Source organism: Anabrus simplex, chromosome X (assembly GCF_040414725.1).
Source record: "Anabrus simplex isolate iqAnaSimp1 chromosome X, ASM4041472v1, whole genome shotgun sequence".
Lineage (NCBI taxonomy): Eukaryota > Metazoa > Arthropoda > Insecta > Orthoptera > Tettigoniidae > Anabrus > Anabrus simplex.
The window spans coordinates 15707781-16284496 of NC_090279.1; the positions used below are offsets into that span (position 1 = coordinate 15707781).

Below are 576716 nucleotides of genomic sequence, written 5' to 3' on the forward strand. Positions count from 1 at the left end.
GTGTGGGATCTCATTGGACGCCGTTTGCAAACTCTGCCCCAGCCTCGTACGGACGACCAACTGTGGCAAATGGTTGACAGAGAATGGAGAACCATCCCTCAGGACACCATCTGCACTCTTATTGACTCTGTACCTCGACGTGTTTCTGCGTGCATCGCCGCTCGCGGTGGTCCTACATCCTACGGAGTCGATGCCGTGCGCATTGTGTAACCTGCGTATCGGTTTGAAATAAACATCAATTATTCATCCGTGCCGTCTCTGTTTTTTCCCCAACTTTCATCCCTTTCGAACCACTCCTCCTTGGTGTTGCATTGTCACTGTCAGTCAGTGTATTATTCGGCATGGGACGTTAAATTTAGTGCATTTCTCATCGAATTCTTTCATACGTAATGAAGCACGTTTTTGCATTAGAGCAGTGAAATTTAAAGGAATTTTAAGTAAGTTAATTTGCGAGATTTCATGAGCACAGACGTACAATCAGTTATGTATACAAATTGAAAAGTTTTGGTCATTTTGTAATTTATAAACGTCAATAATGGTAATAAGAATTATTTATTTGGCGTATGGCTACATAACTAAAATCAATTAATATTTACAATAATGATTTCATACTAATAACAACAATAATTGATTATATCACGCTAGTATGTTGAAGACAGGGGAGAGTTAGATTTTAATATATCTCAGCAGTATAACTATGGTATTTAGCATTAGAGGTTGCCTCAAGGCATTTCCTGGCAAGCTGGTTAATGATAAAGTTCACATCAAATGTTTGGCCATCACATATTGTCTAGTTGATTTAACCAACAATATGCAACAAATTTAGTCCCTAGAAAAACTTCATGAAACTGCATCTAAAATGAATCCAAATCTCATAATAGAAAACCCGATACACGGAAGTATCGACTCGTACAAACAAAACCGGGTAACTCAGTTTGGCAAAATTCCTCACGTAAATAATTTCTAATACTTGGGAACATTCTCCAGCAATCCACATTAAATCATGAAGAAAACAGAAAATGTTTTCTATAGTACAATAGGTCATAGTATCACATGGAAAAGATACAAAAATTAATATCCTGGAACGCTAAATTAATATATTATAACACGTAATGAGGTCTGAAGCATCACACATGTTCGAAACATTGATCAGACTGGAGAAAGATCACTATCTAAAATTATCGAAAAACTGAAAGGAAATATCCTGACGGACATGTTTGGCCAGGTATGCATAGTAGGGTGTGGATGAATAGGAGGACTTTGGAATTATACCAACATATTGAGAAAACATCGGACACAATTGGAAAAAGGCGATTGAAATTTGATGACCATATTCAAAGAATGGTTGATGAATGACAAACTAAAACGATATTTAAGTATGCCTCCTCGCTAAAAGGCAAGAATAATTGGATTATCTACAAGAAAAGGACTTTGAGAAATCAGCATTCCAGATTAAAGTACATGGGACAAAGCGAAGCATTATGATAAAAAGCCAGGATGAAAACAAAGGGATGGACCGCTCTGCGGTATACACCATGAGGTGTGTCGAGGAGGCGCCGTTGTGGCTGAAGAACTTATTACTTCTCTACTGTGTGCGACCGCATGTGCCTGGCTACATCTCCAGAATTTGAGATGGTCCTATTCGTTCAGTAGTTAGTGTGACTTGAAACAAAACCACAGTATTAAATCACGTGCGGCTTCATCCCGGCGAGACGTGACGCTCGTGCACCGACAGCGTGGTGCTGCGAGGGAAGATTTGCCACAAAACACGGCACAGGTCGGCATCTCTCGAGTGTAGTTCAGATGTACAGCGTTAAGTTAGATGAATCTCTAAACATTTTCTCATATTATTGAGAACACGTGTGCTTTTACACCAGTGTGTGTTCGGATCTGAACTGCTAGATTGATTTTCTGGCTGAAGATATGCGACAGATATTTCACGGTATGGCTTCTCGCCAGTAAGCGTTTTGGAAGTGCGATTCTTCCGTTGAAGTGCTTACTACAGATACTGCTTTGGTGTAGCTATTCTCTCGTGTGAGTTAGTATGTGACGTACCAGTTGGGATTTTCTGCTCAATGATTTGCCACAGAAATTGCAAACGTGTCTCGGTCTAAGATGGGCGTGGCTTCGCTTCACGGAGAATTTCATGGTTCCTTTCGATTTAATTCAAGTTTGGCGCTCGTTGTTATAGAATAGCTCTCCATAGATGGCTCCACATGCGTATTCTTTGTATACAACAGTAATACTATTTGGTATTGAGAGCTTCCATGGTTTCCATAACTGCGTGTTTTTAGAGAAAAATATTGTCATGTTGCCTGTTTGCCTGTGTGCCTTTGGATGTATATTCGTTGTTGAGATAATGTCCAGAAACTGTACTGGATGTAAGAAATATTCAAATAATTATAAGCATTCCCCATTCTATTTAGGTTGGAAAGCTGGGTCATGCTGCAGTCTTTGCCAAAAATTACAGTGGGTCTTCGCCTAATATGGAACAGTAAAAATATTTTCTTGCTCAGGTGAGAGTAGAGGTCTGGAGTATGTAGATTTCTACGGGGATGGGGATTTCAAAAGTTACAAGGTAGTGTGTGATTCCAATCCATACAATGGTAAAGAAGTCAATAAACTGGAGAGTGTGGGCCACTATAAAAAGCATATAGGAACAGCTCTTAGAAAAATTGTACAACATAACAAACCATGGGCGGTAGAGGCAAATTAACAGGAACACTGATAGACAAGTGTCAGATTTATTTTGGAATTGCTTTGCGTTCCAATTACAGTTTCATAAAAGATATGACAAATGCAGTATGGGCAACATTGTATCATTTGACTGCCCATAAAGCGCCTCCCTACCACTGGTGCCCTATAGGAACAGACAGCTGGTGTTTATACCAACGAGCCACAGCTGGCAATCTACTTGAAAATTATAACCATAAAGCAGGAATACCACTGGAAGTCCTAATGCAATGGTAAGGTAAGGGTTATTCTGCCCGAAGGCAGGTCCGAACCTCCGCAGAGGTGTTCATGAGCCGGAGTTTACATGCAGAAGGGTGCCCAGTTCCTTTCTGCTCCTCCATTCTCTTACCCACACCAACAGCGTGTGGCACCCCATCCAACTCCTGACCACGCCCAATGTTGCTTAACTTCGGAGATCTCACGGGATCCGGTGTTTCAACACGGCTACGGCCGTTGGCACATGCAATGAAGCCTGGGTATGAAAGGCTCTGTAATCCAAAAATGTTATTCAAATGTCTTCATGGTTTGACTCAAAATACCAATGAGTCATGCAATGGTACGGTATGGAAGAGGTGTAGAAAATATACATATGTGGGGCTATCCACTCTCAAACTGGGTGTCATGGATGCAGTTTTACACTTTAATTGTGGAAACAAGGTTGAAATAGAGGTTTTAGGAAGAATTAAGGTTGTGCCTGATATGTACTCAGCATCAGGAGTGTCACAAGCTGATGAGGCATGTGTATGCACAAGTCAGCCTCAGAACACTTCCGAACAAAGACAGCGAAGGAGGTACCTCAAGGGAAGAAGAAAGCTGAAATAGGACAAGAAACTTGAAGGGGAAGGTCGCACCTATGCAGCGAGAGAATTCTGATACTTTCAGGTAAAAACAAACAGGTCTAATCATAATACAACCCTTTAAATATACTCAAAACTAAAAACTGTGCTTTCTTTTCAGGTTCAAACAACAATGAGTCGAGTTCTAAATCGGATATCTGCCTCGAAAAAGTCTCAAATTGATGATAATTAATTTAGGAATATCTTGTACTAGAACTGAGAAAAAAAAATATCCCCGTTCAAAAACTGAGAACGAAGAAATGAAAAATTACTTTGAAATTTCGAATTTTTGAAATAAGGTGTTATAATTCTTTGCGAAATCGTGATAAACTAATACATTTAGTAGTAGGAGACATCAAGAACACTAAAGATGATTATTCGGCGAAAGAAACATTAAAATAAATGCATTTTTGTAGTTGCTAGATAGTCTCAAAAAAGTGAAATTTTTGTTAACAAAAAATTCTTGGACAGCCCTTTAATGATAAAGTGGGCAATCCTATAGTATAACAGTCTTCATTTACCTTCCTGTTAACTACTAACACAATTTTAAAATTTTTGTGTAAAATTATGGATTTTGTAATGAAGCGAACATGAATACCGGGGACAAACAAGACAGCATAGAACAAATGACCTGAAAGCTGTGAGACTACATAGAAACATGGCCCTTGACTGAACTAACTGGAGACAATGAATCACAACACCAGGCAGGACTAATATTAAAAGAGCAGAATAACAAGAAGCAGGTTGATAAATAATCTGTTATAGAAATGGGATACAATGGATATTTTGCACATCCTAACATTTAACTTACTATGTTCAAATTTTCTCCCTTAAAGCATATGTCTAATATTTATGCCACAAAATAGTGTTTGAATGGCAGAACACCTCTGGATTACGTGTTTACGTGACTCCTATAAATGCATTATAAAGAATAATATATAGCTCAACAAAATAAAATATTCAGGAGTATCTGTTTTAATCGGGAGTGACAGTTTGAATATCCGGTGAAATTGTATGAGTAACAACAAGAGGGGAGACCTTCAGTGTATTCTAGCCTGATTGGAATTTTGCAATTCATATTTCTGCTGACATCCGTCATAGATAGCAGACGATCAAATTATTCACCCTAATCACATCTATAAATATGAAGACTATGGAGGAGTGACAAAAAGAGGTCGGCTCAGGGCCTTGTGACACTCGACATCTACAAAGTGAAAGGACACCGCATCACAACATGTTTAGTTCAGGACTATGTGTCTACACAAACATAAGTTAGCCTCATCACTAATTATTTATTTCAGGGCGTTGTGTTGTTCCAAAAATGGAAGGAAATCTCATCCGTAATTGGTAAGCTCATAAACATGTGCCTTTCCACATGTCAGCAATTAGGAAATTTTATGAACCTTAAAACCTGTTCATATGTAATTTAGTACCAAACTGACAAGGCAAATATCTTACACATCTTAAAAGAAGTCATTAAAGTTGCTGGTTGATATTTGTAGACTGCTGAAATGAAAGTCAGGATAACATAGCACATGAGGTGAGATATAAAACAAAGTGGTATGCGGTAGATAAGATCCGGTCAACTGAATCATTCAGAAGCATATAAAAATCTATGATATACAATGGCCTAAGCTACATAGACCATGGACTCTGCCTTATATACCAAGGAAAAAGCATACACACAAAATGCTTGTCGCTTTGCTGGTTCGAGACTGCATCTGCACAAGATATGTTTAGGAAGAAGAAAGCTATTTAAACTCCATCCAAAAACAGAAATGTGCATTTTGCATGTGAAAAGTATTCATAAGGAACATTTTTATTGGTGGCAATAATATATGATTGTTCTCTAACAGCCTATTGTGTCCAGTCACATAAAAATTACAAAGAAACAGCAGAATTTCCTCCTCGAAGAGTTGTATTTGGGCGATCTTCAGTTGTGTGCATGGTTCTACTCTGACTAATGAAAGCATGTAAGCTGGTACTGGGTAGTTCTGAGGACTGAAATGAATATTTTTTGCTACTGGTTGCAAATGTACAGTAAGAAGAAATCAATGCATCATATAACAGTCAAGAAGACTCTAACCACCCACAAAATCAAATTAACCTTTCAGAATTCATAGTTTCCATCACTAATCTGGTCTGAAGTCAAATAATAGGTTATAACTAGCCATTGCAGGACCTGCTGATACAGGGGCTCAGTTAAGATTACCAATCAGAGATTATACCATCATCTCCCAGGTATTATCAAGGATCGTTGCACACAGTAACGAACAAAGGTGTGACAGCACAAAATTAATTAGCATATAATCCAAAGGCACACCTACAGTTCAAACAAACTACTGGATTAAATGTTTGAAAACAGGATGTACACTTGTGCTACTTTTTAACCTCAGTGATAAAAATTACAATTTTGAAATAATATTATATCATTCCATTATTATTTACCTACTTTTGGGAGATAATAAATTCACTTACTTGAAGTATTCTGAATTTTTTAGGCAACCTGCACAAATTTATAGTTCACTTGTAGCTGTCCATTTTGTTAGTTTATACTAATTGTGTAAATGTGTTTGCAATCAACAAGCTACAAGCAATTTACTGACAATGAGCAATAAAATGAAAAGTGAGAATTCGCGACAATCAGCACGTGTGACCACAACACTGGAACAAACATAAATTAAATGCCGCAAATTTCCTTTGCTTACAAAAATGTGGAAGTTTTATTTGAAAACTATGTCCAAGATGTAGCACAACTGACCTGAACGTTTCATTTCTACTACAACTTATTTGCTTTTGGATCTACAAATGGAGGAATCTTACTTAACACACAAGAGAACAGAAAAGATCATTAGAAAGGAAACTATCCAAATAAATACTTGAAAATGGCATTCTTTGCGTTATCACACTAATGAACTCAGGCATCGTTATATTGATTAATGAACCTAATTATGTTGGTTTAAAATTATTGTACTGTTTACAATGTACATAAAACGTAACAGCTTCGAATTTGTATATTTAGTTTATAATGTACAAAAATGGCTATTTCTGTGTGTCACTTTTGGTACTGTACCAGGGAAAATTAAGGATATGGGCATGAGAATCTTGTGAAGGGGGGAACGGTCCTTAGGGAGCAGATACAGAGAGATTTAGATGCAGAGCGAAATAATGGATAGATTTTAAAACTTAATTTATTCACCTGGAGAATTTGATGAATAAGTTCCCTATTATTTCTGACTCGTAGCATTAAACCAAATTAAAATATTGTCTGAGCAAGTTCATGTCGCCTGGCTAATTGAAACAAAATAAATATTTATGAATGTCCATCTTTTAACATGAAACGATTATTTTTCGTTGAAAATCAATAAGTTGTTTCATGATAAAGTTCATAAAGTTCTTCAAGTATTGGTTCAAATGACGAAAACTGAAAATGAATGTAACACCGTTTCACTTGAAAAATTAATTTCCCTACACCACTTTCAATATTTTAACACTTCAAAATTTGGCAAATTTTGTCTTCTTCGGTGCTATAGTCTATTTTAGAACTGTCACTCTACATTTATAAAATTTAATGTGAAATCCAATGAGCGAAATAGTTTGTTGAATTATGAATGAAATCACTGATTCTACAGTTCAACTTGTAATATAGTCTGTTTAAATCTCAAGTTTGTTTACAGTGGCACTCATATCACCAGAAACATCCAAATATCAAACTGAAAATGTACAGAAATGCGGTTCAACGAACATCATATGAAGTCCTCGACAGCTGGTGTTGTGATGCTATCCCCACGGTACATCATCTGATTCCCGCGTAGTAACCACGTTCCGAATCCAACCTCAAACCGCGTTCCATGTCCCGCGTAGTAACCACGTTTAAATTCTATGAAGTCACCACGTTCCAACTCCCACGTAGTCGAAATGACAGCAGCTTTATATGACAAAATAGGCACTCGGTCAGGGTTTCAGTTTGTCACTTATAAAATTTATAAACAAGAAAACGTTCAACTGACAAGATTAACTTGTGAGTGTTCTATGCTTGTAAGTCGTAAAATTGGCACTGTATTTTACTACGTGAATTTCCTCTAATATTTAATCACTGGTAGATAATTGTTATTGCTCATTAGATTGGATTCACTGGTTATGTTGAAGCACAATTATAACATATTTACACACGAAAATCGAAGTCTTATCCACCATAACGAAATACTTAATTCGCGGATATTTACAAGTTCCTATGACGGTAATGTCATGCAATGTCAAATACTGTTCACTTGTGATGAAGGTTTAACTTCAACAAGTAATTATTACACACGTACTTAAGGTAACTTTATGAAATAGATTAGTTTGACAGATTAAATGTTTAATTATTTCACTTGAAAATCGTCTTAATATTCATACGCTTATTTCTCTTGAATGTTTAAAGTCAGTTTCATTTGAATATGAATAGAAGTTTAAATCAATTAAATTTGTTCGATTTGGAGTGGAAAGTACTAAGTCTGTAAAGTGATTAAATATCATAAATCTTTGACAACACTTTGAAATTATTAAGTTAGTATCATATCACTAGAAAAGATTCTAAGTTCCAACACGAGTTATTGTTTTATAAGTCTTGGCGAAAACTTTACCGTAGAGTTCGTACGATGTGATGTTTTAAGTTCGAACCTCGCGAACCCGTTCATGTGAGACAGCATGACTACACGACGGCAGCGATTTGAGAATTGAACTGACTTGACCTAGCAAAACCCCGTTCTTTTATACCAATCTGCCGAGCTCAGCTTCCTCCTCTCGTGGAAAAATCAAGTTTTTTAATACCTGAATTACTCTTTAAGTCCGTGGGACGACATTAATGAAATTGCAGTATGTTTGCCTTTAAATAATGGGCTATACGATGGCGTATCTCATTAATTGATATATCAGTGGGTTCCAAAGTTAGTACAATTTCTTGTAGTATGTTCGACAATATCAGGGGGTGTTCACGTGATAGCTGCATCACGCTCTGCGTGACGTATCTTGCTTGCTGTATGCATGCTCGAACCGTTCTGTTGCGCTACATCGCATGCTAGGGTACCACCGCTGCGCTGAATTCCATTAAATAAAATTATGTTCCAGGCCACACAAGGTTCCTGGTACAGTACGAACGAACAAAATTACTGAGACTATCTGGATGTAATAGTTGCAGACGGCATTTCAGATAATAAGAATGTGATGAACAAATGATCCATTGACAGTGAAGGAAAGAACACATTTTACATGGTTGCTTAAAGGTATTGTAAAGAAATACACTACAAAAATATCTAGCTTTCCCAGAGATTATTTTTGTATATATATATATATATCATCATTTAATATATATTAATATATATTCAGTATAACTACATGACGGAACAAAAATATGATCTTACATTTCCTGAATATTTTAGATAAATATAACCAACAGAATTTTAAGATATTAGCGTTTAAATGAAACTTTGTAAAGAAACGATTTAACTGATGAAAATGGCCAGCTTTTGGACATAAACCAACCAATACTGAACACAACTGTGAATAGGTACAATATATTCCATATAGGATTCGTAGTGTACGTACTTTGTTTCTTCTTTGATGTACGGCAACAGCTGATCATCAGTATGTTCTTCTATGAATATTTCCTCCTTAATATCTTCAGAAGGCTGTAAGTAAGAAATAAAAAAGTAGAATAAAGAAGTAATGGAATAAAATATATAGGCCTAAACAAGAAACAGCTGAGAAAATAAATTTCACAGTGGCACAAGGAGAGTATAATTAATTTATCTCCCATTTAAAAAATATAAGAGCGGAAATGAACAATCAAATCAAAATCACTTCAAGAGCAATGGAGGTGTCTACCTTGGTGGCAAATGGCACACAAAAATACCTTACTATCAAGCATTAAATTGTCAATGAACAGACAGGAAGACAATTTCCTAAAATACAGTATTATACAATTTACACTAACTTTTTTCTTTTAAACACACAGCTCATCATTAATAAATTTACAATATTTACAAAATTTAACTCATGATGATGATGATGCTTGTTGTTTAATGGGGCCTAACATCGAGGTCATCGGCCCCTAATGGTACGAAATGGTAGGACAAATTAAAAGTCCAAAATTCTCCACTGACCAGAACTCAATACGTGAGGACGAAGAATGAATGGATGGACATGAATTTAAAGCAATCAGTGGATGCGACCCGCAATGCCTTACATTCACAGAAACTTACGTAAAACAATAGGATTACTGACCAAGGGACAGTTGCTATAGCGTAACACTGAATGGATGATGCTTGCAGTCTAAAGGGGGTCGAAAATCCAAGTTATCGGCCCCGCATAACGCTACTTACCTCTAGGAAGGTAGAATATGGTATTTGTCATGTTGCGGTACTAATCAAAAGTAGCAGAGACTTGCGGTATTCCACACATTATGGTACTACACACAGGTTATGAAATTCGACATGCAATACAGACCTATGGGTTTTCTCACCTTGCGGCGCCATTTACAGGCAACGCAAACCTATGGTGTTCATCACATAAGAGTACTAGCCACAGGGACCTGCACTATCCTGCGGTGTTCCTCATAGAGTGGGTACTAATCACAGACAAGGCAGGACCATGGTAGCTATCATCTCATGGTCCCGCTCATATGGTGGTACTAATCACAGGTACTGCAGAAGCCGATCGCACGGTGTTCCTATGGTACTAATCACAAACCTATTTGGCACCTAATATAGTGGTACTACGCGCAAGTAAAAGCGAACCATGATGTTCTCCGCATGGTGGTACTAATCACAAGTAGTTTTGTGGTTCCTTGGTCGCCCCTTACGACAGGCAGGGAATAACGTGGGTGTATTCTTGGTCTGCGTCCCCCAACCCACAGGGGGGTTGTGTGTTTGGTCCGCAAGAGGTATTTTATTTCCCTCAAGTCCGCCAGCAAGCCGCTTAGGACCCCCTATCCGCCACCTGGGACGCGCCACGTGGGAGTATCACTTCTCCCTCTGCTACGCCAGCGTAGTAGGTTCGTGGAAATTTTACTCATAATATCCTCTGTATTTAAAAACATTATCAACTCATATACAACATGTGGAGTTATTTCAAACAATAATATACAACTGCTATTAGATTAAAATTTACGTTGCATTTATATATTTTATTTTCTTATACTTTTTGGAACCTAACTTGCATAGCGACCTGCTGCGTCTTAACCCAAGTCCTTTCGCCACTGCTTTTTAGACAACTGATAAGAGATAGGAATGTGAAAAGGGACACACTGTAGGATAGCAGTAGACAACTTAGCGTAGAAAAAGCGGAACATTTGTAAATATGTAAATTTAAAATTACCCATATATTTGTGAATATTCAGCAGAGGATATGCACACATACATACGGGGATGGAGGCACTTCCGTGTATTTGTACATGTAGAATTTTAGGAAAATAAATAAATAATAGTATTAATAATAAATACTATCTCCAAAATATTACCCAATACTATTCCTTGCTACCTTTTTCCTTTCTGCTGATCCCTATTTTAACAATGACTAGCTATTTTATTTATCCTCTTATTACCGGAGTAATAATGTATATCCTCTCTGTGAATACTTTAGTGCTGGCGGCATGGCCATTGAAATTCGTGTCTTTAATGTGGTTTGCCGCTGAGTTATTCATCAAGTGATTCATGGTCACAGATACTATGGTTTTCAATATTTATAAACATTAACTTCCACCGGCTTTAAAGTTATTAATGAGCCCATCTGTGGTGTATGGCCAGACAGTGCCTTTTCCAGTATTCTTCTGCATTCTAGTGTCGTCGATATGAACTATCACGCCACTCTCCCCCTCCACCGAGCGAGTATGCGCACGTGAACATTGCGACTGTGGTCTGACTTCTGGCTTCTGGGTTGTCGCCAATAAGGTTCTCTGATGGAAGGACGGCGTGCTTCTCCGCTTGGCGGGGTGGATAGACCCAGGGTGAAGTTGGTTTGATAGGGCTTACGCCCTCGTGAACTTTGCAATTTATTTTCAAATTTGGTTATCATTTAATGCGCCTCGCCTGGAATTTTTGTGTGCACTCTAAGGGTTACCTTTACCATACGTAAGTAAGGATATTATACTGAAGCGTACTGAATACGGCAAGATACTACACTCTAAGTGTTTTTTTTAACTCACCTTTAACTTGTTTCAACTTGTGAACTGAATATTTCTAAATACCTTGTTCCCCCATTGTGAGGGAATCCTGAAACGTGAAATTTCTGAAGCTATTTCGAAGATTACGGAATTTCATGAGCTTGTACTATCAAAATTTATTCCTCCCTTAGCACTGCAAAATTTGTTTCCTCAATATTGTTTTAGGACTCAACTATATCTTAGACTCGAGGTTTTATTGCATGGTATTTCGAATTTCGGTGCCAGAAGAAGAAATGGTGGCACATATTCTGAAAGGTTTTCCTCCTTACAACCGATCCTACCTCTTCCTCAGGAAGAGTCCGACTAATTTTGTGGAATTAGAGGCTGCTTGTACCTTTGCTGAATATGTCAAGCACGGGGACGCGGCCAGATCCATCTACCACCCTCCTCCTTTTAACCCGGCCTCGCCTCAATCTAGGGATAGTGGAAATCTTAAAAATGGTATAATTGTGGATTACGTGACCACCTTCGGAATGCTCGCCCGTCAATAAAGCGTAGTACTGGTCCTTGTTCTTATTTGTGTGGGTCGAGGCAGCGCATTAAGAATAATTGCCCAACCTCTTTCAAAAAAACGCAATCAATGACTAAAGGTTAATAGTAATACTTGTGAATCTTACCCCTGAATTTTCTGTGGATTCAGAGAGAGTTATTTGTCGGCAGAAATGTAATAAAATCTCCGATTTGGTTGAGTCTAAAAGTACCTTCGCGAAGGCAGAGCTGAATAATGAACCGATTGTTGCTTTAAATGACTCGGGTAACGTTGTCACTTTAATATATGATGATGCTTGTTTTTTTTTCTATTTGCTTAACGTCGCACCGACAGAGATATGTCTTATGGCGACGATGGGATAGGAAAGGTCTAGGAAGTGGAAGTGGCCTTAATTATGGTACAGCTCTAGCATTTGCCTGGTGTGAAAATGGGAAACCACGGAAAACTATCTTCAGGGCTGCCGACAGTGGGGCTCGAACCCACTATCTACCGATTACTGGATACTGGCCGCAATTAAGCGACTGCAGCTATCGAGCTCGGTGCTTACCGTCTTTCACATCCTCACATCGAAGGTCAACGGCCCACTTTAATTGATGCCAGTTGGTATGATGAAATAAGGTCCTCTTGTAAACTGCCTGAGTTGCAGAAAGTCAAAATTGCATGGAAATTTTTGGATCTGTTGACGTGATATTGCGTATTGGTAATTTTACTTGGAAGGTTCATTGCTTGGTATCTCCGAAGCTAGCTTGTAGTATTATTTTAGGCACTGACTTCTTGTCAAGGACCGGATTCGTTTTAGACCTTCAGGCTAGACAATTCTACTTTAAATTTTCCTCAAATTGTAACGTCGATATTATTGATGCTCCTTTGGGTACCTTCAGAATTTCTTGTGTAGGTAGGCCGCTACCAGGGAAGAACAATGAAATCGATCAGTTGGATCTTGATCATTTGGATTATCAACAAGCTAATAAAGTCCGTAACTTGTGCCATCAATTTCCTGAGGTATTTACCAACAAGTTAGGACTGACGGATGTATTGGAGTACGATACTGAACTGTCTGACAACGAACTTGTTAGAACCCCTCCTTACCTCTTTCACCTCCTCGCAAGCTAGAACTCTAAAGGATTATCGACCAAATGCTTGCCAATGGTGTCATCAGACCGTCCATTTCTCCTTATGCCTCTCTGGTTTACCTGGTACCTAAACCCTCTGGAGGATACCGTGCCGTTATCGATTACAGATCCCTTAATCGCACAATCATCCTGCAATCTATGCCTTTGCCAGATTTACATGTTTTGGGTGGTTCTCCGCCCAAGTTCTTTACCGTGTTAGATCTAAATCAATCCTATTATCAGATTCCGCTCTCTAAAACTTATATTTCCCTGAACCGCCTTCATCACGGACTGGAATATTTATGAGTACCTCAGGTTGACGTTCGGACTATCTCGCGAAGCAGCTGTTTTAACTAGATTTCTGAATTCTATTCTAGGGGATATCAAGTTTATGTTTGTTTTCAATTACCTTGATGACTTGTGATCTTCTCGAATACCTTTGAAGAACACGTGGATCATGTCACGGAAGTCGTTGAGCGTTTGAAATAGGCTGGTCTTACTGTGAAACTATCCAAGGTAACCTTCGCCAAGCTGAGTATATCCTTTCTTGGCCATGTCGTGTCGCCCGACGGAGTCTCCGTTGATCAATCTAGAACCCAGGCTATCAGGGAATTCCAACCACCTAAGGACGTAAAAAGGTGTTGCACGCTTTGTGGGGACGGTAAATTTCTTCCGCAAGTTTATCCCGAATTTTAACTATCTGAGGCGTAAGGATGTCAAGTTCATCTGGGCACCTCCCAGCAAGAAGCCTTTGAAACTCTGAAACTTGCCTTATCGAATGCTCCTGTGTTGGCCATACCCGACTTTAGAAAACGTTTCATTGCACAAACTGATGCCTCTGGAGAAGCTGTTGCTGGTGCACTCTTTCAGGACCATGAGGACGGTCGTAGACTCGTTGCCTATGTGTTTAGGATACTCAATAATCTGGAGAGTAAGTACTCAATCTGTGAGTTGGAATGTTTGGGCGTGCTGTTTGCACTTGCGAAATTCGGACCCTTTATTTAACATGTAAATTTCGACCTTGAACCGACCCAAAAGAACGTACAGAATCACTAGATGGGCACTTAGGATTCCCACTTTTAGTTTTCAGGTTAAGCGTATCAGAGGTTCGGAGAATGTCACCGCTGACAGCTTAAGTAGAATGTTTGACGGGATCTTTGGACTTGATGTAAAATCTGAACTTGAAGAAATTGATGAAACTAATGTTGTTAGTGTGGGCGCCATTCTTCCGGATCTACCTTTGTTATACCATGAGTTTGGCGATCAAAGAGCTGATCCTGAGTTGAATGAAATCACCGACAAGGTCAGTGACGGAATGGTAGTAAAACCTTATTCTCTGGTGAAGGGTGTTCTATGTTGAAAAGGTTGAATTGATGCTAATTTCATTATTGCTGTTCCCAAGGTTCTAGTGCCAATCATCTTCAAGTACTAACACTGTTGACGCATTGGTGGTCACTTAGGCACATTTAAAACTAGGCAGAAAATTAGAATGTTCTTCATATGGAAAATGATGGATAGTGATATCCGAAACATGGTTAAGTCCTGTAAAACTTGTGCTATCAGTAAACCTAACCCGAAGAACCGTGTTGGTTTATTTTCATCTTCAGAAGCCTCTCGGCAGATGGAAAGGTCATTCATCGATTTTGTAGGTCCGCTCCCTCGCTCTACCTTGGGAAACATTCATATCTTTGTGTGTACTGATGCGTTCTCTCGGTTTTCCTGGATTATTCCCACTAGATCTATGACTTCTCGTACGTCTGTAAGTTGCCTTAATTCTATCTTCGCATCCTTTGGTCCTCCCAAGTTTCTGGTTAATGACAATGCCACTTGTTTAAGAAGTACCTATTCGAGTTGAGCATTTCCCATGCTACTACAAATCCAAACCCATCTTACGCCGAGAGAATGAACAGGAACCTGAAATCTTCCCTGATTGCATATCATCACAATAACCAATCCAAGTGGGATTCTTGCCAACACTGGTTAGCCCATGCCTTCAATTCTGCCACACACGAATCTCATAGTAAAACTCCCATGTTCCTTATGTTCTGTTACACCCCGTATTCTCCTATGTCCAACGAACTTGGTATTGATGATCTTCCTGACCTGTCTAAACCCAACGATGTTCAGAAGAAGAAATTGTCGGTATCCTGTAAGACGGGCAGAGATAAGTATAACGAATGTAGAAAGTCAACTAGGTTGAAGGTTGGTGATCAAGTTTTTGTCAGGTCCTATCCCATCAGTAAAGAAATTAACAAATTTTATGCTAAGCTTGCTCCTAGGTATCAAAGTCCCTGTACTATTCTACAGTTTTTGTCTCCAGTATCCGTACTGGGGAGTGACCCCATCACCAAGAAGATTAGGCGAGTTCATCTTTCCCAGTTAAAATCAGGTTATGTGTGATCCCTCTTCTCTCTTAAGGGCTTCTTGATAATACATATGGTATGTAGTCCGTATCTGCGGATGAGGGCTACATTTCAGTGAGCAAATTTGTTTGATTATCTTTAGATTATTGGTAACTATTCTGGTTGCGTGTGAATTTTATTTAGTAACTTTTCCATGTATAGTATTTTTGTTTTGAGTATTGCTTCTTGACCGTATGACCTTTTTCTCTCCAGAAATTGTTTAGTAGTGTGCGAATTAATTACAACGTGTTATGATTTTCTGCACCAAATCTTCTGCATTCATGTCTCATGTGAATCTTAATAACACTGTGTAGTAGCTTACTACCGTGTACTTGTTACCATTGTATTTTAAAATGTGATTGTGGTTCGTGGCGTATGGATACTTTCACTTGCGCTATTGGCACCTATTTATTTAATCGTTAATATCTCATTGCTCCTTTGGGTTGTGTGCATGCGTGCTCTGTCCATCATAAATTGATTCTATCCTGATCATTGAAGATTACTAAATTTTGATCATTAATTTAATTATGTATTATGTTGTAGCCTTTGCCTTGTAGCAATTTTTGGAAAATTGTATATAATATTAGGTCTGTGCATTGTTGTTCACTGGTATGAAAACTCTTAAGGTGTCCTAACCTGTATTTATCTTTAACTGTTCTAGTATTCTATTGCCTATGTCTTGGTATCCGACTTTAATTTGGTGATATAACTACTGTCTCTTCCGGTTGTAGTATTGTTAGGTGTGCATTAAACGAACCGAGTAATCTGTTAGGTTAGTTTCTTTATTTGGGGGGTTGACTAGGAACTGGATAGTACCTGGTGTTAGATCCTATTTTTTGAGTTTTGGATTTGCCTGTGGATATTGGTTATTGCGGAACTCTGTCGATCGGACTTGGTGGTGGTTGGCTGTTTGCCTTTACGGCATGGACTTAACTGTCTTCACTGCTTTCGGTCTCCAACTTCTGGTGGTACGATTTCCTAATTTCCGATTGGTCTCATGCCCACCTTTTAATCATTTCTGTAATCAGTTGTGAATTACCCGTAAACTGAGTGACCTATTTCTAGTCATTTCTGTCCTTTTTATTTACTGGTGAGTAAAATTTTACCCTATCTACCTCCTGAAAATTTTCCATCTGCTTCTTCCTTTCTGGTAATGGTGGTTAACTACGTTGTTATTTGTTGTATTTCTGGGGCGCATGTGGTATTAATTCTGCACTCTTCTACAGACCTTACTTGCCTGGTTTCTGTCTCTAAATTGGTGTATTATTCATGAAGTGTGTTAATCTATTGAGTTGTAACGTCCATGTCGTCCTACCTCGTCTACTTGTTATGGTGGTGTTATTTTTCACAAATTGCACCAATGGATCCTCTCCTTTCGAACCTAGTAGGTAATGGTTTTGGTCCTGAGTTAGTTATGTTGTAACGGTACGTGATTTTGATTTAAGCTTGCATTGTGAGGTGGCATGATGGCTTCACGGCATGTCGTTGAGGATAGTTAGTGCTCCCTTCCCCCCTTTTTTGCTAACGCATGTCCGTTGAGATTCATTAAGTTTGTATTGTTATTGTGTTGTATAATTAAATGGTTATGACACTTCGGTATGGTCGGTATTGCATTTAATTTACCCCTGTGTGCCCGTAGATTGGGAAATAAATCCTGGCATGGGTTTACCACTCTTCTTAGAAAAACCTGGTCTGCTTGCATGTAATTTGTGATTCCTGTATGACCTGATCTATTCTTGTTTTGTTTTAATTCTCTGCATACACATTTAATCTGACGTCATCATGTATTTATCCTGTACTATAAAGTTCATTTTGGATTAACCTGCCAGTCTATTGGTCCTTTTCTCTCCGGAGTGTTAGTATCCGTTGCTATTGATTTTTGGTCATCTTGTCGTTCTGCGGGGCGCCAGTTGAGTAAGGGATTAACTAGTGCTTCATAGGTGGTATTGAAGCCTCCCACTATTCGATGATCGGGTCTTTTCGTGGTGTTTTCTCCTTCTTCACCGTTCTATTGAGCGTTTTACGTCGTCCTAGTTCATGATCTACCATTTAAATTTTATTTACCTTGTTTCATATATATTTCGCACGGTACCTGTGGCTGTGTGGCTACAGTGTGAGTCTATGGATGTCACTTGTTACTATTGCGGATTTGTCCGAGATCCCTTGTGGATAACCGGTAGGGAATCGTGTCAGGTCTCTGCTCTCATTTCCAAATTGGCCACTTATTTGAGTGGTATTTCTAAACCATTTATTTAAATGAGTATTCCATTGTTGATGTATATGTTTGAAAATTTGGTGAAGTTGTGAGGAATATAATTTAAGATTGGGTGACACTTCTGAATTTCTTTCTGCCATTTTCTGTCCTGCTCCACCATGGTGTTATTATGAGTTCCTATATCCTAATACTATTCTTGACTTGGTGTTGCTGATACGCGTATCCACCATCTGAAAGATCTTGAAGTCTCGAACTGCAGCTAACTATATTCATCTTGCCTTGAGTAATTATTCACCGTAACCCATGGATATTGATCTTTTTCTCATATCCAGTTTCTCAGTGTTTCCCTTATTTGTGAGTATAACTATATCTGATCTTATCTCTTCTTTAGACGGGTTATGCATGGAGTGTATACGTAGCATTACAATAGATTATTTGCAAAATATAATTTCTAGATTTTGGTCGTGTATTTAATGGGTTTAAAAATTTATTTATTGGATACTCCACTGATTTAAAAAATTAATTGTAATTTTAATTTACTTGGATTACTGAGTAATGTGTTATTGCTTCGCAACATGTTCTCCCTTGGTCAACGTCTGGTTATTTTGAAATTATGTGTGGATTGCTGTTCTCTTAGTATTTCAATTCTGGAAATGATTTGACATCTCTGGGGAGGTCATCTATATGAAGAGTACTGTCGGTGTGGCTGTGTTCGATAATTTGATGTGTTTCTTGCTGTGTTATCATGCATTGCTGGATCAGGTGTTGTGATCTGTAGCGTGTTCTTACTTGATTGATGTCTGGACTTATTGAAATTACCATGTTTGTGGTTTGTTGTAATCTTTCAGTATCTTCTTTCCTAAGTTTAACTTATTTCCGTGTATTGTGTATGTTTGAAGTTGTATGTCTATGCAACGGTAGCTTCTCGCTTTCATTGTTGCTGGTGGTGTCTTTATTATGTGGCATTCCGATAGGGTTGCTGACGTGCACAGAAAACTAATTTGAGGAGATGACTATCTTTAATTTTCAAGTTAATTCTTTTCCTTATATGTTGTGCATAAAATTTCTGCCGATATATTTCATTTTAGCATGATATATTTATGGTTATATATTACCTAGTACCTGCTCAAGGGTTGTTTAGGTAATTATTGTATTCTATTGTAATCCTGTTCTCCTTTTGCTCTTACTAGTAGTTGTATCCAATGCCATACTGTAGTCTTAAGTCAAGTTAATCCAATTTAAGATTATGTAAAGGATTTACCTGTTGGATCTTCTGATCTTATTACATGCTCACCAATTTTGTTTTCCTATATTTGTTCATTTCTTTTCCTTGCCCATCTGGGCGTTTTTAATTTGTTAAATTGGTTTATGCCACCCTGGCAATAATAATAAAATTGAAACCAAATGAAGGTGTTTCTTAACTTACGCAAGTCCGATAAACAATACTAAAATGAATGTCTAACATGTGATAATCTCAATTTGGGTTTATAATCGCGTGAATTTAAATCTAAGAAGGTTTATTATTCTACCAGCGAACATTTAGGAAGTTGTTCAGTTGTGTGTGTGTACCACAAAGTAACGAAATCTTTGAACAGTTGATACATATGAACTTGCGAGACTTGTTTATTGGAATTAAAACTTAGCAAATGATCTGGAGCATGAGTGTCACCATTTATCTAGAACATTAACAGATTTACCTGCGACTTGCGTGTAGCACCACTTTAATGCATGGGACTTCTTAATGATTGAAAGTAACTGAACAGCTAGTGTCATTTAAATGCATTCAATTGTTTTTTACTCAATTCATATATGTTTTGGTTACTAATTGACTATTGGATTCATCTTGCTGGTGGTGCATAAACTGGGACATGTGATCGGTGGTCATTTTCTTATTCGGACTATTCCATCAAAAACTCAGCTTGTATCCAGACCACTACCTTATGAAGTCATTATATGTTGTATATGTGGAGCTTCGGGGAAGGAGACTATTACCGGATTCAGAATTTATACCTCTCTGTGAATACATTAGTGCTGGCTGCATGGCCATTGAAATTCGTGTCCTTAATGTGGTTTGCCGCTGCGTTATTCATCAAGTGATTCATGGTCACAGATAGCATGGTTTTCAATATTTATAAACATTAACTTCCACCGGCTTTAAAGATATTAATGTGCCCATCTGTGGTGTTTGGCCAGACAGTGCCTTTTCCAGTATTCTCCTGCATTCTAGTGCCATCGGTATGAACCATCTCGCCACTCCTCCCCTCCACCGAGCGAGTATGCGCACGTAAACATTGCGACTGTGGTCTGACATGTAGGCTTCTGGCCAGTCGCCATTAAGGTTTTGCTAGTGAGCTGCGATGGAAGGACGGCGTGCTTCTCCGCTTGGCGGGATGGATAGAGCGAATATCATGGACCCAGGGTGACGTTCGCTTGATACGGCTTATGCACTCTTGAACTGTGAAAGTTAATTTTAAGTTTTATTACCATTTAATGTACCTCGCCTGGAATTTTTGAGTGCACTCTAAGGATTACCTTTACCATACGTAAGTAAGGATATGACGCTGAAGCGAACTCACGACTATGGCAAGATACTACACTGTAAGTGTTTTTTCAACTCATCTTTAATATGTCCCAACTGGTGAACTGAATATTTCAAAATGTGAAGTGCGTACCACGACAGGATGTAACTTTGCATCAACTTAACTCTACGTTTTAGCCCTGCGGTGTTTGAACATTATTCGAGTCAAAAAACTTATATATAAACTACTTTTGTTTACCAGGGACTTGCACCTGCTGTGAATTAATATTAATTCTTATTCTTGTAAATTGTAAATTTAATACTCAATGTTTGGTAGCGGCTTTCTAGCCCTAATAAGTAGGGGTTAATGCAATGTTTTGGCAGGGTTATTAACCAAGCGAGTTGCTGCAAGGATGTGGAACAAACGTTCGTTTTCCATCTTAATTTTCCTACTTCTGGGTTATATTAAATTAATTTGTTTGGTATTTTCGCGATTTTTCGACGTCCTGTTTTTCTTTTGTGTCTTAATATGTACATGCCTATTGTTTGGTGGCCTATGATTGGCCATTTTCCTTAACTACCTAGCGTGTTTTCGTTGCCATAGGAATATTATGTTAATTGATGGTGATGCTGATTGTTGATGGATGTTGGTGGAAATGAATTGATTTTCCTGTTATGAATTTAGTATTGAGAGTTGTTTAACTTGTTTTCCTTTTAATTAATTTTGGAATTTTTGTCTCCCTGTTGGCATATTTTCCTACCCTGTGTCGTGGACTTAATTATTATTATTTTGGGGTAAACTAATTCTTGGAAAATTGATCGTAATATTCCACCCTTCCTTGTGGGAGCTCCTTGGAATATACCCCAAATAACGTTTCAGTATCAAGAAAATCACTATTTAAGTACAACTATATAACCATTCTCTAAAAGACGGGGTGTTTCACTGACATGGACATGACACATATGAAAAAGATTTCAAAGTCTTTTACGACTTACTGGAATCAAAAATGATAACCTCCCTAAAACCAGTAGCTAATAATAATGAAACTGAAGCAAAGATTTATTTAAATCAAGAGAATTGGTCAGACAGACAAAGGTCTGCCTTCCAAAAATTAAAATTACCACGTTTCGACAGAGACATAATGTTGTGAATATACTTCAAGGGCAATTTTTGAAATAAGATCACTAGAAATTAAGGCCTAACTGGAATCAAAAGTTTCAAAATATCACCTTGTCCCTGAAAGTTTAGACAAAGAAAACCCTAGAAAAACATTGCCATGATTGAACCAAATATAACCATACTGTAGAACTTAATTCATAACCACTACCACTGCCCTAAGCTGATTGCATTGGAGTATGCGAAGCACATCTTTGAATGTACAAATAAGCTCTGCCCCACTTGTAGCATTATAATGAAGTTAGACATTATTATCAGCATCTCGACATGTTCATTAAGGCTCGTCTTTACCCCATTTAATCCTTCTAATCTGAATGGGTTGCATCGACCTAGATTTAATATTCAATTGCTTGTAACTGACAAAATATGAACTATATATGCCAAAAAACTTGTGTATTTGTTCATCTCCTTTAGTAGGTAATGCATGATTTAAAAATATTTTTCAGTTGCTGACTACTCTACCAGTTCAAAAAATTACATATATGATGAATGGATCAAATGGACATATACATTAATATCAATGCTGCCCTACCTGCTGGCCACTACACAAACAATGTTCGACTACCTCCACGACTAGGGAGTGCTGCATTGTTTCTGTGATCAAATATGGCTGGTCATCAGCGGTTAATGAGAAATCTATATGAAATATATTATATGAAATTAGTGAGAGTAAACATGAAGAGGAAGCTGATGATGCATTGGCTGATCCTGAATTTGTGTTTTCCAAAAAACTGATGACGATTACGTTTCTCTGGAGGGAGAAGAAAATGACGAGCTCCAAGTATCTGGTTATAAACTACAAGATTAGACTGACTCTGTACAAAAAGAAGAGTACATATCTCAAAATGGGACGGAATGGAGAAAACAACCATACTGACAATCAGGTGTAAGGTACGTTGCACATTCAGCAGAACCCCTATTTAACGTTTTTACAGGGACCTGAATTTTTATTGTTAAATGGGGGTTAACATAAATTGTGCCATCATACGTTATTTACACAATGACAGCAATAAAAGAAGGAGATATCTACATTATACACTGTACTGTAGTTACAGTTTGTGCTTCATTTTGACAATTTTCTGTAGGTGAATGCAAATCTCTTCAGTTTAAAGTTTTTCTTATAAGGTTATGCATGATTTTTCATAAAAGGCAGGAAAGATACTGAACTCACACAAACCCATTAAAATTACTACAGAACAGCAATCAGTTTGTTTGAACATTATTGCGGATGTTTTCCAAGCAGCAGCTGACTCATTAGCATGTATTTTATAATTCCAATAGACTGAACACCCATATTACATTTCCTTCTTAAGAACTGCAATAGCATCAGTCCAGAGGATTGTTGCAAACATTGCCAGTTTCCTATTTCAAGCGGCATCACCTAACCTAGGTATCAATTGCAAGAAATCAGCTTCATTTCCCGTATCAAATCCTATTTACAAAGAAACAATAACAGTAAAAATTTCCACCTATTTGATACTTATATTTGCATTAAGCAAATCAATTAATCACACACAGTACATGTTTCATTCCATTTTGAAACATCTTCAGCTGTATTACATTGCTTAGGTGAACTCATTAAGTATTTATCTTTTTAAGAACATATCAAACAGGTACCTTGTTTTTCTTAAAATCTACATAAATTTAAAATTTGAAATAAATTAAAATCAATGTGGATGGTTGAATGGGGTGGTGAAATGAGAGGGAAATGGATCTGCTTATGGTTAGACTATTAAAAACATTTATTCACTTGAACAGATGTTGTAAAAAATGTTTCCAGCACTTCTATCACCAAAATATTCTGCTTGTCTTCTAATAAAAAGTTTTTTGAAAATATAACTTTCCTTTTTCACCGTCCTGAATATTACAAGGTGTTCTCTTCGTTTGCTCCTTCAAAGGTGACTGCTATTTGTTTTAAATTTACAAAAATATCTCTTGAATTTGGTTACTTCAGGATCAATGAAGCTGATTGCTGTTTTACTATTAATAAAAGAGCTTCCCCATAGTCTTGTTGCTAAAATCTACTATGTCCTTGGAGGAGCACAGCTAATGCAGCCTTCGACCCCATTCAACCATCCACATTCATTTTAATTTATTGCAAATTTAAAATTTATGTAGATTTTAAGAAAAACAAGGTACCTGTTTGAGATATTCTTAAAAAGATAAATACTTAGTGTTTTCACCTAAGCAATGTAATACAGCTGAAGATGTTCCAAAATGGAATGAAACATGTACTGTGTATGATTAATTGATTTGCTTAATGCTAATATAAATATAAAATAGGTGGAAATTTTTACTGTTATTGTTTCTTTGTAACATAAGTTTGCCGTGCACATTTTATAAAAATAAATTTCAAGCTCCCTGTAGAATAATAACAATTTTACTATAAATATACAAGGGAACAGCCATTCTGAAATTTAACAAGATGCGCAAGTACATAACCTAACCTCTGAAATTAGTATGCACACCACTGTATCTTGAGAAGTATCACATTCTTATTTAATTTCAGAACATAGTAAATTAAGGAATCTTTTACTTCAGCTTTTATTTCTAAGAGTTAACAAGTGCTGTCATTGCACTTATTGCAAAAATATGTTATCCCGATGTTTAATACACCAGTCTGTGTTGTGAGAAGACCTCAGACTCACTCAAGATCAATTCACTCATGCGTAGCAATGAATCAACACAGAAGACAATTGATCGCATTCAATATAAACCCTGGAGTAGAGTGTATGAATACTGGTAATGGATGAAAACTAACATGCCTGAATTTGCCTGTGATAATGGATGAAATGGTAAAACGATTCTCATTGTATTGTAACTAAACGATATTGCACAGATTAATACAGGAATTTTCATAGATTATAATAACATTGTCATTATGACGGGGGTTCTGTTCTACTACATCGGCCACGAACAGATGTCAATCAGAGTCAGACATCTCATTTTAGCTATAAGTGCCCATGCTCCAAATTCCTCTTCTGCCTTGAATCATTCTTAGCAAGCTTACGATGTCTTTTGCAGTGGTTCATAATGTCCCATAACCAAAATATAGGAAAATTTTAACATTTCTTTAACGCTAAATGCGAGTTTTGTCCTACAGTATTTTGAATTATGTAAAATTGAATATAAAATTGCATTGCTCTTATGGAATAATTTTCAGGACCTGAAATTTCTTGCATTAAATGCGGGTTTATGCTAAATCGAGGTCACACAAAACTGGGGTTGCACTGTAATAAGAACGATGCTATTGCTTCATTTACATCATGGACCTATATCTATAGGCCTATATGCTCTTCAATATTTTAGTTGTTTATATTAATAATACTTCAGAGAAACGTAAATTTCCATTATGCGTATTCCAAATTGAGTAACATAATGAGAATTGCACCGGGACCCACGAGATATGCTCTTCAGAGGACAGGTGATCCCAGATGTTGGCAATGAAGTTATTCATCATTTATAAAATGCTGGAAACCACTTTATGGGAAACAAATTTTGAATTGAAGAGGGTTTTTGCAGATAAAAGGAAAGCTACAAGCCCATTTCTTTGATAGAGTTTGAAGCATTTCTAGATATGTATGATTTACACAGTTTGGAAACAATAGCAGTTTCTGTCTTTTGTTAACTGCTAATAATCACAATCAACAATAACATGCAGTTAATTATATTTGCAGGCTTGACTTTGCTGGAGTCTACAAATCAGTGGGCAAATCACTTCGAGAAGTATGGAATGAAGCAAACGGTCACTCTATCCTTCGAGCTACAATATCTCTTCAATGGTTCCAAATGATAACCCAGTTTTGAGCTTCGATAATAAGGAAGAGAGACCAGCCCATAGATGTAATGGCAAGTTAACAGCAATAAGAGATGTTCATGACATGTTCGTTTCACAACTACCTAAAGTGTTTGTTCCATTTGAAAATAATACTGTGGTTGAACATCTGGCTTCCTTTAGGGAAAATGCCTCTTTAAGCAGTAGTTATCTACCAAACCAAGAGGAAAATATGGAACAAAATTATGGCTCCTCTCGGATTTGGACACGGTTTATGTGTGCGCCTCTGCAGTTGACAACGCTACACCAGTAAACAGAGAGAGAGAAGTGAACAATGGAAGGAATGTGGTATTGAGACTTGTCAAAGATATTGACGGAACAGGGAGAAACGTCACTACAGACAATTTCATCACTGACTTTACTCTGGCTACTGAGCTTCTGAAAAAGAACCACAATTTCAACAATGATAATTTCCTACCGAACATTCCTAGAGACTTAACACTTGCTGATCCCATTTTGCATACTCCTCAAATGGACCTATTCCCAAGAACTCAAATTTTCATACACCATTTAATAATGTATCAGCAAACTCATAAAAACTAACCAGTTCTCCAAAACACAAAATTGAGATGAATCTCTGATGGACAGGTTAGTACAATTACTTACGAACATCAAAGAGACATATGCACGTGCTGGCCAAGAAAGGTTATACTATGGATTGTACACAGGAGTAAGGTATAAATAATGCACAAGCAGTCAGGAAAATACAAGGACACTAGTGCATGAACAAGAACAGGCTACTTCAGATGTATTGAAAGACAAGGCACAACAACACAAAAAAAAATCAATAGGTAATTCACAACCAAACACAAAGGAAATACTACAAAGATCAGTGAGAGTGTCACCAACATTTACAATTAGTTACATTAAACAGAACAGACATTTCCTAACCAACAGCCTTTCTCTTGACAAGACTATTCAAAGAAAACATTAAAGGCTCCCAGTTTGAAGTTGCTAAAGATACAAATGAGTGGCACCATGTGCCGTCCAAAGAGAAACCCGCTGACTTAGTGTCTCTATAGAAAAAATATAAGAACAGGTGACTGAATAAAAGATCAGCATTTTCAATTACAAAATCTGGGCATACAGTAAGAATTGAAATGACTAGAAAATATGAGCAAAGCAAGTTCAAGATAAGACTATTATGCAGTTCAGGAATGTAAACAAATTTTTCATTCCAGGATTTTTTAGAGAATTGACACAAAGAAAGTTCATTTTCACATAAATTCCAAAAGCATTCCAAATAAAGGAATTACACATGCAGCTGCACCTTTATGGATACATAATCAAATATAACCACTCAAGAGTTTGATGATGATGATGGTGATGATGATGATGATGATGATGATGATGACGATGACGATATTTGTTGTTTAAAGGGGCCTAACATCTACGGTCATCGGCTCACTCGAGAATAAAGCACAGTTTACAATACCTTATGGTCAAGAATAAGTCCCATACCAGTGTGAAAATTTACACGAGCATAAGACAAAGATTTTGCCCTCTGTCCAACAGCCAAAGAGTGCATCAAGGTAACAGGTAAAGACAAGTACTTGTATAGACGACATGAAGAGGGGAGGTAGAGGAAAAGTCATGACACATGGCACTAGAAACGCCAAAAACATCCATGAAGAGTGTAGAGTGTACAATCTAAAACCGATGATGCCATCCTTGTTTGATGCAGGTAATCGGCTGACTGCAGTCCCGTGACTGCAGCAGTGTGCACATGTCAAATGCCAGGAAGAAAGCAGTGGTAAATGACGAATGCGGCAGAGGTGAGTTGACAAGATAAAACCTATGCCTCATCAATCTCTACTCGTATGCAACCTACAAAACAAAATTCACTATTTTGGATAACATAAGAGAACAACACCAATGGAAAAACAGCATGAAGCAAACTTCCAGCAACACATGATGACAGACACGTCAGTTAGATACACTGTATAACTCCCTGTGAAGAAATGCTTTAAAACTTGGTTGATCTAAACAAATGGAAATTAAGCATGTCCTGTCCCTGGAAAAAAAACGTCTGAAAAATAACAAGTTTTTCCAGGAATATATTAAATTCATGTTAGAATTCAAATCACTTGATAACATGAGAGGAATGTGAAAACCTGCAGGAAGAAAAACACTATTAAAATCCACATTACCCTATCATAAATCATTCAAGTAAAACAGCAAAAACACTTGTTAATATCAACGCTTCAGTCAAGACTGACAATGGCATTAGTCTCAACTACATACACCATTAAGGGTCATCCACTCAAGAACATCTCTTCTCTATAATCATCTGACTGTGGGCTCAACAAATAGCATTTACGTGTGTATGTCAGATTGTTTAGCAATAAAATGTTGCTCTGTGTAAAATGCAAGGCAGCAAAGCTATTAAAAAATTGGTTTTTCATAACTCTCCCTTCAAAGTCTGAGATTTGCGGAGCCTTTCTCTTGACAAGATTATTCAAAGAAAACATTAAAGGCTCCCAGTTTGAAGTAGCTAAAGATACAAATGAGTGGCACCATGTGCCGTCCAAAGAGAAACCCGCTGACTTAGTGACCAGACGACCACAAATGAACACAATTGTCAACAATACAGTTTGTTGGCATAGTTCTGGATGGTTGAATCAAGATCCTATGAGTAGGAATAAATGAAAACGTGATGTTCGAATTAATCTCCCAGTTCAAAAAATGCCACAAATGCTTTTAGATACTTGATGATGACTTATTCATAAGAAAAGTTTCAGGATTAAAAAAGGTACAGAGAGTAGCTGCATATTGTTTTTGATTTATCTCAGACTGTTATAAACAAGAGTGAAATTCAAGTCCACTGTTCATATCGGAGTTGAACCCTCCACTCAAATGTTGCATTAATGTTCTGTAGAAAATATTAAATCATATTGATTATAACCATAATCATAGATCAAGAAGCCATCTCCTTGTCGGCAGAAGACTGCACAATATCTTAATTCTAGTGGGGAGGAAATATTAGATCATTCTGTATATATATCATCATCTCACTAATCTAATTATCATTGCGGAACAACTTCGACTACTTCATCATGGCACTCAACCCTTTTAATCACATCTCTGAGAGGCAAGTTTCGGATCCCATCAGCAAGGGGGGCAGTAAAGAAGCAACATTTATGCACGTCTCAAGGGTCGTAAGTTGAATGCAGATACTTCTGAACAATTAACGCGAAATACACAAAGTGTGCGTGTACCCATTTCTTAACACTAGAATAGACTATGCTGGCTCAATTCTCATAAACATTGGCGTGAGATGGAACAAGACCAGACTGCCTAGCTACCAAGTCTCTCTACATAGACATGATACCTGATCTCACAACAACTACATTGCTCGCCTCTCTTTGTTCACTTTTTTTCACAGAGGTCACCCCCTGAACATTTACAGTGATAATGGCACAAACTTCTCCAGAGCAGCTAAGGAAATCAAGGCCTTTCTGAAAAACAATCCTGAGAAAAACCAGCTCTTCCCTGCAACTGCAGGCATGGGACTGATACAGCATTCCATCCCTCCTGCAGCACTACACTTTGATAGAAAACGAGAAGCAGCTGTCAACAGTCTGATATATCACCTTAGAAGAGCGATGAATTCTTATTTCTTGACCAACAAAGAATGGACCACTCTTACAACACATACTCACATCTCCTCACTAAAGTTAAATGACGACCCTTTTGACACTTCTTACCTAACTACATCCAATTTCCTTGTAGGAGAGAAAAATACTACACTCCCTTATCATGATTATACTTCCTCTCTCATTATCCAGATGGCTTTATATTGAGCAGCCAACCCAGAATTCCTGAAAGAGATTGTCAATTAAATATCCCAATAAATACCCCATAACAACACAGTGGACGATGGCAGTGATCCTAATGTTCAGGTGAGTAATGGGGAACATACAAAGCCTGTCCTTTACCACACATGAAACAGAAAGGCAAGATCACTCTGGAAGGGCTCATTTATTCACTGAAAGTTTAAGTAATATTATAAGTCACCATAGACTAATATCATCACAGACCACATTAGGAAGGATAAGAATGTTTTCTACTTGTAAGTGAATTCTGACAGTAAGCAAGCAATCACCTGCAACTTGTATGTACAAATAATTGTATTATCTAGAAGTCAATATAATCAACAAGATTACAATGGTGTTTCATTTGGAACAACTAGTAAAATACCCAGGAACATTAACAAAAAAGTGCTCCTTATAGCAACTCCGTGTTTGAAAATATTCACTAAGTCAAAAATATTAGTAGCAATGATACCACTTCCCAAATGATATACAGTAGAGGTCTTTGGATCTATCCCAACTGCTGCGTGATACATAATGCAAGATCTTAAAGAACATGAAGGAAACGTGAAAATTAGGTAAGTAAACAGTCAATCTCATAAAAAAGTGTTTCAATCATGTGTATTGAAATGAAGGGTCAACCACTGATATCTGTTCAGCAATTTTCTATTTTCAGTACCTAACAATGGCTTATCAAATTATGTACATTACCTCGAGTGAGTTTTCCTGCATTGGCCCTGGCTCTGTTAACTCTGATTTGGCTTCTTTTTTCAGTGGTATCATTTCTGATACATTTTCAATATTTTCCTGTGGAAAATAAGATACATAAGTTATGCACGTAACACACATTTACAAATACTGTCACCAACAAATGAGCATGATAATTTACTACTTCCAAGTATTACAGTTACTGTCAAAATTTTACTACTGTTTAAGAGAGATTTCTACCAGCAGAGGATTTCAAAACCAAAGGCTGCACTGAGAATGGTGTTATCATCCTTGTTCAAACCTAATGTCAGAGAAAGCATGAGACTGAGAACCAAATATAAAGTGAGAAGCATTTTCTAGCCATATCAGAAGATATCCCACCAGAGATGGAATTGGGACCATCTCGCACAAAATTTTGGAAGGAATCTGCCACAGACATAAACACTAAATTATATTAATTGATTTTATGTATCCAATTACGTCTATCAAATCATTGAGGTTGTTTGAATCACATCCAAGTATTAAAACTGTCCTAAATCTTTTGCCATACAGTGAGAAATATTAATACTATGCTCTTAACATACATTTTGTTTAGACAGACAGATCAAAATCCCTTGAAACATTTTAATCACTTTCTACAATCTGGTTTTTGCCAAGCTCACAGGGGATAAACACTGCATTTAGACAGTTCTGTTCATCCAAGTGTAAAAATAAAAGACGAACATGAAAGAAGCAGGCTTATCACAGTCATAGACCAGGGAAAGATGTGATGCAGGTCAAACATAAAGCAAGTACAAATGAAATGTTTTACTACAACAAGGATGTTATGCAGTGTTCTGTGAAGAACTGTGGGGATGAGAACACCATCAGTGTTGGAGTGTACATCTGCAGTTACAGAATCTCTTTCATGATCTACGAAGGTCATCCAATAAATAAGTTTCCTTATTTTTTCTCTGCATACCACAGGTTTTAGAATTAAGTTGGTACTGTAGGAACTTCCACTGGCGTATGGCTGGGGTAAGGTGATCTTCAACCGCACGTGCTTGCTCTGTGTTCACCAGTACGGCGCTACCTGCCATGGAGCTACCATTTGAAAGCGTGTCCACTTGTAAACTCTGTCCTGTTATTCGCTTTTCCACGGCAAAAAATGAAATGGCCACCAATATACATTGCCATTTGGTGTGAGTTTATAGTGAAAGATGCATGCTGGCATTCATGGTTCCTGGAATGGCAGCAAGATGTACATGATTACAGCGCAGCGCCAGGCCCATTACAGCCACTGTTGGTCAGAATGTGGTGGACAAAGATTAATGCGTCAGCACTGATGAGATAATGAATCTACTGCCTCCCGGCACGGAAACAGGCAGTCCTTTATTGCAATGATATTGTTGAATGTCTTGCAGTATTGAAAAGTCTGTGCAAGATGGGTCCCAAGTTTTCTTACTGATGCTCACAAGCAATAACAGAACGAGGTAGCCTGAGCTTTCTTGCAAATGCTTCAAAGAGAGGGAGATCAAATGTTTTCCCGCATTGTTACTGGAGATGAAAGCAGGGTGCATTATTCAACTCTGAAAACAAAACCACAAAGCATGCTATGGAAGAAACTTGGCGAACATGCTCATAAAAAAGAGCCAAGACCTATGACTCTTTTTTACAATTTACTTTACATCGCACCGACACAAATAGGTCTTATGTTGTCAATTGGAGAGGAAGAGCCTAGGAGTGGGAAGGAAGCAGCTGTGGTGTTAATTAAGGTACATCCCCAATACTTACCTGGTATGAAAATGGGAAACCACGGAAAACCATCTTCAGGGCTGCCGACAGTGGGGTTCGAACGCACTATCTCCCAGATGCAAGCTCACAGCTGCGCGGCCTTAATCGCATGGCCAACTTGCCAGGTTAGACCTCAGCCTCTGCAGGCATAGTTTTGGCTACTGCCTTTTGGGACTGTAATGATGTTGTATTGGTTGACTGACTGCCCCAATGCACTGTGGTCACACATGAAAGGTCCTCCACGGTCCTCACGAAGCTCAGAGTTGAAATCCAACGAAAGCGTTTTTGTCTTGTCTCAGAAAATATTGCCCATTCAGCTCAAAGGACGCAGGATTTGCTGCAGAACTTCAAAAGGGACCTTTTTCCCCAACCACCTTATTCTGCGGAACTTGCCCCGAGTGATTTCCATCTCTATCCACAACTCAAGTTGCACCTTGGAGGTAAGCGGTTTGCAACTGATGAAGAGGTGGAAGAGGAAGTGCACCGCTGTCTACAGAGATGGGACCCGACCCGGTATGATGATGGTATTAAGAAACTGCTGCCAAGATAACAAAATGTTTGGACTGAAATAGTGACTATGTGGAAAAGTAGTGTACGAGTTGTAGAATGAAAATTAAATATTTCTCAAAGGTAAATAAAACCAAGCACCATGGGGCAACAGCCAGCGTAGAGCCATGGCTTACCAAGTGACCACTGCTCAGCCCAAAGGCCTACAGATTACGAGGTGTCATGTGGTGAGCACGAACAATCCTCTCCGTCATTATTCTAGACTTCCTAGACCAGGGCCACCATCTCACTGTCAGATAGCTCCTCAATTTTAATCACATAGGCTGAGTAGACCACCAACCAGCCCTCAGATGCAGGTAAAAATCCCTGACCTGGCCAGGAATTGAACCCGGGGCCTCTGGGTATGAGGCAGGCATGCTACCCCGACACTGCAGGGCCAGCACAAGTGTAAATAGCCTGCTTGTATTTTTTGTAAAATAGGGAAACCTATTTATCGGATGGCCCTCGTACTACGAGACCTTTAAATTTTTCACTTGGGTTCATGAAACATTTTGACACTACAGGGGTGCAGGAGGGACTGTGATCTAAAGCTTACATTCTATTACAAGTTAGTTTACTAGTAAAAGCGAATTAAAGTATAAAAGTCCAGAATATACTCACTTATCCCATTTAATACAGAAGAAATCGAACAGTAGCTAAACTAAGGAAAGGAAGATAAAATGACGCACAAAATGGAGAGTTTGTTAAAGATGAAGCCATACTTTCCATTGTAGACTTAGTTAAATGTAACAAAAAAACTTTCTAGTTTGTCAAACATACAATTTTAACATAAATTATTACACTATAAACATACCCGTAAAAAATAAACACTCTATTATACAAAGAATGACATGTTTCATTCTACAAGAACATCCTCAGACTCTATGAAATCACACAAAATATGCATATATGTACAGCATTGTTTACGTTGCATAAACTTGTCAAAGATAGAGAGTTCAGTGATAATATGAGCCAGTACTGACAAATAAGAAATTTACAAGTATTAATATATCGAGAAAACTCCTGAACGTATCTAGACTGCCAATGCCAACTTTGTTGTCACCAAATACTATTTCAGGACTGTGGTCATGGAGAGGTAAATGGAAAGTTTTGTGTATAGCACAAACCTTACGGAGAGAGGAAGGGAAGCATGACAGGGGAGTGCCGAACATTGTGGATCCCTCCTACTGGATGTTAAAATCTAGTACACTGTACCATGGAGAGGAGAGGGGGAAGTAGGATGGAACGAGTGGAGCACTGTGAAATACTCTTTCCACACTGGAGAGGGGAGAGAAGGTTATTAACCTACTTCATGTTATAATGTACTTTTATGTAAGATGGATGAATGCAACTAAATGATTTTAGATGAATAATGTATGGAATTGAAATAGAGAATATCTATAGGATATTATTGTGATAAATGCCAATTTAATGAGTACGTATGGTCCAGATATTATGTGAGTAGAGCGATGTGCGGGGAATTTTTTAAGTGTGTATGGTCATTTAAGTTGGTTACGTTAGCACTTTTTGCGATGTAGATCTCGATTGCTTCCCTCATATTTGAAGATTTTATTTTATTTTCAATGTGTAAAATTTTTAGATCTGTGTTGATGTCTGTGAAATAGTGTGAACTGTCGTGTATGTGCTCCCCAAAGGCTGAATGCTGATTATATCTGATCGTTTATTGTGTTCTTTGAATCTTGTGTGGAAATTTTGTTTTGTCTGACCTATATTGGTGGCATTGCAGTTAAGCTCTTGGCACTGGAGTTCATAGACTCGTGACTTTGAGAAAGGGTCTTTTTTGTTTAGGTGCACTTGTTGATGTGTCTCTGCAGTGTGTTGTTCATCCTAAAGGTTAATTAAAACCCTGTTTCCTAAAGATATAACCTACTTTTTATGTGTTATTATTAATGTAGTTGAGAACCAAGTGTGGTGGTTTTCCAGGGACTATTCTTTTGTTGGTTTAATATTTTATCTACTGTGCCTGGAGGGTGGTTGTCTTCTTTTATGATTTGTTTACCAATTTGTGCCTCTTCATTGAACTCTATTGTGCTCATTGGTATGGAAACAGCTCTGTGTATCATTGTATTCAATCCAGCTATTTTTGTGTGTATGCATGGTTAGACTCGTCAATGGCATGCAACACCTGAGTGGGCTTTCTGTACAGTTTGTAAGACAGGTTGCCATTATTCCTGCTGATTGTGGTGTAATTTTCTTATTAGATTCTTGCTCCATTGTGAAGCTGGTGGAATTTTGTAAATAATTTAGTGTGTTTAATAACTGGTGTGCATTAGTGAAGTCATTATCATATGCACATGATGTCGCCTACATACCTGCTCCAGTATAATATTCCTTTTGATTGCTGATACGTTCAGAAGATGTTTTCAAAGTTATTCAAAAAATGTTTGCTATTATACCTTATAATGGTGAGCCCATGGCTAACCCTTCTTTGTGGCAATAAATCTTGTCAGTGAATGCAAAGCAATTTTGGTGTAGCATTGTTCTAATGAGGCTAATTATTTCTTTGGTTTCCTGCAGTGAAGTATTTTCTTTATGAAGATTTTCGATAATTTTAATGGATTCATCTATTGTTACGTTGGTGTACATGTTAGTGATGTCAAAGGGTATCTTTAACCCTTTACCACCCAGATTTTTTCTCCGCTTATCCCCAGGCTTCAACCTATTAATTAGGAAACATTCAAGCAGAGCACACCGTTTCATTTTCAATAATGCCATCATTTACAACATTTAACATACCATCATGTCCATTTCTCTATTCGTTGAGTCATAAGTTTGTCGGTTCAAACCCCCACCCGTGCTGGAGATACATAACACTGAGGTAGGCTGTATTTGTTATATTCTCATGTTGTCTAAATCCCCCTAAGCCAATAAAGATGAGATTCTGGAAGTGTAATGGTGACCTTGTATATCAACTTTCATTTCCTCTAGCAAGTGTCTTCCCATTCTGTTTCTATATTACTGAAATGCACCTGTTTGATTGCTGCATTGATATATACGCAATCGGTAATGTCACTGAATAGATTGTCTCCTCCTAACATATGTAAAAATATAACCTATTTCTCATAATACTCTTTTGAAATTATTGATAGGTTCAACATAATCCATATAATCATTGAGTAATGAAACAAAATGTTTGTGTTACCTGAATTGCAGCCTCATCATCATCAGGTCCGATATCTAGATATCCGTTTTCACTTATATCACAGTTATCAGTAAAATTATCTTTGTTGATATGTTATTTACTCACTAAAAATTTACCTCCACCCCTACTCAACAATTTTGTGTCATTTCTTATGCCGTTATTCAGCTCAGTCTCAATATCCGCAGTATTCAATCCCGTCATGTTTACGAACTAAACAGCTGACCAGCACTCGCGGAAGTTCATGTCCGTTGCCTAGACAACTTCAAGACAAATTCTCACTCTTCTTTCATTTCCTAAGCCTTGTATATTGTACTGCATGTTCATCAAAGCCTAATAAACAATTCACCACCAAAAAATACAAAACTATTGCATAGATTGCACACGTATGCAGATAATGCAGCTGGGTGTTTTTGGGCAATATGGACCGTAAGGCAAAGTGAACAGTCGGGTGCTTTCGGGCGGGAAGGGGTTGATTAGTTCTAGGCTGGTTTTAATTTATCTGTCTTCTTTAAGTGAGATTTTCTCTTTTAGGATTTTTTCAGTTGTTAGCTTAAATTGTAAATTGGCACACCATAATTTACTATTGGTCTAATGGGACATGAGCTTTTGTGTATTTTGGGGATGGCTCTTACTGTGGGGAGTTTGGGATTTTTTGATAGTGAGGCTTTCTTTTTCTTGTTCTGTGAGAATGAAGTCTGTTTGCTGGATAGCTTGTTTTATTTTGATTTGAAATATATTTGTAGGGTCACATTGTAGTTCTTGAATTCCGTTGTTGTTGATGACAGCTATTGTTTTTTTCTATATACCCAAGAATAGAACATACCAAGAAGAGTCAGGAGAATAGATCTTGAATAGCAGTGCACTCGCATCTCAGATATGTTCAGACACCGTTCTCTTCTGTAGTGTCTATAATTTAGAACTCAACCAGCAAACATTTATTCAGAGAACAGTGTGCATAAGCAGGAGAATTTCACCTTTAAGCAACTCCTGGACAATATCACATCTATAAATTAGCAGTTCACAGTGTTGGGTGTAGATTTTTGCTGCCGAGTCACAATTATTCATTGAATATCCCTCTTCCAACTCTCAAGGTTTTCAAAGACTCTGAGGTGCAAGAATGATGTGCAGGAATTCACTTTTATGCCAGTATAACTACAGACGTGTGCTGGGATATTCAGCTTCATCAAATACCTCTAGAATGGACCCAAATTACACTCGCCAACATGAAAGTAGAATGTTATCACATCACCATGTAAGCTATCAGATGAAGAGAGACTGAACTGTAAGCCACACATTCAGAAGATTACAATGGACTGTGTTTACAGTAGCAACAGACAGAGCAAGGAAAGATGATGACAATAAGTCGCTTCTTCTCCAAAATTATTTCACAGCTTCTCCGCCAAGGCAGAGTTTTACTATGAGATCACCCAACATTAGTAACATTGTAAAGAAGTTTAAATGATGCAAATCTTATCTGGAATTTCTTTTGGTGGAAAAATATGTTCACTATGAGATTCAAAGTCCTACTGGCCATAACCGAAATAAATCCAGCACCCACAATTGTCCTTCAGTTCAGCAGCTACTAGCACTAAAATTGGATAATGTATGATAGGAGATGATGTCAATCCCACAACGATACCATTATCAAACCATGGAGAATAAAAACATAACCATACAACCTACAGAAATCCATTTCAATAAACGCCAGAGGTAATCAATAAACAATAAACAGTCATTTGATGGGTACTTAGCTCATGAATTGTCCTGATGCCTCGATCTTGAAACGCTGCCTGTCACAACTTCATTGGTAGCTGGACCTAACCAAGGTTCCCTCACTATCAAGTCCACAACTTTAATTCAGCTTTTTGCCACTATCAAAGATAGCATGCACTGCCATCTCCCTAGTAAATGCTAGAGGCCAATTGTCCAGTTGGCGACCATAATCTGGGGGCATGCGCCACCAGAACCCCTTTCCTTGCCCCATGAACAAAGTTTCTGTCACTAGTTGGACCTATAGATGTATATAAATACTGTTGTTTGTACTTCCTAAGAGTTGGCTGCCTTGCGTAGCACATTATCACATACTCCCAGACAAAGAAACAAAAGAGAGACATACTTTTCCTAGATGCCCATGTAGCAAATGGCGACTGCTGGGGTTAATATTGGAGAAGCACATAGTAAATTATGCCCCTGCCAAACTTATTCACAGCTACTAAGGGATAAATTCTGATCTCTATAAAGTTATTTGCCATGAGACTCACAAGTGATGCATTTGTTGTTCTTTCAAGCCAGGCTGGTTCCTCTTTGATTTTTACTTGCAGGTCCATTTCACACTGCAACTGAAGTAGTTAGAAGGTACTGGGGTTCTTGATTACTTCCAATGATTTTACACTAAAACATAGGCCAGAGAAATATATTACCTTATTACTGTCATTGCTACTTAGGTTATCTGTGAACAGACCAAGCATTATGCTTGAAATTTTACATGCCGTCAATATTATGAACATACCAAAAAGACTCAAAATTTTACATGACTGTTAATATTGTGATCATACCTATTGGACCTCAAGTTTTCTATGACTGATACTATGCAGAGGAATCTCTATAACAACACTGATTACCATAACAAGAATTCTACATATAATATCCTAAACGGAAACTTCTCAAAATTTCGAACCCTACTACCATATGTCGCAGCCTACAGTGTAAAGAACAACTCAACATTCACAGCGTCACTATTAAATTGCAAACATAGGTAAATAACACAGCAAAACAATATTTAAAATTATGCACTACATATTGTAATTTCTTTCTGAAACTAATATCCGCGATTCTTCACCTGCGTAACCCTTCAGAAATATTCTTCACTCCAAAAAATTTTGATAGGTAAGGTAAGTTACGTTATATTGCTACAACACACGAGGAACAGATTTGCTGACACTTGTGACACAAAGGCCAGGAGTTTACAAAAAGAATGCGTTATAAGCGTATGCAGTTTTAATGCTTAAGTAGAAATAAAATTTAAGAAAATTAAAAATATTAAATGTTAAAAATATGTAGAATGCTGAAACTGAGAAAGATTAGTATTAACTTCTTACTGTTCCCAATTGAGATGTATAATTTTCGCAAAAGTAAATTATAGAACTTGAACCTTACCGACAATAGAGATTGGTCTAAATGATAGAAATCACAATTTCTCAATGAAGAAAATCTGTAGCACAATAAATTAACGGAATAGGCTGTACAAATGGCTAATACGCGTCTTATGTAACACATACCTCACACCTAGAGACAAAACCTGATATTTTAATTCAGTGTAATCTCTTAAAACAAACACTTAAAGAACGGATTTGATTTGTATCAGTCAGTAGAACGGGCTGAATTTAGGAAAGGATGAATTACCAGTGACAACTCCAGAGTACACGACACTTCTTGAAAAGAGCACTGGGTGCAATGTCCCGTTATATTTCTAACTATCAACTATCAATACAGTCGTGCTCTAGTGGGCTTTACACGTGGTCAAAGAGAATGAGTAAGAGATAACTCTCAACGTTATTTTTCACTTCTGTACGCAACGGCTGCGCAAAGATCGCCAGGAATTGCACACCAGCGCCTCTAGTGTAAACAGGGCTGAACTAAAATTACCGGGCGGGTGATTTAAATCGTTTAGCGCGCGGAGGGTCCCCAGGTTCTCGTCCCCCCTCCACTCTTAAATATTATATTAAATATATTATTTCTTTTTTATTTCTCTTATATTTTTCTTTCATTTCCTTTTCTTTCTTTCCTTCTTTCTGTTACCTTTTTCTGAAATACTGCATTCTGAACAACAATACACCTGGAGGTTGGCCTGTGCTTTATTATTATTATTAATATTTTTTTTGCTGGAGAAAAGAAGCTTACCAGTTGTGCTGCTTATTATAATTATTTCAATTATGGAGCTATATTTTATTTTTACTAATTCACAAAGCCTTCAAGGATCGGAGTGACTGGCCTTGCCTGTGCTGCTTTTGTTTGTTTCTGCTGAGGAAAAAGGAAGCTCACTCACAAAGGGAGGAAGGAAGTGACCTGAAGGTGAGTGGGATTGGCAATACTTATCTCAGATTAAGACCTATGACAGAAAAAGACACTAACATCCCCTCGTACATCAGTCCTCTTTAACACCACTTAAGCCAACTGTAACAGTCAATAGTATCGAGATATGCCACTTATGCAGGAAATAAAATATAAATACAATGTAAGAAAGATAATCATGCACAGGAACCAAAATGGTGAAAGGAAACGCACATGCTAAGGAGGGAGTTTGTAGGATTCAAAGGTAAATTGAAATGAAACATGATCCTTTGATTTATGGAGCTATATTCTACCTACTATCCACAGTGTTACAGGTATAAAATTGTGTAGAAATCTGAACAAAAGTTTTAGTGATCATAGTATATCCTAATCTCATGACATTATATTCAGCAGTGTTAATCATCAATTAATATTCATCAGCCAGAAAACTATTCAATACAACACAAATACAAGATCATTCATTTATGAAAGAAAGACTGGAACTGACAAGGTACAACATAATACTTTTCTCTCTTATTGCAGTTTAACGTTGCACTGACATTGCAAAATTTTTCAGCAACACCATTTGTATATTTTCAAGGAACTTACTATATGATACATCTTTCAGTCTGTCAAAAGAGGCATGTAGGGCCACACACTGAAAAATATTGAGATTTGTACTTCTTTTCCATCTACTAGAGGACGGCAAATCTCTGGCAGAGTAGTGTTTGAAGAAACCAAGGCATGATAGCACATACTCTGTTCCTACATACTGCACCAAAACACAACATATCATTCAATCCGTCATCTGCATTTAGATGATAAACAATGTCAAGCTACAAAATTGTATGCATCCCTTGTATTCATTAACCTACACTACTTACAATAAAAAATGTTCTATTTTATGTGACAGTAGGATATATCAAATTTTTTCTGCTACATGGAAAAGGATGGAATCATGAATATATTTGAGGGTTTAAAAGACAAGAGAGAGCTTACAGATTCTGTGATGGCTCCCTCTTACAACATGCAGGAGGTACAAATAATGCTTCCTTTCAGTCCATCCGCAGGAGAGGATTTCTAATATATTTACAGAAATATGTAGCATCAAGATCTACATACAATAATATGGCAGCTGATCCAGCACAAAACCTTCCCATGCCAAGTCACAACATAGCTCCACCTATTAAGAGCTATGTCCGAGGAATTGCTTGCTAATTTAGTACAGTATTATGAACAATATGCTGCTACTTCCACAACATTACGGTGGGCAAGAGACTTTGCTGTGACCTAGACGAAATGCCAGTTGAAGACAGTGGAAACTCACTTCAGACAGTGCCATTTGTACCTACTGTATATCGAAGGCAGAAATCTATGTTGGTGGTTGCAGAGTAGGCTGATCTATGGTCTGACAGCATGCACTCCACCCGGCCAACCAAGCAGAGGAGGGGTGGATAAGGTTCCACCGTGCTTCTACACCTCTGTATTTCGGACACAGAAACGGGCTGTTCCCCTACCACTGGCTGTCCTGAGAATGGTTTTTCCTTTCGCCTGCAGTAAGGCGAATGATGGGACAGTTCCTAGTATATGTCATGGCCACCAAACATCTTGCCCTCACCGCCAATCTCCTTGCTTAAGATGATGATGCTTGTTGATTAAAAGGGCCTAAAATCTAGTTCATTGTTTTAAGAGAAAGTACAACTAGGCAACAATCCACTATATATATTAGTAATTGGAGAGAAGAAATGGAAGGGGGCTGACACTAGGAAAAATGATGGTATCAGCTAAGGAGGACCAGGGCCATGGAGGGAAAATAAGACTCCCTAGGCTTCCATACATAATACAATCGGGGGCAGAAAAGAACAGGTCGTGATCGAGGTAGATCAGATAGCATAGATGAAAGTGGGGAGCCTGGCACAAGTAAGCGGAAGCAGTGCCAAAATTCAATTAAGGGCTCCATGGTCGCCTACCCAAGCTCCCAAGTGCAGAGCCCACATGGGGCCCCTTTTAGTCGTCTCTTACAGCAGGCAGAGGATGCTGTGGCTGTTATTCTACTGGCCCTACCCATAGGGGGACAACTATGACAAGGCTAGTTGCTTTACGTTGCACCGACACAGATAGGTCTAATGGCGATGATCGGACAGGAAAAGCCTAGGAATGGGAAGGAAGCAGCCATGGCCTTAATTAAGGTACAGCCCCAGCATTTGCCTGGTGTGAAAATGGGAAACCACAGAAAACCATTTTCAGGGCTGCCGATAGTGGGGTTCGAACCTACTATCTCCCGAATACTGGATACTGGCCGCACTTATGTTTCAAATTATCCGAAATTCATTTGCCTTGGTGTGGCATGTTTTCATGTTCTGGCCTCAGGAGATTAGTAAAACAAGAACAGTTGGATGCTTACCTCAAATATCTTGTACTTTTCCTTCAAACACGCAAACGAATATAACAGATATGCGCATACAAATCAAAGTAAAGCAAAATGTCACAAACGTCAAAAACGTGGTCGTCCCACGTGGTCCAAGTTGTCAAACTCAAATCGATCAATAGCAATCGGGAGATGTTTCTACCAATAGGAGCTGCCGTATTCGTCACGTGGGCTTAGGGTGAGTGACGTGATGTACAACAGCGCGCCCACGCGGGTGGAGGGCAAATGTATTCAGTCTGAGACGGGCCCTCGGAAGGGTAGGACCTATGTCGCTGTCAAACCCTTGCACGTGGTAGTGGTGGGGGTAAGGTTCGGCAGTTCGGTTCACTGCCGTCTCAATCCTACATATATAGATTGAGACGGCGGTGGTTCGGTTATTGATCTTGGGGAGGAAGGGGCGTTATCGTTGAAGGAGGGATTGGATATGGGTGGCATATAGTAGCCATTACTGAATGAAAACAGCTCATTTGCGAGCTTTAATCTGAAAATGCAACAACCCGACAACATTATAGAGATCATTTTGCAGTTGCTCACAATCTTGTAACTTATTTATTACTCCGTACAGAATAACATCATCTGCGAGAAGCCTTATCTCTGATTCCACTTCTTTACACATATCATTGATATATATAAGAAAACATAAAGGTCCAATAACACTGCCTTGACGAATTCCCCTCTTAATATTTACAGGGCAGGATAAAGCTTCACCTACTCTAATTCTCTGAGTTCTATTTTCTAAAAACAGAGCCACCCATTCAGTCACTCTTTTATCTAGTGCAATTGCACTCATTTTTGCCAGTAGCCTCCCATGATCTACCCTATCAAATGCCTTAGACAGGTCAGTCGCGATACAGACCAATTGACATCCTGAATCCAGGATATCTGTTATATCTTCCTGGAATCCTACAAGTTGTGCTTCAGTGGAATAAACTTTGGAACAGTATGGCTTCTCTTCTGTTTGTGTCCGCATATGAACAGTTAGATCAGACTGCCTTTCTTTGTGAATGATTTGCCACAGACACTGCAGCTGTTTGGCTTCTCGCCTGTAAGGGTCCGCATATGATCAGTCAGACTACCTTTCCTAGTGAATGATTTGCCACAGACATTGCAACTGTAAGGTTTCTCGCCTGTATAGGTCCGCATATGTTCGGTTAGTTTGCCTCTCTCTTTATGACTCGCCTGTATGTCTCCGCATATGTTCGGTAAGTTTGCCTCTCTTTATGAATGATTTGCCACAGACACTGCAGCAGTATGGCTTCTCGCCTGTATGGGTCCGCATATGACCGGTTAGAATGCCTTTCTGTATGAATGATTTGCCACAGACATTGCCCCTGTATGGCTAAGCATATGAGAGGTTAGAAAGCCTTTCCTTGTGAATTATTTGCCAAGGACATTGCCGCTGTATGGCTTCTCGCCTGAATGAGTCTGCATATGAAAGGTCAGACTACTTTTCCATGTGAATGATTTCCCACAGACATTGCAACTGTATGGCCTCTCGCCTGTATGGGTCCACATATGAACGGTCAGACTACCTTTGGTTGTGAATGATTTGCCACAGACATTGCACCTGTACGGCTTCTCGCCTGTATGGGTGTGCATGTGAACGGTCAGACGACCTTTCCATGTGAATGATTTGCCACAGACATTGCAGCTGTGTGGCTTCTCGCCTGTATGGCTCCGCATATGATCGATCAGACTGCCTTTCGTTGTGAATGATTTGCCTCTGCCACAGACATTGCACCTGTAAGGCTGCTCGCCTGTATAGGTCCGCTTATGATCGATCAGATTGCCTTTCGTTGTGAATGATTTGCTACAGACATTGCAGCTGTAAGGCTCCTTTTCAGTATGGGTCCGCATATGTTCGGTTAGTTTATCCCTCTGTATGAATGATTTGCCACAGACATTGCAGCTGTATGGCTTCTCGCCTGTATGAGTCCGCATATGAACGGTCAGACCACATTTCCATGTGAATGATTTGCCACACACATTGCAGCTAAATGGCTTCTCGCCTGTATGGATCCGCATATGACCGGTCAGAGCACATTTCCATGTGAATGATTTGCCACAGACATTGCAGCTGTGTGGCTTCTTCCCTGTATGGGTCCGCATATGACCGGTTAGAATGCCCTTGTGTATGAATGATTTGCAACAGACATTGCAGCTGAGTGGCTTCTTGTCTGTATGGGTCCACATATGAACGGTCAGGTTGCCTTTCTTTGCGAATGATTTGTCACAGATATTGCACGTGTTTGGCTTCTCGCCTGTATGGGTCCGCATATGTTCGGTTAGTTCACCTCTCTTTATGAATGATTTGCCACAGACCTTGCAACTGTATGGCTTGTCTCCTGTATGGGTCCGCATATGATTGGTCAGACTAACTTTCCATGTGAATGATTTGCCACAAACATTGCACTTGCATGGCTTCTCGCCTGTATGGGTCCGCATGTGATCGGTCAGAGTGCCTTTGCTTGTGAATGATTTGCAATTGAGGGGTCGATTTTCCTTGTGTCTCTTCAGATGTCGCAATAGGTCCAACTTCCTAGCCAGGACTTCACTGCACACACTACACCTAAAACGAGATGATCCGCCGTCCTGAGGTTGATGATCTCTGTAGCTCACCTCGGGTCTCGATCTACAGTGACAAATTAAAACCATGTGACCAATAGTTCAACAGCCAAATCCACTATAACTCTCACACAGGGGATTTGCTACTGGACATTCCAATCACTGATATCCAGTGCAGAGAGCTCATTTCTCATAAACATTACATTCCTGAGAGTAAACATCATCTGGGGTTAAATTTCAAAAGCTCTCACTTGTTACGAGAATATGTTGCGTCGTTTCTTAATCACGATATCACGCGCAAGAAACTTGTCACGGTTCAGAAATGCACGAGTTAATTTTGAAGAAAGCATGAGAAGTGGTCCAGCCTAAAAGGGTAAATAATCGTACAAGCTCTTTAATCCAGCACATATAATTATATCGAAATTCGTAGTCTGTTCTCCTACATAAAGAACGGCATATGCTTTGGAGTTTTGATCTTGTTGAAGCACTCTGCGCTTTGTCCTTTTTGTAAAGGACCTTGTTCTTGAGGTTGTTTGAGAAAATGTCTGTGTTGTAGATATTAATAAAGTTGAGAACGTTTGTCGACATTCAGCAAGATCTGTTGAAACATGGCTAATCTTTTATGAATGTTATTTTGTCACACAAATATACATATTGTATTTGTGCATTGTTATCATATCACTATACCATTTTATTATGTCACCGTGTCGCTTTTCCGAAATATGTATCTTTGATGTGCAATCAAACATAGCCAACCTATATATAGGACGGTAGGTTTATACAAGGACGTTCATACTTACTACCATGTACTACATCAGTCTACGTCTTAATTCTTGTATTTAACACGGAAGCCACTAATCCTGATGAAATCCTGGAAAAGCTGAAATATAACAAGTATACGACGGCTCTCTCGCTAGCATTGATACTGTCTTTTGTCCTCAAGACACTGCTGCTAAAGACATTATGAAGGCAACACAGAATATCGCATTGGTGGTAGCGTTTTATTACAATGCTCTAATATTCTGATTTTGAAACCTAAAGCAACTTATCATGCCCTTGATTAATCTTACACGTATTACTTTAACAATACAGATAGAAGGAGCTTGAAAATCAAGGCTTGAGCCAAAATTCGAGATGACAAGACGTTCTGAGCCTGTCTCCCCACGACAGAGTAGTTCTACATATTCTACGGAAGAAGGGCGGGAAATGAAAATATCTTGGTTAAAGGTGAGATCCGCTTACAACTGCCACATGGGAAAATCGATCACGCAGGCTAAAATATATCGTAACATGAACTGGTACTTTCCAATTCATGCTGTATGAACTGAATTCACATGGCCCAGTCGAATGCATGACTAGCTCACAAGCAAAGTAATGGGAGGCTCGACCATGCATTGTTACTGCACTCTTTGGAGAAAATAAGTGGACAAATGAAAGGGGGGCATTGATTCCAGATATGACAGACTAAATCTCTTGATCATCAAACAAGATATTGATGTTGACACCACTAGACAACAGGGGGCAGAAAATACGACACTGGATTGTATGTCATGCGTCCTGTGGCATATCACACCAAGCAAAGGTGCAAAAGCCTGTAACCCTTCTTCTTTACGCGAATACGTGATTCCTGTGACAAGTAATTTATCAGGTTCACAATTAGTTTTCAGTAAAATAATGTTTCATTTTGCATTGATAAATATTCTACACGAACCAGCTATATTGCTGTGACACGTGGCGCTTCCCAGGTGACGGATACGGGTTCCCCGCTGGCCTGCCGATGAACATGAGCAAAATATAAAAGCTCTCGCGTACCAAACATGTACAAAGTATTTAATGGCAACTTTGGCGGAGATGGAGACGTTCACTAGGGACCAGATGGCGGAAGAGGTACACTAAATTTCTGGAAGATAATGCAGAAAAGTGGGTAGCGTTTCTTCTCTAGAGGAGTGGCTGCAAAAGGCATCTGTTCTCCATGTCCGCAGCTGCGTTACTACCTTCCGTCATGAGCCCTTAAATGCTTCAAGACAAGCCGGCCGTAAAATAATACCGTTACATCATTACAGAAATATGTCTCATGGTATCGGAGCCAAGGTTAGTGCAGCCCCTGGAAGGGACGCGCATTGCCAGTGCCCAGTCAGCAGGAAAAGTATGCTAGGGTTACCGTCGCACGGGCTGTGACGGCTAACCATGCTAGTACCCCCATTTTGTATCCCATCATTGAATTATGCCTGGGTGAAGCAGCGAATAAGCCACTGCGCTTGAGAGAAGGCTTGTAGGCATCTGAGAGGTGCGGATAAAAAGATGGAATAGAGAAAAGTCATGTGAAAAGAGGTGTGGTTACTAACTGGTTTACAACAGAAACCGAAGAACAGCTCATGGTGTTGATATTGTCATATCAGCTAAATTTGACGGTTCAGTCTCCGAGGTGCAAAAGTTTGACAATCGCTTGATGTAACTCGTCCGCATTGGGGAGAGAAGGAAATTCCAATTTTTCAGCGCAACGCTCCACAAACTGACGTGCGCATGAAAACCAAAGATGCGTTCTGGGCACTGCCTGACAAGAAGACCGCTGCCGCTGATCTGAATGGACGTGTCGGACTGAGGAAAGAAGAACAAACAGTCCATGGCGTTCATGGATATGGAGAAAAGAACGACGATGCCCAACAAATTCGCGATTATGCAGAAACTGATCATCGCAAACACACGGTTCAAAAAGAGTGATATTCATCTACTCTGTACTACAGTGGCTCCCATCCAATCCGCATTGACTACATCCTTGTGAGAGGGTGAAATCTCGAAGATGTTCTAGAGATAACAGTTGCCCCTTATTAAATCCTTGCGATGCAACAACGACCAGTCATCTAAGCTGTGGATAAAGTCACCAAGAGCCCAATACTTCACAGGAAATAGACAAATTGGGATCAAATGGATGCCCCTGAAGAAGGAGACTAACGTCGTTGCAAAAGTTACAGAGTCACAAATCACCACAGTTGAAGTGAGCCGGACTAAACTGAAAGACGCCTTTCGCTTTATCCCTGGAACAATTAAGTCAGGGCGACGACAACGAAGGATTAAACATGACATATGTCCAAGGAATGAAGATGTTAAATATGCAGTACGGTTGAAGAAGCAGCTGTACCACGAGTTTCTTGCTCGTTGGAATGCCTACAAAGCAGCCACTAGTAAAGTGAAGGGGGTCTTTGCCGTAATAAAAGCAAACCGGTAGGCAGGTCTATATGTGAAACTTGACATGCGCTAATCGAGCGGAATTTTTAACGCCTAGTCCAATCGAGCCATCGCAAAACGGCAGAAGCCCAACGTTTTTACGACATCAACGAGGAAACAGACGATTTGCTACTGGACTGGCGGGAAGCGCGAGTACACTGGCGGAACTATTTTGACTAAATTTCAATCACGGAATTTTCGTATCTACCAATCCTAATCACCTCCACTGTTGAAGGTCCAATGCAGGAAAATGACGTCACTTAAGTCCAGGCTATGCTGAAGGAAACGAAACCAGGGAAAGCCATCTGTCCCGATTATCTTCCGGCAGAGTTTTGTTTCTCTCAATAAGGGAATGCAGCAGTGTGGCTAATGCAAGCTTTTCAACCATATCATCAAAGAAGTTCAAAAACAAACAGACTGGCGACGGAATATCCATACAGAAATAAGGGAAGCCCTGACGATTTATCTAATCACCGCCCGATCATACTTCTGAGCCACGCAATGAGAGACTTAGAACAAATCTTCGACAAAAGGATTAGCGATTTAGCCAAATATATAACAAGCCAAGCTGGATTTGTATAAAATTGTGGCGCAATAGGAGAAACCCATGCTGCCGGACTGTTACTTGAGAGACACTGTAAAAAGAATAAGAGGCTTCATCACAAATTTCTGGACCCTGAGAAGGCCATCCATCGGGTACTTCATGACCTAATCAGTCAGCCCTACAAGTACATGGCATTCCAGAGCACCTTCCTGAGAGGGTATAATTGCTCTAGAAAGACAAATGAGTTGTGTTCAAGCTGCCGCAGGAGCGTCTGATGATTTCCGCATAACTGTATGAGTCCATCAAGGCCCCGGCTTATCACCACTGCTGTTCATTCTTGTGATGGACACAATTACCACAAACCTGCACAGTCCAATACCATGGACACTTCTCTAAGCTAATGATATCATTTTGGCTGAAGAGAATAAGCTTGACCAGCAGCGTCAAACAGAAGACTGAAACAATCGACTAGCGCAATAAGCCCCGCGCCTCAACAAGAACAAGACAGAATACATTGCATTACATCGTCGAGATTTTGGAACCATGCATGTTGACGTTGAAGATATAACACGAGTAGGGAAATTTAAGCATAATGTCTCCACAATCTCTGATGATGGCCGACTTACTGAAGAAGTCAACTTAAGGATATACAAAGCCTGACTGAAGTGGAGAATGACTACAGGCGCCCTTCCGAACTTTGGACGAAGGGCCATCTCTAAACTAAGTTCTACCGCACTGATATCTGTCCTATCGTTATCCATCCTGTCGTTTTCTACGGCAACGAATACTGCCCAGGTCTAGAAGTAGAACGCCAACTACGCGTCATGGATACGATGTTGCTTAGGTGGAAGGCTGGCATAACTAGACGAGATCATATTTCAAATGACGTTATTAGAAAACGTTCTGGCATTGCACCGATCAAGAAGAAAATTGGGGAAAGGCGTGTGCGCTGGTTTGGGTATGTGTTCCGTGCAGAGGACGATACATTGGGAAAGTCAGAGTATTACACAGAAAGTCGATGAAAAGAAGCGCTAGGGACGAACCAGACAGCATAGACTGATAAAGTGCACAACGGCCTGAAAGTTGGAAGACTACATGCAGACATGGCCCGAGAGGCAATGAATCACAACACCGGACCCTGCCACCAGATGCAGACTGATGAATATTCTGTTACAAAAATGGAATGCAATGGATATTATACACATCCTAACATTCAAATTAGTTTATTGTATGTTCAAATTTTCTCCCCTAAAGCCTATGTCCGATATCTTTAAAAACTTATTTTCACAAAACAGTGTTTGAATGGCTGAACGCTTCTGGATTTCGTGTTTAAATGACTCCTATAAATGCACTGTGAAGAAAAACTTATAACTCAACAAAATAAAAAACTGGGTATATCTGCGTTAAATGGGAAGGACAGTTTGAATATCCGGTGAAATTCTATGAGTACCAAAAAGAGGGGAGTCCCTCAGTGTATTCTAGCCTGGATAGAATTTTGCAATTCATATTTCTGCTTGCATACGTCATAGAGAGCAGACGATCATGTTAAAAAGTTTCTTATTTTCACTCCGATCACGCCTACAAATATGAAGACCATGGAGGAGTGGCACAAAGTGGTCAGCTCAGGGCCATGTGACACTCGACGCTCTAAAGCTGGAAGGAAACCACATAACTAAGTGGTTAGTTCAGGACCATGTGTCTCTACACAAACGGAAGTAAGCCTCATCACTATTTAGCTCAGGACGATGTGTGTCTCCACAAATGGAAGGTAATCTCATCACTAATTGGTAAACTTAGAAATACGTGTATTTACAAAAGTCAGCAATTAGGAAAATTTATGAATCTTAAAATCTTTTCTGATGTAATTCAATACCAAACTGGCATGGCAAATATTTTAGACATTTTAAAGGAAGTCATTTAAGTTGTGGCATGATATTTGTAGACCGCTGAAATGAGAGTGAGGAAACAATAGCGCCTGAGGTGAGATATAAAACAAAGTGGGAAGTAGCAGATAAGTTCCGATCGACTAAATCCTTAACAAGCATCTAAAATCTATGAAGTAAAATGGACTGAGCTACGTTGACAATGGACTGTCCTCTGCCAAATATGCCAAGGAAAATGAAGACACATAAAATGCAAGTCGCTTTGCTGGCCTGAGAGAGCCTTGGCACAAAATATGCTTAGAAAGTAGAAAGCTAATTTAGACTCTATCACGAAATAGAAATATGCATTTTGTGTGTGAAAGGCATTCATAAGCAACATTCTTACTGGTGGTCATATTACAAGATTGTTCTCTAGCATAGCTTATTGTGTCCTGTTACTCATGAATTAAAAAGAAACAGCAGGATTTAAACCTCGAAGAATTTAATATTTGGGCGATCTTCAGTTGTGTACATGGTTCTACTCTGACTAATAAGAGAGTGTGAGCAGGTACTGGGTAGTTCTGAGGACCAACATGAATATGAATATTTTTCTCCACTAGTTGTGAATGTACAGTAGGAACAAGTCAATGCATCACATAAGAATCGAGAAGACTCTAACCACCCACAAAATCAAATAAACCTTTCAGAATTCGTGGTTTCCATCACAAATCTGGTTTGAAGTCAAACCTTAGGCTATGACTAGCCACTGCATGACCTGCCGATACAAGGGCTTGGTTAAGAGCACCCATCCGAGACTCTACAATCATTTCTCAGGGATTATCAAAGATCATTTCACACAGTAACCAATAAAGGTGAGTCAGCTAGAAATTAATTAGAAATGGCACAACTACACTTCAGAAACACTACTGCATTAAATCTTTTAAAACAGGATATACACTTGTGCTTACTTTGTAAGGTCAGTGACAATAATTACAATTGTGAAAGAATATTATATCACTACGTTATTTACCTATTATTATTGTTAATATTATTATTAATATTATTATTAGCATAGGGCAACAAGTGTGTCTCCACAAATGGAAGGTAATCTCATCACTAATTGGTAAACTCAGAAATACGTGTATTTCCACAAGTCAGCAATTAGGAAAATTTATGAATCTTAAAATCTTTTCTGATGTAATTCAATACCAAACTGGCATGGCAAATATTTTAGACATTTTAAAGGAAGTCATTTAAGTTGTGGCATGATATTTGTAGACTGCTGAAAGAATATAACACGTAAAAGAATATAATATTTACAAATATACACAGACAAGAAACATGTTTTACAGCAGAATGTCCAGTTGGGTGATCCACTGTATGGCTTCCTCTATTGGTTCCAAAAAGTCACACGGGCTACCTGTGTAGGAACGTCGTGTTCATTCACTTACAATATGGGGATCATCTACCGAGATGCACCACAGTCGCACTCTGGTGATGAGATATATTTCCACTTATAAAGGGCATCACTGCATCGTCCATGATTTGTTCTCACCCGATTCAGAGTGGTCCAAATCTTACGCGGTAGATGATGTTCACCAGAAAAGATGTTATGTAAGGAACTGTCTGTGGCAACTTTTCAGCGACTTCTCCATTCTTCTAAACGGTGAAAATTCCCATCAGCCAATGCGACAGCATCATGCAAAGATGGATGTTGTCACTTGAACCTTGTTACCTTGAGAATAGGAATATCATCCAAAACATACAGTTGAGGGTTAATTTCTATCTTCTTGAACTCTCGAATGGGAGCATTTGATCTTCTTAAATCATGCGGCATTATACCTGACAGAATTGGGAGCCAATAAAGGGGTGTGGACTGGACAGTACCAGATATTAACCGCATGCTAGCATTCAGTTGAGTATCAATTAGTCTTGTATATGGGCTATCCAGCCAAACTGGTGCACAGTACTCAGCACACGAGAAAACCAGTCCCAAAGCAGATCATAAAGTCTTTGCTGATGAACCCCAACTTAAGCCATACAATTTCTGAAGGATAATATTATGTGTTTTGAGCTTTTTGGACAGATTCATAAGATGTTGTTTGTAAGATAGTGTGCGATCAAGTGTAATACCCAAATATTTGGGATAGCTGCTGTGCCTAAGTTCTTGGTGACAAAAACGTATGTGAAGTTTAATGCCAGCTTGGCGATTACTCAGGTGAAAACATGACACTTCTGTTTTGTTACAGTTAGGACACAGTTGCCATTTCTTGAAGTGAAATCAGGTCTCTTTGTAGCACTTCTTCTGTCACACTAAGGTCTCGATGTTGAGTGGCTAGTGTTATGATATCAGCATAACAAAATGTTTGTGATGATGTTTCTGGGAGATCGGAGATATACAAATTGAACAGTAGGGGAGGCAGTACCGATCCTTGAGCTAATCCATTTTTGAGCTTCCTTTCTCTACTCATACTATTTCCCATAAACACTTGAAATCTTCTGTCATTGAGCATATTGCTTATAACCTGCACGATGGTCCTACAGGGTACAATTCGGAGAAGCTTGTAAATTATTCCTTCCCTCCAGACTGCGTCAAATGCTGCTGTAAGATCAATGAATACAGCTGAGGTCTTGAGTTGTTTCAGGAAACCTCCTTCCATGTGGAATGCCAGTGAAAGCACTTGATCGCAGCAGCAGCAGCTGCGATTGGGCCTGAATCCGGCTTGATCAACTGCAATATGCTGGAAAATAGTTGCGCTGATTCCGTTGTAGATTAGCCTCCCTAAAAGAAGCGCAATTGGTCTGTAACTGCTTGGGTCATTGGCAGGCTTACCTGGTTTCAAGATGGAAATCACTTCCGTTCGTTTGAATACTGGCGAGAGTTGTCTGTTCTGTAGAAGGTCGGTACAAAACCTTGCCAGCCAACTTCTAGCATTCTTCCCTAAATGAATGCGAAATTCAGGATAAATGCCATCAAAATCTGGAGCTGTAATTTGTTTAATGTCTTTGAGAGCAGCATTGCTGTCTTGCACCGTAAGCGGTAGTGAATACCTCGGTGTGCGTGGTGTTCTTTATTTCAGAGTTTGGAGCTGGCGCCGTATGTGTTTGGTATATTTCTTATCTGATGGAGTTTGGGGAGTTGTGACGATGTGAGATGCTACTTCATCCGGAATAACTCCAGGCTCTTGCTTCACCAAAGTGTCATTCCTCCAAGTTTTCTGAGGACTCCCTTAGTTCTTCTACTGGAATGAGTTAAGTCGATATTCTCCACTGTTTCAATTCACCGTTCTCTCCGGGTAGTATCCATGCCGGAAAGAAGTTCATCAGCTTTGTCTTCATCACCAGTCTGCAGATACTCGTTATAGAGCGCATCAGTCTCAAAATTCCAACCAGGGATGTATTATTTTTTATGGCCTCCAGGCATACTCTTCTTAGCCGCCATCATAACTGCACCTACGAAACGCTAGTAATTTTTGAGCTGAGAGCAATCCACCGAACGCATATATCCAGTTCAGTGGTGAATGTTGACCAATTTGCTTTTCTGAAGTTCCACCGAGCATGTGGTATTGACCGTACAACAGGAATTTTGATGCCAATATCCACTATAATGGGGCGATGTTGACTGTGGGGAAAATGTCTTAACACTTTACGACTGGTATGTAAGGGCTGTCTTCCCTCATTGCAGCTAACAAAACACAGATCAAGATAGGAATCCCTATTCCATGCAGCTGATTGGAAAGTACCAAGATCTTTTGGGTCAAACATCAGATGGAGATTGTTCATCTCTGTCCATTCTACGGGTTTCGTTCCACATTCACTGTTATTCGAGTACTTCCATAGTTCGCGATGGCTGTTGAAGTCGCCTATATAAACTGCAGAGTGTTGAGCATTAGGTAGTACTGTACTTGGCCACTGTGCGTTTGGGGGTTTATAAATGTTAAAAATAGTAACATCTGCCACTCACACAGCAACACAATGGATGTCTTCGTCTTCGTATTGAAAGAGCAGTGATGCATCTTGGATATTATTACGAACATAAGTGGCTATACCATGTGCATTGTGATATGTTGCACCAAGAGCTGTGTAACCATTAATGCGGCCCCTTTTCCGAAACTCTTCTTCATTGGCTGTATAGGTTTCCTGTATAGACACACCATCTATATTATTATCCAGGATAACCTTGGATAGGTAGTCACATTTTGCTCTGCTGTTGCTCTCTACGGTAAGCTGGAAGACATGGATGAAAGGTCCAATGTTTCTTGTCTGGTAGCTATGAGAAGAGCCATTTCCATGAAATAACTTTGTCATTGTTGGGAGATCTTTCAAAAGCAGCCAAAGTTATTGCTTTCTTAGTAGCACTCGGGGGTCACATGTAGGGCACTTTGAGGTTAAACCTAAGGACGTGAAGCAATAATGTACCCCCTATTTATCTAATTTTGTGAGATAATAAATTCACTTACTTAAAGAATTCTGAATTTTTTAGGCAAGCTGCACAAATTTAAAACTCCACTTGTACCTGTCCATTTTATTACTTTATACTAATTGTGTAAGTATGTTTGCAATCAACACACTACAAGCCCCTGACTGACAATGAACACTAAAATGAATCAGCAAGTGTGACCACAACACTAGAATTAACATAAATTCATTACCACATATTTTTACACATACAACAATGCACAAGTTTTATTTGAAAACTATGATATCGATGATGCAGCATTATGACCTGAACGTTTCATTTCTACAACACATTATCTGCTTTGGGGTCCAAAATTGGAGGAATCTGACTTAACACACAAGAGAGCAGAAATGATCATAAAAAAAGGAATCTAACGAAATAGTTTAAAATGACATTCTTTGAGTTATAACTTTATTGAACTCAGCCATCATTGTATTGATTAATGAGAATGATTATGTTAGTTTGAAATATCACAATGTACATAAAACTTAACAATTCTGAATTTGTAGATTTAATTTATAATCTACAAACATCACTTTTTCTGTGTGTCACTGTTGGTGTGAACGTACAAAAACTTACTCAGAATATCTGGAGACAATAGTTTCAGATGGCATTTCAGATGATAAGAATGTGATGAACTAATGATGCAGAGACAGTAAAAGAGACAGTAAATGTTGGTTAAAGGTAATGTAAACAAATACACTTCAAATTACCTAGCTTTACCAGAGATTCTTTTTGTAGACATATACCGGTATTCAATAAAACTACATGATGGTACATTAAATATGATCTTAAAGTTCTTGAATATTTAAGATGATTTTAACCAACAGAATTTTAAGATATTTGCATTTAAATGAAACCTTGTAAAGAAAGGATTCAACTGACGAAAATGGCCAGTTTTTGGGAGATAAACCAACCAACACTGAACACAACTGTGAATAGGTACGACATATTCTATAATATAGGATTTGTAGTGTACTTACTTTGTTTCTTCTTTGATGTATGGCAACAGCTGATCATCGGTATGTTCTTCTATGAATATTTCCTCCTTAGTATCTTTGGAATGCTATAAGTAATAAGAAAAGTAGAGTAAAGAAGAAAGGGAGTACAAATATATAGGCCTAAGCAAGAAACAGCTGAGAAAATAAATTTCATAGTGACACAATAAAGATTTAAATTAATATACCTCTCATTTTAAAAATATAAGAATGGAAAGGAACAATCTATTCAAAATCCATCTAAATACAAGAGAGGTGTCTACCTTGGTGGCAAATGGTACACAAAAATACATTATTATCAAGCAATAAATTTTAAAAGAACACAGAAGAAGACAATTTCCTAAAATACAGTATTACACAATATACGCTTTCTTTACTATTAAGCACGCAGCTCATCCTTAATAAATGTATATAATTTACAAAATTTTACTCATAACATCTTCTGTATTACAAACATAATCAACACATACACAACTTGTGCTATTAGTTCAAATAATAGTATACAACTTCTATTAAATTAAAATTTACATTGCATTTATTTATTTTTTTTACCCTTTTTGGAACCTAACTTGCATAATGACCTGCTGCGTTTTAACCTGGTCCCTTTTGCCACTGCTTTTCAGACAAATTAAAAGAGAGATAAGAACATGAAAAGGAACACAGTGTAGGATATCAGTAGACAAGGTAGCATAGAAAAGGAGGATCATTTGCAAATATGTAAATTTAAAATTACCTACATATTTGTGAATATTTACCAGAGTATGTTTACACATACATGTGTGGGAGGAGGCACTTTTGTGTATGTGTACATGTACAATTTAAGGAAAATAAATAATAATAAACACTATCTCCAAATCATTACCCAATAACATCCCGTGCTTGTGTTTCTCTTTCTGTTGATCCCTATTTCCACACTGAATAGCTACTTTCTTCATCCTTTTATGCTGTCACCATAAGACCTATGTGTGTCGGTGCGACGTAAAGCAACTAGCATCCTTTTATGTTCACATTCCCCTGTTCCCATCTTTCTATACCGACTGGACTTGTAACTTCTTTGTTCATTTCCATGTTCCTATACACTTTCTTTCCGAAAACACTTCACTGTAATATCAAATAATCCCACATTATTGCCACTACTTTCCCAACAAGTGGACAATGCTTAAATCATAAGCATAGAAATATCCATCATCCCTCTCTGTACATCACATTAAGACCAAAAAACATAAATCAGTCAATGTCCCAATCAATGAATGAATCAAACAACAGCATTTAGGGCTATTGGTTGTTTGTATAGAGAAATACTGTGGAAATATATGAAACAACTCCCATAGTAAATTATTTCAATCACTAGATCATCTTCCTATAAGTGAACATTTTCCAAAATTTGTCCCCATGAATTCCAACTTATCTTCATGTTGTGACATTTCCTACACTAAAAGAACATGACTTAAATGTATTCATCAGCTACTGTTATTCCAAACCATCTCTCCAATGACATCTCAGAATATACTGCTTAATCGAACAGCTTGAGTCCTTTCTCCAAGTCTTCCCAGCTGGAGCTTTATAACATCCCTGTAACACAACTCTTTTGTTAGAAATCACCCACAAGATATGGAACTATTTCTGTGGATTATTTCCCGTTCTCAAGTAATACTGCTGATGACCTCATATTCTCATTGTGGTTTTGCTGGAGATTTATATGCCCTCTCCTTTATAACCCCTAAATAACCTCATGAACATATTAAGAGACCTGTAAATTTTATTTTGTATGTGTTTATATGATTACCACAATGAAGATATATACTTATTATGAATAACTAGGTACTTACAGAGATTCCCATGAAGAACTTTCACCCCATCAAAACAACAATTAAACCACAGAGGACTTTTTCTATTTGTGAAACACATAACGACTTTTCACCCCGTTTACCAATACAGCATTGCCCGATGTCCACCTTACAATATTGTCAAGGTCCTTTATGCAGTTACTCACAATCCTGAAACTTATTTATTACAAAGAGCCTCATCACCTTTTTCAGTTCATTAATCAAATTGTTTATATATATCAGAAAATAAAGGTCTCATAATACTATCCCATGGGACCCAATCCCATAAGTGTTACAGGATCAAATAAAGCTTAACCTACTCTAATGCTCTGAGTTCTATTTTTTTGAAATACACCAGACGAGGCCAAATTTTAATGGTAAAAGGTATATTTCTATCTTTATGTAAATTATTGGCCTTTATAGCCTTTGGTGGTAAAGTTACCACTTGGTATATCCCTGTCCACACTATTGTATTTTTTCATACAGTGGCTACAGTGAGAACCATAATGTAATTTCATTATTCACATGGTTTTGTGTCACTTTTATTAGTGAACATGTTCTGTTGTTTATTGTCTATATCTGCATATTGTTGCTGTATGGAAGTAAATAATGTGACCTATTGTTAAGACTGTGCATTCTGTAAGTTACATGCATTATTGATACTATCCACGAGTTCAGTTGATATTTCTTAATATTGGTTCTTGAGAACGGTCAAATGTTGAGGTTGTGGGGAGACGAAAGGACCTTTCGCCAAGAAAGGCATTGTCAGAGAGCTACTTGTTGAGAAACGTTATTCACAGCAAGATACCGATTCTAGATTGCATCTATCACATCAATCTGTAAGTAGAATTTTAAAATGTGAAGATAAGGGGAAGACAAATTGTCAACAACGTGTTGCAAACTGTGGGCGAAAGAAGAAACTAACCCCAAGGAGGAAGCAAAACTGATTAATTTGTCAGTAAACAACTGCAAGGTTACTAGTTTGGATTTATGTAAGAAATTAGAAGAACATGGGTCATTGGAACCAGCCAGGACTGAGAGACGAGAGCTGTTTAATGCTAGAATGAGAGCAAGACGACCTCAAAGGAAAGCGAAGATTACTCCTGCTATGGCTGCAAAGAGGTTCCAATGGGCTAAGACTCTCCAGAATTGGTCATCTGATCAATGGAAACAGGCAAGTCCATGACAATTACTGTAATTTCTAAATTATCATTCATTATTCCATTTTAACCCAATTTAAGTAGTGTAACCGTACAGTACAGTAAATATATGAAATTATTCTTTCAAATTGTACAGCTTATTGCATTTAATGCTAGGCTTATTTATTTATTTCAGGTTTGTTTCAGTGACTAATATGTAATTCCTCCCAAAGAAGAGACAAGTCAATGTGTCAGAAGAAAAGGAGTAGAAGCATTCCATCCAGATTGAGTGAAGCAGAGAGTGAAGCATCAAACTTTAGCGATGGTCTGGAGTGTGTTTCCTTGGTACGGCTGTGGACGATTATATATTGTAGAAGGAACTATGAGACGTGAGCAATATAGCATTAAGAACCCGTTTGGTAGCTCAGGTGCAAGAGTGGTTTGGCCAAAGTGAATTTATTTTTATGCAAGATGGGCCTCCTTGCCACAAAGCCTAGAAACAGTCCTGATATGAAGCCCATAGAACATCCTTGGGCAATAGAAAAGAAAAGTCCGACAAACGAATATAACGACAAAAATTGGCTTTACTGAGAAGCTCGTTCAGATCTGGTGTCATGATGATGATTTAAAGAGTCAGTGTAAAATACTGTTTGAGGGTATGCCCAGTATAATCAAGTCACCCACGGAAGCTAACGGGATGCATACCAAGTCGAAAGTCATCAACTTAAAAATTGGTAACATCTTATGTGCCCAATTCACAATTTTTTACTGTTTAATAATTTGGCCACGTCTTTATAGTCACCCATTTAGCCACTATTTTATCTATCCCAACCACACTAATTTTTTGTCAGTAGTTTCCCGAGATCTACCCTATGAAAATCCTTAGATATGTCAATCGTGACACATTTGACCATGTGAAACCAATATATCTGCTATATCCTGCTGTAATCTACAAGATGAGCTTCAGTGGAGTAATGTTTCTGAAACCAGAACAACCTTCTATCGAAACAGTTGGTAATTTCGTAGATATGTATAATATAATCAGGAAGAATGCATTCAAGGTGCTTGCATGCAACACCAGACAAGATGACTAGTGTGTAATTATTGTTTTTTTTAGTTTAGCACATTTTCTTTATACACATGGTGCTACTACACTAATTATTCATTCATCTGCTATAGCTGCTTCACACATACACTAATCAGTATTTCGAAGAATTGACTTTCGTATTGTCCCCTTCAACTTTGGCCTACAATGCACATTTTCTTGTATGTGGAAATGGGATGTTATCATTCTTTCATTAAGGGTGATATATTATAAGTTTATGCCAATAGAGTCGTGTCTTCTTATAGAGAACCGGTTTGGACAGGCAGGGAGCGCAGTATTGATTATTCAATCGACCAGCCAGCTGAGTCATGTGACCTACTGGGAAACTTTCAAGGCCGCTCTAATTAGCAGAGACAGTATTATCTAGACTTATGAGAACCTAACAGGTGAAAGTACGATGTCCAATTACGAGACGACATGGAGACACACCCACCCGGGTAAATGCTTAAATACCTGTGTTTTGGAATAAACGCTCTCATCTCTTATCTTCTGGTAGTCGTCGAGTGAAGCAGAACCAAGTTACGTACTGTTCTTCGATATTTTCCACGTGGTTGTGTGCGAGAACACAGTCTAAAGTCTTTGTGTCAGTTTCAGCTCTTACCCAGTGAAGAGAGAAGAGGACCTCTACGTGTTCGGTAATCTTCGCCAGGATGTTTCACCCATCGCCCGAAGGAGCAGTCTACAGGATTATGGACATCGACACACTTGTCAGTCAAGGAAAGCACCAGATTGTTTGTCCTCCCGTCTGTTTGTCGCAGTAATATTCATTATTAATTAACATGCTCGAAGATGCAAAGCTGCCGCATCGCGACTGTGAGATCCTTCACTCACAACATTGTAAATTCAATGAAATACTAAACGAAGGAATCAATACGCCCAACGGTTTGATTACAATAGAAGTTCTATATGACCCCCTCCTATTTTGGTGCATAGTTCACAATGGTGTAGTAGTTAGTGACCTCTGGACTCTGTCCAGGATGTGTAGTGTGTGGCGAACGACTTGGAAAGCTGTCTGTATTCTTGGCACAAGTATGTCTTCTCTTTCTATGGGGATCACATAGTAGTCCATTTCTGTAGAACAAACTGTACACTGGCTACCGGAGCTCGGAAGCGACTATGCGAAATGATCGAGAAACTTGTCCATTCTCACCGAGCATTACCTCTGTCTCCCACTTTTCACTTCCCCTCTGTTGCCTATTCTGACGCACAGCAACGGGCAGCGGCTGACTCTCTGGTATAGCAAATAGAGTAAATACTTCATTTCCTGAAAAAGAAACATTTCCACGGCAATCCAACTGCACCATCATCTTAAACATTACACGAAGGGCATCTCTGATTTACTTGTCAGTACAGTTCTGATACACATTGTACACAGGTAATTACAGTGAGTGCGCCTCGATTCAGATTTCTTAGCCATACGTTCGGCAAAGAAAATCCTTTCCCTTAGTTCTGGAGTCTTTTGTGAAAGCCAATTTATATACAGTATGCCTCTGTCTTTTCTTCACCTCTTCTTGGACTAGAATCATCCGTAAGAACGCTTGATTTTCAATACAGTAGGAGCTAGTTTATGTCGTACCGAATATTACTGTGACGGCTGCAATGAAAGATCCGTAGAATGTGTCCAATGTTGCCAATTGCATTCAGGTCAACGAGAGGAAAATTTATGCTGTCTGCTAGAGTCTCCTTCCAGTCTTGAAGCTTTCACCACTTGATCTTCTCGGGGGCATTTATCAATCCACCTCTACGATGCATAGAGGTCATTAAATCCGCTATGCCTACCTTATGCAGAGGTGGTACACAGTCAGATGATATGACATTCACATCCTTTGTAGGTTGGAGATCACGGTGCTGAACAACGATAAGGTCAATTTGCTTGCTGCAATCACCACAAGTGGAACCTAAAATATGAGTTCCATCATCATATCAGATACCGAAGGTATTACCACCATGGCAGGTATAAAAATTATTAATGTGACCAACATGCGCATTATGATCACCACAGAGAAGTGGAAACTCATCTTCAGGACACGCTGCAACATGATCTCGTAGCTACTGCCAACGTTGTTCCTTACCCAGGTCATCACAGCCAGATTGTGACAGAGAAAACACAAGTTCGAGAGGATGCACTGTCGAGTGTAATTGACGTAAGGCTGTCTGAATAGCGCTGAACCTCAGTAAATCTATCTTGTAGGCTTGCACACACAATGAAGTCAATACCATTTTTGCCGGATGTAACCTGGTAAATAAGTTCATAGACATCTCTGATGTCATGAGATTTCTGGCCATTCCAAAGCAAGCAACTTACTAACTAATTAACATAGATACTCTTCAATTCTAAACCAGACTTACATTATCCTAATTACAGCAGGTTAACAGAAACAATAGAAGTAACTACATTGCCAAGCAGATATCTCCCATACCATGAAAAGATTAAGACGTAATAAAATAGAATGATATTTACTAATAAACTAACTATTCTACAATAACTCTAAGCCACATTTAGATGTATCCTAAATACAAAACTGAATAAAAACATTCCTAAAGTATGAATCTATGGAACTTCGGAGAATGTAAATTTTCATTGACTATGTACATAATATTTAGTTTCCTTGTATTATGAAAGAGACAAAGAGGTGGAAAGTTTTAATGTAATTATCAGTCAAAGAACAGTGGCCAGTTATAATCATAAATTTAAACCTTACTACTGAAAGTTAATTTAACATAACCCACAGCATTTTGTTTACTTGACGGTTTCTACCATTTCCCTTTCACACCGACACAGATAGGTCGTATGGCGGTGATGAGCTAAAAATGGCTACTAGTGAGAAGGAAGCAACTGTGGCCTTAATTAATGTACAGTAACACCATTTTTTCTGTGAAAATGTGAAACCATGGAAAACATGCACTTCAGGGCCGTCGACATTGGGTTCGAACCCAGCATCTCCCAAATGCAGACCGATAGCTAAACGGCCAGTTGCTCAGTACCACAAAGAAGCAATTGCTTGAATTTCTTTCCTTCCAATACTTATTGTGAGAGTATCTTAATATGTAATTTCAAAGAATACGTTAAAAAGCAAGTCCTTATTTTAAAAATTCGGTGTTTAATTTCCCCAGGTTTACATGCACATTTGGACATAGGTTTTCATATTCACAAGACCAGTTTCGAGCCATGATTTTTAAGGAAGACGTGAAGATAATTTATGATTGGTTTCCAACTAATCACACATTCTAGACTGAGAACTGATAAAGGCAGTGTGTAATCGACGCTCAACTTACTCAGCACTTAATCTACTGGTTTCATACTACACTACCTTAGAGCACTACTTCACTTCGTTTTCCCACTACAATTCTGCAAGATATTCTACGCCAAGCGATGTTTATTAGCCGTGATGTCTCATAAAGGGAACACTTTATTTCGCCTTCTGCAAGACATGACCACTATAACATTAATCCCAGAACACGTGTGGTATGCATAAATCATCTGAACCCACAAGTTAAGTGTCGACTGACATTTAAATAGGCATGGTTGGAGCACATATTAATGTTCTGTTTTAGTTTCAGTGTGTGTGTGGGGGTTTGTGTGTGAGGAAGCCTACTGTTACAAGAAGCCTGTAAGACAAGGAACAAGGGGAATCATCATGCTGCTTGCAACAGGAATCTCTACCTTCATCACGGTGCACTTTGCAGGGTATATTCCTTCCGGAATGTGCTACTATGAAGGGAGATCCCACCACATCCTAAAGGGTGCTAAAGGGACCAATCGTAAGATTTGTCAGCCAGGACTGAATCAACTCCAATCGTAAAAATTTAAGTACCTTTTTATTTTAAATATGAATTTCCTTTTCAGAAGGACTTCATTCTTGAAATAATATTATCTATTACTTTGTGTTGTTACAGATTCTTATCACTTCTCATCTACTTATTGGTGCTGGCAAATTTTGTGAATGATTGAAATACACTGATGTCCTTAATAGCCAGAACAGCTTGAAAGACTAGAGATAGGAAGGTTCATATCAACAGTACATGTGGACTAGTATGTTCTGACTCAGGCGGTTAAGGCGCTGGCCTTCTAACCCCAACTTGGCAGGTTCGATCCTGGCTCAGTCCGGTGGTATTCGAAGGTGCTCAAATACGACAGCCACGTGTCGGTAGATTTACTGGCACGTAAAAGAACTCCTGCGGGACTAAATTCCGGCACCTCGGCGTCTCCGAAGATCTTAAAAAGTAGTTAGTGGGACGTAAAACAAATAACATTATTATTAGTATGTTCTGAAGAAATGATTAGCATTTGAACCATGTCGACCCTCAGGCACAAGGTCCACATCGATATCTCTACGCACCACAATCGACAGGTAAACTGTGCCTGCGGCTCTCGTTTTCGCTGTAAACCAATATTAGTGGATCAGTGTGACTTAAGCAGACGTGCAGAATGCCTCGCAGACGTATGCAAGAAAAGTACTGTCAAATGAGTGAGTCTGAAGGGGGCATGAGAGAACGTGATACATCTGGGAAATTGCAACTCGTGTGCAAAGAAGTGTGTCGGCAGTGCAACAGGTGTATATAGAACGTTCACAGAAGGCTGTAGAACACAAATCAGAACCCCCAACCCCGAGAAGGTCGACACCTCATGCGAATGGCATTGAAGCAGAGATATGCGTCCTCCTGGTCTCTGGCGCAACAGTGGAACAGTGTAACATATCGTACTTTCAGGAGTGACAGTCCGTCCCAGTTTATTACGATCTGGGTTACCGTCGTCCACTTCTCCGCCTACCATGCTACACTGCAATGGTGTATGGAACGAGGTCATTGGGGACAGGAATGGCAGCAGGCAGTGTTTTCAGACGAATCCAGGTTCTGTCTGTTTGAAAATGATGGCCGCATTTTGGTTCGCCGCAGACTGGGGGAGAGAGATCATATTGAGCGCATTCACACGAGACATACAGCGCCAACTCAAGGCATTATGGTGTGGGGCGCTATTGGATACAACCACAAATCACAGTTGGTGCGTACTGTTACCAGTTTGAACTACGTGAATGACATCCTGCGGCCCGTAGCTATACCCTTTCTGCACGACACTCCAGACGCCTTATTTCAGCAGGACAATGCGCGACCACATATCGTTGTACGAACACGTGCCTTCTTGTTGTCACAGAATGTCAGACTGTTGCCTTGGCCCACCTAATCACCGGACTCGTCGCTAATTGAAAATGTGTGGGATATGGTGAAAGGACGGGTGGGGCGCTGTGATACAATACCAGCCACCAAAGATGAACTGTGGAACCAGGTGAATGGAGCATGGATGGCTATACCCCAGGACGCCATTCGCGCCTTATACGTGTCGATGCCATCACACATAGAATAAGTTATCACTGCCCTTTGAGGACCCAGTGCCTACTAGGCAACGGGATACATGTCGACTCTGGGTGACTGAAATGCTAATCGTTTCTGCAGAATATACCAATGAATATGCCCTGTGAATATGAACTTCCTGTCTCTAGTCTTTCAAGGTGTTCTGCTTTTTACGAACATGAGTGTAGTTCTATCAGATAAAGTGTGTTGATATTGTAAGTCTTCAATTATTTGAATTTCATTAACAGTGTAGTGTACCAGCAATCACGTGTTAAAAATCATAGACCAATTTGTTTAACTTAGAACCTAAAAGACGAATTGGGATGGATACGATGTATTTATTTGTGAATGTTTATAGAATATGACACCCCATCTTGCATAATTTCATCAATGAAGTGTAAATTGTCACCTAAATGTTATTCATGTATATTAGGGACTAAACTTATGATATAAGTTATGTCGAAAGTAATGAAATTTGATGTAAATGATCGAGTGTTAATAATAGGCCTTAATGACATAGGATGCTCTATTTAAGAAGGCAGATAGTGCTCAAAGGAAGTAGCCTAGCTTTGTCAAGTGACAGAATGGTACCATAGCTCATATTTATGATCATTGAGGAAGTAGCTTTTTTTCGCTGGTTGCTTTACGTCGCACCGACACAGATAGGTCTTATGACGACGATGGGACAGGAAAAGGCTGGGAGTGGGAAGGAAGCCGCCGTGGCCTTAATTAAGGTACAGCCCCAGAATTTGCCTGGTGTGAAAATGGGAAACCAGGGAAAACCACTTTCAGGGCTGCCGACAGTGGGGTTCGAACCTATTATCTCCCGAATACTGGATACTGGCCGCATTTAAGCGACTGCAGCTATCGAGCTCGGTGAGGAAGTAGCAACGAATACTGCATTATGGAGATATATTATTGAGCACATGAGGCGACAAGCGCAGTTTAAGGTAATAATAACTTTCTGTGCTCAATCAACAACCCCGAGCTTGTCAAATTAAAAAACGTATCTAATTAATGCAAATTTTAAACCATTATTGCCTGTCTTCTATAATGTGTGGAGATAAGGTTGACAAATCTTCTTAATGTCCTAAAGCGATCATTCTTCCAGTTATTCGACCATGATTCTTATAGCGAGAGTGACATAAGTTATCGAATGTTCATGAAGTTCTCAAAAAATCATGAAGATACATAATGTAACAATTATGCCTAATTAAAATGATTAACCTCACATGACATTATATTTGGGGGGGGGGGGAATTTGAAAGTAGGGCTTGGCCAAGAGTGTAAGCTCAACCTAACGGGCACGGATTCGACTCGGGGCCTAACATCGCAGGCCCTGGATCCAAACCTAGGCTTTACAGACAAGTTTGATGTCCAAGATTACTGGCTGAAGCTATCAGGCATGGATTTGTTCCCCGATTTAACCTTACAAGGGCGTTATAGACTCGAGTTTGAGATTCGATCCCAGGCTTAACCTAGCTAGACAAGATGAGACATGATCCATGGGTTTTAGGAGCTGAGGTTGGAAATGGATGGCGGCCTTTCCCATTATTTTAATAGGACAAAGGAGATGGTATAAAGCTCAATAGATGTGCTATATTCATAGGGGCATAACGCTGAAAGGTGACATCAGGTCATGGAACTGAGTGACTGCAAAAGGCCAAAAGCGCAAAAATGATACAGATCAACATGGCAAAGGACAAATGTGCAAAAGTGTTAAATGGCTAAAGGACAAAATGGCAAAAGGGCTAAAACTAAAGGGCAAAAGGGAATGAGCTACGGTCTAGTGCTCAAGAGCTGAACTTGGAACAAGATGTTGGTAAGGAACTACGGAGAGGGTGAAAGGTTTAATGCATGTGCATTATTCACAGGGACATACCTTTATATAGCTACCTCAAGGTCCTCAAGCTGAGCGACTGCAGAGTCAAAGATGCTAGCATGTAGACGGATGCGTAATGTGCTGTTGGTATTCAGTGCTTGGAACCCCAATTTTCTTATTGTAACAATTCGAGCTCAAAGATTTGAATTCTGGAGGCTTATAGTAGCTTATAATACTGTAGATATCACTCAAGGGATTAAAACTTAAGTGTTCAGAACTGGAAAAAAAAGGTTCGCACTACATGTGACCGGGAATTGAAGACAGAGCACATCCCTTTGAACTGCTGAGTATCCTGCTAAGTAAATGGCTGCACACTGAAAGTGCCCATTTAATTCAAAACACCTAACGTTTGAGCTGAGAGAAATTAAAAATCCCCACACCGACTGGGAATATAACTCTGCAATCTTTCCCTTGGACTGCTGACTACCATAGTAACTAAATGATTGTGTATTAAATTCTAAAACACAGAACCTTTGAGCTACAAGGAATGAAAAATTCGCCGACCCGACTAGGATTCGAACCCGGGACTCATTTCCTTCGGAAGCAAGCAAGCATGCTAAATAAATGACTGTACATTAACAGCTTATGTGTTTCACTAAAACACCTAGCTTTAGCGTTACAAGATTCAAAGGAAAAAATCACCAACAGAACTAGAATTTGAACATGGAGCTCGCTTGGACCCAAAGCCGAAGTGCTATTCAAATATCTAACACCAAAAATTAAAACTTTTAATTCTGAGCAAAGAAAACAATCGCTGAATTTTGTTCTCAAACCTGGAGCTAACTTCGAGTCAGAACTAAAGGTCTTAAGTTCACAAGAAGAAAAAATGTTAAAATTTCTCAACCCGACCCGGAATCGATGACGGGCTTTTCTTTCACGGAAGACTAAGTGTGAACGATTAGCACAAACTGTGTCATTTGAATGTGGAAAGAGAATGCAACAAATTCTGTACTGAGGTCGTGACATATGTGCGTCTTAGCAAAAAAAGAGATTGATTCCAAGAACATTCTGATTAGACTTGGAAATATTTGCTGTGTCATGAAATACAAAGTTCATTGTTTTTGCAATTAGCCTAGTATGCACATCTCAGCAAAAGAACATTGCCGGTACGAGCAAGTTGACTAGACTTCGAAGTAACTTATTTAGTAAGACAGGGATTAAAAAGTTTATTGTTCGCGCATTGAGCTCTAGGCTACAGATTTGAACACTGGAGAAGTGTAATTGCCTGCTTGTTTACATCAGTTGGTAACTAACATTAGAGAAGCGAGCAAATAAAAAATCATCAGGCCGCCTTGGAATCAAACTAACATAACAGCTAAAGAATCAAAACCCACAACCTTCGAGCTAAAAGAAATTAAAAAACCACCGACCAGACTAGGAATCGAACCAGTGGCTTCTTTACACGTGCATGAAACGAGCATGCTAACTAAATGACTGTACATTAAAAGTTTGTGTGTTTAATTGAAACACATCAAGTTCGACTTCCTTTCACGGGGTAGTCGACAACAACAAAATTCGCTTTACGTCTTAATAACTACACTCGAACGTTTGAAAAGTTTGAAATAATAATTTTGAAGATCCAAGCTGCTGTCGTACTGAATACTCAACATTCATGCACAATAAGAAAGATAAGGCTAGCACTTTAACCGCCTGAGCTACTCAGCTAGACAATTAAACTATTAAGTGCGAAAACACACACACACACTAATAATGATAATTGTACCGGGAGGTACACCTCAACCGCGTGCATTTAAATGAAGCGCATTGAAGAACGCTACCTATCACATAAAAATTGAAACAACTAGTGCAAGAAGTTGGGACGTTGGTCAACAGATGTCACTACTAAAGTGATAGACTTATGTGTTATATTTAGGTGTCCTAAATAGACTGCATTTCTTTTGTTCCTTTCTGGTGTATCATAGTTGTCAACAGCTATTTCAAGAAGTTCGGATATTTCTCCACAGATGTCTCTATTAAACAACTGATGTCATGCACTCTGGTGTAAAGTGGAACAACTAGAAATTTATAGAAATTTTGTGTTTATAGGTTTCCTGAACTGAACGGATTTTCTTTGCTTTTGATACTACCAGGTTTTCAACACTTCTTACTCATCCCACCCAGCCTTGAAGTCTGGCAAATCAAAAATTTTCTGTATTTATTTTTCAGCCACTAATAGGCTTTTTGTAACTTTTCGACTGTCCAATAAAAATGATGGGGTGTGTTTGGTCTTAGCCCAGAGCCTTCTCGAACCTTCCTATCGGGTATAAAAGCTTACGCTTTTTCGAGTTAACTTGTTTTACTTATCATCGTGCTATTGAGTGTGTGTGCTAAGAGAGGAGGCGGGGGTCTCATCCATCGTCAGGCAGAATGTCAGCTAAGGTAATGGCCACCATTTTCCATTTCAGCAGGTATGTGTACTTCTCTTTCCTCTCGTGTAATAGTTCGAGTAAATCAAGTGTACTTAACTGAAATTCGGGAATAGAGAGTGTGACACCCTCTCGAGTTCCCTATCAACTTGTTTTTGAGGTGACTATGTTTTTGTAACCATATTCTATCTGTAGCCTTGTAACTTAAATTTCCTCTATATAGTCACCTCAGTTGTGTGGGTTTAGCCTCTGCATCGTCGGGCCACTAGCCCAAGTAGAGTTGTAATCTTTGATTTCAAGGAGCACAAGTTTCCGCCTCCATATTTTTTTTATTTTTGGGCCACTGTAATCAATTGAAATGGTCTTGTTAAACGTAGGTTGTGCCTAGATAGGCCAGAAAGTGTAAATAGGATTAAGCAAGACGCTCTTATCACTAGTGTAAAAGTTAAAGGCTGTAAGGCTTTGGGAGCCTAGTCTCCTCAGTAAATTTGTAGGGCATTGAAGATCTTTTATTCAAATGTATACATATTTATGTGATATTGAATGGTGCCTTTGGAAGGCGATAACTGGTAACCTTTGGAGCAAACCGCTCTTGAAAATTGTGATTTAAAATTTCCTCTAAAACAAACCGGGAAATTCGTCTGCTTGCCTATCTAACTAAACGCAAGAGTAGTGGCGTAGGGACCTTGTAAATAGGGAGCTGGGAGCTCGAATTTTTTAATTAACCTTTTGTAGGTTTTTCTGTTTTTATATTTTGTATAAACTACCTCTGTACCTGAAAATTTGTTGTTTGTTAAAATTTAATATCAGAAAAGAAATATAACCTTTATTCTAAAGTTTTAAATTAATCCTTGACTATCGTAGATAGACGCATTCAAACCAGCACCTTCTTTCACCTCTCTGTTATCCACGAAAACTCGGTGACAATAATAATAATAATTTAGGGGATCCAACTCACCTTCATATATAACACTTAAGATGCATACCCAATAAGAAAAAAAGCTGGAGACGGAATTTTGTCCTGCAGGAGTCTGCGTCTTATCAGAATCACCTACCTGGTAATAGATAATAAAATCCCTGACCCAGCTGTGAATTACCAAATTTAATAAACTTAAAGTAGCCTGCATTACACACACACACAAATAAGAATTTAGAGGATCCAACCCACATTTGTACTGAATATTCTACATGCATACCTAATAAGAAAAAGAAATCTAGTGCCGGAATGTAGTCCTGCAGGAGTTTGCATCTTGTCAGAATTGCCCTATCAAGAATAAAACCCCAACTTAACTGGGAATTACAAAATCTAGAATATTTAAATCAGCCTGGATTACACCTACGTGCACATTATTCCTGTAATATTCAATCATTACCAAGCAAAATGCTTATCCTGAAACACAGATATGTTCCACATTCAGTTGTCAGAGACAAAAAGGGGTTATTCTACTGTAGTTTCTAACAAGTAGGCTGACAGAAACACAAGTTTTCATGCAGCATTTAATAACAGATCAGAAAACTCATGAAACCTAACCAGTTCTTCAAAAAAATGAGGTGAATCTGTTATGGATAGGTTAGTATAATTACATACGAAAGGTAAAAGATGATCGTCGAAGAAACATATGCAAGTGCCGGCCAACAAGGGGTATACCATGGATGGTACGGGGGGGGGGGAGTGTTACGATCTCCGCTACATGCTCCGTGCTATTCCTACCTTCGCATGCTGCTTTTCTCCGACCACAACGCCGCTGCTTCACTCGCTCTACTGCTCTGCTCACCTGCCGTCTGCCTACTCCGTCCATCCCGTGTCTCTCCCGTTCTTCTCCACGCATCGCCTTCTCCGCTTGCTGCGTGCGTTTGTGTTATCCTGATTATGACGTTCTTATTTCTGGAACATGCTGGCTTTCAGCTTCTCTATTCATCTCGACGCTTCCATACCGCTATATATTCTCTCCTCCACCACTCTAAAATTGAGCCTGCCTTCGTCTCGGAGTGGTGGAGCACCGAACATCTGTGCTACGTTTATATTGTCATTACCATCTGGACTATAATTCTTCGCATTATTTGGTGAGCAAGACTTATCATGACGTTATTTTGTCATTAGATTCTTCTTTCGGCCATCTGTCCCGGTTTGAACTTTGCTTTCGGCAGCTTATTTCGGCATCAAATTACGTATGCGAGTCATTATTCCTACTAAATATTTTTAAACACGAACTGTACAACGGACAATGGAACTTTGATCTCATATTATCTGCTTCCTAGGAGCATTGCTACATTCTGCAATAATAATAATAAAACATCCTGAAGTCTAACTACACCCGGCGAAGAGAATCCTTTCCCCAATTCGATCCCTACTTCCATTCCCATTTTTCCCTTCTTTTAGCATCTTTTCTTCTCATTTTTTTAGGTTCTTCGAGTTTACCACTCTTTATTGTTCGCTTATACTCATTCATACGGTTTTTGATGTATTTCTGATATTCTTTATTGTAAATATGGCGCAATTTCCTTGTCTTCTGAGGTTTCCTTTATATGCTTTATTGTCTGCAAAGCTCTTATCAGGTATTTACTATCTTGTTGAGAAATATTTAATTACTAATTTACTTATCGTTAAATATGGATCTTATTTACGTTGTTAACTTTTGGTTTTCTCTTGTCCCTATAATTTTCTCTTAGCCTAGTTCCTTCTCACTGCATGTCTCTGTCGTTATTGTTCAATTATTATTATTATTATTACTATTATTATTATTGTGTTTCTTCTTCCACTACTTGTATGATTAATCTAATCTATCTATTAACTATTACTATAACTATATTATCTCAGCATCGTACGTACATAACGATGATAGCACGGCGACAGAAGATAAAAACAACCCACAAGCAGTCACGCAAATAAAAGGACACTAGTGTATGAACAGGGATTGGCTACTTCGGATGTATTGAAACACAAGACACTACAAGTTACAAATAGTACTGGACAAACACATTGAAAAATATTTCCAAATTAATCACAAAGGAAATGTTACAAAGATCAGTGAGAGTGACGCCAACATTTACAATTAGACTCATTAAAAAGAACAGATGATTCCTAACCAACTGTACAATAAGAAATAAGTAACATTAGGGAGGATATCGAAGTAAAAAAGAATAGGGGAAACGCGCTGACTTAGTGACAAGACGACTACAAATGAACATAATCATCAACAATACAGTTTGTTACCATGGTCCCAGATGGTTGAATCAAGATCACTGGACTATCCCAAAACCAAAACGTAATATTCAAATTAATCTCTCAATTCAAAAAAATGCCATTAATGCTTCTTACAATCATTCATGGTGATCTGTTCATAATAAAAGTTGCAAGATTAAACAAGGTATAGGGAGTAGCTGTATATTGTTTGCGAATTATCTCACATTAATTCAACAATGGTACAAAAGTTCATTGGAGATCCACCTATTCAGTACACATAGCGTTCTTATAATTAAGATTTACATCTTGTCTTACTAATTTAACAGGACATGTTTCGCCCATTGCATGGGCATCATCACCTGTGATCTCATGCCTAAAGAATAAAAATCAGGATCCTGATTACTCTAGTCAAAGTGTTACATAGAGAAACATGTGTGTTATAAAAATGAGGAAACTTGTTGTAAGTTCACAAATGACAATTTACACAATTAATGCATGTCTAAAAAATGTGTGAGAATAATGGTTAATGTTGGTGCAGTTTTACATTGATATATTTTAAACAATTTAAAAAATAGCCAATGTCTATATTTACATGAACAATAAGAATGCCTATGGCTAAAATTATGGCCTCAGGTTACAAGTTTCAAATATGAATGGAACCTGGTTTAGGGCAACTCAATTTGAAGTCATAGAATGGTTACTATAGACCTTAAGTTGTTTTATCATTGAAAGATGACATTGAATATTCTTGTAAGAAGCTTGTAGTGTTATCAGAGAGTGTACAGCTGTGTGACTGATTGAGTTGTTACTGTTATTAAACCACCAAATCCAGATTTTCAAATTGCCTGACATTTCCCTGTTTTCCAGACATAAAAATCAGTTTTTTCCCTGACACACAATGACAAAAATAAATTATAAAGGGAGTTTCCAGCTATGACAGCAATATTAAAATACATTTTGATAGCTTAACATGAAGAAAATAAATGAGCAATTAATGTGCAAATTAAATTTTACAACTTGGAAGTTGAATTTATTTTAATTAAATTCAATTTACGATTTTAAAATAATTGATTACCATTACTGCTGCAGCGAAGAAATTCCTTTGTCTATAGACACCAAAGACTGTTGAGCTTCTGTTCTTCTAATTCTTTCAGCAACAAAGTGGCCATAATACCCTGGCTGCAAACACAAATTGTCCTCTGCCTACCACAGCTACCACAATGAACTCTATCACATATGACTCCACTTCTTCTTCTTCTACTTCCATTACAGAAGGTTCACCAGCGGATAGATGTCTACAGAACTACCTTTCAAGAGAGCAAGTAACCAAAGCTGAGATTATATGGTGCATGCATACTGTCATGCAACACCATTATTTACGAGCCAGTGAAGCTAGTGTATGTTTGTTCCCTGTAATGTTTCCAGGCTCTGAAATCGCTTCGAAAGTTCAACTGCACAGAACAAAAGTTGCATATACAATCACTCATGGTTTGGCTCCCTATTTTCATAAACAAGTTTTTGAGATGTGTAGTAAGTGCATACGTTTCACCGTTGGTTTTGACGAGTCATAGAATAAAGTTTCTCAGATGGGCCAAATCGATTTTGTAGTTTGCTGTTTCAATCCTGATACTAATGAGGTATGCACTTTTTATATTGATTCCATGTTTCTTGGTCACTCTACCTCCTAGAATTTGTTAAATGTTTTCTTGCAAGCACTGCAAGGACTCAATCTAAAGAACTCTAACAAATTTCAATGGATGGTCCACATGTTAATAAAAAGTTCCTTCAGGATATCGGTAATTTATTAAATGATAATCCACATGCTCCTATTTTAGTGAACATTGGACCTTGTGGCTTGCATACTGTGCACAATTCATATAAAATGCCAGTAAAAGAAACCCAGTGGAATATTGCAGAGTTTCTTCGTGCACTTCACTTCTTTTGATACGTTCCTGCAAGACATTATTCAGGTTCAAACGTACTTCCTTTGAAATACTGTGCTATAAGATGGCTTGAAAATTCGAAAGTCACTGAATGCGCTATAGATAACCTACCTAATGTTGACAAATATGTGGAATGGAAAAACAGAGGCAAAAAAATCCCAAACTGTAACAGCTTCAAAAGAGTATCTACTTCACTATCACTAACATAGTGTATACACTTCCTAACAATATCCGACACTAAAATAGAATATGTACATTATTATTACAAATGAAAGAAATAAATTATTTGCAGCTAATGACTGGCATAGGAAGGATGTTTTGGCTGATTGAGACCATGGTGCCAATTTTTGCGGAGTCACATACTTCTCACTTGTCTTTGATGAACTATACTGAGGTATGGTACACAGACGAACAATATACTAACCAACACACGCATGTAAATTAAACTACATCTATACTGAAGACTATTAAACCTATTCCGTAAACGCCAAGCCAGGTAGCTTAACCACATGGCGATGTATTCTAGACAATATAGTTGGCAGCCAGGTTTCAAGATTGCACTTAAACTATATAAATCGATATGAACGGCAGCTTGGGACTGGTTGGATCAAGACTGAATACACAGAATCATGCATCAAAAACTCCAAACCAAAAAACAACTTCCATCTTACAATGTGATGTCACTTTATTTTAAATCTTGTTCTGTATTCACAAAATTACACGTGATATTACAAGCCACTAGTCATGCCTCAAGTTTCCGAACACCTTGCATAATAGATAGATAGGTAGATAAATAGATTGATAGATATGGTTTATTTTAACTGGCAAAGTTAGGGACACGTGTCCCTGTCTTACTCTTAACCAGTGAAATGCATAAATAATATAAAATAAAAATTTCTGAACACTGAATTAAAAAGAGGCAAACAAATTACTATGTTACTGTGCTATCCTACTGTACATAAAGTATCTATTATAAAACACAATATAAATTTACATTTCCTAAGTATAATAATATAATAACTGCTAAAAAACGAATTGCAATAATAATAATAATAATAATAATAATAATAATAATAATAATAATAATAATAATAATAATAATACAGACAAACCTAACATTTGCAATTAATTTGTCCAAATTCCAGAAATATATTACACTGACAAATGTTACAATTTTTGGGTTTTTATTCTCGGCAAAAAAACATTACAAAATGGGGATCGGGATAAGGTTAACTATGCAGGGAACCACAGCTGAATACTCTCTAATACTATTGAAAAATGATATTATAATAATAATAAGAAGAAGATGAAGAAGAAAGGCCAGGATGAGAAGGAGAAGAAGATGAAGAAAAAAGAAATCTGTCGCACTACGAGCTCGTTTCATAGAGATATTTTGAGCACATACTTTTAAATCTTCCCAGGTTTGATATCCCTCTGACCTTCTGTGGAAGGAAGTTCCATTCACAGCTGGCCACAACAGTGAAGGAATTGTTGTAGGTTGAGAATTTATGCTTAGGAATAGCGAGCAATGTCGAGCTCAGCGCTCTGATGTTTTAACATGGTGTTCAGGGAGACTATGAAATCATTCATACAGGTAGGATGGGGATTGTACGGTAAAGATTAGGTGCAATGAAGTCAGGGTATGCAGCTTGCATCTGTTTTCAAGGTGTAGCCATCCGAGGTCGACATAAGACTGGGTAACATGATCTGAAAATTACAGATTACATATGAATCTTACACAGGCATTCTGTGCACATTGTAGTTTATCTCGAAGCTCAGTTTTCACGTCTGTGTAAACTACATCACAATAATTGAATATTGGAAGAACAAGGGTTTCAGCTAGTTTCATCTTTAAACTGAACGGGAAAGTAAATTGGAAATTGTTTAATATGTGCAGCATAGCAAAAAATTGTCTACTCACAGATATTGTCTGATCCGTCCAAGAGAAGTGCTGGTTAATGATCACTCTGAGATTGTTTACCCTCTTGCAAGAGGGTAAATCTTCATACTGAAGTGATACATCGGGGATGGACAAGCGGTAATTACTGGAAATAAGTCTTGGATGGGCAAATGCAATGATTTGGGATTTTTTGGGGTTTATAATAAGTCCATGCTGGAAAGACCATTTGCTTATGGCCTCTAGATCCATGTTAATTTGCTCAATTGCTTTTAAAACATTTGTATGTTTTGCATGGATGTACAATTGTACGTCGTCAGCATAAATGTGGCATTTACAATGTGTCAGCTCTTTAGCTAAGTCATTGACATAGACAGAAAATAGCAAGGTTGCTAGGGTTGACCCTTGCGGGACACCTGTTTTCACATACGGCCATGACAAAAAAGGTACCTTGATTGATGACACGTTGAAGTTCATGTAAATAGGCTCCCATTCATGTCAGAGTACTGTAGGTGAACCCTAGGCGATGAAGTTTGGATAGGACCAACTCATGGTCTACAGAGTCAAATGCTTTGCCGAAGTCCAATAAGACTAGAATTGTTAGTTTTTGCTCATTAGTAGCCTGTCTTTCAGTCATGCTTAGTAAGGTAGTACATGAACTGTGATTTTGGCGGAAGCCTCACTGGTGTGGGCCAAGTATTTCATGGTCGTTGAGATAGTTCGTGATTTGATTATGCACCATGTGTTCGAGTCTGTTGGCTGTTATAGACAGAATATTAATAGGTCTGAAGTTACAGTTTAGTGTAGGAGATATTATTTTCAGTAAAGGATGTGCCAGGGCCATTTTCCAGACATTTGGAAATACACTGTTTTGAAGGGAGAAGTTGAATATGAATGTCAATACTGTAATAATGGCATCGAATTTCCTTTAGCTTTATAATACATAGATTGTCCACCCCTGTGGAATTAGTTTTAATTTGGAAGATAGCCACTTTCACTTGCAGGGGTGAGATATAACTACAATAAAATTTGTCTCTGCCTATGGGTGGTGTGTTGTTATTTGCCCCCAAAAGATTTTCTTTCGCTTCTTTGATTAATTGAACATGGGAGGATACAAAGTTATCATTCAATTCATCAAGAGAAATCTCCAAATTGTCTACTTTGTCCGGTTTATTTAAGCCAAACATTCGCGTTGACTTCCATAAGGTAGCGGATCTTAGTAGGGTTTCATAAGGTCATGGGCGTAATGTAGTCAAGCGTTTCTTACTGTCTGAGTCATTTTATTATGTAGTCGTTTGTAATAGATAAAGATTCCTCCTTCGGGTAATGTTTATATTTCCTATGAGCTGCATCCCACTTAGGCATCATTGCTCTAATATCATCATTTAGCCATGGGGAGAGTCTTTTACAGATGAGTGCTATTCACAGAGGGGCATGCTTGTCAGAAGTATGTAGTATCATGTTATTGAAAGTCGTGACCATGTCGTCAATGTTAGTTTTATGAGTTATATCCTGCCACGGCATCAAAAAAGAGTCTTCCAATAAGTTTTCATTGTCAATACGGATATAGTCCCTGTAAGTCACTTACTTAGGCTTATGTCTGGGGCACTGCAGTGCGTAAGATATAAAGATAATGTCGTGGGCTGACAGTCTAAGAGGAGATGTCTGGCCATGATATAATACTCTGTCAGGATGGTTCGTTACTATCAGGTCCAGTAATGTGTGTGGTTTTAGTGTGCTGAGTGGGGGAAAGTGGCAGGATAGCCCAACCTGCATTCTTGAAACGTATTCAATAGATGGGTGGTTTCAGATGAATCTGGATCTAGAAGGTTTGTATTGAAGTCGCCCATCATTATAACATGTTCGCATATAGGTAACAGTCTGTTAAGATCAGTCTCTAAGTCATTCAGATGGCGAGCTTTATGCGACTTGTATACAGCACCTACTAAGCATTTCACAGTAGAGACCTGCATCACTATGAACATGTACTCAGGTTTTCGCTCATATTGTTGAGGCGACTGACAGGTAATTTGAAGTTTCAAGCGCGAAGAGACAAAAGCACAGATCCCACCTCCCCCTTTGCCAAGTCTATTATTCCTCAGAAGGCAGTAGCCAGGTAATTCCAGATTCTTAGCCTGATATTTGACTTTCAACCAACTTTCACTGCATAAGATTATATCAAAGGACAGTGGTACGAAAATCGCTTTTAGTTCATCTATACGAGTTTGAGAAACTAAACTCTGGGCATTAAGGTGACATATGTCAAGTGCGCTTTTATGCCTATTTAGGGCTGACTGGAGAATGTGTGTTGTAGCTTCAAGGGGTGGAGTTCGGGTCAAAGGACTAGCAGGTAGACAGGCTGGAAGGGATGGGTGCACAAGGAGAAGTGTGACAAGGTAAGTATTGCTACGGTCACAGGGATTTCGGCTGTTTGTGGTATGCATTACCAACTGCTAAAATGAAACTAACTAGAACACAGCATGTGACTACATCCTAAGAATGGTCAGTAATTAACGTATTTTAGATAATTAAATTGTCAGTAATAATAATAACAATAATAATAATAATAATAGTGATAACGTGCAACAGCAGATTAGGCATACGGAATACTCAAGTAGGAGCTTATTCTATGTAGTGTTCATGTTAGATCTATGTAGACGTAATACAGGGGCCTGACTTAAATTAGATCCAGTTAGGAAAATTTTATTGAAGAGTAAGTAGATCGACAGGTGGTAGGATAAGAAGACAGATAAGCAAGTAGATATTTAGGTATATAGATAAATAAATTTGGTAAATGGATAGATACGTAGATAGATGATAGATACCTAGATAGATAGATAAGGTTATTTGAAAAAAAAAATTAAAAAGCTAGCTTCTCAGCTGCGATTTACGGTAAAGGCTGGAAGTTGACTCACATTGTCAAGTGATAAAGCAGCACTGCAACAGAAGCTTATGCCATAGGAAGTTCCTTTAACTGGCACACTCTTAATTCCATCCTGTCCGCCTTCTTGATTATGATGTCTCCTGAGTCAGTCCAAATGTTTGTAAGAACAAAACACTGTATTGCTCTCTTCAAGATGGACATTCTGATAGCCGCAAGATCTTCATAGATTGTTGTCGATAAGCCTTTCAGTAATAACATAAAAAGGATGATATGGAAGCCCCCACCTTATCAATACAGTTATTTATTTACCATTAAACACAGTAATCCAGTACCAGTTTCGACCCCTTTAGGGTCATCCCCAGCTGTCATATACCAATATAAATATTAAAACATCACATTGAAGGTGTTAAACATACATAAAAATTGACCCAATTTCACAGGCCATTAAAATGAGTTGCATAATAAAATAGTAAAATAAACCTCCTATTCCTTGGTTACAGGAGTCTATCGCATGTAATGTAATGACTGCGAGGCCAGCTACATAGGACATACTGGGAGGAACTTCCAGATAAGACACAATGAACACCTCAATGCCATAAAACATAGACATTTCTCAGCCATAGAACAGCATATCAAAGATCAGAAACATAAATTCACAAATATTGAGAATGATATGCAAATCTTAAGTATGAACCCCAAAAGCCCCTTGCTCAGTATCATGGAAGAATTTTACATAAACCTGGACCAATACGTTAATCCAAACTTTAATTTAAATGAAATTACAGAAAAAACTAATATCCTTTTCGACACAGTTATCCCTCTTCTAAAAAATAATTATCTAAAAAGAGTCAAGAAACAACATCCCATACACATAAAAGAACCGCCCAAAGATACCTCCCACTCTAATCCTACCCCCCCCCCCCCCTGCAGCCGCTCCTCCTACCCCTCCCAACCTCCCCTCTACTGCCACAAACAGCAGCCCCAGACTAACACGTAACAAAACTCGACGTGCTGCCGCACAACACACACTGTGTCAACACCCAATGTAAGTACAATATACGTAACGTTTTACTTTTCACCAACTTATTAAACGCCGCTTCTTATACAATTCATTTCTATTTTCAGATATCACAACCTATAAAATATAAAAGAAGCCTACATGATATCATTCAAGATATTAAAATGTAAACCATTTGACACTTGTAATAGTATAAAACGCCATACTAGAGCACATGTTGTAAACTTACGCATTACTATTAACTCAGCATTTAATACATACTATGAATATAGTACATAGATAATGCAACGAACTGAACGTCAAACTACGACTTTTCATCATAGACAGTCTCCTCACCACGGCAAAATATATGTATTACCAACAGAGGGACATTGTGCATTAACAACATAATCACCAAAAAGAATAAAATATCGAAATGTTTTTAGTAATTAATTATAAGTTTTTAATGTAAAATAGTGATTATCTATGAACATCAGTGTATACAAAATAGTACAATTTACGCTTACCAAATCAATATGTACATTGTGTGACATACACCTCATAATACCTAATCCTTTTGTAACCAAGGAAAAGAAGGTTTATTTTACTATTTTATTATACAACTCATTTTAACGGCCTGTCAAATTGGGTAAATTTTTATGTATGTTTAACTCCTTCAATGTGATGTTTTAATATTTATATTGGTATATGACAGCTGAGGATGACCCTAAAGGGGTCAAAACCGGTACTGGATTACTGTGTTTAATGGTAAATAAATAACTGTATTGATAAGGTGGAGGCTTCCATATCATCATTTTTATGTTATAGCTATAATCAATACGGAAATGAAGCTTTTAGATTATGATAGGATTGCCAACCAGGCAAAAAGAATGGTGTATAAATACCGAAATTTAAAAATCAAGATCACAAATGTAGTAAAAAGCATCACATTTCTAAAAGAATGCCTATCTAACGGTCTAACACCAAAGTTTCTCAAAAAATACAACAACAAACACAGGAACACTAAACAAACTCGTAACACACAGAAAAAGACTAACCGAATTTGGCTAAAAGAAGAAATCAAATTTCTGTACAAGAAAAAACAACACCTCAATACACAACTGTATGAAATGCATCTGAAAGCCTCTCATGACCTACCAGACAGTTATTGGGATAATTTTCAGCAAATAACTAATGATAAAATAACAAATATAGCCATCTAAAAGCAGAACACATTAAACAAGAAGTTAAATGCATTAAAACAATCACATTTATGTCATCCGATTCCCCGGGATAGGTGCAGTTAGGAGTTCTAGTACTGGTGGTAGATTAACCTATCATTGTTGGATGCGCTTGAGAATGGTTGGCTGTTGAGAGAGCTCTTGCATTATTGTAGTGATAAAGTAGTGAAAACCTACTGAAATAGCTTAATTTTGTGTATATCTGATTCATTTAGTGCTGTTTATATAGTGGTGTTTAGTGCCTGTTGGTAGAAATTGGGAGTAGTAATAATTATTTAAATTTTGTAACAAGTAATTCAGTTGGTCTTCAGTAAATTACGTTTTCTAGGTTAAGTAGGCTAGCTAGGTGCACCTTGTTTCGAATTTAGGTTTAGGTAATACTTTAGGTAACAATATTAACTTTAAAAATATTTGTAAATATCTGTAGGTTCGTTGGTTGTACTTACAAAGGCAGATTATCATAAGGAATAGTACCGTAACTTCTGCAGCAACTTCTCCGGTATTTTGTATAGATATACTTTCAAACTATCGCGAAGGTAATAATTTACTACATTAAAAAACATGATACACCTGTAAACTTCCATTTAAAAAGAAGTTAAAGAGATTACACGGTAATAGTTAACAGTCGTATTGTTATTGTTTATTGTCGCTCCTCATATTCAAATATTGCATTGTTGGCTACAGTCGTGAACAAAGGGTGTAGTGTAGTCAAGTAAATATAAATAAAAATCAGCTGACCTTGTATTCCATTCATTTGTACTTCTGAGTAGGTAGTTAGTATCCGTAATTTATATTTCGCTCCCTTGATCTTTCACTATTTATGAGCGGTTAGCTAATAATAATAAAGTTCATATATCCCAGTAATTGCAGTTCAAGTCCCTGGAGTAGTAGTAGTAGTTTTGATAGAAATATTTGATAAATTATTGTAGACAATCTCGTATTTTTCAGTAGGCCTAATTAAGGACACTTTTTTTTTCTCCGTCCCGTGGAGTAGGGAAAATAATAGTAATCCACCAGCTGTAATAATCACATAACCACATTTCAGTAGAATTGTAGTGAAGATAAGGTATAATATATTAGATAGTATCTTGCCAGTTATATTCGTGTTTTTCTTCGTGTACGGCAATCCTTTTAATACTTAAGCATTTAACCAAACGCAGTGTAGTGTAGTGTAGATACATTGTAGTATAGATACAGTACATTTAGATAGTGCCGTATCTTGCCTGCTATATTCGTGTGTTATCTTTCGTGTATATCTATTAGACCGTAATACTAATAATAATTTGTCTAAGCATTTAGCTTCGTTGGTAATCTTTGAGTACAGTAGTTCTTGCAAATTTCATTTCTGTTGTGCTTAGTAGTGACATACGGTACGGTACCGGTATCGTAATTAGGATACGTCTGAAAGTAGTTTAAAAATTACTGTAGTGTACTGTACAGTAGTATATGAGTAATATCCTATTAGAATTTAGTGTGCTTATTTTATTATTGTAAAAGATTTGTGTAGTACTGGTGTAGTAGAGGTATCCGTAGAAACTCTTACTAAAATATTGTTGAAATTAGGATAGGCTTAATTGCAGTTTGGAATTGTGTAGTTCTTGTGTATTACTTTCGATATTCAGTAATTAACAGCAGCTTTTATCCTGTTAGGGGTTGTAGGATAAAAAAATAGAGCACGACTAAGTAGTATTGTAGTGTAGTCGTATATTAATTACTTTATTGTTGTGTACTATCCCAGACAATATATCCCTCCGTTCATTTATTTTTTTGCAAATAAGTTATTTTATTTTTTAATTTAAAATTCCCCCCCCCCCCCGTAAAGAATGGCTAAGGAGCGTGAGTGTACTTATTGTGGGTGTGGTGAGGCATTGAGGGGTAAGAGGGAGGAGTTGGAAAGTTTGAGGGAGATAATTTGGTTCTCACAGAAGACAGGAAGGAAGATAGGACTCCCTCAAACAATGTACAGGTTACAGTAGGTGTACAAGAGGGAGGGGAAGGAAAGGGAGGAGTTGTAGAAGACAGGTGGTCTAATGTTCTAAGGGGAAGGAGATTGCAGGCCAAGGGCTCTATTCAGGATCAGAATTCAAGACAGGTGTCTGTGCGAAATCGGTACGAGTCACTCCAGGTAGAACAACAGAGGGAAGATGAGGGACAGGGAACTGTTGCTGAGATGCGTGGAAGTAGGAGGAAGGGAAAAGGTAGGAAAGGGAAATGTAGAGTAGAGGATAGGAAAAGACAGGTGGAACAGGGTCATGGGAAGGAGAAAAGGGAGGAGGAAGTAGCTTCTGCAGCTATCAGGAAAGATAGGGCTGACCAGGAGGGGAGGGGATCAAATGAGGTGGGTAGGGTTGAGGCTCTGGTCATGGGGGATTCCATCGTTAGACACGTGGGGAAAGTGTGCGGCGGAAAGGGAAACAGGGTAGAATGTTATCCAGGAATTAGGTTGAGGCAGATGTTGAGGAAAGTAGAAGAGAGGGAGGAGGGGAAGGAGAAGGTGGTAGTGTTTCACGTTGGTACCAACAACGTAAGGCAAGCTGATATAAGTACCAACATAGTTGGAGATGTGTGGGATCTGGTAAATGCAGCACGGGTGAAGTTTAAGAAAGCGGAGATTGTTATTAGTGGAATACTGTGTAGGAGGGATACTGACTGGAGGGTGATTGGGGATTTAAATGAGACTATGGAGTGGGTATGCGGGAAACTGGGAGTGAAATTTCTAGATCCTAATGGGTGGGTAGGAGACAGTGATCTGCGTTTGGATGGCCTTCATTTAAACCGCAGTGGTACGTATAAGTTAGGAAATTTGTTTGGAAGGGTAATAGGGAGGTACATTCAGGAAAACAGGATGGCCTAGGGAGCGGAGATAAGGGAACAGGGAACTGGAAATCAAGTAGGGATGACATAAAATTGTGAGTGTTGAACTGTAGAAGTATTGTAAAGAAAGGAATAGAATTAAGTAATTTAATAGATATATATTTACCAGATATTGTAATAGGAGTTGAATCATGGCTGAGAAATGATATAATGGATGCAGAAATTTTCTCACGGCACTGGAGTGTGTGATATAGATGTTGATTCCCATAGGGAATCTGAAATATTTGTCCTGAATGAGCAAATTTATAATACCAATATAAATGGTCCGTTATTGGACATTATAAATTTTCCAGCTAGCTCATTCTTGGTTGCCAGCGTTTCGCCCTCGTGTGCTAGGGTGGGCTCATCAGTTGGTACCTAGCACACCTACCAATACGCTGGCTAGTGCATACCGTGGAGGTGTATCGTATCGTGTGTATCGTAGAGATAGGATAGGAAAGGTGGGAGGGGGAGTTTTCATTCTGGTGAAAGAATTTGTAAGCTACGAAAAAGTTAAAGATGAGACACATGAAATTCTAGGTGTAAGGCTCATTTCTAAAGATAATAGGCAACTTGATATATTTGGAGTGTACAGATCGGGAAAGGGTAGCACTGATGCGGATTCGGAATTATTTGATAGGATAGTCAGCTATGTGGGAAACGACATGGAAAGAAATGTGATTGTAGCGGGAGATCTGAATTTGCCAGATGTCAATTGGGAAAGAAATGCGAACGACAGGAAGCATGACCAACAAATGGCAAATAAGTTAATATGGGAAGGACAGCTGATTCAGAAAGTGATGGAACCAACCAGAGGGAAAAATATTTTGGATGTGGTGCTGATAAAACCAGATGAGCTCTATAGGGAAACTGAAGTAATAGATGGTATTAGTGATCATGAAGCTGTTTTTGTGGTAGTTAAAAATAAATGTGATAGAAAGGAAGGTCTTAAAAGTAGGACTGTTAGGCAGTACCATCTGGCTGATAAAGCAGGTATGAGGCAGTTTCTAAAAAGTAACTATGATCGGTGGAAAACGGTAAATAAAAATGTAAACAGACTCTGGGATGGGTTTAAAGAAACTGATGAGGAATGCGAAAACAGGTTTGTACCTTTAAGGGTGGTAAGGAATGGTAAAGACCCACCTTATTATAATAGAGAAATAAAAAGACTAAGAAGGAGGTGCAGACTGGAAAGAAATAGAGTTAGAAATGGCTGTGGAAGTAAGGAGAAATTGAAGGAACTTACTAGAAAATTGAATCTAGCAAAGAAGGCAGCTAAGGATAACATGATGGCAAGCATAATTGGCAGTCATACAAATTTTAGTGAAAAATGGAAGGGTATGTATAGGTATTTTAAGGCAGAAACAGGTTCCAAGAAGGACATTCCAGGAATAATTAATGAACAAGGGGAGTGTGTATGTGAGGATCTTCAAAAGGCAGAAGTATTCAGTCAGCAGTATGTAAAGATTGTTGGTTACAAGGATAATGTCGAGATAGAGGAAGAGACTAAGGCCAAAGAAGTAATAAAATTTACGTATGATAACAATGACATTTACAATAAGATACAAAAGTTGAAAACTAGAAAAGCGGCTGGAATTGATCAGATTTCTGGGGATATACTAAAGACAATGGGTTGGGATATAGTACCATATCTGAAGTACTTATTTGATTATTGTTTGGCCGAAGGAGCTATACGAGATGAATGGAGAGTTGCTATAGTAGCCCCTGTGTATAAAGGAAAGGGTGATAGACACAAAGCTGAAAATTACAGGCCAGTAAGTTTGACATGCATTGTATGTAAACTTTGGGAAGGCATTCTTTCTGATTATATTAGACATGTTTGTGAAATTAATAACTGGTTCAATAGAAGACAATTCGGTTTTAGGAAAGGTTATTCCACTGAAGCTCAACTTGTAGGATTCCAGCAAGATATAGCAGATATCGTGGATTCTGGAGGTCAAATGGACTGTATCGCGATTGACATGTCTAAAGCATTTGATAGGGTGGATCATAGGAGACTACTGGCAAAAATGAGTGCAATTGGACTAGACAAAAGAGTGACTGAATGGGTTGCTATATTTCTAGAAAATAGATCTCAGAGAGTTAGAGTAGGTGAAGCTTTGTCTGACCCTGTAATAGTTGAGAGGGGAGTTCCTCAGGGCAGTGTTATCGGACCTTTATGTTTTCTTATATGTATAAATGAGTAAAGGAGTGGAATCGGAGGTAAGGCTTTTTGCGGATGATGTTATTCTCTATAGAGTGATAAATAAGTTACAAGATTGTGAGCAACTGCAACGTGACCTCGAAAATATTGTGAGATGGACAGCAGGCAATGGTATGTTGATAAACGGGGCTAAAAGTCAGGTTGTGAGTTTCACAAATAGGAAAAGTCCTCTCAGTTTTAATTACTGCATTGATGGGGTGAAAGTTCCTTTTGGGGATCATTGTAAGTATCTAGGTGTTAATATAAGGAAAGATCTTCACTGGGGTAATCACATAAATGGGATTGTAAATAAAGGGTACCGATCTCTGCACATGGTTATGAGGGTGTTTAGGGGTTGTAGTAAGGATGTAAAGGAGAGTGCATATAAGTCTCTGGTAAGACCCCAACTAGAGTATGGTTCCAGTGTATGGGACCCTCACCAGGATTACCTGATTCAAGAACTGGAAAAAATCCAAAGAAAAGCAGCTCGATTTGTTCTGGGTGATTTCCGACAAAAGAGTAGCGCTACAAAAATGTTGCAATGTTTGGGTTGGGAAGAATTGAGAGAAAGAAGAAGAGCTGCTCGACTAACTGGTATGTTCCGAGCTATCAGTGGAGAGATGGCGTGGAATGACATTAGTAGACGAATAGGTTTGAATGGTGTCTATAAAAGTAGGAAAGATCACAATATGAAGATAAAGTTGGAATTCAAGAGGACAAACTAGGGCAAACATTCATTTATAGGAAGGGGAGTTAGGGATTGGAATAACTTACCAAGGGAGATGTTCAATAAATTTCCAATTGCTTTGAAATCATTTCGGAAAAGGCTAGGAAAGCAACAGATAGGGAATCTGCCACCTGGGCGACTGCCCTAAATGCAGATCAGTATTGATTGAGTTTTTTTTAATTGTCTAGACACACAGAATAATGCACCAAACGGACAACATTTGACCAAACCTAACGATAACGATCAACATGTATTTCATCCACCAATGAAAAACCTAACACACACAGTATTTAATGAATCAGAATCCATTATACTGAGCAAGGGAGCCAAACATAATTGGGGAAATGATTCAATATTTCAAAATATCACCACCATCATTACTGAAGCCGAGAACGCCATAAACAAACTACCCCACGAACAACGTAATGAAATCAGATATGAAATAAAGAAAAGATTACCACAGTAAATCAATAGAATCAGTAAGGAGAACAATAATCAAGATACCAAGAACTACACACAATTTAAAAAACTCAAAAACAAAATCAAACAGAACAATTTACTAATAACTAAAGCAGATAAAGACAATACAACTGTTATCATGGATAAAGACGAATATATAACCAAAACTTGTTTCCAAGATGAAACGTTTCAAATAAAAAATAAAGACCCCTACTAACAGCATCCAGAAAAATCTAAAAACATTACTACAAATACCCATTTTCTTTTGAACGAACAGGAAACTATGAAACTCATTACAATGAACCCAGGACTACTTACTGCCAAAGCATACCCAAAGATTCATAAAGATAATATTCCAATGAGGCCTATAATAAACTACAAACCTAGCCCTACTTATAAATTATCACCGTTTATCCAAACATTTCTCAAAAAACACTACAAATTCTTAGCCAAAAATCAATAAGGAACTCAACAGAATTCTGCAATATCACTAAAGAAATCAAAATAGAACAACACCATAGACTAGCATCTTATGACATAATAAACATGTACCTCAATATACCCACCCAAAAACCATAAAACTTATAGAATTGAATCTAAAAAACCATAGCAAATTTAGTAATCTAGAAATAGAAGAATTTATAAAATTACTTCACTTTGCTATCAACAATAATTATTTCAAATTTCATGACACTATATACCACCAAAAAGGATTACCTATGGGATCCCCAACATCAGGTATACTGGCTGAAATCTATATAGATCACATGGAACACCAAGAAATCAAAAAACTAGATAATATCAACTTCTGGTGCAGATTTGTAGATGATATATTTGTTATAATAGACAAGAGATACACTAATGAAACCAAAATCTTAGTACAATTAAACGAAATAGATCCCCACATAAAATTCACCATGGAAACAGAAAACAATAACACCATAAATTATCTAGACATATCTATAACCAGACACAAGGACCATTTAACATACAAAATATAAAGAAAGCCCACTCACACATCTAATACAATAAAAATAGATTCTATCCACCCTAATGCACACAAGATAGCGGCATATTACAGTATGATATATAGAGCCTACAACATACCACTAACAAAAAAAAAGCTAAATAAAGAACATAATTTAATCCATGAAATAGCCAGACAGAATGTATACAAAAAAGAAATGATAAACAAGATCATATACAAAATAAAAAATCAACCTAAATCCAAACTGATCAGAACTGATGAAAACCAAAAAGGACTACGTACTATTCACCTATAACAATAACCATATAAATCCCATAACGAATATCTTTAAAAGACGAGACCTAAAAATAGCTTATAAAACCAAATGCCAATATCTTACATAATTCTAAATCTGTGAACAATAAAAATCGGTATAACCACTCAGAGGTCTATTGCATGCAACTTAATGACTGCGAGGCCAGCTACATAAGACATACTGGGAGGAACTTCCAGATAAGATACAACGAACACATCAATGCCATAAAACATAGACATTTTTCAGCCACAGGACAGCATATCGAAGATCAGGAACATAAATTCACAAATACTGAGAATGATATGCAAATCTTAAGTACGAACCCCAAAAGCCCCTTGCTCAGTATCATGGAAGAATTTTACATAAACCTGCAGCAATACGTTAATCCAAACTTTAATTTAAATGAAACTACAGAAAAAACTAATGTCCTTTTCGACACAGTTATCCCTCTTCTAAAAAATAATTATCTAAAAAGAGTCAAGAAACAATATCCCATACACATAAAAGAACCGCCCAAAGATACCTCCCACTCTAATCCTACCCCCCCCCCTGCAGCCGCTCCTCCTACCCCTCATAACCTCCCCTCTACTGCCACAAACAGCAGCCTCAGACTAACACGTAACAGAGCTCGACGTGCTGCCGCACAACACACACTGTGTCAACACCCAATGTAAGTACAATATACGTAACGTTTTACTTTTCACCAACTTATTAAAAGCCGCTTCTTACACAATTCATTTCTATTTTCAGATATCACAGCCTATAACAAATAAATGAAGCCTACACGCTATCATTCAAGGTATTAAAATGTAAACCATTTGACACTTGTATTAGTATACAATGCCATACTACAGCACATGTCGTAAACTTACGCTTTACTATTAACTCAGCATTTAATACATACTATGAATATAGTACATAGATAATGCAATGAACTGAACGTCAAACTACGACTTTTCATCATAGACAGGCTCCTCACCACGGCAAAATATATGTATTACCAACAGAGGGACATTGTGCATTAACAATATAATCACCAAAAAGAATAAAATATCGAAATGTTTTTAGTAATTAATTATAAGTTTTTAATGTAAAATAGTGATTATCTATGAACATCAGTGTATACAAAATAGTACAATTTACGCTTACCAAATCAACATGTACATTGTGTGTCATACCTCTCATAATCTTGATTTATGAATTTCATTTTCCGTATTGACATTTACCAATCGTCATAAAAGGAAAGAAAAATTCCACCTAATCAACACATTTATTTTCTTGTAAAGTATTACAATCTAGGACCGGTTTTGACCCTTCATAGGTCATCCTGATATAGCTGATATAGCTGAGGATGACCTATGAAGGGTCGAAACCGGTTCTAGATTGTAATACTTTACAAGAAAATAAATGTATTGATTAGGTGGAATTTTTCTTTCCTTTTATGACGATACCTCTCATAATACATAATATTTTTGTAACCAAGGAAAAGAAGGTTTATTTTACTATTTTATTATATAACTCATTTTAATGGCCTGTCAAATTGGGTCAATTTTTATGTGTGTTTAACACCTTCAATGTGATGTTTTAATATTTATATTGGTATATGACACCTGAGGATGACCCTAAAGGGGTCGAAACCGGTACTGCATTACTGTGTTTAATGGTAAATAAATAACTGTATTGATAAGGTGAAGGCTTCCATATCATCATTTATATGTTACAGCTATAATCAATACGGAAATGAAGCGTATAGATTATGATAGAAGCCTTTCAGATTCGTTTTCCTAGTGAAGACATCCTGCTGTGACTGATAAGACACAAATTTCACTAGGATACGCCTTGTTTTCTCTGGTAATCAAGGTCCTACTCTGTGACACTAAGTCTAACATCTGCACCTACTACTTTGCACACGTTGAGCACTAGTTCATCACACTTTTCATTCGAACATTCAGGGATGCCGAAATTTCTTACATTATTTCTCCTTCTGTACTCCTCCAATGAATTGCACTTGGCATCCATATCCTCCTTCAGTTTGCAGATTTCTGCCTCCTTTTATCATGTTTTTCGGTTAACTCTGGAAATGCTTCGATATTAAAATTTAAGCTCTTTTCAAGTTTTCTTATAACCACTTCCGTCATGCAGGTCGAAATGGCCTGCACAAAGTTTTTCAAAGAAGCTGTCCGAGTTAATGAGAGGCTGGGCTTCCAACTCCATTGTTTCCCCATTTTCTTTACATTGCTAATTTGGAAGAAAAAGATCAACACCTACAAAACTAATGGGTATATCAATTCGTAAATACAAATGTAACACTTCTGCAAGTTTCTATCACTTCCACTGATGTATAACACCTTCAAAACACTTGATTACTGTGGAGCCTCACTCACTGACGTCCGTCACCAACCATTTCATCAGATAGGTTAGAAACTCAACATCGCGTGACTCGAACAGTGTCACGATGCATTACACATTCACACAAAGTTTACCTACATCAGCACATTTAATAATAATAATAATAATAATAATAATAATAATAATAGGCACTCGAATGAGTGTAAAATTTAAGCGAATTTCACACTTTCCTGCATTGGGTCAGTGTCTTTTCTCTTTTTACATTTTATGAGGTAGTGACTATCGCACATGTCATTACATAGTAAACAAACACAGTCATTTGTTGGGTAGTGGAATTTTGTCTATATGCATATTTTGCAGTGGAAGCCATACATTTAAGCGACTAGAAAACTGAGAACGCAATATAGGCCTCACCATTCCCCAACAACACAGAATATACAATAGTAAGCAGATCAATACATCGAAGATTTGATCGAACATAGTCGCTACTGCCTGCTATATGCTATTCATATAGCTATTGAAGATATCGGTTACTTCATATTCGTGATCACACTTGGTTTTGTTAATGTTTATTCAGGTTTCTTTACAATTTATTCCTGGCATAAAAGATATGCCCGAAATTAATCTTACAAAAATTGAAAAATGTGCTTCTAGTAACAGACAAATAGGGTATGTCCATTTTATCGGGCAGAAAAACGAATTTCCAGATTATTTTCTGAATTCCCTGACATTTCCTGGTTTTCCCACTATTTCTGGAATTCCATGACATTCCCCGGTTACCGGTATTCCATATGGGTGGACACCCTGTTAATCCCGTATTTGTTTGGTGAGGCCACAGTCTTCTTATTTTTGTTGAAAACATGAAAAAAAAGTTCATAACTGGGTGTTGCCGTGTGTGTCTTTACTAGCTGATGTGATAGCCTCCTCTTGTCCTATTAGTCAAATGGGGATGCTTGTGCTAGAAGTTGGCTACAGCTTCAATGTTGAAATCGAATACTGAGGGATGTGTGGTGAAGGATCTGTAATGAGAGGAGGCTAGAAGGATTTCTAAGATTAGAGCAAAGAGGGTAAAATTTTTGAAAAATGCTGTGTATAAAATTACTCACCCCGTCGACCTTTCTGGTAGGAACTAGTTGTCTTTGCAGCTTCAGAACCAATGACAGTTGCACTTCTTGTATTATATCTGTGTGATATTGATGGAAGGGGGTGTGGCGGAGGAGAGGAGATGGGCGGAACATAGAGCTTATGCGCTGCTGGCTGTAGGCTGAACATTTACAGTAATAATGCCACAACCTTCTTTGAAGCAGCAAGAGAAATCAAGGCCTTTCTGCAAAACAACCCTCAGAAAATTTACTCTTCACACAACTGCAGGCATGGGACTGACATGGCATTTCATCCCTCCTGCAGCACCACACTTTGGTGGAATCTGGGAAGCAGCTGTCAAGAGTCTGATATATCACCTGAGAAGAGTGATGGATTCTTATTGCTTCACCAACAAAGAAGGTACCACTCTTATAACACATACATTCTCTCACCAAATATTTTTTAGACGTGTCTTAATTGTGTAAATTGTCATTTGTGAACTTACAAGTTTCCTCATTTTTATAACACATGGTCCTCTATGTAACACTTTGACTAGAGTAATCAGGATCATACTTTTAATCCCTTAGGCATGAGATCACGGCTGATGATGCCCAAACAATGGGCGAAACATGTCCCCTTAACCCGCCATCGGTATCTTTGTTAGGTAGCCCCTAACAAAAACATTCCTTATTAAGAAAAGTTTTTTGGTTTAAGACTCAAACTTTTCAAACTCCAGGTATTCTCAAATGAGTTTATGAGTCACATGTTTTCCTTCGTTACGCGATGATTCAAACCAAAAAACTTTTCTTAATAAGGAATGTTTTTGTTAGGGGCTACCTAACAACGATACCGATGGCGGGTTAAATTAGTATTACAATATATAAATCTTAATTTTTAGAACCCAACATGTATTGAATACGTGGATTTCAATAAACTTTTGTAACATTGTTAAATTAATGGACATTTCAATATGGACCAGTCATGAGATTTGTAACATATAATTATCTGAGATTGTCGTAAACAACCCACGGAATGAAAATAAAGTCCACTGTTCGTACAGGAGTTGAACCCTCTACACAAATGTTAGATTAATGTTGTGTAGGAAACTATCAACTCATACAGTATAAAGACTATAAATACAATCATAGATCAAGAAGGCCATCTTCTTGTTGGCGGAAGACTCCAATACTAGTGGAGTGAAAAATTTAGAAATTCTGTATCATCTCACAAATATAATTATGATGGCGGAACACCTTCGACTATTTCACCCTGACACTCAACTCTCTGAGAGACATGTTTAGGACCTCATCAGTAGAGACGGGAATTTGCCTATTTGCCTATTTTTTTTTTGCTATTCTGCTTAACGTCGCACCGACACAGATATGTCTTATGGCGACGATGGGAGAGGAAAGGTCTAGGAAGTGGAAGGAAGTGGCCGTGGCCTTAATTAAGGTACAGCCCCGGCATTTGGCTGGTGTGAAAATGGGAAACCACGGAAAACCATCTTCAGGGCTGCCGACAGTGGGCTTTGCCTATTTTATTCCTGTGTTCAGAAACATAGGCTTTTGAGATATAAATCCGTTTTAGATTCCCTTAAGCTAGATTTAGTCAGTTTTATTGTGCCTATAAATGCCTATTTCAGGGGTTTGTGCCTATTTGGAGTATTATTGCCTATTTGATGCCTTTTTAATCTATTTTAAAGAAGGTGATTTGCTTCCAGTGCATTATATCGTAACTGATGTACTCGACAGTATTATCTTCTCATTTCTCAAGATCTGTTTACCCTACGAACAAAAATGGGAATTCTTGGAAGTCACCAGAAATAGTTCTTGGGAAATTCCCTCAGGAGAAACAAGGAACAATTTGACCTCGAAGCCTTCAACCCCTCCAACCTTCTAAAACATATATGCGAGAACCAAACAACGTCGAACCCTTATACCTCCTTCTCGATGTGAACTGTTGTACACGTACGCTTTACCTTCAGAACGTGTTGTAATTTATTGTGAAGAAGAAGGGTGTCTGTGGCGATGCCCGAAGAAAAATCATCGGGCAAGTTGGATGTGCACGCTTAGGGGCGCGTAGCTGTGAGCTTGCATCCGGGAGATAGTGGGTTCGTGCCCCACTGTCGGCAGCCCTGAAGACGGTTTTCAGTGGGTTCCCATTTTCAAACCAGGCAAATGCTGGGACTGTACCTTAATTAAGACCATAGTCGCTTCCTTCCCACTCCTAGGCCTTTCTCATCCCATCGTCCCCATAAGACCTATCTGTATCGGCATGACGTAAAAAAATGTAATTGCAAAGAAAAATCGTCGAAGTCCTACTGGCTGAAGCGGTGCATCACAGGTGACGCCAGTTTTACTACGGATGGAAAGATAATCTTCTCCCAAGCTTGGTAAGTTTGTTTGTTCCTTTTATCTTTTTTTGTGACTGAACTACGATTGCCTTTCATTGTAGCATTTATAGGCCAATAATTTACGTATTGTGGAAAGTTATTTTGTCACAATGCTGTATTAGTCGCGAACTTTCAATAATTTATATTGCTAAAATGTAAATAATCATTTTATTACTGAACGAGGAGTTAGAACGCTGATGGTCTCTTGTCACAGAGTGGATGAAAATTAAATATCGGTAACTTGAACTCTGATCCAATTCCCGCGAAAATAGTGATTTACAACTGAAATATTTTCTTTCTGTCTTTCTTTCTTTGCTTCTTTCTTTCTTTCTTTCTTTCTTAATCTGTTTACCCTCCAGGGTAGGTTTTTCTCTCGGACTAAGCGAAGGATCCCACGACTACCGTGTCAAGGGCAGTGTCCTGGAGTGTGAGACTTTGAGTCGGGGAACACAACCGGGGAGGAGGGCTAGTACCTGTCCCAGACGACCTCACATTTTATGCTGAACAGGAGCCTTGTGAAGTCATGGGAAGATTGGAAGGGACAGGTAAAGAAGAGGGAAGGAAGTGGCCGCGTCTTTAACTTAGGTACCATCCTGGCATTTTCCTGAGGAGAAGTGGGAAACAACAGAAAACCACTTCGACGATGGATGAGGTGGGAAATTTTTTTTATTTTTTTTTTTTTGGCTAGCGGCTTTACGTCGCACTGACACAGATAGGTCTTATGGCGATGATGGGAAAGGAAAGGTCTAGGATTTGGAAGGAAGCGGCCGTGGCCTTAATTAAGGTACAGACCCAGCATTTGCCTGGTGTGAAAATGGGAAACCACGGAAAACCATCTTCAGGGCTGCCGACAGTGGGATTCGAACCCTCTATCTCCCGGATGCAAGCTCACAGGTACGTGCTCCTAACCGCACGGCCAACTCGCCCGGTGATGTGGGGATCTAACCCACCTCTATTCAGTTGACCTCCCAAGGCTTAGTGGACGCCGTTCCAGCCCTCGTGCCACTTCAAATTTCGTGGCAGAGCCGGGAATCGAACCCGGTGCTATGTTGGTGGCAGATAATCACGCTAACTACTACACCACAGAAGCGGTCTACAACTGAATTGTAATTTTTTTTAAATCTTGAGTAACTTTCACCAGCGCTATGTGTAGGCTCTAGTGAACTCTATTACGCTTCCGCTATGCCTTCGCGAAACATACAGTACATTGAAGATCGAATGTGGTGCAGCTAGGACGATATCACAGAGGCTAGACATACAAGATGGCATGGCTTGAACGATGTCACAGCGTGTTTAACAAGGCTCCAAAGACTATCTTTACAAGACCAGGCCAGTGGAAAGACCATTGGTCTGGATTGGTGAGGTCCGGTTAGTTGGTACCCGTTGTGCTGGGAGGGGGGGAATGGGCAAGCAAAGAGAATCGGGGGTGTGTAAGCTCTAGCATTCCTTCTAGAGTTTTGCTAAATTGTGACAAAAAGTAAGTTTATGGACGCATGCCACGACAATTTCAAATCACGCGGTTTTCTAATTTTTAACGAGGGTGACAGCCTTTGGGCACACATGATGCAGTATCTATTGCAGACAACAGAAAATAGTCTTCATGACAACTGACCTGGCTGACCAAAGCCGGTGAATAGCAACATATAAAATGTTCAAAAATCTGAGATTTATAGTGCCTCCGTTTTAATTCTTCTAGACAAGTAAGAATCCTGCTAGAGGCAGCTTGGTGAGTTTCTGGCAAGCATATAGGAAGGTTCTCTCCTCTACGCTACTCAGGTATCGTTTCGCGTCATTTTCATTATTTTTTCACCCGGCAAACTCTACAGGAAACTGCCAGATTATAACTGAACATTTTTGAGGACATTTCCATGTAAATTATGAATTCGTACTTCTAGAAACATCACCTCTAATAGTCTTTCTCTTTTTTTAATGAAACGAATGCATGTTTATACTGTCCGACTCGTTGGCTGAATGGTCAGCGTACTGGCCTTCGGTTCACAGGGTCCCGGGTTCGATTTCCGGTAGGGTAGGGGATTTTAACCTTAATTGGTTAATTCCAATGGCTCAGGGACTGGGTGTGTGTGTGGCGTTTTCCACATTAGAAATCATCCTAGGTAAGGCCCTCATCTTCACAGACAGGCCGTCTACAAGAAAAAGACCTGCACCAGGCCTCTCCGGAGGCCATACGCCATTATTATGTTTATACTAAGCATTATTGCCAACTAGCCCAGCTGTAGGAATATAAGAACATTGTAATTTAAGTAAATTTTATTATTTTTCAGATCAAATGTGAAAAAATACCATATAGATCAACACAGAAATAATGCGATGCATTAGACACGAGTACAGGAAGCGTTGTCATCGCAGCATTTCTACCAGCCCACTGTGAACAGCGACCAACAACAATTTTCTATAGACCTGTGCACTGCAATGAAGGGAGCTAATATCCCCCCTGCATAAACTGGAGCATCTTCAAACTTCAACAAGCTGCCGGGAGCAATCACCGAGAAGAAACGAGTGGCTTTCCCCCGGTGGAGTCATTTAGGGTTGTGGAAGAAGTTAGGAGAAATTTTGAACGAACATCTGGGAAGGTAGCCGCTGTCAACAAAAAGTTCCTTAAGAGTCCTGCAGCAGAATCCAGGATCCAGGTGAGGTAGATGAAGCAGTTGAACTAAAACCAGATGAAGTGGCTTCATTGAAGTTTTATCCAATCACTTCCTGTGATGTTGAGGGATTTCTCTCAGTACACAACATTCTGCCTGACTGGAGAACAAGATTGTTACCGGAAAACATTGAAACGTTGCTTGTTGTAAATTTCTTTTATAGTAATTGAGCGTGTTATTGATTTATAAGTATTTTTTCATGCCTATTTTTGCCTATTTAACACGTTAGTGCCTATTTACATGCCCATTTTGGCTAAATTAAGAGCATATATGCCTGCCTATTTTAACTGTGTTTAGTGCCTATAATTCTCGTCTCTACTCATCAGCAAGGTGGACAGAAAGAAGCCACACTCATACACGTCTCAAGTGTTCTAAGATGAATGCAGATACCTCAGAACAATTAATTTGAAATACACAAATGGTGCCTGTAACCCAGAATTACCCATGCCTTAAAACTGCTGGCCAAATTCTAATGAAAAATCGTGTGAAATCGAAAGAGACCAGACTGCCTAGCTACCAAGGCTGTCTACACTGACATGATACCTGATCTCACCACAACATTTCTCTCTGTACTTTATAGACTTAGTTCTCATAGAGGTCAACCCCTGAACATTTACAGCAATTACAGAACAAACTTCTTCGGAGCAGCTACAGAAATCAAGGCCTTTCTGCAAAACCACCCTCAGAAACAATCTTTTCACACAACTACAGACATGGAACTGGCGTGGCATTTCATCCCTTGTGCAGCATCACACTTTGGTGGAATCTAGGAACCAGCCGTCAAGAGTCTGATATAACACCTCAGATGAGTGATGGATTCTTATCACTTCACCAACATAGAATGGACTATTCTTACAACACATACTCACATCCTATCACCAAAGCTAAATGATGACCCTTTTGACACTTCTTACCTAACTACATCCCGTTTCCTTATAGGAGAGCCAATTACTACACTCCCTGATCATGATTATACTTCCCCTCTCATCATAACCTTGCCCACATAGCTATATTTTCAGCAGCTAACCCAGAACTCCTGGAAGAGATGAAATAAATATCTCGATAAATGGGCAATGAAATACACCATAGCAACATAGTCATACAGAAAGAAGATGACACTCATGCTATGAAGTGGACAAAGACAGTGATCAAATCTGCATCCTGCTAATGACAAATTCATTCATGCAATGAATTTTCAGGTGAGTAATGGTGAAATTATAAGGCCTATCACAAATGCTATCTCTTATGAAGTATGAAACAGAAAAGCAAGATAACTCTTGAATGGCTTATTTATTCCATTGTATGTTTAAGTAATATTATCAGTCACAATGGACAAGTAACACTACAGACCACATTAGGTCACTTGCCACGAGATGGCTAAAATGTATGTAGTATATTAAGTGAACGCTCACAGTAAACAAGCATATCACCTGCAACTTGTAACAACAAATTACTGTATTATCTAGAAATCAATAATTAATATAATCAATAAGATAACTAAGGTGTTTCATTTGGAAGCAACTAGTAAAATATCATGTAACAGTAACAAAACAATGTACCTTATAAATACTTTGTGTTCAAAACTATTTACGAATTCAAAAATATTCGTGGGATTGATACCAGCTCTCAAATGATAGAGAGTAGAGGTCTTTGGAATAATCCTAACACCGGGCGAGTTGGCCGTGCGCGTAGAGGCGCGCGGCTGTGAGCTTGCATCCGGGAGATAGTAGGTTCGAATCCCACTATCGGCAGCCCTGAAGATGGTTTTCCGTGGTTTCCCATTTTCACACCAGGCAAATGCTGGGGCTGTACCTTAATTAAGGCCACGGCCGCTTCCTTCCAACTCCTAGGCCTTTCCTATCCCATCGTCGCCATAAGACCTATCTGTGTCGGTGCGACGTAAAGCCCCTAGCAAAAAAAAAAAAAATTATCCTAACTGCTGTACAATTCATAACGCAAGATCATGGAACAACTCGAAGGAAAAGTGAAAATACGTAATAAACAGTCAATCTCATAAAAAGTATATTTTCTGTAGGACTATCAATCATGTGCACTGAAATGAAGGGTCAAACCCTGGAATCCGTTGAGCCATTTTCTAACCATTTCAATTACCTGACGATGGCTTGTCAAATTATGTACATTACCTCAAGAGAGTTTTCCTGCATCGAACCGGGCTCAGTTAACCCTGATTTAATTTCTTCTTTCAGAGCTATCACTTCTGATACATGTTCAAAATTTTCCTGTGGAAAATAAGATATATTAGGTATGCTCATAACACACATCTATAAATACAGTCACTAACAAATGAGCATGTTAATTCATTAATTTCCAGTATTACAGTTACTTTACAGCGATAATGGCACAAACTTCTTTGGAGTAGCTAAAGAAATCAAGGCCTTTCTGTGAAACAACCCTCGGAAAACCAACTCTTCACACAACCGCAGGCATGGGACTGACACGGCATTTCACCCTTCCTGAGAGCACCACACTTTGGTGGAATCTGGGAAGCAGCTGTCAAGAGTCTGATATATTACCTCAGAAGAGTGATGGATACCTATCACTTCACCAACAAAGTATGGACCACTCTTATAACACATACTCACATCCTCTCATCAAATATTTTTTAGATCTGTCTTCATTGTGTAAATTGTCGTTTGTGAACATACAAGTTTCCTCCTTTTTATAACACACGGTCCTCTATGTTACACTTTGACTAGAGTAATCAGGATCATACTTTTAATCCCTTAGGCATGAGATCATGGCTGATGATGAACATGCAATGGGCGAAACAGGTCCCCTTAAATTAGTATGACAAGAAGGAATTCTTAATTTTAAGAACCCAATGTGTATTGAATATGAGGATTTTAATAAACTTTTGTAACATTGTTGAATTAATGTACATTTCAATATGGACCAGTCATGAGATTTGTAATATATAATTATGTGAGATTGTTGTAAACAACCCACAGAGTGACATTAAAGTCCACTGTTTGTATCAGAGTTGAACCCTGTACACAAATATTACATTAACTCTTAGAATACCAGAGAGCGCAAAAGCGTTCATTGGCGAGCGAGCGAAAATTGCCGGGAATGCAATAGCGCTCCTTACGCAAGCAGTTTTATATTCGCTTATAGTTCTCGGTTTTCGGACAGATAGCAGCACAATGCAGATGATCTAGATTCTTTGGAACCTGTAGTTTCTAAATCTACCACAACTATCACACCAATCGCTGTATTAACGGAGATATGATATTTTCAAAGCGACCTATATTCTGTACACTGTAAAAGTTTGTGAGCGGGAAAATGGCCTCTGCCGCGCGCGATGTGTTCCAGAATGATGACGATTTAGCTGAATATAATAACAGAGTCTGTGCCGATGACGATTATATTGAGTCTGATGAAGATGTAGCTATATCAGGGTAATGTAATTATGATGTTGGTTATGTTATTTCAGAGACAGGAAGTGAGTGTAGCGATGACATTCAACAGTACAATAAAACTCGTGGTATTGTCATTAGCGAAAGTGACAGTGATGCTGATTCGGAAAGTTACGTAAATGAAGACAGTGTAGGCCGTGATGCAGGCAGAAATAACAACTATGCCTATATTGATAACACAGTGTTCAGTGAAGTTTCAGTTGGATATGACACTCGGTTCGAGCCCTCCCCGCTGTATCTCAAAACACCTGGTCCTAAACATGTGCCTCCCGCTGATGCAGGGCCTGTGCAATATTTTGACCTGTTCTTTACTGTATATATTTTGAATTTAATTGTGAAGGAAACGAACAGGTACGCAAATCAGTTCCTCTCTTCTCTAAAGCCACTGTCGCCCCATTCAACAGCTCGACAATGGAGACCTGTTACTGTCACAGAAATAAAAGCCTTTGTGGCAGTATTATTGGAAATGGGTATTACAAGAAGGCCAACTATACTTTCATACTGGTCGACTAATTCAAGACAGATTCCTTGGTTCGGTACCATGCTTTCCCGCAATAGATTTCAGTTAATTCTGAAATTTTTCCACCTTATTGACAATAGTACAATCTTTTCCACCTGGCCACCCTAAATATGATCCATGTGCGAGATTTCAGCCAATAGTTGACCATGCCAATAGACTGTTCCGGTTCCACTACACACCTCATCAGCAATTAAGTGTAGATGAATTGTTAGTGGGCACTAAATGCCATTCATCTCTGATGCAGTACCTCCCAATAAGAAGCATCATAGGTGGGGCATTAAGTTTTGGATGATTTGCGACTCTGTCATCAATTACTGCCTGGGGTTTTATTGCTACAGAGGGGCAAAGAGTGATGTAGACAAAGAGAAAATTAAGAAGTTTGGCTTGGGACACATAGTAGTTCATACATTACTGACTATGGGAAACTATTTGAAGAAAGGCTATCACGTGTACACTGACAAATTGTTTACCAGAATTCCTTTGGCCAAGTACCTATTTGAAAATGGTACTTATCTAACAGACACCCTCAGACGCAAGAGAAAAGATATTCTGCAGGGATTGAAAGGAACGTTTGGTGTAGGACAAGATAAATATTTTCGGAGTAATGAGATTCTTGTTGCTGGGTACCGGGAAAAAAAATCACAGAAAAATCCAGTGCTTCTTTTGTCTACATCCTGCACAGCACACACTAAAACAACAGTCAAGAGGCGTCGAGGACAGCAGGTTGAAGTAAGAAAGCCAAATGTTGTCCTCGAATATAACAAATCAATGGGGGGAGTTGACGCATCTGACATGATGCTGTACACATACTTTGACGAGCGCCGAACACTAAAATATGGGAAGAAAGTGGTATTTTGTATCTTTGCGCGAATGGTGCTGAATTCTTACTTGATTTATAAACAGAATACTTCTAGTAAAGTTATGACGTGGCTCAAGTTCACTTCCTCCATAATAGAATCAATAGAAAAGGAATGGATCCAAGAGAAGAACTTAATAAACAATGCCTCACCCAAGCTAAATCCACCTAGGGAAGGTGAACTTTTGGTGAAATTAGATGGCAGGTTATTGAAAAGATGCGTTGTATACAGCAAAAAAGATGGAGGGCCAAAAAAAAGATCACGAACTGCCTGTTCTAAGTGTATGAAGGGTCTTCATGGCATCTGCGCAGGGTATCACAAGTGTTAAAAGTGAACAAGCATGAAATGTGTACATCTGTATAGTAAAATAATTTTTTTTTTTTAAATTAGAAACTTTAGTGCTTAAGATATTGAAATTTTGCAAATAGTGAACCAAGAGCATGTATTTGCAGACAATAATATTTTTCAGTGCATAATTTTAAATTTGATTTGTGTTTCTTTATCTACATTTTGACTTTTCAATTTTCATTTTGATAATTATTAAACTATAATTTTTATTTTTATTTTATAGCATTAATATAACATAGCTTGTGAATTTAGAAACATGTAAAGCAACTCGTTTTCTTTGATGAGTTAAAATTTTGAAGGCATATCTTCAATAATAATCAAGTTATAATGATTTTACTGAAACACTGCGATTTCTTTAAAAAAGCCTGGTACTCTTCGCGTAGACCACCTATAAGCGACTGGTACTAAAAGGGATAATATTGTGCAGGAAACTAACAACTCGTATAAAGACTATTAAATCCAATCATAGATCAAGAAGGCCATCTTCTTGTCAGTGGATGACTGCACAATACTCCAATACTAGTGGACTGGAAACATTAGAAATTCTGTATCACCTCACAAATATAATTATGATGGCAGAACACCTTGGACTACTTCATCCTGGCACTCAACACTCTGAGAGACAAGTTTAGGATCTCTTCAGAAAGGGGAACGGAAAGAAGCCACACTCATACATGTCCCAGGTGTTACATCGTCCCATACTAATTTATTGCATGGGCATCATCAGCCGTGATCTCATGCCTGGGGGATAAAAATCAGGATCCTGATTACTCTAGTCAAAGGGTTACATAGAGGAATAATTAATGAGAAATACACAAATGGTGCCTTTAACCCCGACATACCCATTCCTTAAAACTAGAATAGACTGTGCTGGCCCAGTTCTAATAAAAAAATTATTTGAAATTGAACAAGACCAGACTGCCTAGCTACTAAGGCTGTCTATATAGACATGATACCTGATCTCATTACAACAACATTTCTCTCTGCACTTTATCAACTTAGTTCTCATAGAGGTCAACCCTGAACATTTACAGCTATAATGGCACAAACTTCTTTGGAGCAGCTACAGAAATCAAGGCCTTCCTGCAAAACAACCCTCAGAAAACCAACTCTTCGCACAACTGCAGGCATGGGACTGACGTGGCATTTCATCCCTCCTGCAACACCATACTTTGGTGGAATCTGGGAAGCAGCTGTCAAGAGTCTGATTTAACGCCCCAGACAAGTGATGGATTCTTTTCACTTCACCAACAAAGAATGGACCATTCTTGAAACACATACATCCTATCACCAAAGCTAAATGATGAATCTTTTGACACTTCTTACCTAACTACAACCCATTTCCTTATAAGAGAGCCAATTACTAAACTCTCTGATCATGATTATACTTCCTCTCTCATCACAACCTTCCCCACGCAGCTATATTTTCAGCAGCTAACCCAGAACTCCTGGAAGAGATGGTGAAATGAATATCTCAATAAATGGACAATGAAATACCCCATAGCAACATAGTCATAGTGAAAGAAGATGACACGCATTCTATGAAGTGGACGATGACAGTGATCAAATGTGCATCCTGGTAATGAGGAATTCAATCATGTAATGAATGTTCAGGTGAGTAATGGTGAACTTACAAGGCCTATTCACAAACACTATCCTTTACGAAGTATGAAACAGAAAGGCAACTCTTGAATGGCTTATTTTTTCATCGCATGTTTAAGTAATATTGTTGTGAGATTATCTGTGGAACTCAGAGAGGTGTAAGAAGGTGTCAGCTTGAATGGGTCTATCTATGATATCAAAGATTAATTTAAACTTTAAAACGAAGGTTATATTTCTTTTCAGATCTCAAATTTAACAAAATTCTCCACTAGGTGAAGGAACAAAATGTCAGGTACAAAATACCAATCAAGAATAGAAACCCAAGGGTTGGAAGTTACATGTTTTGAGCTTCCAGCTCCAATTTACAAGTTTACATCATCATAAATGTTGCGTTTGGTTAGATAACGAGAGATATCTCCCAAGACACAGTTCAAGAGCACCTTGCTCCAAAGGTTACACATACAGCCTTCCGAAGGCCCCACTCAAAATCAGACACCAATATCAGACAAGAGTTTACAAGCTCTTTAAATTCAATGAAGGAGGCTGTGCTCCCAATTCCTTACAGCCTACTCAAGGAAACATTACACAAAACCTTACAATTTCTGGCATCTCTCGGAACAACCTACAATTTACAATTCCTTTACACAGCGGTATCTATTACCCATACTACTGGGCCTTCATGGAAAAGAACAACAGGTTATATTACTGGCCCAGACTCAAAATGTATACAGTCATAAACTTGCACTCCTTGAAAACCAAGTTTTGAAACACTACTTGGGCTTGATGCAGAGACAAATTCTACACAACTGAGGTGACGCAAAAGAGAAGTTAATGAGTGATTTACAGGAGAAAACAGTTACAAAATTGTACTTACCTCAAGATAAACTGAAGGGGAATTTGAGAGGGAAACACACTCTCTATCCCCAATGTACAGTTTAAGACTGTATCAAATTTTACATTAGCAGAATGAATGTTTACATTTTTGAAAACAGCTGTGAGTTTGCGGAGACAGCTACAGATATAGAAAACTGGTGGCCATTACCTGGGCTGACGTTCTGCCTGCCAAAGAATTAGGCACCCCACCTCCTGTCTTAACACACACACTCAGAAATTTGACGAGAATAAGACAAGGTAACTAGAAAAGGCCGCGGCTTTTATACCCAAGGGGAGGGTTCAAGAAGGCTCTGGGCTAAATCAACCCACACCCTCCCATTTTATTTGATACTCAAAAAGTTACAAGAAGCTTATGATTAGCTGAAAAATAAATACAGAAAATTTGTGATTGGCCAGACTTCAAAGCTGGCAGGATGAGAAGGAAGTGTTGCAAAAACATTGTAGTATCGAAATAAATAAAAGTCAATTTAGTTGAGAAAACTTATAAACCAAAAATTCTTCAAATCATTAATTATTCCACCTTGCACCAGAGTGCATTACCTCCGCTTTTTGTAGGGATATCTATGGAGAAAAATACCAACTTTTTGATGTACACCAAAACAAAACAAAGAAATCCAGTCAGTTTAGGAAACTTTAAAATAACATATTACTGAGTTATTCAGAAGTGACGTCTTCCGATCAATGTCCCAACTTTATGCATTAGCAGTTTCAAGTTTTGTTCGATAGATAGTGTTCCCTAAGGCGCATCTTAAATGTGCGGGGTTGAGGTGCACCTCCCAGTACAAATATTATAAATCACATTGGACTAGTACATCACAGACAAGATTAGGGAGAAAAATAAATTTTTCACTTGCCAACAGATGGCTACAATGTGTGTAGTAAACAAGCAAACACAGTAAATAAGCATATCACCTGCAACTTGTATCAACAAATTACTGTATTGTTTAGGAAACAATAATTACTATAATCAATAAGATAACAAAGGTGTTTCATTTGGAAACAACTAGTACAATATCCTGTAACAGTAACAAAAGAATGTATCTTTCAGCTACTTTGTGTTCAAAACTAATTAACAAATTCAAAAGTATTAGTAGAAATGATACCAGCTACCAAATGACATAGAGTAGAGGTCTTTGGAATAATCCTAACTGCTGCACAATTCATAACGCAAGATTGTGGAACAACTTGAAGGAAAAGTAAAAACTAGGTATGTAAACAGCCATCTCATAAAAAAGTATATTATCAGCAGGACTGTCAATCATGTGCACTAAAAAGATGGATCAAACCCCGGTATCTGTTGAGCCACTTTCTAAACTTTTCCATTATCTGACGATGGCTTATCAAATTATGTACATTACCTCAAGAGAGTTTTCCTGCGATGACTCTGGCTCGGTTAACTCTGATTTAACTTCTTCTTTCAGAGCTGTCACTTCTGATACATGTTCGAAATTTTCCTATGGAAAATAAGATATATTAGGTGTGCTCATAACACACGTCTACAAAAACAGTCACTAACAAATGAGCATGTTAATTCATTAATTTCCAGTATTACAGTTACTTTCGTAATTTCACTAATGTTTAAGGAAGATTTCTTCAAGCAGAGGATTGTTAAAACCAAAGGCTGTGGTGAGAAAGGTGTTACTATTCTTGCTCACTCCTTATGTCAGAGAAAGGATGAGACTGACAACAAAATATAAAATGCGAAATATTTTCTAGCCATATCAGAAGATATAATACCAGGGATGGAATTGGGGCCATCTCGCATAGAATTTAGAAGGAAGCAGCCATAAACACTAAATTGTATGAACTGTTTTCATATGTTCAATCATATCAATCAAATCATAAAAGTTGTCTGAACCAATTAGAAGCGTTACAACATTTCTAAATGATTTTTTGTTCTCAGCATAGAGTTTGTTTATAGACAGATTAAAGTTACTTGAAATAATGGAATCACATTCTCTACTATGGTTTTGCTGAGATCACAGGGGCTACATAAAACATTAATACAGTTCTGTTTCAAACAGCATATTTCAATGCTTCCAAGTGTAAAATAAAAAAACATAAACATGAAAGAAGCTGACTTATCACAGTCATATAACAGTGAAAGATGTGATGTAGCCCAAGGTCAAAGCAACTAGAAATGAAATATTTTACTACTATAAGCATGTTATGTAGTGTTCTGTGAAGAACTGAGGGGATGAGGACACCGTCAGTGGAGAATCAGCAGTGTTGGAGTGCATATCTGCAGTTTCAGAAGATCTTTTATGATCTAGAGTACTACGAGACATTTAAATTTCACTCTTGGATTCATAAAACCTTGTCAGCATTAAAGGGGGGAGGGACTGTGATTAAAAGCTTATATTCTAATGTAGGTTAAGAAACTAATAAAAGCGAATTAAAGTATCAAGTTCTAGAATATACGAACTTAACAAATTCAATACAGAAGAGAACAGTAGCTGAACAAAGGAATGGATGAAAAGGATGCACAAAAAGGACAAGGAAATAATGACAAAGAGGAAAGAAAAGTTCTGTTTAATGTGCCTTAAGTCCTTAAAGTGTCAGAGCCCACTAAGAAGGGGTACCGGTATATAAAAGAAATTATGCTCAGAAATCATATATTCTAGAGCCCTTAGACATGGTTCTCTACTGTATATATCATAGAATCTGACCTGTATTTGAGGAATAAAATGAGCCAATCACTATTCTGTCTTTGTAGAAGAATTCAGCATCTGAGCAAAATACTTATTTTGAGAGAACGTACATTCAGATTTTGAGCTATTTCATACCTCGTATGTCATAGGCAAATCTGCTCGTTCCTTAAAACACATAATATCTTCCAGCACATTGTGGATGTGAGGGTAACCCAGAATAATCACACCTGTGTTGACATTTCGTTTAGCAGACTGGTGTATCCAGACTCAAAAACACTAATGAAAGATTTGTGATTTAACTTCTTCTACACTAATTATGGTAGGAGTAATAAATTATAACATGTGGTGCTAATGATGGTGCAGTAGTGTAGGAGGATATTAGTTTTTTTAAAGTAAGATTGGCCAACCATCAACTATTATAATCAAAGGGGAAAAATAAAACAGGTGCAAAACCTAAACCAAAGTAATTTTAATACTGACAGTAAAAAGTACAGACTAATCCAAGCCTAACCTTAAGTTCCTAAGAGTTGGCAGATTTGTGTAGCGCATTGTGGTGTATTCCCAGACAAATAAACAAAACGGAGTTGTACTACGCATAGCTGCTCATTCAGCAACTGGTGACTGCTGATGTTAATACTGAGGAAGCACATAGTAAAATTATGCCCCTGCCAAACTTATTCAGCTATTAAGGGTTAATTTCTGACCCCTATAAAGTTATCTGGAATGAGACTTACAAGTGATGCAGTTGTTTTTCCTTCAATCCAGTCTGGTTCCTCTTTGATCTTTGCTTCCAGGTCCATTTTGCACTGCTAACTGAAGTAGTTAGAAGGTACTGGAATGGTTGATTACTTCCAGTGACCTTACACTAAAACATAAGCCAGAAAAATATATTACCTTATTAATGTCATTGATACTTATGATGTTTGTTAACAGACTAAGCAACAACATTTTCATTTTAAATGACCTTCAATATTATGATCATATCAAAAGCCCAAAATTTTACATGACTGTTGATATTGTGATCATACATATAGGACCTCAAGTTTTCTATGACTAATACTTCGATCAAAGCTAAGGACCTGCAGTTTTACATGATTTCTAAAACAGTGATCACTTCCATAATATAATTTAACTTATCTGTCGATATCAAGATCACAGTCATAGGACCCCTAGTATTACATGACACCTTATATCGTATTAATAGCTATCTAACATACAGTTTTATATGGAACTGAAACCACAACAAGATGACCTTTCTTGAAAATTCAGTGACTGTACGGTTTGCATATCACTCTGATCACCCGGGTCCATATACTGGAATCTTCCTACCACTTTTATCCTTTGCAATCAGCTTCAAAACTAACTGAACAAGTTCACAGTTCTTTGAGATATGTTCTATCAAAATTTTCCTTCCCTGGATCAAATTCTCTCAAACCATTCTCCTCTCATTAAGCTTATTCACTATCTCTTTATTTGAGACATGTTCTATCGATCTGATCTTCAAGAACTTCTGATAACACGGCATTTAAAAGGCTTCAACTCTGTTTTTCTTGGCACCAGTTATTATCTGTGTTTCACTTCCATACAGTGTCATACTCCTTACTTAGTGTAAACATAATTTTAAAAGTTTTCAATCTGTTGAACCTAAGGAATGTGATGGAGAACAGATGGGAATTTAAGCTGGATTCAGTGGTGATATTTATCGATATTGAGAAGGCATATGTCAGTGTACCATGGCAAGTGGTCTCGGATGCAGGGAGAGGTGAAGAACCAATTATAAAAGCCATGAAAGAAAAGTGAGTAAGTAGTATGAATACTACGAAAGGACAAACAAACTGGTTCAAAGTAGAAACAAGACTTCAAAAAGGATGTGTTTTATCCCCTCCAATCTTCATTACAATCATAGATGAAATCCGTAAGAGTACCGGTATACTACAAAAATGGGAACCAAGGAGGCAAAGGCTGATGAGACAATAATATGTGGAGAAGATGAAATGGAAGCACAAGAACAAGATAATGTAAGGAATCAGGAGATGGAGGAATATGGAATGAAAATAAGTGTGGAAAAGGGTACGATAATAGTGGTGACAAGAGGTAATAGAGAAGGAAGTGGGAATATTGAAGTAATTGTAAGACTATTAGAAGTTGTGGAAAGCTTCAAGTATTCAGGGAGAATAATTGAAGATGTGTAAATAAAATAAGAAATTGGATAGAGACTTGAACAAGCCAATGAGTTTAACCAATGTGTGAGATGTATAGTCTGTAACTGGGTCGTCCAACGGAATGCAGGAAAATTTTGCACCCAATGTATTACACACAAATTTTGACGTATGCACCAGGCACATGGACAACAAAAAAACATGATGAACGCAGAATGCAAGAGACCAAGATGAAATTCCTTAGAGAAATAATAGGGAGGGCATAAAGGAATAAAGTCAGAAACATAGAAATGAGGGAGTGAATTGGAATCCCTGAACTGAAAGGCAAAATAGAGACACATACGCTGAAATGGTATGGACAAATGATGAGAATGGAAGAGGATAGAGTTCCACAGTAAGTATTTACAGAGAAAGTCATAGGAGAAAGACAGTGGGGAATGCCTAGAAAGGGGTGAATGGCTAAGGTAAGGAGAGTACAGAGAAGAGTGGAGTAAAAGTAGGAAAAAAATAAAAATTCGAGGAAGGAATGGAGTGGTGGAGAGAGAAAAACTGAGGAGGTTCTTGATTCACATTTCTACCCAGAAGACTGGAAATGGAAAATGAAGAAAATTCTGGTGAAATAAAGACAAAAATTTATACAATACTTCTATCAGCTCATTTCATTGAACAATGCCACCAACCTTTTCTTTATTTTTCTATGCGTGTCTTGTCTAATGACACAACTGAGTGGTGTTTACCAGAGTGCCCCTTGTATGGAGTTCCATGTCAAACGAGTGGTTTAAATGTTTAGCAGTTTTTATTGTTCCCCAGGTGGCACAAAAATTGTCTATGTTCAATATCTCGAGTAGTGTCTCAGAGAATTCATTTCACCCAACAGCAGTGTTCGCTAGTCACTTTGTTATATTTTACTGTAAATGTAAACATACTGCACTAACAATGAATACTAAAATTTCTCCTACAGGTAATACAAGCTTCGTTCCTGTGGCTAATTGAGTTGATTCTTATGCATTGCCAGGGAACAGATTTCTATGTAAACATACATCTATTCAGGTAACTACAATCAATTGTATGTTATACATTTCACCGGAGAGGACAATACTGAAGAGTGCCGTGTTTACTTGTTCTGGCCATCACAGGTTATTCTAATAATATGTTATTTGCTTTACTTTCCAGCAACTACCTTTTACAGTTTCCACAGCCAGAATTTATTCCTGAAGATTGTTCTTCCATTCCTGCTAGCAGTTTAATGCTGCACTAACAACTCCAAGGGAAAGGGATAAGATTAGGTATGCAGCAGCATTAATTAAGGTTAATTAATGATAAAATGGGGATACCACGGTAACGCTTTTCAGGACTGCAGAACCTAGGATTCGACCCCATGCAAACTCACCGTCACTCACCCCTGAAAATCTTTTACACACCAATAAATCAGAGAGGAAGCCAACTGTTACCTAAATCATCACGAATAAATACCGGATATAGCTGCTGTGGGGTAATGATGTGATACAGAAAAATCTCCATAACAACACTGATATAACAAGATATAGATATCCTAAATGGGAACCTCTCAAGATTTTTAACCCTATTACCATATGTCGCAGCATACAGAGTAAAGAACAACTCAACATTCACAACGTCACTAGAAAATTGCACACAAAGGTAAATAACACAGCAAAATAATAATTAAAATTACACACTACATATCGCAATTTCTTTCTGAAACTACCATCCGCATTTCTTCACCTGCGTTGCTCTTCAGAAAAAAAAATCCTCATTCCACTAAATTTAGATATACGATATATTGCCACTAACAGGGTGCGAAATCAGAAAGAAGTGGTGGTGGGGGGAGAAGGAACATAGGGCTTAACTACTAATTTTTTTTCAGGCAGTACCTGGTGGGGGCGGGGTATAAAATTCCCCTGTATTTAAATTACCCTCTCACCCAGAAAAATGTAAATTTGAGATCTTTTTGTTCAAATTTTGCTGTTATAACAGGAATGATAAACATTAGAACGCTATTCCAATCAGCTGAGAAGTTTATGAGAGACTCGCTATCTTAAGAAAGGCCAGACAAGGCGTGAGTTTCCATGGTCTATTGCTTTTTCAATGGAACTTTCCTCTACCAGGGCTATGTGTTGACTGAACAAATTTGTCAGTTTGTACCCTGCTCAAGTGAATATTGTCCTATTGATACCTATAGGAAACACACCGACTCCAAGAAGTACAAGAGTGGTGTAAACTCGAGCTACTTATAGCAATGACAAGGGAGGATGGACTTGCCATCGTGAAACATCAACAATAGGCTGCAGGTGCGGAGTTGCCACTGCTGCGTTGTTTCATTGCTCTAGGTCTGGCAGTCATTTGAATTATTTCTGATGTTTTTATGAAAATATGCCCAGTAAAAATCATTAATTTCAGTAATAAATTATGGCTTCTACATTTTCCTGTTTATTTTATAATGAAAGGAACCCCCCGGGAAATATTTTAGTTGGGGGAGCCTCTGAGATAAAATCATCGGTGGGGGAGACATCCCCCCCCGCGCGCGCGCGCGATTTCGCACCCTGGCTAGTACACACAACTTGCAGGCACTTGCAACGCAAAAGCTGGGAGTTTTCTATAAAGCAAGCTAATTATATGCGTATTCATTTTTCATGCTTAATTAAGAATCAAATTTAACCTTTAATTACTCGCGCGGGGTCTTTGAGGCCCCACTCCCTTTTTAAATTGTTATATTTTCCCGAAGTGACTACATGTGACCTTGACACATGCAATAGCTTCATGTAGTGGGAAGGGGAGCTCAGTTCAGTAGTTGGCTCACTGTTGCCAACTAAGGTACTCAGTGGAGAGAAGTAACCAGGCCTGGAAGACCCCACGCGAGTAATTACGTATGAAAATAAACTAAGGTAACTCTTTTCATATTCTTGCACATATTGCGCATAACTAATTATTTATTTAGTTTTGATTATGTGAACGTGTCATGCACATATTTTGGCCAGCATCTGAACCTCTTGTGATGTCTGGGAATTGTTAACATACAAAGGTAAGCCTATATCCTACAGTATAAGGCGATTTTCTCTCATATTTCTGGGTTATTTCTATTTGTATTCCGCTTGCAGATGAATATGGCTGGAAGGCACAGTCGTCACGTACAGGATACTGAACAGTGGCTCTTAGAAGAAGAAGTAGAAGAAGAAGACATCGATGATGATGATGATGATGCCCCAGTTGCTTCTGATTCTGATCCAGACTGTGAAATGTTCAGCAATCATAAAGCAGTAATACTGATCTCCAGCATACATCATGGTAGCTATGAAGAGGATGAGAAGAAGAAATCGGAAATAGTTCATTTTTATAACAGCACGAAAGCTGGTGTACTGTAGATACAAATAACAAGTTATGCCAAACTTACAATGTAGCACGACAAACCAACAGATGGACACTCGTTGTCTTCCATCATCTCTTCAATGTGGTTCGTATCAATGCTTTCGTTGTATGGAAATTCAATTCCAGCCACGAGAAAAACATGCCAAGGAGAGTATTTTTGAAAGAGCTGGCGAAAGAACTCATGAAACCATGGCTATTGGCGGGTGCTGCTATACCTAGCCAGCGTAGGAATCTAAAGAAAAAACTACGTACAGATAATGGTGACAGGGAAGATATAGAGGAGCCAGACAATTCAAGAAAGAGATGCGAGATTTGTCCTAGGTCAGAGGACAGGAGAATAAAAATTAGATTTGAAAAATATAAGGAACATGTCTGTGGAGAACAGACGAGGAGAATATGTGAGAATTGTGTGTAATCTGAAAAAAAAGAACACTGTCATGAACTTTGTGATAATTAATGCGTATTGATTTCTTGTAAACATACTTCATAATGTGGTGCAGTATTTGCAGTAAAATAAGATGTAATTGTATTGTAATTAGGGTATTTTTTCAATGTATACACTCCCGGAGGCCTTAAAGACCCCACGCGAGTAATAAAGGGGGAAAACTGAGCGCGAGTATCTAAAGGTTAAGAAAATTAATAACATTAAATATTATAAATATGTAGAATGCTGAAACTGAGAAAGATTAGTATTAACTTCTAATATTCTCATATTGCGATTTATACAAAATTGAATTATTGAATTTGAACATTACCGAAAGTATGTTACAGGTTGTGGACACAGTGTAAAATGATAGAAATCACAATTCCTCAATGAAGAAAATCCGTAACTCACTTAACGGAATTAGCTGTAGAATAGGCGAATACGCGCCTTGTATAACTACATACCAGCCACTTCGAAACAAAACCAAGTATTTGAATGTTGTTTAATCACTTAAAACAAACTCTTGAAGAACAAATTTGATTTGTAACAGTCAGTAAAACAGGCTGAATTTAGGAAAGGATGTATTACTAGCGACAAAGGCAGAGTATGCGACACTTCTTATTCTCTTGAAATGTGAATGGGCTTGTTATATCACCCAGTTCCAATAATTGTAATAAATCACACTGTAACACTATTAACTATCAATACAGACCTTTCCCTGGTGCGCTTTACACGGGGTAGTGTTGGGGGTAAGGTTCGGCAGTGTTCGGTTATTGGCGTTGAAGGAGGGATTGGATGTAGTGGGGTATAGTAGCCATTACTGATTGAAAACAGCCGATTTGCGAGCTTTAATCTGAAAATGCAACAACCCGATCAATAAAGTCAAGTTGTGAGTTTCACAAATAGGAAAAGTCCTCTCAGTTTTAATTACTGCGTTTATGGGGTGATGCTAATATGCAAAATGTCACGAATGGGCCCGTCTTTTAACTCATAACAACGAATAAACAGTACAATTTAGGTTAATTTGAAATGTCACGAATGGGCAAAGTCTTTTACTCATAACTACGGATAAACATATTACTTAGTACTATTTAGTTTAAGTTTTAATCCTAATTATTGCTTTAGGATGCATGTGTAAAATGCTATGTATTAAATCAAATTATAAGTTGGGGTAGCCTAGGCTATATGAACTTGTTAAAATCCACAGTTTCTCTTTATATAGGCCTACATTGGTGGAGATTCATTTTTGTCGGATAATATTCGGTTTCCTTAAATTGTTATTTAAAGAAAAAACTCTCCGTGTTGAGTACCTCCGTGCTCAAATACGTCAGCCTCGTGTCAGTATATTTACTGGCACGTAAAATAACTTCTGCGGGACAAAATTCGGGCACCTTGCCGTCAATGCCGTCTCCGAAAACCGTGCAAGTAGTTAGTGGGACATAAAACCAATAGCATCCTCACTTTATTATTACTAGCACGTACCCGAGGTTTCGCCTGCGTTTATTAATTTACCCGTTAGATGTTTTTGAACCACGTACTAATTTTGTAAATTTAGTAATACACATCGTTTTTAAATAAATTGTATGAAGTACATTATTTTATTTATAATTTCACCCCTTCTCACTCCCATAACTATAGGGACCGAACTTGGACTAAAGTGATACCGGTATCCGAAGTTTCATATTCATCTTAGCGAGCCCGATAACCATGGATTCTACATTAATATTGGTCGTTTTCTATTATTTTTATATTTCACTCACTTTCTTCCCCTGCCCCTTGGGGTGTCTTACCCCACAGTACTTTCTTTCCAGATAGTAAGTCTTATGTGTACCAAGTTTGGTTGAGAGCTGTGATGGAACAGACACAATACACACTTACATCTGTAATCTCTGTCATTTTGACATTTTCTTTTTCGCCCCTTCTAATCCACATTCCGATTGGGAATGAAATTTGACTTAAACGGCATCCAGAGTGTTACAGTTCCTCTCAGCGTCCACAAAAACAATGGATTCGACACTAATATCAGTCGTTCTTATTTATTATCATATGTTATCCCCTCCCCTATGGTAGCTAGGGTTTCTTGCCCCCGCAGTATTTTTTTCTGGATAGTAAGACATATTTTTACCAAGTTTGATTGAGAGCTGTTCTGGAACATAAACACATTCATTTCCAATCTCGGTCATTTTGGACATTTTCTTTTTTCACCCCTTCTCATCCCCCACCCCCACCCTCCAAGCCCGATAGGGGCTGAACTTGAACATAAACGATATCTGGAGAGTCATTATTCATTTCAGCAACACTAAAAACTATGGATTCGATACTATTTTTATAACTCACCCCTTCCCAACACCCCCAACCTCTAGGGGTGCTAAGAGAAACTATCTCAGGCATACGCACAATAACTCACCAAAGTTTCATCGCAATCGGATGAATGGTGTAGGAACACGTATGGGACAAACAAAGACACATTCGTTTTTATATACACAGATAATTATTATTATTAGATGGCCTGTCATGTGGTCAGCATGAGGACATCTGCGGCTTTTGTAACCAGGTCTGCTGCAATTTGTATTGAACAACTCCTCAGTTGGTCTCATGAAGTTCAGAATTAAGATCTTTGTATTTGAGTTTTGGGTCACATAGCTGTAAGCTTTCATTAGGGAGATCGTGGGTTCGAATTCCACTCTCAGCAACTCTGCAGATGGTTTTACCGAGTATGTGGTTATACAGTATAGGTCACGTAGCGTGCGGTTTGCATTCAGGAAATAGTGGGTTCCAACCCCACTGTCGGCAGCCCTGATGATTATTTTCCGTGGTTTCTCGTTTTCACACCAGGCAAAATCTGGAGCTGTACCTTGATTAAGGCCATTACCGGGCAAGTTAGGCGTGTGGTTAAGGGCGCGCAGCTGTGAGCTTGCATTCGGGAGATAGTGAGTTTGAATACCACTGTCGGCAGCCCTGAAGGTTTTCCGTGGTTTCCCATTTTCACACCAGGAAAATGCTGGGGCTGTACCTTAATTAAGGCCACAGCCGCATCCTTCGAACTCCTAGTCATTTCCTATCCTATCGTCGCCATAAGACCTATCTGTGTCGGCGCGACTTAAAGCCACTAGCAAAAAAAATGAAGGTCATTGTTGCTTCCTTCTCAATCCTAGCACTTTCCTATTCCTTCGTCGCCATAAGACCCATCTCATGCCCTCAGAACTGGAATCTGAGCTGCTGCGCCGATGGCCTGTTGTATTGTGTGTTGGTTTATTGTAATGTTGTTTGTCCCTAGTCCTGCAGAGTTCTTGGGGCAAACACAGCAAGGTGGGGCTCTTCTTAATTCTGTGCTTGAAAATAGGCTACCTTTAACCTATGGAACAGATGCCTTTGACAGCCACTTCTAACCTGGAGAACAGCGGAGAGTAATGAGGATGTGAACTCTAGAGCTGTTTTAATATCCATGTCTATTCGAGTACTGAGCCTAATAGCTCCTCCATCAGCCATCACAGACGGCCTAGGTGTCACTGAAGAGTTGTACTAGGGAAATGAGAAGTGAGATTTTTTAGTTTCCAATTGCTTTCCTCACCAAGCCAGAAAATGCTATTAAATATCAGTCTGTCAAGCCTACTGAAAATGATACACCAATTGACCCTATGAACAACATTTTCACACCGTTCATCACAGGGACTGGCTGCATAACGAATGGCATTACTAACATCACTCTTACCCAGAAGCGGCGATTGGGGAGAGGCAAGAAAAGTACAGACAACAAAATGTACCTAGGTTTGTGGGATATAGTGGCGCAAGGGGAGTATAGACATCGAAACTGGAAAAATGCTACAAAGTGGTAAGTTTTTTTATGCTCTCTGAGCGAATTTCGACAGAGAGTTAAAGGTTGATAGTCAACCAACTTAAGTGCAGTAATAATAGCTTTTTGAGATTTTGATTCTATACTGTACAATAAGTACCTCTAGGCCTAGAATAGAGAAAGTGAAATCTGTCTGCTGACGAACAAGAACAGAGAATCTCGTGGACAAGGAAATTGGACAGAAGTACATGGATACGATTATTGAAAGGTTCCAGACAATACACTGGTTCAGGTGGCATACAGGGTTAGTAAAATGACACTTAAGGAGGTGAAAAGAATGGTAAATAAACTCCATTGTCATAAAGCAGAAAGAATAGTTGAAATTAGACCTGAAAAGTTGAAATGGAGTGGGAAGGCTGGGATGAAATTGCTACACAGAGTAATAGCATTACGGGTAGCGACACTCTTTGAGGCAGCTCTACTGCAGAATGTGGTGACCCTGCCAACGTGAGTCCGAGATCACACTGACCCGGTGTGTAGCATCTGGGGTACCTGACCATTACGAGCGAAAACCTCTACGACATCTGCAGTGGAGAAGATGGACTTCGGTATAGTGGAGATGATGGAAGAGGCAGCCCATTACTCGGGGATTAATAAGAGTGCACTAAATTAATCTGCTACCTTGTAGATGAAGTAGAGGACTACTAAAGGCTAGGGGAGTTCTCGCTGACAGAAAATCCCTCGACTGTGGTAGACCTAGCAAGTCAGCACAAGAGGAAAGTAAAATGGATTGCTTTCAAATGTTTGATAAGTTTCCAAGTTCTTTGAGAACTTTTAAGGAAAAGCTAAACAATTGATAGGGAATCTGCCACCTGCATTGATTATTGATTGATTGATGATTCAACACAAAAGAAAGAATAGTAAAACACAGACTGCGACCAACATTTCTGAAACATTTGGAATTAATTATGGCTCCGTAGGATATGATGTCCCTCCAAAGTGTACTAAAAGAGACACTTTAAAAAGACATAAAGAATACAATTTAAGAATTGACACATTGAATATATTAACCGGGACCAATAAAGTCAATGAAATAACTGACATGATGGACCAGAGACATCTAACGATCTCAGGCCTGAGTGAAACAAAATGGAAGGGTTGTGACACAAAAACATTAGATAATGGCATTTAACTTTGTTAGAGTAGAAATAAGACCACAGCAAGGGATAGTCCTACACCAGGACATTGACTGTATTTCTGATGTAACCTATGTTATTGAAAGAATAATTAAAGTAAAGGTTTTTTAAATGAAGAATATCTTACAATTGTTCAGGCCCATGCTCCCCAAAAAGGCTATAGTGAAGAAGAAAAGATAAATTTCCTACAGCACTTGGAAGACAACATCGATGAAGAGAACCTCATAATGATATGTGACTCTAATGCCCAGTTAGGAACAGAAAGAACAGGGTACGAGGCAACCATTAAAGCATTCGGGTATGGAAGGAGAACTTTCACTTGACCTATGCTTGAGAAACAAACTCTTAGTCAAAAATGCATTGTTTCAGAAGAAAGAAAGTTATAAGGTGACAAGATACATCTGGGATGGCAAATCAAAATCTCTGATAGAGTATGTTATATTAAGGACATAGGTAGCGGAGCTAAAGTGCGAGATATCAAAGACTTTCCAAGTGAATGTCTTGAAAGTGATCAATCAATCAATCAATCAATCAATCAATCAATCAATCAATCAATACTGATGTGCATTTAGGGCAGTTGCCCAGGTGGAAGATTCCCTATCTGTTGTTTCCTAGCATTTTCTTAAATAATTTAAAGGAAGTTGGAAATTTATTGAACTTCTCCCTTGGTAAATTCCAATACCTAACTCCCTTCCTATAAATGAATATTTGCCCCAATTTGTCCTCTTGAATTCCAACTTTATCTTCATATTGTGATCTTTCCTACTTTTAAAAACGCCACACAAACTTATTCGTCTACTAATGTCATTCCACGCCATCTCTGCGCTGACAGCTCGGAACATACAACTTATGATATAGATGTTGATTCCTATAGATATTTACTTAGATACTCCCATAGATATTTATTTACAATCCCATTTGCCTGATTACCCCAATGAAGATCTCTCCTTATATTAACACTTACAATGTCCAATAATGTACCATTTATATTGGTATTACATACCACTTAGTCGAGCAACTCGTCTTCTTTCTCCCAAGTCTTCACAGCCCAAACTTTGCAACATTCTTGTAACACTGCTCTTTCGTCGGAAATCACCCAGAAGAAATCGAGCTGCTTTTCTTTGGATTTTTTCCAGTTCATGAATGAAGTAATCATGGTGAGGGTCCCATACACTGGAACCATACTCTAGTTGGGGTCCTACCAGTGACTTAAATGTCCTCTCCTTTACATCCTTACCACAATCCCTAAACACCCTCACAAGCATGTGCAGAGATCTGTACCCTTTATTTACAATCCCATTTATGTGATTACCCCAATGAAGATCTTTCCTTATATTAACACCTAGATAATTACAATGATCCCCAAAAGGAACTTTCACCCCATCAACGCAGTAATTAAAACTCAGAGGTCGTTTCTTATTTGTGAAACTCACAACCTGACTTTTAACCCCGTTTATCATCATACCATTGCCTACTGTCCATATCACAACATTATCGAGGTCATTTTGCAGTTGCTCACAATCTTGTCACTTATTTACTACTCTAAACAGAATGACATCATCCTCAAAAGTCCTTATCTCTGATTCCACTTCTTTACACATATCATTTATACAAGGTGTTCGGGTTAAAGGTATAATAATATAAAATTTAATAACTTGAGAAGTAGTGGAGATATATACTTTCAGTTTGTTTCTACAAGTAGGGTAACTCAAAATGTTTGTTTACATACCTAATAAACCTTGATATGCGCACCATTAATAGTGCAACAGACATCTAATCGGTATTCCACTTCTCTCCAAGTGTTCTTCAGCATTGTAGGCATAACGTTTGCGATAGCTGCACGAATGCGGTGACGCAGATCTGGTAGATCAAGAACTGGTGTCTGGTACACTTGATTCTTAACAAACCCCCACAAAAAAACAAGTGGCGTAATGTCGGGGCTTCTCGGAACTCCTGATTCAAGAAATCCCTCACAACTTCCGCATAATGGCATGGTGCACCATCTTGCTGAAAGATCACGTCACGAGTAAGTTGTGGCAAACATACTGCTCCAACATGTCTAGGTAACTTGTTCCATTAACTGTAGGTTCCGCGAAGAAGAATGGGCCAATAACCCTATCCTTCAACAATCCACACCACACATTCACTTTCAGAGAGTCCCGTTCCAAATCTATCACTATGTGGGGAGGGGGGTTCAGATCCCCACATGCGGCAATTGTGCTTGTTTACCGTGTCGGAAATATGGAATGCAGCCTCGTCTGAGAAACAGACTGAATCGAAGAATGCCTCGTTTCCATCAATTTTTGTCAACATTGTCTCCGCAAATGCCTTCCGTAGTGGCCTGTCCTGAGGTTTGATTTTCTGGTGAAGCTGCAGTTTGTACGCCCGTAGGTGCAACCTTCTGTGAACGACATCGTGTACTGTCGAACGAGGTAACTGTAACTGCCTACTTGCTTGTCGAATTGACTCACGAGGGCTCCGCTTGAAGTACTCACGGATTAAATCAACAGTAGCCTCTGAAACTGCGTGCTTGGCGTGGCGGCCCGACATCGACAGCAAGGTCCCAGATTCTCGAAGGTGCCTGTCCCATTTCATGATTGTTACGTAAATGGGAACAGTCCATACCCACGCCGAAATCTACGTTTTACTAGTGTAACGGGTTTTATCTCCGCGAGCGGAAGCATGCAGAACACCTCCTACTGTGGAGTCCATATGGTTACTGGCGCGCTTCTCGTGAACAATGCAGTTACGCGCATGCGCATGTGGTACCACCGCCACCGCAAGCAAACACAGAAAACATTTTGAGTTACCCTAGTTGTAGAAACAAACCGCCAATGAATATCTCCATTATTTCTCAAGTTATTAAATTGTATATTATTATACCTTTAGCCCGGACACCTTGTATATATAAGAAAATATTAAGGTCCAATAATACTGCCTTGAGGAATTCCCCCTTTTAATTCTTGCAGTGTCAGATAAAGCCTCGCACACTCTAATTCTCTGAGATCTATTTTCTAGAAATATAGCAACCCATTCAGTCACTCTTTTGTCTAGTCGAATTGCACTCATTTTTGCCACTAGTCTCCTATGATCCAACCTGTCAAATGCTTTAGACAGGTCAACCAAGATACAGTCCATTTGTCCTCCTGAATCCAAGATATCTGCTATATCTTGCTTGAATCCTACAAGTTGAGCTTCAGTGGAATAACCTTTCCTAAACTCGAACTACCTTCTATCGAACCAGTTATTAATTTCGCAAACATGTCTAATATAATCAGAAAGAATACCTTCCCAAAGCTTACATCCAATGCATGTCAAACTTACTGGCCTGTAATTTTCAGCTTTATGTCTATCACCCTTTCCTTTATACACAGGGGCTACTATAGCAACTCTACATTCATTGGTATAGCTCCTTCATGCAAACAATAATCAAATAAGTACCTCAGATTTGGTACTATATCCCAACCAATTGTCTTTAGTATATCCCCTGAAATCTTATAAATTCCAGCCGATTTTCAAGTCTTCAACTTTTGTATCTGGTTGTAAATGTCATCATCAACTTCTAGTGGCAATTCACAAGTAGGAGAAGGAAACCTAAGATTAAGAACTAGAAACTAGAGGAATGGGATAACAAGTAAGAGTTTCAAGAGAGGAAAGAAAATAAACTACCAGTTTCTGAATCAAAAAGTGGTAATGAAGAATGGGACAACATGAAGTATGCTCTAGTAAGGAGTGCTGTCGAGCTATGTGGTAAAACATACACTAGAGTTAATGTAAGAGAACTACAGTGGTATTAAACTTCTGTCCCATGGTTTAAAGATTATGGAAAAGATTATCAAAGCTAGGCTCTGAACCATATTAGAGCCTGTCTGAGAGGAAGAACAACATGGCTTTAGATCTCACAGAAGTGCTGTAGACCTGTTCTTTGCTCATGGAGAAATACCGGATAAAATTCTATTTGCGGTCTTCTTGGATTGGGAAAAGGCTCTTTACAGCGTTCCAAGAGATGTCATGTGGAGAAGCCTAGAAAAACTAGCCGTACCAGACTACCTTACTGGCAAGATCAAAATGTTATACAATAAATGCTACAGTTACAACAGAATTGCTGACGATCATTCAGAATGGTTTGAGACAGCTTGGGGAATACAACAGGGAAGTGCTCTTTCATATCTGCTGTTTGCGACAGTCAGATGCTCAAAAGAAGGACTTGAGAAAAAGAACTAAATGGAGAGTTAAATGCCTTGGTGTCTGCTGATGATGTAGGTATTTGGGGGGATGCAGAAAAGGAGGTACAAGACCAGCTCAACAAATGGGTGACCTATAAGTAAGCAAAACCAAAACCATTGCCATGAAAATGAGTAGAGATAAAACTGGTTGCCAAATACGTCTTGAGGGAAATTCATTATTCATTTATAGAATGAGGGGTAAGAAATTTGTAACATTTATGAAGGTAAATGTTAAAAAAATTCCAAGTTCTTTGAAAACCTTTAAAAAACAAACAAACGATAGGGAATCTGCCACCTGGGTGACAGCCCTACATGAAGATCATTGATGATGAATGACAATACATTACAACAGTACAAGAATTGAAGTAGCGTGCCGGTACCTTGGGAGCGTGATCTCAAACAAGGGTGGAGAGAGAAGAGGAAGGGACCGGAGGGCGTACATGGAGCGAGAGACCTACATGGATAGACAACGCTGGAAGGGTTACATCGTAATGAGTACGACCCAAATTTTGATGAAGTCATATTTTTTCTGAGTATTCAGAGACGATGCTTAGTGACAATTAAGTGTATTCTGCAATAAATATGTTAGATATGGGAGGTTCACACAAGTATGAAGAATGAGAGTTTTCCACCTAATCAATACTTTATTATATAAAGTGTCTAAAAAATATTTCAATCACCTTAAAACACAGTACTGGTTTCGATCTGTTAATTAGGTCATCGTCAGCTGCTGATGAACCTGCTTACTCAATAATGATTGTACAATGTAAAACATTACTTAGACTAAACATGAATGCCACATATTCCAATAAAATATAAAATATAATGCTATATACAACAGGGTACAGTTCTTGAAGTCTTTAGTCTTTAGTTCAGTGCTCAAATATTACAGATTTTACAATACAGATATTCTAATCATGTATTCATTAGTTGTCAAAGACGATTATTGAGAAATTGAGCAATTTTATGAGGTAAATTTTTAAAACCTGAGGTCAGTTTAAGAGAATTTTAGGGCCATTCTATAGGTCACTCTTCAATAATTTTTAGGTCATCAACATTCGGGCCCTAAGCATGAGTAATAGCATTAGATTTAAATGTTGTTAAGGTACCTTCTGATTGGATGAAAACAGTAACTGTACCTCTCTATAAGCGGGCAAACAGGAAGGATTGCAACAACTGTATTTCACTGATCTGTATACCAGGCTAGTCTGACTCCTTGCCTGAAAGGTCAGTTCAGAGGGTCCCAGGTTGGATTTCTGGCCAGGTCAGGGATTTTAATCGAGTCTGATTAATTATTCTGTGTTTGTCCAAGCACTCCCCTCTCCATATACAGACAACACACCACACTACCAACCAGCACAGAAACACACAAAAGTGATTAAATCCCTCCATATAGAGTTGGCGTCGGGAAGGGCATCCGGCCTAAAAGAGGGCCAAATACCCATGAGCAAGACAGTTTGCACCCCAACAGGTGTGAGAAAAGTGATATATGAAGAAGTACAGTATACCAGGCTGTGTGTTTACTAGCTTTTTGGAAAGGAGGGTGCGATCAATGGTTGAAATTCTGTGTGTTTTCAGACCTCGAAGGTGCTGTTCAGAAAGGCGTATGAGGAAAAAGATGTTCGCCGTACTGAGAGATTATGGGATTAAGGGTAGATTATTAAAAGTAATAAAAAAAATTTATATTGACATTTGAGTTACAGTGAGAACTGACAACAGGGTGAATTCTTCGCTCAAAGTACTTACAGGCATTAGAAAAGGCTGTGAGTTTTCACCTTTGTTGTTCGTAGGTTGCCGTGCATGGATCATCTACAGAAAGCTATGAAGTGACAAGTAGGGATTCAGTTAGGTGGAAATGTGGTCTGGCATGTGCTGATGACTTGGTCTTATGGTAGTCTGTGCTGAAAGCCTGCAATCGAATATCTTGGAATTAGAAAATTGGTGCAGCAAGTAAGATATAAAAATTGTCCTTTTCTAGACTAAAGTGATGTTAGTAGGGAAGAAACCTGAGAGAAGTGAATGCCATATTGGAAATACAAAACTGGAAGAGGTAGTTCATTTGAAGTATTTAGGTTGTGCAGTATGGTGAGATTAAATGAAGGTGCCGTAAAGCTATTGCAGTGAGCTTGCAGTTGCGATCAACAGTATTCTGTAAGAAAGAAGAATCTATCTTCACATTGTTCTGTTTTCAGGCCAACTTAGCTGTACATGAGTGAAAACTGGGTTGACTCAGGCTTATTCATAAATAAGAAGTAACAGACATGAAACTAGTGAGAATGATCGCTGGTACAAACATGTGGGAACAATGGCAGGAGGTACTCAGAATGATGAGGTAAAAGTTAAGTTATGAAAGGATTCGATTTATGAAGTTGAACACATAAACTGGCTTCGGTGGTGGGGTCATGTGAGGCGAATGGAGGAGGATAGATTAACTAGGAGGCTAATGGACTTAATCATGGAGGGTAGGAGAGGTAGAGGGAGACCAATATGATGATGGTTAGACTAATTATCTAATGCTTTAAATGTACATGATATGGAGGTAAAGAACAGAACTTGGTACAAATATAGGACTGTGGAGGCATCTAGTAAATTCACAGAGGCTTACAGACTGAACACTGAACGGCATAAGAGTCTATAATTGAGATGTATGTATGGTGATGAAGGTATATATATTCATCAATAACTACCATAAACGCTTCAGATCAATATGGTAATCTATAATCCAAGTCTCTCCTGCATTTCACTGAACAACAGTCATCTTAACAAGATTATGCCTTTCTTGTTTTGTGAGAGAGATTTATTGCCCTTCAGTTGATACCAAATAGAATATAATTTCTGTTTCTTTAGGTCTGGTTCTGTATATGTGTATGGGATTGTTACACCTTCATTTTGATAATGTATTTTATTAATTCAAAAGGGGAATAATACAGGATCTTTTTAATGGCTTGTTCCGTGTGTCAGGGGAACAATCACGGAAGGCGATAGAGCGGCTAGGCGACTCATTTGCCGAAAGATGTATTGCTTCATGACCGGCTAAGATGATCTAATGCAGTACGGTAGCGATAACCGTTGCTTCACAGCAATAGTTCAGTTTAACATCTGCGGTATTGGTAGCGTGTTCAGTGTGTTCGCTTTAATATAGCGGAGTTTCTGTAGGAATACTAATCGTGTGAGTAGTATAATAGGCGGGTTCTGCGGCCAACGCCACCGCAGGCTCCCAGAGGCCACCTCCACCACCACCACAGCCAGAGGCCTCCTAGAGGCCTCCTCCACCACCACCACAGCCAGAGGCCTCCCAGAGGTCTCCTCCACCACCCGCGGGAAATTTGAATTTGTAAACAAAGCCACGTGCTTTTTGACAGCTGTCATCGACAACAACGCATCACTAACCTCAGTACTGCCATAACAAGACTTGAATCGAACACTGCACTCGATGTCGTTAACTTCAACATGTGATTAAAACATTGTCTGTTGTGTTCAGAACACTACATAAGTAGAATCGAACGCTGTACTTAATACAACATGTTAGGGGGTACCTTTGTTCTAAGAAGATCAAATTGAAACATAACAAGACTAGAATTGAACACTGCACTCGATGTCGTTAACCTTAACATATGATCAGAACATTGATTGACGTGTTCAGATCACTAAACAAGTAGAACCGAACACTGTACTCGATACAACATGTTAGGGGATACCTTTGTTCTAAGAAAATTAGATTGAAACATAACAAGAGTATAATCAAACGCTGTACTCGATACAACATGTGATCAGAACATTGATTGATGTGTTCAGATCACTAAACAAGTAGAACCGAACACTGTACAACATGTCAGAGGATACCTTTGTTCTAAGAAAATTAGATTGAAACATAACAAGACTAGAACCGAACACTGTACTCGATACAACATGTTAGGGGTACCTTTGTTCTAAGAAAATTAGATTGAAACATAACAAGACTAGAATCGAACACTGCACTCGATGTCGTTAACCTTAACATGTGATCAGAACATTGATTGACGTGTTCAGATCACTAAACAAGTAGAACCGAACACTGTACAACATGTCAGGGGATACCTTTGTTCTAAGAAAATTAGATTGAAACATAACAAGACTAGAACCGAACACTGTACTCGATACAACATGTTAGGGGCTACCTTTGTTCTAAGAAAATTAGATTGAAACATAACAAGACTAGAATCGAACACTGCACTCGATGTCGTTAACCTTAACATGTGATCAGAACATTGATTGATGTGTTCAGATCACTAAACAAGTAGAACCGAACACAGTACAACATGTCAGGGGATACCTTTGTTCTAAGAAAATTAGATTGAAACATAACAAGACTAGAATCGAACACTGTACTCGATACAACATGTTAGGGGATACCTTTGTTCTGAGAACATTAGATTGAAACATAGCAAGACTAGAATCGAACACTGCACTCGATGTCGTTAACCTTAACATGTGATCAGAACATTGATTGATGTGTTCAGATCACTAAACAAGTAGAACCGAACACTGTACAACATGTCAGGGGATACCTTTGTTCTAAGAAAATTAGATTGAAACATAACAAGACTAGAATCGAACACTCGATGTCGTTAACCTTAACATGTGATCCGATACAACATGTTAAGGGATAACTTTGTTCTGAGAACATTAGATTGAAACATAGCAAGACTAGAATCGAACACTGTAAGAACATTGTTTGATGTGTTCAGAGCAAAAGTACAACTTCAATGATTTACCTAGTGTAAAAATAAAAAACACACACTGTGCACATATCGCATAGCTATCTCGCCTATCACTTGCCTAGTACGAAAATCAAAAACACACTGTGCACATATCGCATAGCTAACTCGGCAACACTTCAAATGATTTGCTTAGTGCAAAAATAAAAAATCTATACCACGTAGCTAACTCGTTCACCGCACTGCTAAGACGCTTAGTAATTGCAAATACACTGATATATGTAATGCGAAAATCAAGAAAGCACACTGCGTAGCCAACTCGCTCGGTCACTCGCTTAGTAATTGCAACACGACTAGAACACTGATACACACACGGATAAGAATGTTGTGAGATACTACATACTTACATGTTTTTTTAAAAAAAATAGGGGGATGAAAGATCATAAATTATATGTACACATGTTGTCTCCTCCAAGTTGTAAGACGAAATAGACGCAGTACTGCGAGTTTCCGCTATAGCTGGCGAACGGAAGTAGCATGATATCTCAGCAAAAAAAAAATACGCGTGAGCTTGCATACACGCAAGTCAGACACAATGATGGATACCGCGATTCAAATCCTGGCAACTTATGCCATCAGAAAGGGCATCCGGCTAGATCATGTAATTACACGTTATGACGATGGTGCAGGTCCCTCGCCTAGCATTTGCTATTTTTTACGGCTTCCGACAGTGTGAGTATAAAATGTTGATGGTGATTCATCTGTCGGATGGAGGCGCTAAGCCTTGTGCAGGCTTCTTCGGTAGGAGTGGGCTATGTGCCGGCGTCGGGTTTTACCCTCTCCCTACTGTAGTATATTACATTCTTAGGCAGTTTCGAGGGTGAGCAAAAAAGCCAGCATTAAGTAAGGGCTGTTTTGGGGGCGTTAAACCTTGTGCAGGCTCCTTCAACAGGAGTAGCCTATATGCCGGCGCCGTACAGGCTCTTTCGGTAGGAGTGGGCTATGAGCTGGTACTGGGTTTTAACCTCTCCGTACAATCATAATATTTTATGTTAGGAACTTACACGAGCTAAATGCTACACAGCTAAGAAAACGCTCTTTGAGTTACAAGTGGCTTATCAGCACGCAGTGTCCTCGTTCAAGGTTACTACAGCCGGAAGATGAGTGTACAATTTCAGCCAACACATGCATTCTACACTTCGCTCTGACTAACTGCGCCGATACAACTTCAAAGATAGTGTTCTATGCGGTAGAACAAAAAAATGTAATCCATAACCTGTTCCTAAAACTTAAAACTGTAAATGTCCTGTTTCTACAGCTAGATGTGGTTCCTAACGTAGCAGGGCCGGGATTAAAAATATGTTTTACAGCCGAGTGCCCCCCCTTCTATAACATGAAATTTTAAATCGCAAGTATCTGTTTTACGGCCGGTTGCCCTTCCTCACGCGAGATTTTAAATCACAAGAATCTGTTTTACAACTGGATGACCTTCTAGGATTTAAAAAAGCAGTATCTAGGCTCTTACATCATACACTATTGTTTTACGGTCGGTTGCCCTTTCTGACGTGAGATTTTAAATCACAGGAATCTGTTTTACAACTGGATGCCCTTTTAGGATTTTAAATAGCAGTATCTAGCCTCTTACATCATACACTATTGTTTTACGGCCGGTTGCCCTTCCTGACGTGAGATTTTAAATCACAAGAATCTGTTTTACGACTGTTTTACGAGTGCCCCCCCTTCTATAACATGAAATTTTAAATCGCAAGTATCTGTTTTACGGCCGGTTGCCCTTCCTCACGCGAGATTTTAAATCACAAGAATCTGTTTTACAACTGGATGACCTTCTAGGATTTAAAAAAGCAGTATCTAGCCTCTTACATCATACACTATTGTTTTACGGTCGGTTGCCCTTTCTGACGTGAGATTTTAAATCACAGGAATCTGTTTTACAACTGGATGCCCTTTTAGGATTTTAAATAGCAGTATCTAGCCTCTTACATCATACACTATTGTTTTACGGCCGGTTGCCCTTCCTCACGCGAGATTTTAAATCACAAGAATCTGTTTTACAACTGGATGACCTTCTAGGATTTAAAAAAGCAGTATCTAGCCTCTTACATCATACACTATTGTTTTACGGTCGGTTGCCCTTTCTGACGTGAGATTTTAAATCACAGGAATCTGTTTTACAACTGGATGCCCTTTTAGGATTTTAAATAGCAGTATCTAGCCTCTTACATCATACACTATTGTTTTACAGTCGGTTGCCCTTCCTAACGCCAAAGAACTGGGATTAAGAATCTGTTTTACAACTAGTTGTCCTCTTTAACATGAGAGTGCACCACGACTAGAACACTGATACACACTCGGATAAGAATGTTGTTATTGCTCATTAGATTGGATTCACTGTTTATGTTGAAGCACAGTTATAACATATTTACACACGAAAATCAGTCTTATTCACCATAACGAAATACTTAATTCGCGGATATTTACAAGTTCCTATGACGGCAATGTCATACAATGTCAAATACTGTTCACTTATGATGAAGGTTTAACCGTATTAAAACTTCAACCAGTAATTATTACACACGTACTTAAGACAAATGAAATGTTTAATTATTTCACTTGAAAATCGTCTTAATATTCATACGCTATTTCTCTTGAATGTTTAAAGTCAGTTTCATTTGAATATGAATAGAAGTTTAAATCAATGAAATTTGTTCGATTTGCAGTGGAAAGTACTAAGTCTGTAAAGTGATTAAATATCATAAATCTTTGACAACACTTTGAAATTATTATGTTAGTATCATATCACTAGAAAAGTTTCTAAGTTCCAACACGAGTTATTGTTTTATAAGTCTTGGCGAAAACTTTACCGTAGAGTTCGTACGATGTGATGTTTTAAGTTCGAACCTCGCGAACCCGTTCATGTGAGACAGCATGACTACACGACGGCAGCGATTTGAGAATTGAACTGACTTGACCTAGCAAAACCCCGTTCTTTTATACCAATCTGCCGAGCTCAGCTTCCTCCTCTCGTGGAAAAATCAAGTTTTTTATACCTGAATTACTCTTTAAGTCCGAGGGACGACATTAATGAAATTGCAGTATGTTCGCCTTTAAATAATGGGCTATACGATGGCGTATCTCATTAATTGATATATCAGTGGGTTCCAAAGTTAGTACAATTTCTTGTAGTATGTTCGAAAATATCAGGAGGCGATCACGTGATAGCTGCATCACGCTCTGCGTGACGTATCTTGCTTGGTGTATGCATGCTCGAACCGTTCTGTTGCGCTACATCGCATGCTAGGGTCCCCCCGCTGCGCTGACTTCCATTAAACACAATTATGTTCCAGGACACACATGGTTCCTGGTACAGTACAAACGTACAAAATTACTGAGACTATCTGGAGGTAATTGTTGCAGACGGCATTTCAGGTAATAAGAATGTGATGAACAAATGATGCATTTACAGTGAAGGAAGGAACACATTTTACATGGTTGCTTAAAGGTATTGTAAAGAAATACACTTCAAAAATATCTAGCTTTACCAGAGATTATTTTTGTATACATATATGTATATTCAGTATAACTACATGACGGAACAAAAAATATGATCTTAAAATTCCTGAATATTTTAGATAAATATAACCAACAGAATTTTAAGGTATTAGCGTTTAAATGAAACTTTGTAAAAAACGATTAAACTGATTAAAATGGCCAGCTTTTGGACATAAACCAACCACTAGTGAACACAACTGTGAATAGGTACAATATATTCCATATTGTATAGGATTCGTAGTGTACGTACTTTGTTTCTTCTTTGATGTACGGCAACAGCTGATCATCAGTATGTTCTTCTATGTATATTTCCTCCTTAATATCTTCAGAAGGCTGTAAGTAAGAAATAAGAAAAGTAGAATAAAGAAGTAAGGGAATTAAATATATAGGCCTAAACAAGAAACAGCTGAGAAAATAAATTTCACAGTGGCACAAGGAGAGTATAATTAATGTATCTCCCATTTAAAAAAATATAAGGGTGGAAAGGAACAATCGAATCAAAATCACTTCAAATGCAATGGAGGTGTCTACCTTGGTGGCAAATGGTACACAAAAATACCTTACTATCAAACATTAAATTGTCAATGAACAGACAGGAAGACAATTTCCTAAAATACAGTATTATAAAATTTACACTAACTTTTCTTCTATTAAACACACAGCTCATCATTAATAAATTTACATTACTTACAAAATTTAACTCATGATGATGATGATGCTTGTTGTTTAATGGGGCCTAACATCGAGGTCATCGGCCCCTAATGGTACGAAATGAGACGAAATGGTATGACAAATTAAAAGTCCAAAATTCTCCACTGATCAGAATTCAATACGTGAGGACGAAGAATGAATGGATGGACATGAATTTAAAACAATCAGTGGATGCGACGCACAATGCCTTACATTCATAGAAACTGACGTAAAACAATAGGATTACTGATGATGCTTGTTGTTTTAAGGGGCCTAACATCGAAGGTCACCGGCCCAATATGATTACTGACCAAGGGACTGTTGCTATAGCATAACACTGAATGGATGATGCTTGCAGTCTAAAGAGGGTCGAAAATCCAAGTTATCGGCCCCGCATAACGCTACTTACCTCTAGGAAGGTAGAACATGGTATTTGTCATGTTGCGGTACTAATCAAAAGTAGCAGAGACTTGCGGTATTCCACACATTATGGTACTACACACAGGTTATGAAATTCGACATGCAATACAGACCTATGGGTTTTCTCACCTTGCGGCGCCATTTACAGGCAACGCAACCTATGGTGTTCATCACATAAGAGTACTAGCCACAGGGACCTGCACTATCCTGCGGTGTTCCTCATAGAGTGGGTACTAATCACAGACAAGGCAGGACCATGGTAGCTATCATCTCATGGTCCCGCTCATATGGTGGTACTAATCACAGGTACTGCAGAAGCCGATCGCACGGTGCTCCTATGATACTAATCACAAACCTATTTGGTACCTAATATAGTGGTACTACGCGCAAGTAAAAGCGAACCATGATGTTCTCCGCATGGTGGTACTAATCACAAGTAGTTTCGTGGTTCCTTGGTCGCCCCTTACGACAGGCAGGGAATAACGTGGGTGTATTCTTGGTCTGCGTCCCCCAACCCACAGGGGGGTTGTGTGTTTGGTCCGCGAGAGGTATTTTATTTCCCTCAAGTCCGCCAGCAAGCCGCTTAGGACCCCCTATCCGCCACCTGGGACGCGCCACGTGGGAGTATCACTTCTCCCCCTGCTACGCCAGCGTAGTAGGTTCGTGGAAATTTTACTCATAATATCCTCTGTATTTAAAAACATTATCAACTCATATACAACATGTGGAGTTATTTCAAACAATAATATACAACTGCTATTAGATTAAAATTTAAGTTGCATTTATATATTTTATTTTCTTATACTTTTTGGAACCTAACTTGCATAGCGACCTGCTGCGTCTTAACCCAAGTCCTTTCGCCACTGCTTTTTAGACAACTGATAAGAGATAGGAATGTGAAAAGGGACACACTGTCGGATAGCAGTAGACAACTTAGCGTAGAAAAAGCGGAACATTTGTAAATATGTAAATTTAAAATTACCTATATATTTGTGAATATTCAGCAGAGGATATGCACACATACATACGGGGATGGAGGCACTTCCGTGTATTTGTACATGTAGAATTTTAGGAAAATAAATAAATAATAGTATTAATAATAAATACTATCTCCAAAATATTACCCAATACTATTCCTTGCTTCCTTTTTCCTTTCTGCTGATCCCTATTTCAACAATGACTAGCTATTTTATTTATCCTCTTATTACCGGAGTAATAATGTATAATGTGAATACTTTAGTGCTGGCGGCATGGCCTTTGAAATTCGTGTCTTTAATGTGGTTTGCCGCTGCGTTATTCATCAAGTGATTCATGGTCACAGATACTATGGTTTTCAATATTTATAAACATTAACTTCCACCGGCTTTAAAGATATTAATGTGCCCATCTGTGGTGTATGGCCAGACAGTGCCTTTTCCAGTATTCTTCTGCATTCTAGTGTCGTCGGTATGAACCATCTCGCCACTCTCCCCCTCCACCGAGCGAGTATGCGCACGTAAACATTGCGACTGTGGTCTGACTTCTGGCTTCTGGGTTGTCGCCAATAAGGTTCTGTGATGGAAGGACGGCGTGCTTCTCCGCTTGGCGGGGTGGATAGAGCCAGGGTGAAGTTGGTTTGATAGGGCTTACGCCCTCGTGAACTTTGCAATTTAATTTCAAATTGTGTCATCATTTAATGCACCTCGCCTGGAATTTTTGAGTGCACTCTAAGGGTTACCTTTACCATACGTAAGTAAGGATATTATGCTGAAGCGTACTGACGACTACGGCAAGATACTACACTGTAAGTGTTTTTTTTCAACTCATCTTTAACTTGTTCCAACTGGTGAACTGAATATTTCTAAATGCCTTGTTCCCCCATTGTGAGGGAATCCTGAAACGTGAAATTTCTGAAGCTATTTCGAAGAATATAAAGATTACGGAATTTCATGAGCTTGTACTATCAAAATTTATTCCTTCTTTAGCACTGCAAAATTTGTTTCCTCAATATTGTTTTAGGACTCAACTATATCTTAGACTCGAGGTTTTATTGCATGGTATTTCGAATTTCGGTGCCAGAAGAAGAAATGGTGGCACATATTCTGAAAGGTTTTCCTCCCTACAACCGATCCTACCTCTTCCTCAGGAAGAGCCCGACTAATTTTGTGGAATTAGAGGCTGCTTGTACCTTTGCTGAATATGTCAAGCACGGGGACGCGGCCAGACCCATCTGCCACCCTCCTCCTTTTAACCCGGCCTCGCCTCAATCTAGGGATAGTGGAAATCTAAAAAATGGTATAATTGTGGATTACGTGACCACCTTCGGAATGCTCGCCCGTCAATAAAGCGTAGTACTGGTCCTTGTTCTTATTTGTGTGGGTCGAGGCAGCGCATTAAGAATAATTGCCCAACCTCTTTCAAAAAACGCAATCAATGACTAAAGGTTAATAGTAATACTTGTGAATCTTGCCCCTGAATTTTCTGTGGATTCAGAGAGAGTTATTTGTCGGCAGGAATGTAATAAAATCTCCGATTTGGTTGAGTCTAAAAGTACCTTCGCGAAGGCAGAGCTGAATAATGAACCGATTGTTGCTTTAAAGGACTCGGGTAACGTTGTCACTTTAATATATGATGATGCTTGTTGTTTTTTCTATTTGCTTAACGTCGCACCGACAGAGATATGTCTTATGGCGACGATGGGCTAGGAAAGGTCTAGGAAGTGGAAGTGGCCTTAATTATGGTACAGCTCCAGCATTTGCCTGGTGTGAAAATGGGAAACCACGGAAAACAATCTTCAGGGCTGGCGACAGTGGGGCTCGAACCCACTATCTCCAGATTACTGGATACTGGCCGCACTTAAGCGACTGCAGCTATCGAGCTCGGTGCTTACCGTCTTTCACCTCCTCACATCGAAGGTCAACGGCCCACATAAATTGATGCCAGTTGGTATGATGAAATAAGGTCCTCTTGTAAACTGCCTCAGTTGCAAAAAGTCAAAATTGCATGTGTCACGGCTAATAAGGATAATATGGAAATTTTTGGATCTCTTGACGTGATATTGCGTATTGGTAATTTTACTTGGAAGGTTCATTGCTTGGTATCTCCGAAGCTAGCTTGTAGTATTATTTTAGGCACTGACTTCTTGTCAAGGACCGGATTCGTTTTAGACCTCCAGGCTAGACAATTCTACTTTAAATTTTCCTCAAATTGTAATGTCGATATTATTGATGCTCCTTTGGGTACCTTCAGAATTTCTTGTGTAGGTAGGCCGCTACCAGGGAAGAACAATGAAATCGATCAGTTGGATCTTGATCATTTGGATTATCAACAAGCTAATAAAGTCCGTAACTTGTGCCATCAATTTCCTGAGGTATTTACCAACAAGTTAGGACTGACGGATGTATTGGAGTACGATACTGAACTCTCTGACAACCAACTTGTTAGAACTCCTCCTTACCTCTTTCACCTCCTCGCATGCTAGAACTCTAAAGGATTATCGACCAAATGCTTGCCAATGGTGTCATCAGACCGTCCATTTCTCCTTATGCCTCTCTGGTTTACCTGGTACCTAAACCCTCTGGAGGATACCGTGCCGTTATCGATTACAGATTCCTTAATCGCACAATCATCCTGCAATCTATTCCTTTGCCAGATTTACATGTTCTTTACCGTGTTAGATCTAAATCAATCCTGTTATCAGATTCCGCTCTCTAAAACTTATATTTCCCTGAACCGCCTTCATCACGGACTGGAATATTTATGAGTACCTCAGGTTGAGGTTCGGACTATCTTGCGGAGCAGCTGTTTTAACTAGATTTCTGAATTCTCTTCAAGGGGATATCAAGTTTATGTTTGTTTTCAATTACCTTGATGACTTGTGATCTTCTCGAATACCTTTGAAGAACACGTGGATCATGTCACGGATGTCGTTGAGCGTTTGAAATAGGCTGGTCTTACTGTGAAACTATCCAAGGTAACCTTCGCCAAGCTATATATATCCTTTCTTGGCCATGTCGTGTCGCCCGAAGGAGTCTCCGTTGATCAATCTAGGACCCAGGCTATCAGGGAATTCCAACCACCTAAGGACGTAAAAGGTGTTGCACGCTTTGTGGGTACGGTAAATTTCTTCCGCAAGTTTATCCCGAATTTTGCTGTGGTACCTCACCCCTTAACTATCAGAGGCGTAAGGATGTCAAGTTCACCTGGGTCCCTCCCAGCAAGAAGCCTTTGAAACTTGCCTTATCGAATGCTCCTGTGTTGGCCATACACGACTTTAGTAAACGTTTCATTGCACAAACTGATGCCTCTGGAGAAGCTGTTGCTGGTGCACTCTTTCAGGACCATGAGGACGGTCGTAGACTCGTTGCCTATGTGTTTAGGATACTCAATAATCTGGAGAGTAAGTACTCAATCTAGGAGTTGGAATGTTTGGGCGTGCTGTTTGCACTTGAGAAATTCAGACCCTTTATTGAACATGTACATTTCGACCTTGAACCGACCCAAAAGAACGGGCAGAATCACTACATGGGCACTTAGGATACCCGCTTTTAGTTTTCAGGTTAAGCGTATCAGAGGTTCGGAGTATGTCACCGCTAACAGCTTAAGTAGATGTAATATTGTTAGTGTGGGCGCCATTCTTCCGGATCTACCTTTGTTATACCATGAGTTTGGCGATCAAAAAGCTGATCCTGAGTTGAATGAAATCACCGACAAGATTAGTGACGGAATGGTAGTAAAACCTTATTCTCTGGTGAAGGGTGTTCTATGTTGAAAAGGTCGAATTGATGCTTTCATTATTGTTGTTCCCAAGGTCCTAGTGCCACTCATCTTCAAATATTATCACTGTTGACGCATTGGTGGTCACTTAGGCACATTTAAAACTAGACAGAAAATTAGAAAATTCTTCATATGGAAAATGGTTAAGTCCTGTAAAACTTGTGCTATCAGTAAACCCAACCTGAAGAACCGTGTTGGTTTATTTTCATCTTCAGAAGCCTCTCGGCAGATGGAAAGGTCATTCATCGATTTTGTAGGTCCGCTCCCTCGCTCGACCTTGGGAAACATTCATATCTTTGTGTGTATTGATGCGTACTCGGTTTTCCGGGATTATTCCCACTAGATTTATGACTTCTCTTACGTCTATTAAGTTGCCTTAATTCTATCTTCGCATCCTTTGGTCCTCCCAAGTTTCTGGTTTATGACAATGCCAGTGCATTCACTAGCCACTTGTTTAAGAAGTACCTATTCGAGTTGAGCATTTCCCATGCGTCTACAACTCCAAACTGTCCAAACCCATCTTACGCAGAGAGAATGAACAGGAACCTGAAATCTTCCCTGACTGCATATCATCACAATAACCAATCCAAGTGGGATTCTTGCCAACATTGGTTAGCCCATGCCTTCAATTCTGCCACATACGAATCTCACAGTAAAACTCCCATGTTCCTTATGTTCTGTTACACCCCGTATTCTCCTATGTCCAGCGAACTTGGTATTGGTAATATTCCCGACCTGACTAAACCCAACTATGTTCAGAAGAAGAAATTGTCGGTATCCTGTAAGACAGGCAGAGATAAGTACAACGAATGTAGAAAGTCAACTAGGATGAAAGTTGGTGATCAAGTTTTTGTCAGGTCCTATACCATTAGTACAGAAATTAACAAATTTTATGCTAAGCTTGCTCCTAGGTATCAAAGTCCCTGTACTATTTTACATTTTTTTCTCCAGTATCGGTACTGGGGAGTGACCCCATCACCAAGAGGATTAGGCGAGTTCAATTTTCCCAGTTAAAATCAGGTTATGTGTGATCCCTCTTCTCTCTTAAGGGCTTCTTGATAATACATATGGTATGTAGTTCGGACCTGCGGATGAGGGCTACATTTCAGTGAGAAAATTTGTTTAATTATCTTTAGATTATTTTGTTACTATTCTGGTTGCGTGTGAATTTTATTTAGTAACTTTTCCATGTATAGTATTTTTGTTTTGAGTATTGCTTCCTGACCGTATGACCTTTTTCTCTCCAGAAATTGTTATTTAGTAGTGTGCGAATTAATTACAACGTGTTATGATTTTCTGCACCAAATCTTCTGCATTCATGTCTCATGTGAATCTTAATATCAGTGTGTAGTAGCTTACTACCGTGTACTTGTTACCATTGTATTTTAAAATGTGATTGTGGTTCGTGGCGTGTGGATACTTTCACTTGCGCTATTGGCACCTATTTATTTAATCGTTAATATCTCATTGCCCCTTTGGTTTGGGTGCATGCCTGCTCTGTCCATCATAAATTGATTCTATCCTGGTCATTGAAGATTACTAAATTTTCATCATTAATTTAATTATGTATTATGTAGTAGCCTTTGTCTTGTAGCAAATTTTGGAAAATTGTATATAATATTAGGTCTGTGCATTGTTGTTCACTGGTATGAAAACTGTTAAGGTGTCCTAACCTGTATTTACCTTTAACTGGTCTAGTATTCTATTGCCTACGTCTTGTTATCCGACTTTAATTTGGTGATATAACTGTCTATTCCGGTTGTGTTATTGTTAGGTGTGCATTAAACGAACCGATTAATCTGTTAGGTTAGTTTCTTTATTTGGGGGGTTGACTAGGAACTGGATTACCCGGTGTTAGATCCTATTTGTTGAGTTTTGGATTTGCCTGTGGATATTGGTTATTGCGGAACTCTGTCGATCGGACTTGGTGGTGGTTGGCTGTTTGCCTTTACGGCATGGACTTAACTGTCTTCACTGCTTTCGGTCTCCAACTTCTGGTGGTACGATTTCCTAATTTCCGATTGGTCTCATGCCCAACTTTTAATCATTTCTGTAATCAGTTGTGAATTACCCGTTAACTGAGTGATCTATTTCTAGTCATTCCTGTCCTTTTGATTTTCTGGTGAGTAAAATTTTACCCTATCTACCTTCTCAAAATTAGGCATCTGGGTTTTCCTTTCTGGTAATGATGGTTAACTACGTTGTTATTTGTTGTATTTTTGGGGTGCATGTGGTATTAATTCTGCATTCTTCTACAGACCTTACTTGCCTGGTTTCTGTCTCTAAATTGGTGTATTATTCATGAAGTGTGTTAATCCATTGAGTTGTAACTTCCATGTCGTCCTACCTCGTCTACTTGTTATGATGGTGATTTTTTTTACAAATTGCACCAATGGATACTCTCCTTTCGAACCTAGTAGGTAATGGTTTTGGTCCTGAGTTAGTTATGTTGTAACGGTACGTGATTTTGATTTAAGCTTGCATTGTGAGGTGGCATGATGGCTTCACGGCATGTCGTTGAGGATAGTTAGTGCTCTCTTCCCCCCCCCCTTTTTGCTAACGCATGTCCGTTGAGATTCATTAAGGTTGTATTGTTATTGTGTTGTATAATTAAATGGTTATGACACTTCGGTATGGTCGGTATTGCATTTAATTTACCCCTGTGTGCCCGTAGATTGGGAAATAAATTCTGGCATGGGTTTACTACTGTTCTTAGAAAAACCTGGTCTCCTTGCATATAATTTGTGATTCCTGTATGACCTGGTCTATTCTTGTTTTGTTTTAATTCTCTGCATACCCAGGTAATCTGACGTCATCATGTATTTATCCTGTACTATAAAGTTCATTTTGGATTAACCTGCCAGTCTATTGGTCCTTTTCTCTCCGGAGTGTTAGTATCCGTTGCTATTAATTTTTGGTCATCTTGCCGTTCTGCGGGGCGCCAGTTGAGTATGGGATTAACTAGTGCTTCATAGGTGGAATTGAAGCCTCCCACTATTCGATGATCGGGTCTTTTCGTGGTGTTTTCTCCTTCTTCACCGTTCTATTGAGCGTTTTACGTCGTCCTAGTTCATGATCTACCATTTAAATTTTATTTACCTTTTTTCATATATATTTCGCACGGTACCTGTGGCTGTGTGGCTACAGTGTGAGTCTAGGGATGTCACTTGTTACTATTCCAGATTTGTCCGAGATCCCTTGTGGATAACCGGTAGGGAATCGTGTCAGGTCTCTGCTCTCATTTCCAAATTGGCCACTTAATTGAGGGGTATTTCTAAACCATTTATTTAAATGAGTTTTCCATTGTTGATGTATATGTTTGAAAATTCGGTGAAGTTGTGAGGAATATAATTTAAGATTGGGTGACACTTCTGAATTTCTTTCTGCCATTTTCTGTCCTGCTCCACCATGGTGTTAATGATTGGGTTATTATGAGTTCCTATATCCTAATACTATTCTTGACTTGGTGTTGCTGATACGTGTATCCACCATCTGAAAGATCTTGAAGTCTCGAACTGCAGCTAACTATATTCATCTTGCCTTGAGTAATTATTTACCGTAACCCATGAATAATGATCTTTTTCTCATATCCAGTTTCTCAGTGTTTCTCTTATTTGTGAGTATAACTATATCTGATCTTATCTCTTCTTTAGACGGGTTATGCATGGAGTGTATACGTAGCATTACAATTGCAAAATATAATTTCTAGATTTTGGTCGTGTATTTAATGGGTTTAAAAATTTATTTATTGGCTCACTGATAAGTGATTCTACTCCACTGATTTAAAAAATTAATTGTAATTTTAATTAACTTGGATTACTGTGTAATGTATTATTGCTTCGCAACATGTTCTCCCTTGGTCAACGTCTGGTTATTTTGAAATTATGTGTGGATTGCTGTTCTCTTAGTATTTCAATTCTGGAAATGATTTGACATCTCTGGGTAGGTCATCTATATGAAGAGTACTGTCGGTGTGGCTGTGTTCGATAATTTGATGTGTTTCTTGCTGTGTTGTTATCATGCATTGCTGGATCAGCTGTTATGATCTGTAGCGTGTTCTTACTTGATTGATGTCTGGACTTATTGAACTTACCATGTTTGTGGTTTGTTGTATTCTGTCAGTATTTCCTCTCCTAAGCTTAACATATTTCTGTGTATTGTGTATGTTTGAATTTGTATGTCTATGCAACGGTAGCTTCTCGTTTTCGTTGTTGCTGGTGGTGTCTTTATTATGTGGTATTACGATAGAGTTGCTGACGTGCACAGAAAACTAATTTGAGGAGATGACTATCTTTAATTTTCAAGTTAATTCTTTTCCTTATATGTTGTGCATAAAATTTCTGCCGATATATTTAATTTTAGCATGATATATTTATGGTTATATATTTCCTAGTACCTGCTCAAGGGTTGTTTAGGTAATTATTGTATTCTATTTTAATCCTGTTCTCCTTTTGCTCTTACTAGTAGTTGTATCCAATGCCATACTGTAGTCTTAAGTCAAGTTAATCCAATTTAAGATTATGTAAAGGATTTACCTGTTGGATCTTGTGATCTTATTACATGCTCACCAATTTTGTTTTCCTATATTTGTTCATTTCTTTTCCTTGCCCTTCTGGGCGTTTTTCATTTGTTAAATTGGTTTATGCGACCCTGGCAATAATAATAAAATTGAAACCAAATGAAGGTGTTTCTTAACTTACGCAAGTCCTATAAACAATACTAAAATGAATGTCTAACATGTGATAATCTCGGTGTATAATCGCGTGCATTTAAATCTAAGAAGGTTTATTATTCTACCAGTGAACATTTAGGAAGTTGTTCAGTTGTGTGTGTGTACCACAAAGTAACGAAATCTTTGAACAGTTGATACATATGAACTTGCGAGACTTGTTTATTGGAATTAAAACTTAGCAAATGATCTGGAGCATGAGTGTCACCATTTATCTAGAACATTAACAGATTTACCTGCGACTTGCGTGTAGCACCCCTTTAATGCATGGGACTTCTTAATGATTGAAAGTAACTGGACAGCTAGTGTCATTTAAATGCACTCAATTGTTTTTTACTCAATTCATACATGTTTTGGTTCCTAATTGACTATTGGATTCATCTTGCTGGTGGTGCATAAACTGGGACATGTGATCGGTGGTCATTTTCTTATTCGGACTATTCCATCAAAAACTCAGCTTGTATCCAGACCACTACCTTATGAAAGTCATTATATGTTGTATATGTGGAGCTTCGGGGAAGGAGACTATTACCGGATTCAGAATTTATACCTCTCTGTGAATACATTAGTGCTGGCTGCATGGCCATTGAAATTCGTGTCCTTAATGTGGTTTGCCGCTGCGTTATTCATCAAGTGATTCATGGTCACAGATAGCATGGTTTTCAATATTTATAAACATTAACTTCCACCGGCTTTAAAGTTATTAATGTGCCCATCTGTGGTGTATGGCCAGAAAGTGCCTTTTCCAGTATTCTCCTGCATTCTAGTGTCGTCGGTATGAACCATCTCGCCACTCCTCCCCTCCACCGAGCGAGTATGCGCACGTAAACACTGCGACTGTGGTCTGACATGTAGGCTTCTGGCCAGTCGCCATTAAGGTTTTGCTAGTGAGCTGTGATGGAAGGACGGCGTGCTTCTCCACTTGCCGGGATGGATAGAGCGATTATCATGGACCCAGGGTGACGTTCGCTTGATACGGCTTATGCACTCTTGAACTGTGAAAGTTAATTTTAAGTTTTATTACCATTTAATGTACCTCGCCTGGAATTTTTGAGTGCACTCTAAGGATTACCTTTACCATACGTAAGTAAGGATATGACGCTGAAGCGAACTCATGACTATGGCAAGATACACTGTAAGTGTTTTTTCAACTCATCTTTAATATGTTCCAACTGGTGAACCTAATATTTCAAAATGTGAAGTGCGTACCACGACAGGATGTAACTTTGCATCAACTTAACTCTACGTTTTAGCGCTGCGGTGTTTGAACATTATTCGAGTCAAAAAACTTATATATAAACTACTTTTGTTTACCAGGGACTTGCATCTGCTGTGAATTAATATTAATTCCTATTCTTGGAAATTGTAAATTTAATACTCAATGTTTGGTAGCGGCTTTCTAGCCCTAATAAGTAGGGATGAATGCAATGTTTTGGCAGGGTTATTAACCAAGCGAGTTGCTGCAAGGATGTGGAACAAACGTTCGTTTTCCATCTTAATTTTCCTACTTCTGGGTTATATTATTAAATTAATTTGTTTGGTATTTTCGTGATTTTTCGACGTCCTGTTTTTCTTTTGTCTCTTAATATGTACATGCCTATTGTTTGGTGGCCTATGATTGGCCATTTTACTTAACTACATAGCGTGTTTTCGTTGCCATGGGAATATTATGTTAATTGATGGTGTTGCTGATTGTTGATGGATGTTGGTGGAAATGAATTGATTTCCCTGTTATGAATTTAGTATTGTGAGTTGTTTAACCTGTTTTTCTTTTAATTAATTTTGGCATTTTTGTCTCCCTGTGTCGTGGACGTTATTATTATTATTTTGGGGTAAACGAATTCTTGGAAAATTGATCGTAATATTCCACCCTTCCTTGTGGGAGCTCCTTGGAATATACCCCAAATAACGTTTCAGTATCAAGAAAATCACTATTTAAGTACAACTATATAACCATTTTCTAAAAGAGGGGGTGTTTCACTGACATGGACATGACACATATGAAAAAGATTTCAAAGTCTTTTACGTCTTACTGGAATCAAAAATGATAACCTCCCTAAAACCAGTAGCTAATTATAATGAAACTGAAGCAAAGATTTATTTAAATCAAGAAAATTGGTCAGACAGACAAAGGTCTGCCTTCCAAAAATTAAAATTACCAAGTTTCGACAGAGACATAATGTTGTGACTATACTTAGGGCAATTTTTGAAAAAAGATCACTAGAAATTAAGGCCTAACTGGAATCAAAAGTTTCAAAATATCACCTTGTCCCTGAAAGTTTAGACAAAGAAAACCCTAGAAAAACATTGCAATGACTGAACCAAATATAACCATACTGTAGAACTTAATTCATAACCACTACCACTGCCCTAAGCTGATTGCATTGGAGTATGCGAAGCACATCTTTGAATGTACAAATAAGCTCTGCCCCACTTGTAGCATTATAATGAAGTTAGACAATATTATCAGTATCTCGACATGTTCATTAAGGCTCGTCTCTACCCCATTTAATCCTTCTAATCTGAATGGGTTGCATCGACCCAGATTTAATATTCAATTGCTTGTAACTGACAAAATATGAACTGTATATGCCAAAAAACTTGTGTATTTGTTCATCTCCTTTAGTAGGTATTGACATGATTTAAAAATATTTTTCAGTTGCTGACTACTCTACCAGTTCAAAAAATTACATATATGATGAATGGATCAAATGGACATATCCATTAATATCAATGCTGCCCTACCTGCTGGTCACTACACAAACAATGTTCGACTACCCCCACGACTAGGGAGTGCTGCATTGTTTCTGTGATGAAATATGGCTGGTCATCAGCGGTTAATGAGAAATCTGTATGAAATATATTATACGAAATTAGTGAGAGTAAACATGAAGAGGAAGCTGATGATGCATTGGCTGATCCTGAATTTGTGTTTTCCAAAAAACTGATGATGATCACATTTCTCTGGAGGGAGAAGAAAATGATGAGCTCCAAGTATCTGGTTATAAACTACAAGATGAGACTGACTCTGTACAAAAAGAAGTGTACATATCTCAAAATGGGACGGAATGGAGAAAACAACCATACTGACAATCAGGTGTAAGGTACGTTGCACATTCAGCAGAACCCCTATTTAACGTTTTTACATGGACCTGAATTTTTATTGTTAAATGGGGGTTAACATATATTGTGCCATCATACGTTATTTACACAATGACAGCAATAAAAGAAGGAGATATCTACATTATACACTGTCCTGTAGTTACAGTTTGTGCTGCATTTTGACAATTTTTTGTTGGTGAATGCAAATCTCTTCAGTTTAAGGTTTTTCTTATAAGGTTATGCATGATTTTTCATAAAAGGCAGGAAAGATACTGAACTCACACAAACCCATTAACATTACTACAGAACAGCAATCAGTTTGTTTAAACATTATTGTGGATGTTTTCCAAGCAGCAGCTGACTCATTAGCATGTATTTTCTAATTCCAATAGACTGAACACCCATATTACATTTCCTTCTTAAGAACTGCAATAGCATCAGTCCAGAGGATTGTTGCAAACATTGCCAGTTTCCTATTTCAAGCGGCATCACCTAACCTAGGTATCAATTGCAAGAAATCAGCTTCATTTCCCGTATCGTATCCTATTTACAAAGAAACAGTAACAGTAAAAATTTTCACCTATTTGATACTTATATTTGCATTAAGCAAATCAATTAATCACACACAGTACATGTTTCATTCCATTTTGAAACATCTTCAGCTGTATTACATTGCTTAGGTGAAAACATTAAGTATTTATCTGTTTAAGAACATCTCAAAGAGGTACCTTGTTTCTCTTAAAATCTACATAAATTTAAAATTTGAAATAAATTAAAATCAATGTGGATGGTTGAATGGGGTGGTGAAATGAGAGGGAAATGGATCTGCTTATGGTTAGCCTATTTTAAAAAATCTATTCACTTGAACAGATGTTGTAAAAAATGTTTCCAGCACTTTTATCACCAAAATATTCTGCCTGTCTTCTAATAAAATGTTTTTTGAAAATATAACTTTCCATTGTCACCGTCCTGAATATTACAAGGTGTTCTCTTCATTTGCTCCTTCAAAGGTGATAGCTATTTGTTTTAAATTTACAAAAATATCTCTTGAATTTGGTTAGTTCAGGATCCCTGAAGCTGATTGCTGTTTTACTATTAATTAAAGAGAATCCCCATAGTCTTGTTGCTAAAATCTACTATGTGCTTGGAGGAGCACAGCTAATGCAGCCTTCGACCCCATTCAACCATCCACATTCATTTTAATTTATTGCAAATTTTAAATTTACGCAGATTTTAAGAAAAACAAGGTACATGTTTGAGATATTCTTAAAAAGATAAATACTTAGTGTTTTCACCTAAGCAATGTAATACAGCTGAAGATGTTCCAAAATGGAATGAAACATGTACTGTGTATGATTAATTGATTTGCTTAATGCAAATATAAATATCAAATAGGTGGAAATTTTTACTGTTATTGTTTCTTTGTAACATAGGTTTACCGCGCACATTTTATAAAAATAAATTTCAAGCTCCCTGTTGAATAATAACAATTTTACTATAAATAAACAAGGGAACAGACATTCTGAAATTTAACAAGATGCGCAAGTACATAACCTAACCTCTGAAATTAGTTATGCACACCACTGTATCATGAGAAGCATCACATTCTTATTTAATTTCAGAACATAGTAAATTAAGCTATCTTTTACTTCAGCTTTTATTTCTAAGAGTTAACAAGTGCTGTCATTGCACTTATTGCAAAAATATGTTATCCCGATGTTTAATACACCAGTCTGTGTTGTGAGAAGACCTCAGACTCACTCAAGATCAATTCACTCATGCGTAGCAATGAATCAACAAAGAAGACAATTGATCGCATTCAATATAAACCCTGGAGTAGAGTGTATGAATACTGGTAATGGATGAAAACTAACATGCCTGAATTTTCCTGTGATAATGGATGAAACGGTAAAAGGATTCTCATTGTATTGTAACTAAAGGATATTGCACAGATTAATACAGGAATTTTCATAGCTTATAATAACATTGTCATTAAAACGGGGGTTCTGTTCTACTACATCGGGCGCGAACAGATGTCAATCAGAGTCAGACATCTCACTTTAGCTCTAAGTGCCCATGCTCCAAATTCCTCTTCTGCCTTGAATCATCCTTAGCAAGCTTATGATGTCTGTTGCAGTGGTTCTTAATGTCCCATAACCAAAATATAGGAAAATTTTAACATTTCCTTAACGCTAAATGCGAGTTTTGCCCTACAGTATTTTGAATTATGTAAAATTGAATATAAAATTGCATTGCTCTTATGGAATAATTTTCAGGACCTGAAATTTCTTCCATTAAATGCGGGTTTATGCTAAACCGAGGTCACACAAAACTGGGGTTGCACTGTAATATGAACAATGCTATTGCTTCATTTACATCATGGACCTATATCTATAGGCCTATATGCTCTTCAATATTTTAGTTGTTTATATTAATAATACTTCAGAGAAACGTAAATTTCAATTATACGTATTCCAAATTGAGTAACACAATGGGAATTGCACCTGGACCAGCGAGATATGCTCTTCAGAGGACAGGTGATCAATCAATCAATCAATACTGATCTGCATTTAGGGCAGTCGCCCAGGTGGCAGATTCCCTATCTGTTGCTTTCCTAGCCTTTTCCGAAATGATTTCAAAGAAATTGGAAATTTATTGAACATCTCCCTTGGTAAGTTATTCCAATCCCTAACTCCCCTTCCTATAAATGAATATTTGCCACAGTTTGTCCTCTTGAATTCCAACTTTATCTTCATATTGTGATCTTTCCTACTTTTATAGACGCCATTCAAACCTATTCGTCTACTAATGTCATTCCACGCCATCTCTCCGCTGACAGCTCGGAACATACCACTTAGTCGAGCAGCTCTTCTTCTTTCTCTCAATTCTTCCCAACCCAAATATTGCAACATTTTTGTAACGCTACTCTTTTGTCGGAAATCACCCAGAACAAATCGAGCTGCTTTTCTTTGGATTTTTTCCAGTTCTTGAATCAGGCAATCCTGGTGAGGGTCCCATACACTGGAACCATACTCTAGTTGGGGTCTTACCAGAGACTTATATGCACTCTCCTTTACATCCTTACTACAACCCCTAAACACCCTCATAACCATGTGCAGAGATCGGTACCCTTTATTTACAATCCCATTTATGTGATTACCCCAGTGAAGATCTTTCCTTATATTAACACCTAGATACTTACAATGATCCCCAAAAGGAACTTTCACCCCATCAACGCAGTAATTAAAACTGAGAGGACTTTTCCTATTTGTGAAACTCACAACCTGACTTTTAGCCCCGTTTATCAACATACCATTGCCTGCTGTCCATCTCAGAATATTTTCGAGGTCACGTTGCAGTTGCTCACAATCTTGTAACTTATTTATCACTCTATAGAGAATAACATCATCCGCAAAAAGCCTTACCTCCGATTCCACTCCTTTACTCATATCATTTATATATATAAGAAAACATAAAGGTCCGATAACACTGTCCTGAGGAACTCCCCTCTCAACTATTACAGGGTCAGACAAAGCTTCACCTACTCTAACTCTCTGAGATCTATTTTCTAGAAATATAGCAACCCATTCAGTCACTCTTTTGTCTAGCCCAATTGCACTCATTTTTGCCAGTAGTCTCCCATGATCCACCCTATCAAATGCTTTAGACATGTCAATCGCGATACAGTCCATTTGACCTCCAGAATCCAAGATATCTGCTATATCTTGCTGGAATCCTACAAGTTGAGCTTCAGTGGAATAACCTTTCCTAAAACCGAATTGCCTTCTATCGAACCAGTTATTAATTTCACAAACATGTCTAATATAATCAGAAAGAATGCCTTCCCAAAGCTTACATACAATGCATGTCAAACTTATTGGCCTGTAATTTTCAGCTTTATGTCTATCACCCTTTCCTTTATACACAGGGGCTACTATAGCAACTCTCCATTCATCTGGTATAGCTCCTTCAGCCAAACAATAATCAAATAAGTACTTCAGATATGGTACTATATCCCAACCCATTGTCTTTAGTATATCCCCAGAAATCTGATCAATTCCAGCCGCTTTTCTAGTTTTCAACTTTTGTATCTTATTGTAAATGTCATTGTTATCATACGTAAATTTTATTACTTCTTTGGCCTTAGTCTCTTCCTCTATCTCGACATTATCCTTGTAACCAACAATCTTTACATACTGCTGACTGAATACTTCTGCCTTTTGAAGATCCTCACATACACACTCCCCTTGTTCATTAATTATTCCTGGAATGTCCTTCTTGGAACCTGTTTCTGCCTTAAAATACCTATACATACCCTTCCATTTTTCACTAAAATTTGTATGACTGCCAATTATGCTTGCCATCATGTTATCCTTAGCTGCCTTCTTTGCTAGATTCAATTTTCTAGTAAGTTCCTTCAATTTCTCCTTACTTCCACAGCCATTTCTAACTCTATTTCTTTCCAGTCTGCACCTCCTTCTTAGTCTCTTTATTTCTCTATTATAATAAGGCGGGTCTTTACCATTCCTTACCACCCTTAAAGGTACAAACCTGTTTTCACATTCCTCAACAATTTCTTTAAACCCATCCCAGAGTCTGTTTACATTTTTATTTACCGTTTTCCACCGATCATAGTTACTTTTTAGAAACTGCCTCATACCTGCTTTATCAGCCATATGGTACTGCCTAACAGTCCTACTTTTAAGACCTTCCTTTCTATCACATTTATTTTTAACTACTACAAAAACAGCTTCATGATCACTAATACCATCTATTACTTCAGTTTCCCTATAGAGCTCATCTGGTTTTATCAGCACCACATCCAAAATATTTTTCCCTCTGGTTGGTTCCATCACTTTCTGAATCAGCTGTCCTTCCCATATGAACTTATTTGCCATTTGTTGGTCATGCTTCCTGTCGTTCGCATTTCCTTCCCAATTGACATCTGGCAAATTCAGATCTCCCGCTACAATCACATTTCTTTCCACGTCGTTTCCCACATAGCTGACTATCCTATCAAATAATTCTGAATCCGCATCAGTGCTACCCTTTCCCGATCTGTACACTCCAAATATATCAAGTTGCCTATTATCTTTAGAAATGAGCCTTACACCTAGAATTTCATGTGTCTCATCTTTAACTTTTTCGTAGCTTACAAATTCTTCTTTCACCAGAATGAAAACTCCCCCTCCCACCTTTCCTATCCTATCTCTACGATACACACTCCAGTGCCGTGAGAAAATTTCTGCATCCATTATATCATTTCTCAGCCATGATTCAACTCCTATTACAATATCTGGTAAATATATATCTATTAAATTACTTAATTCTATTCCTTTCCTTACAATACTTCTACAGTTCAACACTAACAATTTTATGTCATCCCTACTTGATTTCCAGTTCCCTGTTCCCTTATCACCGCTCCCTAGGCCATCCCGTTTCCCTGAATGTACCTCCCTATTACCCTTCCAAACAAATTTCCTAACTTATACGTACCACTGCGGTTTAAATGAAGGCCATCCGAGCGCAGGTCCCTTTCTCCTACCCACCCAGATGTTGGCACTGAAGTTATTCATCATTTATAAAATGCTGGAAACCACTTTATGGGAAACAAATTTTGAAATGAAGAGGGTTTTTGCAGATAAAAGGAAAGCTACAAGCCCATTTCTTTCATAGAGTTTGAAGCATTTATAAATATGTACGATTTACACAATTTGGAAACAATAGCAGTTTCTGTCTTTTGTTAACTGCTAATAATCACAATCAACAATAACATGCAGTTATCTATATTTGCAGGCTTGATTTTCCTGGAGTCTACAAATCAGTGGGCAAATCACTTCTAGAAGTATGGAATGAAGCAGACGGTCACTCTATCCTTCGAGCTACAGCATCTCTTCAACGGTCCCAAATGATAACCCAGTTTTGAGCTTCGATAATAAGGAAGAGAGACCAGCCCATAGATATAATGGCAAGTTAACAGCAATAAGAGATGTTCATAACATGTTCGTTTCACAACTACCTAAAGTGTTTGTTCCATTTGAAAATAATACTGTGGATGAACAGCTGGCTTCCTTTAGGGAAAATGCCTCTTTAAGCAGTATTTATCTACCAAACCAAGAGGAAAATATGGAACAAAATTATGCCTCCTCTCGGATTTGGACACGGTTTATGTGTGCGCCTCTGCAGTTGATAATGCTACATCAGTAACACAGAGAGAGAGAAGTGAACAATGGAAAGAATGTGGTATTGAGACTTGTCAAAGTTATTGAGGGAACAGGGAGAAACGTCACTACAGACAATTTCATCACCGACTTTACCCTGGCTAGTGAGCTTATGAAAAAGAACCACAATTTCAACAATGCCAATTTCCTACTGGAACATTCCTAGTGACTTAACACTTGCTGATCCCATTTTGCATACTCCTCAAATGGACCCATTCATAAGAACTCAAATTTTCATACACCATTTAATAATGTATCAGCAAACTCATAAAAACTAACCAGTTCTCCAAAACACAAAATTGAGATGAATCTCTGATGGACAGGTTAGTACAATTACTTACGAAAGATAAAAGGTGAACATCAAAGAGACATATGCACGTGGTGGCCGAGAAAGGTTATAGTATGGATTGTACACAGGGGTAAGATATAAATAATGCACAAGCAGTCAGGAAAATTCAAAGACACTAGTGCATGAACAAGAACTGGCTACTTCAGATGTATTGAAAGCCAAGGCACAACAACTTACAAACAGTACGACACAAAAAAAATCAAAAGGTAATTCACAACCAAACACAAAGGAAATACTACAAAGATCAGTGAGAGTGTCACCAACATTTACAATTAGTTACATTAAACAGAACAGACATTTCCTAACCAACAGCCTTTCTCTTGACAAGACTATTCAAAGAAAACATTAAAGGCTCAAAGTTTGAAGTTGCTAAAGATACAAATGAGTGGCACCATGTGCCGTCCAAAGAGAAACCCGCTGACTTAGTGTCTTTGTAGAAAAAAAAATAAGAACAGGTGACTGAATAAAAGATCAGCATTTTCAATTACAATATCTGGGCATACAGTAAGAATTGAAATGACTAGAAAATATGAGCAAAGCAAGTTCAAGATAAGGCTATTATGCAGTTCAGGAATGTAAACAAATTTTTAATTCAAGGATTTTTGAGAGGATTGACACACACAAAGTTCATTTTCACATAAATTCCAAAAGCATTCCAAATAAAGGAATTACACATGCAGCTGCACCTTTATGGATACATAACCAAATATTACCACTCAAGAGTCTTGATGATGATGATGATGATGATGACGATGCTTGTTGTTTAAAGGGGCCTAACATCTACGGTCATCGGCTCACTCGAGAATCAAGCGCAGTTTACAATACCTTATGGTCAAGAATAAGTCCCATACCAGTGTGAAAATTTACACCAGCATAACACAAAGATTTTGCCCTCTGTCCAACAGCCAAAGAGTGCATCAAGGTAACAGGTAAAGACAAATACTTATATAGACGACATGAAGAGGGGAGGTAGAGGAAAAGCAATGACACATGGCACTAGAAACGCCGAAAACATCCATGAAGAGTGTAGAGTGTACAATCTAAAACCGATGATGCCATCCATGTTTGATGCAGGTAATCGGCAGACTGCAGTCCCGTGACTGCAGCAGTGTGCACATGTCAAATGCCAGGAAGAAAGCAGTGGTAAGTGACGAATGCGGCAGAGGTGAGTTGCCAAGATAAAACCTATGCCTCATCAATCTTTACTCGTATGCAACCTACAAAACAAAATTCACTATTTTGGATAAAATAAGAGAACAACACCAACGGAAAAACAGCATGAAGCAAACTTCCAGCAACTCATGATGACAGACACGTCAGTTAGATACACTGTATAACTCCCTGTGAAGAAATGCTTTAAAACTTAGTTGATCTAAACAAATGGCAATTAAGCATGTCCTGTCCCTGGGAAAAACGTCTGAAAAATAAGAAGTTTTGCCAGGAATATATTAAATTCATGTTAGAATTCAAATCACTTGATAACATGAGAGGAATGTGAAAAACTGCAGGAAGAAAAACACTATTAAATTCCACATTACCCTGTCATAAATCATTCAAGTAAAACAGAAAAAACACTTGTTAATATCAACGCTTCAGTCAAGACTGACAATGGCATTAGTCTCAACTACATAAACCATGAAGGGCCATCCACTCAAGAACATCTCTTCTCTATAATCATCTGACTGCAGGCTCAATAAATAGCATTTATGTGTGTATGTCAGATTGTTTAGCAATAAAATGTTGCTCTGTGTAAAATGCAAGGCAGCAAAGCTTTAAAAAAATTGGTTTTTCATAACTCTCCATTCAAAGTCTGAGATTTGCGGAGCCTTTCTCTTGACAAGACTATTCAAAGAAAACATTAAAGGCTCCCAGTTTGAAGTAGCTAAAGATACAAATGAGTGGCACCATGTGCCGTCCACAGAGAAACCCGATGACTTAGTGTCCAGACGACCACAAATGAACACAATTGTCAACAATACAGTTTGTTGGCATAGTTCTGGATGGTTGAATCAAGATCCTATGAGGAGGAATAAATGAAAACGTGATGTTCGAATTAATCTCCCAGTTCAAAAAATGCCACAAATGCTTTTAGAGACATGATGATGACTTATTCATAACAAAAGTTTCAAGATTAAAAAAGGTACAGAGAGTAGCTGCATATTGTTTTTGATTTATCTCAGATTGTTATAAACAAGAGTGAAATTCAAGTCCACTGTTCATATCGGAGTTGAACCCTCCACTCAAATGTTGCATTAATGTTCTGTAGAAAATATTAAATCATATTGATTATAACCATAATCATGGATCAAGAAGCCATCTCCTTGTCGGCAGAAGACTGCACAATATCTTAATTCTAGTGGGGAGGAAATATTAGATCATTCTGTATATATATCATCATCTCACTAATCTAATTATCATTGCGGAACAACTCCGACTACTTCATTATGGCACTCAACCCTTAATCACATCTCTGAGAAGCAAGTTTCGGATCCCATCAGCAAGGGGGGCGGTAAAGAAGCAACATTTATGCACGTCTCAAGGGTCGTAAGTTGAATGCAGATACTTCTGAACAATTAACGGGAAATACACAAAGTGTGCATGTACCCATTTCTTAACACTAGAATAGACTATGCTGGCTCAATTCTCATAAACATTGGCGTGAGATGGAACAAGACCAGACTGCCTAGCTACCAAGTCTCTCTACATAGACATGATACCTGATCTCACAACAACTACATTGCTCGCCTCTCTTTGTTCACTTATTTTCACAGAGGTCACCCGCTGAACATTTACAGTGATAATGGCACAAACTTCTTCAGAGCAGCTAAGGAAATCAAGGCCTTTCTGAAAAACAATCCTGCAACTGCAGGCATGGGACTGATACAGCATCCCTCCTGCAGCATTACACTTTGATAGAAAACGAGAAGCAGCTGTCAACAGTCTGATATATCGCCTTAGAAGAGTGATGAATTCTTATTTCTTGACCAACAAAGAATGGACCACTCTTACAACACATACTCACATCTCCTCACTAAAGTTAAATGACGACCCTTTTGACACTTCTTACCTAACTACATCCAATTTCCTTGTAGGAGAGAAAAATACTACACTCCCTGATCATGATTATACTTCCTCTCTCATTATCCAGATGGCTGTATATTGAGCAGCCAACCCAGAATTCCTGAAAGAGATTGTCAATTAAATATCCCAATAAATACCCCATCACAACATAGTCACATGCTATGCAGTGGACGATGGCAGTGATCCTAATTCATGTAACAAATGTTCAGGTGAGTAATGGGGAACATACAAAGCCTATTCACAAACACTGTCCTTTACCACATATGAAACAGAAAGGCAAGATCACTCTTGAAGGGCTCATTTATTCATTGAAAGTTTAAGTAATATTATAAGTCACCATAGACTAGTATCATCATAGACCACATTAGGAAGGATAAGAATATTTTCTACTTGCCACAAGATGGCTACAATGTGTGTAGTACGTAAGTGAATTCTGACAGTAAGCAAGCAATCACCTGCAACTTGTATCTACAAATAATTGTATTATCTAGAAGTCAATAATTAATATAATCAACAAGATTACAATGGTGTTTCATTTGGAACAACTAGTAAAATACCCAGGTACAGTAACAAAAAAGTGCTCCTGATAGCAACTCCGTGTTTGAAAATATTCACTAAGTCAAAAATATTAGTAGCAAAGATACCACCTCCCAAATGATGTACAGTAGAGATCTTTGGATCTACCCGAACTGCTGCGTGATTCATAATGCAAGATCTTAAAGAACATGAAGGAAAGGTGAAAATTAGGTAAGTAAACAGTCAATCTCATAAAAAAGTGTATCAATCATATGTATTGAAATGAAGGGTCAACCACTGATATCTGTTCAGCCATTTTCTATATTCAGTACCTAACAATGGCTTTTCAAATTATGTACATTACCTCAAGTGAGTTTTCCTGCATTGGCCCTGGCTCTGTTAACTCTGATTTGGCTTCTTTTTTCAGTGGTATCATTTCTGACACATTTTCAATATTTTCCTGTGGAAAATAAGATACATAAGTTATGCACGTAACACACATCTACAAATACTGTCATCAACAAATGAGCATGATAATTTACTACTTCCAAGTATTACAGTTACTTTCAAAATTTTACTACTTTTTAAGAGAGATTTCTACCAGCAGAGGATTTCAAAACCAAAGGCTGCACTGAGAATGGTGTTATCATCCTTGTTCAAACCTAATGTCAGAGAAAGCATGAGACTGAGAACCAAATATAAAGTGAGAAGCATTTTCTAGCCATATCAGAAGATATCCTACCAGAGATGGAATTGGGACCATCTCGCACAAAATTTTGGAAGGAATCTGCCACAGACATAAACACTAAATTATATTAATTGATTTTATGTATCCAATTACGTCTATCAAATCATTGAGGTTGTTTGAATCACATCCGAGTATTAAAACTGTTCTAAATCTTTTGCCATACAGTGAGAAATATTAATACTATGCTCTTAACATACATTTTGTTTAGACAGACAGATCAAAATCCCTTGAAACATTTTAATCACTTTCTATAATCTGGTTTTGCCAAGCTCACAGGGGATAAACACTGCATTGAGACAGTTCTGTTCATCCAAGTGTAAAAATAAAAAACGAACATGAAAGAAGCAGCCTTATCACAGTCATAGACCAGGGAAGGATGTGATGCAGGTCAAACATAAAGCAACTACAATTGAAATGTTTTACTACTACAAGGATGTTATGCAGTGTTCTGTGAAGAACTGTGGGGATGAGAACACCATCAGTGTTGGAGTGTACATCTGCCGTTACAGAAGCTCTTTCATGATCTACGAAGGTCATCCAATAAATAATTTTCCTTATTTTCTCTCTGCAAACCACATGTTTCAGAATTAAGTTGGTACTGTAGGAACTTCCACTGGCGTATGGCTGGGGTAAGGTGATCTTCAACCGCACGTGCATGCTCTGTGTTCACCAGTACGGCGCTACCTGCCATGGAGCTACCACTTGAAAGCGTTTCCACTTGTGAACTCTGTCCTGTTATTCGTTTTTCCACGGCAAAAAATGAAATGGCTACCAATATTCATTGCCATTTGGTGTGAGTTTATAGTGAAAGATGCATGCTGGCATTCATGGTTCCTGGAATGGCAGCAAGATGTACATGATGACAGCGCAGCGCCAGGCCCATTACAGCCACTGTTGGTCAGAATGTGGTGGACAAAGATTAATGCGTCAGCACTGATGAGATAATGAATCTACTGCCTCCCGGCACGGAAACTGGGCAGTCCTTTATTGCAATGATATTGTTGAATGTCTTGCAGTATTGAAAAGTCTGTGCAAGATGGGTCCCAAGTTTTCTTACTGATGCTCACAAGCAATAACAGAACGAGGTAGCCTGAGCTTTCCTGCAAATGCTTCAAAGAGAGGGAGATCAAATGTTTTCCCGCATTGTTACTGGAGATGAAAGTAGGGTGCATTATTCAACTCTAAAAACAAAACCACAATGCATGCTATGGAAGAAACTTGGCGAACGTGCTCATAAAAAAGGGCCAAGACCTCAGACCCTTTTTTACAATTTACTTTACATCGCACCAACACAAATAGGTCTTATGTTGACAATTGGAGAGGAAGAGCCTAGGAGTGGGAAGGAAGCAGCTGTGGCGTCAATTAAGGTACATCCCCAATAATTACCTGGTATGAAAATGGGAAACCACGGAAAACCATCTTCTGGGCTGCCAACAGTGGGGTTCGAACGCACTATCTCCCAGATGCAAGCTCACAGCTGCGCGGCCTTAACCGCATGGCCAACTTGCCCGGTTAGACCTCAGCCTCTGTAGGCATAGTTTTGGCTACTGCCTTATGGGACTGTAATGATGTTGTATTGGTTGACTGACTGCCCCAATGCACTGTAGTCACACATGAGAGGTCCTGCACGGTCCTCACGAAGCTCAGAGTTGAAATCCAACGAAAACTTTCTGGTCTTGTCTCAGAAAATATTGCCCATTCAGCTCAAAGGACGCAGGATTTGCTGCAGAACTTCAAAAGGGACCTTTTTCCCCATCCACCTTATTCTGCGGAACTTGCCCCGAGTGATTTCCATCTCTATCCACAACTCAAGTTGCACCTTGGAGGTAAGCGGTTTGCAACTGATGAAGAGGTGGAAGAGGAAGTGCACCGCTGTCTACAGAGATGGGACCCGACCCGGTATGATGAAGGTAACAAGAAACTGCTGCCAAGATAACAAAATGTTTGGACTGAAATAGTGACTATGTGGAAAAGTAGTGTACGAGTTGTAGAATGAAAATTAAATATTTCTCAAAGGTAAATAAAACCAAGCACCATGGGGCAACAGCCCCCGTAGGGCCATGGCTTACCAAGTGACCACTGCTCAGCCCAAAGGCCTACAGATTACGAGGTGTCATGTGGTGAGCACGAACAATCCTCTCCGTCGTTATTCTAGACTTCCTAGACCAGGGCCACCATCTCACTGTCAGATAGCTCCTCAATTTTAATCACATAGGCTGAGTAGACCTCCAACCAGCCCTCAGATGCACGTAAAAATCCCTGATCTGGCCAGGAATTGAACCCGGGGCCTCTGGGTAAGAGGCAGGCATGCTACCCCCACACTGCAGGGCCAGCACAAGTGTAAATAGCCTGCTTGTATTTTTTGTAAAATAGGGAAACCTATTTATCGGATGGCCCTCGTACTACGAGACCTTTAAATTTTTCACTTGGATTCATGAAACATTTTGACACTACAGGGGTGCAGGAGGGACTGTGATCAAAAGCTTACATTCTGTTACAAGTTAGTTTACTAATAAAAGCGAATTAAAATATAAAATTCCAGAATATACTCACTTATCACATTTAATACAGAAGAAATCGAACAGTAGCTGAACTAAGGAAAGGAAGATAAAATGACGCACAAAATGGAGAGTTTGTTAAAGATGAAGCCACACTTTCCTTTGTAGACTTAGTTAAATGTAACAAAAAAACTTTCTAGTTTGTCAAACATACAATTTTAACATAAATTATTACACTATAAACATACCCGTAAAAAATAAACACTCTATTATACAAAGAATGACATGTTTCATTCTACAAGAACATCCTCAGACTCTATGAAATCACACAAAATATGCATATATGTACAGCATTGTTTACGTTGCATAAACTTGTCAATGATAGAGAGTTCAGTGATAATATGAGCCAGTACTGACAAATTAGAAATTTACAAGTATTAATATATCGAGAAAACTCCTGAACTTATCTAGACTGCCAATGCCAACTTTGTTGTCACCAAATACTATTTCAGGACTGTGGTCATGGAGAGGTAAATGGAAAGTTTTGAGTATAGCACAAACCTTACGGAGAGGGGAGGGGAAGCACGAGAGGGGAGTGCCGAACATTGTGGATCCCTCCTACTGGATGTTAAAATCTAGTACACTGTACCATAGAGAGGAGAGGGGGAAGTAGGATGGAACGAGTGGAGCACTGTGGAATACTCTTTCCACACTGGAGAGGGGAGAGAAGGTTAATAACCTACTTCATGTTATAATGTACTTTTATGTAAGATGGATGAATGCAACTGAATGATTTTAGATGACTAATGTATGGAATTGAAATAGAGAATATCTATAGGATATTATTGTGATAAATGCCAATTTAATGAGTAAGTATGGTCCAGATATTATGTGAGTAGAGCGATGTGCGGGGAATTTTTTAAGTGTGTATGGTCATTTAAGTTGGTTACGTTAGCACTTTTTGCGATGTAGATCTCGATTGCTTCCCTCATATTTGAAGATTTTATTTTATTTTCAATGTGTAAAATTTTTAGATCTGTGTTGATGTCTGTGAAATAATGTGAACTGTCGTATATGTGCTCCCCAAAGGCTGAATGCTGATTATATCTGATCGTTTATTGTGTTCTTTGAATCTTGCGTGGAAATTTTGTTTTGTCTGACCTATATAGGTGGCATTGCAGATAAGTTCTTGGCACTTGAGTTCATAGAATCGTGACTTTGAGAAAGGGTCTTTTTTGTTTAGGTGCACTTGTTGATGTGTCTCTGCAGTGTGTTGTTCATCCTGAAGGTTAATTAAAACCCTGTTTCCTAAAGATATAACCTACTTTTTATGTGTTATTATTAATGTAGTTGAGAACCAAGTGTGGTGGTTTTCCAGGGACTTTTCTTTTGTTTGTTTAATATTTTATCTACTGTGCCTGGAGGGTGGTTGTCTTCTTTCATGATTTGTTAAACAATTTGTGCCTCTTCATTGAACTCCATTGTGCTCATTGGTATGGAAACAGCTCTGTGTATCATTGTATTCAATCAAGCTATTTTTAGTGTGTATGCATGGTTAGACTCGTCAATAGCATGCAACACCTGAGTGGGCTTGCTGTACACTTTGTAAGACAGGTTGCCATTATTCCTGCTGATTGTGGTGTTATTTTCTTATTAGATTCTTGCTCCATTGTGAAGATGGTGGAATTTTGTAAATAATTTAGTGTGTTTAATAACTGGTGTGCATTAGTGAAGTCATTATCATATGCACGTGATGTCGCCTACATACCTGCTCCAGTATAATATTCCTTTTGAATGCTGATACGTTCAGAAGATGTTTTCAAAGTTATTCAAAAAATGTTTGCTATTATACCTTATAATGGTGAGCCCATGGCTAACCCTTCTTTGTGGCAATAGATCTTGTCAGTGAATGCAAAGCAATTTTGGTGTAGCATTGTTCTAATAAGGCTAATTATTTCTTTGGTTTCCTGCAGTGAAGGATTTTCTTTATGAAATTTTCCATAATTTTAATGGATTCATCTATTGTTACGTTGGTGTACATGTTAGTGATGTCAAAGGGTATCTTTAACCCTTTACCACCCACATTTTTGCTCCGCTTATCCCCAGGTTTCAACCTATTAATTAGGAAACATTCAAGCAGAGCACAACTTTTCATTTTCAATAATATTAGAAAACATGCCATCATTTACAACATTTAACATACCATCAAATCCATTTCTCTATTCATTGAGTCGTAAGTTTGTCGGTTCAAACCCCCACCCGTGCTGGAGATACTCAACACTGAGGTAGGCTGTATTTGTCATATTCTCATGTTGTCTAAATTCCCCTAAGCCAATAAATATGAGATTCTGGAAGTGTAATGGTGACCTTGTATATCAACTTTCATTTCTTCTAGCAAGTGTCTTCCCATTCTGTTTCTATTTTACTGAAATGCGCCTGTTTGATTGCTGCATTGATATATACGCAATCGGTAACGTCACTGAATAGATTGTCTCCGCCTAACATATGTAAAAATATAACCTATTTCTCATAATACTATTTTGAAATTATTGATAGGTTCAACATAATCCATATAATCATTGAGTAATGAAACAAAATGTTTGTGTTACCTGAATTGCAGCCGCATCATCATCAGGTCCGATATCTAGATATCCGTTTTCACTTATATCACAGTTATCAGTAAAATTATCTTTGTTGGTACGTTATTTACTCACTAAAAATTTACCTCCACCCCTGCTCAACAATTTTGTGTCATTTCTTATGCCGTTATTCAGCTCAGTCTCAATATCCGCAGTATTCAATCCCGTCATGTTTACGAACTAAACAGCTGACCAGCACTCGAGGAAGTTCAAGTCCGTTGCCTAGACAACTTCAAGACGAATTCTCACTCTTCTTTTATTTCCTAAGCCTTGTATATTATGCTGCATGTTCATCAAAGCCTAATAAACAATTCACTACCAAAAAATACAAAACTATTGCATAGATTGCACGCGTATGCAGATAATGCAGCTGGGTGTTTTCGGGCAATACGGACCGTAAGGCAAAGTGAATAGTCGGGCGCTTTCGGGCGGGAAGGGGTTGATTAGTTCTAGGCTGCTTTTAATTTATCTGTCTTCTTTAAGTGAGATTTTCTCTTTAAGGATTTTTTCAGTTGTTAGCTTAAATTGTAAATTGGCACATCATAATTTACTATTGGTCTAATGGGACATGAGCTTTTGTGTATTTTGGGGATGGCTCTTACTGTGGGGAGTTTGGGATTTTTTGATAGCGAGGCTTTCCTTTTCTTGTTCTGTGAGAATAAAGTCTGTTTGCTTTATAGCTTGTTTTATTTTGTTTTTAAATTTATTTGTAGGGTCACATTGTAGTTCTTGAATTCCGTTGTTGTTGATGACAGCTATTGTTTTTTTCTATATACCCAAGAATAGAACATAACAAGAAGTGTCAAGAGTATAGATCATGAATAGCAGTGCACTCGCATCTCAGATATGTTCAGACACCGTTCTCTTCTGTAGTGTCTATAATTTAGAACTCAACCAGCAAACATTTATTCAGAGAACAGTGTGCATAAGCTGCAGAATTTCCCCTTTAAGCAACTCCTGGACAATATCACGTCTATAAATTAGCAGTTCACAGTGTTGGGAGTAGATTTTTGCTGCCGAGTCACAATTATTCATTGAATATCCCTCTTCCAACTCTCAAGGTTTTCAAAGACTCTGAGGTGCAAGAATGATGTGCAGGAATTCACTTTTATACCAGTATAAATACAGACGTGTGCTGGGATATTCAGCTTCATCAAATACCTCTAGAATGGACCCAAATTAGACTCCCCAACATGAAAGTAGAATGTTATCACATCACCATGTAAGCTATCAGATGAAGAGAGACTGAACTGTAAGCCACACATTCAGAAGATTACAATGGACTGTGTTTACAGTAGCAACAGACAGAGCAAGGAAAGATGATGACAATAAGTCGCTTCTTCTCCAAAATTATTTCACAGCTTCTCCGCCAAGGCAGAGTTTTACTATGAGATCACCCAACATTAGTAACATTGTAAAGAAGTTTAAATGAAGCAAATCTTACCTGGAATTTCATTTGGAGGAAAAATATGTTCACTATGAGATTCAAAGTCCTACTTGCCATAACCGAATTAAATCCAGCACCCACAATTGTCCTTCATTTCAGCAGTTACTAGCACTAAAATTGGATAATGTATGATAGGAGATGATGTCAATCCCACAACGATACCATTACCAAACCATGTAGAATAAAAACATAACCATACAACCTACAGAAATCCATTTCAATAAACGCCAGAGGTAATCAATAAACAATAAACAGTCATTTGATGGGTACTTAGCTCATGAAATGTCCTGATGCCTCGATCTTGAAACGCTGCCTGTCACAACTTCATTGGTAGCTGGACCTAACCAAGGTTCCTTCCCAATCAAGTCCACAACTTTAATTCAGCTTTTTGCCACTATCAAACATCTCCCTAGTAAATGCTAGAGGCCAATTTTCCACTTGGCGACCATCATCTGGGGGCATATGCCACCAGAACACCTTTCCTTGCCCCATGAACAAAGTTTCTGTCACTAGTTGGACCTATAGATGTATATAAATACTGTTGTTTGAACTTCCTAAGAGTTGGCTGCCTTGCGTAGTACATTATCACATACTCCCAGACAAAGAAACAAAAGGGAGACATACTTTTCCTAGATGCCCATGTAGGAAATGGCGACTGCTGGGGTTAATATTGGGGAAGCACATAGTAAATTATGCCCCTGCCAAACTTATTCAGCTACTAAGGGTTAAATTCTGATCTCTATAAAGTTATTTGCCATGAGACTCACAAGTGATACATTTGTTGTTCTTTCAAGCCAGGCTGGTTCCTCTTTGATTTTTACTTGCAGGTCCATTTCCCACTGCAACTGACGTAGTTAGAAGGTACTGGGGTTCTTGATTACTTCCAATGATTTTATACTAAAACATAGCCCAGAGAAATATATTACCTTATTTCTGTCATTGCTACTTAGGTTATCTGTCAATAGACTAAGCATTTTGCCTGAAATTTTACATGACCGTCAATATTATGAACATACCAAAGAGACTCAAAATTTTACATGACTGATAATATTGTGATCATACCTATTGGATCTCAAGTTTTGTATGACTGATACAATGAAGAAGAATCTCCATAACAACACTGATAACCATAACAAGAATTCTACATATGATATCCTAAACGGAAACTTTTCAAAATTTCGAACCCTACTACCATATATCGCAGCCTACAGTGTAAAGAACAACTCAACATTCACAGCGTCACTATTAAATTGCAAACATAGGTAAATAACACAGCAACACAATAATTAAAATTATGCACTACATATTGTAATTTCTTTCTGAAACTAATATCCGCGATTCTTCACCTGCGTAGCCCTTCAGAAATATTCTTCACTCCAAAAAATTTTGATAGGTAAGGTAAGTTACGTTATATTGCTACAACACACGAGGAACAGATTTGCTGGCACTTGTGACACAAAGGCCAGGAGTTTTCAAAAAGGATGCCGGTTATATGCGTATACAGTTTTCATGCTTAAGTAGAAATAAAATTTTAGAAAATTAAAAATATTAAGTGTTAAAAATATGTAGAATGCTGAAACTGAGAAAGATTAGTATCAACTTCTTACTGTTCCCAATTGAGATGTATAATTTTTGCAAAAGTAAATTATAGAACTTGAACCATACCGACAATAGAGATTGTGGACACAGTGTAAATGATAGAAATCACAATTTCTCAATGAAGAAAATATGTAGCACAATAAATTAACGGAATAGGCTGTACAAATGGCTAATACGCGTCTTATGTAACACATACCTCACACCTGGAGACAAAACATGATATTTTAATTCAGTGTAATCACTTAAAACAAACACTTAAAGAACGGATTTCATTTGTATCAGTCAGTAGAACGGGCTGAATTTAGGAAAGGATGAATTACCAGTGACAACTCCAGAGTACACGACACTTCTTGAAAACAGCACCGGGTGCAATGTCCCGTTATATTTGTAACTATCAACTATCAATACAGTCCTGTTCTAGTGGGCTTTACACGTGGTCAAAGAGAATGAGTAAGAGATGACTCTCAACGTTATTTTTTACTTCTGTACGCAACGGCTGCGCAATGATCGCCAGGAATTGCACACCAGCGCCTCTAGCGTAAACAGGGCTGAACTAAAATTACCGGGCGGGTGATTTAAATCGTTTAGCGTGCGGAGGGTCCCCAGGTTCTCGTCCCCCCTCCACTCTTAAATATTACATTAAATATATATTTTCTTTTTTTATTACTCTTATATTTTTCTTTCATTTCCTTTTCTTTCTTTCCTTCTTTCTGTTACCTTTTTCTGAAACACTGCATTCTGAACAACAATACACCTGGAGGTTGGCCTGTGCTTTATTATTATTAATAATACTTTTTTTGCTGGAGGAAAGAAGCTTACCACTTGTGCTGCTTATTATAATTATTTCAATTATGGAGCTATATTTTATTTTTACTAATCCACAAAGCCTTGAAGGATCGGAGTGACTGGCCTTGCCTGTGCTGCTTTTGTTTGTTTCTGCTGAGGAAAAAGGAAGCTAACTCACAAAGGGAGGAAGGAAGTGACCTGAAGGTGAGTGGGATTGGCAATACTTATCTCAGATTAAGACGTATGACAGAAATAGACACTAACATCCCCTCGTACATCAGTCCTCTTTAACACTACTTAAGCCAACTGTAACAGTCAATAGTATCAAGATATGCCACTTATGCAGGAAATAAAATATAAATACAATGTAAGAAAGAAAACCATACACAGGAACCAAAATGATGAAAGGAAACTCATATGCTAAGGAGGGAGTTTGTAGGATTCAAAGGTAATTTGAAATGAAACATGATCTTTTGATTTATGGAGCTATATTCTACCTACTATCCACAGTGTTACAGGTATAAAATTGTGTAGAAATGTGAACAAAAGTTTTAGTGATCATAGTATATCATAATCGCATGACATTATATTCAGCAGTGTTAATCATCAATTAATATTCATCAGCCAGAAAACTATCCAATACAACACAAACACAGGATCATTCATTTATGAAAGAGAGACTGGAACTGACAAGGTACAACATAATACTTTTCTCTCTTATTGCAGTTTAACGTTGTACTGACATTGCAAAAGTTTTCAGCAACACCATTTGTATTTTCCCAAGGAACTTACTATATGATACATCTTTCAGTCTGTCAAAAGAGGCACCTAGGGCCACACACTGAAAAATATTGAGATTTGTACTTCTTTTGCATCTACTAGAGGATGGCAAATCTCTGGCAGAGTAGTGTTTGAAGAAACCAAGACATGATAGCACATACTCTGTTCCTACATACTGCACCAAAACACAACATATCATTCAATCAGTCATCTGCATTTAGATGATAAACAATGTCAAGCTACAAATTTGTATGCATCCCTTGTATTCATTAACCTACACTATTTACAATAAAAATGTTCTATTTTATGTGACAGTAGGATATATCAAAATTTTTCTGCTACATGGAAAAGGATGGAATCATGAATATATTTGAGGGTTTAAAAGACAAGAGAGAGCATACAGATTCTGTGATTGCTCCCTCTTACAACATGCAGGAGGTACAAATAATGCTTCCTTTCAGTCCATCTGCAGGAGATGAGTTCTAATAAATTTACAGAAATATGTAGCATCAGGATCTACATACAATAATATGGCAGCTGATTCAGCAAAAAACATTCCCATGCCAAGTCACAACATAGCTCCACCTATTAAGAGCTATGTCCAAGGAATTGCTTGCTAATTTAGTACAGTATTATGAACAATATGCTGCTACTTCCACAACTTTACGGTGTGCAAGGGACTTTGCTGTAACCTAGACGAAATGCCAGTTGAAGACAGTGGAAACTCACTTCAGACAGTGCCATTTGTACCTACTGTATATCGAAGGCAGAAATCTATGTTGGTGGTTGCAGAGTAGGCTGATCTGTGGTCTGACAGCATGCACTCCAACCGGCCAACCAAGCAGAGGAGGGGTGGCTATGGTTCCACCGTGTTTCTACAACTCTGCATTTGGGACACAGAAACAGGCTGTTCCCCTACCACTGGCTGTCCTGAGAATGTTTTTCCTTTCGCCTGCAGTAAGGCGAATGATGGGACAGTTCCTAGTATATGTCATGGCCACCAAACATCTTGCCCTCACCACAAATCTCCTTGCTTAAGATGATGATGCTTGTTGATTAAAAGGGCCTAAAATCTAGTTCATTGTTTTAAGAGAAAGTACAACTAGGCAACCATCCCCTATATATATTAGTAATCGGAGAGAAGAAATTGAAGGGGGCTGACACTAGGAAAATGATGGTATCAGCTAAGGAGGACCAGGGCTATGGAGGGAAAATAAGACTCCCTAGGCCTCCATACATAATACAATCGGGGGGGAGAAAAGAACAGGTCGTGATCGAGGTAGATCAGATAGGATAGATGAAAGTGGGGAGCCTGGCACAAGTAAGCGGAAGCAGTGCCAAAATTCAATTAAGGGCTCCGTGGTAGCCTACCCAAGCTCCCAAGTGCATAGCCCACATGGGGCTCCTTTTAGTCGTCTCTTACAGCAGGCAGAGGATGCTGTGGCTGTTATTCTACTGGCCCTACCCACAGGGGGACAAATATGATAAGGCTAGTTGCTTTACGTTGCACCGACACAGATAGGTCTAATGGCGGTGATGGGACAGGAAAGGCATAGGAACGGGAAGGAAGCAGCCGTGGCCTTAGTTATGGTACAGCCCCAGCATTTGCCTGGTGTGAGAATGGGAAACCACAGGAAACCATTTTCAGGGCTGCCGATAGTGGGGTTCGAACCTACTATCTCCCGAATACTGGATACTGGCCGCACTTATGTTTCAAATTATCCGAAATTCATTTGCCTTGGTGTGGTATGTTTTCATGTTCTGGCCTCAGGAGATGAGTAAAACAGGAACAGTAAAGATGCTTACCTCAAATATCTTGTACTTTTTCTTCAAACACGCAGACGAATATAACATATATCCGCATACAAATCAAAGTAAAGCAAAATGTCACAAACGTCAAAAACGTGGTCGTCCCACGTGGTCCAAGTTGTCAAACTCAAATCGACCAATAGCAATCGGAAGATGTTTCTACCAATAGGAGCTACCGTATTCGTCACGTGGGCTTACGGTGAGAGACGTGATGTACAACAGCGCGCCCACGCGGGTGGAGGGCAAAAGTATTCAGTCTGAGCCGGGCCCTCGGAAGGGTAGGACCTATGCCGCTGTCAAACCCTTGCACGTGGTAGTGGTGGGGGTAAGGTTCGGCAGTTCGGTTCACTGCCGTCTCAATCCTACGGCGGTGGTTCGGTTATTGATGTTGGGGAGGAAGGGGCGTTAGCGTTGAAGGAGGGATTGGATATGGGTGGGGTATAGTAGCCATTACTGAATGAAAACAGCCCATTTGCGAGCTTTAATCTGAAAAGGCAACAACCCGACAACATTCTAGAGATCATTTTGCAGTTTCTCACAATCTTGTAACTTATTTATTACTCTGTACAGAATAATATCATCTGCGAAAAGCCTTATCTCTGATTCCACTTCTTTACACATATCATTGATATATATATGAAAACATAAAGGTCCAATAACACTGCCTTGAGGAATTCCCATCTTAATTTTTACAAGGCAGGATAAAGCTTCACCTACTCTAATTCTCCGAGTTGTATTTTCTAAAAACAGAGCCACCCATTCAGTCACTCTTTTATCTAGTCCAATTGCACTAATTTTTGCCAGTAGTCTCTCATGATCTACCCTATCAAATGCCTTAGACAGGTCAGTCGCGATACAGACCAATTGACCTTCTGAATCCAGGATATCTGCTATATCTTGCCGGAATCCTACAAGTTGTGCTTCAGTTGTATAAACTTTGCACCAGTATGGCTTCTCTTCTGTTTGTGTCCGCATATGAACAGTTAGGTCAGACTGCCTTTCTTTCTGGATGTTTTGCTACAGACAGTGCAGCTGTTTGGCTTCTCGCCTGTATGGGTCCGCATATGATGGGTCAGACTGCCCTTCCTCGTGAATGATTTGCCACAGACATTGCAGCTGTAGGTTTATCGCCTCTATGGGTCCGTATATGTTCGGTTAGTTTGCCTCTCTGTATGTCTCCGCATATGTTCGGTAAGTTTGCCTCTCTTTATGAATGATTTGCCACAGACATTGCAGCTGTATGGCTTCTCGCCTGTATGGGTCCGAATATGTTCGGTTAGTTTATATCTCCGTATGAATGATTTGCCACAGACATTGCAGCTGTACGGCTTCTCGCCTGGATGGCTCTGCATATGTTCGGTTAGATTACCTCTCCATATGAATGATTTGCCACAGACATTGCAACTGTATGGCTTCTCGCCTGTATGGGTCCGCATATGACCGCTTAGAATGCCTTTATGTATGAATGATTTGCCACAGACATTGCAGCTGTATGGCTTCTCGCCTGTATGGGTGCGCATATGAACGGTCAAACCACCTCTGCTTGTGAATGATTTGCCACAGACATTGCATCTGTATGGCTTCTCGCCTGTATGGGTATGCATATGATCGGTCAGACTGCGTTTCGTTGTGAATGATTCGCCACAGACATTGCAGCTGTATGGCTTCTCGCCTGTATGGGTCCGCATATGTTCGGTTAGATTATATGTCTGTATGAATGATTTGCCACACACATTGCAAGTGTATGGCTTCTCGCCTGTATGGATCCGCATATGATCGGTCAGACTGCCTTTGCTTGTGAATGATTTGCCACAGATATTGCAGCTGTACGACTTCTCGCCTGTATGAGACCGCATATGTTCGGTTAGTTTATCTCTCCGTATGAATGATTTGCCACAGACATTGCAGCTGAAAGGCTTCTCCCCTGTGTGGGTCCGCATATGATCGGTCAGTCTGCCTTTGCTTGTGAATGATTTATCACAGACATTGCATTTGTATGGCTTCTCGCCTGTATGGGTCTGGATATGACCGGTTAGTCTACCTCTCCGTATGAATGATTTGCCACAGAAATTGCAGCTGTATGGCTTCTCGCCTGTATGGGTCAGCATATGATCGGTTAGACTGCCTTTCTGTATGAATGACTTGCTACAGACAATGCAACTGTATGGCTTCTCGCCTGTATGGGTCCGCATATGTTCGGTTAGTTTACCTCTCTGCATGAATGATTTTCTACAAACATTGCAGCTGTATGGTTTCTCGCCTGTATGGGTCCGCATATGACGGGTTAGAATGTATTTCTTAATAAATGATTTTCTACAGATATTGCAACTGTAAGGCATCTCGCCTGTATGGGTCCGCATATGATCGGTTAGTTTGCCTTTCTGTATGAAGGATTTGCCACAGACACCGCATTTGTAAGGCCTCTCACCTGTATGAGTCCGCACATGATCGGATAGATTGCCTTTTTGTATGAATGAATTGCTACAGACATGGCAGGTGTACGGCTTCTCGCCTGTATGGGTCCGCATATGATCCGATAGTTTGCCTTTCTGTATGAATGATTTGCTACAGACATTGCAGCGGTATGGCTTCTCGCCTGTGTGAGACCGCACAACGTCCGGCCTTTTCCTGAAATTTTTATGAGATACCGAGCATTCGTTTATAATCGCACCTGTATGCAATCGCGTGTCCTCTGTCAGCATTTTCCTCTTTGGAAAGCATTTATCAGAAAATACGCACATTTGGAGCGGGTGGATTCTGAGGTGTTCCGACAAGCTGCTTCGGCTACATAACACCTTTCCGCAGTGATCGCAGTTGAAGGGTCGATCTTCCTTGTGTCTCTTCAGATGTTGCAATAGGTCCAACTTCCCAGCCAGGACGTCACTGCACACATTACAACTAAAACTAGATGATCCGCCGTCCGGAGGTTGATGATCTCTATAGCTCTCCTCGGGTCTCGATCTACAGTGACAAATTAAAACCATGTGAGCAATAGTTCAACAGCCAACTCCACTACAACTCTCACACAGGGGATTTGCTACTGGACATTCCAATCACTGATATCCAGTGCAGAGAGCTCGTTACTCATAAACATTACATTCCTGAGAATAAACATCAACTGAGGTTAAATTTCAAAAGCTCTCACTTGTTACGAGAATATGTTGCGTCTTTTCTTAATCACGATATCACGCGCAAGAAACTTGTCACGGTTTAGAAATGTACGAGACGTTGAATTGCACCGTAGTGGATATTGCTGCTATGTACAAGAAGGAATATTATTCTATTTATTTCAAAAGATCACGGGCAACGTGATTATTTTTAGTGGATTCATAACATAGTTGGATAGCATCCAATTCTGAGCCTGTCTCCCCACCACAGAGTAGTTCTACATATTCTACGGAAGAAGGGCGGGAAATGCAAATTTCTTGGTTAAAGGCGAGATCCGCTTACAACTGCCACAAGGGAAAATCGATCACGCGGGCTAAAATATATCGTAACATGAACTGGTACTTTCCAATTCATGCTGTATGAACTGAATTCACATGGCCCAGTCGAATGCATGACTGGCTCACAAGCAAAGTAATGGGAGGCTCGACCATGCATTGTTACTGCACTCTTTGGAGAAAATAAGTGGACAAATGAAAGGGGGGCATTGATTCCAGATATGACAGCCTAAATCTATTGATCATCAAACAAGATATTGATGTTGGCACCACTAGACAACAGGGGGCAGAAAATACGACACTGGATTGTATGTCATGCGTTCTGTGGCATAACACACCAAGCAAAGGTGCAAAAGCCTGTAACCCTTCTTCTTTACGTGAATACGTGATTCCTGTGACAAGTAATTTATCAGGTTCACAATTAGTTTTCAGTAAAATAATGTTTCATTTTGCATTGATAAATATTCTACATGAACCAGCTATATTGCTGTAACATGTGGCGCTTCCCAGGTGACGGATACGGGTTCCCCGCTGGCCTGCCGATGAACATGAGCAAAATATAAAAGCTCTCGCGTACCAAACATGTACAAATTCTTTAATGGCAACTTCGGCGGAGATGGAGACGTTCACTAGGGACCACATGGCGGAAGAGGTACACTAAATTTCTGGAAGTTAATGCAGAAAAGAGGGTAGCGTTTCTTCTCTAGAGGAGTGGCTGCAAAAGGCAACTGTTCTCCATGTCCACAGCTGCGTTACTACCTTCCGTCATGAGCCCTTAAATGCTTCAAGACAAGCCGGCCGTAAAATAATACCGTTACATCATTACAGAAATATGTCTCATGGTATCGGAGCCAAGGTTAGTGCAGCCCCTGGAAGGGACGCGCATTGGCAGTGCCCAGTCAGCATGAAAAGTATGCTAGGGTTACCGTCGCACGGGCTGTGACGGCTAACCATTCTAGTACCCCCATTTTGTATCCCATCATTGAATTATGCCTGGGTGAAGTAGCGAATAAGCCACTGCACTTGAGAGAAGGCTTGTAGGCATCTGAGAGGTGCGGAAAAAAAGATGGAATAGAGAAAATTCATGTGAAAAGAGGTGTGGTTACTAACTGGTGTACAACAGAAACCGAAGAACAGCTCATGGTGTTGACATTGTCATATCAGCTAAATTTGACGGTTCAGCCTCCGAGGTGCAAAAGTTTGACAATCGCTTGATGTAACTCGTCCGCATTGGGGAGAGAAGGAAATTCCAATGTTTCAGCGCAACGCTCCACAAACTGACGTGCGCATGGAAACCAAAGATGCGTTCTGGGCACTGCCTGACATGAAGACCGCTGCCGCTGATCTGAATGGACGTGTCGGACCGAGGAAAGAAGAACAAACAGTCCATGGCGTTCATGGACATGGAGAAAAGAACGACGATGCCCAACAAACTCGCGATTATGCAGAAACTGATCATCGCAAACACACGGTTCAAGAAGAGTGATATTCATCTACTCAGTACTACAGTGGCTCCCATCCAATTCGCATTGACTACATCCTTGTGAGAGGGTGAAATCTCGAAGATGTTCTAGAGATAACAGTTGCCCCTTATTAAATCCTTGCGATGCAACAACGACCAGTCTTCTAAGCTGTGGATAAAGTCACCAAGAGCCCAATACTTCACAGGAAATAGACAAATTGGGATCAAATGGTTGCCCCTGAAGAAGGAGACTAACGTCGTTGCAAAAGTTACAGAGTCACAAATCACCATAGTTGAAGTGAGCCGGACTAAACTGAAAGACGCCTTTCGCTCTATTCCTGGAACAATTAAGTCAGGGCGACGACAACGAAGGATTAAACATGACATATGGCCAAGGAATGAAGATGTTAAATATGCAGTACGATTGAAGAAGCTGCTGTACCACAAGTTTCTTGCTCGTTGGAATGCCTACAAGGCAGCCACTCGCAAAATGAAGGAGGTAATTGCGTAACAAAATCAAACCGGTAGGCAGGTCTATATGTGAAACATGACATGCGCGAATTCGAGCGGAATTTTTAACGGCTAGTCAATCGAGCCATCGCAAAACGTCAGAAGTCAAACGTTTTTACGGCATCAATGAGGAAACAGACGATTTGCTACTGGACAGGCGGGAAGCGCGAGTACACTGGTGGAACTATTTTGACAACATCTCAATCATGGAATATCCGTATCTACCAATCCTAATCACCTACGCTGTTGAAGGTCCAACGTAGGAAAATGACGTCACTAAAGTCCAGACTATGCTGAAGGAAATGAAACCAGGGAAAGCCATCTATCCCGATTATCTTCCAGCAGAGTTTTGTTCCTCTCAATGGGGGGATGCAGCAGTGTGGCTAAAGAAAGCTTTTCAACAATATCATCAAAGAAGGTCAAAAACAAACAGACTAGCGATGGAGTATCAATTCAGAAATAAGGGAAGCCCTGCCGATTTTTCTAATCACGGCCCGAACATACTTCTGAGCCTCGCAATGAGAGACTTAGAACAAATCTTCGACAAAAGGATTAGCGATTTAGACAAACAAACAACAAGCCAAGCTGGGTTTGTGTAAAATTGTGGCGCAAGAGGAGAAACCCACGCTGCCGGACTATTACTTGAGAAACACTGTGAAAACAATAAGATGCTTCATCACAAATTTCTGGACCCTTAGAAGCCCTTCCATCGGGTACTTCATGACCTAATCAGTCAGCCCTACAAGTACATGGCATTCCAGAGCACCTTGCTGAGAGGGTATAATTGCTCTACAAAGAACAAATGAGTTGTGTTCAAGCTGCCGCAGGAGCGTCTGATGACTTCCGCATAACTGTAGGAGTCCATCAAGGCCCCGGGTTATCACCACTGCAGCTCGTTCTTGTGATGGACATAATTACCACAAACCAGCGCAGTCTAATACCATGGACACTTCTCTAAGCAAATGATATAATTTGGCTGAAGAGAATAAGCTAGACCTGCAGCGTCAAACAGAAGACTGGAACAATCGACTAGCGCAATAAGCCCCGCGCCTCAACAAGAACAAGACAGAATACATTGCATTACATCGTCGAGAAGTTGGAACCATGCATGTTGACGTTGAAGATATAGCACGAGTAGAGATATTTAAGTATATTGGCTCCACAATCTATGATTATGGCCGACTTACTGATGAAGTCAACTTAAGGATATACAAAGCCTGACTGAAGTGGAGAATGACAACAGGCGCCCTTCTGAACTTTGGACGAAGGGCCATCTCTAAACTAGGTTCTACCGAACTGATATCTGTCCTATCGATATCCATCCTGTCGTTTTCAACGGCAACGAATGCTGACCAGCTCTAGAGGTAGAACGCCAACTAAGCATCATGGATACGAAGTTGCTTAGGTGGAAGGCTGGCATAATTAGACTAGATCACATTTCAAATGATGTTATTAGAAAACGTTTTGGCAATGCACAGATCCAAAAGAAAATTGGGGAAAGGCGTGTGGGCTGGTTTGGGCATGTATTGCGTGTTGAGGACGATATATTGGGAAAGTCAGACTATTACACAGAAAGTCGGTGAAAAGAGGCGCTAGGGACGAACCAGACAGCATAGACTGATAAAGTGCACAACGGCCTGAAAGTTGGAAGACTACATGCAGACATGGCCCGAGACCGATCTAACTGGAGTCAATGAACCACAACACCGGACCCTGCCACCAGATGCAGACTGATGAATATTCTGTTACAAAAATGAAATGCAATGGATATTTTACACATCCTAACATTCAAATTAGTTTATTGTATGTTCAAATTTTCTCCCCTAATGCCTATGTCCGATATCTATAAAAACTTATTTTCACAAAATAGTGTTTGAATGGCTGAACGCTTCTGGATTTCGTGTTTAAGTGACTCCTATAAATGCATTGTGAAGAAAAACTTATAACTCAAAAAAAAAAAATGGGTATATCTGTGTTAAATGGGAAGGACAGTTACAATATCCGGTAAAATTCTATGAGTACCTACAAGAGGGGAGTCCGTCAGTGTATTCTAGCCTGAATAGAATTTTGCAATTCATATGTCTGCTTACATACGTCATAGACAGCAGACGATCATATTCATCAGTTTGTTATTTTCACTCCAAACACGCCTATAAATATGAAGACCATGGAGGAGTGGTACAAAGTGGTCAGCTCAGGGCCATATGACACTCAACGCTCTAAGGCTGGAAGGAAGCCACATAACTAAGTGGTTACTTCAGGACCATGTGTCTCCACACAAACAGAAGTAAGCCTTATCACTAATTATTTAGCTCAGGACGATGTGTCTCTCCACAAATGGAAGGTAATCTCATCACTAATTGGTAACCTCAGAAATACGTGTATTTCCACAAGTCAGCAATTAGGAAATTTTATGAATTTTAAAATCTTTTCTTATGTAATTCAATACCCAACTGGCATGGCAAATAGTTTAGACATTTTAAAGGAAGTCATTTAAGTTGCGGCATGATATTTGTAGACTGCTGAAATGAGAGTGAGGAAACAATAGCGCCTGAGGTGAGATATAAAACAAAGTGGGAAGTAGCAGATAAGATCCGGTCGACTGAATCCTTCAGAAGCATCTATAATCTATGACGTAAAATGGACTAAGCTACGTAGAAAATGGACTGTCCTCTGACATATATGCCAAGAAAAAAGAAGACACATAAAATGCATGTCGCTTTGCTGGTCTCTGCACAAAATATGTTTAGAAAATAGAAAGCTAATTTAGACTCCATCAAAAATAGAAATAAGATTTTGTGTGTGAAAAGCATTCTTATGCAACATTTTTACTGGTGGTCATAATACAAGATTGTTCTCTAACGTAGCCTACTGTGTCCCGTTACACATGAATGACAAAGAAACAGAGAGTGTGAGCTGGTACTTGGTAGTTCTGAGGACCGACATGAATATTTCTTGCCACTAGTTGTGAAAGTACAGTAGGAACAAGTCAGTGCATCACATAAGAGCCGAGAAGACTCTAACCACTCACAAAATCAAATAAACCATTCAGAATTCATAGTTTCCATCACAAATCTGGTTTGACGTCAAACCTTAGGCTATGACTAGCCATCGCATGACCTGCTGATACAAGGGCTTGGTTAAGAGCACCAATCCGAGACTATACAATCATTTCCCACGGATTATCAAAGATCATTTCACACAGTAACCAACAAAGGTGTGACAGCAAAAAATTAATTAGCAATGTCACAATTACAGTTCAAAAACACAACTGCATTAAATGTTTTAAAACATGACATACACTTGTGGTACTTTGTAAGGTCAGTGACAATAATTACAATTTTGAAAGAATATTATATCACTACGTTATTTACCTATTATTATTATTATTATTATTATTATTATTATTATTATTATTAGCATAGGGCAACAAGTTAGATACATATATACAAATATATAGTATTTACAAATATACACAGAAAAGAAACATGTTTTATAGCAGAATGTCCAGTTGAGTGATCGACTGTATAGCTTCCTCTGTTGGTTCCAAAAAGTCACTCGGGCTACTTGTGTAGGAACGTCGTGTACATTCACTTACAATATGGGGATCATCTGTCGAGATGCACCACAGTCGCACTCTGGTGATGAGATATATTTCCACTTATAAAGGGCATCCCTGCGTCGTCCATGATTTGTTCTCACCCAATTCAGTGGTCCAAATCTAACGCGGAAGATGACGTTCACTAAAAAAGATGTTGTGTAAGGAACTGTCTGTGGCAACTTTCCAGCGACTTCTCCATTCTTCTAAAGGGTGAAAATTCCCATCAGCCAATGCGACAGCATCATGCAAAGATGGATGTCGTGACTCCAACCTCGTTACCTTGAGAACAGGAATATCATCCAAAACAGGCAGTTGAGGGTTCATTTCTATCTTCTTGAACTCTCGGATGGGAGCATTTTATCTTTTAAAAACAGGTGGCGTTATACCTGACAGAATTGGGAGCCAATAAAGGGATGTGGACTGGATAGTACCAGATATTAACCGCAAGCTAACATTCAGTTGAGTACCAATTAGTCTTGTATATGGGCTATCCAGCCAAACTGGTGCACAGTGCTCACCACACAAGAATACCAGTCCCAAAGCAGATCATAAAATCTTTGCTGATGAACCCCAACTTGAGCCATACAATTTCTGAAGGACAATATTACGTGTTTTGAGCATTTTTGACAGATTCATACGATGTTGTTTGTAAGATAGTGTGCGATCAAGTGTAATCCACAAATATTTGGGATAGCTGCTATGCCGAAGTTCTTGGTGACAAAAACGTATGTGAAGTTTAATGTCAGCTTGGCGATTATTCAGGTGAAAACATGACACTTCTGTTTTCTTAGAGTTAGGACACAGTTGCCATTTCTTGAAGTACGTTTCAAGTGAAATCATGTCTCTTTGTAGCACTTCTTCTGTCACACTAAGGTATCGATTTTGAATGCCTAGTGTTATGATATCAGCATAACAAAATGTTTGCGATGATCTTTCTGGGAGATCGGAGATATAAAAATTGAACAGAAGTGGAGACAGTACCGATCCTTGAGGTAAACCATTTTTGAGCTTCCTTTCTCTACTCATACTATTTCCCATACACACTCGAAATTTTCTGTCATTGAACATATTGCTTATAATCTGCACGATGGGCGTACGGGGTGCAATTCGGAGAAGCTTGTAAATTAATCCTTCCCTCCAGACTGCGTCAAATGCTGCTGTAAGATCAATGAATACAGCTGAGGTCTTGAGTTGTTTCTGGAAACCTGCTTCCATGTGGAATGTCAGTGAAAGCACTTGATCGCAGCAGCTGAGATTTGGCCTGAATCCAGCTTGATCAACTGTAATATGCTGAAAAATAGTTGCGCTGATTCTGTTGTGGAATAGCCTCTCAAAAAGAAGGGCAACTGGTCTATAATTGCTTGGGTCATTGGGAGGCTTACCTGGTTTCAAGATGGAAATCACTTTCGTTCATTTGAATTCTGCTGGGAGTTGTCTGTTCTGTAGAAGGTCGGTAAAAAACCTTAACAGCCAACTTCTTGCATTCTTCCCTAAATGAATGCGAAATTCTGGATGAATATCATCAAAATTGGAGATGTACTTGGTTTAACGTCTTTGAGAGCAGCATTGATGTCTTGCACCGTAAGCGGTTGTGAATACCTTGATGTGCGTGGTGTTCTTGATTCCCGAGTTTGGAGCTGGCGCCGTATGTATTTGGTATGTCTCTTATGTGATGGAGTTGGGAAGTTGTGACGATGTGAGATGATACTTCATCCGGAGTAAGTTTTCTGCGGTGCCCCCAAGATCTTCTACTGGAATGAGTTAGGTCGATATTCTCCACTGTCTCAATCCACCGTTCTCTCCGGGTAGTATCCATGCTGGAAAGAAGTTCATCAGCTATGTCTTCATCACCAGTATGCAGATATTCGTTATAGAGTGCATCAGTCTCTACATTTCAACCAGGGATGTATTCTTTTCTATGGCATACTCTTCTTAGCCGCCATCATAACTGCATCTACGAAACGCTTGTAATTGTGCTTTGGAGCAATCCACCGAACACATTTATCCAGTTCAGTGGTGAATGTTGACCAATTTGCTTTTCTGAAGTTCCTCCGAGCATGTGGTATTGACCGTACAACAGGAATTTTGATGCCAATGTCCACTACAATGGGGCCATGTTGACTGTGGGGAAAATGTCTTAACACTTTACGACTGGTATGTAAGGGCTGTCCTGCCTCATTGCAGCTAACAAATCACAAGTCAGGATTGAAATCCCTATTTCATGCAGCTGACTGGAAAGTACCAAGATCTTTTGGGTCAAAAATCAGATGGAGATTGTTCAATTCTGTCTATTCTACGAGTTTCTTTACACATTCATTGTCATTCAAGTACTTCCATAGTTCGTGATTGCTGTTGAAGTCGCCTATATAAACTGCAGGGTGTTGAGCAGTCGGGAGTACGGTACCTGACCACTGTGCGTTTGGGGGTTTAAAAATGTTAAAAATAGTAACATGTGCCACACGCACAGCAACACAATGGATGTCTTCGTCTTCGTTTTGAAAGAGCATTGAGGCATCTTGGATATTATTACGAACATAAGTAGCTATACCATGTGCACTGTGATCGGTTGCGCCAAGAGCTGTGAAACCATTAATGAGGCCCCTTTTCCAAAACTCTTCTTCAATGGCTGTATGGGTTTCCTGTATAGCCACAAAATCTATCTTATTATCCAGGATAACTTTGGATAGGTAGTCTCATTTTGCTCTGCTGATGCTTTCTACATTAAGCTCGAAAACATGGATGAAAGGTCCAATGTTTCTTGTCTGGTAGCTCTGAGAAGAGCCATTTCCATGAAATACTTCTACCATTGCTGGAGGATCTTTAAAAAGATAGGTCCAGCAGCCACAGTTATTGCTTTCTTAGCACCAACCGGGGGTCACGTGTAGGGCACTTTGAGGGTAAACCTACAGACGTGAAGCAATAATGTACCGCCTATTTATCTACTTTTATGAGATAATAAATTCACTTACTTGAGGAATTCTGAATTTTTTTAGACAACCTGCACAAATTTAAAACTCCATTTGTACCTTTCCATTTTATTAGTTAATACTAATTGTGTAAGTATAATCAACACACTAGAAGCACCTGATTGACAATGAACACTAAAATGAATCAGAAAGTGTGACCACATCACTGGAATGAACATAAATTCAATAGCACAATTTTTTTATGCTTACAACAATGCACAAGTTTTATTTGAAAACTATGATACCGAAGATGTAGCATAACTGACCTCAAAGTTTCATTTCTACAACATATTATCTGCTTTGGCATCCACAAATGGAGGAATCTGACTTAACACACAAGAGAACAGAAATGATCAGAAAAAAGGAATCTAACCAAATAATTTTAAAATGACATTTTTGAGTCATCACATTATTGAACTCAGCCATCATTATATTGATTAATGAAACTGATTATGTTAGTTTTAAATATTTATTGTTTACAATGAACATAAAACTTAACAATTTTGAATTTGTAGATTTAATTTTTAATCTACAAATATCGCTTTTTCTGTGTGTCACTGTTGGCATTAACGTATAAAAATATTACTCAGAATATCTGGAAGCAATAGCTTCAGATAGCATTTCAGATGATACGAATGTGATGAACAAATGATGCAGAGAAAGTGAAAGAAAGAACACTGTTTCATGGTCGCTTAAAGGTATTGTAAACAAATACACTTCAAAAATATCTAGCTTTACCAGAGATTCTTTTTGTAGATATATAGTGAATAAGACTACGAGTATATGATGGAACATTAAAAATGATCTTAAAGTTCTGGAATATTTTAGATAATTTTAACCAATAGAATCTTCACATATTAGAGTTTAAATGTAACCTTGTAAAGACAGGACTGAACTGATGAAAATTGCCACTTTTGGAGATAAACCAACCACTACTGAACACAACTGTGAATAGGTGCAACATATTCCATATTGTATAGGACTTGTAGTATACGTACTTTGTTTCTTCTTTGATGTATGGCAACAGCTGATCATCAGTTTGTTCCTCTATGAATATTTCCTCCTTAGTATCTTCGGAAGGCTGTCAGTAAGAAATAAGAAAAGTAGAATAAAGAAGTAAGGAAATAAAAATATATAGGCCTAAAATAGAAAAAGCTGAGAAAATAAATTTCATGGTGGCACAAGAAGACTATAATTAATTTATCTCCCATTAAAAAAATATATAATGGAAGGGAACAATCAAATGAAAATCCCATTAAATGCAAGAGAGGTGTCTACCTTGGTGGCAAATGGTACACAAAAACACATTATCATCAAGCACTAAATTTTAAAACAATAGAGAAGAAGACAATTTCCTAAAAACAGTAGTATGCAATTTTTGCTATTTTTTTCTATTAAGCACACAGCTCATCCTTAATAAATGTAAAGAATTTACAAACTCTTACTCATAATATTTTCTGTTTTACAAACATAATCAACACACATACCACTTGTGCAACTACTTCAAATAATACTGTACAAATTCTATTAGGTTAAAATTTACATTGCATTTACTTATTCATTTTATTTTTTACCCTTTTTGGAACCTAACTTGCACAATGACCTGCTGTGTTTTTTAACCTGAGTTCCTTTTGCCACTGCTTTTCAAACAATTAATGAGATATAAGAACATGAAAAGGAACACACTGTTGGACAGCAGTAGACACAGTAGCATAGAAAGGGGGCAACATTGCAAATTTGTAAATTTAAAATCACCTACATATTTGTGAATATTCAGCAGAGCATATGTACACATACGTGTATGTGAACATGTACAATTTTAGGAAAATAAATAATAGTAAGCAGTATCTCCAAATCATTGCCCAATACCATTCCTTGCTTCTGTTTCTCTTTCTGTTGATCCCTAATTCCACAATGACTAGCCATTTTCTTCATCCTCTTATATTCATATTCCCCTGTTCCCAACTTCCTACATATGACTTGACTTGTCACCTCTTTGTTCATTTCCATGTTCCTATATACTTTCTTTCCAAAAACACTTCACTGTAATATCAAATAATCCCAAAGTACTCCCACCACTTTCCCAACAAGTGGACAATGCTTATATCATAAGCATAGAAATATCCATCATCCCCCTCTGTACATCACATTAAAACCAAAAGCATAAATCAGTTAATGTCCCAATCAATGAATGAATCAATCAATGACTCAATCAAACCACAGCAATTAGGGCTGTTGATTGTTTAAATAGAAAAAAGATTGTGGAAATATATGAAACAAATTATTTCAATCACTAAATCATCTTCCTATAAGTGAACATTTGCCAAAATTTGTCCCCTTGAATTCAAACTTATCTTCATGTTGCGACCTTTCCTAGACATAAAGAACATGATTTAAATGTATTCATCAACTAATGTCATTCCAAGCCATCTCTCCAATGACATCTCAGAATATACTGCTTAATCAAACAACTTGTCTCCTTTCTCCAAGTCTTCCCAGCTGAAATTTTGCAACATCTCTGTAACACAACTCTTTTGTTAGAAATCACCCGCAAGAAATGGAGCTATTTCTGTGGATCATTTCCTGTTCTCTACTCAAGTAATACTGGTGATGGTCTCACACTCTCATTGTGGCCTTGCTGGAGATTTATATGCCCTCTCCTTTACAACCCCTAAAAAACCTCATAATCATATTAAGAGATCTGTAAATTTTATTTTCAATATGTTTAAATGATTACCATAATGAAGCTATATCATTATTATGAATAGTTAGGTACTTACAGAGATCCCCATGAAGATATTTCACCTATCAATATAATAATAAAACCGGAGAGGACTCTTTCTATTTGTGAAACATAGAAACTGACTTTTCACCACGTTTACAAGTACAGCATTGCCCGATGTCCATCTTACAATATTGTCAAGGTCTTTTTCAGTTACTCATAATCCTGAAACTTATTTATTACAAAGAGCCTCATCACTTATTTCAGTTCATTATTCATATTGTTTATATATATCAGAGAATAAAGATCTCATAATACTACCCTGTGGGACCCAATCACATAATTGTTACAGGATCAAATAAAGCTTCACCTACTCTTATGCTCTGAGTTCTATTTTGTAGAAATACACCAGACGTGGCCAAATTTTAATGGTAAAAGGTATATTTCTATCTTTATATAAAATATCGACCTTTATAGCCTAATCCTTGAACTTGTTTGGAGGCAAAGTTTCCACTTGGGATATCCTGGTCCACACTATTGTATTTTTTCATACAGTGGCTACAGTGAGAACCACAATGTAATTTCATTATTCACATGGTTTTGTGTCATTTTTGTTAGTGAGCATGTTCTGTTGTTTTTCTTTATTATCTACATATTGTTGCTGTTTGGAAGTAAATAATGTGACCTATTGTTAAGACTGTGCATTCTGTAAATTACATGTATTATTGATACTATTCAGGAGTTCAGTTGTATTTCTTAAGAGTGGTTCTAGAGAACTGTCAAATTTTGAGGTTATGGGAAGACAAAGAGACCTTTCGCCAAGAAAGGCACTGTCAGAGAGCTACTTCTTGAGAAACGTCATTCACAACAAGAAATAGATTCTAGATTGCAAATACCACAGCAATCTGCAAGTAGAATTTTAAAATGTGAAGATAACGGGAAGACGAAATGTGATGATGATGATGATTGTTGTTTTAACGGGCCTAACAACGAAGGTCATCTGCCCAAGACAAAATGTCAACAACGTGTTGGAAACTGTGGGCAAAAGAAGAAACCAACCCCAAGGAGGAAGCAAAACTGATTAATTTGTCAGTAAACAACCGCAAGGTTACTAGTTTGGATTTACGTAAGAAATTAGAAGAGTATGGGTCATTTGTATTAGCCAGGACTCTGAGGCGAGAGCTGTTTAATGCTGGAATGAAAGCAAGATGACCTCAAGGCAAAGCGAAGTTTACTCCTGCTATGGCTGAAAAGAGTTTCCAGTGTGCCAAGACTCTCCATAATTGGTCATCTGATGAATGGAAACAGGCAAGTCCATAACAAGTACTGTAATTCCTAAATTATAATTCATCATTCCATTATAACCCAATCTAAGTGATGTAACCGTACAGCACAGTAAATGTATGAAATTCTTCTTTTAAACCTTACAGCTTATTGCATTTTATGCTAGGCTTATTTGTTTTATTTATTTCAAGTTCGCTTTAGTGACGAATTGGTATTTCCTGTCGAAGAAGAGACAAGTCAATATGTCAGAAGATAAGGAGAAGCATTCCATCCAGATTGAGTGAGACATCCAACTTCAGTGATGGTATGGAGTGTGTTTTCTTGGTATGGCCGTGGACGATTATATATTGTAGAAGGAACTATCAGACGCGAACAGTATAGTATTGAGAACCCGTTTGGTAGCTCAGGTGCAAGAGTAGTTTGGCCAAAGTGAATTTATTTTTATGCAAGATGGGCCTCCTTGCCACAAAGCCTAGGAACAGTCCAGACATGAACCCCATAGAATATCCTTAGCCGATAGCAAAGAAAAGTCCAAAGAAAAATAACGACAAAAATTGGCTTGATTAAGAAGCTCGGTCAGATGTGGTGTCATGATGACGATTTAAAGAGTCAGTGTAAAATACTGTTTGAGGGTATGCCCAGTCTAATCAAGTCACTCATGAAAGCTAAGGAGGTGCATACCAAGTAATAGTAATATGTTTTATTTATCCTGGCAAAGCTAGGGATGTACTCCCTTTCTTACACTTAACCAGTCTTAACCTAGAACACTTAATAATAACTACTGATGACAATAATATGATAATATGGACAATAGTAACTTAAAAATTGGTAACATCTCATGTGTTCAATTCTCAAATTTTTAATGTTTAATAATTTGGCCATATCTTTATAGTCACCCATTTAGCCATTGCTTTATCTATCCCAAACGCACTAATTTTTTGTTAGTAGTTTCCCGAGATCTACCCTAAGAAAATCCTTAGATTTGTCAATCGTGATACATTTGACTTCCTGAATCTAATATATCTGCTATTTCCTGCTGGAATCCACAAGATGAGCTTCAGTGGAATAATATTTCCTAAACCTGAACTACCTTCTATCGAGCCAGTTGGTAATTTCTTAAATGTGTATAAGATAATCAGAAAGAATGCATTCCAAGAGCTTGCATGCAACACAAGTCAAGACGACTATTGTGTAATTACTAGCTTTAAGTTTAGCACATTTCCTCTATACACAGAGTGCTACTACACTAAGTATTCATTCATCTGGTATAGCTGTTTCATACATACTCTAATCAATATCTCAAAGAACTGACTTTCGTATATGCCCTGAAATTTTACCCATCTCAGCAGCATTTCTAGTTTAAATTTTTTGTATATTACCTTCAATGTTCCTTACAGTGGATATTGTAAAGTAATTTCAAAGGATATCCTATGCATCACGAGTGATGGCTGCGATGCCCATCGACTAATGAAGTATACACATTCCCATGTTGTGTAATTGCAACTTCATACCTTTCTTAATCTGTCAACATTCAACACCGTGCACAGCAACAAGCCGTAGTAACACGGCTGAAAGTAATTCCAGTATCAAGGAAGACAATGTACACTGCCGGCTGGTGCTCTCAGTGCTTTTCAATTAGCATTCTGGTAGTGAAAATTGCATGAGTTGTTCCAACACCCTTAATGAAGATGCATTGGATAGCAATAATGCCGGCGATTTCACCCAGTCAATAATGAAGGCTACTCTAAAAGATCTTCTCATGTACAATTGGGTGCAATTTGGATGGTAATTTGCACATTCTGCTGAATCGTCATTTTGCTCAAAAATAGGCACAAGGATGTTTACAGTCCAATGACTGGGAACAGAGCCAGAGTCAACTCTGGCATTGAATAAGCTTGTCAGCCAGTTGATAATGAGTTCTTTAAACTGCCTCATCTTCCAGAAGTTTGCTGGATGGTCATCCGGTCCTGGTGCTTTTTGGTCCTTCATACTCCTAATGGCACTCTCCACTTCCTTTGATGTGATGCATAGGATGGGACTTACCATCAGGAATAGGGTGACGTGGTAATTCAATGCAGGAAATATCTACAAATGTTGTTGCCAATGATTGAGGATTTCTTGTTTGTCCTCTAATCTCTGGTCATCTTTGTCTCTAATGCAGACAGTGTGCTCAATAATTGTGTCAATTTTCGTCAGATGGAAAACAGTTCTCTTCTTCTTCCCTTGAGCTCTGTGGTGTACAGAGTTTATCAGGACTACACCAACAAAAATTCAAGGATGCTCTGTGTATTATGTTAAGAATAATGGTTCAATCAGACTGGCGGGAAAAATTATATTTTTGAGAAAATAAGGTTAAATTGTTACTTCCTGGTGCGCGATTGAAATTGAAGAGCTGCTGCCGCCTTTCAGGGAAGACAGGGTTAGGGAGGTGTTGTGGAGTGTATGAGCAGACAGAGATAATGCTTCCTCATACAACTTCGAAAGGATTATCTCTAACAGGCAATATTCACAGTCCATTTATCTAATAGCCATAACTGCACACACAGTTAAAGAACACACTGTATTTAAGACAAACATGTTAGTCAAGGAAAGCATCAGATTGTTTCTCCTCTCGTCTGTTTGTTGCAGTAATATTCTATAATAATTAACATGCTCGAAGATTGTGTATTCCTTCCCTCATAATATTGTAAACTCAATGAAATACTGAATGAAGGAATCAACACGCCGAATGATTTGATTACTGTGTATGTTCAATAAGGCCCCCTCCTACTTTGGTGTATAGTTCAGTATGGCGTAGTAGTGAGTGACTATGGACTATGTCCAGGATGTGTAGTGTGTGGCGAACGGTTTGGAAAGCGGCCTGTATTCTTGTTACAAGATGTCTTCTCTTTCTATAGGCTTCACATAGTAGTCAATTCGTGTAGAACAAACTGTACAGTGCCTACCAGAGTGTGGAAGCGACTATGCGAAAAGAACGAGAAACTTGTTCATTCGCATCGAGAATTACCTATTTCTCCAAATTTCACTTCCCCTGCCTTCTCTTTTCTGACGCACAGCGGCTGACTCTCTGACATAGCAAATAGAGCAAGTTCATCAATCTGAACTGCATGACCGGAAGTAACAAGGTCACTTTAATTTCCTCAAAAGGAAACATTTCCCCGAGAATCTGACTGCACCATCATTCTCAACATTACACGAAGAGCATCCCTGATTTCTCTGTCAGTATAGTTCTGATACACCTTGTACAAAGGTCATTACAGTGAGTGCGTCTCGATTGAGATTTATACACAGTATGCCTTCGTCTTAACCTACAACTCTTCTTGGACTGCAATCATCCATAGGAATGTTAGATATTCAATACAAGAGGAACTAGGTTATATCGTACCCAAGTTTACTGTGACGGTTGCAGAGAAAGATCTGTAGAATGTGTCTACATGTTGTCAAATGCATTAAGATCAACAAGAGGAAAATTTATGTTGTTGCTAGGGTCTCCTTCTAGTCTTTAAGCTTCCACCACTTGATGTTCTCAGGGGCATAGAGGTCCTTAAATCCGCTATGCCTACCTTATGCAGAGGTGGAATACAGTCAGATGATATGACATTCACATCCTTTCTTCGTCGTAGATCACGGTGCTGAACAACGATAAGGTCAATTTGCTTGCTTCAGTCACCACAAGTGAAACCTCAAATCTGAGCTCCATCATCATATCACGTACCGAAAGTATTACCACCATGGCAGCTATAAAAATTCTTAGTGACCATCATGCGCATTAAGGTCATCACAAAGAAGTGGAAACTCATCTTCAGGATACGTTGCAACATGACCTCGTAGTTCCTGCCAATGCACTTCCTTATCCAGGTCATCACAGCCAGATTGTGACATAGAAAACACAAGTTCGAGAGGATGCAACGTCAAATGTAATTCACATAAGGCTCTCGGAATAGCTCTGAACCTCAGCAACTGAATCTTGCATGCTTGCGCACACAATGAAATCAACAACATTCCTGCTGGATGTAACCTGGCAGATTAGTTCACAGACATCTTTGATGTCATGAGATTTCTGGCCTTTCCAAAGCGAGCAACTTAAAATCTAATTACATAGCTACACTTCAATTCTAAACCGGGCTTACATTATCCAAATTGCAACAGGTTAACAGGAACAATAGAATGAAAAGATTAAGTAATAATAAAGCAAGAATGATATTTACTAATAAAATAATTATTCTACAATAATTCTAAGCCACATTTAGATGTATCCTAACTACAATAGTTTAACTGAAGCAACAAATTTTCCTAAAGTATGAATTTATGGAACTTATGAGAATGTAAATATTCGTTGACTATGTACATAAAATTTAGTTTCCTTGATTCATCAAAGAGACAAAAAGGTGAATAGTTTGAATGTAATTATCAGTCAAAGAACAGTGGCCAGTTATAATCATAAATTTAAGCCATATTAATGAAAGTCAATTGAACATAACCTACGGCATATTGTTTATTTGATGGTTTCTACCTTTTCTCTTTCACATCGACACAGATAGGTCATATGGCGATGATGAGCTAAAAATGGCTAGGAATTAGAAGGAAGCAATTGTGGCCTTAATTAAGGTACATTCGCACCATTTGCTTGCTGTGAAAATGTGAAACATGCACTTCAGGGCTGTCGACAGTGGGTTCGAGCCCAGCATCTTATAAATGCAGGCCAAGAGCTACATGGCCAGTTATTCAGTACAACAAGGAAGCAATTGCTCAAATTCCTTCTCTTCCAATACTTACTGTGAGAGTACATTAATATGTAATTTCAAACAATACGTTAAAAAGTAAGTTTTTATTTTACAAATTCAGCTTTCACAGTTCCCCAGATGTACATGCACATTTGGACATAAGTTTTCATATACATGTCCAAAATTCTATGCAGAGTATGCCTTCCTCCCTTGAAGTCAAGATGGGCTGCCTACGTATGCTCTTCGGATCTAGGATCGAGGTGGCCCTTACTTCTTCGCAGCTTCTCTGTATGCCCTTCACCAAGAATCCCTTTAAGAGACTTATCAAGCTTATCGGCATTGTAATTATGTTAGACAATGCTTCCAAATTTATGCTTATATTCTTGCAACACATTCCAAAGTAACCCCATGAAAGAACCTTACTCAGAAGAACAGCCAAAGACATGATTCTTGAGGTGATCAAGCTAATGCAAGTTGAACCTAACAGCACTTCAGTTACAGTAAAACAATTCACTTCAACTAACATTTCTTGACAATGTGAACATTTGATACCACACGATACAACAAGCAACGTCTCTCACTGAGGGACAAAGAAAAAGAGACAACAATCAAGAAAAAGGTTTATCACAATAGTTCTATGAATTTTGACTGTCCTACATCAACACAGATCTATCCATATTAAGAAACATAGTACACATATATGTGAAGATAAACCAACGTCCAGAATTATCTCATGGAATATTTGGAAGAGAAGTGTACGAAAATACTAATAAATTGCAGGGTATATGCTGTAAACGGGAATCATGGATCAAAGGTATCTGGGCATAGAGAAATACTCACAGGTCAATTTATCTCCAAAAGTGAGGAGACAGGGTTGGATCAAACACATTTCAATGACACTTGGGTGAAATATCAATTAAGAAATAGTAAATGTAATGATTATCATTATTTTACTGTAAAACCAATTATAGTATTAACATTAACAGCTAAAAGATAGCTGGGCATCTCAGAGAAGTTAACTGTTAACAATGTAGAATGACACTACATAAGCACTGTACAAGTCTACAGATAGTTTCACCTTAAAGTTCTACACAACACTTTACAGTGCAAATGCAGTTTTCACACCACACACAGGATTTCTACAAACCAATTTTACTAATTCCGCATCAATATATCGAAATAATACACTTTTAATACTTCTGCATCATTTATACAGCAGTGTATACTGTGGAAAGAAATCTTTCACCTACAACATATTGTAACAGAAAATGGCATAACTGGAGATAAAATTGAGATTGCTGCAAAAGCCTAATTTAATTCGGTCAGTGGGTCATTTACAACAGCTGTGGTGATGGCTAGGATCTGACAACATTGGAGAAATTCGCCTTTAGGCTCATTGCTGCATGGCCGTGTGGCGATCCACTCCTTTTCTCTTATTGGTCAGGAGGTTAGCATGCAACAGATATGAACAGTTAACATTTTCAAGGCTAACAACGCCCGGCAAGTTTTCAGAACTCTTCACAAGAACAGTTTTGAACCATGATACTTTAAGAAGACGTGAATAAAATTATGATTGGTTTCCAACTAATCACACTTTCTAGGCCGAGAACTGATAAAAGCCGTGTGTAATCGACGCTCAACTTACTCAGCTCCTACACTGCTGATTTCATACTGCTCTACTTTAGAGCACAACTTCACTTCGCTTTCCCACTACAATTCTACAAGATATTCTTCTCCAAGAGACGTTTATTAGTCGTGATGTCTCATAAAGGGAACACTTTATTTCGTCTTCTACAAGACATAACCACGACTATATTAATTCCAGAACACGTGTGGTATGCATAAATCATCTGAACCCGCAAGTTAAGTGTCGACTGACATTTAAATAGGCATGGTTGGAACATATCAATGTGCCGCTTCAGTTACACACACACACACACACACACACAGAGAGAGAGAGAGAGAGAGAGAGAGAGAGAGAGAGTTTGTGTGAGTGTGTGTGTGTGTGTGTTTGTGAGAGAGAGAGAGAGAGAGAGAGGAAGCCTACTCTTACGAGAAGACTGCAAGACAAGGAACAAGGGGAATCATCATGCTGCTTGCAAGAGGAATCTTTACCTTCATCATGTTGCACCTTGCAAGGGATATTCCTTCCGGAATGTCTAACTTAAAGGGGAGATCCCACCAAACCCTAAAGGGTGGTAACCGGGCGAGTTGGCCGTGCGCGTAGAGGTGCGCGGCTGTGAGCTTGCATCCGGGAGATAGTAGGTTCGAATCCCACTATCGGCAGCCCTGAAAATGGTTTTCCGTGGTTTCCCATTTTCACACCAGGCAAATGCTGGGGCTGTACCTTAATTAAGGACACGGCCGCTTCCTTCCAACTCCTAGGCCTTTCCTATCCCATCGTCGCCATAAGACCTATCTGTGTCGGTGCGACGTAAAGCCCATAGCAAAAAAAAAAAAAAAAAAAAAAAAAAAAAGGGGGGGGGGGTAAAGGGACCAATCGTGAGACGTTGCCAGCCAGGAATAAATCAACTTCAATCAGAAAATTTTAAGTAACTTTTTTAAATATTAATTTCATTTCCAGAGGGTCTTCATTCTTGAAATAATATTTTCTATTACTTTCTGCTGTTGCAGATTCTTATCGCTTCTGATCTACTTATTGATGTTGATAAATTTTGTGAATGATTGAAATACACTCATGTCCATAAAATCCAGAACACCTTGAAAGACTAGAGATAGGAAGTCTATATTCATAGGATATGTGCATTAGTATGTTCTGAAGAAAGGTCCACATCGATATCTCTGCGCAACACCGACTGGTAAATTGTGCTTGCTGTGTTTTTAGTCTTAAGGTCTATAAAATGTGCTTAAATGTAGCTGCATATGCTTTTATAATATACTTTATACTAGGCTTATACCTTGTCAAATTAAGCAATATAGACCTTAAGACTAAAAACAACGCAATATGACAAAGTCATTCTAGGAACTTGTTTTACTCGTAAAACTTGAACGTTAATGATATAATTCAAGGTCATATGTACATAGCAAAGTTTTATCATACGTTGTGATCCTTTTAATGTGTTCAAAAAGTGGTATCTCTTTAATATATAATAGTTTTCTAAACTTAGACATAAAAACAGTATTATTCACTCTGAAACATATTACCTAATGTCAGTCAAATATGAAAAGTTTATGGGCAAGGTACAACTATTAAAAAAATGTATTGTAATGTGAATGTACATGACAGCTGAGGATGACTTGTGAAGAGTCGAAACAGGTCCTGTTATTAAGAAGAAAATTTTAAAAATTTAGTATTGATTAGGTGGATCGCTTTCTTTCTATGACATATTTAGTTCATCTATATGAGTTGAGAAACTAAACTCTTGACACTAACGTGACATAAGTGAAGTGTGCTTTTATATCTATTTAGGGCTGACTGTACAATGTGACTTGTAACTTCAAGGAGGAGGAGATTAGGGTGAATGGACTAGCAGGTAGACAGGTTGATGGGATAGGTGGGGAATGGGAAGTGTGGCAAGGGAAAATATTGCTATGGTCAGAGGGATTATGGCTGTTTGTGGTATGCATTGCCAATTGCTAAAATGAAACTAAAACACAGCATGTGACTACACACTATTAATGGTCAGCAATTAACATATTTTAGGTAATTAAATTGTCAGTAATAATAATAGTGATAATGTGCAACAGCAGATTAGGCATACAGAATACTCAAGTAGGTGCTTTTTTCTACGTAGTGTTGACGTTAGAACTATGTACACGTAATATGGAGGCCTGACTTAAAAGAGAACGAGTTAGGAAAATTTTATTAAAGAGTATGTAGATCGACAGGGGGTAGGATAAGGAGACAGATTAAGTGAATAGATATTTAGACAGATAGACAAATACAGTAAATGGATAGATAGATAGATAGACAAATTTACTTGAAAAAATAAAAAAGCTAGTTCCTCAGCTGTGACTTACGGTAAACGATGGGTTTGGACTCACATAGTCAAGTGATCAAATAGCACTGCAAGAGAAGCTTATGCCATAGGAAGTTCCTTTAACTGACACACTTTTAATTTCATCCCGTCAGCCTTCCTGATTATGATGTCTCCTGAGTCAGTCCAAGTGTTTTTAAAACCAAAGCTGCCTCTGTGGATCAGTGGTAGAGTGTCGGCCTCCGGATCCCAAGATAGCGGGTTCAAACCCGGCAGAGGTAGTCGGATTTTTGAAGGGCGGAAAAAAGTCCATTCGACACTCCATGTCGTACGATGTCGGCATGTAAAAGATCTCTGGTGACACATTTGGTGTTTACCCGACAAAATTCATTAAATCTCAGCCATAGACGCCCAAGAGAGTTTCGGTTTACTCGGTTTGCCATCTAGTGGGGGCCTAGAGTAAAACGGAACGTCGAAATTGACGAGCAGACAGCCAGATGGCGTCAAATTGAAATGTCTGCACACGGTAGCTGAGGCCATACGATTATTATTATTATTATTACTGGATTGCTGTCGTCATGATGGACATTCTGGTAGCTGTAAGATCTTCACAGATTGTTGTGGATGAGCCTTTCAGTTTCCTTTTCCTAGTGAAGACATTCTCCCATGAGTGATAAGACACAAATTTGAATAGGATAGGTCTTGTTTTCCATGGTGATCAAGGAGCTAGTCTGTGACACTTCTCAATATCATTAAGTGTAACATATGCACCTACTGCTTTGCACACGCTGAGCACTAGTTCATCTCAGTTTTCGTTCAAACATTTGGGGATGCCGAAAATCTTACATTATTCCTCCTGTTGTATTGCTCCAATGAATAACATTTGGAGTCCATATCCTCCTTCATTTTGTGGATTTCCACCTCCTTTTTATCAAGATTTTCAGTTTACTCTGAAAATGCTTCGACATTAAATATTAAACTTTTTTCAAGTTCTCTTATAACCATTTCTGTTATGCAGGTCAAAATGGCCTGCACAAATTTTTTAAGGAAGCTGTCCGAGTTATTAAAATGGTCCAGTGTGCACTTCATGAGGTGGTCTACGTTGGCATCGATGGTAGTGGCTGGGCCTTTAAGTCTGTTGTTTTGGCGGCCCATTTTGTTTACAATGCAAATTTGGAAGAAAAAGAACAATACCGAAAAAATGTGATGGTATGATTCATAAATACAAACGTACCACTGCCACAAGTTTTTGTACCGGGCGGTACACCTCCACGCCGCTAATTGAAACCTTGCGCCAGTTGAAACTCCCCTACTGGAAGAAGTCTGAACTTTGTCTTATGTGTTAATTTTCTAGTTTCCCTGAAGATGTCACTGCTTGGAAATTTTGAAGTATCTGAACTGTGTTGTTTTCGACGTATTTTTGTTTTGCTTGTAGTAAGAAGTGTGAACATTCTCTTCTAGAGGACACTACTGAAGAACTACAACGGTGCACCCTAGTGCGAAGTGAAAGAACTGTTTTTTTTTTTTTTTTTTTGAGAAAATTTAATTTCAAAAGTTTGTTCTTTGCTAAATTTCTTTCAGTCATTGTTTAAGTTGGCAATATTAACCCTTTCTTTCCCCTTGTTTTGAATTCAGCCAATCCCGAATTTCTTTAATTAATTTTCCTCCAATAATGTGTTTCTTCTTCATCTTGTGTAGGGGTTTTCTTTATCCACCAATACAATGACTGTGGGCGGGTGTTTTCCTTCCTGAAACGCCTCGAACTTTCCGCGAGAGTATATAAACTGCTGATTTTAGGGTCTCTGTGCCACTTCTGTACCATCTTTCGGTGTGTAAAGTACATAGCAGGGGCGGGAAGCGCCTCTTTCTTCGGGCAGCAGTTCAACAACCAGGTAATGGCCATTTAATAACTTCTTTTCTGGCTAGCTCAGCAGTTTAACTCTCGGGGCGGGTCCGAAGCGTTTCCACCATGTAACTTTCCCTAAAATGTAAAGACACTTTGTATTTATTCTATCTTTTAAGCTACATATTGGGATAGAGAGTGCTTAACCCTCTCGAGCTCCCACTCATATTCTTTTGAGGTGAACTTATTTCTCACAACCGATTCTTCCTTAATGTAATGTAAATTGTTCTTTTCTAAAATCACCTCTGTAGTATGGGATTAGCCCTTGCATTATTGGCCTAGAGCCAGATTAGGTTTTAAAACAAAAGGTATTAGGAGGGCGGATCGCCTCCTCTCAAATTGTTATTTTAGAGGTCATGTAATTAATCCTTTTCTCACTTAATAGACCTCAGTAGGTTGGGTATTTTACCCCTGTGTCTATGTCCTGAGAGGACAACTTGAAGGTGGAGTTTGGTGTGGCCTTTGAGAGGCTTAAAGTTTGAGAGCGAGTGGCTCTTTCTTGAAAATTGAGTGTTGTATGCCTCGAGGAGGCTTTTCTGTGTAATTTGGAGCAAGTGCTCCTGAGCATGAATGGGGTTTCTGCCCCTCTGATTAAAACTTTTTGGAGTAAGGTTGGGCTGTTTGCCCAAGAATTGTGAAGTCGGGGCGCGAAGCCCAAATCCGGTAAATATTGTAACTATACCTTTGTTGCCTTGCTACTCTGTACCTGCCATGCTTGTTATTTCTTAATTTTGAAAATAAAATATAACCTTGTTAAATTTTACATTACCTTTAATTTCGTAGTTTGAGACCCGTTCACGCCCGCACCTTCTTTCACCTCTACCTACCGCAAAAACACGGTAACAGTTTTTATCACTTCCACTGCTGTATAACACCTTCTAATCACTTGATTACTGAGGAGCCTCACTCACCCACGTCCGTGACGAACCATATCATCATATAGGTTAGAAACTCAACATGGTGCGGCCCGAATGGTGTCACGATGCATTACGCATTTACACAAGATTTACCTACATCAGCACATGTAATAATAATAATAATAATAATAATAATAATAATAATAATAATAATAATAATAATAATCGCAATAACAATGAGCACTTGAATGAGTATTAAGTTCAAGTGATTCTCACACTTACCTGCATTCAGTCAGTGTTTTTTTGTCTCTTTTTACATTTTACGAGGTAGTGACTATCGCAAACATCATTACATAGTAAACAAACAGAGTCATCTGTTGTCTATGTGCATATTTCGCTGTGGAAGCCATATATTTAAGCTATTAGAAAGCCGAAAACGCAATATAGGCCTCTCCATTCACCAACAACACAGAATATACAATAGTAAGCAAATCAAAACATTGAAAATTGGATCAACCGATCAGAGCGCTATAGGCTACCCATATAGCTACTGAAGCTATTGGTTACTTCACATTCAATATCCCACTTAGTTTTGTTTGAATGCTTATTCAGTTTCCTTTACAATTTATTCCTGGCATAAAAGATATAAGCCTACCCAAGATTAGTGTTATAAAAATAAAAAAATGTGCTTCTATTAAGGGATAAATAAGGTATGTCTTTTTATCTGGCCGAAGAACGAATTTCCAGATATTTTCTGAATTCCCTTACATTTCCTGGTTTTCCCGCTATTAATCGAATTCTCTGACATTCCCTGATTTACGGTTATCCATGCAGGTGGACACCCTGTTAAACCCTTATTTGGGCCGATGACCTTCGATGTTAGGCCCCTTAAAACAACAAGCAGCATCAAACCCATATTTGTATGGGGAGGCCACTCACTTTTTATTTTCGTTGAAGTGAAAAAAGGTTCATGACCGTGTGTTGCTGTGTAGGTTTTTACTAGTTGATGTAGTAACCTCCTTTTGTCGAATTAGTCAAGTGAAGACACTCATGCTTGAAGTTGGCTACAGCTTCAATGTTGAAACCGACTACTGAGGGATGTGTAATGAAGAATCAGTAATGAGAGGAGGGTAGAACGATATTTAAGATCAGAGAAAAAAGGGTTAAATTTTGTGAAAAACACTGTGTATACATTTACCTACACCGTCAACCTTTCTGGTATGAACTAGTTGCCTTTGTAGCGTCAGAACAAATGACACTTGCACTTCTTGTATTGTATCTGTGTGGTATTGAGGGAAGGGGGTGTGGCGAAGGAGAGGAGATGGGCAGAGCATTGAGCTTATGCGCTGTTGGCTGTAGGCTGAACATTTACAGCAATAATGGCACAAACTTCTCCAGAGTAGCTAAATAAATCAAGACCTATCTGTAAAACAACCTTCAGAAAACCAACTCTTCACACAACTGCAGGCATGGGACTAAGTTTCCTCCTTTTTATAACACATGGTCCTCTATGTAACACTTTGACTAGAGTAATCAGGATCATGATTTTAATCCCTTAGGCATGAGATCACGGCTGATGATGCACATGCAATGGGCGAGACATGTCTCCTTAAATTAGTATGACAAGATGAAATTCTTAATTTTAAGAACCCAATGTGTATTGAATACGAGGATTTCAATAAACTTTTGTAACCTCGTTGAATTAATGTACATTTCAATATGGACCAGTCATGACATTTGTAACATATAATTATCTGAGATTGTTGTAAACAACCAACGGAGTGAAATTAAAGTCCACTGTTTGTATCGGTGTTGAACCCTTCACACAAATATTATATTAATGTTGTGCAGGAAACTAACAACTCATATAAAGACTATTAATCCATAGATCAAGAAGGCCATCTTCTTGTCAGTGGATGACTGCACAATACTCCAATACTAGCGGACTGGAAATATTAGAAAATCTGTATCACCTCACAAATATAATTATGATGGCAGAACACCTTGGACTACTTCATCCTGGCACTCAACACTCTGAGAGACAAGTTTAGTATCTCTTCAGAAAGGGGAACAGAAAGAAGCCACACTCATACACATCTCAGGTGTTACATCGTGTCATACTAATTTATGTTTCGCCCATTTTATACGCATCATCAGCCGTGATCTCACGCCTGGGGGAATAAAAATCACGATCCTGATTACTCTATGCAAAGGGTTACATAGAGGAATAATTAATGAGAAATACCAAAATGGTGCCTTTAACCCCTCCATACCCCTTCCTTAAAACTAGAACAGACTATGCTGGCCCAAATCTAATAAAAAAATTGTGTGAAATCAAACAAGACCAGACTGCTAGCTAATAAGGCTCTCTACTTAGACATGATACCCGATCTCACCACAACAACAACATTTCTCTCCGTAATTTATTGACTTAGTTCTCATAGAGGTCAACCCCTAAACATTTACAGCAATAATGGCACAAACTTCAACGGAGCAGCTACAGAAATCAAGGCCTTCCTGCAAAATAACCCTCAGAAAACCAACTCTTCGCACAACTGCAGGCATGGGACTGATGTGGCAATTCATCCCTCCTGCAACACCACACTTTGGTGGAATCTAGGAAGCAGCTGTCATGAGTCTGATTTAACGCCCCAGAGAAGTGATGGATTCTAATCGCTTCACCAACAAAGAATGTACCATTCTTGAAACACATACATCCACTCAATAAAAATTAATGATGAACCTTTTGACACTTCTTACCTAACTACATCCCCTTTCCTTATAGGAGAGCCAATTACTACACTCTCTGGTCATGATTATACTTCCTCTCTCATCACAACCTTGCCCACATGGCTATATTTTCAGCAGCTAACCCAGATCTCCTGGATGAGATGGTGAAATGAATATCTCAATAAATGGGCAATGAAATACCCCATAGCAACATAGTGATAGTAAAAGAAGATGACACGCATGCTATGAAGTGGACGATGACAGTGATCAAATGTGCATCCTGGTAATGATGAATTATTCATGTAACGAATGTTCAGGTGAGTATTGGTGAACTTGCAAGGTCTATTCACAAACACTATCCCTTACGAAGTATGAAACACAAAGGCAAGATAACTCTTCAATGTCTTATTTATTCATTGCATGTTTAAGTAATATTGTTCCGAGATTATCTGTGGAACGCAGAGAGGTGAAAGAAGGTGTCAGCATTAATGGGTCTATCTACGATATCAAAGATTAATTTAAACTTTAAAACAAAGGTTATATTTCTTTTCAGATCTCAAATTTAACAAAATTCTTCACAAGGTCAAGGAACAAAATATCAGGTACAAAATAGCAAACAAGAATAGAAATCCAAGTGTTGTAAATTACAAGTTTCGAGCTTCCAGCTCCAATTTACAAGTTTACAACGTCACAAATGTTGCGTTTGGTTAGATAACGAGAGATATCTCCCAAGACACAGCTCCAGAGCACCTTGCACCAAACGTTACACATACGGCCTTCCAAAGGCCCGACTGAGAATTGCACCAATATCAGACAAGAGTTTACATGCTCTTTAAATTCAACCAAGGATGCTGTGCTCCCAATTTCTTACAGCCTACTCAAGGAAACATTACACAAAACTATACAAGTTCTGGCATCTCTAGGCACAACCTACAATTCCTTTACACAGCGATATCTAGTACCCATACTACTGGGCCTTCATGGAAGAGAACAACTCAAAATGTATGCAGTCGTGAACTTGCACTCCTTGAAAAACAAACTTTTGAAACCCTACTTGGGCTTGTGGCCCAATGATGCAGAGGCTAATTCTACACAACTGAGGTGACTCGAAAGAGAAGTTAATGAGTGATTTACAGAAGAAAAAGGTTACAAAATCGTAATCACCTCAAGATAAACTGAAGGGGAATTCAAGAGGGTAACACACACTCTATCCCCAATTTACAGTTTAAGTCTGTATGAAATTTTACATTAGCACAATGAAAGCTTACATTTTTGAAAACAGATGGTTACATAGTTAAACATTAGAAGCTTCCCCTCCTGTGAGTTTAAGGAGATAGCTACAGATATAGATAACTGGTGGCCATTACCTTGGCTGATGTACTTCTTGCCGAAGAATTAGGCCTCCTGTCTTAACACACACTCAGAAATTTGACGAGAATAAGACAAGGTAACTAGAAAAGGTCGAGGCTTTTATACCCGATGGGAGAGTTCGAAAAGGTTCTGGGCAAAATCTGACCACACCCTCTCATTTTTTTTGATACTCAAAAAGTTACAAGAAGCTTATGATTGGCTGAAAAATAAATACAGAAAATTTGTGATTGGCCAGACTTCAAAAGCTGGCGAGATGAGAAGGAAGTGTTGCAAAACATTGAAGTATCAAAATAAATGAAAGTACATTTAGTTGAAAAAACTTATAAACCCAAAACTTCTTTAAATCAGTAATTATTCCACCTTGCACCAGAGTGCATGACCGTAGCTTTGTGTGGGGACATCTACGGAGAAAAATTCAAACTTTTTGACGTACACCAAAACAAAACAAAGAAATCCAGTCAGTGTAGGAAACGTTAAAATAACATACTCAGTTATTCAGTAGTGACATCTTCTGATCAATGTCCCAACTTTATGCATTAGTGGTTTCAAGTTTTGTTCGATAGATAGTGTTCCCTAAGGCGTTTCTTTTCAATGTGCGGGGTAGAGCTGCACCTTCCGGTACAAATATTATAAGTCACATTGGACTAGTACCATCACAGACCACATTAGGGAGAAAAAGAATATTTTTCACTTGCCAAGAGATGGCTACAATGTGTGTAGTATACAAGCAAACAATCACAGTAATCAAGCATATCCCCTGCAACTTGTATCAATAAATTACTGTATTATTTAGAAAACAATAATTAATATAATCAATAAGATAACAAAGGTGTTTCATATGGAAACGACTAGTAAAATATTCTGTAACAGTAACAAAAGAATGTACCTTTCAGCTACTTTGTGTTCAAAACTAATTAACAAATTCAAAAGTATTAGTAGGAATGATACCAGCTACCAAATGACATAGAGTAGAGTTCTTTGGAATAATCCTAACTGCTACACAATTCATAACGCAAGATCGTGGAACAACTTGAAGGAAAAGTGAAAACTAGATATGTAAACAGTCAATCTCATAAAAAAGTATATTATCGGTAGGACTATCAATCATGTGCACTAAAAAGATGGATCAAACCCTGGTATCTGTTGAGCTATTTTCTATCCATTTCCATTATCTGACGATGGATTATCAAATTATATACATTACCTCAAGAGAGTCTTCCTGCGATGACTCTGGCTCGGTTAACTCTGATTTAACTTCTTCTTTCAGAGCTATCACTTCTGATACATGTTCAAAATTTTCCTGTGGAAAATAAGAAATATTAGGTATGCTCATAACACACATCTACAAATACATTCACCAACAAATGAGCATCTAAATTCCTTAATTTCCAGTATTACAGTTACTTTCAGAATTTCACTAATGTTTAAGGAAGATTTCTACAAGCATAGGATTGTTATAACCAAAGGCTGTACTGAGAATGGTGTTACTATACTTGCTCACTCCTTATGTCAGAGAAAGGATGAGACTGAGAACAAAATATAAAATGCCAAACGTTTTCTAGCAATACAAGAAGATATAATACCAGAGATGGAATGGGGGCTAATCTCACACAGAATTTGGAAGGACGCAGCCATAGGCATAAACACTAAATTTTATGAACTGTTTTCATATGATCAATCATATTAATTAAATGATAAAAGTTGTCTGAACCAATTAGAAGCGTTACATTTAGTAGTATAATGCAGGGATTCGGCGGCCGCCGCCGCCGCACGCCTCCTCCTCCGCCGCCTCCTCCGCCGCCGCCGCCCGCGGGAAATTTGAATTTTGGCGGGAAATTTGAATTTTGGCGCGAGATTTGAATTTGTAAACAAAGCCACGTGCTTTTTGACAGCTGTCATCGACAACAACGCAACGCTAACCTCACTGCTGCCATCTTGACGGGCCTAAACCTCACTAGTGCCAACTTAACCAAACTAGCATGAGGTAAACAAAGCCACGTGTTTTTGACAGCCACGTGCTTTTTGACAGACAACAACGCATCGCTAACCTCAGTACTGCCATCTTGACGGGCCTAAACCTCAGTAGTGCCAACTTAACCTCACTAGAGCGGGGTAAACAAAGCCACGTGCTTTTTGACAGCCACGTGCTTTTTGACAGATTTGTAAACAAAGCCACGCGCTTTTTGACAGCTGTCATCGACAACAACGCATCGCAAACCTCAGTACTACCATCTTGACGGGCCTAATCCTCAGTAGTGCCAACTTAACCTAACCAGCATGAGGTAAACAAAGCCACGTGTTTTTTGACAGCCACGTGCTTTTTGACAGATTTGTAAACAAAGCCACGTGCTTTTTGACAGCTGTCATCGACAACAACGCATCGCTAACCTCAGTACTGCCTTCTTGACGGGCCTAAACCTCAGTAGTACCAACTTAACCTAACTAGCGCGAGATAAACAAAGCCACGTGCTTTTTTGACAGCTGTCATCCGCCATCTTTAAACCACAGAGCACTGTGCTGCCCTCTTTATCGTAGTAGATGTAAAATTCGTCACCTGTCATCGGCAGTGCTGCCATCTTGACGGGTCTAAACCTCAGTGCTACCAACTTAACCTAACTAGCGCGTGGTAAACAAATCCACGTGCTTTTTTGACAACTGTCATCCGCCATCTTTAATCTATAGAGCACAGTGCTGCCCTCTTTAGCTACTTACCTTTGAAATGTGGTGGCGGATAATTTGAAAAATGCTTTTTGACAGCAGCCATCTTTGTGCACCGTGCTGCCCTCTTTAGCTAGATACCTGTGGTGGCAGACAATTCCACGTGACAGCAGCCATCTTTAATCAAGAGAGCACCGTGCTGCCCTCTATGTGGTGGCGGCAATTTGAAAAATTCTACATTCTCTTGTTTGGAAACAAACCCATGCGCTTTTTTTGACAGCTGTCATCCGCCATCTTTAATCTATAGAGCACAGTGCTGCCCTCTTTAGTTTGAAATGTGGTGGCGGCAAATTCCACGTGCTCTTGTTTGGAAACAAAGCCATGTGCTTTCTTGACAGCTGACATCCGCCATCTTTAATCTATAGAGCACAGTGCTGCCCTCTTTATCGTAGTAGATGTAAATTCGTCACATGCTGTCATCCGCAGTGCTGCCATCTTAATGGGTCTAAACCTTAGTGCTACCAACTTAACCTCACTAGCGTGAGATAAACAAATCCACGTGCTTTTTTGACAGCTGTCATCCACCATCTTTAATCCATAGAGCACAGTGGTACCCTCTTTAGCTACTTACCTTTGAAATGTGGTGGTGGATAATTTGAAAAATGCTTTTTGATAGCAGCCATCTTTGAGCACCGTGCTGCCCTCTTTAGATACCTGTGGTGGCAGGCAATTCCACGTGACAGCAGCCATCTTTAATCATGAGAGCACCGTGCTGCCCTCTATGTGGTGGCGGCAATTTGAAAAATTCTACATGCTCTTGTTTGGAAACAAACTCACGTGCTTTTTTCTGACAGCTGTCATCCGCCATCTTGCATCACAAACCTCAGTGCTGCGCTCTTTAGCTAGATACCTTTGAAATGTGGTGGCGGCAATTTGACAAAAATCTATGTGCTCTTGTTTAGTAAACAAAGCCACGTGCTTTTTATGACAGCTGTCATCCACCATCTTTAATCAATAGAGCACTGTGCTGCGGGCAATTTCATCACCTGTCATCCGCCATCTTTAATCTACAGAGCACCGTGCTGCTCTCTGTAGTAGCGGGCAATTTGAAAAGTTCTGTTAGCTATCATCCGCCATCTTTAATCAAGAGAGCACCGTGCTGCCATCTATGTGGTGGCGGCAAATTCCACGTGCTCTTGTTTAGTAAACAAACTCACGTGCTTTTTTGTCAGCTGTCATCCGCCATCTTTAATCTATAGAGCTCTGTGCTACACTCTTTAGTTGAAATATGGTGGCGGATAATTTAAAAAGAAAAATTCTACATCAGCCATCTCTCGACGCTAATTGCACAAGATGGTGGCTATACATGACTCCTTAAAGGTGCTTATGCAAGATGGCCGCTATACATAGACTCCCTTGGGATGCTTGCGCAAGATGGCGGTTATACATGGCTCCTTATGAGACGCCCTAGAGATGCTTGCGCAAGATGGCGGTTGCTCTTATGAGGCGGCTTAAGGGTCCTTGCACAAGATGACTAGAGACGCCCTAAGGATGCTTGCGCAAAATGGTGGACGCAAGATGGCGGCTATACACGACTCCTTATGAGACACCTTAAGGGTGCTTGCGCAAGATAGCTGCTGCTCTTAGAATAGAGGCTAACGTGTCGTGCTAGTTCGATTCATTAAATTTAGGGCTTAAATGCAAAATGTTAAATATCTCGAAAACGGTGCATCGTAGAGCAAAACGGACAAAATTTTTCTGACCAATACCTCGGTTCGCAGTACGAGGAACATGATAGCATAAGTCTAATGATGAGATCGACGGTTCGGTTCCTACTTAGGCCCTTTGGCATTCACTCTGTTTTAGCTTGTATTGAAGCAAGTCTTCGTAACATGATCAGGTCTAGCTATGGTAGAGAGTATAACGTGCCGTGCAGGTTCGATTCATTAAATTTAGGGCTTAAATGCAAAATGTTAAATATCTCGAAAACGGATAAAAGTTTTCTACCTGATACCTAGGTTTGCAGTATCAGGAACAAGAAAAAACATAGTCTAATGATGAGATCGACGGTTCGATCCCTACTTAGGCCCTTTGGCATTGGCAGCTATCTAATTCTACAAGATGGCGGCTATACATAGCTTCTTATGAGACAGCTTAAGAGCGCTTGCGCAAGATGGCTGCTGCTCTTATGAGACGCCCTAGGGATGCTTGCGCAAGGTAGCAGCGACAAGACGGTGACTATACACAGCTGCTTATGATACTGCCTAGAGGTGCTCACACAAGATGGTGGCTGCTCTGATGAAGAAAGCTAGCTTTGCATCGCGCAGGTATTTTTACAGCACTAAACCTCATACCTTTGAAATTTGGTGGCGGGCAATTTGAAAAATTCGACGTGCTTTTTCTTCACAGCAGCTATCTTTAGACAATAGCGACTATACATAAGCTGTTAAGGCCTCCTCTTATGTCAAGGCATAGCTTTATCGAAAGAGTTTAAACCTGCATCGGAATAGCTAGAGTAAGCACGTGCTGCAGTGATGACGTCATTATGCATGTTTAGACTTGCAAATCACTAAAGAAACATAACAAGACTAGAATCGAACACTGCACTCTATACCGTGATCATGTGATCGGAACATTGATTGAAGTGTTTAGAACACTCAATAAGTGATCAAGACTATAATAGAACACTGTACTCGATACAACATGTGTTTAGAACATGTCAGGGGATACCTTTGTTCTAAGAAGATTAGATTACCGCACATTCCTTGTAGGGCTAATAGGCTAAAGGGCTAATGGGCTAATGGGCTAAAGGGCTAATGGGCTAAAGGGCTAAAGGTGCAACAACCTCATCGATCGCTATCAGCAAGAACGCTTGTACTTTGTTAAGTGTAGAAAATTAATCTTTATTGGTAAATGGTTTCATGTTCAGAACAAGGAATGGAAGGCAAAAGGGCTAATGGGCAAAAGGGCTAAAGGGCTAATGGGCTAAAGGGCTAAAGGGCTAATGGGCTAAAGGGCTAATGGGCTAAAGGAGCAACAACCTCGTCGATCGCTATCAGCAAGAACGCTTGTACTTTGTTAAGTGTAGAAAATTAATCTTTATATTTAAATGGTTTCATGTTCAGAACAAGGAATGGAACCTAGGGGTTACGTCTTACGTAATAAAATCCCCGAGGTGCGATGAGTTACGTTTTTCGAACTAGTGTTTGGAACACTGAACTTTTCAAGATGATAGCAGAGAGTTTAGCAATGTTCTGTTGTTGGATTTTAAATTCCGCGCTACAACATGCATAAGGTGGTAGCCTTGAGGTTTACCGCCGTAAGGATGGCAAGAGTGAGGTTAACAATGTTCTGTTGTTGGATTTTAAATTCCGCGCTATAACATGCATAAGGTGGCAGCCTTGAGGTTTACCGCCGTAAAGATGGCAGCAGTGAGGTTAGCGACGCTCTATTGTCCTTCAAAGTGAGGTTAGGGTTCGTCAAGAAGACAGCTGTCAAAAAAGCACGTGGCTATGTTTACCAAGCAAGAGCACGTGGCTGTGACGTCACGGTCACGTAATCAATCCCCATCTCTACGTCGTTAAGAGCAGCATTAGGATTAGCTATGCTTAAAAGTCTCGGGAACAGAGCCACATGACACTGTTAGCATAACCTATACCCATAAAATTAAAGTACAATGAATATCCATGTTTCAAAGCGTGTACACATCACCTATCGATTTTGCACACATCGACTCTCGTACTAAACTTCTTCCGCTAGATTGTGCTGCTATCTTAGCATAACCTATACGCATGACCTTAAAGTACAAAGAATAGCCATGTTTCAAAGCGTGTACACATTACCTATCGACTTTGCATGCAACAAATATCGTACTAAACTTCTTCCGCTAGGTTGTGCTGCTATCTTAGCATAACTTATACACATGAATTTAAAGTACGAAGAATAGCCATGTTTCAAAGCGTGTACACATTACTTATTGATTTTGCATTCATCGAATCTCTTACTAAATTTATTCCGCTAGATTGTGCTGCTATCTTAGCATAACCTATACCCATGAACTTAAAGTACAATGAATAGTCATGTTTCAAAGCGTGTACGCATCAACTATCGATTTTGCATGTATCGACTCTCGTACAAAACTTCTTCAGGTAGATTGTGCTGCTATCTTAGCATAACTAAGACGCATGAACTTAAAGTACAAAGAATAGCCTTGTTTCAAAGCGTGTACACATTACCTAATGATTTTGCAAGCATCGAATCTCGTACTGAACTTCTTCCGCTAGATTGTGCTGGTATCTTAGCATAACCTATACGCATGGTCTTAAGGTAAAAAGAATAGCCATGTTTCAAAGCGTGTGCACATTACCTATCGATTTTGCATGCATTGACTCTCGTACTAAACTCCTTCCGCTAGATTATGCTGCTACCTTAACATAACCTATACGCATGACCTTAAAGTAAAAAGAATAGCCATGTTTCAAAGTGTGTACACATCACCTATCGATTTTGCATGCAACAAATATCGTACTAAACTTCTTCCGCTAGATTGTGCTGCTATCTTAGCATAACTTATAAACATGAACTTAAAGTACGAAGAATAGCCATGTTTCAAAGTGTGTACACATTACTTATTGATTTTGCATGCATCAAATATCGTACTAAATTTCTTCCGCTAGATTGTGCTGCTATCATAGCATAACCTATACCCATGAACTTAAAGTACAATGAATAGTCATGTTTCAAGGCGTGTACGCATCAACTATCGATTTTGCATGTATCGACTCTCGTACAAAACTTCTTCAGGTAGATTGTGCTGCTATCTTAGCATAACTAAGACGCATGAACTTAAAGTGCAAAGAATAGCTATGTTTCAAAGCGTGTACACATCACCTATCCATTTTGCATGTATCGACTCTCGTACTAAACTTCTTACGCTAGACTGTGCTGCTATCTTAGTCTAACCTATACGCATGAACTTAAAGTACGAAGAATAACCATGTTTTAAAGCGTGTACACGTCACCTATCGATTTTGCATGCATCAAATATCCTACTAAACTTCTTGCGCTAGATTGTGCTGCTATGTTAGCATAACCTGTACGCATGAACTTAGAGTACAAAGAATAGCCTTGTTTCAAAGCGTGTACACATTACCTAATGATTTTGCATGAAACGACTATCATAATAAACTTTTTCCACTAGATTGTGCTAAAATCGTGTAAGTGTGCTGCTATCTTAGCTTAACCTATCGATTTTACATGACTCGACTATCGTACTAGACTTCTTCCGCTAGAGCATGTAGCAATCGCTTTTGTGTATCCCTAACCCATGTGCACGAACTTAAAACATAAAGAAGAGCTATGTTCTAAAGCGTGTACACATCACCTATCGATAATGTATGCATCGACTGTCGTACTAAACTTCTCCTGCCAGAGCGTACGACTATCGCTTGTGTGTGCACGAACTTAAAGCATAAAGAATAGCAATGTATAAAAATCTTGTAAACAAAGCAGCAGCATTACGTATAGTCAAGTTTAAATGCGTGCACACATTGTGTATCCATGATGCACACAGTACTAAACTTATTCCATTAGAATGTACAAAGTTCGCATGTGTTTGTGCTGCTATCTTAGCATAGCCTATGTGAATGAACTTAAAGCATAAAGAATAGTTATGTGTAAAAAATCTTGTGAACATAGCAGAGTGTTAACTACGTAGGTGTAGACATTGAACTTTACATGCTGAGGCAACATACTACGTGACCGTGACGTCACGACCACGTGCTCTTGTTTGGTAAACATAGCCACGTGCTTTTTTGACAGCTGTCTTCTTGACGAACCCTAACCTCACTTTGAAGGACAATAGAGCGTCGCTAACCTCACTGCTGCCATCTTTACGGCGGTAAACCTCAAGGCTGCCACCTTATGCATGTTATAGCGCGGAATTTAAAATCCAACAACAGAACATTGTTAACCTCACTCTTGCCATCTTTACGGCGGTAAACCTCAAGGCTACCACCTTATGCATGTTGTGGCGCGGAATTTAAAATCCAGCAACAGAACATTGCTAAACTCTCTGCTATCATCTTGAAAAGTTCAGTGTTCCAAACACTAGTTCGAAAAACGTAACTCATCGCACCTCGGGAATTTTATTACGTAAGACGTAACCCCTAGGTTCCATTCCTTGTTCTGAAGATGAAACCATTTACAAATAAAGATTAATTTTCTACACTTAACAAAGTACAAGCGTTCTTGCTGATAGCGATCGATGAGGTTGTTGCTCCTTTAGCCCTTCAGCCCTTTAGCCCTTTAGCCCTTTAGCCCATTAGACCTTTAGCCCTTTTGCCCATTAGCCCTTTTGCCTTCCATTCCTTGTTCTGAACATGAAACCATTCACCAATAAAGATTAATTTTCTACACTTAACAAAGTACAAGCGTTCTTGCTGATAGCGATCGATGAGGTTGTTGCACCTTTAGCCCTTTAGCCCTTTAGCCCATTAGCCCTTTAGCCCCGTAGCCCATTAGCCCATTAGCCCTTTAGCCTATTAGCCCTACAAGGAATGTGCGGTAATTTAATCTTCTTAGAACAAAGGTATCCCCTGACATGTTCTAAACACATGTTGTATCGAGTACAGTGTTCTATTATAGTCTTGATCACTTATTGAGTGTTCTAAACACTTCAATCAATGTTCCGATCACATGATCACGGTATAGAGTGCAGTGTTCGATTCTAGTCTTGTTATGTTTCTTTAGTGATTTGCAAGTCTAAGCATGCATAATGACGTCATCACTGCAGCACGTGCTTACTCTAGCTATTCCGATGCAGGTTTAAACTTGTTCGATAGAGCTATGCCTTGACATAAGAGGAGGCCTTAACAGCTTATGTATAGTCGCTATTGTCTAAAGATAGCTGCTGTGAAGAAAAAGCACGTCGAATTTTTCAAATTGCCCGCCACCAAATTTCAAAGGTATGAGGTTTAGTGCTGTAAAAATACCTGCGCGATGCAAAGCTAGCTTTCTTCATCAGAGCAGCCACCATCTTGTGTGAGCACCTCTAGGCCGTATCATAAGCAGCTGTGTATAGTCACCGTCTTGTCGCTGCTACCTTGCGCAAGCACCCCTAGGGCGTCTCATAAGAGCAGCAGCCATCTTGTGCAAGCGCTCTTAAGCTGTCTCATAAGAAGCTATGTATAGCCGCCATCTTGTAGAATTAGATAGCTGCCAATGCCAAAGGGCCTAAGTAGGGATCGAACCGTCGATCTCATCATTAGACTATGTTTTTTCTTGTTCCTGATACTGCAAACCTAGGTATCAGGTAGAAAACTTTTATCCGTTTTCGAGATATTTAACATTTTGCATTTAAGCCCTAAATTTAATGAATCGAACCTGCACGGCACGTTATACTCTCTACCATAGCTAGACCACCTCATGTTACGAAGACTTGCTTCAATACAAGCTAAAACAGAGTGAATGCCAAAGGGCCTAAGTAGGAACCGAACCGTCGATCTCATCATTAGACTTATGCTATCATGTTCCTCGTACTGCGAACCGAGGTATTGGTCAGAAAAATTTTGTCCGTTTTGCTCTACGATGCACCGTTTTCGAGATATTTAACATTTTGCATTTAAGCCCTAAATTTAATGAATCGAACTAGCACGACACGTTAGCCTCTAAGCTAAGAGCAGCAGCTATCTTGCGCAAGCATCCTTAAGGCGTCTCTAGTCATCTTGTGCAAGGACCCTTAAGCCGCCTCATAAGAGCAACCGCCATCTTGCGCAAGCATCTCTAGGGCGTCTCATAAGGAGCCATGTATAACCGCCATCTTGCGCAAGCATCCCAAGGGAGTCTATGTATAGCGGCCATCTTGCATAAGCACCTTTAAGGAGTCATGTATAGCCACCATCTTGTGCAATTAGGGTCGAGAGATAGCTGATGTAGAATTTTTCTTTTTAAATTATCCGCCACCATATTTCAACTAAAGAGTGTAGCACAGAGCTCTATAGATTAAAGATGGCGGATGACAGCTGACAAAAAAGCACGTGAGTTTGTTTACTAAACAAGAGCACGTGGAATTTGCCGCCACCACATAGATGGCAGCACGGTGCTCTCTTGATTAAAGATGGCGGATGATAGCTAACAGAACTTTTCAAATTGCCCGCTACTACAGAGAGCAGCACGGTGCTCAGTAGATTAAAGATGGCGGATGACAGGTGATGAAATTGCCCGCAGCACAGTGCTCTATTGATTAAAGATGGTGGATGACAGCTGTCATAAAAAGCACGTGGCTTTGTTTACTAAACAAGAGCACATAGATTTTTGTCAAATTGCCGCCACCACATTTCAAAGGTATCTAGCTAAAGAGCGCAGCACTGAGGTTTGTGATGCAAGATGGCGGATGACAGCTGTCAGAAAAAAGCACGTGAGTTTGTTTCCAAACAAGAGCATGTAGAATTTTTCAAATTGCCGCCACCACATAGAGGGCAGCACGGTGCTCTCATGATTAAAGATGGCTGCTGTCACGTGGAATTGCCTGCCACCACAGGTATCTAGCGAAAGAGGGCAGCACGGTGCTCAAAGATGGCTGCTATCAAAAAGCATTTTTTCAAATTATCCACCACCACATTTCAAAGGTAAGTAGCTAAAGAGGGTACCACTGTGCTCTATGGATTAAAGATGGTGGATGACAGCTGTCAAAAAAGCACGTGGATTTGTTTATCTCACGCTAGTGAGGTTAAGTTGGTAGCACTAAGGTTTAGACCCATTAAGATGGCAGCACTGCGGATGACAGCTGTGACGAATTTACATCTACTACGATAAAGAGGGCAGCACTGTGCTCTATAGATTAAAGATGGCGGATATCAGCTGTCAAGAAAGCACATGGCTTTGTTTCCAAACAAGAGCACGTGGAATTTGCCGCAACCACATTTCAAACTAAAGAGGGCAGCACTGTGCTCTATAGATTAAAGATGGCGGATGACAGCTGTCAAAAAAAGCGCATGGGTTTGTTTCCAAACAAGAGAATGTAGAATTTTTCAAATTGCCGCCACCACATAGAGGGCAGCACGGTGCTCTCTTGATTAAAGATGGCTGCTGTCACGTGGAATTGTCTGCCACCACAGGTATCTAGCTAAAGAGGGCAGCACGGTGCACAAAGATGGCTGCTGTCAAAAAGCATTTTTCAAATTATCCGCCACCACATTTCAAAGGTAAGTAGCTAAAGAGGGCAGCACTGTGCTCTATAGATTAAAGATGGCGGATGACAGCTGTCAAAAAAGCACGTGGCTTTGTTTATCTCGCGCTAGTTAGGTTAAGTTGGTACTACTGAGGTTTAGGCCTGTCAAGATGGCAGTACTGAGGTTAGCGATGCGTTGTTGTCGATGACAGCTGTCAAAAAGCACGTGGCTTTGTTTACAAATTTGTCAAAAAGCACGTGGCTGTCAAAAAACACGTGGCTTTGTTTACCTCATGCTGGTTAGGTTAAGTTGGCACTACTGAGGTTTAGGCCCGTCAAGATGGTAGTACTGAGGTTTGCGATGCGTTGTTGTCGATGACAGCTGTCAAAAAGCACGTGGCTTTGTTTACAAATCTGTCAAAAAGCACGTGGCTGTCAAGAAGCACGTGGCTTTGTTTACTTCGCGCTAGTGAGGTTAATTTGGCACTACTGAGGTTTAGGCCCGTCAAGATGGCAGTACTGAGGTTAGCGATGCGTTGTTGTCTGTCAAAAAGCACGTGGCTGTCAAAAAACACGTGGCTTTGTTTACCTCATGCTAGTTTGGTTAAGTTGGCACTAGTGAGGTTTAGGCCCGTCAAGATGGCAGCAGTGAGGTTAGCGTTGCGTTGTTGTCGATGACAGCTGTCAAAAAGCACGTGGCTTTGTTTACAAATTCAAATCTCGCGCCAAAATTCAAATTTCCCGCCAAAATTCAAATTTCCCGCGGGCGGCGGCGGCGGCAGCGGAGGAGGCGGCGGAGGAGGAGGCGTGCGGCGGCGGCGGCCGCCGAATCCCTGCATTATACTACTACATTTCTAAATGATTTTTTGTTCTCGGCATAGAGTTTGTTTATAGACAGATTAAAATTATTTGAAATAATGGAATCACATTCTCTACTATGGTTTTGATGAGATCACAGGGGCTACATAAAACATTAATACAGTTCTGTTTGAAACAGCAAATTTCAATGCTTCCAAGTGTAAAATAAAAAACATAAACATGAAAGAAGCAGACATATCACAGTCATATAACAGTGAAAGATGTGATGTAACCCAAAGTCAAAGCAGCTAGAAATGAAATATTGCACTACTATAAGCATGTTATCTAGTGTTCTGTGAGGAGCTGAGGGGATGAGGACACCGTCAGTGGAGAATCAGCAGTGTTGGAGTTAATATCTGCAGTTTCAGAAGATCTTTTATGATCTACTACGGGACATTTAAATTTCATTCTTAGATTCATAAAACCTTGTCAGCATTACAGGGGGGACTGTGATTAAAAGCTTACGTTCTCATGTAAATTAAGTAACTAAAAGTGAATTAAAGTAACAAGTTCTAGAATATGCCAACTTAACACATTCAATACAGAAGAGAAGAGTAGCTGAACTAAGGAATGGATGAAAAGGATGCACAAAAAAGACAGGGAAATAATGACAAAGAGGAAAGAAAAAAATCTGTTTAATGTGCCTTAAGTCCTTAAAGTGTCAGAGCCCACTAAGAAGGGGCAGATAAAAGAAATCATTCTCAGAAATCATACATTCTAGAGCCCTTAGACATGGTTCTCTATATAACATAGAATCTGACCTGTATTTGAGGAATAAAATGAAAATTTTTTTTTGTTAGGGGCTTTATGTCGCACCGACACAGATAGGTCTTATGGCGACGATAGGATAGGAAAGGCCTAAGAGTTGGAAGGAAGCAGCTGTGGCCTTAATTAAGGTACAGCCCCAGCATTTGCCTGGTGTGAAAATGGGAAACCACGATAAAATGAACTAATTACTATTCTGTCTTTCTAGAAGAATTCAACATCTGAGCAAAATACTTATTTTGAGAGAACGTACATTCAGATTTTGAGCTATGTCATCCCTCGTATGTCATAGGCAAATCTGCTCGTTCCTTAAAACACATAATAATATCTTCCAGCACATTGTGGATGTGAGGGTAACCCAGATTAATCACACCTGTGTTGACATTTCGTTTAGCAGACTGGTGTATCCAGGCTCAAAAACACTAATGAAAGATTTGTGATTTAACTTCTTCTACACTAATTATGGTAGGAGTAATAATTTTTAACATGTGGTGCTAATACTGGTGCAGTAGTTTAGGAGGATATTAGTTTTTTAAAGTACAATTGGCCAACCATCCTCTATTTTAATCAGAGGGGAAAAATAAAAAAGTGCAATCCCTAAACCAAAGTAATTTTGATACTGACAGTAAAAAGTACAGACTAATCCAAGCCCAACCTTAAGTTCCTAAGAGTTGGCAGCTTTGTGTAGTGCGTTGTGGTGTATTCCCAGACAAATAAGCAAAACAGAGTTGTACTACGCATAGATGCTCATTCAGCAATTGGTGACTGCTGGTGTTAATACTGAGGAAGCACATAGAAAATTATGCCCCCGCCAAACTTATTCAGCTATTAACGGTTAATTTCTGACCTCTATAAAGTTATCTGGAATGAGACTTACAAGTGATGCAGTTGTTTTTCCTTCAAGCCAGGCTAGTTCCTCTTTGATTTTTGCTTCCAGGTCCATTTTGCACTGCAAACTGAAGTAGTTAGAAGATACTGGTATGGTTGATTACTTCCACTGACCATACACTGAAACATAAGCCAGGAAAATATATTACCTTATTGATGTCATTGATACCTAGTGAGCCTATAAATCTCTCACATATACTTTCAAAACTAAGATGTACCCACCAACATTGAATTACCTGAAAGATTAATATTTTACATGTGATGTTTTTGTAAATATCTTTTTTATATATGTGTCAACTGAAGATGATCCCTTAGGGGTCGAAACCGGTCTTGACCTAATTTACCAATTTTTAAGTAAATAAATCTTGTATTGATAAGGTGGTGACTTTTAAATTATCTTTATAGTGTGATACCAATCAATACAGAAATGAAGCTTATAGATTATAACTTGATAGCTGCAGTCGCTTAAGTTTAGACAGTATCCAGTATTCGGGAGATAGTGGGTTCGAACCCCACTGTCGGCAGTCCTGAAGATGGTTTTCCGTGGGTTCCCATTTTCACACCAGGCAAATGCTGGGGCTGTACCTTTATTAAGGCCATGGCTGCTTCCTTCCCACTCCCAGCCCTTTTCTGTGCCATCGTCGCCATAAGATATATCTGTGTCGGTGCAACGTAAAGCCAATAGCAAAAAAAAAAATTTTACATGACACCTTATATCGTATTAATAGCTATCTAACATACAGATTTATATGCAACTGAAACCGCAACAAGATGACCTTTCTTGAAAATTCAGCGACTGTACGGTTTGCATATCACTCTGATCACCGGGGTCCATATACTGGAATCTTCCTACCATTTTTATCCTTTACAATCCGCTTCAAAACTAACTGAACAAGTTCACAGTTCTTTGAGATGTGTTCTATCAAAATTTTCCTTCCCAGGATCAAATTCTCTCAAACCATTCTCCTCTCATTAAACTTATTCACTATCTCTTTATTTGAGACATGTTCTATCAAAATGATCTTCAAGAGCTTCTGATAACATGGCATTTAAAAGGCTTCAAACTCTGTTTTTCTTGCCAGCAGTTATTATCTGTGTTTCACTTACATATGGTGTCATACTCCATATTCAGTGTAAACATAATTTTAAAAGTTTTTAATCTGTTCAACCTAAAGAACGTGACAGAGAACAGATGGAAATTTAGGCTGGATTCAGTGATGATATTTATCGATATTGAGAAGGCATATGTCAGTGTACCATGGCAAGTGGTCTCGGATGCATTGATAAAAAAGAAGGCAGGGAGAGGTGAAGAACATATTATAAAAGCCATGAACTAAAAGTGAGTAAGTAGTATGAATAATACGATAGGACAAACAAACTGGTTACAAGTAGAAACAGGACTTCAAAATGGATGTGTTTTATCCCCTCCAATCTTCATTACAATCATGGATGAAATCCACAAGTGTATACAACAAAAAAATGGGAAGCAAGGAGGCAAAGGCCTCACTCTTTACAGATAAGACAGTAATATGTGGAGAAGATGAAATGGAAGGACAAGAACAAGATAATGTAAGGAATCAGGAGATGGAGGAATATGGAATGAAAATCAGTGTGGAAAAGAGTACGATAGTAGTGGTGACGAGAGGTAATAGAGAAGGAATTGGGAATACTGAAGTAAATGGAAGACCATTAGAAGTTGTGGAAAGCTTCAAGTATTCAGGGAGAATAATTGAAGAAGATGGGAAAATAAATTAAGAAACTGGATAGAGAATTGAACAAGCCAATGAGTTTTACCAATGTGTGAGATGTATAGTCTGTAACTGGGACATCCAACGGAATGCAAGAAAATTTTGCACCCAATGTATTACACACCATGGACAACAAAAATACATGATGAACGCAGAATGCAAGAGGCCAAGATGAAATTCTTTAGAGAAATAATGGGGAGGGCATAAAGGGATAAAGTCAGAAACATAGATATGAGGGAGTGAATTGGATTCCCTGAACTGAAAGGCAAGATAGAGACACATAAGCTGAAATGGTATGGACACTTGATGAGAATGGAAGAGGATAGAGTTCCACAGTAAGTATTTACAGAGAAAGTCATAGGAGAATGACATTGGAGAATGCCCAGAAAGGGGTGAATGGATACGGTAAGGAGAGTACAGAGAAGAGTGGAGTAAAATTAGAAAAAATATTCGAGGAAGGAAAGGAGTGGTGGAAAGAGAAAAACTGAGGAGGTTCTTGATTCACATTTCTACCCAGAAGACTGGAAATGGAAAATGAAGAAAATTCTGTTGAAATGAAGACAAAAGTTTATACAATACTGCTATCAGCTCATTTCATCGAACAATGCCAGCAAACTTTACTTAAGTGCCTTTTCTTTATTTTTCTATGCATGTCATGTCTAATGACACAACCAAGTGGTGTTTAACAGAGAGCCCCTTGTAGGGAGTTCCATGTCAAACGAGTGGTTTAAATGTTAAGCAGTTTTTATTCTTTCGCAGGTGGTACAAAAATTGTCTATGTTGAATACACACAATATTAAACAGAAGGAAGGATCCACCTTTCAATACTCAATTTTAAGTTGAACCAAATAGAGGTTACAACTTGTTCGTTTGAGACCGGTTTCAACACATTTGAAGTGTCATCATCAGCCAATTGGCAAAGCAGTGCAAAAATTAAGTTAAATGTCTAAAAACAATTAACAAACTGATCACAACTTAACAACGGAGTATTGAAAGGTGGATCCTTCCTTCTGTTTAATATTGTGTGTTTCTCTATTCAATACGGGAAAATCATGACATTTTTAACTTTATATGTTGAATACCTCGAGTAGTGGCCCAGAGAATTCATTTCACCCAATTGCAGTGTTCATTAGTCACTTTGTGATATTTTACTGTAAATGTAAACATACTGCACAAACAATGAATACTACAATTTCTCCTACAGGTAATACAAGCTTTGTTCCTGTGGCTAATTTTGTCGATTCTTACACATTGCCAGGGAACAGATTTCCATGTAGGCTGTTACGGAATTTTCCGTGGTAGGTAGAGGTGAAAGAAGGTGCGGGCGTGAACGGGTCTCAAACTACGAAATTAAAGTTAATGTAAAATTTAACAAGGTTATATTTTCTTTTCAAAATTAAGAATAAGAAATAACAAATGGAACAGGTGAACAGGTACTTAGTAGCCGAAACACAATTCGAAAATGTACAATTACAGTGATTACAGGATTTGGGCTCCGAGAGCCAGCCACACAATTCTTGAGCTATAAGCCCAACCTTACGATATACAGAATTCAACAAAGGGGCAGCAGACCCCAATCATGCCTAGGAGCACTTGCTCCTCTTTACACGGTAAAGCCTCCTCGAGGCATACAACAACTCAATTTTCAGAAAGAGCAACCCGCTCTTAAAGTTCGAGCCTACCATAGGCCACTCCAAATTCTACTTTCAAGCTGTCCTCCAAGCACACATACACAGGGGTAAAAATACCCAACCTACTGAGGCCTATTTAGAGGAGAAACAGAAAATTACCTGGCCTCTAGAGTACCAACTTGAGAGGAGGCGAACATGCGCTCCTAATACACTTTGTTTAAAACCTACTTGGCACTAGGCCGTTAATACAAGGGCTAATCCCATACTAAAGAGGTGACTTTTAGAAGGAAAGAATTTACATTACGTTAAGGAAGAAACGGTTGTGAAAATAAGTTCACCTCAATGCAATATGAGAGGGAGCTCGAGAGGGTTAAGCACTCTCTATCCCAATATGTAGCTTAGAAGATAGAATAAATACAAAGGGTCTTTACATTTTAGGGAAGTTACATGGTGGAAACGCTTCGGACCCGCCCCGAGAGTTAAACTGCTGAGCTAGCAAGAAAAGAAATTATTATGCGGCCATTACCTTGTTGTTGAACTGCTGCTCGAAGAAAGAGGCGCTACCCGCCCCCTGCTATGTACTGTACACACTGAAAGATGTTACTGAAGTGGCGCAGAGACCCTAAAATCAGCAGTTTATATACTCTTGCCGAAAGTTCGAGGCGTTTCAGGAAGGAAAACACCCGCCCACAATCATTTTATTGGTGGATAAGAAAACCCCTACACAAGATGAAGAAGAACACATTATTGGTGGAAAATTAATTAAATAAATTCGGGATTGGCTGAATTCAAAACAAGGGGAAAGAAAGGGTTAATATTGCCAACTTAAACAATGACTGAAAGAAATTTAGCAAAGAACAAACTTTTGAAATTAAATTTTCTCCAAAAAACAGTTCTTTCACTTCGCACTAGGGCGCACCGTTGTAGTTCTTCAGTAGTGTCCTCTAGAAGAGAATGTTCACACTTCTTACTACAAGCAAAACAAAAATACGTCGAAAACAACACAATTCAGAAACTGCAAAGTTTCCAAGTAGCGACATCTTCTGAGAAACTTGAAAATTAATACATTAGATAAAGTTCAGACTTCCTCCGCCAGAGGAATTTCGACTGGCGCAAATTTTAAATTAGCGGCGTGGAGGTGTACCGCCCGATACAGACCTCCCCCCCCCAAAAGCCCCTCCAGGGGTGACACATGAAATTCCATAAAAAAAAAAAGAAACAAGTTATGATGTTGATATGGAGATTAATTGCAGACGTATTTATAAAAAATTTCTAAATTTGGTCTGATCCAGTTTCAAAAATTCTCGTAGTAACTGCTGAAAATTAATACATTAGATAAAGTTCAGACTTCCTCCGCCAGAGGAATTTCGACTGGCGCAAATTTTAAATTAGCGGCGTGGAGGTGTACCGCCCGATACAGACCTCCCCCCCCCCCCCAAAAGCCCCTCCAGGGGTGACACATGAAATTCGATAAAAAAAAAAGAAACAAGTTATGATGTTGATATGGAGATGTTTGTAGAAGTTGAATTCAGAAGAAAGAAAAACTTTTAATACTTGAAAGTGAAGAAAATTTTCTAAGTCCACCAACTATTGCTGTAGAATTCCCAAGTGTAGTAATTGCTGATAGTAGATGTCCATGCAGTTGATTAAATATATCGATGTTGATTAAGTTGGATGGCCAGACCGGCCGTTGCAGCTAGTGTCCAGAGGAGGCCGCTCGGACCCCTCAACTACCCTGAGATACCGCTTGCCCGCACTATGAGAGGAGCAGTGGTGTTGAAGCACGCCGCGCCCGCGGTGAACATGCAGGTCGCGGGCCAGTTACAGGTTGTGCGCCGCACATCAGCCCTGGCCGGGAGGAGGGCTCCGGCTCGCCGTACACAGGTTGGCCTCACTGGGGAAGGGCGGGCCCATACCCTGCCTCAGGAACGGTACGGCGCCGCGCTGCTGCGGGGGCACTGAAACATTAAAGCTCGGCGGCAGAATTTTGTTTGACCAGAATAATTTTTAGGCTACAGTCTCAGTGGAGGAGATGAGTGGCCAGGGGCGTGGAGATATTTATTTCATTCCTGGAAGCCACTGTGTGTTGTGGAGCAGGAGACGGGAGCGTGGTAATGGCCGTGGCAAGGACAGGATGGCAGTTTAACTAATCGGGGAAGGTTTACAATCAATGGTTACAGACAAGGTAAACAGATTCCAAGGGCAGAAGGCCTTAAAAGTGAAAACCTCTCAAAAAAATATAACCTTCCTATTTCTCTCAAAATGATATGAAGCAAGTTAACACAGAAATTACACCGGTTTCACCTGTGACAGGTGAACCCTTAATATCCTCTCGGTGGCTGGATTACTTAATAACAACGTAACCGGCGTAAGGAAATCGAGAATGATACACGGCCCATGATATCTGGGGGCAAGCTTGCCCGCGGGAACAAAATTCTTGACCATCACCTGGTCACCTACCTTCAAATTGGTGGGTCTCCGTCCACGATCATATATTTCCCTAACCTTTTCATGAGACACTTTAAGATTGGCTTTAGCCTTCTTCCAAAGATCTTTAATATTATCCGGATCTATTGTCTCGGGTAGAATGTCACTCAGACACCAGAGGTTAGAGAGCGGCGTGTTGGGAACGAAATTGAACATCAAAGAAGCTGGAGTAAACTTATGAGATTCATGGACCGCCGAATTCAAAGCAAAAGCTAACCAATGCAGGGACGTGTCCCACCTAGAATGATCTTCATGATGATAGGCAATAAGCGCGGACCTGAGATTACGATTAACCCGTTCAGCCAGAGATGGTTGAGGGTAATAAGCAGAAGTCGTCACATGAGAGATGGACAAGTCAAAACAGAATTTACGAAAAAGATTTGATGTAAACGCCTTAGCGTTATCAGACACAATATATTGGCACGGACCAAATGAAGCAAAAATAGAATTTAGGCAAGTAATGGTGGACTGAGCTGTAAAACCATCTACGCATACAAAGATGAACTTGTTGGCATTTCCCTTTGACTGGGGGAAGGGTCCTACATAATCAACATACAGGCGTTCCATGGGGCGCGACGCTTGATGCGAAGACAAAAGGCCTACCTTGGTGGACATGGTTGGTTTACTAAGCAAACAAGGTTTACAAGCTTTTACTAGTTCACGGATTTCACCGTCCATACCCTTCTAGATGAACATTTCACGAATCTTTTCACGAGTTTTAGAGATTCCAAGATGCCCCCCTAATGGGGTCTCATGATAGTACTTGAAGATCATAGGTACAAGAACAGCTGGAACGACAACCTTCATGATCTTATCATGCCTCGAAGGGCAACATAAAACACCATTCCTCAGAACATAAGGGACGACATGTTCCCCAGAAGAAAGGGTTTCCATTATCGGAGCCAGCGTCGGATCTTCACGTTGGTATTTCTCGATATCCCTAAAGAGCATGGGAGCATCTGTTAAGATGGCATTAACATCAGATAGCATGGACTCGGGAGGTGAAGAACTATCGACCGGATCATGGGTCTCGACTTCGTTGGAAAACATACGGCTGAGTCCATCAGCAACAACATTTTCGGTACCTCGGATATGCCTAACATCAAATTGGAAGGCAGAAATACGGATGGCCCAACGGGCTATACGACCAGTACGACGCGGCCCACCTAAGACCCAGCTTAAGGCTTGATTATCTGTCTCCAGGTCGAATTTGACATGTTCCAGATAAAGACGGAACTTTTCTAAGGCAAATAAGACTGCCAAACCCTCGAGCTCATAGATGGAATACTTGGCTTCTTGAGCCGATAGAGTCCTAGATGCATAGGCGATGGGTCGCCTCCCTAGTTCAGTCTCTTGAAGAAGGATTGCGGCTACTGCTGACGACGACGCGTCAGTTTGGACGATGAATTTCTTTGAGAAATCAGGCATAGCAAGGACAGGGGCATTACAGAGAGCTAATTTAAGATCTTCAAAAGCGGCTTGTTGAGAAGGTCCCCACTCGAATTTGATGCCTTTCCTCCGAAGAAGGTTCAAGGGCGCCGCCCTATTAGCGAAGTTAGGAATAAACTTCCTAAAGAAATTCACCATACCAATGAACCTGACTATACCTTTAATGTCCTTGGGAGGTTTAAAATCACGGATGGCCTGTGTTCTAGAATGATCGACGGCAACACCATCAGGTGACACAATATGCCCTAGGAATGACATAGAGGGCTTAGCAAAGGCAACCTTGGACAACTTGACAGTTAACCCAGCCTTACGAAGGCGATTGAGAACTTCTCGCAGATGATCTAGATGTTCTTCAAAGGTCTCCGAAAATACGACATCATCCAAGTAGTGATACAAGTACTCAAATTTGATGTCGGAGAAGACCCTATCTAGCAGCCTAGTGAGTACAGCTGCTCCCGTGGGGAGCCCGAAAGGCACGCGGTTGTATTCGTATAAATTCCAGTCCGTGGCAAACGCTGTAAGATGTTTAGACTCTTCGGCTAGAGGAATTTGATTGTAGGCCTGATTCAAGTCCAAGATGGTGAAGAACTTGGCCTTACGGAACCATGAAAAACAAGAATGAAGGTCGGGAAGGGGCACAGATTGTAACACCACCTTCCGATTGAGAGCCCTATAATCAATGACAAGCCTGAAGCCCCCTTGGGGTTTCGGGACTAGAAAAATAGGCGAAGAATACGCCGACTTAGAGGGCCTAATAATACCATCCTTCAACATCTGATCGATGATTTCTTTCAGAGCCTTCATTTTAGGTGGAGATAGCCTATAAGGTGGAAAACGGACAGGAATCGAATCCGTGACCTCAATTTTGTATTCGATAAGGTCAGTAACACCAAGAGTATCAGAGAACACCTCTGGAAACGACTGACACAACTTACGAATACTATCAGCCTGCTCCTCAGGTAGATGTCTAAGGTCTAACAACATCTCATCCTGGGTAGGCGAAATAGATGAACATGACGCAGAATTACATTTTAACAAGGGGATTTTACAATTGGAAGCAAATTTGAATGTGCACGACTTACTCTGAAGATCGAGCACAAGACCCGTGTGAGAAATAAAGTCGGCTCCCAATATGATGGGGCAAGACAAGTGCTTAGCCACAAACAATTTGATTTTCCATGTAAATTTAAAAATACGAATTTTGACATTTACAGAACCGAGAATTTCTAATGGAGATGAATTAGCCGAAACATATTGAACAGGAGATGAGCCATAGTCAGGTAGTTTACAAACAGATTTCAATTTTGAATACCATTGATCCGAAATAATTGAACAAACACTGCCTGAATCTAATAGAGCTGTTATAGGCTCATTATTTAACTCAATTTTAAGAAAAGGAACAGGTGCGGGGGTATCTGCCGCAATCCTAAGACACTCTTTGGGGCATTCAAAAGATGAATTTGAAGACTGAACGTTCCCTGAATTTACGACCTGTTTGCCAGGGGCTGAGCCTTGGGAAGCAGAATTAGTCGACTCAGCCGAAGCCGCTAGTCACTTATTATTAGTGACATTGGTGGAAGTTGCACCAGAAGTTGAGCAGGAGGGGGTGTTATTTGAATTTGGGCAATTCTTGGCGATATGTGAGAAAGCCCCACATTTAAAACAGCCTTGTGATAAGCCAGCTCCATTATTTGCCCTACTAGATTTGATCAATGGACACTTGTTCCGAAGATGGTCAGGCGACCCGCAAGCGTAACATTTACGAGGTGTGACTAATCGGCGAGGTGGAGGCCGAGTATTACTAAAAGAAGGCGGGGGTTCTTTCGCGACACGCAAGGAATCGGCGTATCTAACTCCTTCCGCTGAGACGGCCAATGCTTCAAGTTCAGATAAGGTTTGCGGGCACGCCGCGAAACACAAACACCTATAGGATGGTGAAATTCCTTCTAAAATAGCCTGTACAATCTGATCTTCAGGAAAATGAAGAGCAAAAACCCTAGTATGAAACTTAATGTCTTGTATGAAATCAGCCAGATTTTCATCCAATCTCTGTACTCGTTAATAGTACTTCTGAATGAGAGATGACCTCGCGCAAGCGGGAATAAAATTTGCAAGCAAGTGTGCGTGAAAATCTTCAATAGATGACTGTTCAGCTATGGCTCTTACTATTTTGTCTGAGAGAGTACCTATTGCATAGGGATAGATGATTTGCAAAATCCGACATGGAGAAAGAGAAAAAACAAGGGCATGATCCTGAAATTCAACTAATGAAGATAATTCTGTTGAAATGAAGACAAAAGTTTATACAATACTGCTATCAGCTCATTTCATCGAAAAATGCCAGCAAACTTTACTTAAGTGCTTTTTCTTTATTTTTCTATGTATGTCATGTCTAATGACACAACCAAGTGGTGTTTAACAGAGAGCCCCTTGTAGGGAGTTCCATGTCAAACGAGTGGTTTAAATGTTAAGCAGTTTTTATTGTTTCGCAGGTGGTACAAAAATTGTCTATGTTGAATACACACAATATTAAACAGAAGGAAGGATCCACCTTTCAATACTCAATTTTAAGTTGAACCAAATAGAGGTTACAACTTGTTCGTTTGAGACCGGTTTCAACACATTTGAAGTGTCATCATCAGCCAATTGGCAAAGCAGTGCAAAAATTAAGTCATAAATGTCTAAAAACAATTAACAAACTGATCACAACTTAACAACGGAGTATTGAAAGGTGGATCCTTCCTTCTGTTTAATATTGTGTGTTTCTCTATTCAATACGGGAAAATCATGAAATTTTTAACTTTATATGTTGAATACCTCGAGTAGTGCCCCAGAGAATTCATTTCACCCAATTGCAGTGTTCATTAGTCACTTTGTGATATTTTACTGTAAATGTAAACATACTGCACAAACAATGAATACTACAATTTCTCCTACAGGTAATACAAGCTTCGTTCCTGTGGCTAATTTTGTCGATTCTTACACATTGCCAGGGAACAGATTTCTATGTAGGCTATACAGGAAACTATGCTCAATTGTATTTTGTATATTTTACTATAGGGGACAATACTGAAATGTGCCGTGTTTACTTGTTCTGAATACCGTTTACAGTTTCCACAGCCAGAATTTATTCCTGAAGATTGTTCTTCCATTCCTGAAAGCAGTTTAATGTTGCACTAACAACTCCAAGGTAAAGGGTTAAGATTAGGTATGCAGTGGCATTAATTAAGGTTAATTAATGATAAAATGGGGAAAGCACGGAAACGTTCTTCAGGGCTGCAGATACTAGTATTCGACCCCACGCAATCTCACCACCACTCACTCCTGAAAATCATTTACACAGCAATAAATCAGAGAGACAGCCTACTGTAACCTAAATCTTCACATAAAAATACCAGAAATAGCTGCTGCGGGGTATTGATGTGACACAGAAGAATCTCCATAACTACACTGATAAAACAAGATATAGATATCCTAAATGGAAACCTCTCAAGAATTTGAACCCTACTTCCATATGTCGCATCATACAGAGTAATGAACAACTCAACAATCACAGCCTCACTATAAAATTGCGCACAGAGGTAAATAACACAGCAAAACAATACCGGTAATTAAAATTACACACTAAATATTGCAATTTTTTGTCTAACTACCATCCGCATTTCTTCATCTGCGATGCTCTTCAGAAAAAAAAAATCCTCATTCCACCAAATTTAGGGTACATGATAGATTGTTACTACACACAACTTGCAGGCACTTGCAATGCAAAGGCTGGGAGTTTTCTAAAAAGCAAGCTAGTTATATGCGTATTCATTTTTAATGCTTAATTAAAAATAAAATTTAAGAAAATTAATAACTTTAAATATTAAAAATATGTAGAATGCTGAAACTGAGAAGGATTAATATTAACTTCTAATATTCTCACTTAAGATCTACGCATTTGGCAAATGTACATTAGTGAACTTGAACATTACCGACAATATGTTAGAGGTTGTGGACGCAGTGTAAAAAGACATAAATCACAATTCCTCAATGAAGAAAATCCGTAGCTTCCTTAGCGGAATAAGCTGTAGAATTTGACACAACGATCCTACCAATACTCACCTATGGAATCCACTTGATATGGGAAAGACTAACAAAGAGAGACCTGGCCACCATAAAAGGAGTTAAGGCAAAATTCCTAAAGACCATAATGGGCATCTCAAAATACACACGTTCCCGCCTAACATACGAACTAGCACGGGAACCCTTTCTTATTGAAGAACTGAGGATAAAGCTACCACTGCCATCCACAATGAATGTAGAAGCACACCTAGCAGAGAGGCGGAAAAAGAGAGAAGAAATTCCGCTAGAGTTCTACAGCACAGATGCTATGTTGGATCGAAATTGGACGAACGCCAACCAGAAGCTAAGACATGTGATAATAAAACTAGCAGTACATGGGTACCACCATAAAATATGTAAAAATATGTCTTATCACGACCCAAATGAAAAATGTGAATGTTCACTGTGTGATCAGTTCTGTGACATGTATCACATCACAAGATGTAAAAACAACAACAAATCTCTATGCGATTATAGCAAAGACTAAAACGGTCAATGATCTTTGTAATGCACATTCGTGCGCTTTTCTAATAATAATAATAATAATAATAAGCTGTAGAATTGGCCTTATACAACAACATACCAGCCACTTAGAAAGAAAACCGGATATTTGAATGTTGGGCGAATGTTGTTTAATCACTTAAAACAAACTCTTGAAGAACAAATTTGATTTGTAACAGTCAGTAGAACAGGCTGAATTTAGGAAAGGATGTATTACTTGTGACAACTACAGAGTGTGAGACACTTCTTCCGCTACTTGAAATGTGAATGGGCTTGTTATATCACACAGTTCCAATACTTGTAATAAATCACACTGTAACACTCATATATACTAAAATACACAACTGTGGGGAGAGCTGTAGTTGAACACATTCGTAATGTCTACAATCGTAGTATGAGACACTTATTGAAAAGGGCACTGGCGGCACTGAGTGCAATATTCCGCTCACGGGTGGCCCAGATTGGTTGTGCAGTGGATGTTAGTTTTCCCTCGTCCTGCTCGTGACGTCATCACAGGAGCACCGTGACTGTGTAGCATACAACCGCATGTGTATCTCATTTCAATGTTTATGTATGTCTGTCTTATAAAGAAAGGATTTCCACGTAATAACTATAGGTACGTAATTTCTTTCCGTATATTGCTGTTGGTTTATACAGTGGCCTACTGTATTTTGCGTAGTGTGTGTGTGTCTTAGTTCGTTTCTGTGAGATCTCGTTAAGTTGCTGTGTTTCGTACAGTGAGGTACACATATCTTCTTTTCGTTAGTTGCGTGAACAGTGTAATAGTAGCTGGAGTGAAATTTATGTGTTCATTGTACAGTATCATTGCGATAGAAAACTGTGCCGTTAATGATTCACCGACCGAGCTCGATAGGTGCAGTCGCTTAACCCTCTACTGCATACTGTTGCCATTAGGCAACAAATAACTTTTCACCTGTGTAAATGGATAACTATTATAGACAGAGGTAGTTTTACGGCACACCTTCAACTGTACAGTCAATTAAACACATATCCCAGTGATGCCTTGTTTTTTTTTTTACATAACATAAGACAAAACAGCCCTACAGCCAAAGGTACTCCTTCCACCCCGTCAACATCCACGCGAACCAACCACCGTTTATTTTACGTACCTCTGGCCCAACCTCAAAGACATTACCGACCTACGGTCGTGCAAGTATACTTGCGCCTTGCAATACGTACCCATGGCCAGTAGGCAGTAATGTTCGGTCTTTGAATGTTAAAAGCTTACCGTAAAATCGTGAAAAATCGTATGTATATATATATATATATATATTCCAATATGGCAATCCACATCACATACGAGTGTTAAGCTATTAGGCCCAGTTAAGAATTGCTGGTATATCTAAACTACTGAGGTACCGGGCGAGTTGGCCGTGCGCGTAGAGGCGCGCGGCTGTGAGCTTGCATCCGGGAGATAGTAGGTTCGAATCCCACTATCGGCAGCCCTGAAGATGGTTTTCCGTGGTTTCCCATTTTCACACCAGGCAAATGCTGGGGCTGTACCTTAATTAAGGCCACGGCCGCTTCCTTCCAACTCCTAGGCCTTTCCAATCCCATCGTCGCCATAAGACCTATCTGTGTCGGTGCGACGTAAAGCCCCTAGCAAAAAAAAACCACTGAGCGTATGTTGAACATTAAAGCTTGAAATTTTCTTCACCAAACGGAAACGAAAAATAATTCATGCAGTAGAGGGTTAAGTGCGGCCAGTATCCAGTGATTTGGAGATAGTGGGTTCGAACCCCACTGTCGGCAGCCCTGAAGACGGTTTGTCGTGGTTTCCCATTTTCACACCAGGCAAATGCTGGGACTGTACCTTAATTAAGGCCACGGACGCTTCCTTCCCATTCCTAGGCCTTTCCTGTCTCATCGTCGCCATAAGACCTATCTGTGTCGGTGCGACGTAAAGCAAATAGCAAAAAAAAAAAAGAAGATTCACCGCTATCTACAGCGACACCTGATTGTTCAGTAAAGGGATTTCGGTACCTCGCCGGCTACATCGCCAACCGTGGAGGAAAATATGTCAGGTCAATGTGAAGTCCCACTGGGGAAATGCTTTCCATTTCTTCTGGTACAGCCCCTGTGGGATGGATACAAATGTTATCTCGGGGAGGTCTACTCGTTCCATCGTTAGAATGGTAAACCAAATAAAGGAATTTGAGTTAATTTTCAGGGATACTCACGGACGTGCTGAACTATGACACATATCTAGTAATATACGCAAAGTGTGTCAAATAATTAGCAGTAAATTCCCCGCTGTACCACCAGAAATATCTATTAAAAATCTATGTTAGAACGAGAATATTTCTACGCATACGACAAATGAACATTCGGACAAGAACTGAAAAATCCATAGCAGCTCACCGGCGAAAGGCACGACAGTGGATTTCATCTTCAAAAGCAACCACTTCATGACATCTAATCTCACAGGTAGGACTGTGTTCTAATGAAGTGCTATCTATGCGGAGCCTCCTTGGCTCAGACGGCAGCGCGTCGGCTTCTCACCACTGGATACCATGGTTCAAATCCCTGTCACTCCATGTGAGATTTGTGCTGGTCAAAGTGGAGGCGGGACAGGTTTTTCCCCGGGTACTTCGGATTTCCCTGTCATCCTTCATTCCAGCAACACTTTCCATTATCATTTCATAGCATTGATCAGTCATTAATAAATCACTTTGGGAGTGGCGACCCCATTGTAATAATAGCCTATATGTGGTTCATTCATTACATCCCTGACCCGGTCAAAGACTGGAAAACAGGCTGTAGGTTTTCCAGGACTATCTATGCATGGTTTCGAATATAAACTTACTTCTGCTGCTGTTACAGTATGTGTTAAGCTTTAAACTCCATACCTGCGGAAGTGAGTCAGTATTTTCAGATTTCGGATTTCATATCTCTAAATATTTATGTTTACAGACTTGAAAGAGCGTAACCTTCCTCAAACTAAATAGAGGAACTTTGAAATGTTAATAAATTTCGAGCGTTGGTTGGAGTGCCGTCACGTTTACGCCTTATTCGTAATGGAAATCATGAAACGTTACTATGCTGTACTCGTTTTCTATCTTATAACTGCAGTAATCGTTATGTCTGGTCTGCAATTAGTTCTGAGAAACTGTAATATTAGCTGATATTATGAGATTCTTACTGATTTGCGCGCTACGGGCTCGGCTGCTTTGCTCCTACTGTGACGTCATTTCGTTAACCAATAGCAGCTCGGTTCGCGTTGGGCCCAACCTTTAGCAGTGTTTAAGAACCTTGTGTCCCGCTATGTCTGGCTCAAAGAGGATATATAAGTGAGAAGGAACCTTTCCGGGTGAAAGAAAGAGAATACGAAGGCAGGTCCGTAAGTCTAAACGAATGTGGACAGCCATGGAAGGAGGAATCAACTGCCTGAACTTTACGATCCAATTCTTCGTACACTAACGGAAATAAAATCGTACGGCTTTTAATACATATATACATGCATTATCATTATAGTCCGTTATGCCATTCAGCGTTCAGTCTGCAAGCCTCTGTGAATTTACAAAAACGGCACGTCGCGACGATCCTCTACTTGCAATCAGTGCCGTGGCCTCATTTAATTATATACCTCTTATCATTAAATCGTTAGAAACTGAATCAAACCATTGTCATCTTGGTCTCTCTCTACTCCTCTTACCCACCATAATAGATACTATTTTTCTAGGTAACCTATCCTCCTCCATTCGTCGCACATGTCCCAACCACCGAAGACGGTTTACGCGTGCAGCTTCATCCATCGAGTTCATTCCTAACTTAGAGTAGGCCTACTCTCCTGCCATTGTTCCCACCTGTTTTAAAAGCAACAATTTTCGCTACTTTCATGTCTGTTACTTCAAACTTATGAATAATATATCCTGAGCCCACCCAGCTTTCGTTCTCGTAAAGCAAAGATGGTCTGGAAACACACCGATGTAAATACAGTTTCGTCCGGGAGATGACTTCCTTCTTACAGAACAATGTTGATCGCAACTGCCAACTCACAACATTGGTTTTACTAGACCATGATTTAATCTCACTTACTATATTACTATCCTGGGGGAACAACCAACAAAAATACTTAAAATTATCTACCTGTTCCATGTTTGTATCACCAATCTGACATTCACTTCTGTTGACTTTCTTACCTACTGACATCAGTTTAGTCTTGGAGAGGCTAATTGTTATTCCATACTCACTGCACCTATTTTCAAGTTCCTGGACATTAGACTGCAGGCTTTCGGCACAATCTGCCATTAAGACGAAGTCGTCAGCAGACGCCAGACTGCATACTAAATTTCCACCCGCCTGAATCATTCCTTGCCAATTTATACCTTTCAGCAGATGATCCTCGTAAATTACGAAGAGCAAATGAGAAAGATTACAGCCTTGTCTAACCCCTGTAAGTTCCCTGAACCAAGAACCCGTTCTACCATCAATTCTTACTGGAGCCCAATTGGGAACATGCATCATTTTCAAAAATATTTTTTTTGAAAAGTACACCAATGAAATAGTACGTAAACGTATTGCATTGTGGTATGTTGCCTTGTTTTCTACCATTAAAAAAATATTTAATAGTGCCTTTCCGCAAGGCGAGTGAAACGGCCTCTGACGTAAGCGGCGCGCTTTGACGTCACGATCCAGTACCGCATGGAGCTCTACCAGCCGTTGTGCATCAGCCGTTGCTAAAAGCCGATTGTTTATTATTCACGATCGCGAATAACTTCGAAATGACAGAAGAAAGGTTCGAAACAGCACAGTCAGACAATCTACCATGTGTAGATGTCATCATTCTTGAAAAATGTGACTTTTGTGGCCGCAGAAATTCGCGGATAACAAGCAAGTTTGTAAGTGGCGTCTTTGATATACGTGCAATGTACTGTAACCCATAGTATTAGGATAACAACGAAACTGGATAGATATCACATCACTTTCAACATTTCCTTCTAGACTGATTCCCCTATTAAAGAATAACATTACATTTTCGGGCTTTCAGCATTAGTAAAGTAAGAAATCGGATTTCAGCACTAACATAAACATATAAGTAGCATTATACTACTAGTCCGCTTCTGTGGTGTAGTGGTTAATGTGTGCCACTCCCGGAGGCCCGGTTTCGATTCCCGGCTCTGCCATGAAAGTTGAAAACAAATAATACGAGGACTGGAACGGGGTCTACTCAGCCTCGGGAGATCAACTGAGTAGAAGGATTTCGAATCCCACCTCAGCCATCCTCGAAGTGGTTTTTCGTATTTTCCTACTTCTCCTCCAGGCACCTAAGGCCACGGCCGTTTCCTTCCCTCTTCCTTGTCTATCCCTTCCGATCCTCCCATCCTCCAACAAGGCCCCTGTTGAGCATAACAGGTGAGGCCGCCTGGGCGAGGTAATGGCCCTCCTCACCAGTTTCATCCCATACTCAAAGTCTCACGTTCCAGGACACTGCCCTTGAAGTGGTAGAGGTGAAATCCCTCGCTGAGTCCGAGAGAAAACCAACCCTGAAGGATACACTGATTAAGAAAGAAAGAAAGAAAGAATGAAAGAAAGATCATAGTACTATAGGGCTATAATCTATCATTCCCAAAAAAATATATATTTATGGTTGGGACAACTGGCCTACCCACTTCCAGGGCCCATGAAAGAGAATTAAATATCTTTGTGGAGGGAAAAAGTTAAACATGATAAAGATAAATGTGACTTCATCTAGTTTTCACAAGTCGGGCTGAGTGGTTCAGACTGTTGAGGTGCTTGCCTTCTGACCCCATCTTGGCAGGTTCGATCCTGGTTCAGTCCGGTGGTAGTTGAAGGTGCTCAAATACGTCAGCCTCGTGTCGGTAGATTTACTGGCACGTAAAAGAACTCCTGCAGGACTAAATTCCTGCACATCGGCGTCTCCGAAAATCGTAGAAGTAGTTAGCGGGGCGTGAAGCCAATAACGTTAATTACATTTGGCTTTTAACAAGCTGAGCATATCAGGAAAGAAAAGTGTCCCGGTGACATTTTAGTCGCTCAATACAGGAATGTCTTTGGGTGCTGTGACTTTTACTTTTTTTTTTGCTTTACGTCACACCGTCACATATAGGTCTTATGGCGACGATGGGACAGGAAAGGCCTAGGAATGGGAACAAAGCGGCCGTGGCCTTAGGTACAGCCTCAGCACTTGCCTGGTGTGAAAATGGGAAACCACGGAAAACCATCTTCAGGGCTGCCGGCAGTGGGGTTCAAAACCCACGATCTCCCGGATGCGAGCTCACAGCTGCGCGCTCCTAACCGCACGGCCAACTCGCGCGGTATTTTTACCCTTCGGTTTATTGACTTGGCTTGTATAACCTAAAACTTAGGCTAAGTTGGATAATGTTTTAAACACCTACATCACTATTTTCACCTGTGTGCAATTATGTTATTTATTTCATTAATATTATGATAATTATTATAATTGAGCATTGTTAACTTATAAGACCCCAACAGACAAGCATTGGTTTTGTGTAGAGTTATACATTTGTTAAATTCACGTTGTTTCCTTTCATGATGTACACGCCTATTCTTTGTTACATTATAGAGTATTTAGATATAGCCTAAATTTCTTTACCAATTAAGCTCTTCAATAAAGACATACATAACTGTCCCATGCCAAGATATATTGGTAGAATTAGAGCTGTCAAAATGGTTCATAACCCCTTTGATTTATTATCTTGACATGGATCACCCAAAACATAGGTTAGGTTTGGAGAATACTTTAATAATCAGCATTATTTAATGCACTGTTTTTTACTTTCATATTCCAAGATGTAATTGAAGCATTTAAATAAAGCATCATACATTAAAATTTAAAGTTTTACCACTAGAACAGCTGACATTGAAAAGTGATTTGAAAATTCAAACAAATTCATCTTACGTTAAAATCTTCAAAAAAAAATAAACTGTAGACTTTTCCGATATATCACCAGCATTTCTCCGGCTCGCCAAAATCCATTTCTCCCTAGTTTTAGCGTCTTTGGAACATTTATAAACAATTTGTTTGGTATGGTATGCGATGTGCTATTGCACATCGGAACTCTACACCATTTATAAGTTTTCTGCCTCACTGTCTGCGCAGGATTCATTTTAAGTCTAAAATATACCACTCAAATTATTATCCAATGTATAGACCTAGAATTTAACCATACTAGACACTAACGTAAAGTAGAAATACGCGAAGTGTATCCTGATTCTCACAGCACACTATGTGTTACTTCGTCTGCTAATTCAGTCAACCTGTACGATGACGTCAGACCAATGAGATCGCGTGCTTGTGTGACGTGACATTTTCGTAGATTTTTATCTCATTTGGAGTTATTATTTGTACATTCTGATCACATTTTTGAATTCTGCATGAAATTTTGAATCAGATTAGCATATTTTTAATTAAAACCCCGGATCATGCATGTTCCCTATTGTCATCACGAATGCCTTTGATTTATTTTAATAATCTACCCTTAATGTCATTCCCCCCGCAGTATTGTGAACATCATTTCCCTCGGTACCCTGTCATATGCTTTCTCTAGATATACTAAACCAATACACAGCTGTCTATTCATTTCCTAACATTTTACATTCACCTGGTGCGTACTGAAAATTTGATCTTGACAGACCCACCGTGCTCTGTAACCACACTGGATTTCATGCAACTTCCTCTCTGATCGCACCCTCTCTTAAGAGATGCCGGTGAATACTTTGCTTGGTATAGTAATTATACAGGGAACGGATTTATATGTACTAATATTTATTGAAATATGTACATATATATTTAGTTATTTTTATTCAAATATGGAATTACATATGGACCTAAAATTGCATATATAACATTCATTTCTATTTTTATCAAAGTTCAAAGAAGCTAAACAAAGTTGATCTACATGCAACATAATGTTGCACTTCACATTTAAATATATTTGAAGAACACACAATATTTTATTCTGTGTTACCAAAGGAATGGATTACAAAATGTTCTTTTAAGTGCTGCAAAGGACAGTTTTCTATTGACTGAAACTGCGTTCAACATCGGAAGACGTAATGGGGGCATAATCCAACTTCACAATAAGTACTGGCGTTAAATCCAGTGTTAATTTTACACTTAAATCTCCACACAGCATTGCAGCAACCTTTGTCCGGGGTTATTTGAAAGCACAGTTTGCTTCATTTGCAGGATTTAGTTGTTCCACAGTTTTATTCACAATTTCACAACTTTCAGAAAGTGGGAGATGCGAGTTTTGGAGCCTTTTCAGTGTTTTTTGATGCATAAAAAATTATGCTGAATGTAACATAAGTCATTTTTCACATATATGTCGCAAACAACTGTTTTCGCGACTTCAATTGAGGCTGCATCTTCAGAGTCCATGGTATGCAGAACGTTCTTAATACAGTCTATATATATTCAACAAAATATTCAATCGCTTGCAGCCACGTACTCCACCTAGTTAGAATCGGCTTAGGCGGCACTGGAATCTCTGGGTACATTTCTTTCAAAAGATGAACTCTTCTGTGGGCTTTGAGAAAAACTGTTTTCACTGAGGAAATCAAAAAATTTACCTTGGGGTAACTGCCTTTTACCACTTCAGCCACACGATGAAAGACATGTGCTACACATGTTAAATGAGTCATCTTAGGATATATAGCACATAATGCTTCTCCGGCGTTCATCATATAAGGTGCAGAATCGCTAATAAAAAGTAACACTTTATTATACTTAACGCCCTGTGGCCAGAGGTTACTCATAGCCTCACTGAACAGTTTTGCTATAGTTTTGTTATCGCACTTTTCTAGAACATCACAGTGTAAGAGAATCCGTTTACAATAATCTTCGCTTAAAGAGCCAATGATTACGTTGCCAATTAGCCTGCCTTCTTTGTCTGTTGTCTCATCCACGGAAACCGAAATTGGACCGTCTTTAATCTCTTGCCTTATCTTCCGAACAGTTTCATCGTATATCTCTGAACAGTACGTTTTTCTGAACGTTGACTCATCCGGGATGGATCGTTTGGTATATTTCTCGAGGAATTCCATGAAGCGCTGATTATAAGAGAGGTATGTCAGCAGAGATGAGAGCACGGCAGAGATCGGTGTTGAACTCGAACGTTACACTGGAAGTTGCTGTTTGTGTCAGAAACAACTGTCTCTGCTTGGAATCTCCTTGTTTGTTAGCCTGGTGTTTACTTGTTGAAACGTGCTGTTGCACTAGGAACGTTTGAGTAGATGTCACTGCACAATGACACAAATTACAAAATAATATCTTACTGTCAGTTGATAAACCATCTTCTTTAAATTCTGATACGTAACTTTTCAATTTTAAACTGCTTGACTGAGCTACTTTAGGCACATTGTAACAATGTTAATGTCTTCAATGAATATCAATATACAACTGCACACACTGAACGTACTAGAACACTATGATCCGTCTCACTGATAATTCAAACTGTGAAGACTGGTAATGAACTAGATGGAGTTATGAAGCAATCGACGGGAATACCCGAATTAACTAATCCGGAAACCACTAGCACATCGTCGTTGAATGAGATTTCCCTAGTTACGAAAGCATGGCACAGACACAGTCTATGTTATGTAATGCAGCTTATCAGTGCTGTAAGTGTGATTCAGATAGTCACGGTACTGACCATCTGATCTCCACCACTTCCGGGCTCAACCTCTCTCTTTCTTCGCACCGCTTTTCAGCTTACTTTATCAGCCCAGACCTGGACAGGCGTGATAATGACCTGCACACCACTTAAAATATTAATTTTTTGAATATTGATATTTAATTTATTTCTTCATTATTGAGATGAATGCTAATTTAATATAATTTAATACTTTTTAACCGAAATATGGACTATATTGATTTTAATGACGAAGAATATGGAACATATGCACTAAACTCCGAAATATGGAAAAATATGGAAAATGAATACTTCATTTTTCAAATCCACGCGTCATGATTCGTAAAAATAATGAAAAATATAATTAATTTTATCTTCCTAAAGTGATATGCATTTACATATAAATCCGTTCCCTGCTAATCAATGAGATACCTCGATAGTTGTTGGAATCCTTCCTGTTCCATTGCTTATAGATAGGTGCAATTACTGCTTTTGTCCAATCTGAAGGTACCTGACCAACACTCCATTCTAATCCTACTACTCTATAAAGCCATTTCATTCCTGCCTTCCCAGTATACTTCACCATTTTGGGTCTAAATTCATCTATTCCTGCTGCCTTATGACAATGGAGTTTATTTACCATCCTTTCCACTTCATCAAGCGTAATTTCACCAAAATCACTTTCTTCCTGCCCATTAGCTAGGTTGTTCGCGACACCACCAGGAATATTTCCTTTTACATTGAGAAGATGTTCAAAATATTCCCTCCACCTCTCCAGTGATTCCCTGGGATCTATTATGAGTTCACCTGAATTACCCAAAACACTGCTCATTTCCTTTTTCCTTTACTTCCTAAGATTCTTTATTACTGTCCGGAAAGGTTTCGCTGCTGCTTGACATAGTCTTTCCAGGTTATTACCAAATTTCTCCCACGGTTTCTTTTTGGATTCAACAAATATTTGTTTCGCTCTGTTACATTCAACTACGTGCAATTCCCTGTCTGCATCAGCCCTTGTGTGGAGCCATTTCTGAGAAGCCTTCTTTTTACGTTTACAAGCTGCCGTCATTTCATCAATCCACCAAGAAGTTCGCTTTTCCTCACCTTTACACATACGCGTTCCTAGGCATTCCCTTACTGTTCCTGCTACAGCATCCCTGTATGCCACCTATTCTCTTTCTATATCCTGAACCTGCTTACCGTCCACTGTTCGAAGCTTCTCACTAATCATATCCATGTACTTCTGTCTAATCTCCTCGTCCTGGAGATTTTCTACTCTTGTTCGATTGCAGATAGATTTCATTTTCTGTATTCTAGGCTTAGAGATACTTAGTTCACTACAGATCAGATAGTGGTCTGTATCACCGAAAAATCCCCGTAAAACTCATACTTTCCCTCCAGACTTCCAGAATTTGAAATCAGTTAAGATATAATATATTTTGTGGACCTGTTACCCTTAGCTCCCCAACTGAATAGCCTTATGCTTGAAGAATATACACAAACTAGCATATAAGTCGAACAAACGCTTCCCGTTCCCATTAGCTTCCATGTATTCCCCACATTTACCAATTACCCTTTCGAATACTTCAGTTCTGTTTCCAACTCTCGCATTGATATCGCCCAATCGACTGACGTATGCGGCTGTTGGCCGCAAAATTTAGAACCAACTCGCCGTTTCGTCTCGGCGCATCACAGTGTAATGGAAGGAGCCAGTATTCCTAAGTTACACCCTTCCCCATTAGGCGGCACGGTTTCCAGAAGTCTCCACGACAAAGAGGCGCCCTGTGTATCTTCTAAGTTCATAGGTGTTAGATCGGCGGCTTTCTGCCAGTGTGTCTCAGCTCTTGGTCACAATGTAAGTGTATTTGTTTTGTGGATTGCTTTGTAAATAGGTGTTTTCAACGACATTAACTATAAAATTATTAAAGTCTAATACAAATAAGTACATACTATAAAACTTTTGTCATAATATAAAATATACGCATCCTTACTTAGAAACTTGACCAGCTACTACTACTTCTGTAGCTAACCGCTTGCTGAGCATCTTCTTAAGAATAGCATTACGTTCCTTGGCATTCTGCGTGAAGACTTTGAAGTGTGATTTTCGAAAGTTCCAGAAATTACTTAGTGCCTTTACTTTCTTTTGTACGAGCGTCAATCAATCAATCAATCAATCGATCAATCAATCATTCAAATCAATCATTCATTCAATCAATCATTAAACCAATCAGTCAATCAATCAATACTGATCTGCATTTACAACAGTCGCCCAGGTGGCAAATTCCCTATCTGTTGTTCTCCTAGCCTTTTCTCAAATGATTATTAAGAAATTGGAAATTTATTGAACGTTTTCCTTGGTAAGTTATTCCAATCCCTAACTCCACATCCTATGAACGAACATTTGCCCCAATTTTTCCTCTTAAATTCCAGCCTTATCTTCGTATTTTAATCTCCTAAAGACACCACTCAAACTTATTCGTCTACTGATGTCATTCCACGCTATCTCTCCACTGACAGCTCGGAACATACCACTTAGTCGAGAAGCTCGTCTCCTTTATTCCACTTCTTCCCAGCCCAAACTTTCCAACATTTTTGTAACGCTATTCTTTTGTCACATATCACCCAGAACAAATCAAGCTGCTTTCTTTTCGATTTTCTCAGTTTCTTTCTCTCGTCAATAACCTGTAAGAGAGATTATTCGGCATATTTTCAGTTTACAGGCTGGTTATGTCTTCAAGCTTATCCAGGAAACATAGAGGAGAACTAATGTGCTAAGCTATGTGAACAGAAATTAGGTCAGCTTTCAAGCTCATTTCTGAATTGAGAATAATAATGTTAATATTTCTACTAACTAAATCTATGGTTTTTATAAAGGACGAGGAGCCAGAATTTCGTCCCACAAGAATTCTTTTACATACCGGTATGTCTGCAGACATGAGAGTGGCGTATTTGAACACCCTCAAATACTGCCGGACTCGAACCTGCCAACCCGAGCTAGTCATACGTTACCTCCTTCATCAGCTTAAATTAAATGTAAATATTCCCTGCCTTTATTTTGATTTAGGCATTAGTATAACCGTATTGTCAACGGGAGGGGGGAGCGAGAGGGAAAAGGAGTGAGATCTAGATTGTATATTTTATTGCAATTTCCATAAGTTCAAGGACTTACCACGTAGGACCTATACATCCTTCCTTTGGCTTGGATGTTGTTTTATTCTTCGTCTGTCTTCAATAAGCAGTAGGGGAAAGGAGGGTCATTTTAAACATGTTTTGAACTTACACTTTGGTGTATCTCAAGCTTACCACATTCAGGAAGCCCAGGAATTCTCCAGGGGCACTAATGAGTCAAACAAAAATACCAGAATTATTAAATATATTGGCCTAAGTCACACTGATAGAGGACAGGTTGTAAGGCAAGAATGGGATAGGAAAGAGGGCTAATACTAAAATGAAAGGAAGCGGTCTTTGCCTTAATAAAGGTACAGCCACAGAATGAGCCTAAAGTGAAAACGAGGGAACCAAGGAAAAAACAAATATAACTTCAGATCTACCGACTGAGGGGTTGGAATCCACCACCTCCTGAAAGCAAGTCACAGTAGTGTAATCGAACTGCACAGCCAATTCACTCAGTTTCTTGTGACGCGCAATACCACATGGGCTTACTCTCTCCCAAATCACACAGTTTCGATTTATACCAGTTATAACCGTATATGGATCTTCAGATCTTTAATTATACAAATAAGTAAGAACGTTATGTACTGCAATAAAAGGCATTTCCCTAGCCTGTAGTCTAGTTGGTGCGGGTATAATTAACCGAGTGATGATGATGGTGGTGCTTTTTGCTTGAAGGGGCCTAACATCTAGGTCATCAGTCCCTAATAGTATGAAATGAGACGAAATAGAATGACAATTTAAAATTCAAAATCGTCCACAGAGCAGAATAAAAACGTGATGATGAAGAATAAATGGGTGGATATGAATTTTAAACAATCGGTGGATCCGACCCAGAAACTATCATATACGATAGTATTACTGACCAAGGGACTACTTCTAAAGCATAATCCTGAATCGAGGATGCTTGTTTTGTAAAGGGGTCCAAAATGCTGGTCAATGGCCCGTGATAATGACACGTATCGCTGGTAAAGTAAAATCATAGTATTTGTCATGTTGCTGTACTAATAAAAATAGTGTAGACTCATAGTATTCCACACATTATGGTATGACTCAAAAGTATTTTACTTCGCACATGTAACGGAGACCAATGGTGTTTCTCACATTATGACGCTACTTATATGCAACGCAAACCCATAGTGTTCCTCACCTAGGTGTACTAATCACGGGTTCCAGTATTCCCTTGGTCTTCTTCATATAGTGGGTACTAATTACAGGCAACGCAGACCCACGGTGTCGCTGATATAGTGGTGCTAATCGCAGACAACGCCCAGACCCGTGGTGTTTCGCACAATGGTACCAATCACGGGTACTGGAAAACCCATACAGACTCACCTTATGTTGCTGCTAATCACAAACCTACTGTGTACCTAACATAGTGGTACCACTCGCAAGTAAAGGTGACCCATGGAATTCCCCGCATGATGGTACTAATCACAATTAATTTCATGGCTCTAACACTATCATCCCTGTGTCTCCCCTTATAGTCGCCTCCTATAACAGACAGAGTACATCGTGGGTGTATTCTTCATCTTCGTCCTTCACCCACACGGGGAGTATAACAAATCTATTTGGGAAGAAATACTTTTATACTGTGTCTACATCGTAAAGAAGTCATGTTGCCATAGCGATAACAATAAGCAATAAAATAAATGAATCCAAAGAGATAAGCATAATTTACTTTATTAAATATTAGTTTATTTACATTTTAAGAGATACCGTATGTAATATTATTATTAATAATAATAACAACAAAAGTATGCAATACAAAATAAATGAACGGTAATTTTCAACATCAAGAGCCATTCCATGGACACTGAATTACCTACAGAGCAGGGAGTGTGAATAAACAAACATAATGAACATGAGTATTTGTATTTAAAAATGAAAAAACAAAATCATCTCCGTACAAGCAATGGGGGCCATTGGAATTGTGACAGGTAAAGGCTTCCACTACTCATAACTTTGGCACTTGGTGGGGTAGAGTGGTTAGGTCTACATTCAGCATGAGCGTTGGAACATGCTCACTGACTTGAAGCTCGCTGACCGCAAGTTCTTCCCGCCAAGTGACATTGATTTGTTAATGGGTGCAGAACATTTATTTTCATTATTGAAACTTGGTGACAGAACTCGATCATCAGATTATCCTAATGCTCAAGACACTGAAGTAGGATGGATTATTGCTGGACACTACCATCAGGGAGAAGAGATTAATGTCTTACATTAATCACATGTTTCTCGAAGTCAGAGGACAGATTGGACACGCAGCCACAGCAGTCCTGGGAAATAGAAGAGATTACGTCCCCAGTCATGATAAGAGAAGAGAGAGCAACAGAAAGGCACTTTACTGTACCACTAGGGAAGCTACAGGTAGATTTATAGTTTAGTTACCCCTCAAGCACAAACCTGAGATTCTGGGAAACTCCTTCAGCCATGCCATGTCAAGACTAGCACAACTAGAACTGCATTTCAGTAGGCAGCCCTCACTTAAGCACGAGTTCTGTAACCTTCTTCACTAGTTTGAGGCCATGTGGTATATGGATAAGGTCAGGGAATGAAGGTGGACACTACTATCTACCACATCATCCAGTTTTTAAGCTTAGTAGCTCAAGTACAAAAACGAGGGTTGTATTTGATTTACCTGCTAAAACTTCTAACAATATTTCATTTAATGATATATTAATGGCTGGAACGACAATACAGGATGACCATTACTGCATTATTCCAAGATTTAGAATTCATATATTTGCCTTCACTGCAGATATTGCCGAAATGTATCGGCAAGTCATGGTTCATGCAGATGAGAGGAACGCTCAGCGTATTATTTGGAGTGAATCTCCTAGTGACCCACCCTGTCATTATGGACTGACAACTGTAGCATATGGTACAGCAGCAGCAGCCTTCCTAGCTACCAGATCACAGAAGCAACTTGCTGAAGATGAAGAATCAAGGTTTCCCCGGAAACGCACAAGTTGTTCGCAGAGATTTTTATGCTGATGACCAAGTAAGCGGCTGTGAAAATATAGAGGATGCTCTTCAGTTGCAGTCGGAAACTATTAATTTACTAGAGAGTGGAGGATTTCACCTCTAGAAATGGTGTGCAAACCACCCAGTATTACTGGAAGCATTTAGGACAGTCGCCCAGGCGGCAGATGTTACCCAATAAACAGAATAGAAATCTAAATGAAACCTCGCTGTAATAATACACATGAGCAGGTATATTGTATACACATATGCCGTAAGGCAATAAGAATACACAAAGGTAGGTCTGCAAACCGCATTAAAATTCGAGACAAGACATGTTTAGGTTAGGTTTGGTTAGGGTAGGTTCATAACGAAGTATTTTTCCATTTCATCTGATTCTCATTGTCAGAAACTTATCACAGGAATAAAGTTAAAATTAACACTTGCCCTAATTAATTGTAAAACTCTTGCCATAAAGTCCATATCACTAAGAGTGACAACTCATCGCGTTCCTTTTTCAATACCCCGTAGCAATGTCTGAAGTGTTCTGTGAACGAGGTAACGTTGCTTTCATTTCGTGGGAGTCCTTGATGACATTTTGAGCTCCTTAGACATCCTAACTGATTTCTGTACGTAATTATTGGACGAAATAAAACCAAATTAATAAACCAAAATTAATAAAATGCTGCGTTCGTCATTTGTCATAAACTACGTTATCAAATGCCACCTGGTATTAGCCAAACAGATTTACAATGACACCCGCAAACGTAAGACTAGTGACTGCAGTGGCAATACGTAATTCAGGCAATTCACGAGATAAATCCTGACGGTATAGTGTCGGATGTCGTATCGGAAAGTAGGGTCCCTAAACTGTATGGTTAGCGACACTGAATAGAAACCCAACAGTTAGAAAGGTGACTATAAATCACTACCTTTACATTACAGGGGAGAAAGAGTAAGGTTTCACCCTTAGTGCACGGGCTTACGTGCTCAGGAGTACAACAATGGTCCTTTGAGTGTTGCAGCCAATGGCCAGAGATGAAAGTGAAGAAGTGAATGACAACAGGGAAACGATCCAGATTCTCTGCCTGTGTAAGTTGAAAGCTCAAGGGGAGAAGATGTTAATGTTTTCCATCAGGTTTCTCGCAAGAAGAATGCTGTTCGCAGGTTAAAAACAGCGGAAAGGGAAAATCTTATACCACTTTAGAGCCATAGTAATGGAACCACTTAGCGACTATCGATCAAAGTGTAAAGAGAGACCTCGTGAAGACGTACGAGAAACATTATTGAAAGAATATTGGTCTCTTGGCAGCAGAGGTAAGAGAACACCACATGTTGATACTGATAAGGAGACATTTATAATTGTGTCATGTGTTTAATATATTAAGACAGATGTAGTATGAGTAAAAGTGCGCAGGGGAGAACACCACATGTTGATACAGAACAGGAGATCCTGATGAGGGGACATTTAGAATTGTGTCATATCTTTTATATCTTAAGACAGATGCAGTATGAGTAAAAGTGCGCAGGGGAGAACACCACATGTTGATACAGAACAGGAGATGCTGATGAGAGGACATTTAGAATTGTGTCATATGTTTCATATCTTAAGACAGATGGGGTATGAGTGAACGTGTGCGGAGGATGTTTTATAAACACATCGGCAGTAATTAACAAAAATGTTTCTACGTATGGCATAACGCAAGAAGAAAAGAGAGGAAAATCCACAGTTCTAGGCCTCTGGCAAGCAACTCAATGCTGAAAATATCCATATCCTAGGGATATGAGCTACGACTCTTAAGTAAATAAAATAAAATTTACTATGGGAATATATTCTATATTGATTCCAAAAACTGCAACCATTTGTTTAATCATCGTTACCCGATCGATTAGTTTAGCAGTTTGCCTTTATCTACCACTACGAGCGCTAGTGTGAGCAAGTGCATTGTGTCACTTAAGCACCACTACGAGCGCTAATGTGAGTCTATGCAGAGTTTCACTTAAGCCTTCGTCCATATGGCCCCACATGGATCCCGATCTCCCGCGACACCCGACACCCCTACGGTATAATCTACCGCGGGGACCCGCCTGCCGATGGGACAGAGCCTGGTCCCATCCGTCATGCAACGCTGGGTCGTTGCAGTGCAGCAACTTCTGTCCCTTGAGTTCGGTGTTCAGATGATCCCTGGCTCATCCATAGCCCCGATCTCACGGACGCTCTCATGCGATGTCTATCTTACCCAGATTCTGGGCATCATCCTCAACTATTCCAAGTCGGTGCTAGCGGAACAGTGGAGGAGCCTCACACAAGAGCCAGCCAGCGGAATCTGGGAGGTGCATCACACAAGAGCCAGCTAGCGGAACCTGGGAGGAGCCTCATACAAAACTGAGCTAGCGGAGCCGTGGAGGATCCTCACACAAGACTGAGCTAGCGGAAACGTGGAGGATATTCACACAAGACCGAGCTAGCGTATTCGTGGAAGAGCCTCACACGAGACTGAGCTAGCAGAACCGTGGAGGTTTGTCACACTGTTACCGAGGTAACGTTTTTAGCCTTCCCCATTTGTTTTGGACTGGCTATTGCTGTAGAAATTAGTGTCACATCATGCTCATTTTTCAAACTGGTTTTCTACGACTACTTCTAAGTTACTGGAGGCCATACTCCTAACTTATTATTTCTACTTGCCTAAAACACTCTGTTCTATTTTAATTCAAGAACTGTCTGTTTGTGTTTCGCGTTATTCTGTGCCAGGTATGGACCATTGATGGGCTAATTAATATAAAATAGGATCAAATAAGTATAACGTGTGCACTATGGAACAGTTAAATGAACTAAAGTGATATGTCGGAGAAATGGTCACAACATTTTGTAACTTTCTATTGTAGTTTAATTTTAGAGTTATACTTGTAGTATATCGTAATTTTTAACTTTAACTCTCTATTATAACGTAATTAGTAATATAGTTTACTTTTGCTTGCCGTAGTGGTAGATTGGTGTTAGTAGCAGCAGACTTGGTTCAGTGCCTTATTTTTGTCGTGTTTATTTCCACTTACATGATTGACACATTGCCATTATCGTATTGATCGCTGTAAATTGTTATTTCCATTCCCATTATTGTCATAATCATCTCCAACGTAACTGAGAACAACGTAAGTTACAGTCCCCCTGATGAACTTGAGACAAACGAACAGGCTCGCCTATTCCTTGCAAACAGTCCTCAAAACTTTTCATTTACTCCACCCTTCCCCACTGTCGCTGGAACCAGCTGTGCAGGCAACACACACCTATTATCATCTGAGCTTTCTTTCCATTCCCAGTCGACAAGGGACATCATTAACCACCAGCTTTCTGCGTACAGTAATGCTTTAAATATTTGCAATATAAACGCTCAAAACTTCCTTGCAGAGGCGCGAATGGATGAAATAAAAGCCCTATTTATGCCTCCCAGTTTCCACGCAATATTAATCACTGAATCTTGGTTAAAACCACACCACGCAATAGAAAGACTGCAGCTGGCGGGTTATACATTTCTCAGATCCGACAGATTAAGTAATCCCTCCGGGGGTACTGCCGCATATGTTACGACCAGCTTACGCCCTAAAATAGTCTGTAGGTCTCCAGGTCCGTACGAGCGAAAACCTGAGTTCATGTTCCTGGAAATAACAGTGAGTGAAGTAAAATGTCTTCTGGGTGTAGTATATAAACCACCGAAAGTGGGTTTTTTATGCGATCTAGATACTCAAATACAAGATTAAGTCCCTGATTACTCAAATATAATTATAACGGGCGACTTCAACATAAACCTTCTTGAACCTAACTCTCCTCAGACAACCCACCTATTAACTTCTTTTAAAGCTCGCGATTTAACGTTTCTCCTTCCCAACGCTACACATCACACAGACACATCACACACCTTAATTGATCTCATTACCACTAACCAACCTGAATTATTTCTTCATCGCTGTCAAATTAGTGCCCCAGGCATATCGCGACATGATGCTATATTTATGGCCTATTCTATTAAAAGTCCCAAGTTCAAACCGAAAATAATTTCGTATAGAAATCTACGAATAAACTTTTACAAGACATAGTTGCAGTGCCATGGCATGACATATTTAAACTTAAAGACATAAATGACAAAGTGACCCTCTTCAATCAACATATGACTGAACTGTACGATAGACATGCCCATGAAAAAAGGCTCGAGTTACGCGAAAGCCAGCTCCTGGCTCTCGGATGAGATTAGAGCACTAATGGCTGAACGCGATGCTGCTTATAGACGAGTTAAGAAACATTGCACTCCTGACAATCTACTGAACTCTAAGAGACTAAGATACGCTACGACCCAACAGATTAGAAACGCGAAACTACGACACGCTCACAGTTTAATTCAAACAAATGCTTCAACAGCTGTATTGTGGAAATCCATAAAGAGCTTTGGAATTACCAAAGGACGAGACGACGACGAAAAAAATATACCCTTGGAAAAACTGAACGATTATTTTTCATCTAACTACACATTAAATGCAGCCCTGAAACAGGAAGTTCTGGACGGGAATTATGCAAAGACGCGAACAGATAGAGAAAACTTCTACTTCCGTCCAACAACCCGCTCACAAGTCAGGTTTGCTATAAATCGGATAACATCAGGGGCAAAAGGAAATGACAGTATAGGAATAGAAATAACAAAAAATATTCTGGATGTGATATTACCTGCACTAATTAACAAATTTAACTCTTCCCTTGTAGAGAGCACATTTCCCAAAATATGGAAAGTGGGCATTATACGTCCTCTAAAAAAGTAGCATCCCCTTCTGAACCATCTGACTACAGAGCCATCTGCATACTTTCTGCTTTATCCAAAGGCTAGAGTTCATCGCTCATAGACAAATAACAGACTATATGACGATTTACAACATACTTGATCCACTACAATCTGGTTTTCGTCAAGCACACAGTACTACAACGGCACTACTGAAGGTCACAGAAGACATCCGAGAAGCTATGGACAACAAGGAAGTGACAGTTTTAATACTCCTAGACTCGAGCAAAGCTTTTGACTCTGTTGAAATTGACATTTTGCTCTCGAAATTGTATTTCCTCTATTACTCGGACAGCGCCCTCCTTTGGTTGCATTCCTACTTATAAGGCCGTCGGCAGTGTGTTACAGATAGAATAAACAAATCAATTTGGCGGTCTGTGGAGTGTTGTGTACCCCAAGGGTCGGTGTTAGGATCCTTCCTTTTTCTATTTACATTAATGCTGTCTCCCAAATCCTAACACACTGCAAATACCATATTTATGCTGATGGTGTACAAATGTACCTCCATACATCTCCAAATCTAATATTTTTGGCCGTAGACAAAATCAATCAGGATTTAACATCGTTTTCTTCTTGGTCTTTGAGATGTGATCTTAGGTTAAACCCAGAAAAAAAGCAAGCCATCATCCTTGGATACCCGAAAATACTTGTGAAGGTCAATCCACCAGAGATTCCATCTATGAGGTTGTGTAATACTAACATATCATTCATGTCATCAGTAAAAGTCCTAGGTGTTACTTTCGATGATGACATGTCATGGAAAACGCATATTACAAACATCACCCAGAAAACATTCTCTGCATTGCACATGCTGCGCGGGTATAAATACTTATTTTCCTGAAAAACTCAAAAAATACTGGTAGGAGCTCTGGTTTTCCCTCATTTCGACTATTGTGACGCGATTTATAGAGACACTCGGAACATGTTATTGAACAGATTATAACGTGGTCAAAATGCATGTGTGAGATACGTCTGTAACCTACGGTACTATGACCACGTAACTCCTACATATAACCACCTATCTTGGCCCCGACTAGAAATCCGTCGCACTGTGCATACCCTATGCCATCTCCATAAAATCCTTAATTCTTCAAAACCATTTTACCTTACTTCATGTTTCAAATACCTATCCTCTTATCATACTCTTAACACCAGATCTGCTAATAATTCCATCCTTGCTTTACCTACCCATAGAACTGCCATCTACGATAAATCATTTACAGTAATTGCCTGCCGTGAGTGGAACCTCCTTCCCGAAAGTATCAGGGGGTTAAGCGCTATTCGCACTTTCAAGGAAGCACTTTGGAGACATTTTATGCACTAGTAAGGATCATCTGTAAACTTGATGCTGCTACTTACAACCATTCTCTTGTTATGGATGTCCTGGTAGAGAGTCTAAAAGTCTTATCCGATTTGTTTTTAAAATCAAGTTTTATGTACTGCCTCTTTCTTTTACATGTAGAATATTAGTTTCAAGAATTTATCCTTTCATTATATCTGATTTATTTCATCTTAATTTAACCTTAATTTACTTCATCTTAATGTAATCTCACCATCCTTGTATTTTTAATAATTTAATTTGTATGAGATCTACTTATTGTAAGTAATACAATGTAATATATGTATATTTCACTTCCTGGTTAGATGGAAGAGGAGGCCTGAGGGCCTTATATATCGGTGTTGTTACAATCTGTACCCGTACTGAATGTTCATTCTTGTTTTTCATGGTTTCGCAAGGCTAAGTTCTTTACCATATTAGATCTTAACCAGACATATAATAAAATACCTCTGGCAGAAGAATCCAAACACCTGACGGCTTTCACCACGGATTGGAATCTGTATCAATACTACCGCGCCCCTTCGGGATCCACACGTATGCAGCTGTCCTTACTAGACAGCTGGAGAGGGTCTTCTCCGATATCAAATTCGAATATCTGACACATTACCTCGATGATGTCGTCATGTTTTCAGTGACCTCCGAAGAGCACTTAGATCATCTGACGGAAGTCCTCAATCGCCTTCGGAAGCCTGGGTTGACTGTTAAATTATCTAAGGTAGCCTTTGCTAATCCTTCTATGTTGTTCTTAGGACATACTGTGTCGCCCGATGGTGTTTATATTGACCATTCCAGAACACAGGCTATTCGTGACTTCAAGCCTCCGAAGGACATAAACGGAATCGCTAGATTCATAGGCATGGTGATTTTTTCAGGAAATGTATTCCTAACTTTGCTATTAGGGCGGCGCCCTTTGAACTTACTTCGCAAGAAAGGTGTAAAATTTGAATGGGGGCCGTGGCAGCCAGCAGCTTTTGAAGACCTTAATTTAGCTCTTTGTAACGTCCTTGTACAAGCCATGCCCGATTTCTCTAAGAAATTCATTGTCCAAAGTGATGCCTGTTCATCTGCTGTGGCTGCTGTCCTTTTTCAGGAAACGGAACTCGGAAGTATCGGCTCGAGAAGTAAAGTATTCTAGCTATGAGTTAGAGGCTTTGGCAGTCTTGCTTGCCCTGCAGAAGTTACGCCTTTATCTGGAACATGTCAAATTTGAATTGGAAATTCACAAGCAGCCTTAATGTGGCCTCGTAGTAAAGGACGTAACGCCCGTTGGGCTATCACGATCTCAGCTTTCCTATGTGATGTACGACACATTAGGGGATCAGAAAATGTAGTTGCTGATGGACTAAGTCACATGTTTTCTAGTGATATTGAGACCAGTGAACAGGAAGTTAGTTCTTCTCTTTCTATGCCCACACCTCCTAGTATTAATGCTATTTTGACGGATACCCCTACGCTGTTTCGTGACACTGAGAATTATCAACCAGAGGATCCCGTGCTGGATCCGATAATGGAAACCCTTTCTTCTGGGGAACATGTTGTCCCTTATGTATTGAGTAACGGGGTTTTGTGTTGTCCTTCGAGGCATGATCAGAAAGTTATGGTTCCAACCTTTCTTGTGCTAATGATCTTCAAATAGTATTAAGAGACCCCATTAGGGATCAAAGAGGAACGGGAATAAATTTATTATTGTATGTGTAGACGGCTTCACTAGATTTTCATGGTTGTTTCCCACTAAGCTGACTACCGCTCAGTCTACCATTTCTTGTCTTAATACTATCTTTGCTTCTTTTGGTCCCTGTTAAGATATAGTTTCTGATAATGCAAAGTCTTTCATATTTAACTTATTCCGGAAATTCTGTTTCAATCTGTCCACATCCCATGTAACAACTTCCGCTTATTACCCTCAACCATCTCCGGCTGAGGGGATCAATCGTAATCTTCGATCCGTATTGATCGTTTTCCATCATGGAGATCATTCCAAGTGGGATACTTCTCTGCATTGGTTATGTATTGCTTTTAATTCGGCTGTTCATGAGTCCCACAAGTTCACTCCCGCCTCTCTCATGTTTAAATTTGTTCCCAACTCGCCGCTGTCTAATCTTTGGTCACTCAATGACAGATTACCAGAGACAATAGGTCCTGATAATATCAGAGACCTATGGAAGCTTGCTTGTTGTTTTAAGGGGCCGAACATCGAAGGTCATCGGCCCCGAGAGACCTATGGAAGAAGGCTGAAAGTAATCTGAAGGCTTCTCATGAAAAGGTTAGAGAGAGATATTATCGTAGACGTAGGCCCACCAATTTGAAGGTTTTTGATCAAGTTATGGTTAAGAATTTCGTACCTGCAGGAAAATTTGCCCCCACATTTCATGGGCCTTATATTTTTCGGACTTCTTAACTCCCGTCACTCTTTTGGTCAGTTACTCAGCCACTGAGAGGTTATTTAGAGCCCACTTTCGCAGATTAAACCGGTATAATCTTTTGTTTTGCAGTATAGGCCACTAAGTCATGGCAGTAAGAAAACTGTTATCTTTCTTCGGCGTCAGTTCTGTAACAATTTTTTTTTTTTTAAATATCACTTTGTAAGGTATATGGGGAGGCCTTCTACCTAGTTGTACTTCCTCTTAAAACAACAATCACCACCACCACCACCATCCCATATCCACCTAACGGCAGTATCCTATGCATATACTTAATGCTATACATCGTTCCCCTCTAGTGAGGCTTATTTTATCACGTTGCCCGCCTCTAAGCCCAAGCCTGCTAGTCACACATGCAGCCCGCCTGATCTGAAACTCCAACTTAGAAAAATACACAACTCTCGCTCCCCACAAAGACAATTTCTGTCGCCAAATAAATGACAGCTTCATCTGGCGATGGATGCTGGCGTGTGGTAAGGGCCCACTCTGCTCTGGCCCAGTCTCCTGCACAACGGCGTACTGGAACACCATCCTTTCCGGCGAGGGCTGTGGTGCGGTAACTCAACCGCCTGCCCAACTTGGAGCATTATCACTATATCTGGTCTGTGGCGACCATCACCTAGGCTACCCCTCTCAAAGTAGCGGGAGAGATGTATCTGAGAGTACTTGGGGATCCGGGCGACCCCACCAGGCAACAGGCTGCGGCGGCTGCTCTTGCCGTCAAAACTTCAACTGTATATCTTGTATTGGTACGGTTGAAAGAAGAGTTAAAGACTGGTTTTTAACGTAATTTCTTAAAAATGAACTTTTTCAAGAAAATTTCTGTCTGTAAAATACAACTTGGTATATTCTCTTCTAACAAGTAAAATGTCAAACCTTAACTGTGAGGAGAGACTTTAAGGGAGGGAAGGTCTATACTGCACGGTACACCCGCCCCGTTCATTTAAATGAAGCGCCTTGAAGAATGCCATCTGATATATGAAAGTCGCAACTACTAGCGCAAGAAGTTTGGACTTTTATCTACAGATGTCTCTACCCAAAAACTTATGGTATGCCCTCTAGTGTGAGGAGGAACTATTCAAATCTTAAAGTAATTTTTTATTTTGAGGTTTCCTAAACTGAGTTGATTATGCTTTGTTTTTGGTGTATTCCAGTTTTCAACACTTCTATCTCTCTCCACTAACTTCAAATATCGACCAATATAAGATTTCGTATATTTTCCTTTTAGCCAATAGGATCAATCTTGTACCTTTTTGATTATCCAATAAACTTTGGAGATGTGTTGAGCCTTAGCCCAGAGCTCTCTAGAACCTTTCTCTCGGATATACAATCTGGTACCTTTTCGAGCTACCTTGCCTTATTGATCAATCAGTCTACTGAGTGTGTGTTAATAGATGAGGCGGCGGCGTCTCGCCCTTCATCGAGTATTCCAGCAGATTAAGGTAATGGCAGCCCTTTAATAACTATGTGACAGCGTCTGAAAGCTAACTCGAGGGGAGGGTTTCCTATCTTTAATAATGTAACATTAAAACTTCAGTCTTCTAAAATGTAAATATCTACGTATAATGTAAATTTTAAAAGAGCCGAAAAGCACTTAGTTATAATTCGGGACTAGAGAGTGTGACACCTCTTGCGTTCCCTATCAACGTGATTTAGAGGTGACTATGACTTTGTAACCGTTTTCTGTCTGTAGCTTTCGTAACTTACATTTTCTCCATCTAGTCACCTCAGTAGTATAGGCTGAGCCTCTGTAACTTCGGGCCAAAGCTCAAATAGGGTTTTGATGTTTTGAGTGGAAATTTCAAGGAGTATAAGTGTCCGCCTCCGCATCATTTTGATTTTTGGGCCAGTAACTTTAATCTGTGATTTTTGTCTCCCACCAAGTTCAGGTAGAATGGGTATTCTATATTTCTGTAAAATTGATTACTTATGTTAAGATGTTAGACTCTTGAGTGTGTAAGACAGTGAATACGGTTTGAATTGCAAAATGTAGGTTGTGTCTCGAGAGGCCTGGAAAGTGTTAATTTTATTGAGCAAATGTGCACTGGTTGTAAATGTAAAAGTTGAAGGTTGCCTTGAGAAGGCAGTAAGGGTATAAGGTTCGGAGCACAGCCTCCTAGATATATTCATAGAGCATAGGTGCTCTTTCTATTCTTGTAGAGGTGTTAGTGTAAATATTGAATGGTGCCTTTTGGAAGGCGGTAACGTTGTCGAGCAATAGGTGCTCTCGGAAGATTGTACGTTGTGAGTACTCTGTAAATGAAATTGGGAGACCTGTCTCCTTGACCACTGAGTGGATGGAGCAATAGTGCTCAAGTAACATTTGTAAAATTGGGAGCTTTAAGTTCGTATTGTTAATTAGCAATTTTGGTTGATTTTCTGATTTCTCCTAACTTGTATCTAAGCTAACGAGCTAGTTCTGTCCCCGAAATCTTGTTCTGTTGCTGAGCGACATGTTTTGTTAAAACATAGCATAAAAACAGCCAAAAATTAATATACCTCTAATTTCTAAGCTTTTAATTAATCTTTTGATTGTTGTGGATAGACCCATTCATGTCCGAACTTTCTCTGTCCACCACGGTCTCCCCGTAACAGAAATAAATGATGAAAAATTTACATTTTCTATGATGCCCCTCACTTGATTAAATCACTCAAATACAATCTACAGAAGTATGATTTAAATGTAGGAAGTAAAATTTGTAGCTAGTCTCATACTGAAGAATTTTATAATAAATATTCAACCATTGTTCCCAGACTAGCCCTAAAATTAATAAAACAATGTATTTCACTTCCCTCCTTTTAGCAATGAGAGTGTGTTAAGCTGTTCGGACTATGAGTCATTCTGTTGCTTGTGGCATAAAGATGCATGTTCTATTTAATTCCCCACCACCCTCTGCAGCTATTGGAGCTGATTTAATTGATATATGTGACATACTATTTGACATCTTGAATTCCTCAAAATGTAGTATCACAGGCCCTAAGCAGTATAGACAACACCTTTGCAGCAATTCTAATCATTTAGAAAAAAGTGGTCGAAATTAAAAATATCTGAGGCAGATCATTGTGTTAAACAGAGGTGCTAATAGTAAACTCAACCCAATATGTATTCAATGTTGGGTAGATAATATCACTGCTCTTACGATTTTGTGGTCAGAATTGATGGAGCAATGGATTTTCAATTTCTCTTCACTAGAAGACTGCCACAAGATTGTCTGGAAAATTCATTTGCCATTGTCAGAAATAAAGAGATCAATAATACAGCTCCAGGTGCATCTAATATTGACAGTGCATTAAGAACTGTTAGATAAATAACTTACTATTCCCATCACAGGGTAGCAATTGTGAGGCTGATGCTGCAGTATTCCTAAACAAATACAATTATTTGAAAATGAGTTACGTTGTGAACGAAAGATTAAATGTTAGTGATAAGAGATCTGATTGTAATGGAAAAGTGAGATCATCGACTGTAAACTACACAGGCAAATGTTATTGTTTGGAAAATCACAAGACTGCCACACAATGAGTGTGAAAATGTTTTGATGTCCCTTGACCTTAATTCCAATGATCCGGAAAATTTCCTCTTACTAGTGAAGAAATATGAATCAAGTAACATGATTTTCCCCAATGATTGTTCTCACATGTTGTGTTCTAAAATATACCGTGTTTTTCAGAATAATCTAAATTAATTCATATGTGAAATCACTCAGGATGTCAAGAACAAGTTAGCGAAGACCTTAATGAATGAATATGTTAGTGTAGAAGGTATGTGTGACAGTTGTTATTCCTTGCTGGCACATAAATACTTTGCAGTCCACAATACAGCTTTTGTAAATGAAAAAATGGTTTATACACATATCAGCAGAGTCCGTCTCCATGGTTAAATGGTTAGCGTGCTAGCCTTTGGTCACAGGGGCCCTGGGTTCGATTCACGGCAGCGTCGGGAATTTTAACCATCATTCGTTAATTTCTCGGACACGGGAGCTGGGTGTATGTGTCGTCTTCATCACCATTTCATCCTCATCACGACGCGCAGGTCGCCTACGGGAGTCAAATGAAAAGACCTGCACCTGGCGAGCCGAACTTGGCCTTGGACACTCCCGGCACTAAATGCCATACTCCATTTCTTTATCTCAGCAGAAAAAAATGCCAAATTACAGAATGTAACACATATGTAATTTCATGTTCAAGTGCACTGATATGTACATAATATAGTATATATATATATATAATTATGGTATGTGCATGGTTTTCAGTACATATGGTTGCCTATCCTGTAGTTATATGCAAATTGTTACAGAAATTTGTCATGACTTAACTTCAATTTGTGGAAAATAGCATGTGTACCGTAGGATTATATACTTTTGAATAAATATGACACATGTGAAAAAGTGGACGGTAGGCTATCACATGAATGATCCAGTAGTTTTGGTCTAGGCGTAGCCCTAAAATTGATGTTACTTTCCATGCCTTAGGGTATTTCGTGGCGAATGAAATGTTATAACCGCAGATCAAACATTTTGTATTTGAAAACTACTCCATAATTCGTTTAAAAATTAAAACTTAAAATCAATACAATACAATAAAATTTCGAGACCCCTGGTTCAGGTATTATGTCATAGCAGCCACAAGGAGCAGTCGACAGCGAGCCGCTAGATTGTGGTAGTGGCGCTGCCTCGTCGGAAAGCTATGCACTTTCGAGAGTGTTTCTGCTATTATCTTTATAACCTACTTGGTATGGCCATGCACTGCGTAGAGAAGGTTCGTCTGTTGTACAGAGGGCACTTCGCATCACACCGTCTGAAAACAGGCCACGTGGTCGGTCCTAGAAACACCTTCAAGGAAACACGAGGGATGTTCATCTTGTTTCAAATGATGTTCTTATAGAACCAATTGTTATAGAACCAAGTAAAGATTGGCTTGCAAAAAACAGCAGACCTTGCTCCATTGCGGGAAGAAAGCTAAGATGATGATGATGGAATCCGTAGAACCAGTATTACTTGCCTGTGAAGTGCTCTGTAACAATCAGTATGTAACAATACAGTGAACTGTACTCTGGTTCGACATCAGTACCGTTAACACGTAGTAATACGAGCTTGTGTCAAGAGCACGAATATCTTACTTAGAGCGTTGGCAAGTAATTGAATTACTTGTAACGACTACTTTCTTAGTAACTTTTAGTCGTAATTTACTTCTGCAAATAAAATTGTAATCGATACATTGTAGTAAACGATATACATCGCATCTACAGCTTGGCAACTTTGTAGCCCCAGCACTCGTTCATTTACTCACAGCTTGTTGATATTTAGGTAATTGTGAGACGGTGGTGGTGATTACTGTTCTAAGAGGAAGTACAACTGGAGGAGAAGTGAAGGTATCGGCAAAATAGAAGGACGACTCGCTAGGACTCGAGCAACTCAAACCGTGGAGGAGCCTAATACCAGACTCAGCTAGCGGAACCGTGGTCACAAAACGACACTCCCAAGTTGACTGTCCTAGGTCTCCCTTAAAGTCGCCTCATACTGCAGGCAGGGAATACAGCCCCCACGTCGTGGAGAATAGAGCCGGAATAAACACGTGATAGTGAACGGGTTAAGGCACTTCCACTCTCATATTTGAATAAGTTACCCTGAAAACTCGAAAGTGATATTCTATTTTCGCTCGGGAGCTATCATTTTGAATGTCTGTTTAGTCTAACGCAGCAATGATAGCCACTTCACGTCCTTTTACTAAAAGGTACAAAACAGACTAATGCATTTCCCCCTGGCATACCCACTGGAAATAAGTCAGTGATTCTCTGAAGACTCGCGTTCTGCGATGATTGTAACTTTACTGATTACATTCAGAAATTAATTTCTGCTCGGGTAACTAATTGAGCCCAATCACTTTTTTCCCACTTTTCCCGTCACAGCTTAGTTACAGCATAACGAAAATGTTTCCACAGAGCTAGTGACCACATAACCGTCGGGAGAAAATGGGATCAAACCCCACCTCAGCAAACTTGAATATTGATTTCTGTGGTTACAAAATTCCCCACCAGGCAAACTAAGGCCAGAGTAACTTCCCTCGCTATCTCATTGTCACCGTAAGACCTGTCCACATCAAATAGTGAACCTGCCACCTAGTGACTGCCCTAAATGCAGATCAGTGGCGACTGACTGAAGGTTGCTCCCTCCTGTTCCAATAACACGGTTATTCCTAAACGCATCAAGGAATCATACGAGGCACTTCTTGTGGGAAGATTCGCAAATGATTTGTTGGAAGTAAGAGTTTAAATGTTTAGATTGAATTGTATAATATCTCATAGTGCAACTAGTGACCTACTGAAATTTCTTATGGGATCAATAGTTGCTTTGTAGCGACAGGTCTCTTATGTCATTGGCCGTTCTCCCCCTGTACATGGCTCAGTATGACAGCCGTCAGCTCCCTCCTTTCAACCCGTGTTATGTTCAAACCCATTCTACCATTTCAATGAAACCACGGCATCATAACATTCAGCTAGGGTTCGATTCCAGGTACGTGGTTAAAAAGGTATATGCATCTCCACTGGGATGCACCTGAAATTAGCTGCACTACTTCAGGGTGAGGACGCGAGTTTACTGAGCCAACGGCTTTTCAAATCAAATATTTACTGCGAAAGATATATTTATCGTCATAAGTTAATTGAGATCATTAATGATTATTCTGATAAATACCATACAATTAAACTCAGAATGTACTTTCTAATTTCAAGCCTGATTTCATACTCTGGTAAAATTGCATTTCAAGCACTGGGATAAGTGGATCATTAGTCTGCCTTATTCTCCGCTGACACAGCCACTTGCATCGACTCTCACCTTTACCCTTGTTTAAAAGGTAATTCAAATACTTCTACAAGGCTCAATGCAGGAACTACTGAAAGCATAAATGTAGTGGTGACGAGGGAAAACATGAAAATTATAAGATGACTGAAGTGCTTGTCGCCTGTGTGATGGGAAATTTACGTACAATATTTCGTTTCCCATCGGTGCCACATCTGAAAGCTACCTACCTATGTGAGGTCATGCTACATATTTCATTGCCGGTGTCTTCAACGGAAAAGTTTCTCGAGGTCACTTACCTGGATGATCTATGGTGCTGACTATCCACACTGTCAACAGCCTGTAGAGCGGCTTCAACCACTTAATTGGACGATACTGTGCAAGTATATTACTCTACTCAACTCCCAATTAGAGAGCGGCATATGGTCTGCGGAGAGCTGCTAATTTAATCACAAGGAAGATGGTTCTGGGGCCAACACTAATTCACATTTAACAGTTTTATTACCTTGGAACAATTTATTTGCATCGGTACAAACCTTAGCACAGAATACCATTCGCTTCTAGGCAACGACACAACACAGAGTTTTTTGTTACCGGTAGGATCCCTCACTGTTGTAGCACTGAACCTCCTGAGAGGAGGAAGGGCTCCTCCTCACCTCCACGGCGCAGGTAAGGATCATAGTGTCGATAGAGGGAGACACAATACATTACTGTTGTGTGTCCAAGTAACTTACTTGCTCAGTGAGTACTGCTCTAGGAAGCGTACCACCTCATGGTGACTTCCCCCCTCCGTTTGGCAAGGGACAGAGATGTGGAACTATTAGCCTTAGCATTGGGACTAGTGGGGTCTAGTGTGGTGAGGTTCATCACCATATCGAGGTGACCCCACTGAGCAACTCCCCAGTAATACCTCCCTCCTCCACCAGGTACATCACCACCTCCAATTGGCCCTCTATGGCTGACAAGGTCAGTGCAGGCACTCCTTGTCTGTGGGTACCAATGTTCACATCAATGTCACTCCTTCCAAAGGAGAGATAGTCCACTCGACCTCGATTTTCTCCTTTCCTACCAGAGCATCCACAACATGCAGCTGTCCCCTATCTGCAGCATTGTTCAAATCGGTGCTCATCCAGTCCACACAGGGATTTCTTGCAAGAAGGAAATTCACCGAATTGATATATCCCTGATCAGAGGCCCAATGTAGAATTTGCTGAAGGATTTCTTGACCTGGTTCGTACTGGACGATCAGTTCCCGCCACCGTGGACCTTCCTCTTTGTTCCGCCACTTTCTCTGTCTCTCTGGAGAGGAAGTTTCTCTCTCATCCCGCACGCCAGCTCTCTCTTCTCAACAAACTTCTCTCCGTCTTTACAAGCTTTTTCCATTTCCTCCTCTCTCTTCTTTCATGCTCTCTCCACCTCCTCTTCTCTGTCCTTACGTGCTTTCTCCACATCCATTGCTTTCTTCTCAAATGCCTCCTCCCTCAGTTCTATCACCAACTCACTGTATTTCAGCACTTCTTCCCATAAACTCGGGCTGTTCTCTGTCTCCTCATTAGTTCTCTCCAATTCTTCCACCACTCTGGTATCTTCTTTCAGCTGCAATTACCTTATCTCCGCATGTTACGCCAGTGATCCGCAGAGTGCCGCACAGAGTTCGCACCGAGGCTGGAACACACATTAACACCACAAATTAACAGAGAGTCCTCCTTAGAGCTGGTTTACATGGGATAAATTTTAGTGAAACAGGTCACCATAAGAATTACCTGAAGGGAAATTGATTCAGTTACGAAGTGCTGCAGACATGGCAAACCTGTCACAATGTTCTAGAAATTTCCTTCGTCAGTCGAGTGGCACTGTAGCCAAGTTGCCAATAAAGAACGAAGGAAAATTGCACGCTGAAAGGATGCTTTAAACATTGAATTTATTTTGTTATATAGAGTCCTCACATGTCATTATGAATGACACACGTTTTATATTGAACTACCTGTATTTCTCAACGTTCACGGTTGAATATTTACTTCTAGGATTGTTACGACCTGTCAATTATCTATGATGTGAATTTTTGCAGATTTCTTTACTGTGAGAGTAACTGATTTTCTTCACTTTTTAATTGTAGTTTCAAACTTATTATATTTTTAAATTAAAAATTCGATTATTCCGTCTTAGTTCTTTTTGGCAGATCAGTCTTTCTAGGGAATAGTTCATCCTTTCAAATTTATAGCAACCCTCGATTCCCTATTCAAAGAACGTTAAACAACTATAATTAATGCCAGACTCAGCTTGAGGTCCTCTTGCAGCTAATACCACGCTCGGAAGCTAAGAGCCCATAACACCCCTTCTTAGTCGTTTCTTACAGCAGTATTCCATCACCCTCCAACCTATGTTACATCACTCCACCGAGAGTCGCAAGTTAGGAAGGGCGTCCGGTTGGGATGATAGAACCTCGAATTAGGGTAATACGTGAAAAAAGCCCTAGCACAGTCTCCGCCGGGTTAGTGCAATAAGAGCCCATGTACACGCGTGCTTCTACTTACTTGTGTTAGGCCACTCACTTTTATCTATCCTATCCGACCTTCCACGGTTATCTCTTGTTCTTTTACGAGCCCCCACGCTATTAAGTTTACGAGGGCTAAGGAGTGTTTAATTTTCACGCCTTTCGTAGCCTTTGTCTTTCTTTGGCTTATACCTTGCGCGGTCGCTCAACTCTCCAAGACCTAAGGTCGCTTTTCAGCGTTACGCCTCAATGAATAAAGAATATGTATTAAGTCTTACACCATCTCCCTGGTACCATGTCAAGTCCCGGGAGGTTACTGCGTGGTCAACGCAACGTTAGGCCTGCAGGGGCATCGAACGTGAAGTGTAGGTAGGGATCTTATTCTGTATTCGGGAATTCTGATAATACGCGAACACCTGCAGAGCTAAATTCCAGCAGCACATTTTTTTTACGTATTATATTGGGTATTTAGTCTGAAGATAGTTTAGGTCCTCCTGTGTGATTGTACTGTACCTAAGTTGCGAACTTGTGGAAAAAATGAACTTTGCATTCCATGTGTCAGCAAATACATCCAAAGCTAGTCAACTTGCACGTGCAGTTATTTCTTGCTGATATGTGCATGCCAGGCTCTCCGTATCTAGAACTTCGAAGATGCTTCCCAATATACGCCCCCTACGAATAAAGCATTTGTATTACACCTTACATCATATTCCTAGTCCTATGTGTAGCCATCAGCTTCCATCAATCTCAGCATCAAAATCCCTGGATCATGTCCCATCTCGTCTATTTAGGTTGAGCGTAGGATCGAATCTCAAACTTGAGACTGTAAAGCCCTTGTAAAGTTAAGTCTGGTGTCAAATGCATCGGTTAACCTAACACTTTTGACCATAATCACGTCAGCAGTTAGGTTTTGAGAGGTTAACGCGCGGGCGAGGCGGGGTGAGGTACCGGCCATCCTCCTCAGTTGTATCCTCCTACGCCCAGTCTGTAGTTCCAGGATACTGCCCTTGAGGCGGTAGAGGTAGGAACCCTCGCTAAGTCCGATGGCAAAACCGACCCTGGAGCGTAAACAGATAAAGAAAAAGAAGAGGAAGAAGAAGAAATTAGGGAATGCATCTATAAGGCTCTGTCTATGTCTATTTACCACTGTGTCCTAGCACAGATCTCGCCAGAGTTAGCCCTCCCTTTTAGTCACCCTTACGACTGGCAGTATACCATTGACGCAATTCTAGCCCTCCACCTCACCTCATAAAAAAATGAGGATCTGGGTGGAGTGACGTCATCATAGTAGCAAGAGTTGTAGTAACGACACCACGAACAAGCCGTGTCGTCTCGAAACTCACGAGTTTCAAAACTCACGAGTCTCAAAACTCACGAATTCCTGGAAGAGGATTAGTAAGTACAAGTTTCTCTACCTGGGCCAGTCTCAAAACTCACGAATTCCTGGAAGAGGATTAGGAAAAGTAAGTTTCTCTACCTGGGCCAGTCTCAAAACTCACGAATTCCTGGAAGAGGATTAGCAAGAACAAGTTTATCTACCTGGGCCAGTCTCAAAACTCACGAATTCCTGGAAGAGGATTAGAAAGAGTAAGTTTCTCTACCTGGGCCAGTCTCAAAACTCACGAATTCCTGGAAGAGGATTAGAAAGAGTAAGTTTCTCTACCTGCGCCAGTCTCAAAACTCACGAATTCCTGGAAGAGGATTAGAAAGAGTAAGTATATCTACCTGCGCTAGTCTCAAACTCACGAGCAAGGCCAGTCTTTCTTTGAATGGTTAAATGTCCACCCTATTAGTGATGGGTTAATCGAATACTTTTAATAATCAAATAATTTCCATCCGATTATTTAAATAATCGAATAAATAATCAAATAAAATAATCGAATGAGTTTCAAATATCATTCATTTATATCGCGCGGAATAATGGGATGCGACAAGGATATTTTTTTCGGTTTAAATGTACCTGGTAGATAACCGATTGAAGTAAGCAAATAGATGAACGCTTACGAAAATTAGAAATACGCCTTTTTCCAAATGAATCTCCAAATGTTGAAACTAAATAAGTGAATCGACTGGCTTGACATCTAATATATCTAAATAAAACTCCTTATTCAAATAAATGCCGCCTTCTGGCGCATTATGGAGCTAAGCCCCAGTACTAACAACTGACAGTTCCTTTTAACTAGCAGTGGGAAATATACCTACTTTAATTTTATGTCATCCAGGGGGTCCCGAGTTCGGTTTCCGGTCGGGTGGGAGATTTTAACTTTCATTAGTTAATTCCTATGGCTCGGGGACTGGTGTTCGTGCCGTCTTCAGCATTAGACTTCATCTTAGGTAGGACTTCATCCTTACAGACGTGCAGGTGTCCTATCCGGCGTCAACTCTAAAGACCTGCACCAGACCTCCCCGGAGGCCCTAAGTCAGTATTATAAATTTTTGTGAAAGGTAAGAAATGTATTATATTAACTTTAAGACAACAGCAAAATATTTTTAAAATAATGATATTAATACACCTCGGTCTCTTTCATTCACTAACCATTATTTTTTCCCCTGGGTTGGGGTGGCAGAATAACATTCACAGTATCCCCTGCCTGTCGTAAGAAGCGACTAAAAAGGGCCCCCAGGGGCTCTTAAATTATTTAAGAAAAGACTAGATAAACAACTGATAGGCAATCTGCTACCAGGATGACTGCCCTAAGTCGATGGAAAAACATGGGTTGAAGGGAAGCATGAGTCACCGCGCACCTCATCCCTCGTGCAGTCATCGCAAGCACCTGCTGTCAGGATTCGTGAATTTTGAGACTCATTAGAATGTTTACTTTAGCTACCAGTTTGTAGTCGTCAGTTTTGATACTATTTGTTAGTAATTATAGCCCGTGAGTTCTGAGACTCGTGAGTTCTGAGACGTAACCGAACAAGCTTTCACCTGTAGCTGAAGACTCCGGGTTCTCTCAAGTCAGATGTCTTGCGTCATAACACGTTGTCGCATTCCTTTACAACACCAGATTGGAAAAATACAGCTTAGCTCGCAAAGTCATTTTTTTCCGCTGACATGTACACTGTAGTCATTTACTGTAGTCAGTATACCTCCATCGTAAACATATTTCAATAAGGGTGAGGATATTTGAAATGCAATTAAGCTTTTAATTTTTCAGTTTATGTCAACTCCACGTTCGAATCCTTGGGAGTGGCATTTACTCTGCTCACCTAGGGCTTAAGTGCCTCCTACAAGAGTTAGCCAAGGAGGTTAGATAGACGACAGCTTAGCACACAACGTGCCTAGACTCAGCTAGACACCCCCGCGATTCCGCCAATGCAGACAAAACAACAGCATAGGTTGCTCGAATTCTGCCTAAGGCGAGGGTGCCCCTGGAGGAGCTTTACTATTCTAGAACCCCACCACATCGGAATGAAGTGTCCTATAAGAGTTGGCCCAGGAGGTTGGATAGACAACAACTTAGAATACATCATGCCTAGACTCAGCTAAAGACCCCGAGTTCGCTAACACATGCTCTCTCAAGTCAGGCGCCCTTTTCAGTAGCCTCTTTCGACAGTATTCCATAAGATAACGGCATCCTATTGTCTGGAGTTTTCAGAGGACGTAACGCTTGGCTAGAGGTGGATTGTGCGTCGCGGCCATCTTGCGCAGTAGCCCCTGGGCCAGCTCCCAGGAGTTAGTCCCATAAGAGCCAATGTATATCCGCCAGCTTGCACATTAGCCCCTGTGCCAGCTCCGCCTATTTTCCCTACTCAGGGCATTTGGTATTGTATGATGATGATGATGATGATGTTTGTTGTTTAGAGGGGCCTAACATCGAGGTCATCGGCCCCTAATGGTACGAAATGAAATAACAAAAAGTTCAAATTCATCCACTGACCAAAATAAAATAAAAATGTTATGAAGAATGAATGGATGGACATGAACCCAACAAAAACAAACAAACAAACAAACAAACAAAAAACAGTGGATCAGACTTTAAAAAAATCGTAAATAATAGTATTACTGACCAAGGGACCACTCATAAAGCACAATGATGCTTGATGTCTAAAGGGGTGCAAAATCCATGTCTAAGGCCCCACAGAATGGTACATGTCGCGAGTAAAGTAGAACCATGGTACTTGTCATGTTGGGGTACTAATCAAAAGTAGCGAAACTCACGGTGTTCCACACAAGATGGTACTACTCACAAGTATTGTACTTCGTACAGGTAACGCAGACCTATGGTGTTTCTCCCACAATGGCGCCACTCATAGCCAACGCAAAGCAATGAGTTTCCTCACCTAGGTGTACTAGGCACGGATGCCGGTCCCACGGGCCCCGTGGTGTTCCTCACAGAGTGGATACTAATCAAAGGCAACGCAGACCCACGGTGTCGCTCATATAGTGGTACAACTCACAGGCTACGCCCAGACCCGCGGTGGTGCTCATATGGGTACGACGCACGGGTACTGGAAACCCCCAGGCCACGCTCATGACTACTACTAAACACAAACCCATTTCGTACCGAAAATAGTGGTACAACTCGCAAGTACAGGCAACCCATGGTGTTCCCCGCGTGATGGTACGAATCAAAAGTAGTTTCATGGTTCTAATTCAATCATCCCTTGGTCGCCCCTTTTAGTCGCCTCTCACGACAACCAGGGGATACCGTGGGTGTATTATTCGTCAGCCTCCCCCACCCACAGAGGGTGTGTGTTTGGTCCGCGAGAGGTATTTTATTTCCCTCAAGTCCGCCGGCAAGCCGGTTAGGACCCCCCTATCCGCCACCTGGGACGCGCCACGTGGGAGTATCACCTCTCCCCCTGCTACGCCTGCGTAGCAGGTTCGTGGGGTATTTTATGAGCCACAGCAGAAAAGGTTTTCATATGTTTTCTCGCGTTTTTCACACCTGTTAATAATACTTTCCTCTCATCTTTAGATATGGTGGATATAGTTTACACTGTACCCGCGGCTACACAACGTAAAATGCCCTCATGTCGGGAAAAGTCGTATTTATTGTTTCTGTATCCTTGTTGGATAGTTTTTATTCGTATATAGAGTAGTAGGTTTCCTTGCTTAGTACGTTCTTTTTTGTTATCCCCTGTAGGAACGTCTTAACGAGGTTTTGCTGTCATAAATGTCATAAAAGAATATTTAAACTACCCTATTCATAGTTCATAAAATGAACACACCCGTAAGTTCAATAGTAAATTTTAGAAATAGTCCAATCTACATGATGGCAAATTTTATCCAGTTTTTTAAGAAATATTTTAAGTTCACTTTGACAGCTGTACTGAACAACAAAATTGAATTTTTCAACAGAATCGAGGATTCTGATTTAGAGGAAAGTAACACAAAATAGCATACAAGTAACGTAAAAGACATATATGCAAACTTATCAATTTCTAAAGCAATAGATATTATAAGTGATGGGAATCCGTGTGATGATGAGTTGGAAGAGGAAGATGTGCCTCAAAGTGTTCAACAGAGTTTGCCTCTTGTGCAGGCAGCAAACATGGCACGTAGTCTTCAGGATTTTCTTCTGGCATGAAGTGATGTGCCAGAATCTCTGTTAAATTCACGTGCAGTGGTTGCTGACTGCCTTGAATATTCGTTTGCGTCTGGGAGTGTTCAGAAGAAATTCGCAGACTTCTTCATAATATAAAGTCGAGGAGATAATGTACCGATACAGGGTAAAATTTGAGATGCTGAAAATTACTAATTATAACATTAACACATACGTATTCCTGACAGAAAACTACACAAACACTGCTTCCTACCGAAAGAGACCGGAATAGATTTATGTTTATCCTGCTTATCTCTAACATCCTCTATTTGTTTTTCAACTTCATAATGGTTATGAAAATCATTTTCAGGCTCCTCTACAGATGGCAGATATCTACGATTTGCCTCAGTACTGGTAAGCATCAATTCACTGTGCTCTTCTTCTTGTTGTTATGCTACCAACTCCTCCACACTCCTTTCCTCTCCAGTTATCACAGAATCCTCCCCACAAAATAAGTCCTCAACAGTGCAGTTTGACTGCAACATTCTCCATACTTCTGGAAGCAGGCCTCCTTCTTTCACTGGCAGGCAAGAGTTGAAATTGTAGTCTGCTTCACAGCTTTCCAAAACTTGTGAATAAATTGAATCGCACACAAGATTGATTCTTAAAATGATAAGGAATTAAATATGCTTCACATGGTTCTCCCTACAGAATGACTAAAATAGGCTCACTCCCAGGTGGGGAGCGATTTCCTCATTGAATAAAATATTTAATTACTTGCGTAGAAACAATCTTACAAGGGGCATTCCCTACTCGTCACAACCGATTTCGCTCAAATTTATAGAACATGCAGGTCTTGGCTAGGAATGGAACTACCCGAAGTAGGAATTCCAGATGGCCAAGCGTATAGAAAATAGTTAGTGCGCACGTCGAGCAGTTGTTGGGGAAACGGTAAGAGCGCGGACTGGTAATTCGATGGTCGTGGGTTCAACTCCCCGTGTGGAGACAGGTTTATTCTGTCAACTTGTATATTATTCATTTTCCAATTAAGCAAAGAGGTGAATAATTTATTTATTTGTACGGAAGAGGCATAGAAAAGGTAAAAAGTTGGGATTTAATTTTTACACATTTTTCTACCTGTGACAAGAATCTATTTTTTGTGTACAGCCGCCAGGAGCAACCTTCACTTGTCAGGTGAAAACGAATCTTACAGCGAAACGACTATTCACGTTTATAGCACATTACCCAAAGAGGGGAGATAGTCAATAAAGGAGAAAAAAGAAGAACTTCTGTTTGAACACGTCAGGAAAGTTCGCAACTCCAAATTTTCTACAATTGTGCGCTCATTACAAAAATGACGTCCTATATGCCTTTTGCATAAAAATAAATAAAATAAATTAAAATAAATTAATAACATATAAATTGAAAAACTATTCTCCACAAACGGAGTCGAACCCACGACCAGCGAATTACTAGTCCAAGCTCTTACCGCTACGCAGACTACTGCTCGACGTGCGCTCTAACGTAAGTGGCTTAAACGGTGCGAGAGCCGCGTCAACATTATTATTTTTATTTTTATTTTCTATACGCTTGACCATCTGGAGTTCCTACTTTGGGCACTTTCATTTCTAGCCAAGCCCCGCATGTTCTATAAATTTGAGCGAAATCGGTGGTGACGAGTAGGGAATGCCCCCTTGTTAGAGTAAAACAAACTATAGAAGGGCCCTAAGATAAATATCTATTTAAATATAGTGTATTTAATATTTTTAAAATCCTGTTTTAAGTTTTCAACCCTTTACGCAAGAAGTTCCAAGAGTTTTCACACTGTGGTACAGAGCTTGTTTCTCCCTAATAGCAGAGCTCAGTACCTTATACCTAAATATTTTAGGCAGTTTACTAACAATCTCTGCCTGGAAATATTTTTTCTGTATATGTAAATAGTAGATTCACAACGTTTACATGTACTTAAATCGAAAAAATTATAACACCCACGGCATTTTCTATGTTGGTTAGCGCTTTTGAGGGATACAGTGTATAAAGGCCTACCTACAATTCATAAGTGACATACACGGACTATATTACACTACAGGTAATATTTACAGTTTTCACAGTGTTACGTCTTTTACAGCTGTTCATTATGATTGACACTCAAGCAGATCATGTTCATCGCGACTTCGCATTATTTGTATGATTCCATTCCGAAACACGATCGTTTCCTTGGTGTGTAAACTTTCTACCCTGGCCACCATTTCCATAACAAGAGGTTCTCATCAACTGATACTTTTCCATCAGGAGTATAAGCTTCCTAACATTTTCCTACCAGGTGGTTAAATACTGGCCTTATCTTATATATTTAGGGAGGAATTTGTCCATTATACGCCACCATTGTCAGAGAAATGGAAACATGTTGTGGAGGAAAATATAACAATAATATTATTGGATGAAATGACCTACCGATGAGCTGTACTATTACACTGACAGACTCACAGACATGAACAGGAAACGCAGACTAACTTTCTATGGGCACGTACAGAGAATGGATAATAACAGACTTACAAAAAAAATATTTGATGTGGTTCAAGCAAGAAAACAAATTCGTATCATGAAATAGCGATGTCTTAAGGCAGGTGGGGATCAACAGGCAAATAATAAGAGACGAAAAATAATTTTTTTAAAAATGATGAATACAAAATTCATTTACATTCATTTCAGCAGCTCCGTTAGCGAATCATCTACGAGTGTTTTTTAAGCTATCTTGAAATTTATCAACCTTCCAGGGAAGCACAGTGATTACAGGTGGTTAACGATCTTTTGCATTATTTTGGTTACGTAACTGTGTGTGGCCATGTGACGTATTTTCCTTTACTTATGCCATTTTCAACTCCGCGGGACGGTTGCTTCGATTTATGTACCACCCCCGATTTCCCCTTTTCTTTTTTCCCATTATCGGGTTCTTTCTTTTTAATGCTCGCCAATTCTTGTTATTGTTATTCGAATTTGTATCTGAGATTCGATTTAAGATTCATTTCTTAAAGTGCATTTTACTATTGTTATCTTTCCGACCATTCCAGTAATATGTGGCTGGTACACTGCACCTTGGCCAGTGATTCGTTTAATTAATGTTATACCGTGTTGCTCTCTTAACTTGGTCCTCTGAATTGTGCATTTCATTCTTGGCGTAAGTACATGTTATACGTTGAGTTGTTTGAAATATTTGTCTACTATTCTACACAAGCCTCTGGTTGCCTAAATGCTTCCACGAACCTAGTTAATTCCTATTATCATTGCTCTTGGTCGGTTGGTCATTAGTTTTTGTATTAATGTTCGTGAGTATTATTATTATAGGCAACTGGCTAAACTCAACTTACCACAGTCTATTAAATATTTGATACCTAAACAAACTCATAACAACCAGAACACAGCACATGTGCACTTCACAACGGTCCTTTGGAGATTGTTCAGTTCCCCAGATCTCATACCTGTTGATGTCTACATATGGGAAATGCTGAAATCTCTGTCTAGTAGTATGTATGAAGACTGGGTGACATAAGAATGGGGCACAATTAGGAAGGGAAGATATGGGATTGTGTACAACGGCGATCCAAGACTCTGAAGGACAAACGAAAGGACAAAATATACCGAATAATCTCAAGATAATTAGTAAACATATGGCAGTAAGGACTGAAATGTTAACGAAAAGGGAGAAGAGAGGGATAAAGCTGTAAGACGAGAACATCCGGAAATTTGATGCATTAAATGCTATAAAGATATGGAAGTGGCTCATCTACTAGAAGACTGTTAGGAGAAAAAGAAAGATCAGAATGAAACATGGATGAGAAGAAGATAGGTAAAATTGAAACGGAAGCTGAATTTGACGCTCTCGTTACGGTATTAAACAAAGGATGCATACACCAGCAAAACTTGTACTATTATGATAAGAATAGGGGAAACTAAATTAAAAGAAGGTTAAAACAGAGAAGACACATGCAGCTGGTAATAAGGTTATGCATGCGGAGGTATCCTAGACGCTATGACGTAGATGAAGTCTGGGAAGTACATCAAATACTAAGTTTACATAATGACAAGCAAATGTACCCGTGCTTCGCTATGATATTCAATATTGTATACGGATTTCTCCGTAAATTACTCTAAAGGCAGTTAGTAAGATTATATTAAATTGCATGTCTCTTACTGAGTCCGAGAAAGAAAACAGGGAAGACACCATACGTTGTTTCCGATGTGAGGTAGGCATTAGGGGAATTTCCTTGATAATGGCAGGCCACATTTCCTACCACCAATCACAATCGAGTTCGGTAATTTCTACTATAATGACAGGCTCATTTGGCAACTACCATTCACAGTAGAGATGGAGAGTTTTCATTATAAAGGCAGGCCCCTTTTCCTCATGCCAGTCACAATCGAGTTGGAGGGATTTCATAATAATCGAGAAATGCAGCGCTAAAGTATCAATTGGGACACGAAAATAAACCACAGGACCAAAGTTCTAGATCTCTCCAAATTGAACGGCGATTGTGCTATCTGTTTTTAATACGCCTTACCGTATAGCCACCATCTACCCAGAAACGAAGGCCTGCACCGTTCGGGAAAGAAATATCAAATAAAGTCTGCAGTAAAATAAACAATACTGAAATTACAGACACGCTATGAACATCAGGATTCGTCATTATAACCTGAAAGGTGACCACGGAGTCACATATCTATGCACCTTGGTCCTTTGGGGATTGTTCAGTTCCCCGGACGTCACACCCGTAGATGGCTACATATGGGGCATACTGAAAGAATTTGTTTTCCAGTAAAGACGACTCTATCTAGAAATGTACATGAATTACAAGAGAAAACTGTCTATTGCAACCAGTATTCACAAATATGTTCGACGATCTACAGGAATCTTATGATCTATGCATGACGCATTAGGCCACACTTTTCACAGACTTGCACAGCAAAGTGCATACCAGTTCGTGCCAGTGCTTCAAAAAGAACACATTACACACTGCCCACGCAAACATATGAGGAAACGGAATAAGCGAAGGAGACATCGGCCATTTATCCAACCAACAATTACGGGCGTTTTTACAATTCTCTACATGTCTTTAGTGGGAAGCTCCCATGGCCAGGATCTCAACTCCATTTTGCTAATTATTATGCTTCTCAGTGTTGCTGTTGATCTTCATAGAGCAACAGCGATTGCACTCAGACCGGCTACTTCATGCCAGGGAAAGGCTGAGCATTGTAAGCTTCAATGTGTACCAATGAAATCATGTGATTCCTACGGAGAATTTGAGGCATGTAGAGACAAGTGCTCATGGATATCTGTGATCCAAAGTGATCCCTCTGTTTTCCCATTAAGCTGTCTTGTATATGGCAACTATTTCCAGGTATTGGGGAGACTCACTTCACTTCACAACAAGCCAAATTTCTTATTAAAATCTCTACAATTATCATTATGAAGGATGCACACTGGTACCAGTCACGTTTGCACATAAACCTGAACTTAAGAGTACATGTCTGTGAAGGACCATAATTTTAACTACAAATCACACACAAGATATCGCCAGTAGTTTGCTTCATATACACCAGAAATTCAACGTACGAGTGGAATTAACCTTTTAGAACCATAAAACAACAAAGAAAAATTAGTTAGTCAAGTATTTTAATAATTAGCCTACTTTATCCTTTGTATGTAATTTACTTTTTGGGAGTGTAGACAGTTTTTAGGTACCTTTATCTCTGAAACTTATCAATAAAATCCACCATTTTCATTTTTAACTGTATACAGAGAATGTGTGTGTGCATAAAGTAGACTACTACGGAGAACATACAGAAAGAGTTGAATTAGCAGCATTAATTAAAACTTGGTACATAAAAGTACAGCATTTTTTTGTTGGGTGTAGCTGAAGTCAAGTCCTAACATTTTAAGATAGGTCCATGATTGTAGTCTACTTTTCTTCAATTATCGTACTGATTCTATGCACGAAGTTTCAGCCTTCTAGCTTGAGTAGTTTTTGGTCTATTAAACTAAATATGTCAGAAAACTAAACTTTCAGGAAATTGGACTTAAAGTTTAACTTTGCTTTCAATGAAAGTTGTGGCGTAACCTGATGTGTTTAATGCATTACAGCCCCATAATCATCTTGTTTCAGAAGTTTTTCGTCCTCTTTCTTCCTCCTTATCTTTCTTTTTCTGGTTCTTGCCTCCTTGGAAGTCCCCTTGAACATTCTCTCTGCCTCGGCAACTATTCTGTCAATAGCAGTGAAGAGGTAGAGGAAAATCCATAATTGCACAGAAAGTTTGTGTTGCTTCATACCCTTTGCCTATACACCGCATACCACAGGCTAGTCTTGTGTTCATATTATAAAGCCTCTTGTTATTTACCCCTGAGGTATATACAGATTCCTCATGACCACAGACACTGCACATAATGATAAGTTTTGAGAATAAACTCTTTACTACTATCTACATCTTCAAGCAGTTCAATACTACTATCACTTTCACAACATTTACACTCTAACATTTGTTCAGTAAACTGCACACAACACTCAGTTCAATGATCACAGACACAGGATTTATGTTTGGAATCTTTTCTTCACTAAAGTTATTGCTGTTTGAATCGTCCAAATATTTCAGTTTATTTTTGAAGCACTTGATTGCACCTTAACCTCACTCTCATCAGAACCATTACTGGTATCGATTTGTGTTTCTTGCTCCTTAGATGTAAATCTATTTCCATAGAACTTGCGCCTGCCAGCAACAAATGTCCTTGTCCTCGGCATATCTATGGAAATATTTGCTACTTATATTTTAAGAAAAACTGTTGTGATCAACACTGTAGTTTATTTATTACTGATGTTGAGAAAGATGAACATCGTGCAGAATAGCCAACTTTTGAAAGTTAAATTTACTATTTTTGCACAGAAATTACCTTTACTGCCCCAAAGCGACTTGTTCAGGAAATATTATGAAGTTTAAATACATTTGACATGTAAAGGGGCGTGGCAGAGTTCTGCAGATATTTAAGATTAGGGCTGTAAAAGGTCCTAAAACATTAATAACCTGTACTTATTGTATAAGGTTGGATTCAGGAAAGACTGGGGGATAGTGAAAAGCAATATTTTATATTAAAAAATCGCGTACATGTTCCCTTAAAATACTATGATTACAAGTAAATAATACATAACAATAGTTCGATATAGACAAGGAGAATATTTGAGTGATATACATACATACATACATGCATTATCATTATAGACTGTTATGCCTTTCAGCGTTCAGTCTGCAAGCCTCTGTGAATTTAATAAACGTCGCCACAATCCTCGGTTTGCAACTAGTGTTGTAGCCTCATTTAGTTCTATACCTCATCTTTAAATCGTTAGAAACAGAGTCTAACCATCGTCGTCTTGGTCTCCCTCTACTTCTCTTACCCTCCATAACAGAGTCCATTATTATCCTAGGTAACCTATCCTCCTCAATTCGCCTCACATGACCCCACCACCGAAGCCGGTTTATGCGTACAGCTTCATCCATCGAGTTCATTCCTAAATTAGCCTTTATCTCCTCATTCCGAGTTCCCCCTGCCATTGTTCCCACCTGTTTGTACCAGCAATCATTCTTGCTACTTTCATGTCTGTTACTTCTAACTTATGAATAAGATATACTGAGTCCACCCAGCTTTCGCTCCCATAAAGCAAAGTTGGTCTGAAAACAGACCGATGTAAAGATAGTTTCGTCTGCGAGCTGACTTCCTTCTTACAGAATACTGCTGATCGCAACTGTGAGCTCACTGCATTAGCTTTACTACACCTTGATTCAATCTCACTTACTATATTACCATCCTGGGAAAACACACAACCTAAATACTTGAAATTATCGACCTGTTCTAGCTTTGTATCACCAATCTGACATTCAATTCTGCTGGATTTCTTACCTACTGACATCAATTTAGTCTTCGAGAGGCTAATTTTCATACCATACTCATTGCACCTATTTTCAAGTTCCAAGTTCAGCATATGATACATGTAAACTACAAACAGCAAAGGTGAAAGATTACAGTCTTGTCTAACTCCTGTAAGTACCCTGAACCAAGAACTCATTCTACCATCAATTCTCACTGAAGCCCAATTGTCAACATAAATGCCTTTGATTGATTTTAATAATCTACCTTTAATTCCATAGTATCCCAGTATAGCGAAAAACTTTTCCCTCGGTACCCTGTCATAATGCTTTCTCTAGATCTACGAATCATAAACACAACTGCCTATTCCTCTCGTAGCATTTTTCAATTACCTGGCGCATACTGAAAATCTGATCCTGACAGCCTCTCTGTGGTCTGAAACCACACTGGTTTTCAACCAACTTCCTCTCAACGACTGATCGCACCCTCCCTTCCAAGATGCCTGTGAATACTTTGCCTGGTATACTAATCAATGAGATACCTCGATAGTTGTTGCAATCCTTCCTGTTTCCTTGCTTATAGATAGGTGCAATTACTGCTTTTGTCCAATACTCCACGCTAATTTGACTACTCTATGAAGCCATTTCATCCCTGCCTTCCCACTATACTTCACCATTTCGGGTCTAATTTCATCTATTCCTGCTGCCTTATGACAATGGAGTTTATTTACTATCCTTTCCACTTCCTCAAGATTAATTTCACCAACATCATTTTCCTCCTCCCCATGAGCTTGACTGTTTGCAACACCACCATAATGATTTCCTTTTACATTGAGAAGAAGTTCAAAATAATCCCTCCACCTCTCCAGTGATTCCCTGGGATCTGTTATGAGTTCACCTGAATTACTCAAAACACTGTTCATTTCCTTTTTCCCTCCCTTCCTAAGATTCTTTATTACTGTCCAGAAAGGTTTCCCTGCTGCTTGACCTAGTCTTTCCAGGTTATTACCAAAATCTTCCCATGACTTCTTTTTGGATTCAACAACTATTTGTTTCGCTCTGTTTCTTTCATCTACGTACAAATCCCTGTCTGCCTCGGCCCTTGTTTGGAGCCATTTCTGATAAGCCTTCTTTTTACGTTTACAGGCTGCTCTCACTTCATCATTCCACCAAGATGTTCGCCTTTTCCCATCTTTACACACAGTTGTTCCTAGGCATTTCCTTGCTGTTTCCACTACAGCATCCCTGTATGCCACCCATTCACTTTCTATATCCTGAACCTGCTTACTGTCTACTGTTCGAAACTTCTCACTAATCATATCCATGTAGTCCTGTCTAATTTCCTCGTCCTGGAGATTTTCTACCCTTATTCGTTCGCAGACAGATTTCACTTTCTCTACCCTAGGCCTAGAGATACTTAGTTCACTATGGATCAGATAATGGTCTGTATCATCGAAAAATCCCCGAAAAACTCTTACATTCCTAAGAGATTGCCTGAATTCAAAGTCTGTTAAGATATTGTCTATTATGCATCTGGTACCCCTAGCCTCCCATGTGTAGCGGTGAATAGCCTTATGCTTGAAGAATGTATTCGTAACAGCTAAACCCATACTAGAACAGAAGTCCAGCAAACGCTTCCCATTCCCATTAGCTTCCATATCTTCCCCACATTTACCAATCACCCTTTCGTATCCTTCAGTTCTATTCCCAACTCTCGCATTGAAATCGCCCATAGCACTATTCTATCCTTGCTGTTGACCCTGACCACGATGTCACTCAATGCTTCATAAAACTTGTCAACTTCATCCTCATCTGCACCCTCACATGGTGAATACACGGACACAATTCTTGTTCTTATTCCTCCCACTGACAAATCTACCCACATCATTCGCTCACTTACGTGCCTAACAGAAACTATGTTGCGTGCAATGGTATTCCTGATAAAGAGCCCTACCCCAGACTCTGCCCTTCCCTTTCTAACACCCGTCAAGTACACTTTATAATCTCCTATCTCTTCCTCCTTATCTCCCCTTACCCGAATATCTTGAGTGATATATGTAACATAAATATTACATACTTTCGTGATTTGTTTTGGTTGTGGCAGTGAGTTTACAGACGAGGAGGTGACAAGAGTAAGTTAATAAACATAATGAATTATTTTATATTTTATATGAGTTTATTGAGTTGAGTTCTAAAAACTGACCATGTATGTCACAAAAATTTACTTTAAATTTATTTATACCTATTTCCTTATTTTAATTATATTCTGATACCTCAGGGAAGGTGATATTTAATAGTTACATTAAATCAAGTGAAAACTATAATCAATTCATTACATGAATTAGAACAAAAGGTAAGTCATACCTCCTGCAGTCCTGTACCTTAATTACTGTATCTTAATCTCCCTCATTGAGGCAACTGACAACAGCCCCACATTAACCCTTTGACGCCGACATCCATATATCGTATACGACTCCTTTTCTACACACACTGCCGACCTCCATACGAGGTATAGATATCTGCAGGCCCAACATCATTTTGTTGTTGCTCTTAAAGTAATAAATGTTGTAGAGTAGGAAGTGGTATATCTTTGACGGTAAAGATCTCTACCTTCCTTGTATGTATGAATCATCCCAAATCAGTGTTTCTGTCTTTCTCTCTGAAGTATTTGAAATAGTCTGATCCCTATCCACTTGAGAGCACGAAGTCGAATCTAGCAGATGTACGTTTCATCACGTAGATTGATAGTAGAAATCGCAATCTCTTCACTGATATGAATGTTGACATCACCTGGTGAATTCATATACCGTAATTCTTTCAGTGCCTTGAAATCTGCTATGACTCCTTATTAGTTGAGAAAAAGGATATAGAGATAAACTACCCAATCAATTACAAAGTCAGTACGGCCAATATGAGCTGATTATCATAATTAATTGGTCCGCTGTCAATTTGAAATGACATTGCGTGGAGCAGAAGGATGGCACGGTGCAGTTTGAATGAAAGGAAGTAATACAGGTTTAATAAATCAGACAATGACAGCACTACACCAGACTAAACTGAGCGAAGCGAGAATGGGCGTATTAACAAAAGAAATGGGAGTGCATGGTGCGCGCAGCAAAGTAACGGACGATGAAACACGCCAAAGTGAACTATTCGACCCATTAAGCTTGGATTGATGACAAATAAATCTTTGAACTATTGTTCTCAGTTCTTCCACTCAGTTACTGAGACAACGATTATCGTAGTTTTCACTGCATTGCGAAACATCCCAGGCAAATACAAGAACGTCACTTTCATTCTGTACAAATGCGGAAGGTCCCTTCTCTATTACTAAACTATCAAGGTAAATACAAAGTTAATGTGAACTACATTATTTTCAGTCTCTTCTGTAAACGTCTGAAAATAATCTGGACTAAACTGTATAAACTTCATGATCTGTATTGTCAGTGCTGAACTGTGCAAAGTATAAGTCTTTGTTTTTTCCTCCTATTCAATACCTTGTTCAACCTCCTGAGCGGAACATTCTTTATGGACATTTGAGGTACAGCTTTTATTGTACTGAGTTTGAAATAATCTAGATATACGGTACGGTAGTATAAAAATTCACAATTATGGTACACACTACATATTAACATTCACAACTTATGGACCTAAATTTTGTTGATAAAACAAAAATTGCGTTTGGTTAATAATGGTCTGATGTTGCTAAACTAATTCTAAACTGAGTCTGATTCACATGAACAGATTACACACAAACTTAGCCACATATTAATACTTTGCTTACAGGCGGAATCATTATCATTGACAGTGCTCTATTAACTTGGATGAAACCTTCTCCATTATTCGGACGCTTTTAACCTTCAGAACGAGCATCAGTAACTATCTACAAGCACTCAAAAATTTGTTTATCAATAAAATGGTTCATGTTTGTGGGTTACTGTAGTTACGTCCTAGTTCGTGAACCATGGGCAACGGCTAAGTGGCCTAGTAAGTGGTCCTGAGAGTCGGGATACCAGTTGCTATGGAATAGGAGTGGGCATCTCGGACATATTCTGAGTCATGGCCCTCCTTCTGCTCAGGCGGCTAGGACTATACAATTCACCGGTGGTCCATAACCCGTTGGAGGAGAGATTCTCACTTGGACTATCTGCAAGTAGGGTAGCATCCTGCTTCATGAATTTACCGATCTCCGAACATTGTAAGCAAGCATATTCCAGCAACTCAAGGATTCCTATCTTTTTAATATGCACTGGACTTATTATAAATCTCTTTCAGAGAGTTATATTCTAACATAGTGCTGCACAATATTTCACATGGTATGTACTTTTACGAGACCGTACGTGTCTTTATATTGTTTAATTTCTTCGGTATTTGTGTTTTAATTTTGCTTTAGGCTGACGATGACCTAGTACTAGGTCGAAACTAGTCCCTAATCTTTTATGTAATTTAAACTATTTACATTTTGTATTGAAAAGGTGGACCCAAATCATACATTAATTTACTCTATTGTAATCACAGTTCAATACGGATCTATCATTGTGAAACTTATTTCATTTAATTCATGTACGAGTTTTCCGCGTGCGGCCAGTATCCAGTATTCGGGAGATAGTAGGATCGAACCCCACTGTCGGCAACCCTGAAGATGGTTTTCCGTGGTTTCCCATTTTCACACCAGGCTGTACCTTAATTAAGGCCACGGCCGCTTACTTCCCACTCCTAGCCCTTCCCTGTCCCATCGTCGCCATAAGACCTATCTGTGTCTGTGCAACGTAAAGCAACTAGCAAAAAAAATGTTTTCCGCGGATTTTTCGATGATACAGACCACTATTTGATCCGTAGTGAACTAAGTTTTTCTAGGCCTAGGGTAGAGAAAGTGAAATCTGTCTGCAAACGAATAAGGGTAGAAAATCTCCAGGACGAGGAAATTAGACAGAAGTACATGGATATGATTAGTGAGAAGTTTCGAACAGTAGACAGTAAGCAGGTTCAGGATATAGAAAGTGAATGGGTGGCATACAGAGATGCTGCAGTAGAAACAGCACGGGAATGCCTAGGAACAACTGTGTGTTAAGATGGGAAAAGGCAAACATCTTGGTGGAATGATGAAGTGAGAGCAGCTTGTAAACGTAAAAAGAAGGCTTATCAGAAATGGCTCCAAACAAGGGCCGAGGCAGACAGGGATTTGTAAAAAAAGATAAAAGAAACAGAGCGAAACAAATAGTTGTTGAAACCAAAAAGATGTCATGGGAAGATTTTGGTAATAACCTGGAAATGCTAGGTCAAGCAGCAGGGAAACCTTTCTGGACAGTAATAAAGAATCTTAGGAAGGGAGGGAAAAAGGAATTGAACAGTTTTGAGTAATTCAGGTGAACTCATAATAGATCCCAGGGAATCACTGGAGAGGTGGAGGGAATATTTCGAAAATCTTCTCAGTGTAAAAGGAAATCATCCTGGTGGTGTTGCGAACAGCCAAGATCATGGGGAGGAGGAAAATTATGTTGGTGAAATTATGCTTGATGAAGTGGAAAGGATGGTAAATAAACTCCATTGTCATAAAGCAGCAGGAATATGAAATTAGACCTGAAATGGTGAAGTATAGTGGGAAGGCAGGGATGAAATGGCTTCAAAGATTAGTAAAATTAGCATTGAATGTTGGTAAGGTACCTTCAGATTGGACAGAACAGTAATTGCACCTATCTATAAGCAAGGGAACAGGAAGGATTGCAACAACTATCGAGATAACTCATTGATTAGTATACCAGGCAAAGTATTCACTGGCATCATGGAAGGGAGGGTGGGATCAGTCTTTGAGAGGAAGTTGGATGAAACCCAGTGTGGTTTCAGACCACAGAGAGGCTGTCAGGATCAGATTTTCAGTATGAGGCAGGTAATTGAATAATGCTACGAGAGGAATAGGTTCATGGTTCATGGTACATGGTTGTGGGTTACTGCAATCACGTCCTAGTTCGTGAACCATGGGCAACGGATGAGTGGCCTAGTAAGTGGTCCTGAGAGTCGGGATACCAGTTGCTATGAAATGGGAGTGGGCATCTCGGACATATTCTGAGTCGTGGCCCTCCTTGTGCTCAGGCGGCTAGGACTATACAATTCACCGGTGGTCCATAACCCGTTGGAGGAGAGATCCTCACTTGGACTATGTGCAAGTAGGGTAGCATCCTGCTTCATTAATTTACCGAGCTCAGAACATTTTAAGCAAGCCTCGGACCTATGGGAGTAACGGAGTCCCACTCCCATTTGACAGGCGAAGGACTCTTTGGAAACAACTTGGCGAACGAAATGGAATTCGATGGGGAGCTATCAATATTAATGGGGCTTATGGAAGAAAGAAAGTAGAACTGGCTGAATCAGCAAAGATGATGCATCTGGATGTGCTAGGAGTAAGTGATATTCGGGTAAGGGGAGATAACGAGGACGAAATAGGAGATTATAAAGTGTACTTGACGGGTGTTAGAAAGGGAAGGGCAGAGACTGGGGTAGGGCTGTTTATCAGGAATACCATTGCACGCAACATAGTTTCTGTTAGGCACATAAATGAGCGAATGATGTGGGTAGACTTGTCAGTTGGAGGAATGAGGACCAGAATTGTCTCAGTGTATTCACCATGTGAGGGTACAGATGAGGATGAAGCTGACAAGTTTGATGAAGCATTGAGTGACATTGTGGTCAGGGTCAACAGCAAGGACAGAATAGTGCTAATGGGCGATTTCAATGCGAGAGTTGGGAATAGAACTGAAGGATACGAAAGGGTGATTGGTAAGTGTGGGGAAGATATGGAAGCTAATGGGAATGGGAAGCGTTTGCTGGACTTCTGTGCTAGTATGGGTTTAGCAGTTACGAATACATTCTTCAAGCATAAGGCTGTTCACCGCTACACATGGGAGGCTAGGGGTACCAGATCCATAATAGACTATATCTTAACCGACTTCGAATTCAGGAAATCTGTTAGGAATGTACGAGTTCTCCGGGGATTTTTCGATGATACAGACCACTATCTGGTCTGTAGTGAACTAAGTATCTCTAGGCCTAGGGTAGAGAAAGTGAAATCTGTCTGCAAACGAATAAGGGTAGAAAATCTCCAGGACGAGGAAATTAGACAGGACTACATGGATATGATTAGTGAGAAGTTTCGAACAGTAGACAGTAAGCAGGTTCAGGATATAGAAAGTGAATGGGTGGCATACACAGATGCTGTAGTAAAAACAGCAAGGGAATGCCTAGGAACAACTGTGTGTAAAGATGAGAAAAGGTGAACATCTTGGTGGAATGATGAAGTGAGAGCAGCCTGTAAACGTAAAAAGAAGGCTTATCAGAAATGGCTCCAAACAAGGACCGGGGCAGACAGGGATTTGTACGTAGATGAAAGAAACAGGGCGGAAGAAATAGTTGTTGAATCCAAAAAGAAGTCGTGGAAAGATTTTGGTAATAACCTGGAAATACTAGGTCAAGCAGCAGGGAAGCCTTTCTGGACAGTAATAAAGAATCTTAGGAAGGGAGGAAAAAAGGGAATGAACAGTGTTTTGAGTAATTCAGGTGAACTCATAATAGATCCCAGGGAATCCTTGGAGAGGTGGAGGGAATATTTTGACCATCTTCTCAATGTATATGGAAACCATCCTGGTGGTGTCGCGAACAGCCAAGCTCATGGGGAGGAGGAAAATGTTGTTGGTGAAATTACGCTTGAGGAAGTGGAAAGGATGGTAAATAAACTCCATTGTCATAAAGGAGCAGGAATAGATGAAATTAGATCTGAAATGGTGAAGTATAGTGGGAAGGCAGGGATGAAATGGCTTTATAGAATAGTAAAATTAGCACGGAGTGTTGGTAAGGTACCTTCAGATTGGACAAAAGCAGTAATTGCACCTATCTATAAGCAAGGGAACAGGAAGGATTGCAACAACTACCGAGGTATCTCACTGATTAGTATACCAGGCAATGTATTCACTGGCATCTTGGACGGGAGGGTGCGGTCAATCGTTGAGAGGAAGTTGGATGAAAATCAGTGTGGTTTCAGACCACAGAGAGGCTGTCAGGATCAGATTTTTAGTATGCGTCAGGTAATTGAAAAATGCTGCGAGAGAAATAGGCAGTTGTATTTATGTTTCGTATATCTAGAGAAATCCTATGACAGGGTACCGAGGGAAAAGTTGTTCGCCATACTGGGGGACTATGGAATTAAAGGTAGATTATTAAAATCAATCAAAGGCATTTTTTTGGCTAGTTGCTTTACGTCGCACCGACACAGATAGGTCTTATGGCGACGATGGGACAGGGAATGGCTAGGAGTGGGAAGGAAACGGCCGTGGCCTTAATTAAGGTAAAGCCCCAGCATTTGCCTGGTGTGAAAATGGGAAACCATGGAAAACCATTTTCAGGGCTGCCGATAGTGGGGTTCGAAGCTACTATCTCCCGAATACTGGATACTGGCCGCACTTAAGCGACTGCAGCTATCGAACTCGGTCAAAGGCATTTATGTTGACAATTGGGCTTCAGTGAGAATTGATGGGAGAATGAGTTCTTGGTTCAGGGTACTTACAGGGGTTAGACAAGGCTGTAATCTTTCACCTTTGTTGTTCGTAGTTTACATGGATCATCTGCTGAAATGTATAAAATGGCAGGGTGTGATTCAATTAGGTGGAAATGTAGTAAGCAGTCTGGCGTGCGCTGAGGACTTGGTCTTAATGGCAGATTGTGCCGAAAGCCTGCAGTCTAATATTTTGGAACTTGAAAATAGGTGCATTGAGTAATTAGCCTGTCAAAGACTAAATTGATGTCAGTAGGTGAGAAATTCAACAGAATTGAATGTCAGATTGGTGATACAAAGCTAGTACAGGTTGATAATTTCAAGTATTTAGGTTGTGTGTTCTCACAGGATGGTAATATAGTAAGTGAGATTGAATCAAGGTGTCGTAAAGCAAATGCAGTGAGCTCGCAGTTGCGATCGACAGTATTCTGTAAGAAGGAAGTCAGCTCCCGGACGAAACTATCTTTACATCGGTCTGTTTTCAGACCAATTTTGCTTTACGGGAGTGAAAGTTGGGTGGACTCAGGATATCTTATTCATAAGTTAGAAGTAACAGACATGAAAGTAGCAAGAATGATTGCTGGTACAAACAGGTGGGAACAATGACAGAAGGGTACTCGGAATGAGGAGATAAAGGCTAATTTAGGAATGAACTCGATTGATGAAGCTGTACGCATAAACCGGCTTCGGTGATGGGGTCATGTGAGGCGAATGGAGGTGGATAGGTTACCTAGGATAATAATGGACTCTGTTATGGAGGGTAAGAGAAGTAGAGGGAGACCAAGGCGACGATGGTTAGACTCGGTTTCTAACGATTTAGAGATAAGAGGTATAGAATTAAATGAGGCCACAACACTAGTTGCAAATCGAGGATTGTGGCGACGTTTATTAAATTCACAGAGGCTTGCAGACTGAACGCTGAAAGGCATAACAGTCTATAATGATAATGTATGTATGTATGTATGTATGTATGTATGTATGTATGTATGTATGTATGTATGTATGTATGTATGTATGTATGTATGAGGAATAGGCAGTTGTGTTTATGTTTCGTAGATCTAGAGAAAGCATATGACAGGGTACCGAGAGAAAAGATGTTCGCCATACTGGGGGACTGTGCAATTAAAGGTAGATTATTAAAATCAATCAAAGCTATTTATGTTGACAATTGGGCTTCAGTGAGAATTGGTGGTAGAATGAGTTCTTTGTTCAGGGTACTTACAGGGGTTAGACAAGACTGTACTATTTCACCTTTGCTGTTCGTAGTTTACATGGGTCATCTGCTGAAAGGTATACAATGGCAGGGAGGGATTCAGTTAGGTGGAAATGTAATAAGCAGTCTGCCCTATGCTGACAACTTGGTCTTAATGGCAGATTGTGCCGAAAGCCTGCAGTCTAATATCTTGGAACTTGAAAATAGGTGCAATGAGTATGGTATGAAAATTAGCCTCTGGAAGGCTAAATTGACGTAAGTAGGTAAGAAATTCAACAGAATTGAATGTCAGATTGCTGATACAAAGCTAGAACAGGTCGATAATTTCAAGTATTTAGGTTGTGTGTTCTCCCAGGATGGTAATATAGTAAGTGAGACTGAATCAAGGTGTTGTAAAGCCAATGCAGTGAGCTCGCAGTTGCGATCAACAGTATTCTGTACGAAGGAAGTCGTCTCCCAGACGAAACAATCTTTACATCGGTCTGTTTTCAGGCCAACTTTGCTTTACGGGAGTGAAAGCTGGGTGGACTTATGATATCTTATTCATAAGTTAGAAGTAACAGACATGAAAGTAGCAAGAATGAGTGCTGGTACAAACACGTGGGAACAATGGCAGGATGGTACTCGGAATGAGGAGATAAAGGCTAATTTAGGAATGAACTCGATGGATGAAGCTGTACGCATAAACCGGCTTTGGTGGTGGGGTCATATGAGGCGAATGGAGGAGGAGAGATTACCTAGCAGAATAATGAACTCTGCTATGGAGGGTAAGAGAAGTAAAGGTAAACCAAGACGACGATGGTTAGACTCGGTTTCTAACGATTTAAAGATGAGTTATAGAACTAAATGAGGCCACAACTCTAGTAGCAAATCGAGGATTTTGGCGACGTTTAGTAAATTCACATAGGCTTGCAGACTGAACGCTCAAAGGCATAACAGTCGATAATGATAATGTATGTATGTCTATATATATAAAAGCAAGTCGGACTGGAGCGATGTATATATAGATATTTAAAAAGGAAATAAGTCGTGAATTAATGAGGCACTTCCAGAAATCTCAGAAATTTGAAACTTGGTACGGGAGAAGCTGATGACCCGAGGATCCCTAGAAAAATCGAAAATTCTAAAAATTTCCTGCAGGGGGCACGTGGGGGACTCAAATTTTTGGCTCAGCATAAGAACGCAGTCGTATAATCTATCCAATGCGACAATCTATTGGTTTCGTGGGCTTAAAAATTTTCAGGATTTTCCTAATTTTTACCCCCGTTCCCCAAATCAAGATGACGGCACAACCTGTCAGACGAGGTAGAAAATTGAAATTTGGTGAAATTATAGCCTTTGGTCCCCAACCGACGGAAAAATTCCAAGATGTTCACATTTTTTACCTTTTACCCTTAAAGATATCGAAATATGGGGGCAATTTAATGACTGTGCACAGCTATTTTTTTGGCTAAACGGTAAGTCGTTTCATAGCACGGATGGCACAATCTCCCTTCAATTCGGAGTGATCCACAACTTTCGCCCTATGACATTTTGTCGTATCTCTCTCCCTATACGTTAGATTTGGCCGTATTTCTGAATTGTTCGTAAATTTGGTGATTTTTACAAGTATATTTCATTGTTTGACAGACTTATAGGAAAGATTGGATTATCAAATTCTTCACGTATATTGGCCCACCCAGTAGCCGTATTTGTGCCAAATTGTATGTTTTGAGCTGTCACATATCTGAAAGGTAATTCTATATGTGAAAAGCTTACACCAATTTCACCCTATTCTTCTTTTCTAAAACAATCTTACCTCCAAATAGATGAGATACTTGAACGTATCATAAGACCACCCATTTAGATCGCTAAATGTGGCCAGAAAATGCGCCTTATCGTACAATCCGTTTTTCGATTTGACGTACCGTTTAGCAATAGTAATTCTGTAACGGATGTTAAACATTCATATACTTCCGTAAGGCGACTATATTCTTTCATTGACGTCGATTTGTAGCGATGTAGAAAGTGTTTCTCTGCCATTGTTATTAAATACTTTGCAAATCCATAGTGACTGTCAGAAGGAGGGCGTCTGCAATTGTTGACAGGCAGTAAGAATGGGGTCATCCTCCATCTCCTGTGCACTATTTTAATGCATTATTCCCTTTTTAATTCGACTAGCAGAAGAGACGGGAGCGCGCAATTTTTTTCAAATATCTTTTACCCGATCCTGTTTGTCAGTAGGCAAGGGTGTCTTCCATTATAAACAAATTTACCCATCTAAAATGTGACTGACGTTAGGCATAGTGGCCTGCTATTATAATGGAAACTCACCAACTCGGTGAGACTGGCAGTAAGCCGACTGGCATTAGAAAATGCGTCTGGCATGATAATGATAAGAACGCAACTCACCATTTGACTGGCAGTAGGGAAGGTCCTTGCAAATATAATAAAAGTTCCTCAACTGTAATCTATCTGAAAGTAGGAAATGGGGTCTGCCATTGTAATGAAACCTCCCCAAATCTATTTTGGCCACGCACTAGGCAATGGGGCCTGCCGTTCAATGAAAATTACCAAATTCTTTGTAAATTGCAGTAGACAAGTCGACTTGCCGTTATCATCGCAATTCCGCTAATCACACTTACATTGGAAACAACGTCTGTTGATTTCACAATGCTTTTTCTCGGATAAAGCTGAGACACGTCCAATTTAAAAATCTTATTCACTTCATGTGCAGTAATTTACTTCGATATCCGTATACAATGTAGAGTACCATAGCGAAGCACGGGTACATTTGCTAGTATGTATGCAATAAAATCAAGTATACACGCAAGAGAAGAGAATACTTCTCAAACAACTGTTCTGAACAAACTGAATTTACTCTGAGAATACACAACAATCTTACTATACATAAAAATGGATGTATGTATGTATGTAAATGACACTTCCCCTCCTAAACCACCGGAGCAATTTCAATCAAATTTTGAAAACTTATTACTTGCTATCCGGAGACGAGCACTGTGGGGTTAAGCCACCTCTAGCCCCCTTAGGAGTGGGGGTTAGGGGGATTAGGTAATAAAAGATCGAAAATAGTGTCGAATCCATAGTTGTCGGGGTCGCTGAGATGAATAGTGAGACTCCGGTTATTTTATAAGTCGAAGTTCATCCCCCTTTGGGATCGGGGGCGAGGGGGGAGTGATATATAAAATTAATCGAAAATAGTGTCGAAAGCATAGTTTTCGATTTCACCGAGATGAATTGTACACTTCGAAATTTTAGTATCAGGAGACAAACCACGTGTGGGTAGGACACCCCAGGAACCCTTAGGGGCGGGAGGGCGAGGGGGCTGAGATATAAAAATCATCGAAAGTAGTGTCGAATCCATACTTTTCGGGGTCGCTGAGATGAGTAGTAACATTCCGGATTTTTAAAGTCCAGCCACAGCCCCATTTGGCATAGAGGCTGAGAAAGGGTGAAAAAATGAATTGTCAAGAATGCCCAAGGTAATAGACGTGTGTATGTTCCAGTATGACTTTCAAGTATGACTTACTGCCTGGAAAACATACTGTGGGAGTAAGACGCCCCTAGAACCACTTCGGAAGCGGGTGAAATATATAATCCAAATAAATAAATAGAAGTCAGTTTGGCGCGATCTATATATACTGTACCATACATATATAAATTAAGGCATAAAAATGAAAAGAGACGTGAATTAATGAGACCATTCTAGGCATCCTAGAAACTAAAAACTTGGTACCAGACAACCTGATGACTTCAGGATCCCTAGAAAAATCTAAAATTCTCAAAATTCTCTAAGAGGGACACGTTGGGAGTTTCAAATATGCATTTGAACACACTCGGTGATATATATCCAGAATGATAACCTATAGGTTTCATGGGCTTAAAAGTTTCCTGAAAGTCCTAATTTTTAACCCCTCCCCCATATCAAGGTGGCAGCACAATCTCCCAGACGAGTTAGAAAATAAAAATTGGCAAAATTATAGCTTTTTGCTTGTAACCGATGGAAAATTTACGAGATGTTTAAAAATATATCTTTTACCCCCAAAAAATATCGAAATATGGAGGCAATTTTAATGGTGGTGGGGACCTTCCTTTCGAGGTATTTGGTGGCTAAACGGTAAGTCGTATCACAAAATGGATGGCACAATCTCCGTTCAATTTGGAGTGATATACAACTTCGGTCCTATGACTTTTTGTCGTATCTCTATTCCTTATGATACATTTGGCTCTATATCTAGATTTACCTAAATTTTGCACTTTGTACACGTATAATTGATGGTTTGAGTCACTTATAGGAAAGATGGGATCATCAAATTCTACACGAATATTAGCCCACCCAGCCAAATTCTATGTTTGAAGCTGTTGCATAAGTATCTGAAATGTAATTCACTGTGTGAATACCTTACACAAATTTCACCCTATTCAACGTTTCTAAAATAATCTTGCCTTTAAATAGATGAGATACGAGGAAATATCATAGGGCCAGCCATTTAGATAGCTAAATGAGGCCAGAGTCGTCTTATTATACAATCTGTTTTTCAATATGAATGCACCGTTTAGCAGCAGTTATTCTGTAAATGAAGGTGAACATGCATTTACTTCCGTATGCCGATCTACATTTATTAATTTAAGTCGATTTGTAGCGATCTGGCGATGTGTCTTACATTGTAATTAATACTTTACAAATCAATAGTGACTCACAGCTGGAGGGCGTCTGCTGTTGTAATCAGTACTACCCACATCGACTTATATAGCAATAGGAATGGGGTAGTTCTCCAACCATTGTAATGCATAATTCCCTTCTTGATTTGACTAGCAGAAGGCAAGAGAGCGTGCATTTTTTAACACTCTTTTACCTGATTCGCTTTATCATTAGATATAGGTGACCCCAGTTATAAACAAATTTTCCCATCAAAATGTGACTAACGTTACGCATAGTGAATTGCGGCAGACAAGTGGACCTGTCGTTATCATCACAACTCTGCAACTCGCACTTCACATTGGAAACAACGTTGGCGGACCTCCCTACGCTTTTCTCGGATAACGCCAAGAGACATGCAATTAAATTTTTTTATTCCCTTCATGTACAGCAATTTACTTCGTTATCCGTATACATTCTAAAATACCGTAGCGAAGCACGGGTACATTTGCTAGTTTAGTATAAATTTTGGCATGATGATCATATGATTTTAATACTTTTAATGGGAACGGATATTCAGTATGTTAACAACCACTTTTACTGAATTGTGGGCTTGTGAAAATTAGGCCTACTTTCGACAGAGTCCTTGCAGTTATCCTACTAAGTCTTAAACCTGTTACCATGGTATAAAATTGTATATTAATAATAGTTCGTGGTGTAGGTTACTGTAGTCAGTTTGTGAATCAGGAACAACAGCTGAATGACCTGGTAAATGGAACTGATACTCTGGATACCAGTTGCTACAGTATAGGAGTGGACATCTCGAGAAAACTGTGAGTCACGGCCCTGCTAGTGAAAAGTTACTGCAAGTAGCTCGCAGTTGTGAGACAACATCTCTACATCGGTCAGTTTTCAGAGGAACATTGCTGCAAAGGAGTGACATTTGTGGAAGTGGGATATCTTATTCATGAGTTTTAAGTAACAGACATGAACAGAGTGAGAATGATTGCTGGTACATACAAGTTGGGACAATGGCAGGAGATTATTCAGAATGACGGGAGATAAAGGCCAAGTTATGAATGAACTCATTCGATAAATGTGTAAACCTGAGTATTTTTGGGATCATGTAAGGCGAATGGAGGAGGATGTGTTATCGAGGGGAATAATGGACTCAGCCATAGAGGGTAAGTGAAGTAGCAGACTAAGACGACGATGGTTAGACTCAGTTTCTAATGAGGTAAACATTAAAGGTATGAAATTTAATGAGGCCACGAAGCCTTACAGACTTACCTTATCACTCGTTCCAAGTTATACGGAGAAGAGAGAGTGTGACAAGCTGCAGGAAGTGATGGCGGATACACAGCTAGGTCACGTGTTACAGAGCTAATTGCTTCTCTCGCAATAACTGTTGCATTCACAAGTACGCAGACTTGTGTAAAAACCCTATAAGATGAACGTGTGGATCAGTCTCAATCACTTGGTAGACAACTTCAGACGTAAAAGAACTAACAAATACATTTTGGGATGAAAGAAACAAACAATGCTGAAATTACAAACAAGCTATGAACATCAGATTTGTCATTGTAACATGAAAGGTGTCCAGGGAGTCACATGTCTATGTGCCTTGGTACCGCACGTGTTACCTCACAATGGTCCTTTGTTCGGTACTCCGGATCTCACACCTGTAGACACCTACTTATGGGACGTGCTGAAAGAATTTGTTTACCAGTCAGACAACTCTGTCTAGGAATGCATATGAATTACGAGAGAAGACTGTCTGCAGCAACCAGTGTTCATACACATGTTCCACAATCCACAGCAATCTTATGAACAAGGCGTGTTGCATTGCGCCGCACATTTTGACGGAGTTGCACAGCGAAGTGTGTATCAGTCCGTGCCAGTGCTTCAAAATGAAGTAACAGCTGTTCACTGCCTATCCAAACATATGAGGAGGTGGAATAAGCGAAGGAGACTTTTTCGGATACATCAGCGAGTTGTCCAACGAAGAGTTAAGGGTGCTTTTACACTTCTCTACATGCCTTCATTGGAAAGCTGCCATAACCAGGGTCTCATCTCTACTTTGCTAATTAACATGTCTCTCAGCATTTTGATACAGCAACAGCAACTGCGCTCAGACCAGCTACACCATGCCATGGAAACTTCGAGCTTTGTATGTTTCAATTTGTACCAATGAAATGAAATCATGTGATCGCTATCAGACGAGCAGAGACATGAGAGACAAAAGCCCGTGGATATCTCTGATCCACCATGATCCTTCTGTTTATCAGTGTAAGCTGTCATGTATAGGGGAACTATTGCCAGCGGAGATCGGTTTCATTAAATAACGAGCTTCACCTCTTCTCAAAATCTCTATGAAGCATGTACACTGGCACGAGTTTGCCGAAGGGAGAGTTTTTACCCATAAAAATGTTAAGTATTGTTACGGGTAAATAACACATAATATTGGTATGATGTGGAAAAGGAGGACATTTGAGTGATACATGATACATATATATTACATACCTTCATGATTTGTCTTGTTTGTGGCACTGAATCCGTAGACGAGGATATGGAAATGTAAGTTAAGACAATAAACTTCATGATTGATTGTATTTTACCACACGAGATTATAGAGTAGACTTCTAAAAACTCGCAATGTATGTCATGTTAATTTAAGTTAATTTGTTTATACAGATTTATTTATTCCAAACACATTTTTGATACTGCGGGAAAGGTTAATTCACTAATTAAACTAAGTTAACGTAGAAATTATAATCAATACCTTATGAAAATTACAACAAAAGTTGAGTCACACCTAAAGTACCCATTTCCTGCCGTCTTGTTTTCTAAAACCGGATAATTCACAGTTAACTTTCAGGATTTCAAGAGAATAATATGGGAGAAATACAAAGAGTAAGGAGCCAAGCTCAGACAACCTATGAGCCCTTAAAGCAGCGTTATTCAGTATAACAAACGTAAATTATAAGCTGTGGTTCAGCTTCTTACTGTGTTGCAAACTTACTAAAGGACAACACTCATTCTGCTCCAACTACATATCATTCATACAAGAACTGAGATGATATGCCATCTGGAGAAACACAATTTATGAAGCAACTTGTGCAAAACTCAATACAGCCAATATTTACTGGTAGGCTGCATGGCATCCTCGATCAATGTTGTGTGAAGAACACTTAAGGAGATCCCGATCATCTTCCTTCCGACGAAAGGCACAGGATAATTTACAACAACAAGATGAATGGGTTCATTTTATACAGCCCAATGAATATATTAAGATGGTTATGTGTAAACACATCTCCATCTCCACCATTCGCGAACATGTCCAATATGGCGTGGCTCGAACAGTGGCAAAACAAGGCTGTCAACTTAGGAATCTTTACAAGACCATTTGGCTGGATGGGTTAGGTCCGGCTGGTGAGAAAAGCTTAGGGATGACTACTCACCAAGGCGATCTGGGGAGGGGGTGGGGGGCATAGTACTAGTTTAAAGCCGGGAAGCTGCCCCCAGGATTCTAGTACCCTACGTCACATCACCACTGGTATGGATAGTGACAAGACCACTGGTCGGCCTAGTGACAAGACCACTGGTCTGGATAGTGACAAGACCACTAGTCTGGATAGTGACAAGACCACTAGTCTGGCTAGTGACGAGACCACTGGTCTGGATGTGTAGGGTCCGGGCAGTCACCAAACCATTGCGATGGAGTCCTCCATAATTTCTGAACATTGTCACCTCTACTGTTCAACACATGTGCCGAAAAGCCCGCTATGTCGTTCTACATTTGTTGTTGTTTTTGTTTGAGTCATCAGCCCATAGAATGGTTTGATGCCATCCTATTCTGTACCAACCTCTTAATTGTACATAACTGCTTCACCGTACTTCTGCTCTAATCTGCCTCTCATATTCACACCTTGGCCTACCCCTACCGTTATTACTGGCTACACATGCTGAACAAGTGCTGGGTGTCTATCATTTTATCTCTCTCCCTCTCATCAAATTTAGCCAAATCGATCTCCTCTCACCAATTCGATTTAGGGTGATGATGTTAGTCTCTTACGTATCTTATTGCTTTTGGTGAAGGGAGTGATAACCTTGAGAGCTACAGATTTATGTCGGTTTCAAACAACAGGTACACGATTTTTCATTTCATAATTCTTACCATGCTCCACAGAGATTCATAGCTCGGAAATTTTGGTTAAGAACCCAGTGACTGTATCAACCTTAAAAACCCATCCCGCTGACCTAGAAAGTGTGCATCGTCGAATTCCCTTCAAAAGTGAAGGAAAAAGCTACACTGCGAATCAAGATTGAGGCGGTCTATTAGTCTACATTACATTTGGAGTAACAAATTGTGAAGCAAGTTCTCAACGAGTTATCAAAAAGGAATCATTCAGTAAAATGCATTTCTCTTTGTGGAATGACGAAGCTGAAATCCTTTCTTAATCTGTCAAAGCCCAATGTCACCTACAGGTGAGACCTAATATTAATCAAATTTCCTGTTTGAACTTCTCTGCCTGTTGGAAGTACTCAAAGAAAAGTCCTGGGATTTGAAATGGAACATTTTAAATTCGCAAATTGCACTGGTCAGTCAGCTCACGCTCAAGTACAAGAGGTAACAGACTGGATTGAAGAGGAGAATCAACTGCGCGTTATTATGGCATGGAAAGCGTGTGATAAAATGTAATTATATTTTGCAGTTTATGCTTGTATATTGCTTAAAGGGTCAGAAATGAAAGTGATGCATTCTTAAGCATAATATTATAATTTAAAGATGTGTTATTGACATGAAAGGCATGATGTTACTTATATGTGTCATTGGTCACATCAAGTAGGCACTTTTGTTCAGTTTCAGTTATGAATAGTATCTGATATTCAGTTTTTGTTTTCTCTCCCTTTTCAGTCTGACATTGAATGAGGTACTAGAAATGTTGGAAGATCTATAGATCTATAGATGATATTACTATGTTTCTACAAAATGACAGGTATATTACAGATGAGAGAAGTTGCGATGAGGCAACTAATTCTGTCGATCTCAATCCCCTTCCCGGTAGAATGTTGAGATTGACAATGGAAATAAATATATCAGCAGATGATGGTACGCCGGTACCTTCTAATGAAATGAAGCAGGCGCCTGGTTTTTCTGGGAAAAATAAACGAGCACCTTCAAAGGAAAAATACAACAAGTTGTGGGCAGCTACGGAGGAGAATTTTATTTTCCGATTGGGTGAGGAACGGGCATGAGGCAACTTCAGAATATGACGGACCGCAACTGTCTCCAGTTCAATGTTTTGAGTTACTGTTCATTGTAGAAGAAGAATCTCATTGTGAAAATGTCAAAATTATACGTTGTGCACAGGAACCATATGTTAGACATAAATTCAGATGGCATAAGGTTTTATATCACTGTACTATTTTTGACTGGCAAAACGCATCTGGAAAACATACGAACTTAGCAAGGTACAAAGATACTTCAAATTTCTTAATCAAAACTTTGGGCAGCAATTTGAGGGAATCGGTTCAAGTGATCTTGCAGTGGATGAAGCTATGGTTTCCTATTCCAGCAGTCACAGCACCAAGCAAGGGGTAACCTCTAAGGTTCGGACTTAAACTGTGATCAATTCCTACGCGATTTGCTTACCTCGTAGCCTTTGAACCTTACCAAGGATCTAAACCGGCCCAGCAGCCGCGACAGTCCAATATGCGTTAGGAGCAGCAGCTGTGTTCGCAATTGAAAGTAGGCTACCAGCAGGCTACAAATTGTAACTATACTGACCAATGTAATCTACAGGTGGCATCCCTGTAATTTTTTTTTTTTGTGGAACACTTTTCCTCTGGATTTTTAGTTTTGTTTTGTTTTTCGTAATGTAGCTAACATAATCTAAAATGAAATACATAGATCAATTTCGTACACTGTGTGGGCATTGGCAGTTTAAACTGGTGTGTGTGTGTGCTAATGCCGCTAGTGCCGCTGCTGTTTGCATTCAGGTCTGATAATATTGTAACTGGTCTTGGTTCACGCTCGGGGACTGGGTGTTTGTGTTTGTCGCAGAATTTTCCTCTTCATATTTACGCAACACTACCAACACGCAATAGGGATTACCGGTACATTCTATCACGTAGCCTTGGCCTCAGGAAGAGCATCAGATCGCAAACAAGAGTCAAATCCACATGTACGACACATCTCGCACCCACTGGTGTGGTAGAACATAACAGATCCATAACATAACTGTACCAGAGGTATGCCCGACTCGTGCATTTGAAACTAGTGACTTGTAGAAGTCCATGAAGATCATGAAATCTGAAACCCATTTTGGAAATAGTGTGAACGTTTCTCGACATATGTCACTACTATCGACTTATGTTGTGCCCTCTGGGGTGAAGATGAACTATTAAAATTCAGGATAAATTTTGTGCGTTAAGGTTTCCTAAACTGGAATATTTAGTGTTTGTTTTAGATGTTGAAAGGTTATCAACACTACTATCTCTTCCCATACGCTTAAAGCCGCTGAAAAATGTTGTATATTTATTTATCGACCAATCAAAAATTTTCTGATATTTATTAAATTAACCAATAAGAATTTGGGGTGTGTCAGGGCCTTGGCCCAGAATTTTCTGGATTTTCCTCTCCGCTATAAAAGCCGAGGGCTGATGAGCCATGTTGTCCTTTGTGACCGCTCCAGTCTAGAGCGTGTACCTAACGGAGGCTCCCTCGTCCATCTTCTGGAGGTCCACAAGCTCGAGATAATGGCAGTTTCGTCTTAACTATGTGATAGTTTTGAGAGCTAGCTTGAGAGGAAAGTTTCAAACGTCTAGTAATGTAACTTTTATTTTGTCAAATGTATATTTCAAACTTTAATTGTAAAATTCAAACAAGTCAAAAGAACTGAACCATAATCAGAGAATAGAGAGTAACTCTCATGTGTTCCCTCTCAAGTTGACATTGAGGTGACCATGATTTTGTAACCGTTAAAATCCACCTAGCATTTCTGTAACTTAAATACTTTCTCCATGTAGTCACCTCTCTAACGTCGGGCCATAAGCCCAAATAGGGTTTTAAGAATTTCATGTAAATATCAAGTAGTGAATGTGTTCGCCTCCTTACCATTTCGATTTTCGGCCAGTAACTTTACCTTTTGTTTTTATCAAAGGTCAGGTAGGATGGGTACTTGTTACCCCTGTTAGAGTTAACATCATTCACTTCATTTTTAGGCAGTTAGACTGTTGAGCAGTTAGGACAGTGAGTACTGTTTCATTTTGTTAAATGTAGGTTGTGCCTGGATAGGCCAGGAACTTGTAAATTTCGAGAATAGTCTACAAAAATGTGAATTTGTAGAACAAAAAGCTCTTCCCCTGATGTAGAAATTGGAAGATCCGTCTCCTTGACAGTTGATTGAAAGGATCAGTAGCGCTGATTTAAAAATTGTAATTAGGGAGCGTCATGCTTATATTGTTAATTTATTGTTATCTAATTTTGCCAACATTGTACCCAAGCTAACAAGCCAGATCTGTACCTGAATCGTTATTTGTTTGGCAAAGTGTAAAATTTAATATTTGAAAAGAAACAGTAGAAGAGAAAGAAATATAGCTCCAATGTTAAAGCAGCTGCCATCGTGTTGTGAGATGATTGCCGTAATATTTCTGTACTTATCTACGACGAAACGCTTGGAGGTACAGTCATGCGCCTCGTGTTCCGAGCTATAAACGAGGTGGATATCTGCCAACACTCCTGCGTGACGGTACAAGCTACAGGGATGTATGAACATCTGCCATCCACTCTGAATGTTCATAAGCGAAACATTTGCATTTATATTTCAGAGAAGGTGCCTCTAGATTACCTTGCATTTATACCGTAGGCCCAGTAGGCTTCGAAACACTGTGCCGGCGCAATCAACGCATCAAGTCTTCACTGTTTCGCAGCATTGAGATCACTTCGTGTGTCGTGTCGAGTGAACAGGAACCCACACACGTCAGCTTCATCGATGCTTCGGAACAGCAGAGCTTTGAAACAGTGACGGTGCTTTGTTCACCTCCTCGCCACAATAGAAACACTCCGCGTGACATTGTCCTGAAGATAAGCCGAGACTCTTTATATTCCGAATCGCGAGTCAAGTGATTAAAATAACAATGCACTCCACAATGTTAGGTCTTTCACACGGAAACATTACAGTATTGTTCTCAAAGCAGGGTCATATTATAAGAGAAAGTCGCTTCCGTTTGCCAAGTGCAAATGTTTCTAAAATTATTTTTTAAAACTTCAATTTGAAGTAAAATTTTAAACTGGAATAGACCAAGTCTGTTACTATTCACATAATACCGATCTTGGGCTCTTCTGAGATTTAATTACTCATTTTATAATTATTCAAGTTGGTCCACTTACTTAGACTGCTTTTGCAACTGGATTACGTATACATAGAATAACTATTTTGAACTGTTTTTATTTTTCGTTAATCATTTTATAATTATTCACATTAGTTACTGTTTGAATGTGCATTTAACGGAAACATTGATTCCTTTTAGTACCATTGTAAGCGCGTAATGAGGAAGGAAACGCTGTATATTACCGGTACTATATACTGGTACTACAATACTGTGCATCATATATTTATCATACTGTACGTTGTACATTTGCACATTAAATACTTCATGATCCTCATATTTTATCTGTATTAGAACGTCGAACAATTTAGTCCGTGAATTAGACTTAGCTATGAAACGTGGTTCATGTTCCACCACGCCATCGCGAAGCACTGTTTCTCTTGCATTCCGAGACGGAAGTGCGCCGTGTGTCGCTGTGCCGTATGAAACATTCAGCAGTGACAGTTAGGCCATGTCTATTAATAAAACAGTATTTAAGCCACACGAGGCGGAATAATTCAGGCTTATTCCATTCTACGTTGTGCAGATATATTCACAATATAAATCTAGCAATGATTCATCATCTTGTTCTTCTTCTACAATATCCTTATCATATGTCGGCTGTCATCGGGGCGATCTGACCCTTGTCCTCAGCAAGTTGGGGTACCGAGTCCATACCATTCTCGTACAGTCCGTAGCCAAGATTTTCTCCTTCTTCTACTACACCTCTTTCCTTAAAGTATATCTTTGAGATAAACTGAAGGAGGTCATTTATTTCTTTGTGTCAGTCGCATAATACAGTAAAAATTACAAGAGAGATTATACATATTACAGTGGTGCTGCCTAGTGCCAGATATGAGCACTAGTATCAGGTGGATGTTATTCCTTACGTTGTCGCAATTCGCACTCTCTTTGAAGACTTCCACGTCGTCCAGGGCTTTCCGTAGTTACGGAGCAACTTCTATTCAAGTTTCGCAAGTTTCAGGCGAGCTGGATGAGCAGCCCTGCCTGATCATGTCAAAGCATCGTGAGAGAGGAGTTTTGCCTCGGGGTTGGCGCAGTGATACCTGCAAAGTGTGGCCACAGGTACATAGGTGTATCACTGTGTTCCAGTACCTCTCCCATCTACTTGACCTGTAAGTTTCAAGATGCTTCTTCATTCCTCAAGTGAAAAGTATGGATCTGGTTTTTGATGAATTTGGTTTTAACTCATTATTCTCTAAAGGTATAAACCACTGCACTACCTCATAATTTCGAATGATATTGATTCCGATATTGTACGTGACCTTCAGTTCGGAGTACTGTAGCTCCACATCTCAAGGGATGGTGTTCAGGCCTCAACAACTTAAGTAAGACAGGAGATACACAACACCGAAGTAAACATGGACGGAGAAAATGAAGTCCCTGTTATAGAGGATTTCAATAAATCTCTTGAAGGCAGTCTTTGGGACCTAGTTTCAACAGGACTGCTCAAGCTGTGATCAAGTATGCAGGTGAGTGACCTAAAGTACTGGACTTGCTTTAGTGATGTGCCAGCTACTCTCAAGTTTATAGGTTGAATGACATGTTTTCTTACGATCATTAAGTTAGTATGTTTCGTGTTTAAACGCACAACTCTGTTTGACCACACAGTTCGCTAATATATGTGCACCTTCAACACTTATTGCAAACCGAAGGGTATTATCCGCATATGGCAGATTATTTATTACGATTCCTTTAACAATACTGATATCAGAAAAACACCCTTTCACTCTAGATATTGAAGAGGAGTGGAGTTATAACAGAGCCTCATCCCTTGCTTTATTTCAATAGCACAGGCGTTGGTGTTTTCAACCTTAAGAGATGGGAACTGATGTTAATGCAGGTTGGCAACGTTTCGTATATCTTTTCCATCCAGACCAATATCATATAGTATAGTCAATTTACCATGTAACCAAAGAAGTCTCTGGACAACTGGGAATAAAGCAACACCAGGATGAATTAGTCTCTTCTGCAAGGAAACTTCCTGTCCTTCATGAACATATATACCTTGATCATGACCAAGGGTTTCTAGTGTAATGTGGAATCCGAACCAGAGGATGTCTTCATTTTACGAGGCACGTCCAGAAAGTAAGTTCCGTTTCAATTTATCTCCGCTGCAGCGCTGCGATCGCAGGTCCGCACATGCACGGTAGACGCTCTGTATCAAGGAGAAGAAGCGTGTGCCATTTTGAGATCGCTGTCAGCCACGTACGCTTTGTTGTGCTTGTTTACAATGTCGGTGTTGATTGAACATCCCGCCACTTGTGAAATCAGATCTGTGATTCGTTTTCTGAATGCTAGGAAAGTGAAACCAATTGAAATTTATCGGCAAATTTGCGACGTTTACGGACAAAATGCGATGAGTGATCCAATGGTGAGAAGGTGGGTCCGACAGTTCAATGAAGGACGTAGTGACGTGCACGATGAAGAACGAAGTGGGCGTCCATCTTTGGTTACAGAAGAACTGGTTCACGCGATTGATGACAAGATCCGGGAAAGCCGCAGGTTTACAATTAGTGCTGAAAGAACTGGTTGAAGACACCGGCGGCAAACTTCTATGAAGAAGGTATACAAAAACGTGTGCCGTGCTATGACAAATGCCTGCAAAATTTTGGCACTTATGTGGAAAAGTAGTTTAAGAGTTGTAGAATTTGGTGCAATAAATGTTTCTGTATCTGTACACAATTTAGTTTTATTACCAAACGGAACTTACTTTCTGGACGTACTTCGTATAACTCCCGAATTCCGTGGCCAGAATTCCAACAGCAGCCAGCTCAGTGACAATGATAATAGGCTATCAAGCCCCCTGATCTTTATCGTCAAATTAGTCAGCAATACCCTTATGATAGGAACAGCGGTCCTGGTTGAAATGGGCCTTACTTTGTGTCAAAATTGGATGTCTTCATTTAAGGCACCATTTGGATGGATTCCGTTCCCGGACCACGCCTGGCTTAGGGTCGGTTGCTAAAACTGAACGCGACATTGCGTTCGAAGGGTGGGAGCGTCGCGGTTCGTGCGGCCACGGCCGCCGCCGCGTCTCCTGAAAAGAGCTTCACCCCGGTGGAGCTGGACCGGTCGACACCACCACTAAGAGTGTGTGAGACGGGAGGGTTGGTCCGCGCAGCGTCTTTGTGTCTCCTGGCGCCGGTTCGCCGCCCTTGCCCCGCGACAAAGCTCGAAAGTGTGTGCTGTGTGTGCAGCGACCGAACATTTTGTGCGACACGCACAAGCCAAACACGACCTCAGAGCAGGCGAGACTACCCGCTGAATTTAAGCATATTATTAAGCGGGGGAAAAGAAACTAACAAGGATTCCCTTAGTAGCGAACAGGGAAGAGCCCAGCACCGAATCTCGCAGGTTCACCCTGCCGGGAAATGTGGTGTTTGGGAGGGTCCACTTAACCGGGAACCTGCGGCAAGTTCAAGTCCTTCTTGAATGGGGCCACGCTCCGCAGAGGATGCCAGGCCCGTAGAGACCGCTGCGGCTTTCGGGAGGACTCTCCTTAGAGTGGGGTTGCTTGAGAATGCAGCCGTAAGTGGGTGGTAAACTCCATCTAAGGCTAAATATGACCACGAGACCGATAGCGAACAAGTACCGCGAGGGAAAGTTGAAAAGAACTTTGAAGAGAGAGTTCAAGAGTACGTGAAACCGTTCGGGGGTAAACGTGAGAAACCCGAAAATACCTCAACCGGGGAGATTCAAGCCTTATCCGCACCTCTTCCCCTGCTTTGGCCAGATGGGTCTGTGCCCCTGCACGGAGCAATCCGGCGTCAGGGTGGTAACGGGTTTCTACTCGGCCGGGTAGTGGTGGGGAGGTCGGTGGGCCGCACTTCTCCCCTCGTTGGACGTCGCGACCCGTTGGGTGTCGGTCTAAGGCCTGGGTGTGTAGCCTGTTCGTCCGCGTCGCAAGGCGTGTTCGTCGGACAGACCCCCGGTGTTCCGGCCGACGGCTCGACGCTGTGTGTGTGCGCGCGGAGTTGATTCGCCGCCCTTCGGGGCAGACGTCCAGCCCCTGACAAGCGAGGGCGCGTGGCATGGACGACGGACCTCCGGCCCGACTCCGGCCCCGCTCAGCTGTTTGTTTGGGGATGCCTCGGACAAAAGAATCTTTTAGACTCCCGTCAGCGGCGCAAAAGCTTCGGGTAATTTCACGATCCGTCTTGAAACACGGACCAAGGAGTCTAACATGTGCGCGAGTCATTGGGTTGACACTAAACCTAAAGGCGCAATGAAAGTGAAGGTCCCGCCTCGTGCGGACCGAGGGAAGATGGGCCGCGCTGCTGTGCGGCTCCACATTCCCGGGGCGTCTCGTTCTCATTGCGAGTTGAGGCGCACCCAAAGCGTACACGTTGGGACCCGAAAGATGGTGAACTCTGCCTGGCCAGGACACTAGCAAGGGAGATGTGGAGCTACAGGCAAGAAACCAAGAGAATTTAGAGTTTTGTGTCAATATGTTGGAAGGAAGATATTTAAAGATGTCCTTGGTGATGCGGGCAGTCACTTCACCACTGCCTGCTCCTTAGGCTCCAGAGCTTCCTGATCTCCTTGAGACTCTCGGTTCAGCTTTTCACGGCCGGTGTCCTGGCTGTATGCCGTGGTCGAATATCGTTAGTAGTTGCCTATGTCCCACCGGAAACTGAGCGGGGCATTCCCAGGAATCCGGTCAGTATGAAGGTCAGTAGAGTACTGAAGGTGTGGCATCCAGTAAATGGAAGAGCAATCCGAAGCGGCAAGAAATTTACCTGAAAGGAATCATAAAACACTTTGTTGGTGAGGCTCTGAAGATGTAGCAAAATGAAACTGCCGTGAAAGTGGGAATCTGGTAACGCTTGTGGCCGTCGAGTGGAATGACGTTGTTCCTACAAGCTGTGGCTCAGCTTACCTCGCCTTTCCGTTATGTAAAACAGAGGGAGGACTGTTTACTACTCGGCCATTTATACATACTTCAATCTGCACTCAACATACAACAGCCACACCCAGAAATCTCCTGAGCTGTATAGTGATTACCTTCCTCATGACGGAACTGCAACGTGAGTAACAATTAGGTAAGTATACTCCATATCTTCGTGATGTGATGATGATTATTGTTTAAAGAGGCCTAGCATCTAGCTCCTTGGCCCCTAATGATACGAAATGTAAAAACAATTTAAATGTCCAAAAATTCAACCTCTGACCGGAATTCATATCTTGATTGTGAATAATGAATGGACTAATACGAAACCAAGATAATCAGCGGATCCAACTCGAATATTAAACATTAAGAAGAATTCCAATAATCAATCCTACGAATACAAATATAAACACGACGATGAACAATTATTATGAACTTAAAACAATCAGCGGATCCGCTCCGAAATGGCGCACCTATCCAGAAGCTAACTTATAACAATGGTATATACTGACCAAGGAGCTGCTTCCAAAGCACATCCTTGAATCGATTATGCTTTGTGTCTAAAGAGGTCGAAAATCTAGGTGAATGGCCCCTCATAAAGGTACCTATCGCTAGTAAAGAAGAACCACGGTGTAATGGATTTAAAATTAATCTTCGCGATGATACGATGCATATTGATTATGTGTCCATTTTCTTGTCTGGCCCACCGTGTATTCAAACTTCAGGATTCCATGGACTTTCTCTAATTGGTGATGGTGTGCTATCTAGCGGTCGACTTGGAATTTAAGCAGCGAGTTAGCTAGGTTGTGCTGCTATCTGGGCGCTAGAAGTGAAGCTTTGTCAGTCGTAGTCAGTCGACAATGCAGATAGCAGTTGTTCTGATTTTTGCTTCTTAACCTGAAGACGCTGGAACCTATTCTCTGCTGATTGTGCCTTAAGAAGAGTAGAAAATCATGATGCAAGAAGAGGAGATGGTTGAGAAATTAGACCCTGGATGATGGATTGTCCATCTAGGCGATAGGCCTGAACATTTGGTTATCCTTTTAGAATATTTAATATATCTTGTTTCCTTCGACCTCGTAAGTAAGTTGCATCCATCTTCTGTACTGAACTAAGCTACCAAGGAATGGATTAGTTAATAGTGTTAATACGCGGAGATATTTAAACTCAAAATTGAAATTCTGCATGTGGGTTTAAAAGAAATTGACTTCCTAAAACAGGTCCTCATAATAATCTTGTAATATGGTAATATTTTCGGGCTTCGAGTTGCAATGGTCATTATGGCATTTGTTTATCTTCTTGACTTTAGTTAATTAAGGTTTTGTGCACAAAACAAGTCATGTTTATTATTATAATATTTTCAATCAAATGTCGGGCTACTAATAGAGAAACATTGTGCCTTTAATGTAGGGCTTCTAATGACTTTCTCGGTACTTCAAGTGCTTGTTTTGATTTCGGTGCTCGTCATCTGTTACACTCTGTGTAACAGAATGAAAACATACCGTGGCCATGCTGTGTTGAATTTGACATTTGAGTATCGAATTATTGTTGATAACTTGATTTTCAGCTGATTTTTGGTGTGGATCTTCGTGCATATGGAATGTTTTCCTGATGAGTTTGATTAACTCATTTGGTTTAAGCTACCGTACCTTGGAGAATATTAGGGTTATTTATCCTATTTATGGATTTATGTCCATGTTTCGGATGATTTCATGGTGTTAACTGAAGTTATGCTTTTTGGAGGATTTAATTTAATTTTAATGCAGCCCTGGAGTAACCGAGAAATTCATTAGGGAAATTTCAGCTTTCTTTCAGTAATAGTTGTCTTAAGATTTTAAACTTCTATTGATCTACGTTTGTTTATTGTTCAAAAAGATTTTCTGCCTCCTGGCAATTTGAGTTAGTGTTAAAATAATTTATTTTCAATTGATATCCTTGATTAATTATTCTGAAAGGTGTTCACGTTCATTGTGCAGTGGTAATTGATTTTTAAAAAAATCAGTTTTGAGGTCGAAAATTCTTAAATTATTTACCTAATTAAATTTTGTTTGATCAATTTAATTTGAGTTATTATTTCAGCCAATTAGTTAATTAAGCTTATTTTAGTTGATTCGCTAGGCCTCCTGTGTCCAGAGCTTCCTCAATCAACGACGGCTTTCTGTTGGGATAATTCGTAAGTCGTCCTTTTGCTTATTTTATCCCTGGTCGTGCTAACACTCTTGACATTTACCTTATGTTGTGAGAACGGTATTTCTAGAAAACAACGTAAACATTCGGTGTTCCACACAAAAGGGCGCAACCCATAGGCAACTCAAACCCATAGTGTTCCCCACATAGTGGGTACTATTCACAGGGACCCGTTCTACCCCGCGGTATTCCTTGACATATTGAATAGTAATCACAGTGACCCGTACTATACCGTGGTGTTACCCACATAGTTGGTACTAATCACCGGGACCCGTACTATACCGTCGTGCTCCTCGGAACGAAGCACATGGTGTCCCTCACATAGTGGGTACAAATTTCAGGTAAATCCTAGACCAGTGGTGTGATATGCAACGCGGACCCATGGTGTTCCTCATATTGTGGTACTAATGACAGGTAAACGGCAGACCTGTGGTTTTCCTCAAAACGCAAACCCCTGGAATTCATCACATAGTGGTACTAATCACATGGACCCGTATTATCCGGTGGTGTTCCTCACATAGTGGGTACTAATTTCAGGTGAATCCTAGACCAGTGGTGTTCCATGCAACGCGGACCCATGATGTTCATCACATAGCGTAACTAATCACAGGAACCCGTACTATACCGTGGTGCTCCTCGGAACGAAGCACATGGTCTTCCTCACATATTTGTTCAAATCTCAGGGACCCGTACTATCCCGTGGTGTTCCTCTCATAGTGGTACTAATCGCAGGGACACGTACTATACCCTGGTGTTCCTCATATAGCGGTACTAATAACAGGGAGCCGTATTATACCGCGGTGCTCCTCACACATTTGTACTATTCACAGGGATCCGTAGTATCCCGTAATGTTCATCACAGAGTGCGAACTAATTACGGGGACCCGCACCATCCCATGGTATTCCTCACATTGTGTTGCTAATCAGAGGGACCCGTACTATCCCATGGTGTTCATCACATATTGGTACTAATCACAGGGACCTGTACTGGTGTTCCTCATATAGTGCGTACTAATGACAAGTAAAACACAGACCAGTGGTGATCCTGAGAACGCGAGCCCATGGTGTTCGTCACATAGTTGTACAAGTGTCAGGGACCCGTACTATCCCGTGGTGTTCCTCACAGAGTGGGAACTAATCACAGGGACCCGTCCTATCCCATGGTGTTCCTCACAGAGTGAGAACTAATCACAGGGACCCGTACTATACCGTGGTGTTCCTGACAGTGCGTACTTATCACAGGTACATGCCAGACCCATGCTGTTCGTCACATAGTTTCAGAAGTCTCAGGGACCCGTTCTATCCCGTGGTCTGCCCCACATAGTGGGTAAGAATGTCAGGAAAATCCCAGACCCGTGCTGTTCCTCGGAACGCAATCCCATGGTGTTCGTCACATAGTTGTGCAAATCTGAGGGACCCGTACATTCCCGTTGTTTTCCTCACATAGTGGGTACTAATGAGAGATAAAACCTAGACTTCAGATGTTCCTTGGAACGCAACCCATGGTGTTAGTCATATAGTTGTACAAATCTCTGGGACTCGTACTATCCGGTGGAGTTCCTCGGAACGCACACCCATGTTTCCACAACCAGATGCTGAAACACCCGAGCGACGTTAGCTTCTTTTATCTCCCTGGGATCCTCTAACCGAATCTAGGCAAAGGGTTAGCCTCCGTCATAGTGATGGGTACTATACATGGGTACTATAAATACACAGTGATCCTCTAACAGACCCATGGTATTCCTCAGTTTGTGGTACTAATCACAAGGATAGTGGAACTAAGCACAAGTAATTTGGTTCAAAATTCAGCATCCCTTGGTCTCGTCTTCCACGCACAGAGATCTGTGTGTTTGGTCCGCGAGAGCTATATTATTTCGCTCACGTCGACTGGAAAGCCAGGTAAGAACCCCCTACACGCCACCTGGGACGCAGCACGTGGGAGTAACACCTCTCCCCATGCTACGGCAGCGTAGTAGGTTCGTTGATAATCTGCTGTTACTTGATGTCGTGTGTCCCCACTCCCTTACCGCTCTTACAACTGCCAATGGCTGCCATACAGAAAAGCCGCATAAGATGACTAGACTCTAATTCTTCTGACCGTAACATTTTGAAGTCTGTTGGTGAGGTTTACCATTTTCCACGAGCTGGTGGGCAATCTGTTTAGCTGTAACATTCGCATGACCCTCTGTAACTGGTTGGTTACAACTCAGACGTTTAAGAAACCTCCAGCCTTTCTGGCTATCCTTCCTTAGATCAGTGTCCCCATCGCTCCTGTTATTAGATATCGCTTTTAAGAAATCTTTCCCAGCTTGGACGGTATCGGATCTCAAATGATCGTTGTCAAAGAGATCACGATAGTTTCTCAATATTTCAATAGTTTTTGTATATAGTGTTCACCGTCAGCGAATTGAGATACGAGAAAAATTTCACGATATTTACATAATCATCACATTAAGGAAAATGCTCCATGTTCAAAATGTTCTCGTGCAGTGAAATAATACATTTCCCCCAATCAGCCTTCTTAAAATGACATCATCTTCGAAAAGGCACTCAGATTCTAACGATTTAAAGGTAAGATGTATTGAACTAAGACGAGGCCACAGAACTAGTTGCAAACAGAATTTTGTGGTGGCATTTTGTAAATTAACAGAGAGTCGCAGACTGAACGATGAAAGGCATAAAAGTCTGTAATGAAGATGTATGTATGAAAAGGAACTGTCTGCGGTCTGATTGCAGCATATATCTGGCATATAACAGGACGATGAGGGATTGTTTGCCCCTCTGATTTCGCTGAAAACCGAGATATGTGTTTGCTTACGCAGATACTGTAATTTAATATCTGGATAATATCCATCCTCCATCTCGCACTGTTGAATGATACTGGAAGTTTGTTATCATGCTGTAGAAATAGATTGCACGAATCTGTCCATTCTACGCCAGCTTCTCCTCTTTCTTCGGTACCTGGGTAGCCCCATGTTGTATTATGACTCTTGATGTCACCAACGAAAAAATTCACATGTTGATGCTGGAAGGCTCCACAAATCTAAATACAGTAACTGGTGGGTTATTGATTGAGCTCTACTGTGAGAGTCTCAATGTCATCACGGGAGATGATCTGGATGTTGGATAGCACTGAGGGTGTTCAAACACTAAACACATGACCTTGATTTTTGGACGGCGAAAATTCTAGTCTCGGCGACTTTCCTGAATGCATATTATTAGAGTGTCCAGTAAATTGCAAGGCTATATATTTTGTGTTGTCTTTCAGATTCTTAAAATTAAGTGAATAATTGAAATAAAATAATCAAAGTGCAAAATATTATTATGAAAACTTGAGTAACATAAAACAGTACACCTGTACATACAGAGGACGAAGTTGAGCAGAAAATGGGAGCTGATAAGAGTTAAATATAGTCTGTGTATTCCAGTAAATTCTACAGTCTGACTCGTTGGCTGAATGGTCAGCGTACTGGCCTTCGGTTCAGAGGGCCCCGGGTTCGATTCCCGGCCGGGACGGGGATTTTAACCTTCATTAGTTAATTCCAATGGCCCGGGGGCTGGGTGTCTGTGCTGTCCCCAATATCCCTGCATCTCACACACCACACATAACACAATAACACGCAGTTCCCTACACGTGGCAGATACCGCCCACCCTCATCGGAGGGTCTGCCTTACAAGGGATGCACTCGGCTAGAAATAGCCACACGAAATTATTTTTATAGTAACTTCTACAACGCAGCATTGTGTATTTTGCTATGTGTAGGTCTGATTTGACCTTGTAATATTTTAGTGGATGTTTATCACAGTTTCAGCTATTAATTTTTGTGCTGAAAAGACACAAGTAGAAATTTACGATGCTTGCGTATGGTAGAAGTGTCACTGTGTTATAACCGACATTTATCCATATTTTTTTAAGGATGGGACGTTAGATTGAGTGCATTTCTCATAAAATTTGTTCAGACGTAATGAGGAACATGTTTGCAGTATAGCAGTGAAATTTAGAGGAATTTTAAGTGTGTTAATTTGTGAGATTGTATGTCCACAGACGTAGGATCAGTTGAGTATGCAAATTGGAAAGTTCTGGTTAACTTCTAATTTGCACATGTCAGTAATTCCAATATTTATTTATTTATTTATTTATTTATTTGGCGTGTGGCTACATCACTAAAACAAAAAATATTTACAAATATTATCTCATACTAATAACAATAATTGATTTCATAACGCTAATAAGTTGAAGACAGGGGAGAGTTCGATTTTAATGTATCTCAGCAGTATAACTAAGATATTTAGCATCTGAGGTTGCCTCAAGACACTTTCCGTGAAGCTAGTTAATCATAAACTTCATATCAAATGTTCGGCCTTCACAAAAGGTCTCATTATTTTATCCAACAATAGGCAGGAACGAATTCAGTCCCTGGAAAACTTTGTGCAATTGCATCTAAAACGAATCTAAAACTCTTATAAGAAAACCCAATACATGGGAGGATCTACTCGATAATTACACAAACAAAATCTGGTAACTCATTTTCGCAAAATTACTCAGGTAAATATTTTCAAATACTTGGGGAAATCATCCAACAATCTGCATTAAATCATGAGGAAAACAGAGAGAGATTTCTATATTACAAGTAGGCCATAGAACCACATGGAAAAGTACGACAAAATATCAGTAACAAGCAACGCTATATTAAAGCATTATAACACCGTAATTAAGCCTCAAACATTACACACGTCAGAAACCTTGATCAGTCGATAAAGATCATTATCTAAAATGATCGAAAAACAAGATAGGGAAGTCCTCAGGGAAACCATGGCCCAGTATGCATAGGAGTGTGGTTGAATAGGAGGTCTCCGGAATTATATCAACATATTGAGGAAATACCAGATACAATCTTTGGAAAAGGTGATTGAAGTTTGATTGCCATATTCAAAGAATAGATGATGAAAGACTCACTAAAAAATTTAATAATGCCTCCTCGCTTAAAGTCAGAATAACTGGATAATCGAAATTGAAAAGGACCTTCAAGAAATCAACATACCATATGAAATTATATGGGACACGGCTAGCTTTAGAACGTTGGTGAACAAACATCATTTTGCTGACAACACAAGATGAGTACACAGTTACACAGAAGGAAGAACAGATGATAAAGAACAAAGAGGGAAGAAACTCTGGCAAGAGAAGAAAGCACAACCATCTGCAAATGATTTGCCACAGACTTTGCACCAGGATGATGACTTCCTTTCTGAGTGTGAACACATATGAACAGTGAGTGTGCTGTTCAGGATGAATGATTTGCCACAAACATTGCAGCTGTTTGGTTTCACGCCTGTATTGTCCCGCATATGATCGGTCAGACTGCCCTTCTTTAAGTATGATTTGCCACAGATATTGCAGCTCTAAGGCTTTTCGCTTGTATGGCTGCGCATATGATCGGTATGACTGCCTTTCTTCCCGAATGATTTGCTACAGACATTGCATCTGTAAGGCCTCTCGCCTGTATGAGTCCGCATATGATCGGTTAGTTTGCCTCTCTTTATGAATGATTTGCCACAGACACAGCAGCTGTATGGCTTCTCACCTGTATGGGTCCACATATGTTCGGTTAGACTGCCTTTCTTCCCAAATGATTTGTCACAGACATTGCAATTGAAATGCTTCTCGCCTGTATGGGCCCGTATATGACACGTTAGAATACCTATCAGTATGAATGATTTGCTCCAGACATTGCATCCGGAATGGCTTCACGCCTGTATGAGTCCGCATATGATCGGTTAGTTTGCCTCTGTTTATGAATGATTTGCCACAGACATTGCAGCTGTATGGCCTCTCGCCTGTATGAGTCCGCATATGATCGGTTAGACTGCCTTTCTTAATGAACGATTTGCCACAGATGCCGCAGCTGTATGGCCTCTCACCTGTATGGGTCCGCTCATGACCGGTTAGATTGCCTTTCAGAATGAACGATTTGCCACAGACGTCGCAACTGTATGGCCTCTCACCTGTATGGGTCCGCACATGTTCGGTTAGATTGCCTTTCTGTATGAATGATCTGCTACAGACATGGCAGCTGTATGGCTTCTCGCCTGTATGGGTCCGCATATGATCCGATAGTTTACCTTTCATTATGAATGATTTGCCACAGATACCGCAGCTGTATGGCTTCTCACCTGTATGGGTCCGCATATGTTTGGTTAGGTAGCCTTTCTGTATGAATGATTTGTTACAGACATTGCATCTGTATGGCTTCTCGCCTGTATGGGTCCGCATATGATCGGTCAGTTTGCCTTTCTGTATGAATGATTTGCTACAGACATGGCAGCTGTATGGCTTCTCACCTGTATGGGTCCACATATGTTCGGTCAGACTGCCTTTCTTCCCAAATGATTTGCCACAGACATTGCACCTGTATGGTTTCTCGCCTGTATGGGTCCGCATATGATCCGTTAGTTTACCTTTCTTTATGAATGATTTGGCACAGACGCCGCAACTGTATGGCATGTCACCTGTATGGGTCCACATATGTTGGGTCAGACTGCCTTTCTTCCCGAATAATTTGCCACAGACATTGCAACTGTAAGGCTTCTCGCCTGTATGGGTCCGCATATGATCCGTTAGTTTACCTTTCATTATGAACGATTTGCCACAGACGCCGCAACTGTATGGCCTCTCACCTGTATGGGTCCGCACATGTTCGGTTAGATTGACTTTCTGTATGAATGATTTGCTACAGACATGGCAACTGTATGGCTTCTCGCCTGTATGGGTCCGCATATGTCTGGTTAGATTGCCTTTCTGTATGAATTTGTTACAGATATTGCAGCGGTATGGCTTCTCGCCTGTGTGAGACCGCATAACGTCCGGCCTTTTCCTGAAATTATTATGAGATACTGAGCATTCATTTATAATCGCACCTGTATGCAATCGCGTGTCCTCTGTCAGCATTTTCCTCTTTGTAAAGCATTTATCAGATAATACGCACACTTGGAGCGGGTGGATCCTGAGGTGTTCCGACAGGCTGCTTCGGCTACATAACACCTTTCCGCAGTAATCGCAATTGAAGGGTCGATCTTCCTTGTGTCTTTTCAGATGTCGCAAGAGGTCCAACTTCCCAGCCAGGATGTCACTGCACACACTACACCTAAAACTAGCTGATCCGCCTTCCGGATGTTGATGATCTCTATAGCTCACCTCGGGTCTCGATCTACAGTGACAAATTAATACCATGTGACCAATAGTTCAACAGCCAACTCCACTACAACTCTCACACAGGGGATTTGCTACTGGACATTCCAATCACTGATATCCAGTGCAGAGAGCTCGTTACTGATAAACATTACATTCCTGAGACTAACCATTATCTGAGGTTAAAATTCAAACCTCTCACTTGTAACGAGAATGTGTTGCGTCTTTTCTTAATCACGATATCACGCGCAAGAAACTTGTCACGGTTTAGAAATGTACGAGTTAATAGACAACCTCATTTGAAGAAAGCATGAGAAGTGGTCCAGCCTAAAAGTGTAAATACTCATACAAGCTCTTTAATCCAGCACATATTATTCTACCGAAATCCGTAGTCTGTTCTCCTACATAAAGAACGGCATATGCTTTGGAGTTTTGATCTTGTTGAACCACTCTGCGCTTTGTCGCAGACAAGATATAATTTTTGTAAAGGACCTTGTTCTTGAGGTTGTTTGAGAGAATGTCTGTGTTGTAGATATTAATAAAGTTGAGAACGTTTGCCGACATTCAGCAAGATCTGTTGAAACATGGCTAATCTTTTATGAATGTTATTTTGTCACACAAATATACATATTGTATTTGTACATTGTAATCATATCACTATAGCATTTTATTATGTCACTGTGTCGCTTTTCCGAAATATGTATCTTTGATGTGCAATCAAACATAGCCAACCTATATATAGGACGGTAGGTTTATACAAGGACGTTCATAATTACTACCATGTACTACATCACTCTACGTCTTAATTCCTGTATTTAACACGGAAACCATTAATACTGATGAAATCCTGGAAAAACTGAAATATAACAAGTATACGACGGCTCTCTCCCTAGCATTGATACTGTCTTTTCTCCTCAAGACACTGCTGTTATAGACATTATGAAGGCAACACAGAATATGGCTTTGGTGGTAGCGTTGTATTACAATGTTCTAATATCCTGATTTTGAAACCAAACGCAACCTATCATGCCCTTGAATATTCTTACAAGTATTACTTTAACAATACGGATAGAAGGAGCATGAAAATCAAGGCCTGAGCCAAAATTCGAGATGACAAGACGTTGAATTGCACCGTAGTGGATATTGCTGCTATGTAAAGGAAGGAATGTTATTCTATTTATTTCAAAAGATCACGGGCAACGTGATTATTTTTAGTGGATTGATAACATAGTTGGATAGCATCCAATTCTGTGCCTGTCTCACCACCACTGAGTAGTTCTAAATATTCTACGGAAGAACGGTTATAGGTGAGATCCGCTTACAACTGCCACATGGGAAATTCGATCACGCAGGCTAAAATATATCGTAACATGAACAGGTACTTTCCAATTCATGCTGTATGAAATGAATTCACATGGCCCAGTCGAATGCATGACTGGCTCACAAGCCAAGTAATGGGAGGCTCGACCATGTATTGTTACTGCACTCTTTGGAGAAAATAAGTGGACAAATGAAAGGGGGACATTGATTCCAGATATGACAGACTAAATCTCTTGATCATCAAACAAGATATTGATGTTGACACCACTAGACAACAGGGGGCAGAAAATACGACACTGCATTGTATGTCATGCGTTCTGTGGCATATCACGCCAAGCAAAGGTGCAAACGTCTGTAACCCTTCTTCTTTACGTGAATACGTGATCCTTGTGACAAGTAATTTATCAGGTTCACAATTAGTTCTCAGTAAAATAATGTTTCATTTTGCATTGATAAATATTCTATACGAACCAGCTATATTGCTGTAACTCGTGGAGCACCCCAGGTGACGGATACGGGTTCCCCGCTGGCCTGCCGATGAACTTGAGCAAAATATAAAGGCTCTCGCGTACCAAACATGTACAAAGTCTTTAATGGCAACTTTGGCGGAGATGGAGACGTTCAGTAGGGACCAGGTGGCGGAAGAGGTACACTAAATTTCTGGAAGTTAATGCAAAAAAGAGGGTAGCGTTTCTTCTCTAGAGGAGTGGCTGCAAAATGCATCTGTTCTCCATGTCCGGAGCTGCGTTACTCCCTTCTGTCATGAGCTCTAAAATGCTCAAGACAAGCCGGCCGTAAAATAATACCGTAATATCATTACAGAAATATTTCTCATGGTATCGGAGCCAAGGTTAGTGCAGCCCCTGGAAGGGACGCGCATTGGCAGGGCCCAGTCCGCATGAAAAGTATGCTAGGGTTACCGTCGCACGGGCTGTGACGGCTAACCATGCTAGTACACCCATTTTGTATCCCATCATTGAATTATGCCTGGATGAAGTAGCGAATAAGACTCTGCACTTGAGAGAAGGCTTGTAGGTATCTGAGAGGTGCGGAAAAAAAGATGGAATGGAGAAAAGTCATGGGAAAAGAAGTTTGGTTACTAACTGGTGTACAACAGAAACCGAAGGACAGTTCATGGTGTTGACATTGTCATATCAGCTAAATTTAACGGTTCAGTCTCCGAGGTGTAATAGTTTGACAATCGCTTGATGTAACTCGTCCGCACTGGGGAAAGAAGGAAATTCCAATTTTTCACAGCAACGCTCCACAAACTGACGTGCTCATGGAAACCAAAGATGCGTTCTGGGCACTGCCTGACAAGAAGACCGCTGACTATCTTACCACTGCCGCTGATCTGAATGGACGTGTCGGACCGAAGAGAGAAGAACAAACAGTCCATGCCGTTCATGGACTAGTGAAAAGAACGACGATGCCCAACAAATTCGCGATTATGCAGAAACTGATCATCGCAAACACACGGTTCAAAAAGAGTGATATTCATCTACTCAGTACTACAGGGGCTCCCATCCAATTCGCATTGACTACATCCTCGTGAGAGAGTGAAATCTCGAAGATGTTCTAGAGATAACAGTTGTCCCTTATTAAATCCTTGCGACGCAACAAAGACCAGTCATCTAAGCTGCGGATAAAGTCACCAAGAGCCCAATACTTCGCAGGAAATAGACAAATTGGGATCAAATGGTTGCTCCTGAAGAAGGAGATTAACGTCATTGCAGAAGTTACAGAGTCACAAATCACCATAGTTGAAGTGAGCCGGACTAAACTGAAAGACGCCTTTCGCTCTATTCCTGGAACAATTAAGTCAGGGCGAAGACAACGAAGGATTAAACATGACATATGGCTAAGGAATGAAGATGTTAAATATGCAGTACGGTTGAAGAAGCTGCTGTACCACAAGTTTCTTGCTTGTTGGAATGCCTACGAGGCTGCCACTCGTAAAATGAAGGAGGTATTTGCCGTAACATAATCAAACCGGTAGGCAGGACTATATGTGAAACATGACATGCGCGAATTCGAGCGGAATTTTTAACGGCTAGTCCAATCGAGCCAACGCAAAACGTCAGAAGTCCAACGTTTTTACGGCATCAATGAGGAAACAGACGATTTGCTACTGGACAGGCGGGAAGCGCGAGTACACTGGCGGAACTATTTTGAGTAAATTTCAATCATGGAATTTCCGTATCTACCAATCCTAATCACCTCCGCTGTTGAAGGTCCAACGTAGGAAAATGACGTCACCAAAGTCCAGGCTATGCTGAAGGAAATGACATCAGGGAAAGCCATCTGTCCCGATTATCTTCCAGCAGAGTTTTGTTTCTCTCAATGGGGGGATGCAGCAGTGTGGCTAAAGCAAGCTTTTCAGCCATACCATCAAAGAAGGTCATAAACAAACAGACTGACGACGGAGTATCAATTCAGAAATAAGGGAAGCCCTGGCGATTTTTCTAATCACGGCCCGAACATACTTCTGAGCCTCGCAACGAGAGACTTAGAAGAAATCTTCGACAAAATGATTAGCGATTTAGCAAAACATACAACAAGCCAAGCTGGATTTGTGTAAAATTGTGGCGCAATAGGAGAAACCCATGCTGCCGGACTATTACTTGAGAAACACTGTGAAAAGAATAAGAGGCTTCATCACAAATTTCTGGACCCTGAGAAGGCGTTCCATCGGGTACTACATGACCTAATCAGTCAGCCCTACAAGTATATGGCATTCCAGAGCACCTTGCTGAGAGGGTATAATTGCTCTACAAAGAACAAATGAGTTGTGTTCAAGCTGCCGCAGGAGCGTCTGATGACTTCCGCATAACTGTAGGAGTCCATCAAGACCCCGGCTTATCACCACTGCAGCTTATTCTTGTGATGGACATAATTACCACAAACCTGCGCAGTCCAATACCATGGACACTTCTCTAAGCAAATGATATCATTTGGCTGAAGAGAATAAGCTAGACCTGCAGCGTCAAACAGAAGAATGGAACAATCGACTAGCGCAATAAGCCCAGCGCCTAAACAAGAACAAGACAGAATACATTGCATTACATCGTCGAGAAGTTGGAACCATGCATGTTGACGTTGAAGATATAGCACTAGTAGAGATATTTAAGTATATTGGCTCCACAATCTATGATTATGGCCGACTTACTGATGAAGTCAACTTAAGGATATACAAAGCCTGACAGAAGTGGAGAATGACAACAGGCACCCTTTCGAACTTTGGACGAAGGGCCATCTCTAAACTAAGTTCTACCGAACTGATATCTGTCCTATCGATATCCATCCTGTCGTTTTCTACGGCAACGAATGCTGCCCAGCTCTAGAGGTAGAACGCCAAATAAGCATCATGGATACGAAGTTGCTTAGGTGGAAGGCTGGCATAACTAGACTAGATCATATTTCAAATGATGTTATTAGAAAACGTTTTGGCATTGCAGCGATCCAGAAGAAAATTGGGGAAAGGCGTGTGCGCTGGTTTGGGCAAGTGTTGCGTGTAGAGGACGATACATTGGGAAAGTCAGAGTATTACACAGAAAGTCGGTGAAAAGAGGCGCTAGGGACGAACCAAACAGCATAGACTGATAAAGTGCACAACGGCCTGAAAGTTGGAAGACTACATGCAGACACGGCCCGAGACCGAACTAACTGGAGTCAATGAACCACAACACCGGACCCTGCCACCAGATGCAGACTGACAAATATTCTGTTACAAAAATGTAATGCAAAGGATATTTTACACATCCTAACATTCAAATTAGTTTATTGTATGTTCAAATTTTCTCCCCTAAAGCCTATGTCCGATATCTATAAAAACTTATTTTCACAAAATAGTGTTTGAATGGCTGAACGCTTCTCGATTTCGTGTTTAAGTGACTCCTATAAATGCATTGTAAAGAAAAATTTATAACTCAACAAAATAAAAAATGGGTATATCTGTGTTAAATGGGAAGGACAGTTTGAATATCCGGTGAAATTCTATGAGTACTGTGCCGTTACATTGTAAAACACCACAACAACAACCATAACGGCCAGCCCAAGGTATGAACTAGCATTTACACAACTGCACCAGTTCGTAAGAAATAAGTGGAAGCTTAATCAGACACTATACACTCCTTCCAACAACAAGAGAACAAGAAAAACTTACCTTAACAAGTGGAGAAGTGTCACAACAAACCGTGGATAATTTAAATTAACCCCTGTACTGGTCATCACAACACCAAAAAGTGAAAGAAAGAACAACAACATACCTTTAAGAAGGTAAAATAATTTTATCTTGATACCCAAAGTAGAACAACCTTTTTTTTAATATAAAAATAAAATTAAATAAAACCGTCCATAGAAGAGAAAAACTAACAATAATATAAGGTAATTAACAACTGAGGAAAACTCCTGAAAAACTGAGGTCGGCCAACCAGAAATAAGTGTAAAAGGTACATGACTACATGATAATTACTTTAAGTGAGTAGTGCCTTTCGGTGCTTTACAAAGGGTGACCTTCAAAGTACAAGTTTTCTCTTCATTTACTCTTACTTTCATTTAACTTATTATATTCGTCCGGATAGTGTGATCATGGAGCTTTCGCAAGGGGATCAGGGTAATTACGTCTCGAGTGACATAAACACAAGTAGAATAAACAGACGTTAAGACAGCCGAACAAACACAAACCGGGAAAATATCAAGTCAAGAAAGTTTGGATAAAGTGTTAAAGTCACACAGACACCAAAATAAAATATTTACAAAAGCGACAGAATCCCAAAAACAACCACTACCATCACTACAGAGTAGCTATAGTAACCAACATTCGCCATCAAGAGTTGGCAATGACCAATCACAAAGCATAAACATAACAATGGTCGAAACATAAGGAACCCGGAAATTCCAAAACTCATTCATTTTCATTTTACAAGAAAAAAATAAAAGGAAAAGCAGGAATAAAATTAAAAGAGACCCAAACTAAATTTCTGATACCCTGGAGAAAACTCACATGGTCCTAAAACCTTTCCAAGAGGTAGAGTTCCTTTGAAGTACATATAGAGGAGATACACCTTATCTCCCAAAACTCCACATTAATAATAATCATAACTTTTCATAATTTCCCAAACTAGATGAAACGTAATACACCTTCATACCACACATATCCAGATCATTAGGATATGTATACTATATATATATATATATATACAGAAATAAATTTTTACAGAGGAAACCCGAAAAACTTGAACAGTTACTGCCTTTTAAATTGTTGAACCAACAACTAGCATTATGGCTTTTTCAAAGGTCTTAAACACACGAAAGTTCTAGAAGAGGGCATGTTTTCCAAAACATCATTCCGGTCTCCGGCGACTAAGTTCAATTTAAATGAAGAAGAAACATACAGTTGCAGAATCAGGCTTGTAGTAACATCAAAGCGTCAGTTGCTCCATACTCACGTAATGATATCACAAAATATTGCATTTACTGCAGAAAGGAGGACGGTCTTCAAAATTTAAAAATTAAACCTTTAGAATGGCTGAAAGCCATCGCACTAATATATTATGTCGGATCCATAATGTGCGCTAAGGCCAAAAGCCGGAGCGAGTGAGTAGCATGTCCTTCCTCCATCATGGTCAAGCTTCTTCTCATTTCATAATGGCCGATTACTCCCGCTGGAAGAGAGCAGTTCAAAAAGATGGCGAGGAGCTCCCTGATTGGTCGGAGGTGAGGTCCCGTTTCGACCACACCATAACAGATGGCAGCACACAGCAGAATGAGAGTTAAGTATCGAGAGCAAGTCCCAGAGAATAAATGAATTACTTCAGAAATATGATGGTTTACAAGTATGAGAAATCCAAGTTGAGAATATAAACGTGACACTGTTTTCTACGGCTAATTGGCCAAATCAAAACCGTTCCTTGGGAAAGCAGTTTTAAATCCGTAATACTGTCTCAGTACCTACAAGAGGGGAGTCCGTCAGTGTATTCTAGCCTGAATAGAATTTTGCAATTCATATTTCTGCTTACATACGTCATAGACGTACAATTCTGAGAAGCTTGTAAATTAATCCTTCCCTCCAGACTGCATCAAATGCTGCTGTAAGATCAATGAATACAGCTGAGGTCATGAGTTGTTTCTGGAAACCTGCTTCCATGTGGAATGTCAGTGAAAGCACTTGATCGCAGCAGCTGCGATTTGGCCTGAATCCAGCTTCATCAACTGTAATACGCTGAAAAATAGTTGCGCTGATTCTGTTGTGGAATAGCCTCTCAAAAAGAATGGCAACTGGTCTATAACTGCTTGGGTCATTGGCAGGCTTACCTGGTTTCAAGATGGAAATCACTTTCGTTCGTTTGAATTCTTCCGGGAGTTGTCTGTTCTGTAGAAGGTCGGTAAAAAACCTTAACAGCCAACGGCTTGCATTCTTCCCTAAATGAATGCGAAATTCTGGATGAATGTCGTCAAAATCTGGAGCTGTACTTGGTTTAACGTCATTGAGAGCAGCATTGATGTCTTGCACCGTAAGCGGTTGTGAATATCTTGATGTGCGTTGTGTTCTTGATTCCAGAGTTTGGAGCTGGCGCCGTATGTATTTGGTATGTTTCTTATCTGATGGAGTTTGGGAAGTTAATAATAATGTTATTTGCTTTACGTCCCACTAACTACTCTTTTACGGTTTTCGGAGACGGCGAGGTGCCGGAACTTTGTCCCGCGGGAGTTCTTTTACGTGCCAGTAAATCTACCGACACGAGGCTGACGTATTTGAGCACCTTCAAATACCACCGGACTGAGCCAGGATCGAACATGCCAAGTTGGGGTCAGAAGGCCAGCGCCTCAACCGTCTGAGCCACTCACCCCGGCGGAGTTTGGGAAGTTGTGACGATGTGAGATGCGACTTCATCCGGAGTAACTCCAGGCTGTTCCTTCACCAAATGTGTCCTTCCTCCAAGTTTTCTGCGGTGCCCCCAAGATCTTCTACTGGAATGAGTTAGGTCGATATTCTCCACTGTTTCAATCCACCGTTCTCTCCGGGTAGTATCCATGCTGGAAAGAAGTTCATCAGCTATGTCTTCATCACCAGTATGCAGATATTCGTTATAGAGTGCATCAGTCTCTGCATTCCAACCAGGGATGTATTATTTTCTATGGCATACTCTTCTTCTTAGTTGCCATCATAACTGCATCTACGAAACGCTTGTAATTGTGCTTGGGAGCAATCCACCGAACACATTTATCCAGTTCAGTGGTGAATGTTGACAAGTTTGTTTTTCTGAAGTTCCTCCGAGCATGTGGTATTGACCGTACAACAGGAATTTTGATGCCAATGTCCACTACAATGGGGCCATGTTGACTGTGGGGAAAATGTCTTAACACTTTACGACTGGTATGTAAGGGCTGTCCTGCCTCATTGCAGCTAACAAATCACAAGTCAGGATTGAAATCCCTATTTCATGCAGCTCATTGGAAAGTACCAAGATCTTTTGGGCAAAAAATCAGATGGAGATTGTTCATTTCTGTCCATACTACGAGTTTCTTTCCACATTCATTGTTATTCGAGTACTTCCATAGTTCGTGATGGCTGTTGAAGTCGCCTATATAAAGTGCAGGGTGTTGAGCAGTCGGGAGTACGGTACCTGACCACTGTGCGTTTGGGGGTTTATAAATGTTAAAAATAGTAACATGTGCCACTCGCACAGCAACACAATGGATGTCTTCGTCTTTGTCTTCGTTTTGAAAGAGCAGTGAGGCATCTTGGATATTATTACGAACATAAGTAGCTATACCATGTACACTGTGATATGTTGCACCAAGAGCTGTGAAACCATCAATGAGGCCCCTTTTCCGAAACTCTTCTTTATCGGCTGTATGGATTTCACGTATACCCACAACATCTATATTATTATTCAGGATGACTTTGGATAGGTAGTCATATTTTGCTCTGCTGATGCTTTCTACGTTAAGATCGAAAACATGGATGAAAGGTCCGATGTTTCTTGTCTGGTAGCTCTGAGAAGAGCCATTTCCATGAAATACTTCTGCCATTGCTGGAGGATCTTTAAAAAGATAGGTCCAGCAGACACAGTTATTACTTTCTTAGCACCACCCGAGGGTCACGTGTAGGGCACTTTGAGGGTAAACCTACGGACGTGATGCAATAATGTACCGCCTATTTATCTACTTTTATGAGATAATAAATTCACTTACTTGAAGAATTCTGAATTTTTTTAGGCAACCTGAACAAATTTAAAATTCCACTTGTACCTGTCCATTTTATTAGTTAATACTAATTGTGTAAGTATGTTTGCAATCAAAACACTAGAAGCACCTGACTGACAATGAACACTAAAATGAATCAGAAAGTGTGACCACATCACTGGAATGAACATGAATTCAATAGCACAATTTTTTGTGCTTACAACAATGCACAAGTTTTATTTGAAAACTATGATACCGAAGATGTAGCATAACTGACCTCAAAGTTTCATTTCTACAACACATTATCTGCTTTGGCGTCCACAAATGGAGGAATCTGACTTAACACACAAGAGAACAGAAATGATCAGAAAAAAGGAATCTAACCAAATAATTTCAAAATGACATTCTTCGAGTTATCACATTATTGAACTGAGCCATCATTATATTGATTAATGAAACTGATTATGTTAGTTTGAAATATTTATTGTTTACAATGTACATAAAACTTAACAATTTCGAATTAGGAGATTTAATTTCTAATCTACAAGTATAGCTTTTTCTGTGTGTCACTGTTGGCATGAACGTATAAAAATATTACTCAGAATATCTAGAAGCAATAGTTTCAGATAGCATTTCAGATGATAAGAATGTGATGAACAAATGATGCAGAGAAAGTGAAAGAAAGAACACTTTTTCATGGTTGCTTAAAGGCATTGTAAACAAATACACTTCAAAAATATCTAGCTTTACCAGAGATTATTTTTGTAGATATATATTGAATAAAACTACGAGTACATGATGGAACATTAAATATGACCTTAAAGTTCCTGAATATTTTAGATAATTTTAACCAATAGAATTTTCAGATATTAGTGTTTAAATGTAACCTTGTAAAGACAGGATTGAACTGATGAACATGGCCACTTTTGGGGATAAACCAACCACTACTGAACACAACTGTGAATAGGTACAACATATTCCATAGTGTATAAAACTTGTAGTGTACGTACTTTGTTTCTTCTTTGATGTATGGCAACAGCTTTTCATCAGTTTGTTCCTCTATGAATATTTCCTCCTTAGTATCTTCGGAAGGCTGTCAGTAAGAAATAAGACAAGGAGAATAAAGAAGTAAGGAATAAAAATATATAGGACTAAAATAGAAACAGCAGAGAAAATAAATTTCATAGTGGCACGAGAAGAGTATAATTAATTTATCCCCCATTTAAAAAATATATAATGGAAAGGAACAATCAAATGAAAATCCCATTAAATGCAAGAGAGGTGTCTACCTTGGTGGTAAATGGTACACAAAAATACATTATTATCAAGCACTTAATTTTGAAAGGACAGAGAAGAAGACAATTTCCTAAAAACAGTATTCTACACTTTTTGCTATTTTTCTCTATTAAGCACACAGCTCATCCTTAATAAATGTATAGAATTTACAAACTCTTACTCATAATGTTTTCTGTTTTACAAACATAATCCACACACATACCACTTGTGCAACTACTTCAAATAATACTACACAAATTCTATTAGGTTAAAATTTACATTGCATTTACTTATTTAATTTTTTACCCTTTTTGGAACCTAACTTGCACAATGACCTGCTGTGTTTTAACCTGAGTCCCTTTGGCACTGCTTTTCAAACAATTGATGAGATATAAGAACATGAAAAGGAACACACTGTTGGACAGCAGTAAACACAGTAGCATAGAAAGGGAGGAACATTGCAAATTTGTAAATTTAAAATCACCTACATATTTGTGAATATTCAGCAGAGTATATGTACACATACATGTATGTGAACATGTACAATTTTAGGAAAATAAATAATAGTAAGCAGTATCTCCGAATCATTACCCAATACCATTCCTTGCTTCTGTTTCTCTTTCTGTTGATCCCTAATTCCACAATGACTAGCCATTATCTTCATCCTCTTATATTCATACTGCCCTGTTCCCATCTTCCTACATATGAGTTGACTTGTCACCTCTTTGTTCATTTCCATGTTCCTATATACTTTCTTTCCAAAAACAGTTCACTGTAATATCAAATAATCCCACAGTACTCCTACCACTTTCCCAACAAGTGGACAATGCTTAAATCATAAGCATAGAAATATCCATCATTCCCCCTCTGTACATCACATTAAGACCAAAAGCATAAATCAGTTAATGTCCCAATCAATGAATGAATCAATCAATGAATCAATCAAACAACAGCAATTAGGGCTGTTGGTTGTTTATATAGAAAAAAGATTGTGGAAATATATGAAACATATTATTTCAATCACTAATTCATTTTCCTATAAGTGAACATTTGCCTAAATTTGTCCCCTTGAATTCAAACTTATCTTCATGTTGTGACCTTTCCTACAGTTAAAGAACATGACTTAAATGTATTCATCAACTATTGTCATTCCAAGCCATCTCTCCAATGACATCTCAGAATATACTGCTTAATCAAACAACTTGTCTCCTTTCTCCAAGTCTCCCCAGCTGAAACTTTGCAACATCTCTGTAACACAACTCTTTTGTTAGAAATCACCTGCAAGAAATGGTGATATTTCTGTGGATCATTTCCTGTTCTCTACTCAAGTAATACTGGTGATGGTCTCACACTCTCATTGTGGCTTTGCTGGAGATTTATATGCCCTCTCCTTTACAACCCTTAAATAACCTCATAATCATATTAAGAGATCTGTAAATTTTATTTTCAATACGTTTAAATGATTACCATAATGAAGCTATATCCTTATTATGAATAGCTAGGTACTTACAGAGATCCCCATGAAGAAATTTCACCCATCAATACAATAATAAAACCGGAGAGGACTCTTTCTATATGTGAAACAAAGAAACTGACTTTTCACCATGTTTACAAATATAGCATTGCCCGATGTCCATCTTACAATATTGTCAAGGTCTTTTTCAGTTACTCATAATCCTGAATCTTATTTATTACACAGAGCCTCATCACTTTTTTCAGTTCATTATTCATATTGTTTAATATATCAGAAAATAAAGGTCTCATAATACTGCCCTGTGGGACCCAATCCCATAATTGTTACAGGATCATATAAAGCTTCACCTACTCTAATGCTCTGAGTCCTATTTTGTAGAAATACACCAGACGTGGCCAAATTTTAATGGTAAAAGTTATATTTCTACCTTTATGTAAACTATCGACCTTTATAACCTAATCCTTGAACTTGTTTGGAGGCAAAGTTTCCACTTGGGATATCCTGGTCCACACTATTGTATTTTCTTCATACAGTGGCTACAGTAAGAACCACAATGTAATTTCATTATTCACATGGTTTTGTGTCATTTTTGTTAGTGAGCATGTTCTGTTGTTTACCTTTATTACCTGCATATTGTTGCTGTTTGGAAGTAAATAATGTGACCTATTGTTAAGACTGTGCATTCTGTAAATTACATCTATTGTTGATACTATTCAGGAGTTCAGTTGATATTTCTTAAGAGTGGTTCTAGAGAAGTGTCAAATTTTGAGGTTATGGGGAGACGAAGAGACCTTTCGCCAAGAAAGGCATTGTCAGAGAGCTACTTCTTGAGAAACGTCAATCACAACAAGAAATAGATTCTAGATTGCAAATACCACAGCAATCTGTAAGTAGAATTTTAAAATGTGAAGATAACGGGAAGACAAAATGCGATGATGATATGCTTGTTGTTTTAAGGGGCCTAACATCGAAGGTCATCGGCCCAAGACAAAATGTCAACAACGTGTTGGAAACTGTGTGCAGAAGAAGAAACCAACCCCAAGGAGGAAGCAAAACTGATTAATTTGTCAGTAAACAACCGCAAGGTTACTAGTTTGGATTTACGTAAGAAATTAGAAGAGTATGGGTCATTTGTATTAGCCAGGACTCTGAGGCGAGAGCTGTTTAATGCTGGAATGAAAGCAAGATGACCTCAAGGCAAAGCGAAGTTTACTCCTGCTATGGCTGTAAAGAGGTTCCAGTGTGCCACGACTCTCCAGAATTGGTCATCTGATGAATGGAAACAGGCAAGTCCATGACAATTACTGTAATTCCTAAATTACCATTCATTATTCCATTATAACCCAATCTAAGTGATGTAACCGTACAGCACAGTAAATGTATGAAATTCTTCTTTTAAACCATACAGCTTATTGCATTTAATGCTAGGCTTATTTGTTTTACTTATTTCAGGTTTGCTTTAGTGACGAATCGGTATTTCCTGTCATAGAAGAGACAAGTCAATATGTCAGAAGATAAGGAGAAGCATTCCATCCAGATTGAGTGAAGCATCCAACTTTAGTGATGGTCTGCAGTGTGTTTTCTTGGTATGGCTGTGGACGATTATATATTGTAGAAGGAACTATGAGACGTGAACAGTATAGTATTAAGAACCCGTTTGGTAGCTCAGGTGCAAGAGTAATTCGGCCAAAGTGAATTTATTTTTATGCAAGATAAGATTTTTATGCAAGAACAAAGCCTAGAAACAGTCCAGACATGAACCCCATAGAATATCCTTAGAAAATAGCAAAGAAAAGTCAAAAAAAGTATAACGACAGAAATTGGCTTGATTGAGAAGCTGGGTCAGATCGGGTGTCATGATGACGATTTAAAGAGTCAGTGTAAAATACTGTTTGTGGGTATGCCCAGTCTAATCAAGTCGCTCATGAAAGCTAAGGGGGTGCATAAAAAGTACTAATGTCATCAACTTAAAAATTGGTAACATCTTATCTGTTCAATTCTCGATTTTTTAATGTTTAATAATTTGGCCATATCTTTATCTATCCCGAACGCACTAATTTTTTGTCAGTAGTTTCCCGAGATCTACCCTAAGAAAATTCTTGGATATGTCAATCGTGATACATTTGACTTCCTGAATCTAATATATCTGCTATATCATGCTGGAATCCACAAGATGAGCTTCAGTGGAATAATGTTTCCTAAATCTGAACTACCTTCTATCGAGCCAGTTGGTAATTTCTTAAATGTGTATAACATAATCAGAAAGAATGCATTCCAAGAGCTTGCATGCAACACAAGTCATGCCGACTGGTATAGCTGTTTCATACATACTCTAATCAATATCTCAAAGAACTGACTTTCGTATATGCCCAGAAATTTTACCCATCCCAGCAGCATTTCTAGTTTTAAATTCTTGTATATTACATTCAATGTTCCTTATAGTGGATATTGTAAAGTAATTTCAAAGGATTAGGTGAAATTGTCAACTGCGTCAGGTACTGCAAAAGGACATGACCAAACCATTGGTGACATATCCTATGCGTCACGAGTGACGGCTGCGATGCCCATCGACTAATGAATTATACACATTCTCATGTTGTGTAATTGCTACTTCATACCTTTCTAAATCTGTCAACATTCAACACCGTACACAGCAACAAGCCGTAGTAACACGGCTGAAAGTAATTCCAGTATCAAGGAAGGCAATGTACACTGCCGGCTGGTGCTCTCAGTGCTTTTCAATTAGCATTTTGGCAGTGAAAATTGCATGAGTTGTTCCAACACCCTTAATGAAGATGCATTGTATAGCAATAATGCCGGCGATTTCACCCAGTCAATAATGAAGGCTACTCTAAAAGATCTTATCATGTACAATTGGGTGCAATTTGGATGGTAATTTGCACATTCTGCTGAATCGTCATTTTGCTCAAAAATAGGCACAAGGATGTTTACAGCTGAGGGACAAAGGAAAAGAGACAACAATCAAGAAAAAGTTTTATCACAATAGTTCTATAAACTTTGACTGTCCTACATCAACACATATCTATCCGTATTAAGAAACAAAGTACAAATTTATGTGAAGATAAACCGACGTCCAGAATTATCGCATGGAATATTTGGAAGCTGATACTCAGAGAAGTGTACGAAAATACTAGTAAATTGCAGGGTATATGCTGTAAACGGGAATCATGCATCAAAGGTATCTGGGCATAGAGAAATACTCACGGGTCAATTTATCTCCAAAATGAGGAGACAGGGTTGGATCAAACACATTTCTATGACACATGGGTGAAATATCAATTAAGAAATAGTAAATGTAAGGATTATCATTATTTTACTGTAAAACCAATTATAGTATTAACATTAACAGCTAAACGATAGCTGGGCATCTCAGAGAAGTTAACTGTCAATAATGTAGAATGACACTGCGTAAGCACTGTACAAGTCTACAGATAATTTCACCTTAAAGTTCTACACAACAATCTATACTGAAAATGCGATTTTCACACCACACACAGGATTTCTGCAAACCAATTTTACTAATTCAACAAGGCATCAATAAATCAAAATAATGCACTTGTAATACTTCTGTATAATTAATACAGCAGTATATACTGTGGAAATAAATCTTTCATCTACAACACACTGCACCCGAAAATGGCATAATTGGAGTTAAAATTGAGATTGCTGCAAAAGCTTAATTTAATTCGGTCAATGGGTCATTTATAACAGCTCTGGTGAAGGCCAAGATCTGATAACCTTGGAGAAATTCGCCTTTAAGCTCATAGCTGCATGGTCGTGTGGCGACCCGTCCCTATTTTCTTATTGGTCAGGAGGTTAACATGCGACAGATATGAACAGTTAAAATTTTCAAGGCTAACACCGCCCGGCAAGTTTTCAGAATTCTTCACAAGACCAGTTTTGAACCATGATACTATAAGAAGACGTGAAGAAATGTATGATTGGTTTCCTACTAATCAAACCTTCTAGACTGAGGACTGATAAAATCAGTGTGAAACCGACGCTCAACGTAGTCAGATTTTACTCTACTGTTTTCATACTGCTCTACTTTAAAGCACAACTTCACTTCGCTTTCCCACTATAATTCGACAAGATATTCAATGCCAAACGTCGTTTATTAGCCGTGATGTCTTACAAAGGGAACACATTATTTCGTCTTCTGCGCGACATAACCACTACAATATTAATTCCAGAACACATGTGGTGTGCAAATCATCTGAACCCGCAAGTTACGTGTCGACTGGCATTTAAATAGGCATGGTTGGAACACATATTAATGTGCCATTTTAGTTTCAGTATGTGTCAGTATGTGTATATGTGTGTGAGTGGAAGCCTACTGTTACAAGAAGCCTGAAAGACAATGAACAAGGGGAATCATCATGCTGCTTGCAAGAGGAATCTCTACTTTCATCATGGTGCACCTTGCAAGGGATATTACTTCCGGAATGTGCCACTAAAAGGGGAGATCCCACAACACCCTAAAGGGTGCTAAAGGGACCAATCGTGAGACGTTGCCAGCCAGTACTTAATCAACTTCCATCATAAAAGGTAGAGAACCTTTTTAATATTAATTTCCTTTTCAGAAGGACTTCATTCTTGAAATAATATCTTCTATTATTTTGTGTTGTTACAGATTCTTACCGCTTCTCATCTACTTATTGGTGTTGGTAAATTTTGTGAATGATTGAAATACACTCATGTCCATAAAATCCAGAGCACCTTGAAAGACTAGGAATAGGAAATTCATATTCACAGGACATATGCATTAGTATGTTCTGAAGAAACGATTAGCATTTGAAACATGCCGAACCTCAGGTTCAAGGTCCACATCGATATCCCTGCGCACAACCACGGACTCGTAAATTGTGCCTGCGGCTCTCGTTGTCACTATAAACCAAAGGTAATGGATCAGCGTGACTTGAACAGACGTGCCTGATGCCTCGCAGACGTATGCAAGAAAAGTATTGTCAAGTTAGTGAGTTTGAAAGAAGGCGAATTATTGGCATGAGAGAACGTGATACATCTATCTGGTAAACTGCAGCTTGTGTGCGAAGTGTGTCGGCAGTGCAGCGGTTGTGTACAGAACGTTCATAGAAGGCCGTAGATCACAACGAGATGGGTCCGGTCACACCAACCAGAGAAGATCGACACATCATCCGGATGGCATTGCAGAACAGATTTGCGTCTTCCTCGGCTCTGGCGCAACAGTGGAAAGGTGGAACACATCGTTCACTACCAGGAGTGACAATCCGTCCCCGTTGATTACGATATGGGTTACCAGCGCGTCTTCCACTTCTCCGCCTAACTTTGACCAATGTGCATAAACATGCTAGACTGCAATGATGTATGAAACGACGTCACTGGGGACAGGAATGGCAGCAGATAGTGTTTTTGGACGAATCCAGGTCCTTTCTGTTTGAAAATGATGGCCGCATTTTGGGTCGCCGCAGACAGGGGGAGAGGCATCACACTGACTGCTTTCACACAAGACATACAGCGCCAACTAAAGGCGTTATGGTGTGGGGTGCTTTTGGGTACAACCACAAATCACAATTGGTGTGTGTCCAGGTCACTGTTACCAGTTTGACCTACGTGAATGGCATCCTGCGAATTTAGCCACACCCTTTCTGCACAACACCCCAGACGCCTTATTTCAGCAGGTCAATGCGCGACCATATGTCGCTGCATGAACACGTGCTTTCTTGTTGTCACAGAATGTCAGACGGTTGCCCTGGCCCACCTGATCATCGGACTTGGCGCTAATTGAAAATGTGTGAGATATAGTGAAAGGACGGGTGTGGAGCTCTGACCCAATGCCAACCACCAAAGATGAACTGTGGAGCCACGTGAATGCAGCATGGATGACTATAACCCAGGACCCCATCTGTGCCTTATACGTATTGATGCCATCACACATGGAATAAGTTATCAGTGCCCCTGGAGGACTCAGCGCCTACTAGGCAACGGGGCACATGCCGAACCTGGCGTACTGAAATGCTAATCGTTTCTGCAGAAAATACTAATGAACATGTCCTGTGAATATGAACTTCCTACCTCCAGTCTTTCAAGGTATTCTGTTGTTTATGAAGATGAGTGTACTTCTAAGAGTTGAAATGTGTTGATATTGTAATAGTTCTATTATTTGAATTTCATTAACAACGTAGTGCACTAACAATTAAGTGTTAAAAATCACAGACCAATTTGTTTAACTTAGAACCTAAAACACTAACAGGGATGGATACGGTGCATTCCTTTGTGAATTTTTTACATAATATTACACCTCATCTTGCATAATTTCATCAATGAAGTATAAATTGTCACCCAAATGTTACTTATGTACATTAGGAACTAAACTTATGATATAAAGGTAAGTTATGTTAAAAGTAATGAACGTGGATGTAAATGAAGGAGTGTTAATAATAGGCTTTAATAACATACGATGCTCTATTTAAGAAGGCGATTAGTGCTCAATGGAAATAGCCTAGCCTTCTTAAGTGACAGAATGGAATGATAGCTCATATTTATGAACAGTGAGGAAGTAGCAACCAATATTGCATTATGGAGAGTATATTATTGAACATATGAAGCGAACAGCACAGTTTAAGGTAATAAATCACTCTCTGTGCTCACTCAACAACACCAAGCTTGTCTAATTAAGGAAACGTATCTAATTAATGCAAATATTAAACCATTATTAGGCTATCTTCTATAATGTGGGAAGATAGATTGACAAATCATCTTAATGTGCTAAAGTGATCATTCTTCTAGTTATTCGATCATGATTCTTATAGCGAGAGAGACATAAGTTCTCGAATGTTCAATAAATGATGAAGAACACACGTAATGTAATAATCATGCCTAACTAAAATGATTAACCTCACATGACCTAACTCTTGGAGGGTGGGGGTATTTGAAAAGTAGGGCTTAGCCAAGAATGCAAACTTAACCTAACATGCATGGATTTGACACGAGGCCTAACATCACAGGCCATGGACTCAACCCTAGGCTTAACCTTACAAGGTCATTAGCTTTACAGACTCAAGTTTGATGTCCAAGAGTGCTGGCTTAAGCTATCAAGCACGGATTTGCTGCCCGGCTTAACCTTACAAGGGCGTTACAGACTCGAGTTTGACATTCAACCCCAGGCTTAACGTAACTAGACAAGATGAGACATGGTGCATGGGCTTTAGGAGCTGAGCTTCGTAGTGCATGGCAGCCATTCACATAATTTTAATAAGACAAGACAGATGGTGTAAAGCTTAATACATGTGTTTTATTCATGGGGGCATAACGCGGAAAGTTGACATCAGGTCATGGAGCTGAGTGACTGCAAAAGGCCAAAAGGGCTACAAACTAAAGGGCAAAAGGGAATGAGGTATGGTCTAGGGCTCAGATCTGAATGTGGAACAAGATGATGGTATGGGACTGTGGAGATGGTGAAAGGTTTAACACATGTGCACTATTCATAGGGACATACCTCTATAAAGCCATTTCAAGGTCCTCAAGCTGAGCGGCTGCAGAGTCACAGATGTTGTTGCGTAATGTACTGCTGGTTTTTAGTGTTTGGAAATCTAAATATTTATTGTAACAATTCGAGCTCAGAAATTTGAATTTTAGAATTATTCTAGAATTCTTTTTTTATGCTAGTTGTTTTACGTCGCACCGACACAGATAGGTCTTATGGCGACGATGGGACAGGAATGAGCTAGGAGTGGGAAGGAAGCGGCCGTGGCCTTTATTAAGGTACAGCCCAAGCATTTGCCTGGTGTGAAAATGGGAAACCACGGAAAATCATTTTCTAGAATTCTAGAAATATAATACTGTTGATATGACTTAAGAGATTAAAACTTAAGCGTTCAGAACATCAAACAAATTTTCACTACATGTGACTGGGACTGCTGAGTATCATGCTAAGTAAATGACTGCACGCTGAAAGTTTCTATTTAATTCTAAGCACCTAACATTTGAGCTGCGTGAAATTAAAAAATTCCCCACACCGACTGGAAATCTAACTCAGCAATCTTTCCGTTGGATTGCTGTCTACCATAGTAACTAAATTATTGTGTGTTAAGTACAGAAACACCCAACTTTTGAGCTACAAGAAATGAAAATTTCGCCGACCCGACTAGGATTTGAACCCGGGACTCATTTACTTGGGAAACAAACAACCATGCTAACTAAATGACTGTACATTAACAGCTTATGTGTTTCACTGAAGCACCTAGTTTAGCGTTACAAGATTCAGAGGAAAAATCACTAGCAATACTAGGATTTGAACATGGAGCACGCTTGGACCCAAAGCGAAGTGCTATTCAAATATCGAACTCCAAAAATTCAAACTTCTAATTCTGAGCAAAGAAAACAATCGCTGATTTGGGTTCTCAAACCTGGAGCTAACTTCGACTCAGAACTAAAGGTCTTAAGTTCATAACAAGAAAAAATGTTGAAAGACCTCAACCTGACCCGGAGTCGATGACAAGCTTTTCTTTCACTGAAGACTAAGTGTGAACGATTGACACAAACTATGTTAACTGAATGTGGAAAGAGAATGCAACAAATTTTGTATTAAGTAAGGTCGTGACACATGTACGTCTCAGCAAAAATGAAATTGATTGTAGGAATATTCTGATTAGACTTGGAAATATTTGCTGTGACATGAAATACAAAGTTCATTGTTTTTGCAATTAGCCTAGCATGCACATCTTAGAAAAAGAACATTGGCGGTACGAGCAAGTTGACCAGACTTGGAAGTAACTTAATTGTTAAGACAGGGAATACAAAGTTTATTGCTCGCGCATCGAACTGTGGGCTGCAGATTTGAAAGCTGGAGATGTGTAATTTCCTGCTGAAACGTTTACATCACATGGCACCTAACATTAGAGCAGGGAGCAATTAAAAAATCCCCAGGCCACCTGGTAAACAAATTCAGCACACTTTCCCTTGGACTGTTGACTATCATAATAGCTAAAGGATTCAATACACACAACCATCGACCAAACTAGGAATCGAACCAGTGGCTTCTTTACATTGGCAGGAAACAAGAATGCTAACTAAAGGACTGTACATTAAAAGCTTGTTTGATTAATTGAAACACATCAAATTCGAGTTCCTTTCACGGGGGGGGGGGGCAATAATAATATTCTCTTTACGTCTTACTAACTACACTCGAAAGTTTGAAAAGTTTGCAATAATAATTTTGAAGAACAAAACTGCTTTCATGCTGAATAGTCAACGTTCACGCACAATAAGAAACATAAGGCCAGCACTTTAACCACTTGAGCTACTCAGCTCCGCAATGAATTTGCTAAGTGCAGAAATTTCAATCCCCGCTTTAAACAATTTTTCAAGATGCCAATGTGCCAGAATTTAGTCCTGCAAGCTTTCCTTCATGTGCCAGTAAATCTAACGAAACAAGGCGGACGTATTTGAACACTTTCAAATACCATTGGGCTGAGCTAGAATAAAACCTGCCAAGTTGGGGTTAGAAGGCTAGCGCCTTAACCGTTTGAGCTACTCAGCTCGGTTATTCAATGATTAAGTACCATAAAAAATACAAACTAATGATGATGATAATAATAATAATAATAATAATAATAATAATAATAATAATAATAATAATAATAATAATTTGGAGAATCCAACCCACAAACAAATGTTACAGTTGTCGTGTTTTTATTGTTTGCGAAAAACATTACAAAATGAGGATCGGGATAAGGTTAACTATGCAGGGAACCACAGCTGAGTACTCTCTAACACTACTGATGAATGATATAAGGAGAAGAAGAGGAGGAAAGGCCAGGATGAGGAGAAAAAGGTGAATAAGAAGAAATCTGTCGCTCTACAAGCTCGTTTCATAGAGATATTTTTAGCACATACTTTTAAATCTTCCTCGGTTTGATATCCCTCTGACTTCCTGCAGAAGGAATTTCCATTCACGGCTGGCCACAACAGTGAAGAAATTATTGTAGGTAAATGATTTTTGCTTAGGAATAGCGAGCAATGTCGAGTTCAGCGCTCTGGTGTTTTTATCATGGTGTTCAGAAAGGCTATGAAATTGTTCATACAAGTAAGATGGGGATTGTAAGGTAAGGATTTGATGCAATGAAGTTAGGGTATGCAGCTTGCGTATGTCATCAAGGCGTAGCCATCCGAGGTCGACATAAGACTGGGTAAAATGATCTGAAAATTTCAGATTAAATATAAATCTTACAGAGGCATTCTGTGCACATCGTAGTTTATCCCGAAGCTCGGTTTTCATGCCTTTGTAAACTACGTCACAATAATCGAATATTGGAAGAACGAGGGTTTCAACAAGTTTATTCCTTAAACTGAATGGGGAAAGTAAATTTGAAATTGTTCAATAGGTGCAGCATCGCGAAAAATCGTCTACTCACAGATATTCTCTGATCCGTCCACGAGAGGTGCTGTTCAATGACCACTCCGAGACTTTTTAGAGTAAAGCTTGCTTTTGAAGTCATACCTGAGGAGTGGGCATGCAGTAATTAGTGGAAATAAGTCTTGAGTGGGCAACTGCTATGGTTTGGGATGTTTTGGGTTTAAAATAAGTCCATGCTGGGAAGATCATTAGCTTATGGCTGCTAGTGTGCCGTATTCATGTGTGACATATGCTACAGCGCAAACAAAACCAACTAGCACGAGGTCCGGAAACATGGCGCCGGAGCAGTTTAGGCGAGGACTGGTTTATAAATGTCGAATACGCAATGAAGTGATTGTGAAGAAAGGACTTTACTTTCATCTCTAAGCAGAGAAAACGTGTATATATGTGTAAATATTGTTAGAATTAAATCAAATGTAAAATGTAGAATGTATGAAAACAAGACGAAACCAAAGATTGAACACATAGGGTAATGTTACGGAGTATAAAATATCGATATTTGTTAATAAGAACGGTAGCGACATCTAGGTGTCAGTTGATGTAAGTAAACAACTAAGATAGAGTTCCACATCTAGTATCTAATTTTGTTATTCTATGACTTGTGTAAAACGTTAAAAGTATTCTTGTTCATTGTTAATGTCAATGTAATGGTAGTATGGAAATGATATGTAAAAATTAGAAATTGTATGCAAAAGGAAGTTATTAGGGGATATGTATATGCAGTTAAGCGAATGCACCTGGCCTAAAATAACGGTGATATGCTTATGATTGTATAAAGGCCAAGCCATTACAGAAGGAGCAATACGATATATAATAGAGATTGTCCGTATCGTAAATAACTTCATATAATCATAAGTGTATGCGTCATTGATTTACTAGTGGCTCTGTGTGTTGTCAAAGAACTAATATTAACCTCTTTCAGGTGTAACCTGCATGAGTCTAAAATGATGTTGTCAGAAATGTATTCAAGAAGTACTAATTCACAGGAGAATATGGAGTGCTAAATCATGTACGAGTAGGTCCAGCTGAGATGATGGAGTGGTTACCGGGATGGATAACCTAAGCCAGTGATTCATATAACCCTGGCCATTCAAGTCAGTAAATGCTTTCCATTATAATGATGTCTTTTTACTGTGTGCACTTTATTTGATGCAACATGCATTTGTATTTTATTTTAGTTACTAGTTTCTTTAATGTAGGTAGTAATGTATATGTAGTACATGTTCTGAAGTAGTTCGCCAAAACGTAATAGTAATTACACCTCGAGCGGCGTGATATTATGTTATTTGGTATATAGGAATTCTCATATGCGGTTGGCGACTCGGCATTCGAAATGATACGATACCATGCGAGTGAATGAATGGTTATGTTAGTGGATGACTTCGACATCGCTTATATTATGTTGTAGTGCCGCGATTACTGGAAGACACGAGCCTATGTATACATATGTAACAACATTAACATAGAATCAGCATATTTATCGCGAAGCTAACCTTGGTAATGCAGGTAATTGACACAAATGTAGTAATGTTGTGAGTAATGACACTAGTGTGAATCAACGTGAGATAATAATAATAATGACAATGATGATGGTGTGAGTGTCAAATATATTAAGTACCTGCGATGATGGTGGTCATTGTGTTGATGAATAATTCAAGTGTATTAAGTGCTTGTGGTGGTAATAGTTATTATGATGATGAATAATAAAACATGGGGATGATATCGTGATATGCCACTGATGTGTGGATTAGCTTACATAAAATTTAGTGGTTGAAATAATGAAAAGTGCTGTGCTGTGTGGATTATTTAATAAGATGGGAGGTGACAATGAAGATTTATCTTGATGTCGCTACATAGAATGTATTATTTAATTGCGTTATGCCAGTGTGAAGTTAGATAAAGCAAAAGGAGGTGTAACACTCGCGTATAAGCTAATGCTGAAATTGAAATGCCCTGGTATAAGATTATGTTAAGGTTATAATACTATTACATGATTGAATGCTGGGATCGTAATGTTGATATGTAAGTGTAGGCTAAGATGGTAAGGCAGATAATTATTAATTGCGATGAGATGTCGGTCACAATTCTCCTATCGATTATCGTTACGTTTCGGATGTCATATTCAAAATTTTATCAATCATTAGGGTTTTTAGTCGGTATGACGGCGACGTGTTTGAGGCGTGCATAAGGCTTACCACGCGTACGGCTTCGAGGATATATGACATGATATTAATAAGTTAGATGTTTACTTCATGGACATGGTAGTTTAGTAGATGTAGTAGAGATGTCGTATGTGGTTTTATTAACATTTGAGTGTATATATTCTTGTCCTTATGTATATTATCGTTGATTATTTATTTTATGCATTAGCATTAAGGTAACATGATCCTCGAAGGTATGCGCGAGGATGGACGTGTAATTATTGTCGCGTTGAGGCGAACCTCATCAGGACGTACGAGTTAGTTAAGGTGGTGATGATTATTTATTTTAATTAGGTTAGGCATCACATATAAAAAGACATTATTATCAGCTGAATTCGACATGAACGAGATTCTCCTATTGAAAATCAGACATCAAATCAAAACTGAAGGAATAAGAATACCTAAAACTTTTGGAGTAAAAGAAAGAACACGTGCATAATGGTAATTTTCCAGGTTTAGGCATGTTATCGAATAAATATAGATTTAGGTTTGGAATTTCAAATAGCTATAATAAAATGAGGAATGATCAATTTGAAATCACTGCATTATGTTGAATCGGGTGTAAGTTAAATTACGACAGCCGTTTTATGTCATTACCAATTTGTTTTTCGGTAATATTTGAAATCTGGGTTATACTTTGGTTTCGTCTTAACTAGTAGGATCATTTATATTAATAAATATAATCCGATCCAGAATATCTCCATCGTTTCATTATATAATAGATATACATGGCCTTACTTATGAAATGAATACAAATTCCAAGATCATATTTGGTATAATCAATTTTAATTCAAGACAAGGTCTCGATTGTTACAAGCATGTCATAAATTATGAAAATAGGTGATGCAAACATAACGGCGATTGGCTTAGAAACTTTAATATAGAAATTTGATAATAAGCCGCCCGATAGGATTCCGAATCCAATTTTCCACCGTTGATGCGATTTCTATTCACCGGAACATATTAGCTAGCTGAGGCACATACAAAGTCCTGTGATCCTATGAAACAGCCCCACAACAATAAAAGAACCCGTCAAGACCCTGGGTGTAGAGTGCTCCCAATGCTAACCTATGGGGCAATGCCACGAGGAGGGCGTACTAGATCCATGCTAATTTCCTCGATTGCTTCCGAAACGTCTGTTGGTTTTGCATGGATATACAATTGTATGTTGCCAGCAAAAATGTGACATTTACAATGAGTCAGCTGATTAGCTAAGTCATTGATATAGACAGAAATTGGCAAGGGAGCTAGGGTTGACCCTTGTGTTACACCTGTTTTTACATATTGCCACGAAGAAAAGGTACCCTGATTGACGACACTTTGGTGACGTTCGCGTAAATAGGCTCCCATCCATTTCAGAGTACTCTAGGAGAACCCTAGGCGATAAAGTTTGGATAGGAGCAACTCATGGTCTACAGAGTCAAATGCTTTGCTGAAGTCCAACAATACTAGAATTGTCAGCTTTTGCTCATCAGTAGCCTCATCACTCACGCTTAGTACGGTAGTACATGTACTGTGATTTCGTCGGAAAGCTGACTAGTGTGGGTCTAGTATGTCGTGGTCGTTGAGATAGTTCGTGATTTGATTATGCACAATGTGTTCGAGTCCTTTGGCTATTATAGACAGTATATTAATAGGTCTATAGTTACGGTTTAGTCTAGGAGATTTTGTTTTTTGTACAGGATGTACCAGGGTCATTTTACAGACAGTTGGAAATACACTGTTTTGAAGGAAGAAGTTGTATATGAATGTCAATACTGGAATAATGGTGTCGATAATTTTCTTTATCATTATAATGCATATGTTGTCCACCCCTGTGGATTTAGTTTTAATTTGCAAGAAAAGCGCTTTCACTTGCAGAGGTGAGACATAACTACAATAAAATTTGTCTCTGCCTATGCGTAGTGGGTTGTAATTTGCACTCAAAAGATTTTCTTTTGCTACTTCGTTTAACTGAACATGGGAAGACATTAAGTGATTATTGAATTCATCAACAGAAAACTCCAAATCGTCTACCTTGTTCGGTTTATTTAGTCCGAATTGTCGGATTGACTTCCAATAGGTACCGGGTCTTACGTGAGGTTTTATAAGGTCATGGACGTACGATAGTCGAGCGTTTCTTACTGTATCAGCCGTTTTAATACATAGTCATTTGTAATAAAGTTTTCCTCTGTCGGGTAATGTTTATATTTCCTATGAGCTGCATCCCGCTTGTCCATCATTACTTCTAATATTTTTTATCCACGGAGGAGTCTTTTAAAGATGCGTGCTGTTCACAGAGGGGCGTGTTTGTCAAAAATGTGAAATATCATGTTATTGAAAGGGTTGACCATGTTGTCAATGTTAGTTGTATGAGTTATCTCCTGCCACAGCATCGAAATAGCGTCTTTCAATCATTTTTCGATGTCAATATGGCTATAGTCTCTGTAAGTTGCACCCACACACCCACAGCACACACACTCACTCATGCCTTACACACACTCTGCTACCGTAGACACGCACATACGCACACACACACATACGCACACACGCACGCATACACACACCAACAGGTCCGTGAATACTTACCAACATACCTCATGAGACGAGGCCGTGGACGGGCTGGAACAGACTAAAACAGTCTGGAGCTGGACTCGAACCAAATTAAACTAAAGGGAGGAACGGGAGACGGAAAGAACCCAGAACCCTTCCCGATGAATGAAAGAACGGGGTCAAAAAACATGGGGGTTTATTATGAAAATAAAGCAAAATAAGGCAATAAAAAATATTCAAGTTTGAAACATTACTCACGGAGATATGCGTAGAAACTTATCGTGTAGGTTATACATCCAATCATATCAAGAGGCAGATTGAAAACATATCAAACATGGCCACACAAGCTTCTTACAATCACAAACTTGTAACATACGATTTACTTCCTCCACATAACTTCATACACGCGACGTATGACACATTCGTCCTCGCAATGAACTAATATCAGTGGACATACATCGAAAGAACTTACATGCACATCAAATAAAAACATACACGTTACATCTAACACATCTCCATGTATATGGACCAGCATCCCAGAGAAGAGATCCATCACGCAACAATCCCCCATTTGAAAAGCACAGCATCCCAGCAAGGAAGAAAAAATCAAAGAATAAATATGGCTGCCATAGTTATGAGGCGAGTAAACAATGCTAACAATGAAAGAAGACTCATTCAAATGAAAGCAACAATCGTAAATATATAATTAGGCCAGCAAATAGCCCGAGGAATGAAATTAAGAAAATGTAAATAAAACTTTTAAAAAATAACACTGTAAGAAAAGGAGAATGCTGTTAATCAGGCAGGCATACAGCACAACCACACGTACACACACACCATAGAGACCCAAAAGAAATGTATACAGGTAGAATAATCAGTTTTGTCCAGACACATAACGAACACAGGGAGATCCGCATAGCAAGACAAGTGCTTTCATGGACTCATGAGCTCAATACAAGACGCGTAAAATAACAAAGGATTTCCGCATCAAGGCAAGGCATATCCCCACATAATTCACAGTAGCTTCATCGTAACCATCACGCTTGCAACGTATTCATATCGCCTCACCACGGACGAACATGAATACCAGTCATAGCGTCAAACACAACGTCACGCATCAAGAGCTCGGCCATGAGAAAAATCGACGAATAAAAAAAAAATGGCAATAGGTCTCGAACTTCAGATCACATACACGCCAAACAAACACACCACTGACTAAAACCATCCTCCATCCTTACAGGTTTAAGTCACACAAAAAACAGAACACACAAGATCAAAGGAAACTAGCAATAAGGCAAAATGCAGCATTAACGGTTAAATGTACATAACTAATACGCCCACGCAACCATAGCAAGCCAAAAAAAAAAAAGGTTACCTTAATAGTCGGGCGTTGCTCAGAGCATTAGGTAGTCACAAAATAGCGACAGAGATAAAGAGTCGGGCATTCAAGTAGGTAAATCCACTGCATGAAAAGTAAACGGCACAGGTCAAAGATCACGTACCTCAAAATGTGCATTGTTGTCTCGACCGCCATGTCGGCTACAACCGTCCTGCGAACTTATTTCAAAGAAGGCGAGCACAAGACTGACTAAGAGGGCACTTCGGCTGATGGCCGGAAGCGCGCTCTGTCAAGGAGAAAACGAGTCATACGTCACGTCCAGGGAATAGATCGACCAAAAAGGTCGATAGCGGTCAAAGAATGTATTACATACAGAGGAGTGCGCCACCAAGGGAAACTTGGTGTGGCACAAAGTCACGTATTTAGGATTATGTTTGGGGTATTGCAGTGCGTAAGACATAAAGATAATGTCATGGGCTGACAGTCCGGGAGGAGATATCTGGCCATGATGTAATACTCTGTCAGGGTTGTTCGTTACTATTACGTTCAGTAGTGTGTGTGAAGTTTTAGTGTGGTGAGTGGGAGAAAGAAGGAGGATCGCCCTACCGCATGCCAGAAACATGTTCAATAGATGGGTGGTTTTGGAAGGATCTGAATCTAGAAGGTTTGTATTGAAGTCTCCCATCATTATAACATGTTTGTACATAGGTTCTGTTAAGATCTGTCTCTAAGTCATTCAGACGGTGAGCTTTAGGTGGCTTGTATACAGCACCTACTAAGCATTTCACAGTAGAGACCTGTATCTCTATGAACATGTACTCAGGTTTTCGCTCATACGGTTGAGGAGACTGACTGATAATTTGAGGTATCAAGCACGAAGAGACAAAGCACAGACCCCACCTCTCCCTTTGCCAAGTCTCTCATTCCTCAGAAGGCAGTAGCCAGGTAATTCCAGATTCTTAGCCTGCTGTTTGACTTTGAACCAACTTTCACTGCATAAGATTATATCAAAGGACAGTAGTATGAAAATCGCTTTTAGTTCATGTATACGAGCTTGAGAAACTAAACTCTTTGCATTAAGGTGACATGTGAAGTGCGCTTTTATGTCTATTTAGGGCTGACTGGAGAATGTGTGTTGCAGCTTCACGGAGTGGGGATTGGGTCAATGGACTAGCAGGTAGACAGGTTGAAGGGATGGATTGGAAAGGGGAAGTGTGACAAGGGGAAGTATTGCTATGGTCATAGGGAATACGGCTGTGGTATGCATTGCCAATTAGTAAAATAAAATTAACTAGAACACAGCATGCGACTATATCCTATGAATGGTCAGCAATGAACATATTTTAGATAGTGAAATTGTCCGTAGTAGTAATAATATTAATAATAATAATAATGTGCAACAGCAGATTAGGCATACAGAATACACAAGTAGGAGCTTATTGTACGTAGTGTTGGTGTGAGATCTATGTGGACGTAATATGGAGGCCTAACTTAAGTTAGAACCAGTTAGGAAAATTAATAAAAAGGGTAAGTAGATGGACAGGTGGTAGGATCAGAAGGGAGATAAGCAAATAGATATTTAGATAAATAGATAAATAAATACAGTAAATGGATAGATAAGTAGAGAGCTAGATACATAGATAAAGCAACTTGAAAAAACTAGGTTCTCAGCTGTGACTAATGTTGAAAGATGGGAGTGGACTCACATTGCCAAGTGATAAGGCAGCACTGCAACAGAAGCTTATGCCATAGGAAGTTCCATTAACTGGCACACTCTTAATTTCATCCCGTTGGCATTTTTGATTACGATGTCTCCTGAGTAAGTCAAAGTGTTTGTACAACCAAAATGCTGAATTGCCATTTTCAAGATGGACATTCTGATGGCCATTAGATCTTCATGGATTTTCGTGGATGAGCCTTTCAGTTTCCTTTTCCTAGTGAAGATATCCTGACATGAGCGATAGGACAAAAATTTCACTAGGATAGGTCTCATTTTCCCCGGTGATCGAGGTCCTGCTCCGTGACACCTATCAATGCCATTAAGTCTAACATCTACAACTACTGCTTTGCACACGTTCAACACTGGTTCATCACAGCTTTCGTTCGAACATTCAGGGATGCCGAAAATTCTTACATTACTTCTGCTGTATTGCTCCAATGAATCACACTTGGCATCCCTATCCTTCTTCAGTTTGTGGATTTCTGTCTCCTTCTTATCAAGTTTTTTAGGTAACTCTGAAAGTGTTCTGATATTAAATTTTAAACCTTTTTCAAGTTCTTTTATGACCACTTCTGTTATGCAGGTCAAAATGGCCTGCACAATTTTTTCAAGGAAGCTGTCTGAATTAATGAAGTCGTCCACACACACTTCAAGAGGCAGCGTATGTTGGCAGCACTGGTAGTGGCTGGGCTTCCAACTCCATTGTTTCGGTGGGCCATTTTCTTTACAATGAAGATTTGGAACAAAAAGAAGATCAATACCGACAAAACATGTGGGTATATACAAATGTAATATTTCTGCAAGTTTTTATCACTTCCACTGCTGTATAACACCTTCAAATCACTTGATTACTGTGGAGCCTCATTCACTCACGTCCGTCACCAAACATTTCAACAGATAGGTTAGAAACTATACATGGTGCGGCTTGAACGGTGTCCTGATGCATTATACATTTACACAAGGTTTACCTACATCAGTACGTTTAATAATTTTAATAATAATAATAATAATAAGCACTAGAATGAGTATTAAGTTTCAGCGAATTTCACACTTTCCTGCATTCTTGTTGTTGATGCTTGTTGTTTTAAGTGGCCTAACATCGAAGGTCATCGGCCCATTTCCTGCATTCAGTCAGTGTTTTTTGTCAGTATATACATTTTACGAGGTAGTGACTATCGCACATATAATTTCAAAGTAAATAAACAGTCATCCGTTGGGTTGTGGTATTTTGTCTATACGCAAATTTTGTTGTGGAAGCAATGTATTTAAGTGATTAGAAAATTGGGAACGCAATGTAGGCCTTGCCATTCCCCAACAACACAGAATATACAATAGTAAGCAGATCAAAACATTGAAAATTCGATAGATCAGTCGATCAATCAGTCGATCAATCATAGTCGCTACTGCTTGCTATAGCCTATCCATATACCTACTGATGCTGTTGGTTACTTCACATTCAAGATCACACTTGTTTTCTTTAATGTTTATTCAGATTTATTTACAATTTATTCCTGGCATAAAAGACATACCCAAGATTAATGTTATAAAAATTGAAACATGTGCTTCTATTAAAGGATAAACATGGTATGACCATATCATCTGGTAGAAGAACGAATTTCGAGACCTTTTTCTGAATTCCCTGTTATTTCCTGGATTTCCTGCTTTTTATTGAATTCCCTGACATTCCCCGGTTTCCCGTATGAGCGAAACTCTGTTAAACCTGTATTTGGATGGTGAGGCCAGTCTTCTTTTTTTTTTTTTTTTGTAGAAGTGAAAAGATGTTCATGTATGTGTGTTAATGTGTATGTCTTTACTAGCTGATGTGATAACCTCCTCCTGTCTTATTAGTCAAATGGGGACGCTCATGCTTGAAGTTGGCTACAGCTTCAATGTTGAAATCTACTATTGACGGATGTGTGGTAAAGAATCTGTAACGAGACAGTAGGAAGATATTCAAGATTAGGAAATAAGGGTTAAATTTGACAAAAAACGCTGTGTATACATTTACTTACCCCCTCGACCTTTCTGGTGTTAACTAGTTGCCTTTGCAGCATCAGAACAAATGACACTTGCACATCTTGTATTGTATCTGTGTGGCATTTAGGGAACGGAGTGTGGCGGAGGAGAGGAGATGAGTGGAGCATTGAGCTTATGCAGTGTTGGCTGTAGGCTGAACATTTACACCGATAATGGCAAAACTTCTTCGGAGCAGCTAAAGAAATCAAGGCTTTCTCGCAAAACAACCCTCAGAAAACCAACTCTTCACACAACTGCAGGCATGAGACTGACATGGCATTTCATCCCTCCTGCAGCAACACACTTTGGTGGAACCTGGGAAGCAGCTGTCAAGAGTCTGATATATCACCTCAGAAGAGTGATGGATTCTTATCGCTTCACCAACAAAGAATGGACCACTCTCATAACACATACATCCTTTCACCAAACATCTTTTAGACGTGCCTTAACTGTGTAAATTGGAATTTGTGAATTTAGACATGTCTTAATTGTGCAAATTGTCATTTGTGAAATTACAACAAGTCTCCTCATAATCACAGCAATAGAACCAGCTTTTGGGCGTGCCATTCCAGCTAATGAGTCCAAATGGCACGTCTGGACGAAACTCTGCATAATGCACACGGCCTAACCACCCAAAAGCTGGTTCTATTGCTGTGATTATAAGATCTGCGGCCGTGAAAGCCTTTTTTGATAAGTCTCCTCATATTTATTACACACGTTCCTCTATATAACACTTTGACTAGAGTGATCAGGATCGTGATTTTTATCCCTTAGGAATGAGATCATGGCTGATGATGCCCATGCAATGGGCAAAACATGTCTCCTTAAATTAGTATGACAAGATCAAAATCTTAATATTAAGAACCCAATGTGTACTGAATACATGGATTTCAATAAACTTTTGTAACTTTGTTGAATTAATGTACATTTTAATACGGACCAGTCATGAGATTTGTGACATATAATTATCTGAGATTGTTGTAAACAACCCATGGAGTGAAATTAAAGTCCACTGTTTGTATCGGAGATGAACCCTGCACACAAATGTTAGACTGATGTTGTGTAGGAAACTATCAACTCATATAAAGACTATACATCCAATCATACATAAGGAAGGCCATCTTCTTGTTGGTGGAAGACTGCACAATACTCCAATACTAGTGGACTGGAAGAATTAGAAATTCTGTTTCACCTCACAAATATAATTATGATGGCAGAACACCTTCTTCTACTTCATAATGGCACTCAACACACTGAGAGGAAAGCTTAGGATCTCATCAGCAAAGGGGACTGAACGAAGCCACACTCATACACATCTCAAGTGTTCTAAGTTCAATGCAGATAACTCAGAACAATTAATGCAAAATACACAAAAGGTGCCTCTAACCCTGACATACCCATTTGTTATAACTAGCATAGAGTATGCCTGCCCAATTCTAGTAAAAAATCTTGTGAAATTGAACAAGACCAGACCGCCTATCGACCAAGGCTGTCTAAATAGACATGATACCTGATCTCACCACAACAACATTTCTCTCTGCACTTTATCGACTTAGTTCTCATAGAGGTCAACTCCTGAATATTTACAGCAATAATGGAACAAACTTCTTTGGAGCAGCTACAGAAATCAAGGCCTTTCTACAAAACAACCCTCAGAAAACCTACTTTTCACACAACAGCAGGCATAGGACTCAAGTGGCATTTCATCCCTTCTGCAGCACCACACTGGTGGAATCTGGGAAGCAGTTGTCAAGAGTCTGATATATCAGCTCAGATGAGTGATGGGTTCTTATCGCTCCACCAACAAAGAAGGGACCATTATTACAACACATACTCACATCCCCTCACCAAAGCTAAATGATGACCCTTTTGACACTTCCTACCTAACAACATCCCATTTCCTTATAGGAGAGCCAATTACTTCACTCTCTGATCATGATTATACAACCTTGCCCACAAGGCTATACTTTCAGCAGCTAACCCAGAACTCCCAGAAGAGATGTTGAAATGAATATCTCAATAAATGGGCAATGAAATATCCCATAGCAACATAGTCAAACTGAAAGAAGATGACACGAATGCTATGAAGTGGGCGATGACAGTGATCTAATGTGTATCCTGGTAATACCAATATAAATGGTCCGTTATTGGACATTTGGATGGACCATTTATATTGGTATTATAAATTTACTCATTCGGAACAAATGTTTGAGGTTCCCTATGGGAATCAACAATCAACATATCCTGGTAATGACGAATTCATTCACATAACGAAAGTTCAGGTGAGTAACGGTGAACTTACTAGCCCTATTCACAAACACTATCCCTTACGAACTACGAAACATAAAGGCAAGAAAACTCTTGAATCGCTTATCTATTCCTTGCATGTTGAAGTAATATTGTTCTGGAATTATCTGTGGAACACAGAGAGGTGAAAAAAGGTGTCGGCTTTGAATGGGTCTATCTACGATATCAAAGATTAATTTAAACATTCAAATAAAGGTTATATTTCTTTTCAGATCTCAAACTTAACAAAAATTTTCACTAGGTGAAGGAACGAAATGTCAGATACAAAATAGCAAACAAAAATAGAAACGCAAGGGTTGGAAATTACAAGTTTTGAGCTTCCAGCTCCAAATTACAAGTTTACAACTTCACAAATGTTGTGTTTGTTTAGATAACGAGAGATATCTCCCAAGACACAGTTCAAGAGCACCTTGCTCCAAAGGTTACACGTACAGCCTTCCGAAGGCCCCCTCAATATTACACCAATATCACGAAAGAGTTTACATGCTCTTTAAATTCAACCAAGGAGGCTATGCTCAAACCTTACAATTTCTTGCCTCTTACGGCACAACGTACAATTTACAATTCCTTTACACAGGGGTATCTATTACCCATACTACTGGGCCTTTGTGGAAAAGAAGAACAGGATAAAATACTGGCCCAAACTCAAAATGTATGGAGCCGTACACTTGCGCTCCTTTGAAACCAAGATTTAATACCCTACTTGGGCTTGTGGCTCGATGATGCAGAGGCTAGGGAATCCCACACTACTGAGGTAAATAGAAAAAGAAGTTAATGAGTAATTTACAGGAGGAAAAAAAGTTACAAAATTGTAGTCACCTCAAGATAAATTGAAGGAGAATTCGAGATGGTAAAGAATTCTCTATTCACCGATTTACAGTTAAAGTCTGTATGAAATTTTACATTAGCAGAAAGAAAGTTTACGTTATAGAAAACAGATGATTACATAGTTAAATATTAGAACCTACCCCTCGGCTGAGTTTGCGGAAATAGATACAGAGATAGAAAACTGGTGGCTTTTACCTGGGCTGATGTGCTTCCTGCCAAACACTTAGGCACACCGCCTCCTCTATTAACACACACACTCAGAAATTTGACGAGTTTAGACGAGGTAACTAGAAAAAGCCGCGGCATTTATACACGAGGGGAGGGTTCGAGAAGGCATCGGACTGAATCCGACCACACCCTCTCAATTTATTGGATACTCAAGTAGATACAAGAAGCTTATGATTGGCCAAAAAAAAAATACAGAAAATTTGTGATTGGCCAGACTCCAAAGATGGCAGGATGAGAACGAAGTGTTGCAAACCATGAACTATCAAAATACATGAAAGTCAATTTAGATGAGAAAACTTATAAACACAAGACTTCTTTAAATCATTAATTATTACACCTTGCACCAGAGTGCATGACTTCAGTTTTTTGTACAGACATCTATGGAGAAGAGTTCAAACTTCCTTAAGGCACTTCTATTAAATGTGCGGGGTTGAGGTGTACCTCCTGGTACAAATATTATAAGTCAAAATGGACTGGTAACACCACAGACCACATTAGGAAGAATAAGAATATTCTTCACTTCCCAAGAGATGGCTGCAATGTGTGTGGTATACAAGCGAATGCTGACAGTAAACAAGCATATAACCTACAACTTGTATGAACAAATTATCTAGAAATCAATAATTAATATAATCAATAAGATAACAAAGTTGTTTCATTTGGAATCAACTAGTAAAATATCCTGTAACAGTAACAAAACAATGTGTCTTTTAGCTACTTTGTGTTCAAAACTATTTACAAATTCAAAAGTATTAGTAGGAATGATACCAGATCCCAAATAACATAGAATAGAGGTCTTTGGAATAATCCTAACTGCTGCACAAATCATAACGCAAGATTGTGGAACAACTTGAAGGAAAAGTGAAAACTAGGTAAGTAAACACTCAATCTCATAAAAAAGTATATTTTCTGTAGGACTATCAATCATGTGCCCTGAAATGAAGGATCAAACCCTGGTATCTGTTGAGCAATTTTCTACCCATTTCCATTTCCTGATGATGGCTTATCAAATTATGTACATTACCTCACGAGAGTTTTCCTGCGATGACCCTGGCTCTGTTAACTCTGATTTAACTTCTTCTTTCAGAGCTATCACTTCTGATACGTGTTCAAAATTTTCCTGTGGAAAATAAGATATATTAGGTATGCTCATAACACACATCTACAAATACTGTCACTAACAAATGAGTATGTTAATTCATTGATTTCCAGTATTACAGTTACTTTCAGAATTTCACTGATGTTTAAGGATGATTTCTACCAGCAGAGAACTGTTATAACCAAAGGCTGTACTGAGAATGGTGTTACTATTCTTGCCCACTCCTTATGTCAGAAAAAGGATGAGATGGAGAACAAAATATAAAATGCAAAATATTTTCTAAGCCATATCAGAAGATATAATACCAGGGATGGAATTGGGGCCATCTCACACAGAATTTGGAAGGAAGCAGCGATAGGCATAAACACTAAATTGTATGAACTGTTTTCATATGTACAATCAAATCATAAAAGTTGTGTGAACTAATTAGAAGCGTTACAACTGTTCTAAATATTTTTTTGTTCTCAGCATACAGTTTGTTTATAGACAGATTAAAATACCTTGAAATAATGGAATCATATTCTCTACTCTGGTTTTACTAAGATCACAGGGGCTACATAAACCATTAAGGCAGTTCTGTTTCAAACAGCGTATATCAATGCTTCCAAGTTTAAAATGAAAAAAAATAAACATGAATGAAGCAGACTTATCACAGTCATATACCAGCAAAATATGTCATGTAGCCCAAAGGAAAAGCAACTAGAAATGAAATATTTTACTACTATAAGCAAGTTATGTAGTGTTCTGTGAGGAGCTGTGGGGATGAGAACACCGTCAGTGGAGAATCAGCAGTGTTGGAGTGTATATCTGCAGTTTCAGAAGATCCCTTATGATCTACGACAAAACATTTAAATTTTTCACTTGGATTCATAAAACCTTGTCAACAGTAAAGGGGGGGAAGGGACTGTGAATGAAAGCTCATGTTTTAATATAAGTTAACCTACTATTAAAAGTGAATTAAAATATCAAGTTCTACAATATACCAACTTAACGCATTCAATATAGAAGAGAACAGTAGCTGAACTAAGGAATGGATAAAAAGGATGAACAAAAAGGACAGGGAAATAATGAAAAAGAGGAAAGAAAAACTCTGTTTAATGTGCCTTAAGAGCCTTAGGAAATTCTTCTCAGAAATCCTGCATTCTAGAGCCCTTAGACATGGTTCTCTGTATAACATAGGCTGACCTGCATTTGAGGAATAAAATGAGCTAATCACTACTCAGCATTTTTGAATGAATTCAACGCCTGAGCAAAATACTTATTTTGAGATAAGTATATTCAGATTTTGAGCTATTTTATCCCTCACATGTCATAGGCTAATCTGCTCTTTCTTCAACACATATAATATCTTCCAGCACATTGTGGATGTGAGGGTAACCCAGAATAATCACACCTGTGTTGACTTTTTGTTTAGCAGACTGGCGTATCGTCTCAAAAACACTAACGAATGATTTGTGATTTAACTTCTTCTACACTAATTATGGTAGGAGTAATCATTTTTAACATGTGGTGCTAATGGTGGTGCAGTACTGTTGGAGAATATTAGTTTTAAAATCAATACAATGGGCCAACTATCCTCTATTATAATCGGAGGGGGAAAATAAAGGAGGTGCATTCCCTACAGGAAAGTTATTTAGATACTGACAGTAAAAAGTAGAGAATAATCCAACCACAACCTTAAGTTCCTAAGAGTTGGCAGCTTTGTGTAGCATGTTGTGGTGTATTCCAAGACAAAGAAACAAAACAGAGTCGTACTACGCTTACATGTCCATGCAGCAAATGGTGACTGCTGGTGTTAATATTGGGGAAGCACATAGTAAATTATACCTCTGTCAAACTAATTGAACTGGTAAGAGTAAGTTTCTATAATGTTATCTGGAATGAGACTTACAAGTGATGCATTTGTTGTTCCTTCAAGCCCGGCTGGTTCCTCTTTGATCTTTATTTCCAGGTCCATTTCGTACTGCAACTGAAGTAGAAGGTACTGGGATCGTTGATTACTTCCAATGACCTTACACTGAAACATAAGCCAGAAAAATATATTACCTTGTTGATGTCATTGCTACTTATGTTGTTTCTCAACAGACTAAGCAACAAGCTTGTAATTTTACATGACCATAATATTATGATCATAATGAAGAACTCAAAATTTGATATGCCTGTTGATATTGTGATCATAGCTAAGGACCTCAAGTTTTCTATGACTGATACTTCGATCATAGCTAAAGGCGTGTAGTTTTACATGACTTCTAAAACAGTGATCACTTCCATAGGAAATATAAGTTAACATATCTGTCAATATCAAGATCATAGTCAAAGGACCCCTAGTATTATATAACACCATATATCATACAGTTTTATATGGAACTGAAACCGCAACAAGATGACCTTTCTTATTAAAAATCCAATGCGCATCGCTTGTGATCGAAATGCACAAAACTTCTTGAAAATTCAGTGACTATTCCGTTTGCATATCACTCTGATCACCTGGGTCCATATCTTTAAATCTTCCTACAATTTATGAAAACCTATAACTTGTTTTCCGGTCATTGACCAGGTCAGGGATGGAATGAATGAAGAATATAAAGGCTATTAGTATGATGGGGTCGCCACTCCCAAAATGATTTATTAATGACTGATAGTTGCTATGAAATGAGAATGGAGTGTGTTGCTGGAATGAAAGATGACAGGGAAAACCGGAGTACCCGGAGAAAAACCTGTCCCGCCTCCGATTTGTCCGGCACAAATCTCACATGGAGTGACCGGGATTTGAACCACGGTATCCAGCGGTGAGAGCCCGACGCGCTGCCGTCTGAGCCACGGAGACTCCCTTCCTACAATTTATATCCTTTGCAATTAGCTTCAAAACTAACTGAACAAGATGACAACTCTTTGAGATTTGTTCTATCAAAATTTTCCTTCTCAGGATCAAATTCTCTCAAAACATTCTCCCCTCATCCAGCTGATTCACTATTTTTTTTATTTGAGACATTTTCTATCAATCTGATAACCAAGAACTTCTGATATCATGGCCGTTCAAAGGATTCAACTCTGTGTTTTCGGCATCCGTGTTTCACTTCCGTATGGTGTCGTACTCCATATTCAGTGTAAACATAATTTTAAAATTTTTCAATCTGTGAATCTAACGAACGTGATGGAGAACAGATGGGAATTTAGGCTGGATTCATTGATGATATTTATCAATATTTACAAGGCATGTGTTAGTGTACCATGGCACGTGATCTCCGATGCATTGATAAAAACAGGGCAGGGATAGGAGAACCAATTATAAAAGCCATGAAAGACAAGTGAGTAAGTAGTATGAATACTACGATGGGACAAACTATCTGGTTCAAAGTAGAAACACGACTTCAAAAAGGACGTGTTTTATCCCCCCCAATCTTCACTACAGTCATGGATGAAATCCACAAAAGTATACAAAAAATGGGAACCAAGAAGGCATCTCTGCAGATGACACAGTAATATGCGGAGAAGATGAAATGGAAGCACAAGAACAAGACACTGAATGGAATTAGGAGATAGAGGAATATGGAAAGAAAATAAGTATGGAAAAGTGTATGATAGTAGTGGTGTCGAGAGGTAATAGAGAAGGAAGTGGGAATATTGAAGTAAATGGAAGACCATTAAAAGTTGTGGAAAAAGCTTCAAGTATTTGGGGAGAATAATTGCAGAAGATGGGAAAATAAATTAAGAAATTGGAAAGGGATTTGAACAAGCCAATGAGTTTTACTAATGTGTGAGACGTATAGTCTGTAACTGGGACGTCCGAAAGATATATGACAAAATTCTACACCCAATGTATTAAAAACAATTTTGACATATGCATCAGGCACATGGACAACAATAAAACATGATGAAAGCAGAATGCAAGAGGCCAAGATGAAATTCTTTAAGAGAAATAATAGGGAGGGCAAGAAGGGATAAAGTCAGAAACATAGACATCAGGGAGCGGATTGGATTCCCTGAACTGAAAGGCAAGATAGAGTCCCGTAAGCTAAAATGGTATGGACACATGATGAGAATGGAAGAGGATAGAGTACCAAAGTAAGTATTTACAGAGAAAGTCATAAGAGAAAGACATCGGGGAATGCCCAGAAAAGGGTGAATGGATATGGAAAGGAGAGTACAGAGAAGAATGGAGTAAATGTAGAAAAATATTCGAGGAAGGAAGGGAGTGATGGAGAAAAACTGAGGAGGTACTTGATTCACATTTCAATGCAAAAGACTGGAAATGGAAAATGAAGAAAATTCTACTGATATGAAGACAAAAATTTATACAATTGTCCTATCAGCTCATTGCACTGAGCAATGCCATCAACAATTACTTAAGTGTCCTTTCTTTATTTTTCTGTGCATGTCACGTCTAATGACACAATCGAGTGGTGTTTACCAGAGCGCCCCTTGTAGGGAGTTCCATGTCAAACAATTGGTTTAAATGTTTAGCAGTTTCAATAAATCAATACTGATCTGAATTTAGGGCAGTCACCCAGGTGGCAGATTCCCTATCTGTTGTTTTACTAATATTCTCTTAAATGATTTCAAAGAAACTGGAAATTTATTGAACATCTCCCTTGGTAAGTTATTCCAATCCAAAACTCCCCTTCCTATAAATGAATATTTGCCCCACTCTGTACTCTTGAATTCCAACTTTATCTTCATATTGTGATCTTTCCTACTTTTAAAGATGCCACTCAATCTTATTCGTCTACTAATGTCATTCCATGTCATCTCCCCGCTAGCAGCTCCGAACATACCACTTGTTACAAACCATCACTCTCATTTTGGTTCCATATTGAAAACAGCAAGCACACTTAGTTTACAAAAGGAGTATATTTATTACCCCGTCTATTCAATACAATTAATACCAAGTTATGTGGTTAAATAAACATAGATGTTCAAAATTTTAAGGGGACAAGTTCCGCCCATCCCTTATTATGCTTCATCAGCCTTATTTAATCTTAAAACAAACATTATTTAGTGGACAATAATATTTATGTTTTCCAAAATTTGAACTGTGATGTCTTAAGGTTAAAAACACTAAGGAATAGTAGGTACAATGTATGACGTTGAGATGACATATTTAGCACATGTTAAAATCATTGTAAACAATTTTAAAATCTTTGTCCAAAAGCAAATTTGTGTCATATAAAATTCTAAAAACAACTCTTGCCTGGAACTGAAGTGGATCCTCTTCGTAAGAAAATTCGAGCATATGTTAGCTTGAGGCAATTGTCAATACAAGTCTTTAATTGAGTAGCTGGTTGAAACGTTGAGGCTGGATTTTGTTTATTTTTGCGAAGAGGAGCTAAAGAATATTGACCAGGAGAAGAGGCGAATGTTTCAAATTATCTTATTAAGTTGATTGATCCATAAATTACCGTAATATATAGTAATATAACCAATGCAAGGAAAGATGTTGTTGTGCTGGTTGAAGCTGCTTTTGAAACAAGTATATCTGGTATTTGACAGGTTTCTTTGAATTTCTCGTGAAAGTGTATTCCCTCTAGAAGATGTAGACCATCGTGGAAAAGGATGTGCATATACTGTAATGAAACAAAGAAGAAAGACGTGTAACACGGTGTGTGTTTTACCTTCCCCTCAACATTCCGATCCTCCTCTACCACATCGATACAACACGAGGAGTAGGAACTCCAGACAGAACAACGCTGCTAATACACAAAGACATACATAGTTACGGCGAATGAGTAAGTACCCGTTTTACATAATACATAACTCTTGGATATTAACATACAATTTAAACACACACCGTCATACACGCCTTTCTTTTTGTTTGTTTCATTACAGTATAACCACAACCTTTTCCACGATTCTCCACATCTTCTAGAGGGACTACACTTTCACGAGAATTTCAAACATACCTGTCAAATACCAGATATACTCGTCTCAAAAGCAGCATCAACCAGCATATCAACATATTTTTTGCATTGGTTATATTACGATAATTATGGATCAACGAACTTAATAAGGTAATTTAAAACATTCGCCTTTCCTCCTGGCCAATATTCTTAGGCTACTGTTCACAAAAGGATACAAAATCCAACTCAACGTTTCAACCAATCTAGTCTATTGAAGACTTGTATTGACAATTGCCTCAAGCTAACATATGCTCGAATTTTCTTACAAAGAAGATCCAATTCAGTGCCAGACTAGAGTTGTTTCTAGAATTTTATATGAAACAGATTTTCTTTTGGGCAAAGATTTTAAAATTGTTTACGATCATTTTAACATGTGTTGTATATGCCACGTCTCAACATCATATTTTATAACTACTATTCCTTAGTTTGTTTAACCTTAAGAAAACACAGTTCAATTTTTATAAATCATAAATGTCAATGTCCTCTAAATAATGTTTGTTTTAAGATAAAATAAGGCTGAAGATGCCCAATAAAAGTAGGTGAAACATGTCACCTTAAAATTATGAATTTCTATGTTTATTTAACAACATAACATAGTGTAATGGTTGTAGAGTCGGCCATGCTAACTCGCTACGGCCGGGGCGGCACCCATCGCCCCACCCCCTTTACGCTCGAGCGTGCCAATCCGCGAGCAACACTCAAGCGCTGGGCCAGCCCTTCTCACTCCCTACATTAACACCTAGATATTTACAATGATCCCTAAAAGGAACTTTCACCCCATCAATGCAGTAATTAAAACTGAGAGGACTTTTCCTATTTGTGAAACTTACAACCTGACTTGTAACCCTGTTTATCAACATACCACTGCCTGCTGTCATTTTCACAACATTATCGACGTCACTTTGCAGTTGCTCACAATCTTGTAACTTATTTATTACTCTATACAGAATAACATCATCCACAAAAAGCCTTACCTCTGATTCCAATTGTTTACTCATATCATTTATATACAAGGCCGGCCCCGTGGTGTAGGGGTAGTGTGCCTGCCTCTTACTCGGAGGCCCCGGGTTCGATTCTCGGCCAGGTCAGGGATTTTTACCTGGACCTGAGAGCTGGTACGAGGTCCACTCAGCCTACGTGATTAGAATTGAGGAGCTATCTGACGGTGAGATAGCGGCCCCGGTCTAGAAAGCCAAGAATAACGGCCGAGAGGATTCGTCGTGCTGACCACACGACACCTCGTAATCTGCAGGCCTTCGGGCTGAGGAGCGGTCGCTTGGTAGGCGCAAGCCCTTCAAGGGCTGTAGTGCCATGGGGTTTGGTTTGGTTTATATACAAGGAAATATTAAGGTCCAATAACACCGAATTGAGGAATTCTCCTCTTAATTACAGGGTCAGGTAAAGCTTCTCCGAGATCTATTTTCTAGAAATATAGCAACCAATTCAGCCATTCTGTTGTCTAGTCCAATTGCACTCATTTTTGCCAGTAGTCTCCCATGATCCACCCTATTAAATGCTTTAGACAGGTCAATCACAATACAGTCCATATGACCATCTGAATCCAAGATATCTGCTATATCTTGCTGGGACCCTACAAGTTGAGCTTCAGTAGAATAATCTTTCCTAAATCCGAACTGCCTTCTATCGAACCAGTTAGTAATTTCACAAACATGTCTAATATAATCAGAAAGAATGTCTTCCTATAGCATACACACAATGCATGTCAAACTTACTGGCCTGTAATTTTCAGCTTTATATCTATCACCCTTTCCTTTATACACAGGGGCTACTATAGCAACTGTCCATTCATTTGGTATAGCTCCTTCAAGCAAACAATAATCAAATAAGTACTTCAGATATGGTACTCTATCCCATCCCATTGTCTTTAGTATATCCCCAGAAATCTTATCAATCCTAGCCGCTTTTCTAGTTTTCAACTTTGTATCTTATTGTAAATGTCATTGTTATCATATGTAAATTTGAATACTCTTTAGCATTAGTCTCCTCCTCTATCTGAACATTATCCTTGTATCCAACAACTGTTTATTGTTCCCCAGGTGGTACAAAAATTGTCTATGTTGAATACCTCGAGTAGTGCCTCAGGGAATTCATTTCACCCAATAGCAGTGTTTTTTAGTCACTTTGTGATACTTCACTGTAAATGTAAACTTACTGCACTAACAATGAATACTACAATTTCTCCTACAGGTAATATATAAACTTTGTTACTGTGGCTAATTGGGCTAATTGAGTCTATTCTTACACATTGCCGGGGAACAGATTTCTATCTAAACACATATCTATTCAGGAAACTATGCTCAATAGTATTTTGTATATTTCAATGTAGGGGACTCTACTGAAATGTGCTGTGTTTACTTGTTCTGGCCATCACAGTTTATTCTATTAATATGTTATTAGCTTTACTTTCAAGCAACTGCTTTTACTGCTTCCACAGCCAGAATGTATTCCTGAGGATTGCTCTTCCATTCCTGCTAGCAGTTTAATGTTGCACTAACAACTCCAAGGGAAAGGGATTAGATTAGGTACGCAGCAGCTTTAACTAAGGTTAATTAATGATAAAATGGGGAAAACACGGAAACGTTTTCCAGGGCTGCAGATCCTTGGATTCGACACCATGCAAACTCACTGCCACTCGCCCCGGATAATCTTCTACACACCAATAAATCAGAGAGGCAGCCAACTGTTACCTACATCATCAGGAATAAAAACCGGATGTAGCTGCTGTGGGATAATGATGTCATACTGAAGAATCTCCATAACAACACTGATATAACAAGATACAGATATCCTAAATGGAAACATTTCAAGATTTGGAACCCTACTGCCATATGTCGTTACCTGTAGTGTAAAGAACAATTCAACATTCACAGCGTCACTATAAAACTGCACACAGAGCTAAATAACACAGCAAAACAATAATTAAAATTACACACTACATACTGAATTTCTTTCTGAAACTACCACCCGCAATCCTCATCTGCGTAGCTCTTCAGAAAAAGATCGTCATTTCACTAAATTGAGATATATTGCTGCTACACACATCTTGCAGGTACTTGCAACGCACAGGCTAGGAGTTTTTTTAAAAAGCAAGCTAGATATATGCGTATACATTTTGAATGCTTAATTAAAAATGAAATTTAAGAAAATTAATAAAATTAAATAGTAAAAATTAGGAGAATGCTGAAACTGAGAAAGATTAATATTAACTTCTAATATTCTCAATTGAGATCTATATATTTAGCAAAAGTATATGACTGAACTTACCGACAATATGTTACTGGTTGTGAACACAGTGTAGAATGATACAAATCACAATTCCTCAAAGAAGAAAATCCGTAAATCACTTAACGGAATAAGCTGTAGAATTGGCTATTACGCGCCTTATATAACAACATATCAGCCACTTCGAAACAGAACCGGATATTTGAATGTTGATAAATCACCTACAACAAACTCTTGAAGAACAAATTTGATTTGCAACAGTCAGTAGATCAGGCTGAATTTAGGAAAGGATGTATTACTAATGACATCTTCTTCTTCTTGGTTAGTTGTTGGACATCGTCGTAAGACGCTACGTCCAGTCACTGGTTTGCGGGATAATTAATGTCTGGGAGAGGTGCCAACATTAGAAGAAATTAGTACACTACGAGAGAGTAGGGTTAGCTATGTAATGAAGCTAATGACAGCCGTTAATAATGAAACTGAGGAAAATACCAATGATATGGAGGCTAAACTATCAAGGCATAACACAAAAACACTGGGACACAGGGCTCTAATGCTTCACGTCTGTGTGGTCTGTCACGACGTCTTACTACAAACGAACTAGACCGGACCACAAATAGGGGTTGGGATGCGAAAGTTCGTACCTATAGGGAAGGAAAAGGTTACAATTGGATGTTACAGGTAACTAAAAAAGTAAGTATTAAGTCTACAACGTGAAAAGTCGGTTGAAACACTAAACACGAAACATTTAACGGCAGTTGGTAACACGCATGAAGAAGCTTAGCTATGAAGTCGCGACGTTGATGTTCATATGTCTGACACTGAAAAAAGATATGATTGACAGTACCTACTGCCCGACCGCATGGACATAAGTTACTTTCGATAAGATTAAGGCGATAGAGATGAGCAGGCGTACACACATGATTTAAGCGGAGCCGTATGATTGTAGTAATATGACGCTGAGTGTAGTTACCAAAGGCGAACCACGGTTTATTAGGAATATCAGGCATAAGCGTGAATAAGTGCTTACCTTTCAACTGGGAAGTTCGGCGCCATTCTGCACACCACTGATCGTGGATGAAGTGACGACAGTGTTCCCATAAGTCTGTGTGTGGAACTGCGATATAGTAGTCCAATCCAGTACCCTGGGCGGCCTCTTTACTATAGGATATCCGCTGTGACGTTACCGTGTATTCCAGAATGGCCCGGAATCCATGCGAATAAGACTTTAACATTACGGAGGAACAGGTCATAACTTAATTTGCGTAAATTTTGAATGTACCAATTATTGGTATGTTCGGGATTGTCTAAAGCCATCAAGGTGCTTAAGGAGTCAGTACAAATGAGAGCTTTTAATATTCCAGAATATTTTATGTACAATAAAGCCTGGCGTATGGCAAAAATTTCGGCCGTGAAAGAAGAAGCGAGGTGTGGGAGAGTGAATTTTTTGTTCACAGCCAATTGGGGGGAGTAAATTGCAGCACCTACACCAGTTGGGGATAGATTCTTTGAACCATCAGTGTAAAAAGTAATATATTGCTCTTGGTTATGCCTACTGAACGCAAATTGAAATAGACTGGTCGTGACATGACTATTTGTTCGTAGTATTGGAGGACTAGTTTCGAAGATAGTGTGAAGAATATCAGGTTTAAATGTACTAGCTCGAAAAGGTACAGAGTATTTCGGGTGGTTTAATGTTTGTACCATGCTAGTACGAAAGTGACCGAATTGGTTAAATGCCCATAATATAGCCGGTTAATGTTCTTCATTAACATTCCGGTTTTGATAATATTCGTGTAACAGCTGTAGTTTCGGGAGGATTGGGTGGCGATATTTATTTAATTTGTTAAGAAGATATTTGCTAGCGAGTAGTCGTCGACGAAATTTTAATAGCGGTTCCGATGCTTCAGCTAAAAGTGCGTTCGTTGGGGAGGAGGACATAGCCCCCATGATTAAGCGGAGTATTTTAAACTGAAAGGTATCAAGTTTGCGTAGTTGGCTATTAGATGCTATATCAAGAAAATGACAGCCATATTCGAATACTGACCGGATGATATTTTTATATACCGTAAGAAGGACATATGGATCCGATTCCCAGGTGCGTTTAGTGAGAGATTTAATGATAAGGTATTTAGTTTCTAATTTGGAAAGAATATATTCGATATGTTCTTGCCAGAGTAATTTGTTATCAATTTTAATGCCTAAATATGTGATCGAAGTTTTGATACGAATCTCATAGGAACCAAAGGTAATTGGCGTACGATCATAATTTCGTTTCTTCGTAAAAATCATTGCAGAGGATTTTTGAAATTCTATTTCTAAATTATGCTGTAGGAGCCATCTATGGAGGATCGTTAGTGTACGTTCTATGGTAGTACGGGATTCAAGTGCCGATTCTTTAATGGAATAAATAACTATATCGTCAGCATATTGTAGGATTCTAGCCTGTTGAGAAATCACCCGCTCTAAGTCAAAGGTATATAACAGATATAAGATAGGGCTCAAAATATCACCTTGTGGGAGACCTTTAGAAGTGTATCTCGAATCGAGACTCTGGCCATTGGTCTTTAGAAAAATGTGACGATTGGTGAATAATTGCCGTATGATATTAATAAACGGAAGAGGAAATTGCCACTTATGTAATTTGGCAAGAAGTACTCCAATGTCCACATTATCATATGCTCCTTTTATATCGAGAAATATAGCCGTCAAAACGTCACCTCGACTTCGAGCGAGTAATAAATCTGTAAAAAATATATTAAGAGCGTCTGCCGTACTTCGGTCTTTCAAAAACCCAAACTGATACACTGGAAGTATATTATAATATTCTAAACACCATAGAAGACGGTGCAAGAGGATTCGTTGAAAAGTTTTACGAAGGCAGGAACCCAAAGCGATCCCTCTATACCCGTTTGGGTCTTGAGGATCTTTACCTTGTTTTAATAGTGGTATAATTTGAAAATCGTTCCAATCGACAGGAATTGCATGGCTGTCGGGTATGGCGTTAAATGTATTTAGCAGCGTTTGCTTAGCGTGGAACGGTAGATATTTCAACATTTTATAGGTTATAGAATCTCTGCCCGGACTAGTATCTTGTCGATGTTCGAGTGCCATATCTAGCTCATGGAGGGAGATATTCTGCAATAGACTAGAAAATTTTTCGGAGGAAGGTATTAAACTATATTCATAAGAAGGTTCCACGTAATCTGGTGTTAGTTGGTGGTAAAATTGGGCAATTCCGTTAGGGTGCGATTGAGAAACAAAATTTGTATGAGCATTACTTAAATGTTGGATGGCTGCCCATATATCTTTGAGAGGAGTTTGTCGATTGATAGATGTGACAAATACTTTCCACGCTGTTCGTCGTTTTTCATTAAAAATAGTCTGTATAGAAGCGACTATTTTTTTATATTGGATATAGTGATCATAGGAGCCATATGTTCTATAAGCTTTTAAGGCAGCTTGTCTTCGACGAACTAAAGAAGCACATTCGGAATCCCACCAACGAATAGCATTTCTCTGCATTTTAAAAAACTGCTTGTGTTCAATAGGATGATAAGTATCTAAATAAGAATGAATAAAGGATAATAGTAGATCATAGTCAAGAATATGTGGAGCTGGAAGAATAGAGCGGATTTTATCTGCAAGAAAGGTCGTGAATAGCGTAGAATCAAAAGAGCGGAGATTACGGGATGCAGTAAAGTGAGAGACATTCCTGATAACCTGTGGGCCTATATCTATTAGAATGGGGAAATGGTCGCTTTGATGGGTATCATAAATTACATTCCAATTTGTTTTATGTGCCAAATCTACTGTGCAAATAGTGAGATCTACTGCACTTTTATTAATGTTAGGAGCTGTTAGACGAGTAGGAGAACCGTCGTTGAGGATAACCAGTTCCTGTTTTACGGTGATTTTTCCAATATTCCGCCCTTTGGGGCAACTAGATATGCTCCCCCAAAGAGGATTGTGGGCATTAAAATCACTAACGATGAGGGTGTTGTTTTGTGAGAATAGTGATAAAAATTTGTCCCATTGGGCATAGTTACCTTTTATCCACGGCGGGCAGTATATTGAAACCACGTACCAATCTTGAATTTTTACTACAAGGGCTTGAGTGCCCGGTATGATATAGTTTAATGGAGCTTCCTGAAAGTAGATGTCTTGTTTGAGTAAAATGCATGTACCTCCAGAGATGGGTGCATCATGCCGTATGACCGTAAAACCTTTCATACGAAAATGAAAATGAGATTTCAACCAAGTTTCGCTCAATAAAATTACCGCAGGATCAAAAGAATTTATCAAACTCACTAATTCATGTTTCTTATTTAATATGCTCCTACAATTCCATTGCAGTAACCGCATGTTTTACTTGGCAGTAGTGGAATGTCCCACTAATAGAAGTAACTCATCATGTAATGATTTTAACTTATGCTTCCATTGGACGTTTTGTCCCATTTCTTCTATTAAATCTTCAAATTTTTTAAAGGCGTTTCGACATTTTTCATTAGAATTAACATTTGATTGACAATGTAAAGCCATGACAGAGGGAGATGCTGATATTGGTGCGTGGGGATCCGAAGGTTACCCTTGAGGACTTGACTTCCGTGATGTAGATGCAGTCTCGGTAGGAGTAGCAGGTATCAAACGCACTATTGGAGTGCCAGAATGTTCTGGAACCGTCTTCGGATTACTTATCAAATTCAGATATGATGCCCTGTCATAACCTGGTGTGACAGGTGGGCGGGGAGGGTTAATAACTACCATAGTAAATTTACGCTTTCGAGAGAGAGTTTCTTCCGATTGGGAAGATCTAGTGGGTAAAGGAGGGAAATGTTGTGGCATCATAAGGGGGTTAGATATGGACTCTAATGGGGCAACATAGTTTTTTACTTAGAAATATGATTTGTTTTCAACACTCATAATGCGTTTGATTTCTTTCTGTTGTTTGTGGATTTCACAACGTTCAGCCCCCGCAGGGTGATTTTCTGCACAATTAGCGCATTTAACTAGTTGGTGAGTGCAATCTTCGGTAGAGTGAGGAAGGGAACAATTTCCACATCTCGGCTCCCTGGAACGACAATTAGTGGCGGTATGTCCATACCGCTGACATCGTTTGCATAATAAAGGAGAGAATATAAAGGCCTGAACCTCTAAAATGACCTTAAAAATGGACACACTTTTCGGAAGTTGTTGACTTTCAAATACTACCTTCACAGTACCTGTAGGAATATATTCAGTTTTTCCCTCTTTGGAGGATCGACGGTTTAGACGTTGTACTTTCACGACAGGATATGGTGAGTCTAAATAGGTGAGAATGTCGGATTCGGAAATAGTAGTATCTACTCCCCGTACTACTCCTACTCGATGAATATTCGATGACGGAATAAAAGCTTTCAATTTCTTTTCCTTCAGAATGGGATGAAAAAGAAAGGCGTTTGCAGCCTTGCTAGACATGAAAGTAACTTGAATCCTATTTCTTCCCTTCCTATGAATGGCCTTGACTTCCCCAATTTGCTTTTCATAGAAAATCCGACCCAGAGTCATAGGGTGAATATGTCCTATTTTATTTTGAGATTCGGTCGATTCCACAAATACTATGTAAGGGCCAAGATGAGTGTTAGAATATGTAGGTACAGGAACGCGTAGACGCTGATCCATGTCACGTATTGTATCTTGAGAACTGTCTCGTTGGGTATCAATATTACTAGCGTCCATGTGTAAGTCCTCACGCACGGCATCATTACCAATATCAGGAGGTCTTCCTAAAGGGCCACCGCCACTATCTACAGACATAGTACTCCGAAAGGGGATTACACTACACTAGCACCAGAACAAACACAAAAGAAAAATTACTAGGATACAAACACAAACATAAAACACTCTACTTATCTACAGACGGGAAAAAGCCGCTGCACCAGTGACCGGAGCGAGACGTGTGCACTGCACAACAGCCGAACACCGAATGTATTACTAATGACCACTGCAGAGTATGCGACACTTTTTCTGCTTCTGCTTCTGCTTGAAATGTGAATGGGCTTGTTATATCACCCAGTTCCAATACTTGTAATATATCACACTGTAACACTCATATACAGTACACCAAAATACACAACTGTGGGGAGAGTTGTAGTTTAACATATTCGTAATGTCTACAATTGCAGTATGCTACAATGGGTGCAATGTCCCGCTAAGTCTGGCTCAAGGAGGATATGTAAGAGAGAAGGAACCTCTCCGGGTGAAAAAGGGAATACCAAAGCAGGTCAATAAGTCTTAACGAGTTTTATGCCATGGAAGGAGGGATCAACTGACTGAATTTTACGATCCAATTCTTCGTACACTAGGGGAAATAAAATCGTCCGGCTTCTATACATATATACATGCATTTTCATTATAGTCCGTTATGCCTTCCAGCGTTTAGTGTGCAAGCCTCTGTGAATTTACTATACGTCGCGACAATCCTCTATTTGCAACTACTGCCATGACCTCATTTAATTCTATACCTCTTATCTTTAAATCGTTAGAAACTGAGTAAAACCACTATCATCTTGGTCTCCCTCTACTCCTCTTACCCTCCATAATAGTGACTATTATTCTCCTAGGTAACCTATCCTGCTCCATTCGTCGCACATGTCCCCTCCACCAAAGACGATTTACGTGTACAGTTTCATCCATCGAGTTCATTCCTAAATTAGCCGTTATCTGCTTGTTCCGTGTACTCTCCTGCCATTGTTGCCACCTGTTTGTAAAATCAATAATTCTCGCTACTTTCATGTCTTGTACTTCTAACTTATAAATAAGATATCCTGAGTCCACCCAACGTTCGCTCTCGTAAAGCAAAGATGGTCTGGAAACACACCGATGTAAAGACAGATTCGTCCAGGAGCTAACTTCCTATTTACAGAACACTGTTGATCGCAACAGCCAGCTCACTGCATTAGCTTTACTACACCTTGATTCAATCTCACTTACTATATTACCATCCTGGGGGAACACAAAAAAACTTAAAATTATCTACCTCTTCCAGCTTTGTATCACCAATCTGACATTCTTACCTACTGACATCAATTTAGACGTGGAGAGGCTAATTGTCATACCATACTCATTGCACATATTTTCAAGTTCCAACACTTTAGACTGCAGGCATTCGGCACAATCTGCCATTAAGACGAAGACGTCAGTAGAGGCCAGGCTGCTTACTACATTTCCACCTGCCTGAATCTCTCCCTGCCAATTTATACCTTTCAGCAGATGATACACGTAAATTACGAAGAGCTAATGAGACAGATTACAGCCTTGTCTAACCCCTGTAAGCATCCAGAACCAAGAACTCATTCTACCATCAATTCTCACTGCTGCCCAATTGTTATCATAAATGCCTTTGATTGATTCTAATAATCTACCCTTAATTCCATAGCCCCTCAGTATGGTGAACATTTTTTCCCACGTTACCCTCTCATATACTTTCGCTAGATCTACGAAACATAAGCACAACTGTCTATCCATCTCGTATCATTTTTCAATTACCAGGCGCATACCGTACTGAAAGTCGGATCCTGACAGCTCCTCTGTGGTCTGTAACCACACTGGTTTTCATCCAACTTCCTCTCAACAATTGATCACACCCTCCCTTCCAAGATGCCAGTGAAAAACTTTGCCTGGTATAGTAATCAATAAGATACCTCTATAGTTGTTGCAATTCTTCCTGTTCCCTTGCTTATAGATAGATGCAATTAATGCATGTGTCCAAACTGAAGGTACCTCACCAACACTCGGTTCTAATCTTAAGTGCCACCGGTATTCTATGAAGCAATTTCATCCCGGCCTTGCCGCTATACTTCACTACATCAGGTCTAATTTCGCCTATCCCTGCTGCTTTATGACAATGGAGTTTATTTACCATCCTTTCCACTTCCTCAAGCGTAATTTCACCACATCATTTTCTTCCTCCCCATGAGCTTGGTTGTTCGCGACACCACCAGGAAGATTTCCTTTTACGTTGAGACGATTTTCAAAAAATTCCCTTCACCTGTCCTATGGTTCCCTGGGATCTATTATGAGTTCACCTGAATTAACCAAAACACTGCTCATTTCCTTTTTCCTTCATTTCCCAAGATTATGTATTTCTGCCCAGAAAGGTTTCTTTGATGCTTTAAATAGCCTTTCTAGGTGATTACCAAAATCTTCCCACGACTTCATTTTGGATTCAACGACTATTTCTTTCGCTCTATTTCATTCTTCTGCGTACAATTCAATGTCTGCATTGGCCCTTGCTTGGAGCCATTTCTGATAAGCCTCCTTTTTACGTTTAGAAGCTGCTGTCACCTCATCATTCCACCAAGATGTTCGCCTTTGCCCATCTTTACACACAGTCGTTCCTAGTCATTCCCTTGTTGTTTCTACTACAGCATCCCTGTATACCAGATATTCTCTTTCTATACCAGTAACCTGCTTACTGTCCACTGTTCGAAACTTGTCACTAATAATATCCATGTAGGCCTACTTCTGTCTAAATTCCTCGTCCTGGAGATTTTCTACACTTATCCCTTAGCAGACAGATTTCACTTTCTCTGTCCTAGGCCATTGAGATACTCGTACTTACTACAGATCATACCGTGCCCTGTATAACAGAAAAGTCACCTAAAAAGTCGTACATTCCTAACAGACTTCCTGAATTTGAAGTCGGTTAATATATACCGGTAGTCTACTTTATGAAACTGGTATCCCTAGCATTCCACGTGTAGCGGTGATTAGCCTTATGCTTGAAGAATGTAGTCGTAACTGCTAAACACATACCAGCACAGAAGTCCAGCAAACGCTTCCCTTTCCATTAGCTTCCATGTCTTCCCCATATTTACCAATCGCCCCTTCGAATACTTCAGTTCTCTTTCCAACTCTCGCATTGGTATCGCCCATCAGCACTATCCTATCTTTGCTGTTGACCCTGACTGCGATGTCACTCAATGTTGCATAAAACTTGTCAACTTCATCCTCATCTCCACCCTCACATGGTGAATAAATTGAGACAATTCTCGTCCTAATTCCTCCCACTGCCTAATCTACCCACAACGTTCGCTCATTTACGTGCCTAACAGAAACTACGCTGCGTACAATAGTATTCCTGATAAACTGCCCTACCCGATACTCTGACTTTCACCTTTTTAACACAAATCAAGTATACTTTATAATCTCCTGTTTCTCCCTCGTTATTTCTTCTTACCCTTAATTTCACTTACACCTAGTACATCCAGATGCATCCTGTTTTCTGACTCAGCCTGTTCTACTTTCTTTTTTCCGTAGCTCCCCATCGAATTCCATTTTTTTACAAAGTTGTTTCCAAGGAGAACCTCGCCTGTCAAGTGAGAGTGGGTCACCATTACTCCCATAGGTCCGAGGCTTTCTTGAAACGTACTGAACTTGGTAAATCCATGAAGCAGGATGTCACCGTACTTACACATAGTCCTGGTGAGCATTTTTCCTCTAACGGGTTAGGGACCACCGGTGAATTGTGTAGTCCTAGCCGCATGAGCGAATGAAGGGCCATTATACAGAATATCTCTGAGGACCCACTCCTGTTTCGTAGCAACTGGTATCCCGACACTCAGGACCACTTACTAGGTCACTCAGCTGTTGCCCTGGGTTCACGAACTAGAACGTGACTACAGCAACGTACACCATGAACCATCTAATATTATTATTCCGGAAATATCGTGCATCACAGAGGCGTAAGTAGGTGTTGTGCTGAATGGATGGACAAGGAATTGACAAGAGCATAATTTAATGCCCAAAATTTTGAAATTGTATTCCTTCCGTCCTGTTCTCTTATTTAAAATTTGGTAAATAGAAGATCTAAAAAAGCAATAACAATATAAAAATGAACTCGTTAGTTCCAACAACAACGACATAAAGTCCAAAATCAGGTATAAAAGTAGAGAGAATTATCAGGATGATAATATACGATGGATGAGTATTATTAGCTCTGAAACAGTTATACTATTTTATAAGAGAAGGTTTGCTCCATTAACTTCCATAGCCTAAGAGTCTGAGCTCCAAACTCAGAGGCATAACTTTCTTATAGCGCAGAATGTTATACAATGGCAATCTTCAAATCAGGTATTTACAGTCACTTCCGCTCTATTGTTTTTTTTTCGGAAACATAAACAGGGGCGATGAGTGCCCATAATAAATGGCTATGATGTAAAAAGGTAAAGCTTGATAAAGATCAGGGGAAAACAAAATCCATGAGGGCGAAAAACCTGCGCTCCTTGTAGAAAACTCTTAAAACCTTAAGTGGGCTTATGGCTCCAACATACAGAGGCTAAGCGTATTGTGCGCCGGGGAGACTAAATGATAAACATTATATACCAAAATCTGTTAATAATTTTAGAGGATAAGAAACTTTAGTCACCCCATACCGAGATGAACGGTAGTCAACAGAGGGTAATCACTCTTGTCCCCTTACATTATGTATTTCCCAGTAGGGAATAAAACAGATTACTTAGATTTGCGAATTTTTTTACATTTAAACAGCAGAGTTTAGTAATGTACATGAAATAAAAGAGTTTTGAATCATTTCATATGTTAAGAAAATTCTACCATTACCTTGAGTTGCTGGGCCTTTGAACACCGGTTGCGTCCTCTGCCACTTTAGTATACGCCGCACACAATAAACTGGAGCCATGACCATGACAATACGGCCTTAAAGCGCTCAGCTTTTATAGTATCTGGAGGGGAAGTTCCAGAACTCTTTGCAGATAGGCTGGATGCTTGTACACACCCCAAAACAAAATTTATTTGGCTAGAGAAAGTATACACAAATTATCTTTAATCCCGGCGGAGAGGACAATTAGGCCGATGGTAGAGACATCTAATAGATGAAAATCCAAGTGTATTGCATAACATTAATTCAAGTTCAATTACATAGATATCCTTACAGAAGGCAAGCAGTCTGACTGCACGGAGAAGGTGCACCCCCGGTACAGACCGCCACTCCCTAAGGTTTTGCCACGGTATGAACAGCTTTGAAATCTTGAATCTTGCCGTACATAATTTTTGATAAAACATATATAAGTTGGAGTATCACTTGATAGATAGGCCTTTCATGTTTAGTTGTTGAAGTAAAGTAGTTTAGATAGTGTTTGCGAAGTACTAGAAGTTCGGGGTGTTGCGCCCAGAGTCGACAGCAAGAGCGGCCGCCGATGACGATGTCAGGATGGGGTCGCCCGGTCCCCCAAGGTACCCTCAGATATCATCCTCCCGTATATTTTGAGGAGCAACCAAGGCGATGGTCACAAAGTACCAAGTAGCATTGTTCGAGCCAAATATAGAGTGGGCGGTTGGAGTACAGCATCCAAGCCACTCCAGAGGATGATATTCCCAAAGGAGTCAGTTTGGACGGAGTCTCGGCCGGAACGAGGCGGGTCCATACCCAGCGCCGGCATCTCTCGCTCATTGACACGACGTGGCCTCAGGTGAAAATATGGCACTGCAGTATTGATTTTTGAGGCAACTGTAACTTACTCACAGAGAGTGTTACATGTGGTGCAGGTACGTTTGGCGACTTTGGAGGAATAGTGTACGGAGTTTCTGACACAGGTTTGGAGGCAGTGTCCTTAGTGGCAGAATAATAATGAGATCATTGAAGGGAAGGTTTAAAAAAAGGATTTAAACAAAAAATGAAATTTAAGTTATGATATTACTTAAATACATACAATATTTCACAGCCAACAGGGGCAGCAAGACTCCTTATTCTAACTTGATTATATAAAACTTAAACTAATAAGATGCTAAGGAAGGAAATATAATTAAATCAACAACATCATCCCTTGGTGGCATATACTGAAGAAGCAAATGCCTTCACACAGGTTTTACTTGACACAGGTGTAGCTCAAAAATCTTTTCATTTCATTGACAGGAGTAAGGAAATCAAGACTAATGCAGGGTTAATGAAATCTATGGGCAAGCTTGCCCGCGGAAACAAAGTTTTTAACATTACCTGATCTCCAATTTTTTACTTGGTGGATCTTTGTCCACGGTCATACCTCATTTTTACTCTCCGGTGAGAGGCCTTAAGATTATTTCTAGCTTTTCCCCATAAATCTCGGATATTCTCTGGATCTATTGTCTGTGGCAAAATCTCATTGGTCGACTACGAATTTGACAAATGAGTATTTGGGACAAACTTAAACATAAGAGAAATTGGAGAAACTTGTGCTGCTTATGAATGGCCGAGTTAAATGCTAATGATAACCAATGTAAGGAAGTGTCCCTTTGGGAATGATCTTCGTGGTGAAAAGCAATAAGGGCAGGTCGAGGATTATGATTAACCCGCTCAGCTAGGGATGGTTGTGGGTGGTGCGCAGATGTCGTGACATGCGAGATAGAGAGATCGAAACAGAACATACGAAATCAATTACAGGGGAACGGCTTATCGTTATCAGGAACAACATATTGACAGGGCCCAAAAGTCGACAAAACAGAACTGAGACAAGAAATAGTAAACTGAGTAGTGGCAAGCCTAGTCGGAAACAGCCATAAAAACCGAGTAAAACCACCCACAACACACAGGAATGAATTTAATCCCATTCCCCTTATATTGGGGAAGGGTGTGACGTAATCCATGTACAATCGCTCCATAGGGCGAGATGCTTGGTGTGAGGACAATAGTCTTTAATTAGCTGACAACGTGGGCTTGCTAATCAAACAAGACTTACATACCTTAACCAGTTCCCTAATCTCGCCATCCATGCTCTTCCAGATAAACGTCCCTCTTATCTTCTCTCTGGTTTTATAGATGAATAGATTTCCCCTAATGCGATCTCATGGTAATACTTCAAAATCATAGGTACTAGCACTGCTGGAACGACAATTTTTGTCTTCTGATCGTGCCTCGAAGGGCCACACAGATCTCCATTCCTCAAAACATAAGAGACGACATGTTCCCCAGAAGAAAGGGTTTCCATAATAGGAGCATGCACCGTGTCTCCACGCTGGCATTTGGCTATATCGTCAAATAACAAAGAGGCATTAGTCAAAATTGCACTTATGCTAGGTGGTTTGAAAATAGAAGGGGAACGTCTTTCCTTCGGATCAACAGAATTAGAATCGCCGGAAAACATTCGGCTTAAGCCACTGCGACTTCGTTCTCCGACACTCGAATATGTAGCACGTCAAACTGAAAAGCTGAAACCCTAGTCGCCCAATGGGTGATGCGTCCCGTACAACGGGGCCTAGGAAAAATCCAGCTCAGAGCCTGATCGTCGATCTCCAATTAAAATTTAACGTGCTCAAGGTAGAGGCGGAATTTTTCGAAGGCCAATCAGACGGCCAGTCTTTTCAACTCATATATAGAGTACTTGGTCTCTTGAGGTGACAATGTTCCAGGCGCATTGTTAGTTGGGCGGTTTCCGACTCCTGAAGAAGAACCGCCGCACCGCAGATAAAGCGGTGTCTGTCTGTAAAGTTAACTTCTTGGAGAAATCTGGCATTACCGAGACCGGGGCGTTACACAGAGCTGATTTCAGATCCTCAAACGCAGCTTGCTGTGATGTCCCCAAATCAAACTGGGCACCTTTCCTGCGGAGAAAGTTTAGGGGTGCCTTCCTACTAGCAACGATTAGGAATTCACCATGCTGATGAATCTGGCAACACCTTTAGCATTTTTAGGAGGCTCGAATCTACGGATTGCGTGAGTTCTGAAATGATCGACCGAAACTCCAGAAGGTGACACAGTATGGACCAAGAAGGACATGGATGGTTTAGCAAAAGGTACCTTTGACAACTTGATCGTCAATCCAGCTTTACACAAGTGTTTAGAGCTTTCTCTAGACGAGCGAAGTGTTCTTCAAAGGTCTCGGAGATAACAACATCATCCAGATAATGGTACAGATAATTAAATTTAATATTGGAGAAGATGCTAACTAGCAGCCTATTAAAAACCGCCACGTCCCCAGGGAGCCTGAAAGGCATCCCGTTGTATTCATACAAGTTCCATTCACTAGCGAAACCAGTCAGATATTTCGATTCTTCCACCAGAGGTATCTGGTTATAGGTTTGGTTAAAATCTAATATGGTGAAGAACATGGCCTTACGTTTAAAATATAAGAACAGTCACGTCCGTAGGGAGCCAGAAAGGCACCCGGTTGTATTCATGCAGGTTCAATTCAGTAGCGATAGCAGTCAGATATTTCGATTCTTCCACCAGAGGTATCTGGTTTTAGGCTTGGTTAAGACCTAAGATGGTGAAGAACATAGCCTTACGAAACCAAGAAAGACACGAATGCAAGTCGGGAAGGGGTGCTGATTATAGAATTATCTTACGATTTAATGCCCTCTAATCAAGCCGCCTTGAGGTTTCTGAACCAGAAAAATTGGTGAATAATACGCCTACTTGAAGGGTCGAATGATACCGTACCTCAGCATTTGGTCAATGATTTCCTTGAGGGACTTTGTTTCAGGTGGAGATAGCCTGTACAGAGGAAATCTTAGACGGACCGAATCCGGAAACTCGATTTTGTATTCAAGTAACTCAGTCACACTAAGATTTTCCGAAAGACGTCGGAAAATAACTGACATAATTTACGAATGCAATTAGCCTGTTCCTCAGGTAGATGGCTAACGTCTAACGACATCTCACTCCCGGTAGACGAAATAACAGATGATATTACAGAATTACATTTTAAATGATGTATATGGAATTTAATCCTAAATTTGAATGTGCAGGAGTTACTTTGAAAATCGAGCACGATACCGGAATATGACATGAAATCTACACCTAATATCACAGGCCTTGACAAATTTTTACCAACAAATAACATAAAATTAGATGTAAATTTAGAAATACGAAGTTTCACCTGAGTAAATCTTAAAATTTCTAGTGGGCAAGAGTTAGCGAAAACACATCTTACAGAAGGAGACACTTATTCAGGAAATTTACAACTAAGCTTTAATTTTGAATACCATTCTTCCGAAACAATAGAGTGAACACTTCCGGAATCTAAGAGGGCAGTAACATGTTCATTGCTTATTTCAATTTTAAGGAATGGAACAAAATCTGAAGTATCGGAGGCAATCTTGAGGCACTCTTGTGGACCTTCAAAGATGGTCTTAGGCGTTCTTCCCTCTTTAGAAGATATGATTTCCGATTTAAACTGGGCTGGGCCTTGCACCCTAGTCATTTTCTATTGCTGTGGTTAGCAAAGGTAAAACCAGAAGTAGGACAAGAAGATATACTATTTGACAAGTTACAGTTCTTAGCCTGGTGTGTGAATGGCCCGCATTTGGAACAACCTTGAGAAGACGATCCTCTTCCGTACTGACATTTAATGGGACAGCATAGTCCCCATTTCTACCCGCAGACCCTGACATTAATTTATTAACTTTATTAGACAGTTCATAAATATGTTGAGCCAAGGAGTTTGGCATATTTTAGTGCTCATCTCTGATTTTAAGAGGAAATAGATCCCCTACACTATTACAGAAATTAAAGAGTATAGCCTGAACACGTTTAAGCTGGTTTACTTTCCGGGTTGAACCGTGTTGTCGTTTTTTGTACATTACATACAGTTTGCTGACGTTCCGAATACATCGCAGTATTCTTTGTCAGGGCGACTGAAATACCCCTACTCGATCCGAGGTAACCAGTCTCCCAGGCAGCAATCCCACTACAAAGGGTGGTTCCTGACCTTGATCGATATATCCTAGCCTTTCTGGCTGACGTAAGCAGTGAAAAAAAAGATCTACATCATTCGGAATTCTTTCATCCGCACGAAGAAAATGTTTTCGAGAGCGGATATGAACTCATCATCATCATCATCATCCTAAACCATCTCCAGTTTCCCGGGTGTGGTATATGTACCATGTGCCTTGTACCATTCCTCCTCCACCAACTTGTTGCAATCATGACCTCTCAGCAATACATCGTTCTTAACTGAATCTATCAATTTCCTTCGTGGCCTTCCCACGGGTCGTCTTCCTTACTTTTCTGTCAAATTCCTTCCTTGCAGTTCTGTTAACTGGCATCCTCTTCATGTGGCCAAACTATCTGAATCTTATTGAGGAGAAAATCATCTATTCCTACTTCTTCTCGAATTTTCTCATTCCTAACCTTGTCTTTCCTGGTTTTATGGATCACAGTGCGTAGAAGTTTCATTTCAGCTGCCTGGAGTTTGTAATTATCTCTATTGGTCAGTGTTGTGGTTTCGAGACTGCATGTAAGAATTGGTGTATAATAGGACTTGTACAACGTCATTTTTGTTTTCATAGGTATTTGCTCATCCCACAGCATGTGTCTTACCTGGTGGAAAAATTGTGTTGCCTTATTGATTCGATTGTTCACCTCATGTTTTGCTAGGTTGCCATTTGATAGAACGCTACCCAAAAAGAGCGGAACTGAGCTAAGCTAACTAATTAAGGAATATTACAATGTAATTAACATGCAGATAATTATGATAACCACACCTGATGATTTATTGTTTGTATAAAAGTTCTAGTCTTCTCTCTTTAGCTCTTGTGTACTGCTCTGTTTCTTTCTTATTAAACTCCGGGATGTTTCCCAAGGCTGAACAGAGCCATCATCTCATAGTGTTTCTCAGAAGAATGTAAACCCCATTTTGAGTCGAAGAACGACGTTAACTCAACAGTTGGCATGTGTATGGTGACGGTTTTATTCACAGCATTGACGCATTACCAGAAAGTCATTCCGAATGAAGAAGCCTTAACAACGTTTTAGCACCGGCAGCCACTCGCAGACCTGGTCTTGAATATAGAACTTGCAATTCTGTTTTCAGTTTTTGTTCATTCAGAGAAGGGTAAGCTTGAAGAGTGACTAAAAAGTGATGTTCAGGGAACGTCACGCTATACTGCTCAATATTGCTAAAAAGAAATAGCTATGGCGAACTCAGATGACTAGAAAATTGAACATTACTGCAATAATTTGCACAATAACATCACGAAATTCAATAGCAGGTGTACGATTATATGCCGAACCTACCTCGTTCCTACATCTTTGTTTGTTAAAGGGTTCACTTGCAGTCTCGTCGTATTTATAATCTCTGTGCATTGCTCTTTGTATCGATATATCGATTATAGGAAATACCTTAGCATTGTTGATTTTACAGCGGTGTGAAAATTATTAGAAAAATTTGAAAATTTTGTATAAAATCACTTTTATTCATTGATATTTTTCTTCCAATTGAAATTAATCACATATTTAGTATTTGGTATGCATTCTCTTTGATTATATGGCAGATTCAGTGCGATATGGCATGCTTTCTACATTTTTTTTGCAGGAATCTTTGATTTGCTTATCATAGTGCCATTTATTAATAAGTGTCCCTATGATATTTATCTTTGTTGTAATGCTGTTTTTCTTCAGTTTTCATTTCACAATGGCCCAGAGATTCTCAACGGGGTTTACATCTGGACTACTGCAGGCCAAGAAAGTACTTTTACTTTGTTTCCACTTATAAGCTTCGTCACAGACTTCGCTTTATGGCAAGGAGCAACATCGTGTATGAATACAAAGTCACCATTGGGAATCCACTCTCTCATTTGCGTCAATAATCTTCTTTCAAGTACTGTTTTGTATTGAGGCTGCTTCATCATACCCTCTACAATATACAGACGTAATATACCATGAACTGACGTAACACTCCAGACCATAACCTGGATGGGATGCTTGACAGTTTGTGCAATTAATTGGGGCAAGAACTCTTCATCACTGCTTCTCCTCACGTACTCACTACTTTCGCCTGTTATTGCAAACACTGGTTCGTCGGAAAAACATGCCTGGAGAATTATAAACATATCTAATACCATACACACATCAGTATAATGAAAATTAAATGAATAAGTTTCTTGCAAGGGGAATTTCATTCATTTGTGTTAAATTTGGAATTTTCTTACTTCAGAATATCGTATCATAATTCAGGTTCATTGACTGGTATTATTATATGTAACCAATTATAATTTTATAATATCTTGCTCCAGTCATCTCCGAATCGTTCACTCACGTCTTTTGCCCACGCTTCATCCAGGTGTCAGCGCAAGACACACACAAGCCAGTAACGGGAACATCTGATTCAGTTGTTTCCAAATCACTGTATAGGTTCACAGCTTCCTGCACTGATGATGTCAGATTATCCTCACATTACTTCTCTTTGTATGAGTCTACCTTGCAGCTGGGGGTGGCATCTTCATAATTCCACAAAACAAGCTGGTATCTTCCCTTCCAATACCTGAACATCTCATTCCATAGCACAATCTCAGGTTGCTTCATAAGTCCAGTTATTCACTTCAGACGTTCTAGAAGCAATATAAAACTGACAGCTGTCACAATACAAATATAACGTACAGACTACACCAACCCTCTCTTCGTCTTCATATAACTTCAAATCTCGCGCACAACAGTTAGCACATGCACAAGCTGAACCTCGCAGAATCCTCAAATCTATGAACCTAAACCCACTTGAGGATTTATCTTCCGTCTTGTATTCATCGAACGAAATGCCTCAATCAATATTCGTCTCAGCAGCACTGGATATCTTGAACGAAGTACTGCGGATACTGGTATCCTGTTCTGTGCCTTGCCCTGATACATTCGATTTCTTTTTCGTAAACCGAGAAGAACTGTCCTTTTTTTACTTTCTTCAAAACTCTACGTTCACCTCAAGGCATACTGTTACTTTGAATAACATACAACTAACAAAATTAGCAATTGGTAAATCGGATATGAAACCACAGCAACACATATAGATAAATACGCTGTCAACAAAGGAAACTGAAGAATGCGGCGGCCATACTTTTCCACAGCTTTATTGATGACAGGTTTCCATGGAAAAAAGACAAACACGTGGAAATTCTCCGTAAGAGTATTGAAAAAACTCGTCCTACTGAGTTGGGCGTGGCAGTATACAAGCAGTTACAGATACTCATTTTTCTCATATTTACAAATGGCATTGACCTGTAATATTTTTTATTAAAATCCTGACATGTTACCGTATATTATGAGCAAATAAAAATTTGCTATTTTTACTCATTTTTACGTATTCTGCCGAACACACCCGGCGCACACACACTCATACACTCATGCCTTACACACACTCTGCTACCGTAGACACGCACACGCACATACGCACACACGCACGCATACACACACCAACAGGTCCGTGAATACTTACCAACTTACCTCATGAGACGAGGCCGTGGACGGGCTGGAACAGACTAAAACAGTCTGGAGCTGGACTCGAACCAAATTAAACTAAAGGGAGGAGCGGGAGACGGAAAGAACCCAGAACCCTTCCCGATAAATGAAAGAACGGGGTCAAAATACATGGGGGTTTATTAATGAAAAATAAAGCGAACGAGATCAAACAAACAAAAATAATAAAATCAAGCTTGAAATATTACTCACGGAGATATGCATAGAAACTTATCGTGTAGGTTATTCATCCAATCATATCAAGGGGCAGATTGAAGAGATATCAAACATGGCCACACAAGCTTCTTTCAATCACAAACTTGTAACATACGATTTACTTCCTCCACATAATTTCGTACACGCGACGTATGACACATTCGTCCTCGCAATGAACTAATATCAGTGGACATACATCGAAAGAACTTACACGCACATCAAATAAAAACATACACGGTACATCTCACACATCTCCATGTATATGGACCAGCATCCCAGAGAAGAGATCCATCACGCAACAATCCCCCATTTGAAAAGCACAGCATCCCAGAAAGAAATCAAAGAATAAATATGGCTGCCATAGTTACGAGGCGAGTAAACAATGCTAACAATGAAAGAAGACTCATTCAAATGAAAGCAACAAACGTAAATATATAATTAGGCCAGCAAATAGCCCGAGGAATGAAAATAAGAAAATGTAAATAAAACTTTAAAAAAATAACACTGTAAGAAAAGGAGAATGCTGTTAATCAGGCAAGCATACAGCACAACCACACGTACACACACACCGTAGAGACCCAAAAAAAATGTATACAGGTAGAATAATCAGTTTTGTCCAGACACATAACGAACACAGAGAGATCCGCATAGCAAGACAAGCGCTTTCATGGACTCATGAGCTCAATACAAGACGCGTAAATTAACAAAGGATTGCCGCATCAAGGGCAAGGCATATCCCCACATAATTCACAGTAGCATCATCGTAACCATCACGCTTGCAACGTATTCATATCGCCTCACCACGGACGAACATGAATACCAGTCATAGCGTCAAACTCAACGTCACGCATCAAGAGCTCGGCCATGAGAGAATCGACGAATAAAGTAAATGGCAATAGGTCTCGAACTTCAGACCACATACACGCCAAACAAACACACCACTGACTAAAACCATCCTCCATCCTTACGGGTTTAAGTCACACAAAAAACAGAACACACAAGATCAGAGAAAACTAGCAATAAGACAAAATACAGCATTAACGGTTAAATGTACATAACTAATACGCCCACGCAACCATAGCAAGCCAAAAAAGTTACCTTGATAGTCGGGCGTTGCTCAGAGCATTAGGTAGTCACAAAATAGCGACAGAGATAAAGAGCCGGGCATTCAAGTAGATAAATATACTGCTGGAAAAGTAAACGGCACAGGTCAAAGATCTCGTATCTCAAAAGGTACATTGTTGTCTCGACCGCTATGTCGGCTACAACCGTCCTGCGAACTTATTTCAAAGAAAGCGGACACAAGACTGACTGAAGAGGGCACTTCGGCTGATGGCCGGAAGCGCGCTCTGTCAAGGAGAAAACGAGGCATACGTCAGGTCCAGGGAATAAATCGACCGAAAGGTCGATAGCGGTCAAAGAATGTATATTACATACAAAGGAGTGCGCCACCAAGGGAAACTTGGTGCGGCACATCTTCCCCACACCCCCTCGAAAATGAGTCCTTACTTGGTGATCAGGCAAGAAGGGCTCATTTTACCACGGGTGAAACTTATCACTAAGTGTGTACACACTCTACAACTAGGCGTATCAATTTAACAATAACTTCAGGCATTAAAAATGGACAACAGAATATGAAAACATTTATACACACGTCATAATTACACCTTTTTTTGAAGATATACAATATAATAAACGTCCTTTCGTTATCAAACACAGATTCATTAAGAACTAAACAGGCATCAGCGTCCTTTCACCGAGCGGTAATTAACTCCAAGGAGAGTTATGGCAAGTCAGGCGAACATATGTATCTGTCGATAAATAATCCAGTGAATTAAACAAGTTCAGACCACAGTACTTCCACACACTCCGACCTCTTCTCAGTCACTGAGGGTGGATTGCGGAGGAATTTGGTCGAGCTATCAGTACGTTTCTTTTGCTTACAATACAAGTGTTTCTCACAGGGCAATCATTACCTGAAACACAAAACAATATAAGCATACGTGCTTGCAGCAAGTCAAAGTTAACTCCATATTATCAAGTCCAATACATCTTAAGGGTGCTAAATAAATGAATGCTACGAACTTCTGGAGTAATACTTTTTTAACATGGAAACGTTCGCCTTTGAATGCACACGGCCGGAGAGATCCTCCACTTTTACCGTAACAGGACCCAGAAACTCAGTGATCCTTCTGGGCTCAGACCACTTTCGACACAGCTTTTTACTAATGTGATCCATGGTAGAACTGACAGGGAACCTCTTTACCAGGACCAGATCTCCGACGCGGAAAGGCACAGGCATTCTTCCCTTGTTACACCTCTGGCCACCCTGTCTCTGGCTTTAATCAGTTGCTCGGAGGCTATCTTCCATTTCTCCAGGACATCCAGACGTCGGGAGGGTTCGGAGAGATACTCCACATTCCATTTCAAAGAGAGTGGATCGTTGGGGACCCTGCCCAAAAATAATTCGGCAGGAGTGAAGCGGCTGGACTCGTGCATGGCAGTGTTGAAACCTAGGCTGAAACAAGAGAGATAGCAATCCCAAAGGGATTGGGTGTTATAATGGAAGGCAGACAAACAGATTTTTAGATTTCGATGAAATCTTTCAACAAGGTTCGGTTGAGGGTGATGAGGGCTCAGACGGATATGTTTTATACCCCAGGAAAAGCATAAATTACGGAACTTAGCGCCGGTAAAGATCGAAGAATTGTCAGAGACAAGCGTCCTAGGTGGACCAAAAACTCCGAAGATGTGTTTAGTTAATAAATTCACCGTGACGTTAGAATTAATTTTACGAACAGGGAACAGCCAAATGAATTTAGAAAAACCGTCGATAACAGATAAGATACCCACGTTGCCAGATTGAGATCGAGTTAGGGGTCCAAAGAAATCAATGAATAGTTTTCACCAGGAGAATTGGCAACGTCGCCGGAATGAAAACCGATCTGAGTATTCTGAGCAGGCTTACATTTTTTGCAAACATCACAGGTTTTGACATACTCGAAGACTTCCTTTTTTCAGTTCGGCCAGTAATAATTCCGGGAAATTTTGTGAAAGGTTTTTAACTGACCGAGATGAGCGCCTAAATGAGAATCGTGATAATAATTTAAGATCATGGGTCTCAGATTCTGGGGGACGAAAATTTTAGAAGTACGGTTGTGAAGACTTTTGTGACACAAAAGGCCCCTTTTTATTTCAAAGGATTCCCAACCTTGTTCCTTCTTCGAAAGTCTATCGGCTAGATATATACATTCATCGTCTTTCTTCTGGAATTCAGACAATTCGGTAAAACTAAAGGGGTAGTTTCGAAGGATGCAGACCGGGAGATGATTATCGGGGCTGCACCCGATCTCGTAATCTGTTGTCTCGCCACCTTCAAACATGCGCGATAAACAATCGGCAACAATGTTATCTTTACCTCTTACATGAACAACAGTGAAATTATAAGACGACAGTCGGAGAATCCAACGAACAGTCCTCCCTAACCTTTTGACATAGGCAGCCATCCAAGATAGTGCTTGGTTATCAGTATGAATCCAGAAATGTCGGTGTTCGAGGTACGAGTGAAATTTCTCGACACCAAGGACAACAGCCAGACATTCTTTTTCGTACGTGGAGTACCTGGTTTCAGAGTCGAGCAATTTCTTACTGAAATAAGCAATGGGGGCAAGATGATCGTTCTCCAGTCTTTGGTTCAATACAGCAGAGACAGCAATATCACTAGCGTCACACTGAAGGACAAATTCCCCGTTAAAGTCAGGGTTGTGCAATACGGGAGCTTGACAGAGGGCATCTTTAAGTTGGCAAAAAGCTTGCTCTTGAGCATCGCTCCAGAAGAAACGAACATTTTTCTTTTTCAGCGAGTTCAGGGGGGCTGAGATATCAGAAATGTTGGGGATGAATCTAGAATAAAATCCAATCATGCCAAGAAATCTACGGACAGCTCGTAGGTTCTTTGGCCTGGGAAATTCACGAATGCATTTCACTCTCTCAGGATTAACAGATATGCCGGAGCCGGAAACGATATGTCCTAAAAACTTTATTCTTCTAGAACACAAAGATGCCTTCTCAGGATTGACAGTGAATCCGTGCCCCTTCAACCTAGTGAAAAATTCGCGAAGATGAGCGACATGTTCCTCAAATGTGTCGGAAAAGATCACGACGTCGTCTAAATACGAGAATAAACAAGGGAACTTTAAATCACCGAAGACGGAGTCAAGAATGCGACTCAGCGCTTGGCCGCCTACTGAAATACCCATGGGAACTTTATTAAATTGATATAAGCCAAAGGGGGTGGCAAAAGCCGTAATTTCTCGGCAACTAGGGTCGAGAGGAATCTGGAAATAGGCAGAATTGAAGTCGAAAACAGAGTAGAACTGGGCCTTCCCGAAGGATTGCAGGGCAGATTCGATGGTTGGGAGAGGGAAACTGTCAAATTTAACATTGCGATTCAAAGATCGATAGTCAATCACAAGACGAGGTTGGCCATCCTTTTTGGGAATCAGAAAGGCGGGGCTACTAAAAGAAGACTTTGATGGGCTAATGACGCCTTTCTCCAGCAGTTCATTGATACACTTTCTCATAGCGGCGAGCTTGGGAGGGAAGCAACTGAAAGGTGGGTGTCTGACGGGAGTACGATCTTTCAGTTCGATGCAGTACGAAAATTCTTTGGCACACCCTAATTTGGCAGTAAGTACCTCAGGGAAATCTTTTAGAAGATTATTGAGCACGGAGACTTGGTCATTGGAAAGATCAGACGGGTCAATAAGGGGAATGCCGTTTGATATAAGGCATAACGGATTATTACCAGTAGGAACCTCGAAATGGAAGTTTTCATTGGATCGAAAGCGAAAGGCAAATGAACAGCTGATAAAATCGATAGATAACCCGGCGGCTAACATGAAATCAGATCCAAGGATGAGGGGAACAGTCAAATCGGGAACAACGTTAAAATTCCAGTCCCAGGAAAAATTGTGAATTTTGAAATGGATACGAACACGTCCGGTGGGACACATACGATGGCCATTGGCAGACACGTAAGTTGCGGAACATTCACTATCTCGAAGATGTTTCAAAGCCATGCCTTCTACCACAGACTGATTTATGAAAGAACTCGAGGATCCGGTATCCAAAAGGGCATATAGCGAGCGCGAGCCGGAAATAATTTTGGCCCAAGGAGACGCAAAGAGAAGACCACAAACTTTGCGATTAGAAGAGGTTTGGGGCACCAACGACGGGCCTACTCGCTGGCGCGGGATCAGTTTCCCTGGTTTCCATTGCATCGAGGACAGATATCACGAAACACGCCAACTAAGCCACACTGACAGCATTTTACTGGGGGCTTCGAGTTACACTGCATGAAGACGTGTCCATCTTTCCCACAATTCCAGCATGTAATGGACCTAGACGTCCTCCTACGGGGTACGTTTTGATTTTGAAGACTGCCTGCCATATTGTTTAAAGAGTGAGGAGGTTTTGACCGATAATCGGAACGATCAGTGCATGACGCTGAAGAGAGCGGTCGGGCAAAGGAGACCGATTTAGACACAGAGCGACAGGCGGTGTCAGGGAAAGAACAGGTATCGGGCGGAGGAGGGGGTTGATATAAGTGATTCAGTTGAAGAGTAGACTCGTATTCGCGCCCTAGATTGATTATATCATCCACACAATTTACCTCAGATCTCTTTATGAAGAGTTTATAGTTAGGAGCCAAATTACGGTAAAATGTATCAAATATTTCAGTCTCATGAATGTCAACATCAAGACGGTTAAACAAGGTAAGGATACCAGTCGCATATTCATCAATAGGTTCGTTAGGACCTTGGGTTCTCCGTAGGATCTCTTGTTTAAGAACAAAATTCATGTCTGATAGACCAAACCTAATTTTAAGTTCTTTTGAGAAATCGGACCAACATTTGACTTTAAATTTATTTAATCGGAACCATTTACTTGCACGCCCCTCTAACATACCGGGGATGACAGGGACAAATAGGTCTAGGGACATAGAAGCACACGCAGCGACGTCTTCAACTCTCTCTAAGAATTCAATCACGGGGAAACCTCTTTCTTCGCCAGAAAATTTTAAATTCCATTTTCGAATAACATCAAGAGCAGGATTAAATTGAGATGGCCCACTCGCAATAGGCTGAGGAATGCGATTTACAGTATGAACATCCATGCTAGAGATAAACTCATCAGGGCGATTGTTTACAGCAATACTCGCATTGTTGTGATCAAAGTTTGAATGAAAGGAATTACCTTCCATAGACGTGCCTGAATTATTTTGCATATCAACACTGGGAGGATTTTCACACGCATTGTCTTGTATGTTCTCCATTGTTTACAGATAAGATAAATAATGCAAGAGCAACAGTCAACAATGACAAAAACACAACCAAAGTTATACACAAGATTTAACGAAAGTATGCTGTGAAATAGCATCAATTAATATATATATTATTCATGGCACAGTATAGACACAAAAAGGAGGACTTAATTTTAAAAGAATCCAGCTCTGCTCCACCGAGAATCAGCCCCTCGGTGAAACTTTCCAGCCACGAACCACGCTCTGCATAGCATCTGCCGAACACACCCGGCGCACACACACTCATACACTCATGCCTTACACACACTCTGCTACCGTAGACACGCACACGCACATACGCACACACGCACGCATACACACACCAACAGGTCCGTGAATACTTACCAACTTACCTCATGAGACGAGGCCGTGGACGGGCTGGAACAGACTAAAACAGTCTGGAGCTGGACTCGAACCAAATTAAACTAAAGGGAGGAGCGGGAGACGGAAAGAACCCAGAACCCTTCCCGATAAATGAAAGAACGGGGTCAAAATACATGGGGGTTTATTAATGAAAAATAAAGCGAACGAGATCAAACAAACAAAAATAATAAAATCAAGCTTGAAATATTACTCACGGAGATATGCATAGAAACTTATCGTGTAGGTTATTCATCCAATCATATCAAGGGGCAGATTGAAGAGATATCAAACATGGCCACACAAGCTTCTTTCAATCACAAACTTGTAACATACGATTTACTTCCTCCACATAATTTCGTACACGCGACGTATGACACATTCGTCCTCGCAATGAACTAATATCAGTGGACATACATCGAAAGAACTTACACGCACATCAAATAAAAACATACACGGTACATCTCACACATCTCCATGTATATGGACCAGCATCCCAGAGAAGAGATCCATCACGCAACAATCCCCCATTTGAAAAGCACAGCATCCCAGAAAGAAATCAAAGAATAAATATGGCTGCCATAGTTACGAGGCGAGTAAACAATGCTAACAATGAAAGAAGACTCATTCAAATGAAAGCAACAAACGTAAATATATAATTAGGCCAGCAAATAGCCCGAGGAATGAAAATAAGAAAACGTAAATAAAACTTTAAAAAAATAACACTGTAAGAAAAGGAGAATGCTGTTAATCAGGCAAGCATACAGCACAACCACACGTACACACACACCGTAGAGACCCAAAAAAAATGTATACAGGTAGAATAATCAGTTTTGTCCAGACACATAACGAACACAGAGAGATCCGCATAGCAAGACAAGCGCTTTCATGGACTCATGAGCTCAATACAAGACGCGTAAATTAACAAAGGATTGCCGCATCAAGGGCAAGGCATATCCCCACATAATTCACAGTAGCATCATCGTAACCATCACGCTTGCAACGTATTCATATCGCCTCACCACGGACGAACATGAATACCAGTCATAGCGTCAAACTCAACGTCACGCATCAAGAGCTCGGCCATGAGAGAATCGACGAATAAAGTAAATGGCAATAGGTCTCGAACTTCAGACCACATACACGCCAAACAAACACACCACTGACTAAAACCATCCTCCATCCTTACGGGTTTAAGTCACACAAAAAACAGAACACACAAGATCAGAGAAAACTAGCAATAAGACAAAATACAGCATTAACGGTTAAATGTACATAACTAATACGCCCACGCAACCATAGCAAGCCAAAAAAGTTACCTTGATAGTCGGGCGTTGCTCAGAGCATTAGGTAGTCACAAAATAGCGACAGAGATAAAGAGCCGGGCATTCAAGTAGATAAATATACTGCTGGAAAAGTAAACGGCACAGGTCAAAGATCTCGTATCTCAAAAGGTACATTGTTGTCTCGACCGCTATGTCGGCTACAACCGTCCTGCGAACTTATTTCAAAGAAAGCGGACACAAGACTGACTGAAGAGGGCACTTCGGCTGATGGCCGGAAGCGCGCTCTGTCAAGGAGAAAACGAGGCATACGTCAGGTCCAGGGAATAAATCGACCGAAAGGTCGATAGCGGTCAAAGAATGTATATTACATACAAAGGAGTGCGCCACCAAGGGAAACTTGGTGCGGCACATCTTCCCCACACCCCCTCGAAAATGAGTCCTTACTTGGTGATCAGGCAAGAAGGGCTCATTTTACCACGGGTGAAACTTATCACTAAGTGTGTACACACTCTACAACTAGGCGTATCAATTTAACAATAACTTCAGGCATTAAAAATGGACAACAGAATATGAAAACATTTATACACACGTCATAATTACACCTTTTTTTGAAGATATACAATATAATAAACGTCCTTTCGTTATCAAACACAGATTCATTAAGAACTAAACAGGCATCAGCGTCCTTTCACCGAGCGGTAATTAACTCCAAGGAGAGTTATGGCAAGTCAGGCGAACATATGTATCTGTCGATAAATAATCCAGTGAATTAAACAAGTTCAGACCACAGTACTTCCACACACTCCGACCTCTTCTCAGTCACTGAGGGTGGATTGCGGAGGAATTTGGTCGAGCTATCAGTACGTTTCTTTTGCTTACAATACAAGTGTTTCTCACAGGGCAATCATTACCTGAAACACAAAACAATATAAGCATACGTGCTTGCAACAAGTCAAAGTTAACTCCATATTATCAAGTCCAATACATCTTAAGGGTGCTAAATAAATGAATGCTACGAACTTCTGGAGTAATACTTTTTTAACATGGAAACGTTCGCCTTTGAATGCACACGGCCGGAGAGATCCTCCACTTTTACCGTAACAGGACCCAGAAACTCAGTGATCCTTCTGGGCTCAGACCACTTTCGACACAGCTTTTTACTAATGTGATCCATGGTAGAACTGACAGGGAACCTCTTTACCAGGACCAGATCTCCGACGCGGAAAGGCACAGGCATTCTTCCCTTGTTACACCTCTGGCCACCCTGTCTCTGGCTTTAATCAGTTGCTCGGAGGCTATCTTCCATTTCTCCAGGACATCCAGACGTCGGGAGGGTTCGGAGAGATACTCCACATTCCATTTCAAAGAGAGTGGATCGTTGGGGACCCTGCCCAAAAATAATTCGGCAGGAGTGAAGCGGCTGGACTCGTGCATGGCAGTGTTGAAACCTAGGCTGAAACAAGAGAGATAGCAATCCCAAAGGGATTGGGTGTTATAATGGAAGGCAGACAAACAGATTTTTAGATTTCGATGAAATCTTTCAACAAGGTTCGGTTGAGGGTGATGAGGGCTCAGACGGATATGTTTTATACCCCAGGAAAAGCATAAATTACGGAACTTAGCGCCGGTAAAGATCGAAGAATTGTCAGAGACAAGCGTCCTAGGTGGACCAAAAACTCCGAAGATGTGTTTAGTTAATAAATTCACCGTGACGTTAGAATTAATTTTACGAACAGGGAACAGCCAAATGAATTTAGAAAAACCGTCGATAACAGATAAGATACCCACGTTGCCAGATTGAGATCGAGTTAGGGGTCCAAAGAAATCAATGAATAGTTTTCACCAGGAGAATTGGCAACGTCGCCGGAATGAAAACCGATCTGAGTATTCTGAGCAGGCTTACATTTTTTGCAAACATCACAGGTTTTGACATACTCGAAGACTTCCTTTTTTCAGTTCGGCCAGTAATAATTCCGGGAAATTTTGTGAAAGGTTTTTAACTGACCGAGATGAGCGCCTAAATGAGAATCGTGATAATAATTTAAGATCATGGGTCTCAGATTCTGGGGGACGAAAATTTTAGAAGTACGGTTGTGAAGACTTTTGTGACACAAAAGGCCCCTTTTTATTTCAAAGGATTCCCAACCTTGTTCCTTCTTCGAAAGTCTATCGGCTAGATATATACATTCATCGTCTTTCTTCTGGAATTCAGACAATTCGGTAAAACTAAAGGGGTAGTTTCGAAGGATGCAGACCGGGAGATGATTATCGGGGCTGCACCCGATCTCGTAATCTGTTGTCTCGCCACCTTCAAACATGCGCGATAAACAATCGGCAACAATGTTATCTTTACCTCTTACATGAACAACAGTGAAATTATAAGACGACAGTCGGAGAATCCAACGAACAGTCCTCCCTAACCTTTTGACATAGGCAGCCATCCAAGATAGTGCTTGGTTATCAGTATGAATCCAGAAATGTCGGTGTTCGAGGTACGAGTGAAATTTCTCGACACCAAGGACAACAGCCAGACATTCTTTTTCGTACGTGGAGTACCTGGTTTCAGAGTCGAGCAATTTCTTACTGAAATAAGCAATGGGGGCAAGATGATCGTTCTCCAGTCTTTGGTTCAATACAGCAGAGACAGCAATATCACTAGCGTCACACTGAAGGACAAATTCCCCGTTAAAGTCAGGGTTGTGCAATACGGGAGCTTGACAGAGGGCATCTTTAAGTTGGCAAAAAGCTTGCTCTTGAGCATCGCTCCAGAAGAAACGAACATTTTTCTTTTTCAGCGAGTTCAGGGGGGCTGAGATATCAGAAATGTTGGGGATGAATCTAGAATAAAATCCAATCATGCCAAGAAATCTACGGACAGCTCGTAGGTTCTTTGGCCTGGGAAATTCACGAATGCATTTCACTCTCTCAGGATTAACAGATATGCCGGAGCCGGAAACGATATGTCCTAAAAACTTTATTCTTCTAGAACACAAAGATGCCTTCTCAGGATTGACAGTGAATCCGTGCCCCTTCAACCTAGTGAAAAATTCGCGAAGATGAGCGACATGTTCCTCAAATGTGTCGGAAAAGATCACGACGTCGTCTAAATACGAGAATAAACAAGGGAACTTTAAATCACCGAAGACGGAGTCAAGAATGCGACTCAGCGCTTGGCCGCCTACTGAAATACCCATGGGAACTTTATTAAATTGATATAAGCCAAAGGGGGTGGCAAAAGCCGTAATTTCTCGGCAACTAGGGTCGAGAGGAATCTGGAAATAGGCAGAATTGAAGTCGAAAACAGAGTAGAACTGGGCCTTCCCGAAGGATTGCAGGGCAGATTCGATGGTTGGGAGAGGGAAACTGTCAAATTTAACATTGCGATTCAAAGATCGATAGTCAATCACAAGACGAGGTTGGCCATCCTTTTTGGGAATCAGAAAGGCGGGGCTACTAAAAGAAGACTTTGATGGGCTAATGACGCCTTTCTCCAGCAGTTCATTGATACACTTTCTCATAGCGGCGAGCTTGGGAGGGAAGCAACTGAAAGGTGGGTGTCTGACGGGAGTACGATCTTTCAGTTCGATGCAGTACGAAAATTCTTTGGCACACCCTAATTTGGCAGTAAGTACCTCAGGGAAATCTTTTAGAAGATTATTGAGCACGGAGACTTGGTCATTGGAAAGATCAGACGGGTCAATAAGGGGAATGCCGTTTGATATAAGGCATAACGGATTATTACCAGTAGGAACCTCGAAATGGAAGTTTTCATTGGATCGAAAGCGAAAGGCAAATGAACAGCTGATAAAATCGATAGATAACCCGGCGGCTAACATGAAATCAGATCCAAGGATGAGGGGAACAGTCAAATCGGGAACAACGTTAAAATTCCAGTCCCAGGAAAAATTGTGAATTTTGAAATGGATACGAACACGTCCGGTGGGACACATACGATGGCCATTGGCAGACACGTAAGTTGCGGAACATTCACTATCTCGAAGATGTTTCAAAGCCATGCCTTCTACCACAGACTGATTTATGAAAGAACTCGAGGATCCGGTATCCAAAAGGGCATATAGCGAGCGCGAGCCGGAAATAATTTTGGCCCAAGGAGACGCAAAGAGAAGACCACAAACTTTGCGATTAGAAGAGGTTTGGGGCACCAACGACGGGCCTACTCGCTGGCGCGGGATCAGTTTCCCTGGTTTCCATTGCATCGAGGACAGATATCACGAAACACGCCAACTAAGCCACACTGACAGCATTTTACTGGGGGCTTCGAGTTACACTGCATGAAGACGTGTCCATCTTTCCCACAATTCCAGCATGTAATGGACCTAGACGTCCTCCTACGGGGTACGTTTTGATTTTGAAGACTGCCTGCCATATTGTTTAAAGAGTGAGGAGGTTTTGACCGATAATCGGAACGATCAGTGCATGACGCTGAAGAGAGCGGTCGGGCAAAGGAGACCGATTTAGACACAGAGCGACAGGCGGTGTCAGGGAAAGAACAGGTATCGGGCGGAGGAGGGGGTTGATATAAGTGATTCAGTTGAAGAGTAGACTCGTATTCGCGCCCTAGATTGATTATATCATCCACACAATTTACCTCAGATCTCTTTATGAAGAGTTTATAGTTAGGAGCCAAATTACGGTAAAATGTATCAAATATTTCAGTCTCATGAATGTCAACATCAAGACGGTTAAACAAGGTAAGGATACCAGTCGCATATTCATCAATAGGTTCGTTAGGACCTTGGGTTCTCCGTAGGATCTCTTGTTTAAGAACAAAATTCATGTCTGATAGACCAAACCTAATTTTAAGTTCTTTTGAGAAATCGGACCAACATTTGACTTTAAATTTATTTAATCGGAACCATTTACTTGCACGCCCCTCTAACATACCGGGGATGACAGGGACAAATAGGTCTAGGGACATAGAAGCACACGCAGCGACGTCTTCAACTCTCTCTAAGAATTCAATCACGGGGAAACCTCTTTCTTCGCCAGAAAATTTTAAATTCCATTTTCGAATAACATCAAGAGCAGGATTAAATTGAGATGGCCCACTCGCAATAGGCTGAGGAATGCGATTTACAGTATGAACATCCATGCTAGAGATAAACTCATCAGGGCGATTGTTTACAGCAATACTCGCATTGTTGTGATCAAAGTTTGAATGAAAGGAATTACCTTCCATAGACGTGCCTGAATTATTTTGCATATCAACACTGGGAGGATTTTCACACGCATTGTCTTGTATGTTCTCCATTGTTTACAGATAAGATAAATAATGCAAGAGCAACAGTCAACAATGACAAAAACACAACCAAAGTTATACACAAGATTTAACGAAAGTATGCTGTGAAATAGCATCAATTAATATATATATTATTCATGGCACAGTATAGACACAAAAAGGAGGACTTAATTTTAAAAGAATCCAGCTCTGCTCCACCGAGAATCAGCCCCTCGGTGAAACTTTCCAGCCACGAACCACGCTCTGCATAGCATCTGCCGAACACACCCGGCGCACACACACTCATACACTCATGCCTTACACACACTCTGCTACCGTAGACACGCACACGCACATACGCACACACGCACGCATACACACACCAACAGGTCCGTGAATACTTACCAACTTACCTCATGAGACGAGGCCGTGGACGGGCTGGAACAGACTAAAACAGTCTGGAGCTGGACTCGAACCAAATTAAACTAAAGGGAGGAGCGGTAGACGGAAAGAACCCAGAACCCTTCCCGATAAATGAAAGAACGGGGTCAAAATACATGGGGGTTTATTAATGAAAAATAAAGCGAACGAGATCAAACAAACAAAAATAATAAAATCAAGCTTGAAATATTACTCACGGAGATATGCATAGAAACTTATCGTGTAGGTTATTCATCCAATCATATCAAGAGGCAGATTGAAGAGATATCAAACATGGCCACACAAGCTTCTTTCAATCACAAACTTGTAACATACGATTTACTTCCTCCACATAATTTCGTACACGCGACGTATGACACATTCGTCCTCGCAATGAACTAATATCAGTGGACATACATCGAAAGAACTTACACGCACATCAAATAAAAACATACACGGTACAACTCACACATCTCCATGTATATGGACCAGCATCCTAGAGAAGAGATCCATCACGCAACAATCCCCCATTTGAAAAGCACAGCATCCCAGAAAGAAATCAAAGAATAAATATGGCTGCCATAGTTACGAGGCGAGTAAACAATGCTAACAATGAAAGAAGACTCATTCAAATGAAAGCAACAAACGTAAATATATAATTAGGCCAGCAAATAGCCCGAGGAATGAAAATAAGAAAATGTAAATAAAACTTAAAAAAAATAACACTGTAAGAAAAGGAGAATGCTGTTAATCAGGCAAGCATACAGCACAACCACACGTACACACACACCGTAGAGACCCAAAAAAATGTATACAGGTAGAATAATCAGTTTTGTCCAGACACATAACGAACACAGAGAGATCCGCATAGCAAGACAAGCGCTTTCATGGACTCATGAGCTCAATACAAGACGCGTAAAATAACAAAGGATTGCCGCATCAAGGGCAAGGCATATCCCCACATAATTCACAGTAGCATCATCGTAACCATCACGCTTGCAACGTATTCATATCGCCTCACCACGGACGAACATGAATACCAGTCATAGCGTCAAACACAACGTCACGCATCAAGAGCTCGGCCATGAGAGAATCGACGAATAAAGTAAATGGCAATAGGTCTCGAACTTCAGACCACATACACGCCAAACAAACACACCACTGACTAAAACCATCCTCCATCCTTACGGGTTTAAGTCACAGAAAAAACAGAACACACAAGATCAGAGAAAACTAGCAATAAGACAAAATACAGCATTAACGGTTAAATGTACATAACTAATACGCCCACGCAACCATAGCAAGCCAAAAAAGTTACCTTGATAGTCGGGCGTTGCTCAGAGCATTAGGTAGTCACAAAATAGCGACAGAGATAAAGAGCCGGGCATTCAAGTAGATAAATATACTGCTGGAAAAGTAAACGGCACAGGTCAAAGATCTCGCATCTCAAAAGGTACATTGTTGTCTCGACCGCTATGTCGGCTACAACCATCCTGCGAACTTATTTCAAAGAAAGCGGACACAAGACTGACTGAAGAGGGCACTTCGGCTGATGGCCGGAAGCGCGCTCTGTCAAGGAGAAAACGAGTCATACGTCACGTCCAGGGAATAAATCGACCGAAAGGTCGATAGCGGTCAAAGAATGTATATTACATATAAAGGAGTGCGCCACTAAGGGAAGCTTGGTGCGGCACAGTATGTTCCCCCTTAAAAGGTGTTTGATGGGTATCATAGGTAGTTTAAGACAGTATAGTACATCATCTGTGTCAAGACACATACAAAATGTAGTTACTAAGGAGACACTCTAATATCAAAATAAAGCTACACTAGAGGGTTCGGTCAAAGCTTTAAGAGTATTATGTCAGCAGATTGGAAAAATGGAATAATACCCACTGGCTGGAAACGATCCATCATCTACGTTCCTATACCAAAAAAGGCGATCTGTTGGACTGCACAAACTACAGTACGCTTGTCCTAATATCACATGCTAGTAAGGTGTTGCTAAAGATCACGCAACGAAGATTAGAACCTTAATTGTCTAAACCTCGAGCTCGTTTTAGGATAGATATCATTAATAATATGCGTTGGATGGTAGAGGGAGCACAGGAGTTGGTCATCAGAAGGCCTTTTATAGTGTAAATCACAGGTCCATGAGGGATGTCCTTAGACGGATTAACATCTCTCTGTTTTGGATCCCAACTACCGATTTAAATTCACACTCTTGACTTAGTTATATGGTTCTCCGAGTACTGATATACATTATACCTGGACTTTTTCTGACCGTAATTTGGCAGGTGCGATCCTAGCTCAGTCAGGTTGTATTTGAAGGTGTTCAAATACGTCATCCCCAAGCTGGTAGATTTACGAGCAGGTAAATGTGCTCTTGCGGGACTAACTTCCGGCACCTCGGCGTCTTCGAAAACTGTACAAGTAGAGTAGTTAGTGGTACGTAAAGCCGATAACAAAAATATTCAATACTATAGTTGAAATTGTACTTTTTCTATTCTTCTGGGTATATTTTATCTTACTGTATATTATTTACTTCTCATTGGCAATGGTCAGGTTTGGATTCGTGGTTCCTTCTTATAGTTAACCCCAGGAATACTAACGGGGGGAACATTGTGCCCACCACCTGCTATTTATTGCTCTGTTTCTTTTGACATTTGATATTAAAAGGCTGTAAAATGTATTCATTGTTACCAACTCCGAATGGTGTATTTGGTTTGCTCATTTTTACCGTCTGAAGGCGGAGCAGTCATTCAAACATGAGTGAGCAAGAAGTAACCCCTCCACTTAATTAGTATTGGCAGGATTTATAGCGTTGTTGGCCACTCACAGTAAAACTGAAATAGTTTCTTTCTTGACTGCTACTAGACATTACTAACTGGATAGTTCTGTGTGTACTCCAAGAGCATTGCACCTGATGGATGGTTGCTGGAATACTCTCCGAGATAGCTAATTCGTCTGAAGATGACGACATTGATATTACTGTTAGTGAAAACGAAGAAGGAACTGAGAATATATATATATATATATATTAAAAAAAGCGAGCTGGTTTACCATCATGAGAGAGATACACAGATAAACCCAGTTTCAAAACTGTTATCCGCCAGACGCGTAGAAATGATTCATCAGACTGAATGTAGAACATTGAAAATATTTGCACTTTAACAATAGCTCAGTCAGCTGTTTATTTATGGGGTTGACAGCTGATAACGTTACCAAGTTGAAATATATTTCTTTAGTTGATTGTAAGGAATGTGAAATAAGTTGGTAAATATCTCCAATAATAAACATCAGAGATTCACAGGAACTTGACTTTAAGTGTTCGTCACAAAGCACACTCCCGCTGGTATACAATGACATTAAAAATAGGGTTGATATTCCTAGGGTTAAAATTGTAAGTCACGCAGATAACAATAGAACAACAGTGGAAGCTATTGGATGAGGGTGACAGTGGGTTGAGTGAGAAGACGTATGCATAGAACGGAACTTTCCTTCACACATCACAGGAAAACTAGAATCCAGCTTTGAATTGTTGATGCTAGTAAAATAAATTTTAATTTATCAACTGGGAAAATAAATTGTTAGATGATGCAAATATCTGTGAGTTTTCCGCAAATGTGTAGTAAAGCTGGAAATATGGTCATAATAATTATAACACCAGCTGCGCGGCGGAAATACTTGATGCGAGTCCCTCGACCTCTTGACGCGAGTGTAACGTCCAGCCGTCAGAGCAAATGAACACTATGACTATCTCGAGGAAGAACATCTTTACTATACACTCTTATGCCTTTCAGCGTTCCGTCTGCAAGACCTGTGAAGTTACTAAACGCCTCAAGAATAATCTATATTCAACTATCCCTGAGACCTCGTTTATTTTCGTATTCTTATCTTTAAAACTGATTCTGACCATCGTCTTCTGTGTTTCCCTCTACGTCACTTACCTTCCACAACTACTTCATTATTCTCCTAGACAACCTACCTTCCTCCGCTCGCTTCACATGACCTCTCCACAGAAGCCGGTTCACGTGTACCGCTTCATTTACCGTGTTCATTCCTAACTCAGTCTTAGTACCTTCCTGCCATTGTTCCCACGTGTTTGTAGCAGCTATTTCTAACAGCAAACCGATTGGTACACAGATAGACTTCTTTCTTACAGAACACTCTGGCTGCGCGGTTAGAGTCACACACCTGTCAACACCACTGTCGGCAGCCCTGAAGCTGGTTTTCCGTGGTTTCCCATTTTGATACCAGGCAAACGCTGGGGCGCTTCCTTCCCACTGCTGTCCCGTCGTCATAAGACTTATCTGTGTCGTAAAGCAAATTGTAAATTAAATAAAACACACACTGCGAGCTTCACACTTACTGTGCTACCATCCTGGGAGAATACACATCCTAAATAGCTGAAGTGATCTACCTGTTCCAGATTTGTATCACCAACTTCAGATTACATTATCTTAGGTTTCTGGATACTCACTGCATTAGCTTTGCTGTACCAATCACACTTACTGTGCTACCATCCTGGGAGAATACACATGCTAAATAGCTGAAGTGATCTACCTGTTCCAGATGTGTATCACCAACTTCAGATTCAAAAATTCTCTAAGGTTTCTGGATACTCACTGCATCTATTTTCAAATTACTACTAGGCCACCATATCTCAGTGTTAGAGCAGCCAACGCGAAGTTTCTAGATCCCGGGCTTCAGCAGAGTCTGCCAAACTGCTTACTGAATCCCTCCCTGTCACTTTTTACTTTCCAGTAGTTTATCCATTAAAAGTAGGAATAACAAACAGCTTTGTCTAATTCCTGTAACTCCTTGAACAAAGAACTCATTTCGCTCTCCGTACCCCAACTGTCATAATAAATGCCTTTGATTGCTCAATTATAGTATATATATTATTTGCTTTACGCCGCACATAAACTCAGATAAGGCTTATGGCTTCGCTGCGATAGGAGAGGCCTACGAGAAGGAAGGAATCTTCCGTGGCCTTCATTATGGTACAGCCATCTTTAGGGCTGCCAACCGTGGGGTTCGAACCCACTATCTTCCGGATGCAAGCTCGCATACAGCCAACTCACCCGACAATTATAGCATATTATATTATGTTATATTATAAGAATAATTTAGTGTGGCTATTTCTAGCCTGGTGCAACCCTTGTAAGGCAGACCCTCCGATGAAGGTGGGCGGCATCTGTCATATGTAGACTACTGCATTATATTGTGGTAGAGGATAGTGTTAGGTGTAGTGTGTGAGTTGCAGGGATGTTGGGGAGAGTACAAACACCCAGCCCCGGGTCACTGGAATTAACCAATGAAGGTTAAAATCCCGACCCGGCCGGGAATCGAGCCTGGGACCCTCTGAACCGAAAACCAGTATGTTGACCATTCAGCCAACGAGTCGGATATTATATTATATTATATTATATTATATTATATTATATTATATTATATTATATTATATTATATTATATTATATTATATTATATTATAATAGTGGTTGCAGAGACCATAGGCCTTCGAGTAGGAGCAGATGCATAAAAACAGCGATTTTTTTTTCACTCGGTGACAAATTCTTTCTTTCTTAATCAGTTTACCCCACAGGGTTGGTTTATTCCTCGGACTCAGCGAAGGATCCCACATCTACCGCTTCAAGAACAGTGTCCTGGATCGTGAGACTTTGGGTCAAGGATAAACTGGGAAAGAGGACAAGTACCTCGTCCAGGTTGCCTCACAAAAGTTCAAATAAAGCGTATAGGAATGTTTTGAGATATTAGAGAGCTATCGGCTGTCCTGAAAATACTTTACTGCAGTTTCCTATTTTACTTGCAGGCAAACAGCCGATTCCTTCAAACTCCTCACCCAGTTCCATTTCATCTTCATTTTTCTAGAAAAATGTTCAAATGTTGAGGATTTTTCCTTCATTAAAATAGTTTACACCTGTTCAAGCAATTTTGCTAATGGGCCTTATTTTTTCAAAATTTAACGATTAAAATCTCTCATACTTTTGTAGTCACATTCGCGCAGATACTTGCGGCTTGTAGTCGCTAAGCATTCACGTTTGGAGCTGAAGGTTTCAGCACTGTTTTCTTTTACTAATGCATCTATTTTATTTTATTTTCTCAATAATTAATTTTTTGTTGTGTTCTCTTTTGTTTTAGAGCTATCTGCAATATTTTGAACCATTGTTACCCCTTGTTGCTTGACGTAAGTCTCGTCTTATTCGTTAGAATTTAAATGCAGCGCTGCGCTACGTTCATTCGCACTGCAACAACGCACTTTGCTCCACAATCAAGCTAAATTCTCTGATTCATCAGCAACTTTCATCTAACCCTATTGCAGGCATGATAATGAATTGTCCACAGCGTCTACGGAAATACAGTAGTGTAAGAGAAAATGGGGGAAAACCGTTCGTTTTTTCCTATAAACACCCAGTCTATTCAAAGATTTTTAAAATGATATGCATATCAAAACCTTCCTCCGGATGTGTATATACTAAATATGAGGCTTGGTCGAAATCCATCCAGCCGTTTCGCCGTGATGATGGAACAGACAGACAAACAGACAGATAAACGGACACGAAAAATAAAAATCACCGGATCGGTATTGAGTTGACCTAAAACGGATAAATATCTGAAAATTTGGCAAAACAAATGAAATTACAGGCAGCGGACCGCCTGCAACTTTATTTATATAGATAAGCATGGACACGTCCAGAAGTGCAGACCTTTATTTCGAGAGTCGCTGCTTTGAAACTATACGACATATCTACAAACGGACCTCACCATCAGACGTCTCATTTAGTGTTTACATGGTTGGCCCTACGACATCTTCTCGCACCTCCTATATTTATGGGTTAGATTGAGTTAGAGTCATTGAATTGAGTAACATTTTGTACAGTTTTATCACTCATGTGACAGCTAGAATCACAAAATTTGGCTATCATATGGCAACTGGTCATGTCAACATGCGAGCTGAATGTCGTCACTATATTATGTATCTATAAGTGTGCGAAGCGAAAACATAATCGTGTAAGAAGTACAAAATTAACTTGAAATCGAGAAATACATCTCTATTTAACGTATAAGGGATAGAAATACGACCTAAGTTGTAGATCTCTCCAGAATGCAAAAGATTGTGCTTTCTGTTTAGTGAGATGACTTACCGCTTAGCCACCAATTATCCCGAAACGAAGGTCTGCACCGTCGTTAAAATTTCATCCCTATTCCGATTTTTTCCGGCGCCAAAATTTATACATTTGCATAGCTTAGAATAGTTCCTCAAAGAAAGAGTGTCCAGGCTTCGCGATTAGCATTCGCATATGTATGGAGGAAGAAAATAATACAGTTAAGAAAGTTGAAATTAATAGAAAATAGGTCAATAATTGAGGACAGTCGGATAGGACAATAATATGTAAACACCAAGTGAATGTATTGGAAAATCAGATGCTGCTCAATAAATTATGCTGATATGAGTTAAGGATATAAGAAAGCGGTGACAGATGGGAAATTTAGGCGCTGGGATTCTTAGGAAAACACATGAGAAGATGACTAATGGTGTTATTACTTAAGCTATTCGATGACGGTTATAACCTCCAACGATATTCTACCAATATCCCGCAGAATGGCCGATTGACGTCTCTCTTGCTTTCTACCCAAGGGACAACCACTAATTTACAGGAATGATGACGAAAATGGCAATACGCTACTTCCTTGCTGGCAAGCAGTCAGAGAAGTTGCCATGGTAACCTGTAGGTTCGTTGTCGGTCTGTCGGTCACTCAATGCAGAGCATGATACCCGCAGAAATTAGTAATTTTCTCCGTCATTTGAAGAGCAAGGTCAATTATGAACATACTATAAGTTGTTTATAATGAAGAGATGTTTCACATACAGACCACGACGTTTACAGAAAGACAGTAGTATAACAGAAAATGCGGGAAAACTGTTTGGGTTTTCCTATAAACACCCTGTCTATTCAAAGATTTTAAAATGGTACGCATATCAAAACCTTCCCCGGGATGTGTATATACCAAATATGACGTTTGTTTAAGATCTATCCAGGCGTTTCACCGTGATGGTGGTACAAACAAACAGACAGCAAACAGACAAACCGACAAATAGACACGAAAAATAAAAAAACACCGATTCGGTATTGAGTTGACATAAGACGGATAAATATCTGAAAAATAGGCAGAACAAACGAAATTTCAAACAGCGGACCCCTACAATTGTATTTATATAAATAACAGATAACATTTATGAAGCTAAATGAGAATATTTGCATGGTAAAATTTGCTATTAATTTGAGGTAATAACGTTTAAATGAGGTACCTCGATTATTTAACTTAAATATACTAAGTCCTTACAACCAATAATTTATTAATATATCTTGAAGGAAACGGATTACTGCCAAATGGGTTAGAGCTCAAATTCTGGAATCCCCAAATTACAACTGATCAATCAATCAATCAATCAATCAATCAATCAATCAATCAATCAATCAATCAATCAATCAATCAATCAATCAATCAATCAATCAATCAATCAATCAATCAATCAATCAATCAATCAATCAATCAATCAATCAATCAATCAATCAATCAATCAATCAATCAATCAATCAATCAATCAATCAAACAATCAATCAATCAATCAATACTGATCTGCATTTAGGGCAGTCGCCCAGGTGGCAGATTCCCTACCTGTTGCTTTTCTAGCCTAATCCTAAATGAATATTTGCCCCAGTTTGTCCTCTTGAATTCCAATTTTATCTTCATATTGTCATCTTTCCTACTTTTATAAACGCCACAAAGACTTATTCGTCTACTAATGTCATTCCACGCCATCTCTCCGCTGACAGCTCGGAACATACCACTTAGTCGAGCAGCTCCTCTTCTTTCTCTCAATTCTTCTCAACTCAAACTTTGCAGCATTTTTGTAACGCTACTCTTTTGTCGGAAGTCACCCAGAACAAAACGAGCTGCTTTTCTTTGGATTATTTCCAGTTCTTGAATTAGGTAATCCTGGTGAGGGTCGTATACACTGGAACCATACTCTAGATGAGGTCTTACCAGAGACTTATATGCCCTCTCCTTTACATCCTTACTACAACCCCTAAACAACCTCATAACCATGTGCAGAGATCTGTACCCTTTATTTACAATCCCATTTATGTGCTTACCCCAATGAAGATCTTTCCTTATATTAACACCTAGATACTTACAATGATCCCCAAAAGGAACTTTCACCCCATCAACGCAGTAATTAAAACTGAGGGGATTTTTCCTATTTGTGAAACTCACGACCTGACTTTTAACCCCGTTTATCAACATACCGTTGCCTGCTGTCCATCTCACAACATTTTCGAGGTCACTTTGCAGTTGCTCACAATCTTGTAACTTATTTTTCACTCTATAGAGAATAACATCATCCGCAAAAAGCCTTACCTCCGATTCCACTCCTTTACTCATATCATTTATATATATAAGAAAATATAAAGGTCCGATAATACTGCCTTGAGGAATTCCCCTCTTAATTATTACAGGGTCAGATAAAGCTTCAACTACTCTAATTCTCTGAGATCTATTTTCTAGAAATATAGTAACCCATTCAGTCACTCTTTTGTCTAGTCCAATTGCACTCATTTTTTCCAGTAGTCTCCCATGATCTACCCTATCAAATGCTTTAGACAGGTCAATCGCGACACAGTCCATTTGACATCCTGAATCCAAGATATCTGCTATATCTTGCTGGAATCCTACAAGTTGAACTTCAGTGGAATAACCTTTCCTAAAACCGAACTGCCTTCTATCGAACCAGTTATTAATTTCACAAACATGTCTAATATAATCAGAAAGAATGCCTTCCCAAAGCTTACATACAATGCATGTCAAACTGACTGGCCTGTAATTTTCAGCTTTTTGTCTATCACCCTTTCCTTTATACACAGGGGCTACAATAGCAACTCTCCATTCATCTGGTATAGCTCCTCCGACCAAACAATAATCAAATAAGTACTTCAGATATGGTACTATATACCAACCCATTGTCTTTAGTAGATCCCCAGAAATCTGATCAATTCCAGCTGCTTTTCTAGTTTTCAACTTTCGAATCTTATTGTAAATATCATTGTTATCATATGTAAATTTTATTACTTCTTTGGCCTTAGTCTCCTCCTCTATCTCGATATTACCCTTGTAACCAACAATCTTTACATACTGCTGACTAAATACTTCTGCCTTTTGAAGATCCTCACATACACCCTCCCCTTGTTCATTAATTATTCCTGGAATGTCCTTCTTGGAACCTGTTTCTGCCTTAAAGTACCTATACATACCCTTCCATTTTTCACTAAAATTTGTATGACTGCCAATTATGCTTGCCATCATGTTATCCTTACCTGCCTTCTTTGCTAGATTCAATTTTCTAGTAGGTTCCTTTAATTTCTCCTTACTTCCACAGCCATTTCTAACTCTATTTCTTTCCAGTCTGCACCTCCTTCTTAGCCTCGTTATTTCTCTATTATAATAAGGCGGGTCTTTACCATTCCTTACCACCCTAAAAGGTACAAACCTGTTTTCGCATTCCTCAACTATTTCTTTAAACCCATCCCAGAGTCTGTTTACATTATTATTTACCGGTTGCCACCGATCATAGTTACTTTTTAGAAACTTCCTCATGCCTGCTTTATCAGCCATATGGTACTGCCTAATAGTCCTACTTTTAAGACCTTCCTTTCTATCACATTTATTTTAACTACCACAAAACAGCTTCATGTTCACTAATACCATCTATTACTTCAGTTTCCCTATAGAGCTCATCTGTTTTTTTCAGCACCACATCCAAGATATTTTTCTCTCTGGTTGGTTCCATCACATTCTGAATCAGCTGTCCTTCCCATATTAACTTATTTGCCATTTGTTGGTCATGCTTCCTGTCGTTCGCATTTCCTTCCCAATTGACATCTGGCAAATTCAGATCTCCCGCTACAATCACATTTCTTTCCATGTCAATTCCCACACAGCTGACTATCCTATGAAATAATTCCAAATCCGCGTCAGTGCTACCATTTCCCGATCTGTACACTCCAAATATATCAAGTTGCCTATTATCTTTAGAAATGAGCCTTAAACCTAGAATTTCAAGTGTCTCATCTTTATCTTTTTCGTAGCTTACAAGTTCTTCTTTTACCAGAATGAACACCCCCCTCCCACCATTCCTACCCCATCTCTACGATACACAATCCAGTGCCGTGAGAAAATTTCTCCATCCATTATATAATTTCTCAGCCATGATTCAACTCCTATTACAATATCTGGTAAATATATATCTATTAAATTTCTTAATTCTATTCCTATTCCTTTCTACTTCTACAGTTCAACACTAACAATTTTATGTAATCCCTACTCGATTTCCAGTTCCGTGTTCCCTTACCACCGCTCCCTAGGCCACCCTGTTTACCTGAATGTACCTCCCTATTACCCTTCCAAACAAATTTCCTAACTTATACGTACCACTGCGGTTTAAATGAAGGCCATCTGAGCGCAGATCCCTATCTCCTACCCACACATTAGGATCTAGAAATTTCACTCCCAGTTTCCCACATACCCACTCCATAGTCTCATTTAAATCCCCAATCACCCTCCAGTCAGTATCCCTCCTACACAGTATTGCACTAATAACAATCTCCGCTTTCTTAAACTTCACCCGTGCTGCATTTACCAGATCCCACACATCTCCAATTATGGTACTTATATCAGCTTGCCTTACGTTGTTGGTGCCAACATGAAACACTACCACTTTCTCCTTCCCCTCCTCCCTCTCTTCTACTTTCTTCAACATCTGCCTCAACCTAATTCCTGGATAACACTCTACCCTGGTTCCCTTTCCTCCACACACTTTCCCCACGTGTCTACCGATGGAATCCCCCATGACCAGAGCCTCAACCCTACCCACCTCATTTGATCCACTCCCCTCCTGGTCAGCCCTATCTTTCCTGATAGCTGCAGAAGCTACTTCCTCCTCCCTTTTCTCCTTCCCATGACCCTGTTCCACCTGTCTTTTCATATCCTCTACTCTACATTTCCCTTTCCTACCTTTTCCCTTCCTCCTACTTCCACACATCTCACCAACAGTTCCCTGTCCGTCATCTTCCCTCTGTTGTTCTACCTGGAGTGACTCGTACCGATTTCGCACAGACACCTGTCCTGAATTCTGATCCTGAATAGAGCCCTTAGCCTTCAATCTCCTTCCCCTTAGAACATTAGACCACCTGTCTTCTACAACTCCCCCTCTCCTTCCCCTCCTTCTTGTACACCTACTGTAACCTGTACATTGTTTGAGGGAGTCCTATATTCCTTCCTGTCTTCTGTGAGAATCCTAATTATCTCCCTCAAACTTTACAACTCCTCCCTCATACCCCTCAATGCCTCGCCACACCCACAGTTCGTATACTCGCGCTCCTTAGCCATTCTTTACGGGAAAAATGAAATTAAAAATAAAATAATTAAAAAAAATAAATGAACGGAGGGATATATTGTCTGGGATAGTACTCAAAGATCACACAACAATAGGGTAATTAATCTACGACTACACAACAATACTACTCTATTTTTTATCCTACAACCTGTAACAGGATAAAAACTGCTGTTAATTACTGAATATCGAAAGTAATACACAAGAACTACACAATTCCAATCTGCAATTAAGCCTATCCTAATTACAACAACAGAATTTTTAATAAAAGTTTCTACGGATACTTCTACTACACCGGTATTACACAAATATTTTAAAAAAATAAAATAATCACAGTAAATTCTAATAGGATATTACTCGTATACTACTGTACAGTACACTACAGTAATTTTTAAACTACTTTCAGACGTATCCTAATTTCAATACCGGTACCGTATGTCACTACTTAGCACAAACAGATATGAACTTTGCAAGAACTACTGTACTCAAAGATTACCAACAAAGCTAAATGCTTAGACAAATTATTATTAGTATTACGGTCTAATAGATACACACGAAAGATAAAACACCAATATAGCAGGCAAGATACGGCACTATCTAAATGTACTGTACTATACTACAATGTATCTACACTACACTACACTACGTTTGGTTAAATTCTTAAGTATCGAAAGGATTGCCGTACACGAAGAAAAACACGAATATAACTGGCAAGATATTATCTAATATATTATACCTTATCTTCACTACAATTCTACTGAAATGTGGTTACGTGATTATTACAGCTGGTGGATTACTATTATTTTCCCTACTCCACGTGACTGAGAGTAAAAGTGTCCTTAATTAGGCCTACTGAAAAATACGAGGTTGTCTACAATAATTTCTCAAATATTTCTATCAAAACTACTCCTACTACTCCAGGGACTCTAACTGAAATTAGGCCTACAGGGATATATGAAATTTATTGTTATTAGCTAACCGCTCATAAATACTGAAAGATCGAGGGAGTGAAGTATAAATTACGGATACTTTAACCTACTCAGAAGTACAAATGACTGGAATACAAGGCCAGCTGATTTATATTTATATTTACTTGACTACACTACTCCCTTTGTTCACGACTGTAGTCAACAATGCAATATTTGAATATGAGGAGCGACAATAATCAGTAACAATACAACGACTGTTAACTACTACCGTGTAATCTCTTTAACTACTTTTTAAATGGAAGACAGGCGTATCGTCTTTTTTAAATGTAGTAAATTATTACCTTCGCGATAGTTCGGACGGATATCTATACGAAATACCGGAGGAATTTCGGCGGAAGTTACGGTACTATTCCTTATGATAAGCTGCCCTTGTAAGTATTATACCAACGAACCTACAGATATTCACAAATATATTAAAAGTTAATATTATTACCTAAAAGTTAATATTATTACCTAAAGTATTTACTAAACCTAAATTCGATCAAGGTACACCTAGCTAGCCTACTTAACCTAGAAAACGTAAATTACTGAAGACCAACTGAATTACTTGTTATAAAATTTAAATAAATATCACTACCAACAAGCACTAAACACCACTATATAAATAGCACTAAATGAATCACAAATACAAAACGTTAAGCTATTTCAATAATTTTAACTACTTTATCACTACAATAATGCAAGAGCTCTCTCAACAGCCAACCGTTCTCAAGCGCATCCAACAATGCAAGGCCAGATCAGGAAATAATTAAATCTCAACTTTTACGATTAACGTATTGATGTGACAATTAATAAATAGATAAACTAGCATCAAATGAATTACTATTTAGGACACAACCACGAAGTGACAAGCGTGAAGAATGTATGTTATAGTCATGTGGTAATGATCAGCACATCAGTTGTCTTTCATTATTTTTTATAAACAAGAGAAAGGGCAAAAAAGTATTCATTATCAAAATAAATGCCATTATAAGGCAACAAACCTGAACAATAGACAAGGCATAATATAACATACTGTAAACTAGTTTTAACCCTAGAACACTAACCCTTCGTAAATTTTACGACAGTAGGTAGCAGAACGGTATAGTTTAATGCCTTCCGCGCGTGCGTGCGTGCCGCTATTTTGTGCAGCTGATATTTTCGAGCAGTTATTGACTGTGGCATGTGCGATTGTTGATATCTTTGCACATTCTTGTAATAATTGGGTGGGTGTCGTCATATTCACGAACGGTTAGTGATAGTGTGAACTTATAAGTATAATGTTTCGTCATGCCTTTTTTACATTTATACTTATTTAATTTATTTTCTTGGTAGTTTTGGTTTCTTTGTGATGTAAATAACCTACATTCATAATTTAAGGGTTTATTTTAATATGTTGTGTTATAAAATAAAATAAAAATTCTTATGAAACGTGTTCATTTAATATCTTTGTGCGCCAAGTTCTCTATATTTAATAAATAATCACATAAAATTGTTTAATATCTACGTATTTTGATTCATGTTAAGTTCACGACACTATAGGAACTCTTAATAACGAAATTCTTGCCAAATATAAGCTGTTCCGTAGAACATATAACAATTATAAATTGGAGTAGTCAAATTTACGAAGGTTTTGTAATAATGTGTGGCGAAATAATAATTTTGAGGCTTCGTTTACATCAGTAGACAAGAATGTGACGATATATTATTAGGCCCATCCTCGCATATAAGAAACTTCGATAGACCTTGAATAAACTGTATGCAAGAATCGGATCAGAAATTATGTTAACAGAAGAAAAATTTGGTCCGAACGGTTATTAAGGATTCCCAATTTTATAATTATGAGATCGAACTACAGCTATTTTATCTGCTTATAAAATCGATACAGGAAACTTCTATACATAAACTCTTTATTTAAAGCATGCCAATAACAATATTAGATCATTAAGTTTAAGGCTCCGGAATCAGCACTTACATAGTTAAGCTGATTATACATAATGAAATCAAACTGTTACAAGAGCAAAAGAAAACATAATTGCCCAAAGTTAAATCAAAACGGAATAAAACATTTTGACACCTAGCGCCGATGAAAAGTGTTTTTCTAGCCTGAAATCAACAGATATATTTAGCCAGGAACATAATCCAATCCTCTGAACAGCGTCTTTCGCCAGGAACATGAATATCCGCCTGCTGTCGACTCCATCTTACTCCAGACTACATGGGTCATTAGTATTCTGTTTGTATCAGATCATTTGCCACATTGTCGCAATTATGAATAGCGGCCACCAGGTGCGCCACCAACTTTAGTAAATAGTCACGCCAACAGGTAGCGTTCAAATGCACACCAGCTGCACAACTTTCCGAATAGTTCCTAAGGTTATCAAGTTACGTATTAACGTTACAAACAATATTCCCACAATAATAGGACATTCATTCAGGAAATGTATTTGTGAAGCACGTTCTATATTTTCTGTTTATTTGTGATAACTTTTGATAGCTCTGTTCATAAGACATTCTTTCGAAATATGTGTTTATGAATCAAGTTCTTTTTCTGTTTATTTATGAAGATTATGAAAACTAACCAATCTCATTTTCAGTGTCTGTGTCGTTCGTCTGCCCTCTTTGACATCCTGCCAGTTTTTCCTGAGCCCGTCGAGCAGCGCTTTCTTCCACTCCTGTGGTAAAGGGCCTGTCTGTCTTCTGGGTGCTGTCTCCGCCATAAAACCCTGATAGCTTTTCGTCATACTTCTCAAACAACCCGTCATTGATTTCATCCTCACCGAGCTGAGTGGCTCAGACGGTTGAGGCGCTGGCCTTCTGACACCAACTTGGCTGGTTCGAACTTGGCTCAGTTCGGTGGTATTTTAACGTGCTCAAATACATAAGCCCCTTGTCAGTAGATTTAATAGCACGTAAAAGAAATCCTGGGGACTAAATTCCCGGACCTCGGGAAATCCCAAATCCGTAAAAGTAGTTAGTGGGACGTAAAGCCAATAACATTATTATATCAATTTAGGAAGGCTCGGAACATAATGGGCTGACTGCAAGGGGTCACACTCTTGATTATGAAACTATAGGTACATATATTAACAAATATTTACAACAGAAATAATTAAAATATATACATTTACTAGTGCTTTCCCCGCGACTTCGCTCGCGTCATAGTTGAGTTATGTCCCATTATATTATATTATTTCCCATTTTCTTTTGAAGTCCACTGAACCAACCTTACGCGCTCATCGACTTTTGTACGAAATGTAAGACATGAACGTAAATGATGTGTTTTCCCGTCCCGGCTTTGGTCGGAATTGAAAAGTTTCACGCGTGTTCCGAGTTCGCTGTTAAATGAAATTCTCTTGTAATAACAGTAGCTTCTATTTTTTTTAACCCCGTCACACGTAATCTAGTGCCATTGCACAACTTAGGTGGTTTGAAGTTACGTAACAACATTACTGGTGCTCCTACTTTCAAACGAAGTTTGTGAGATGGGAATCCTGGAGGATTAAGGTAAGGTAAGGGTTGTTCTGCCCGAAGGCAGGTCCGAACCCCCGCAGAGGTGTCCTGAGCCGGAGTTTACGTGCGGTAGGGTGGCCGGTTCCTTTCCGCTCCTCCATTCCCTTACCCCCACCAACAGCGCGCGGCAACTCATCCACTTCTCGACCACGCCCAATGTTGCTTAACTTCAGAGATCTCACGGGATCCGGTATTTCAACACGGCTACGGCCGTTGGCGGAGGATTAAGAGTATTTAGGAATTCTACTGGATAACTGAGAGCATCGTCCGTTTGTAATACCGTGTCGACCGATTTAGACTCTATTTTTCTGCATCAAAATATGTAAGCAATGCTTCATTTAATCCAGGGACTCTCAAACGCTCAAAATCTCACGCGTGCAAATCGAGGCGCAAGAGCTCCGTGCACTGTGCATCCGTCCCGCTTGGCTCGGCTCGCACCAACGCCTCGTCTCTGGGCTACTCGGCTAAGCTCGGCTCAACTCGGCTCGGATTTGGAGCGCTACGGAGCAAGTGAGGAAGAGCGAGACAGGGGGAGCGAGCGAGACAGGCGTGGGGAAAGAGAGAGACAGCGCTATTGCTCCAAATCGAGGAGTGGGGGTCTGCACTCTGGTCATCGAAGCGAAGTCGTCTTTTGCACCGTACACAGTGCATACACCAGGCGCATGCACCCTGAGAGGCCCTGATTTAATTCATTAGCCGTCTCATTAAAGTAAACCTGCAAAAATCCAGGATCTTGATGAGCATTTGGCAATAGACTGCCAATGGAATGCTAAACTTGACCTTGTACTTTGAAAGTAGGCATAAAGCCGGGTTGGATGACTTGCTTAGCACCAAAAGATGTCATTTGAAAACAGCTGCTACGTTTTCTAATTCGATCAAAAAAATTACCATGATCTGGATGGGCACCCATTAGTAACTCTACAATGGTTCAGGTGGAGATTAGAGTGGTGGCAGCAGAACCATGCCAGAATCGCAACACATGCCTCGTGTTTCATCTTTCCACTTGAGAGCATTGCAGAATTGGCATTTATGGATGATTGTACCAAAGGTCATCAAGCTGTTATCTTCGTAATTAATTTCAGGATCGTAAGACATCCCGGAACGAAACTTAATTTTACATGGACGCAGTCGTCTTTCTTTTCGGACCCCTGGGTGATGTTGCTCATATCGCATTTGAATTGTCCTGTGATATTCGCGATTACTTTGCTGGCATGTAGCTGCCGCTGCTCTATGAAACTCGGGATTATTTTTCTGGAGTAGTATAATTGGACAGTTCTGCCGCCACCGCCACCGCGGGCTCCCAGAGGCCACCTCCACCGCCACCATAGCCAGAGGCCTCTCAGATGCCTCCTCCACCACCACCACAGCCAGAGACCTCCCAGAGGTCTCCTCCACCACCCGCGGGAAATTTGAATTTGTAAACAAAGCCACGTGCTTTTTGACAGCTGTCATCGACAACAACGCATCGCTAACCTCAGTACTGCCATCTTGATGGGCCTAAACCTCAGTAGTACTAACTTAACCTAACTAGCGCGAGGTAAACAAATCCACGTGTTTTTTGACAGCCACGTGCTTTTTGACAGACAACAACGCATCGCTAACCTCAGTACTGCCATCTTGACGGGCCTAACCCTCAGTAGTACCAACTTAACCTAACTAGCGCGTAGTAAACAAAGCCACGTGCTTTTTTGACAGCTGTCATCCGCCATCTTTAAACTACAGAGCACTGTGGTGCCCTCTTTATCGCAGTAGCTTCAAATTCGTCACCTGTCATCGGCAGTGCTGCCATCTTGGCGGGCCTAAACCTTAGTGCTACCAACTTAACCTCACTAGCGCGAGATTTGAATCGGTAAACAAATCCACGTGCTTTTTTGACAGCTGTCATCCAGCATCTTTAATCTATAAAGCACAGTGCTGCCCTCTTTAGCTACTTACCTTTGAAATGTGGTGGCGGATAATTTGAAAAATGCTTCTTGACAGCAGCCATCTTTGAGCACCGTGCTGCCCTCTTTAGCTAGATACCTTTGAAATGTTGTGGCAGACAATTCCACGTGACAGCAGCCATCTTTAATCAAGAGAGCACCGTGCTGCCCTCTATGTGGTGGCGGCAATTTGAAAAATTCTACATGCCCTTGTTTGGAAACAAACTCACGCGCTTTTTTGACAGCCGTCATCCGCCATCTTTAATCAACAGAGCACAGTGCTGCCCTCTTTAGCTAGATACCTTTGAAATGTGGTGGCGGCAAATTCCACGTGCTCTTGTTTGGAAACAAAGCCATGTGCTTTTTTGACAGCTGTCATCCGCCATTTAATCAACTGAGCACCGTGCTGCTATCATGCGGGCAATTTCGTCAGCTGTCATCCGCCATCTTTAATCCACAGAACACCGTGTTTGTCCTCTTTATGGCTACTACCTTAAGCACGTAGTAGCGGGCAATTTGAAAAGTTCTGTTAGCTATCATCCGCCATCTTTAATCAAGAGAGCACCGTGCTGCCATCTTTAGCTAGATACCTTTGAAATGTGGTGGCGGCAAATTGAAAAATTTCACGTGCTCTTGTTTGGAAACAAACTCACGTGCTTTTTTTGACAGCTACCATCCGCCATCTTTAATCAACAGAGCACCGTGCTGCTATCATGCGGGTAATTTCGTCAGCTGTCATACGCCATCTTTAATCTACAGAGCACCGTGCTGCACTCTTTAGTTGAAATGTGGTGGCGGCAAATTCCACGTACTCTTGTTTGGAAACAAATTCTATATGCTCTCCAGCTGTCATCCACCATCTTTAATCAAGAGAGCCCCGTGCTGCCCTCTTTGTGGTGGCGGATAATTTGAAAAATTCTTTTTGACAAGCAGCCATCTTTAATCCAGAGAGAACAGTGCTGCCCTCTTTAGCTACTTACCTTTGAGGCGGTTAATTTGAAAAATTCTATTTGACAAGCTGTCATCTTTAATGAAAAGAGCATCGTGCCGCTTTCTTGCGGGTAATTTTTACGTCACAGCTGTCATCCACCATCTTGCATTGCTAACCTTAGTGTTGCCCTCTTTAGGTACTTACCTTTGAGGCGGACTATTTGAAAGAAAAAATCTGTTTGACAAGCCGTCACCCACCATCTTGCATCGCAAACCTCAGTGCTGCACTCTTTAGTTAAAATGTGGTAGCGGATAATTTGAAAAAATTCTTTTTTTGACAAGCACCCATCTTTGAGCACCGTGCTGCTATCTTTATCGTACTAGCGAGCAATTTAAAATCTAGATGCTTTTTTTTAACAGTTGTCATCCGCCATCTTTAATCTAGAGAGCACCGTGCTGCCCTCTTTGTGGTGGGGGTAAATTCCACGTGCTTTACAAACCCACGTGCTTTTTGTCATCCGCCATCTTTAAACAAGAGAGCGCAGTGGCGCACTCCATGTAGTAGCGGATAATTTGAAAAAAATCTTTTTGACAAACAACAACAAAATTTCAGTGCTCCAGTTAGGTGTGTATCCTTTTGCAAAGATAGACTTGTGTTTGCTGATGCGAAAAAAATCACCTTCTTTAAAGCGATGGCGACGTGGATCAGCTGTTTTAATTACAAGATGAATAGCATTTATACGAGGTGTATTCTTTGTAACAAGACGTGGCTTTGTTCCGATAGTGCGATGAGGTGTATCGTTGTAGGTTGATAAAAGTCTAGGTAGCAGATCAATCCAACGATATGAACCTTGCGCTGTAAATTCTCGCCACATCATTGTTTTGAGTGTACGATTAAAGCGTTCTACAACACTTGCCTTGAGATTGCTGAACGTAGAGTAGTGTTGAATGCCAAGTAACTTGAGGTAAGAAGAAACATCCTTGTTGTAAAACTCTTTACCTTGATCAGTTTGAAGAAGCCTTGGCCAGCGTTTCGATTCTTCAACAATATGTTTAAATGCTTCTTTAACTTGAGCTGCTGTTTTAGAACGCACGGGTTGTGCAAAAGCAAACTTCGAGTACACATCGATAACAGTAAGTAGATACTTATACCCCTTATTACTAGAGGCATATGGAATCATTTCTACTAAGTCTGCTTGCCAGAGATCATCTTTTCCTCGTGTAATAACGCGTCTGCGACAGTAGGTGCGACGTGCTGGTTTATGTAACTCATGTGCGATGTTTACCTTTTCAGGTGAGATCTTCTCTTGACGAGCCATTACAAAATAATACCGGCATAACGTAGTTCTCTTTCTATTTCTTGAATTTCTGATCCGTGACCAGTGTGACCAGCCTCTTGCGATGCTCTTAAAAGTTGTAATCGTTCAACGAGTAAGTTTGGGTCATTCCAGTATCTTACATCCACATACGGCAACAAAGGCTTGTAGATAACATCTAGAAACGTGCAGTCGGAAACAGCTTAGAAATAAACTCACGATACTTGTAACTCTTATTCGCATTTACAGCTTCTGTTCTCTTGTAATTACGTCGTGTTGCGTCAGTAGCAAAAAGTATTGCTTTATATTTTTTAAGATCATCTTGTAAAATTATATCCTTGTCAGGTATTCGTGAGAAAAGAAGTTCTAAGAGTCCTTTCGTAGGTTTATAGGTAACACCTTTTACAATGAGTTTGTTGTTATTAATCTTAACATTTGAATTTCCTATCCGGAAACAGTCATCTTCGTAGCGAATACCGTAGGTAGTGTCAGTTTGTCCTGTAAAAAGTTTTTCTATATAAGGTGCAAAGAGAGATCCATAGGTATCTTGAATAAAAGTTCTAAACTGATTGTGATACTCTGGTGTAATCATAACCTCAGACAAAGATGGTAGATTTTGCGTCGATGTAGTAGGTGTTTCAGCAATAACATCTGTAGTTAAAAACTCAACACGCTTAGATGGTGATGTATCATTAAGTTCTTCTTCTCCTTTTTCCTTATCTTCCTCATCCTCTTCTAGATCTACATCCTGCTTCTTCTCTTCCTTATCTTGTTCATGCTTTTCTTCTTCATGCTTCTCTTTATGTTATGATGTTTGCATAGAAGCAAAACTTGAAGTAGACTGCGGTAATGAAGTAGAATTAAAAATTTCTTTGAGTGGTGAACTTAGTTGTGTTTTTAAAAATAAATCCGTGTCTGCTTGAATACGTTTAAGCTCTTTAAATTTCCGTCGGATATTGTTTCGAGCTTGGATGATATGTTTTGTGATCTCCTTGCTAGATGTTAACATGATGATGGTTTTTAATCAAGTAGTTACTGTAATTCTGTGTTAATGCATATCAAATGATCGAAACCCATGCGATATCGTCCATGCTGTACATCACTTTCTTTATCAATAACTAAAAACCTGTAACGGTGTAATGACCAACATTTAGCACACATACGTTTAAAGTCATCGAATGTCATATCAGTGTTAACATGATCGTTATACACATGTCGCATGTTGCGCTCATCTTGCCGAAAAAGCACAATAACATTTGCGTTGTCACGTATCATCTGCTTAGGCACACGAGAATAGGTTTGGCACAAATAGATGCAATCAACATATTTATGCCGACCCATACTAAAGAATGCACGAATAACGTTTTGCTGTTCTGTTGCGACATCATCAAAGATCATAAGAGAATTAGGAAGCACATCGTCTGGTGATGGTACTTGCTCATGTGAATTAAATTTAAAATATCTTATTCCATCTTTAACTAGATCGTGCATTACAGTTTGTAGAATAGTATATAGCGGCTGATAGAGTGACTTTGCGAAAACGTAAATATTCTCGAAGCGTACACCATTTACAGAAGTAATAAGTGTGAGTAAAAGATTTGTTTTACCGCATCGCGTCGGACCTGATATAATACATCGAACAGTGAAAGGAAACAGCGTTCCATGACGTTTCCTTGTAGTTGTACTAGAACTAGGTAAGAGATGTGGTACAATGTCGGTGACAGGTAGTGTGTCTTGCTGCTTTATGATCTTCATGATAATTGAATCATAAAGTACGTAATAGTAATATATATATATATTAAACGAAACAAGAGGCAACGGTTAGTTTATGATTTGCTCTTGACTAGTAAAGTCGTGTACAGCATGGTGAAACAACGATATCCAAACGACATGAAGAAGAAGAAGAAAGTAAAAACTGTTGGATGGAAAAATGTTATAAAGGCTGCGCAAAAAGCTATTCGAGGGGAATACAATCCTCGTGTAGTTATTACTAAAGCGTTACGCGCAGCAAGAGCGAGAATTTCTCCAAAGTGCAGAGCAATATTTTGTAAACGTGCACGAATTATTCCTGTACGAAAACGAGGAGGATTTCTTCCTGCGCTGTTTGCTGGCTTAGCAGCTTTAGGGTCATTGCTAGGTGGTGCTAGTGCTGTAGCGAGAACTGTCAAAGCTGTAGAAGAAGCGAAACAACGGTTGAAGGAGAGTGAACGTCATAACAAAACGATGGAGGCAATTGCGTTACGAGGCAAAGGTGTGAACATGAAGCTAGCGCCATACAAGAAAGGGCTTGGTATCTACATTTCTCCAAAAAACGTCTACTGAATGCACTGCCATATCGAGCTCTAACGCATGATGAAGTTTTTACGTTTGCTAAACAACTAGGAATTCATTATTTTCGAGGAGTGTATATGCGCGATCAACTACCAGCGCGCCCACGTGAACGTGAAAGTTCCGTCATTAACTTAGACGAGAGTCGTGGACCTGGAACTCATTACGTTGCTTATGTAAAACGTAAATCTAAAGTATGGTATTTTGATAGCTATGGAGACTTACCTCCTCCTTTTGAGCTCATACGTTATTTCGGAAGCAGTGCAGACATTGTTTACAATAAAACCGTGGGCAAAACTTTAATACACGCATGTGCGGACGATTATGTCTTATGTTCTTATATCAAACCCAGACAGTAGAGAAAGTGCATTAGTGTCTACGTGATGACGAACAGTGAAAGAACGTTTGCTGTACGTGGAGAAGGACCTGAAACAACCGTCTATTTTAATCCACCAATCGAACTTGGTTATCAGCCGCATAGTCTTGGTCTAGTATCGTTTTAAAGCTACAATAAAATCTATAATGTGCGTGATGGTGTAAACAAGTTCTATTACGATGAGTATGTGCTAACACTACCTTCAGGTAGTTATACAGTAGACGATATTCACGACTATATTGAAAGTACGTTAATTGATCAGTTTGGGGAAGATAGTTTTAGTAATCATAATTACAAGTTCTCTATCACTATAAGCAACATTACATATAAATGTGTTATTGAATCATCATTTAAGATTGACTTCAAATCACAACCCGATTCGATTGGACCACTGCTTGGATTTTCATCGAGGGAGCTCCTACCGAACGTACGTTACGAGTCTGATCAACCTATAAAACTCTTCGATGATTATAATGTGAACATTACTTGTAATATTATTACAGACTTGAATAGTAATCTACAACCTTCGCACGTCCTGCACGACTTTATTGTTACAGAGGAACGTGGATATACTATTTGTGAGAAACCAACAGTAGTTCTTTATCATCCTGTGTCTGTAAAACACATTAGCAACATTACTCTTAGACTTGTAAATAAACATAATCAGCTTATTCATTTAGATCAGCACGCGTACGTAGCTTACAAACTACATCTTAAACCAGTATGAAAACTATCTATAAAACACGGTGTACATTCCGAAGACATACTACATGTGTGCAGAGACTCAACGAGTTAACAGATACCCATAAGCAGATACTCCAAGATTTAGGATATACACTACTACAACAGAATGGAAGAAATGCTAGACATTACGAATACAGTAGAAAGTCGTGAAGGTGTAGTACGAAGTGAGCTTCATTCCTATCAACCTTTTACGTTTGGATTAAATAACAATGATGAAATTCATTTTATTATTAATCAACAAGATGTTTACACCTTACCACACGAAAGCTACCTCTATATTGAAGGACGACTAGAAAAGTCTGATGGAAGTGGACCAAGCACTTCACAACTAAACAACCATGCTCTAGCTTTTCTCTTTTCTGAAGCGCGATATGAAGTAAATAATGTTGAAATAGATCGAACGAAGAATGTTGGTATTACAAGTGCAATGAAACTCTACCCTTCTTTCTGTGATGAAGAAAGTAATCTTTTGCGGATGGCTGGATGGTGTCCAAAAGCAACTAACAACTGGATGATTAATGAGGATGGAACTTTTACGGGTATATTATCACTGAAACATATTTTTTGGATTCGCAGAAGACTTTACACGTATTATAATCAACGCAAAACAAGAGATTATTCTAATCCGTGATCGAAGTGATTACAATTCTCTTAAAGCAGTAGAAACACCAGTAGAATCGAAAATAACGCTGCATCGCATACTGTGGCGGATTCCACATGTAACCTTATCTGATCGTGAAAAACTTCGATTGCTCAAGATCGTAGAAAATGATACACCATTACCTATACGTTTTAGAAGTTGGGAGCTGCATGAATATCCTGTGTTACCACCTACAAACAAGCATAGCTGGGCAGTTAAAACATCACGTTTTACGGAGAAGCCTTTGTACATTATTTTTGGACTTCAAACTAATCGTAAATTCAATCACGAAAAAGATAGCTCACTGTTTGATCACTGTAAATTAAGACACGTTAGACTATATCTCAACGGAATTACGTATCCCTACGAAAACATAGACATTAACTTTGAGAAAAATAAGTTTGGGATGCTCTATGACATGTTTTGTGAATTTCAATCATCGTATTATCAGAAAGGAGATCGTCCGCTATTTACACCTCAAGAATTTAAAAATAAAGCACCGATTGTAGTTATAGACTGCTCTTATCATGAATAATCTATAAAAGAATCTCCAGTTGATATTCGTTTAGAATTTGAAACATCTGAAAACATTCCTGCTAACACAGCAGCCTATTGTCTTATTATTCATATGATTGATGTTACTTACCATCCGCTAACAAATATTGTTACGAGACTATAAATAAGAATAGATCTTTATCATTTTCATTAGTGTGTGCTTCGACATCGTATGCTATGGAACAAAACTGGAAATGTGCATGCTGTTTGCATGCTCATACGCAACATCTTACTTATGTTTCACGAGTGAGTGAGGCTATTAAGATGTTCTATAAACATAGATCGTCGATGCCGAAACATCTTATTCAATACTTACCACCAGGATTTTTATATACGTACGCTGCCTCTTACGTACATAATTTTTGGGACATCCTTCCTCTACACAGTAAGATGTCGATCGAAGTAGCTTTATGCAGAACTTGTGAACGACATTACAAGCATCGAGGAGAAAATGGTGATGATGATTGGGATGGACCAAATCCGAGGATTGAACACTGTACACAGTGTATGAACGAACTTTCTCTAGTACCTCATGATGATGATGATTCCGAAAAGGAATAACAACAATGTAAGAAGTATATGTTTTTTCTCTGTAAAGCATAACATACTTAATATATTTCTAAATGTTCTGTTTAATTTGAATGTTGCAGGAGGCATTTCAGAAGCATACAATGTTAAGAAGCACACCAACCTTGTCAGCAGCAAGAACGAACACTGTTGTAGTACATTTGTAAATAAATATTTGATCGCATTCAAAAAATGTTGTACTTATTGCATTCCTTTACACCGACTTACTCTTAAGAAAAACGATCAGGTCTAAACATGCACAATGACGTTATCACTGCAGCACATGCTTACTCTAGCTTCCCCGATGTATGATTAAACTTGTTCGAATTTACCGCCACGACATTCCTTTACACCGACTTACTCTTAAGAAAACGGACAAGTCTAAACCTGCATGATGACGTAATCACTGCAGCACGTGCTTACTCTAGCTCCCCCGATGTATGATTAAACTTGTTCGAATTTACCGCCACCACATTTCAACTAAAGAGTGCAACACCGAGGTAAGCGATGTAAGATAGGGGCAACTGTGTTGAATAAAGATGGCTGTTTGTCAAAAAGAATTTTTCAAATTATCCGCTACTACATAGAGTGCGGCACTGCGCTCTCTTGTTTAAAGATGGCGGATGACAAAACGCACGTGGGTTTGTAAAGCACGTGGAATTTACCACCACCACAAAGAGGGTAGCACGGTGCTCTCTAGATTAAAGATGGCGGATGACAACTGTTAGAAAAAAGCATCTAGATTTTAAATTCTCGCTACTACGATAAAGATAGCAGCACGGTGCTCAAAGATGGGTGCTTGTCAAAAAAAGAATTTTTTCAAATTATCCGCTACCACATTTCAACTAAAGAGTGCAGTACTGAGGTTTGCGACGCAAGATGGTGGGTGACGGCTTGTCAAATAGATTTTTTTTATTTCAAATAGTCCGCCTCAAAGGTAAGTACCTAAAGAGGGCAACACTAAGGTTAGCAATGCAAGATGGTGGATGACAGCTGTGACGTAAAAATTACCCGCAAGATAGCGGCACGATGCTCTTTTCATTACAGATGACAGCTTGTCAAATAGAATTTTTCAAATTAACCGCCTCAAAGGTAAGTAGCTAAAGAGAGCAGCACTGTTCTCTCTGGATTAAGGATGGCTGCTTGTCAAAAAGAATTTTTCAAATTATCCGCCACCACAAAGAGGGCAGCACGGGGCTCTCTTGATTAAAGATGGTGGATGACAGCTGGAGAGCATATAGAATTTGTTTCCAAACAAGAGTACGTGGAATTTGCCGCCACCACATTTCAACTAAAGAGTGCAGCACGGTGCTCTGTAGATTAAAGATGGCGTATGACAGCTGACGAAATTACCCGCATGATAGCAGCACGGTGCTCTGTTGATTAAAGATAGCGGATGGTAGCTGTCAAAAAAGCACGTGAGTTTGTTTCCAAACAAGAGCAGGTGAAATTTTTCAATTTGCCGCCACCACATTTCAAAGGTATCTAGCTAAAGATGGCAGCACGGTGCTATCTTGATTAAAGATGGCGGATGATAGCTAACAGAACTTTTCAAATTGCCCGCTACTACGTGCTTAAGGTAGTAGCCATAAAGAGGGCAGCACGGTGTTCTGTGGATTAAAGATGGCGGATGACAGCTGACGAAATTGCCCGCATGATAGCAACACGGTGCTCTGTTGATTAAAGATGGCGGATGACAGCTGTCAAAAAAACACATGGCTTTGTTTCCAAACAAGAGCACGTGGAATTTGCCGCCACCATATTTCAAAGGTATCTAGCTAAAGAGGGCAGCACTGTGCTCTGTTGATTAAAGATGGCGGATGACGGCTGTCAAAAAAGCGCGTGAGTTTGTTTCCAAACAAGAGCATGTAGAATTTTTCAAATTGCCGCCACCAAATAGAGGGTAGCACGCTCTCTCTTGATTAAAGATGGCTGCTGTCACGTGGAATTGTCTGCCACCACATTTCAAAGGTATCTAGCTAAAGAGGGCAGCACGGTGCTCAAAGATGGCTGCTGTCAAGAAGCATTTTTCAAGTTATCCGCCACCACATTTCAAAGCTAAGTAGCTAAAAAGGGCAGCACTGTGCTTTATAGATTAAAGATGGTGTATGACAGCTGTCAAAAAAGCACGTGGATTTGTTTACCGATTCAAATCTCGCGCTAGTGAGGTTAAGTTGGTAGCACTAAGGTTTAGGCCCGCCAAGATGGCAGCACTGCCGATGACAGGTGACGAATTTGCAGCTACTGCGATAAAGAGGGCACCACAGTGCTCTGTAGTTTAAAGATGGCGGATGACAGCTGTCAAAAAGCACGTGGCTTTGTTTACTACGCGCTAGTTAGTTTAAGTTGGTACTACTGAGGGTTAGGCCCGTCAAGATGGCAGTACTGAGGTTAGCGATGCGTTGTTGTCTGTCAAAAAGCACGTGGCTGTCAAAAAACACGTGGATTTGTTTACCTCGCGCTAGTTAGGTTAAGTTAGTACCACTGAGGTTTAGGCCCGTGAAGATGGCAGTACTGAGGTTAGCGATGCGTTGTTGTCGATGACAGCTGTCAAAAAGCACGTGGCTTTGTTTACAAATTCAAATTTCCCGCGGGTGGTAGAGGAGACCTCTGGGAGGCCTCTGGCTGTGGTGGTGGTGGAGGAGGCATCTGGGAGTACTCTGGCTGTGGTGGTGGTGGTGGAGGTGGCCTCTGGGAGCCCGCGGTGGCGGTGGCTGCAGAACTGTCCAATTATACTACTTTCTGGTATGTCAGTGCCGCTGCTCTGTGAACCTTGGGGTTATTCTTCTGGTACATGACTTCCGCTGCTCTATGAAACTTGAGATTATTCTTCTGGTACGTGTCCGCTGCTGCTCTATGGACTTCGAGATTTTTATTTTGGTATTTACTTCCAGCAATGGTACCGTACGTGCGGAAGGATTATTTTGTAAAAGTGTGGCCGCTTCTTTTTTAAATTGTATTTTTCTCGTACCGTTTGAGTATCTAGTACGACGTTTTTCAGAAACTTTTGTAACAACAAATGAAGCACTCGTTTCTTCGCACAGACATTCACATACAGTACGGTACTTCAAAATGTCCGTTAGAGAGATTACCAGTAAATCGCAATCTTTTTACGGGATTAGCTTCATCACTAAATATCCAGTATAACTTTATATCACGATAAACTTCACAGCGGAATGGAAATATTTTGCCTCCTGCCGTCAACTCAGATGTTCCACCATAAGTTGAATCTTCTGACACGATAAGTCGGCACTATTATGAAGAGGAATAGTTATTACCAAGATGATTTTCGGACAAAATGGAAACAACTTACGAAACAATAGCTTCACGAACTTCATCAAGCCGTAACTGAGTAGAATGTAAAATGTAAGAAAGAGATCTAAATAGACATGCACCGTCACCTACAATAGAGACAATGTTATGTGGCAACACTTCACCATTAATGTTTAGATAAGTTACTGCCATTATGCTGTGTGCGTGAAAATGACGTTATCGCGCTGCAGTCTGTTATCTGTCTCCTTGAAATATCACACACCAGTACGTTGTATCTTCTGGTATGAAATGTTTGTACTCTACTGAGGAGGAGTAGTTATTAGCAAGGATTGCCAAGGTTTAAACCCTTATTGCTCAAGACTCCTATCGCACTCACTTCATTACTGGTCGACAATATTATGCAAGTTGCTTCCGGTCTCTCCTTCGTCAATATGAGCGACATATCTTCGAACCATAGACAGCTTTGTTAATGACGCATGCTCGTGCCGAACTGGTACTGCTTTCGCCTAGCCTTTTCTACCAGTTGTGTGGATGAAACAATTCATTTAAACTGTAAGCGGCTGCATAACTCACTAACAAAATATAAAACCGTAATAAATCTCATTGATAAGAAAATATTCCTGAGTTAAAAAAAGGCTGCCCACAGGCAGATTCGAACCTGCATTTTTGCAGTCTGCACTCCGTTGACTTAACGGTTGCGCTATCAGCACAACGAAATACAATCTCTCACGAATTTACCCACAAACATTCGTATATGTAGGCCTATATACTGTTACTTTTATTTTCTTTTCTTTAAGGATTTGGTTCATTACCGTCTTAAAATACACGGAAGCGGAGTGAATCGGCACGTACACGTATGTGTTGGAGAAAGTGCCGCAGCCATTTTTAATTGGCAAAAGCCAAAGGTTCATGCGCGCAAGGCAAGCATTTCATCTGGAAAATCTTGAAAATACATATATTTCCGTTGACTTTTCAAGAAATGCAAGATTTTTGCTGTACTATTGAGACGATTTGGAAGACTGAATGAATATATATGTAGAATATTGTTAAAAAAACGGATATTTTGAACACAAATGTAAAACCACATATCACCCCTTTTCACCCCTTTGAAATCGGAATTTTAAACATTTCTTTTAAAATAGTATTTATGATATATGGAAATAAATATGTGAATGAATATAAGTACCTACAATATTTTTCACAGAAATGGAGAAAATCAACAAAAAGTAAAATCACCTTTCAACCCTTTTCACCCTTTAAAAGAGGAATTTTTAAAAATCCTTTCTTAGTGCGCATCTAAGCTACGGTAGGAACATGTCTTCAAATTTTCATGCAATTATCTCCAGTAGGTTTTGCTGTGCGTTGATTATCAGTCAGTCAGGACATCTTGCTTTAAATATATAGATGCAAGAAATATGCACAGATGATGTCGCTAAACAACTCCTTATCTCCCCTTTTGGGAATCTGTTCTTCAGTATTACTGGAACTGCGGCCTGGAACGTCATGCTGTTTGGCGTAAGTCAGAGGAAAAGTTGTTCCTAGAAACTTTCTCAGAATGTGGCAGGTGCTCAGGAGGGTATCTTTCTGTAGTTCGACGTATGTGTGATGATGCAGGTTTAATGCGGCCAGAGAGCTGTGCAACCCTTCTGGAATAACACCGGTACATGATATTACTGTTGGAACTGTCGTGGCTGATTCTAGTTTCCACAGGCATTGTATTTCTATTGCCAGTTCTGTGGATTTTAATATCCTTGTGGCTTTTTTTTATTTACCGACTAGAACAATATCTGGCCTATTGTTGCAGAGTGTGACATCGTTTATGCCTTCTTGGTACCATAGTAGTTTGTATGAAGAGTTTTCGAGAACGGGTGGAGGTGTATATTTCCAATATGCAGTTGATGACTGAAGAAATCCACATTTTACAGAAAGTTTCAGGTGAATGATTTTAACTACCTGATCATGTCGGTGCTTATAATCGGTGTTGGTCAAGGATGGGCAGCCAGAGATGACGTGCTTTATGGTCTCTGTAGTTCTGGAACAGTGGCGGCAGTTGTATGAGACGACTCTTGGATCATTCGTGATGAATCTACGGTGGTTCCGTGTAGCAATTACGTGAATTTGGATGGCCAGAACAAATCCTTCTGTTTCAGGGAAAATACCAGAGTAGGTCAGCTAAGCGTGCGACGCTGGTTTGTCGACATGAGGCTGATCCAGTTCGTGGGGGCATTACCAGTGAAGAGGTTTTTCCTTCCAAGTGTCCATATTCATCTCCTTTGTAGGTGGGGTAGAAACCGGCATTTCCGTCGACGATGGATTGAGAGGTGTATAGTTTATGTCAGCTCTGCAAACAGCTTGATGAAGACACGATGTATCAGCTCTCGAGTGGAAATATTCTCTTAGACTTGATATCAAATTGCTGTGTAAATTGACAATGGGTAAGAAGCCTTTACCACCTTCTGATCTCGGGAGTGTAAGACGATTGATTGCAGATTTAGGATGGTGCATATGGTACCGGGTGAGTGAAAGTGCTGTTTTCGTCTGTAACTGCTGAAGTTCTGATTGGGTCCATTTTATGACGCCAAAGGAGTATGTGAGCAGTGGTACGGAGTACATTATTATTATTATTATTATTATTATTATTATTATTATTATTATTATTATTATTATTATTATTGTTATTTCATCCTCCGTAATGCCCACTTCTCTCAGATTTTCCGTAGTAGCCTGTGTTCTCTGTTAAGTAGTTTTGTTATTGCGCTGGTTTCATTAATTTTTGTGAATATTGATAAGATGTTTGCCCTCGCATATTGCCTCCTAAGTAATGGCCCTGGATTATACAATGAGGTGTATCACTACCTATTGTTACGTGCCAGCCCTGTCGTAGTCCCTTTCACTACTTGCTGAAAGGCCTAAGGAGTCAGATGACCGGGGATCTCCCAGCTGGCCAGCACTTTCTGTGAATTGTACTCATTGGTTGGTTTCCCATTGAGTTTCTGCGAGATACGGAAGTGTTTTGTCTCTAGCCATATCACGCGAGCTGTAGAAAGGAGGCTAGCTGCGAACAGTCAGCGTTGGGTTACATATGGCAGAGGTGTTGGCTGTTCCTGGTGACCCACGGGGAGTTGTGGTCCTTGTGTTAAGTGAGCACCAGAAGTGAAGACGGCTGTGGGCTGCCATCGTCGTTACACTGGAGTCACGACATCCTTGGGTATGGGACGGAGTACTGTGTGTGCTTTTCTGTGGACTGCGAACTGTCATAGAGTCAGCGCTGGAGCCCAGCTACCGTAATTGGAACAGTAGGTTTACCGCAGCGGTCAAAATGACCGTTTTCAGTTTTCTTTTCTCTATCACTCTCGTTATACGGTTAGAACATACAAACCCTTCAGTGGCTTTTAACGATATTTAGTGTACTTTTCGGCACATAGCTTCAAAAATCCGTAACTCCTTCCTAGTTAGCGCTATGAGGTCATATACCTACTTTTACCGGGCGGTCATTTTGACCGGTATATCAGTAGCTCCTCCATCAGACTTTTGTGGCATTCATTTAGAACGGGATATCACTCTAAAAAGCTGTTACAGTGTACTTTATCACCATAGTATAGGATAGAACTTATTGTTGTGCTGCGATGGGACAGCCGATGGCTCTTTTCAAACATGATACAAATACACTGACAGGAAAATATAGTCTGTATTTGTTCAGTAATGAAAGGTGTGCAATCGTAAAGAGCAGTCAATTGTCGTGTTCACTCGTTACAAACATTCAAACTAGATTTGCATATAATTTCCCCCAGACCTCGATAATTGCGAAGACCTGTACAGCTTGGCAAATGGAAATAGTTCGGATAGTGATTCTAGTTGCGTCAAGCCTGCAGAATTTCCACGTGAACATGAAATCACACAGCAGCCTTCGACCTCAAAGGATAGGGAACTACCCGCCAAATGGCGATGCACGCACACTAGCAAAGCAGCTGATGACAAAGGTAAGACTATTTGAAGTTAGTTGTTTTTTATTTATGTAATTCTGTGCACAGTGTAAGTAAGTTTGGTATTACATTTTTCAGGTGAAGGAAACGCTATGTAAGATAATGAAATTACTAGCAAGTAGCACGATATCAACTACAGAAGGCCGAGCATACGCTGTGGTGTGTCAACATATGGCCGTGGTCATAATATGACGGTCGGCGAGGAAGAAGTCGCTTTGGATGGAACAGTGCGGACTCTTGTTGATCAACAAAGCCTGCCAGGCCGCCGAGGACAGTAAAATATACTGAGGGAAGTCCGAGGTCCCACAGGACATGCGAAACGCCACATTGAAGGAACTTGTGCCGCTACAGCTTGTCGTCTTTTTATTGACGAATCCAAGCAGCTCCACATCGAATGATATACCGCGGTTGGATCCCGCGAAGTTCTGAACAATCCTGAACGGACACTTTCTTTGGAAGAATTGGACGCTGTCATTGGTATTTTATATGCACGCGGAACATATGGAGCTGACACGAACGTTCTCGATCTGTGGTCACAGAAGTGAGGTCCTGGAATTTTCTCCCAAACTGTGGCACGAAACCGTTTCCTGGATATCATGGGGTTTCTTCGATTCGATGACAAATCTACCAGCAGGGATCACGTGAAAATTGATGGACTGGCGCTTGTACCTGTTGTGCGGGACAAATTTATATCTAATTCTACTACTTGCTTCAGACCAAGTGAGAACATACCATGGATGAACAGCTCTTTCCATCGAATGCTAGATGACCATTTATGCAGTATATGGCCAATAAACCAGAAAAGTTTGGTATGAAATTTTGGTTGGCTGTGGATGTGGACGTCAAGTATGTTGTAAACGGTTTTTCTATCTTGGAAAAAATGAAACGCGACCCACCGATCAGACCCTAAGTGAACACGTAGTATTGCGTCTTGCTGAGTTTTTCATCAATCAGGGAAGAAGTGTGCAAAGGGAACAAGATAACTGAAAGGTGTGCAATCTCTAAAACAACTGATCTGTTGTTAAGTTCACTTCAAAGGTGACCAATAAAAGTGTGTGTGTGTGTTCAGTGCGACAAATAAATTGAAAAGCAGAAAGTGACATTCATGCAGATATGTATACAATGAAAGGTAAAGTGTGTAAGAACATTCTGCCTTACTAGTGTACTTATTTGTTTATTTATTTATTTATTTATTCATAATAGTGTTTACAAGTCGTGCATGATAATAATTAAATTATGGTCTATGATGGTTTTATACTAAATTTGAACCTTTTTCAGACATCAATATCCTCAAGAAACGAATACCTGCCACTATCGGTCAAAATGACCGCTTCGGTAAAAGTAGGTAGAAAGAATGTTTGGTAATCCTAGTGTTAATGATCGTATTGTCCTGCTGCTTAGCACTGTTGAATAGTTGCTGTGTAGTTGTTAATTGTATGCGATAGTAGAGGAGCCACGGACTGTCTGCCCTCGGGTTAGAACCAGCATTGTTCCCCATCTAGGGGTCAATGACCCTTAATATAGTAGAGGTACAATGGCGATTTAGCATAAGAGAGCGAGCCTAACATCACAGTAGCCATCATGAGGGGCCTAACTACACTTTAACAGCTAGTTACACTTCCCGATGCATAAGAGAGCAAGCCTAACCTCATGGAGGGGCCTAACCTTAGTTGTACGGCTATATGCGCTTTCTGACGTGAACAGTCGTTATGTTGGAGGGGCTTAAACTTACAGGACGTAGTTTTACGGCGATATGACTTTCCCGACGCTATCTTGAGTGGTAGGACAATGATGATTCTCGCGACGCTATCTTAAGTAGTAGGGCAATGGAGATTCGCATAAGATAGCCAACGTAACCACATGGAGGAGTCTAACTACGCAGGGCTATAGTTTTACGGCCAAATGCGCTTCCCAACGTGACTTGCACAAGATGGCGGCCATACACAGGTTCTTATAAGACTAAATACTAGAACCTGAGTTAGAGGTTACTGTGCAATATGGCGGCTATACATACGCTCTTACGTGGCCAGCCAGGGGTGCTTGCGCAAGATGGCGGCTATACATAGGCTCTTATGAGACGGCCTAGAGGCACTTGCGCAAGATGGCGGCTGCACACGGTTTCCTATAGAGAAAGATGACGGCCATTGGCGTTTGCGCAAGATGGCGACTATGCATAGGCTTTTATGGAGAATGATGACGGCCATGGGCGATTGCGCCAGATGGCGACTATACATAGACTCTTATAGAGCAAGATGGCGGCCATGAGAGATTGCGCAAAATGGCGGCTATACATAGACTCTTATACAGAAAGATGACGCCATGGGCGATTGCGCAAGATGGCGACTATACATGGGCTCTTATCGAGAAAGATAATGGCCATGGGCGATTGCGCAAGATGGCGACTATACTTAGGTTCTTATGGAGAAAGATAACGGCCATGGTTGATTGCGTAAGATGGGGACTATACATAGGCTCTTATAGAGAAAAATGACGCCCAAGGGAGGTTGCATATGATGGCGGCTATACATGGGTCTATTATAAAGAACGCTGCCGGCCATCGGCGATTGTACAAAATGGCGGCACTACATGGGCTCTTATAGAAGAAGATGGTGCCCAAGCGCGGTTGCACAACATGGTGGCTATACATCGGCTATTATAAAGAAAGATGAAGGCCATGGGCTATTACACAAAATTGCGGCTATACATGGGCTCTTATGGAGCAAATATCGGCCAAAGGTGATTGCATAAGATGGCAGCTATAAACGGGCTCTTATGGAGGAAGATAACAGCTATCGGCGATTGCGCAAGATGGGGCCATACACGGCTTCTTTTGGAGAAAGATGACGACCATGGGCGGTTGCACAATATGGCGGCTATACACGGGCTCTTATGGAGAAAGGTGACGACTATGGGTGATGGCACAAGATGGCGGCTATGGGCGATTGTACAAGATGGCTGCTATACAAAGACTCTTATAGGGAGAGATGACGGCCATTCGCGATTGCGCAAGATGGTGGCTATACACAGGTTCATGTGGAGAAAGATGACGGTTATGGGCGATTGCAAAAGATAGCGGCCATACATAGGCTCTTATAGCCTCCTCCTACTCCGGCAGGACACAGCCGCCCTCCTCCTCCTCCTCCTCCTCCTCATCCGTAGAGCAAAATTGGAAAAGGGCAAATAGGCTCCTCTTCCTGGCAAAAGAGAGAATGGGAAGAAAGGACACCTCTTCTTTATCTGTGGGGCAAAAGGCAAGAGGGCTCCCCTTCCCGGCAAAAAGGCCAAAGGGCAGCTCTTTATTCGTGGGGAAAAATGCAAAAGCTTTTCTCTACATTATCTGTTTGGCAAAAGTGTAAAAGGGCTTCCCCCTCGTAGCAAAATGGCAAAAAGTCTCCTCTTTCTGGCAAAGGGCAATAGGGCTCATCATCCCTACAAAAGGGCTCCTCTTCCTTGCAAAAGGGCAACTCCTCCTCCTTACAGCTACTGAGGTTTGCTCAATCCCTCTTCCTACGGACAGATGCCTACTTACGTTATTAAACTAATGTAGCGTTATCATCTTGTTCTCGTCGCAAAAGTTTTTACCCTTTTCGGTTGACGAGGGAGCGGTTGGAAGATGATGAGGTAAGGAGAACGTAATATTTTTCGATTGCAATTGAAATGAAAACCTACAACCTGTTTTCCAGTCATTGACCGGGTCAGGGATGGAATGAAAGAGGCAGATATAGGCTGTTAGTACGATGGGGTCGCCACTCCCAAAGTGATTTATTAATGCCTGATGGCTGCTATGAAATGAGAATGGAGAGTGTTGCTGGAATGAAAGAGGACAGGGAAAACCGGAGTACCCGGAGAAAAAACCTGTCCCGCCTCCGCTTTGTCCAGCACAAATCTCACATGGAGTGCCCGGGATTTGAACCACGGTATCCAACGGTGAGAGGCAAACGCGCTGCCATCTGAGCCATGGAGGCTCCTCGATTGCAATTATCATGCAAAAATATAGAACTGAATGTAGAATTAGTAAATGTTGTATGTTACTATCCGACAAGGCAACAGAGGTTCAATGGAGTTACAGAATGCAATTAGCAAAAATATAGATCTGACAAGCTAATGCTGTATGTCTTCATCCAGCAAGAGAAAACATGTTGACTGTTAAAAATAAAACACATATAACACAAACACAATAGTTACTGTGTTGTATGTGTCTATTCGACAAGACAAGTTTAATCCTGTTACAATTAGCACGCACTAGAATTGATTGTAGAACAAGCTAATATTGTATGTCTTTATCCGACATAACAAAACATGTTGACAATTACAGTTGAGAACAGGAAACTTTTAACGCTACTGTGCTGTATATTTCTATTCGACAAGTTACAATTACCACACGCTAGAATTGATTGTAGAACAAGACGAAACATGTTTAAAATTAGTGTTTAGAACAGAAAAACTTATAACGCAAAATACTATGAGATTTAAAATCTGCGTTATAGGATTAATCTGCGTTGACACAAGCGCACTTCTATGCAGTCAGCCTGCACACATAGAATTGCAAATGTTGTATATCTCTATCCGACGTACAGTTGTACATCATCTTAATTACTGCAGATGAAATGATTACTACATAGCAGGGGATACCTATGTTCTAAGGAGATTGATTTTGCGGGATTCGAACACATGCAACAGAGAAACAAATCTGTATAGCGATTTAGTTACCGTAACAGAATAAAAAATCATTCTACTCTGCAGATAAAATGATTTTAGTACTTACCAGGGGGTACCTTTGTCCTACATCATATTGTGTTAAGGATAAAATTTATGGATTTAAACCCTGTTGTAACACTATAAAAGATTTTTGGGATTGACACCTTGTTTACAAGGGAGAGGAATAGATGTGTACTTCCTCTTAAATCAAAAATCGCTACTATTATGGAGATAAAATGAGCTGTGAGAGGGATCGGTAATGTATATTGTTAACTTACCTTCATTTCAGGGACGGCTTAGTATTTAGAACAGAAACAATTATAACGCGAAACATTATGAGATTTGAACTCTGCATTATGAGATTAATCTCTGTACTGATACAAACGCACTTCTATGCAATCAGCGCGCGCGCACACACATACACACATGGAATTGCAAATATTGTATATCTCCATCCGACGTACTTCTTCTTAATCACTGCAGATAAAATGATTTTACTACTAAGCAGGGGATACCATGAAAAATCTTTGGCATAAGGATATGGATTTTTTCGGGATTCGAACACATGCAACAGAAAAAGTCTGTATCGATTTCGAACTCCGATTTAGTGGATTTCAAAACCTCGCTCTACGTAGTTAAATTAGTGCACACAGGTAGGAAGTTGCTAAAATATCAGGTGTCATCTTAACGACGTAGGCGCACGAAATTTAAAATCTGCATGCCTTTTGACAAGTTCTAGCGACATTGATGTCGATTTTGAACTTCGGGTGCCGACGCAGAATACCACGTGACCGTGATATCACGACCACGTGCTCTTGTTTGTAAACAAAGCCACGTGCTTGGCCATGTTCTTTTTTGAAAGCTCACATCTTGGCGGACCCTAACCTCATTTTTAAGGACAATATATTATCGCTAACCTCACTGCTACCATATTCACGTTGCTAAACCTCATTGCTGTTAACTTGTGTACGTGGTGGCCAGGAATTCAAAATCCATGTGCTTTTCTAACAGCTGTCAAGATAACAGCTGCCATCTTTAACCACGTTGGTGCGGTATTCTAAACAAAAGAACATCGCTAACCTCACTGCTGCCATCATGACGAGGCTAAACCTCACTGTTGCCACTTTATGAATGTGGTGGCAGGCAATTTAAAATCCACGTAATCCTAACTCGGTACATTATTCCACGACAGCCAGCCAGCTCGCTCCATGGAAATATTTACTTTCAATGTACTGTGTGTTAAATGCAGATCTGTTCTTTTCCATTTCAATATGTAAGTATTGTTAATCTCAGGAAAGTGTGTGCTTTTCTACTGTGCGGTGCTAATAATTTACACGTCAACGCCTTCGAAAACAGGATGCTTTTTGTGTAGGCATGTGTAGTTTTACGATGCAGAGTAATAGTAGGCAGTGATTATTGTTTTACCGCTTATTCACACGCTACTGCATGTAGCTATCAGCTTGGAGCTGGCAGGTTTGAAGATGCGTTTCCGTAGTTTCTAATTTTTTGCACCAGGTAAATAATATAAGTTGTATCTTAGCTGTAATCAATTTTAGACTTTTGGGTTGACGATGTGTTAGCCTCCGGTTCAAACTGTAATGTTAATCGTGGTAGTGGTGATTGTTGTTTTAAGAGAAATGTAACGTTTAATTCTGTATTTTTGTAGATCGATTTTAAACATTGTGTGTTCTAAGCATGTGCTGTAAGTGTCGAGACCGTCCTACTGTGTGGCTGGGGGCTCGATTAGTGATTGTAGTGTTTCTTGTTTTATGAGGAAGTACATCTCTCCACTATTTATATCGTTCCGCTGACTTGGAGTTGCCCTTCTGTCAATGATTACAGCGTTATCGTTGCACAATTAATTAATCACGTTTTCGATTCCCGGGATTACAAGAAGATGGTAAGTATAGCCTGTTGTGATGTTTTTGAATTCTAATATGAATATCGACAGAAGATATAGTTGCAGAAAATCGCATTTTCTTCCACTATTTTATCTGCATAGTGGTAGTGATTATTGATTTATGAGGAAGTACATAAATTCCTCTCTCCCTGGGATCTAAGGCCGAATCCTATAATTAATTTTTCTTTCTCTATGTTATTTGTGATAAGAGAATAGGGTTTGAATCCATGTTTTCTTCTATTGTAACTAAATCAGACATCGAAATCCATACATTTTATCTGCAGTGATTAAGAAGAAGTATGTCGAATGGAGATATACAACATTTGCAATTCAATGTAGCGTGTGTGTGTGTTTGTGCGTGTACGCGTGCGTGCGCGCTGAATAAATGGAAGTGCCATTTTATCAATAGAGAGATTAATCTCATAATGCAGAGTTCAAATCTCATAATGTTTCGCGTTATAATTGTTCCTGTTCTAAACACTAAGCCGTCCCTAAAATGAAGGTAAGTTAACAATATACATTACCGATCCCTCTCACAGATCATTTTATCTCCATAATAGAAGCGATTTTTGATTAAAAGGAAGTACACATCTATTCCTCTCCCTTGTAAACAAAGTTTCATTCCCAGAAATCTTTTATAGTGTTACAACAGGGTTTAAATCCATAAATTATCTTCTTAACACAATATGATGTAGGACAAAGGTACCCCCTGGTAAGTAGTAAAATCATTTTCTCTGCACAGTACTATTATTTCTTATTCTGTTACGGTAACTAAATCGCTATACAGATTTGTTTCTCTGTTGCATGTGTACGAATCCCGCAAAATCGATTTCCTTAGAACAAAGGTATCCCCTGCTATGTAGGAATCATTTCATCTGCAGTAATTAAGAAGATATACAACTGTACGTCGGATAGAGAGATACAATATTTGCAATTCAAGTGTGCTCGCTGATTGCATAGAAGTGCGTTTGTATCAACAGTAAGATTAATCCTATAACGTAGATTTTAAATCTCATAATATTTTGCGTTATAAGTTTTTCTGTTCTAAACACTAATTTTAAACATTTTTTGTCTTGTTCTACAATCAATTCTAGCGTGTGCTAATTGTAACTTGTCTTGACGATTACAAACATACAGCACAGTAGCGTTAAAAGTTTTTCAGTTCTCAACACTAATTGTCAACATGTTTTGTTATGTCGGATGAAGGCATTCAACATTTGTTTCTTCTACAATCAATTCTAGTGTGTGCTAATTGTAATAGGATTAAACTTGTCTTGTCGAATAGACACACACAGCACAGTAATTATTATATTTGGGTTATGAGTTTTTCTGTTTAATAGTCAACATGTTTTCTCTCGTTCGATGAAGACATAAAGCAGTAGCTTGTCAATTCTGTATCTCTCCTAATTGCATTCTGTAGCTCTATTGAACCTCTTTTGCCTTGTCGGACAGTAACATACAGCGTTTGCCTATCCTACATTCAATTCTATATATTTGCATGCTAATTGCAATTGAAAAAAAATATTACCTTCTCCTTACCGCATCATCCTCCTACCGCTCCCTCCTCAATCGAAAAGGGTAAAAACTTATGCGACGAGAACAAGAGGAAAACGCTATATGAGTTTAATAACGTGAGTATGTGACGTTCAATTCTATTTGTTCAGGAAGGCATCTGTCCGTAGGAAGAGGGATTGAGCTAACCTCAGTAAATGAAAGGAGGAAGAGTTGGCCTTTTCCCAGGAACTGTGGCCATTTTGTTAGAAAGAGGAGCCCTTTTGTAAGGAGGAGGAGCACTTTTGCCCTTTTGCCAGAAAAAGGTGCCTTTTCCCCTTTTGTTAGGAGGAGGAAGCCCTTTTAGCCTTTAGCCAAACAGATAATGAAGAGAAACACTTTTGCCCTTTTGCCAGGAAGAGGAACCATTTAGCCCTTTTGCCCTACAGATAAAGAAGAGTTGTCCTTTTACCCATTTTCCCTTTTGCAAGGAAGAGGATCCCTATTGCCCTTTTGCAATTTTGCTATACGGAAGAGGAGGAGGAAAAAGAGGAGGGCGGCTGTGCCCCATGTCCTTTGCCCTTTTGCTATACGGATAAGGAGGAGGAGGGCGGCTGCGTCCCGTGCCCTTTTGCCCTTTTGCTATATGGATAAGGAGGAGGAGGAGGGCGGCTGCGTCCCGTGCCCTTTTGCCCTTTTGCTATACGGATAAGGAGGAGGAGGGCTGCTGCGTCCCGTGCCCTTTTGCTATATGGATAAGGGGGAGGAGGAGGGCGGCTGCGTCCCGTGCCCTTTTGCTATATGGATAAGGGGGAGGAGGAGGGCGGCTGTGCCCCGTGCCCTTTTGCCCTTTTGCTATACGGATAAGGAGGAGGAGGGCGGCTGCGTCCCGTGCCCTTTTGCCCTTTTGCTATACGGATAAGGGGGAGGAGGAGGGCGGCTGTTTCCCGTGCCCTTTTGCTATACGGATAAGGGGGAGAAGGAGGGCGGCTGTTTCCCGTGAGCTTTTGCTATACGGATAAGGGGGAGGAGGAGGGCGGCTGTTTCCCGTGCCCTTTTGCTATACGGATAAGGGGGAGGAGGAGGGCGGCTGTTTCCCGTGCCCTTTTGCCCTTTTGCTATACGGATAAGGGGGAGGAGGAGGGCGGCTCTTTCCCGTGCCCTTTTTCCCTTTTGCTATACGGATAAGGGGAGGAGGAGGGCGGCTGTTTCCCGTGCCCTTTTGCCCTTTTGCTATACGGATAAGGGGGAGGAGGAGGGCGGCTGTTTCCCGTGCCCTTTTGCCCTTTTGCTATATGGATAAGGAGGAGGAGGGCGGCTGTTTCCCGTGCCCTTTTGCCCTTTTGCTATACGGATAAGGGGGAGGAGGAGGGTGGCTGTGTCCCGTGCCATTTTGCCTTTTGCTATACAGATGAGGAGGAGGAGGGCGGCTGTGTCCCGTCGGAGGAGGAGGATGCTATAAGAGCCCATGTATAGCCGCCATCTTGTGCAATCGCTCATGGCCGTCACCTTTCTCTATAATGGCCCACGTATAGCCGCGATCTTTTACAATCGCCTATGAACGGCATCTTTCTCTATAAGAGCCCATGTATAACCGCCATCTTGCGCAATCGTCCATAGCCGTCATCTTTCTCTGTAAGAGTCTATGTATAGCTGCCATCTTGCGCAAACGCCCCTGGGAAGTCTTATAATGCCTATGTATAACCGGCATCTTCCACAGTAACCTCTAATCCAGGTTCTAGGAATTAGTCTCATAAGAACCTGTGTATAGCCACCATTTTGTGCAATTCACGTCGGGAAGGGCACCTGGCCGTGAAACTTTAGTCCTGTGTAGTTAGACTCCTCCATGTAGTTACTTGTGCTCTATTATGCGATTCTACATTGCCCTACTACATAAGATAGCGTCGCGAGAATCATCATTGTCCTACTACTCAAGATAGCTTCGGAAGGGTATCTCGCCGTAAAACTACGTCCTTTAATGTGAAGCCCCTCCAAGATAACGACTGTTTACGTCAGGAAGTGCATCTAGCCATAAGACTAAGGTTAGGCCCCTCCATGAGGTCAGGCTTGTTCTCTTAGGCGACGGGAAGGGCAACTAGCTGTTAAAGTGTAGTTAGGCTCCCTTAAGATGACGACTGTGTTGTTAGGCTCGCTCTCTTATGCTAAATCCGCAAAATCGCAATTGTACCCCTAATATACCAGGGGTAATTGACCCCTAGTAGGGGAGCAATGCTGGTTCTAACCCAAGGGGAGACCCTTCGTGGTTGTGGGACCGGCTTAGCTCCTCTATTTGCGATTGTGGAATTCCTCTGGAGATGAACCAAGGACCGATCATCGTGTGTCGGCAAGCAACTTCTGTGTGAGGTGAGAGCACCCTGTCCAACTGAGAGAGTGTGCTCATTCACGTTGAATGGTGTGCGTTATCCTGAAATAAATTAGAGTAATACAACAAACGGTGTGCGATTTGTGAAACTAACAATTGTTAAATTTATCTTTTGAACTTAACCTAATATGTGTCGTATTGGCGTTACAAGTGCTTTAGGCATCCCAGCCATTAGGTCAGAGGCATCCTGAGTTGGAGTTTACTTGAGGTGGGCTCGCTCCTTCTCTACCCAACAGCATGTTGTGACCAGTTTCCGACTGTTTCCAGACAAACCGCACTGTACCAAATGCCATCACTTCGAGGCCTAGTGATATATTTGATTCATTTTCATACCATAATATTTTAAATTTCATAACCATTTTATACGCACAGGATGAGATGGGTATCTCCCTATGGTAATGGAACAGACCATACTGCCAGCAACTCTACGCCGAGTGTCGGGTAGTGGAAAATAATCCGACTCCCTGACAGAGTGGTTGAACTATTCTGCGTGGAGGAATTTCCACTCAGTTTGATTACAAGGCATCTGACTTTCCGTTTCAGGAAAACCTTACAAACAATGTAATCCTACTCGTCATTATGTTTAAGGGTGAGAAAATACCTTCACAGACAGATGAACTGGATATACACCTCGCCAGTCACGTAGGATTTAGCAGGCAAGGGAAAATCTTCTAAGTATTCCCCCAGCAGTGTGTTTCGTGATGTAAATTTGGCTACCTGCCATGTATAGCACAAGTTGAAGCCAAGTGATTTAAGTACTAGTGTGACAGCTGGGCGAGCATGAGAGGGGATGCTGTGAACGCAACGTTACCGATGTAGTAAAGCGCAACGGTCATAGCCAGCTGTTAACACTATGAGAAAAATTTACTGTAAAAATACACTTCTAAAAGCAGTGATTCTAAGACATCATATTAAACAATGAATACCCAGTTCAGATGTGATCTCACAATGCAATTAAGTTGCCAGCAGAGTAGAACTCTCTACCATTGTGCACTGAACTATCATGTTCAGAGATTGAATCGCTATTCCTGTCACTACCAACATGTATGATGAGTTCTCCGAGCTACACATTCCTCATCCAGTACTCAACTGTTAACTTGTATGCAAGTTCATACTCATTCCATTCCTCACTTATAACGGCTGCAAATGCACTGTGGTGATGCACTCTTTATCCCTGAGTACCTGGTATATATTTGTGTCAGCAATTAGTTGCTTCACTGTACTCCAATATGTCATTAGCTAGTTCTCTTAATTCGTATTTATTGCCAGATGTTGAAGGTACTTTATTAATCTGATGGGTGTAGTACAACACGTTGTCACACTTGATATGTTTGGTACCAACTTCAAGTCATGAAGTTATATACCTTCATTTCACCATGGTAATAACATTTCGTTTTCGATTCGAACATGCAGAGTGCGCAGGGTACAAACCGGTTCTCACTACCTGCATATCACCTGCACTGTCCAAAGATAGAAGGTCTAGTGAATTATACTCCCAAAACTTCATTACAGTATAGGATGGATGGAAAAACGTTTCATCTAAAAAAAAGGACCGATCGCTTGTCTTTCTCTGCTAAAGTTCTCAAGTACACCAATCTCTTAAGCAGAATTTAGTTTCTTCCATGTTCTTCACACTTATTAAATTTAAAGCCTATTGAAATCAATACTTACCTCAGACTTTGCGACTCGCCTTGTAATACAGCAACCTTGAAACGAAATGATTCTGGATCCACCTTATTCAACACCAATGCGTATACTGTTGTCAATACAGGACAGCGAATACGAGATTTATAAACTGCAGATCGCCTAATTCCGTCTGATGATGCACTTACCTGTATCATCTAGTAAGTTTTCATTATTCACTGCTCCATTTTACCCAGAGTGGATAGCTTCATCCCATTATCACCTCCCTTCTGATTTTCTTAATAAATGTCTGATGTTTCCTTACCACTGAAGCTCGTTTAGTTGCTTGAAAGAAAGGCAAGCTAAAGGAAATTGTACTCTTTTCTAAACCACGAAAAGCAATTACATTCCCTATGAACAACCTTGTTTTAGGACTTGCCATCACCTAACATACGGAGACAATACACTTCCGAAGGAATACAATACATTAAATCAACGGCGTCAGCTAAAATATCGCACAAGACAGTTCAACATTCGGCATGCAAAAGCCGACAGCACAGCTAATTAGGCACCTTTCCCGCCAGTACATACCTCGTTCTTACCAAGCTGTGCATAGTACGGACGAGAATTTCTTTTCCTCGAGAGTCTAGAGAAAAATGGCTAAAATGTGGAGAATCTCAAAGCATCTCGAAATAAATGTAATAGTGCCACATTCCCTTGAGCACCTTTGCGAATTGCAACAAAATGTTGGTGTTGGAACTTCTAGTTCAAAGTGCGGCATTCGGGTTATTTTAAACAACGGCATTTTTTGTTCATCTGTCCTGAAACACTTGGATTATTCCTTTTGATCTTATATTTAAGTTTATATGAACACATAAAGGAATGACATAGAAAAGAACTTACTTTAGATGATCGTTAGAAATGAACACAAAAATAAAAATCAAACTTTCGCAATGGTTTCATGGGCTGTGAATTAGTGGAACATCCTTTTACATTATTTTAAAGACGTAATATTTATTATGAAATGTAAATTTCTCGAACATATGCAATGGTAATTACTTAGTATGTACTTTTTAGAAAATGGAAATTGCAACACCATGAAGGCATAGAGTCGTTTGTGTTGATTTTCAAGATATGGAACGATGCCATGTAGGTATGTAACCGATTAAAGTTTCAGACCCATTCGATTGTTGCTACAAGTCTCCCCACGTGTTTGGTCGCGGAGGAATCAACTCCAGTATATGGACTCTGGTGTGGCGTAGTTGACTTGCAGTCTGTGCAGTGAAGTGTTCCCCGTAAAACATGCCTCGACGTCAGAGAAGAGCACGCTATCAACAACTGTCGCCGTTTGAGAGGGCTCGGATAATTGGGCTGTGTGAGGCTGGATTATCGCTAAAGCTGGGTTCACACGGTGCGAGTAGACTCGGAGCGAGTGGACTCGCATGATGCGTGCGCATATTTGGCCCGCCACTCGCATCATGTGAACAGTTGATGCGAGTCCAGTTGCCTGAGTTTGAGAGAAGCGAGTCTACTCGGACCGTGTCCAACTTTCTACAAGCGAGTAACAGATTCACGATGGCGGAAAGCTTGAAGGCGGTGCCAGGCAGGAAGTGGAGCGATACGCAGACAATGAAATTTGTACAAATATACTTACCTGAAGAGGTGTTCTGGAATGCTAGACTTCTCACTTATAAAATAAAAGATGCCAGGGATTCAGCTTTGCTACGGATTGCTGTAAAAATGAATATTTCGAAGAAATCAACCTCTGTGGTGTAGTGGTTAGTGTGATTAGCTGCCACCCCGGAGGCCCGGGTTCGATTCTCCGCTCTGCCACGAAATTTGAAAAAGTGGTACGAGGACTGGAACGGGGTCCACTCAGCCTCGGGAGGTCAACTGAGTAGAGGTGGGTTCGATTCCCACCTCAGCCATACTGGAAGTGGTTTTCCGTGGCTTCCCACTTCTCCTCCAAGCAAATGCCGGGATGGTACCTAACTTAAGGCCATGGTCGCGTCCTTCCCTCTTCCTTGTCTATCCCTTCCAATCTTCCCATCCCCCGCAAGGCCCCTGTTCAGCATAGCAGATGAGACCGCCTGGGTGAGGTACTGGTCATCCTCCCCAGTTGTATCTCCTGACCCAGAGTCTGAAGCTCCAGGACACTGCCCTTGAGGCGGTAGAGGTGGGATCCCTCGCTGAGTCCGAGGGAAAAACCAACCCTGGAAGGTAAACAGATTAAGAAAGAAAGAAAGAAAGAAAGAAAGAAAGAAAGAAAGAAAGAAAGAAGACATTCGTAGCACGAACAGACAAGAGCTATTAAAAATTTAAAAAATCCAAGAAATCAGGCACATCACCCGAAGAAATTTATTCACCGACAATTCAATGGTTTAACATCGCTGATAGATTCCTGAATGGAGTAATGAATACAAGAAGTAATTTCTCCAACCTGGTAAGACTGTGATACTTGTTTATTTACTTCTTACTCTGTTGTCATCTAACATTTATTAAAGGGTAAAGAATATAATACCTACATTGTAAACCATTCAATATTCCCGGGCTGAGTGAATGTTTAACAAGGTATTATATTATTTGACCCTTAATAAATGATACATGCCAACACACCATAATGTATTTCTTCAGTGCATCATAGATCGCATCCAACACAGCCGGCAAAAACGTGGATATTGTAGTCTTCGGAACTCGATACAAAGGTTTCAAAGATCGGAGTCAGTCACCAGTCGCCAAGTACCGTAGGGTAACCTGGAGTTTCAGACGGGCGGGTAAAGCCGCTTTCATATTTGTGTCGTGTTTCTGTATTTGTACTTTAATGATCTGTAGAAATTGATGGAATCGGAGAGCAGTGAGTCGTAAGTGATTTTTAAATGTGCTTTCATCCTCCTCCAGAACTTCACGTAAAATATTTGTCCACGCACCGAATGCACTACGCCGTAGAATCCACTCTCGCGCCACATTTCCTTTTTCTCTGTTTTGATTTTTCCAATACTATTCACTAGCTCGAAATTTTACATATCAGCAACAGCTGATATCCCTTCCCTTGCGAGGTCCGCCATCTTAATTTAGACGCGAGTACAACGTCGTGTGAACACCCATTACATGCGAGTAGCTGGCCAAGAGATGCGCACGCATCATGCTAGTCCACTCGCTCCGAGTCCACTCGCACCGTTTGAACCCAGCTTAAGGACTGTCGCTGCACGTGTTGGCCGACAGGCATCTACGGTACAACGTGTATGGCAGCAGTGGTCAAATGAATGTACCTACACTCGTAGACCTGGCACAGGCCCAGTGCGACAGACAACTGTGAGAGAGGATCGCCGCATCATTCGGATGGCCCGGATGGAACCCCATGGAACAGCAGCGCAAATTCGAGCAGCTGTTGCACCCCACGTTACACAACAAACAGTTGGTAATCGCCTGCGTGCAGCTGGCTTACGAGCCCGTATCCCTGCAGAAGGTGTTCCATTGACCCCACAACAGCGACGTGTAAGGCTGGCCTGGTGTCGAGAAAGATCGACGTGGGTCGACGAATGGCATAGGGTCGTCTTTAGTGATGAATCGCGCCTCTGTCTTGCCCGCAATGATCGCCGGAATCGTGTGCGCCGACGTACCGGGGAGAGGGGCCGCCCATATCTTATTGTCGAGAGGCACACAGGGCCAACACCAAGCATTATGGTCTGGGGAGCTATTGGCTTTAATGTGAAATCACAATTAGTGCTTGTTGAGGGCACTATGACTGCTCGACAGTGCGTTGATAGGGTACTCAATCCAGTGGTTGTCCCTATGATAACGAACAATGCTAATGGGATGATTCAGCAGGACAATGCCCGGGTTCACACTGCACGCATCTCCAGAGAAGCTCTCCACGACATCACAACCTTAGAATGGCCCGCCAGATCCCCGGACCACAGTCCTATTGAGCATGTGTGGAACATGATGGGTCGACAACTGGAAAACCGTCCTCAGCCACCCACAACTCTGGAACGACTGACCCGTGCAGTGCAGCAAGCATGGTTCGCAATTCTTCAGGAAGCGATCCAGGGCCTTATTGACTCCATGCCTCGAGGAATTCGTCAATATATTGCAGCTCGTGGTAGGCACATTCTGTATGATTGTTGTCCAAACTTGCGGTCAGAGGGACCTGAAAGTGTAATAATCGAATCACAACCGAACACTCGTCCTGCATGTTCAATTGCAGCAATGTACCATCACTCCTTCTGGGTGTTGCAATTTCCATTTTCTTCAGTGTATTTCTGGAGCAGATGTCATAAAATCAGTTGTCCGCTTCACACTCGCTCGAAGATACTCCCACTATCCCCCATTTATTGTAAATAATTCACTTTACAGATGTACACAGTGAACAACATAAACATTGAATCATACAATAATGTTGACTGGACGAATCAGGCAACGTGATCTTGCTGTCACTGAACTGCGACTACCAGAGCCAAGTTTTGTTTGTCATAAACGTGTTAGATTGTTGATAGCGTAGTTCTGAATACAGGATGTAATGAAAGTAACATGAACATACACTTCTTTAACATGGCATTGCAGTTTATTTTCTGGGTTATCCCTGAAATATTCACGGGCCCATGATTTCCTCTCGGTAGCTATCAATATGCACTCTAAGAACTGCATCGCAGTCAAATGATTAGACTTAAATTAAATGACTGACTTTTACTCGTAGGTTAAGTGTGATGTTGCAAACCTACTTACTTCCCCGTGAATAGATGGCCAAACTTCCATTCACGACACAACCTGTTGTCCCGTTGCGCACGCTGACAAAGCCTGTCGTTCTCAGTGTGCCACGTAACTGTGGTGTAAGGTGCGTGCTTATGTCCTCGAGAGCCTCGTGAGGCATGCTTTTGTGAGAAAAAGCATTGAGAGGTTCTCGAGAAACTTGAGAGATGTCCTCTTGTTTCCTATCCCTAGTGCATAGTGACAAAGCATGGAACTAGAGCTATTCAATACTGGCTTAACGGAAACGTCTCCCATGAGACCTGGGTGAGCATTGACCTGCGTTCACCGTTCGGCAACATTGGGCAATCTTCCCTTTTATTGGCTTGTGACGGTACACTCCCCTGTGCAGATTAGAAAGCTATTGGTCTTGGATGACTAGGGCCAAAAGAGCAGGTAAGTTATCGAGAAGTTTGCATTTCCCAGAAGTTTCACTTGGAGTTGCTGAGGTCTAGATAAGGAGGTACAGGCCTCACATGTGCTATTGGTGACTTGATCCGGCATGTGGAATGCGGTATCAAGAGTATTAGTTCCAAGATAGACATTTGTGGCTTCCCCAGAACACATTAGCAATACTGAGACACAACACACCGCAAGGGAAACATTCCTCTACACGATCATGATCGTGTTGATCACCAGTCATATCAGTGCAGAAGTATGGAAAATCACAGACGTTGATCTGAAAAAGCAAAGAGGGTTTGGCTAGGACTGAGAAAGGAGAATGCCTCATACATTTTGTGATTTAGACAATAACACTCTTTCAATTCATGTTTATTACTATTAATTTGCAACATATAAAAGAAACAGAAGAAAAATTCTACTCCTGACATCTCTAAAATACCAAATGAACTAAGATTAGCACAAAATCACATAATCTCTGTGTCACAAAACAATCAAGATCTCGCCACATAATTGCAGAAAACATAACACATCTCGTTCCATAAGCTGTAAAAAAAAATTATTTCTTGAGGAAACCACTTTTCATTGCTCAGAATTTTAATCCAGACCTCCTCGATAACCAACCAATGGCAATGTTATCCAGAAATCATGCCCCACTAAAATGATATTGTAAATGTTATTTAAACACCACTACTAAGTATGTTTTAGATTCACACAATCCTCGATAACCAACCAATGGCAATGTTATCCAGAAATCATGCCCCACTAAAATGATATTGTAAATGTTATTTAAACACCACTACTAAGTATGTTTTAGATTCACACAATATACTATTCCTCATTCAATTCTGAGGAGCTCGAAATAAATACCCTACACAGGGTGGCGCAAAAGTCACTGTACACTGATTTAAACAGAAGATTGAATTTCTGTTCCATTACAAATACAAACAATGCTAACTGTATTCTGTCTGCATGAATACATCTTCCAAGTCTTTGGAACATTTGCATACTGTATGGCATAGTGTTCTATCACTGTCGAAATCATGAAATGCGTCGTGTATATAGTCTTTTATTTCAGCAATGGTCTGAGGATTTTTAAAATAAACAGAGTCCTTGACGACATCACGTAGGAAAAAATCCATGCACGTGATATCTGGTGAACGTTGAGGCATGTCACCCATCGACCAATCACTTTTCTATGGAAAGTTTCATTTAAATAATCGCGGACGGCAGTGGCATAATGTGGTGGTGCCCAACCATGTTGAAGGTAATTTTCTTGAAAGTTTTCAGCACACGCTGTAAGTCCTGGTAACAGATAATTCTGAAGCATGTCCAAATACTTATCCACTGTAACTGTTCCGTCAAAAAACATGGTCCAAATACGCCAAATAGTGATATTGCCCCCAGACACTCACACCAGGTTGATTTACTTGTTCTTCTAAGAAAAGATGCTTATTCTCAGTATACCAGTACGTGCATTTATGTCCGTTAACTTAAAATTGGCCTCATCAGACTACAGAATGCTATTGAATGGGTTAGGATCATCTTTTTGTTCGCCAAGCATCAATTCACAAAACTTAAGACGATATGAATCGTCTGCCAGTAACCCATGTCGTAAACGTTGTATGTTAATTTTAAACTTCTGTTTGTGTAACATTCTTTGCACTGACCTTCGTAATAAAATCAGCTCAGTTGCTAATCGTCTGGTTGATTTCGCGGACTTTGGGTCACAGCTAAACTTACACGCAATTCATTTTCCTCAATTGTGACTGTTCTTGGGCGGTCAGATCCCGGTGCATCCATAACAGATCCATGTTCTTCAAAACTATTTCGTACGTCGTACGCTGTTTGTCTAGACGGTGGTTTTGATCTAAAGTGTTGTCCCCGTTCATTAACAACTGCAGTAGCACCGCTTTTGAAAATGACAAAATTAAACCAAGATTCGTTGGTAAATCAGATCAATGCATATCATATTATAAGAAAAACACAAATTACAGAGGGCAATGAAATAACATTCCCAACAAATATACATTCACCAGCCTAGTGATACTTGAAATACACAATTACAGTGTATTTATAAGAAAATCATAATTATTGATAAACAATTTGCTAACACCTTAATGCACATTTCAATCATCGTCTTCAAATTCATACTGCAATGACACTTATCAAGGTTACAAAAACAATTAGCAGAAATCCTAACACTAGCACTGCCTCTCTTTGATTCTGTAACTTAGGAAATTCTGGTTTGTAACTGTAACCAATTAACACATAGAAAATTCTGAACAGTTTGCACAGTGGCGGCTGTAACCCATCCCCACTCCAAAAATACAAATATTTAGAAACATACCGGTGTGTGGTTTTCTTTCTTTGCCATTTGCTTTACGTCGCACCGACACAGATAGGTCTTATGGCTGCGATGGAACAGGAAAGGTCTAGGAAAGGGAAGGAAGCGGCCGTGGCCTTAAGTAAAGTACACCCACAGCATTTGCCTGGTGTGAAAATGGGAAACCACGTAAAACCACCTTCAGGGCTGCCGACAGTGGGATACGAACCCACTACCTCCCGGATGCGAGCTCACATCTGCGCGCCTCTAACCGCACGGGGAATTCGCTCGGTGGTATGTGGTTTTCAGGGGCTCTCCACTGAGTTTTCCACACTGAACAAACACGCAAACAACCCCAACACATATACACATTCCTCATAAAAAACTATAAACCTATATAATTAAACACACAACAACACCTGCAATGGCAATATATTCACCAACTCAAACACTTGGTGTGAGCGCGCAAAAACGTAACTTCTTAATGCTACCAACGTCATTGAAATAAAACCAGCAACGTCGTAATGCAAAATTACATGTTATGTTTTTATATTGACATTTATAAACTAGAGATTTTTAATTAAAGAAAATCACAATATCATGTCCTTATTTTGACAACATAAAAATACAATTTTTAAGGTTCATCGATTTACAAATGTGGCTATGGAATAGGAAAGTTGGTGGTATTCTATCCTCTTTGGTATTAAAAGACCTGGCGTGAACAGCTCTACAGCATTTTGTGTTCCCGTTTGCTTTGAGCGATCCCCTCTTAAATACTACCGCTGAGTCAAGAGGGTGCCAGCTGCCACGTTCTCATATCGGTCGTAATGCAAGTGTGACTAGTGCTAGTGCTGCCTCTCTGTGGTCGAACGAAGAATCCCTGTGAAGTGATGTCTTGGCTGTTGTTTCCGCAGCCTGTCGGAACACATTCTCTTTGTATCGAAAAAGTTGCGCACGCATGCGCAAAAGGCAGAGTTCCTGGTTTCTGGCTAAAAGCTTAGTTAGCTCTCGCTGAGCTGTGACCACACAGCACCCAGCGTGCAGCGCACCAGTAGTTACCTGGATGTGAGGGGAGTTGAATAATTTCTTATTCTTTGGCTGACGCCGTTTCCAATGCACTGTATTTGATTGTAGATAATATTTTTCCAACAGGCAATGTGCTGCAGCACATAAGGTACGGCCGCCACACAAGACTTGACCATCAATGATGGACACTTCAAACCACCTCTCTACAATACTTTGGAATACATCACCATTTCCCTGTTACTATCCACAAGCAATTTCTTTTCAGCCTGCAACATTTTAATGCAGACATCACACTTTTTACATAATATTTTAATCACTTGCAAACTGATGTAGCTGGCAATGCAGACTAAAATCCATTGAGTTTCAAGGGGAATTCTGATATGAACTACTTCTTCTAATGCAAGATCTAACACATCTAAATTATCAATAACTGTATCATGGCTATTGCTATAGATATTATGAGCAAAGTCTTTCAAAGTAAATTCACCAAGTTTTGCAGACCTCATCTTTAATACACCTAACAGTTTGATCTTTCTTTCAGACTCAAGAATTCATTCCACAGAGGCATTAGAAGTGCAACCACTCAATCTCCAGTAGACACCAAATCTTCCCTCTGAACTGTCTGTCTACAGTTTTGTAGTAAACACATACGACCAGTGCTAATGATTGAAAACACATTGTGGTAAGTATGTGCATCAAAGTAGTGTATGTTTCACTTGTCAATGTTCTTTCTGTTTATGATATGTGCCGAAGTCCATATATGTTTTAAATATGTAAGGAATGAAAGGTTCATGTTACCTGGACCAGTAATTGGACTAGCATCTTCATTCCTGGTATATGTATCTTTCATGGGATGCTGTATATTACAGACTGACCACCAGTTTTGAATTAATTTTAGGAACTGGATTGAGCCATTTTTAGTAACAATTTCTTCTCTGTACGAAACAAGTCTTTATGGTCTGAAAATTTGGCCTGAGTAGTTATAATTTACAGACTGGCTCTGTACCAACACCAACACTGACCACATCACTTAAAACATCAACTGTCTTATCAAAGTTTGGTATAATAAGAGAATGTCACTGCCCATATCATTAGTTCTGGAGAGTATCTTATTTGATTAATTACAGAGAGCCCTAACTGTTCCGGGACAAATTTTACTTCACTAATTCTCTCTGCATTAAACTCACAGGTCTAACTCAAGTGCATTTTTTTAAAAGGTTCATAGAAAGAATCATCAGAATAACTTGTGAAATGACTTAGCAAAGTGTTAAACTTCGTCCATCTGTCATATTTCCGGTCTTCACAAGCACTAAAATGCTCTGTAGGCAAACACACATTTTTGTGAAACATTTAAACTGCAAATGAACTTGAAACATTAAATCTCAATGTTGCAACCTTAATACATGACTCATCATCCACCTTCACAAACAATGCATAATCTTCCTTCACTATTCCATTGAATGGTTCAACGAATTTATTCTGAACTTCACAGATGAAGGGGGTAAAATCTGTAAAATTGTCACATTCACACCACTTAATGAAATAACGTCCAAATACTAAATACACCGCAACACATAAAAATATCTTGATAACCGATAAACGGACACTGCAACACTATTTAACACATAAAAATATTCGGTGGAAAACAAACCAAAACCAAAACCCATGGCACTACTGCCCATGAAGGGCCTTGGCCTACCAAGCGACTGCTGCTCAGCCCAAAGACCTGCAGATTGCGAGATGTCGTGTGGTCAGCACGACGAATCCTCTCGGCCGTTATTCTGGGGCTTTCAAGACCGATTCGGTGGAAAAATACAAATCGCGAATTCCAGTAGCAAGATAACCTCAACCAACCACACACGTGAGCGGTATAAACCGAACTGAACGTAGGCATGGCCTCACACACCGTCTACACGTGGCCCAATGTGACAGACATTTGGACACGTATCTATATATGCATTCCGGTCTGATAATATTGTAGTTGGTCCGGGTTCATACGTGAAGAGAAATTGACAATCCTTTCCAACATATCATAAGTCAAAGACGCCAAAATTTGGTTGTTTGAGATGATAGACGACGTGAGGAGGCTGGGTGGTGCGCATACAGACGTAGAAGTACCGCACGATTGAATTTACTGAAAAGTGTTTCTTATTTCTACAACAAGGAGTACCATAATAAATATAAGAGATCCGTCCGACTCCTTGGCTGAATGGTCAGCGTTCAGGCCTTCAATTCGGAGGGTCCCGGCTTCCAATACCGGCAGGGTCACGATTGTAACTGCTTCTGGCTCGAGGACTGTGTGTCCCAACACTCTCCTCTTCATATTTATGCAACACTACCAACACGCAATAGTGATTACATCCCATCACGTAGGCTTGGCGTCGGGATGAACATCAGATCGTAAAACAGAGTCAAATCCACATGTGAGACACATCTCGCACCCACTACCCAAATGCTGTGGGAAAAGCGGTAGAATATAACAGATCCATGTCATGGCTGCAATTGACTTATATTAAATTATCGACAAGAAGCAGAAACTTGTAAAAAGAATACACGATTATGTAACATGCGTCGCGCGCAGTTGGTACGATCTCAAAACTGACCCTCTTCCTTTCTCCTTACCAGGATGACGATGAAGTGTTGTAACTGCACGTACAGTATTTTATAATTATTCAAGTTAGTTCACTTACGTAGATTACTAAGTACTGTTCATTTGCTAGTTAACATTTCATGAAGTTCATATTTTCTCGTTGTCAGAACGTCGAACATTTTCTTTAGTAAATTGGACTTAGCTATGAAGCATGGTTCATTTACCACGACGCCATCAAGAAACACTGTTTCTCTTGCATTCCGAGACGGAAGTGCGCTGTGTGTCGTCACACGGCTTCGAGGAAATTCGCTGTGGCGCATCGAATGTTTCGAAACAGTCAGCGGTGACATTTAGCCCATATTTACTGTTAAAACTGTATTTAAATATACAAGAGGCTTATCGCATTCTCTGTTGTACATATATAATCACGATATACAACTAGCAATAATTCTTCTTCTTCTACAATATTCTCATCGCATGTCCGCTGTCATCACGGCGATCGACTCTTGTTCCCAGCAAGTCGGAAAAGTGTGGTGGAACGAAGCCCACAACATTCTCGTAGATTATGTACGCAAGATTTTCTCCTTTTTGCCCTACTCCTCTTTCCTTAAATGTCATCTATAAGATAAACTGCAGGAGGTCACTTATTCATTTGAGCCAGTCCCATAATACAGTAAAAATTACAAGAAAGATGATACATATTAGAGTGGTGCTGCCTAGTACCAGATACTAGCACTAGTATCAGAGGGATGTTTTTCTTTACGTTGTCCTTGGACCTCCCAATTCTGTTTAAAGACTTCCATATCGTCCAGGACTCTTCGTAGTAACAGAGAAGCTTCTGTTCAAGTTTCTCAAGTTCCAAGCGGTCTGGGAATTTGCGGTTCCTGCTTCAAACATGGTTTCATTTGGATCTGCAAGTAGACAAGTTGATGTCTAAGGAGAGGGCAAACTTTACGTCTCCACATTCGCGGCTACTTCACGTCGAGTGTCAGGTGGAGCTATTAGTTTTAGTTGGTTGGTTTTAGATACCCTGCGATCAGTCAGTAAGCTTCTACGAGTGCAACGTAGAACTTCTAGGCATGTACAGATTTATACCATACAGCTGTGGCACTGTTTCTGGATGAGCGGCCCAATCTGATCATGTCAAAGCATTGTGAGAGGACTTTTGCCTCGGTGTTGCCACAGTGATAAGTGCAAAGCTTGACCGCAGATACTTAGGCGTATCACTGTGTTCCAGTACATTTCCCAATCACTTCACCTGCAACTTTCAGTATTCCCCACATGAAAAGCATATGTCTGGTTCTTTGATGGATTTGGTTTGAAATTATTATTCCCTAAACGTATAAACCACCACATTACCTCACAATTTCCAATGACATGACCAAAGTACTCTACTTTCTGATATTGTACGTGACCTCCAGCTCGGAGTACTGTAGCCCCACATCTCGAAGGATGGTGTGCAGGCCTCAGCAACATAAAGTAAACCGGACGAGTTAGCCATGCGGTTATGGGCGCGCGGCTGTGAGCTTGCATCCGGGAGGTAGTGGGTTTGAACTCCACTGTCGGCAGCCCTGAATATGGTTTTCTGTAGATTCCCATTGCTACATGGGGCAAATGCTGGGGCTGTACCTTACGAAGGCCACTGCCGATTCCTTCCCACACACAGGCCTTTCCTATCCCATCGTCGCCATAACACCTATCTGTGTCAGTGCAATGTAAAGCAAATAGCAAAACCACCATAAAATAAGACAGGACATACACAACACTGAAGTAAACAGGAACAGAGAAAATGAAGTGACACGGGATTTAAATCATTATCTTGAATGCAGTCCTTGGGAACTAGTTTCAACAGGACTGCTCATGCTGTGATCAAGTACGCAGGTGAGAGACCTAAAGCACTGCACATGCTCCAGTGATGTGTCAGGTACTGTCAACTTTATAGGTTGAATGGCATGTTTTCTTACGGTCACTAAGTTAGTATTTTTCGTGTTTAAAACCAGAACTTTTTTTGACCAATCAATTTGCCAATATATGTGGATTTTCATCACTTACTGCAAACAGAAAAGTATCATATGCATATTGCGGATTATTTATTTATTTATTTATTTTTATTTATTTATTTATTTATTTATTTATTTATATTTATTTATTTATTTATTTATTTATTTATTTATTTATTTATTTATTTATTTATTTATTTATTTATTACGATTCAATGGGATGGGTTTAAAGCAGTTGTTGAGGAATGTGAAAATAGGTTTGTACCTTTAAAGGTGGTAAGGAATGGTAAAGATCCCCTATATTATAACAGAGAAGTAAAGAGACTAAGGAGGAGGTGCAGGTTGGAAAGAAATAGAGTAAGAAATGGCTGTGGAAGTGAGGAGAAATTGAAGGAACTTACTAGGAAATTGAATCTAGCAAAGAAGTCAGCTAAGGATAACATGATGGCAAGCATAATTGGAGGCCATACTAATTTTAGTGAAAAATGGAAGAATATGTATAGGTACTTTAAGGCAGAAACCGGTTCCAAGAAAGACGTTCCAGGAATCATTAATGAACAAGGGGAGTGTGTATGCGAGGATCTTCAAAGGCAGAAGTATTCAGTCAACAGTATGTAAGGATTGTTGGTTACAAGGATAATGTCCAGATAGAGGAGGTGACTAATACTAAAGAAGTATTAAAATTACCTATGACAGCAGTGACATCTACAGTAAGATACAAAAGTTGAAAACTAGAAAAGCAGCTGGAATTGATAAGGTTTCGGGGGATATACTAAAGACAATGATTATTGTTTGCATGAAGGAACTTTACTAAATGAATGGAGAGTTGCTGTATTAGCCCCTGTATATAATGGAAAGGGTGATAGATATAAAGCAGAAAATTACAGGCCAGTCAGTTTGACATGCATTGTATGTAAGCTTTGGGAAAGCATTTTTTCTAATTATATTAGACATGTTTGCAACATTAATAACTGGTTTGATTGAATTTTAGCATTTAATAGGGTAGATCATGGGAGACTATTGGCAAAAATGAGTGCAATTTGACTTGACAAAAGAGTGACTGAATGGGTGGCTCTGTTTCTAGAAAATAGAACTCAGATAATTAGAGTAGGTGAAATTTTATCTGTCCCTGTTAAAATTAAGAGGGGAATTCCTCAAGGCAGTATTATTGGACTTTTATGTTTTCTTGTATATATCAATGATATGTGTGAAGAAATTGAATCAGAGATAAGGCTTTTCGAAGATGACGTTATTCTGTACAGAGTAATAAATAAGTTACAAGACTGTGAGCAACTGCAAAATGACCTCGATAATGTTGTGAGGTGGACAGTAGGGAGTGTATGATGATAAACGGGGATAAAAGTCAGGTTGTGAGTTTCACAAATAGGAAAAGTGCTCTCAGTTTTAATTACTGCGTTGATGGGGTGAAAGTTCCCTTTGGGGATCATTGTAAATACCTAGGTATTAATATAATGAAAGATCTTCATTGGGGTAATCACATAAATGGAATTGTAAATAAAGGGTACAGGTCTCTGCACATGGTTATGAGAGTATTTAGGGGCTGTAGTAAGGATGTGGAGGAGAGAGCATATTTGTCTCTGGTGAGACCCCAACTAGAGTAGATTACTTGATTCAGGAACTGGAAAAAATCCAAAGAAAAGCACCTCGATTTGATTTGGGCGATTTCCGACAAAAGAGTAGCGTTACAAAAATGTTGCAAAGTTTGGGCTGGGAAGACTTGGGAGAAAGGAGACGAGCTGCTGGTATAAGTGGTATGTTCCGAGCTGTCAGTGGAGAGATGGCGTGGGAAGACATCAGTGGACGAATAATTTTGGATGGTGCCTTTAAAGGTAGGAAATATCACAATATTGTAACAGTAAATGTGGTACTTCGGTAGACATGAGACGCAGGGCGTGTACCATTCGTTGAAGTGCGTACAGAGGAAGAGGGTTTGTTTAGAAATAAATCTTAACATTTTTCCTCTGAGTTTATTAACAAATTCAAAGTCATGTCACCTCTGTACAGCAGATACAGTAGAAAATGTTCCTCGTCCTAGGGCTGGCGATGTCCTTGGATTCCGGCAGCTCCTCCTTTTCCCATACCAGTGAACCACCATTCCTCCCCCGATGGAAGTTCTAGAAGATCCATCCGACGTCTTGAAGATCCATACGGTGCTGATGAAGGGCGTTGAGGTAGTCCTCGTGAATGATGAACGTGAATGAATATCGTTAAGCCTTCGGGCGAGTTAATGCAAAGACTGCTTCTGCACAGATGTTTATCAATGGTTTTAACAAGGTTCAAACACGAAAAAAAGGTATCTTTGAGAGTTTATCACACGGTGAAATGTCACTAAATTTTGTGCCGTGTTAAATGAAAAGAAGGCCACTAGACTCGAATGAGCATGTAAGTTTAATACTCATAAAAATAAAAGTCCACTCGAAACTTATCGTCGAATTTTAACAGAGTCACTTGAAGTTTGTGGCACTTGGCATAATGTAAAGTAATGCCGCACGACTTAGTTCTTAGTTTGAAACACTGTTCAACGTAATTTAATTGGATTAGAAAATAAAGATGTTTCACTCGTGAATTCGAACTCATTCACGTATTGATAATAACATGAAATTAAAAGACGAAATTAATCATGTATTGACAGTCCTCGGTTCGACTGTTCGTAAAATCGAAACGCACAACTGAATGTTCGTAGAATTGAAACGTGCTGTTTAGTATAATTGAAATGCACAGTTCACACATGCACAGTTTACAGTTCATGGCCTAAAGTTCATGAAATGGTAAATTAGTGACGTAGTCATGCTTGAAATCGAGTAAATCTGGATTAAAACACAGTATCATAAACTTGAAGTATTTAGTACTCTGTAAGGAGCAAACTGTCCTAAGTCCTGTCCATAACATTAAACTTCAAATTACGAGCACTCGAAAACATTCGCAAGTCTTAGACACTCGTGTAGAATAAACAGTCACTTCATAATGTTCAGACGAAGCACAATTTATATCACGTCCCGTCGGAGTAAAAGTTTATCACTCACAGTATAAAGAAATCCGTACAAGTCCATATTCGACGCGATTGGGTTAAAGTCCACGGACTCGAAGACTGATAGCCGCTTCACGCTAGATCACGGTCCTCGCGAACCGACTGTATGAACTCCACTGCCTAGCGTGCACATACACACTCTGGCCACATACTCAGACCACACACTGCTCTGCTGAGCGAAGCAGTACTGTATTTATATCTGATCCGGGCCTTCACATCTCGTTCCATAACTTCATCGCCTCATGCCAGATTTACGTGAAACTCTGCAGGAACGTAGATAAGGGATCGGGTTACACGATGATATTGTTAAAATTGTTTAATTATTATTGTGGAGAAAGTTATTACCCATAGAAACTCGAAGAACATTCCACATCAGTCTAGGCTCTGTGTTGTGGTGAGGCATGCTGTGACGTCACCCGATCTCTACGTCACACGCTCGCCGTCCAGTCACTTTCGTAGCCGGCCCGGAGCGTAACGCGTAAGTTTTTTTAAAGATTTCTATTACGGGGACTTAGTATTGTACCGCCGTTACCGGTACAATATAAAGAGATAGAAGATTTAATACAATATGTAAAGGTGAAGAGAATCTAATTGTGATGGGAGACTGGAATATAGTGGTATGCAAAGGAGGGTAAAGTAATATAGTAGGAGAATTCGGATTGGGACAAAGGAACGAAAGAGGAAGTCGGCTGGGTGAATTCTGCACTGATCATAATTTATTCCTTGCTAATACTTGGTTCAAACACCACAAACGGCGGCTGTATACGTGGACGAGACCTGGAGACACTGGAAGGTATCAAATAGACTTCATTATGATTAGGCAGTGATTCAGAAACCCGGTGTTGGGTTGGAACACTTTCCTAGGAGCAGATGTGGACTCCGACCACAACTTGTTGGTCATTAAATGCCATCTGAAGTTGAAGAAATTGAAGAAAGGAAGGAATGCAAGGGGATGGGATCTAGACATGTTGAAAGAAAAGAATGTGAGGGATTGTTTCAAGGAACATTTTGCAAAAGGAAAAGGCTGAAGGAAACACAATAGAGGAAGAGTGGATAGTCATGAAAAAAGAAGTCAGTAGGGCTGCTGAAGAAATGTTTGGAAGGAAGAAAAGATCAAGTAAGAATCAATGGATAACTCAGGAGATACTAAACATGATTGATGAACGACGAAAATACGAAATTACTAGAAATGAAGGAGGCAGAAAAGAATACAAGCGATTAAAGAATGAAGTGGATAGAAAGTGCAAGGTAGCTAAGGAAGAATGGCTGAAGGAGAAGTGCAAGGATGTCGAAGGTTGTATGGTCCTAGGGAAGGTAGGTGCTGCATACAGGAAAATTAAGGAAACCTTTATAGAAAGGAAATCTAGGTGTATGAATATTAAGAGCTCAGATGGAAAGCCACTTCTAAGAAAAGAAGACAAAGCAGAAAGGTGGCAAGAATATATCCAACAGTTGTATCAAGGTAAAGATGTAGATGATTTGGTTCGGGAACAGGAAGAGGCTGTTGATGCTGATGAAATGGGAGACCCAATTTTGAGGTCAGAGTTTGACAGAGCTGTGAGTAATAAATAGGAACAAGGCTCCAGGAATTGATGACATTCCCTCTGAATTACTGACTACCTTAGGAGAAACCAGCATGGCAAAGTTATTCCATTTAGTGTGTAAGATGTATGAGACAGGAGAACCGCCATCCGATTTTCGGTAGAATGTCGTTATACCTATTCCCAAGAAAGCCGGTGCTGACAAATATGAAAACTACCGCACCATTAGTTAAGTATCTCATGCCTGCAAAATTTTAACACGTATTATTCACAGAAGAATGGAAAGACAAGTTGAAGCTGAGTTACGAGAAGATCAATTTGGCTTCAGAAGGAATGTAGGAACACGTGAAGCAATCCTGACTTTACGGCTGATCCTAGAGGATCGAATTAAGAAGGAGAAGCCCACGTACACAGCGTTCGTACATCTAGAAAAGGCATTCAATAATGTTGATTGGACCAAGCTATTTAAAGTGATTGGGATCAGATACCGAGAACGAAGAATTATCTAAAATCAGTCTCCAGTCATAAGAGTGAGGCAAAGCTGCAGGATTTCCCCCCTCCTTTTCATTGTTTACAGTTTACAAAGAATAGGCAGTAAAGAAAATCAACGAGGGATTTGGAGAGGAAATCACAATCCAAGGAGAGGAAATCAAGACCTTGAGATTTGCCGATGATATTGTTATTTTATCAGAGACTGCAGAAGATCTCGAGAAGCTGCTGAATGGTATGGACGAAGTCCTGGGTAAGGAGTACACGATGAAAATAATTAAGTCCTAAACCAAAGTAATGGAGTGCAATCGAATGAAGGCAGGTGATGCAGGAAATATTATATTAGAAAATGAAGTCCTAAAGGAAGTAGCTGAATATTGTTACTTGGGTTTAAAATAACTAACGATGGCAGAAGGAGGAAATAGAATGCAGACTAGCACAATCAAGGAGGAGCTTTCTTAAGAAAAGGAATTTGCTCACTTCAAACATTTATACAAGAAATAGAAAGACGTTTCTGAAGACATTCATCTGGAGCGTGGCATTGTATGGAAGTGAAACATGGACTATTACCAGCTCAGAAAGAAAGAGAATAGAAGCTTTTGAAATGTGGTGTTACAGAAGAATGCTGAAGGTGCGATGGATAGATCCAATCACGAATGAAGAGATACTGAATTGAATTGGTAAGCGGAGATCGATTTGGCTAAATTTGACGAGAAGAAGTGATACAATAGTAGGACACATCTTAAGACACGGAGGACTTGTTCAGTTGGTTTGGGAAACAAGTGTAAGAACGGTAGGGGTCGACCAAGGTATGAATATGGCAATCAGATTAGTGCAGAAGTATGATGCAGTAGTTACGTAGAAGTGAAAAGGTTAGCAAATGATAGGGTGGAATGGAAGGCTGCATCAAGCCACTCTATGGACTGATGACTCAAACAACAGCAACTTGTGAGATGACTTACCGAAGTGCCAAACTTCGTCCATCTGTCATATTTCAGGTCTTCACAAGCATAAGATTCCAATATAAAACTAAAGTGCTCTTTAGGCAAATACACATTTTTGTGAAACATTTGAACTGAAAATTAATTTGAAACTTAAAACCTGACTGTTGCAACGTTAGTTAATGACTCTCCTCTTCATGAATACGCTACATTACCATCGAATTGTTTTGAAAATAAAATACAGTCCGTGGTTACTCACTGGTAAGGTGAAGTAATTTTTAAAATCGGTAAGTAGTTTTTGACTCTATCCGTTACAAACAATATTCTTTATAATATTGGTATAGATTTAATACATGGATCTTTAAACATGACACCTGACTAATTTTATTAATTCTGCTCATCACTAACTAACCGCTTAGTGCTAATTGAAATTTTAACATTATTTCAGATGGTGGACACGTTAGCTATTTCAACTGAAATGCTAGAAGGATTTGTCCGTAATTCATCACCTGCAGATCATTTCTCGTTTTCAGCAGTAATCATGTCAGCGTCACACGAAGAAGCCTCAACTTCAGAATGTTTATTTTTTTTAAGTTATTAAATTGTGACACTAGAACTATTTACGTTTGCTGCTAACCACATAGAAATTGGTAAATTTTCTGTTAATATTTTATGTATTACTTGTGAAATAAACCTACTTTCGAAACCCATAAACTGTGAGTGTTATTGCGAGCTCCTCGTAACTTTTGTGGAGCACTGTATCCGTGCGGTTGCTGAAGTAAACATGCAGCCTGTTTTTGCCTATTGTTGTCAACAGCCAGGAAGAGTCCAGAAGTTCAAATTCAAGGGATGTATGCTTTGGTGACATACGTATTTAAGGCAGCAATAAAGCTGTTAGCACAGCGTATACCAGACAAAGTGTTTCACATCACCTGTTTGAGCAGACTATAGTATTGCGCTATGCAATAAAAGGTACTAAGGAAAAGAAGATTTATTTCTGTCATTCCCTCTTCTCACACACAGCGGCTGACTCTCTGTCATAGCACATACAGCAAACTCGTCAATTTGAAATGCACGGCCAGAAGTAACCAGGTCACTTTATTTCCTCAAAAAGGTACATATCCTTAGCAATCCAACTGCATCATCACTCTCAACATCATACGAAGAGTATGCCTGATTTCTTTGTCAGTATAGTTCTGATACATTTCGTACACATGTCATTACAGTGAGTGCGACAGATTTCTTAGCCACACGTTCGGCAAAAACAATTCTTTCCCTGTGTTCTGGAGTCTATTTGAAACCCAGTTTATATACAGTATCTCTCTGTCTTCTTCTACAGCTCTTCTTGGACTGGAATCATCCATAAGAACGTTTGAATTTCAATGCAGTAGGAACTAGGTTATTTCGTACCCAAGTTTAGCTTCCACCACTTGACCTTCTCGGGGGTATTTATCCTTCCACCTGTACAATGCATTAAATCCTCTGTGACCACCTTATGCTGAGGTGGTACACAGACTACATGATATTCACATCGCTTCTTAGTCGGAGATCACGGTGCCGATCACGGATAAGGTGAATTTGGTTGCTGCAGTCACCACAAGTATAGGTAATGAGATGATTGATGCACTTTTGAAGAACGTATTACCACTAAAAGCAAGACATTTGCTTCTGAAAACCAAAATATGAGTTCCATCATAATTTCAGATACCGCAGGTATTACATCATTGCAGTTATAACCATAATTTGTGTGACCAACATGCGCATTAAGATCACCACAGATAAGTGGGAACTCATATTCTGGACACGCTGAAACTTGATCTCGTAGCTCTTGCCAATTCTGTTCCTTATGTAGGTCATCACAGCCGGTTTGTGACAGAAAAAACACAAGCTGGAGCGAATGCAACGTCGATTGTAATTGACATAAGGCTGTCTGGATAGCACTGAACCTCAGCAACTCAATATTGTGGGCTTGCGCACACAATGAAGTCAACACCATTCCTGTTGGATGTAACCTGGTAGATAAGTTTATAGACATCTCTAACGTCATGAGATTTCTGGCCTTTCCAAAGCAAGCAACTTATTATCTAATTAACATAGCTACTCTTCAATTCTAAACTGGACTTACATTATCCTAATTACAACAGGTTATCTGAAACAGTCGAATTCAAGTGGGAACTACATTTCTAGGGACATATCTCCCCTACAATGAAAATATAATGTAATAATGAAGCAAGAATGGTATTTGCTAATAAAATAATCACAATACAATAATTCTCAGGTACATTTGGTTGTATCCCAATTACAATAGTTTAACTGACACAACAAATATTCGTAAACTATGAATCTATGGAACTTATGAGCCTGTAAATTTTCATTGACTACGTACATAACATTTAGTTCCCTTGGTTTTTGAAAGAGAATATAAGGTGAAAAGTTTGAATGAAGTTATCAGTCAAAGAGCAGTGGTCAGTTGAAATCATAAATTTAAGCCCCACTAACGAAAGTTAATTAAACATAACATACGTCATATTGTTTTAGGATGTTTTGATGATTTTACGATATCAGGCATTTCTCTTTCAAACTACACAGATAGGTCGTATGGCTATGATGAGCTTGAAAATGGCCAGGAGTGGGAAATAAGCAACTGTGGCTTTAATTAAGGTACAGCCGCACCATTTGCAGCACTGAAGATGGTTTTCCGTGTTTTCCCATTTTCACACCAGACACATGCTGGGGCTGTACCTTAATTAAGGCCACGGCCGCTTCCGTACCATTCCTAGCCCCTTCCTGCCTCATCGTTGCCATAAGACCTATCTGTGTCGGTGCGACGTAAAACAAATAACAAAAATGAAAATGTGAAACCATGGAAAACATGCACTTCAGGGCTGTCGACAATGGGTTCGAGCCCAGCATCTCCCAAATGCAGGCCGATACGTACATGGCCAGTTGTTCAGTACCATAAAGAAGCAATTGCTTGAATTCCTTCTCTTCCAGTAATTGTTGTGAGAGTATCTTAGTATGTAATTTCAAACATTACGTTAAAACGTAAGTTTTTATTTTAAAAACTTGGTGTTCACAGTTCCCCAGATTTACATGCATCTTTGGAGATAAGTTTTCATATACAGGTCCGAAATTTGACGATACATGGGGTTACTTTGGAAACGTAAAGAGTAAAATAGAATCGCAAATGCATCATCTTTCAAAATTCTATGCAGAGCATGCTTTTTTCCCTTAAAGTCAAGGTGGGCTGCCTACCTATGCCCTTCGGTTCTAGGATCGAGGTAGCCCTTACTTCTTCGCAGCTTCTCCGCATGTCTTTCACCAAGAATCCATTTAAGAGATCAAGCTTCTCGGCATTGTAATTACGATAGACCTTGCCTCCAAGTTTATACTTATATTCTTGCAGCACAGTCCGAAGTAACCCCGCGAATGAACCCTACTCAGAAAAACTGCGAAAGACATGATTCTTGAGGTGATCAAGCAAGTTGATCCTAACAGAACTTCAGTTACAGTAAAACACTCGAAAACAAGTCACTTCAACTAACATGTGTTGACAATGTGAACATTCAGTACCACACCATACAAGAAACAAATTCTCTCACTGAGAGATAGAGAGAGACAGCAATCAAGAAATAGTTTTATCACAATAGTTCTATGAATTTCGACTGTCCTATATCAACACAGATCTATCCATATTAAGCAACAAGGTATACACTAGTTTGAAGATAAACCGACATCCAGAATAATCCAATGGAGTATTTGGAAGCTAATATTCAGAGAAGTGTAAGATAACACTAGTAAATTGCAGGGTATACGCTGTAAAGGGGAATCATGGATCACAGGTATCTGGGCATAGAGAAACGCTCATGGGTCAATTTATCTCGAAAGGGAAGTGATTAGGTTGGATCAAACACATTTCAATGACACTTGCGAGAATTATAAACTAACAAATAGTAAATTTAATGATTATCGTTATTTTACTGTAAAACCAATTACAGTATTAAAATTAACAGCTAAAAGATAGCTGAGCATCTCAGAAAAGTTAATTGTTAATAATGTATAACTACGAGACTCATACGAGAAATCTCGCATGTTTATAAAAGTTTTCAGTGGAGCAGCCGCTGGTGAACTAAGGAATACACAAATCAGTACAATATTCGACAGTCGTACTTACCACTTAATATAATCTTATTTTACATTTATGATATCGACTTGAACGTAAGAAAATGCAAGTGCATTACTATACTGACGAATGTTCCGGAAAAATCTTTTGGTTTCACTATCATTCTTTTCTTAACTGATCATTACAGCATATCATAATGACACAAAACAGGCGTCCCAACGGCCAAATGTGAAGTGGACACCAATGATGGCGCGTATTTTCCTACAGTTAACATTTTCAAGGCTAACACCGCCCGGAAAGTTTTCAGAACTCTTCACAAGACCAGTTTCGAACTATAATAATTTAAGAAGAAATGAATAAAATTTATGATTGTTTTCCAACTATTCACACCTTCTAGGCCGAGAACTGATAAAGGCAGTGTGTAATCGACGCTCAACTTACTCAGCTCTTACTCTACTGCTTTCGTACTGCTCTACTTTAGAGCACAACTTCACTTCGCTTTCCCACTACAATTCTACAAGATATTCTACGCCAATCGTCGTTTATTAGCCATGATGTCTTACAAAGGGAACAGTTTATTTCGTCTTTTGGAAAAACATAACCACTATAATATTAATTCCGGAACACGTGTGGTATGCATAAATCATCTGAACCCGCAAGTTAAGTGTCAACTGACATTTAAACAGGCATGGTTGGAGCACATATTAATATGCCAATTTAGTTTCTATGTGTGTGTCTGTGTGTGTGGGTGGATGTCTGTGCGCGTGTCAGAAAGCTTACTATTACAAGAAGCCTGCAAGACAAGGAACAAAGGAATCATTGTGCAGTTTGCAAGAAGAATCTCTAATTTCATCATGATGCACTTTGCAAGGGCTATTCCTTTCCGGAATGTGGAACTAAAAGGGGAGATCCCACCACACCCTAAAGGGTGCTAAATGGACCAATCGTGAGACATTGTAAGTCAGGACCTAATCAACTTCCATCATAAACATTTAAGTACCCTTTTTAAATATTAATTTCCTTTTCAGAATGACTTATTTATTGAAATTATATTTTCTACTGTTTTGTGTTGTGACAGATTCTTATCGCTTCTCATCTACTTATTGGTGCTGGTAAGTTTTGTGAATGATAGAAATACACCCATATCCATGAAATCATGATCACCTTGAAAGACTAGAGATAGGAATTCACATTCACAGGACATGTGCAATAGTATGTTCTGAAGAAATGGCTGGCCTCGACCCTCAGTTTCAAGGCGCACCAGCACCGACGTGTAAATTGTGCCTGCGGCTCTCGTTGTCGCTATAAACCGAAGGTAATGGATCAGTTTGTCCTGAGCAGTGCAGTACCTACAGTACTGTACATGTGCCAGGTACTGTCACTTTTATAGGTTGAATGACATATTTTGTTACGGTCACTAAGTTAGTTTTTTTTGTGTTTAAACGCAGAACGTTCTTTGACCAATCAGTTTGCTAATATCTGTGGATCATCAGCACTTATTGCAAACAGAAAAGTATCATATGCATTATGCAGATTATTTATTACGATTCCATTAACAATGATGATATCCTGTTTTACTTGCAGTGCTTAAGAAAAACTCCCTTTCACAGTAGATATTGAAGAGGAGTTGAGTTATAACAGAGCCTTGCCTCATCCCTTGCTTTATTTCAAAAGCATGGTTGTTGGTGTTATCAACATTAACAGATGAGGACTGATTTTAATACAGGTTGGCAACGGTTCGTATGTATTTTTATCTTTTTAAATCTTTTCTTTATCTTATAGTTTATTCAATTTAAGAGGTAACTGAAAAGTATCTAGACAACTGGAAATAAAGCAACACCAAGACGAATCAGTCTCTTATGAAAGGAAACATGCTGTCTTTCCTGAACATAGATACCTTGATCATGACCAAGGGTTTCTAGTTTAATGTGGAATTCGAACCAGAAGGATGTCTTCTTAATTTAATGACTCCCACATTCCTTGGCCGGAACTCTACCCACAGCCAGCTCAGCGGCAATGATACTAGGCGATCATGCCGCCTGATCTTAGGTCAGCAATAACCTTACACCTGTCTTGGTCGAAATGGGCCTGTACTTTGTATTGAACTTGGATCTCATCATTTAAGGCACCTTTTGGGTGGTCCAGTGACAGAGAACACTAGCAAAAGATATGTGGAGCTACAGGCAAGAGACCAAGAGAATATAGAGTTTGGGTAAATGTGTTGCAAGGAAGATATTTTAAGATGTCGTTGGTGATGTGGGTCATCACTTCACTAGTGCCCGCTCCTAATGCTCGAGAGCTTCCGGAACCCTTTGAGATTGTCGGTATAGTCTTTCACGGCCAGTGTCTTCACTGTATGCTGCGCTCGAATTGCGTTAGTAGCTGCCAATATGTCGCCGGAAACTGAGCGCAGCATTCTCAGGAATCCGCTCTGTATGAACGTCAGTAGTGTACACAAGGTGTGGTATCCAGTAAATGGAAGAGTAACCCGAAGTGGCAAGAAATTTATCTGAAAAGAAACATAAAACACATTGTTGGTGTAGCTCCGAAGAAGTAGCAGATGGAAACTGATGTGAAAGTGAGGATCTGGCAACGCATGAGGCCGACGTGTGGAATGGACGTGTTCCTACAAGCTGGGCTCAGCTTACCTCGCCTGTCCGTTATGTATAACAGAGTAACAGAGGAGGGACTGTTGACAACTTGGCCAAGTGTAGATCCTTCAAACGGCACTCGTCATACAACAGCCACGCCCAGAAATCTCCTGAGCTGTATAGATTACTTTCCTCATGATGGACCTAGAACTTGTGTAACAATTAGTCAAGTACATTCCATCTCTTCGTGAAGTGATGGTTATTATTATTATTGTTTATAGTTGCCTAGAATCTAGGTTATCGGCCCCTTATGGTACGAAATGTAATAAAAATTTTCAAGTCCAAAAATTCATCCACCGACCACAATTCAATTCTTGATTATGAGTAATGAATGGTTGAATTCGAAGGTAAAATTATCAGCAGCTCACAGTATTAATATTTACAAATAATTTCAAAACAATACTCCGAATCCAATTAAAGAAACACGACGACGAACAATGATTATGAACTTAAAATAATGGTATGTTCTGTCCAAGGTGCTGTTCCCAAAGCACATCCCTGAAGAGATGATATTTTTGTTGAAAATACAAGCCAACGGTCCCTCATAATGGTATGTATCCCTAGTAGAGCAGAACCATGTTCTTTATCATATAGCGGTACTAATCACAAGTAAAGTATACTCACGGTGTTCTTCACTGCGCACAGGTAATGCAGACTTATGGTGTTCGTCACATAAGGGCCCCAATCATACGCAATGCAAGAATGGCGTTCCTAACATAGTAGGTACTAATCACAGGGACCCGTACTATCCCGTGGTGTTCCTAACATAGTGAGTACTAATCACAGGTAAACACCAGACCCGTAGATTCTGTCACAGTTCCGAATGGGGATATGAACACAGTTATGACAACGGCGAGCTAATACAACAATGGGCAGATGCTAGGGAACTCTCTCTTATTCATGATGGCAAACAGCCACTTTATTTTAATAGTGGCCATTGGAGAAGAGGATATCATCCAGATTTGATTTTTGTCACTAATAACTTAGTAGAACAATGCAGCAAGGGAGTATGCAACCCCGTACCTAAGTCTCAACACAGACCAATCCTGTCAGTTTTACTCCGCTATCCGACCTCTGTATGTTCCCTTTCGTCGTAGATACAACTTCAAAAAGGGAGATTGGTCAAAATTCCCTGCTTTACTGGATGATACGGTCCAAAACATCAAACCAATTCCTGAATCATATGAACAGGTCACTTAGGCTGTTAAGAAAAGTTCTCGTAAATCTATTCCCCGTGGGTGTCGCACTAGTTACATCGAAGGTATTAATCTGGATGCAGTCTCGCAACTAAATGACTACTACAAGCTATTCAAACAGAAACTAATAGGTGAGGAAACTATTACAGCAGCACACGCTCTAACTTCTCTAATAGCCTCATCGAAAAGAGAGAGTTGGTGGTTATGACGCTGAGCAGCCAAAAGGCCTGGAGACTCCTAATGAAGTTGACCAGAGGTCCAACTTTGAGTAACACACATTCTTTTGTTACAGCCAATCAGATCGCCCACCAACTTCTCATGAATGGCAAAATAAAACAAGAAGCCAAAACCCGGAGAGCTATGTTGAAGGTACCTGCGGGTAGGGATGAAGAAATATCTGAGCTCATGCAACATTTCAATTTCACTGAGTTGGAAAATGCAATTATCAAGTGCAAATCAGGTAAAGCTGCGGGTTTGGATGATTTGCGAGTTGAGAAAATAAAGAATTTTGGAAGAAACACGAAAGAATTGTTGCTACAATTTCATAACTGCTTACAGATGTCCAATATTCCAATATTGTGGAGCAAATCACGTGTAATTGCTGGTCTAAAGCCTGGAAAGGACAACAGAGACCCCAGGAACTACAGACCAATATCTCCTCTGTGCCACCGATATAAGATTTTCGAAAGAATGATACTCAACAGACTCATCCAGACTATCAACAAAAACCTCATTCCAAAACAGGAAGGTTTTAGACTAGACATGAATGCTGTTGCACAAGTTCAAACCTCACGCAGTACATTGGGGACGGTTTTGAAAATTGACAAATTACAGGGGTAGATTTAATTGACCTCAGTGCTGCATATGATAAGAGTGAACCACCGTATACTGCTTCAGAAGATCTTTACAATCACGAAAGATTCAAAACTTACCAGATTGATGTCAACCTTGTTGCAGAACCGCAGTTTTTTTATTTTCAAGGACAAAGAATCAGATGGAGATCACAGAAAAATGGATTGCCCCAAGGAAGTGTACTGGCTCCATTGCTATTTATTAGTTATACCAATGACCAACCACTCCCTAACAAAACAAGAAGTTTCATATATACAGACGACCTCTACTAGCCCGCCAATGTGCCACTTTTGAAGAGGTAGAACTTACACTTGACAGCGCTCGGAAGGAATTATTCACATAATACAAGGCTAACCACCTAAAGCCGAATCCGTCAAAATCTCTGCTTTGTGCTTTCCACCTCACGAACAGAGGCATCAAGGAAATTACACGTCTCTTGGAATGGAACCCTCCTGGAACATTCTTTCACCCCAAAGTACCTAGGCGTAACGCTGGACCGCTCACTTACTTTCAGAAAGCACTGTTTCAACATCAATCACAAAGTCAATGCCAGAAACAACATCCTGAGGAAGCTGAGAGGTACAAACTGGGATGCAAAGCCACAAGTTCTTAGAACCACTGCATTGGTTCTGTGTTACACTGCTGCGTAATACGCATCCGCTGTGTGGTATAGATCAACACACGCTGTGGACCTGCCCTGAATGAAGCTTGTAGGTTAATCACAGGATGCCTGAAACCTACGCCTGTTGCTGGCGTTGCACCTCCAAGTAATCGTCGAGAAATCGCTGCTGATCAAGAACGACTAAAGATTGAGAATGTTGAAGCTCACCCGGTGTTTGGTCATCAACAATCTCAATCTAGGCTGAAATCCATGAAAAGTTCCCTCCAGACATCAAATCCCTTGAGGACCACCAGAAAAGGCAAGACATTCCTTATGGAAATCTAAGCACCAATAATGGATGAGGCCACGTGAATATCTTCCGGCTGGGTGTAATGAAGACTGGAGTGTTTGGAGGTCCCTTAACCCATTAAGAACTGGTGTCAGCAGGGCGAAGTAATCACTTAAGTTATGGGGCTTCACATCAGAGGACAGCAAGTGCGACTGCAGTGAAGAATATAAACAGTGAACCATATGTATCAATGTCCTTTCAGCCCATTTTCATGCTCAGAGCATGATTTAATGCTTGCTGATTACAATGCCCTAGGTGTGGCTCAGTTTTGGAAAACACCATCTAGATGTACAGTAAATTTGGTCAATTTCCTATGTTTGTTAATTTTTGGAATTTTCGTAGTTTGAAATTATTTTACTTTTACTGTATGATTAAGTATGATTCTGACACGAGTAAATAAATAAATAAACCAGACCCGTGGTGTTCCCCAGAACGCAAATCCATGGTGTTCGTCACATAGTTCTACATATCTCAGGGACCCGTACTATCCCGTTGTGTTCCTCAAATAGTGGGTACTAATGATAACTAAAACCCAGACCCGTGTTATTCCTCGGAACGCATTCCCATAGGTCTCCTTCATAGTGGGTCTAATCACAAGGATGATGGAATTAAACACAGGTAATTTGGTCGAACATTCAGCATCCCTTGGACTCGTCCCCACCCACAGAGGTTTGATTGTTTCGTCCGCGAGATAAATTTTATTTCGCTCAAGTCGGCCGGAAATCGGGTTGGACTCCCCCTATCTACCACCTGGGACGCGCCATGTTGGAGTTATTACGAGAGCGTAGTATGTTCGAGGTTAATCTGCTTTAATCTGATATCGTCTATCCCTCCCGGCTCACCGCTAGAAAAGCCGCATATTTTTTTGCTAGTTGCTTTACGTTGCACCGACACAGATAGGTCTTATGGCGACAATGGTACAGGAAAGGGCTAGGAGTGGGAAGGAAGCGGCCGTGGCCTTAATGAAGGTATAGCCCCAGCATTTGCCTGGTGTGAAATTGGGAAACCACGGAAAACCATTTTCAGTGCTGCCGACAGTGGGGCCCGAACCTACTATCTCCCGAATATTGGATACTGACCGCACTTAAGCGACTGCAGCTATCGAGCTCGGTGAAAAGCCGCATAAGGTGACTAAACTCTAATTCTTCTGACCGTAAAATTTTGAAGTGTGATGGTGAGGTTTACCATTCTCAACGAGGTGGCGGACAATATTTTTAGATGTTACATTCGCATGACCCTCTCTAGCTGTTAGGTTTACAACTCAGATGCTTAAGAAACCTCCAGGCATTGTGGCTGCTCTTCCTTATATCAGTCTCCTCCATCCCTCCTGTTATTAGATATCGCTTTTAAAGGAACTTCCCCTGCTTGGACGGTTTCGGAGCTCAAAGGATCGTTGTCAAGGAGATCACGATAGTTTCACAATATTCCCCTAGTTTCTGTATATAGTGTGCAGCCTCAGGGAATTGAGATACGAGAACAATGCTTCATGATATTTGCAAAATAATCATATGATTCAGTAAAAAGCTCTACGTTCAGAATGTTCTCGTCCATTGAAATGGTACATTTCTCCTAATCAGCCTTCGTAAAATGATATCTTCTTCGAAGAGGAACTCACATTCTAAAGATTTAAAGGTAAGACGTATGAATCTAAGACGAAGCCACAGAACTGGTTGCAAATAGAGGATTATGGGGGCGTTTAGTAAATTCACAGAGGGTAGACGGTTGAACGCTGGAGGGCATAACAGTCTGTAATGAAGAACGATGAGGGATTTTTGTCCCACTTATTTCGCTGATAACTGAGATATGTTTGCTTACGCGGATACTGTAAGTTAAGATCTGGATTATATCCATGTTCCACCTCGCACTGTTGAATGATGCTGGAAGTTTGTTATGCAGTATAATTAGATCGCACGAATCTGCCCATTCTACGCCAGCCTCTTCTATTTTGTCGGTACCTGCGTAGCCCCATATTGTATTCTGACTGTTGAAATAACCAAACACAAAATTCTCATATTGATGCCGGAAGGCTCCACAAATCTAAACACAGTATCTGATGGCTTATTAATTGAGCTCTACTGTGGGAGTTTCAATGTCATTACGGGGGAGGATCTGGATGTTGGATAGCACTGAGGATCTTCAACCACTAAACGCATGCCCTTGATTTTTGAACGGCGAAGATTCTAGTCTCGGTGAGTTTCTTGAATGCATATTATTAGCGTGCGGAGAAAATTGCGAGGGTATATATTTTGTGTTCTTTTTCAGATTCTTGGAATTCAGTCACTAATAGAAATAAAATAATGAAATTGCAAAATATTATTATGCAAAAGTTCGTAAAATAAACCAGTATATCCATACATACAGAGGACGACGAAGAGCAGAGATTGAGCGGTGACAAAAGTTAAATACTGTCTGTTTATCCCAGTAACTTCTACAATGTCGTCCGGAGACTTTGCTATGTGTAGAGCTGATATGACGTTGTATTATTTTAGGAGAAGTTTATCACAGCTTCAACTATTAATTTCTGAAATTAAATTGAAGCAAGAAATTAAGTAGTTCAACCTATTCAATGCAAGTAAATAAGAAATGTAGTGTTACATTCTTATTTGATTAAAAGAGGTACCGGTTTCGACCACCAATCTGGGTCATCATCAGGTAATTAAAAATATAAAAACAATGAACAGGGAAACAAAAAATTAAAGGATATGTCTTTCACAAAAGCAGTTCATGAAGCATTATAAGACAATAGGGGTTAGGACTGTCCGATTTTAAATCATAAAATCCAGATGAACTCGAAGAACAGTCACTTATTTGTGCCAAAGCGCAAGTCCCTGAAGAGTGGCACAACGCACGCGATGTCCGGCACTGTTTTCAACCAAATAAGTATATAACACTACATTTCTTATTTACTTGCATTGAATAGGCTGAACCACTTAATTTCTTGTTTCAATTTAATTTGTGATACAGTTCAATATGGAACATTATGACATTTTATTAATTTCTGCGTTGAGAGGACACGAGGCGAAAAGTACGATGCTTGCGTGCGTTAGAAAATTTCGTCAAATTATTATTCGGCATGGGACGTTAAATTTAGTGCATTTCTCATCGAATTCTTTCAGACGTAATGAAGCACGTGTTTGCATTAGAGCAGTGAAATTTAGAGGAATTTTAAGTAAGTTAATTTGCGAGATTTCATGAGCACAGACGTACAATCAGTTATGTATACAAATTGAAAAGTTTTGGTCAACTTGTAATTTATAAACGTCAATAATGGTAATAAAAATTATTTATTTGGCGTATGGCTACATAACTAAAATCAATTAATATTTACAATAATGATTTCATACTAATAAAAACAATAATTGATTCTATCACGCTAGTATGTTGAAGACAGGGTAGAGTTCGATTTTAATCTATCTCAGCAGTATAACTATGGTATTTAGCATTAGAGGTTGCCTCAAGGCATTTCCTGGCAAGCTGGTTAATGATAAAGTTCACATCAAATGTTTGGCCATCACATATTGTCTAGTTGATTTATCCAACAATAGGCAACAAATTTAGTCCCTAGAAAAACTTCATGAAACTGCATCTAAAATGAATCCAAATCTCATAATAGAAAACCCGATACACGGAAGTATCTACTCGGACAAACAAAACCGGGTAACTCAGTTTGGCGAAATTCCTCACGAAAATAATTTCTAATACTTGGGGAAATTCTCCAGCAATCCACATTAAATCATGAAGAAAACAGAAAAAGGTTTCTATAGTACAAGTAGGTCATAGTATCACATGGAAAAGGTACAAAAATAAATATCCTGGAACGCTAAATTAATATATTATAACACGTAATTAGGTCTGAAGCATCACACATGTCAGAAACATTGATCAGACTGGAGAAAGATCGCTATCTAAAATTATCGAAAAACTAAAAGAAAATATCCTGACGGACATGTTTGGCCAAGTATGCATAGTAGGGTGTGGATGAATAGGAGGTCTTCGGAATTATACCAACATATTGAGAAAATATCGGATACAATTGGAAAAAGGCGATTGAAATTTGATGACCATATTCAAAGAATGGTTGATGAATGACAAACTAAAAAGAAATTTAAGTATTCCTCCTCGCTAAAAGGCAAGAATAATTGGATTATCTACAAGAAAAGGACTTCGAGAAATCAGCATTCCAGATTAAAGTACATGGGACAAAGCGAAGCATTATGATAAAAAGCCAGGATGAAAACAAAGGGATGAACTGCTCTCCGGTATACACCTTGAGGTGTGACGAGGAGGCGCCGCACAGTGTGCCGAATCCCCGTTCTAGGTGGAAAAAATTAATAACGTCGTTAACAGTGCTTGGATCCTATTAAAAGTTGACACTATGCCGTTTTCGAGGTCGCTGAATTCATGTCTGGCATCGTCTAAGATGTACGATGTTCGGGGGTAAATATATAGGGGTGAGGGGCAAGGGGAGGTTTGAAAAATGACCGAAAGCAACAAAAGAATCGTCCATTTACGGGAGTAAAAACACGATTTGGATATGTATGTTATAGTTTATAACAGTGGTAAACATACTATTTAAAACTGGATAAAATATGAATAACAATGAGAATTTCAGTCCAGTATTCTTGTTATACCTTATTTGAGGGAATAGACGAAGGCACTGTATGTAAGTTCTTCCAGATTGAAAAGTTATTTTAAATTGGTATTAAACATAGAACAAGGAAATATGAACAAAAAATAACATTTATTTTTTAAATAAAAATATATTCGTCAAAACCATAAGAATATTTCTTTAAAGCAAAATTTCATTTTCGAGTCCTGTTAATGACGTAGTTCTAGTAAAACACACATTACATACGAAAACAATTATATATATTATTTCCATATAAAAAGTCAAGATTACACTCAGAAACATTTCATAAAAGACGTGAAAGGATCATATTACAGTATTTATAACTGTCTCATCAATCTCATCCCGTTCACAATAACAACATGTCCAATGTTCATTCGTCCCCTGATTCGTCTGTATAGTCCAGAGAATCGTAGTCGTTGCTCTACTGGTCTTCTTCATTTGATGTGAAAGGATCTTGGGAGTCAGTAACTCACTCAATAGCTTCCATACGTAGATTACCAGGAGTTTTACGTGGCATTGTTCGGTACTTGTTTATTAAGGGATTTGATGTAATCAACAACATCTTAAGCAAGTCTCTATTCGTTGAATTCCTGCTACATTTTCGAGTATGAAGTTCACGCAACCTCCAACAATCTTTATTTCTAGCTTCTTGAGCTTCTTCAGATAAAGTTCCTATTGGCACAAGAAAATGTTTAATTATTTGAGTAATGTGTACTAAAATGTTATGCACAGTTACGGGCATATAATACCATGGATATAGTTTAACATACAAAGCCGCAGTTTGCGCACCAAATTCCTTGAATTTATTCACATTTATTACAGAGCCAGAAGAAAGAACAGCTAGTAATACATAATATCTTTTTATTAAGCCTTCATCTTTTCCCGCTTGATCGAAAAGAATCTTCAGCAGCAAACGCGACTTCCTCCAAACTACGCGATTCGGTAATATCACAAACATTTTTCTTCTTCGTCTTTACGGACGAGTCCTTAAATTCCTTAGGGTGACGGCCGGCTTTGTCAGGGACACAACTTGTTTTCAGATGATACGCTGGATCAATGTCGTCTTGTTCACTTAACACGATCAAATCCGTCACATTTAATCTATCACATAATTTTTCTCGGAATCGTTGTTCTCTTCTTCCTGTACTCTCCCATTTTTGTTAATATTACGGGATATCAATTTAATTTTGTTTCTTAGCTCCTGAAATTGAGTGTCAGTAAGAGTTGTAGGCTCTAATTTATCCATAACATATTGAAATATGACTTCTAAACGCCCCTCTTTACGACATGACCGCCACGCGTTGAAATATTCTTCTCGCGGTAACGCCCACATAGGCACTGAAAATAAGAAAATAAACCATTATGCACATTCGTGCGCAACCAAACCACTACAGATCCTGAATCTACATTAAATTTCTCATCGAATGACGTTTAAAGTAAAGTGGCACTATGAGGCACTCATAAAGTTTTTTTCGAGCAAATCCTAAAAACAATCTAATTTTCTACAACTGCTTCCTTTTACAACGCACTGTAAATAATTTATTCAGTGCAGAACGCTTGTATTATGCTTAAAAGTGAGAATATATACCTTTTTTCACTATTCCATGAGCCACAGAATACAAAACCTCGTTGAAATCACTAGAAACACAACGTTCGGTTCACTTTGACACCTCCTATCAACTGAGTTGATAACTGCCAGGAAGACGTTTCAGCACCTGTCCCCACCCTCGTACGCACCAGAAAGCGGAAAGAAAGGCTGAAGGTCACCATTTGGTTTGTTCACTATCGAATGAGCCTGGTTTCGCTTTGATTTGCGACAGTGAATTTTTTCCACCTAGATATGGGATTCGACACACTGTGCGCCGTTGTGGCTGAAGAACTTATTACTTCTCTACTGTGTGCGACCGCATGTGCCTGGCTACATCTCCAGAATTTGAGATGGTCCTATTCGTTCAGTAGTTAGTGTGACTTGAAACAAAACCACAGTATTAAATCACGTGCGGCTTCATCCCGGCGAGACGTGACGCTCGTGCACCGACAGCGTGGTGCTGCGAGCGAAGATTTGCCACAAAACACGGCACAGGTCATCTCTCGAGTGTGGTTCAGATGTGAAGCGTTAAGTTACATGAAACTCTAAACATTTTATCATATTACTGAGAACACGTGTGCTTTTACACCAGTGTGTGTTCAGATCTGAACTGCTAACTTTATTTTCTGGCTGAAGATATGCCACAGATATTTCACGGTATAGCTTCTCGCCAGTAAGCGTTTTGGAAGTGCGATTCTTCCGTTGAAGTGCTTACTACAGATACTGCTTTGGTGTAGCTATTCTCTCGTGTGAGTTAGTATGTGACGTACCAGTTGGGATTTTCTGCTCAATGATTTGCCACAGAAATTGGAATCGAACGATACCTCGCCAGTATGAGTCCGCATGTGACGTGATAAGGCGGATTGCACACGGAATGACTTGCTACAGATATTGCATTTTTATGGAATCTCACCAGTGTGAGTTCGCATATGACAAACCAGGCGGGATTTAGTGATGAATGGCGTGCCACATATACTGCATTTGTGCGGCGACTCGCTGGTGTATGTCTGTATGTGACGTGCCAAGTGTGATCTACTGCCGAACGCCTTACGACATACAATGCAACAAAATGGCTTCTCGCACGTGTAGGATCTCATGTGACCCGTTACTCGGGATTTCGTGGTGAATAATATCCCATACACATTACAGGAATGTGGCTTATTGCCCATGTGAGCCCGCAGATGATATTTAGAACGACTTGCTCGCTGAAGGATTTGCCTCTCATTCCTGTGAGTCCGCATATGTTGCGTGAGTCCACCTCGTTGCGTGGAGAGCTTACCACAGATATCGCCGGTGTGAATCCGAATATGACGAGCAACGCAGGATTTCGTGCTGAAGGATTCGCCGCAGACCTTGTACCAGTGTAGCTTTTTTCCCGTATGACTCACCATGTGACGTGTTAGCTGTACTTTTTGTACGAAGGATTTTCCACACACATTGCATTCTTTCGGCCTGTGGTCTGCGTGTGTTTTGATGTGACGTGCTAAATGGCATTTTGTACTGAATAACTTGCCACACGCATTACAAAGCAGTATCCTGTATCCCGTATGAGTCTATATGTGATATGTTAGCCCAACTTCCTGGCTAAAAGATTTTCCACAAATATTACCTCACTATGGCCTCTCGCCAGTATGAGTCCACATATGTACCATAAGTCCACTTTTATGGATGAATTGCTTCCCACACATAGTACAACAGAGTAGCTTCTCTGCCGTGTGAATCAGCATGTGATAACCTAGGCGAGAATTACTGCTGAAGGATTTGTAACAGATATCACATCGGTATGGCTCGTCACTCGTGTGGGATCACATTTGAGCGACTACGCTTTCATCGGTTGAAGGATTTGCAACATAGATGGCAGCGGTTTGGTTTGTCATCCATGTGAGTCTGTAGGTGAAGTGCTAAGTAGGATTTTCTACCGAATGACTTCTAGCATATATTGCATTAGATTGGCCTCCCGCCTATGTGTGTCTGCATGTGAGAGTCTAGGAAGGATTTCGTGATGAACGACTTACCACATACAATGCACTCATGAGGCCTTTGGGCTATGAGAGCTTGAATTTGTCGTGAAAGGTGGCATCTATTGCTGAATGTCTTGCCACACAATTTGCTCCTAAAACAGGTTGCTCCACCATCCGGAGGTTTTGATCTGCATAGCTCATCTCGGCTCTTGATCTATATATACAAATTAAAACCATGTGACGAATAGTTTAACAGCCAACTCAACCAGAACTCTCATACAAAGGAAATGCTACTGTACATGCCACTCACTAGTATCCCACGCAGAGAATATCATTACACATGAACATCACATTTCTCTCACTTGTTACGAAGATGTGTTGCGTCTTTTCTCTCGAATTACGATATCACGCGGAAGTAACTTGTGACGATGTGGGAATGTACAAATTCATAGACAACCTCACTTAAAGAAATCAATGATAAGAAAAGGTATACTCTAAAAATAGTATAACAAGCTCTTTAATCCGGCAAACATTTATAAACTGAAATCCGTGTATGTCCGTTCTCCTACATAATGACGGCATTAGCTTAGAAGTTTTGATGTTGTTCAAGTGCTGTGCACTTTGTAGCAGTCAAGTAATAATTTTTGTAAAAGCCCTTGTTGTTGAGGGTGTTTGGGAGAATCTCTCTGTTGTAGATATTAATAAAATTGAGAACATTTTTTGCCGACAGTCAGCAAGATCTGCTGAAGCAGGGCTAATCTTCTATGAATGTCACTTACTGTCACGCAAAACATACTTATTGAATTTGTACATTGTTATCACATCAATGTAGCAGTCTATACTTCAGAGTCTGGTCATTTCTAATTACTTAGCTCTGATGTGCAATCAAACAGAGCCAACCCACATATCGGACGGTAGGTTTATACAAGGAAGTTCATACTTACTACCATGTCATTAACAGAGTCCATATACAACATGGAAACCACTCATCCTGATGAAATGCTGTGAAGGATGAAATATAACAAGCACATGACAGCTCTTCCCCTAACACTGATGCTTTCTTTTCTCCTCCAGATACTGTTGTCATAGACATTATGCAGTCAACAATGAATATGGCTTTGGTAGTGTTTCATTACTATGTTCTGATATCCTGAATTTGAAACCAAATTCAAGCTATCGTGTCTGAATATTCTTACAAGTGTTCCTTTAACACTACGGCTAGAAGGAACATGAAAATCAAGGCTTGAGCCAAAACTCGTGAAGACAAGACGTTGAATTGCACCATAGTGGATATTGCTCCTATGTAAAGGAAGGTATGGGATTCTTTTATTTCAAAAGATCGCGGACAACGTGAATATTTTAGTGTCTTGATGACATAGTTGGATAGCATCTAAGTCTAAGCCTGTCTTCCCACCGCATATTCTATGAAAGAAGAGCGAGAAAAAATTTCTTGGTTAAAGGTCAGATCCGTTTACAACATGCACATGGGAAAAGTCGATCACGCATGCCAAAGCATATCGTAAAAAGAACTGGTACTTCTCAACTCATGGTGGATGCACTGAATTCTCATGGCCCAGTCGAATTCATAACTTCGTCACAAGCAAAGCAATGGGATGCTCGACCACGTGTTGTTACTGCACTCTTAGGAGAAAATAAGTGGACAAATAAAAGGGGGACATTGATTCCAGATACGACATGCTAGACCTCATGATTATCGCACAGGATATTGATGTTGATACCACTGGGCAACAAGGCACAAACAATATGACACCGGATTTTATGTCATACGTCCAGTGGCATATCACGCCAAGTAAAGGGTGCAAAAGAAAGGCCATTCTTCTTTACGTGATAATGCATTTTTGTGACAAGTGATTTATAAGGTTAACAATTAGTTTTTCAGTAAAATGGTATTTCATTTTGCATTAATAAATATTCTCCACGAATCACCTATATTGCTGGAACATGTGGCACGTCGCAGGAGATGGACACGGGTTGCCTACTTGCCTGCCGGCAGAATTGAACAAAATATGATAGCTCTCGCGGACGAAAGACGCATAAAGTCCTTAATGGCGATTTTGGAGGAGATGGAGACATTCGGTACGGAGCAGTTGGCAGAAGAGTTACTCTACCTTTCTGGAAGTTATTGCAGAAAGGAGCATAGCGTTTCAACTCTAGAGGAGGGGCTGCACACGGTGTCTGTTCCCCATGTCCGGAACGGCGTAACTACCTGCTGTCATGAGCTCTAAAATGCTTCAAGACACGCCGGCCGTAAAATAATACTGTCACATGTTTACAGAAATATGTCTCATGGAATCGGAACCAAGGTTCGGGCGTCCTCTGGAAGGTACGCGCTTTGGCAGGGCCCAGTCAGCATGAAACGTATGCAAGGGTTACCGTCGCGCGGGCAGTGACGGCTAGGCAAGCGAGTACTACCATCCTGTAACCCATCACTGAACTATGTCTGAATGAATTAGCAAATTAGCCACAGCACATGAGAGAAGGCATATAGGCATCTGTGAGGTGCAAAAAAAAGATTGAGGGGAGAAAAGTCATGCGAAGCGGGGTGCGATTACTAACTGATGTTCAATGGAAGCCGAAGAACAACTAATGGTTTTGGCAAGGAAACCAAAAATCCCTTCTGAGCACTACCTGACTAGAACACTGCTTACTATCTTATCGTGGCCGGTTTCTCTGAATGCACGTGTCGGACGGAGAAAAGAAGCACACACAGTCCATGGCCTTCATGGATATGTTCAGAAGAAAGAAGATTGCCAATAATTTCCCGATTATGCAGAAACTGATCATCGCGAACACACGGTACAAAGAGCGTGATATTCACCTAGTCACGAACTACAATCGCTCCCATCCAACGCACATTGACTACATCCTTGTCAGACGAAGGAATCTCAAAAATGTTCTAGAGACAACAGTTGTTCCTTACGAAACCGTTGCGATGCAACATCGACCAGTTATCTGTAAGATGCGGATAGTTACCAAGAGCTCAATACCTCGCAGGAAATGGACCAAATTGGATCAAACGGTGACGCCTGAAGAAGGAGGCCAACATTGTTGCAAACGTTACAGTGCCACAAGTCACCATATTAGAAGCGAGCTGGACTAAACTGATAGGCGCCGCACGCTCCATTCCGGGAACAACTAAGTCAGGGCGACGACAATGAAGGATTAACAATGACACGTGGTTTCGGAAAGACGATATTATGTATGCAATACGGTTGAAGAAACAGCTGTAAAACGAGTTTCTTGCTCGTTGGAATGCCTACAAAGCAGCCAGTAGTAAAGTGAAGGAGGTTGTCGCTGTAACAAAAGCAAAGCGGTAAGCAGGTCTATATATGAAACTTGACATGCGCTAAAACGAGCGGAATATTTAACGGCTAGTCAAATCGGGGCATCGAAACACGGAACGTTCTACATCATCAATTAGGAAACAGACGGTTTTCTACTCGACTGGCGGAAAGCGCGAGTCTTAACTACTTTGACAAAATTTCAATCTTGGAATATCCGTACCTACCAATCCCAATCACTGCCGCTGTTGAAGGTCCAATATAGGAAATTGACGTCACCCAAGTCCAGGCTATGTTGAAAGAAATGACACCAGGGAAAGCCGTCTGTCCTGATTACCTTCCAGCAGAGATTTGTATCTCTCAATGGGTGGATGCAGCAGTGTGGCTAAAGCAAGCTTTTCAACCAGATCATCAAAGAAGGTCAAGAACCAACAAACTGACGACGGAGTATCCATTCAAAAATAAGAGAAGTCCTGCCGATTTTTCTAATTACCGTCCGATCATACTTCTCAGCCACGCAGTAACACATTTCGAACAAATCATCGACAAAAGAATTAGCGATTTAAACGAACACACAACAAGCCAAGCTGGTTTTGTGTAAAATTGTGGCGCAACAGGAGCAACACACGCTGCAAGGCTGTTACGTGAGAGGTATTTCGAAAAGAATAAGAGGCTTCATCATGAGTTTCTGGACCCTGATAAGGACTTCCATCCGGTACATAATAACCTAATCAGTCAGCGCTACAAGAGCATGGCATTACAGAGCACCTTGTTGAGAGGGAATAATATATCTATGTAGAACCGAGGAGTTATGCTGAAGCTGTCGCAAGAGCGTCTGATGACGTCCGCGAAACTGTACAATTCTACCAAGGCCCTTCCGTATCACCACTGCTGTTCATTCTTTTGACGGACACCATTCCATAAGACCTGCACATTCCAATACCATGGACATATCTGTATGCAAATGGTGCAGAGAATAAGCGCCAAACGGAAGATCGGAACAATCCACTAGCGCAATACGTCCCGCGTCTCAACAAAAAGGATAGAGAATATATGACATTACATCGCCGAGAAGTTGAAAGCATGCATGATGACGGTGAAAATATAGTACGAGAAGAGAAATTTAAGTATCTTGGTTCCAAAATCTCTGATGATGGCCGACTTACTGATGAAGTCAACTTAAGGATAAGCAAACCCTGGCTGAAGTTGAGAATGACAACGGGCGCCCTTGCGACCGTCGGATGAAGGACCACCTGAAATCTAATATCTACTGAACTGTTATCCTTCCTGTCGTTTTCTATGGCAATGATTGCTGGCCAGCTAAAGAGGAGGTAAACGCCAACTAAGCATCATGGATACGAAGACGCTTAGGTGAACGGCTGACATAACTAGACTAGATCACATTTCAAATGATGTTATTAGAAAACGTTCCAGCATTGCACCGACAAAGAAGAAAATTTGGGAAAGGCGTGTGCGCTGGTTTGGGTATATTTGCGTGCAGAGGACGATATATTGAGAAATTTAGCGTATACACAGAAAGTAGGTGAAAAGAGGCGCAAGGGACAAACAAGACAGCATAAGACGAATGACCTGAAAGCTGTGAGACTACATAGAAACATGGCCCGTGACCGAACTAACTGGAGACTCACACCAGGCAGGACTAATTTTAAAAGAGCAGAATAACAAGAAGCAGGTTGATGAATGATCTGTTATAGACATGGGATACTATGGATATTTTGCACAACCTAACATTTAACTTACTATGTTCATATTTTCTCCCTTAAAGCCTATGTCTAATATCTATGTTCTTATTTCCATTAAATAGTGTTTGAATGACAGAGCACCTCTGTATTACGTGTTTAAGGTATTCATAAACGTTTGAAATGGAGTATTTAGACAGAATTTTCACTTTTTCATTTTTGTTTCCTGATGAAAGATTTATTCTTCTACTTTAAGAAAATGTATAGTACTTACATCTTTCGTGCATAAATATGCTCAGAAAATTGATATAAAGGGAACAGTGCACCCGTGTCTCGGTCTAAGATGGGTGTGGCTTCGCTGCACGGAGAATTTCATGGTTCCTTTCGATTTAATTCAAGTTTGGCGCTCGTTGTTACAGAATAGCTTTCCATAGATGGCTCCACATGCGTATTCTTTGTATGCAGCAGTAATACTATTTGGTATTGAGAGCTTCCATGGTTTCCATAACTGCGTGTTTTTAGTGAAAATATTGTCATGTTGCCTGTTTGCCTGTGTGCCTTTGGATGTATATTCGTTGTTGAGATAATGTCCAGAAACTGTATTGGATGTATGAAGCATTCAAATGATTATATGCATTCCCCATTCTATTTAGGTTGGAAAGCTGGATCATGCTACAGTCTTTGCCAAAAATTACAGTGAGTCTTCGCCTAATATAGAACAGTAAAAATATTTTCTCGCTCAGGTGAGAGTAGAGGTCTGGAGTATGTAGATTTCTATGGGGATGGGGATTCCAAAAGTTACAAGGTAGTGCGTGATTCCAATCTATACAATGGTAAAGAAGTCAATAAACTGGAATGTGTGGGCCACTATAAAAAGCATTTAGGAACAGCTCTTAGAAAAATTGTACAACATAACAAACCATGTGTGGTAGAGGTAAATCAACTAGAACACTGAGAGACAAGTGTCAGAATTAATTTGGAATTGCTTTGCGTTCCAACTACAGTTTCATAAAAGATATGACAAATGCTCTATGGGCAACATTGTATCATTTGACTGACCATAAAGTGCCTCCCCACCACAGGTGCCCTATAGGAACAGACAGCTGGTGTTTATACCAACGAGCCACAGCTGGCAAACTACTTGAAAATTATAAGCATAAAGCAGGAATACCACTGGAAGTCCTAATGTAATGGCAAGGTAAGGGTTATTCTGCCTAAAGGCAGGTTCGAATCTCCGCAGAGGTGTTCCTGAGCTGGAGTTTACATGCAGAAGAGTGGCCAGTTCCTTTCTGCTCCTCCATTCTCTTATCCCCACCAACAGCGTGTGACACCCCATCCAACTCCTGACCACGCCCGATGTTGCATAACTTCGGAGATCTCACAGGATCTGGTGCTTCAAAACGGCTACGGCCGTTGGCAAATGCAATGAAGCCTGTGTATGAAAGGCTCTGTAATCCAAAAATGTTATTCGAATGTTTTCATGGTTTGACTCAAAATAACAATGAGTCATGCAACGGTACGGTATGGAAGAGGTGTAGAAAAGATACATATGTGGGGCTATCCACTCTCAAACTGGGTGTCATGGATGCAGTTTTACACTTTAATTGTGGAAACAAGGTTCAAATAGAGGTTTTACGAAGAATTAAGTTTGTGCCTTATATGTACTCAGCATCAGGAGTGTCACAAGCTGATGAGGCATGTGTACGCATAAGTCAGCCTCAGAGCACTTCTGAACAAAGACAGCGAAGAAGGTACCTCATGGGAAGAAGAAAACTGAAATAGGACAAGAAACTTGAAGGGGAAGGTCGCACCTATGCAGCGGGAGAATTCTAATACTTTCAGGTAAAAAGAAAGAGGTCTAATCATAATACAACCCATTAAATTTACTCAAAACTAAAAACTATGTTTTCTTTTCAGGTTCGAACAACAATGAATCGAGTTCTAAATCGGATATCTACCTCGAAAAGGTCTCAAATTGATGATAATTAATTTAGGAATCTCTTGTACTAGAACTGAGAAAAAAAATTTCCCCGTTCAAAAACTGAGAACGAAGAAATGAAAATTATTTTGGAAATTTTGAATTTTTGAAAGAAGGTGTTAGAATTCTTTGTGAAATGGTGATAAACTAATATATTTAGTAGGAGACATCAAGAACACTAACGATGATAGTTCGGCGAAAGAAACATTAAAATAAATGCATTTTTGTAGTTGCTAGATAGTCTCAAAAAAGTGCCATTTTTGTTAACAAAAATTTCTTGGACAGCCCTTAAATGATAAAGTGGGCAATCCTATAGTCTTCATTTACCTTCCTGTTAACTACTAACACGATTTTAAAATTTTTGTGTAAAATTATGGATTTTGTAATGAAGCGAACATGAATACCGCGGACAAACAAGACAGCATAGAACAAATTAACTGAAAGCTGTGAGACTACATAGAAACATGGCCCTTGACTGAACTAACTGGAGGCAATGAATCACAACACCAAGCAGGACTAATATTAAAAGAGCAGAATAACAAGAAGCAGGTTGATGAATAATCTGTTATAGAAATGGGATACAATGGATATTTTGCACATCCTAACATATAACTTACTATGTTCAAATTTTCTCCCTTAAAGCCTATATCTAATATCTATGCCTTATTTCCACAAAATAGTGTTTGAATGGCAGAACACCTCTGGATTACATGTTTAAGTGACTCCTATAAACGCATTATAAAGATTAATATATAACTCAACAAAATAAAAAAAAAAACAGGAGTATCTGTTTTTATCGGGAGTGACAGTTTGAATATCCGGTGAAATTGTACGAGTAACAACAAGAGGGAAGACCTTCAGTGTATTCTAGCCTGATTGGAATTTTGCAATTCATATTTCTGCTGACATCCGTCATAGATAGCAGACGATCATAATAATTTATTTTCACCGTAATCACGTCTATAAATATGAAGACTATGGAGGAGAGACAAAAAGAGGTCGGCTCAGGGCCTTGTGACACTCGACATCTACAAGTGAAAGGACACCGCATCACTACATGTTTAGTTCAGGACTATGTGTCTACACAAACTTAAGTTAGCCTCATCACTAATTATTTATTTCAGGGTGATGTGTTGTTCCAAAAATGGAAGGAAATCTCATCAGTAATTGTAAGCTCATAAACATGTGCCTTTCCACATGTCAGGAATTAGGAAATTTTATGAACTTTAAAACCTGTTCACATGTAATTCAGTACCAAACTGACAAGGCAAGAAGTCATTAAAGTTGCTGCTTGATATTTGTAGAATGCTGAAATGAGTCAGGATAACATAGCACATGAGGTGAGATATAAAACAGAGTGGTATGCAGTAGATAAGATCCGGTGAACTGAATCATTCAGAGCCTTATATACCAAGGAAAGAGCATACACACAAAATGCTTGTCGCTTTGCTGGTTCGTGACTGCATCTGCACAAGATATGTTTAGGAAGAAGAAAGCTATTTAAACTCCATCCTAAAACAGAAATGTGCATTTTGCATGTGAAAAGTATTCATAAGGAACATTTTTATTGGTGGCCATAATATATGATTGTTCTCTAACAGCCTATTGTGTCCAGTCACATAAAAATTACAAAGAAACAGCAGAATTTCCTCCTCAAAGAGTTGTATTTGGGCGATCTTCAGTTGTGTGCATGGTTCTACTCTGACTAATGAAAGCATGTAAGCTGGTACTGGGTAGTTCTGAGGACTGATATGAATATTTTTTGCTACTGGTTGCAAATGTACAGTAAGAAGAAATCAATGTGTCATATAACATTCAAGAAGACTCTAACCACCCACAAAATAAAACAAACCTTTCAGAATTCATAGTTTCCATCACTAATCTGGTCTGAAGTCAAATCATAGGCTATGACTAGCCATTGCATGACCTGCCGATACAGGGGCTCAGTTAAGATTACCAATCCGAGATTATACCATCATCTCCCAGGTATTATCAAAGATCGTTGCGCACAGTAACGAACAAAGGTGTGACAGCACAAAATTAATTAGCATATAGTCGAAAGGCACACCTGCAGTTCACACGAACTACTGCATTAAATGTTTGAAAACAGGATGTACACTTGTGCTACTTTTTAACCTCAGTGATAAAAATTACAATTTTGAAATAATATTATATAATTCCATCATTATTTACCTACTTTTAGGAGATAATAAATTCACTTACATGAAGTATTCTGAATTCTTTAGGCAACCTGCACAAATTTATAGTTCACTTGTAGCTGTCCATTTTATTAGTTCATACTAATTGTGTAAATGTGTTTGCAATCAACATGCTACAAGCACTTGACTGACAATGAGCACTAAAATGAAAAGTGAGAATTGGCAACAACTGACCACAACACTGGAAAAAACATAAATGAAATGCCACAAATTTCCTTTGCTTACAAAAATGTGGACGTTTTATTTGAAAAGTATGATACCTAAGATGTAGCACAACTGACCTCAACGTTTCATTTCTACTACAACTTATCTCTTAATTAACACACAAGAGAACAGAAAAGATCATTAGAAAAGAATCTATCCAAATAAATACTTGAAAATGACATTTTTGAGTTATAACACTAATGAACTCAGGCATCATTATATTGATTAATGAACCTAATTATGTTGGTTTAAAATTATTGTACTGTTTACAATGTACATAAAACTTAACAGCTTCAAATTTGTATATTTAGCTTATAATCTACAAAATGGCTATTTCTGTGTGTCACTGTTAGTACTGTACCAGGAAAAATTTAGGATATGGGCATAAGAATCTTGTGAAGGGGGAACGGTCCTTAGGGAGCAGATACAGAGAGATTTAGATGCAGAGCGAAATAATGGATATATTTTAAAACTTAATTTATTCACCTGGAGAATTTGATGAATAAGTTCCCTATTATTTCTGACTCGTAGCATTAAACCAAATTAAAATATTGTCAGAGCAAGTTCATGTCGCCTGGCTAATTGAAACAAAATAAATATTTATGATTGTCCATCTTTTAACATGAAACGATTATCTTTCGTTGAAAATCAATAAGTTCTTTCCTGATAAAGTTCATAAAGTTCTTCAAGTATTGGTTCAAATGACAAAAACTGAAAATGAATGTAACACCCATACACGTGTAAAATGAATTTCCCTACACCACTTTCAATATTTTAACACTTCAAAATTTGGCAAATTTTATCTTCTTCTAAAGTTCGGTGCTATAGTCTATTTTATAACTGTCACTCAACATTTATAAAATTTAATGGGAAATCCAACGAGCGAAATAGTTTGTTGAATTATGAATGAAATCACTGATTCTACAGTTCAACTTGTAATATAGTCTGTTTAAATCTCAAGTTTGTTAACAGTGGCACTCATGTCACCAGAAACATCCAAATATCAAACTGAAAATGTAGAGAAATGCGGTTCAACGAACATCATATGAAGTCCTCGACAGCTGGTGTTGTGATGCTATCCCCACGGTACCACGTCTGATTCCCGCGTAGTAACCACGTTCCGAATCGAACCTCAAACCGCGTTCCATGTACCGCGTAGTAACCACGTTTAAATTCTATGAAGTCACCACGTTCCAACTCCCACGTAGTCAAAATGACAGCAGCTTTATCTGACAAAATAGGCACTCGGTCAGGGTTTCAGCGTGTCACTTATAAACTTTATAAGCAAGAAAACGTTCAGCTGACAAGATTAACTTCTGAGTGTTCTATGCTTGTAAGTCGTACATTTGGCACTGTATTTTACTACGTGAATTTCCTCTAATATTTAATCACTGGTAGATGATTGTTATTGCTCATTAGATTGGATTCACTGTTTATGTTGCACAGTTATAACATATTTACACACGAAAATCAGTCTCATCCACCATAACGAAATACTTAATTCGCGGATATTTACAAGTTCCTATGACGGCAATGTCATACAATGTCAAATACTGTTCACTTGTGATGAAGGTTTAAACGTATTAAATTTCAACAAGTAATTATTACACACGTACTTAAGGTAACTTTATGAAATAGATTAGTTTGACAGATTAAATGTTTAATTATTTCACTTGAAAATCGTCTTAATATTCATATCTCCCATTTAAAAAAATATAAGAGTGGAAAGGAACAATCAAATCAAAATCACTTCAAATGCAATGGAGGTGTCTACCTTGGTGGCAAATGGCACACAAAAATATCTTACTATCAAGCATTAAATTGTCAATGAACAGACAGGAAGACAATTTCCTAAAATACAGTATTATACAATTTACACTAACTATTTCCTTTTAAACACACAGCTCATCATTAATACATTTACATTATTTACAAAATTTAACTCATGATGATGATGATGCTTGTTGTTTAATGGGGCCTAACATCGAGGTCATCGGCCCCTAATGGTACGAAATGGTATGACAAGTTAAAAGTCCAAAATTCTCCACTGACCAGAACTCAATACGTGAGGACGAAGAATGAATGAATGGACATGAATTTAAAGCAATCAGTGGATGTGACCCGCAATGCCTTACATTCACAGAAACTTACGTAAAACAATAGGATTACTGACCAAGGGACTGTTGCTATAGCGTAACACTGAATGGATGATGCTTGCAGTCTAAAGAGGGTCGAAAATCCAAGTTATCGGCCTCCCATGACGCTACTTACCTCTAGGAAGGTAGAACATGGCATTTGTCATGTTGCGGTACTAATCAAAAGTAGCAGAGACTTGCGATATTCCACACATTATGGTACTACACACAGGTTATGAAATTCGACATGTAATACAGACCTATGGGTTTTCTCACATTGCTGCGCCATTTACAGGCAACGCAAACCTATGGTGTTCATCTCATAAGCGTACTAGCCACAGGGACCTGCACTATCCTGCGGTGTTCCTCATAGAGTGGGTACTAATCATAGACAAGGCAGGACCATGATAGCTATCATCTCATGGTCCCGCTCATATGGTGGTTCTAATCACAGGTACTGCAAAACCCGACCGCACGGTGCTCCTATGATACTAATCACAAACCTATTTGGTACCTAATATACTGGTACTACGCGCAAGTAAAAGCGAACCATGATGTTCTAGCATGGTGGTACTAATCACAAGTAGTTTCGTGGTTCCTTGGTCGCCCCTTACGACAGGCAGGGAATACCGTGGGTGTATTCTTCGTCTGCGTCCCCCACCTACAGGGGGGTTGTGTGTTTGGTCCGCGAGAGGTATTTTATTTCCCTCAAGTCCGCCAGCAAGCCGCTTAGGACCCCCTATCCGCCACCTGGGACGCGCCACGTGGGAGTATCACTTCTCCCCCTGCTACGCCAGCGTAGTAGGTTCGTGGAACTTTTACTCATAATATCCTCTGTATTTAAAAACATTATCAACTCATATACAACATGTGGAGTTATTTAAAACAATAATATACAACTGCTATTAGATTAAAATTTACATTGCATTTATATATTTTATTTTCTTACACTTTTTGGAACCTAACTTGCATAGCGACCTGCTGCGTCTTAATCCAAGTCCTTTCGCCACTGCTTTTTAGACAACTGATAAGAGATAGGAATGTGAAAAGGGACACACTGTAGGATAGCAGTAGACAACTTAGCGTAGAAAAAGCGGAACATTTGTAAATATGTACATTTAAAATTACCTATATATTTGTGAATATTCAGCGGAGATAGAGGCACTTCCGTGTATTTGTACATGTAGAATTTTAGGAAAATTAATAAATAATAGTATTAATAATAAATACTATCTCCAAAATATTACCCAATACTATTACTTGCGTCCTTTTTCCTTTCTGCTGATCCCTATTTCAACAATGACTACCTATTTTATTTATCCCCTTATTACCGGAGTAATAATGTATATCCTCTCTGTGAATACTTCAGTGCTGGCGGCATGGCCATTGAAATTCGTGTCTTTAATATGGTTTGCCGCTGCGTTATTCATCAAGTGATTCATGGTCACAGATACTATGGTTTTCAATATTTATAAACATTAACTTCCACCGGCTTTAAAGTTATTGGTGTGCCCATCTGTGGTGTATGGCCTGACAGTGCCTTTTCCAGCATTCTTCTGCATTCTAGTGTCGTCGGTATAAATCATCTCGCCACTCTCCCCCTCCACCGAGCGGGTATGCGCACGTAAACATTGCGACTGTGGTCTGACTTCTGGCTTCTGGGTTGTCGCCAATAAGGTTCTGTGATGGAAGTACGGCGTGCTTCTCCGCTTGGCGGGGTGGATAGACCCAGGGTGAAGTTGGTTTGATAGGGCTTACGCCCTCGTCAACTTTGCAATTTAATTTCATATTTTGTTATAATTTAATGAACCTCGCCTGGAATTTTTGAGTGCACTCTAAGGGTTACCTTTACCATACGTAAGTAAGGATATTATGCTGAAGCGAACTGACGACTACGGCAAGATACTACACTGTAAGTGTTTTCTTTCAACTCATCTTTAACTTGTTCCAACTGGTGAACTGAATATTTCTAAATGCCTTGTTCCGCCATTGTGAGGGAATCTTGAAACGTGAAATTTCTGAAGCTATTTCGAAGAATATAAAGATTACGGAATTTCATGAGCTTGTACTATCAAAATTTATACCTTCTCTAGCACTGCAATATTTGTTTCCTCAATATTGTTTTAGGACTCAACTATGTCTTAGACTCGAGGTTTTATTGCAAGGTATTTCGAATTTCGGTGCCAGAAGAAGAAATGGTGGCACATATTCTGAAAGGTTTTCCTCCCTACAACCGATCCTACCTCTTCCTCAGAAAGAGCCCGACTAATTTTGTGGAATTAGAGGCTGCTTGTACTTTTGCTGAATATATGAAGCACGGGGACGCGGCCAGACCCATCTGCCACCCCCCTCCTTTTAACCCGGCCTCGCCTCAATCTAGGGATAGTGGAAATCTTAAAAATGGTATAATTGTGACCACCTTCGGAATGCTCGCCCGTCAATAAAGCGTAGTACTGGTCCTTGCTCTTATTTGTGTGGGTCGAGGCAGCATATTAAGAATAATTGCGCAAATTCTTTCAAAAATTGCAATCAATGACTAAAGGTTAATAGTAATACTTGTGAATCTTGCCCCTGAATTTTCTGTGGATTCAGAAAGAGTTATTTGTCGGCAGGAATGTAATAAAATCTCCGATTTGGTTGAGTCTAAAAGTACCTTCGCGAAGGCAGAGCTGAATAATGAACCGATTGTTGCTTTAAATGACTCGGGTAACGTTGTCACTTTAATATATGATGATGCTTGTTGTTTTTTTCTATTTGCTTAACGTCGCACCGACAGAGATATGTCTTATGGCGACGATGGGATAGGAAAGGTCTAGGAAGTGGAAGTGGCCTTAATTATGGTACAGCTCCAGCATTTGCCTGGTGTGAAAATGGGAAACCACGGAAAACTATCTTCAGGGCTGCCGACAGTGGGGCTCGAACCCATTATCTCCCGATTACTGGATACTGGCCGCAATTAAGCGACTGCAGCTATCGAGCTCGGTGCTTACCGTCTTTCACATCCTCACATCGAAGGTCAACGGCCCACTTTAATTGATGCCAGTTGGTATGATGAAATAAGGTCCTCTTGTAAACTGCCTGAGTTGCAGAAAGTCAAAATTGCATGTGTCACGGCTAATAAGGATAATATGGAAATTTTTGGATCTGTTGACGTGATATTGCGTATTGGTAATTTTACTTGGAAGGTTCATTGCTTGGTATCTCCGAAGCTAGCTTGTAGCATTATTTTAGGCACTGACTTCTTGTCAAGGACCGGATTCGTTTTAGACCTCCAGGCTAGAAAATTCTACTTTATATTTTCCTCAAATTGTAACGTCGATATTATTGATGCTCCTTTGGGTACCTTCAGAATTTCTTGTGTAGGTAGGCCGCTACCAGGGAAGAACAATGAAATCGATCAGTTGGATCTTAATTATTTGGATTATCAACAAGGTAATAAAGACCGTAACTTGCGCCATCAATTTCCTGAGGTATTTACCAACAAGTTAGGACTGACGGATGTACTGGAGTACGATAATGAACTGTCTGACAACCAACTTGTTAGAACCCCTCCTTACCTCATCGCATGCTGGAACTCAAAAGGATTATCGACCAAATGCTTGCCGATGGTGTCATCAGACCGTCCATTTCTCCTTATGCCTCTCTGGTTTATCTGGTAACTAAACCCTCTGGAGGATACCGTGCCGTTATCGATTACAGATTCCTGAATCATACAATCATCCTACAATCTATGCCTTTGCCAGATTTACATGTTTTGGGTGGTTCTCCGCCCAAGTTCTTTACCGTGTTAGATCTAAATCAATCCTATTATCAGATTCCGCTCTCTAAAACTTATATTTCCCTGAGCCGCCTTCATCACGGACTGGAATATTTATGAGTACCTCAGGTTGACGTTCGGACTATCTCGCGAAGCAGCTGTTTTAACTAGATTTCTGAATTCTATTCTAGGGGATATCAAGTTTATGTTTGTTTTCAATTACCTTGATGACTTGTGATCTTCTCGAATACCTTTGAAGAACACGTGGATCATGTCACGGAAGTCCTTGAGCGTTTGAAAAAGGCTGGTCTTACTGTGAAACTATCCAAGGTAACCTTCGCCAAGCTGAGTATATCCTTTCTTGGCCATGTCGTGTCACCCGACGGAGTCTCCGTTGATCAATCTAGGACCCAGGCTATCAGGGAATTCCAACCACCTAAGGACGTAAAAGGTGTTGCACGCTTTGTGGGGACGGTAAATTTCTCCCGCAAGTTTATCCCGAATTTTGCTGTGGTACCTCACCCCTTAACTATCTGAGGCGTAAGGATGTCAAGTTCATCTGGGCCCCTCCCAGCAAGAAGCCTTTGAAACTCTGAAACTTGCCTTATCGAATGCTCCTGTGTTGGCCATACCCGACTTTAGAAAACGTTTCATTGCACAAACTGATGCCTCTGGAGAAGCTGTTGCTGGTGCACTCTTTCAGGAACATGAGGACGGTCGTAGACTCGTTGCCTATGTGTTTAGGATACTCAATAATCTGGAGAGTAAGTACTCAATCTATGAGTTGGAATGTTTGGGCGTGCTGTTTGCACTTAAGAAATTCGGACCCTTTATTGAACATGTAAATTTCGACCTTGAACCGACCCAAAAGAACGTACAGAATCACTAGATGGGCACTTAGGATTCCCACTTTTAGTTTTCAGGTTAAGCGTGTCAGAGGTTCGGAGAATGTCACCGCTAACAGCTTAAGTAGATGTAATATTGTTAGTGTGGGCGCCATTCTTCCGGATCTACCTTTGTTATACCATGAGTTTGGCGATCAAAAAGCTGATCCTGAGTTGAATGAAATCACCGACAAGATTTGTGACGGAATGGTAGTAAAACCTTATTCTCTGGTGAAGGGTGTTCTATGTTGAAAAGGTTGAATTGATGCTAATTTCATTATTGCTGTTCCCAAGGTCCTAGTGCCAATCATCTTCAAATATTATCACTGCTGACGCATTGGTGGTCACTTAGGCACATTTAAAACTAGGCAGAAAATTAGAAAATTCTTCATTTGGAAAATGGTTAAGTCCTGTAAAACTTGTGCTATCAATAAACACAACCTGAAGAACCGTGTTGGTTTATTTTCATCTTCAGAAGCCTCTCGGCAGATGGAAAGGTCATTCATCGATTTTGTAGGTCCGCTCCCTCGCTCTACCTTGGGAAACATTCATATCTTTGTGTGTATTGATGCGTTCTCTCGGTTTTCCTGGATTATTCCCACTAGATCTATGACTTCTCGTACGTCTGTAAGTTGCCTTAATTCTATCTTCGCATCCTTTGGTCCTCCCAAGTTTCTGGTTTATGACAATGCCACTTGTTTAAGAAGTACCTATTCGAATTGAACATTTCCCATGCTACTACAAATCCAAACACATCTTACGCCGAGAGAATGAACAGGAACCTGAGATCTTCCCTGATTGCATATCATCACAATAACCAATCGAAGTGGGATTCTTGCCAACACTGGTTAGCCTATGCCTTCAATTCTGCCACACACGAATCTCATAGTAAAACTCCCATGTTCCTTATGTTCTGTTACACCTCGTATTCTCCTATGTCCAACGAACTTGGTATTGATGATCTTCCCGACCTGTCTAAACCCAACGATGTTCAGAAGAAGAAATTGTCGGTATCCTGTAAGACAGGCAGAGATAAGTATAACGAATGTAGAAAGTCAACTAGGTTGAAAGTTGGTGATCAAGTTTTTGTCAGGTCCTATCCCATTAGTAAAGAAATTAACAAATTTAATGCTAAGCTTGCTCCTAGGTATCAAAGTCCCTGTACTATTTTACAGTTTTTGTCTCCAGTATCCGTACTGGGGAGTGACCCCATCACCAAGAAGATTAGGCGAGTTCATCTTTCCCAGTTAAAATCAGGTTATGTGTGATACCTCTTCTCTCTTAAGGGCTTCTTGATAATACCTATGGTATGTAATTCGGATCTGCGGATGAGGGCTACATTTCAGTGAGCAAATTTGTTTGATTATCTTTAGATTATTTGGTAACTATTCTGGTTGCGTGTGAATTTTATTTAGTAACATTTCCATGTATAGTAATTTTGTTTTGAGTATTGCTTCCTTACCGTATGACCTTTTTCTCTCCAAAAATTGTTGTTTAGTAGTGTGCGAATTAATTACGTGTTATGTTTTTCTGCACCAAATCTGCATTCATGTCTCATGTGAATCTTAATAACACTGTGTAATAGCTTACTACCGTGTACTTATTACCATTGTATTTTAAAATGTGATTGTGGTTCGTGGCGTATAGATCCTTTCACTTGCGCTATTGGCACCTATTTATTTAATCGTTAATATCTCATTGCTCCTTTGGTTTGGGTGCATGCCTGCTCTGTCCATCATAAATTGATTCTATCCTGATCATTGAAGATTACTACATTTTGATCATTAATTTAATTATGTATTATGTAGTAGCCTTTGTCTTGTAGCAATTTTTGGAAAATTGTATATAATATTAGGTCTGTGCATTGTTGTTCACTGGTATGAAAACTGTTAAGGTGTCCTAACCTGTATTTATCTTTAACTGTTCTAGTATTCTATTGCCTATGACTTGTTATCCGACTTTATTTTGGTGATATAACTACTGTCTATTCCGGTTGTGGTATTGTTAGGTGTGCATTAAACGAACCGAGTAATCTGTTAGGTTAGTTTCTTTATTTGGGGGGTTGACTAGGAACTGGATAGTACCCGGTGTTAGATCCTATTTTTTGAGTTTTGGATTTGCCTGTGGATATTGGTTATTGCGGAACTCTGTCGATCGGCCTTGGTGGTGGTTGGCTGTTTACCTTTACGGCATGGACTTAACTGTCTTCACTGCTTTCGGTCTCCAACTTCTGGTGGTACAATTTCCTAATTTCCGATTGGTCTCATGCCCACCTTTTAATCATTTCTGTAATCAGTTGTGAATTACCCGTAAACTGAGTGACCTATTTCTTGTCATTCCTGTCCTTTTTATTTACTGGTGAGTAAAATTTTACCCTATCTACCTTTTGAAAATTTTCCATCTGCTTCTTCCTTTCTGGTAATGGTGGTTAACTACGTTGTTACTTGTTGTATTTTTGGGGAGCATGTGCTATTAATTCTTCACTCTTCTACAGACCTTACTTTCCTGTTTTCTGTCTCTAAATTGGTGTATTATTCATGAAGTGTGTTAATCTATTGAGTTGTAACTTCCATGTCGTCCTACCTCGTCTACTTGTTATGGTGGTGTTATTTTTTACAAATTGCACCAATGGATCCTCTCCTTTCGAACCTAGTAGGTAATGGTTTTGGTCCTGAGTTAGTTATGTTGTAACGGTACGTGATTTTGATTTAAGCTTGCACTGTGAGGTGGCATGATGGCTTCACGGCATATCGTTGAGGATAGTTAGTGCTCCCTTCCCCCCTTTTTTGCTAACGCATGTCCGTTGAGATTCATTAAGGTTTTATTGTTATTGTGTTGTATAATTAAATGGTTATGACACATCGGTATGGTCGGTATTGCATTTAATTCACCCCTGTGTGCCCGTAGATTGGGAAATAAATCCTGGCATGGGTTTACTACTCTTCTTAGAAAAACCTGGTCTGCTTGCATGTAATTTGTGATTCCTGTATGACCTGGTCTATTCTTTTTTTGTTTTAATTCTCTGCATACCCAGGTAATCTGACGTCATCATGTATTTATCCTGTACTATAAAGTTCATTTTGGATTAACCTGCCAGTGTATTGGTCCTTTTCTCTCCGGAGTGTTAGTATCCGTTGCTATTAATTTTTGGTCATCTTGCCGTTCTGCGGGGCGCCAGTTGAGTATGGGATTATCTAGTGCTTCATAGGTGGTATTGTAGCCTCCCACTATTCGATGATCAGGTCTTTTCGTGGTGTTTTCTCCTTCTTCACCGTTCCATTGAGCGTTTTCCGTCGTCCTAATTCATGATCTACCATTTAAATTTTATTTACCTTGTTTCATATATATTTCGCAGAGTACCTGTGGCTGTGTGGCTACACTGTGAGTCTACGGATGTCACTTGTTACTAGTCCTGATTTGTCCCAGATCCCTTGTGGATAACCGGTAGGTAATCGTGTCAGGTTTCTGCTCTCATTTCCAAATTGGCCACTTAATTGAGGGGTATTTCTAAACCATTTATTTAAGTGAGTATTCCATTGTTGATGTATATGTTTGAAAATTCGGTGAAGTTGTGAGAAATATAATATAAGATAGGTGACACTTCCGAATTTCTTTCTGCCATTTTCTGTCCTGCCCCACCATGGTGTTAATGATTGTGTTATTATGAGTTCCTATATTCTAATACTATTCTTGACTTGGTGTTGCTGATACGCGTATCCACCATCTGAGAGATCTTGAAGTCTCGAGCTGCAGCTAACTATATTCATCTTGCCTTGAGTAATTATTTACTGTAACCCATGGATTTTGATCCTTTTCTCATATCCAGTTTCTCAGGGTTTCTCTTATTTGTGAGTATAAATTTATCTGATCTTATCTCTTCTATAGACGGGTTATGCATGGAGTGTATACGTAGCATTACAATTGATTAATTCCAAAACATAATTTCTATTTGGTCGTGTATTTAATGGGTTAAAATATTTATTTATTGGCTCACTGATTAGTGGTTCTACTCCACTGATTTAAAAAATTAATTTTAATTTTAATTAACTTGGATTACTGTGTAATGTATTATTGTTTCGCAACATGTTCTCCCTTGGTCAACGTCTGGTTATTTTGAAATTATGTGTGGATTGCTGTTCTCTTAGTATTTCAATTCTGGAAATGATTTGACATCTCTGGGTAGGTCATCTATATGAAGAGTACTGTCGGTGTGGCTGTGTTCGATAATTTTATGTGTTTCTTGCTGTGCTGTTATCATGCATTGCTGGATCAGCTGTTATGATCTGTAGCGTGTTCTTACTTGATTGATGCCTGGACTTATTGAACTTACCATGTTTGTGGTTTGTTGTATTCTGTCAGTATCTTCTTTCCTAAGATTAACTTATTTCTGTGTATTGTGTATGTTTGAAGTTGTATGTCTATGCAACGGTAGCTTCTCGTTTTCATTGTTGCTGGTGGTGTCTTTATTATGTGGCATTCCGATAGGGTTGCTGACGTGCACAGAAAACTAATTTCAGGAGATGACTATCTTTAATTTTCAAGTTAATTCTTTTCCTTATATGTTGTGCTGAAAATTTCTGCCGATATATTTAATTTTAGCATGATATATAACCGGTAGGGAATCGTGTCAGGTCTCTGCTCTCATTTCCAAATTGGCCACTTAATTGAGGGGCATTTCTAAACCATTTATTTAAATGAGTATTCCATTGTTGATGTATATGTTTGAAAATTCGGTGATGTTGTGAGGAATATAATTTAAGATCGGGTGACATTGCCAGTCGCCATTGACCCTAGTACCTGGTCAAGGGCTGTTTAGGTAATTATTGTATTCTATTGTAATCCTGTTCTCCTTTTGCTTTTACTAGTAGTTTTATCCAATGCCATACTGTAGTCTTAAGTCAAGTTAAACCAGTTTAAGATTATGTAAAGGATTTACCTGTTGGATCTTGTGGTCTTATTACATGCTCACCAATTTTGCTTTCCTATATTTGTTCATAACTTTTCCTTGCCCTTCTGGGCGTTTTTCATTTGTGAAATTGGTTTTTGCCACCCTGACAATAATAATATAATGGAAACCAAATGAAGGCGTTTCTCAACTTACGCATGTCCGATAAACAATACTAAAATGAATGTCTAACATGTGATAATCTCAATTTGGGTTTATAATCGCGTGCATTTAAATCTAAGAAGGTTTATTATTCTACCAGTGAACATTTAGGAAGTTGTTCAGTTGTGTGTGTACACCACAAAGTAACGAAATCTTTGAACAGTTGATACATACGAACTTGCGAGACTTGTTTATTGAAATTAAAACTTAGCAAGTGATCTGAAACATGAGTGTCACCATTTATCTAGAACATTAACAGATTTACCTGGGACTTGCGTGTAGCACCACTTTAATGCATGGGACTTCTTAATGATTGAAAGTAACTGGACAGCTAGTGTCATTTAAATGCACTCAATTGCTTTTACTCAATTCATATATGTTTTGGTTCTTAACTGACAATTGGATTCATCTTGCTGGTGGTGCATATACTGGGACATGTGATCGGTGGTCGTTTTCGTATTCGGACTATTCCATCAAAAACTCAGCTTGTATCCAGACCACCACCTTATGAAAGTCATTATATGTTGTATATGTGGAGCTTCGGGGAGGGAGACTATTACCGGATTAAGAATTCATACCTCTCTGTGAATACATTAGTGCTGGCTGCATTGCCATTCAAATTCGTGTCTTTAATGTGGTTTATCGCGGCGTTATTCATCAAGTGATTCATGGTCACAGATACCATGGTTTTCAATATTTATAAACATTAACTTTCGCCGGCTTTAAAGTTATTAATGTGCCCATCTGTGGTGTATGGCCAGACAGTGCCTTTTCCAGTATTCTCCTGCGTTCTAGTGTCGTCGGTATGAACCATCTCGCCACTCTCCCCCTCCACCGAGCGAGTATGTGCACGTAAACATTGCGACTGTGGTCTGACATGTAGGCATCTGGCCAGTCGCCATTAAGGTTTTGCTAGTGAGCTGTGATGGAAGGACGGCGTGCTTTTCCGCTTGGCGGGATGGTTAGAGTGATTATCATGGACCCAGGGTGACGTTCGCTTGATACGGCTTATGCACTCTTGAACTGTGAAAGATAATTTTAAGTTTCATTACCATTTAATGTACCTCGCCTGGAATTTTGGATTGCACTCTAAGGATTACCTTTACCATACTGTACCATTACGTTACATTTGAGGCAGTAACTATTATGGAAATACAGCGGACAAATATGGCGCGGAGCAGCTTCAGGCGGCGTAAATGCGAACGGAATATAATCTTACTGCAAATCGATCTTGATCAGTAGGCGGAGGTCGATATTGACCAGCAAAAGAGTAAAGAGTTTCCTAGATTGAACAACTATGGACCATGAAATAATTGAATTGACTCGATTCTTGGATACCTTGAGAAGAAAAACTGCGTAAAGGAAGAACTGTACGTTTTACTACGAGATAGCGAAAGAAAATCAACGAATTATAAATACTAAAGTAATTTGTATATAATAAATCGAAGGAATAAACCTCCAATATCTGCAGGATACTTAAGGAATCAAAGAAAAACGCCAAGATATTGAAGTAAAGTGTGACTGCAGCCGAGTCAGATATCGACGTAAAGAAAAAGGCCGGAAGAGCATAATAAGTGGCCAATCTACACTAAAAAATGCAGAAATAACAATTTCAAGTTATAAGCAGTACCTGTTTAGGCGACATAATTGACGAAAAGCAGACCAAAATTGAGGAAATATATAATTTAAGAGAAATATTTCTATCAGTAATAAAATATATAAGCTCAAGTACACGTATTGGAAAACCTGCAATTCATCAGAGAAATATGTATTGTACAAAATATTTGCTGTCTTTTCGTTGCATGATCCCTGGTGACGTAATGAAGCTCGCCTAAACGGATGGAGGAAGATTGCGCAAGGTGAACTCAGCTCAAGCCAAGATGCCCAGCCGAATCCAGTCGTGACGTGATCCTGGGACATGATTGACTACTCCGAGATGTCCTAGTCGAGGAAGGAGCCAGCAACGGGAAAGTCGACACGAGATAAGTAATATGGTTTCGGACTTTGCATTATAAAATTTTAATTATTTGCTAGGATATATTTGAATGCAGAAGTGCCTACAGATATATATAAAGTGCCAATAAGTGAATACTATGGTCTGGATTTAAAAAATTAACCGCTGACATGTGCTATTTTAAGTAATACAAATCCTGTGCTCGTGAGATATTTGTAGGTTGTTATAAACAAGATCAAGATGAGCATATCCATGTTTTATATGCCAATCTACTTGAGAAGACCAATTAATATCGAACTATTTGTGGTTAAGAGGAATGTATGCGATGTACGTAACGTAACCTAGTTTTTATGAGCACTTGATCGGCAGACATGGCCAGTACGATTATTGTATTGAAAAGAAATGATTAAATATTAGGGAGTTGCAGTTTATGAATGGAAACTCAGGCTATTTGACTGTTTTGACCGTAACACAGAGGTTATTGAAATGAAGTTGAATTTGTATTGTTTTTATATGAAGGTATCGGGAAGAATTGAAATATGAGAATTGCATAATGTTGTTAGCCTGAGGAAATGTGAATTGTTCTCGGCGTAAGCAAAACCTAGATGAGGTTATTGCGAGTTTCTGTGTCGGTTACGGTTTTAAATATAGAGGTTAACAATGCAAGAGATGGAATTAGGTCATGTTTATGTGAATGTATGTTACAGTCCAAGCGTTATATGGTCGATAAATAGCACTAATGCCAGACGTATCGCTAGGTTATTTGTGTATTACATGCAATATAATCTGAATATACGTACAGATAAAGGAACATCGCATAACTAAAAATATGTCTTATTATGTGAATGTAGATCGGTAGAGTAGGTTTTTAACCTAATTTTGGCACAGCAGTGAATAACTTGAGAGTTGATTTTATATGCAATTGCACGTATTTATGAAAACATTTGGCACAACTTACGCGTTTACAACTGATTGATTATCGTAATGGTAGCACTCTATAGTAAGTGTTATGAAGACATTTAATATTTGTAAATGTATTTCATTAATTGAAGTTGGCACTTTGCAAGCCTATTACCGATTGGTCAGATGATTTTGTATTGTTGAAAATGGTTACGCAAGCAACAGTCGTGTCCGTCATCAAGTTGTGATATCGCATCATTAAGACATATCAAATGCAATAAAGTATAGAAGGCACCAAGTTCCTTTACTTCAAAATCAAAAACAAACATTGGCGCCCAACAGCACGGCTCTCAATAACCTGAGATGTTCAATACAAGCATGATCATAAAAAGAGAAATCCAGAAGTGAAAACCATGCGTCGCAATTGAGGTTAAGCACCGGAGTAAAAATACAACACATCTCGAATTCGTGGAATCATTCACGGATATTGCATTCTCGTTCATAACGAAAATCAGACCGCTGAGGCCAACAACTTCAACGGAGTGCAGCATAAATCAGTAATCAGGCAAGTACGATTCGATGTTACTTACGTACAAAGAAGTAAAGACAAGATTTCAAGTTTTACGTTCTCCTCGCCGCTTACTGTAAGAATCTCCGTGCGACCGTGAGTCTCTTTGACATATTCACCATCCTTGCTATACATACGTTACTCTTAGACTTAGATTCTAGCCTCTTTCCCTTTAGTGCATGTTCGTAACATAAACATGCAGTGATCAACATAATAATAATAATGAGAAAATAATAATTGAAGTCCATTGATCCTCCTGTTGTCATAAATATAAAAGATCCATATTCCTTTGTCATATAACCTCAGTTCAAAACACGATTCCTTTGAATATATACATAACCTTCACGCAATCCATTCGAACTTCCACAGCATAACCTTAATTTCAATATGTCGCAACTAACTAAATTGAAACAATCGCGTGGTGGAGTAAAAGGCACGTTAACAAGAATAATAAAGTCTATTACAGCTGACATGTCAAAATCAGAGGCGAAGGTTAAAATTTAAAATGTGAAGAGCTATGGAATTCTTTTGAAGAAGTACAAATGAAAATAGAGGAAACTGAGATCACTGATGAAACAGCTGCATTACAGTTTGAAGAGGAATGTGAGGGAGATCGAGAGCTATTTGAATCTATTTATTTCCGAGCAGTTACGCAACTGCAAACGATAATAGATGAAGCAGAGGATGTTCAAAATAATTTACTAGCTGAAATGAACACGGCAGTAAACAACGCTGTTCATCAACAGGAAGTTCCACAACATCATAACAGAATAATACATAAATTACCAGAAATTAAATTACCGGAATTCAACGGCGATTTCACAAAATGGTTGCTTTTTAAGAATAGTTTTGAGTCAACCATTCATAATGATACTCAACTAACAAATATCCAAAAATATCAGTATCTGATCGGTCTTCTGCAGGGCGAGGCACGCAAAGTCATTCAAGGTTTTACCATTTCAGAAGAAAATTACACAAGTGCGTGGAACTTGCTTGTAGATACATATGATAATCAAATGATGATAACTGAGACACATCTAGATGAACTTTTCAAGTTTCCTACAGTTTTTAAAGAGAACAAATCTGAATCACTCAGGCAATTACAATTTCATATTCAAACTCACATGGCTTCATTAAAAGCAATGAAGCAACCGGTACAATATTGGGACACATTGGTTATTCATCTAGCAAAGAAGCAGCTGGATTTCATTGAGCAAAGAGACTGGCAGGAAAGGGTGAAAGGCAACACTCCACACAAGATGCAACATTGGATGTTTTCTTGAAATTTTTAACCAAGGCATTGAACACGAAGGCAAATCCGACGGACAAACAACCTAGCAAGAAAGTTGTTATGACGACGTCTCAGGCAAGCTGTAATCTGTGTGGTGGAAGTCACCCCATTTTTACATGTGAAGAATTAATTAAACGATCAGTTGAAGACAGAAGAAAACTGCTTCGAGAAAAAGGACAGTGTCATAACTGTTTGAAGCCAGGACATATTGCAAGAAATTGCAGAGGATCAAAATGCAAGAAATGTGGACTTCTTCACAACACGCTTTTACATGCTGAGGAAGATGACAAACAGAAACAAAATGTTAAAGAAAATCAGGTGCCCATAAACCTGTGTGTCAAATCTCAGCATTCACCTGCTTCACTCAATGTGAGCTTGGCGAAAGGAATAACATCACAAATACTTTTTGTCAACAGCTTTAATTGATGTGAAAGGTGTTCACGGAAGAAGAATGACATGCCGAGCCTTATTGGATCCGGGATCTCAGTCGAATCTAATAAAGGAAGGTCTGTATAAGAAACTTGGTTTACCGAATGTCAAGACAAACACACAGATCATTGAGTAGATTGTTCCAAAGTGGAAACAAAAAGGATAACCAGAGTACACCTCGCTTCAAGGAATGACGGATTTGAGGTGGAAGCAAAATTTCTAGTTTTGCCAACTATAACGGGACGATTGCCACAGTTGGAGATCAAGAAGGACAAGATTATTATTCCTAAGGACATTCGCTTGGCAGATCCCACATTCAACAAGCCTGGAGACATGGACATGTTAATTGGTGCAGGACGTTATTGGAAAATAGTCATAGGTCCACCCAAGAATGAAGCTGAAGGACAACCAGCTCTGCAAAACACCCGATTAGCCTGGATTATAGGCGGTAAAGTTTTTGAGAACAAACAAGGATCAACAACAACATGCATGAAAATTAGCAATCAACAATTATCAGATCAGATGGAAAAATTTTGGAAACAAGAAGCAATTCCGGAGATTCAACATTACACATCAGAAGAAAGAATATGTGAAAGACAGTTCACGGACACTGCTTCGAGAGATACAACAGGAAGATTCATCGTAAGGCTCCCTATCAAGCCAGATGTCATCCTCGGAGAATCAAGAAAACGCGCACTAAACAGACTAGAATCATTAGTCAAGAGGTCAAGCAGACACCCCGAACTCAAGACAGCTTATGCAGATTTCATGAATGAATATGAAAAACTAGGACATATGAGCTTGATTGAAAGAAACCAAAATCAAGATGTACCAAATTCATACTTCATACCCCATCAACCAGTGGTACGTCCAGATAGTGACACCACAAAGGTCAGAGTGGTATTTGATGCCTCGGCAAAAACATCACTCGGGACATCACTCAATGACAAGCTCATGACAGGACCTAATTTACAGCGAGTTCTTTTTCACAGTGTACTTAGATTTCGCAGCCATAAGTACGTCATGACGGCAGATGTGGAAAAGATGTTTCGGCAAATACTCATCCATCCTGAAGATCGAGCATTCCAGCAGATTTTGTGGAAAGAGGAATCTTCAGCCCCTGTGAGGATTTATCAGTTGAATACAGTAACATACGGAACAGCATCGGCACCTTACCATGCCATGAGATGCCTAACTGAATTGGCTAATCTTCATGAAAATGAATTTCCAGCAGCAGCAAAGGCTATTCACGATGATTTTTATATGGATGACTACTTAAGTGGAGGAGACATTCTAGAAGACGTGATCGGGCTACGGCGGCAAATACAAAATATACTCAAGAGTGGTGGAATGCATTTGAGGAAATGGAGGTCCAACAGCAAAGAGATCTTGCAGGATTTGGAGAGCAAACGCGACGAAGGGACTTTACTGGTTTTAGACAAAGGTGAAGCTAGTAAGACTCTTGGACTCCTCTGGGACTCAGCACAAGATTGCCTTCCGTTTCGAGTTGAGCTGGAAAAGCAGTCACCAAGATCCAAAAGAGAAGTCGCCTCCAAAATCGCACAGATTTTTGATCCACTAGGACTCGTGTGTCCAGTACTGATCAAAGGGAAGATGTTGATGCAACACTTATGGGTAGATGGATTTGAATGGTATCAGCCATTGTCTCGAGAGCACCTTCAGATTTGGAATAAGTACTATACGTCATTAGAAAGACTGAACAACATCAGAATTATGAGAAACATAATTCCTGGGAATTGCTCTGGTTCTTTGGATTTGTTTGGATTTAGTGATGCTTTTGAGAAGGCTTTTGTAGCATGCATTTATGCAGTTTGTCAAACGCAAAGTGGTCTCTACATTTCCAATTTACTTTGTGCGAAGATGAAAGTATCTCCTTTAAAAACCATTTCGTTGCCAAGACTCGAATTGGAGGCAGCCCTTCTTCTTGCACAACTTGTCAGAACAACAGTGAGTGATCTGAAAGAAAAAATTGGTCAGATGAGATTATGGGGTGACAGTACAATTGTTTTGGGATGGATCAACACTGAGCCAAGGCTGCTGAAGACATTTGTGGCAAACGGGATTGCAGAGATTCAAGAAGCCACTGATGAAACCAACTGGAAGCATGTTCCTTCGACTGAAAATCCAGCTGATCTTCTCTCAAGGGGAATTACTTCAGCAGAACTCGAAGATAAAAAGCTGTGGCGGAGTGGACCTTCTTGACTTCGCACACAACGTCAACAACCAGAGAATTCAGAAGAATTTGAAACAGAACTACCAGTGCTGAAGGTCACAGCAGTTACGTTGACAGCAACATCAACCGGCATTCTACTGAATAAATTCTCGTCATTTCCGAAATTATGCCGTATAGTAGCATATTGTCAAAGATTCATTTATAATTGCAAACTCAAACCGCCAGAAAGGAAAAAGGGTTCACTAGAAATACAAGAAACTTGTAAAGCAGGGAAACAGGTAGTCAAATGGACACAATTAGAAGCATTCCCTCAAGTACTACATTGCTTAATTAATAATCAAGACCTCCCAAAGAAGAGTTCTCTAAAGTCACTCAGTCCGTTTCTGGATAGTGATGGATTGATAAAGGTTGGAGGAAGGCTTCGTTTTTCGGAGCTAACATCAGAACAGAGACATCCTGTGCTTCTACCAGCAAATCATCACATCACCAGAATGATCATGGAAAATGAACATCGCCGTCTGAAGCATTGTCCCCCAGAGCAACTGCTACATGCAACTCGACAACGATATTGGCCTATCAGCGGCAGAAGAGAAGCGAAAAGAATTGTCAAGAGTTGTCTGAAGTGCTTTTGTTACCATCCTACAGTTCCAGAGGTACGCATGGCAGATTTACCAAAAAGGGTTACGTTAGTTGTTCGACCCTTTGTTACCACAGGAGTGGACTATGCAGGTCCAATATCTGTAAGAGAAGGCCACAGAAGGGGCCTCATTCATACTTGCAAAAGTTACGTAGCTGTATTTACATGCTTCAGTACCAAGGCAGTGCATTTGGAGTTGGTGTCGGAGCTAACGACCGAAGCTTTCTTAGCTGCACTGCAATGATTTACGGCGAGAAGAGGTTTGTGCAAGCAGCTTTTCTCTGATAACGGGAAGAATTTCGTTGGAGCAGCCAACGCACTACAAGATATCCAGTCCTTTTTGGAAAAGGGGTCAACGACCATTACCTCCTCACTCGCTCAGCAGCAGATACAGTGGAGTTTCATTCCTCCCCGGTCACCCCACTTTGGGGGATTGTGGGAAGCAGCTGTAAAGATGATGAGAAGACATTTGCTGACTGAAACACAGGGACGCGTGCTAACTTTCGAAGAAACCTACACTATTCTTTGCGATATAAAGGCTCAATCGTGCAACCTGTGCAAAGGGATTTGTTGAGAGAACCCGATAACCGCTTGTCACGTTGGCAGCACTAGCAGGAAATTCGGCAGCGGTTGTGGCAGAGATGGCAGCGAGAATACTTCAAAATCAAAAACAAACAGTAAGAATACTTGAATTAATCTTGCACATATGAATGTACATAATTATAATAAGCTTGATATCAGTATCGATAGGTACATTTATAGTTGCATTGATATTTTTTTGAAACCATAATTAAGAAACATATTACTCACCTCAAGTCGTGAAGAAGTTATAATGAAAATCCAAACGAAAAATTTCAAATGAGAATCCAGTGGATGTCCCAAAGCTAGCACAAATAATAATAAGAGGAAGATATACCACACCCTCCATGATAAATAAAGAATTATCCCTCTCTTACCCAATGAAACATATTAAGATAATGAAAATTGTTATATGACCGGATGATATTCAGTTAAATGAATATAATATGATGAATTCAATTATGTTTACCATGAAGATTACGAGTTCAAGAATGATATTATAATATGAATCCAATTTCTTTTCACTATTGCTGATAATTTAATTCCTATTTTAATATTATAAAACATTAGCATGCTAATAAATTAGATCTAGGCGTATTTATGTGTTTCTTGGATAGTATTAGAGCTATTTAAGGTTAGATATGCTGAGTAATGAACCTCATATCAGGTTTTCACCTACTTGCGGGGGAATTGAATGATTGATTAGAATCATGACTACTCTTCAACGGAACCTACGACTGTTTTGTATAATTTGACAGTTTAATGAGATGTTTTACCCTGAAAACCGAATGTATACCTCCGACCATCGTACTTATGCATGCGAGAGACCCCCGCGTACATGATGGTTATCTTAGTTCTGGGTCATTTGCAGCCGAGGCATGATACTATGATCCCCCAACGAGAGTTATATGAGTAGATAGGTGCCGATGACAAGAGAAAAGATGGTAGGAAAGGTGTAATACGTAAGTAAGGATATGACGCTGAAGCGAACTCACGACTATGGCAAGATACTACACTGTAAGTGTTTTTCCAACCCATCCTTAACTTGTTCCAACTAGTGAACTGAATATTTCAAAATGTGAAGTGCGTACCGCGACAGGATGTAACTTTGCATCAACTAAACTTTACGTTTTAGCCCTGCGGTGTTTGAACACTTTTCGAGTCAAAAAACTTATATATAAACTACTTTTGTTCAGCAGGGACTTGCACCTGCTGTGAATTAATATTAATTCTTATTCTTGGAAATTGTAAATTTAATACTCAATGACTGGTAGCGGCTTTCTAGCCCTAATAAGTAGGGGTTAATGCAATGTTTTGGCAGGATTATTAACCAAGCGACTTTCTGCAAGGATGTGGAACAAACGTTCGTTTTCCATCTTAATTTTCCTACTTCTGGGTTATATTATTAAATTAATTTGTTTGGTATTTTCGTGATTTTTCGACGTCCTGTTTTTCTTTTGTCTCTTATTATGTACATGCATATTGTTGTTTGGTGGCCTATGATTGGCCATTTTCCTTAACTACCTAGCGTATTTTCGTTGCCATGGGAATATTATGTTGATTGATGGTGATGCTGATTGTTGGTGGATGTTGGTGGAAATGAATTGATTTCCCTGTTATGAATTTACTATTGTGGGATGTTTAACCTGATTTTGTTTTAATTAATTTTGGCATTTTTCTCTCCCTGCTGGCACATTTTCCTACCCAGTGCCGCGGACCTTATTATTATTATTTTGGGGTAAACTAATTCTTGGAAAATTGATCGTAATATTCCACCCTTCCTTGTGGGAGCTCCTTGGAATATACCCCAAATAACGTTTCAGTATCAAGAAAAACACTACTTAAGTACAACTATATCACCATTCTCAAAAAGAGGGGGTGTTTCACTGACATGGACATGACACATATGAAAAAGATTTCAAAGTCTCTTAAGACTTACTGGAATCAAAAATGATAACCTCCCTAAAACCAGTAGCTAATTATAATGAAACTGAAGCAAATATTTATTTAAATCAAGAGAATTGGTCAAACAGACAAAGGTCTGCCTTACAAAAATTAAAATTACCAAGTTTCGACAGAGACATAATGTTGTGACTATACTTCAAGGGCAATTTTTAAAATAAGATCACTAGAAATTAAGGCCTAACTGGAATCAAAAGTTTCAAAATATCACCTTGTCCCTGAAAGTTTAGACAAAGAAAACCCTAGTAAAACATTGCCATGATTGAACCAAATATAACCATACTGTAGAACTTAATTCATAACCACTACCACTGCCCTAAGCTGATTGCATTGGAGTATGCGGAGCACATCCTTGAATGTACAAATAAGCTCTGCCCCACTTGTAGCACTATAATGAAGTTAGACATTATTATCAGCATCTCGACTTGTTCATTAAGGCTTGTCTCTTCCCCATTTAATCCTTCTAATACAAATGGGTTGCATCGAACCAGATTTAATATTCAATTGCTTGTAACTGACAAAATATGAACTGTATATGCCAAAAAACTTGTGTATTTGTTCATCTCCTTTAGTAGGTATTGACATGATTTAAAAATATTTTTCAGTTGCTGACTACTCTACCAGTTCAAAAAATTACATATATGATGAATGGATCAAATGGACATATCCATTAATATCACTGCTGCCCTACCTGCTGGTCACTACACAAACAATGTTCGACTACCTCCACGACTAGGGAGTGCTGCATTGTTTCTGTGATCAAATATGGCTGGTCATCAGCGGTTAATGAGAAATCTATATGAAATATATTATAAGAAATTAGTGAGAGTAAACATGAAGAGGAAGCTGATGATGCATTGGATGATCCTGAATTTGTGTTTTCCAAAAAACTGATGACGATCACGTTTCTCTGGAGGGAGAAGAAAATGTCGAGCTCCAAGTATCTGGTTATAAACTACAAGATGAGATTGACTCTGTACTAAAAGAAGTGTACATATCTCGAAATGGGACGGAATGGAGAAAACAACCATATTGACAATCAGGTGTAAGGTATGTTCCACATTCAGCAGAACCCCTATTTAACGTTTTTACAGCGACCTGAATTTTTATTGTTAAATGGGGTTTAACATATATTGTGCCATCATACGTTATTTACACAATGACAGCAATAAAAGAAGGAGATATATACATTATACACTGTACTGTAGTTACAGTTTGTGCTTCATTTTGACAATTTTTGGTTAATGAAAGCAAATCTCTTCAGTTTAAGGTTTTTCTTATAAGGTCATGCATGATTTTTCATAAAAGGCAGGAAAGATACCGAACTCACACAAACCCATTAAAATTACTACAGAACAGCAATCAGTTTGTTTGAACATTATTGCGGATGTTTTCCAAGCAGCAGCCGACTCATTAGCATGTATTTTCTAATTCCAATAGACTGAACATCCATATTACATTTCCTTCATAAGAACTGCAATAGCATCAGTCCAGAGGATTGTTGCAAACATTGCCAGTTTCCTATTTCAAGCGGCATCACCTAACCTAGGTATCAATTGCAAGAAATCAGCTTCATTTCCCGTATCAAATCCTATTTACAAAGAAACAGTAACAGTAAATATTTTCACATATTTGATACTTATATTTGCATTAAGCAAATCAATTAATCACACACAGTACATGTTTCATTCCATTTTGAAACATCTTCAGCTGTATTACATTGCTTAGGTGAAAACATTAAGTATTTATCAGTTTAAGAACATCTCAAACAGGTACCTTGTTTTTCTTAAAATCTACATAAATTTAAAATTTGAAATAAATTAAAATCAATGTGGATGGTTGAATGGGGTGGTGAAATGAGAGGGAAATGGATCTGCTTATGGTTAGCCTATTTTTAAAAAATCTATTCACTTGAACAGATGTTGTAAAAAATGTTTCCAGCACTTTTATCACCAAAATATTCTGCTTGTCTTCTAATAAAAAGTTTTTTGAAAATATAACTTTCCTTTGTCACCGTCCTGAATATTGCAAGGTGTTCTCTTCGTTTGCTCCTTCAAGGGTGATTGCTATTTGTTTTAAATTTACAAAAATATCTATTGAATTTGGTTAGTTCAGGATCCCTGAAGCTGATTGCTGTTTTACTATTAATAAAAGAGCTTCCCCATAGTCTTGTTGCTAAAATCTACTATGTCCTTGGAGGAGCACAGCTAATGCAGCCTTCGACCCCATTCAACCATCCACATTCATTTTAATTTATTGCAAATTTTAAATTTACGTAGATTTTAAGAAAAATAAGGTACCTGTTTGAGATATTCTTCAAAAGATAAATACTTAGTGTTTTCACCTAAGCAATGTAATACAGCTGAAGATGTTCCAAAATGGAATGAAACATGTACTGTGTATGATTAATTGATTTGCTTAATGCAAATATACATATCAAATAGGTGAAAATTTTTACTGTTATTGTTTCTTTGTAACATAGGTTTACCGTGCACATTTTATAAAAATAAATTTCAAGCTCCCTGTAGAATAATAACAATTTTACTATAAACATACAAGGGAACAGCCATTCTGAAATTTAACAAGATGCGCAAGTACATAACCTAACCTCTGAAATTAGTTATGCACACCACTGTATCTTGAGAAGTATCACATTCTTACTTAATTTCAGAACATAGTAAATTAAGGAATCTTTTACTTCAGCTTTTATTTCTAAGAGTTAACAAGTACTGTCATTGCACTTATTGCAAAAATATGTTATCCCGATGTTTAATACACCAGTCTGTGTTGTGAGAAGACCTCAGACTCACTCAAGATCAATTCACTCATGCGTAGCAATGAATCAACACAGAAGACAATTGATCGCATTCAATATAAACCCTGGAGTAGAGTGTATGAATACTGGTAATGGATGAAAACTAACATGCCTGAATTTGCCTGTGATAATGGATGAAACGGTAACAGGATTCTCATTGTATTGTATTTAAACGATATTGCACAGATTAATACAGGAATTTTCATAGATTATAATAACATTGTCATTAAAACGGGGGTTTTGTTCTACTACATCGGCCGCGAACAGATGTCAATCAGAGTCAGACATCTCACTTTAGCTCTAAGTGCCCATGCTCCAAATTCCTCTTCTGCCTTGAATCATCCTTAGCAAGCTTATGATGTCTGTTGCAGTGGTTCTTAATGTCCCATAACCAAAATATAGGAAAATTTTAACATTTCCTTAACGCTAAATGCGAGTTTTGCCCTACAGTATTTTGAATTATGTAAAATTGAATATAAAATTGCATTGCTCTTATGGAATAATTTTTAGGACCTGAAATTTCTTCCATTAAATGCGGGTTTATGCTAAATCGAGGTCACACAAAACTGGGGTTGCACTGTAATATGAACAATGCTATTGCTTCATTTACATCATGGACCTATATCTATAGGCCTATATGCTCTTCAATATTTTAGTTGTTTATATTAATAATACTTCAGAGAAACGTAAATTTCAATTATACGTATTCCAAATTGAGTAACATAATGAGAATTGCACCTGGACCCACGAGATATGCTCTTCAGAGGACAGGTGATCCCAGATGTTGGCAATGAAGTTATTCATCATTTATAAAATGCTGGAAACCACTTTATGGGAAACAAATTTTGAAATGAAGAGGGTCTTTGCAGATAAAAGGAAAGCTACAAGCCCATTTCTTTGATAGAGTTTGAAACATTTCTAGATATGTACGGTTTACACAATTTGGAAACAATAGCAGTTTGTGTCTTTTGTTAACTGCTAATAATCACAATCAACAATAACATGCAGTCATCTATATTTGCAGGCTTGATTTTGCTGGAGTCTACAAATCAGTGGGCAAATCACTTCTAGAAGTATGGAATGAAGCAGACGGTCACCCTATCCTTCGAGCTACAATATCTCTTCAATGGTCCCAAATGATAACCCAGTTTTGAGCTTTGATAATAAGGAAGAGAGACCAGCCCATATAATACCAATATAATGGTCCGTTATTGGACATTATAAATTTTCCATTTAAATCATTCTTGGTTGCCTGCGTTTCGCCCTCGTGTGCTAAGTTAGGCTCGTCAGTTGGGACTTAGCACACCACCCAAGACGCAAGGCTAGTGCATACCGTGGAGGCCACTGCATAGGCTACTTGAAGCCACCAGCAGTGCCAATGCACTATGAGAGCTATGTCTCATTTTCAAAAATTGATGCCTGCCTGGCCATCAAATGATGTAGATGTTGATTCCCATAGGGAACCTAAAATATTTGTCCCGAATGAGTAAATTTATAATACCAATATAATGGTCCGTTATTGGACATCATAAATTTTCCAGCTAACTCATTCTTGGTTGCCTGCGTTTCGCCCTCGTGTGCTAAGTAATGGCAAGTTAACAGCAAGAAGAGATGTTCATGACATGTTCGTTTCACAACTACCTAAAGTGTTTATCCATTTGAAAATAATACTGTGGATGAACATCTGGCTTCCTTTAGGGAAAATGCCTCTTTAAGCAGTATTTATCTACCAAACCAAGAGGAAAATATGGAACAAAATTATGCCTCCTCTCGGATTTGGACACGGTTTATGTGTGCGCCTCTGCAGTAGACAATGCTACATCAGTAAACAGAGAGAGAAAAGTGAACAATGGAAGGAATGTGGTATTGAGACTTGTCAAAGATATTGAGGGAACAGGGAGAAACATCACTACAGACAATTTCATCACTGACTTTACCCTGGCTAGTGAGCTTCTGAAAAAGAACCACAATTTCAACAATGCCAATTTCCTACTGGAACATTCCTAGAGACTTAACACTTGCTGATCCCATTTTGCATACTCCTCAAATGGACCTATTCATAAGAACTCAAATTTTCATACACCATTTAATAATGTATCAGCAAACTCATAAAAATTAACCAGTTCTCCAAAACACAAAATTGAGATGAATCTCTGATGGACAGGTTAGTACAATTACTTACGAAAGATAAAAGGTGAACATCAAAGAGACATATGCACGTGCTGGCCAAGAAAGGTTATACTATGGATTGTACACAGGGGTAAGATATAAATAATGCACAAGCAGTCAGGAAAATACAAGGACAGTAGTGCATGACAAGAACTAGCTACTTCAGATATATTGAAAGCCAAGGCACAACAACTTACAAACAGTACAACACAAAAAAAATCAAAAGGTAATTCACAACCAAACACAAAGGAAATACTACAAAGATCAGTGAGAGTGTCACCAACATTTACAATTAGTTACATTAAACAGAACAGACATTTCCTAACCAACAGCCTTTCTCTTGACAAGACTATTCAAAGAAAATATTAAAGGCTCCCAGTTTGAAGTTGCTAAAGATACAAATGAGTGGCACCATGTATGTATGTTTAGTCCTCAGCCCGAAGGCTGGTTGGATCCTCAACAGCTCCGCCATCAGCTGTCATAGATGGCCTAGGCATCACTGAAGAGGCGTACTAGGGAAATGAGGGGCGAGGTAGTTTCCCGTTGCTTTCCTCACCGAGCCAGAAGTTGCTATTACATATCAGTCTGCCAAGCCCACTGAAATGCATGCACCAACCGACCCTATGAGCAATATTTTCACACCATTCATAGCAGGGACTGGCTGCAGAAGGAATGGCATTACTAGCATCACTCATACCTCAGTCACTTTCATTTTGTCAAAGCTAAGGTTAAAGCTGAGACAGATCAATGAAAGTAACAATATTGCTCTAGCCCATACCAGAAGACATAGTGCACAGTAAACACTAGGTCCCGCCAGCAAAGGCATGGCACCATGTGCCGTCCAAAGAGAAACCCGCTGACTTAGTGTCTCTATAGAAAAAATATAAGAACAGGTGACTGAATAAAAGATCAGCATTTTCAATCACAAAATCTGGGCATACAGTAAGAATTGAAATGACTAGAAAATATGAGCAAAGCAAGTTCAAGATTAGACTATTATGCAGTTCAGGAATGTAAACAAATTTTTAATTCCAGGATTTTTGAGAGAATTGACACACAGAAAGTTCATTTTCACATAAATTCCAAAAGCATTCCAAATAAAGGAATTACACATGCAGCTGCACCTTTATGGATACATAATCAAATATTACCACTCAAGAGTCTTGATGATGATGATGGTGATGATGATGATGATGATGATGATGACGACGATGCTTGTTGTTTAAAGGGGCCTAACATCTACGGTCATCAGCTCACTCGAGAAGCAAGCGCAGTTTACAATACCTTATGGTCAAGAATACGTCCCATACCAGTGTGAAAATTTACACCAGCATAAGACACAGATTTTGCCCTCTGTCCAACAGCCAAAGAGTGCATCAAGGTAACAGGTAAAGACAAACACTTGTATAGACGACATGAAGAGGGGAGGTAGAGGAAAAGCAATGACACATGGCACTAGAAACGCCGAAAACATCCATGAAGAGTGTAGAGTGTACAATCTAAAACCGATGATGCCATCCATGTTTGATGCAGGTAATCGGCTGACTGCAGTCCCGTGACTGCAGCAGTGTGCACATGTCAAATGCCAGGAAGAAAGCAGTGGTAAATGACGAATGCGGCAGAGGTGAGTTGACAAGATAAAACCTATGCCTCATCAATCTCTACTCGTATGCAACCTGCAAAACAAAATTCACTATTTTGGATAACATAAGAGAACAACACCAATGGAAAAACAGCATGAAGCAAACTTCCAGCAACACATGATGACAGACACGTCAGTTAGATACACTGTATAACTCCCTGTGAAGAAATGCTTTAAAACTTGGTTGATCTAAACAAATGGAAATTAAGCTGTCCTGTCCCTGGAAAGAAACGTCTGAAAAATAAGAAGTTTTGCCGGGAATATATTAAATTCATGTTAGAATTCAAATCACTTGATAACATGAGAGGAATGTGAAAACCTGCAGGAAGAAAACACTATTAAATTCCACATTACCCTGTCATAAATCATTCAAGTAAAACAGCAAAAACACTTGTTAATATCAATGCTTCAGTCAAGACTGACAATGGCATTAGTCTCAACTACATACACCATTAAGGGTCATCCACTCAAGAACATCTCTTCTCTATAATCATCTGACTGCGGGCTCAACAAATAGCATTTACGTGTGTATGTCAGATTGTTTAGGAATAAAATGTTGCTCTGTGTAAAATGCAAGGCAGCAAAGCTTTTAAAAAAATTGGTTTTTCATAACTCTCCCTTCAAAGTCTGAGATTTGCGGAGCCTTTCTCTTGACAAGACTATTCAAAGAAAACATTAAAGGCTCCCAGTTTGAAGTAGCTAAAGATACAAATGAGTGGCACCATGTGCCGTCCAAAGAGAAAACCGCTGACTTAGTGTCCAGACGACCGCAAATCAACACAATTGTCAACAATACAGTTTGTTGGCATAGTTTGGATGGATGAATCAAGATCCTATGAGTAGGAATAAATGAAAACGTGATGTTCGAATTAATCTCCCAGTTCAAAAAATGCTACAAATGCTTCTTAGAGACTTGATGATGACTTATTCATAACAAAAGTTTCAAGATTAAAAAAGGTACAGAGAGTAGCTGCATATTGTTTTTGATTTATCTCAGATTGTTATAAACAAGAGTGAAATTCAAGTCCACTGTTCATATCGGAGTTGAACCCTCCACTCAAATGTTGCATTAATATTCTGTAGAAAATATTAAATCATATTGATTATAACCATAATAATAGATCAAGAAACCATCTCCTTGTCGGCAGAAGACTGCACAATATCTTAATTCTAGTGGGGAGGAAATATTAGACCATTCTGTATATATATCATCATCTCACTAATCTAATTATCATTGCGGAACAACTTCGACTACTTCATCATGCACTCAACCCTTAATCACATCTCTGAGAGGCAAGTTTCGGATCCCATCAGCAAGGGGGGCGGTAAAGAAGCAACATTTATGCACGTCTCAAGGGTCGTAAGTTGAATGCAGATACTTCTGAACAATTAACGCGAAATACACAAAGTGTGCGTGTACCCATTTCTTAACACTAGAATAGACTATGCTGGCTCAATTCTCATAAACATTGGCGTGAGATGGAACAAGACCAGACTACCTAGCTACCAAGTCTCTCTACATAGACATGATACCTGATCTCACAACAACTACATTGCTCGCCTCTCTTTGTTCACATATTTTCACAGAGGTCACCCCCTGAACATTTACAGTGATAATGGCACAAACTACTTCAGAGCAGCTAAGGAAATCAAGGCCTTTCTGAAAAACAATCCTGAGAAAAAGCAGCTCTTCCCTGCAACTGCAGGCATGGGACTGATACAGCATTCCATCCCTCCTGAAGCACTACACTTTGATAGAAAACAAGAAGCAGCTGTCAACAGTCTGATATATCACCTTAGAAGAGTGATGAATTCTTATTTCTTAACCAACAAAGAATGGACCACTCTTACAACACATACATCTCCTCACTAAAGTTAAATGACGACCCTTTTGACACTTCTTACCTAACTACATCCAATTTCCTTGTAGGAGAGAAAAATACTACACTCCCTGATCATGATTATACTTCCTCTCTCATTATCCAGATGGCTGTATATTGAGCAGCCAACCCAGAATTCCTGAAAGAGATTGTCAATTACATATCCCAATAAATAGCCCATAACAAGACAGTGGACGATGGCAGTGATCCTAATGTTCAGGTGAGTGTTGGGGAACATACAAAGCCTGTCCTTTACCACACATGAAACAGAAAGGCAAGATCACTCTTGAAGGGCTCATTTATTAATTGAAAGTTTAAGTAATATTATAAGTCACCACAGACTAGTATCATCACAGACCACATTAGGAAGGATAAGAATGTTTTCTACTTGCCACAAGATGGCTACAATGTGTGTAGTACGTAAGTGAATTCTGACAGTAAGCAAGCAATCACCTGCAACTTGTATCTAGAAATAATTGTATTATCTAGAAGTCAATATAATCAACAAGATTACAATGGTGTTTCATTTGGAACAACTAGTAAAATACCCAGGAACAGTAACAAAAAAGTGCTCTTTATAGCAACTCCGTGTTTGAAAATATTCACTAAGTCAAAAATATTAGTAGCAATGATACCACCTCCCAAATGATATACAGTAGAGGTCTTTGGATCTATCCCAACTGCTGCGTGATACATAATGCAAGATATTAAAGAACATGAAGGAAACGTGAAAATTAGGTAAGTAAACAGTCAATCTCATAAAAAAGTGTATCAATCATATGTATTGAAATGAAGGGTCAACCATTGATATCTGTTCAGCAATTTTCTATTTTCAGTACCTAACAATGGCTTATCAAATTATGTACATTACCTCAAGTGAGTTTTCCTGCATAGGCCCTGGCTCTGATTTGGCTTCTTTTTTCAGTGGTATCATTTCTGATACATTTTCAATATTTTCCTGTGGAAAATAAGATACATAAGTTATGCACGTAACACACATCTACAAATACTGTCACCAACAAATGAGCATGATAATTTACTACTTCCAAGTATTCCAGTTACTGTCAAAATTTTACTACTGTTCAAGAGAGATTTCTACCAGCAGAGGATTTCAAAACCAAAGGCTGCACTGAGAATGGTGTTATCATCCTTGTTCAAACCTAATGTCAGAGAAAGCATGAGACTGAGAACCAAATATAAAGTGAGAAGCATTTTCTAGCCATATCAGAAGATATCCTACCAGAGATGGAATTGGGACCATCTCGCACAAAATTTTGGAAGGAATCTGCCACAGACATAAACACTAAATTATATTAATTGACTTTAAGTATCCAATTACGTCTATCAAATCATTGAGGTTGTTTGAATCACATCCAAGTATTAAAACTGTCCTAAATATTTTGCCATACAGTGAGAAATATTAATTCTATGCTCTTAACATACATTTTGTTTAGACAGACAGATCAAAATCCCTTGAAACATTTTAATCACTTTCTATAATCTGGTTTTGCCAAGCTCACAGGGGATAAACACTGCATTGAGGCAGTTCTGTTCATCCAAGTGTAAAAATAAAAAGCAAACACGAAAGAAGCAGGCTTATCACAGTCATAGACCAGGGAAAGACGTGATGGAGGTCAAACATAAATCAACTACAAATGAAATGTTTTACTACTACAAGGATGTTATGCAGTGTTCTGTGAAGAAATGTGGGGATGAGAACTCCATCAGTGTTGGAGTGTACATCTGCAGTTTCAGAAACTCTTTCATGATCTACGAAGGTCATCCAATAAATAAGTTTCCTTATTTTTTCTCTGCAAACCACATGTTTTAGAATTAAGTTGGTACTGTAGGAACTTCCACTGGCATATGGCTGGGGTAAGGTGATCTTCAACCGCACGTGCTTGCTCTGTGTTCACCAGTACGGCGCTACCTGCCATGGAGCTACCACTTGAAAGCGTCTCCACTTGTGAACTCTGTTCTGTTATTCGCTTTTCCACGGCAAAAAATGAAATGGCTACCAATATTCATTGCCATTTGGTGTGAGTTTATAGTGAAAGATGCATGCTGGCATTCATGGTTCCTGGAACGGCAGTAAGATGTACATGATGACAAGCGCAGCGCCAGGCCCATTACAGCCACTGTCGGTCAGAATGTGGTGGACAAAGATTAATGCGTCAGCACTGATGAGATAATGAATCTACTGCCTCCCGGCACGGAAACTGGGCAGTAATTTATTGCAATGATATTGTTGAATGTCTTGCAGTATTGAAAAGTCTGTGCAAGATTGGTCCCAAGTTTTCTTACTGATGCTCACAAGCAATAACAGAACGAGGTAGCCTGAGCTTTCCTGCAAATGATTCAAAGAGAGGGAGATCAAATGTTTTCCCGCATTGTTACTGGAGATGAAAGCAGGGTGCATTATTCAACTCTAAAAACAAAACCACAAAGCATGCTATGGAAGAAACTTGGCGAACATGCTCATAAAAAAGGGCCAAGACCTCAGACTCTTTTTTACAATTTACTTTACATCTTACCGACACAAATAGGTCTTATGTTGACAATTGGAGAGGAAGAGCCTAGGAGTGGGAAGGAAGCAGCTGTGGCGTTAATTAAGGTACATCCCCAATACTTACCTGGTATGAAAATGGGAAACCACGGAAAACCATCTTCAGGGCTGCCGACAGTGGGGTTCGAATGCACTATCTCCCAGATGCAAGCTCATAGCTGCGCGGCCTTAACCACATTGCCAACTTGCTCGGTTAGGCCTCAGCCTCTGTAGACATAGTTTTGGCTACTGCCTTTTGGGACTGTAATGATGTTGTATTGGCATTGTTGTATTACCCCAATGCACTGTGGTCACACATGAGAGGTCCTGCACGGTCCTCATGAAGCTCAGAGTTGAAATCCAATGAAAAGGTTCTGGTCTTGTCTCAGAAAATATTGCCCATTCAGCTCAAAGGACGCAGGATTTGCTGCAGAACTTCAAAAGGGACCTTTTTCCCCATCCACCTTATTCTGCGGAACTTGCCCCGAGTGATTTCCATCTCTATCCACAACTCAAGTTGCACCTTGGAGGTAAGCGGTTTGCAACTGATGAAGAGGTGGAAGAGGAAGTGCACCGCTGTCTACAGAGATGGGACCCGACCCGGTATGATGAAGGTATCAAGAATCTGCTGCCAAGATAACAAAATATTTGGACTGAAATAGTGACTATGTGGAAAAGTAGTGTACGAGTTGTAGAATGAAAATTAAATATTTCTCAAAGGTAAATAAAACCAAGCACCATGGGGCAACATCCCCCGTAGGGCCATGGCTCACCAAGTGACCACTGCTCAGCCCAAAGGCCTACAGATTACGAGGTGTCATGTGGTGAGCACGAACAATCCTCTCCGTCGTTATTCTAGACTTCCTGGACCAGGGCCACCATCTCACTGTCAGATAGCTCCTTTAATTTTAATCACATAGGCTGAGTAGACCTCCAACCAGCCCTCAGATGCAGGTAAAAATCCCTGACCTGGCCAGGAATTGAACCTGGGGCCTCTGGGTAAGAGGCAGGCATGCTACCCCCACACTACAGGGCCAGCACAAGTGTAAATAGCCTGCTTGTATTTTTTGTAAAATAGGGAAACCTATTTATCGGATGGCCCTCGTACTACGAGACCTTTAAATTTTTCACTTGGATTCATGAAACATTTTGACACTACAGGGGTGCAGGAGGGACTGTGATCAAAAGCGTACATTCTATTACAAGTTAGTTTACTAATAAAAGCGAATTAAATTATAAAATTCCAGAATATACTCACTTATCCCATTTAATACAGAAGAAATCTAACAGTAGCTGAACTAAGGAAAGGAAGAAAAAATGATGCACAAAATGGAGAGTATGTTAAAGATGAAGCCATACTTTCCATTGTAGACTTAGTTAAATGTAACAAAACATCTTTCTAGTTTGTCAAACATACAATTTTAACATAAATTGTTACACTATAAACATACCCGTAAAATATAAACACTCTACTATACAAAGAATGACATGTTTCATTCTACAAGAACATCCTCAGATTCTATGAAATCACACAAAATATGCATATATGTACAGCATTGTTTACGTTGCATAAACTAGTCAACGATAGAGAGTTCAGTGATAATATGAGCCAGTACTGACAAATAAGAAATTTACAAGTATTAATATATCGAGAAAACTCCTGAACTTATCTAGACTGCCAATGCCAACTTTGTTGTCACTAAATACTATTTCAGGACTGTGGTCATGGAGAGGTAAATGGAAAGTTTTGAGTATAGCACAAACCTTACAGAGAGGGGAAGGGAAGCATGAGAGGGGAGTGCCAAACATTGTGGATCCCTCCTACTGGATGTTAAAATCTAGTACACTGTAACATAGAGAGGAGAGGGGGAAGTAGGATGGAACGAGTGGAGCACTGTGGAATACTCTTTCCACACTGGAGGGGGGAGAGAATGTTATTAACCTACTTCATGTTATAATGTACTTTTATGTAAGATGGATGAATGCAACTGAATGATTTTAGATGAATAATGTATGGAATTGAAATAGAGAATATCTATAGGATATTAATGTGATAAATGCCAATTTAATGAGTAAGTATGGTCCAGATATTATGTGAGTAGAGCGATGTGCGGGGTATTTTTTAAGTGTGTATGGTCATTTAAGTTGGTTACGTTAGCACTTTTTGCGATGTAGATCTCGATTGCTTCCCTCATATTCGAAGATTTGATTTTATTTTCAATGTGTAAAATTTGTTAGATCTGTGTTGATGTCTGTGAAATAGTGTGAACTGTCGTATATGTGCTCCCCAAAGGCTGAATGCTGATTATATCTGATCGTTTATTGTGTTCTTTGAATCTTGTGTGGAAATTTTGTTTTGTCTGACCTACATAGGTGGCATTGCAGTTAAGTTTTTGGCACTTGAGTTCATAGAATCGTGACTTTGAGAAAGGGTCTTTTTTGTTTAGGTGCACTTGTTGATGTGTCTCTGCAGTGTGTTGTTCATCCTAAAGGTTAACTAAAACCCTGTTTCCTAAAGATATAACCTACTTTTTATGTGTTATTATTAATGTAGTTGAGAACCAAGTGTGGTGGTTTTCCAGGGACTTTTCTTTTGTTTGTTTAATATTTTATCTACTGTGCCTGGAGGGTGGATGTCTTCTTTCATGATTTGTTTAACAATTCGTGCCTCTTCATTGAAATCCATTGTGCTCATTGGTATGGAAACAGCTCTGTGTATCATTGTATTCAATCCTGCTATTTTTAGTGTGTATGCATGGTTAGACTCGTCAATAGCATGCAACACCTGAGTGGGCTTTCTGTACACTTTGTAAGACAGGTTTCCATTATTCCTGCTGATTGTGGTGTTATTTCCTTATTAGATTCTTGCTCCATTGTGAAGCAGGTGGAATTTTGTAAATAATTTAGTGTGTTTAATAACTGGTGTGCATTAGTGAAGTCATTATCATATGCACATGATGTCGCCTACATACCTGCTCCAGTATAATATTCCTTTTGAATGCTGATACGTTCAGAAGATGTTTTCAAAGTTATTCAAAATAATGTTTGCTATTATACCTTATAATGGTGAGCCCATGGCTAAACCTTCTTTGTGGCAATACATCTTGTCAGCGAATGCAAAGCTATTTTGGTGTAACATTGTTCTAATAAGGCTAATTATTTCTTTGGTTTCCTGCAGTGAAGTATTTTCTTCATGAAGATTTTCGATAATTTAAATGGATACATCTATTGTTACGTTGGTGTACATGTTAGTGATGACGAAGGGTATCTTTAAGCCTTTACCACCCACATTTTTTCTCCGCTTATCCCCAGGTTTCAACCTATTAATTAGGAAACATTCAAACAGAGCACACCGTTTCAGAAAAGGTTAAATATTATAAAAAATATTGATCACAATGTATTCACATTTTCAATAATATTAGAAAGTATGCCATCATTTACAACATTTAACATACCATCATGTCCATTTCTCTATTCATTGAGTCATAAGTTTGTCGGTTCAAACCCCCACCCATGCTGGAGATACTCAACACTGAGGTCGGCTGTATTTGTCACATTCTCATGTTGTCTAAATCCCCCTAAGCCAATAAAGATGAGATTCTGGAAGTGTAATGGTGACCTTGTATATGAACTTTCATTTCCTCTAGCAAGTGTCTTCCCATTCTGTTTCTATTTTACTGAAATGCGCCTGTTTGATTGCTGCATTAATATATACACAATCGGTAATGTCAATGAATAGATTGTCTCCGCCTAACATATGTAAAAATATAAACTATTTCTCATAATACTATTTTGAAATTATTGATAGGTTCAACATCATCCATATAATCATTGAATAAAGAAACAATATGTTTGTGTTATCTGAATTGCAGCCGCATCATAATCAGGTCCGATTTCTAGATATCCGTTTTCATTTATATCACAGTTATCAGTAAAATTATCTTTGTTGATATGCTTTTTAATCACTAAGAATTTACCTCCACCCCTGCTCAACAATTCTGTGTCCTTTCTTATGCCGTCATGTTTACGAACTAAACAGCTGACCAGCACTCGCGGAAGTTCAAGACCGTGGCCTAGACAACTTCAAGACAAATTCTCACTCTTCTTTTATTTCCTAAGGCTAGTATATTGTACTGCATGTTCATCAATGCCTAATAAACAATTCACCACCAAAAAATACAAAACTATTGCATAGATGGCACGCGTATGCAGATAATGCAGCTGGGTGTTTTCGGGCAATAAGGACCGTAAGGCAAAGTGAACAGTAGGGCACTTTCGCCGGGAAGGGGTTGATTAGTTCTAGGCTGGTTTTAATTTATCTGTCTTCTTTATGTGAGACTTTCTCTTTTAGGATTTTTTCAGTTGTTAACTTAAATTGTAATTTGGCACATCATAATTTACTATTGGTCTAATGGGACATGAGCTTTTGTGTATTTTGGGAATGGTTCTTACTGTGGGGAGTTTGGGATTTTATGATGGTGAGGCTTTCTTTTTCTTGTTCTGTGAGAATGAAGTCTGTTTGCTGGATAGCTTGTTTTATTTTTTTTTGAAATTTATTTGTAGGGTCACATTGTAGTTCTTGAATTCCGTGGTTGTTGATGACAGCTATTGTTTCTTTCTATATACCCAAGAATACAACATAACAAGAAGTGTCAAGAGTATAGATCTTGAATAGCAGTGCACTCGCATCTCAGATATGTTCAGACACCGTTCTCTTCTGTAGTGTCTGTAATTTAGAACTCAACCAGCAAACATTTATTCAGAGAACAGTGTGCATAAGCTGCAGAATTTCACCTTTAAGCAACTCCTGGACAATATCACATCTATAAATTAGCAGTTCACAGTGTTGGGAGTAGATTTTTGCTGTCGAGTCACAATTATTCATTGAATATCCCTCTTCCAACTCTCAAGGTTTTCAAAGACTCTGAGGTGCAAGAATGATGTGCAGGAAGTCACTTTTATGCCAGTATAACTACAGACGTGTGCTGGGATATTCAGCTTCATCAAATACCTCTAGAATGGACCCAAATTACACTCGCCAACATGAAAGTAGAATGTTATCACATCACCATGTAAGCTATCAGATGAAGAGAGACTGAACTGTAAGCCACACATTCAGAAGATTACAATTTACTGTGTTTACAGTAGCAACAGACAGAGAGCAAGGAAAGATGATGACAATAAGTCGCTTCTTCTCCAAAATTAATTCACAGCTTCTCCGCCAAGGCAGAGTTTTCTATGGGATCACCCAACATTAGTGACATTGTAAAGAAGTTTAAATGATGCAAATCTTACCTGGAATTTCTTTTGGAGGAAAAATATGTTCACTATGAGATTCAAAGACCTACTGGCCGTAACCGAATTAAATCCAGCACCCACAATTGTCCTTCAGTTCAGCAGCTACTAGCACTAAAATTGGATAATGTATGATAGGAGATGATGTCAATCCCACAACGATACCATTACCAAACCATGGAGAATAAAAACATAACCATACAACCTACAGAAATCCATTTCAATAAATGCCAGAGGTAATCAATAAACAATAAACAGTCATTTGATGGGTACTTAGCTCATGAAATGTCCTGATGCCTCGATCTTGAAACGCTGCCTGTCACAACTTCATTGGTAGCTGGACCTAACCAAGGTTCCTTCACTATCAAGTCCACAACTTTAATTCAGCTTTTTGCCACTATCAAACATAGCATGCACCGCCATCTACCTAGTAAATGCTAGAGGCCAATTGTCCACTTGGTGACCATAATCTGGAGGCATGTGCCACCAGAACCCCTTTCCTTGCCCCATGAACAAAGTTTCTGTCACTAGTTGGACCTATAGATGTATATAAATACTGTTGTTTGTACTTCCTAAGAGTTGGCTGCCTTGCGTAGCACATTATCACATACTCCCAGACAAAGAAACAAAAGAGAGACATACTTTTCCTAGATGCCCATGTAGCAAATGGCGACTGCTGGGGTTAATATTGGGGAAGCACATAGTAAATTATGCCCCTGCCAAACTTATTCAGCTACTAAGGGTTAAATTCTGATCTCTATAAAGTTATTTGCCATGAGACTCACAAGTGATGCATTTGTTGTTCTTTCAAGCCAGGCTGGTTCCTCTTTGATTTTTACTTGCAGGTCCATTTCACACTGCAACTGAAGGAGTTAGAAGGTACTGGGGTTCTTGATTACTTCCAATGATTTTACACTGAAACATAGCCCAGAGAAATATATTACCTTATTGCAGTCATTGCTACTTAGGTTATCTGTCAACAGACTAAGCATTATGCTTGAAATTTTACATGACCGTCAATATTATGAACATGCCAAAAAGACTCAAAATTTTACATGACTGTTAATATTGTGATCATACCTATTGGACCTCAAGTTTCCTATGACTGATACTATGCACAACAATCTCCATAACAACACTGATAACCATAACAAGAATTCTACATGTGATATCCTAAATGGAAACTTCTCAAAATTTCGAACCCTACTACCATATGTCGCAGCCAACAATGTAAAGAACAACTCAACATTCACAGCGTCACTATTAAATTTAAAACATAGGTAAATAACACAGCAACACAATAATTAAAATTATGCACTACATATTGTAATTTCTTTCTGAAACTAATATCCGCAATTCTTCACCTGCCCTTCAGCAAAATTCTTCACTCCAAAAAATTTTGATAGGTAAGGTAAGTTACGTTATATTGCTACAACACACGAGAAACATATTTGCCGGCACTTGTGACACAAAGGCCAGGAGTTTTCAAAAAGAATGCCAGTTATATGTGTATACAGTTTTAATGCTTAAGTAGAAATAAAATTTAAGAAAATTAAAAATATTAAATGTTAAAAATATGTAGAATGCTGAAACTGAGAAAGATTAGTATTAACTTCTTACTCTTCTCAATTGAGATCTATAATTTTCGCAAAAGTAAATTATAGAACTTGAACCTTACCGACAATAGAGATTGTGGACACAGTGTAAATGATAGAAATCACAATTTCTCAATGAAGAAAATCTGTAGTAGTGACTCCAAGAATAACATCCGACGTCCTAATCCTATCGTCGGGCGTCAAAGTGGGTCGTACTACGCCTCCCTTAACATATCAGGCGAACTAGCAATTTCAAACACCTCCGACATTTAACACAAAATCTGGTCAGACAAAATACGCACGACGGAACTACGTCTCTTACTATCAAATGAATGCAAGTCGAAAAACACAATAAATCTCTACCATTACAATACGTGAACTCAAAAATAAATATACGTGACGAACAATTCTCCACATCGAACACACTCTCAGCCTATGCACCGAAGTGTTAGGGAAGCAAAATGAAAATTCCCAACACATATTTACCATTTAGTGGATTCCTTCAAAATAATAATCATCACTACCGCATTCGAAATTCTCAAATCGCCTATCATCAAATCCAACTATATTTATCAATGACCTATCCAGTGAACCAATTCAATACAACCCAACCATGGGTCCAAAGTGCTCTTCGATCCTTGAGGTCGTTCATTATCTTATTATCCATACGGGCTTTACGTAACAGAGATCACTGGATGTGTACTACCCAGACTTTAACATTTTACTAGAGTCGTTTTCACTTGGAATCTTTCTATAAATTTTACGATGCTTCACACCATAGTCGTCTCAAATTCGGATTGATTGCGGAAAACAATACAGTCTGCCTCAACACAGCCTGTTTCCTAAATACTTCCTCTACAAAAATATAGCTTGTCTCAAACTCCTTCTTCTCGCTTTATTCCAGCGGTATCTCTCTCATCTCCACATACATATAAATTCATCGCTCTCAAATTCCTTTTCCTTCAAGACCCTTTTTCATACTTCGATCCCCTGGTGAAGACGACAACCATTATTAAACACATCTCTTACTTTACTATTATTACGACTTTCGAACCTCGAGAGTCCAAGAGCACCCAGCGACTTTTCGTATCATTGATATACACGATGTCTCAAAATTTCCTTCCCATTAATGACTGTGACTCTAACAAATTTCACCGAAATCATCTAAATATGCCTGCGATCCTTGTAAAAATATACTGGTTAAATGCACTTTAACATAGAAAAATTTCCTTATCCCGCGGTAGACATTATTATTATTATAATCGACCAACATTTCTGAATTCAACTGGCATCTGAGATTAAGATATTCGCCACGACAAATTTACACTTATAACGTTCCAAAAATCCACGCTTGGGATTTTATCTCATCGAACATTCAACACAAAATTTTTACACGTCGCATTTTACCGTTCTTGACATGAACTTTACACACTGAAATTTTCACACGCTGACCAACAATTACAACACCTTTCGCCTGATAATTACGCATATCAACCCGACAATCATCTGGAAAAGTTGGTTGGGACAGACAATGACTAACTAATTACAACATAATATAAAATAGACAGACCTGCACAATGGTGACATTCTCAGCATTCTGATTACATCGTCGCCAGCTGACCTCAGGCTTAGCCGCTCATTTTCACAGATAACATTTTCATTTCCAAAATCTCACTCATACAAACACTACCCTTCACACACACGATATTAAAATTACCACATAAATCAGGCACTTTCTCTGTAACTTCCACCACGAACTTCCCTCGTCCTGCAGTCGACTACAACTGTCTGATGCGTTCCCAGAGTGGTTTCTCTCTCCGTTACCTCAATAAACAGGTGTTCGGCCGATAAGGGAGCAGAACTACTTTGAATAGCTTCCCCCAAGACTCGGCTTCACTTTCAAGTGTACATGAGATGATATAAATAAAACCTGCTGCGTTTATTTCAACCAGCCTACACCTTCCTAGTTCGTCGGCAAACGTTCAAACTTTCCCAATCACTTCTTCTTCTTAACCAAGTATATGGACCTTAGCCACGGACATGTATTTAATTATTGTCGGTCAATCTGGCGCGAATTTCCAATGGCGACGGGCGCAAGCTCCCGCGGCTTCAAGTTCCAGATCGACACTGAAAAATCTACGGTGGGGGTTTCTTTTATAATTTCAGGAGGGACGCTATCCCCTCTATGAGGCTTGGTTGTGTAATCTGCCAATTTTGCGTCTAATAGACCGATTTTTATAAGACTTGTCCCAGAACTCCGGACAGACTTGCACTTATGTTAGATGTTAATTTTATAATTTTTCTACACTCACAACAGGGTAAATAAATTGTTTCTGCCCGTGCGTTTCGCGCGTTTTCTTCCTTCCCTGACCTTGGCACGTGTAGCTGGTTCGCTGGTCTCACGCTATCATGTACTTAGGCTTAACTGCATTTAAGTTTTTCCCTGGTGTCTCTGTCTTCACGGAGGGTGTACGAATAATTTTGCTTATTTATTTCTTCATTTACTAGATTGCCAAAATCCCTCGTTGTGCAGAATTCCATGAATTTAAAGAATTGTCGGGCACTCGAGTCCCACCGAGGTGTCCCGGCAATTCACGAGCTCGCCGTGAGGGAGAACCTTCCCACGCGACATCGGGGCTCGTAGGAGAGCAACATGGCTGCCTTCAAACATAAAAGTACTTTCTTAATACCAAATAAATGTTGGGGAAAAAAAATTTTCTCATCGTGGAATTATGGGTTCAATACATCTTTCAGTCTGTCAAAAGAGGCACCATGGGCCACACACTGAAAAATATTGAGATTTGTACTTCTTATGCATCTACTAGAGGATGGCAAATCTCTGGCAGAGTAGTGTTTGAAGAAACCAAGACATGATAGCACATACTCTGTTCCTACATACTGCACCAAATCACAACATATCATTTAATCAGTCATCTGCATTTAGATGATAAACAATGTCAAGCTACAAAATTGTATGCATCCCTTGTATTCATTGATCTACACTATTTACAATAAAAAATGTTCTATTTTATGTGACAGTAGGATATATCAAATATTTTCTGCTACATGGAACAGGATGGAATCATGAATATATTTGAGGGTTTAAAAGACAAGAGATAGCTTACAGATTCTGTGATTGCTCGCTCTTACAACATGCAGGAGGTACAAATAATGCTTCCTTTCAGTCCATCCGCAGCAGAGGAGTTCTAATAAATTTACAGAAATATGTAGCATCAGGATCTACATACAATAATATGGCAGCTGATCCAGCACAAAACATTCCCATGCCAAGTCACAACATAGCTCCACCTATTAAGAGCTATGTCCAAGGAATTGCTTGCTCATTTAGTACAGTATTATGAACAATATGGTGCTACTTCCACAACATTACGGTGTGCAAGGGACTTTGCTGTGACCTAGACGAAATGCCAGTTGAAGACAGTGGAAACTCACTTCAGACAGTGCCATTTGTACCTACTGTATATCGAAGGCAGAAATCTATGTTGGTGGTTGCAGAGTAGGCTGATCTGTGGTCTGACAGTATGCACTCCAACTGGCCAAGCAAGCAGAGGAGGGGTGGCTATGGTTCCACCGTGTTTCTACACCTCTGCATTTGGGACACAGAAACGGGATGTTCCCCTACCACCGGCTGTCCTGAGATTGGTTTTTCCTTTCGCCTGCAGTAAGGCGAATGATGGGACATTTCCTAGTATATGTCATGGCCACCAAATATCTTGCCCACACCACAAATCTCCTTGCTTAAGATGATGATGCCTGTTGATTAAAAGGGCCTAAAATCTAGTTCATTGTTTTAAGAGAAAGTACAACTAGGCAACCATCCCCTGTATATATTAGTAATCGGAGAGAAGATATGGAAGGGGGCTGACACTAGGAAAAATGATGGTATCAGCTGAGAAGGACCATGCCCTTTGAGGAAAATAAGACTCCCTAGGCCTCCATACATAATACATTCGGGGGCATAAAAGAGCAGGTCGTGATCGAGGTAGATCAGATAGAATAGATGAAAGTGGGGAGCCTGGCACAAGTAATCGGAAGCAGTGCCAAAATTCAATTAAAGGCTCCGTGGTCGCCTACCCAAGCTCCCAAGTACAGAGCACACATGGGACCCCTTTTAGTCGTCTCTTACAGCAGGCAGAGGATGCTGTGGCTGTTATTCTACTGCCCCTACCCACAGGGGGACAACTATGATAAGGCTAGTTGCTTTACGTTGCACCGACACAGATAGGTCTTATGACGTTGATGGGACAGGAAAGGCCTAGGAATGGGAAGGAAGCAGCCGTGGCCTTAATTAAGGTACAGCCCCAGCATTTGCCTGGTGTGAAAATGGGAAACCACAGAAAACCATTTTCTGGGCTGCCGATAGTGGGGTTCGAACCTATCTTCCGAATACTGGATACTGGTCGCACTTATGTTTCAAATTATCCGAAATTCATTTGCCTTGGTGTGGTATGTTTTCATGTTCTGGCCTCAGAAGATTAGTAAAACAAGAACAGTAAGGATGCTTACCTCAAATATCTTGTACTTTCTCTTCAAACACGCAAACGAAGATAACAGATATACGCATACAAATCAGAGTAAAGCAAAATGTCACAAACGTCAAAAACGTGGTCGTCCCACGTGGTCCAAGTTGTCAAACTCAAATCGACCAATAGCAATCGGAAGATGTTTCTACCAATAGAAGCTGCCGTATTCGTCACGTGGGCTTAGGGTGAGTGACGTGATGTACAACAGCGCGCCCACGCGAGTGGAGGGCAAAAGTATTCAGTCTGAGCCGGGCCCTCGGAAGGGTAGGACCTATGCCGCTGTCAAACCCTTGCAGGTGGTAGTGGTGGGGGTAAGGTTCGGCAGTACGGTTCACTGCCGTCTCAATCCTTTATATATAGATTGAGACGGCGCTGGTTCGGTTATTGATGTTGGGGAGGAAGGGGCGTTAGCGTTGAAGGAGGGATTGGATATGGGTGGGGTATAGTAGCCATTACTGAATGAAAACAGCTCATTTGCGAGCTTTAATCTGAAAATGCAACAACCCGACATTATAGAGATCACTTTGCAGTTGCTCACAATATTGTAACTTATTTATTACTCTGTACAGAATAACATCATCTGCGAGAAGCCTTATCTCTGATTCCACTTCTTTACACATAGCATTGATATATATAAGAAAACATAAAGGTCCAATAATACTGCCTTGAGGAATTCCCCTCTTAATTTTTACAGGGCAGGATAAAGCTTAACCTTCTATAATTCTGTGAGTTCTATTTTCTTAAAACAGAGCCACCCATTCAGTCACTCTTTTATCTAGTCCAATTGCATTCATTTTTGCCAGTAGTCCCCCATGATCTACCCTATCAAATGCCTTAGACAGGTCAGTCGCGATACAGTCCAATTGACCTCCTGAATCCAGGATATCTGCTATATCTTGCTGGAATCCTACAAGTTGTGCTTCAGTGGAATAAACTTTGTAACAGTATGGCTTCTCTTCTGTGTGTGTCCGCATATGAACAGTTAGGTCGGACTGCCTTTCATTGTGAATGATTTGCCACAGACATTGCAACTGTTTAGTTTCTCGCCTGTATGGGTCCGCATTTGATTGGTCAGACTGCCTTTCCTAGTGAATGATTTGCCACAGACATTGCAGCTGTAAGGCTTCACGCCTGTATGGCTCCGCATATGTTCGGTTAGTTTACCTTTCATCATAAATGATTTGCCACAGACATTGTCGCTGTATGGCTTATCGCCTGTATGGGTACGCATAAGATAGGTCAGACTGCGTTTCGTTGTGAATGATTTGCTACAGACATTGCAACTGTAGGGCTTCTCGCCTGAGTGGGTCCGCATATGTTCGGTTAGTTTGCCTCTCTTTATGAATGATTTGCCAGACATTACACCTCTATGGCTTCTCGCCTGTATGGGTCCGCAGATGATCGGTCAGAATGCCCTTCCTTATGAATGATTTGTCACAAACATTGCAACTGTATGGCTTCACGCCTGTATGGGTACGCATATGATCAGTCAGACTGCCTTTCGTTACGAATGATTTGCCACAGTCATTGCAGCTACAAGGCTTCTCGCCTGTATGGGCCCGCATATGTTTGGTTAGTTTACATCCCTTTATGAATGATTTGCCACAGACATTGCACCTGTATGGCTTCTCGCCTGTATGGGCCCGCATATGAACTGTCAGATTGTCTTTTCTTGCGAATGATTTGTCACAGATATTGCACCTGAAAGGCTTCACGCCTGTATGGGTACGCATATGATCGGTCAGAGTGCGTTTCGATGCGAATGATTTGTCACAGACATTGCATTTGTAAAGCATCTCGCGTGTATGGGTCCGCATATGATCGGTCAGATTGCCTTTCTTTATGAATGATTTGTCACAGATATTGCAACTGTAGGGCTTCTCGCCTGTATGAGTCCGCATATGATCGGTTAGTTTGCCTCTCTTGATGAATGATTTGCCACAGACACGGCAACTGTATGGCTTCTCACCTGTATGGGTCCGCATATGTTCGGTTAGATTGCCTTTCTTCCCGAATGATTTGCAACAGACATTGCACCTGTGTGGCTTCTCGCCTGTATGGGTCCGCATATGATCGGGCAGATTGCCTTTCTTTATGAATGACTTGCTACAGACATTGCACCTGTTTGGCATCTCTCCTGTATGAGTCAGCTTGTGATAAGATAAACTGCTTTTTTTGACAAATGATTTGCAACATATAGTGTAAAAGTGGGGCTTGTTTCCTGTGTGAATATCCATGTGACCTGCTAGTTTTTTCGAGCTGAAGGATATTCCACAGACGTTGCAGCAGTATCGGTTCTCGCCCGTCTCAGACCGCATAACGTCCGGCCTATTCCTGAAATTTTTATGAGATACTGAGCATTCGATTATAATCCCACCTTTATGCAATCGCGTGTCCCCAGTCAGCATTTTCCTCTTTGTAAAGCAATTATCAGAAAATACGCACATCTGGAGCGGGTGGATCCTGAGGTGTTTCGACAAGCTGCTTCGGCTACATAACACCTTTCCGCAGTGATCGCACTTGAAGGGTCGATCTTCCTTGTGTCTCTTCAGATGTCGCAAGAGGTCCAACTTCCTAGCCAGGACTTCACTGCACACACTACACCTAAAACTAGATGATCCGCCGTCCGGAGGTTGATGATCTCTATAGCTCACCTCGGGTCTCGATCTACAGTGACAAATTAAAACCATGTGACCAATAGTTCAACAGCCAAATCCACTACAACTCTTACACAGGGGATTTGCCACTGGACATTCCAATCACTGATATCCAGTGCAGAAAGCTCGTTACTCATAAACATTACATTCCTGAGAGTAAACATCATCTGAGGTTAAATTTCAAAAGCTCTCACTTGTTACGAGAATGTGTTGCGTCTTTTCTTAATCACGATATCAGGAGCAAGAAACTTGTCTTGGTTTAGAAATGTACGAGTTTACAGACAACCTCATTTGAAGAAAGCATGAGAAGTGGTCCAGCCTAAAAGGGTAAATACTCATACAAGCTATTTAATCCAGCACATATTATTCTATCGAAATCCGTAGTCTGTTCTCCTACATAAAGAACGGCATATGCTTTGGAGTTTTGATCTTGTTGAAGCACTCTGCGCTTTGTTGCAGGGAAGTAATAATATTTGTAAAGGACCTTGTTCTTGAGGTTGTTTGAGAGAATGTCTGTGCTGTAGATATTAATAAATTTGAGAACGTTTGCCGACATTCAGCAAGATATGTTGAAACACGGCTAATCTTTTATGAATGTTATTTTGTCACACAAATACGCATTTTGTATTTGTACATTGTTATATCACTATAGCATTTTATTATGTCACTGTGTAGCTTTTCCGAAATATGTACCTTTGATTTGCAATCAAACATAGCCAACCTATATATTGGACGGTAGGTTTATACAAGGACGTTCATACTTACTACCATGTACTACATCAGTCTACGTCTTAATTTCTGTATTTACCACGGTAGCCACTAATCCTGATGGAATCCTGGCAAAGCTGAAATATAACAAGTATACGACGGCTCTCTCGCTAGCATTGATACTGTCTTTTCTCCTCAAGACACTGCTGTTAAAGACATTATGAAGGCAACACAGAATATGGCATTGGTGGTAGCGTTTTATTACAATGTCCTAATATCCTAATTTTGAAACAAAACGCATCCTATCATGCCCATGAATATTCTTACAAGTATTACTTTAACAATACGGATAGAAGGAGCATGAAAATCAAGGCTTGAGCCAAAATTCGACATGACAAGACGTTGAATTGCACCGTAGTGGATATTGCTGCTATGTAAAAGAAGGAATATTATTCTATTTATTTCAAAAGATCACGGGCAACGTGATTATTTTTAGTGGATTCATAACATAGTTGGATAGCATCCAATTCTGAGCCTGTCTCCCCACCACAGAGTAGTTCTACATATTCTACGGAAGAAGGGCGGGAAATGCAAATTTCTTGGTTAAAGGTGAGATCCGCTTACAACTGCGACATGGGAAAATCGTTCACGCAGGCTAAAATATATCGTAACATGGACTGGTACTTTCCAATTCATGCTCTATGAACTGAATTCACATGGCCCAGTCGAATGCATGACTGGCTCACAAGCAAAGTAATGGGAGGCTCGACCATGTATTGTTACTGCACTCTTTGGAGAAAATAAGTGGACAAATGAAAGGGGGACATTGATTCCAGATATGACAGACTAAATCTCTTGATGATCAAACAAGATATTGATGTTGACACCACTAGACAACAGGGGGCAGAAAATACGACACGGGATGGTATGTCATGCCTTCTGTGGCATATCACACCAAGCAAAGGTGCAAAAGTCTGTAACCCTTCTTCTTTACGTGAATTGATTCCTGTGACAAGTAATTTATCAGGTTCACAATTAGTTTTCAGTAAAATAATGTTTCATTTTGCATTGATAAATATTCTACACCAACCAGCTATATTCCTGTAACACGTGGCGCTTCCCAGGTGACGGATACGGGTTCCCCGCTGGCCTGCCGATGAACTTGAGCAAAATATAAAAGCTCTCGCGTACCAAACATGTACAAAGTTTTTAATGGCAACTTTGGCGGAGATGGAGACGTTCACTAGGGACCAGATGGCGGAACAGGTAAACTAAATTTCTATAAGTTAATGCAGAAAAGAGGGTAGCGTTTCTTCTCTAGAGGAGTGGCTGCAAAAGGCATCTGTTCTCCATGTCCGCACCTGCGTTACTACCTTCCGTCATGAGCACCTAAATGCTTCAAGACAAGCCGGCCGTAAAATAATGCCGTTACACCATTACAGAAATATGTCTCATGGTATCGGAGCCAAGGTTAGTGCAGCCCCTGGAAGGGACGCGCATTGGCAGTGCCCAGTCAGCATGAAAACTATGCTAGGGTTACCGTCGCACGGGCTGTGACGGCTAACCATGCTAGTACCCCCATTTTGTATCCCATCATTGAATTATGCCGGGGTGAAGTAGCGAATACGCCACTGCACTTGAGAGAAGGCTTGTAGGCATCTGAGAGATGCGGAAAAAAATGGAATGGAGAAAAGTCATGTAAAAAGAGGTGTGGTTACTAACGGGTGCACAACAGAAACCGAAGAACAGCTCATGGTGTTGACATTGTCATATCAGCTAAATTTGACGGTTCAGTCTCCGAGGTGCAAAAGTTTGACAATCGCTTGATGTAAAGCGTCCGCATTGGGGAGAGAAGGAAATTCCAATTATTCAGCGCAACACTCCACAAACTGACGTGCGCATGGAAACCAAAGATGCGTTCTGGGCACTGCCTGACAAGAAGACCGCTGACTATCTTATCGCTGCCGCTGATCTGAATGGACGTGTCAGACCGAGGAAAGAAGAACAATCAGTCCATGGCGTTCACGGATATGGAGAAAAGAACGACGATGCCCAACAAATTCGCGATTATGCAGAAACTGATCACCGCAAACACACGGTTCAAAAAGAGTGATATTCATCTACTCTGTACTACAGTGGCTCCCATCCAATTCGCATTGACTACATCCTTGTGAGAGGGTGAAATCTCGAAGATATTCTAGAGATAACAGTTGTCCCTTATTAAATCCTTGCGATGCAACAACGACCAGTCATCTAAGCTGTGGATAAAGTCACCAAGAGCCCAATACTTCACAGGAAATAGACAAATTGGGATCAAATGGTTGCCCCTGAAGAAGGAGACTAACGTCGTTGCAAAAGTTACAGAGTCACAAATCACCATAATTGAAGTGAGCCGGACTAAACTGAAAGACGCCTTTCGCTCTATTCCTGGAACAATTAAGTCAGGGCGACGACAACGAAGGATTAAACATGATATATGGCCAAGGAATGAAGATGTTAAATATGCAGTACGGTTGAAGAAGCAGCTGTACCACGAGTTTCTTGCTCGTTGGAATGCCTATAAGGCAGCCACTCGTAAAATGAAGGAGGTATTTGCCGTAACAAAATCAAACCGGTAGGCAGGTCTATATGTGAAATATGACATGCGCGAATTCGAGCGGAATTTTTAACGGCTAGTCCAATCGAGCCATCGCAAAACGTCAGAAGTCCAACGTTTTTACGGCAACAATGAGGAAACAGACGATCTGCTACTGGACAGGCGGGAAGCGCGAGTACACGGGTGGAACAATTTTGACAACATTTCAATCATGGAATTTCCGTATCTACCAATCCTAATCACCTCAGCTGTTGAAGGTCCAACGTAGGAAAATGACGCCACTAAACTCCAGACTACGCTGAAGGAAATGAAACCAGGGAAAGCCATCTGTCCCGATTATCTTCCAGCAGAGTTTTGTTTCTCTCAATGGGGGGATGCAGCAGTGTGGCTAAAGCAAGCTTTTCAACCATATCATTAAAGAAGGTCAAAAACAAACAGACTAGCGACGGATTATCAATTCAGAAATAAGGGAAGCCCCGCCAATTTTTCTAATCACGGCGCGAACATACTTCTGAGCCTCGCAATGAGAGACTTAGAACAAATCTTCGACAAAAGGATTAGCGATTTAGCCAAACATACAAGAAGCCAAGCTGGATTTGTGTAAAATTGTGGCGCAGTAGGAGAAACCCATGCTGCCGGACTATTACTTGAGAAATACTGTGAAAAGAATAAGATGCTTCATCACAAATGTCTGGACCCTTAGAAGCCCTTCCATCGGGTAATTCATGACCTAATCAGTCAGCCCTACAAGTACATGGCATTCCAGAGCACCTTGCTGAGAGGGTATAATTGCTCTGCAAAGAACAAATGAGTTGTGTTCAAGCTGCCGCAGGAGCGTCTGATGACTTCCGCATAACTGTAGGAGTCCATCAAGGCCCCGGCTTATCACCACTGCAGCTTATTCTTGTGATGGACATAATTACCACAAACCTGCGCAGTCCAATACCATGGACACTTCTATAAGCAAATCATATCATTTGGCTGAAGAGAATAAGCTAGACCTGCAGCGTCAAACAGAAGACTGGAACAATCGACTAGCGCAATAAGCCCCGCGCCCCAACAAGAAAAAGACAGAATACATTGCATTACATCGTCGAGAAGTTGGAACCATGCATGTTGACGTTCAAGATATTGTACGAGTAGAGATATTTAAGTATATTGACTCCACAATCTATGATTATGGCCGACTTACTGATGAAGTCAACTTAAGGATATACAAAGCCTGACTGAAGTGGAGAATGACAACAGGCGCCGTTCCGAACTTTGGACGAAGGGCCATCTCTAAACTAAGTTCTACCGAACTGATATCTGTCCTATCGATATCCATCCTGTCTTTTTCTACGGCAACGAATACTGACCAGCTCTAGAGGTTGAACGCCAAATAAGCATCATGGATACAAAGTTGCTTAGGTGGAAGGCTGGCATAATTAGGCTAGATCACATTTCAAATGATGTTATTAGAAAACGTTTTGGCATTGCAGCGATCCAGAAGAAAATTGGGGAAAGGCGTGTGCGCTGGTTTGGTCATGTGTTGCGTGTAGAGGACGATACATTGGGAAAGTCAGAGTATTACACAGAAAGTCGGTGAAAAGAGGCGCTAGGGACGAACCAAACAGCATAGACTGATAAAGTGCACAACGGCCTGATATTTGGAAGACTACATGCAGGCATGGGCCGAGACCGAACTAACTGGAGTCAATGAACCACAACACCGCACCCTGCCACCAGATGCAGACTGATGAATATTCTGTTACAAAAATTGAATGCAATGGATATTTTACACATCCTAACATTCAAATTAGTTTATTGTATGTTCAAATTTTCTCCCCTAATGCCTATGTCCGATATCTATAAAAACTTATTCTCACAAAATAGTGTTTGAATGTCTGAACGCTTCTGGATTTCGTGTTTAAGTGACTCCTATAAATGCATTGTGAAGAAAAATTTATAACTCAAAAAAATAAAAAAATGGGTATATCTGTGTTAAATGGGAAGGACAGTTTGAATATCCAGTGAAATTCTACGAGTACCTACAAGAGGGGAGTCCGTCAGTGTATTCTAGCCTGAATAGAATTTTGCAATTCATATTTCTGCTTACATACGTCATAGACAGCAGACGATCATATTAATCAGTTTGTTATTTTCACTCCGATCACGCCTATAAATATGAAGACCATGGAGGAGTGGCACAAAGTGGTCAGCTCAGGGCCATGTGACACTCAACGCTCTAAAGCTGGAAGGAAGCCACAAAACTAAGTGGTTAGTTCAGGACCATGTGTCTCTACACAAACGGAAGTAAGCCTCATCACTATTTAGATCAGGACGATGTGTGTCTCCACAAATGGAAGGTAATCTCATCACTAATTGGTAATCTCAGAAATACGTGTATTTCCACAAGTCAGCAATTAGGAAATTTTATGAATCTTAAAATCTTTTCTTATGTAATTCAATACCCAACTGGCATGGCAAATAGTTTAGACATTTTAAAGGAAGTCATTTAAGTTGCGGCATGATATTTGTAGACTGCTGAAATGAGAGTGAGGAAACAATAGCGCCTGAGGTGAGATATAAAACAAAGTGGGAAGTAGCAGATAAGATCCGGTCGACTGAATCCTTCAGAAGCATCTAAAATCTATGATGTAAAATGGACTAAGCTACGTAGACAATGGACTGTCCTCTGACATATATACCAAGGAAAAAGAAGACACATAAAATGCATGTCGCTTTGCTGGTCTCTGCACAAAATATGTTTAGAAAGTAGAAAGCTAATTTAGACTCCATCAAAAATAGAAATATGATTTTGTGTGTGAAAAGGATTCATAAGCAACATTTTTACTGGTGGTCATAATACAAGATTGTTCCCTAACGTAGCCTATTGTGTCCTGTTACACATGAATGACAAAGAAACAGAGAGTGTGAGCTGGTACTTGGTAGTTCTGAGGACCGACATGGATATTTCTTGCCACTAGTTGTGAAAGTACAGTAGGAACAAGTCAGTTCATCACATAAGAGCCGAGAAGACTCTAACCACTCACAAAATCAAATAAACCATTCAGAATTCATAGTTTCCATCACAAATCTGGTTTGAAGTCAAACCTTACGCTATGACTAGCCATCGCATGACCTGCTGATACAAGGGCTTGGTTAAGAGCACCAATCCGAGACTATACAATCATTTCCCACGGATTATCAAAGATCATTTCACACAGTAACCAACAAAGGTGTGACAGCAAGAAATTAATTAGCAATGTCACAATTACAGTTCAAAAACACTACTGCATTAAATGTTTTAAAACAGGACATACACTTGTGGTACTTTGTAAGGTCAATGGGAATAATTACACTTATGAAAGAATATTATATCACTACGTTATTAAGTTATTATTATTATTATTATTATTATTATTATTATTATTATTATTATTATTATTATTATTAGCATAGGGCAACAAGTTAGATACATATATAGAAATAGATAGTGTTTACAAATGTACACAGACAAGAAACATGTTTTATAGCAGAATGTCCAGTTGAGAGATCCTCTGTATGGCTTCCTCTGTTGGTTTCAAAAAGTCACTCAGGCTACCTGTGTAGGAATGTCGTGTACATTCACTTACAATATGGGGATCATCTGTCGAGATGCACCACAGTCGCACTCTGGTGATGAGATATATTTCCACTTATAAAAGGCATCCCTGCGTCGTCCATGATTGGTTCTCACCCAATTCAGAATGGTCCAAATCTTACGTGGTAGATGATGTTCACCAGGAAGATGTTGTGTAAGGAACGGTCTGTGGCAACTTTCCAGCGACATCTCCATTCTTCTAAAGAGTGAAAATTCCCATCAGCCAATGCGGCAGCATCATGCAAAGATGGATGTCGTGACTCCAACCTCGTTACCTTGAGAACAGGAATATCATCCAAAACAGGCAGTTGAGACTTCATTTCTATCTTCTTGAACTCTCGGTTGGGAGCATTTTATCTTTCTAAAACAGGTGGCATTATACCTGACAGAATTGGGAACCAATAAAGGGATGTGGACTGGACAGTACCAGATATTAACCGCAAGCTAACATTCAGTTCAGTACCAATTAGTTTTGTATGTGGGCTATCCACCCAAACTGGTGCACAGTACTCACCACACGAGAATACCAGTCCCAAAGCAGAAGTCTTTGCTGATGAACCCCAACTTGAGCCATACAATTTCTGAAGGATAATATTACGTGTTTTGAGCTTTTTTGACAGATTCATAAGATGTTGTTTGTAACATAGTGTGCGATCAAGTGTAATCCACAAATATTTGGGATAGCTGCTATGCCGAAGTTCTTGGTGACAAAAACGTATGTGAAGTTTAATGCCAGCTTGGCGATTATTCAGGTGAAAACATGACACTTCTGTTTTCTCAGAGTTAGGACACAGTTGCCATTTCTTGAAGTACGTTTCAAGTGAAATCAGGTCTCTTTGTAGCGCTTCTTCTGTCACACTCAGGTATCGATTTTGAGGTGGCTAGTGTTATGATATCAGCATAACAAAATGTTTGCGATGATGTTTCTGGGAGATCGGAAATATACAAATTGAACAGTAGGGGAGACAGTACCGATCCTTCAGGTAATCCATATTTGAGCTTCCTTTCTCTACTCATACTATTTCCCATACACACTCGAAATCTTCTGTCATTGAGCATATTGCTTATAACCTGCACGATGGTCCTACGGGGTGCAATTCGGAGAAGCTTGTAAATTAATCCTTCCCTCCAGACTGCGTCAAATGCTGCTGTAAGATCAATGAATACAGCTGAGGTCTTGAGTTGTTTCTGGAAACCTGCTTCCATGTGGAATGTCAGTGAAAGCACTTGATCGCAGCAGCTGCGATTTGGCCTGAATCCAGCTTGATCAACTGTAATACGCTGAAAAATAGTTGCGCTGATTCTGTTGTGGAATAGCCTCTCAAAAAGAAGGGCAACTGGTCTATAACTGCTTGGGTCATTGGCAGGCTTACCTGGTTTCAAGATGGAAATCACTTTCGTTCGTTTGAATTCTGCCGGGAGTTGTCTGTTCTATAGAAGGTCGGTAAAAAACCTTAACAGCCAACTTCTTGCATTCTTCCCTAAATGAATGCGAAATTCTGGATGAATGTCGTCAAAATTTGGAGCTGTACTTGGTTGAACGTCTTTGAGAGCAGCATTGATGTCTTGCACCGTAAGCGGTTGTGAATACCTTGATGTGCGTGGTGCTCTTTATTCCAGAGTTTGGAGCTGGCGCCGTATGTATTTGGTATGTTTCTTATCTGATGGAGTTTGGGAAGTTGTGACGATGTGAGATGCTACTTCATCCGGAGTAACTCCAGGCTGTTGCTTCACGAAAGGTGTCCTTCCTCCAAGTTTTCTGCGGTGCCCCCAAGATCTTCTACTGGAATGAGTTAGGTCGATATTCTCCACTGTCTCAATCCACCGTTCTCTCCGGGTAGTATCCATGCTGGAAAGAAGTTCATCAGCTATGTCTTCATCACCAGTCTGCCGATATTCGTTATAGAGTGCATCAGTCTCTACATTCCAACCAGGGATGTATTCTTTTCTATGGCATACTCTTCTTAGCCGCCATCATAACTGCATCTACAAAACGCTTGTAATTGTGCTTGGGAGCAATCCACCGAACACATTTATCCAGTTCAGTGGCGAATGTTGACGAATTTGCTTTTCTGAAGTTCCTCCGAGCATGTGGTATTGACCGTACAACAGGAATGTTGATGCCAATGTCCGCTATAATGGGGCGATGTAGACTGTGGGGAAAATGTATTACCACTTTACAACTGGTGTGTAAGGACTGTCCTACCTCATTGCAGCTAACAAAACACAGGTCAAGGTTGGAATCCCTATTCCATGCAGCTGATTGGAAAGTACCAAGATGTTTTGGGTCAAAAATCAGATGGAGATTGTTCATTTCTGTCCATTCTACGAGTTTCGTTCCACATTCACTGTTATTCGAGTACTTCCATAGTTCGTGATGGCTGTTGAAGTCGCCTATATAAAGTGCAGGGTGTTGAGCAGTAGGTAGAACGGTACTTGGCCACTTTGCGTTTGGGGGTTTATAAATGTTAAAAATAGTAACATCTGCCACTCGCACAGCAACACAATGGATGTCTTCGTCTTTGTTTTGAAAGAGCAGTGAGGCATCTTGGATATTATTACGAACATAAGTAGCTATACCATGTGCACTGTGATATGATGCACCAAGAGCTGTGAAACCATTAATGCGGCCCCTTTTCCGAAACTCTTCTTCATTGGCTGTATCGGTTTCCTGTATAGCCACAAAATCTATCTTATTATCCAGGATAACTTTGGATGGGTAGTCACATCTATGTTAAGCTGGAAGACACGGATGAAAGGTCCAATCCTTCTTGTCTGGTAGCTCTGAGAACAGCTATTTCCATGAAATACTTTAGTCATTGCTGGGAGATATTTAAAAGATAGGTCCAGCAGCCACAGTTATTGCTTTCTTAGTACCAGCCGGGGGTCACATATAGGGCACTTGGAGGTTAAACCTACGGACGTGAAGCAATAATGTACCCCCTATTTATCTACTTTTACGAAATAATAAATTCACTTACTTAAAGAATTCTGAATTTTTTAAGCAACCTGCACAAATTTAAAACTCCACTTGTACCAGTCTATTTTATTAGATTATACTCATTGTGTAGGCATGTTTTCAATCAACACACTAGAACCACCTGACTGACAATGAACACTAAAATGAATCAGCAAGTGTGATCACATCACTGGAATGAACATGAATACAATACCACAATTTTTTTACACTTGCAACAATGCATAAGTTTTATTTGCAAACTATGATATCAAAGATGTAGCATTAATGATCTCAACGTTTCATTTCTACAACACATTATCTGCTTTGGCGTCCACAAATGGAGGAATCTGACTTAACACACAAGAGAACAGAAATTACCAGAAAAAAGGAATCTAACCAAATAATTTTAAAATGACATTCTCTGAGTTACCACATTATTGAACTCAGCCATAATTATATTGATTAATGAAACTGATTATGTTAGTTTGAAGTAATTGTTGTTTAAAATGTACATAAAACTTAACAATTTTGAATTTGTAGATGTAATTTATAATCTACAAACATCGCTTTTTCTGTGTGTCACTGTTGGTATGAACGTAAAAAAACTTACACAGAATATCTGGAAGCAATAGTTTCAGAAGGCGTTTCAGATGATAAGAATGTGATGAACAAATGATGCAGAGAAAGTGAAAAAAGAACACATTTTTCGTGGTTGTTTAAAGGTGTTGTAAACAAATACACTTCAAAAATATCAAGCTTTACCAAGGATTTTTTTGTAGATATACATTCAATAAATCTACATGACGGAACATTAATTCTGATCTTAAATAACCTGAATATTTTAGATAATTTTAACAGGTGGAATTTGAAGATATTAGTGTTTAAATGTAATCTTGTAAAGAAAGGATTAGACTGATGAAAACGGCCAGTTTTTGGAGATAAACCAACCACTACTGAACACAGCTGTGAATAGGTACAACATATTCCATATTGTATAGAATTTGTAGTGTACGTACTTTGTTTCTTCTTTGATGTACGGCAAGAGCTGATCATCAGTATGTTCTTCTATGAATATTTCCTCCTTAGTATATTCAGAAGGCTATAAGTAAGAAATAAGAAAAGTGGAATAAAGAAGGGGAAATATATATAGTCCTAAACCAGAAACAGCTGAGATAATAAATTTCATAGTGGCACAATAAGAGTATAATTAATTTACACCCCATTTAAAAATTATATAATTGAAAGGAACAATCAAATCAAAATTACTTTAAATGCAAGTGAGGTGTCTAACTTGTTGGCAAATGGTACACAAAAATACATTATTATCAAGCACTAAATTTTAAAAGAACAGAGAAGAAAACAATTTTGCAAATACAATATTATACAATATATGCTATTTTTTCTATTAAGCACACAGCTCGTCCTTAATAAATGTATATAATTAACAAAATTTTACTCATAATATATTCTGTGTTACAAACATAATCAACACGTATACAACTTGTGCAGCTACTTCAAATAATAGTATACAATTTCTATTAGATTAAAATTTTCATTGCATTTATTTATTTTATTTTTAAAGTTTTGGGGACCTAACTTGCATAATGACCTGCTGCGTTTTAACCCGAGCCCTTTCGCCACTGCTTTTCAAACAACTGATAAGATAGATAAGAACATGAAAAGGAAAACACTGTTGGATAGCAGTAGACATGGTAGCACAGAACAGGAGGAACATTTGTAAATATGTAAATTTAAAATTATCTACATATTTGTGAATATTCAGCAGAGTATATGTACACATACACTTCTGTGTATGTGTACATGTACAATTTAAGGAAAATAAATAATAATAAATACTCTCCAAATCATAACCCAATACCATTCCTTGCTTATGTTTCTCTTTGTATTGATCCTAATACCACAATGACTAGCTATTATCTTCATTGTCTTATATTCACATTCCACTGTTCCCATTTTTCTATACATGACTTGACTTGTTACTTCTTCGTTCATTTCCATGTTCCTATATATATTCTTTCCGAAACACTTCACTGTAATATCAAATAATCCCACATTATTCCCACCACTTTTCCAACAAGAGGACAATGTTTATATCACAAGCATAGAAATATCCATCGTCCCTCTCTGTACACCACATTAAGACCAGAATACATAAATCAGTCAATGTCCCAATCAATGAATAAATCAAACAACAGCATTTAGGGATGTTGGTTGTTTATGTAGAAAAAGATTGTAGAAATTTATGAAAAAACTCTCACGGTAAATTATTTCAATCACTAAATCATCTTCCTATAAGTGAACATTTGCCAAAATTAGTCCCCATGAATTCCAACTTATCTTCATGTTGTGACCTTTCCTATACTTCAACAACATGACTTAAATGTATTCATCAACTAATGTCATTCCAAGCCATCTCTCCAATGACATCTCAGAATATACTGCTTAATTAAAGACCTTGTCTCCTTTCTCCAAGTCTTCCCAGCTGAATCCTTGCAACATCTCTGTAACACAACTCTTTTGTTAGAAATCAACCACAAGAAATGGAGCTATTCCTGTGGAGTATTTCCTATTCTCTAATCAAGTAATACTGGTGATGGTCTCATACTCTCATTGTGGTTTTGCTGCAGATTTATATGCCCTATCCTTTACAACCCCTAAATAACCTCATAATCATATTAAGAGACCTGCAAATTTTATTTCTGATACGTTTATGTGATTACCACAATGAAAATATACCCTTAATAAGAATAACTAGGTACTTATAGAGATCCCCATGAACAACTTTCACCCCATCAACACAATAATTAAATTAGAGAGGACTCTTTCTATTTGTGAAGCACAGAATCTGACTTTTCACCCCATTTACCAATATAGCATTGCCCGATGTCCATCTTACAATATTGTCAAGGTCTTTTTGCAGTTACTCACAATCCTGAAACTTAGTCATTACATTTTTTTGGTAGTTGTTTTACGTCGCACCGACACAGATAGGTCTTACGGCGACGAAGGGACAGGAAAGGGCTAGGAGTGGGAAGGAAGCGGCCGTGGCCTTAATCCTTAGTTATTACAAAGAGCTTCATCAGTTTTTCAGTTCATTATTCATATTGTTTATATATATATCAGAAAATAGAGGTCTCACAGTACTGCCCTGTGGGACCCAATCCCATAATTGTTACAGGATCAAATAAAGCTTCAACTACTCTAATACTCTGAGTTCTATTTTCTACAAATACACCAGACGTGGCCAAATTTTCATGGTAAATGGTATATTTCTATCTTTATGTAATTTATCGACCTTTATAGTTTAATCCTTGAACATTGTTTGGTGGTAAAGTTACCACTTGGGATATCCCTGCCCACATTATTGTATTTTTTCATATAGTGGCTACAGTGAGAACCACAATGTAATTTCATTATTCACATGGTTTTGTGTCATATTTTCTTAGTGAACATATTCTGTTGTTTATCGTCTATATCTGCATATTGTTGCTGTATGGAAGTAAATAATGCGACCTATTGTTAATACTGTGCATTCTGTAAATTACGTGCGTTATTGATACTATTCACGAGTTCAGTTGATATGTCTTAAGAGTGGTACTAGAGAACTGTCAAATTTTGAGGTTATGGGGAGACAAAATGACCTTTCGCCAAGAAAGGCATTGTCAGAGAGCTACTTGTTGAGAAACGTTATTCACAGCAAGAGGTAGATTCTAGATTGCAAATATTACAGCAATCTGTAAGTAGAATTTTAAAATGTGAAGATAAGGGGAAGGCAAAATGTCAACAACGTGTTGGAAACTGTGGGCGAAAGAAGAAACTAACCCCAAGGAGGAAGAAAAACTGCTTAATTTGTTAGTAAACTACCGCAAGGTTACTAGTTTGGATTTACGTATGAAATTATAAGAGTACGGGTCATTGGTACCAGCCAGGACTTTGAGACGAGAGCTGTTTAATGCTAGATTGAGAGCAAGACGACCTCTAAGAAAAGCGAAGATTACTCCTGCTATGGCTGAAAATATGTTCCAGTGGGATACGACTCTCCAGAATTGGTTATGTGAAGATTGGAAACAGGCAAGTCCATGACAATTGCTGTAATTCCTTAATTATCATTCATTATTCAATTTTAACCCAATCTAAGTGATGTAACTGTACAGTACAGTAACTGTGTGAAATTTTTCTTCCAAACCGTACAGCTTATTGCATTTAATGCTAGGCTTATTTGTTTCATTTATTTCAGGTTTGTTTTAGCGGCGAATCGGTATTTCCTGTAGAATAAGAGATAAGTCCATGTGTCAGAAGGTGAAGCATTCCATCCAGATTGAGTGAAGCAGAGAGTGAAACATCCAACTTCAGTGATGGTCTGGAATGTGTATTCTTGGTACGGCTGTGGACAATTATATATTGTAGAAGGAACTATGTGGCGAGAACTATATAGAATTAAGAACCCGTTTGGTACCTCAGATGCAAGAGTGGTTTGGCCAAAGTGAATTTATTTTTATGCAAGATGGGCCTCCTTGCCACAAAGTCTAGAAACAGTCCAGACATGAACCCCATAGAACATCCTTAGGCGATAGCAAAGAAAAGTACGAAAAGCGAATATAACGACAGAAATTGGCTTCATTGAGAAGCTCGTTCAGATCTGGTGTCATGATGACGATTTAAAGAGTCAGTGTAAAATACTGTTTGAGGGTATGCCCAGTCTAATCAAGTCACACACGAAAGCTAAGTGGGTGCTTACCAAGTACTAAAGTCATCATCTTAAAAATTGGTAACATCTTATGTTTTCAATTCTCAATTTTTAATGTTTAATAATTTGGCCTCGTCTTTATAGTCACCCATTTAGCCACAATTTTATCTATCCCAACCACACTAATTTCTGTCAGTAATTTCACAAGATCCACCCTATGAAAATCCTTATAGATATGTCAATCGTGATACATTAGACCACATGAATCTAATATATCTGCTATATCTTGGTGGAATCTACAAGATGAGCTTCAGTGGAAAAATATTTCTGAAACCTGAACTACCATCCATCGAACCAGTTTGTAATTTCGTAAATGTGTATAATATGATCAGAAAGAATGCATTCCAAGCGCTTGCATGCAACCCCAGTCAAGTTGACTAGTGTGTAATTACTGGCTTTATGTTTAGCACATGTTCTTTATACACAGGGTGCTACTACACTAATTATTAATTCATCTTGTATAGCTGATTCACACATACACTAGTCAATATCTTAAAGAACTGACTTTCGTATATGCCCAGAAATTTTACCAATCCCAGCAGCATTTCTAGTTTTAAATTTTTGTATAATATTTTCAATGTTTTTTATAGTGGACATTGCAAAGTAATTTCAAAAGATTGGATGAAATTGCCAACTGCGTCAGGTACAGCAAAAGGACACCGACCAAACCATTCGTGACATATCCTATGCTCATTTGCTGGTGAACGTTGTCTTTTTTTCTTATGTGATGCAGGACTGCAATGCCCATCGACTAATGGCGTATACACATTTCCATGTTGTGTAATTGCTACTCCATACCTTTCTCAGTACGTCGACATTCAACACCATACACAGCAACAAGACGTACTGACATGCATTATATTCTGAACTTCAGACGTAGTGTTATAATTCAGTCACAGTGTGTGCCTGTGACTTCCCTTCATCTCATCCACGCTGCCTGTATCATAAACCGCACTTCAACATCTACCCACTAACAGTCTGTAGGCAAGATCCTAGGTACCTGAATCAATTTGGATGGAGCCATTAGATGGTTCGGATGACTCCAGGTATTCACTCTTCCTTTTGTTCATTCTAAGTTTGTATTGTGAAAAACAGGTATTCAATCTTCACCTTGATGCCGCAGTCCCATTCCGGGTCTATCAGCAAGTGCAACATCACCTGCATATAACAGAGTCCTACAAACACCCCTTTGCAAGTCCCATGTGGTGGTGTCCATGTTGAGGACAAAGAGCAATGGGGACAGAGTGGAACATTGGTGTACACACAACCTTTCAATGAGAAGCTCTCCGAGACGCTGACAGCGCAACATGCACAACCTCTGGTATTCGTGTATAGCATCCTGATCTAAATTATAAACTTTTCTGGTACACCATGGTCATGAGTGCAGACCAGATCACACGGTGTGGAACACGGGCTGTCATCAAACCACTCTCAATAACTATTGATCTGCATTTAGGGCTGCCGCGCAGGTGGCGGATTCCGTATCTGTTTTTTCCTAGCCTTCTCTTATATGATTCCAAAGAAATTAGAAATTAATCGAACATCTCCCTTGGTAAGTTATTCCACTCCCTAAATCCAATTTCTATAAACGAATATTTGCCCCAATCTGTCCTCTTGAATTCCAACTTTATCTTCATATTGTGATCTTTAAAGACACCATCCAAACTTGTTCGTCTGCTGATGTCATTCCACGCCATCTCTACACTGACAGCTCGGAACATACCACGTAGTCGAGCAACTCGTCTCCTTTCTACCAAGTTTTCCCAGCCCAAACTTCGCAACATTTTTGTTACGCTACTCTTTTGTCGGAAATCACCCAGAACAAATCGAGCTGCTTTTCTTTGGATTTTTTCCAGTTCTTGAATCAAGTAATATTGGTGAGGGTTCCATATACTGGAACCATATTCCAGTTGTGGTCTTACCAGAGATGTATATGCCCTCTCCTTTACATCCTTACTACAACCCCTAAACACCGTCATAACCATGTGCAGAGATCTGTATCCTTTATTTACAATCCCATTTATGTGATTACCCCAATGAAGATCTTTCCTTATATTAACACCCAGATACTTACAATGATCCTCAAAAGGAACTTTCAGCCCATCAACGCAGTAATTAAAACTGAAAGGACTTTTTGCTATTTGTGAAACTCACAACCTGACTTTTAACCCCGTTCATCATCATAACATTGCCTACTGTCCATCTCACAAAATTATCGTAGTCATTTTGCAATTGCTCACAATCTTGTAACTTATTTATTACTCTGTAAAGAATAACATCATCTGCAAAAAGCCTTATCTCAGATTCCACTTCTTTACACATATCATTCATATATACACAAACATAAAGGTCATATAATGCTGCCTTGAGGAATTCCCCTCTTAATTATAACAGGGACAGATAAAGCTTCACCGACTCTAATCCTCTGAGTTCTATTTTCTAGAAACATAGCCACCCATTTAGTCACTCTTTTGTCAAGTTCAGGTGCACTCATTTTTGCCTGTATTCTCCCGCGATACAGTCCATTTGACCTCCTGAATCCAGAATATCTGCTATATCTTACTGGAAACCTACAAGTTGAGCTTCAGTGGAATAACCTTTCCTAAACCCAAACTGCCTTGTATGAAACCAGTTATTAATTTCACAATCATGTCTAAGAAAAACAGAAACAACGCTTTACCAAAGTTTACATGCAATGCATGTCAAACTGACTGGCCTGTAATTTTCAGCCTTATGTCTATCACCCTTTCCTTTATACACAGGGGCTACTATAGCAACTCTCCATTCATCTGGTAGAGCTCCTTCATGCAAACAACAATCAAATACGTACTTCAGATATGGTACTATACCCCAACCCATTGTCTTTAGTATATCCCCCGAAACCTTATCAATTCTTGCTGCTTTTCTAGTTTTCAACTTGTGTATCTTACTGTAAATGACATTGTTGTCATTGGTAAATTTTAATACTTCTTTAGTTTTAGTCACCTTCTCTATCTGGACATCCTTGTAACCAACAATCTTTACATACTGTTGACTGAATACTTCTGCCTTTTGAAGATCCTCGCATACACACTCCCCTTGTTCATTAATGATTCCAGGAATGTCCTTCTTGGAACCTGCTTCTGCCTTAAAGTACCTATACATAGTCTTCCATTTTTCACTAAAATTTGTACGACCGCCAATTGTGCTTGCCATATTATTATCCCTAGCTGCCTTCTTTGCTAGATTCAATTTCCTAGTAAGTTCCTTCAATTTCTTCTTACTTCCACAGCCATTTCTAACTCTATTTCTTTTCAACCTGCACTGCCTCCTTAGTCTATTTACTTCTCTGTTATAATATAGTGGATCTTTACCATTCCTTAAAACCTTTAAGGTACAAACCTATAATCACATTCCTCAACAATTACTTTAAACCCATCCCAGAGTCTGTTTACATTTTTATTTACCGTTTTCCACCTATCATAGTTACTTTTTAAAACTCCCTCATGCCTGTTTTATCAGCCATATGGTACTGCCTAATAGTCCTAATTTTAATACGTTCCTTTCCTTCGCATTCATGTTTAACTACCACAAAAACAGCTTCGTGATCACTAATACCATCTATTACTTCGGTTTCTCTATAGAGCTCATCTGGTTTTACCAGCACCACATCCAGAATATTCTTCCCTCTAGTTGGTTACATCACTTTCTAAATCAGATGCCCTTCCCATGTTAACTTATTTGCCATTTGCTGGTCACGCTTCCGGTCGTTCGCATTACCTTCCCAATTGACATTTGGTAAATTGAGATCACCCACTAAATCACGCTCCTTTCCTTATCGCCTCCCACATAGCTGATTTTCTTATCAAATAATTCTGAATCAGCATCTGCGCTACATTCCTGGTCTGTACACTCCAAACACATCAAGTTGCCTATTATCTTTAGAGATCAGCCTTACACCTAGAATTTCATGTTTCTCGTCTTTGACTTTTTCGTAGCTTACAAATTCTTCTTTCACTAGGATGAGTACTCACCCCTCCTACCATTCCTATCCTATCTCTACGATTCACACTCCAGTTCCGTGAGAAAATATCTGCATCATTTATATCGTTTCTCAGCCATGATTCAACTCCTATTACAATATCTGGTGAGTATACACTGACTGAGCAAATTTCATGGGATAGCGGAGCACTGATGTGCAGGTGTGTTGTATGCGCACCACAAGCCCCCTGTGCCAGCGGCAGTTGTATAGGAGACCTTGTGAGCAGTGGCTGTGCATGTGACAGGTGTAACATGGAACGTCGTCGTGAGATGACACCGTTCGAACGGGGTATGGTGGTCGGTGCCCGACGGATGGGAAGTGCGATTTCGGAAGTGGTGCGGGAATTCGGCTTCACACGATCAACCGTGTCCAGAGTGTATCGTGAATGGTTGAATGCGGGTGACACCGTCCACAACAGACGAACGACCGGCCGTCCAGCCACTTCCGATGACCGTGACCGGCAACATCTGAGACGGATTGTCAGTTGTGACAGACGGGCAACCTTGCAACATATCACGGCTCAATTCAACACAGGCCGTGCTAGACATCTCTCCCACTGGACAATCCGTAGGAACATGGGTTCTATGGAGTATGGGAGCCGGCGCCGCACACGGGTGCCACTGTCAACCCAACGTCATTGGGCACAACGACGCGCATTTGTCACCAGTCACCAGGGATGGATACTGGAATAATGGCGTAACGTGATATTGTCGAATGAATCACGATTTCAACTGCACTATGCCGATGGAATGCATCGTGTATGGCGCAGACCACATGAAGCGATGGATTCCACCTGCCAATAAGGTGTGCTCCAGGGCGTTGGTGTCTCTGTTATGGTGTAGGGTGCATTTAGTTGATGGGCCTCCTAGTTGTTCTGGAAGAGAATTTGAATGGTACGCGGCATGTTGAGCTGCTCGGAGACCATCTCCAACCATTCTTGACCTTCCAGCGCCAAGACGGTTCTACGGTGTTTCAAGATGATAACGCGCCAACCCATCGCTCCCACGTCGCCCGGGAATGGTTCCAGGAACATGCAGCGGAGGTCCAACGACTGCCATGGCCACCCAGGAGGCCCGATATGAACCCTGTCGAGCATATCTGGGATGTCGTGGAACGCAGGCTCCATGCCATGGATCCTGCACCCACGAACAGACCAGCTTTGGCGGCCGCTCTGCAAACGATTTGGTGTCAGTTGCGTCCATAGGAATACCAGGGACTTGTCCACTCACTTTCACGGCGTCTCATTGCAGTTCGCAGGTCCAGAGGAGGCCCCACACGCTATTACGTGACTATCCCATGACATTTGCTAAGTCAGTATATATATATTAAATTACTTAATTCAATTCATTTCTTTACAATACTTCTACAGATCCGCACTAACAAGTTTTTGTCATCCCTACTTGACTTCCAGTTCCCTGTTCCTTTATCACCGCTCCCCGTTTCCCTGAATTTACCTCCCTATAACCCTCCTAAAAAATTCATAACTTATATGTACCACTGCGGTGTAAGTGGAAGCCATCTGAGCGCAGATCCATATCTCCTACCCAACCATTAAGATCTAGAAATCTCACTCCCAGTTTCCCTCATACCCACTCCATAGTCTCATTTAAATCCCCAATCACCTTCCAGTCAGTGTCACTCCTACACAGTATTCCACTGATAACAATCTCCGCTTCCGTAACTTCATGCGTGCTGCATTTACCAGATCCCTAACTATGTTGGTACTTATACCTGCTTGTCCTACGTTGTTAGTACCAACGTGAAACACCAAGACCTTCTCCTTTCCCTCTTCCTTTTCTACTTTCCTCAACATCTGCCTTAACCTAATTCCTGGAAAACACTCTACCCTGGTTCCCTTTCCTCCACACACATTCCCCACATGTCTAACGATGGAAGCCCCCAGGACCAGAGCCTCAACCCTACCCCACCTCATTTAATCCCGTCTCCTCATGGTCAGGCCTATCATCCCTGACAGCTGCAGAAGCTACTTCCTCCGTCCTTTTCTCCATCCCATGACCCTGTTCCACCTGTCTTTTTCTATCCACTACTCCACATTTCCCTTTCCTACCTTTTCCCTTCCTCCTACTTCCACACTCCTCAGCAACAGTTCCCTGTTCATCTTCCCTCGGTTATTCTACCTGCAGTGACTCATACCGATTTCTCACAGACACCTGTCCTGAATGGAGCCCTTAGCCTGCAATTTCCTTCCACTTAAAACATTAAACCACATGTATTCTATAGTTCCCCCCTTTCTTTCTCTTCCATTCCCTCATTTACAGCTACTGTATCGTGTACATTGTTTGAGGGAGGCCTACTTTCATTCCTGTCCTCTGAGAGAATCCTAGTTATCTCCCTCAAACTCTCCAACTCCTCCCTCATACTCCTTAATGCCTGGCCACATCCACAGTTCCTACACTTGGACTCCATAGCCATTCTTTACTGAATAATGAAAATAAAAGGAAAAATAAGATGACTTATTCTGTGCAAAATATAAATGAAAGGAAGGAAATATTGCCTAGGATAGTTCACAAAGATCACACGACAATAAGGTAGTGAATATAGGCTACTACTACACTACAACACTACTTAGTTGTACGATTTTTTTCCTACAACACCCTAACAGGATGAAAATTGCTGTTAATTATTGAAAACAGAAAATGGTACACATGAATTACATAATTCTAAACTGCAGTTAAGTCTACCATAATGTCTACAACAGAATTCTGGTAAGAGAGTTATCACAGATACTACAGACACTATAGTACACAAATACTCGTATTTCACAGTAATAAAATAAACACACTAATATCTAATAAGATACTATAGTACACTACAATAATTTTAAACAAAGTTCAGACTACGTTCAGATACTACAATACACTGCAATAATTTTAAACTACGTTCAGACGTATTCCTAATGACAACAGGTTATTACTAAGCACAAACAGAAATGGAAGTTACAATTGAAGTTTGAAATTCGCAAGACTACTCAAAATAAAAGAATAAGCAATCTAATTTCTAATAAGTTACTGCAATACACTACAATCATTTTAAACTACGTTCAGACGTATCCTAATTACAATAGGTTATTACTAAGCACAAACAGGAATGAAAATTGCAATTGGGCCTAAAGTTTAAAATTCGTAAGAACTACTCAAGGATTACAAACAAAATCAAACGCCTAGACAGATTATTATTAAATTAGTACTACCTTATCTTTCTATGCTCTAACAGAAGTGAAACCTGCCATTTGTTAAATGCTAGAGTATCGAAAGGGTTACCGAACACAGAGATACACACGGATATAACAGGAACAATAGAATTCTAGTGATAACTAAATTTCTAAGGAGAAATCTCCCCTACAATGAAAAATTCAGTAATAGTACAGGAAGAATGATATTTACTAATAAAATAAATATTGTACAATAATTCTAAGCCACATTTAGATGTATCCTAATTACAATAGTTTAACTGAAGCAACACATATTCCTAAACTCTGAATCTATGGAACTTATGAGAATGTAACTTTTCATTGACTACGTACATAACATTTAGCTTCCTTGGTTTATGAAAGAGACAAAAGGTGAAAAGTTTGAATGTAATTATCAGTCAAAGAACAGTGGCCAGTTATTATCACAAATTTAAGCCTTATTAATGAAAGTTAATTGAACATAACCTACGGCATATTGTTATTTGATGGTTTCTACCATTTCCCTTTCACACCGACACAGATAGGTCGTATGGCGATGATGAGCTAAAAATGGTTAGGAGTGGGAAGGAAGCAAATGTGGCCTTAATTAAAGTACAGTCGCACCATTTCTTTGCTGTAAAATGTGAAACCATGGAAAACATGCACTTCAGGGCTCTCGACAGTGGGTTCGAACCCAGTATCTCCCAAATTCAGGCCGATAGCTAAATGGCCAGTTGCTCAGTGCTTGAATTCCTTCTCTTCCAATACTTATTGTGAGAGTATCTTTATATGTAATTTCAAACAATATGTTAAAAGTAAGTCTCTATTTTAAAAAATCGGTGTTTGCAGTTCCCCATATTTACATGCACATTTGGATATAAGTTTTCATATACATGTCCAAAATTTTACGATACATGGGGTTACATTGGAAAACTAAAGAGTAAAGTAGAACCCCAAGTGCACATCTTTCAAAATTCTATACAGAGCATGCTTTCCTCCCTTGAAGTCAAGATGGGCTGGCTACCTATGTTCTTCGTTTCTAGGATCGAGGTAGCCCTAACTTCTTACTTCGCAGCTTCTCTGTATGCCATTCACCAAGAACCCCTTTACGAGACTTATCAAGCATATCGGCATCGTAATTACGATAGACCATGCTTCCAAGTTTAAGCTTATATTCTTGCAGCACAGTCCGAAGAAAACTGCACGAAAGAACTCTACTCAGAAAAACTGCGAAGACATTATTCTTGAGGTGATCAAACTAACGCAAGTTGAACCTAACAGAATTTCAGTTAGAGTGAAACACTGAAAAACAATTCACTTCAACTAACATTGGTTGACAATGTGAACATTCAGTACCACACGATACAACAAACAAATTCCCCCTCTGATGTACAGAAAAAGTGACAACAATCAAGAAATAGGTTCATCACAATAGTTCTATGAACTTTGACTGCCCTATATCACCACAGATCTATCCATATTAAGAAACAATGTATGCACTTGTTTGAAGATAAACTGTCGTAATTATTCCATGGAATATTTGGAAGCTAACACTGAGAGAAGTGTAAGAAAACATTAGTAAACTGCAGGGTATATGCTGTAACATAGTTCAAAGGTATCAAAGCATAGAGAAACGGTCATGGGTCAATTTATCTCCAAAGGGAAGAGATTGGATTGGATCAAAAACATTTCAACGACACTTGGGTAAATTATCAATTAACAAATAGTAAATGAAATGATTATCACTATTTTACTGTAAAACCAGTTACAGTATTAAAATTAACAGCTAAAAGATCGCTGGGCATGTTAGAAAACTGTTAATAATGTAGAATGACACTGAGTAAGCACTGTACAAATCAACAGATAGTTTCACTTTAAAGTTCTACACAACAATTGAATCCAAAAATGCAATTATCACATCACACATAGGATTTCAACAAAATATCAACGCATCAAAATATCAAAATAATTCACTTTTAATACTTCTGTATAATTTATACAGTAGTATATACTGTGGAAAGGAATTCTTCGTCTACAACATATTGTATCCGAATATGGCATAATTACAGTTAACATTGAGACTGCCGCAAAAACCTTAGAGCAAGTTGCCTTTAAGCTCATAGCTGCATGACCGCGTGGCGATCCGTTCCTTTTCTCGTACTGGTCAGGAGCTTTGCATGCGACAGATATGAATAGCTAACATTTTCACGGCTAGCACTGCCCAGCAAGTTTTCAGAACTCTTCAGAAGACCAGTTTCGAACCATGATTTTTAAGGAAGACGTGAAGAAATTTAATGACTGGTTTCCAACTCATCACACGTTCTAGGCTGAGAACTGATAAAGGCAGTGTGTAATCGACCCTCAACTTACTCAGCTCTTACTCTACTGCTTTCATACAGCTCTACTTTAGAGCACAACTTCGCTTCGCTTTCCCACTACAATCCTACAAGTTATTCTACGCCAAGAGACGTTTATTAGCTGTTATGTCTTGCAAAGAGAACACTTTATTGCGTCTTCTGCAAGATACAACCACTACAATATTAATTCCAGAACACGTGTGGTATGCATAAATCATCTGAACCCGCAAGTTAAGTGTCGACTGACATTTAAATAGGCGTGGTTGGAGCACATATTAATGTGCTGTTTTAGTTTCAGTGTGTGTGTGTGTGAGCAAGCCTAAAAGGAAGCCTGCAAGGCAAGGAACAAGGGGAATCATCATGTTGTTTGCAACAGAAATCTCTACATCCATCACGGTGCACCTTGCAAAGGATATTCCTTCCAGAATGTGCTACTAAAAGGGGTGATGCCACCACAACCTAAAGGGTGGTAAAGGGACCAATCATGAGACGTTGCCAGCAAGGACTGAATCAACATACATACATTACATACATTATCATTATAGACTGTTATGCCTTTCAGCGTTCAGTCTGCAAGCCTCTGAGAATTTACTAAACGTCGCCACAATCCTCGATTTGCAACTAGTGCTGTGGCCTCATTTAGTTCTCTACCTCTTATCTTTAAATCATTAGAAACAGAGTCTAACGATCGTCGTCTTGTTCTCCCTCTACTTCTCTTACCCTCCATAACAGAGTCCATTATTCCCCTAGGTAACCTATCCTCCTCCATTCGCCTCACATGACCCCACCACTGAAGCCGGTTTATGCGTACAGCTTCATCCATCGAGTACATTCCTAAATTAGCCTTTATCTCCTCATTCCGAGTTCCCTCCTGCCACTGTTCCCACCTGTTTGTACCAGCAATCACTCCTGCTACTTTCATGTCTGTTAGTTCTAACTTATGAATAAGATATCCTGATTCCACCCAGCTTTCGCTCCCGTAAAGCAAAGTTGGTCTGAAAACAGACTGATGTAGTTTCGTCTAGGAGCTGACTTCCTTCTTACAGAATACTGCTGATCGCAACTGCGAGCTCACTGCATTAGCTTTACTACACCTTGATTCAATCTCATGTACTATATTACCATCCTGGGAAAACACACAACCTAAATACTTGAAATTATCGACGTGTTCTAGCTTTGTATCACCAATCTGACATTCAATTCTGTTGAATTTCTTACCTACTGACATCAATTTAGTTTTCGAGAGGCTAATCTTCATACCATATTCATTGCACCTATTTTCAAGTTCCAAGATGTTAGACTGCAGGCTTTCGGCACAGTCTGCCATTAAGACCAAGTCGTCAGCATAGGCCAAACTGCTTACTACATTTCCACCTAACTGAATCCCTCCCTGCCATTTTATACCTTTCCGCATATGATCCATGTAAACTACAAACAGCAAAGGTGAAAGATTACAGCCTTGTCTAACTCCTGTAAGTACCCTGAACCAAGAACTCATTCTACCATCAATTCTCACTGAAGCCCAATATTGTCAACATAAATGCCTTTGATTGATTTTAATAATCTACCTTTAATTCCATAGTCCCCCAGTATAGCGAACATCTTTTCCCTCAGTACCCTGTCATATGCTTTCACTAGATCTACGAAACATAAACACAACTGCCTATTCCTCTCGTAGCATTTTTCAATTACCTGGCGCATACTGAAAATCTGATCCTGACTCAAATATAATTATAATTTAATCCTAAAGAAATCATTATTGAATAAACACGTAACAATCCATATCCTCCCAACTTTAATAATACGCCTGCCAAAATCATAGACCCGGATACTGGCGCATCCACATGGGCTTTTGGTAGTCATAAATGAACAAGAAATATCGGAATTTTTACTAAAAAGGCCAAGATTAAAACCAAGTAAAACATAACATTAAATAAGCTTACATTTCTCAATAAACTTAAGTCCAAATTACCATAAATTCTATACACATTAAATAAACCAACCAATAAAGGTAAAGAAGCCAATAAAGTATAAAATAATAAATAAACATTTGCACGGTCAAAATACCGCGGCCCTTTACTTCCACTAAAATACTTAACGGTAATCAATGAAGCAAAAGTAAAATAAATTCTCGACTATAACCATTTGAACAAGAATAAATTCCAGAATATATTATACCATGTTGGCTAACAACATTCCAAGATGTATAACTGTCGGGATAATCAGAATATCGGCGTGGTATACCAGCTAGTCCTAAGAAGTGTTGAGGATTGAGGTGGTCAAATAATCTATAAGCAGTCTATTCAATATTCTCAGATAATTCATAATTGACAGAATAATAGAATTAAGATTTATTTAATTAGTTTTGTCTTATGGATGGTTTTCATCCAACTTCCTCTCAACGACTGATCGCACCCTCCCTTCCAAGATGCCAGTGAATACTTTGCCTGGTATACTAATCAATGAGATACCTCGATAGTTATTGCAATCCTTCCTGTTCCCTTGCTTATAGATAGGTGCAATTACAGCTTTTGTCCAATCTGAAGGTACCTTACTAACACTCCACGCTAATTTTACTACTCTATGAAGCCATTTCATCCCTGCCTTCCCACTATACTTCACCATTTCAGGTCTAATATCATCTATTCCTGCAATGGAGTTTATTTACTATCCTTTCCACTCCCTCAAGCATAATTTCACCAACATCATTTTCCTCCTCCCCATGAACTTGGCTGTTTGCAACACCACCATGATGATTTCCTTTTACATTGAGAAGATGTTCAAAATATTCCCCCCACCTCTCCAGTGATTCCCTGGGATCTATTATGAGTTCACCTGAATTACCCAAAACACTGTTCATTTCCTTTTCCCCTCCCTTCCTAAGATTCTTTATTACTGTCCAGAAAGGTTTCCCTGCTGCTTGACCTAGCCTTTCCAGGTTATTACCAAAATCTTCCCATGACTTCTTTTTTGATTCAACAACTATTTGTTTGGCTCTGTTTCTTTCATCTACGTACCCATCCCTGCCTGCCTCGGCCCTTGTTTGGAGCCATTTCTGATAAGCCTTCTTTTTACGTTTACAGGCTGCTCTCACTTCATCATTCCACCAAGATGTTTGCCTTTTCCCATCTTTACACACAGTTGTTCCTAGGCATTCCCTTGCTGTTTCTACTACAGCATCCCTATATGCCACACATTCACTTTCTATATCCTGAACTTGCTTACTGTCTACTGTTCTAAACTTCTCACTAATCATATCCATGTACTTCTGTCTAATTTCCTCGTCCTGGAGATTTTCTACCCTTATTCGTTCGCAGACAGATTTCACTTTCTCTACCCTAGGCCTAGAGATACTTAGTTCACTACAGATGAGATAGTGGTCTGTATCATCGAAAAATCCCCGAAAAACTCGTACATTTCTAAAAGATTTCCTGAATTTGAAGTCTGTTAAGATATAGTCCATTATAGATCTGGTACCCCTAGCCTCCCATGTGTAGCGGTGAATAGCCTTATGCTTGAAGAATGTATTCGTAACAGCTAAACCCATACTAGCACAGAGGTCCAGCAAACGCTTTCCATTCCCATTAACTTCCATATGTTCCCCACATTTACCAATCAACCTTTCGTATCCTTCAGTTCTATTCCCAACTCTCGCATTGAAATCGCCCATTGGCAATATTCTATCCTTGCTGTTGACCCTGACCACGATGTCACTCAGTGCTTCATAAAACTTGTCAACTTCATCCTCATCTGCACCCTCACATGGTGAATACACGGACACAATTCTTGTCCTAATTCCTCCCACTGACAAATCTACCCACATCATTCGCTCATTTACGTGCCTAACCGAAACTATGTTGCGTGCAATGGTATTCCTGATAAAGAGCCCTACCCCAGACTCTGCCCTTCCCTTTCTAACACCCGTCAAGTACACTTTATAATCTCCTATCTCTTCCTCCTTATCTCCCCTTACCCGAATATCACTTACTCCTAGCACATCCAGATGCATCCTCTTTGCTAACTCAGCCAGTTCTACCTTCTTTCTTACATAAGCCCCATTAATATTGATAGCTCCCCATCGAATTCCATTTCCTTCGCCAAGTTGTTTCCAAGGAGTCCCTCGCCTGTCAAATGGGAGTGGGACTCCATTACTCCCATAGGTCCGAGGCTTGCTTAAAGTGTTCTGAGCTCGGTAAATTCATGAAGCAGGATGCTGCCCTATTTGCACATAGTCCAAGTGAGGATCTCTCCTCTACCGGGTTATGGACCACCGGTGAATTGTATAGTCCTAGCCGCCTGAGCACAAGGAGGGCCACGACTCAGAATATGTCCGAGATCCCCACTCCCATTCCATAGCAACTGGTATCCCGACTCTCAGGACCACTTACTAGGCCACTCAGACGTTGCCCATGGTTCACGAACTAGGACGTGACTACAGTAACCCACAAACAAGAACCAACTGAATCAACTTCCATCATAAAAATTTAAATACATTTTTTAAATATTAATTTTCTTTTCAGAAGGACTTCTTTCTTGTAATAATATTATGGATCATTTTGTGTTTTTACAGATCCTTACCGCTTCTCATCTACTTATTGGTGTTGGTAAATTTTGTGAGTGACTGAAATACACTCATGTCCTTAAAAAACATAACAGCTTGAAAGACTAGAGTTAGGAAGTTCATATTCACAGGACATGTGGACTAGTATGTTCTGAAGAAATGATTAGCGTTTGAACCATGTCGAATATCAGGTACAAGGTCCTCATCGATACATCTGTGCACCACCATTGGCTGGTAAACTGTACCTGCGGCTCTCATTGTCGCTGTAAACCGAAGGTACTGGATCAGTGTGACTTGAGCAAATGTGCAGGATGCCTCGCAGACGTATGCAAGAAAAGTACTGTCAGATGAGTGATTTTGAAAGAAGCATGAGAGAACGAGATCTATATATATATATCTGGGAAATTGTAGCTCGCGTACGAAGAAGTGCGTCGGCTGTGCAAAGGGTGTGTACAGAACGTTCACAGGAGGCTATAGAACACGACCAGATGTGTCTGGTCGCACCGCCCACAACCCTCCCCCAAACTCAAGAAGATCGAAACCTAATCGGAATAGCATTGCAGCACAGATCACAGATATTCATCCTCCTCGGTTCTGGCGCAACAGTGGAACAGTGTAACATATCGTACTTTCAGGAGTGAGAGTCCGTCCAAGTTTATTACGATCTGGGTTAACGGCGCACCGTCCACTCCTCCCCCTACCTTTGACTAATGTGCATAAACACGCCAGACTGCAATGGTGTGTGGAGTGACGTCTCTGGGGACAGCAATGGCAGCAGACAGTATTTTCAGACGAATCCAGGTTCTGTCTGTTTGAAAACGTTGGCCGCAATTTCGTTCGCCGCAGACTGGTGGAGAGGCATCACACTGACTGCATTCACACAAGACATACAGCGCCAACTCAAGGCATTATGGTGTGGAGTGCTATTGGGTACAACTACAAATCACAGTTGGTGCGTGTCCAGGTCACTGTTACCAGTTTGACCTACGTAAATGACATACCCTTTCTGCACGACACCCCAGACACCTTATTTCGCTGTAGGAACACGTGCTTTCTTCTTGTCACAGAAGGTCAGACTGTTGCCCTGGCCCACCTGATCATTGGACTTGTCGTCAACTAAAAATGTGTGGGGTATGGTGAAAGGACGGGTGCTTCGCTGTGACACAATGCCAGCCACCACAGATGAACTGTGGAACGAGGTGAATAAAGCATGGATGGCTATACCCCAGGACGCCATTCGCGCCTTATACATGTCGATGCCATCACACATGGAATAAATTGTCAGTGCCTTTGGAGGACCCAGTGCCTACTAGGCAACGGGACATATGCCGATTCTGGGTGACTGAAACGCTACTCGTTTCAGCAGAACATACTAATGAACACGTCTTGTGAATAAGAACTTCCTGTTCTAGTCTTTCATGGTGTTCTGTTTTTTATGAACATGAATGTAGTTCTATCAGATAAAATGCGTTGATATTGTAAGTCTTCAATTATTTGAATTTCATTAACAGTGTAGTGCACTAGCAATCAAGTGTTAAAAATCACAGACCAATTTGTTAAACTTAGAACCTAAAAGACGAATTGGGATGGATATGATGTATTTATTTCCGAATGTTATAGAATATGACACCTCATCTTACATAATTTCATCAATGAAGTATAAATTGTCACCTAAATGTTATTCATGTACATTAAGGACTAAACGTATGATATAAAAATAAGTTACGTTGAAAGTAATGAAAGTGGATGTAAATGATTGAGTGTTAATAATAGGCCTTAATGACATTGGATGCTCTATTTATGAAGGCAGATAGTGCTAAATGCAAATAGCCTAGCCTTGTCAAGTGACAGAATGGTACCATGGCACATATTTATGATCACTGAGGAAATAGCTTTTATTATTTTTTTTTTTTTGCTAGTTACCTTACGTCGCACCGACACAGATAGGTCTTATGGCGACTATGGGACAGGAAAGGGCTAGGAGTGGGAAGGAAGCGGCCGTGGCCTTAATTGAGGTACAGCCCCAGAATTTGCCGGGTGCGAAAATGGGAAACCAGGGAAAACGATTTTCAGGGCTGCCGACAGTGGGGTTCGAACCTACTATCTCCCGAATACTGGATACTGGCCGCACTTAAGCGACTGCAGCTATCGAGCTCTGTGAGGAAGTAGCAACGAATACTGCATTATGGAGAGTATATTGCAGAGCACATGAATCGACAACCGCAGTTTAAAATAATAATCACTCTCTGTGCTCACTCAACAACCCCGAGCTTGTCTAATTAAAAAAACGTATCTAATTAATGCAAATTTTAAACCATTATTAGTCTGTCTTCTATAATGAGTGAAGATAGATTAACAAATCTTCGCACTGCCCTAAAGTGATCGTTCTTCTAGTTAATCGACCATGATTCTTATAGTGAGAGTGACATAAGTTCTCGAATGTTCATGAAGTTAAAGTTTTCAATAAATGATGAAGATACGTAATGTCAAAATTATGCCTAAATAAAATGATTAACCTCACATGACCATAAATTGGGGGGAATTGAAAGTAGGACTTGGCCAAGAGTGCAAGCTTAACCTAACGAGCACGGGTTCGACTCGGGGCCTAACATCGCAGGCCCTGGATTCAATCCTAGGCTTAACCTTACAAGGTCATTAGCTTTACAGACAAGTTTGATGTCCAAGAATACTGGCTGAATCTATCAGGCATGGATTTGTTGCACGGTTTAACCTTGCAAGGGCGTTATAGACTCGAGTTTGAGATTCGATCCCAGGCTTAACCTAGCTAGACAAGATGAGATATGGTCCATGGATGTTAGGAGCTGAGGTTGGAAATGGATGGCGGCCATTCACATTATTTTAATAGGACAAGGGAGATGGTGTAAAGCTTAATAGGTGTGCTATATTCATAGGGGCATAACGCTCAAAGGTGACATCAGGTCATGGAACTGAGTGACTGCAAAAGGCCAAAAGCGCAAAAATGATACAGATCAACATGGCAAAGGACAAATGTGCAAAAGTGTTAAATGGCTAAAGGACAAAATGGCAATAGGGCTAAAACTAAAGGGCGAAAGGGAATGAGCTACGGTCTAGGACTCAAGAGCTGAACGTGGAACAAGATGGTGGTATGGGGCTACGGAGATGGTAAAAGGTTTAATGCATGTGCATTATTCTTAGGGACATGCCTTTATATAGCTACCTCAAGCTCCTTAAACTGAGCGACTGCAGAGTCAAAGATGCTAGCATGTAGGCTGATGCGTAATGTGCTGTTGGTATTTAGTGCTTGGAACCCCAATTTTCTTATTGTAACAATTCGAGCTCAGAGATTTGAATTCTGGAGGCTTAAAGTAGCTTATAATACTGTTGATATCACTCAAGGGATTAAACTTTAAGTGTTCAGAACTGGAAAAATATGTTCGCACTATATGTGACCGGGAACTGAACACAGAGCTCATCCCTTTGGACTGCTGAGTATCCTGCTAAGTAAATGACTGCATACTGAAAGTGTCCATTTAATTCAAAACACCCAACCTTTGAGCTGAGAGAAATTAAAAATCCCCACACCGACTGGGAATATAACTCGGCAATCTATCCCTTGGATTGCTGACTACCATAGTAACTAAATGATTGTGTGTTGAATCTAAAACACCGAACCTTTCAGCTACAAGGAATGAAAAATTCGCTGACCCGACTAGGATTCGAACCCGGGAATCATTTACCTGGGAAAGAAACAAGCGTGCTAACTAAATTACTGTACATTAACAGCTTATGTGTTTCACTAAAACACCTAGCTTTAGCCTTACAAGATTCAGAGGAAAAAATCACCTACAGAACTAGGATTTGAACATGGAGCTCGCTTGGACCCAAAGCTGAAGTGCTATTCAAATATCTAACACCAAAAATTAAAACTTTTAATTCTGAACAAAGAAAACAATCGCTGAATTGGGTTCTCAAACCTGGAGCTAACTTCGAATCAGAACTTAAAGTCTTAAGTTCACAAGAAGAAAAAATATTAAAAGTCCTCAACCCGACCCAGAATCGATGAAGGGGCTTTTCTTTCACTAAAGACTAGGTGTGAATGATTAGCACAAACTATGTCAATTGAATGTGGAAAGAGAATGCAACAAATTCTGTACTAAGTGAGGTCGTGACATATGTGCGTCTTAGCAAAAAAAAAAAAAAAAAAAACAAGATTGATTCCAAGAACATTCTAAATTAGACTTGGAAATATTTGCTGTGATATGAAATACAAAGTTCATTGTTTTTGCAATTAGCCTAGTATGCACATCTCAGCAAAAGAACATTGGCGGTACGAGCAAGTTGACTAGACTCCGAAGTAACTTATTTAGTAAGACAGGGAGTACAAAGTTTATTGTTCGCGCATTGAGCTCTAGGCTACAAATTTGAACCCTGGAGACGTGTAATTGCCTGCTGGTTTACATCACTTGGTAACTAACATTAGAGAAGCGAGCAAATAAAAAAATCACCAGGCCGCCTGGGAAACAAACTAACATAACAGCTAAAGGAATCAAAACCCACAACCTTCAGGAATAACACAAGTAATTAAACATTGTCAATAATATGTGTACTGTACCATTACGTTACAATTGACGTCAATTGACATGAAGATAGATCGGATGAAAAATGGCGCAGATCAGCTTCAAGCGTCAAGAATGCACGGAGTAACCTTTTATGACAAGTTGATCGCAATTAAGAGGCATTGCCCGGCGAGAAGGGAAGGAAACTCTACGAAAAATGAACAATTGTACGTAAAAAAATTGAAAACGTCCTATTCTTATCTACTTTGGCAAAAAAAAACAAGATTAAACCAGAAACGAGCTATAAAATTCTGATTACCTAACCAGAAGGACAACTATTATAATCCAGAGAACCGTACTAGAATCCGTACATGAGAAGAATCCAATAACAAACTATTGAAAACTACTTTTAAAAAAACGGCAGGGAAGCACGTATAATACACTCCAAGTACTGTGCTGAAGAAGAGGTGTCGGATTAAGGCATTCATAAATAAGGCCAATAGTAACTTAATAAGCGGCCAGATTTTCTCAAACGATACCAATAATCCATCTACAAGATTCAAATAACATTGTTTAGGCAATTTATTTCACCAAGAAAGAACCAATTTATAAAGATATAATTAACTCTGAGCATTATCCTTAAAGAATAAGAAGCATGAATGCAATTAGTCAATGTACTTGGTAGAGCTTTGTATACGAAAAACTAAGATGTATTCTGTGAAATTAACAATGTCTTTTCGTTACATGGAATTTGGACTGGAAATGGAGCTAGCGTAAATCGATGGAGGAAGGCTGACCAGATCATCGTAAGCTCAGGCCCGGCGACTTAGAGAGATCCAGTATGGCGTAATCCAGCACGAGGCTAGATGTTCTGAGATGCCATGAGGAGGAAGAAGAAACCAACATCGGACATAAAAATGGCTTGAGAGAAGTAACATTTTCAAGAAATTTAACTATCAAATTACTTCATTTAGTGTAGTATAATTGTAGAAGTGCTGAAGTGCCAAAATATAACTTGTTTGTGCCAATATGTGAATTCTAAGGCATATGCCGGAGAAAATAACCACAGATATGTGTTATGTATGTATAGTAATATACTGCCGTCCTCATAAGTTGATCTTAGGTTAATGTGAGCAGTATCGGGAAGTGAATGATGATGTTTTTGAACCTATATGCTTAAGAGTACGTCGTATATCAAACTAGGCGAGGCTAAGATAAGAAAGTGAAGTGTATAGTAAGAAGCCTAGGTTACCCAACGACCAGATCGACTAACAAGGCCAATATCGTTCATATTTCCGAAGAATTGGAATAAAGTAGCAGCTTGCAGTATTATGAATAGATACTGAGGTAAAAGAAGTGTTTTACTGCGACGTAGTATTAAATATGGGGAAGTTGAGTAAAGATATTGATTGTATGCGGAGGAATCGCAGTAATTAGATGCGTGAATAATAATATGTTGTTGGTGTTTTTGAAATGTTGAATAGTAATTGTGTAAAGAATGATTGAATGACATAGGCACGAATTTATGGCCTAGCTACGGTTATGTTATGATTGAAAATGAGGCAAGCAATGGAATTAAGGCCCAGATACGTGAATATTAAGTATAGCATAGAGGTTAGATGGTCGATTGGTTGAACTTAAATCAAATATTGAGATAGGTTGATCGTAATTTACATGTGTTTTGAAGCACATATCGGAAAGAGATATAGTCGCCTAGCAATATATTTGTCTCACATAGTGAATATATAATATTGGAGTACGTTTTAACCTAAACATGGCACATCGGTAGGCAGTAAAAGGATTCATTTAATTGAATATGCACATAGTATTTAATTGATCTGTACGACTCTAGCAGGTTATGACGATTGATGAACATGGATATGGCAGTCGTAAATGAATTTTTTTATTTTATTTTGGCACATATTTTTTAAAATATAAGGATGTTGGAGTTGATATTAATATGGTTAGGATTAATTTCTTTTAATTACTTAAGATGGCATTTTGAAGCCATAGTTGGAAAGAAGTTACTTATCTCATGCCACAAGCAAGTCAATACGTATTTCCAAACCAATCCTAAAGAAGACTGCAAACAGACCTAAAGGAAAGAAAGACCACTCCCTCCTTTAATAAGGAATAAACCTTATTTATCCCCATGATGAAATAAAATCATGAAATGTGGTCACACAACAAAATAATAATTAATGCCCAAATGAATTAATGAAACCTACCCAATTTTAATTGTATTAATTCAAGAATTTGATTTGTCAAGAATGATAATGTGTTACATTTGAGTTTATTTTCCTCTATTACCAGAGACTGATATTATTATTTTATTATTTGTAGTATTAGCATGCTAATAAATTAGTTTTAAGATTATTTAAGCGTTTATGTTCCAAGGTAGAGATAGGAAGATTAGTTATAAGATAATATATAGACTGGTATTTCGGAGTTATGATATATTTAGAGGCTCATATTGATTTTACGATAGGATTTTTGGGGAAAATGAGTAACTTATTGAACAAATTCACCCTCTTCAACGGAACTTACGAAGGTAGATAGTATTATCGGATATATATGGATGTTTTACCCTGAGATGCTGACTAAACATTGACATGCAACCACCGCGCTTGATCTGTATATTCGTCCCTGATTTCATATAGTTAATTAGTAGCATTTAAGAGGAAAGATAGCACGGACAACAACATATTAAATTAGTATTACAACATGAAGCAAATTGAGAGGAAGTACAGCGCGATGGTTATACATATATTGTTGTCGGTCCAACGTGGAACTTGATAAGAATTAGGGCTACGATGCCAGCACAGGTTACAGTACGCAGACGACATACAGATATATACACATGCACATCATCGTGACTCACCGACTGCAATACACGACCTAGGAAGAATATGTAGGTGGACCGATGACCATGCACTAAAAATCAATGCCCAAAAATCGCAGTGTATTCTTTTAGCTACCCAACAAATCCACGCACGACTTACAGACATCCATACCCACTCAGGAACATTAAGAGGCACTCAGTTACAATTCAAAGACACAGTTAAAAACTTAGGGATGATAATGGATAAAAACCTTAGTTGGAACGATCATATAACAGGTATATGTCAGCGAGTGTTTTATTCCTCACATTCCCTTAAAAACCTCAGAGATTTACTCCCCCAAAATGTAAGAAAACTGCTTATCCAAAGTAATGCCAATATTCGACTACTGTGACGTAGTATACAGTAACCTGAACGCCTCACTTTCCATCAAGTTTCAAAAGGTACATAATTCATGCGTTCGATTTATTTCAGATATACCAAGGTTTAGCCATATTTCTCCCGCATTTGATAGGCTTGGCATACAATTCCATTACCTAGCATCACCTTCTAGTATTCCTACCAGATCATCACCCACAGCAGTACTAAGCTACAGCAGATCATTTATAGTCGCCGCCAGCCGAATTTGGAATTCCCTACCTGCTGAAATTAGGAGCGTGTCAAACCACCTCCACTTTAAGAAACTCTGTCAAACCTGGTAATGAATAATAATAATTTCTTATAACATAGTAGGATTAGATCATAGCTAAGTATTAGATTAATTAAAACATGTAATTGATACCTTAAGATATTAAAATGTAGATAATTTAGTGGATATTTAACTCTTCATGTACATGAATGTATGGTCGGACAGGATAACAGGCTTCATAGCCTGAGTCCCGCCATATAAAACAAGACAATAAATAAAAATAATAAATAAATAAACCTTCGAGCCAGAAGAGATTAAAAAATCACCGACCAGACTAGGAATCGCACCAGTGGCTTCTTCACACGGGCATGAAACGAGCATGCTAACTAAATGACTGTACATTAAAAGTTTGTGTGTTTAATTGAAACACATCGAGTTCGACTTCCTTTCACGGGGTGGTCGATAACAACAAAATTCGCTTTACGTCTTAATAACTACACTCGAACGTTTGAAAAGTTTGAAATAATAAGTTTCAAGAACCAAGCTGCTGACGTACTGAATACTCAACATTCATACACAATAAGAAATATAAGGCCAGCACTTTAACCGCCTGAGCTACTCAGCTAGGCAATTAAACTATTAAGTGCCAAAACACATACACACTGATAATGATAATTGTACCGGGAGGTACACCTCAACCCCGTGCATTTAAATGAAGCGCACTGAAGAACGCTACCTATCACATAAAAATTGAAACAAGTAAAAAGGATAGGGGAAACATGCTGACTTAGTGACAAGACAACTACAAATGAACATAACATCAACAATACAGTTTGTTGCCATGGTCCTAGATGGTTGAATGAAGATCCCTGGACTATCCCAAAATGAAAACGTAATGTTCAAATTAATCACCCAATTCAAAAATGCCACTAATGCTTCTTACAGTCATGCATGGTGATCTGTTCATAATAAAAGTTGCAAGATTAAACAAGGTATAGAGAGTAGCTGCATATTGTTTGCGAATTATCTCACAGTAATTCAACAATGGTACAAAAGTTTATTGGAGATCCACCTATTCAGTACACATAGCGTTCTTACAATTAAGATTTACATCTTGTCTTACTAATTGCATGGGCATCATCACCCGCGATCTCATGCCTAAAGAATAAAAATCAGATTTTGAAATTCCCTGACATTTCCCTGTTTTCTAGACATAAAAACCAGTTTTTCTCTGACACACAAAAACAAAAAATAAAATTATAAAGGGAGTTTCCAGCTATGACAGCAATATTAAAATACATTTTTAAAGCTTAACATCCAAAAAATAAATGAGCAATTAATGTGCAAAATAAATTTAGAAACTGGGAAGTTGAACTTATTCCAATTAAATTCAATTTAAGATTTTAAAAGAACTGATTACCATGACTGCTGCAGTGAACAAATTCCTTTGTCTATAGACACCAAAGACTGTTGAGCTTCTGTTCTTCTAATTCTTTCAGCAACAAAGTGGCCACAATACCCTGGCTGCAAACACAAATTGTCCTCTGCCTACCATAGCTACCACAATGAACTCTATCACTTATGACTCCACTTCTTCTTCTTCTACTTCCATTACAGAAGGTTCACGAGAGGATAGATGTCTACAGAATTACCTTTCAAGAGAGCAAGTAACCAAAGCTGACATTATATGGTGCATGCAAACTGTCATGCAACACCATTATTTACGAGCCAGTGAAGCTAGTGTACGTATGTTCCCTGTAATGTTTCCAGACTCTGAAATTGCTTCAATAGTTCAACTGCACAGAACGAAAGTTGCATATACAATCACTCATGGTTTGGCTCCCTATTTTCATAAACAATTTCTCGAGATGTGTAGTAAGTGCATACGTTTCACCATTGGTTTTGACGAGTAACTGAATAAAGTTTCTCAGATGGGCCAAATGGATCTTGTAGTTTGCTGTTTCAATCCTGATACTAATGAGGCATGCACTTCTTATTTTGATTCCGTGTTTCTTGGTCACTCTACCTCCTAGAATTTGTTACATGGTTTTTTGCAAGCACTGCAAGGACTCAATTTAAAGAACTCTAACAAATTTCAATGGGTGGTCCAAATGTTAATAAAAAGTTCCTTCAGGATATCGATAATTTATTAAAAGATGATCCAGATGCTCCTATTTTAGTGAACATTGGACCTTGTGGCTTGCATACTATGCACAATTCATATAAAATGCCAGTAAAAGAAACCCAGTAGAATATTGCAGAGTTTCTTCGTGCACTTCACTTCTTGTTTTCATACGTTCCTGAAAGACATTATTCAGGTTCAAACGTACTTCCTCTGAAATACTGTGCTATAAGATGGCTTGAAAATTCGAAAGTCACTGAATGTGCTATAGATAACCTACCTAATGTTGACAAATATGTGGAATGGAAAAACAGAGGCAAAAAAATCCCAAACTGTAACAGCTTCAAAAGAGTATCTACTTCACTATCATTAACATAGTGTATGCACTTCCTAACAATATCCGACACTAAAATAAGAATACGTACATTATTATTACAAATAAAAGAAATAAATTATTTGCAGCTAATGACTGGCATAGGAAGGATGTTTTGGCTGAATGAGACCATGGTGCCAATTTTTGCGGAGTCACATTCTTCTCACTTGTCTTTGATGAACTATACTCAGGTACAGTACACAGACAAACAATATACTAAGTTTCCGAACACCTTGCATAATAGATAGATAGATAGATAGATAGATAGATAGATAGACAGATATATAGATAGATTGATTGATTGATTGATTGATTGATTGATTGATTGATTGATTGATTGATTGATTGATTGATTGATTGATTGATTGATTGATTGATTGATTGATTGATTGATTGACTGATTGATTGTTTGATATGGTTTATTTTAACTGGCAAAGTTAGGGACACGTGTCCCTGTCTTACTCTTAACCAGTGAAATACATAAATAATGTAAAATAAAAATTTCTGAATACTGAATTAAAAAGAGACAAACAAATTACTATGCTACTGTGCTACCATACTGTACATAAAATATCTATTATAAAACACAACATAAATTTACATTTCCTAAGTATAATAATATAATAACTGCTAAAAAACATACAACGAACTGCAACAGTAATAATAATAATAACAATAATAATACAGACAAACCTAATACTTGCAATTAATTTGTCCAATTCCAGACATATATTACACTGACAAATGTCATAATTTTCAGATTTTTATTGTTGGCCAAAAACATTACAAAATGGGGATCAGGATATGGTTAACTATGCAGGGAACCACAGCTGAGTACTCTCTAATACTATTGATGAATGATATTATAATAATAATAATAATAAGATGAAGAAGAAAGGCCAGGATGAGAAGGAGAAGAAGAAGATGAAGAAAACAGGAATCTGTTGCACTACAAGCTTGTTTCATAGAGATATTTTGAGCACATACTTTTAAATCTTCCCAGGTTTGATATCCCTCTGACCTGCTGCAGAAGGAAGTTTCATTCACAGATGGCCACAACAGTGAAGGAATTGTAGGTTGAGGATCTATGCTTGGGAATAGCGAGCAATGTCGAGCTCAGCGCTCTGATGTTCTTAACATGGTGTTCAGGGAGACTATGAAATCGTTCATACAGGTAGGATGGGGATTGTACGGTAAAGATTTGGTGCAATGAAGTCAGGGTATGCAGCTTTCATCTATTTTCAAGGCGTAGCCATCCGAGGTCGACGCAAAACTGGGTAAGATGATCTGAATATTTCAGATTACATATAAATCTTACACAGGCATTCTGAGCACATTGTAGTTTATCTCGAAGTTCAGTTTTCATGTCTGTGTAAACTATGTCACAATAATTGAATATTGGAAATATGAGGGCTTCAAATAGTTTCATCTTTAAACTGAACAGGAAAGTAAATTTGAAATTGTTTAATATGTGCAACAATGCAAAAAATCATCTACTCACAGATATTGCCTGATCTGTCCAAGAGAAGTGCTGGTTAATGATCACTCTGATATTGTTTACCTCTTGCAAGAGGGTAAAGCTTCATACTGAAGTCATACATCAGGGATGGACATGCGGTAATTACTGGAAATAAGTCTTGGATGGGCAAATGCTATGATTTGGGATTTTTGCGTTTATAATAAGTCCGTGCTGGAAAGACCATTTGCTTATGGCCTCTAGATCCATGTTAATTTGCTCAATTGCTTTCAAAACATCTGTTGGCTTTGCATGGATGTACAATTGTATGTTATCAGCATAAATGTGACATTTACAATGTGTCAGCTCTTTAGCTAAGTCATTGACATAGACAGAACAACATGTTGACGTTCGTGTAAATAGGCTCCCATCCATTTCAGAGTAATGTAGGAGAACTCTAGGTGATAAATTTTGGATAGGGGCAACTCATGGTCTACAGAGTCGAATGCTTTGCTGAAGTCCAATAAGACTAGAATTGTCAGTTTTTCCTCATCAGTAGCCTGCCTTTCAGTCATGCTTAGTAAGGTAGTACATGAACTGTGATTTCGGCAGAATCCTCACTGGTGTGGGTCCAGTATGTCATGGTCTTTGAGATAGTTCGTGATTTGATTATGCACCATGTGTTCGAGTCTCTTGGCTGTTATAGACAGTATATTAATAGGTCTGAAGTTACAGTTTAGTGGAGGAGATATTATTTTCAGTAAAGGATGTACCAGGGCCATTTTCCAGACATTTGGAAATACACTGTTTTGAAGGGAGAAGTTGAATATGAATGTCAATACTGTAATAATGGCATTGAATTTCCTTTAGCTTTATAATACATAGATTGTCCACCCCTGTGGAATTAATTTTAATTCGCAAGATAGCCGCTTTCCCTTGCAGGGGTGAGACAGAACTACAATAAAATTTATCTCTGCCTATGGGTGGTATGTTGTTATTTGCCCTCAAAATATTTTCTTTTGCTTCTTCGATTAATTGAACATGGGAGGATACAAACTGATCATTCAATTCATCAAGAGAAATCTCCAAATTGTCTACCTTGTCCGGTTTATTTAAGCCAAATATTCGCATTGACTTCCATAAGGTAGCGGGTCATAGTAGGGTTTTATAAGGTCATGGGAGTAATGTAGTCGAGCGTTTCTTACTGTCTGAGTCGTTTTATTATGTAGTCGTTTGTAATAGATAAGGATTCCTCCTTCGGGTAATGTTTATATTTCCTAAGAGCTGCATCCTGCTTAGGCATCATTGCTCTAATATCATCATTTAGCCACGGGGAGAGTCTTTTACAGATGCGTGCTGTTCATAGAGGAGTGTGCTTGTCAAAAGTATGCAGTATCATGGTATTGAAAGTCGTGACCATGTCTTCAATGTTAGTTTTATGAGTTATATCCTGCCACAGCATCGAAAAAGAGTCTTCCAATAAGTTTGCATTGTCAATACGGCTAGAGTCTCTGTAAGTCACGTACTTAGGTTTATGTCTGGGGCACTGAAGTGCGTAAGACATAAAGATAATGTCATGGGCTGACAGTCTGGGAGCAGACGTCTGGCCATGATATAATACACTGTCAGGGTGGTTCGTTACTATCAGGTCCAGTAATGTGTGTGGTTTTAGTGTGCTGAGTGGGGGAAAGTGGCAGGATCGCCATAATGCATGCCTGAAATGTATTCAATAGACGGGTGGTTTCAGATGAATCTGGATCTAGAAGGTTTGTATTAAAGTCGCCCATCATTATAACATGTTTGCATATAGGTAACAGTCTGTTAAGATCAGTCTCTAAGTCATTCAGATGGCGAGCTTTATGTGGCTTGTATACAGCACCTACTAAGCATTTCACAGTAGAGACCTGCATCACTATGAACATGTCCTCAGGTTTTCGTTCATACTGTTGAGGCGACTGACAGATAATTTGAAGTTTCAAGTGCGAAGAGACAAAAGCATAGACCCCACCTCCCCCTTTGCCAAGTCTGTCATTCCTCAGACGAAAGTAGGCAGGTAATTCCAGATTCTTAGCCTGATATTTGACTTTCAACCAACATTCACTGCATAAGATTATATCAAAAGACAGTGGTATGAAAATCGCTTTTATTTCATCTATACGAGTTTGGGAAACTAAACTCTCGGCATTAAGGTGACATGTCAAGTGCGGTTTTATCAGGGGCGGTTTCTCCATAAGGTTGCAGGTTTGCGCTACCCCCATTAAGTTTTTATGTTTATTTTAGGTAAAGTTTTATCATTTGGATTACTCAACTACTGTATTTTCATTCAACAAGACAAACCTTTCAAGAGCTTGAAAGAGCAAATATTGACTGCAGGGTACTCTACAAGCCGGCACTCTTAGATGTTTACTGCAGGAGCCGAAAAGTTTGCAGCGGGAAGTCAACCTGAGGTAGGATGAAACTTGGGCTGCTCGAGGGGCGCGCGGGGCTGCTAGAATTGTGCTTTTGGGCTGCTAGAGGGGTGCGCGGGGAGAGGAAAAGATAGGCGTGGCATCTTATACATTGCTTAAATGGAGGTTTATCAACCTGGCTCCTCCTACCACGGCCGACTTGATGCGTCGCTCTAGCTAGCTCCTTGCAGCGCAGCGAGGGATCCAATCAGCCGTGCTCCTACCTAACCAACTATTAGCGAAGTCGCTAGAGACCGTTGATGCTCAATGTGAGATTCTGTTATAGAACAGAAGTGTCATCTAGCGACACCGGATGGAAGTTCATCTGCTGGATCACGGTCGGTTGGATCCCTCGCTGCACTCCGTAAGGAGCTAGCTATACGTCCTGGCTTGAGCAACGCATCAAGTCGGCCGTGGCTGGATATATAACTAATGTCTCTAAATTTGATAATAAACACCGCCATTTCTTTCAGTATAGTCGTGAGCTTTGTTATGTGCGTACAAGCTAAGTAGCTTATTGATTTCATTGTGTAAACTTTCGTGTCAGCATATGTGCTTTTATTATTGTGCGTTTTTATCAGTTAGTGGTACTTTGTCAGATCATGAATTCGGTGCAGTCTTTAATGTCTAGGCCGTTTCCACAACGGACTGCCGAGGAACAATCCGAGGTGAAAAGAATGGGAAGGCCCATGTGAAGTTTAATTTCGAAACTAGATACATTACAAAAAGATATTTTTCCAATGCCGGAATTAGGCTACCTCAAAGTGTTTCATTTCAGTATGGTAAAAGAGATTTAAATGAAAAAATGTTAATGCGTTATAGTAATATTCCTGAAAATAGAAATGTAAATTGTTTGTTTTATTTTAATAATAAAAAAGTATTGTTGATGTATCTAGATTTGAAAATTAGCCTGTATTCATATATCATTAGTAAAAATTGTGCACCACTGAACTTTTAAACCACTGGGTTTTATGTCTATTTAGGGCTGACTGGAGAATGTGTGTTGTAGCTTCAAGGGGTGGAGTTTGTGTCAATGGACTAGCAGGTAGACAGTTTGAAGGGATGGGTGGGGAAGGGGAAGTGTGACAAGGTAAGTATTGTTATGGTCACAGGGATTACGGCTGTTTGTGGTATGCATAACCAACTGCTAAAATGAAACTAACTAGAAAACAACATGCGACTACATCCTAAGAACGGTCAGCAATTTATGTATTTTAGATAATTAAATTGTGAGTAATAATAATAATAATAATAATAATAATAATAATAATAATAATAATAATAATAATAATAATAATAATAATAAAATATTAATAACAATAATAATAATAATAATAATAGTGATAACGTGCAACAGCAGATTAGGTGTACAGAATACTCAAGTAGGAGCTTACTCTATGTAGTGTTGATGTTAGATCTATGTAGACGTAATACAGAGGCCCGACTTAAATTAGATCCAGATAGGATAATTTTATTAAAGAGTAAGTGGATGGACAGGTGGTAGGATAAGAAAACAGATAAGTGAATAGATATTTAGATAAATAGATAAATAAATTTGGTAAATGGACAGATACGTAGATAGATAGATAAGGTTAGTTGAAAAAAATAAAAAAGCTAGCTTCTCAGCTGCGACTTAGGTAAAGCATGGGAGTTGACTCACATTGTCAAGTGATAAGGCAGCACTGCAACAGAAGCTTATGCCATAGGAAGTTCCTTTAACTGGCACACTCTTAAATCCATCCTGCCCGCTTTCTTGATTACGATGTCTCCTGAGTCAGTCCAAGTGTTTGTAAGAACAAAACACTGGATTGCTGTCTTCAAGATGGACATTCTGATAGCCGAATGATCCTCATGGATTGTTGTGGATAACCCTTTCAGTTTCGTTTTCCTAGTGAAGACATCCTGCTGTGACCGATAAGACACAAATTTCACTAGGATACGCCTTGTTTTCTCTGGTAATCAAGGTCTTACTCTGTGACACCTATCAATGTCATTATGTCTAACATCTGCACCTATTACTTTGCACACGTTGAGCACTAGTTTATCACAGTTTTCGTTCGAACATTCAGGGATGCCGAAATTTCTTACATTATTTCTCTTTTTGTACTGCTCCAATGAATTGCACTTGGCATCCATATCCTCCTTCAGTTTGCAGATTTCTGCCTCCTTCTTACCATGTTCTTCAGTTAACTCTGAAAAGGCTTCGATATTAAAATTTAAACTCTTTTCAAATTCTTTTATAACCAGTTGTGTCATGCGGGTCGAAATGGCCTGCACAATTTTTTCAAAGAAGCTGTCCGAGTTATTGACATCCTCCAGCATGCACTTCAAGAGGCAGTCTACGCTGGCAGCACTGGTAGTGGCTGGGCTTCCAACTCCATTGTTTCCCCATTTTCTTTACATTGCAAATTTGGAAGAAAAAGATCAACACCGACAAAAAATATGGGTATATCGATTCGTAAATACAAACGTAACACTTCCGCAAGTTTCTATCACTTCCACTGATGTACAACACCTTCAAATCACTTGATTACTGTGGAGCCTCACTCACTGACGTCCATCACCAACCATTTCATCAAATAGGTTAGAAACTCAACATGGCACGACTCGAACAGTGTCACATTGCATTACACATTTACACAAGGTTTACCTACATCAGCACATTTAATAATTGTAATAATAATAATAATAATAATAATAATAATAATAATAATAATGAGCACTCGAAGGAGTATTAAGTTAAAGCGAATTTCACACTTTCCTGCATTGAGTCAGTGTCCTTTCTCTTTTTACATTTTATGAGGTAGTGACTATCGCACACATCATTACATAGTAAACAAACACAGTCAATGTTGGGTAGTGGAATTTTGTCTATATGCATATTTTGCTGTGGAAGCCATACATTTAAGCAATTAGAAAACTAAGAACACAATATAGGCCTCACCATTCCCCAACAACACAGAATATACAATCGTAAGCAGATCAAAACGTTGAAAATTCGATCGAACATAGTCGCTACTGCATGCCATATGCTATTCATATAGCTACTGAAGATATCGGTTACTTCATATTCGCGATCACCGGGCGAGTTGGCCGTGCACATAGAGGCGCGCGGCTGTAAGCTTGCATCCGGGAGATAGTAGGTTCGAATCCCACTATCGGCAGCCCTGAAGATGGTTTTCCGTGGTTTCCCATTTTCACACCAGGCAAATGCTGGGGCTGTACCTTAATTAAGGCCACGGCCGCTTCCTTCCAACTCCTAGGCCTTTCCTATCCCATCGTCGCCATAAGACCTATCTGTGTCGGTGCGACATAAAAACCCCTAGCAAAAAAAAAAATTAGCGATCACACTTGGTTTTGTTAATGTTTATTCAGGTTTCTTCACAATTTATTCCTGGCATAAAAGACATGCCCAAGATTAATCTTACAAAAATTGAAGAATGTGTTTCTATTAATGGACAAATAAGGTATGTCCATTTTATCTGGCAGAAGAAGGAATTTCCAGATTATTTTCTGAATTCTGGGACATTTCCTGGTTTTCCCATTATTTCTGGAATTCCCTGACATCCCCAGTTACCAGTATTCCATACTGCTGGACACACTGTTTATCCCGTGTATGTTTGGTGAGGCCACAGTTTTCTTATTTTTGTTGAAAATGTGTAAAAAGGATCATGTCTGTGTGTTGCTGTGTGTGTCTTTACTAGCTGATGTGATAGCCTCCTCTTGTCCTATTAGTCGAATGGGAATGCTTGTGCTAGATGTTGGCTACAGCTTCAATGTTGAAATCGAATACTGAGGGATGTGTGGTGAAGAATCTGTAATGAGAGGAGGCTAGAAGGATTTTTAAGATTAGAGCAAAAAGGGTAAAATTTGACGAAAAATGCTGTGTATAAAATTACTCACACCGTCGACCTTTCTGGTGGGAACTAGTTGCCTTTGCAGCATCAGAACCAATGACAGTAGCACTTCTAGTATTGTATCTGTGTGATATTGATGGGAGGGGGTGTGGAGGAGGAGAGGAGATGGGCGGAACATTGAGCTTATGTGCGGCTGGCTGTAGGGAATACTTACAGTGATAATGGCACAAACATCTTTGAAGCAACAAAAGAAATCAAGGCCTTTCTGCAAAACAACCCTCAGAAAACCAACTTTTCACACAACTGCAGGCATGGGACTGACATGGCATTTCATCCCTCCTGCAGCACCACACTTTGGTGGAATCTGGGAAGCAGCTGTCAAGAGTCTGATACATCAACTGAGAAAAGTGATGGATTCTTATCGCTTCACCAACAAAGAAGGTACCACTCTTATAACACATATATAGTCTCACCAAAAATTTTTTTAACGTGTCTTAATTGTGTAAATTGTCGTTTGTGAACTTACAAGTTTCCTCATTTTTATAACACACATTCCTATATGTAACACCTTGACTAGAGTAATCAGGATCATGATTTTTATCCCTTAGGCATGAGATCACGGCTGAAGATGCCCAAACAATGGGCGAAACATGTCCCCTTAAATTAGTATTACAATATATAAATCCTAATTTTAAGATCCCAATGTGTATTGAATACGAGGATTACAATAAACTTTTGTAACATTGTTGAAATAATGTATATTTCAATACGGACCAGTCATGAGATTGTCGTAAACAACCCATGGAGTGAAAATAAGGTCCACTGTTCGTATAGGAGTTGAACCCTCTACACAAATGTTAGATTAATGTTGTGTAGGAAACTATCTACTCATACAGTATGAAAACTATAAATCCAATTATAGATCAAGAAGGCCATCTTCTTGTTGGTGAAAGACTCCAATACTAGTGGAGTAAAAAATTTAGAAATTCCGTATCATCTCACAAATATAATTATGATGGCAGAACACTTTCAACTATTTCATCCTGACACTCAACTCTCTGAGAGACAAGTTTAGGATCTCATCAACAAGGGGGACAGAAAGAAGCCACACTCATACACATCTTGAGTGTTCTATGATGAATGCAGATACCTCAGAACAATTAATGTGAAATACACAAATGTTGCCTGTAACCCAGAATTACCCATTCCTTAAAACTGCTGGCCAAATTCTAATGAAAAATCGTGAGAAATCAAACAAGACCAGACTGCCTAGCTACCAAGGCTGTCTACATAGACACGATACCTGATCTCACCACAACATTTCTCTCTGCACTTTATAGACTTAGTTCTCATAGAGGTCAACCGCTGAACATTTACAGCAATTACAGCACAAACTGCTTTGGAGCAGCTACAGAAATCAAGGCTTTTCTGCAAAACCACCCTCAGAAACCATCTTTTCACACAACTGCAGACATGGGACTGACGTGGCATTTCATCCCTTGTGCATCATCACACTTTGGTGGAATCTAGGAAGCAACTGTCAAGTGTCT

General features: G+C 39.5%; 2 protein-coding genes across 2 annotated transcripts; both read right to left on the bottom strand.

Moving 5' to 3' along the window:
* Positions 1–168105: 168105 nt before the first annotated feature.
* On the bottom strand, positions 168106–169709 carry LOC137503103 (zinc finger protein ZFP2-like). Its single transcript, XM_068230556.1, has 2 exons — positions 169445–169709; positions 168106–169360 (listed from the first exon to the last, which is right to left on the bottom strand). The coding sequence occupies exons 1-2, from the start codon at positions 169677–169679 to the stop codon at positions 168537–168539; spliced, it is 1059 nt and encodes a 352-aa protein (XP_068086657.1). The 5' UTR covers positions 169680–169709; the 3' UTR covers positions 168106–168536.
* Positions 169710–307713: 138004 nt separating this feature from the next.
* Positions 307714–308418, bottom strand: LOC137503229 (zinc finger protein 248-like; the record flags this gene model as incomplete). The annotated part of the gene is made up of 1 exon (XM_068230769.1): positions 307714–308418. A coding segment is annotated over one exon (705 nt), but the record flags the coding sequence as incomplete, so codon positions are not given.
* Positions 308419–576716: the final 268298 nt, after the last annotated feature.

Bases quoted from the DNA above. Each gene is read 5' to 3' on its own strand.
- LOC137503103 (XM_068230556.1), bottom strand. From the start codon at position 169,679: ATGCGGACCCATACAGGCGAGAAACCATACAGCTGCAATGTTTGTAGA. The intron at 169,361-169,444 runs GTAGACTAACCG...TCACAAGCAAAG, and splicing joins CAAATCATTCATACGGAGAG to GCAGACTGACCGATCATATG.